The following is a 572,363-nucleotide window of genomic DNA, read 5'->3' as shown; positions in this document are numbered from 1 at the left end:
TCTTTTCCACATACAAAACATCTTCGCCCTATTACATCATCCCAAAAGTCTTAAATAGACTCCAAGTCCAAAATCATCCAAATCAAATATGGGCACGATTCTCGGCATATTCCACCCTGGGGCAAAGCTCCTACCCATCTATGAACCTGGGAAACCTAAAGAATACAAGTTCACTGCTTCCCAAGTACAACAGTAGAAAAGTCACAAGAACGATATTCCCATTCCAAATGAAAGAAATCATGGATACCACGCAAGTCTCCAACCCAGAAGAGCAAATTTAATTAGCTCTCAAGACTTGGAAACAATCCTGTCTTCCAAGACCATCTGGGCAATGGCTCTGCCATCCAGACTCTACCCATGCTCTGGAATCTGGGTGGAGGACCATAGGCCCTGGGAGTTGGCCTTGTCTTCCAGGTCCACTGGGACAGCAACCTTGCTAACTTGGCTTTGGGTGGCCCCATAATCCCAATTCAACTGAGTTGTGACCTGAGCCCCTCGACACCAGGCAATTCCATTCTCCTGGACCACTGAAACGTCAGCCCCACTGTCTGGCACCAAGGTAGGGGAGGCTGGGATCTTGTAAGAAGCATGGTAATGGTGCATATATTACAGAAAAGTTAATTCAAAATGAAAGCAAACCTTAAATGTAAATAGAAATAAACCTATTAGTACATAAAACTGTGAATACCCATCTTTCAGTTCGTTGTACTATGGTGATTTTGATATTGTTATTATACTGGACGCCCACACATCTGTCAGTTTGTTGTATTGTGGGGCCTTGCATGTTGCTGTGACGCTGGAAGTTATGCCACCAGTGTTCAAATACCAGCACAGTCACCCATGGTGGACAGGTTTCAACTGAAATATCAGATTAAGATAAAACAGACTAGGAAGAATGACCTGGCAGTCTACTTTGGAAAAAATATTAGCCAGTGAAAGCCATGGTGTTTTCAATAGCCTCATATGCACAGGGAAGCTGGACAATGAGTAAGGAAGACAGAAGAACTGATGCCTTTGATTTGTGGTGCTGACAAAGGATACTGAATATACCACGGACTATTAAAACATCGAACAAATCTGTCTTGGAAGAAGTACAGCCAGGATGCTCCTTAGACGCAAGGACATACTTTGGACATGTTATCAGGAGAGATCAGTCCCTGAAGGATATCAAGCTTTGTAAAGTACAGGGTCAGCGAAAAAGAGGAAGACCCCCAACCAGATGGATTGACACAGTGGCTGCAACAATGGGCTCAAGCATAACAATAATTGTGAGGATGGAACAGGACCCAGCAGTGTTTCATTCTGTTGTAGAAAGGGTTGCTATGAGTTGGAACTGACTCAAAGGCACCTAACAACAACGACACAAAGACAAAGAGTGTGAAGGGAGCTCTTGTTCTTAGAAGACTGCCCATTAAAAGAATGGAGAAGGAATGAGAGAAAAAGCCATAATTTTTAACAACTCCAACATAAAATAAAGGATTCAGGCAAAGATCAACAAGGGATAAAAACACTAGATGAAAGGCTGCTAGGGAACAGATTATTCCCTGTTGCCAAAATATCATCCTCATATTACTCCAGAAAAAAATGTGACTTTACAACAGATATCAGCAGCCACCACCTTGACCAAATACTCGGCATTTGTGCTTCCTAGTACACAACATTGCCAATGAAATTTGTGATCTTCTAGACCTGCACTGTCCAATAAATGCAGCTATTAAGAACATAAACTGTGGCTAGTGCAACTAAAAAACGAAATTCTTCGTTTCAATTTAGCAATGAACCTGATTCTGTGATTGGAAATGTATGACCAGAGTAACCCTGGTTTGTGAACCTTTTTCAACAGTATTATGGAATCTAAATACCGATTAAGAATGTCCAATGAAATCTTGCATCCACCTTGAGGTATGCTATTTCCAGATTCTGACAGTCTCAGGACAAAAAGAAACAAAAGTAAAATGTCTCATTAATAACTTTATATACATTAGTTAATTCCACTAAAAATTTTTATATTGGGTTTAATATATGTCATTAAAAATAATTTTAATTTTCTAATATAGCTTCTAAAAATTTTAGAACTACATGTTTTTTACCTTACCTCTGAATTAGAACTTCTTGGGAGTCGACATCCATATCACAAGAAATATAGCAGACAAGCTAATTAAACAAGATGATGAGAAAACAATCATCAGAGTGCTGAACATTTACCACACAGCTGGATTGGAATCAAGAGTCAGTATTATTAAAACAAAACTGGAGGCAAATGTATTATGTAAATCAGACTAGAGATCTAAAAATAAAAAGGCAATGTACAAATCTTGTTTGAGGATCCTAGCTTCAAAATATCCAACAACTGTAACATGAGTGAAGAAAGTTTCTTTTCCTGTGTGTGATAATGGTTTTTTTTTACTATATTGTCCTTATTCTTATAAGGTGCATACTGAAGATTAAGAAATGAAGTCACCTATCTAAAACTAAGTATATAATACTTCACCATAATAATGTATTTATATATTGACAAATAAGGTAAAATCTTAACAACTGGCAAATAAGGGTCTAGAGTTATGGGGGCTCACTTTACTGCAACTACAGGTTTTCTTTAGAAATTAAAATTAAACAAGGAGAAAATCCATCTGTCAAAACTCATCTTGCTCATAGTAAATTAAATTCTTCCAACTTCTGCTATTGACATAAATATGGCTACACTGACTGTATTCTTACAGACTCCTATAATTTAAAGCTTCAGGGGATTTTCAAGGATCTGGAAGTGAGGTGAGGTGGAGAAGACTTGAGAACAGGGCTGTGTAGAGCTCTTCTTTGTGGTACATTTGTATCTATATTAATTCATTCACTCAGCATTGATTTACATTAGATAAATAGGATCCCGGTTGTTGTCGTGTGCCTTCGAGCAGATTTTTAATGCAAAGTGACCCAATGTGACAGAAAACTGCCCCGTAACATTTTTGGCTGTAATCTTCTATGACAGCATTGCCAGGTCTTCCTCCAGTGGAGCCACTCGGTGATTTCAAGCTGTCAACCTTCTGGTTTCCAGCCAAGCATGTAACTGTAGTGTGACCAGAGCTCCTTAATGGGCTCTGAGATTACATCTCACATACTTTGGACAGATAAACAAAAGGGATCAGTTCCTGGAGGAAGACATCATGCTTGGTAAAACAGAGGGTCAGCAAAGAAGAGGGAGACAAGGTGGACTTACACAGTGGCTGCAACAACGGGCTCAAGCATAACAACTGTGAGGGTAGCGCAGGACCAGGAAGTGTTTTGTTCTGTTGTACACAGGGTCACTATGACTCAGAACCAATTCGATGGCACCTAACAACAACAGGACTTTATCAGTGAGCACAGGCTCTGAGCCTGCGCAGTACAGAAGCTCCGCTGCAGCTAAGTGAGATTGAGGCACTACCTTGGCAGAAAATCGCCCTGGGTCTCAGAATAAACCATCCTTTCATGCAAACCCTGGTTGTCACAATGTCACTTGAGAGAAGAGCATTTCTGTGGGATGATACTAAGTTCAAACATTCTGTGTAGTTTCTTCATCAGTAAATCCAGGATCATGACTGTAGTCAAGCAGAATGAGATACAATGCAAAAACATGTCTACTACAAAATTAAACACATAATACAGTCCTGATTCTGTTAAAACACTGTTTCCCATACAAGACAGACCAAAAGGAAACACCTAACATACGAAGCATGGTCATATTCTAAAGGACTTTTATTTTTCTATACACTTTTCAATTAAAAACAGTTTTTTACAATGAGAACGTAGTGCTTTATACTTAACCAAAAAAACCAAACCCAATGCCACTGAGTCCACTCCAATTCTGCAACCATATATAAGACACAACAGAATGTCCCTGTGCACAAATAGGGAAATTATGTGATTACAATGGTTATAGTCATGGGTTCTGTCTAGTGTGTGAGGTCTCACAGGCGTCCTGAGGGAGGGTGGAAACTAAAGGCATCCATCATCTTTCACATTCATAGGATCAATACACAATGTATTATCTCACATGTTGTCTAAGACTAGAAAAAGATATATACATGATTCCAGGTACTGCACATTTACATGATGTCTCTCCAGTATGACTTCTTGTATGTTCAAATGTGTTTTCCATATGTGTAAATTTTCCCATGGTCCTTACATGGTTAATATGCCATGTATCTTCTTTCAGGTTTGCAAAAAAGCCATATAAAAGTTATACAACAATATTTAGACATATACTGTTTATCTCCAGTATACCAACTGAAAGGTGTCCCAAAGAATAAGAAACATCTGAAGTTTCCCACATCCCCTACATTCAGAAAATCACTGCTCACTGTATGTTTACAGAGACAAAAAAAAAACTAAAGGCTTTATCACATTTTTTTTTATCTGTTCTATCCACAGTGAGTTTTGTGTTTCTGAGGTAAGAGGTATGAGCAAATGCATTCTCTCACTGGTTACATTCATAAGGTCCCTCCCAATTTAAGGTTAATGATGTTTAATAAGGACTAAAAACTGACTAAATGCTTTCCCACATTCATTACATTAATAAGCCCTCTATCCACTGTGAGTTTTTATATGTGAAGTGAGGTGTGAAAAAACCTTAAAGGCTTTACCACATTTCTTACATTCATAAGGCCTCTCTCCAGTGTGAGTTCTTATATGTGTAGTAAGGTTTGAGGACTCACTAAAGACTTTCCCACAATCTTTACATTCATAAGGCTTCTCTCCACTATGAGTTCTTATATGTGTAGTGAGGTTTGAGGAACAAATAAAGGCTTTCCCACACTCCTTACATTCATATGGCCTCTCTCCACTGTGAGTTCTTACATGTGTAGTCAGGGCTGAGGCATGACTAAAGGCTTTCCCACACTGCTTACATTCATAAGGCTTCTCCCCACTGTGAGTTCTTACATGTTGACTGAGACCTGAGGAATCACAAAACGCTTTCCCACATTCCTTACATTCATATGATCTCTCTCCACTGTGAGTTCTTATATGTGTAGTGAGGTGTGAGGACTGACTGAAGGCTTTGCCACATTCCTTACATTCATAAGGCTTCTCTCCACTGTGAGTTCTTAAATGTGCAATGCGGGATGTGGCACAACTAAAGGCTTTCCCACATTCCTTACATTTATAAGGTTTCTCTCCACTGTGAGTTCTTATGTGTTCAGTGAGGTATGAGGAACGACTAAAGGCTTTCCCACATTCCTTACACTCATAAGGCTTCACTCCACTATGAGTTCTTCTATGTAGATTGAGGGATGAGGTCTGACTAAATGCTTTTCCACATTCCTTACATTTATAAGGTTTCTCTCCACTGTGAGTTCTTCTATGCATAGTAAGATGTGAGGAATCACTGAAAGCTTTCCCACATTCCTTACAAACATACGGTTTCTCTCCACTGTGAATTCTTATATGTGTAGTGAGGGCTGAGGCATGACTAAAAGCTTTCCCACACTCCTTACAGTCAAAACCCTTCTCTCCACTGTGAGTCCTTATATGTGAAGTGAGATGTGAGAAACGACTAAAGCTTTTCCCACATTCCTTACATTCATAAGGCCTCTCTCCACTGTGAGTTTTTATATGTTGAGTGAGATGTGAGGAACTACTAAAGGCTTTTCCACATTCTTTACATTCATAAGGCCTCTCTCCACTGTGAGTTCGTATATGTGTTGTGAGGCCTGAGGCATAACTAAAAGCTTTCCCACATTCTTTACACTCATAAGGCCTTATACCACTGTGAGTTCTTATATGTAAAGAAAGAGATGAAGTCTGGCTAAAGGCCTTCCCACATTCCTTACATTTATAAGGCCTCTGTCCATTGTGAGTTCTTATATGTGTACTGAGGTGTGATGACTGACTAAAGGTTTTCCCACATTCTTTACACTCATAAGGCCTCTCTCCACTGTGAGTTCTTCTATGTGTAGTGAGGGCTGAGGCACAATTAAAGCCTTTCCCACATTCCTTACATTCATAAGGCTTATTTCCATTATGAAATTTTTCTTTACATTCATGCTTACTATCTCTAACATGTCTCTGAAAAGATGAGACACTACAAAAATCTTTCCAGCATTTGTTACATTGATAGTGTTTCTTAAATTTATATAGCTTCTCTCCAGCAAGACTTCTTACAGGAGTGCTTAGGTTAGAGGGCCTACTGCAAGCTTCTCCACATTCCTTAGACTGAGAAGTATTGCATCCAGTGTAAGATCTGGTAGGATGCTTAAGTGATGAGTGTTCCATGAAGGCTTTTCCACAGTCACCACCTTCAAAAGGTTTCACTTCTGAAATATTCCTTCTCAACACATTAAGATTTGAAATCTGGGTGAAGGTGTTTCCACACTGATTGCCTTCATTACTTTCATGGAGGGTTTCTACTGTATGCCTTCTGTTAAAAACAGAAAACATGTTGTTGGAAATAAATTTTTCATTTCACCATTACCAAACACTGTGAACATGCAACTTTTTTGCTGAGTTGTCTCATGTTTCATATATTAAGCCATTTAGCAGAGGTACTACCATTACTGTTAACATTTTTCTCAAATATGAGGCTTTCTGATAATTGTGTACAAGTAAAATAATTTAAAATACTCAATATGCTGAAGCTCATTTCTGAAAACATATTGTGAAAAGTCTAAACGTACACAAACACACACACACACATCATGTACCTTAGGACTTTCTCCAGAGGACTTTCTCAAATGTTTTCTCTCATTTGAATGAGACTCACCTCAAAAGTTGCCCCTGGTTTTTAAGCTGATCTTCACTACCAGGCGATTCAAAGATTTCTCCTAATGTGGAGGGCCAGCTGTTATTCTTCATGATTTGCACTATCATATGTTCAGTGGATAACTTTTCTCCATCATTGCAGTTTTGAGACACTGAACAAATGATTCAACATGATGTTCACAATACGAAACAAAAAGGAAAGGAATTATTAGGGGTAAAAAACTGCTGTGAATAAAGAACGACTTATATACATTTCATTGTATCAGAACACTGGCAATGGTTAAAAAGCCATTTACTAGGAAATATTTCCAGAGGATTGAGAGTAATGGTGACATAAATATGTTTAATTAGAAGAGCTAAGTAGAATGATATTGGACAAAATGTGTATGTAATTATTTATTTTTTTTAATGTTAAAAGAGGATAAGGAGGAAGTACTTCTCCATGACCACAGGTGCGAGGGGATTGATAAAGTCAGGTATCTGTGACGTTGTCTCCTCCACCGGAAAGACATTTTTTCTAGCCGATGCAAGTCTAATCCCCTCCACGCAGGGCTGGTCCTTCAAAAAATTATTGCTTTCCTAGTGCTCCCCCATACAGTGGCCCTGGAGGACTCCTATCTCCACTCCCATCAGATCATTCTCTTGCTTCTCTAGAAGAAATGGTGGTCATGGAGAAATACATACCATGAGGGAAGACAGTGCAGAGCAATGAACACTTCCCTGACACTGTGCCAGTATTTTGGTCTTCGGCGATTCTGAAGATGAGCAGGTGTGAATATATGCGTGGCAAAATAATCGTATGTAATTTGAAATAAACACAGTAAAACTCTCACACGGTCCCAAATCACAAATCAATTAGTGCCTCAAAGAGACCCCTGGAAACTATGCTTACACCTGCAACCCTTAAAAGAGCCTCAAGGCTTTTAATCGCAAGAGAACTAAAAACTCACTCTAATACACAGAACTTTATTTTTGTGGGTATTATGAATTTGCATCCCCTAAAAATATGTGAAGGGAATCCTAATCCCTAAACCTGTGGTTATAATCCCCTTTGGGAATGAGTTTTCTTTCTTATGTTAATGAGACAGTATCAGTATAGGGTATGTCTTAAGTCAATCTTTTGAGATATAAAAGAGATTAAACAAGCAACTGAGAAGCAGAGATGGGGTAAGACCGATGCCATGCCATATGAAGATCACCAAGGAGCCAAGGAATAGAAGATGAAGAGACAAGGACTTTTCTTCAGAGACAAACACCCTGAATTCAGACTTCTAGCCTCCTAAATTGTGAGAAAAATAAATTCATGTTTGTTAAAGTCACGCATTTGTGGTATTTCTGTTATATTAGCACGAGACAACTAAGACAATGGGGAAGAAAGGATATGTAAGCTACACAGAGCAGAAGACTACGCCTGTTTTTTGTATTACAATTCCTCAGCTCAAATATTGGGGCAAAGTAGATGAGTATAGTATTTTTGTTCACTAAAGGATTAAATAAAAAATGATGCCATTCTTACCTACTGAGGCCAGGTTTCTGAAGGTTTCCATCATCACATCTCTGTAGAGTTTCCTCTGAGCAAGATCCAGCAAAGCCCACTCTTCCTGGGTAAAGACCACGGCCACATCCTCATCGACCACTGAGTCCTAAAACACCCCACACATTCCCATCAGCAAGGTAACCTGTACTCCAGTGTGTACAAGAGGAAGGGTGAGGCCTACAGACCTGGGGAACTGAGAATTCATAGGGATATGACAAAAGGTTCTATGTTCTACCAAGATCTACTCTAGGGTATAGCCACCAGCCTCTTCCCTTCACTAACTACATTCACTTCCTCACTGACTGCATCCTGTCTGGTAAGACGTCCAACACACTGAAATAATCTCTCCACAGTTTGACTGTGACCAATTCCAGTCTTCTCCCTCTCTCTTTACAGTCTAGAACACTTAGAAAACATAGCAGAAATTAGAGAAATGCTCTAATTCAGATCCTCACTTCCTTCTGAACAATTTCAACTTCTTCCACAAGACCTACCAGAACACTCAACAAATCATGTAGCAGAAGGTGAAATCAGGATGAGGTATTAACAGCTGGGAAATAATGCAGTATGGCAATTTTTCCTTTTGCCCCTCACAGCCATGGGAAGACAAGTGGCCAGCACAAACAAACTGGCAACTAAAGGCCCTGAGGTGATCATATTTTCTCAAAGAACTCTAGGAGATAAAGAAGTGACAGTTTCATCTGCTGAAAAAAATTAAAATTTTCACTTATCAGCCATTTACTTTTGAAAAACTCAGCAATTGTGCTGTTACTCTATCTCTTTCACAAAAACAGGCAAAGGTACTTAAGTTAAACAGAGCTCAGGTGTGAGACAAGAAACATGAGAATCCAGATCTCCCCACTGTTCTCAAATTTCGAGATCTGATACAACTGTTAGCCAATTATTAGTGACCACACCCTCAACAGACATAAAAATATACACTCCCACAAACACACTCGAAGATGACGAACAGCCCTACCACTGCAGAAACCAGAGTAATGTGCCCTGCTTACTGAGAAAAGGTTATGATTCCCGTCTTGTAACAACTGAAGGTAAAAATGGCGTAGTGGCAGTGTTTGACCTCCTCTAACTTAAAGAGGGGAAAGGAGAATCAAGATCACCATGAACAGCCCCTGGCTGATTCCTGTGAGGCAAAGGTCAGACATGCTTCACCCTCCAATCTTTTGACCAATGCAGACATTGACTGTCCCTTCCATGGCACCCTCTACTTCTCTACTGTGTTTGATGATTTGTTGCGATGACTACATGGAATTCACAGACGATACTCACAATTATGGGGTTTATTAGGGAAGTAACAGGTTTACAATTCAGATGCAGAAATGCTCAGTATACAGTTATTTGATCAGGACAGGCTCTTCTCAACCATACCCACAGACACGCCTTTCACTGGTCCCTCGGCCTCTGCCATGTTCAGGCAACTGATACAAAGCTCTTTTAGTTTGGTCGATTAAGTGCCCAGTGTCCCCCACACTGCCAGAAAGCCTCCTACCCAAAAAAGTGCTCTGCTGTCTTGCTCTGTGTGTCAGTACCTCCACTCTAACTGCCCTGTTCCATGTGCCAGGAAGCCCACCATAGCTCTCTGTCTCCTGCGTATAGGAGGTCTCAGTGCAAGGATCTCAGGTCCAAGAAATGCACTCCATTCCTAGCTATCCTTTCCTGGTGGTAATAAGCTCCTTGCTCTGAGACTACTCTTTTAAGCCTAGCCGACTGGCAAAGTTGACCATTCCCCCCGTTAGTGTTCCATATACCTTATTTTGCATGGTCCCATCAGCACAAGGGTGCCATGCACCTTATTTACATTTCTGGCAAGCTATCTCACCCCCCTGGTGAACCACAAACACCTCATTTGCATACTCACACCAAGTTATTTGGTGGGCATTACGAGACTACGGCTAGAACGGCCATAGTAAGTAATTCACTGCACCATACTACACAACATGATTAATGTAATCAATGTCACCAAATTACACATGTGAAAATTATTGAACTGGCAAATGTTTTGTATCCACGTGTACGTGTCTGTGTACATATGTGCGTGTGGTGTGTACATGTTGTTAGGTGTCATTTAGTCGGTTCTGAATCATAGCGGCTTGCTGTACATCAGAACAAAACACTGCCTGGTCCTGCGAAATCCTCATAATCATTGTTATGCTTCAGCCCGTTGTTGCAGCCACTGTGTCAATCCATCTGGTTGTGGGTATTCCACTTTTTTGACGACTTTACCAAGTATGATGTCCTTCTCCAGGGATTGATCCTTCCTGATAACATGTCCAAAGTATGAGAAATGAAGTCTTGCCATCCTTGCTTCTAAGGAGCATTCTGGCTATACTTCTTCCAAAACAGATTTGTTCTTTTAGCAGTCCATGGTATAGTCAATATTCTTCCCCAACACCATAATTCAAAGGTGTCAATTCTTTTTCCATCTTCCTTATTCACTGTCCAGCTTTCTCATGCATATGAGACACTTAAAAACACCATGGCTTGGGTCAGGTGCACCTTAGTCCTTGAAGTGACATCTTTGCTTTCTAACACTTTAAAGAATCTTTTACAGCAGATGTGCCCGATACAATGGGTCATTTAATTTCTTGACTGCTACTTCCATGGGTGTTGACTGTGGATCCAAGTAAAATAAAATCCTTGACAACCTCAATCTTTTCTCCGTTTATCATGATGTTGCTTATTGGTCCAGTTGTGAGGATTTTTGGTTTCTTTACACTGAGGTGTAATCCATAATGAAGGCTGTAATCTTTGATCTTCATCAGTAAGTGCTTCAAGTTCTCTTCTCTTTCAGCAAGGCTGTGTTATCTGTATAGCTCAGGTTGTTAATGAGTCTTCCTCCAATCCTGATGCCTTGTTCTTCTTCATATAGTGCACTTCTCAGATTATTTGCTCAGTACAGATTAGTAAGTATGGTGAAAGGATACAATCCTGATGCACACTATTCCTGACTTCAAACCTTGCTGTATTCCCTTGCTCTGTTCCAACAACTGCCTCTTGGTCTATGTACAAGTTCCCCATGAGCACAGTTAAATGTTCTGGAATTTCCATTCTTTGCGGTGTTATCTATAATTTGTTCTGATTCACAGTCGAACGCCTTTGCACAGTCAATAAAACAGAGGTTAGCAACTTTCTGGTATTCTCTGCTTTCAGCCAGGATCCATCTGGCATCAGCAATGATAGCCCTCGTTCCACATCCTCTTCTGACTCCAGCTTGAATTTCTGGCAGTTCCCTGTCTATGTCCTGTTGCAACTACTTTAAAATCATCTTCAGCTAAACTTTACTTTGGTGTGACACAGGGCGCCAGCTCTAGGGAAAAGCTTTCTTTCTCTGTCAGCTCTGGGGGAAGATCCTTGTATGAGTTTCTGCTCCTGGGTGATCTTCATGTGGCTTCGCAAGTCTCTTCCCCTATCTCTGCTTCTTTTGCTTGCATGTTTAATCTCTTTTATATCTCAATAGAGATTCTGACTTAAGACACATCCTACACCAATCCTGTCTCATTAGCATAACTAAGACAGCTCATTCACAAATGAGATTATACCATAGTCACAGAGGTTAGGGTTTAAAACACATATTTTGGGGGACAAAAGTCAATCCAGAATAGATGGTGTCACAACAAACTTTTAGCTAGAGCCACAATCCAGAAGTCTCCTCCACTGCAGTGAGCCAGGTTACATATTTTAAAGTTATCAAAAACCCTACTGTTCATTATACAATGTATTCATGATAAAATGTTCCATAAATTGAGCAACTACCCAGTCAACCCAGTACCGTCGAGTCGATTCCGATTGAGCAAGTGCCATTTACAAAAGGTTGAGCAAAAGGTTTATGGCATACTAGCTCATTTGTATCTCATGACTCTCTCCTAAGAAGACATTTCACAAACAGCTAACAGCTGAGTAAAGTTACAGACAAGCATTCACATGCTCAATGCTGCCCAAGTGGGCTGTTGCTTGGCCAGGGTCAATTTGTCTTTGAGGCCTGAATTCCTGACAACTAAACTTCTGTTCCTATGCATACAGTTTTGTTGGTATTTTAGGTGTTATTCTCCAAAAACACCTGGATGGTCAACAGCCATGCTGGGCACTGCGAGAACAGACAAAGGAAACCACCTGTCCCATTCAGACAATGTGGAGTTCCTTCTCCTGACAAAACCCTGTGTCTCAAGCAAGGGTGCTTCCCTTCAGACCCTTACCTCTAGCTCCTTTATTTATTAAAGTCGATTTAGGTATGGATACATTAGTCAGTGAAGAAAACAGACATATGTGGGTACATATGGATCCTAAGGTCTTTGGGTGTGGACGGTAAATAAAAAAAACATAATTATGAAGTGGTGATAAGTTCTACAGAAGATGCAGCAAAATGAGAGGATAAGGTGAGAGAAACACAGCATATTTTGCTTTACTGAGTTAGTGCAGAGAAAAGCAAAATAACCATTTTAGAAAACATCAGAGTGTGAAACCGGGCTTGGTGAGGGGAAAAAAGCACGCTTTCAATTCTAAGAACTTGGAAGAGGACTGTGATGATTTTCCAAACACTCATATAGATTTCACATGTCCTTCTACTTCGAATCATCTCATCATCGCTATGAGTCAGAATGACTTGACGGCAGCGGGTTTGGTTTTGGTTTTGTCTACTTCAAAAGTACCGAGGTAGAAGCACAGGAGTCCAAGGGCTCCACTGACCTTCATACCCAGGAAAGGGAAGATACACTGCCTATACCCAGGAAAGAACAGGACATTAGCAATAGGATAAACATATAAGCTTGAGACACTGTGTAAAATAAGTAATTTGAAAATAAGACCACAGTAATGACACGACACACAAATGAAGACTTCCAGTTTCTGGCCCAATATGTAAGGAGCTTGGAAGTCATTGCTTCCATCTTCAAAACAAGAAAAAGGTTAAATGTACAGAACTCACAGAATTGAGGTTAGAGGGCGAACTGCTACTCCAAAACTGGAGGGACCCAAAGGCAAACACACAGAACCATGCTAGAGCAAAAACCCAGCAACAGAAACTACTGCTGAGATCACTGTATCAGGGTAGGAAAGTTAAAACGCCATTGATGAATTGCTGGAGGCTCAGTCTGGACAACCTACAGGGTTAAAAATGCCAGGGGGACCCAATCTTAGGGAGACTCACAGAGTTTTGTGCGTTTTACCTCCAAGAAACCTATCAGGCTCTCAGTGTGAAAAGATCAGAGAAAAATCTCCTTATGCTTCCTTCCAGCTGGAGCAGGACAAAAGTAAACCATTTAGAAATTTCTCCAGAGTACTCTGCTCTCTCTGACAAGGCCTGCCCTCAAAGGAACCGATTTTACTAGAGTCTAACTGGTGGCAGAGTGGTTAAGTGCTATGGCTGGTAACCAAAAGGTCGGCAGTTCAAATCCATCAGGCGCTCCCCAGAAACCCTATGGGCAGCTCTACTCTGTCCTATAGGGTCACTGTGAGTCGAATCGACTCGACGGCAATGTGTTTGTTTGTTTTTTAACTGCCCTGCAGTAGTGAAATACCCAGCACCAGCTCCATCTAGGCTTCCTGCTTCACTAAAGTAGAGGAAGGGAGAAGCAGAGAAGCACTTGTGTGGTCACTGCCCAGGGACACGGTCTCACTAAAGCCTGAGACCTCATCGTTGGACTATACAGCATGCGTCCTCTGTCCCACACCTTACCGCCACATCAACAGGGCTCTCATATAATAACAGGGTTACAACAGAAAGAACGCCAAGTCTCAGACCTTATTTAAGAAGTTTTTAGAAAACCTAACACAATATAGGAAAGACAAAAACAACATCAGAGAACATTTTGGCCTCTTACACCCACAGCAAATTGTAAACACAGCCTAACACTTACCCAGATCAAGATAAAACCTCACGCTAAAGTCCTATTCAATTTCTTTACGCAGTACATAATCTCCGGCTTGCCACAAAAAAACTATTAGGCATACTAATGACCAAGGGGGTGAGGGAGAAAAAAAAGACAGAGCAAGCATTAGAATCAGTCTGAGATACTTCAGAAATTTGGGTTTATGCGTCCAGACATGCCAAAGAAATTAATTAACATGCTAGGGACACTAATAAAGCAAACAACGTGCTATAGAGTTGCTATGGGTTGGAATCAACTTGACGGCAGTGAGTTTTTTTTATGAGTCAGAATCGACTCAACGGCAGTGGGTTTGGGTTTTTTTGTTTGTTTGTTTCTCTTAAGAAACCATAAACCATGCAAGCAAGAACAGAATTAACCCACTGCTGTTGAGTCGATTCCAAGTGACCCTATGGGACAGAGTAGAACTGCCCCACAGAGTTTCCAAGGAGTGCCTGGTGGATTCGAACTGCTGACCTTTTGGTTAGCAGCCGTAGCTCTTGACCACTATGCCACCACGGTTTCCAAGAACAGAGTAGAGTTTCCAAGAACAGAGTACAGTGAAATATTTGGTGCTGAGAGAAAAAAATCACTAACCTAGAATCCTGCATCCAGCAAAATTATCCATCAAAAGTGAAGGAGGAAAAAAAAAAGAAAAGAACAAGCACTGGCAAAGATGTAGGGAAACTGGAACCCTTATCCACTGCTGATGGGAATGCAAAATGAGACAGTCGCTATCAAAAACAGTTTGGTGGTTCCTCAAAAAGTTGACTATGGAACTACCATATGATCCAGTAATCCTACTTGTATGTATATACCCAAAACAATTAAAAGAAGAAAACCAAACAGAAACCTGTACTCCAGTATTTACTGCAGCACTATTCACAATAGCCAAAAGGTGGAAACACCCTAAATGCCCATCAACAGATGAATGGATAAACAACATCTGGTGTATCCATACAACGGAGTATTACTCAGCTACAAAGAGAAATGAAGTTCTGATACATGCTACAACATGGATGAACTTTGAAAACGTTATGCTAAGTGAAGTAAATTGATCACAAAAGGACAAATCCTGTATGATCCCACTTACACGATATAGGCAACTGTACAGAGACCAAAGCTTATTAGCGGTTAAAGGGTGGGATAAAGGGAGATGTGAAGTTTCAGCATAGGGGGCGTTGAGTTCCTGTTGCTGGTGGTGAATTAAGTTGGAAAATGATAGTGACAATAACTGCACAATAGAGGAATAAAATCAGTCACTACATTATTGTTGTTCTTAGTTATCTAGTTGATTATGACTCACAGCGACCCTACATGTGCATAGTAGAACTGCTCCATAAAGTTTTCAAGGCTGTAACCTTTTAAAAGCAGCTTGCCAGGCCTTTCTTCCGAGGAACCTGTGTATGGGTTCGAACCACTCACCAACCATTCTGCTAGCAGTTGAGTGGTTAACCATTTGTACCACCCACTAAGTTATACATGCAAAAACTGTTGAATTTGCAAATGTTTTGTAATACACACTCCTACGACAATTTTAAAAAATTATAAAAAAGAGTGAAGGAGAAAGAAGGACATTGTCAGACAACAAATATGGAGCAAGTTCTCACCAGTAGAGTTTCCTTGCAAGAAATAAAAGAAGTTCCTCAGAGAGAAGGAAAATGATATGAATCAGGAACGTGGACCTACATGGAAAACGAAAGCATTAGGCAATGAAAAAATAAAGGTAACATAAAATCTTTCCTATTTGTCATTCTTAATTTATCTAATATTTCAAAGTTTGTTAAAAATAATAACAGCAGTACATGACTATAGTTTATGGATAAGTGAAATGACTGACAGTAATGCTATCAAGACAAGATAGAAGAGTTGAGAATACAGTTATAAGGTACTGGTAGTACCATGAAAGTACCATGAAGTGACATGGTGTTAACTTGAAAATGCACTGGAATTAGTTGTAAACATATATTGAAAACTCTACAGGAACTTAAAAAATATATATAAATTGACATGCTAATAAGGGAGGATATGGAGTTATATATGAAGTGTAATTGAAACCACAAGAGACAGAAAAAGAGTGAAAGAAAGAAAACAAAGAATGAGGGTAATAATAGGAAACAGGAACAAACGTGAAGACATTAATCCAACTGTATCAGTAATCACCTTAAACACCAAGGTCTATAGACACCAATTAAAAGACAGAGACTACATGGTCTACAAGAAAGTCACTTAAAACATAAAAGCAGATTAAAAGTAAAAAAATCTCAAAAGCAAGATGAAGTAGCTGTATTAATTTTAGACAAACCAGGTGCGAGAGCAAGGAAAAAGGGGGCATTCCACGATAAAAGGCTCAATTCGGCAAGAAGGCATAATAATCCCTCATGTGCATCAGCCTAAGAAGACGGTGCCAAAATACGTGAGGCAGAATCTAGTGGAACCACAGGGAGAGATAAACCAAGCCACTATTACAGCTGGAGGCTTCAACCACACTCTGTTAATAAGTGACAAACCCAACTGGCAGAAAACCAGGCAGGTCATAGCTGAGCCAACAACAGCATCCATCGAGTGGATCTAATTGACACGAAGAATATATAATGTCATCCAAACACAGCACAATATAGATTCTTCTCAAGCTCACTGGGAACATTCACCAAGTTAGACCATTTTCTGGGTCACAAAACACAATTTAACAAATTTAAAGTATTAGGAACCATACATTAACATGGCATTAAACAAGAAATCAATAAAATATAGCTGGAATAGCCTAACATATATAGAGATTAAACGACACACTTCTAAATAACACATGAGACAAAGAAGCACCAAGAAGAATTAGAAAATATTTTAAACTGAGTGATAATGAAAATATAACTTACCAAAATTTGCTGGATGCAGAGAAAGCCAAGAACGCAGAGAAATTTATAGCACTGAAGATACATATTAGAAAAAAGGATCCAATATCAATGACCTTAGCTTCCATCTTAGAAAACAAGAAAAAGAACAAACTAAAGCCAAAGTCGGCAGAAGAAAAGAATAAAAACGAGTACAAATCAACAAAAATGAAGGGGGGGAAAAAAGGAAACCAATAGAGAAAGTCACCAAAACAAAAACTCAACTAAAAGAGATAAGCCTCTACCCAGGCTAAGGTAAAAAGATACAAATAACTAATATCCGAACTGAAAGAGGAGACATCACTACTGATCCCACGGACGTTAAAATAACACACCCACTCCTCACTTACTGACGTGGCTCGTTCCAAAGACCAGGTCATTCATTATGCAAAAATCAGTGTTATATGAAAATGGAGGATTTTTTTTGTTTTCAGATCACCATTTTGTCTCCCCCCCGTCCCCGAAAATACGATCATAGACATAATCACAGCTATGCTCGTCACTGAAGAGCCCAGTTACGCACTATTTCTCTGCGGAGGAGATTTGGAGAAGACAATTGTGGATAAAGCCGAGCTGTGTGACTGGAGAGCTCACAGCTTAACCACTTCACCTTCTTTCTATGCTGGGTTCCACTCCCATTCAAGATACACATGTCCTGACTTTAAACCATGCAATATCCCCTTGTTCTGTTTAAATGACCGTCTCTTGGTCTATGTTCTCATGAGCACAATTAAGCATTCTGGATTCCCATTCTTCACGATGTTACCCATAATTTGTTACGATCCACACAGTGGAATGCCTCTGTATAGTCAGTAAAACGCACGTAAACATCTTTCTGGTATTCTCTGCTTCCAGCCAGGATCCCTAAGACATCAGCAATGCTATTCTCCTCATTCCCTGTCCTATTCTGAATCCTCTCCTGAATCCAGCTTGAATTCCTGGCAGTTCCCATCAATGTACTGCTGCAACCACTTCTGAATTATCTTCAGCAAAGCTGTATTTGTGTGTGAAACTGATATTGTTCCGTAATTTCCGCATTCTGTTGGATCACCTTTCTTTGGAATGGACACAAATATGGATCTCTCCTTCAGCTGGCCAGGTACCTGTTTTCCAAATTTCCTGGCACAGATGAGTGAGCACCTGCAGCACTGCATCCCTTTGTTGGAACACCTCAGGTGGTATTCTGTCAATTCCTGGAGCGGTCTTTTTTGCCAGTGCTTTCAGTGCAGCTTGGACTTCTTCCTTCAGTACCATTGGTTCTTGATCATATGCTATCTCCTGGAATGGCTGAAAATCGACCAATGCTTTTTGGTACGGTGACTCTGTGTATTCCTTCCATCTTCTTTTAATGGTTCCTGCCCATAGAATCCTTCAAAGTTGCAACTCGAGGCTTGAATTTTTTCTTCAGTTCTTTCCCCTTGACAAATGCTGAGCATGCTCTTCCTTTTGGTTTGCCAATTCCAGGTCTTTGCACCTTTCATTATAATACTTTGTGTTCTCGAGCTGGCCTTTGAAATCTTCTGTTCACCTGCAGCAATTAGCTACTTTTGTGTGTGGCCTTTCTAGACATGGTCTTGTGTCTCCTACCCAGGTGATTGGGTGGGTATGTGAAAGTAAGGTAATTGTGGCCAATCGAAGAGACTGGTCAGTTTTACTTTAAAAGAGAGCCAATTTTAGAGCAGCAGAGACCCGCAGCAGATGGCATAGAGCTGAGTGCCTCTCTCTGGGCAGAGACTGAGGCCAGGGGCCAGGGGGGAAGTCCACAGCTGACCCACAGATTTGGGACTTGTCAGTCTCCACAATCTCGTGAGCCATTTCCTTTACATGGTTTGTGAGTCCTGTGAGACGTTACAGTGAATTAAGAAACCAAAAGACAGGACAGGCAGTACTGAGGCGAGAGGGAGTAGCTGATGTTAGAGATGATGGAGCGGTACAGCAGATTGGAAAAGTTAGACATTTGGGACATCTTTAACCTCCGCCTCATAGGAACCTGCTTTATGCTGATTCTTATAAAAGAAATTAATTTAACCTTTTTTTACTTCATCATTTCTTCCGTTCACTTTAGCTACTACTCAACATTCAAAGCTGAGTTGCACAGTCTCTTCTGACATCCATTTTGGTCTTTTCTTCTTTCCTGTCTTTTTAATGACCTCTTGCTTTCTACACGTATAATAACCTCCCACAACTCATCTGGTCTTCAGTCATTAGTGTTTAATGTACCAAATCTGTTCTCAAGATGGTATGCACATTCATGTTGGATATACTCAAGGTCATACTTTGGCTCTCGTGGACTTGTTCTAATTTTCTTCAGCTTCAACTTGAGCTTGCATGTGAGCAATTGATGGTCTGTTCCACAGTTGGTCCCTGACTTTGTTCTGACAGATGATACTGAGCTTTTCCATCATCTTTTCCCACAGACGTAATCGTTTTGATTCTTGTGTATCCCATCCAGCAAGGTCCACGTGTATAGTTTTCATCTATGTTGCTGAAAAAAGGTTGGTCTTGCAAAATTCTATCATGTGATCTCCAGTATCATTTCTATCACCAAGGCCGTATTTACCAACTGCCAATGCTTTTGCAATTGGAACATTGCAATTTGAAATTAAAAACACAATAGCAGTTACATTTGTAACAACAAAAATGAGACAGTGTAAATCCAACAAAATATATAAAAGATCTATATAAAGAAAACGACAAAACTCTCATGAAGAAATTCAAAGGTCTAAATCAATTGAGAGACATTCCATGTTCATGCATGAAAAAACCCAATACTATTAAAATGTCAGTTCTTTCCAGAGTGATCTATACATTCAATGCAATTCCAAAGAAAATCCTAGGAAGTTATTTTGTGCCTATCAACAGTTTTGTTGTAACATTCACATGAAAACAACAAAGGGCTCAGAAGAGCCGACACAATATCACACAATATCGAAGGAGAAAAACAAAGTTGGCAGATTGACACTACAGTACTTCAAGACTTAACTCTGACAAAACAGTAATCAAGACAGTGTGGTATTGGCAAAAGAACAGACTAACAGATCAACAGAGCAGAAGAGAGGACTCAGAAAGAGACACAAATATAGTTATCAGATCTTTGAAGAAGGACCAAAGGAAATTCACTGGAGATGAGAGAGCCTTTTCAATCAGTGGTGGTACTGGAACACCTGTATATCCACTAGCAAAAAAAAGGAGCCCAGACACAGACCTTACACCTTTTGACAAACCTTAACTCAAAATTGTTGCACCACCTCAATATCAGTGCAGAACTACAAAGCTCCACGAAGATAACACGGGAAGATCTGAGTGACACTGGGTTTGGCCAGGACTTTTTAGATGTAACACTGAAATCACGATTCATGACAGAAAAAAATACATAAAATGGAATTGACTAAAGTTAAAAACTTCTGCAAATGTTTTATTATCTATATATTTACCAAAATAAAAACAAAATAGTTAAAAAAAAAAAAAAGTTAAAAACTTCTGCCCTGCAAGATACTGTTAATAACAACAGAAGGCAAAAATTATGGAGACAATCTTTCTAAAACATCTATGTGACAAAGGACTAGTATTCAAAAAAAAAAAGTCCCTGGTTAGCACAAAAGGTTTGTGTTCAGCTGCTAAATCTAAAGGTTGGTGGTTCGAACCCACCCAGGGGCACCATGAAAGAAAGGCCTGATGATCTGTTTCTGTAAAGACTAAAGCCAAGAAAAGCCCATGGGACAGTTCTACTCCGAAACATATAAGATCACCATAAGTTGGAATCGAGTCGATGGCAACGGGTTTAGACTTTTTGGTTTGTTACTCAGAACATACATAGCCCTTAAAACTCAACAATAAAGCAAAACACGCAATTAGAAAATGAGCAAAAGATCTGAAGAGACACATCACAAAAAAAGATACCAAGTGACAAACAGGCATATGAAAAGGTGCTCAACATCATTATCAATAAGGAACTGCAAATTACAACAAGCAGATACCACTACATACTGATTACAACAGCTCCACTCCAAACCAACAAGCACACCTGGATGCGGATCAGCAGAACTCGAAGTACTGCTGGGGGAAATACAAAATGGCAGAGCTAGGTCGGCAGTTTCTCACCAAACTGAACACAGTCTTACCTTATGATCCAGCAATTGTATTCCTTGGTATTTACCCAAATGAGTTGAAAACTTACATCCACACAAAAAACATAACACAAATATTTGTAACAGCTTTATTCTTAATTGCCAAAAATTGGAGGCAACCAAGATGCCCTTCAATAGGTGAATGGATAAGCAAAGTGTGCTGCATCAGTACACAAGAGTATTCTCTGCAATAAAAAGAAATGAGCTAACAAGTTACTTAAAGACACGACAAAAACTTAAATGAATTATTGGTAAGTAAAAGAAGCCAATCGGAAAAAGCCAAATATGATTCTAAGTATATAACATTCTGGAAAAGGCAAAGCTATAGGCTTGAAAAAGATTAGTGGTTGTCAGGTTTAGGGGGAGGTGGGAAGGCATGAACAGGAATTCTGGTATTATTATAATGGTTGATACATAACTTTACTCATTTGTCAAACCTATAAAGTATACAACACAATGGTTGTACTTGTTATAGGTTGAACTGCTAGATGTATGGACATTAAGTGTGCTTCTAGTGAGACACATGCACAATGGAGGAAGGGCAGTGGCAAAGAATCTGTCTGAATTATGTTCAACTGTTTGGTGGAAGACAGAACTTGTAAGTGATGAACTTGGGTATCTGGCTGAACTTCAGATGAACCTGATTTCTAAGCAAGATCTTATAGGGGCCACATGGTCTCTCCTTGCTGCTTATAGTAAAATACGAGAGGAAAGAGATGGACTTAAAAATGAACTGTGCAAAATGAAAAAGTGCTTAATAGGTTTGGAAAATTCTATTGTACAAACTCAGGATAAGTGTACTAGAATTTTCACCAAGGACGTGGCTACACAATCTATTGTTAAACAGGCTAAGCTTATGACTGATGGATCTAACCAGCTAACACAGCAGAAAAAAACTATCACCTTAGACTGAAGAAGACAGACACAGGATGAAAGGAAAGAAAGTTGTCTGCTTCTTAGAATTCCACAGGCAGGAAAGAGGCCAAAGGAGCTACATCTGTTGTTCTACAACAGAAAAAAAAAAAAGGACCATCCCTGGAGAAGCCTGCAGATCAGAACTGCTCAAAGGAGCACAGGAAGCAGGGCAGTCTCGGTTTCAAAGGGAAGAGACATGGTCTCCTAAAGCTCAAAGGGTGGAGCCACAGCCTCTTAGGTTTCAAAGAATAAACCTTTAGCCACCTAAGTTTCAAAGGGTAGAGCCAAGGCCTCCCACGTTTCAAAGAGTCAGATCTTCACCAATTCAGTTATGGAATGTGGGGCTGCCATTCAGGCATGTAAAGGGGATGGGGCTGACACCCAAAGCTGAGGGGGCTGGGCTGCCATGCCCAAGGGGTAGAACAACATGGCCTGCTGGGGCTAAGGGGTGCGACTGCCACACAGATGGACTAGGAGAAGTGGACTGCTCAAAGCTGAGGAAGCAAAGTTGCCAACCCAGAGGACCCAGAAGGTATCACCAAAGCCCTGGGCCGAGGAGCCTCTACCCAGAATCTAGAAAACATGGCCAATACCCAAAGTTTAAAGGGCAGGGTCATGGCCCATAATGGTCCCAGAACACAAGAGGATACTTTTCAAGACTTGAGAGCTAATGTAATTTGTTCTACCAGGTTTTGGACTTGTTTGGTGCCCATGATCCCTTCTTTCCCTCCAATTTCTCCCATTTGTAAAAGAAATCCTAACTCTCATACCTGTAGTTATAATCCTATTTGGGAACGGGTTTTCTTTGTTATGTTAATGAGATATCCATCTTATTTTATAAGTTAAATAACTGTGTATGTAGAACCCTAAAAGACAGTACAGATGATTATACGACTGAGAGATTTTAGCAAGTATAGAGATTGCATTAGTTTAGGGTGTATCTTGAGTCAATTTCTTTTGAAATATAAAAGGAGATTAAGCAAAAGATAGACGACAAGCCATATACAGATCACTGAGGAACAGAAGCACAAAAGAGAGGACTTTCCTCCAGAACCAACAGAGAAAGTCTTCCCCGAGAGCCAGTACCCAGAATTCAAATTTCTAGCCTCCTAACTGCAAGAAAACAAATTTGTTAAAGCCACCCACTTGTGGTATTGGTTACAGGAGCACTAGGTTAAGTACCCTAATGTAAACTATGGCTTTTGGTAGACAGCAATTTATCAATATTGGTTCGTCAATTGTAACAAATTTAGCACACCGACAAAAGATGCTGTAATAGGGAAAACTGAAGAGGCTAGGGCAAGCAGGAGGAATTAGTCATATACGGGAATTCTGTACTTTCCACTCAATTCTTCTGTAAATCTAAAATCTAAATCTAAATCTGTAAATCTAAACTAAAATATGTAAGACATTCTTCTATATAATTGTGGTATGTAAATGAAAAACCCAAAGATGTCTCCACTCTAACGGTTGGTACTCAACAATCAACAACGTAACATGAAGTTACATATATATAAAGATGAGTACAATGGAAAAATTAACAGTGGAACAAAACCCAGAGTACTGATAGTGCTGACAATGCAAGTAGTAGCAGAGTGGGCTTCATTGAAAAGAAAACACCTGAGCTAAGACTTGAGCGATGTGAAGGAATTACTCAAGATATCTGAAAGAGATTATTCCAGGAAGAGGAAAAAGCCAGAGCACAGGCGAAAAGGTGGGAAGTCGTCTTGTGTGTTTAAGGAAGAGCCAAAGGCCAGCGTGGCTGGAGCAGAGGCAGACGGCAGAGTAACGGTAACGGAATTTGAAGAGGTGATGGGGTCAGTGGCATATCATGCTCTGGAGAACTCGCTGGCCACTGAAAAGACTCTGGCTTTTAATCTGAGTGAAATACAGAGCAATTTTACACTTGCGAGCAAAGGAAGAAACTAATACAACAGCTCTTAAAAACCCGGTGTGTAGGGGAAAGGAGGCGAGACAAAGTTATTGCCCTGGGTGAAAAGACAAGTCTTTAACAGCAAACGTAAGGCACATCTTTACATTATTGTAGGAACACAATTGCTTTAGGGTTTGAAAACAAATGAACTGGATTTGGTTATTTGCATCAGAATAAAAAAAAACTGGTGTGTAAGGGACAAATGTAATAAGCAAGAAGATACATTAGAAGGTTACGGGCATAATCAGATAAAAAATGACGCTGGTTGAGACTGGGTGATGGCTGGAAAAGGGGTGTATGCAACAGATGGTCCCAGGCTCTAAAGGCAGAGGCAACAAGATTTTCTCATGTACTGAAAGTTGAAGTGTGAAAAAAATGGGAAAGAATGCATCCAAGATTTTTCTCCATTGAAAACTTGAAGGGTGGTGTGTCAGCAACTTAGATGTGGAAGCCTGCAAGGGGGAACACATTTTATGGAGAGGATGCAGAGGTTACTTGGGGTATGCCGAGACCACGATAAGAATAAGAGTCCAAGAGAGGAACACATATAAAACCACAAGTCTTTGAAAGAATTGTTTCTAACGGGGGAGAAAGTCTCTTCAGCAGATGTGGCAGTGATAGCTACACCTCCAAATGCAAAAGAATGACGCTGAATCCCTACCTCACACTATATACAAAATTAAGTCAAAATGGACCAGCAACCTAAACATAAGGGCTAAAACCACAGAAGTGTTGTTTATAATAGCCCCAAAATACAAGCTTCCAAAACATGTTCAAAAAATAGAACTGTTAAATTATTACAATATACTACTACAAGAAAATACTACCAAGCAATGAAGGTGAATTAAGGTCCCATGAAGAGTTTTCCTACTGTACATTTAAACTAAAGGAATTGACATAAAAGTACATCAAGTATTATCCTATTAGTTTACAACATAAAAGCCATCAAAAAGAAAATATACCCATTTAGGGATGCATACATACGTGATAACAACATCAAGAAAGGCAAAGAAATGATCATGATAGATGTCGAGATACTGACACCAAAAGGGCCGAGTGAAGACTGTGACTGAAAATCAACTTATGGGCAATGTGACAGGGGCAACCTATCTCTGTGATATGGGTGTTCACTTTTTATACTACTCAACGATACATTTACTATAAATTTTTCTGCATGTTTATGTCAAAAGGCTTCTCACATTTAGAAATACAGAAACAGTATATCTGAAAATGGGCATATATTTAAAAAATGTACCCCGAAAAACATACAGACTAAAGAGGTCAATACTTTCCTAAAAAAAGCAGGTAGAAAACAGTGATACCCATTATTCCAGTCCTAGTCAACATTATCCTAAAGGCTATAGCTAGAACGTGCCAAAAAAAGGGGGGGGGGGTAAAGAAAAAAGATGGTTAAAGAGTGAGGAAAAAACCACCCCATTTTATCTTATAAGTTAAATTATTGTGCATGTCGAACCCCAAAAGATGGTACAGGTAATTATAAGACTGAGAGATTTTAGCAAATATTCACTCAGATTACAAAATAAATATCAAAATAAGGTTTACTTTAAATATTTCATTTCTATATACTAGAACCAAAGAGTTGAAAAATTAATTTTAAAAAGGTAACATGTATTTTAGTAAAAATAAAAGATACCTAGGAGTGTAAGTAAATTAAGAGTTTAATGAAAATCTTACAAAACATTATTAAATGACATCCAAATACTGAGATATATGAAAAGATACAGCATGCTCTTAGAAAACGGTTCTCCCCAAATGCAGCATTATTTCCAATGCACTTCCATAAAAAAAAAAACCAAGTTATTTTAGAACTTCAGACGAAAAATACATAAAAAATGTATCTGCAAGTGCAAATGTCCACAAATAGTCAAGAAGTTCTAAATAAAATGGCACTGGAGGGGTAGGAGGCGTGTCCAAACGTATCATATATAAAAAAACCATTCCTTTATATATTTACTTTATTAATAAAGGTATGTTGGTGTAGTATCAATATAAAAACCCACTGCCGCTGAGTCGATTCTGCTCACAGTGACCCTACAGGACAGAGGAGAACTGCCCCATGGGGTTTCCGACGCTCTAATCTTTACACAAGCAGACTGCCCCATCTTTTCTCTGGTGGAGTGACTGGTGGGTTCGAACTGCTGACCTTCCAGTTAGCAGAAGAGCGCTTTAACACTGCTTCAACGGGCTCAGTATAAAAATACACAGACCAAGGGAACAAACAGCCAGGAAACAGCCCTCCAATCTACATAAACTTGATTCAAAACAAGCAATGCAGGGCAGCAAGAGAAAGCACATACACTTCAGCAGAACTGCCCCACAGGGTGTCCAAGGAGCACCACGTGGGTTCGAACTGCCGACCTTTTGGTTAGCAGTCACCAGGTTTCCCAGTACGCGGAGTAGTATCAACTAAATGAGGTCCCGTGGTGACACACGGGGTTAAGCACTTGGCTACCAACCAAAAGGCTGGTGGTTTGAGTCTACGACAGGCACTTCTACGGAAAGGTCTGGTGATCGACAGTGAAGCACATGGTGTTACCACGACTCAGAATTAAGCCTATGGCAACTAACTTTTTAAAAAATTAATTAGCTAATCAAAATAATTAATATATTCCAATGTATTCCATATGCAAAAATATATTCCAGGTAGATTAGTTTTAAATACAAAAATGTAAAATCATAATACTTCCAGAAGTCATAAACAGATGATCTTATGATATTAGAATAGAGGGAAGGCTGTCAGTTGTGGCCCACTCACACCACACAAGGAACATGCATACAGAAGCCCACGGGTAGGCTGGAGCTACAGATACCAGCGTGAGTGAAACCCAAAAGCATCCTGAGGAAAACAAGTTACTGAAGAACCCATACAGGCTAGTAATTGAATTTACAGAAACCTCAAAAGAGACAAAACTAAACAATGTACAGTCTATGGGTTAAAACTTGGGGTAACAGCTGTAATAACCGCAATAATAAGGGCAACAGTCATAACCTTCTAAAACACACACAGGAACAACCTCCAGGCAAGTAGAATGGAGATCAGGAATGGGTAAACTCACAAAAAAAAAAACCCCAGTGCCGTGAGAGGCCATAAAAACTGACCAAGGTCTATTCATCGTCAGAGACTCAAACTACTTTTTAAATTAGACAGAAGTTCATGTACTCCTTGTTTATTGTATAGTTTACAACAGAAAGTTTAAAGCATTATTTAAAACACATACAACAAAGTAATTTTCATACATTAAATTTTCAGAGTCCTGGGAAAACTCTTCATTTTAACACGTCAGTTCGGAAGAGCTTTTATTCCTCAACTATTGATACCTTGCTCTTAGAAATTTAAATCTATATTCCCCAGGACAAGCTTTGTAAAAGCAAAATATTGGCCACAATCCGAGTGTCCATTCAAGGCAATACGGTTAAAAAATAAAAAATCTAAGATCAACCATATACAGTATTCTGGAGTTTTATAAGAATTTAGATTTAAGCTCTCTGTGTTATCATTATGAAAACATCACCAGGATAATTTGTTTATTAGAAAGTGTAAATTCCATGCTACCTTTTGTATAACAAATTAAAAAAAACCAAACCCACAGCTGTCAAGTTGATTCAGGGGAAACAAAATATTTCCATTGATACTTGTCTGCTTTTACATAAACACTGGCCAGACCCTTCAGAAAGTATAGAAGCCAGTTATTTAAAGGAAGCTGGGGGAAGAGGGTGGGCGGATGAGGACAAGGGTAAGAACAAGTCTTCATAAAGTATACTTTCAAAGTTCATAGTGATTTTTTAAAGCGTTACCTATAGGAAAGATATCATTTCCGTAAACTACATTGTACTTTTAAACATGATATAAATTAAATAAGAGATTATTTTTACTGAGAATTCACATGTGTAATAATAAAATCATGTAATCATTAGGACCCAGCTGTCATTAAATAGTCTACACACCTGTGCAAATCACAAAAGTATAAACTAGAGCTCTTTCTAAACGCATTAACCAGTGCTATCAGAGCCTGTACAGCCATTTACCTCAGCCAGGAGACTGTTTCCACAAAGGCTAAAATATTGAACACATTAGGGGTTCTGGCATGACTTCTTAAATGTATTAGAAGTCTTTAAAAACCTTCTAAAGATAGAAGTAAGTTTTAGAGTCACTTTTATATCAGTTAAAACAGACATTCCTCTGCATTTAAGTTTATACGCACTAAATTGAGATTTTCTCAGTAGAAACACACTAAATGATCTAGAAGTCGTCTTCCAGTGCAAACTGTAAGCCCGAGAACTTATATACACACATCTCATATGTTGAGCTTCTCTAGCAAAAGAGAACACTTTAACTTTAGACTCTAAGTCAAGACTCTAGAAAGCAGACGAAAATCATAGGGACTGAATACCAGCTCTCTGCACAGGCGGGAGGTGACAGAATACCAACTCTCTGCACAGGCGGGAGGACAAAGACTGAAGCTGGGGATTCATGCTTTGCACACACCTGAAAGCTGCAAGGTAAAACCATTCCCCACTGGAAAAAAAGACAAGTCTGGAAACCCCACAAATGACCCAGCTGGACTTCCTATGTATCTCCCCAGGTTCTAACCTTTATGAGGGCAAGGGAGCACAACGCCCCACCCAGGACCCCATAAACAGTCAGGGACTTCCCCAACCAACTCTCTCTCCCCTTTTTCGCACATAATGTGATGGGAGAGGTAGAGCACAGAAAAGGCTCCAGTGGCTGGGGGATGCCCGGAAAACTGTCTGCAGCGATGCAACTAGGATGGCTCTGGTCAGGAGCTTCTGTCATTCAACACAGTGCATAGAGGTAGGGATGTTAAAACCCCATGGTGACCACAGGCATCCAAATCTTGAAAAACCACCTACGTGTAATGGAAGGGCCTAGTGACAGTGGGGCAAGGCCTGAGGATGCCTCCTCGGGCTCAGTCCCTTGGCCTCCTGTGCCACCTTTTTGCCTCACTGAGGACCCAGAGGGCCTGCAGCACACAGCTGGTCTCTCAAAAATTTATATCGAGCTTCACCCTCTCACAGCAAGAATAACCCAGTTCCCCGTGGTACTCACCATTTCCTCACTCCAGCTTCTGGAAGTCTACGTGAATGTCCTCTCTGAGCCCAAGAAGCCACTTCCGTAAGAGGGATGGGAGTGGAAGCAGAGCCACTAGGCACTTTGGAAGCAGATGAATAATGTTTGGTCCACACACCAGTCAGAGCAGTTGAAATCTTTGTGATTTACGAATGTGCAAGATGGTCGCCCTACGTCCCCAACTACCTAGACCGGACTAGTTCTCCCTGCACCACACCTGGGACCTGAAATGGAAGAACGACATAGAGTAGACAGTGTTGAGTAAGGAGGGATTGACAGGTCCTTGGCCTTCAACTTTTCCCTGGACAGGGCTTCTCCCCAGACTCAAGGCAATGTTCCACCCTGAGGGCATCTGCGTTTAAGGCAGACCAGCCTCCACCCATCCAGAGCACACACTTCACAGGACATATCCTGCTTCCAGGCCTCCACCGGCTGGAAAACTCCCACCCGATTTCCTCCGGGGATTCAGGGGTCCGAAGCTGTGGTTAAGGGTTTGCTTAAAGAACTTTGCGCCGTGTAGGTCAACACACGGTTTCATTGAATATCAACATGGGTGAATTTTCAGGGAAAATACATTTTTCAAGTTTCCTGGACACTTTCTCTTTCAACACTATGATAATCAATCCACTAGGAAATCATTAAGTGTTCTCTAAAGAGCAGTCTCCCCCATCTGTTCCTGTTTGTTTCCACCCCACGTCCCCACCCGGCTGGCTCCTACTCTAAGGCCCTGCTCCACTGTCCCTCGGCCCTTTCTCTACTCTTTTATTTCTTGGTTTCTCTCACACAGTCTTTATAACAGTGTCTCCCCTGTAAGTATCATCCCTCCTTTTATTAATTTCTCTAACACCACTCTCTAATTTTACTTCACATCCTATTTCTATACATATTATTTTCAGCTTGTCCAGTACATAGAGTCTCAAGGCATTCCCAGACCTTCTGAATCAAAATGATAACAAGATCCCCAGTTATCCATGACATTCAAGACTGAGAAGCATTCACTGATCGACATACAGCCTGTTACTCAAGGAATGAGCACTCTATCAAGGGAGATGCTCTTTGAACCGTCCCCACATCTACATCATATCATCCACTATCTTCCTGGTCCACAACCAATCTCCATGTCTAGGACTCTGCAGTGTGCAAAGAATGGACTTTTTAAGGTAATTGATTCTTAATCACCTGGTTATTAATATAAAAAAAAAAGGACTTCTACAATTTAAAAAATCCTGTGAATTACCATTCTAAATAAAAAAAAAAGAGGTTACGCTAATGGCATTGAAGTTAGCAATGATCTCTCAAACAGGACACTTTCCATTTTTGAAATGATATATATATGCACCTGCTCCTTGATTTTTTTGTGGTTGTTAGTTGCCCCCGAGTTGATTCCAACTCACAGTGACCCCCTGTGTGCATGGTAGGACTTCTCCACTGGGTTTTCAAGGCACCGACACCTCAGCAGCAGGTCTCCCGGCCTGTCTTCCAAAGCACATCTGAGCGGGTCTGAACTGAAAACCTTCTAGCTCATAATCCTAACCACGCTCGCCACCAGACGACTCCACACTTGACTCTTTAGTGTCTACACATATTTTCTCTTTTTTTTTTCTGTGTAAGATAGTATCATTTTCTTGCACTTACATTCAACAAATCGGATATACATACAGTTTTCATTTTACATTTGGTTTTAGAAAAACTCTCTAGTCATATTACAGACGGCACACATTATTTATTCAACTTAAGTCTTTCCTCTTTATGTTCAAAATTATTTACTGTAAATCATAACGTCCTAATAGTTGCATATCTCAGGTTTATTTAAGGAAGAATTCTTTGTAACATAATTATTAGAAAGGATGAAGCTGGCCCTCTAGGCTCTGTTCAAGCGTGCTTACTAGTATCATTACCCATGCCTCCCGTGTTGCCCTCATAACCAATATTCCCTGTTCTGATATTGGGAACACGCACTGGCTTTTGCTCTAAGAAACCTTCAAGCTAATAAGAAGCATGATTCTATGGTACTAAAAACCGTGGTTCAGTCACCAGCATCCAGTCCCTCACAGACCTTGTCCCAGCCAAACTCTGACATCTAGGGCAAACACTGGGTGTGTGAGCACTATAAATCCTTCATCGCCTGTGTTAAGCTTATTTAGTCACATCACATTTCACAGCTATTAAAAGAAAATCAGAAATCACCAGAACTTAAACATAAGGTTTATTCCGAACAATTATTCTACATGCATATAGAGAGGCCACTTTGATTCCTGATGAAGCAAACGGCTTGAAGAAACTAGGTACAATGGGGCCTATAAAGTGGAATGAGAAAGATTAACCACTGGACGTGGGAACCCTGGTGGCATAGTGGTTAAATGTTATGGCTGCTAACCAAAAGGTCAGCAGTTCAAACCCACCAGGTGCTCCTGGGAAACCCTGTGGGGCAGTTCTACTCTGTGCTATAGCGTCGCTATGAGTCGGAATTGACTCGACGGCAACGGGTTTTAAGCTTAACATGACTGACTGAACCCAGTCTTGCTCCTTGACTGAGATCAACTGATAATAGGTTACTTCTGGCCTGGCTGTTAATAATCTGGCCCTCTACCCAACCTGCAGCCACAAGGGTTTTTGAGATTTAAATGAGGTAATGGTTTGATGACAAACCTTTCCTAGCACTATGGGTTTTTTTTTTTAAGGCAAATTTACATTGCTGTAGAGCAGCTTCTGGGAGGCTTTTTATGGTTAATATTTGGTTTCTTGGTTAAAACAAACCTTAAAATCAAAGTAAGGTGTCTGTTATTAATTTTGCTATTCAACACAGCAGACCAACAAGGGTTGGCCATATTATTTCTCACACAATCCTAATGAAAATGTCTGCCTTATAGTCAAAGAAATTCCATGAAATGTAACTCTAAATATTTCCCTCCTGAATTTAAGATAAATATGGTCCTAAAGGCATCTACTAGTTGCAATTCATGTTCCTAAATTCATCTCAAAACGCTACAGCCGTTAAAGGAGGACGGATATATTCCTCTTTATACTTTACTGTTTGTATGACCAGGAACACTCAGGGAAAGCCCTGCCTGACGAAGCCCAGAAAACACAGGGCGGCGCGGTGAACGGGAGGCTGGAGGGGTGGGAGCAGGGCGCTGGGGGTCAGGGCGCTGGGGGTCAGGGCGCTGAGGTTCAGGCTGAGCACCCTGGGCTTCCAAGAGCTTCCCTGCTCGGCGTTTCCCACAAACTCCCAGCTGGAGCTGACGCTGCTGCCCCAAGAAGCCGCTGCGACTCAGCGAGGACTCCCACGATTTTACCTGCTCACGCACCGAGACATAGAGCCAGCCCACCTACCCGGCCGCGGGGGACATCGACAGGGGCGGCGGCGGCGGCGGCGGCGGCGACGGAAGAGCAGCGGGAGACCCGGGCGCAGCCCGGCTACAGAAAGCCGCTCGGCTGCGTGAGGGCGGAGAGGCCCCGCGGGCGCTGGAGACCGGAAACAGCGCCCTAAGCCACGTGGGCTGCACCTGGCGCTGGACCCGGAGGGACGCCCACACGTGCAAAACCTCGCTCACACTCGAGCAGGAGCGAAACCCAACATGGCTCCCAGCCCCTAGGCATGCACTTCCGCTTCCGGTTTCGGGGACCTTTGGGGCCAAAGAAGCGGGGTTTTCCACGTGGGAACCGAGAGGACTCCACTGGCCATCAGGCAGGGTGACTGATGGCAACTGGTTTAGTTTAAGATTAGCAAGTGGTTAATTTTCTACTCTTTCAATTCTTTCCGCCCAGCGTGTTCTTCTCTTTTGCTTTTCTAACTCCAGGTCTTTTATTATAATACTTGGCCTTCTTGAGCTGCCCTTTAAACTCTAATGTTAAGCTCTTTTACTTCATTTCTTTGGTTTGCTTTAGTTACCCTACGTTCAAGAGCAAGTTTCAGAGCCTATTCTGACACCCATTTTGGTCTTTTCTTTCTTCCCCGCCTTTTTAATGGCCTCTTGCTTTCTTCATGTATAATGTCCTTGATGTCAAGCCACAACTCATTTGGTCTTCAGTCACTGGTGTTTAATGCATCAAATCTGTTCTTGAGATGGTCTCTAAATTCTGATGCATTGTGCTCAAGGTCATACTTTAGCTCTCCTGGACTTGTACTGATTTTCTTCAGTTTACACTTGAACTTACATATGACCAATAGATGGTCTGTTCCACAGCTGGCCCCTGGCCTTGTTCTGACTGATGGTATTGAGCTTTTCCATGGTCTTTTTCCACAGCTTTTCCATCCTCTCTTTCCATCTGGCAAGATCCATGTGTATAGTCACCGTTTATGTTGTTGAAAAAAGGTATTTGCCATGAAGAAGTCGTTGATCACGCAGAATTCTATCACATGATCTCCGGCATTATTTCTATCACCAAGGTCGTATTTTCCAATTACCAATCCTTCTTTGTTTCCAACTTTCACATTCCAATCACCAGTAGTTATCAATGCATCCTGATTGCATGTTTGATCAATTTCAGACTGCAGAAGTTGGTAAAAATCTTCAACTTCTTCATCTTTGGCTTTGGTGGATAAAGCTGAAAGAACTGAAGAAAAAATTCAAGCCTCGAGTTGCAATTTTGAAGGATTCTATGGGCAAACTACTGAATGACGCAGGAAGCATCAAAAGAAGATGGAAGGAATACACAGTCACTGTACTAAAAAAATTAGTCAGCGTTCAGTCATTTCAGGAGGCAGCATATGATCAAGAACTGATGGTACTGAAGGAAGAGGTCCAAGCTGCACTGAAGACACTGGCAAAAATCAAGGCTCCAGGAATTGGCAACATATGAATTGAGATGTTTCAACAAAGAGATTCGGTGCTGGAGGTGCTCACTTGTCTATGTCAAGAAATTTGGAAGACAGCTACCTGGCCAACCGACTGGAAGAGATCCATATGTGTCCCCATTCCAAAGAAAGCTCATCCAACAGAATGTGGAAATCATCAAACAATATCATAAATATCACACACAAGTAAAATTTTGCTGAAGATCATTCAAAAGTGGGTGCAGCCAGAAATTCAAGCCAGATTCAGAAGAGGACATGGAACAAGGGATATAGTTGCTGATGTCAGATGGATCTTGGCTGAAAACAGAGAACACGAGAAAGATGTTTACTTGTGTTTTATTGACTGTGCAAAGGCATTCAACTGTGTGGCTCATAATAAACTATGGATAACATTGGGAAGAATGGGAATTCTAGAACACTTAATTGTGCTCATGAGGATCCTGTACATAGATCAAGATACAATCGTTCAAACAGAACAAGGGGATACTTCGTGGTTTAAAGTAAGAAAGGTGTGTGTCAGGGTTGTAACCTTTCACCATACTTATTCAAATTGTATGCTGAACAAGTAACCTGAGAAGGTAAGCTATATGAAGAAGACTGGGGCATCAGGATTGGAGGAGGACTCATTAACAACCTGCATTATGCAGATAACACAACCTTGGCTGCTGAAAGTCAAGAGGACTTTAAAGCACTTACTTACTTCAGTATGGATTACACCTCAAAAAAAAAAATTCTCACAAATGAACCAATAAGCAACATCATGATAAATGGAGGAGATATTGAAGTTGTCAAGGGTTTCATTTTACTTGGATCCACAATCAGTGTCCATGAAAGTGGCATCAGGAAATCAAACAATGTATTTCATTGGAAAATATTTACTGAAAAAGACCTCTTTAAAGTGTTAAAAAGCAAAGTTGTCACCTTGAAGACTAAGGTGTGCCTGACCCAGGCCATGGTTTTTCCAACTGCCTCATGTGCATGCAAAAGCTGGAAAATGAATAAGGAAGACCGAGGAAGAATTGAGGCCTTGGAATTATAGTGTTGGAGAAGAATATTGAATACACCATGGACTGCCAAAAGAAAGAATAAACCTGTCTTGGAGGAAGCACAGCCAGTATACTCCCTAGAGGAAAGGATGGCGAGACTTCATCTCATATACTTTGGACAAGTTATCAGGAGGGATCAGTCCCTGCAGAAGGACATCATGCTTGGTATAGTAGAGGGCTGGTGAAAGAAAGGAAGACCCTCAAGAAGGTGGGTTGACACAGTGGCTGCAACAATGGGCTCAAGCATAGCAACAATTGTGAGGGTGGTGCAGGACCCAGCAGTGTTTCGTTCTGTTGTACACAGGGTCTTTATGAGCTGGAACTGACTCCTTGGTACCTAACAACAATAATTTTCCACTCTATTGTCTCCTTGAGACTTTGTTGTAAGTAACTTAAAATGGGCCCATCCATTTTTCTTTCTCGACATCAAGGTATCCCTGTATGTGGCATAGTGGTTAAGAGCTATGGCTGCTAATCAAAAGGCTGGCAGTTCAAATCCAGCAGGAGCTCCTTGGAAACTCTATGGGGGCAGTTCTACACTGTCTTACAGGGTCGCTATGAGTTGAAATCCACTCAATGCCAACAGGTTTTTTTTTAGTATGCATACAGGTTAACTGCTCAAATAAGCCCTATAAGCTTTGTTTTGTTTGTGCTTTGATTATTTTTGACACTAATATCTGAAAACTATCCAGAGCTTTGATCAGTGAAACATATTTATTGGATGGTTATTACATGCGGGGCACCGTGTCTGCTTTGTAGCAAATACAACAATAGGGCACTGGTATCTGGTTACCACAGAGAGTTGTTGGAACAACCCAATGTGAAAAAGAACGAGGAACAGTTTCAGGTATTCACGCGCCAGGTAAAAAGCTTAAATATTACACCGTGTCTGAGCCACTCTAGCTCCCCAGTGCGCGGCAGTGAAATCTCCGCGCCCTAAGGGAAACTGGTCACGCAGGAACCTTTCTTCCTGCCTTCGGGCGATCGCACGGCAGGAAATGCGTGAAGGACCACGCCGCGCCGCCGCAGTCGGACCTCGGTCGTCACGGTAACGCAGGCGGGCAGGTGTCCCCACCATGAGCGTCCGGGTCGCACGGGCCGCGTGGGCCCGGTGCTGGGGTGCCGGCTGCCGCCGCGGCGCCGCGAGCTTCCCGGTGCCTCCCGTGGGCGAGGCGGGCGTGGCCGAGCTGCTGCGGGGCGCGGCGGTGGGCGATGCGCCCTGGGGGGCGGCGGCGCGGCGGACGCCGGCCCAGAGCTCCGTGCTGCTCTTCCCGGGCCAGGGCAGCCAGGCGGTGGGCATGGCGGGCGGCCTGCTCCGCTACCCGCGCGTCCGCGAGCTCTACGCCGCCGCCCGCCGCGTGCTGGGCTACGACCTGCTGGAGCTGAGCCTGCACGGGCCGCAGGAGGCCCTGGACCGCACGGCGCACTGCCAGCCCGCCGTCTTCGTGGCTTCGCTGGCCGCCGTGGAGAAGCTCCATCATCTGCAGCCCGAGGTGAGGCGGGAGGCCCGGCCGGGGCGTCCCAGACCAGCTGGGGGAGGGTGAGCCCGGCCGGGGCGTCCCAGCCCGCGGAGGGTGAGCCCGGCCGGGGCGTCCCAGCCCAGCTGGGGGAGGGTGAGCCCGGCCGGGGCGTCCCAGCCCGCGGAGGGTGAGCCCGGCCGAGGTGTCCCAGCCCGGCCGGCCCACACGGCGCTCGCCCGGGGCTCCTGCCTCCAGCCCGAGGCAGCATCCACGCTGTGCCCAGTGCCGCTCTGAGCCTGCGGATGCAGCTGTGACGTACACAAGGCTCCCTGCCCCAGGGGAGCTTGCATCTTCGTGGAGGGAGACAGGAAATAAAGAATAAATATGCTATGGAAGCGATGTCGTACGTGGAAGATGATACCCAAGACCAAACCCGCTGCCATCGAGTCGATTCGGAATCACAGCGACCCTATAGGACAGAGTAGAACTGCCCCATGGAGTGTCCAAGGAGCACCTGGTGGATTCGAACTCCTGACCTTCTGGTTAACAGCCAGAGCACTTCACTACTACGCCACCACGGTTTCCTAAAGGAAAGAAATACAGAGCACGGAAAGAGGATGGGGAGTGACCGCCAAGTGGCAGGCCAGTTAGGACTTTAAATTGGGAGGACAGGGAAGGATGGATTGAGAAGGTTTACGTTTGAAAATGTCACTTCACTTGAAGGGGGTGAATTGATTGCTACGGGTACCTCATAGTACTAAAAACAGCTAAGTTCAGCCTTTTGGATTCTTTACTCCATTTCACTCTCACAGGAACTTTGCAAGGTAAATACTGTTAACTTTGTAGATGAGGAGAGGCAGTTGGTGGGTATTAAAAGCATTAAAATTAGTTAAGTGGCCATGTTGAGTCTAATTATAGCATTCACCAGGCCAGGCCTGTGCTCTGCACCTGATAGACCTCGTTGTTATTAGACGCCATCTAATCGGTTCTGACTAAGAGACCCTGTGCACAAGAGAACGAGACACGGCCCGGCCCTGCGCCGTCCTGAGGGTCATTGCTGTTTGAGCCTGCTGTTGCAGCCGCCGCTCTGTCAGTCCATCGTGCTGAGGGTCTTCCTATGTTTCAGTGACCCTTTACTTTACCAAGCATGATGTCCTCCTCCCGGGAACGATCCCTCCTGATAACATGTCCAAAATAAGTGAGATGAAGTCTTGCCATCCTCCCTTCTAAGGAACATCCTGACTGCGCTTTTTCCAAGACAGACTTGTTCCCTCTTCTGGCAGTACATAGTATATTTAGTATTCTTAGCCAACGCTATAACTCAAAGGTGTCAATTCTTCCTCAGTCTGCCTTATTCACGTCTAGCTTTCACATGTATGTGAGGCGATTGAAAATATGGTTTGGGTCAGGCGCACCTTGGTCCTCAAAGTGACATCTTTCCCCGTTTTAAGATTTTAAAGAGGGCTTTTGAGCAGATTTGACCAATGCAGGACGCCGTTTAATTTTTTTGTCTGCTCCTTCCATGGACATTGATTGTGGGTCCAAGTACAGTGAAATCCTCCACAACTTCAGTCGTTTCTCCGTTTCTCATGATGTTCTGTGTTGGTCCAGTTGGGAGGGTTTTTGTTTTATGTTGAGGCATAATCCATACTGAAGACTGTGGTCTTTGATCGTCATCAGTAGGCACTTCAAGTCCTCATCACTTTCAGCGAGCAAGGTTGTGTCATCTGCATACTCACCTGATTCTCTCAGCAGCTCTGTGAAGTAGGTCCTGCTCTTCCTCCATCTCACAGATAGATCACTGAAGTGCACAGAGCATAGGAACTCTCCTCATCTAGGGTTCCAATCCAGGTCTCCAGGACCTGAAGGTCAAGCTCGTAATGCCTGTGCCTCACTCTCTGTGGCCCCACTTGGCTGCAGAGGCAGCTCCAGGGCAGAGGCAGGGTCTGGGCTGAGAATTCAAAGCCCTGGGCTGAAGTCACAGCCCTGCCACCGGGAGTCAGTCAGGGCTTGTCCTTGTCCTCTCTTGCCCTGCCTGGAAGTTCTTCATCAGTAAAGGGCCCGGACTTGGTGGTCTCCGAGGCCACTTGTCCGTGTCCCGCTCCAGCTGGAGGACCAAGGCAGGGGGCGTGGTTCACTGGGCCCCTGAACACCTTTCCCCGCTCTCAGGTACGGAGGCCCAGACCAAGCTCCCCCCGAGCTCTCACGTCCTGCATCTGTTGCCGCAGGCCATTGAGAGCTGTGTTGCTGCTGCTGGATTCAGCGTGGGAGAATTTGCAGCCCTGGTGTTTGCTGGAGCCATGGAGTTCTCTGAAGGTACCCAGGCAAGGGTTTGGTTGCTTGTAGGGCTCGGGTCTTGCCAGTCTCTCTGGGGACACAAGCCAGGCCAGAAGTGATTGTGGACGCTACCCACGGGTGTTTGGAAGGAGGCACATGGATGGGGGTGACACCGGAACTCTTAAGACCAGGCAGCCCCTTAAATTAGAAGATTTCCTTTTAAATTTTTCTCGTGAAGTCTGCTTGCTTGGCTGTCTCCCTATTACTGCATGCTTGTTCCCGTGACAGCCCCTGTGCCTGGCTCACGGTAGGTGCTTGATAGATACTTGTTGAATGAAAAATGGGTAAATGAATATTTACTCTTGAACCGTGTCAGTATTACTTCTTAAGATTTTTGCTTGGAGTTAAAACAGCGTTATAGCTCTGTCGAGGAAAAAACAAAAGTTCCATATTCGCACATCTTGTTAAAACTACGCTATGATGTTTATAGTTATATGTGTGCGTAATTTTGCAGGGTTTTAGCATGTTTACAATTTCATGTTCAGTTTTTCCACTTGTCGTTTGTTCATAGTTCCTGCTTTGATGCCTGCTTGGGAGGTGGGAGAATTTCCACACGGAGTCTCCAGGTTCCTTGTGTGTTTTCTCCTGCGTCCCACCGCACGTTCTTAACGCACTTGCTCCACAGTTGAGCTTGTGTAAGGGGCTTAAAAGACCAACGCAAACACATCTGAGTGTGGCATGAATGAAGATGTGTTAAAGGGGAAAGGGCAGGATTTGCTTCTCCGACCCTCTCGGTTGTCCCATCAAACCCTGGATGGCTCCCTTAATATCTCCTTGGCCTGGTCAGTCCCCAGACCCCCATCCCTAGTCACTAAAGAGAAGGACCAGGATGGCAGGTATCTGGTCCTCACAGGGCATTCTTATGTCACGAGATCATTGGAGCTGCTGCCCAGGCCCGGCCCTGTGCTCTCACCTTTCTCATGAGCCCCACTGACCAGGGCCCCTCCCCTTCTTCAGTTCATCTACCTTGCTGGTGTCAGCTTCTCCAGCTCTAAATGGGGCAGTGACACTTAATTCATGATGTTTATGTGAGGTTTAAATTCATGTGTTTTCTTAGAGTTTACACAGCTGCCCATGTATCTAATGGTTTTTAATTGTTTTTCTTTTTCACCGTGATCTCTTAAATAACTAGTTATTTAATACTACTTTTTTTTTTTTACCCAGTCTTCACAACAACCGAGGCATGAGAATATAATTATTCTCATTTTACGGATAGATATTTTAACTTGGAAGTGGCTGTGACTTGCCCAAGGCAGTGTAGCTCAGCGTCTGGCACTTCAGACTGGGTAATTCTTTGTTGTGGGGACTGTCCTGTGCATTGTAGGATATTGTGCCATCCCTGGCCTCTACTTACTAGATGTCACTTGTGACAACCAAAAAAAGGTCTCCAGACACTGCTAGCTGTCTCACGGGGGCGGGGGGGAGGGGAGGATGCAAAATTACCACCAGTTGAAAACCACTGCCCAACACCAAATCAGCTTTTAAGGCAGGAAACTACCTGGTTAACTTGTAGAGTGCCAAGGAGAGCTCCGTGATTGGTTGGTCAGTTGGTGGTTTTTTTGAGCACCCTGATTTTTGATGGTAGAGGTTACATCTGAGTTAATTAATTGCCTTTGTGCAGCACAGTGTGGTGTGTATATGAGAGAGAGAGAGAGAGATCGTGTGTGTGTGTGTGTGTGTGTGTGTGTGTGTGTGTGTGTGTGTGTGTGTTCCATTTCCTGTGCAGCAGTGTGGACCTTGTGCTTTGTCTTTCAGATCTGGGCCTCCCTCCTCCATCCCATGTCCTGATTTTTCCAAATGCATTTCTTTCTGGGTAGGTTTGTATGCAGTGAAAATTCGAGCTGAGGCCATGCAAGAAGCCTCGGAAGCTGTTCCCAGTGGGATGCTGTCTGTCCTCGGCAAACCCCAGTCCAAGTTCAACTTTGCCTGTTTGGAAGCCCAGGAGCACTGCAAGTCTTTGGGGATAGAGAACCCCGTTTGCGAAGTGGCCAACTACCTCTTTCCTGACTGCAGGGTGATTTCCGGACACCTAGAGGTTGGTGTTGTTAAGAATGGCCTCCGTGGGCCCCAGTCTGTGGAACTCTAGGAGTTAAGTGGTGTGCAAGGATGGAATCATTCCACACCTGGAGGCCACAGCAGGGTAGTGGGTGCCTCTCCAAGCCATGGTTTTGGGGACACGTTTGGAGGCTAGGAGTGTGTGGTAGAGACAGCCCTGCAGTGGGAGGCCAGGAAACTGTCACCCTTTCCACACACCGACGGACCCTGAGCAGATCGCCCAGCCCCGCGCATAAAGTAGGGCCGGACAATCGCCAAGGCTCCTGTGTGGTCCGTTCCGGGCCCCTCACGAGCCTCTGGCCTGATTGTTTCCTGAGAGAGAGAAGAAGCCGTTTTCTCTTGGTTCCTTTGCTTCCCTGCTATTTCTTAGGTGTCTGTATTTGTACTTGAGTTCATTTGTCATTTTCTTTTCTTCTGTCCTTACTTTGTTCACTGCTTCTTCAAACACCATTTCTCAGCACCACCTCTGTAACGAGTACCGGGGGTCCCAGACTTTTCAGCCATGGCTGCTGCCCTCAGAAGACAGCCTGTGAACGGCTGACTCCAAGGTCGGGAGCACAGGGACGGGTCAGGGCCTGAAGGACAAGTTTGCCAAGAGGAAGGGCATCCCGCGCAGAGGGGCAGAGAGCACCCGATGGAAAGGGCATTCCGTACCAAGGATCTGCCTCGTGCTGGCCCAGGGAATACTGAAGGAAGTGCAGACAGGAGCCTGCAGGAGGGCGGCCTGCACAAGGCAGGGTGTTAGGTGCCCTGGTTAGTCCTCACAGCCAGCCCTGTGCTGAGTAGACAGGATTCTTATTTTGCACATGAGGAAGCTGAGCCAGAGGGGTGAGGCATGTGCTAGAAGGTGGTGGGGGAATTTGGACCCAAGGCCACGCAATGCTGGAGTCTGTTCCCTCCACTTGTTCACGCCCGGTTCTTTCTCCCTGCAAGGCCTCACCTGTGTGTAGGTGTCCTTGTGGGTGTCTTCCCAATCAGTGAGTGCTGCCAGGCCCCCTTGTGAGAGTTCTGAGGTGATGGGGTTGGGAAGACCAATTACAGCTGGTTTCTCATTCGTCCTAAATCCTCAGAAAGGAGGCCAGAAGTAGTCTGGGAGGGACCCCTCAGCCATGGCAGAAACCTTTCCCACAGGCTGTTTTAGGCTGCGTTCTCTAGAGGAGCAAAACCAGTGAAGCGTATATATGCATAGAGAGAGATTTATGGCAAGGAAGTGGTTCACACAGTTGTAGGGCTGGCAAGCCCTAAATCCATGGGTCGGGCGACAGACTGAACGCTGCTTCGATTGATGTGGTTGCAGGGGCTGAGAAACGCAAACTCCACAGGCCTGGTGGCAGGCTGCCGGCTCCCAGGGCTGTGGGAGCTGGTGAATCCAGAATCTGTAGGTCAGGCAGCTGGCGGAAGTCTTCTCTAAGAACCAGAGGTCAGACTGTGAGACAAGTGCAGGATCGAGAAAGAGGGCGAGCTTTGCCAGAACATCCATACATATTGGATAGAAGCCACACCCCCAAAGAAATTCCCCTTCTAACTCATTGGCTGCTCACATCAGATGACAAAATGGAGGATGGTTACATAATAATATCTGCCAAACCACTGAGAATCATGGCCTAGCCAAATTGACACATTCCATTAACCATCACGGGCTCCCACACAGGCGGGCATCCAATCCAGATGACAACTTCTGGGACTCCCAGGTTTGTCCTTTCAGAGCCCTTAGAAGTACCTCACAGAGAGCTGAGGGAGGGGCAGGTACCCCTCAGCAGGGGGCTCAGGAGAGGGCAGCCCCCTCCAACAATGGGTGTGATCAAAGTTCCTTGGCCTCAGCTAGACTAGCATCCATGGGAGAGCTCACCCCCAAGGAGCCTGCTGGAGCCCAAGACTCTGACCTTGACACCTGCAGTCCTAACCTGAGACTTAAGCTGGTTCAGCTGTTGAAGAGGCCAGAAACTGTCCATGGAAAGCATTTCTAGGCCACAGGAAGTGCCACTGAGGAGCTGGGGTAGGGGATGTGGCCCTTGGAGGTGGATGAGTATGACTATGGGTGTGACACAGCATAGATGTGGCCACAGTGCAAACAGCCCAGACCCCTCTGATCTCAGCATGCAGTGTGCATGCTCACTGGGGTGGGCTCTGCTCAATTCCTTCCCACTCCAGGGCCCAGGCAGCAGGGCCTGCCTCTGTGGAGCACTGACAGAGTCACAGCAGAGGGAACGTGGACATGGAGCACCATGGCTGGCCAGCCTAGGCCTGCGGGGAGCCCTCCTGCAGGGAGAGGCGCCACAGAGCAAACAAGCACCATCTGACCAAAAATACTCATCCCTCGTACATTTTGGGACACAAGCAGCCACCCTGATTTTCTTTTTTTTCCTAGTGTACGTGATTGTTCTAATATACGAGATAATAATTGCCAGCCCTTACATAGCACTTGTATGCCAAGGGTAGTTCCCACCATACCCCTGTGTTATGAACTGAATTGTGTCCCCCCAAAGTGTGTGTCAACTTGGCTAGGCCATAATTCCCAGTACTGTGTGGTTGTCCACCATTTTGTAATCTGTCGTGATTTTCCGGTGTGTTATAAATGCTACCCGTATGATGTTCATGAGGCAGGATTAGAGGCAGTTCTGTTAATGAGGCAGGACTCAATCTGCAAGATTAGGTTGTATCTTGAGCTAGTATCTTTTGAGATATAAAAGAGGGAAGCAAGCAGAGAGACGGGGGCCTACCACCAAGAGTGAAGAACCAGGAGCAGAGCGGGTCATTTGGCCTTAGGGTCCCTGTGCTGAGAATCTCCTAGACCTGGGGAAGGTTCATGACAAGAACCTTCCCCCAGAGCTGATAGGGAGAGAAAGCCTTACCCTGGAGCTGGCACCCTGAATTCGGACTTCTAGCTTCCTAAAGTGCCAGAGAATAAATTACTCTTTGTTAAAGCCATCTACTTGTAGTATTTCTGTTATAGAAGCACTAGTTAACTAAGACACCCTATAGGATAACTCTTGTCATCCCCATGTTATAGATGAGGGAACTCATCTGTACTTTGCACAAAGGGGTAGAGTGAGTTGCCTGAGGTCGTACAGCTGATGAGACCACTTTAAGTCTGATGCGGGTCTCCCTGGGATTGGTCATAGTTGCCCGGGCACCTGAGCAGGCTCTGGGTGGTTTCAGGTCGAAGGTCTCAGCTTGCAAGAGCTGAGAGTGTTTGTGTACAGGAACCCCTTCAGACCCCGATGGGGACCACCCATGTGGCAGGAGCTGGGCTGTGTCCCCAGGGCACAGCATCCCTGATGAGAACAACTACTATTTTTAAAATCTTTGCACATTGTGTCATTTGTTGCTTATAACAGTTCCAAGCGTTTTGGCCTATTGGCTGGCTCCTGAGACCCTTTCTGAGCCAGGTGGCATTTAGGGAAAGGCTTTGGGCTTGGGGAGCTCTTTTAAGTAGAAAAACCCCAGGTGAGGCTGACCACATCCAAGGGTTCTGAGGGGGAAGGCCCTGTCTTGAGAAGTAGGGCTTGGATTTTCATCCTCAATTTTGACCTTGAAGATTGTGGAGTAATGAGAAAACAGGCACATTAGAAATGGTGAGGGGTAAGAGGATTATAACTGGAAACTGACAGTAGATCGTGGGGTTTTGTCTATTGGACAACTTACACGTCTCGTCTGACTCGATTGTCCCAGAGGCCTCGTGAAGTAGGTGACGTTATGCTCATTCTGCAGTTGAGAAGAAGGAACAGGAGGGGCCAAGTGACTTGCCTGGGTTGACCGAGCTAGTAGTGACAGTGCAGGGCAAGGCAGCCACGTCTCCAATGGTGGCTTTCTCAACCCTATCACTGTCACCTGCCCAGATGGGCGTGTGAACTGTCACGTTCCTCAAGGAGAACTTCTGTCTGGCACACTGTTGGAACATGCAGCTGAATCTTAACTGGAACTAGAGCCATGAGTTCAGATTCTCACCCAAGGCTTTGAAGGGGAAATAGCCGTGTGGACGAGTGGGCTATGTGCGTCGCACACACAAGACAGCGGGACGGTGTTGCCAGGGCCGGTTTTTGCCTCCGTGTGTGCTTCTTCCCGGAGATTCGCTTGGCCTCAACCTCCTCTCTTTTTATTCCAGGCTTTGCGGTTTCTACAGAAGAATTCCTCACAGTATCATTTCAGACGCACCAAAATGTTGCCGGTTAGCGGCGGGTTTCACACTCGCCTCATGGAGCCCGCTGTGGAGCCCCTGACTGAAGTGCTAAAGACAATCGAGTTTAAGGAGCCTTTGGTGTCCATCCATTCAAACGTCCATGGGAATAAATACACGCATCCGAAACACATCCAGAAGCTGCTGGTGAAGCAGCTCGTCTCCCCAGTGAAGTGGGAGCAGACCATGCATGCCATATATGAGAGGAAGAAGGGCACCGAGTTCCCCAGAACCTTCGAGGTGGGCCCGGGGAAGCAGCTGGGAGCTGTCCTGAAAAGCTGTAACCTGCAGGCCTGGAAGTCCTACAGCCATGTGGAGGTGCTGGAGGCCGACGAGGCCCAGGACCTGTAGGAGTGCCCCTCAAACAGCCGGGGCATCTTGGCTTAGGGGGTAGGAGGGCTCCCGGGGGACTAGCCTGTCTGCGCAGAGCTATCTGCAGGGGAGAGGCCCGGGATGTATCTGCGCTGCCTTCTTAACAAGGAGTGATGGGAGGTTTGCAAAGTGCTCTGAGTCACCACATAAACACTAGAAGTGAGTATTTCTTTACATGAAATGGTCATTTTTTTCCCCTGGGAGAAAAGACACAACGATGAGGGTTCTATAAGAGACTTTGGTAAAATGCCTGCTGTGCCTCTGCCAACGCTGTCACCTCACGCAGACCACCCCACCTGTGCCTCTGCCAATGCCATCACCTCAGGCAGACCATGCCACCTGTGCCTCTGCCAACGCTGTCACCTCAGGCAGACCATGCCACCTGTGCCTCTGCCAATGCCGTCACCTCAGGCAGACCACCCCACCTGTGCCTCTGCCAATGCCATCACCTCAGGCAGACCATGCCACCTGTGCCTCTGCCAACGCTGTCACCTCAGGCAGACCATGCCACCTGTGCCTCTGCCAATGCCGTCACCTCAGGCAGACCACCCCACCTGTGCCTCTGCCAATGCCGTCACCTCAGGCAGACCACCCCACCTGTGCCTCTGCCAATGCCGTCACCTCAGGCAGACCACCCCACCTGTGCCTCTGCCAATGCTGTCAGTCACCTCAGGCAGACCACCCCACCTGTGCCTCTGCCAATGCTGTCAGTCACCTCAGGCAGACCACCCCACCTGTGCCTCTGCCAATGCCGTCACCTCAGGCTGACCATGCCACCTGTGCCTCTGCCAGTGCTGTCAGTCATCTCAGACAGACCACCCCATCTGTGCCTCTGCCAACACTGTCACCTCAGGCAGACCACCCCGCCTGTGCCTCTGCCAATGCCATCACCTCAGGCAGACCACCCCACCTGTGCCTCTGCCAATGCCGTCACCTCAGGCTGACCATGCCACCTGTGCCTCTGCCAGTGCTGTCAGTCATCTCAGACAGACCACCCCATCTGTGCCTCTGCCAACACTGTCATCTCAGACAGACCACCCCATCTGTGCCTCTGCCAACACTGTCATCTCAGACAGACCACCCCATCTGTGCCTCTGCCAACACTGTCACCTCAGGCAGACCACCCCACCTGTGCCTCTGCCAATGCTGTCAGTCACCTCAGGCAGACCACCCACCTGTGCCTCTGCCAACACTGTCACCTCAGGCAGACCACCCCATCTCCCTCAGGCTCAGGTTCCTTGTCTGGAAAATGGGCAGAAGCAGGTTGTCCGAAGGATCAAGTGAGGTACTTTGTAAAGGCTCCTGGAAATAGGGACAGGTCAGGCCAGTGGCAGAGGAACAAAAGCCCCATCCTCGGTCACACTGCCCAGTGGCCCACAGGTCACCCAGGGGCAGAATCTCAGCCCCTTTGTCATTGAGTCAAAAAGAATTTAGGACCCCAGCTGGTCTTGGCAGCCGTTTAGTCGGCCCCTCACTTGAGCTGGGAAACCAAGTTTCACGTTAGATCATTTATCCAGTGGATACATACTGAGTGCCTGCTGTATGTATGGGAGAGAGTGAGCACCTTCTGCCCTGGTGGGGAACAAGCTGTGAGGAGTGTCCAGGGTAGGCCCTAACCCCCGGGGCTAGCCCTGGCTTCTTCATGGGGAGACCTTTCCCAGTCATTCTCTCAGGCAGCCTTTACCAAGCGCCTGCTGTGTGCATGACCCAGCCAGGCCAGGCCCACCCTCAGACTCCTGAGAACACAGAAGCTGCTTGGGTGGTTTTTTACTGTTTAGTGATAGTGCAAAAACTTTACTGGGAATGAATCTCTTGGAGTTAGTCTTGAATTAAAATGTTCTTATTGTTGACACATGGCAGATCCTGGACAGGGATTCTTTTGTTGTTGAGAATATACGCAGCAGAACATGCCAGTTCAACAGTTCTACACGTACAGTTCAGTGGCACTCATTACATTCTTCCAGTTGTGCAACAGTTCTCACTCTGAGTTGTTCTTCCCCCATTAACATTAACTCACTGCCTCCTAAGGTTCCTATCTTTCGAGTTGCTGTGTGAATTTGATCCCATATAGATAGTTCTTAAAGGAGCCTTTGGGGAGAACCATTCATTGTGTGGAACTGCCCCACGCTTGCTTGCGATCCTAAACCCTGGTCACTGCGTGTCGCCAGCGTTCCCAGGTGTGACCCCACAATATACCTCCACGCATTTCCACGGCAGATGGTAACAGAGAGCCCAGTTTTCACCACGTTGTGTGTTTGAGCATCCTTTGGAGCACAATGAAGAAAGAACTATTTCTAAAAACTATTTCAGAGATTTTCAAGCATTCACAACAAATTAAAAAAAAATCCTTTCCCCGGTTCATTTGAGACCCGTTCACTACGTGCTGTACAGCGCCAGGTGGCCTTGGAAGGGGCCGCTCTCCTCAGCTGGGGCTCTGGCTCTGGAGCAGGTAGGACGGTGCCTTGGGGTTATGGTCAGCATCCCCCAGTCAGGGAAGTGTAAGAGAGTGGTTTTCTCTTTCATGTGGGAATCCAAGGTGTTGTTCCGAGTGGGTTCTCCCTCCCCCTCCCCACCTTTCCCTGAGGGTCTGGGGTGGTTCTTTGGTCAGTCTCTCCATATTCCAGGCTGCAGGAAGGGGGAAGAAACAGCAAGCAAAGGTGTGTGATGTTGTCTTAAGGAAGAGCCTGAAAGCTGTCACTTCTGCTCAAAGTGCGGGCAGCACCCAGGAGGAGGGAACCCAAAGGTGAGGAGGCCAGGCTTCACCTCCCAGGACAGAAGGGGACAGAAGGGCCCTCTGCCTGCCCCAAGCTGCTGTTGACTCTGCTGTGTCTAGAAGGAGTGGCACAGGGTGGTGAGAGGGAGTCTTCCCCGGCTTCCTTCCTCTATCTTGCTCCTGGGGGGGGGTGGGTAATCTTGGCAGGTTCCTTCCCCCTTAAGGAAGATACCAGTGGGTGATCCCAGGCCGCTGTCCCTCCCATGATAACTGGCTTCTGCCCCTGTGTCTAGGTCCCATGTCCATGGAGGCCTTGGCCTGTTTCTCCTCAGCGACTTGATTCCTTCCGTGTCCAGCTGGAATTGTGGCTGCTCCTTCCTGGTAGGAACAGTTTTCCCTGGGCTCCTTCCTGCAGGAGTTCTCAGATCTTGGCTCCAAAGATCCTGGTGGGGCTAGAGCTTTGTTAAAACGTCTTTGAGACAAGTTTTAAGACAGTTATTTGGTCCAATCCTCTGAGGGAACAACTTCCCTGCAGGCTGAGTCCAGCGGGCCGCTCAGCATTCCTGGGGCTTAACAGGTCCGCCTCTTCCGCAGTCCAGGCATGCAGCATACCCGATGGCCCTCACACCGCATAGCTCGTCACCCCCTGTGATAAGGCTAAGGAAGGCACTTCCAGATGGGATCCCACCCCCATAGGCCCAACCCGAGGTGCCCAGGACCAGGGGTCTGTGTGTCCCCTCTGCTGTAGGGCCACTGTGGAGACGCAGGGCTGGCATCCTGTGGAAATTCTTTAGAAATCATTAGCCAGTGGGGGCTTCATGTCACCCTTTCATCCCTGGGAGAGACAGGCCTCTGGTCTTCTTTTTGGGGTGGGTGAGCCAGTCGAGTATCACCACTGACTGGAGATTCAAGCCAGTGTCACTCCTGAGGAGAGCTGGGTTCCAGACCGCCTCTGTGCAGGGGCGGGGCAGGCAGGCAGCAGCTCTGGGTGGCAGCAGTGCAGGAGTCAGTCCTTCCACAGGGCCCAGTGGAGGGCTGCACCTATTTCTCAGAGCAACCCCAGGTGCTGTGGTGGGCCCAGCTTGGAGCCAGGTCAGTCCGCTCTAATGCTGCTCTGGTGTGAGAAGCATGCCTGCCAGGCTCCAAATCCCCACGACCCCATGACGAGGTGCTACCATCATCCCCATTGTCTGCACAAGGGAACTGGCCCCAGAGAGGCCAAGGGGCTTGTCCAGTTACCAGCTCAGGGGGCTCCGACAAGAGCTTAAGCGGGATTTGAGCCAGTTCAAGTCCGACCCGTCTGCCTCCCTGGGAAGAAGACCCACCTTGCACAGCCAACTCCCACCCAAGACCCCAAATGACAGAATGAAGGCCTCCTCAAGTTGCTCTTGGCCCCGGAGGTGCCGGCCTGAGGCTGTAGAATCTTGCAGGGCCCACCTGGGGCAGACACTGCGGGGTGATGGGAGGACCTCACAGGAGCCACCTAGCCCAAACCTGAGCGTGGGAGAGAGCACCTGCGAAGCAGCGCCGGGAGGCCTGGCTTCGAACCTTACTTGCCCTCTGATTTGGGACGAGTTGTGCGTGTGCCTCAGTTTTCCTTTGAATAAAATGGGCTAATAATCAAACTGTCGTGAGGACTCGCATACAAGGGAAAGCCTGGGGTGGCAGTGCTGCCCTCTTCCCTTCCTTCACACCCGTTGGGGGATGTGGTGCGGGCTCAGTGTGGCAGCAGGGGGAGCGGAGGATGTGCTGCCCGGGTTTGGGGTGTGGGGCCCCGGAGAAGGAACAGAGTGGGTGACAGCGGCCCTGCTGGCGGCCGGACCGCGATGCTCCCGCCGGAACAAAGAGCGTGAACGGGGCGCGGCAGAGCCGCTCTGCCCCCCGGTGACTGACACCCCCGTCCTGACTCCGCGGGCCCCCGGTTCCTCCCCAAGGCCGATGCCAACCCGCCCAAGCCCTGCCCCGCCACTCCGACCGGAAGCGGCCTCCCCGCTCCTTCCGGGGCTGCCCTGGGCTCCTCGGGCGGCCTCCCGAGCTGCCGAGGCTGCACACACCCAGCTTTTCGGAAAGCACAGTGGTGTTTCCGGCGGCCTGGGGTCGGTGGGAGTTACCGGGTGCCCCCCAGGAGGGCCCACGGCCCGGCGGAGTGTCGGGACCGGGGCAGCCGGGGAGGGCGGGGGCACAGGCCGAGCACCCCCTAGCCGTCCACGTGGTGGCGCTGTGTGCCCAGCAAGGGCCGTCGCGGAGGCCCCGGGCGCCGGCGGGACCAGGCCGGGTCTCTCGCGGGCTCACCGTCCGGCTTGGAATCGGGCGGAGGGGACGCCAAAGGCCGTCGCCCCGCTCGGTGGGCTGTCTCCGGCTCCACTGTGCGTTTCCTAAGGAGATGCTCTCGGTCGAGATTTGGGTTCCAGTTGTCTTCCTGGGAGTCCTGGTGGCGCAGTGGTTAAGTATTCGTCTGCTAACCAAAACGTTGGCAGTTCAAATTCACCAGCTGCTCCTTGGAAACCCCCTGGGGCAGTTCTGTCCTGTAGTGTCCCTGTAAATCCGACAACAACCGTTTGGTTTTGTCTTACTGAGCTCCTCCTGGGTGCCTATGTGGGACTGACCTTGACTCCTGATTCGTTGTCATGTGTTTAACCTTGGGCAGATATGGTGCCCGGTGCCCACCAGACACTGTGCATCCACCCTCCAGAGCAGCCGCCTGGGGCTGAGCAGCTCCCTGCTGGGGGAGGGGCAGAGGGTGGGGGGTTAACCAGGGATGGAACAAGCGCCAGGAGCAGCTGTTGGAGCTGTGCGACACGGAGCAGCCAGACAGCCTGCCTGCAGAGTGACCTCAGCAGCCCCGACCCTCTGGGGTCCCCAGCATCCTCATCTGCTCCATGGGGGCTGCACTGGTTCGGGGAATCCCCGTCAGATTGGGATGGGAGGATCCTGTAAGACCGGAGCTGGACTACCCTCTCACCTGGTCCTTGGGACACTGGGGTCAAGTCTCTCCCTGTCTCTGAGCCTCAGTTTCCCACTTGTGAAATGAAGCATCTGGAGTAATGCCAGCAAAGTGCCAGCCCCAGGTGACTTCAGCTAAATCTGTTCTGGGAAAGTCAAGGCTGTCGGCTCTCGCTGTATGTGGGGGTGTCAAAGCTGTGGGGGGGCTCATCAAGGCCACTGGGGTTGACCGTGGCCTGGGTGTCCCCAGGCAGGCTGCCTCCTTCACACCTGGGTCAGGGGGAAGGCCTCCTCTTCCTGTCTCCCTCATCCTTTTGGGCATGTTCTGTCATATGGCCTCAGACACCCCTACCTCCCCCTGGAGGAGTCCTGGACCCCAGGTGGCCCCCCAAGTCTTGAGCCTGAAGCTGGTCAGCTGGGTCCATCACCCCCACTTTCTCCAGCCTTGCTCTGTTCATGGCCACTCACCACCCTGTGGTCACAGGCCTGTCTTCCACCCCAGGGCCTTTCTACCTGCCATTTCCTCAGTCTGGACGGTTCCTCCTCAGAGAGGCCTTTCTTTGTCGTCTCACCCACACCAGCCTCCATCACTTCTCTGCCCTTTGTTGCCTCCAGAACAGGCCTCACTGTATACTTACTTAGCTTACTTTTTATGTGCATTTTCAGCTTCCGTGGCTACAACATGAGCTCTTTCTGAGGCAGGGACTATGTCTTGTTCACCACATCCCTAGAACCTACAACAGAGCCTGGCAGACATTGGGGCTCCCAGGCAACCCAGAACCCTGCCACCCCCAGGGCAGGGCAGGGCAATCATGGGGAGGATGTCCCCAGATTCCTGCAAGGGGAGGCCTGCTGGGAGAACGTGGCCATAAATGGTGTCTTCTCTGTTCCCTCTTCTCTGTCTTAAAAGAGCCCAGGGCTCCCTGAGTGGAGAAGCTGCAGGCACCACTGGCCTGGCCCTCCTCAGGGGCCCTCCTGTCCCTGGTGCCCTTGCTTGGCCCCTCCTCACTGCTATACTCCTCCTCTGTGACTAGCTCCTAGCACCACACGCTTCCAGCAGTGAATCCTGGATGAGCATCCATGGGAGACAGCCACCCCCATTACAGGAGGGACTTAGACCCCAAAGGAGATAATCCCAAATGGTGGATTCCAGGCACCAGGCAAGACAGGGGAGAGGGTAAACTTTGCAAACTTACTTATGTCACATGTCAGGCCAATGGCATGATGGCCTTTGCAGTTCCCAGGTGTACAGACAAGCCCAAGGCTGTGTGATACATGTCGGGGAGCATGCCTGCCCCCAGTGGAGCAGATTGGGTGGGGCCCAATGCTGATGCTGCAAACCCCCAGAGAGGACCAGAAACCGTCTGGAAACCAACATTTATTCAGCTCTCTTCACCCCACCAAAATCTAAACCAGCAGATTTTCCTCTTTGCTGCGGGGATCCCGGACATGGAGGTGTAACCAGCACGCCCCCCGCTGCCTGCCACGATGACCAATCCTGGAGAGGAAGGGTCCTTCCCAGGGACAGGCCACCTCACAGAGGGCCGGGACTGGGAGGAGAGCAAGGCCCAGCCAGGCCTGGGAGCGGGCCGCTAACCAGTAACAGCCACAGAGGTATGAAGAATTCATTTCTCTTAAAAAACGAAACACAAAAAACTCCAGTATGAAACCTCGGCAATGGCCCAGCACTACCTCACGGCTTAAATATAAAAAAGGGAGCATCAGAAAACAGGCAAAAAAAAAAAAAGCAAGACGTCAAAACAAGGCCACACACCACCTCCAGGGTGGTGGTTGCGGGACGGGGGCCAGCCCCGCCCGAGCTGCCTGCAGCATCACTTGGGCAGGATGAGGTGGAGCAGCACACCAAGCAGCAGCAGCAGCAGCAGGAAGGGGAGCACCTGCTGGCACACCTGGTGGGGGCACACCTGTGGGAGGAAGGTGGGAAGGAGTGAGGGCCCGAAGCACAGTGTTCCCAGGAGTTACCTGGCAGTTCAGTAATAGGCTCACTTGCTCACTCACTCTACAGCTTGTCACCATCACAGATTCCCTCCTGTGCTCCCTGTGGACATGGGAATAAGCAGAGGAAGGTGAAAGCAGGTGGCTGAGGGGAAGTCAGGGGCTGGGGGGGATGCAGAGGGAGCCTGTGAACATGCAGGGATCAGGGAGAAGGTGAGACCAGACAGATGAGGAGTAGGGGAGGAAAAGGCAAGAGAGAAACATGACCCTGAGGATGCAGGGGTTGCTTCTCTGAACGTGGGTGAGAACACACGTTTTGTCCCATGCAGGTGGGAATACACATGAGGGAGGATCAGTCCTGTGGGGGGAGAAAGGGAGGGGAGTGGGGTGGGCAGCATGCGAAGAGATTGATCAGGAAAGTGACTCAGAAGAGGAAGCACCTGCCCCGAGCCACGAAGAGTCTTGTTTGCCAGATAAAGGCATGACAGGCAGAGGGAAAAGTATGTGCAGAGGTCTAAATGTGTGAAAGGCTATGGTTCCATTTGTTTTCTCACCCACTGATTCATGCATTCGCTAAACCAGGAGTCTCAAACCCAAAGACCTTTGGGACCAGGCAGGTAGTGTTAAGTGGGTGAAGCAGGTAAGACAATAGGGAGTGGTGAGGACTGCGGCAATCCAGCTGCCACCCAGCTCCAGCTCCAGATGGTCACAAGTGCAGGATATGGGGATACAAGTCAGAGCCGTGACATCGGCTTCATGAGAGGCTCTTACCCAGTTCCTGCGGGCCAGGAGTCTCCGGGCCCACATGCTCTCCCTGAGGTTGGTGAGACAACTGTTAAAACTTCTAAAAACACTCCTCACGCCTGTCTGGATGTGGTTGAAAACCAAGCTGTAAAACAGACAGGGGTGGAGAGCAAGGTCATTAGCACAGGAACTGGGGCAATGAAACAGCTGTTATTTTAGGTGATACCATCACAGCTGTGAGAGGAAGAGGGCCTGAGGGTTCCCTCCCACCCCCACTGCCACTCTGGCCCCCTTCCCTGGGGGCCCCACTAACGAGGTCCTCTCTCCAAGGGCCGTTTCCTGGTCATAAATCCATTCTGATTTCCCCTAAATAAGGAAAAGCGACTCAAATGAGCCTCCCCTCCCCGCCCCCTTCCCTGCCAGCCCACCAGCCCCCCCAGCTGAGATTTGGTCCTGCCTACCAGGGCCGGTCAGAACACTGCCCACAGGCCCAGCTTTCCCAGGCAGGGGCTCGTCCTCCAGAGGGGCTTCGTTTCGATACGTGCCCTGGTGCGGCTGAAACCAGGCTGGCCCCCTGCCTGCCTCCCTCGGGGACTGTTTGAGATTGTGCAGTGTCCCCAAAAAGATATGCAGAGTCCTAACCCTTGTACCTGTGACCATAACCCTGTTTAGGAATAGTCTCTGAAGATGCTATCAGTTGACTTGAGGTTGTAACAGAGTAGGTGGGTCCTAATCCCATATGATTGACGTCCTTATAAAAGAGGAGGGACAGAGAGACGGGGAAGACGGGCATGTCTACAAGCTACAGAATGCTTGCGATTCCGGCAGCCAGCAGCGGGAAGAGACAAGGATTGTCCCCTAGAGCCTTTGGAGAAAGCATATCCATTGCCAAGGAATTTAGATTTTTTTTTTTTTTTTTTTTAGTGATCCTATAGGACAGAGAAATTTAAAAGTGGTTAAGAGCTCAGCTGCTAACCAGAAGGTCAGCAGGTCGAATCCACCAGCTGCTCCTTGGCAACCCTACAGGGCAGTTCTACTCTGTCCTATACAGTTGCTATGAGTCAGAATCGACTCGATGGCACACAACAACAGCAACGACAAATCCTTACGGAAGCAGACTGCCACATCTTTTTCTCGCAGGGCAGCTGGTGGGTTGGAGCTGCCAACATTTCAGTTAGTAGCCGAGTACTATAACCACTGCATGACCAGGGATCCTTGGAAGGAGCATGGTCCTGCCAATATCCTGAATTCAGATTTGTACCCTCAGAAGGAGACCTGGTGATGCAGTGGTTAAGAGCTTGGCTGCTAACCAAAAGGTTGGCAGTTCGAACCCATCAGCCACTCCGCAGGAAGAAGATGTGGCACTCTGCTTCCGTCAAGAGGACAGCCTTGGAAACGCTACGGGGCTGTTCTACTCTGTCCTGCAGGGTCGCTATGAGTCACGATAGACTCAACAGCACACAACAACAGCCTCAGAACAGAGAATAAGCTTCTGTTGTTTTAAGCACCCATTTTGTGGCGTTTTATTATGGCAGGTCCACGATACAGACTGGCTTGGCCAGGTCAGCCTTCAGCGAGGTTTCCACGGTCCCAGTCTTAAACAGAAGCCCCGGTGACGCAGTGATTAAGCGTTTGGCTGCTAACTAAAAGGTCGGCAGTTTGAATCCATCAGCTGCTCCTTGGAAACCCTAAGGGACAGTTCTATTCTGTCCTGTAGGGCTGCTATGAGTCGGAATCCACTCGACGGCAACAGGTCGCAGTAATAGTCTGTAACAGTTCCGTGAGGCTCTGAGAACTTGGAGGGATGTTGGCAAATGATGGAAGTTTTGGGACACTGAGTGTCACCAGGCAAGGACAGGGACAGAGGCAAGGTGCCTCTGAGCAGAAGGCTCTGGGAGGTCCCACCAGACACCCGTCTTCCCCAGCACACAGTGGTAACTCCAGGGGTTTGGTCCCCTGCAAGCTGCCACAGGTTGCCTCTGTTTTCCAGTCCCCTTGGTGTCTGCAGTTCCCAGGGCTAAAGCTGCTCTGCTGGCTGTGACCCTGGGTGCATCGCCGCCCCTCTGTGCCTGTCCCCTCCCTGCCTCCACGGTGTTTCGGAGGCTTCTCTGAAATGACAGCCTCTGGGGGCCCAGGGCTGATCTCAACACTCAGCATTTTCTGTCATTTTGGACATGTACCGTCTGGGCTCAATGAGGGAAGAAGAGGAAGGAGTTTGGGGTTTGCATCTATTTCCCCAGTCAGAGAGAAAGGCGGGTGGGAGGGGGAGGGCGGACAGTGGGCCAGCCAGCTGTGGGGGCTGGGGGGACACAGTCAAGGGTCCCAGGGCTGCCAGGGAGTGTGTGAGCCACTGCCTTCAGGGCCCCACCCCTCTTCCTGCCCCTCCCAAGTGTGGAAGCCTGGTTACCTGTGCACAGTGGTGAGGGCCAGCCCAGCCAGCTGGACGAGGCGGGGGGTCCTGAGCCACAGGTCCATCTCGTCCCCGATGAGGGCCAGCCGCAGGCCCACCCGGGCAGAGTCGCTGTGGGAAGGCCGCAAAGTCATCAGGGGTGCCCTCCTGAGACCACCTGCACCCGGACTCACTCAGCCCATCCTGCAGCTGTCTCTGGAGGAGGGCGGCTCAGACTCTGCCCACATGACAGTGTGGGTGTCAAATGGGGCGGAGGTGAACCTCCCTTCTTCCTGGCTCTGGCTCCCACTCTGCTCGTGATGCCCTTGAGGCCCTTTGGACCCCCTGTTGGGGCAGGACAGGGAGGTGTCCCAGGCCCTCTAGTGGGAGAGCAAGGGGGTAGGCAGCAGGTCACCTCCCTGAGGTCCTTTATAGTACTCAAGAAACCCCCCTACCCCGTGCCCTGAGACTTCTTGGGGCATCCGGGAGAGGCTGACCACCTGGTGGGGCTGGCGGGAGAGGGGAGGCTGGGGCAGGTGTGAGGCTACCTGAGCCTCCTGGATGGCTGCAGCTGGCTTCCCACAGGTGCAGCAGCCCACCCTTCTCCTTGTGGGGTGAGGAACCCTAGGATCTACTCTCTGGACCCCAACCCTCAGACCACCCTGCTCCCATCACCCTCTCAGACAGGAGGGGCTAGCAGGCCCCTCCCTGACCCCCTACTCTCAATGAACTGGGTCCTTGAGCAAATGCAAAGGCTGATACCCACCCCGGCCCACCCACAAAGACCAAAACCATATCCTACACCGGGGAGTCCCTCCACAGCCAGAACATAGGACAAGGAAGGGAGCTCACTGCCGTCTTTGTTCCCACCGCTCCCCACCTCCGGGGCCTGACCCAAGCGCCTGGGCAGCATCAGCTCTGTCTCCGGGGTTTGCCCACATTCCACTCTGGTGACTCGGCTGGGAATCCCCGAGGGGGCAAGCCTCTCAGGAGCCAGGGGCTCAGGTGCCCCACCCAGCAAAGCTCTGGCCACCTGCCCAGCCTCCCCCTATTTCAGGTGATGGGGCAAGCCAGGGGGAGAGCTGGCTGGCAGTCAGGTGGGTGGGCTGTGCCCTCACCCCTATGCCACACCCTGTGGGACCCTGCCTGAGCTTGCCCTGACCTTGTCTACAAATGGAACAGGGAGGGGGGAGGAAGCAGCTGACCTTTAGGTACCTCCAGCCCTAAAATCCCAACCAGCTCCCACCCCAAACGCCAGGGCCTAATGACTGAGAGAACCCTGAGGCCTAAAGCAGGATGGAAACAACAGGAACCCTGGGCTGAGAGCTAGCTGCTCTTTGGGATTTTGTTTGTGGTATGTATTTTAATTTAAGAAGGAAACCCTCTCGCCTGTGGGTGGGGCCATGAGCAGAACCCGGGGCTGCCTAGTGGAAGAGCCACCCAGGGCTGGTCTAGTTTTGCTTTACTCTTCCAACTTGGTATGGACGTGGCCTTAGGAGGCTTCCTGGGCCTCAGTTTCCTCATCTGCACAGGAGAAGAATAAAAAAGTGCACGCTGCCTCACGAAGAGGCCTGGTGAGCTGTATACACGGGGACATGCCAGGCACGCTGGGGAGCAGCTGACAAAGAGCACCAGGCTCTGGGCCCATCTCGGCCTTGGCCCCTGGAGGCCCTAGGCAAGCCCTGCCACCCACAGGGTCCTCAGGGTCATGGTCCTGGGGCAAGCCTCCCTCCCACCTTGGCTAAGATCCAGGGCCAGGAATTGGGTCCAGTGTGGCCTCCTCAAGCCCCTTCCTGGGTTCCTCTTCTGCTTTTCAAAAGCTGGATCCATGGGTGTAGTGAGGGTAACAAGCGCCCAGGGGCAATCTCTAAATTACACCCTCCTCCCAATATCAAGATGAACAGACATTGACAGCAGCAACATGTCAGCAAAAACACCTTCCCCCCTGTTGTCCGGCTGCCTCAGGCGCCTTTCCTATTTGTGGGGCTCGGAATGTCACTCCGTGCCTCATCTGGCACCCCCTTGAACTCGTGCCCAGGGGCAAGTGTCTCTCCATCCCCGCACTACACCTCTGATTGGACCCCTCTCCTTTTCGAGGCCAGGAAGGCACCATGTCCAGCTCCCCAGGCCCACAGCTCAGCTACTGTGGTGGCCAGTGCCAACAGCCCGTCTTGGGACTGTGAACGTGTTGGGAGCTCTGATGGGTCCCGCAGGGAGCTGCTAGGGTTCACAGCCACATCAGGGCACAGTGGGTCCCGAGGGGCAGTGCCCACGGCTCTTGCCTTTATGGCCACATTTGGAGAACTTCCTCTTAGGAATCTCAACTTGGGAGGCCGCCTGGGCCAAGAAGATGACATGCCCCAGGCCTGCTCTTCCAACCCACCCAAGGCCAATGACCAGGAACAGGTGGGTGAGGCCATAGTCGGGCAGGGCAGACCCACCTGATGGGAGGGGCTGACAGGTCTGCGGATTCGAAGTACACCATGGGGTCAGTCATGCCGGAAACCTCCTCATTCGGCAGGTGTCCAGGGACCTGCCCATATACGTAGGTGGCAAGCAGGAGGTTCCTGGAGACAGATCCACCTTGTGACATTTCTTCTCTGGGAAAGAAAACAGAGAGCCTGACTGAAACCCTAAAATGATGTGGCCACCTGACCCCTGACTCTGCTGAGGCCATCACCAGCCTCCTCTGCCCCAGCACCCGCAGGCATGATGCTTGCCCTATGTGGGCTGTGCGCCTCTGGGAAAGTAACTGGGCCTTTCTGGTCTCAGTCCCTGTATCTGCAAAGTGAGGGACTTGGAGATGATCATAAGGGCTCTTACTTTCATCTGTGAGATAAAATCAGGGCACGAATGTAACAAGGTTTTAAACACAAACCCCCAAGAGGCCAGAAGCCAAACTGCAAAGCCCAGGCCCCCAGTGCTGGCGGTCTTGCTGAGCTGGAGAAGGTGCCTACCATCAGCATCTGCCATTTCTCTTGAGCAAAAGAATGTGAACAAGCAAAACGGAAGAAGGTGCCCGTGATCCCAGTTCCTGAAGGGACCCACTGCTGGCTCTTCTAGTCTTTGTTTTAAACACATACACACACATTTTCAAAAACAGGATCCCTCTGTCCATGGTGTTTACAAACTCCTTTCTTCACTTGACACTCTTGGCAGATAGTTATTTACATCCCCGATATCTCCCCGCCCCCCACACCCGCTTGTTCCTTAAATGTAACAAATTTTCGTTGAGGTGGCTCTGGATTCTGACTGGTCTAGGCCAATTAAGACACTCCTGCTCCTTACTTCTCAGGCTCCCTTGCAGCTATGGTGGCCATGTGACCCACTTCTGGCCCGTGGGGTCTCAGAGGAAGTCTGATGTGGGAGGTTGAAAGAAAGGGAGCAGACACAGCAGGTAAGCTCTTTTTTTTTTTTTTTTTTGCTGCCTTCAATACAGGAATGAGGGCTGGGGCTGCAGCATCTATCTTATGACACTGAGGTGATAAGTGTAAGGAGGATAACCAACCTGCTACGGATGGCAGAACAGAACGAGAGAGAATCTGGCTCTTCTGTGGCATCACTGAGCAACTACGACAATGCAAGTCACTGCCTGCCTCTTGTTGTGTAAAAAAAATAACTCCTGTTTGTTCAATCACCTCTCTTCAAGTTTCCTGTTCCTTGTAGCCAAAGGCCTTCCTAAGTAATACAACTGTAAACTCGCATATCATCACTCAGTGGCTGAGTGGAATTCCGTGACCTGATGTTGTTAAGTGCCATCAAGTCCATTCCAACTCATAGCGACCCTATGCACAACAGAACAAAACACTGCCCCATCCTGCATCATCCTCACAATCGTTGCTATGCTTGAGCTCATTGTGGCAGCCACTGTGTCACTCCATCTCATTGAGAGTCTTCCTCTTTTTCGCTGACCCTCTACTTTACCAAGCATGATGTCCTTCTCCAGGAACTGATCCCTCCTGATAACGTGTCCAAAGTACGTGAGACGAAGTTTTGCCATCCTCTTCAATGACCTGGTTCACCATAATTTACCCTACACTGTACCAAACAGCCTTAGGTACACAGTATAATGGTCAAGAGTGGGGCTCTGAGTTCAAATCCAAGCTCTGCCACTTGTGACCCCAGGCAACTTATTTAACCTCTCAACACTTTCGTTTCTTCATCTATAAAATGGGTTTGATGGTATAAGTACTCCTTCACTGGGTTGTTGGGAGGGTTAAACGAATGAATCCCTTTCAAGTATTTACAAAGAGCCTGGCACAGAGTGAGGGAGGAGGCAGGAGCCACTATTACCTTTGCCCTTCAACCAATTATTTTCTTACAAGGGTGTCCTGGGCGTTTTTTTTTTTTTTTTTTTTTTTCAATTTTTAATGCCTCACATCTGCCTGCATGTTAGGGCTAAAGAGGAAAGGAGAGCACTCTTTCCACTCTATGTCACTGGATTCTTACCTGTGAAATTGGTACTTTTTCTTTTAAATAATATTTTGTTGTGATTTCAGTGAAAGTTCACAATCAAATTAGTTTCCTGTCTGTCGATTTTTACATGAATTACTCAGTGACTTCAGTTATATTTTTCACAATGTGTCCACATTCTCTTTCATTGCATTCCTGGTTCCTTTTCTGGTACTCTAGTTTCCCTTTCCCTTATCTTCCCATCTTTGCTTTAGAGTAACTGTTGACTTCTTGAAGGTATCATATAGATTTTTCTTAACGGAGCACTGTACTTTCAGGTGATATCTTTTATTTTGTGTGTCACTCTGTTATTTTACAAAAAGGTGGCTTCAGGGCATAGTTTTGGTTCAAGATTTAAAGAATATCTCAGGGTGACAGTCTCAGAGAGTCCTCTAGTCTCAACTGGTTTGGTAAGTCTGGACTTTTTGAGAATTTGAGTCGTGTACTGCGTTTTTCTCCCATTCTATCCAGGTCCCTCTATTGTGACCCTTGATCAAAATGGTAGTAGTGGTAGCCAGACACCATCTAGTTCTTCTGGTCTCAGGCTGTGGCCCATGTAGGCTATTAGCCCTGTAGACTAGTTTCTTCTGAGACTTTGGTTCCCTTTTTTCTCTTTTGTGCCTGATGAGTAGAAACTAATAGTTGTACCTTAGATGGCTGCTTGCAAGCTTTTAAGACCCCAGATGCTACTCACCTCACTGGGATGCAGAACATGAACTCTGTGAACTGTATTGTGCCAGTTGACAGAGTTGTCCCATGAGACTAAGGTCCTACGCCTTTAAACCTAGAAACCCAATCTCACGAGGTGTTTGGTATGTCTGAGAAGTGTCTGTAACTGTGTCCTCTATGACTATACATGCATGCACAAACATATCTGTACGTAGAGTTTAGTATTTTTTATTGAGAGAACAAAGACACTGAAGCTTAGAGAAATTCTCGACTGAGCCAAGAAGGAGCAGAGGCCAAACGTTCTGCCTCCAGTCAGCCTCCAGGCCAGGGTCAACAGGTACAACCCTGACCTCAGACCTAAGGGCAGGACGCTCAACCCCACTGGGAACACTCTGAGGCTTGACAAAAGAATGAGCTCACCATTTGCTTCCAGCAGGTTAAAGAAAGAAAGGGAGATGGTTGGAACCTGAAACGCAACCCGGAGCAGGGGCTCATGGGGACACAAAGGTAAATTTCAGATCCTCCAGGTGTCTCGGGCTGACAGGTTATTTTTAACAATGCATCCAAAACACAGGAAACCAAGACAAGACAGACGTGTAAGCGGTGACGTCATCGGGCCACAAGCAGGTATTTGGGGGCCCGGGGACTCCAGTCTCTGAGAAAAAAAACCACATAAGGACAGCATTGTTCTTCATTCTACAACCTGAGAGAAAACAATAAATGCCCAGAATTTCTGTCTCAACCGAGACGGCCAGTTCAGTTTCCTGCGAGGAAAACAGAGAAGAGGCTTACATCTGTTCCAGATGAAAGCCCTACATGAAAAGCAGCTCAGAGGAGCGGGGCGGGAGAAAGCCACGTGTCAACACAGCCACAAAGCCCCGTGGTCCTGCATATGCCACCTTGCACCTGTCAGGGGAACACCTTCTCCCACTGCTCAAAGGAACCGGCTGGTCTGACCTACCGAGGAGGGGGCTGGCTCCCAGCACCAAGCACGTGGGGGAGGACTACCACCTGCTGGGGGCACCTGCAGGGAAAGGACCCTGGACACAGCAACTCCCCTGGGACAATCTGTCCTAAACCACCGGTAAGGATACAGAGACCCAATCACAGAGAGGGTCACGGTGGCATATAAAATGCTGATAGCAATTTCAATACCCAACAAAGGTACCAAAAAAAGACCCAGACTCACTGCCATCAGGTCTATTCCGACTCTTCGTGGCCCCATGTGTTATGGAGTAGAACTCAGCTTCATAGGTTTTTCTCGGCCGTAATCTTTACAGAAGCAGATTGCCAGGCCTTTCTTCTGTGGCACTGCTGGGTGGGTTTGAACCACCAACCTTTAGTAGTCAAGTCCAAACCATTTCCACTACCCAGGGACCTTAATCCAAACCTGTTGCCAACTAATGGCGACCCACGTGTTACAGAGTAGAATGGTACTTCTTGGCTGCAATCTTTATGGGAGCAGATTGCCAGGCTTTTCTTCCATGGTGCCAGTGGGTGGATTTGAACCACCAACCTTTAGACTAGTAGTCGAGCACAAAACATCTGTACCACAAAAATACCAGGTGCATAATCTTAACACACTTGTCCCAGAGGACGCTCGGTAGCTGTTAAAAATAAGGAGGCAAACCTAGATTTTCAGGCAAAGGGAAGACATTCAAGAATACTTTCAAATAAACTAGATGCCAAAACCACTATGGTCTGAACTCATTTTTTTTTTTCTTTTTAAATTGTTTTATTGTGGTAAAAATATATATAACAAAACCTTTGCCAATTGCAACATTTTTTACATGTCAATTCAGTGACATTGGTTACGTTCGTCACACTATGCTACCAACACAGGATTGTTCACATATTATTCCACCGCCATTACCAGATCTGACCCCATTTTTCACAGCCTAGACAAGCTGGAGGCGACTTCCATTCATTTGCTTTCAAGTCCTATGTTACACTTGCATCCAGGGTCCCCAGGTGAACACAGAGAATCCCCTTCAGCAACAAAACGAACTGGGCAGGTCACTGTGAAGGGGTGGTGGGTCCCCAGGAGGAGGAACATGGCGGCCTGAAGTGGGCAAGAGCAACAGGCCACAGAGGGAACAGGCTGGAGGGCTACCCTCAAACTGCCCCGTAGATCAAAACGTACCCTGACCCCATGGGGGCAGAAGGTAACATGATGTCTGGAACCTGACTAGGAATGGGGGGCCAAGGTGTCAAGTCCAGGCTGGCCAACCTCAGCATTCTCCTCCCTGTCCCCTTCCGTGGCTACACAGTGAGCACAGGGGGAGCTGGCTCCCCAAGGTACCCTAGAATGGCCCTGGGGAGCAGGGGAGGCCTGAGGGGGTAGAAACCTCAGCTAGCACTCCAACCACCCTCTCTCACCCAGAAGAATTCTTACAGGCATCAGACCTCTGCCCCTCCCGCTGGGTGGACACTGCCAGTAGAGGGAACCAGAAGCTCCAAGGACATAAAGGGGGGCCCCCAGGATATTTGAGGAGTACCAGTTCCATGAAAAGAGCCACTGGGTAGAACACTCTACATCAGAAAGTGGAAGTTTTGGAGCAGACAGAACGAGAATTTCAAACTGTATAATAGTCTTAAAAAGTTAAACATGAATTTATCCTGAGACCCAGCAACTCCACTCCCAGGAATTCTCAGAAGGTATCAGGAAAGAGAAGGGGAAGGAAAGGTGCAGAGAAAAGATAAAGAAATGGAATACTGGAATAATAAATGTCACTGGCTGTCTAATAGAATTTCCAGAAGATAAGAAAAGATATAACGGTAGGGGAACTATTTAAAGAAATAATAAGCAAGAATGCATATGCATTATTTTATATATTTTTATTGTTATTGAGGACATACACAGCAGAACATACACCAATTCAATAATTACTACATGTACGGTTCAGTGACACTGATCACAGTCTTCAAGTTAGGCAACCATTCTCACCCTCCTTTTCTGAGTTGTTCCTCCCCCATTAACATAAACTCACTCCCCCCTGAGTGTCCTGTCTAATCTTTTCAGTTGCTGTTGTCAATTTGATTCATATAGATAGGTCTTAAAAGAGCACAACGCTCAAGGCAGACATTTTCTACTAGCTAAGCTAACCTACTGTTTGGTTTTAAGGAGACTTCAAGGGATATTTTCGGTTTAAGGTTTAAAGGTTATCTCAGGGCAATAGTTTCAGGAATTCATCCAGCCTCTATGGCTCCAGAATCCAGGACAGATTCCAGGAGAATCTGAAATTCTGTTCTGCATTTCCCCCCTTTTGATTAGGATTCTTCTATAGAAATCTTTGATCAAAATGTTCAGTAATGGTAGCCAGGCACCATCCAGTTCTTCTGGTCTCACGGCAAAGGGAGCAGTTATTCACGGAGGCAATTAGCCACACATTCCATTCCCTCCTATTCCTAACGGTCCTTTTTTTTTTTTTTTTTAATTTTTATTGTGCTTTAAGTGAAAGTTTACAAATCAAGTCAGTCTCTCATACAAAAATTTACATACACCTTGCTATATACTCCTAGTTGCTCTCCCTCTAATGAGACAGTACATTCCTCCCCTCCATTCTCTCTTTCCTAGTCCATTCTGCCAGCTTCTGACCTCCTCTGCCCTCTCATCTCCCCTCCAGATCGGAGACACCAACATAGTCTCATGTGTCTACTTGATCCAAGAAGCACATTCTTCACCAGCATCTTTTTCTATCCCATTGTCCAGTCCAATCCCTCTCTGAAGAGTTGGCTTTGGGAATGGTTCCTGTGTTGGGCTAACAAAAGGTCTGGGGACCATGACCGCCGGGGTCCTTCTAGTCTCAGTCAGATCGTTAAGTCTGGTCTTTTTATGAGAATTTGGGGTCTGCATCCCACTGCTCTCCTGCTCCCTCAGGGGTTCTCTGTTGTGTTCCCTGTCAGGGCAGTCATCAGCCTAACTCTCTTTTTTATGAGCAAGAATACATTAAACAGAGACCTTGGATTGCAAAAGCTCATAACAAACAGAACTGGTAAGAAAAAAACTCACACCTAGACACACTTTAGTGAAATTTAAGAACCTCTAAGATAAACAGAAATGGTCTAAAAGCTTCCAGAGACAAAAAGCAGATGACCAATAAAGTCACAGAATCAAATTAATTGATACCAGACTCTTCTATCGAAAAGTTAGACATGAGAAGACACAGAGGCAATATTTTCAAAGCATAATGGAATAGTATAATATAACTGTCCCCTTAAAAGGACTCTGAGCAGGGGGATGGAATCTAGCATGAAGAGAAAGAAGGGGGGAAATAAAAAGGAGCTAAGAGCTAGGTAAATAAAGCAAACTCCTAACAACCTGGTACTTAAAAGGCCTGAGGAAAATACATGAAGGGTAGACAGGCCCAGAGGGCAGAGAGTCCTCTGGGGTAAAGAGTATATCCCTGACATTTAAACTGGAATTGTTAAACATAATTACAAATGCATCTTAAGTTAGAAGAAACCTTAAAAGGAGTAAAAATAAAACGTATAAACATTTAAGCCAGCTGATACAAGTTGGCTCATCTCAATAAACAACAGGAATGCTAAAGACAGATAGTAACATTTACATGGGAATCAACACACACCTACTGGAACTTGAGGTCAAGTTTTAAGGTTGCTAGGTACAAGATGAACAGACTAAAGTCAATAGCATACCTACACACCAACCAGAAAGTATAACCGAAAATAAACGTATCATTTACAATAAATGACAAAAAATATATGCATATAGAAACATAAAGGTCTACAAATAGCCAAAATGATTTTGAAGAAAAGAAAAAAAAAAAAAAAGAACAGTATTTGCCTGCTTAATATTAAAAAAAAAAAATAAGGCATATAATTACAAAGCCATAGTAACTTAAGAAAAAAAAAGCTAGTAAGACATTAGTGAACAAATAAATCGACAAATGGAACACAATAAAGGGCTCTAAATACAGATTAATAAACAAATATCTCTGTCTCTCTCTCTATTGGAACCACAGGGCCCTGGTGTCTCAGTGGTTAAGCATTTGGCTGCTGACCAAAGTCAGCAGTTTGAATCCACCAGGTGCTCCTTGGAAACCCTATGTGGCAGTCGTACTCTTCCCTGTAGGGTCGCTACGAGGCAGAATGGACTCAACAGCAACAGCTAACAGGTATGGGAACTGCTGCACCGCATACCACAGGACCTGGTCCTACCTGGCAGGCAGAAGGGACGGGCTCTGCTCACCTCCAGCATCAGGAATGACTCACAGAAACACTGACCAATGGACAGGAAGAAATAGAATAATCCGTTATCTTGCATTATTATTTACATACGTCTGGTGAGTGTGCCCTCGGCACGTCTGCCAGTGTTCACCCACAGGACCGGTGACCACCTCGAGCTGCCTGTGAGGATACAGCCGTGCAGGACTGAGGCGGGGCCAGCGCCGTGGGGACACAGAACACGGGCAGCCCTGGCACGTCCCCACACAGGGGCATGGGACCCAGAGTCTGATACAATCACACACTCCTCTGCTCTCCACTGCCCTCAGGGTAAACCCGAGCCCGTCCGCCCAGCACCTGGGACTCTTGACGACTTGGAGCCTGCCTGATTTCCCACCACGTGCCCTCATGTGAGGAGCCCTGGTGGCACAGTGGTTAAAGCGCTCAGCTGCCAACCCAAAAAGTCGGGGTTTCAAACTCACCAGCCTCTCTATGGGAGAAAGGTGTAGCAGTCTGCTTCCATAAAGATTACAGCCTAGGAAACCCTATGAGGCAGTTCTATTCGCTACGAGTTGGAATTGATCAACAACAAATTTTGGCCAAAATGTGCGCTAAACCTGTGTTTCCTTTTCCCGAGTGGGCTGCTCTTCAGGGTCCTCTGTCCTCCTTCCATCTTTGTCCAACAGTGCCATTATCTCAAAGCCTAGCCAAGGGCCACCTCCTCCAAGAAGCTCTCACAGAGGTCTCTGGCCACCACTTCCTACTTCCTCCTATTCACTCCTTACCCCACTGTGGTTCCCCCGCTTCCATATTACTCTGTCCCAGACCCCAATGACCTCCCCATGGCCAAGCTTGAAGGTCATTTTTTGGTCTTTTCCCGATCTCTGACCTCAAGTGTCCTTGACTCCTGCCTCTCCAACCCCCCCACCCCCGTCACATCCACAAAGCCCTCCCGCCTGTAACTCCACGCCCCCCCCCCACCAGACCCCTTATCTCCTGCGGGACAATGCCTCCGCCTCCCATTTCCCCTTCAACTTATCCCTCCTCAGCCCCGGGGAGCTGCGATCACGTCAGCTGGAGCCACACCTAGTGTCTCTGCAGCTCCCCGCCCCCCCCCCCCATGGTGACGGCCCTTCCCCGCTGTCAGCCAACTGGAAACACCTCGGCCTAGCAATGGGGATGTGGGGCATCTGGAGCGGGATTCCGGGTATCTGGGGTTGTCTCTGAAGTGGCCCTCAACAAAAGCAAGAGCTTTCTTTGAATTTAAAAATTCATGCACACTTTTGCATTCAACTTTACAACGTGTCTGTGCATGTTTTAACGTAAAAGCAGTATTTCTAATAATTTGCCATTGACACTCTGGTAATTACGTAAGTTTATCTGGTGACTTCTAGAACCCAGGCACCCCAGGGCAAGAAGCTCAGGCCTACCTGCTCCCGCAGGCCCGCCTCCTCCTGACCCCACACACACAGCCTACTGCCTCCTGCCTCCACCCCTTGGTGAATGCTGTCCTCACTGCCCTGGCTAGCACCTTTCCCTCTGTCTAAGTCAGCCCCCTGGGGAGAGGACACTCTGCCCGTTCTGCTGGTCAGCACCTGTAAGGTAAGGATACCACACCACAGAGAGGTGCGGGGCTTGCCTGAGGGCACACCTGAAGCAGGGTCTTCCCTGCCCAGATCCTACCATCCTGCCTCAGTGGCCTCAGCTTTGCCGGGGGGAGGGGCGATGGCCAGAACACAGCTAGGCAGTTTAGGGACGCCAACTCAGCACACACGCCGCCTGTGTGCTGCCTGTGTGTGGCCCACGCTAGCTCACACTCTCTGTCAGGTGCCATTTCAGGAATCGGTCTGGCGCCCTCAGGCTCCAGGCTCCGGGGAGCCCAGAGTGGGTCTATGCAAAGAGCATTTCCAAGGGAAAGCAGCCCCAGCCTCATTTGCATCGTCCTGTTCATCTTCCCGCCACTCTCCAAGGGCACCCCCTGTAGGGGGCTGCTCCCCTCCAGAGGCTGCCTTCCCACTGGAAACCCTTGCTTTCTGAAGGAGCCAGCCGTGGCCTCACTGGGCCACAGTGGCTGCAGCTGCCAAACAGCCAAGAGCCAACCCTTGGCACTGCCCCCAACGCAGGGCCCCGGGGCAGAGCGAAGCAGACACACCTCTGCCCACAGTGGATGGATTCTCAGTGCACCCCCCATTCCACCAGGATTCACGGGGCTGCCTCCCACCCTCCCCTTGACCTCTGTGTGGTCCCAGCCTCCCTCAACCTGCCTTCCATAGAGGCCCCTTCTCCCCTTCCCAAGCCCTGTGGCCTGGCTCCACTGTACCCCACCTGCCCTTGCCCCAGCTCCCACCAAAACCTCCCACTCATCCTCCACCAGGAACAACTGCCAGGGCCTGCAAGCACCCAGGCACAGAGAAGGCATGTGCAGAGCTGGGCTGGGACCCCAGCACCTGCTGCCCAGCACCCCCCACTGACTCTGGCCCCAGGGCCCACCACGCAGGACACCCCTGCCAGCCACGTCACCTGTCCAAGTCCAGCCTTCAAGCCCCGGTCCACACTCCCTCCACCCAAAATCCTTCCAGGATGCTCCCCTGCTCTCAGGTCCCCAGGACTTTCTTCATCCTTTCCCTAATCTGGCGCTTTCAGTTCTCTCCCTCATCGGGGCCAGGCCTTGGAGAGCGGTGGGGACACCACAGTCCATCAGACATAGCCCCTGACCCCAGAGGCTCACAGTCTGGGGGAAACAGAGAGGGACCTGGGAGCTCAGGTCCACAGCACCTCCCCAGACTCCCGTCTGGGTTCTCGCAGCCCTCCTGTGTGTCCCTCTGTCCACACGCCGGCCTTCTGTTGTCTGTGGCGGTTATGAGCACGGGCTCTGGGGCCAGGTTGCCTGGGTTCAAATCCAGGCCCCACAAGCTGGCTGTCCTCAGGCAAGTTAGTTAACTACTCTGGGCTCGCTTTCCTTACCTCTAAAATGGGGATAAATAGTAACACCTATTTCATGGGACTGTTTCGAGGAGAAAATCATGTAATTCACACTGAAAGGCTTGACACAGAATAAGCATCAAAAAAACAGGGGCCGCTGTTATTACTATTAGTAATCTCCGGTCCCCAGAACACAGCACAGGGCCTGGCACAGAACGGATAACTGTTTGTTGAATGAATAAACGAAGGCAAAGTCCTCTCAGAGGATCTAACCAAGGCAGCTGCAGATCAGAGGAAAAAATGGGTGGTTTTTAAAACCAGTTGCTGTCAAGTTGATTCCAACGTCAGAGTACAACCGTGCTTATAGAATTTTCACGGGCTGCTTTTTGGAAGGAAATCGCCAGGCCTTTCTTCCAAGGAGCCTCTGGGTGAACTTGAAACTCCACCCTTTCAGTTAGCAGCTAAGCACATTTACTGTTTGCATCAGCCAGAGACTCCAGATGGTTTTGGCCTCTAGCTTTATTTCTTAGCAAATGTGCAAACAAACAGCTGAAAACCCTTCATTGATGGAAGAAAGACTCACCTACCCACACGCCCCTACCCAGGCTGCAGCTCACACACCCTCCTACACTCGCCAATGGAAAAACCAGCCACCGGTGCTGAGGGTCCTATTTTTACCAGCAAAGGTCAGGATGCAAATCTCACATCTGTGCAGGCCAGCAATCCACCCACAGCCAGGAGGACGTCCATGGGGCTCAGGGATGGGGGCAGCCTCTGGACAAAGCAGCCTGCATCCGGGGGACAGATTTGCACCCCGCTGTGTGGCCACAGGCTCCTGGCCAAGCCTCGGTTTCCTCATCTGGGAAACGGGGGAATGCTTTCCTCCCCTCTGGAGTCCCTGAGTGGTACAAATGGTTAAGTGTTCAGCTGCTAACTGAAAGGATGGCGGTATGAATCCACCCAGAGGCACCTTGGAAGAAAGGTCTGGCTATCTACTTTCAAAAAATCAGCCATTGAAACCCTATGGAGCACTGTTCTGCTCTGACACACGGGGGGTTGCCATGAGCTGGACTATACACCACAACAACTGGTACTGGTATCTCCCTCCCAGGTTGTGTCGAGACCCCAGTGAGTAGAGACCTGTCCAGTGTAGCACATAGTAGGTGGTCAGCAAAAGATAACAGGGTCAAGGCAGATGGAACACAACTCCCCTGGAGGTCGAGCTCCTGGTGGAGGATCCACATGATCTCACTCATTCCTGCTGAAGCCGAGCAGGTGAGACTCTGACTCTTCCCATTTCACAGATGGGCAAACTGAGGAACAAAGTGGAAGGGACCAGACTGCAGTCACAGGGCGCAGCAGTTTCATGGATGCACCTGTCCACCCCTTCTGGGATCACAGGCCAGTCGGTCACCCCAAGTCCAGTCTTGCCCTTTTCCTGTGCCAGCCTTGCCCCTTTCCTGTGCCAGCATGCCCTGCAATGAAACAGGAACAGGTGTGGTCGCTAGAGTCCTGGGTGTCAGGCCAGTGGCTGCTGGGTGGACCTGGCTGAAAAATCCCCGTTGCCTGTGATTTCCATTGGAGCTTGCCACCTGCACCCCCAGTCACCAGCCCCACTCCGGCCTGTGAGAGTTGGTGGTGCCACCGTTTACAAAGCACCACAGTGCTTAAAGCACCACATGCATGCTCAGCTCAAGTGCAACTCGGTGCAAAAAGCCTTGAACTTGCAGTGGACAAATTAGTCCTAGCTCTGCCACAGCTGTGTGACCGCAGACCAGTCACCTAACCTCTCTAAGCCTTGCTGATGGTCTCCTGCGTGGATATAGCACCACCTCATATGGTTTACGCTTGACTACTAACCTGGTGGGACTGTGGTTAAAAGGTTGGCAGCTCAAATGCAGCAGCTGCTCCTTAGAAACCTTATAGGGTGATTCTACTCTGTCCTATAGGGTCACCATGAGTCGGAATCAACTCAGTGGCAACGGGTTTACTAACCTAATAGTTGGCAGTTGGAGCCCACCTAGTGGTACCACAGAAGAAAGGCCTGCTTCTATAAAGATTACAACCAAGAAAATCCTATGGAGCAGTTCTACTCTGTAACACACAGGGTCACCATGAGTTGGAATCGACTTGAGGGCACAAGCCAACAACAACGACTAACTGAAAGCTTAGTAGTTCGAACGCACCCAGCGGTGCCGCAGAAGAAAGCCCCTGCAATCTGCAAAGGGTTTGTTTTGTTTTTTGTGTTTTCCAGGGCTGCTAAGAGGATTAAAAGATACACTTAGAAACAACTGTTGCTCACCTCCTGCCACCCAGCAGGGGCTCAATAAATGACAGTTAATTCAATCAACAAACTCAGAAGGGAGCAAGAACTGGATTACACTCTGGCAGTTGATGGGCAGTTACTTCTCTGAAAGTCAATTTAACAATCAATATCTCTCGAAATCACCAAGCATCCAACATCTAATTTCTAGACTGCATCCTGGCAGCCCTGGGAGCGGGGGGGGGGGGGGAAGCAAATCTGGAGGTGCTACCCTGCAAAGAACTTTAAGGATATCGCTACATGAAAAGACCAACAATGTGGCTACGTGGACGTAGCAGGTACAGAACAGTTTGTAACCATGCTACCACTTTTGCCTAAACATCAAAGACATAAACAAACACCTCCATAAGCATAGACCATCAGAGGCCATCTCTGGAAGGAGAGAAGAGAAGAGAAGAGATTAGCAAAGAGAAGGGCGGGGTGTCCATGGGACAGAGCTGGGAGTCAGACTTAATTTTCTCCATCCACCCTTTTGTGCGCTTGAATTTCTTTTTTAAATAATTTTTATTGTGCATTAAGTGAAAGTTTACAAGTCAAGTCAGTCTCTCAAATATAAGTTTATATACACCTTACTCCATACTCCCACTTACTCTCCCCCTAATGAGTCAGCCCGCTCTCTCCTTCTAGTCTCTCCTTTCATGACCATTTTGCCAGTTTCTAACCCTCTCCACCCTCCCATCTCCTCTCCAGACAGGCGATGCCAACACAGTCTCAAGTGTCCACCTGATACAAGTAGCTCACTCCTCATCAGCATCTCTCTTCAACCCACTGTCCAGTCCCTTCCATGTCTGATGAGTTGTCTTCGGGGATGGTTCCTGTCCTGTGCCAACAGAAGGTTTGGGGACCATGACCACCGGGATTCTTCTAGTCTCAGTCAGACCATTAAGTCTGATCTTTTTATGAGAATTTGGGGTCTGCATCCCACTGTTCTCCTGCTCCCTCAGGGGTTCTCTGTTGTGCTCCCTGTCAGGGCAGTCATCAGTTGTGGCCGGGCACCATCTAGTTCTTCTGGTCTCAGGATGATGTAAGTCTCTGGTTCATGTGGCCCTTTCTGTCTCTTGGGCTCATAGTTATCCTGTGACCTTGGTGTTCTTCATTCTCCTTTGATCCAGGTGGGTTGAGACCGATTGATGCATCTTAGATGGCTGCTTGTTAGCATTTAAGACCCCAGACGCCACACTTCAAAGTGGGATGCAGGATGTTTTCATAATAGAATTATTTTGCCAATTGACTTAGAAGTCCCCTTAATGTGCACTTGAATTTTACTGTCGTGCCTGAGTTCACATGACCAACCCAAAAAATAATACAGCAAAAATAACAACTTGACGTTAGTAGCTTGGAGATGTTTGTCTCCAAACATAAAGGAGATGTTTCCTTCCTTACTTCAGGAAGGTCAAGCACACATTCCTACCCCCCCCCCATGCCCCCTGCTCCCTCCCCACCTGGCCACGAAATCCAGCCTCTGGCTGCCACACCAGTACGAACCTGGCAGACATCCAACCCAGGTTGCTTTGGGGAGGGTGTGGGGTCGGGGGGGGAGGGGAGGAAAGAAAGAGAAATATTTCTCAAGCAAAAAGGAAGTTAGATATTCACCTGGAAAGAGGGAAGGGAAGCTGTCCCATAAAGTTGGAAAGTGGCAGCTTGGAACGGACCCCTGGACCCATAGCCACTCTGTGCTGCCCACCCCACCTGGACGGCAGCCCCTTCACACTGGGTGGTGCGACAAGAAGCTGCTGCCTAGACATCTTAGGCCACACTAGAGCAGCACACAGCTAAGGTCTGGACATTTAGATAAGACCCCAAACTTAGAGTTCCCACTGTGAGCTTCCCTCCTTGCTTCCCCGGTAACTTTTCAAAAGGGCTACTTAGAACTAAACCCGTGCAAGCTAGCGACCACTGCCCTCTATGCCCTATAAGTGATAGGTGCCTGCCGCTTCTCTCTCTCTACCTGGGACAGAGAACTGCCCTTCCCTAGCCTGGGTGCTTGCCTGGTTTAGGACCGGTGACTAATCAACTTCTTCATTTCACTGCCTTGGTAGGAGGGTACTGAAACTGCGCCTTCAATCAAACCACCCAGATTATTTAGGGCACTAACAGCCCACATGCAGGTGGTCCCACCCACTGACCCCGTGGGCCGCTGCACTGCCTCCTCCACTGGGCCCTTGTTTACTTATTTCTACCTCTAATCGACTAAGTAATAACACAGGTGAAATAAAATTTAAATTAAAAAAAGAGACCAGGCATGCAAAGTGAGCACAGTAATAACCATGCCGTGAGAGAAAGGGAAACGGGTTCTCTCCATCCCTGATGGTGGCTGTGGACACAGGCACAGCCCCAAGAGTTGTCCCAAGATGTCAGCTGCAGCCGTCACATCGTCCCTGGAATTCCCTGGGAAAGCCACCTAACTCCTCAGTGCCTCAGATTCCCCCTCCGTAAAAGCTACTTTCTGGGGTTGTCGTAAGGATATTTAAAATTTATTGTAATTATTTTAATTTTGTTTATTTTGTTCTTGCTGAGAATATACACAGCAAAACACAGACCAACTCGACAGCTTCTACATGTACAATTCAGTGACCCTGATTACATTCTTTGAGCTCTGCAACCATTCTCACCCTCCTTTTCTGAGTTGTTCCTCCCCTATTAAAATAAATTCACTACTCCCTAAGGGTCCTATCTAATTTTTCAAGTCAGTGCTGTCAGTCTGATCCCATATAGATAGCTCTCAAAAAAGCACAATGTTCGAGAGAGACACTTTTTACTGCTGAAGCTAAACTATTGTTTGGTTTTAAGAATTCTTTAGGTGATATTTTTGGTTAAAGATCTAAAAATTATCTCAGGGCAATCGTCTCAGGGGCTCATCCAGGCTTCGTGGCTCCAGGAAGTCTGGAGTCCAGGAGAATTTGAAACTGTTCTGCATTTTCCCCCTTTTATCAATATTCTTCTATAGAATCTTTGATCAAAATGTTCAGTAATGGTAGCCAGGCTTCATCCAGCTCTTCTCCTGGTAAAGGAGGCCATTGCTCACGAGGGCAATCATCCCCACATTTCATTTCTTCCTCCTACTCTTGACTCTTCTGCTTCCTCCGTTGCTCCAGGTAAAGAAACCAATTGTGCCTTTGATGGCAAGCTTTTAACTATGCAAAGAACTAGGAGGTAAAACAAAATCACTAAACATGTTATTAGGCCAAATAACTACATACTACATACTTTGGACATGTTATCAGGAGGGATCAGTTCCTGGAGAAGGACATCACGCTTGGTAAAGTACAGGGTCAGCAAAAAAGAGGAGGCCCCTTAACGAGATGGATTGACACAATGGCTGTAACAATGGGCTCAGGCATAACGATTGTGAGCATGGCGCAGGACCGAGCAGTGTTTCGTTCTGTAGTACAAAGGGTCACTATGAGTTGGAACCGACTTGATGGCACCTAACAACAACACAACAACCCAAGTAACCATGATCCTAAGCTTGTAAACCAAGAAACCAAATCCCAGGAGGTTTTTGGTTGTACATAAGCGGCCTCAGCAGCGACTCTTTTTTGTCTCTGTTGTAAATATATCTTATCACACAACTTCTGCCAATTCCACTTTTTACAGGTGTACAACTTGTTGACAGCAATTACACAATTGGCTCTGCGACCCTACTCTTAATCAATGAGACTTTTCCATCACCGTTAACGCCCACTTTTCCCATCCCTCCTGCCCCTGTAACCATTAATAAACTTCGGTCACTATACATTTGCCTTTTCTTGTCATTTTATGTAACTGAGGTCTTACAGTATTTGTGTCCTTTTACAGTTGACTTATTTCACTCAGCATACTGTCTTCCAGCTCCATCCATATTGTAGCATGTATCAAGACTTCATTGATCCTACTGGGTGACTAATATTCCATTGTATGTATGGACCACATTTTGCTTATCCATTCATCTGCTGATGAGCATTTCGGTTGTTTCCACTTTTTGGCTCTTGTGAATCGTGCTGCAATGGGCATTGGTGTACAAGTCTCTGTTTGAGTCTCTGCTTTCAAATCCTTAGGTAATATACCTAGAAATGGAATTGCTGGGTCATACGGTAGTTCTACTTTTAGTTTTTTCAGCAACAACCACAATGTTTTCCACAAGGGCTCTACCATTTTGCGTTCTCATCAGCAATGGCTAAGGGTTCCAGTTTCCTCACATCTTCACCATCATTTGTTACTTTATGTTTTTAATCTAAGCCATCTGTCTTAGTCATCTAGTGCTGCCATAACAGAAATACCACAAGTAGATGGCTTTACAAAGAGAAATGTATTCTTTCACAGTCTTGGAGGCTAGAAGTCCAAATTCAAGGTGCCAGCCCCAGGGGAAGGCTTTCTTGATCAGCTCTGGGGAAGGTAGGTCCTTGTCATCAATCTTTCCCTTGTCTAGGAGCTTCTCAGCACAGGGACTTCTAGTCCAAAGAACACACTCTGCTCCCAGCTCTTCATTCTTGGTGATATGAGGCTCCCCTGCCCCTCTGCTTGCTTCTCTCTTTCGTATCTGAAAGGAACTGACTCAAGATAAAATCTAATCTTGTAGACTGAGTCCTGCTTCATTAACATAACTGCCTCTAATCCTGCCTCGTTAACACCATGGAGGTAGGATTTATAACACATAGGAAAATCATATCAGATGACAAAATGGTGGACAATCACACAATACTGGGAATCAAGGCTTAGCCAAGTTGACACACATTCTGGGGGGACACAATTCAATCCATAACAGTATTCTAGTGGGAGCGAAATGGTATCTTCTTGTGGTTTTAATTTGCATCTCTCTGATGTCTAGTGACACTGAGCATCTTTTCTTGTGTTTAGTGACCAGTTGAATGTCCTCTTTGGTGAAATGTCTATTCAAGTCTTTTGCCTATTTTATGATTGGGTTATTCATCCTTTTGTTGTTAAGTTGTGGAAGTTATATATGTATTTTGGTTATTAGAATCTTGTCCAAGGATATCCTCCAAGTTGGTAGCTTGTCTTTATACTTTTTTAGTGAAGTCTTTTGATGAACAAAAGTTTTTTATTTTTTATGAGGTCCCATTTATTTTGTCTTTTGCTGTTCGTACTTTCGTTATTATATTAGATATCCATTGTTAAAAGCTAGGCCTGACAGTATTGCCCTGCTTTTTTTCCTAAGAATTTTATGGTTTTAGTTTGCACATTTAGGTCCTTAATCCATTTTGAATTTGTTTTTTTTGGTATGGTGTGAGGCACGGACCCTGTTTCATTTTTCTCCGTGTGGAAATCCAGTTTTCCCAGCACCATTCACTGAAGAGGCTCTTCTTTCCCCATTGAATGGACTTAGCACCCTTCTCAAAAATCAGGTGACCACAGAAGTGTGGGTATATTTCTGGACTCTCAATTCTATTCCATTAGTCTGTCTATTGTTAAACCCTACCAGGTTGTTTGATTACTACAACTGTATACCCATTACCATCGAGTCAATTCCAACTCGCAGCAACCCTGTCTTAGTCATCTAGCGCTGCCGTAACAGAAATACCACAAGCGGATGGCTTTAACAAAGGGAAATTTATTTCCTCACAGTAAAGTAGGCTAAAAGTCCAAATTCAAGGTGTCTCCTCCAGGGGAAGGCTTTCTCTCTGTGTCGGCTCTGGAGGAAGGTCTTTGTCCTCAATCTTCCCTTGGTTAAGGAGCTTTTTACGCACAGGGACCCCAGGTCCAAAGGACACGCTCTGCTCCTGGTGCTGCTTTCTTGGTGGTATGAGGTCCCCGACGCTCTGCTAGCTTCCCTTTATCTCTTGTGAAATAAAAGATGGTGCAGGCCGCACCCCAGGGAAACTCCCTTTACCTTGGATCAGGGAGGTGACTGAGTAAGGGTGGTGTTACAATCCACCCTAATCCTCTCAACATAAAATTACAATCACAAAATGGAGGATAACCACACAATACTGGGAATCACGGCCTAACGAAGTTGACACATATTTTTGGGGGGACCCAATTCAATCCATGACAGACTCTACAGGACAGAGTAGAACTGCCCCATAGGGTTTACAAGGAATGCCTGGTGGATTCAAACTGCTGAGCAACCATAGCACTTAACCATTACGCTACCAGGGTTTATAAAAAAAAAAATATATATATATATATATATATATATCCCCAATAGTATGTGTTAAAATCAGGAAGTGTGGGTCCTCCTACTTTGTTCTTCTGTTTCAACATTGCTTTAGCTATTTGGGGCCTCTTGCCATTCCATATGAAGTCGAGGGTTGATTTTTCTATTTCTGTAAAGAAGGCTGTTAGAATTTCAACAGAGATTGCATTGAATCTATAGATCACTTTGGGTAGTACAGACATCTTAACAATATTAAGTCTTGCAATCCATGAACGTGGAACATCTTTCCTTTATTCACATCTTCTTTAATCTCTTCCAGCAGTTTTATAGTTTTCATTGTATGTCCTTCATGTCCCAGGTTAAATTTATTCCTAGGTATTCTCTTAGAAGCTATTATAAACGGAATTGTTTCCTGAATTTCCCTTTCACATTTCTCACTGCTGGTGTTTAGAAATCCAACTGACTTTTGTTTGTTGACCTTGCACCCTGCAACTTTGCTAAATTCCTCTATTATAGCTCTAGAAGATTTATTATGGACTCTGGAATTTTCTATACAGGATCATATTATTCGTGAATAGAGAGAATTTTACTTTTTCTTTTCCAATCTGGATACCCTTTATTTCTTTTTCTTGTCTCATTGCTCTGGCTAGGACTTCTAACACAATATTGAATAGAAGTGGTGAGAGACAGCACCCTTGTCTTATTCCCGATTTCAAGGGGAAAGTTCTCAGTCTTTCTCCTTTAAGTATAATGTTGGCTGTTGCTTTTCATATGTGCCCTGAACCATATTGATGAATTTCCCTTCTATTCCAATCCTCTTTAGGGTTTTCATCAAGAAAGGGTGTTGTATTTTATCACATGCTTTTTCTGCATTCATAGACATGATCACACGGTCTTTTCCTTTGTTCTTTTGATATGGTGTACTATGTAGAGTGATTTTCTAATGTTGAACCATTCCTGCATTCCTGGAATAAAACCACTTGGTCACGTGTATGACTCTTTGAACACGCTGTTGGATTCTGTTCTCTAGTATTTTGTTGAGGATTTTTGCATCGATATTCATAAGAGATATTGGCCTACAGGTTTCTTTCCTTGTAGTGTCTTTGTCTAGTTTTGAGTACCAGAGTTATGTTTGCTTCATAGAATGAATTGAAAGGGGGACAGGAGCTGGTTGAATGGACACAGGGAATACAGGGTAGAAAGGAGGAACGTGCTGTCTCATTAGGAAGAGAGCAACTAGGAGTACACAGCAAGGTGTGTATAGCTTTTTGTATGAGAGACTGACTTGATTTGTAAACTTGCACCTAAAGTACAATAAGTAAAAGAATGAATTAAGAGGTATTCCTTCCTTCTCTATCTCTGGAAAGAGTTTAAATAGTACTGGTGTCAAGTTTTTTCTAAGTATTTGGTAAGATTCCCCAGTGAAGCCATCTGGCCCAGGACCTTTTTTTGTTGGGAGGTTTCTGCCATGAGGATTAAACAGGATAATCTAGGTAAAGCACTCAGCACGGCACCAAGCTGAGTGAAAACTCAATAAATACTGAGTACTGTTTTTAATACTGAAAAAATCAGAAATAATCTTGATGCCATCAATAAGGAAACGAGTAAACCAATCCATGTACCCCTAAGGTGAGGTCTAAGGAACAGGAAACAGCAGTGAGGTGGGTCACTGTGTTTCAACATGGAAAGATGTCAAGGCGTCTCACTGAGGGGCAAGAGCAAGATGCTGAACAACTCGTTCAGTGACGCTATTTATGCAAATGTTTATGCTTCAATATGTGTGTTTACGTATAAGTTACACGTGAACATAACTGAATAGAAGGCAACATGTCAAACTGACAACAGTGGTTACCTCTGGAGAGGATGATGGAATTGATGGGTGCAACTGACAAGGGATGAAGGAACAGACCTTAGTTGCATCTATAATTTTGAATTTTTTTTGTTATTATTGTGCTTCAGATGAAGGTTTACAGAACAAACTAGCTTCTCATTAAACAGTTAGTACCCATATTGTTTTGTGACATTGGTTACCAACCCCATGACATGTCAACACTCTCCCTTCTTAGCCTTGGGTTCCCTATTACCAGCTTTCCTGTCCCCTCCTGCCTTTTTATCCTTGCCCCTGGGCTGGTGTGCCCCTTTAGTCTCGTTTTGTTTTATGGCCCTGTCTAATCTTTGGCTGAAGGGTGAACCTCAGGAGTGACTTCATTACTTAGCTGTAACGGTGTCCAGGGGCCATACTCTTGGGGTTTCTCCAGTCTCTATCAGACCAATAAGTCTGGTCTTTTTTTGTGAGATAGAGTTTCTTCTACATTTTTCTCCAGCTCTGTCCCGGACCCTCTATTGTGATCCCTGTCAGAGCAGTTGGTGGTGGTAGCCAGGCATCATCTAGTTGTACTGGACTCAGTTTGGTGGAGGCTGTGGCAGTTGTAGTCCATTAGCCCTTTGCACTTATCATTTTGAATTTCTGATGATGAATACATAACTACTTGTATGAGTAAATGCAGTTATCATGCCCCATCCCAGGCCCCAACAATCAATACATGTGTTGACTTGAGGGACCTTGTGCTGTGGGACCCTAGGCATGTTACTTCAGCTCTCTGATGTGCCATTTCCTCAACTGCAAGACAAAGATAAAAGTATGACCCAACCCTCAGGGCTGTGGTGAAGATTAAATGAGATTTCAAACTCCAAAACCCTTCGGAAACTCTCAGAGCATTACAAAGAGGCAAGACCTAAATAAGCAGCTATTCTCAGATCTCCAATGTTTCCAGATTTCACTGGGACCCTTTAGGTACTTGTACTAAGAAGCAGACATGTCTGTGTCTGTGGTTGGAGGATAATGCCCAGAGTGAGAAAGAGTTGCTATTTCCTTTTTGTCAGGTACACCTGTAGAGAAATATATTGAATATACCATGGACTGCCAAAAGAACGAACAAATCTATCTTGGAAGAAGTGCAACCAGAATGCTCCTTAGAAGCAAGGATGGTGAGACTGTGTCTTACATACTTTGGACATGTTGTCAGGAGGGATCAGTCCCTGGAGAAGGACATCATGCTTGGCAGAGTACAGGGTCAGCGGAGAAGAGGAAGACCCTCAACAAGGTGGATTGACACAGTGGCTGCAACAATGAGCTCAAGCATAACAACAATTGTGAGGATGGCGCAGGACCGGGCAATGTTTCATTCTGTGTACATACGGTCGCTATAAGTTGGAACCAACTAGACAGCACCTAACAACAATGACATCTGTAGAGAAAGGAGCCCTGGTGGCACAGTAGTTAAGCTCTTGGCTGCTAACCGAAAGGTCGGCAGTTTGAATTCTCCAGCGCTCCCAGGGAGAAAGATGTGGCAGTCTGCTTCTGTAAAGATTACAGCCTTGGAAACCCTATGGAGGAGTTCTACTCTGTCCTATAGGATCGCTCTGAGTCGGAATCGACTCACTGGCAACAGGTTTGGTTTTTTTGATACAGTGAAACCTGCGAGAGCTGGAACTCAACAGGACTACCTTGTTTTTCCGAGTCTCACAAGTTTTCCACCTTTGACAAAGTATAGCCTTACCACTTTTCTATTGCTCATTTTAGTGGAAAATATTTGAGTTTTCCTTCTCTGACAGGTATCTGCCTTACATAGGTTCTGGCTTTTGCAGGCTTTACTGTATCTGTGTCTCTACAAGTGTGTGGTCTGGTTTAATGTCTGTTTCTCTTTCTTCAAAGAAAGCAATCCCAACTCTCTAATCTGGTGCAGACCCAGACAAGCAGCGGTGAGGGGCTGAGGTCAGGGCCCTGCCTTGGTAACATCGGCTATGCCAAGGGGCAGTCAGCTAGCTGAACACCGGGGCTCCTGCCCAGCTGAGCTTTGGCTGGCTGTGTGACTTTGGACAAATTTCTTAGCCCCTCTGGGCCCCTAACTCCTCATTTGCAAAACAAGAGTTAGGGGAGTGATTTTGGTCCTTTCCTGCTCAGACATATATCAAACAACTCAAACCCCAGGCAGGAAACATAACAGAGCAATAATGCTCCTGGAGGCTGATTTCAAGCTTGGTTTTAAACCAATTCAATCAAATGAACACCAAACAGGTGGGGTGGAGGGGGCCTGAAAGGCCACATTCTGCATGAGCCACGACCTTGTCCCCAGTGACCCTGTTAGGGACAACACATGTTTTTGGGGAACAACACATGTGTTCCCCAAAAACATGTGTTGTAAATCCTAACCCTGTGGCCCAGTGGTTAAGAGCTCGGCTGCTAACCAAAAGGCTGGCAGTTTGAACCCACCAGCTGTTCCTTGGAAACTCTGTGGGCCAATTCCACTCTGACCTAATAGGGTCGCTATGAGTTGGAATCCACTCTATAATGGCAACGGGTTTGGTTTTTTTAATCTACCTGTGGTTATAATCCCATTTAGAAATGGGTTTTCTGTGTTGTGTTAACGAGGAAGTATTAGTATAAGGTGTGTCTTAAATCTATCTCTTCTAAAATATAAAAGATTAAGTAAGCAAGCGTGAACAGAGGTGAACATACATGCCACATGACTGCCAAGGAACCTAGGAGCAAAAGCTGGAAAGAGACAAGGACCTTCCCCCAGAGCTGACAGAGAGCCTTCACGTAGAGCTGGCACCCTGAATTTGGACTTCTAGCCACCTAACTGTGAAAAAATAAAATTCAGCTCATTAAAGCCACCCACTTGTGGTATTTCTGTTACAGCCGCACTAGATAACGAAGAGGGGGACCCTGTGCTTATGTTATCACCATTAGAAACGTAATTCCAGGATGTCACCGCCTGGGTCTGCAGCCTTTATCAAAAAAGCACGCATTTAAAATAAGTCCTGGAGAAATGTTAGAGCCGAGGAGTAGCTAGAAGGCTGTGTTAGGCAGATGCTGGGGTCTCCTGCCTTCCTCAGTTTTCTGGACCTCAGGGGATCATGGCATACCCCCAGTCCAGTCCCCACCCTCAGAGGTTCTCCACTTCCTCCTCAGACAAAGCCCTCAGCCCCATGGGGCCTGGCCCCATCCCTAACTTTACACACCCTTTCTCTGCCTGGGGGACAGCCGCTGCTTCCTCCTTCAGGCCCAGCCCAGAAGTCACCTCCTCTCCACCTCCCCACCCTCCCAGGGGCAGACTGATTGCTCCTCATCTGTGTTGTCCTAGCACTTTGGGTAAACAGCCCTGGATTGGGCACTTAGCCATTATGATCTCGTTAAATGTTTACCTGTCTGTCTGCCCAGCAGACTGGGAGCCTGTGTGACCCAGCAGAGCAGGGACCTGTGAAAGCAGGCAAGGTGACAGGGACAGCCCAGGAGACCCAGTCAGGCTACTGGGAAGCAGTCAGAATGAGGGATGGGGTTGAATGGGCGCCGTGCTCAGAGCACAATCACTGGGGACCCTGCACAGGACACACATCCTCTCTGGGCCTTGGATTCACTTCCTGTCAAGGGCAGAAGTAAGAGCCCCCACTGGAAAGGAGTAGTGGGTTAAACCTGTGTCCCCCAGAAAGCTATGTCCAAGTCCTAACCGCTGGGAACATGTGAATGCAACCTTATTTGGAAATAGGGTCTTTGCAGCCGTAATTAAAGGTCCTGAGATCATCCAGGATTTAGGGTGAGCCCTAAATCCAATGAGTGGTGCCCTTACAATGAAGGAGAGAGGGACATGAGGCTCAGGAGAGACAGGGAGAAGAGGAGGAGGCCCCGTGAAGTAGAGGCAAAGACTGGGGGGATGATTCTCTAAGCGAAGAAACTTCTGAAGCCACCAGAAGCTGGAAGAGGCGAGGAAGGACCCAGCCCCAGAGACTTCAGCAGGAGCACAGCCCTGCAAACACCTTGATCTTGAACTTTTGGCCTTCAGAACTGTGAGAGACTGAATTCCTATTGTTTTCAACCATCTGGTTTGTGGTAGTTTGTTGGGGCAGCACTCAGATACTAATACTGAAGAGTAGACATGAGAACAAGGTGAGACACTGCATGGATGGTATACAGTAAGTGCTTACTATTAGGCAGCTTTAGTCAATGAACCTGGAGTACAGAGGAGGGGAGAGGTGCACCCTGGTCAGAGCTTGGGTATTTCTTAATGCTATACTATTGACTGAACATGGAGAATTTCAACTCTCCCTCAAATCAGGCCCCTGTCTTCTACGCCCTGGGCCACAGACACCCAGGCAATTTGCCAACTTACAACCACTTTTAAATGCTCTTTGGTAGTAGCTCCTAAAGCTTGAGATACATACTCTGTGACCCAGCAATCTCACTCTTGGGTACATACACAACAAAAATGGGTACTTGGACAAGAATGCTCAGAGCAGCACTATTTCGTATATCTTCAAACTGGAAATAACCCAAATATGTACCAACAGTAGAAATAACACATAAAATGGGTTGTTTGTTTTTTAATAATAGATTGTTATATACGAGTAAAAATGAAATAGTCCCATTCCAGAATCCGCATGTGTCTTAGACTAGGTTCTCTAGAGAAACAAAACCAATGACATGTATAGACAGGTAGACACATTGATCTCAAGGAAACGGCTCCCTTGCGGAGGCTGCCAAGTCCCAAATCCGTGGGTCAAGCATTGGGCTACAGGCTTCTCCTGATTCACGTGGTTACAGGAGCCGCTGAATCCCTAACTGGCAGGTCAGACAGCAGGCTGCTGGCTCACCAGGCTCCAGAAGCTGGTGAATCCCAGAACCAGCAAGTCAGACAGCAGACTTCTGGATCACTGGGCTGCAGAAGCTGGCGAATCCCAGAATCAGTAGGTCAGACAGCAGGCTGCTGGCTCACTGGGCTGCAGAAGCTGGTGAATCCCAGAATCAGCAGGTCAGACAGCAGGCTTCTGGATCACCGGGCTCCAGAAGCTGGCAAATCCCAGAATCAGCAGGTCAGACAGTAGGCTTCTGGATCTCTGGGCTCCAAAAGCTGGTGAATCCCAGAACCAGCAGGTCAGACAGCAGGCTGCTGGCTCACCGGGCTGCAGAAGCTGGTGAATCCCAGAATCAGCAGGTCAGACAGCAGGCTGCTGGCTCACCGGGCTGCAGAAGCTGGTGAATCCCAGAATCAGCAGGTCAGACAGCAGGCTGCTGGCTCAAGTCCCAAGAACCCAAAGTCAGATAATGATGAGCTGGATGCAGGATCCAGACCAAGAACTCTGCCAGTGCTTCTGCATATATTGGATGCAAGTCCCAACCTCAAGGAAACTCCCCTTACAGCACATACTTCAAGGCAGTGACTTGAGTAAGGCCACGACTTGAGTTGTGCCCTTTAGTAAGGGCACGACTCAAGATACACCCCATGTTAATCCTGCCCCATTAACATACGGAGGTTTAGGATTTACTACACATAAAATGGAGAATAATTACACGATACCACAAAATGGAGGACAATTACATCAGTTCATAAAATGGAGAACAATTACACAATACTGGGAACCATGGCCTAGCTAAGTTGACATATAACATTAACCATCACAGTACGATTCTTACAAACATAAGGAAAAAGGCTAGACGTAAAAGATAACATTCTATACGTCTCCATTTAAATAAAGTTAAAAAAACAAGCAAAATTAAAAAATGCAATTTGCTGAGGGCAACAAAGTGTCAAAACCCCTCAATTTAAAAAATTCAAGTGACAGTGGCCCTCCTTGAAATAACCAGGTGGGCTTCCTCCTTCGCCCCTGAGTTTTGCTGTCTATCCGGGTGACCAGGTAGGCACCATGTTTTCTCCCACCTCAGGAAAAACAGGTTCTGTGTGCGATGCCTGGTGAGGCCCGGAGAGTGTTTTGTATTGTCACATCCCTGTATTGACACTAGGAAAATCAGCTGCCCGCCTGCCACCCGGCCTGCACCCTAGCCACCACGCCTGCCCTCTCTCCCGCCTACCTCTGAGCCAACCAGGAACCTGGGTCCCTGCACTGGTTTGCTGACAGTCTGTGCTGCTCCCAGGGCCCAGCCCTGGAGGACAAAGGGAGGCCGAGGAAGCGGGTGCACATGGCCACTGCAGACCCCACTGTCAGCTTCCTGGAGGCTGCCGCCAACAAAACCCAAGAGCTTCCTCATCGCTGCTCGGAATTGTTCTGAGATCCACTAAGTCCGAGGCAGGGGAAGCAAGAAGCCATTAATTGTCCACAAACTTAATGCTAAAAACAGGATACTTTCCAGGGACAGGGAAAAATGCTGCTGGCTGCTTCAGCTTCAAAGCTCACTGATGGATCAAACTCTCCCAGTTACCACCCTTCGCTTGTTTCAAGAGAGACGACCAGAAGTGAAAAAAAGAGCTGCTAACAGCTCGGTGAATCCAGATGTCATTTATCTGTTATTGTACCTGGTTGTTGTTGTTGGCTGCCTGCAATTCACCGTGACCCCGTGCACAACAGAACGAAGCACTGCCTGGTCCCACGCCATCCCCAAGGTCAATTGCAGGTCAGTCCTTTGTGAGCCCGAGGGTTTTCACTGGCTAATTTTCGGAAGAGATCACCAGGCCTTTCTTCCTAGTCTGTCTTATTAGTCTAGAAGCTCCACTGAACCCTGTTTAGCATTCTAGCAACACACATGCCTTCACGACAGAAGAGTGGTGGCTGTACACAAGGCTTACTAGCCAGGAATCGAACCTGGGTCTCCTGCATGGAAGGCAAGAACTCTACCGCTAGACCACCAACACGCCCTGTTACTATTCCTGCTAGCTACCTAAAACTCGCCAGTCTCCCCAGATACTTTAAACATTTTTTAAAAATAGCAAAAATAAAGAAAAATTGTAAAACCTAACACAGGCAAGGTGTGAAGAAACCACAACTATACAAGTCCATGACCTAAAAGTTCAGAAGATAGTTTTCAATTCTCACATCCTCAGTGAGAAGGAGAGAAGAGTGGGCAATTGATGAGACGTGGGAGGAGCAGGGAGCAGTAACAGCCAGGCAGCTCACACCTGCCCCAGCGCCAGTGAAATCCAGGCCCAGCAGAAGGCTCCCGTGGCTGCCTTTCCCTGGAGGGCCTAGGGAGAGGGGGCCCACCAGTGTCTCAGATCCACTGTACCTCACTCTTCACCAAGAGATTAAACTGTGCCACTCCTGAGAATTTATTCCAAGAGCAGGCCAAAGTGCTCAAGAAACTCAACGTAAATGGAGAAAGGGTGAATGGTGACCCTAGAGGAATCACTGACAGCCACCAACACGTGGGCGGGTGTTCCTTTAGAATATGGTATTACCATCATCCCCGGTTTACAGAATGAGAAAACTGAGGCTCAGGGAGGTGCAGCAGCCTGTCCAAGGCCACACAGCTGGAAAGTGGAGAGTGCAGGCAGGCTTGGCCTGACTTCCAGGAAAGAGTTCTGGGCTCTGAGCTAGAGCAATCGTAAGGCGTTCTGGGATTCCCCTCTGGGTTTCTCCATCTGTAAAATGAGGCTTCCTGTCCTTGCAGGCGGCCAGCACCGCCGTTAGGAGCTTCCTGCCCTACCAGACCTAGCGCCGGGCTCAACTGCCCCTTACTAATGCGAGAACGATGAGGCTAACAGTGTTCCCTCCTAGGGGAACTGGAGCGAGGATTACCAGAGAAAGCCACATGCACGGGCCCCGGCCACAGCAGGTGCTCAGAAAATGTTCCAACGCCAGCAACAACAAAAACAACACCTCCCTCCTGGGGTGGATCATTCCAGCGAATATCAAAGTAGCAATTAATGGTTTACACAGCCGATTCGCAAGCAGGAGTCCAAAGCCAGACTGCGAAAGTGCAACAAGTCCCCAGCCGGCCAGGGCTTGTTGTGGCCGCGCATAGCAGGCAGCGGGGACCCCCTCCCGGGCCACTGGACGGAACGTGCCGCTTCGGCCATTCAAATGCTAAGCGCGCGAGAGCCCGTGGCTCTGTGTTGACAAAACAAGGCCAGGCCCCCACGCCGGGTTCGCGCCCCAGCTCCGCCCGCGGAAGCACCTGTGCTGGGGGCGTGGGCAGGTGCGGGCGGTGGCCGCCCCGGCTCCGGTGGCAGCCCCTGTTCCGGGCTTTCCCGTGTGCCATAATCAAGCCTGGCTCGTCGCCTCTGCAGGTCTGCGGCGGCTCGGGGTGCCTCGGGTCCCGGCGGGGACAGGTGTCCGACGCCATCTTCCCTTTTTTAGTAGACACCGGGTCTCTGCCGGCACGGCCCTGGGCTGGGATCCGACTCCGTGCCCTTGGCCCCTCCTCCCCCCCGCCAAGGCACCCCGAAATCAGAGCCCGGCCTAGGGAGGCCGCGCAGCCAGGTGGTGCGTTAGCGACCGGGCGCAGGGGCGTCACCCCACTGCTCAGATGCGGAAACTGAGGCCTGCAGGGTGGCGCAGTCGGATGACAGTACCCAGAGTCCCAAGCCAGAGAGGGGGCGCTGCGAATCCGGGGTCCCGAGACGTCGCCCCGCAGACACACCCGACACTTCTCAGGTCGGAAAAGCCTGGGCCACGGCCCCCATCGGCCACCCGCCGGACTCTGGCCGGGCGCAGGGGCGGATGCCAGCGGGGCACCGGGCACGGCCGGGGCGCCCGGGGCTCAGACTTACCTCGCGGCGGTGGCACCGGAGGCGGCGGCTGCGTCCGGGGCTCGCGAGCCGGGTAGCGTATTGTCTGCGGCTCTGCTGCCGGCGAGGGACCGTACAGGCCCGCCGGGACCCGCCCTCTCCCCGCCCCTCGGGCCCCGCCCCGACCCCAGGGCCTGCCCGGACCCGACCGCCCCCCGCAGCCCTCCACCCGGCCCCGGCCGGCCCGGCGCTCTGGGGCCTCTAGTTCACCCACCCCGCTTCGACCCCCGCCCGCCGGGACCCGAGGCCCCCAGGCCCAGACCCGTCCCGTCCCCGCCCTTCCCCCCGCCCCAGGGAGCGGCCTCCCCTGCCCCATTGCTCAGATGAGAAGACTGAGGCAGGAGTGGCAACAGAGCTGCTACAAGTGTGATCTGTTTACTTGTTTACCTTCTCTGATTCCGCTAATCTGCAAGCTTGTTTTGTCCCTTGCGCTGCTCTTTTCCCTGCGCCCAGCATGAGGCCGTGCACCCAGCAGGCCCAGAGAAATGAATGTTTGTGGAGGCCCCGGTAACTTCATCTGGGTCTGTGTAGATCAATCAAGGCTCGTGCCACGGATCGCCTCGCTTCGTCCTCAAAAAAGTCCTAAGGGATCGGGGCTTTTTCATGTTTATTTTCCCGAACAAGAAACTGAGGCACAGGGAGAATGAAATGACTGGCTTCATGGTAAGTGATTTCAGCGCTCAAAACGTCGTACTTTCTGTGCAGACACCTTCAGGAGTCTGGACTTTTTAAAGCCGTTTCACACAGGTGGAAGCTGAGGCTTGGGCTAGAGCCAGCATCAAGCACCCCGAACCAAAGCCTGGGGGCTTTTCTCCACCCTGCCCGCCTCCCTCCCGCCCCTGTGCAGGCTTCAACCGCAGCCCCCCTCCCGCCCTGAGACTCGCGACAGCGGGAAAATAGGGGGCGATTAGGCACCGGGCGGCCCACGTGGGGGCCGGGATGAGACAGTGCCCACAACCTCGCCAAGGAGGAGAAGTCAAGAAAGGTCCAGGCCGGACTAGCCCTGGGGTGGGGAGGGTGCCGAGCCCCCAGGCCAGGAGCCCTGCAGCGGAGGCTTTGGATGGGTGGAGGGGTGACGGGGTAACAAAGTTACCATTGTCCCGGGAACACAACAACAAGCTTGTTTACCGCACAGGCCAGGCATCCACAGGGTCTCGCCTCCAGCTGGCTTCGCATTTGCTACCTGTAGGGGCCTCATTCTTAGCGCCTTTGAAGTGATGACACTGATAACTCCTCTCTCGGGGTCTTCATCTGTGAAAGGGGCCTGGCGCTGCCCCTGCAGGGCTGTTGGGAGGATCAGAGGAAAATGTTTAGTAAACTGGAGGGGAGTTTAAACGTCAGTGCCCCTCCCTGGATCTCGTTCTTCAGACCCCTTTCCAAGCCAAACCTATAGTGTGTCTGTAATTTTCTGCACCTTTTTGATGTGGTAGTGCTTAAGAACTCAGCTGCTAACCAAAAGGTTGGCAGTCCGAATCTACCAGCTCCGCTCCTTGGGAAACCCAGGGGACAGTTCTGGTCTGTCCTACAGGGTCACTGTGAGTTGGAATTGACTTGATGGCAATGGGTTTGTTTTTGTTTATTTTTGTAAAGAGGAGCCCTGGTGGTGCAGTGGTTAAGAGCTGGGCTCCTAACCAAAAGGTCAGCAGCTGAAATCCACCAGCTGCTCCTTCGGAACCCTATGGAGCATGAGTCTGAATCCACTCAATGACAAACTTTTTTTGCTTTGTTTTTTGTAAGGAGGGTCTTCCAAATTACATAAAACTCCAGGCCCGCAAAGCCTGGACGGCCTCAACCCCTTGACTGGACCATAACCACAGGGCACCTGAGAGGCAGGAACAAGGAGCCCTACAAAATAGTAACCTCTCTCTACACCCATTTTGCAGATGAAAAAATTGAGACTGAGAGAGGGAAAGCAGCGATTCGGGGTCTCCTGGGCCAAGAAGCCTCAATGTATGTGAGAATACTTCCAGAGAGATCAGAGGCTTGGTACCACGCACACAGTTGGTGCTCAGCAAACATGCTGAGAGCGTTGGTCTAGAGGAGCTGCCTTGGGGGGCCTCTGGATCCTGCCAGCCCCAGCCGAGCCCCCCTGCTGTGGCCCCAACAACATCTGTCTGTTGTTCAGCGACCCCTGCCCAGTGGACCCTCTGACGCCCACTACAGGTTGGGTTTTGTCCTTGCTATGACTTCATCTGTCCATTTCATTGCACAAATATTGATTGACCTCTACTATGGTGCCAGACACGGGGGTTGGTGATGGGACTCGTGAGATGGCATATGCGAGTGGCGGACAGGAAGATGGGGCGCCTGCAGCCAGGGGAGCAAGGCCTGGCACAAGCAAGGCCTCCATGAAGGAGAGTGAAGCGCGGTAGGGGGTGGAGGGGAGCAAAGGAGGGGGTGGGGTAGAATGGACAAAGAGGGCTGGACAAGCACTTGTTGGCCAAGTGCTGGTCTCACACTCCAGGGCCCCACCTAGGGGGCAGAAGCCAGTGCAGGTTTTAAATGGCTCTGTTTTTGCCATCCCAGCCTTGGGTTGACACCTTATCTGGAAATCCCCCTGCTCCCCGGCTTTGGGGAGGCTTTGTGGAGGCTTTGTAACATCAGGAAGGCGGGACTCATGAAAGGGCTTTGCTGTTCTCACCTAAGCAGGGCCTGAGCCTCATGATAGCATTTCACCTGCGTCAGCCTGGTGGACACCTCCTGGGGACACCTTTGTGGGGTGAGCTGCTATTGAGAGCCCAGTGTTTTGGGCATGTTACCTGGGTGATTTCTTGTGCCCTTCATGGCCCTTGCAGGGTACGAATGATTCTCTCCATTGCACAGATAAGGAAACTGAGGCTCAGAGAGGGGCCTAACCTGTCCAAGGCCACACAACCAAGAGGTGAAGTGCTGCGGTTCGAACCCAGGGTGTTCTGTTCCTGGGGGACAGGGACTTGGGGGCCTGTAACTGGGCTTCCAGAAGTCTGTGAATTCCAAAAGTAAAGTGAAATTGCGGTTGTCATATAAGCCTTTTCTGGGGAGAGAATCTGTAGCCTGATGGGTGAGGGCCAGAACTCTGCAGTCACTTGGCACCTGTAATTCCAACTCTGCCACCTAGAACGTCTGTGACCTTGGGCAAGTGCCTGGGCCTCTCTGAGCCTCAGTTTCCTCATCTGTAAAATGGGGATAATGATTTTCCACTCCCAGGGCTGTTCTAAGGATTAAAGCAGAGCATGGGGCCTGGCACACAGTAGGTGCTCAGTAAATGCAGAGCAATGCTCAGTAAATGTTACTGTAGAACTGGTGAAGAGTTATCATGTCCACAAAAGAAACTATACCTTAGAGACATGTGGTCTGTTAAATGAAATAACGCATTTCACAAATCAGTGTGTCTGGTGGAAACGTGTATTTTTTAAGTCCACATATAAAAACTCGGGAAGGAAATACAGCTCCACAGAACAGGAGGACTGTTACTCTCTGGGTACAACGATTACAGGGGGGTTAATTTTCCGCCTTGTGTTTTTCTGTATTTTCCGGATTTTCTATATAAACGTGTATTTACTTAGTAATCAGAAAACATCTTTTTTGGGGGGGTGGGGTGGGGAGTGTCTTGTCTCAGGGCTGAGCTGAGCCAGAGACAATGGCAAAAGCTTAGTTTCAAGTCAGACAAAGCCAAGACATAATACAGAGCAGGATCGAGACTGAAAGTGACCAAGACCTCAGGAGACAGAAAACTAAAATCTGGCTCCGGAGACGGTGCAAACATATCAGGAAAGGCTTCCTGGAGGAAGAGGAACTTGAGGGGACCTTGGAGAAGGGGCTGGGTTTTCACCAAATGGTATAGGGAAGAAGGGCATTTCAGGTTGGGGAAACAGCAGGAGCAAAGAAAGCGTTGGGTGAATTTGGGAAGCTGCGAGCATTTCTGGAGCCCTTTTTTTTTTTTTTTAGTGGTGCACTGGTTAAGAGCTCAGCTGCTAACCAAAGTCAGCAGTTCGAATCCACTACCTGTTCCTTGGAAACCCTGTGGGGCAGTTCTACTCTGACCTACACGGTTGTTATGAGTCGGAATCAACTTGACAGCGACTGGGTTTGGTTTTTGGTTTGGAGCATTTCTGCTGGTAAGAGGAAGAGAGGAGTAAGAGATCAGATGGAAAGGTGGATTTGACTAGATTGTCCTAGGGGCACTGGGGAGCCATGGAAGGCCTCTGAGCAGGAGAGAGGGACTGGATCCCAGCAGTCTTCAGTAAGAGGAATCCGGTAGCCATATGGAGGCGGACTGGAGAGGAAACAATGCCCTTAGTCTCTGACACTGCCCAGGGCTCCTGAAAGGGGCATCCCAATAGCTGCTCATCCAGCTGCCCCTCTGCAGCTGGCCAGGGCAGCTCCTTCACTTTGTGCCCTGCACATCTGGCCAGCAGCTGATGTCCACAGTTAGTGAGGCCCTTTGTGGACAGGGATGTTACGCACAGAGCGGCTGGGAACTTTATTACATCCCATCTTACACGTGAGGACGTGGAAACTCAGGGAGGTGTGGATATTGGGCAGAGAGGTGTGGGGCCTTCTTCCCAGTGCGTCAGCTTGAGTGTGGCCTTAATACATGAGAGTCTCAGTTTCCCCTTCTTTCTGAGAAACGGGGATAGCAAAGCCCTATCCGAGAGTTTGTTGTGAGAATGGCATTATTGTCCGAGGTCACTCAGTGGTTGGTGGGGGGCTCCTGCTTTCCCTCCTTCCCTTTCTTGCTTTGTTCTCCACAACACATTCTGTTCTCTTACATATTTTTTTACCTGTTTATTATCTGACTCTCCACCCCCCACTAGACTCTAAGCCAAAAAAAATAAATAAATAAAAGCAAACTAGTTGTTAAGGCAGCTCCGACTCATGGCGACCCCATGTATGTCAGAGTAAAACTGTGCTCCGTGGGGTTCTCAATGGCTATGATATTTCTGAAGTAGATCTCCAGACCTTTCTTCCGAGGATTCAAATCTGGTGGATTTGAACCTACAACCTTTTTGATAGCTGCCAAGTGCTTAACTGTTTGCACCACAGAGGGACTCCAGACCCCATAGTGTTTCCAAGGCTATAAACCCTTACGGAAGCAGACTGCCACATCTTTCTCCCGAGGAGTGGGTGAATTCCAACCACTGACCTTTCAGTTAGTAGCCCAGTGCTTAATCACTGTGACACCAGAGCTCCCTTTTGCCCCTTTGGCCTTCTAGAATCCTCCCCGTTGCAAACGTCCAGAACAGCAGGATTTGAGTCCTACAGTGCTTCCAAACTCTCTGGTCTCCTATCCAGAATCTTTCCACTCCTGGGTCATCCCTCACCTGGATTATAGCCATGTCTCCTCACCGGTCTTCCTGCTTTCCTGCCTGCCCTTCTACAGTGTATACTCAATACCAAGTAATGATGTTAAAATATAAGTCATATTGCCCAAACCCTCAGCATCCCTCAAAACTACCCACCTAACTCAAAGTGAAGCCAAAGTCCTCAAGGCCCTGCACAGTCAGGCCCAGTTTTACCTTTTTGACCTCATTCTACCACTCTCTTCCTTACTCACTTCATCCCAACCATACTGGCCTCCTTGCTGTTTCTCAAACACAGGCCCTCTGCTGCCTCAGGGCCTTTGCAGCTGCTATGGGCTCTGCTTTGCAGATATCTGCTAGTTGGTCTTCTCACCTCTTTAAGAAAGTAGCCTTGGCTCCAATCGTTAAGCTGTTGGTTGTTACTGAAAGGTCAGTTGTTCGAACCCACCTGTCTGCTTCCCAGGAGAAAGGACCTGGTGATGCCTTCCCATAAAGGTAAGAGCCTAAGAAACACTATGGGGCAGTTCTACTCTGTCCTATAGGATCACTGTCAGTCAGAACTCACTCGATGGCACACAACACAACTTGGCTCAAATATCACCTGCTCAGAGAGGACTTGTCTGACAGCCCCACTGAAAACTGCAACCCCTGGCTCCCTGAAGTTCATGTATTATCTATACACACACATGCGTGCACGCACACACACGCGTGCTATAACATCCTTGTGTATTTATTGTTTGTCTTTCCCAACTCTAATGTAAACTGCAGGAGAGCAGTGGTATTTGTCTATTGTCTTTTCTTCCCTACTGTATGTTTCAACAAATGGATGCAGCTCTGGAAGTACTCACCTGTCTATGCCAAGAAATTTGGAAGACAGCTTCCTGGCCAACCGACTGGAAGAGTTCCGTATTTATGCCTATTCCTAAGAACGGTGATCCAACCAAATGTGGAAATTATCGAACAATATCATTAATATCACACGCAAGCAAAATTTTGCTGAAGATCATTCAAAAGCAGCTGCAGCAGTATATCTACAGGGAACTGCCAGAAATTCAGGCTGGTTTCAGAAGAGGATGTGGAACCAGGGATATCATTGCTGACGTCAGATGGATCCTGGCTGAAAGCAGAGAAAACCAGAAGGAAGTTTACTTGTTTTACTGACTATGCAAAGGCATTCAACTGTGTGGATCATAACAAATTACAGATAACATTGCAAAGAATGGGAATTCCAGAACACTTAATTGTGCTCATGAGGAACTTGTACATAGATCAAGAGGCAGTTGTTCGGACAGAACAAGGGGATACTGATTGGTTTAAAGGTAGGAAAGATGTGTGTCAGGGTTGTATTCTTTCACCATACCTATTTAATCTGTATGCTGAGCAAATAATCCAAGAAGCTGGACTATATGAAGAACAGGGCATCAGGATTGGAGGAAGATTCATTAACAACTTGAGATATGCAAATGAAACGACCTTGCTTGCTGAAAGTGAAGAGGACTTGAAGCACTTACTGATGAAGATCAAAGACCACAGCCTTCAGTATGGATTGCACCTCAACATACAGAAAACAAAAATCCTCACAACTGGGCTGATAAGCAACATCATGATAAACGTAGAAAAGACTGAAGTTGCCAAGGATTTCATTTTACTTGGATTCACAATCAACACCTATGGAAGCAGCAGTCAAGAAATCAAAAGATGCATTGCTTTGGGCAAATCTGCTGCAAAGGACCTCTTTAAAGTGTTGAAAAGCAAAGATGTCACCTTGAAGACTAAGGTGCGCCTGACTCAAGCCATGGTATTTTCAATTGCATCATATGCATGTGAAAGCTGGACAATGAGTAAGGAAGATTGTAGAATTGGCGCCTTTGAATTGTGGTGTTGGTGAATATGGAATATACCATGGACTGCCAAAAGAATGAACAAATCTGTCCTGGAAGAAGTACAATCAGAATGCTCCTTAGAAGCAAGAAAGGTGAGACTGCATCTTACATACTTTGGACATGCTGTCAGGAGGCTTGAGTCCCCGGAGAAGGACATCATGCTTGGTAAAGTATAGGGTCAGCGGAAAAGAGGAAGACCCTCAACAAGATGAATTGACACAGTGGCTGCAACAATGGGCTCAAGCATAACAATGATTGTGAGGATGGTGCAGGACCCAGCAGTGTTTCGTTCTGTGATACATAGAGTCACTATGAGTTGGAACCAACTTGACGGCACCTAACAACAACAACAATCCCCAGAGCCTAGAACAATGCCTGACACATAAAAGGCACTCAAAAAATACATTAAGAGAGTAATAAAGTACAAATAGCTGGAAAAGGCATAAAAAGATCTTTACCTTCAGGGGTAATTACAGAAATGGGTTTGAAAATATGGATGTCCCTTTTCACCCAATGGAGAGAGTTTCAAAAGCTCAAGGTAACTGAGTAAGGGCAGGGAGTGAAGAACTGGGCCTTGGGCCTTCCCACAAGGGCACAGGGCACATGTGACCACCACTGTACCCTCAGCATCTGGGGCAGTGCCTGGCACAGAGTTGTTGTTGTCGTTAACTGCCGTTGAGTTGTTCCTGATTCATGGCGACCCCATGCAGAACAGGGCTGGACCATTGTGATCTATAGGTTTTCACTGGCTGATTTTCAGAAGCAGAGCGTCGGGCCTTTCTTGCTACTCTGTCTCAATCTGGAAACTGCTGAAACCTGTTCAGCATCATAGCAACACGCAAGGCTACGCTGAGACAGGTGGTGGCTCTGCGTGAGGTACCTTGGCTGGGAATTAAACCTGGGTCTCTTGCATAGAAGGCAAGAATTCCACCACGTAACCACGGATGACCCCAGCACAGAGTAGGTGTTCAACAAATATTAGTGGAATGAGCACCTGAACAACGAACCTTTCCAGAAAGTAATTTCTCAATTTATAATAAAAAACTAAAAATTGTGCGTTCCTTTTTGGGCCACAATTTCATATTTAGTAATTGTCTTGTGAATATAATTAAACCAATTTTGCACAAATGTGTGTACCTGGGTGTCCACTGCAACTTGTCCATTCATTCATTCCACAACATTTATTGAGTGCCTATTAATTGCTGGAAGACAGTGGATGGACGGACAGGCTTTCTGTTCTCATGAAGCAGACTGTCTAGGGAACAAGAGAGGTGGATAAACAGGAAAATCAAACACGGAAACAACCTGAATGTCCATCAGCAGGGGATAAACAATGCTATGCTCTGCAGCCGGTGAAAATCGGAGCTGGATTAATACGCTAACATGTAACACATCTCTACCTGTGCTATGCTAGGTGAGAAAAAGGGTTATAGGATAAGAACTAGAAAATGAATTTAAGTTGAAAAAAAATTATTTGCCTTGGAAATTCTGTATAGTACACATTAGAAGATCAAGAGTGGTTAGCAGAAAAATCCAAAAAACTCGTTGCCATGGAGTTGATTCTGACTCATAGCGACCCCATGGGACAGAAGAGAAGTGCCGCTTAGTTTCCAAGGCTGTAATCTTTACGGAAGCAGACTGCTACATCTTTCTTCCAGGGAGCGGCTGGTGGGTTCGAACCTCCAACCTTTCAGTTGGCAGCCGAGCACTTAACCACTGCACCGCCTGGGCTCCTTAGTGGTTAACAGGTGGATCTTAAGAAGTGGTCTTTTCTTTTTCTGGTACGTTATTTGCATTTTTTGCAATGAACCCGTACTGTGTTTCTGCTCCAGGAAATGAGAGCTTTTTCACTCTTACAGACATTGTGTTGGGTGAAAGGAGCCGGACATAAAAGAGGACATACTGTATGATTCCATTTATAGGAAGCTCAAGAACAGGCAACACTAATCTCTGGGGATAGAGGTCAGACAGTGGCTACCTCTCCGGGGTAGAGGTGGGAACTTTTTGGGGTGATATGGGATGGCGATCACAGGGGTGCATACGTATGCAAACACGCATTGAGCTGAACATTTAAAATTTGTGTGCTTTTTGCTATGGCAATTAAAACTCCACGCTAAAAAGTAAGAAATAAAACAAAGCACAACGGATCAGACGAGATACAGCCAAGAGTGGGGATTTTAACAAGGCCCCAGATTTATGGCTGCCAAGGTACTTGGCAGGCCGAGCCCATGGTAGGCCCGGAGAGGCCAGCCTCACTGGTGACAAAGATAATACTGTAACTGAAAACAGGACCAGTGAATTTCAGAGCAGATTAAGGAGGCTTAGTCAGCGGGCTACTCAGCTCAGAGCTACGGCAATCTAACAGACGCACGTTTGGGCCAGAAAACCAGATGGCATGTGTGACAGAAATAACCTAGTTTGGTGTGGCCTGTCAGGGGGATGGAGAACAGCCTCTGCTCCATGGGACAATTCCAGGACTCTTCGGGTCTGTGAAGAGGTGGTACCATATCGTGAAGTTCGTGGAGGCGTTGGTGCCTTACGCAAGGGATGGCCTGCACTAATGGCCGCTGGGGTCCCCTGCCAGGATAACAAGGCCCCAAGTTATCGCTCAAGTCAGGCCTGGCGGGAGGGACCAGGCCACGTGGATGCAGGCAGGAAGGAGTGCCAGCCCTACAGAATCTCCCTTCGCCCAGAAATAACATCCCGTCTGACGGCTGAGCTTATCAGCGTGATAGCAGATTTTCTCAAAACAGTAATAGCAGTACTAGCAGGGCATGCAGCCCCACTTGACAAGGACTGGGTGGCCGTGGAGTCAGCGGCCACTGCTGTCCACGTCTCTGTTCCAAGGGCACCCCTTAAGGCCCTCTTCCGCTCCCCTGCACCTCTCCTGGTGGACCCTCAAGAGATGTTTGTTTTGAGAATGAGTGAATTTTCCCTTTCACATTCTGTTCTAGCTCCTGTCGTTAGCTTCTTCTCAGTTAACCCTTGTGGTGAAATAAGTTCTTTAACGTGGCCTTTTGCCTTGGGTCTTTGGAAAACAGCTTGAGAGATGTTTTTCCCCTAAGCCCTGAAGGGGCCCTAGTTTCTACCCCAGAGGGTTTGTTACTTTTGTCCAGGCTGATTGACATTTCCTGGGTAAGCTGTAAACAACTTTTTTGTCTGGCCCTGGGCTGCAGCTGGCTCTGTGATTGGTATGCATCTTGCAGGGATTGGTCAGTATACCCATGCAAATGAAGTGTCTATGGTCTACTGAGAGGGGATTGGTCAGTTTGTGTCCCTGGTGGGAGGGCCATGCCTTGAAATTGACAAAGAGTTGTAGATACAAGCAGCTGACCCCACAGAGGTTTCAGACAGAAAAAAGCAGGAAGAGAAGCAGAGAAGCGGAAGGAAGAAAGGAGAAAAGAAGCAGAGAAAGAGAAGCAGCAAGGAACTCCCTAAAAGAGCTGTAACATGGCAATGAATTGGAATTGACTCAATGGCTATAACACTGAAGATAGCAAGGGGCCCAGTGGCAGAGTCAGTGGTGACAGTTAGCAGGCTGACAGGAGCTTGTCCTGTGTTGAAGGAGGCTTTGCCTCCATGCTTCCTAATCTAGGTCCTGAGTTGTAGCCTGTGGACCCTGATCCCGAGGAGTACACTGTTGTTTCCTTAATGAACCCCTCAACTGTACGTACAGTCTGTGAGTTCTGTGTGGCCATTGCAATGGGCTATCAAACCCAGCAGAGAAGTAGAGAGCGCTGTGGGAGGGAGAGCTGGTGTCAGAATCATGGCCCCGTACCAGTTCGTTCTGGCTTGAACCCGTGCTGAGAACTTGCATTTCTAACAAGTTCCCAGGTGATGCTGGGGACCAATTCTGAGAGCCACTAATACGGCAGTGGGGCTCATAATTTATTATATATGAGAATCACTTGGGGATCTTGTTAAACTATAGGTTCTGATTCGGTATGTCAGGGGTAGAAATGCAAATTTTCAGCAGAGGTTTAAACTGGAATGGACTGGTTCTTCGGTTCAGAGCCCCGATCAGAACAGATAAATAGGTTGGAGAGTGGAGACGTGTCTGACCTCTACCTCAAGAGAACCAGCTTTGCACTGGTGGTGATTCTCCTTATCCCCCACGACGTCAGACAGGTTCTGATGACGCTACTATTCAACTCTTTTTGCGACCCTTGACTCGTGCCAACCCCATGTACAATGGCATTGGACCATTGCGATTCATAGGGTTTTCATTTTTTTTTTTGTAGCTAGATTGCCAGGCCTTTCTTCCTAGTCTGCCTTAGTCTGAAAGCTCCGCTGAAACTTCAGCATCATAGCAACACAAAAGCCTCCACTGACAGAAGACCAGTGGCTGATACCTTGGCTGAGAATCAAACTTGGGTCTCTCGCACGGAAAGCGAGGATTCTATCCCTGATTCACGCTGTGAGTTGCAGCCCTGGTGATGCAGTGGCTAAGGGTTTGGCTGCTAACCAAAAGACCGGCAGTTCGAATCCACCAGCTGCTCCTTGGAAACCCTGTGGGGCAGTTCTACTCTGTCCTATAGGGTCACTGTGAGTGGGAATTGACTGGACAGCAACAGGTTTTTCTAACCACTAACCACCTGGAACTTGCCAGTCTCCCCAGATGCTTTAAACATTTTAAACAAGAAACTAGTCAAAATTGCCAGCCTTCTAAAAACTGTACTAATATCCACTCCCACCAACAGTGCATGTGAGCGCCTTTTTCCCCCACATCCTTTTTAACATTGGATACAAAACCTTCATTGCTGTTAAGTCGATTCTACTCATAACAGAGTAGAACTGTCCCATAGGGTTTCCAAGGAGTAGCTGCTGGATTCGAACTTGCCTACCTTTTGGTTAGCAGCCGTAGTTCTTAATTGCTGCACCACCAGGGCTCCCAAATTACTGATAATTAATGAAATTTTTTTAAAAATGAGGGATTTTTTTGCTGATTTTATTGTAAAAAAATTAAAAGATAGTTAACATTGGATATAACTATCTTTTTTTTTCCCCAGGAAAACCAGTGAAAAATCTCTCATTAAAATCTTTTAAATTTTATTAGTTATCAGTGACTCAAGTATCTTTCCACTTGTTTATTTAACTTTTTTTTTTAATTCTTCCGGAATTTGTCTTTCCATGTCTTCTGCCAATTTTTGTATTGTTTTATTTTCTTATTGATTTGTGGGAAGACTTTGTATATTGTGGTGGTTGTTGTTTGACACAGTTAAGTGCTCAGCTGCTAACCAGAAGGTTGGCAGTTTGAACCTACCCAGTGGCTTTGCAGGAGAAAGACCCAGTAATCTGCTTACAGCCAAGAAAACTCCATGAGGCAGTTCTGCTCTGTCACCTGGGGCCACTTGGAATTGGAATTGACTTGATGGCAAGCAGCAACAGCAACAGCAACGACAACGCTTTGTCATACAGGATGCTAATACTTTCAACCTTTAGTTTACCGTATTTTTGGCCCTTCATGAGCTATGTTTTTATATCCTGTGATGACGAAAGGTCTTTCTAGGCTTCACAGAAACTGAGAAGCTATGCTGGAAAAAGTTAACAGGTTTAACTACATTAAAACTAAAAACACATTGAAGAGTCTGGATATTATCTTCACGGCACTGGGGAGCCACTGAAGACTTAATTTTTTAACTAGAAGATCTGCATGATTATACCTGCACTGAGAGCCTGTTAGCGTCCTGTTTTTTCCTCTTGGAACTACCTAGTTCCCAGTTAATTCTTCACATTGGCCACAGCTTTTCCTATGTTTGTTCTTCCTGATGATGTTGGAGCAGGGCCCAGAGCTCTGGTGGCACAATGGTTAAGAGCTGGCGGCTAATCAAAAGGTCGGCAGTTCAAATCCACCAGCCACTCCTTGAAAACCCTATGGGGCAGTTCCACCCTGTCCTACAGGGTCAACGCGACAGCAACGGGTTTGTGATGCTGACTCCTTCCAAGTCTGTATTACAGCGTTCTGCTATTTTGGGTGCTGGTGGTCACAGTCTGTGGAATGGTTGTGCGTGTTTTTTGGGGGGAGAAAGAAGTGGTAAAACACGTTAAACACTTCCCAGGTGCTACTCACCAGGAATTTAAAATCTTTTCACTCTTCTGAGAGATGGAGACCATTAGTCCCATTTCATAGGTGAAGAAATTACAGTAAGGCTGAGATTTGCCCAAGCCCCAAAAGCCAGGAAGTATCAGAGTGGGGATTCAGTGCTACTCTTTGCCTTTCATGCTGCCTCTGAAGTGTGCTTTCCTAGCTGGGAGATGTGTGGGATGCAGGCTATTTTATTCACCAACCATTTGAACAACTACTATGTGCTATGTCAAGATCTCTGGGTGGCACAAATGGTTTGCTCTCGACTACTAATTGAAAGATTGGCAGTTTGAACTCACCCATAGGTGTTACAGAAGCCCTGGTTATCTCCTGTCTAAACATAACATTTTAGTTCTATTCTGTAACGCATTAGTGCCAACGGTCAGAACTGACTAGAAGGCACTGACGGCAGCGGGTTATGTAGTATGTCAGGCACCTTACATATATTTTTTTCAATCTTCCCATTTTACAGGCAAGGAAACTGAGGCTCAGACAAGTGAAGTGACTTGCCGGTCAATTTTGGAGCTGGGATTAGATCTAGGATAGGCTTCAGTTTAAGTTCTTCACCGGGCCAGGCTGCTTCCTCATAACAGAAGGGGGTTCCAACGTATAATTTTATAAATAGTCCTGCCCCAGGGTCCAGACACACTTCACAAGCGAGGTGACCTTTCAGTGGGCCATTTATTGATTACGAATGCTGAGCACAGCATATCACGGTACCCTCACAATCTCTTAGGTAGGCGCTATCATCAGTCCCAATTTCACAGATGCACAAACTGAGCAGCAGCGGGGCATAGAGGGTTAACAGCCTACTGGACCCAGGCTCCTTATCATCGTACCTCGCTGACTCCCACTTATCGGGCTCAATCTTGGGTCCCGAACCCTTCTCGGTCTGCTTTCTGGGCTCTGGGGCTTGCCACGCTGGAGGGAGAACTATGCAGCAAGCCGGAGGACGTACACCCGGGAGAAGCCGGCGTCCAACCTCTGGGGCAAACGGACGTGCCCAGAAAGCCTGACCCCGGAAGCAGTAGGGGCGCCGGCGGCCGCGGCCTCGGTTGCCATGGCGCCGCCCCGGAAGCAGAGAGCTCGCGGCGGGTCGGCACCTCGCGTTTCCCTGCGAGCGCTGGTGTGGGCAGGGGCCGGGGCGCGGCTCGGGCGGCCCCCCTCCATCCTCCTTGACTTCCTTCTGAGCTCTGAGCCACAGGTGAGGCCTCCGCCTCCGAGGCTGCCTCGTCCCAGGGACCGAGGGTGTGGCTGTGGCGGAGGGTGGTGAGCGCGCGAGTGCGCATGCGTGAGCCATGGGGGCGTTGTGTCTATGCTCTGCGAGCGTGTAGTTTAGAGGCTGCTGGGCGACCCACGTCTTCCAGGACGCCTGCGCTGACCACTGTGTCCTCTTCCTCCTCCAGGTTCCCGTGGCTCGCCTTGTGCTGCCCGATTATTGTAACTGCATCATTATTATTACCATTATTATTTTCGGTTTGCCCAGAATTTCATTGTGCTGGATTTTTTCTGTTCGTCTGCAGTCTGTATTGTTTCTCTCCGTGTCTTTTGCAGGGCGCAGTGCACATGTGGTGAGAGCTCAGGGCGGGAGACTGCAGACTTGTGATCCCCGCCCTGCACGCTTATTATAATTCTCTGCTTCCTTTTGGGTACCTGTGACCTGCTCCGTGTTTTCCCCTCTGGGTCCCTGGGTGGTGCAAAGGGAGAGAGAGGTTGGAGGTTCGAGTCCGCCTAAAGGCGCCTCGGAAGAAAGGTCTGGAGATCTACTTCCCCTAAAGCAACCATTGAAAACCCTCTGGAACATGAGACTATGTGGGCAGCTCCTGTCTGGGGAAGAGATGAGAGGGCAGAGGGCTCAGAAGCTGGCCGAATGGACACAAAAACAGAGAGTGAAGGGAAGGAGTGTGCTGTCTCATTAAGGAGAGAGCAATCAGGAGTATATAGCGAGGTGTATGTAAGTTTTTGTATGAGAGACTGACTTGGCTTGTAAACTTTCACTTAAAGCACAATAAAAATTTAAAAAAACAAAATCCTGTGGCACACAGTTCTCTGACACACATGGGGTCACCATGAGTCAAAACTTGACGAGACAGTAGCTGGTATCTGGTTTCCCTGTCGGTTAACTGTGCTGTGGTGGTGGTGGAGGTTGTCATCTGCTGCAGAGATTAGTTGGGCGTTGCAGGGGATTAAGGTCAGATGTGAAAGGATCTTATTGTTGTAAACTTTTTGTTGCAAAGGGGCTGCTTTGTTCAGGAGACATTTACTGAGCACATTTATAGTGCGGGGTTGTGGCAGTACCAAGAAAATAGGTCCTGCTCTGCCTGCCAGGAGTTACAGACACTGGTCTGCAGCCCGGGAGCCTGGCGCTGTCACCCAGTGGGAGTGGTGAGATGGACACTGTCAATGTCTCTTGCAAAGGAATGCCAAGTTCACACTGCATTTACATTGTTATTATTTTAAAAGAGGGCTCTCTTTTTTCCTGTTCAAAGAAAACTAGGTAGAAGAGAATCCAGGTGCCCTGGAGTCCTTGGCCTAGCTTGAGACTTCGTTAGTGATCACATGTCTGGGATAGTAGGAATTGGGGGGCAGAAAGGGTGCCTGCTTCCTGTTGGCTGTTCCCAGGACAGCAAAATGATTTTTGTGAATATAAGTTCTTCTCTGTTTCTTCTGAAAGGCTGGGCTAGCTTTTGTGTGAGTGTAGTAAGACCTACAGGAAGTGAAAGGCCTCTTGGCAATGCATCTGTCCCAGCAGGCACGGATGTTCCTGGTAATGTTGTCACACTCAGTGGAAATCAGCTGAGCTCCCAGGCTCGTGTTTGATGCCCGGGACCGCTGTGGAAGTCTTCGTGGATGGTTGTTTACGCCTCTCCCGGCAGCCCGGCAGGCGTGGGCTGTGCATGATTCAGTGCTTGGCACACACGGCACTTACTTGAGCGTGTGTGGAGGGAACTCATTTACTTTTGTTCATTCATGAACTGTTAGAGTGCCTGCTATCGATAGACACTGTTCTGGGTGTGGGATTCACAGGAGATAAGGTGGAATATTCCTTTCTGAAGGAGCCCTGGTGGTACAGCGGTTAAGTGCTCAGCTGGTAACTGAAAAATTGGCAGTTCAAACCCACCCAGTAGCTCCATAGGACAAAGACGTGGAAGTGTGCTCCCATAAAGATTACAACCGATGGGGCATTTCTTCCGTCACGTGGGGTCTCTGTGAGTCATAATTGACTCAACAGCAGCCAGCAACAACACAACAACATCCCTCTCTGATCGAGCTTACGTGTCTGCGCCGTCACCGAGAGACCAAACACAGGAGCTAGACCAATTCTTCTCAAACCTGAGCATGCCTCAGGAACCGCCTGGAGAACGTGTTCAAACTTAAATTCCTGGGCTCGCTCCCAGAGCGTCTGATTCAGAACGTTGGGGGAACTTTCTGGAATTTGTGTTTCTAACAAGCTCCAGGGGTGCCGCTGCTGCTGGTCCATGGCTGTGCTTTCTGCAGGGCGGATGTATTGTATCTAGCAGGAGGGCCGCAGAGAAAGTAGAGTGACAGTGTGATTGAGTGGGGAGCGATTGAGGTTGGTGTCAGGGAAGGCGCTCTGAGGAGTGGGTCTCTGGGCCAGGACCTGCGTGCCGGGAAGGGGCAGATCTGCTGGAAGAGCAGAGCCTGACAGGACATGGCTGGTGGGTGTAAGGAGCCGAACAAAGGCCAGGGCTCGAGAGGGGTGGCGGTGGAGAGGATGGTGGGTGACAAGGCCCGAGAAGTGTTGGGGACCAGACCATGCAGGGCTGGCCTTGTAGGTTGTGGTGGACTGCTGCTTTTTCCCAAGAGCAGTGGGAAGCTCCTGGAGGGTTTTGAGCAGAGTGACATGATTTGGTTTTTGTGTTTATAAAGATCAGTCTGCTCCCGGGGAGAGCGTGTAGCAGTGGGGCGAGGATGGCAGCAGGGAAGCCAGTTGGGACTGCTACATCGTCCAGGAGAGTAGGAGGGGGCGCTGGACGAGGTGGTAGCAGGGAAGCTTGGAGAGACATGGGTGGCTTTGGAATCTTCTGGATTTGCTGCTGGATTGAATTAACGGTCACTTCTTCCTCAGGGCCATGGTTGATGTTCGTTCTGTCATGAAAGTGCTTTGCGACCGATGCTTCATCTTGCTGAATGTGTCTCATCCCTCCCCTTGGTCTGGGCTGTCCTGTGGAGGACCTTGTCTGCCTCTGTGTCGGCTCTGTCGTCCTGCTGCAGGCCTGACACGGAGCGGCTGTCGGGCGATGAGAGAGAGGATGGAAAGCTAGAATGCCAAGGGCCCGGACTCCTAGGGCTGTCCATGTGCAAAGTTGTTCTCAGGTTGTGAAAGTGCTCAGCTACTAACTGAAAGGTTGGCTGTTCAAATCCTCCCAGAAGTGCCTTGGAAAAAAGGCCTGGTGAGCTACTTCCAAAAAATCAGCCACTGAAAACCCTACGGAGCACGGTTCCACTCTGACACACATGGGGTCACCGTGAATTGGCGTCGACTCAATAACTGATTTTTTTTTTTTTCCTAAACCCACTTGCCCAGGAGTGGGACCCAGGTTGTGTTCTGAAAATCACCAACAACTGTCAGGGTTCGGAGTGCCTTTTTGTGGCTGACGTACCTCAGCAGGGAACAGCCCCAGTGACGGTCTCCAGCCGTGCTGAGCGCGATGGTGACTGCAGCAGTGGTTCTCTGCGTTAGGTTTTTATGATGCTCCGTGGCGAAGGTGGCTGGCCAGGTGGCTCCCCCTTCAGAGGCGTGCATCACGTGAGCTGGCAGAGATGTAACACGTCAGGTTCATTAAGCAGGACTCTTGACTTCACTTTTTTTTTTTTCTTCTGTTTTAAGAGGAAGTGACAATAAAGCAATCTGATATCAGGTATTTATTTATTTTAAGAAAAGGGTGTGGTATTTCCTCATCCGTTAAGTAGGGTTGGGAAGAGTCAGCCCAGTCTTCTAAACTGTGGGATTGGCCTCAGTATCTTCACCTATTTCAAGCCCCTTTGCTGTTCCTGGCGGTGACTGAGTGCTAGGGTACAGAGATCAGTCACCCTACTCCCCCGTGACATGGGAGACGGTGTGACCCTGGGAGGGAGGCAGGGTAGGTGGCCAACAGGTTGCAGTCTCTACCCTGCTTGTCCCTATCTGAGCCCCACTGTCCTCATCTGTAAAATAGGGAGACTCCCGCCCATGGCATCACGGGAGCTTTCAAGAATGAAGTACATGAACTGCCCACCCAGTGCCTGATGCTTCCTAGTGCGTAATTGCTGGTGGTTGTGTGCCCTTTGAGTTAACTCTGACTCAGAGCGACCCCACGTGTTAGCTACTGCTTTTAGTGATAAACCCCAAACCAAACCAAGCCCCTTGCCATGAAGTTGGCCTTGACTCATAGCGACCCTGTAGGACAGAGCAGAACGGCCCGGTAGGGTTTCTAAGGCCGTAATCTCTACAGAAGCAGACTGCCACATCTTTGTCCCGTTAGTTGGCGATAAAATCAGTCTGTCGTTACCTGCTCTGTGAGGGCGAGGGCGGGCTGTGTCAGTTGTAAGTAGGGCTGGGATGGGAGGAGCGTGTGGAGTTGAGTCGGGGAAGGCTTCGGCGTAAAGCTCTCTGCCTGCTCTGCGTGTGTCGAAACCAGTTCGCTTTCCTGAGCGCCCGCTGTGTGCCAGGCCCTGTGTCCTTGCACTGTAGCCCAGCAGCCCTGTGAAGGAGCTGCTGCTGCCCCCCTGTTTTGTTAAACGGGGGCTGCCGAGGTGCCGGGAGAATTTGCCAGAGTCCACGGCTCAGACACGTCAGGCTGCAAGTGATCGAGTGTTCAGGGTTCAGGTGTGGATGGAGCTCTGCCCAAGGCCGCCTTGTCATTGGTTCTGGATGGTGGTTTCCACGCTGGCTTGACTGTTTCTGTAGCGGGGGAGGCGGCCTTAGTGTATTTCTTCCTTCCTTTTTTTTAAGCCAGAAATAGCTACATGTCTTTTCACTCAGCATTTTACATGTGCCCTGTCTCCCACAGAGGTATTTAAAACTCTTTACGAGAGTGCGTTTCTCAGTCTTCTCTCCCCCGTGTTTAGCTTCTGCGAAGGCCTTATAACATCTCGGGGCAGTCACTGCTGAAGGTGAAGAGTTGTGTTCCCAGGCCTGACCTTGTGACTTGTCCAGCCCTCCCTTGTTCAGCGAATGACCCTGGTGTGCCTCTCATGTCACCGGGGCCGAGTGCTGGGGAGAATGGGCTGGGCGAGGTAGGCTTGAGCTTTGAGGGTGATGTCCCACTTTAATCTAGAAGAAATCACTGGAATGAGAGGGACTCTGATGGGTTGAGAGTCCTCATCCTCACACGTTTTATAGAGGGAGTATATGCACACAGAGAACTCAAGCAAGTGTTTACAGCAATGACCAAAAAAAAAAAAAAAGCAGCTGCTGAGGCTGCTTATGTATAATCAGAACCCTCCTGGGATTTGGTTCCTTGGTTTGGAGGTTTAGGGTCATGGTTTCGTGGACATTCCATGTGATTTGCCTACTAACGTGTACAGTGCTCCTGTTCTACCGCCTAGTTCATTGCGTAGTACCTGGGGTCTTAAAGGCTTGCAACTGGCCATCCAAGGCGTGACAGTTGGCATCTGCGCACCTGGAGCAGCAGGAAAAAGGGGAGTCAGGGATAAGAAGAGGGACTGGAACGTGTGGGTAAATGCCTCCATGTACAGCTGCCCCCTTTGTCGTGAGACCACAGCTGGATGGTGCCTGGCTATCATTACTGAACACTTTGATCAGAGTCTATGGAAGAATCCTGATCAAAGGGGCGGAAGTGCAGAACAGAATTTCAGATTCTTGTGGACTCCAGACTTGCTGGAGCCAAGGAGGCTGGATGAACCCCTGAAACTATTGTTCTGAGATAATCTTTAAAACTTACACCAGAAATACTCCCTGGAGCCTTCTTATACACCAAACAATAGTGTGGCTTAAGTAGTAAAAAAAGCATCTGCCTTGAGCATTATACTCTTTTAAGAAGTATCTACATGGGATCAAAGTGACAATAACGTGGAAGGATAGGAAGCTTAGGGGGCAATGAGTTGATGCTAACGGGGGAGGAACAGCTCAGAAAGGGAGGGTGAGAACGGTTGACAACTGGAAGAGGGTGATCCGTGTCACTGAATGGTACCTGTGGAAACGGTTGGGTCAGTGTATGTTCTGCTGTATGTTTTCTCAACAACAACAAAATTAAAAAAAAGCGCATGCGAGGTCGGAGGTTCTGAGCAGCAGCAGAGATGCTGGTGGGGCTGTAGACAGAGGGCTTGGTGGAGGGGAGCAGGCCCTTCAGCCAGCCTGTTAGTGCACCTCTGTGCAGTGCTGATGAACTGAGCCCGTGTGATTGACAGGATGCTCTAGGCGGAGAGAACAGGAGGCCAAGGCTCGGGGGCGGGAAGGGGCCCCGCCTGTGAGTGGAGCTTCGCTGCAGGAAGGGGGCATGAAATGAAGGGGCGAGATGACGGCTGGGGCCCCTAAGTTGCGTAATGTTGTCACAAGAGAATGTTCTGAGAGTTTCGGGTGTGCACTTGTTAAACGGAAGGCGGCATCCACTGACCGTCCCGGTCACTCGCAGTTTTGGTGTATCTGTAAAACGGCCAGAGTGTCTGATTCTGTGCTGTGTACGCTTCATCTGGGGATTAATTTTATTTTAGGTGAGAAGCAGAGGCAAGAGTCAGTGAAGCTGAAGAGAAGTTGGGCGTTCCTGTTGGCTCCAGAAGTACCGATGGTAGGTAGAGCCCGAAGCGTTAGCGGTTAGTGATGGTTCACCACACGATGGCGTAGCGGGAGGAGAGGGGGTCAGGAAGACAACCTCTAGGCTTTTTTTTTTTTTTCCCATATATTGACATTTTATTGTTTTTGGTGAGAGTTTCATAGTGAATTAGGTTCCCGTCCGACAGTTTCTGTACAGACCGTTCAGCGACGTGAGTTATGTTTTTCACAGTGCGTTCACATCCTCTTTAATTGCGGATGTACTGGTTGGTCCATTTCCAGTCCTCATGTCCCTGCCCCGGTGTCTCTCATCTTTGCTTTAGATAAACGTGGACCTTTTGGTCTCGTATGGTAGAGCACCCCACGTACAGGGAAAAAAACTTCACGGTCTCCGCTCAGTCACTTACCTTCTCCGAGGCTCCGTTTCCTGCTCAGTGAAATCTGGATGAGAAGGAGCCTGGGCGGTGCGGGTGGTTTGGCACTGGGTGGCGATCTAAAGCTCGGCGGCCGGAACCCACCCGGTGGCTCCGTGGAAGTGAGGTCTGGCAATCTGCTTCCGTAAAGATTACAGCCCAGAATGCCCTGTGGAGCAGTTCTACTCTGTGACAAATACGTGGGGTTGCCAGCCCAACGGCATCAGGGCCAGTGCCACAGCAGCCAACGACAACGTTTCTCAGAAACAAAAAAAACAGTGGATGAGAATGCGCCCGTCTCTGCCTTGTGGGTTCAGGGTTAACATACACAGAAACATTATTGTTCAAGCCCTGCGTAAATATGATGTACTGTCTTTATTATCTTAAAGTTTTACTTTACTCTCTGCTGTCATCCCCAGGTGGCCATAGGTGACTGGTCCCAGGTCACCAGTCAGATCGATGCTTTAAGCATGTGGTGCGAAGCAGGCAGCCGGGGAAGGTTGTGCTGTGGGCCCTGCCTGGCTGGGGAGGGGGATTCTCACCTGAAAGCGTGATTCTGCACTTGGCCTCTAGGGGGCAGGACGTGAGCACGATTTGCCAGGGGCTGCTGAGGCGGAAAGCAAACGGTGAAAAAGCCGGCTTTGCCATGCTGCTGCGTGTGTGTGTGTGTGTGTGTGTGTCTGTCTGTCTGTCTGGGATTTCCTGGGATTCTGGGATGTAAGTTCCCGGCGCACTAGGGTCCTGCCCTCGTGGTACCTCTGCCGTCACTTGGTGCGGTGCCTGTGGACTTTCTTCTCCGCCTGTATCGCGACTGATCACCTGACAACCACAGGTGTTTCTGTGGCGCCTCAGAGTTTGCAGACAGTGACTTCACCTGTTGGTCACGGTGACCCTGTGAGCCAGGTGTCGTCACCATTCTGTTGAAGGCCAGGTTCGCAGAGGAGAAACCATGGGCTGTGTGGAAGGAGGGGGCACTTTGGTGTTGGATTATCTTGAATTTGAATCGGGCTGCCAGGCCTCCTTCGGGTCTGGTTTGTCACTTTGAGCCTCAACTTCCTCATCCATAAAACGGGGACGATGACGGTAACAGCAAATGCTCCTGAGAGTTTTTTACATGCCAGGTTGTTCTCTGTGCTTTGCGTATAGTCACTCATTTAATTCTCGCCCTGTTTTGGAGTCCTCGGGTCGTGCAAATGGTTAATGCACTTGACTGCAAACCAAAAGGTTGGCAGTTCGAGTCCACTTAGAGGCGCCTTGGGAGAAAGGCCTGGTGGTCTGCTTCCGAACAATCAGCCATTGACAACCCCGTGGAGTGCAGTTTCTGACACACATGGGGCTGCCATGAGGCAGGATCGACTCGATAGCATTTGGTTTTATCTTCATTTCACAAGTGAGGAAACGGAGGTTCAGAGATGTTAAGTAACTTGCTGAAAGTCACACAGCTAGTGAATGGTGGAGCTGGGCCTTAAACCCAGGCTCTGGAGCCTGTGCTCTTTGTCACGGTCACACCTCAGTGACACCACAGCCTTGCCAGAGGTCTGGAGGGGTGCATACCACATGTGTGGGAGCCCCTTGAGTGTGGCCTGGCAGTGCTGTCAGAGGGCACCCTTGTTTTCCCACTCCACGTCCTCTCCCAAGGCCAGGTATAGCTGGATCCCCATCTCCACTTCCAGTGCTTTTTGTATCTTGTCAGGTTGTCCCCAAAGTGAAGCTACTACAAGTCCATGGAGAAGATGCCTCTGCTCTAAAAGGCCCTCAGAGTTCTCTGAGGCCCTTGGCTTCCGGCCTGGTGTGGCCTCGAACCCCTTCCCCAGATGAAATCATACCCAGAGCTGTGAACAAGCCCAGCCTCTGGTTAGGGGGTTGGGGAGGGCCTGGAATCCTGCCCTAGCCTGCAGCTCATGGGGCTGCCCAGAGCACAACTCAAAAACCTGCCTTTTTTTAAAAAATAATTTTTATTGTGCTGTAAGTGAAAGTTTACAAGTCAAGTCAGTCTATCACATATGAACTTACATACACCTTACTACATACTCCCATTTACTCTCCCCCTAATGAGTCAGCCCGCTCCCTCCTTCCAGTCTCTCCTTTCGTGACCGTTTTGCCAGTTTCTAACCCTCTCTTCCTTCCCGTTTCCCCTCCAGACAGGAGATGCCAACACAGTCTCAAGTGTCCACCTGATACAAGTAGCTCACTCTTCATCAGCATCTCTCTCCTACCCATTGTCCTGTCCCTTCCATGTCTGATGAGTTGTGTTCGGGAATGGTTCCTGTCCTGGGCCAACAGAAGGTTTGGGGACCATGACCGCTGGGATTCTTCTAGTCTCAGTCAGACCATTAAGTCTGATCTTTTTATGAGAATTTGGGGTCTGCATCCACTGTTCTCCTGCTCCCTCAGGGGTTCTCTGTTGTGCTCCCTGTCAGGGCAGTCATCGGTTGTGGCCAGGCACCATCTAGTTCTTCTGGTCTCAGGATGATGTAAGTCTCTAGTTCATGTGGCCCTTTCTGTCTCTTGGGCTCATAGTTATCGTGTGACCTTGGTGTTCTTCATTCTCCTTGATCCAGGTGGGTTGAGACCAATTGATGCATCTTAGATGGCTGCTAGTTAGCATTTAAGACCCCAGATGCCACACTTCAAGAAAACCTGCCTTTTTTAAAAATTTTGTTGTTGTTGAGAATATGCACAGCAAAATATACACATGTACGATTCAGTGACATTGATTGCATTCTTTCTCTTGTGCGACCATTCTCACCCTTTTTTTAGTATATACTTTTATTTATTTTGTTGAGAACATACACAGCAAAATACACCATTTCAGCAGTTTCTGCACGTACAATTCAGTGATATGACATTCTTATTCTTCAGAGTCGTGCAACCGTTCTCATCCTCCTTTTCTGAGTTGTTCCTCTCTCGTAACATAAACTCACTGACTCCCAAGCGGTGTCTAATCTTTCAAGTTGCTGTTGGCAGTTTGATCCAGTAAAGCCAGACTTTTCAAAGGAGGAGACTGAGGGCCAGGGTGGTGAAGACCACGCTCACAGTCACGCAGCGGTGCTGATGGGCTGAGGAGCATAGCCAGTCAGTCTGTGTTGAGCACCTGCCACGTGCCAGGCATGGTGCTGGGCCCTGGGTGGAAGCAGCGAACAAGAAAGCCAGCTCCCCAACCGCTGGCAGGGAGGAAACCCAAAAACCATACCAGCTGCTGTTGAGTCAATTCTAACTCATAGCGACCCTGTAGGACAGAGTAGAACTGCTCCATCGAGTTTCCAAGGAGCGCCTGGCAGATTCGAGCTGCTGACCTCTTGGTTAGCAGCCGTAGCACTTAACCACTATGCCACCAGGGTTTCTGCTGGCAGGGAGGGCAAATATTAAATGTGGAACTTCTGGGGTGGAGGGGGCACCTTGCACCAGCTCTGGGGAGTCAGGGAGGCTTTGTGGAGGAAGGGGCGTTTAAGCTGCAGATGGGGGAAGGGAGCTTAGCCAGGCAGAGCCAGGGGAGGGTGCTGCAGGTTGAGAGGTGGCCAGCAGGTACCAAGGCCCTGGCGTGGGCGAGAAGCCCAGGGTGGCAAGAATGGTGTGAAGGAGAAGTAGGTCCTCACAAAGATGCGTGTTTAAGAGCACTAGGGAGCTGTGGGGTCTACTGAGCAGGGAGGGACATGTTCAGGTAGACACACAGAGCCTTCACAGGTGTGGAGAGTGAATTGGAGTGGGGGAGAGGAGGCAGGAAGATAGGCAGCATTCGAGGGTGGGTGAATGCCGGTGGTCAGATTAGGACAGGCACGCTGATTGCCACCCACTGAACATCAGCCCAAGGGTCACCTCCTCAGGGCAGCCCTCCCCAGCCATCCCGAACACATCCCAACCTACTATCTCCATCTCAAAGGCCTGTGTGCCTCTCCTTTGTGGCTCTTGTCACAATTGTGATAGAACATTTGTTGGTAATTATTTAATAGCTGTTTTTGCCTCTTGCTAGGCCAGGGTTCTCAGAAGCAGCACCAGTGCCATTAGGGGCCGGATCATTCTTTTCTGTAGGGGCTGCTCTGTGCATTGTAGGGTGTTCTGCAGCCTCCCTGGCCTCTACCCACTAGATGCCAGTGGCACCCTCCATACCTGTTGTGACAACCAGAATGTCTCTGGACATTGCCTAGTGTCCCCTGGGGGACACAGTTGGCCCTGGTTGAGAACCACTGCTGGGTATGTTTGGGGTGGGGGCGGGGGGCTAGAGCTTGTTTTGTGTGGTATTGAAAGGGTTCCTTCGGTTGGAGGGGAAGTCAGTTGTTGACATTGCATAGTTCTACTAACCTGATCTCTTCCAGGATTATGGCAGGAAAAGTCAAGTGGGTCACTGATATCGAGAAGTCGGTGCTGATAAATAACTTCGAAAAGAGAGGATGGATCCAAGTGACAGAAAACGAGGATTGGAATTTTTACTGGTGAGTGTAAAAAGCAGGGTTGGATTGTCCTCCCAGGGACAGAGACCGCGGGTTGTGAAGGATTCCGTTTTCAGAGGCTGGTGTCTTGGCGTCCAGAGTATTCTCTCCGGGTGCACATTTTCCACCGGGGCAGTTTATGAGCACATGGAGGTAAAGCCGCGTGTGGGCACGTGCCGTGGAGCGTTCCTCACTCGCCGTGTGTCAGCCTGGGATGTGACGTCCAAGGAGGGCATGCCAGGTGGGATTAAGCCTGGGGGAAGTCTGGGTGAGAACCCCCAGCCTCATCTCCCCTTTCCAGTGAGGTGTTATCCAGTAGGGGTCAGTCATCCGGAGCTGCAGAGAAGCCCGGGGAATCGGGGAAGTTGGAATCCCCTGTAGATTTTCCTTTCGGAGGGGAGGAGAAGGCAAGGAAGAGGGTCTAGGGCTTCCTTTTGCTGAGAGGGTGCTGATTGGACTGATTTTTTTAAAAAAGCAAAGAAAAAGTGCGTTAGACTAGGAAGGAAAAGCGGTATTTGGGCAGGAACTCCTGGGTGGCACACCACTCAGCCGGCAACTTTGATGGCATTTTAGACCCCCGCCGCCCCCTCCTGCACCCACTCTCGGTTGGTTGAGGGCCTGTGTCCTCCTTAGCCTCTCTCAGCCTCGCCCATGCCTGCCGGCTCCCTCCCTGGGGGTTGGCAGTAGCAGCCTCCCTGCCTCAGGCCACCTCCACCCGGCAGAAACCTCTGCAGCCGTCTGCAGCCCTGGGTCTGGAGCGCTGCAGTGATTCTTTGAGCTGCGGGGGTAGGGGGGGTGGGGGGGTGCTGGGAGAGTAGGGAGCACATCAGAGTCCCAGCGGTTTTTTCACCTGCACGTCCCACTGCGCAGACTCGATGTCCCTGCCTTGAGAGAGGGTGGTGCCTGGCCTCTGAAGCCGCTCTCCCCCGGGCACCGGCTGCGCCCTTTCCGCTCTTCCCCTCATAAACTCACGCTGCTACACCTTGTACCTCCTGCGCTTTCCGCCCGCCCCTTCCTGATGCATGTGCGCACGTGCACACACACACGCGCGCACTCATGCTTATGTGCACACACTGAACCCAGCCAGTCCTTCGAGTGGCTGTGCCTTGTGAGGTTAAGAGCCCAGAACTGGAGCCACACTCACACCTGGGCTCACATCCCGTCTCTTCCGCTGGCTGGCTGTATGGCTCTTAGCAAAGGACTCTTGCAAATCCGGCTGGTTGTCTGAGGTTCTATGAGTTCCCAGTGTACAGAACTGAGAGTAGTGCCCGGCATATGACCATGCTCTGTACACACCAGCACGCATGTCACCTGCTCTGGGAAGCCCTCTCAGCCTCCCACAGGCCCCAGCTGGCTTTGTCCAGATGCCACGGCAGACACTGGGTGTGCTGTAACTTGCAGTTACCCCTCCGTCCCCTCTTCACACGTTACTGCGAACTCCTGGGTGGGGTGAGGACCTTGTGGGCAGGCCAGGCACAGAGCACCTGGCACCCGTTTCCATTGCAGGAGAGAGTGGAGGAAGGAGCCTCTGCTTTCCTTCCAGCAGTAGGTGAAGGTGCCTGTGCCTCAAGGTGCAGCCACATGTCTCCCCAGGAGCGTGGACTGCAGCCAGGGCGAGCACCTGTGCGCACCTCACACCGTGCACAACTGTGCAACTGGGGTGTGTTCCTTTCAGAGGTAGAGTGAAGGAGTCTATCCAGGGCCCTGTTCCCTAAGAGTTCCGAAAGGGAAGGCTAAGACAGTGTCCTCTGTGTCCTGCCTTTGTGTCCCACCGCTCCACACCGCGGGCTTTGCAGGCACTCAGAGAACGCTTTCGGCAGACCCTTAGTAGGCGATCAGTGCCTGGGGTCGGGGGTGCCTCCCTTCTCCTGCCAAAGAAGCGCTTTGGAGCTATTCTTAGCAGAGAGAGAAAGGAGAAAAGCCGCACAGTGTAATAGCTTTGGGTATTTGATATTTTAGAGTTCCTGTTTTTAGCACCAGGTCTTAAAAAATTACTTAGGGTAAAATGTTGGAAACAACTAACTGAGTGGAATGTGATCCCATCATTAAAATAATTATGAAGATTATACAGCAGTTTATAAAATCGGACAACATACTTTATTTGAAGTAAAAAAAATGTGTTATGAAATTTTATCTCTAGTCTGATGACAACTATGCAAAAATGGCTTGCATCTGGGCAGGGACTAAAAAGAACATGAAACATGAAAACAGTGACAATGTTGTGGTGGTTTTTAGGTGTCATCGAGTCAGTTACAACTCATAGCGACCATGCGTACAACAGAATGAAACGCTGCCCAGTCCTGTGCCATCCTCAGAGTCCTCACTATGATAGGGTGGGTCAGTCAGCCATCCCCATCAGGGCTGTGTGACGAGCATCACAAAACTTAAGGACCTGACACCCATTTTTATCGCTCATGAGTTTATGGTTTGGCCTGGGTGAGTCTGTTGGTCTGGGTGGGCTGAGGCGACTTGTTTTAATTTTCCTCAGCTTCAACTCGAACTTGCAGATGAGCAAAAGGGCCCTAGGTGGTGCAAACAGTTTGCGCTCAGGTGCTAACCTAAAGGTTGAGGGTATGGAAGACTGGCCAGGTGATCTGCTTCCTTTGAGATTGTTGCTGTTACGTTGCTGTTAAGATTACAGCCAAGAAAGCCTGCGGGGCAGTTCTACTCTGGAGGGACACATGGGGTTTCCGTGAGCCAGCATTGCCTCGACAGCAACTAACAGCAGCAGCGTGCTAGAATAGTAATATTTAGGGTATGTTAGGCTAAATAAAATATATTAGCAAAATTATTCCGCCTGTTTCCTTTAGCTTTTTTTTTTAACATAGCTACTAGAAAACGTACAATTCGTATGTCATTTGCTCTCATTCTGGGCTCACAATACGTTGCTGTTGGACAGCAATAGTCGGTCATGGACACCCAGCCCTGTGCGCCTACTGGGGGCAGCGTGCACCACCTGCATGGAGCCCTGCCAGAAATCCCAGCAGAACCTCAGACCTCTGGTCTGACTACCAATTTATAGGAAGTAAAAAGGCCAGAGGAGCAGGTTAGACAAGGAACCTGGGAAACCCCTCCAGGGCAAAAGATCTAGTATTTTCAACAAATCAGTTGCTCAGGAGAGCCTGCATGGATTGAAAGGGACGTGAGAGACACAGGTCCGAGCAACGTTTCGGTTCTGTTACACACAGGGTGGCTGTGAGTCGGAACCGACTCGACGGCACCTAACAACAACAAGAGGCAGAACAGCCAATCAGAGGCCTGGCCTTGTTCACACAAGCTAAACGGTGTTTATCAGGGAAGGGGGGAGGTCTGAACCCTGCTGATATTCAGGAATTACTGTTCCTTTTTTTTTTTTTTTTTGCAAGAACGGTATATGATCATATATAAAAAGGAGTACTTCTTAACTTCCAGAGGTTCTTACGGAAATGTTTTGGGGGAATCGGCCATTGGTGGTGTGGGGTGTGGGTAGGGATATAGATGAAACAAGACTGCCTATGTGTTGATAATTATTGGGGCTGGATAATGGGGGTTCATTACATTTTTCTCTCTAGTTGTGCATATGGTTGAAATTTTCCATAATAATAAAAAAAAGCCCCTTTATGCTAACAATCATGCAGTCAAAAGAAACCCCTTTGCTTCTCTAGATGTCCTTTAAGATTGGTGGTGTGGGTGTGCAGGGACCACAGGGCGGGGTCCCGGGACAGCTAGCTTTGCTCTGTGGCTCCAGCACCCTTGGGGTGCCAGTGCTTCCTTCCCACACTTTCCTGTCCTCTTTGGGGCTGCTGGGGACAGGGGCGTGGCAGTGAGACAGTGGCTCTCTTAGAGGTTAGAAGGAATCCAGTTCTCTTTCAACTCTGTTGTTCCCCTACCCCGTTTCAGTAGGGCAAACCCCAGCATAGCTGCCCTGTCAGAAGTCTCTAGAAGAATATGTGAGGGGCTGACGCGGGGCGCTTAAATAACCCCTGTGATCTTGGTTTCAGAGGGTCCCTGGCCCTCCTGTATTTGGGTGTAAACGTTGTGTAAGTGAGTGTTTCAGCATCACAGTCTGGAAGGGGTCTGTAGGTTGGTAGCTCACACAGTCGTTGGCAAGCATGTATTAAGCCCAGACTCCATGCTGGAGAGTGCAGTTTTGAGGATGCAAAGTCAGAACGACCTCTGCCTCGGTCCAGGTCACAGCCAGTCCCTGGACAGGTGTTATGGGCCGTCAGGTGCAGAGGTGGGAGGGGTGGGTGGTGAGGGTGGCGAGGGGTGGGGGGGTGCACTGCCCTACATACCCACGTGCACACAGGTGCTCAGCTTCCGTGCTCCCGTCCGTCTGTTCTGTGCTTCTCTCTCAGGATGAGCGTGCAAACAATCCGAAATGTTTTTAGTGTCGAAACCGGGTATCGGCTCTCAGATGACCAAATAGTCAACCACTTTCCAAACCACTATGAGCTGACCCGGAAGGATCTGATGGTGAAGAACATCAAAAGATACAGAAAGGAGCTGGAGAAGGAAGGGAGCCCTCTGGCCGAGAAAGACGAAAATGGAAAATACCTTTATCTGGGTTCGTGCCTTTTCCACTGGCCTCGTCCAGATACGTTGTTGAGATTTTACGTCCGTGGCTTTGATGGGTAACGCATTTGTGCGGGTCATCTCCACACCTCAGGAGCGGGGGACAGAGCACTCCAGTTTGGAATTTTAGTTTCCGTGAGTGCCTTGGGGATTGCTTGTGGCTATGCTGTGTGTGCGTTTGTGAGAGAATGTCCTCAATGCCGTAAGGGATCGTTACTGCATCTAGTGGTACCCAGGAGGGTGGTGTGCACCTGTCCCATCTGGAGATAAAGGCTGGACCATTGGACAGTTTCAAAATCCCTTCACATGCCTGGGCCTCAGTTTTCTAACCTGAGAAGTGGGAATGATGACAGTACCTGCCTCACAGAGGGATGTGGGGCAAATAATACAGATTTCTAAAGCTCTCAGCACACGGAGCGTGAGGAAGGCAGCTTGTTATCATTACACAGGAAATGAACGGCTGAAGTCCTTGTTCTGTGAGGTGCTGGGTCTGGCGGTGGGTGGGGAGGATGGTAACGACGCAGGCCCCTGAAAGGCGGTGGCAGGACTTTTCTGTCCGTGGCCACTGTCGGGCTGGGACTCTGGCCCACTCTGCTTACCGGCCCTGGGTGTCTCGACCTTTCAGACTTTGTCCCGGTCACCTACATGCTGCCAGCCGACTACAACCTGTTTGTCGAGGAGTTCAGGAAAAGCCCCTCCAGCACCTGGATCATGAAGCCTTGCGGCAAAGCCCAAGGAAAAGGCATCTTCCTCATTAACAAGCTCTCGCAGATCAAAAAGTGGTCCCGGGACAGCAAGACATCCTCGTGAGTGGGGGGCCCCACCGTCCCCATGCCACCTAGGTAGCAGCTTCACGTCTTTCTTCAGTCTTGGCCGTGAGCTGGAATCCCTGCGGGGAGAAGGGGATAAGCCTGTGGGTGGCCTGGCTTGCTTTTACAGCTGTGGTGTCATTTGTCATGTGGAGTTAGAGCAAGTCTCTGTGGCTGCTGTCTCGTAGTTTATCGTAGAAGCTCACCTGAGGTAAATTGTAAGGAAAAACGTGTACGAACCAGCCCAAGGTCCCAGAGCAGGGAGTCCTGCTGGCCGTCTGTCCTGCAGGTTGGCTGTGAGACCCATTCAGCCATGGTATTTCTGAGGCCAGGTAGCTTGTACTTAGGAGCTGGGCCACAGGCCTCAGGGTACCTGGGTTTGAATACAGTCTGACGCTTACTGGCTGAGAGAATTTTGTAGGCTCTGAGTGCCTCAGATTTCTCAGCTGGGTAAAGTGGGGTGATCAATCCTACCGACCTCATGGGGACGTGGTGAGTGGAATGAGTTACCATAGGTGCGAGTGTTGTGGTCTTAGAAGCGGTGTGGGCCGTCAAGCTCCTCCCTGGGACTGCCACTCCTCTGAACTGAGGATATTGGGCCAGGGGGTTTAGTCGGGGCTCCCTGTCAGCTCACTCTACCTCTTTGGTGTCCTCACCTGCTCAGGAATGCCCAGTGTCATTCAAGCAAAGTGTCAGTGTGGAACGTGAATCATTGCCCCTGGTGACAGTGCAGTGGGGAGTTGGTGACAGGAGTTCCCTAGAGTGGCAGGGATCCACTTTCATTGTGTAAAACCCATTAAACCCATTGCTGTCGAGTCAGTTCCAACTCTAGGAGCCCTGGTGGTGCAGTGGTTAAGAACTTGGTTGCTAACTGAAAGGTGAACAGTTGGAATCCACCAGCCGCCCCTTGGAAACCTTATGGGTCAGTTCTGCTCTGTCTTCTGGGGTTGCTAGGAGTCGGAATTGACTTCACAGCAACGGGTTTGGTATTTTTGGTTTTAACGACCCTGTAGGACAGAGTGACCCTAGAGGACAGAGCAGAGCTGCCCCGTAGGGTTTTCAAGGCTGAAATCTTTACGGAGGCAGACTGCCACATCTTTTTCCTGCGTAGCAGCTGGTAGGTTCAAACCGCTGACCTTTTGGTTATGAGCCGAGCACTTAACCACTGTGGCATCAGGGCTCCTTTTTCCTTGTGTGGTAAATTTAAACTTGACTACAGTTTGCTGGCCGCAGATGGGTCAGGCCCAAGGAGCGGTGCCAGGAGTGAGCTCTTGGGCTGCTGTGCAGCTGCTGGCACTGTCCCTGTGGCTGAGACAGCTGAGGCAGTCCTCTGTGGACGCCACTTCACCCCACCTTTACCCCCGCAACGAGCAGGCGCCTGGCTTTGTGGGATGCAGGGAACTTAGCCGACTGAGCGCACCTTTGGTCTTTACCATCTTGTTTGGACTTTCCCTGACGTTTTTAGGTTTGTGTCCCAATCTTCTAAAGAAGCCTACGTGATCTCTCTCTATATCAGCAACCCGCTGCTAATTGGCGGGAGGAAATTTGACCTGCGCTTGTATGTCCTGGTGTCCACGTACCGGCCCCTGCGCTGTTACATGTAAGAGTTCATCCTTGAGATTGTGGTTTAACACCGACTTCTTATGTCTGAACGCTGCTGGGAGGTTTAGTGAAATGAAGTATATGTACCATGCTTGGCGTACGGTAGGTAGTGAGTTAAATAGAGTGATTAACCTTGATGCTGGCGTTAAACGTGAAAATGAAAAGAGCAGCTTTTTGTAAAGAGCTAAGTGGTATATTTTATTTATGCCTCTCCTCAGAGTATTAAATGAATGTAAATTCCCATCCAGGTACAAGCTTGGATTTTGTCGATTTTGCACAGTCAAATACACCCCGAGCACCAGTGAGCTGGATAACATGTTTGTTCATCTCACCAACGTGGCCATTCAGAAACACGGAGTAAGTGCCTCTTTTCCTCTGCTCTTAAGGAAATTGATTTTGTGGGTTTCTTTTGTTTTTCTATTTTTACAGAGAGGGTGAGGAGGGTATAGGGCTGATACTCAGTGTATATCGTGATCCAAGCCCTGGTACTGATGGGGAGGGTGAGAGGCAGCCTTCAAGTGACAGCCCAGGGTGGGTCCTTGGATCTAGCAGGATCTAGAAGGCCCTGGGTTCAGTTCCTATCTTTCTAGCTCTGTGATCTTGGGCCAGTTAATTCACCTCTCAGAGCCCAGTTGCCCCAGTTGTGAAAGAAAATAATAGCATTATAGAGTAGCTAGGAGGATCGCATAAGATGACTTGTGTCTTCAGTTATTCGTTAATTCAGCAACTACCCACCAAGCGCCTATATGGGCTAGATCCTACACTACGTGCTGCGGACAGAGTGATGGGCGAGCTAATACTGTTGGAATACGAAAACCAAACCCATTGCTGTTGAGTCGATTCCGACTCAGCAACCCTATAGCACAGAGTAGAGCTGCTCCATACGGTTTCTAAGGAGCGGCTGGTGGATTTGAACTGCTAACCTTTTGCTTAGCAGCTGTAGCTCTTAACCATTGCCCCACCAGGGCTCCGTTGATGGACTTTTCCATCAATATTCTCTTGGCCTCACTCCCACGGAACCAGCAGCCTATGAGGTAAAGACATTCATCGAATAACTGAGCCGATGAATGTATAGTTACAACTGAGATGTGTGTTCTGAAGGCTGGGACCAGCCACGTCTAGAAGAGCATGGAGCAGAGGAATGCCCTAGTCCCTTGGTCAGAGAAGCTTCCTGCAGAAGGGGCTCTTGAACCCAGATCTGTGGTGTGAGCAGACAGACGCAAGAGGGGTGGGAGAGGGCAGTCTAGAGAAGATGCGGTGCGTGCCAGGGCCCCATGGCAGAGGGAGCACTGCAGAGCTGTGAGGAGGCCAAGACTGCTGTGTGAGAGGTGCTGGTGAGGCAGCGAGGGCAAGACAAGCAGATTTTGTAACTTCTGTCCAAGGCTCGGGGCTTTGATCTAGTCCTGCTTTCTGAGGGTCTCATTTCCTCACGACTCTTCTCTCTGAACCTGTGATAGAAAAAGGACAGTGTTGGTGGACAGCGAGCCCGATTTTCCTCTAACTTCTTACCGTCCTTCCCTAGGCTCACCAGCACTGAGTTACTGGGAGAGTCCATTAGGTGAGCACGCTGAGGCACTTCATGTTTTGAGATAATTTAATAAAAACTGCTGTGTAAAAAGAGGTTTATCTGGAACTCTGAAAAGTTTTTTTTGTTTTTTTTTTAACATGGTTCATTTTCTGTTTTTATTTTAAAATAAAGTCTTCTTTGAGTCAGTGGAGTTTGTTCATTACTAGACTGATTTTGTTTGGTTTACAGTTCTCCACTTTGTACTTAGGAAACGAAACCCCAGTGCCTTTTTTTAATTTTTATTGTGCTTTAAGTGAAAGTTTACAAATCAAGTCAGTCTCATACAAAAATTTATATACACCTTGCTGTATACTCCTAGTTGCTCTCCCTCTAATGAGACAGCACACTCCTTCCCCCCACTTTCTGTTTTCGTGTCCATTCGGCCAGCTTCTGACCCCCTCTGCCCTCTCATCTCCCCTTCAGACAGGAGATGCCCACATAGTCTCATGTGTCTACTTGATCCAAGAAGCTCATTCTTTACCAGTATCATTTTCTATCCAATAGTACAGTCCAATCGCTGTCTGAAGAGTTGGGTTTGGGAATGGTTCCAGTCTTGGGCTAACAGAATCTGGGGACCATGACCTCCAGGGTCCTTCTAGTCTCAGTTGTATGAAACCCTAGTGTCTTAACCTTTTCATATACTTCCGTATTTCCAAGCTTTTGCCTTCCAAGGAGAGCAGTATATGGAGAATTAAGGTCAGGGGCAGAGAAACAGAGCCGTGAACTGTCATCAGCAAGCCTGGCCTGGGCCCAGGTCCACTGCACCTGGGGATGAAAGCTTGGGCAGTCTGTGTGCCTCTCTGAGCCTCAGTCTTTCTACTTGTGAAACAGGATGATGCCAACTTTGCAAGGTTGTTAGACGTTACATGTGGTGCTTCGAAACTGTAGTACAGGGCACAGGTGTGTCTTGGGTCGGCTTCTGCAGGAAACAGACCCTGAGGTGGGTATCTGTGTGCAGGAGCAATGCCCGCCCAGGAGGGAGGCAGGGTTGGGAGAGGGACGAGGCAAGTTGCGGTGCAGCTGTGACAGAGGCCTCAGCCGACCCCACAGGCATGCGCTCTAGAGCTGGGATGGCCCTGCAGATGGTCCCGCATGGGGGCAGGGGACTGGTACCCTGGCATCTACCCATCCTGGGACATTGGCTGGCCCCAGAGAGGGGCGTCACCTTGGACCAGGCAGCTCCTTTTAGCCCAGGGCAGCACCCAGAGAGGGTCTCAGCTGGCAGAACAAGTGCCTGGTTTTGATAGGGGACCGGAGACCAGGTGGCGCGCCATAGCAGGCACTGCAAGGTGTAAACAAGCAATTATAAGACTATTCCAGAGTGGAGTGTTTTTAAAATAAGAGGAGGCCGATATCTCCCTGGGGGCAGAGCTCACTTTGGCCCAGCTCACTGGGGCGGCCCCAGGCTGAGGAGGTGCTCAGTGTCAGGGAAAGTGTTAGTGGGGTGGGAGAAGAGGCCCTGGACTCCCAGGTCACATGGCCCGAGGGTACCCCCCTCCCATGCAGGACGACTACAATCACATCCACGGCGGCAAGTGGACCGTGAGCAACCTGCGGCTCTACCTGGAGAGCACCCGCGGCAAGGAGGTCACCAGCAAGCTGTTTGATGAGATCCACTGGATCATCGTGCAGTCCCTGAAGGCCGTGGCAGTGAGTGCCCCACGCACAGGGAGGGAGACGGGGAGGGACGGGCGGCAGCCGCGAGGGGCTCACTCGGGTGGGAGCCTAGGACGCCAAGCAAGAGCGAGGCGACAACAGAGCTGACGGGCTGTCCCAGCCAGGCAGGGAGGCTCGCCAGCCTGCTGCTAAAACGCTCTTTCACAGCTTACCTCCTGTGAGTCTGCCAGAGGCCCAGGTGGTTTCAGGAATGGGGGCGGGGGTGCAGCATCTGCCAGGTGCTGCCCAGGCTTCTCCAGAAGTAGCCACAAGCCTTGGGTCAGAAGTGAGGGCCCTCTTGACGTCATTATCGGCTCTTTGCCGTGCCTCTTGTATCAGTAATGACTATTCTGGTACAGGCTGATGTTCTGGAGATGGGCTTTCAGCAGCCTCCTTATTTTTAGGTTTCTTGATTTGATATTTCATAGCTTTTTAGGGCTGGGAGGCCCACAGGTCCCGCCTCTTCCTTTGTTTGCAGGTTTGCAGGTTTTGTTTTCCAGTTTTAAAGCAGGTGCACGTCTATTTTTGAGGGAAAGGAAAGGAATAAGCATTTGTGCAGCAGCCTGTGACTGCTGTTTTTAGTGTTGCACGTATGGGATCTCTGAGCGGCTTTATGACCCTATGTGACTCTCCGCCAGATGGAGGCCCAGGCCCACAGAGCCGGGAGAGGGGAGCAGGTGTGGCCCCAAGGTGTCATGGTAGCAGGAGAAAGATTGCCCCACGTGACCAGGGTCACTCTACTCTTGTTCTCGTGGTCTCTTCTCTCTGAGGAGGTCTGGTCTGCTGTTGGGCCTGCAGAGGTGGCCCCCAGACAGATTGGCTGCTTGGGTGTGGGATGTGAGGGTACAGCCTGGGTCCCCAAGAGCCGATGACCAGTCACCATGGAGAGTGCGTGTGTGTGGTGGGACAGCTCCCATTCTTTTAATAAAGGTGCTTCTAAAACTTCAGAAACTTACACAGTCACCGCCAAGTCGCAGCACACAAAACCAAGGCCAGACGGTCCTTACCGTCCCGCACACCCGGGACCGAGGGGCTCTGAGAATAGCTCCTTCCACGGTGAAAACGTCTGCCCTGGCTGTTTTGGAGGAGGCGTGATACTGGCTCTGACGGCGCAGTGGATGTGTGTGAAAATATTTATAGGACACCTCCGCAGTGAAGATTAAGGCCCTCTCCCATTTTCTCTCTCAATATGCCAGCTTACACTGAACCTCCCTGTACGTAAAGACTTCTTCAAAACAAACGGGTAAAGAAAATTACTGACAAAGAGTTGACTTCTGGGGTCCGTGGGAGCCTTTGCTGGCTCATGTCTTGAGGTGGACACTCTTCTCTTTTACAAAGCACTACGTAAGTGCTGCATGTGGCTTGTTTCTTTGTCTTTGGTTCACAGTGACAATTTAAAAGGAAACAGCCCCTCAGGATCTAACTAATTGTGTGGGCAGAGTTTCACATCTCTTACTCCATTGAAGCCTTCTTTTCCCTTTGCGGCCTGGATGGTGGGTCACGGTGGGGGACGGACATGGAGTTCTGGGCTCAGATGTGACTTTAGGCCGGGCCCCACCACTTCCTGGCTGCTGACTTTGGACAAGCACCCACCCTTTCTGAGCCTCAGGTGCTGTATCTGTGAAATGGGCAGTGACACCCATGTCACAGGGCTCTTACGTGAAGAAGACTCTGTAGAAGTTAGCTAAATGATTGGGGGTGTTACGGTCAGTGTGTGTGATTGCAAGACACTTCATCTTTGATTAAACCGGCCCTTTGCCCCACTCCCTGACCCACTTTATTCTCTCTGGACTGACTGAGTTTAGAGAAATAGTTGGCTTTTTAATCAAGTAGGCCTGAGTCCTGGTCCCGGAACTTGATGAACTTCTGGCTGGCGCCTCCGGCCAGAGCTTCTGGCCGTCACTCCTGACCTCAGCTTCCTGAGCTGTCCAACTGTTGGGTTTCTCAGGCTCTGAGGGTCTTTGGGGGCAGGGATTTATTTATTCAGTTTTTATTCACAACAAATATTTCCGGAATTTTCCCAGGCGTATTGCCATCTGAGAATCTGGGAGTGAGGCGGATAGGGGAACAGGTGGCTGCAGTAGTGCAGGAGAAGTGCCTGGGGCGGGAGGTGAAGTGGCCTGAGACTGAGAAGGGACAGATAAGTGGAGAGCGATAGCCAGGGGCAGAGTGCTCAGAGGGCTGGAGACAGGGTGGCTTGGGTACTGACAGGACAAGCAACTGCTGGTCCTGCAGAGGTCTTACTGGACGGTGGCTGGGGCAGGACACCAGGCTTCAAGTGGACATGTAATTGCTCTAAATTAGGTAGTGACAGAACCCCAGAGCCTCGCTTTCCTCCTGAATTCAGGAGATGGTGGGCAAGTTATCTCTTGAGCCCCTCTCCCTCAAGGACTTCCAGGTCTAAATCGAATCCCCTCACTTATAAACAAGTCTTACTGCAGTGTCTGCAGGGCTCACCGACTTTGGTGCCTGGAAGACTGCCCGGGGAGAGTGTGACAATACATATTGCTGGGTGCGGCATGGTGGGAAAGCGAGGGTCAGGAGAAGTGGCATCAGAGTATGTCTGCTTCATGGAGGGTAATGGTGCTGATGGTGATTTCTGTGAGGTGGAAGTCAGACATACCTCCATTCTCCAACCTTTTTACCAATTCTGACACCAGCCATCTCTCCCATGGCACTCCCTCCTTCTCTTCTGGGTTTGATAATTGATTGCAATGGTCACACAGACCTCACAGACCGTACTTACAGTTAAGGAGTTTATGTAGGAACAGGGTACAACTTGGGATCAGTATCAACAGGCTACAACTGAGGATCAGGAAGCATGGAGGCAAAGCCTCCCTTCATCAGTGCAGGACAGTTCTCTCAGCTCCTCTTGGCCATGCAGGCCTCCTCCCAGCACCCTCAGTACGGGTCCATCTCGGCCCTGCTGTCTGTTGCTGCCAGCTCTGCCACTGGGCCCTTCCGGGCCTCTTGCTGTCTTCAGTGTTACAGCCCTTGACCCGCGTTACAGCTCTTTAGGAGGTTTCTTGGCTTCTTTGTTCTTTCTGCTACTTCAATTCTTGCTTCTTTCTGTCTCAAAAACCTCTGTGGGGCTGGCTGGTTATATATACAAACTCCTTGTCAGTTTCAAGGCCTGACACTTCGACCAGGGCCATGAGCTGACCAGTTCCCTCTTGAACTGACCAGTGCCCTGTGAGTAGGCCACAGACACTTCATTTGCATAGTAGGCTAGAACTCAGCTCGTTTGCATAGCCTATTGACCAGTCACAGGGTAGGCTTCAGCCTGGAACCAGACAAAAAGTACCACACCAGCTTGTTTACAGCTTACCCGGGAAATGTCTATCAACCTGGACAAAAGTAACAAACCCTCTGGGGTAGAAAGCTAGGGCAAAGGTAACTCCTCAGGGCTTAGGGCAAAAATCTCTAGCTGTTTTTCCAAAGAACCGAGGCAAGGGGCTACATGAAGGAACTCATTTCACCACACAGGGCCTTTCCCTGGAGGTGTTAATTCAGGCATCCAGGTAGGGTCCAGGGATCTCTATTGTGAGCAAGCAGCCTGCTTTTTTTTTTTTTTTTAAATGCACTTAGAGAATAATTTGTCCAAGGTAAAATGGAATTGATAATGAAAAAGAAAATTCAGATTTTTTAAGTAAGTGGGTTTAGTGTTTTCTTAAGAGAGGTTCCTCATCTGGCAGCCTGTGTCCCTAAGAGCCTGTGAGTGAGTGACAGGCAGGTGACAGTTTCCGGTTGCCTGTGAAAGGCTGCACAGCCTCAGCTGAGGCTCCTGAGCTTGGAGCTGGAATTCCATCGCTGTGCGTCCAGTCTCATGCCCACAGAGACGTTCACCATTAGTCAACAGCTCTGAGGAGTGAGGCGTGGAGACGCCGGTAGTAGCTTCATAAATCCCGCTTGTGAGGCCGAGGGAAGTGTTCAGTCCTGAGCCCTCCGGGAGGAGGAGGGAAGGAAGGGAGTCTTTGGGGGTGAAAGGTTGGCTCCCTTGCTGTAGGAGGTGGGTGGTGGCTCCCCAGAACAGTGAGGGGGGCTGGCTGGTTGAACAGCAGGTGACATCACTGTGCCCCCGGACGCGCATGCGTGACCCAGCCCCGACTGTCTCCCTCCGCAGCCGGTGATGAACAATGACAAGCACTGCTTCGAGTGCTACGGCTACGACATCATCATCGACGACAGGCTGAAGCCCTGGCTGATCGAGGTGAGCGCATGCCCAGCCCTGTGCTCTGCCTGAAATCAGCTCACTGTCCTCCAGGCATACGTTCCTCAGGCTGGGCGGGGGCTGGGGCAGGTTAGGGGTCCTGTTTAGCAGTTTGCTAACCCTCGAAATGTGAGTGAACTCACAGATCTCATGGGGGCTGAGCGCTGCCCACGGAGGGGGAGCTGCTGTCTTCCTGATGAGCTTCCAGGGGCCTGGTGGCCACAGTGCCTGGGATCCAGGAGTGCCTGGACCAGTCCATGCTTTGGCAGTCCTGTACCCAGTCCACAAGCCCCTCTGGTTCTCACTGGGGACCTGTCCAGACATAAGATGTTTGATTTATTACTCTTGGGATCAAGGCCTAGTTTGCCAGTGAGCTCATCTGCATAGTTCAAGGAGCAGCTGGGACACAGCAGTGCTGGTGGGGGTACTCATATTGTTCAACTGTCCCTCTTCCTGGTGCCCAGAGGGGGCCTGCTCCTCAGCAGCAGTGGGCACTGGAGGCCCAGACTTACAACCAGCTTTGCCCAAATTGCCTGTGCTTGCTGTGAAACTAGTGAGAGGAGCTTCTGGCCTCTGGGGGGACATGGGGTTAGAATGGCGTGAGAACGAGGCATTCCATCTGTCAGCTCCTCTCCCTGGATGCAGCCCTGAGTGCTCTGTCCTCTCAGCAAGCTCATTTAGAGGTGGCGGCCTAGGCCCTGTGTTCAGGCACGTTTCACTCGGAAACCTGTTTCCAACAGCAAGTTGTGGGAGTGACCCCTTGGGGGGCAAGTCAGCGGGAACCCAGCAGGGAAGCTGCTGAGCCCTGAATGCAGCCGCTCTTCCAGAGTCCCCATTGCCAGAGGGAGCTGTTGTCCACGTAACTTACTTATACTGCCAAAGCTGTGGAAACGACACACACACACACACACACACACACACAGGTGCATATGTTGTCAGGTACCATTGAGTCAGTTCTGACTCATAGTGACCGTATGTACAACAGAATGAAACACTGCCTGGTCCTGCGCCATCTTCACAATCACTGCTCGAGCCCATTGTTGCAGCCACTGTGTCAGTCTGTCTCATTGACGGTCTTCCTCTTTTTCGTTGACCCGCTACTCTGCCAAGCATGATGTCTGTTATGGGTTGAATTCTGCCCCTCCAAGGTATCTGTCAACTTGGCTGGGCCATCATTCCCAGTATTGTGTGATTGTCCACCATTTTGTCATCTAATGTGATTTTCCTATGTGTTATAAATCTTTATGATGTCAATGATGAGATGGAATTACTAGCAGTTATGTTAATGAGGCAAGATTTAATCTATCTACAAGATTGGATTCTGTTTTGAGGCAATCTCTTTTGAGATATAAAAGAGGCAAGTGAGCAGAGAGACAGGGGGAACTCCTACTACCAAGAAAGCAATGCCTGGAGCAGAGCTTGTCCTTTGGACCCAAGATTTCTGTGCAGAGAAACTCCTAGACCAGGGGAAGATTGATGACAAGGACCTTCCTCCAGAGCTGACAGAGAGAAAGCCTTCCCCTGGAGCCGATGCCCTGAGTTCGGACTTCGAGCCTACTAGACTGGGAGAGAATAAATTTCTTTTTGTTAAAGCCATCCACTTGTGGTATTTCTGTTATAGCAGCACTAGATAACCAAGACAGTGTCCTTCTCCTGGGACTGGTCCTTCCTGATAACATGTCCAAAGTTTGTGAGATGAAGTCTCACCATCCTCGCTTCTAATGAGCATTCTGGCTGTACTTCTTCCAAAACGGATCTGTCCATTCTTCTGGCAGTCCACGGTATATTCAGTATTCTTCGCCACAACATGATTCAAAGGCATAGATTCTTCTTTGGTTTTCCGTATTCATTGTCCAGCTTTCACATGCATAGGAGACAATTGAAAACACTGTGGTCAGGCACACCTTAGTCCTTAAAGTGACATCTCTGCTTTTTAAGACTTTAAAGAGGTCTTTTGCAGCAGATTTGCTCAGTGCAATGCGTCTTTTGATTTCTTAACTGCCTTTACTGCCGCTTCCGTGGGCGTTGATTGTGGATCCAAGTAAAATGAAATCCTTGACAACTTCAACAGTTTCTCTGTTTATCAAGATGTTGCTTATCGGTCCAGTTGTGAGGATTTTTGTTTTCTTTATGTTGAGGTGTAATCCATACTGAAGACTGTGGTCTTTGATCTTCTTCAGTAAGTGCTTCAAGTCCTCTTCACTTTCAGCAAGCAAGGTTGTGTCATCTGCATATCTCAGGTTGGTAATGAGTCTTCCTCCAATCCTGATGCCCCATTCTTCTTTATATAGTCAAGTTTCTCTGATTGTTCAGCGTACAAATTGAATAAGTATAGCGAAAGGATACAACCCTGACACACACCTTTCCTGACTTTAAACCACACAGTATCTCCTTGTTTTGTTTGAACTACTGTGTCTTGGTTTAAGTACAGGTTCCTCATTAGCACAATTTAGTGTTTTGGAATTCCAGGTCTTTGTAGTGTTACCCATAATTTGTTACGATCCACACAGTTGAACACCTTTGCATAGTCAGTAAGACACAGGTAAACATCCTTCTGGTACTCTCTGCTTTCTTCAGCCAGGATCCATCTGACACCAGCAGTGATATCCCTGGTTCCACGCCATCTTCAGAATCCAGCTTGAATTTCTGGCAGTTTCCTGTTGATGTATTGCTGCAACCGTCCTTGAACGATCTTCAGCAAAATTTCACTTGTATGTGATATTAATGATATCGTTTGATAATTTCTGCATCGATTGGATCACCTTTCTTTGGAATGGGTACAAATATGGATCTCTTTTATTCGGTTGGCCAGGTAGCTGTCTTCCAAATTTCTCGGCATAGATGCATGAGCGCTTCCAGCGCTGCATCCACTTGTTGAAACATCTCAGTTGGTATTGCGTCAATTCCTGGAGCCTTGTTTTTCCCCGGTGCCTTCAGTGCAGCTTGGACTTCTGCCTTCAGTACCTTTGGTTCTTGATCATATGCTACCTCCTGAAACGATTGAACGTCAGCCAGTTCTTTTTGGTACAGTGACTTGGTATTCCATCTTCTTTTGATGCTTCCTGTGTTGTTTAATATTTTCTCCGTAGAATCCTTCAGTATTGAACTCAAGGTTTGAATTTTTTTTTTCAGCTCTTTCAGCTTGAGAAGTGCCGAGCATGTTCTTCCCTTTTGGTTTTCTATCTCCAGCTCTTTGCACATGTCATTATAATACTTTACTTTGTGTTCTTGAGCTGTCCTTTGAAATCTTCTGTTCAGCTCTTTTACTTCATCATTTCATCCTTTCCCTTCAGCTACTCAACATTCAAGAGTTTCTCCTGACATCTGTTTTGGTCTTTTCTTTCTTTTGTGTCTTTTTAATGACTTTTTGCTTTCTTCATGTATAATGTCCTTGTCATTCTCCATACTCGTCTTCGGTCATTAGTGTTCAGTGTGTCAAGTCTGTTCTTGAGTTGGTCTCTAAATTCAGGTGGAATATGCTCAAGGTTGTGTTTTGCCTTTCATGGACTCGTTCTCATTTTCTTCAGCTTCAACTTGAACTTGCGTACGAGCAGTTGATGGTCTGTTCCACGGTTGGCCCCGGCATTGTTCTGACTGATGATTTTGAGCTTTTTCCATCGTCTCTTTTCCCAGATGTAGTTGATTTGATTCTTGTGTATTCCATCTGGTGAGGTCTATGTGTATAGTCACTGTTTATGTTGTTGAAAAAAGGTATTTGCAATGAAAAAGTTGTTGGCCTTGCAAAATTCTATCATTTGATTTCTGACGTCCATTCTGTCACCCAGGCCGTATTTTCCAACTACTTATGTTTCTTCTTTGTTTCCAATTTTTGTATTGGAATCACCAGTAATTATCAGTGCAGCTTGATAGCATGTTGGATCAATTTCAGACCGCAGAAGTTGGGAAAGGTCTTCAATTTCTTCTTCTTTTGCCTTAGTGGTTGGTGCATAAATATTCACATTAACTGGTCTTCCATGTAGACGTATGGATATTATCCTATCAATGATAGTGTTGTATTTTAGGATAGATCTTGAAAGGTTCTTTTTGACAATGAATGGAATGACATTCCTTTTCAATTTGTTGTTCCTGGTATGGTAGACCATATGATTGTTTGATTCAAAACGGCCAGTACCAGTCCATTTCAGCTCCCTAATGGCTAGGATATCGATCTTTTCGTGATCCATTTCATCTCTGACGGTGTCCAGTTTTCCTAGATTCATGCTTTTTACATTCCATGGTCCAGTTAATGGATATTTGTAGCTGTTTCTTCTGAGTTGTGCCACATGAGCAAATGAAGCTTGACACCCATCCACATCATCAGGGTCACCTCTACTTTACGGAGGCAGCTCTTCCCCAGTCATATTTTCAGGGCCCTCCAACCTGAGGGGCTCATCTTCCAGCACCATACCAGACAGTGTTCTGCTATTCATAAGGTCTTCACTGGGCAGTATTTTCCTTGTCTGTCTTCATCCATCATGGGTGACCCTGTCTTTATCCATCATGGGTGACCCTGCTGGTATTTAAAATAACTGGTGGCATAACTTCCAGCATCACAGCAACATGCAAACTGCCACAGTATGACAAACTGAGAGACGCGTGGTGCCCGTAAAGACGACAGCCTAGAAAACCCTGTGGGGCGTTCTGCCGTGTCCCATGGAGTGGCTGTGAGTCGGGATCAGCTCGACAGCACCGAACAACCGCAGTGGCAATGGCAGCAGTGCTTTCTTAGTGGGGCGTTACTCTCTTAGCAGGAAACAGGCCCCATTACCTTTTACTTCAACTCCGCAATGCTGTTTGATCAGGGTTGTTTGGTTTGCTGATTCTGGCAAAGCTTTGGGAGGCTTTGGGTACTGAAGACAGCCAATCGTGTAGGTAGAGATTATGTTTGTGGTGTACACTGGCTTACATTTTTTATTTGCGTGATGGCTAATTTGTGGGTCTTAATCTTAATCTTGTCTTTAAATATTTATATCTCTTCTTACAGGTGATAAAAGTAGATCACAAAATTTTTCTTAGACAAGGTGCCCTGAAGGCATTAAATATTAACAGCATTAAATAGCAACTTTATTTACAGTGTTTGGTAGCCAGCCTTTCCTTCTGCATTCCATGTTTCCATTCCAGAGGAGTAAGTGATGGAGAACATGGGCTTTTTCCTCTCCTAGGTGAACGCCTCCCCATCTCTCACCTCCAGCACTGCCAACGACCGAATCCTGAAGTATAACTTGATTAACGACACTCTCAATATTGCTGTCCCTAATGGAGAAATTCCAGACTGCAAATGGAACAAGTCACCCCCGAAAGAAGTCCTTGGCAATTATGAAATTTTGTAAGTCATGTGGGACTCTGTGGCTGTCCTCCTGTGTTTAAATTGCTGTATGTTCCGAGGTCCACTGTGGATTTTTGGCGCATGTGTGGACAGAGTATTTTATTTGTTACTGACACCATGGGATAGGTCATGTTGTAGCAGAAAAGCAGCCTGGGTGCTAAACTAGATCTTTGTCCTTTTGCTTTATGCTATTGATGAAGTACTGACCACCTGCCGGACATGGTATTAGCTGCTGGGGGTGCCCGAGAGCAGGCCGGACATGGGGCCCTTCCTCCTCACTCAGCCACCGTTGACCAGGAGGCCTGGTCGTGTCCCGGCTCCACCACTTAGGAGCTGTTTGGCACTGCAGCTCTTTGAGCCTCAGCGTGTATGCCTTTTAGATGGGGATAATAAGATTTATCTTACAGAGTTGAGAAGAAAAGAAATGATAATAGTGGCTAATATTTGGGAGCTTATCATGTTAGCTAACATTTGAGGGCTTATCACATACCAGGAACCAGGCCAAGTGCTTTATACTCACACGTTATCACGTGTAATTTCCCCAGCAACCTTGTGAGGTAAGTATTGTTATGAGCTCCATTTTACACGTGTGAAAACAAAGGTTTAGAGAGGTTAAATGGCAGGTTGGTAGTGACAAAGAGTGGGAACAAAGAGTGGTAGGACAAATTACAGTTCTCTCATACCAGGGAATGTTAGGTGGCCTTGACTGACGGAGAGCCACACTGTGGGGTCTGGGAGGTAGGGGCGAGAAAAGCAAACTGCAGGATGGTCTCTGTAAGCAGACAGGGACCACAGAGCCCTTCCGCCTCCGTGTGTGTGCACATGGTACGTGTGTGTGCACATGGTACGTGTGTATGGTTGTATATGTGTCAGTGGGTGAGGACCCACAGGTCAGGCTGTCAGTGTGGATTACTGCTGGGCCGGGAGGCAAAGTGAAGGCAGAGATAAAGCAGATAGACTGCACTGAGGACAAAGAATGTGGACATTAGGGTCACGGTGACGTGTAAAAGTCATTGCGTGTATTGAGTTTGCCAAAATTTAGAAAAAAAAAACTAGAGGAAATATTTTTTGAAATACACACACACGTACATGGGTGTCAGGGATCAGAGCTTGTAGGCCCCGCTGACATGGGAATTTGAACTCAGGCCCTGGACCTAGAGCCTACGCTTAGTCGTCTGCCGTGTGTGATGTTAATGGTTACGTGCAGCCAGACGTAGCGGGCGGGGCGCGGAGAAGGTGGGTGTACCAGGGAAGTAATCTGAGGGCGGGGTGAGGCGTGTAGGGGGCTCCTCGCCTGTCCAGTCCGTGGCTTCGCTGAGGGAGCTGGCCAGAGCTGCGGTCCCTCAGGCTGCAGGCCTTTCAGGAAGCTGAGGTCAGGGCTGCCCTGCTTTCCATTGAAGGGATAAAAAGGTGACGCCCCCCACCCCCTCAGCCACCCTTTCCCTGGTGCTCACACTGTCTGTCAGTTGAGATTCCATCTCTGGCCCCAAGTGGGCCCCTTGCAGCTATAGGTGGGGGTGCTGACTGGGAGGGAAGGGGCCTGCGAGAGGAGGGGAGTTCCTGTCCACGTGCCAGGCCAGGCACTCTGCATCCCATTTAGTGCTCACAGTACCCCTTCCAAGATTTTTCAACAGCTTAAGGGTGAAGCAGCAAGGAGGTACAGGTGGATTTGCCCAGGGCCTGGTTCTCAAGTGGTGGGCTCTGCTTCTACAGCCTTTAAAAACGCTGTTCTAAGCCCCACAAGTGCCTGGACTCTGCCGGAGAAAAGCCTGCCAGGACAGGGACGGGCCTTGGGAGAACATTGCATGCTGTCTGATTCTCTCTGCATTAGGCTAGTAAGTGGCCAGGCCATCCCGGAGAACTGCCCGGCCCAGAGGCCACCTGCTTGCCAAATGCCCGGTTTTGTCTGTGTTGTGTTTTTAAGCTGCGGTAAGCCTGGTGACCACATGAGCTTCCCCCGTTCATTCAGCAGATTCTTACTATGTCCCCCTATGAGTGAGGTGCTGGGGGCGGCCAGGGGTCACTTCAGGGACGCAGACATAGAACAGGCAACAGAGCGAGAGCCGTTAAGAACAGGGAGCCCAGGGCTTCCAGCAGCCCCAGGAGGAGGGGATCTGACCCTGGGGAGAGCGGCTGGGGGGCAGGGCTTCCTGGAAGAAACCCCTGCAGACAGAGCCCCTGGTGTCCCTGGGGGTCCTCGATCTCACGTCTTTGTTTCATAGTGATTTGTAGCCTCATCTCTCCTTACGAGACCAGGAGAGGAGCGTGCCCAGGGGTCCTGTCACCCCACGCCTAGCAGAGGAGCCCTGTAACGGCTGCCGACTGGAGAAGCCAACACTTGGTTTCTTCCTCCCTCCCTCCCGTTTCAGTCCCCAGTTTGCCACAAGAAGCGTAATTTAGAAAATATGTCCTTCAGCCTCAGAAGTTTCTAACCCACACCCCATTCAAGCCACACATCCTGATTCTGTGAATAAAATTATAGTAGAAACACAGCCTTTTCCAGAAATCAGCAGAACTCAGCATAGCCAAGCTTCTTCGTGCCTTTTGCATTTGACATGAACTTCTATGTGTAACTGAGGATCCTCAGTCAGGGCTGTGGCTGGGGCTCCAGCCACAGTGTAGCCCGACAGTGAACGGAAACGCTTTTCACACTCCAGCTCTGCAGGGTAAAGAGTTTGGAGTCTGTACTCAGAAGCCCTGGGTTAGAATTCCATCTCGGCCCCCTTACTGAGTCTGAGTCAGAACGGTGATGGGAAGTCACCCACTGGAGCCCAGCTCGCACCAGGCCCTTACTAGGCGGGGGTACCCAGTGAGCCATCTGTCGGGAAAAGCCAGGGGCTTAACCAGACGCCAGCTGGCAGTTAGGATTCCAGCCCGGTCCCTTTCCCCTGCAGAAGCCCAGCCTGCATCTCCTGCCCTGGCCCCCTCAGCGCTCCTACAGGCCTGAGGGATAACTGGTCACTGGAAAACAGGCAATAACAAGAAAGTGGGGAGAGGCAGTGTAGCTTTCAAAGCTGGTTGTGTCTGGGACCCCCTTTCTCAGCTGGTGGCGAGTGATACGTCAGACCCCCTGTCCTCCTCCCCTGGGCAGGTCACTTAAACCCCCTGCTTCCTGTCTGAGGTAAGGTCAGTGGCACCGACCCCGCAGATGCTGTGTGTGAAGGTCTTACAGATAGCAGCTCTCTCCTCCTCTACCCTGGGTGGTTCCGTTCATGCTTCCTTAGTGGTCATTGCCAAATTGGATCTGGTGGCTGGATAAAATGTCAGCTGACAAGTGGGCAGGGGGAGCATTGCCTACAATAACAATTTAACAAGGCCCCTCGGCTGCTAACCAGAGGCTGTTTGAGTCCACCCAGAGGCACCTTGGAAGAAAGGCCTGGCAATCTACTTCTGAAAAGACAGCCATAGAAAACCCTATGAAGCACGGTTCTACTCTGACATACATGCAGTCACTATGAGTTGGAGTCCAGTCAGTGCAACTGGTCTTTCCTCATGTGCTCCATGCCCTTGGGGTGGTGGTTGGTGGGCTGGAGGCCGGCGGGGGCAGGCCAGGTCGTCTCTGGGTGAGGTGGCATGGGCTACACGGCAGCCCGGTGGCAGCACTGGCCCCACTGCTACAGCCTGAGAGCTCATGGTGATCCTGTGGCTGCTGCTTTCCTTCCAGGTACGACGAGGAGCTGGCCCAGGGGGATGGGGCTGACCGGGAGCTGAGAAGCCGTCCGGGCCAGTCTCTGGGGCCCAAAGGCAGCCGGTCGAGGGACTCGGGGAGAACTGGCCTCACAACCTGGAAGTAATGGCCAGCGAGCGAGAAGCATCCAGACTCTGACTGGGCCTGTCAGGACTCGCTGCCTGCCTGGGCCTGGAGAAGGACTTACTTTGAAGATTTCCTTTTTCTATAGCTTTTCTCCTTTCCTAAGCACTGTATCGATAGCACTTTTTTTTTTTTTTTTTGTAATAAAGGCACTTGTTCAGAAGGCTGAGGAGTAGATCTCGTCAGGGCTGAAAGCGCTAATACACACGAACTGATGAAATTTGCTTGTTCAACAGAAAGTGACAGCTTTTGCCCGTGACTTAGTTTATTCTAAGGTGTTCACATTTTTAAAAACTTGCTCTAAATTAAAAGCAAATTAAAGACAAAATCTTTGAGTATCTTCAAGAGCGATGTTGCTGCCAGAAAGCGATGGATTTAATCCGACAGCTATCCTGGTTCCATTCCTTTTGTACTTGACTATGGTTTTGAAGAAAATAGGCAGCTAGACATTTTCCTCAGTAATCTGTCTTTCCAAAGACTTCCAGAAGGGACCTGTTTCTGTCACCTGTGCTTCGTATATGAGTCCGTCACGGGTTGAAACATGAGCACAGTTTCCTCTGTGCGTCTGGCAGTGACGTCCAGCATCTGGGTTCTCTGCAGGCTCCGAGGTAAGCATGGTCGGCGGACGTCGGCGCGGAGACACTGCACGACGCACTGTGCTGACACGAGGCCATCCTGGACACCAGTGCCTCCCAGAAAAACACAGAATCTGAGTTGTAGGTCAGAGTGGTTGATGCGTCCGGTAACCCTGGGATGGCAGTGTTAGTACCGGCCTGCCTTGCGTTCACATCCGACACTTGTTGACTGACGCTCTAGATTCACTGCTTTGAACTTCTCTTTAAAACGCTCCCCTGAGTTTTTGTTACGACGTCCCTAACAGAATTTTGTTCTCACAGCACTTCGCTGAGTGTGTTCTTCAGACAGAGGTCTTTACCTGCCCCTTGGTCCTGCTGTCTGTGCACCTATGTGCGAACATGTGTCACGTGTCCTTGTTACCTGTCGCCTGTGTGCGTGTGCACGCGATGTATCTTTAACGATGTTTCACTGCCAGGGGAAAAGCCCTTTCAAATGGATGTGGTACGATTTCAAGTGCAACGAGAAGCCTAATACAAATGGTATTTAGCCAGAGTCCAAATAAACTGCAGTGTTGGGGGATTTGCCTGCTGTGTTCGCTTGAAACCTGAAGTTGTTTCAACTTCATGAACTGGTTTGTATGCGCGTTCTTTGGTGTTTAGATTCAATGTTTAAAAAAAAAACTACAACCTTAATAATCATGTCAGTCTCTGGGTTAGCCGGGTTTGGGTCCCGCCTCGGCCGCTTACTAACTCTGTTGTCAAGGCTGACACGTCGGCTCTTGGGACCTTTGTTTCTTCGTGTATAAAATGGGCATTAATTATATTTGCCTGAGAACTAACAAGTGCCGAAGCAGACAGCCGGCTTGCCCGGCTCTCTCTTGTTCCACTCGGAGCTCCTTCCTGTCCTAAGAGGGGGTGTAATCTGTGGGGCGGGTGGCTCCACGCTCCCTCCTCGCCAGGGACAGCCATCAGCGACCATCTGGAGTCTCCTAAGCCCACAGTCGTGGAAGGCCTCCCTTCGCCACCCTTCCCCGTTCACCAGTCCTCACAGGCCAGCTTCTCCCCTGAGCTGCATTGTTGCCTCTCTGTAGGTCTGGGGAGAGGGTGGAGCCTGTGGAGCGGAAGCTCAACCTGTGAGAACTGAGGGGCGCCCAGTCATGTTGGACAAGCAGACTTGTTAGTTTGCTGGCGACTGGGTTGCTAGAGTCTCTGCTAAATAGATTTTGGTCACATAGTGACCGTTACACGAGTAATGTCATGTTCTGGGACAGATATTTCCTCTCAGCACTTCCAGAACACACATGGGCAAGGTGTGCGCAGCCTTCGGGGCGGCCTGGGAGGTGCTGGGTGGAAGCAGCACTGGCCTTGCTGTGACAATTCTGTGCTCTCTTCAGGCCCCACGATTTTTTCCTCTTGACGGGTTGGGCCGCAAGGTCTGACGATTGCAGCTTTGGATAATTTTCACATGCATCTATAACCACTATCCATCCATTCCTTAACAGGAGCTCAAAAAAAAAAAGAACCAAACCAGCTGGCATCGAATCAATTCCAACTCATAGAGACCCTATAAGACAGAGTAGAACTGCCCCATGGGGTTTCCAAGGAGCGGCTGGTGGATTCGAACTGCCGACCTTTTGTTTAGCAGCTGAGCTCTTAACCTCTGCGCCACCAGGGCTGCAACGGGAGCTCAGTGCCCCCCAGTTCACGATGATTTATTTTCCCAGTACCTGCCTGTTCCCACAGGGGCTGCTCCTGCTCAGTGAGGCGCTCAAGTAAGAACTGAGGGCATCTCCCTATGTGCTTGCCCCCCGCAGTGGTCCCCAAGCCTGATGACTGTCTTCTCACTCTGTCTCGTGTTCTCCAGACCAGCCTTCAGACTTTGACGAGGCCCCCCCACCCCATCTCCCTCCTGGTTGTTGCTGGAGCCCCTGACCAGTCTCAGCCCATCCAATCGTGGCCCCACCCTTGGCCAACAGGAGTTTTCTAACCTGTGGGCACTTCGCCCCTACACATGGTGGTTCTTCACCCACTTTACACGCCTCAGGTCCTTCGGAGAGTTCTAGAGGACCTCTGGGCCTGGGCTGCAGCCCGCCCTGCTCGCCAGCTCCCTCCATTCCCCCTGCTCTGTACACATGGTGTCTACCAGCCCCCCACTCACCTGACTCTGCCTGGGTCCTCCTTCCCCAGGAGACCGGCAAACCCACCCCCGCCAGGCCCCAGTTCCTGTTCTGCTTCCTCTTGCAGCAGCTGAGGTGCCACCTCCCAACCCCCTGCCCTTGTCTCCCTAGTACCAGGCCATGAGGCCACCAGCCCGCTGTGGTCCAGGAGGTGAGTGTCCGCCGTAGGGACCCTGGCTGGCTCATCTCTGAGCTCGGTGCTTGGGGCTGCTCAGTGACAGGGAACTTGTGCAGCATAGGAAGACAATATATTTTTATGTCTTTTCTAACTTGTCCTGGCTGGAACCGTATTGTACCTAATATGCTTTTAAGTTAAAAATAGCATCGTCATACTTTTGTTCCCAGGGCGCTCAGTGTGCTCCTTGGGAGACAGTGTGTCTACACTGTCCAGCTCATGCCTACTCCTCCCATGGCTACCAGGTGTCTGTTAGCCAGGACACAGCCCTGAGGACTATAGTGTCCCCTGTGGGAGCCTCGGGCTGCCCCTGTCTACCTCCTGGTCCTACTATTTTTTCTTTTTCAGGTTTAGCTCACTGTTACTAGTTGCAGTCACGTCAACTCCGATTCATGACAAACTCATGTGTGTCAGAACAGAATTGTGGTCTGTGGGGTTTTTTCCGTTGTCACTGTTGAGAGTATACACAGCAAAACAGACACCAACCAGTTCAACCGTTGCTACGTGTATAATTTAGTGACGTTGATTACATTCTTCAAGTTGTGCAACCATTCTCACCCTCCTTGTCTGAGTTGTTCCTTCTTCGTTAGCATGAACTCCCTGCCCCCTAAGGTTCCCATCTAATCTTTCAGGTTGCTGTTGTCAGTTTGAGCCCATAGAAATGATCATTCCTAAAAGAGCACAGTGCTCGAGGCAGATATCCTTTACTAGTCAGGCTAAACTAGTGTTCAGTTGTAAGATGACTTCAGGGTCCGTAGGGTTTTCAGTGGCTGCCTTTCTGGAGTAGAACACCAGGCCTGTCTTCGGAGGTGCCTCTGGGCGAACTTGAACCTCTGAGCATATTAACCATTTGCACCCCCCAGGGACTCCTAACTCATTTTGCTTTTCTTAGATAAAAATGCTTCGTGTCAGCCCCAGTCAGGGCTGTTCTCTGCGTGGAGCCTCGGGATGGGTCTTGACAAGACAGTTGATGAATTCCTGGCAGGGACACTTAGTGAGCAAAGTCTCCTTCCAGAAGTCAGGGTTGAGGAGGCCGTAGCATGGATGTGGCATCAAAGGAGGCCTTGGCAGAGTTGCCTATGGTGGTTGTGCAGCCCCCGGCCAAGGTCCCAGGCCCAAGTGCCGGCCATCAGCAGCAGCTTCTTGGGCACAGGGACCTGGGATGCCATACTCTGGGGAGCCCCAGGGTGCCAGTTCCCAGCTGCAGTGTCAGGACCGGGTGGGGTTTGCCACCCTTGTTCCTGGTAGCCCTGTTGCAGGGAGGCTGGGAGCTTGGCCTCAGGATGGTGGGCCCATGGATGGCAGCAGCTACTTCTTTAGTGCACTTGACCCCCAACCAGCAAGGTTGCGTAGTCCCTGGTGGCAATGGGAGCTTTGAACATGGCTCCCACCACTGGGCCCAGCCCTGCATCATCTTCGGAACCTCAGCCTCGAGGGATGGCAGTATCTGAGACCCCTTGGTGGGTGAGGAGAAGGGAGAACTCTCCAGAGAGTCAGTCTCCATGTCCTTGACTAATGGCCCCGCTTGGTGGCAGACACCCAAGCTTCAGCCTGACCAACCATGCTCTGAAAGCTTCTGCGGTTCTGGGGCCTGGCCCAGGGTGTTACCCTCATACCCAAGTGTCCTGCCCAGTTAGGTGCTTTGGAGAAAGCCGAGTTTTCCAAAGCATATTAGTAATATGAATGCCGTCCATAACTATAACTGGTGATATAGGCTGTGGGTGGCTCCTTTGCCTGGCAGTGACAGTCGAGGCGAGGTGGGCCCGCAGCTGGTGCACGCCGACATGCTGGGGTCCCTGGCCATTCTCACTGCTGCCTCTCCACGCCTCTTTGTTGGAGTGTTTGGGTGGCATGTGCTGTAGTGTCCCAATTTCCGGTGGTGACTTCGTTCCCTAGGGCTGCCTGAACAAAGTACCGTGAAGTGGGTGGCTTAAAGCAACAGAAATTTATTCTCTCAGTCTGGAGGCTGTAAAGCTGAAGTCAAGGTGTCCCTGGGGCCCTGCTATCTCTGAAGGCTCTGGGGGAAGGGCCTTCCTTTTTTTTTTTTTCATTTTTTAAATTTGTTGTTGGTGAGAATATCCACAGCAGAATATACGCTAATTCAACAATTTTTACATGTTTAACTCAGTGACATTGGTTACATTCTTCACATTGTGCAACCATTCTCACCCTCCTTTTCCAAATTGTTCCTCCTCCGTTAACATAAACTCACTGCTCCTAAGTTTCCTATCTAATCTTCTGAGTTGCTGTTGTCAGTTTGATCCCATATAGATAATCTTAAAAAAGCACAGTGCTCAAGGCCCACATTGTTTACTAATTAAACTAAAACTATTGTTTGACTTAAAGAAGACTTCAGGGATATTTTTGGTTGAAGGTTTAAAAATTATCTCAGGGCAATAGTTTCAGGGGTTTATCCAACTTCCATGGCTCCAGAAAGTCTGCAATCAATGAGAATTTGAAGTTCTATTCTGTATTTTCCCCCTTTTGATCATTCTTCTATAGAATCCTTGATTAAAATGTTCAGTAATGGTAGCCGGGCACCATCCAGTTCTTCTGGTCTCACGGCAAAGTAGGCAGTTGTTCATGGAGACACTTAGCCACACATTCCATTTCCTCCCCCTATTCCTGGCTCTCCTTCTTCCTCTGTTGCTCCAGGTGAATAGACACCAACTGTAGGAAAGATCCTTTCTTGCCTCTTCTGGCTTCTGATGGTTACTGGTAATCCTTGCTTTTCCTTGGTTTGTAGATGCATCGCGCCAGTCTCTGCAGTCATCTTCACTTCTCTGTGATCTTCTCTTTTACAAGGATACCAGTTGTATGGGATTAGGACATACCCTACTCCAGTATGACCTCATATTAACTGATAGCATCTTCAAAGACTATTCCCAAACAGGGTTGTGTTCACAAGTACCGAGGTTGGGACTTCAACATATCTTTTGGGAGGAATCATTCAGTCCCTACATGTTTAACCTGGTGCTTCTGGAAAAGGAGAGGCATTTCTAGTATTTGTATCCTTGGGGCATCAGGGTTGGGAAGGAAGGGAGCCTTCTGCATGTACCACCCTAAGCACCAGCTGGCAGGGAGGGGACCAGGCCAAGGACCATGGCCTTGAGAGAGAGTTTTCTGCTCAGCTGCTGTTTGGTTTAGTCTCCATGTCCCCTTGAGGGCAGGAACTCATTCTTCTCATTCCCCACTGTGTCCCCGGCTCCCAGAGCAGTGTCCAGCGCATAGTAGATGCTCAGTAAACATCTGATTTCAGAGCCCAAGCTCTAGAGTCCTTGGAGGGAAGCCCTGCCCACTTCCTGGCTGTGTGATATCGGGTCAGCCCCTTCCCCCTCTGAGCCTGTTGCCTTGTCTTGAGTGTGTGTTGACATGAAAGCGACGATCTTCCCATCTTCTAGGTGGCAGACATAGAGCACGAGCTTGTGCCCAGCTCTGGGCCCAGCCCTGGGCCCAGCCCTGCTCATTCTCCCACTGTTATCAGCAGCAATGACTGCACACCTGATTTTGGCCCTGCCTCCTCCATTCCCACTGGCCCCTGGGCAGGCAGCTTCCGGATCATGCCTGCTGGACTGCAGAGAAGAGCAGTCCTGGTGGAGCTGGTTGCGAAGGTGGGGTGAAGGCCGAGTCACAGCCATAAAAACTGGGGTGTGTGTCCCCATGATGTGACACCCACTTTCAGCCCAGAAGGTGCCTGCATCTCACGCCTTACAGGGACATGAGCCAAACACAAACAGGCTTTGAGAAATGAAGGAAACAGGAAGACGGATGGAAATTTTCAAATTGCAGCTGCCTGAGTGACAGCTGGACGGTGAGCCAGGAAGACCGGAGAAGAACTGATGCCCTTGAGTTATGGTGCTGGTGAAGAATACTGAATACACCACGGACTGCCAGAAAAGTGAGCAAATCTGTCCTGGAGGAAGCACAGCCAGAACGCTCCTTAGAAGCGAGGATGGTGAGACTTCATCTCACGTACTTTGGACATGTTATCAGGAGGGATCAGTCCCTGGAAAAGGACATTATGCTTGGTACAGTAGAGGGTCAGTGAGAGAAAGATTCTCAATGAGATGGATTGACAGTGCCTGCAACGCTAGGCTTGAGCATAACAATCATTGTGAAGACGGTGTAGGACTGGACAGTATTTTGTTCTGTTGTACATGGGGTCGCTATGAGTTGGAAGCAACTCAGCACCTGACAACAGGCATCTGTGGGCTGGGGAGCATGTTCAGAGCATCAGCCCTGGCGTGTACCTGTCCTGCCCTGTGGCTGGGCCTGGGTTCACTTTCCCAGGTGCAGATTGAAGATCTAGTTGAAAGTTGAACTGTCAGGCACTTCCCTGCCCAGCCATCCTGTGATCCCGCCCCCCAACTGCCCCTAGCTGTCCTGCCTCCGGGCCACCGCTGGTGCTGTTCCCATAAGCTGGAATGCTCTTGCCCTGCCACCTCCACCAGCGAAACCTTGCCTATTCCTAAAACCCAGTTAAAGCACCACTTTCCCCAAGGCCCTTGGCACTTGAGATGGCGGAGGGAGCGGTGGACATGCCAGCTAGTGTTCTACACATACCGACGTTTGCGTCTCTTCTCTCCGGCTGCTGCGTGTATCCTTCACCCCCTCCTTTTTGCTGTTGTTCTTTTTCTTTAATTGTGCGTTAGGTGAAAGTTTACAGAGCAAATTAGATTCCCATCCGATAGTTGGTACATAAAGTGTTTCCTGGCCTTGGTTTCATTCCCCACGATGTGTCAGCGCTTTCCCCACTTCTGCCGTGGGTTCCCCGTTTCCTTTCATCTTGATTTCCTACTCCTTCTTGCCTTCTCATCTTTGCTTTTGGGCAAGTGTTGCTCTTTCGATCTCATATAATTGATTGTCCTAAGGAGCACGTTCCTCTCAGGTGTCGTTTATTTTATGGGCTTGTCTATTGTTTGGCTAGAAGGTGGTTTATAGGAATGGCTTCGGTTCCAGGCCAGAAGGATATCTTAGGGATATATTTATATATGTATTTTAACTAGCCTGAATAGTTATTTAATGGTTCCGGTGACCACAGATGTCTTCATAGAACTCCACCCATATTTACCCAAATTTCTTAGAAGTGCTCCTTCGGTTTTTACAATTCTGTGCTACAGAGTCTGTAAACATAAAACCGATTGTGCATTTAAGAAGATATCACAGGTGGAGAACAGGACGTTTTACAGGCAGTGAGATTATTCTGCATGATACTGTCATGGTGGACACACGACCAGGATCTGTCAAAACCCACAGGACCGTACAACACAAAGAGTAAACCCTAATGTAAAGGGTGGGCTTCAGTTAGTAATACCTTATCGGTAGCAGTTCATCAGTTGTAACAAATGTACCACAGAAACGCAAGACAGTAATAATCAGAGAAATACCGATGTTCATTTCAACACTGTTCACAGCAGCCAAAAGGCAGAAACAACCTGTGTGTCCGTCAACAGACGAATGGATAAACAAAATGTGGTCCATACATACGGTGGGACATCGTTCAGCCATAAAGAGAAATGAAGTCCTGATGCATGCCACAACATGGGTGAACCTTGAAAACATCACACCGAGTGAAATAAGTTGGTCCCCAGAGGACAAATATCGTATGATCCCACTTATATGAAATAGGCAGGTGTACAGAGACCAAAGTTTATTAGTGGCTACCAGGGGCGGGAGGGAGGGGGAAGGGGGAGCCTTTGCTTAGGGGAGAGAGGTGCTGTTAATGGTGGTGGAATAATTTGGAAATACCTACAGACGATGATTGTGCAGTGTGATGTATGTAGTCAGTGTCGCTGAACGGACATGTAAAAAATGTCGCCTTGGCAAATGTTTGGCTGTATGTATTTTTACCACAATAAAACCGTAAAAGGGGAAAAAACAACACACACAAAGAGGTCACCACTTTTCTGCCTAGGGCCCTGAGACTGCGTTCAGCCCTTGTGAGGTTGCTGCCTGTCCCCTCCCTGCCTCCCTTCCTTTTCCTCCCCAATGGCCGCAGACGCAGGAGATACTCAAAAAGTGTGCGTGACTTTCACTTTATGAGGGTGTTGGGGCCAGCAGGTGATGTTTGCGTGGCATCTGCAGTAAGAGCTTGAAAGTCAATTAGTCTACAGACAGCCCCCCGAGCCCCAGTGTGGGTGGCAGTGGTGGGGCTAGAGAGCTGGTTCAGGCCTAAGATGGGGTGGGGGTCCTCATGCTCACCAGGGCCAGGTTGGAGGGGGCTGGATTGAGATCCTGGCATCACCTCTCACCTCCTGAGCAAGACATTCACCTCTTGGAAACTCACTGTTCTCCTGGGTAAACCAGGAGGGCAATTCCTACTTCGCTCTTGCTGGAAGGATTAAATTCCCCAGAATTTCCAGTGCCTGGCACTGTGGGGAACCTGTGAACAGGAGCCCTTTCTGTGTGCCCCTTCCATGCCCTCTGGTCCCTTGTCATCTGGTTGGGAAGCGGAGGCAGAGATACATTTAAAAAAAAAATGCAGAAGTTACAGGAGAGGACTTTTCAGAGAAAGCATTTCCAAAGAGGGAGAGGTGGTCTAGAGGACTTCTAGAAAGAGTCAGAGAGGATCTCAAAGGAGGAATGCCATTAGGCTGAGAGGACATAGTAGCAGGTAAGGGGATTCCAGGGGGGCCTGGAACAGAGCCTCCACCATTGGCCTCGCCCCAAGGTCATTGCTCAGGACGGCCCCTGGACCTGGCGGGACTGGCCAGTGCCGAGGCCTTTGCGCTCCCTGGACCTGTCTCCCTCCATGCGGTGTGGGTTAGAGCACAGAGAGTGGCATTGGAGCCAGACAGTAGTCGTATGACTTTGGGCAAGTTACTTGACCTCTCCGGGCCTCAGTTTCCTAAAGTGCAAACAAGGGTTGTTCTGAGGACACATGAGAATAGAACACTGAGCACAGGGCCTGGTGCCATGGAAGGGGCCAGCCAGGTGGCAGCCAGAATTACTGTGGGGAGAAGCCAGGGGTCCCTGGGTGGTACAAATAGTTTGCACTCAACTACTAACCTAAAAGTTGGTGGTTCAAACCCACTTAGCGGTGCTGTGGAAGAAAGGCCTGGCACTCTGCTCCTGTAAAGATTACAGCCAAGCAAACCCTATGGAGCAGTTCTAATCTGTAACACATGGGATTCCCATGAGTTGGAATTGATTTGATGGTAGCAGGTTTGGTTTTGGGGGGCCAGAAGCCAAGGCCAGTTCATTCTCTTTACCTTCCCCAGGTGCCCAGCTGACTGACCAACAGGGTGAGCAAATGAGTGGGTGAGTGGCTCTCTCTCCAGGCTGGTCCCAGGGAGGGCCTGCCTCTGGGTGGCCTCTTTCCCTCCCACACAGCGCAGGAATGCCCTGACCTGTCATTAACCCAGGCCGGCTTGGCAGGCAGGCGGGCTCTCGGTGCCCACATGAGACTCCCGTCAGCCTTGATGAGAGCACGTGCCGCAATCTGAAACCCGAGCCACAGCTGGAACCAGTTGCACAGAGAATTGAGTTGTCACAACAGGAAGGGCACACTCAGAGCCTGCCGGAGAGAGAGCAGGGGGAGCTTGGCCCTGCTGTCCCCCACACCCCAGGCCACCTGGGAGCTGCCAGTACCAGATGGTGAGAAGACGGCCAGTGGAGTGCGCCCTTCTCCAGGCGTTGGATTCAGCCTGGTGGTCGCTTGGATGTCTCTCCTGGGGAATGGGAGGGAATGGGCATCCTTGACCTTGCCCTGTCTTGGTCCCAGGGCTTCAAACCCAGTTTGTTTCCAGTTCATTCTGGTTTGAACCCCTGCTAAGGATTTGCATTTCCACCCCAGATACACTGAATCAGAATCTACATTTTTAACAAGCTCCCCAGGTGATTCTTATGCATAATAAACTTTGAGAACCCCACTGTTCTACTAGTGGAGCCCTGATGGTGCAGTGGTTAAGAGCTCGGCTACACCAGCTGTTCCTTGGAAACGCTGTGGGGAAGTTCTACTCTGCCCTATAGGGTTGCTATGAGTCAGAATTGACTCAGTGGCAACAGGTTTGGGTTTGGGTTTTGGGTTCTACTAGTGGTTCTCAGAAGTGACCCTTAACCAGCAGCATCAGCATTGCCTGGGAACTTGTTAGAAATGCAAATTCTCAGCAGGGGTGCTAACCTGAACAAACTGGTTCAGAGCCCCTTTTGGCCCTTGGACTTCAGGAACCTCCCTGTGAGCCACCTGAGGCCCTTCCCTTCCACTGCCCACTGCTTGCCCATCACACCTGTCCTTCCAAGCCCTGCTTACCTTCGAGGTCCTGCTCAAACTCCCGCTCTTCCCAGAAGCCCCCAGGACCATGCAATACACTGCCAGGCCCTTCTCGGAGTTCTGATCCCAGCCGGCCTCCTTGGCACCCTCCTGGCAGGAGTCCCTGGAAGGCAGGGAATTGCATTATTGGAATCTTGTGGCATGATGACAACTGCCCACTACTGCTTTTTGTCTAGTAAGTGCTTACCATGTGCCAGGCATTGAGCTAGGTGTTTTCCAGACATTAAAAAAAAAAAAAAAAGCAGCCCTGGTGGTGAAATTGTTAAGCGCCCAGGTGCTAACCAAAAGGTTGGCTGTTCAAACCCTCCCAACAGCTCTGCAGGAGAAAGACCTGGTGATCTGCTCTCATAAAGATTAAAACCCAAAGAAACCAAACCTGCTGCTGTGGGGTCAGTTTTGACTCATTGAGACACTGTAGGACAGAGCAGGCCGCCCCCATAGGGTGTCTGAGCCGGTAGTCTTCACGGAAACAGACTGCCACATCTTCCTCCCACAGAGCGCTTGGTAAGTTTCAACCGATGACCTTGCGGTTAGTTTTCGCCATCAGGGCTCCTAAAGATTAAAAAAAAAAAAAAAGATTACAGCCTAGGAAACCCTATGGGGCAGTTCTGCTCTGTCTCGGGGTCACCATGAGTCAAAATCAACTCCATAAGCACCTAACAACTCCTTAAAAACAAAACAAAAAACAACCCCTTGCCTTTGAGCTGATTCTGCCTCATGGCAACACCGAATGTTGCAGAGTAGAACCGCTCCATAGGGTTTTTTTGGTTGTAATGTTTACAAACAGATGTATCTTGGAAGAAGCGCAACCAGAACGCTCCTTAGAAGCAAGGGTGGCGAGTCTACATCTCACATACTTTGGACATGTTAGCAGGAGGGATCAGTCCCTGGAGAAGAACATCATGCTTAGTAAGGTGGAGGGGCCAGCGAAAGAGAGGAAGACCCTTGACAAGATGGACTGACACAGTGGCTGCAACAGGGGGCTCAAGCACAACAATGATTGTGAGGATGGCGCAGGACCGGGCAGTGTTTCCTTCTGATATACATAGGGACGCTGTGAGTTGGAGCTGACTTGACGACACCTAGCAAAAACGACGTTTGCTATACAGTGAACCAGTAAGAGCAATGTCACTTTTCTGAAGGACGCAGATTTTGACAGTGCAACTGTTTTTTTAAGTATTAACCCCAGTATCCAGTTTTACTTTGTATCAAGGAAATCCAGACCACAGAGGAGTAGTTGCATATAAGGACATTAAAAAAAAAAAAAAATCTTGTTTTACCATTGCAGGACGATCTTCGGTGTATCTGACCCAGGAGCTTGAAAGGGGTCAGATAATACTTTAGATTCAGAATGGGCTCACTGTGGGCACCCAGTGCCTCGTCATCCTCCTGAATGGCAGTGTCTCAAGAAAGTTTTCCCAAGTTTCTGTTTTTATCACAGTGGTAGAAAGTACTTTGAAATGTAACACATAACGTTACAAAATGTTCAGAGGTGTTATTTTTTAATAGTTTGAACTGCCTGAGGGTGCAGAATTGTTAGATTTTTATTCAAAGTTTCTAAAAAGTCACTTTTATGTATCTACTTCATAGCTGATACTTATTCTATTTTGGTACAAATGGAAACACTGGTAACCCTGAATCTCCTACAAGGAGCTTTTCCACTTAGTAACAGATGTATCCAGAGCCCTGCTGGTACAGTGGTTAAGAACTCAGGCTGCTAACCAAAAGGTCCTTGGAAGCCCTATGGGGCAGTTCTACTCTGCCTTATGGGGTTGCTATCGATTGGAATTGACTCGATGGCACTGGATTTATCTAGAACTTGGAGTCCCTGGGTGGTGCAAAGAGTTAACACACTTGGCTGCTAATTGGAAGGTCAGAGGTTCAAGCCCACCCTGATGAAAACCAGTCATTGAAACCCTATGTTAGCACAGTTGCGCTCTGACACATGTGGGGTTGCCATGAGTCGGAGACTCATCTGACCTTTACGGTAAGTGTTGAAACCGTCAGGAGCAGCACCTTGCAGACCGTGTGAGGCATAAGAACCCCCTAAGGAACTTGGGAAAAATGGGGTGATTCTGATGCACTTTGGGAAACCCTGTCCGTATGCGTCCATATGATGTATGGATATCATGACTGACTTTGGGGGCTGACTGTGGGGAGCCGGCTCCGGGCCCCTATGCCTCTTCCAGCATGAACGGAGCGTGGCCCACGTGAGCAGAGCAGAGTACTTGCTGGCACAATTTTACATGAGCAGACGTGCGCAGGCCGGAGTGGAACAAAACAAAGCACGAAAGGCCGGGATAATTGCACCCTAATCAATGACACATTTACAAAGAATTTGAGTCTTTACACACTCGGTAGGGGAAAGGCTCACTCCGAGGTATATCCATCCAGAAATGTGTCCTTCCAGCTGCAATACCTAATACTTGGGTGCCTGCAAAATATTCACGATTGGTGCAGAGCAGCGGTTCCTTGTCCATTTTTGTTTTTTAAATCACAATATTTTAAAAGAGTCGATATGTTCTGAAATACTTCTCCAAAATGCATAGGGTTCCTCAGGACACACTTGACAATCCCTGACTTAAAGCTGAAGCCCATTGAGACCTCACTGTGCACCAGGCCCTGTTGTACGAGCATCGTAGGTGTGAACTCACGAATCCTCACAGCTTCCCTAAGCACTAGGTTCTGTGATTATCCCCATTTTACAGTTGAGAAGACGGAGGCCAGGAGTGGCAAAGTAGCTCATCAGGGTCACACAGCCATCTCACTGCTCTGCTGCCATCCCCACCTTATTTCCCTCGGTTTTCTGGAGCCTGTAGTGCTCTGGCCAAGGGAAAGAGTCCTCTCCCCCTGGAGGGCAGGGCTCTGCCTCTGGGCCTTTGCTCTCACTGTTTCCGTCCACCTCAGCTTAATTAATATCGCTGCCTTCAAGGGGCCTTGTGGCCCAAGTGGAGGGTTTTCATCCTCGACAGAGCACTGCTGTCCCTTAGTGGGGAGGACTCTTCTTCCTCTTCTTTTTTTGTGGTAAATATATGTATATTTACACCACATCACCCAGAGAAGGATAACGATAGATAAGTAGCAACAGGGAAAAAAAGCTGTATATGTATATATATGGAAACCCTGGTGGTGTAGTGGTTAAGAACTATGGCCGCTAACCAAAAGGTCACTGGGTAGAACCTACCTGCCACTCTGTCGGAGAAAGATGTGGCAGTCTGCAAAGATTACAGCCTTGGAAACCCTATGGGGTGGTTCTACTCTGTCCTGTAGGGTCACTATGAGTTGGAATTGACATGAAGGCAATAGGTTTTTTTTTTTTTTTTTGTGTGTGTGTGTGTATATATATATATATATATATATATATATATATATATATATATATATACATATAGCTGAAAAATTGGTGGTTTGAACCCACCCAGAGGCCCCTCAGAAGATGGGCCTATCGATCGGCCTCTGAAAGGTCACAGCCTAGAAAATCCTAGGGAGCAATTCTACTCTGCAGACATGGGGTTGCTGTGAGTCAGAACCAACTGGACAGCAACTAATGACTATATACCTAACTGTATATGTACAGCATATCTGTGTATATACACATGTACATAAAACTATACATACTATATATGAAACTATTATATATACATAGAACAGAACGTTTGCCATGTCAACGCTTTTGACCTGTAAATTCAGTGACATTAATCACGTTCACCGTGTTGTACAAACATCACCACTATCCGTTTCCAAATTTTTCCAACCCCCGAACAGGAGCTCAGTGCCCCCTAAGGAATGAGCCCCTCTTCCCTCTTCCCTCTTCCCTCCCACCCCTGGTAACCACTGATAAACTCTGGCGTCTATACACTTGCCTGATGTAGATATTTCCCGTAAGTGGGACCTGACAGTAGTTGTCACTCTGTGGCTGAGTTAGTTCACGCAACATCACCTTTTCAACACTCCTCTGTGGGGACGATTCTTCTCAAGTCCCCCTTCTGTTTTGGACTCTGTCTGTGCCCAGGCTTCCCAGGTCCATCCCTCTCTGCATCCCCAACCTGCTTGGCACAGCCTAACCATCGAAATTGATTTTTAGTGAATGCCTGCAACAGATTTTGATTTTCCTTGAAAGGAGCACACATATCCCCGTGCAAAAGGGAACATTTTACCACAATACAACTATATTTGGACTGATTGATCGATCGACTGAGAATGTTTGTTCCCTGCGAAAGTATGACTTTCCGGCAATGCGTGGAAAGTGCTTTTAACTTGGACATCTGTTTATCCAGGCTGCTTAGTGGAAAATGGCTGATCAAGGACTAAGCAGGCCCCTCTCGATCCCAGATGGCTTTGTGGTCATGGGCACGTTTCACAGGAAGGAGGGAGCAAGACAGCAGCCGACAAATCCTGAGCACATGCTAACTGCTCAGCCACGGGACAGAGTGTGTGCCTAAGACTGGTCTCCACACATTTACGTGTCTCGTCTTGCCCTGTTACTCCTCACCACAACCCTGCGAGGTGACCTGGAGGTACAGAGAGCTTCAGCCTGAGCTTCCCCATGTGAGCGAGAGGTGCAGGCAGGACTGGACTCCAGGCCTGTTTGATATCATTGAAGAAGGAGTTGTTTTTAGGTGCCATTGAGGCAGTTCTGACTCATAACGACCCAGCGCACAACAGAATGAAACACTGCCTGGTCCTGCACCATCCTCACAATCATTGCTGTTTGAGCCCATTGTTGCAGCCAGTGTGTCACTCCATCTCGTAGAGGGGCTTCCTCTTTTTCCCTGACCTTCGACTTTACCAAGCATGATGTCCTTCTCCAGGGACTGGTCCCTCCTGACAACATGTCCAAAGTATGTGAGATGAAGTCTCGCCATCCTCGCTTCTGAGGAGCATTCTGGCTGTACTTCTTCCAAGACAGATTTGTTCGTTCTTCTGGCAGTCCATGGTGTATTCAATATTCTTCACCAACACCATAATTCAAAGGCTGGTATGCAATATCGTGCAACATTTGTGGGGAATAAAGCTGGGATAGTCACAGCTGGCAAAGCAGAGCTCTCTTAGAAAAATACCCTGATAAGCTGCTGGGACAGAAGGTGAGACCCAAAAAGAGTTCAGGCAACAGTGTTGAACTGCTAGGCATAAGAAAATGAGAGGAATTCTGTTATTCTCCTGAGAAGGAGGGGCAGAGAAGAGCAGAGAGAGAAGGAAGCTAAAGGCATGTGAAGAGGCCAGAGTCCTGCCTGATCATGAGAAAGGTTCCCTGAGGTGTCATGTTGTGGCCTGGCAGTGCCAGGCTCACCGCCTCTAGGAGCCTCTGCTGGGCTCACAAGGGCTTCGTGTGAAGGGGGCTTGTGTGAGTGTGAGACAAAAGAAGGGGTGGCAGTGGGGAGGCAGTGGTGTCACTAGGGTTGATGTCACCCAGTGCAGTAACTCCTGGCGTCACCCCCATTCTAATTACCATAATGTAGCTGAAGCACTGGAAGATTCCAGGAGATCAGCAACTGTAAAACATTGGCAGCAAGGAAAGCAATGGCGTGTGCATGTAGCACATACCTGTGAAAACCCACGTGATTCAATGTGTCCTTGTAATTGGGTAATAAGGACAGCTCTGACCAGCGTGCATTAGAAGGTTCGAAAAGTCAATTAGCATAGAGTTTTAGCCTGCCCTAATGGTGCAGTGGTTAAGTGCTTGGCTGATAACCAAAAGTTTGGCAGCTTGAACCCACCAGCTGCTCCTCAGGAGAAAGTGTGGCAGTCTGCTTCGGTAAAGATTTACAGCCTTGGAAACCCAATGAGGCAGTTCTACTCCTTCCTGTAGGATCGCTATGAGTTGGAATCCACGCAAAGGCAGTGGGAACACCACTGTGAGGTGGAGTGAACATGTGGGAAGAGGAGGAGGAGATGGGAGGCAGAGCTGACAGGTAATGGTTCAGAAATCTTGAGGACTGTGGACTGCCACAGAGAGTGGAACAACAGTAGTGTGAGTGGAACTTAGCTAGATCTTTAGAGGCTGGGAGACCCCAGTGGATGACTGGGCTCTGCATACATGGTCCAGAGGGGTCTTGGCTGAGTGAGTGGGCCCCGTTGGCTGAGTTCTGGAGAATGGGCAGGGACTTCTCAGCAATGCTTGTCCTGGTTTGGCATATTGGTTCTTTTCTTTCTTTCTCAATTATTATCATCAGGACTGTGTAAGAGAACTTGCTTAGAAAGTGAAAACCCACTCTATTTCTTTGTGGATTCTCTTCCAGTCCGTATCCATGTGTAGGTACAATTACAGAGCTCCTACCATGTTGTCCCTGGCTCGTTTTCTTATTTTCATTTAAGCATTTGTCCACATTGCTGTATGTCCTCAATATTATCCTCAGGGGATGGTGTGGAGCCAGGACAGGCCTGGGGCCAGTCTAACTGGATCTCTGATCCCAGCTCTGTAACTGACTCCCGTTTCTAGTCCCTGTCCCCACCTGACAAATACTTGGCCTCAGTTTCCTAAACCCTCAAACGGGCATACTTGTACCATCATCTCTGCCAGGGTTACATGAAGCAACGCATGCAAAGTGCTTAGAAGAGTGCTCGGTAAAGGTTAGTTGTGTTTTACAGCTATTACAGTGAAACCTGTGAGAGCCGAACTCGATGGGACTGCCCTGTTTTTCCAGGTCTCACAAGTTTTCCGCCTTTGACCACTTTTTTGCCACTCTGTATTAGTGGAAAATACTTGAGCTTATTTATTAAAATATTTTCTGACAGGTTTCTGCCTTACAGAGGTTCTGACATTCCCAAGTTTTACTGTATTTCCTTCTGTAGAATAGGGCCATCACCCTATCGAGCAAAGTTATTCTAAGAATTAATGTATGTTTCTTGCCTGGTGCCCTGTGAGCCAAATGCGCTTCCTGGAGGGTCCATTTACACACCACGCACACACACACCGTAAACACATACTACACACACGTAACACGTGCACACACACAGCACGCACACTCTCTCACAGACACACCACTCTGGGCCCTGCCTCAGCCAAGCGGACTCAAGTGGAATATATTCCCGGGGCACGAGTGGAGGGAGCGCTGAAGTCACTGGCTTCTCTGAGCCCCGAGGAGAGGAAACTTTCAGAAAGACTGACTTGGGCTCAGCTAAATAGCCTTCCTCGAACTCACACTCAAGTGGGGTGCTGCCCTGCCGCGCCCCCCACCCCTGGGTGCCGGTAAGACTGCACAATACCCGCTCTCTTGACTGAACTCGACAGACCCCAGGCCCCGAGGCTCCCGAAGACCGTCTCCCTGCGGGCCTCGCAGCCAGTTAAGTAGGCCCTCTTTTTTGATTGACAGCAGCAGCCACCAATGCGCTCCCAGGGGATTTCCCTTTCGCTCGCTAGGGGGCGTGCCACCTCGCCGCCATAGCTCTCCTGGCCCAATCGGATAAGTGGAAGGGGCCGTGGGGCGGGGCTCAGCAGCCAGCAGCCAATGAGGCGAGCGCGGCCGGCGCGGCGGGGGCGGGGCGAGGGCGGGGCGGTGGCGGCGGGCGGCAGAAGCGGCCGCGGCGGGCAGGGCAGGGCTGAGTTGGGCTGCGCGGCCGGAGCGAGGGCTGGAGCCGGGCCGGAGAGCAGCCGGGGCCGTAGACGCCGTCGCGCCGGGGCCGTGCGAGCAGCGGGGCCGTGCGAGCAGCGGGGCCGTGCGAGCAGCGGGGCCGTGCGAGCAGCGGGGCCGTGCGAGCAGCGGGGCCGTGCGAGCAGCGGGGCCGTGCGAGCAGCGGCCGAGGTGAGGGCGCGCCGCGGCGGTTGGGGCGCGGGCCGGAGCGGGGTGCTGGCGGCGGCGGGGCCGCGTGTGTCGGGGTCGCCGCGCGGGGCCAGCCGGGCGCTGCGCACCGAGGGACGCGCCTGGGGCCGCGGCGCCCGCGCCAAACTTCCTGTCTCCGCGGAGAGGGGGCGCGCGTTAGGGCTTAAGGGGCCGCGAGGCGCCGGGAAGGGACTTGGGGAGCCTGAGGGCTCGAGGAAGGGGCCCATGGGGCTGCGGGTGGGGGAAGGTCTCCAGACCGGGCGCAGATGAGGTCTCCGGGCCGGGGGCTTGCTGGAGAGACGTAGGAACAGGTCCTCGAGGGTTAGGGGTGCTGACGGGGGCGCCCGTGAGCCGCTGCAGAAGGGGGAGGTGGGGCGACCTCAGGGCAGACTTCCAGAGGACCCGGGGCTGGGTTTGAGAGAGCCAGGAATCGGGGTGCAGAGGCCCCTGGGCAGGCGAGCGGGGCTGGGGAGCCGCGCTGGAGGAGAGGTGCAGCCGGCGAGTGGCGCTTCAGGGCAGGCTGGGCCCGAGGGGAGGCGTGCTGGGGGGCCAGAGGGAAGGAGCAGGCAGGACACATCTGCGGATGCGCTTATTTGGGGCGCTTTGATGGCTGTCCTCCATTTCCTTCCGTCCCACCCTCCCAGTCCCTCTCCAGGCTCTCTCTCTCTGTGTTAGAGTGGGGTGGTGGGGACAGGCCTTCCTTGTGAGCAGGTCTCAGAGTTGGAGGACAGTGAGGAGAGGCCAGGGGTGTTTGTCCCTTTGACCCGCGGAGTTTTCCCAGACAGGCGTGGAATCGGAGACGTGGGAGTCCCCGGTCTCTCCTCCTCTGGGCCTTCCAAGCCTGGCCAGGCATCCTGAGAGGGGAGGTAGTGATTTCTGCTGCTGAATTGCAGAGGTTCATGGGGCTTAGGCTCCCTCAGAACAGGTCGGCTTTCTTTTCAGACAGAGTTGGTCAGGGAGCAAAGCTGTGCTGTTCGGGGCCCACACAGTGGGGGCCTTTGAAGTGGATGTGCCCTGGCGGTGTGGCACTCTGGTTGGGTGCCTGAGGAAAGGTGGCCCTTGAGTGGGTTGTGCACCATTCCTGGGTCCTGTCTTTGTGGTTAAGGAGGGTAGACTGTTCACAGTCTCCAGGGCTACTCATTACACTGTTTACCAAACACTCTCTGGCTGACCTGATGAAAATCAAGAGCTGAAAAAATTTAAATGTGAGCTGCTGTCTGGTGAGCTCACGCCTCCCTTCCCTGCCCCAAGATTCTTCTGTCCACAGTTATCCCAATATGCTGCAGTTCTGTCTCAACCATCTGGGGATTACCAGGTTAGAGCCCAGGGCAAGGGGACCCAGCCAGGTGGGCGGTGTTGTGTGCCAGTCTCCCCTTTCTTGCCCAGAATGTTCTTATTCCTTTTGACTCACACGTCTCCCCGCAGCATCCTCATGGAGGCCTTGAATGGGCGCCGGTGTCACTTGGTTTCTCTTGATTCACTTGGGAAACTCTCATCTGTGTGCATTTAAACTTAATTCCAGAGTTTGGCAAACTCTTTGCTGAGGTTATACTAGTTGAGATATGAGGCCACTACATGAGAAACTTTTCTGTGGTGGTTTTTTTTTTTTCTTTTCTTTTGACAATTGTCTCGAAGCTTTAAAGAAACTGGCCATTAGGCTGATGCTGTTATTTGGGAAAGTAACATAACACAGAGGAGTAGATGAATGATTAGGGCTGCACTCTGTTCACCTCCCCACCCCCCCAGCCCCAGTAGAGTACAAACTCATTTGAATGGTAATGACCTTCTCAGTTCATGCTGTGCTGGGAACTGGAACTTTGTTATTTTTGGTCTAAGATGTAGAAGAGGTGGTTAGGGTATTCAGATAATATAAAACTACACGCATGTAAGAACCGGATCTGGGTTTTGGACCTAGCCTGCTGCAGTAAGGTTGGTTTTCCCTAGTTCTGGATGTCCAGTCCACGTCTGTGATGGCCAGGCCATCTGGAGTGGGAGCAGAGGGCCATTTGTCCTTCACTTCTGGCTTCTCCACTCACTTGAAGGTCTGCACTGACTGAATGACGGGTGGGTCCGATACTCAGGCCCCCCACTTCTGAAGGGGTCACCATTTGCTGGTTCCAGGATGATATGGAATATGGAAAAGAAGATGTAGGTTCCTTAATAGGAATGGCTCCTGTGTCGAGGGAGCACAGTAGCATTTACTGAGTGGTCTCTGCCACCCTCCCCTGAACCTCCCAGGTGACTCGGGCCTGCCTTATCTGCCATCAGAGGCCAGCCATAGATTATGTGGGTAATGACCATGTTCACATGAGCGTTAGCGCCGGCTCAGTTTTTTTCAAATGAGATTCTTTGGAGCTGCAGCTGGCTTCCAGAAGGCAGTGCAGCAATGCCTTAGTTACAGAGTAAGTTTACATTCCATGGGTGAATGGTCGTGGCAGTGATCCTTCACATACCTGGAAGCATTGCTGACTTCCGGCAACTGCAAATACCCCTGGTGGGCTCCAGTGGTGGGCTCTGGGGTGGTTGCGGGGCAGTCCTTCTGATGTTCAGTATTCAGATGATTATGCTACGCCCATTTACTGGAGCCAGTCTTCAGGAATTGCAAAATATTGTACGTAATGCAACATTTTTGGCCTAAGTGTAGCTCCACAGGTAACTTCTTAAGTGACAGTAGTCGTCTAAGTGCTCAAGTTTTGGTATTTTGATTAAAAACACACAAGAGCAAAAAAAAAAAAAAAAAAAAGACACTCCCTTTCCCAAAATACAGGCGTGTAGACCGGGAGGAGCACGGATGGAGATGGAGGAGCCCGGGGCTCTTGGCCAGCCTCTCCCTGCCTAACGCTGAGTGGAACAGTCAGCATATGGCTCAGTTTTCATGTCTGTAAAATGAGGGCTTTGAGGGTCTTCACCTTTTGAGAACCTGCTGAAAGCCGCGGACCCCATCCCAGAAAGCACATGTGGGCAGCTGCAGCAGCCTGGACCCAGGTCAAGAACTCCTGGGTCATCCAGCCTCTGAGTGCCCTCCCGCCTCTGAGAGTCCGTAACCCTATTGTCCCCATCATCTGGGGGCTAATAATAATGGCAAATTTATGTAGGGCACACAGTCTAAAGCCTTTTCACCTCTCGTTTTTGTCCTCGAAACGTTTCTGAGTGGTATGATGTTCCTTTCAGTGATGGAGAAAGGGGTGCCAGGCCTGACTGCCACTTGGATGGGGCCATGTAGTCACAGGGACTAGACTAGACCTGAGAGTAGACCTGGCTCTCCTGGTGCCGTCTTGGGGTTTTCCACTAGGTTTTGCATTCTTGGTGGCTGTCGCTGGGAGTTATGCTTGGCAGTGCAAAGGTCCCGGGATGTGTCGCTTGCTGAGGAAACTGTTCATCTGCTGAAAGGGCTGTTTTTTCCTCACTTTGGATCACTGATCTTTCTGCTCCACAGTCAAAGTGTTACTTATTCTGTCTGATTATTTTTCTTGTCATATTTTTCAATAGTGGGACTTGGATGTTTTGAGCAGACGTGTTTCATGTTTATTGATTTCAGGGTACGCTGAAATTATTTGGAGTTGCTTAGCACTTGAGAAACTTGTGAAATAAATGAGTGAAAATCCAAACGTTTGATTTGTTCCGTCCAAATATGTCCTCATGGAAGAGGCGCTCCCTGAAGCCTGCGAGGTGCCCAGAGCTGCTGGGTGGGTATGAGGGTTGGCAGTGGATTGTGCTAGCAACCATGGCTGTCAACAGGGACTTCTTGTGGCCTGGCCTGTTTCCTCACATTTTTATGGAATGATTTTCTCACTTTATTTTTTAACAGAGTGGTGTCTCAGCTACATAAACTCATGTGTTTAAAAGAACAATAAACTTAAAAAAAAAATATTATTTAGATGTTTCTATTTTATTGTTTTCACTCATAGCAACTATATAGGACAGAGGAGAATTGCCCCATAGGGTTTCCTAGCCTGAAGTCTTTATGGGAAAAGATCTCCAGGTCTTTTCTCCCACAGGGCGGCTGGTGGGTTTGAACTGTCGACCTTTTGGTTAGCAGCCGAGCACTCAACCACTTTGCCACCGGGGCTCCTGGAGCAATAAAGTTTAAAGCCTTACAGGTGCTAGATGGTTTATTACCAATGAAAATGATCATCGTATTAAAGACGATATGACTGCTCAGACGGGGAGATAATAAGGAATGTACACAGTAGGAGCCGCTTAGATGTATGCACGTGTGCAGGACTCAGCCTGTTCTCCTGTTTGCTGCATCTGGCAGCTGTAAGTATGTGGGCTGCCGTCATTCCCCATGGAGCCAGGGGGAGAGGGGTTTGTTTGTTCCTTTCACGATGTTACCTTTATGATCCCCAGGAGGCGAGGACGGCCTGCATAACCTCACCGGGTGGGACGTGAAGACCCACGTCGCGTGTCAGCCTCCCTAAGTGACTCAGTCGCCACAGAGAGGAGTTGGGGAGGCTGACGGCAGCCCATGAGTCTGCACAGAAAGCAGGAGTACAGTCCCCAAAAGCAGAGCGCTGGTCAGGAAGGGGGGCTGTCAGACGGCAAGGCCCAGGGTGGCGGGTCAGCGCAGGCTGCTGCCGCAGCGCAGGGACAGTGTCGGTTACCCACGTGGACATGTGGCTTGCACCTGCCCTACGCCTCCTTCATTAACCCTACTCGTGTTTATGAGCACTTACTCTGACCTGGAAACCTGCATTCGTGGACGGGCCTTTCTGGTCCAGCGGCCTCATGTCTGCGATTTAAATACTGATAGCGTGGCAGGGTTGTCAGCTGTGGCTTGGGACTCCATTAGGCTGTCGTGTTGAAGTGCCTGCTTTTTGTTTTAATTTTACTCCTTATGCTAAATGCCACTCCCATGGCCGCCAAGTGTGTGGGGTAGGGGCCATGGCTGAGGTGGGTGGAAGGCGGCCATCCTGGTGCCCAGCTCTACCCTCTGCTCTGGGATCCCGAGATTCAGGCGACTGCTCTGTATGCAGCTCAGTGGAGGGGGTGGGCCTAGAAGCAATGTCCTCTTATTGTGACAGGACCAGATAGGAGCGTACAGAGTGGGGGGGGAACTAGGAGGGCAGGTTTGGCTGCCCTGAGGACACTGCAGAGCTGACCTTCAGGCAGGTGACTTTGGAGTGGTTTTGTGGGATACACAGGTGCTGTCCGGGTGGAGGTGACAGCTGTAGAGAACGTGGCCTGCTGGGGTGGCATGAGGCGGGTCCTGATGGGGAGGGAGGGAAGGACGGGTGGGCAGGCCTCCCGTGATGACCTGTGTTGTATGCGGAGATCTGGGGTTTGGACTTTCTCTTGGAGGTCGGAGTTCATGGGGAGCCACCTCAGGGTATTGAACATATCAGGCTGAATCTCTGCGCGGAAGCAAGGTGACCGAGGTGACCGGTGGGAAGTCAGGATGCAGATAGGGTAGGGTGACACAGGTGGCTTATTGTAACCAAGGTCACCTATGTCCTGGAGGCTCCAGGTTAGCCATAGGTGTTCCCAGGAAACTAGCTGGACTCAAAGGAATGGGTATGTCTTCAGCCTTGACTCGGTTTTCTTTGCCTGTATTTACATTTTCGGTTGATAATGTAAAAGCTACCTGGCTCTGTTTCTCATTCCATGTGGTTTATGCTCACAGATCCATGCAGCTAGTCTGTAACTGTCATTGTGAGTCCCTGCAGAAAAGAGGTAACACTGCAGGAAGGTATCCGTGGTTAAAAACACGGACCGGAGTCAGCCAGCCCGGGCTGTGTTCTGGCAGGGAGGATCAGACGAGCCCAGAGCTCAGCCTGTGTGCCTGGTACGTGTGCTTGCTTAGGAACTTTGGTGTTTCTTGAGGTAAGGTGTCTACTTAAGTGAAATTGCCAGTGGATCACCATATAAAGTGCCCAGACTGATGTTATTTTATCCAGTTCTGTTGAAAATCCTTCCAAAACGTGTCGTGCTTTCTTCCAGCCAGAACCAAGTGTATTTACTGTTTTGACTTTTCCTTGGTGATGTGGGGTGGCTGTGGTGAACTGCACAGAGAAGCTGTCGGGTTGCTGACGTGGACGAGGCCTCGGGTTCTGCACAGAGTAAATACCCTCGCGTCCTGGCACTTGTAAGACTTCTCTCCCCTCCTCTCAGCACCTCTGAGCTCCTGTCTGCCTCTCTTCCCGTTTGTTTATCGGGGTGAAGGCCTGAGGCTGGATCCTCTCTGGGTTTTGAGGGCAGCCCTGCCACGCAGAGGCCTTGCTCCCCCTGGGTGGGTGATTCTGAGCCTGAAGCTTGAGCTTACAGGCAACAGAAAGCCCAGTGGGTTTGGTTGGGGGTGAAGGGATGTCCCTGTGACTAGACTGAGCGCCTCTCAGAGTTGGGAGGGAGCGAGCATGATGGTGATGATAGCTCACACTTAAACCAAAAAAACAAAACAAAACCCATTGCCATCAAGTCGATTACGACTCCTAGTGACTCTATAGGACAGAATAGAATTGCCCCATAGGGTTTCCAAGGCTGTAAATCTTTATGGAAGCAGACTGTTACATCTTCATCCTGTAGAGCGGCTGGTGGGTTCGAACTGCCGACCTTTCAGTTAACAGCCAAACGCTTAACCGCAGCACCACTAGGGCTGTGAAAAATACAAGAACCTGGAAACAAAATTTAAAGCTGAATGTACACTGATCACGTGTGTAAAATACAATTAAAATATATGCAGCGATGGTAGTTGAGGTTGTAGAAATACGGAAGGTTTCTCCTTGTTTTCTAGAGTGTACCATTGCCTTTTTACTGTTAGAATTAATATTTAGATAAGAAATGGACTTTATAATGAAAATAGGAGTCCCTAGGTAGGGGAGACAGCTAAGTACTCAACTACTAACTGAAAGGTTGGCGGTTCAGACCCACCCAGAGGTGCTTCAGAAGACAGGCCTCACGCACGATCTGCTGCGAAAGGTCACAGCCTTTAAGACCCTACAGAGCAGTTCTACTCTGCACACGTGGGGTTGCCACGAGCCAGAATCAGCTCGAAGGCAACTAACGGCAACAACAGAATGAAAATAAAGAGATGTAAAAACAACTTGATTGTGTAGGCACTTGCAGTTTGCCAAGAACTTTCCTGTAACCCTCGTTCTGCTTTCAGAACAACCTTGGTTTGCTCCCCTCATCAACATTCAGAGGAGAAGGAAGACCAGGGAGGGCTGCAGAGGTCGTGGCTTTGCCTGAGGCCGCCGGCGGGGACCCCACACCAGGAGCCCAAGCCGAGAGCTCCTCAGACTAGGGGGTCTCTGCCGGGGCCTGCCAGATGTCTGTAACGTATAGAATAAAGTGTGGCTGGTGTTTTGAAGTTTCCTATTGAACTGAATGAACTTTTATTATTGTAATATGATGCCCCCAAACTGTAGGTGGTGAACATTTTCATATTTTAAACCCTGCTTGTGTTCCCTTGTACCCAATTACGTGGTTGCCAACTGAGCGTGCCAGGACTGTGAATTGTGGTCTTGGGGGGAACCACAGCGAGCGGGCTCGGCTCCCTGTGCAGACCTCCAGGCCAGCTATTAGTGGGTTTGTAGCTGACTGACTTGCTGGAGGACAGAACCAGGCAGCCTGGGTGCCGCCTAGTACGGGCACGAGGGTGTTTTAATTAAGGGAGCACATTATGGCCTCTGTACCAATGAAGGTGTCATCAGAGAGGGAGTCTGCGTGTGCCAAAAAGGACCTGTGTCATGGGGGGCTGGGTCAGTGGGGAGGAGGTTCACCGTCCAGGACAGGCCTCTGAGTCTGGTTGAGATCCAGTCCCAGCTGCTGTTCACTGGGAGACCAGAGAGGAGGTTTTACATTCCTTGTCATTTGTCCTTGCTCCAAGGTAGTGTTAACTCCACTTTACAGGTCAATAAAGTGGAGCCTAGCCAGGTAGCCAGCAGATTACGTGACCTTCGCAAGGGCGCAGTCAGAGTTTACCTCAGCCTAACTAGAAGCCAGGCTGACTTTATCTTGCTGCCTGAAATAAGTGGATTCTGGGTCACCCGCCCACAAATATGAAAATAATCTTTCCAAGTTAGTCTTTCTTGTTCACCTCCCAGAAAGAAGAAAATGAGGCAAATTATGGGGTCTTTTGTTTTAAGACAGGATCTTTGCCTGCAACCAATTTTATTAAGATAATCCCAGTCAGCAATCATTTATGCAGTAGGGAGATAAGAAAAGGGAGTGGCTTCTAAACAGTCCAGCTGCTGGGCCTGTGAGGCCAGGGCTGGTGGGTGACTCGCCCGCCCGCTGTCCCCCGGCTGCTGCCCTCCCGGCGCCATGAGGGGGTAAAGCAGGCGCCCAAGGACGCCAGAGGCTGGGCCGGAACCTGGAGGGGTGCCATGCTGCGCCTCACCTTGCAACTAACTGCGTTTACAACATGCATCATATGCCTTTAAAAAGCAGTTAGTTGAGGGAGAAGAAATGACATTTCTGTGGAGCACGTTACACTTTGTAAAATTGGAAAAGCTGGTCACACTTGGTTGACATTGTGGCAGCAAATGAAGATCACCTGCAGGTAAGTCAGAGCAGGTATTCGTTTTTGTGCCTGTGATAAGCAGCATTTTTGTGTCAAAAGTGCCTTTCTTGTCTTTAAGGTATTTTAAAAATTGAAGGTACAAGAAAGAGGTGTATCTAGTCCAAGGTCATCCAGGTTGTGACTGGAGGGCTGGTGCCCATACCAGCCACATGCTGTCTTCTGTTCCCTAGGCTACGTGGTCCTGACTCTGTTATTCAGCTTTATTTCAGTATTTTAATTGCGCATTTTCCATTTTTGGATAAAAAGTCGTTAGAAGGATTTCTAGGGGTTGCATAACACTGTCGCTGTCATGAGGTGAAAACATCCCCCTACTGCCTGACATTCTGGGTTACTTCCACTTTTCTGTAGAGGGATCTGCAGTCTCCCAGGGATAGAAATCCTGGCTCCAAGCATATGGACACCTTAGAGTCTTTCGAAAGCCTGCTCTGCTGCTTGTAGGCTTATTTTTCTGGTGTTTATGAGTGAAAAAGCTGGGGGATTCTTTCTCTGGAAGGTGCCTTGCCTGGCCTTTGGAACTTCTGAATATCTGGGGGATAAGAAACTTTTGTGAGTTTCTTGCAGAGTCTCATTGTCTTCCTAAGTTTTTAGATGTCATTTTACTTGAATTGGATGCTTGACTTTCATAAGCAAGCAATCAATGGTCTTTTAAAAAGTCCTTATTTATTCATCACCTGAGCTGATGTTCTCCATTCCCAAGGTTGTGAGTTTTTGTGGTTTCACTCCATCATCAACTCAGTGGCCAGGATACTCTGAACCACATTATTTCCAAGAACTTACCATCGCGTTTTTTTTGCTAAGTATGCATATTGGGAAAGGCCACAGCAATCAGGACAGCCTGGGGGATCACGGGATTTGAGTTTGCCTGTGTAGCTTCTGGAAACCCTGGTGGCGTAGTGGTTAAGTGCTACAGCTGCAGACCAAAAGGTCAGCAGTTTGAACCTGCCAGGCGCTCCCTGGAAACTCCATGGGGCAGCTCTACTCTGTCCTATAGAGTCGCTATGAGTTGGAATCGACTCAACGGCACTGGGTTTGGTTTTTTGGTTTATGTGGCTTCTAGCTGCCACTCTCACAGACATTCCTAGCCCTGTTCATTGCTGAAGATCAAACGTCTCAGAGACTACTGGGAGGCTTCTAGTGTTAGTGCTGACAAGGGCTTTGCTCTCCTTCTTTTTCTGTTTGTTTTTTTCTGTTCTGAGGTCCACCGTGTTCCTCTACTGTGTCCCTCTGCCATGAACTGGGTTCACTGTCCACCTTCCACTGCCCCTTAGGTATTCACCCTCAGACTGGGTGGAGTCCTACTTTCCTGGTGGCTCATTTTCCAGGGTCTGTAAAGGAAAAGGTGCCCTTGCTAAAACCGAATGCTTAGCAGGCAGCGGCGGCGTCCCAGGTGGGGAGCAGAGGCAGGGCCAGGAGACCCATGCTCTTGCCCTGGTGTTCTCTCCCTTGGATTCTTGCTGTCTCCACCCTCTCCCCACTCTATACCCAGCCGGGCTGCTTCCCCTGTCCTCCTCTGGCCTGACCATGGGCAAGAGGTCTTTTTTATTGGTTCCTCTTATCCTTGTTAAAAAAGGAGGCTTTACTACTTGCTAAGGTAGAGCTAAAAGGAAATACAGACGGCACAGAAGCATAAACTCAGTTTTGTCTCCCAGGCACAGGCAGGGTTTGGTGCCAGCACTGCTGGGCTCCTCTAGCTGCCCCGGCTCTGCTAGCTGCTGCCTGGCTCCCCTCCACACCCGTTTCTTCTGTCAATAAAACAGCATTTTAGAGTAACGCTTCACTCTGTGCTTGGCAGTCTGTTTTATCACAAGTATGGAAATTGAACTTTGCCCTGGTTGCCACGGATGCCTAAACATGTCTGGGTTGGCTGTTGCCTAGGCAACTGGCTGAGCTGTTGGTTGTATGTGTGGTCAAACTCTGGCAGGCTGGTTGGAAGCCCCAAGCCATGCTTCAGGCTTCTCAGCTGAGCCAGATGGTGACTAGATAAGAAAAACCAAGCCCACTGCCATGGAGTGGATTCTGACTCAGAGTGACCCTATAGGACAGGGTAGAACTGCCCCATAGGGGTTTTTTTTTTTTTTTTAATAATTTTTATTGTGCTTTAAGTGAAAGTTTACAAATCAAGTCAGTCTCTCACATATAAACTTATATACACCTTACTACATACTCCCGTTTACTCTCCCTCTAATGAGTCAGCCCGCTCCCTCCTTCCAGTCTCTCCTTTCGTGACCGTTTTGCCAGTTTCTAACCCTCTCTACCCTCCCATCTCCCCTCGACAGGAGATGCCAACACAGTCTCAAGTGTCCACCTGATACAAGTAGCTCACTCCTCATTAGCATCTCTCTCCAACCCATTGTCCAGTCCATCCCATGTCTGATGAATTGGCTTCGGGAATGGTTCCTGTCCTGGCCAACAGAAGGTTTGGGGACCATGACCGCCAGAATTCTTCTAGTCTAAGACCATTAAGTCTGGTCTTTTTATGAGAATTTGGGCCCTGCATCCCATTCTCTTGCTCCCTCAGGGCTTCTCTGTTGTGCTCCCTGTCAGGGCAGCCATAGTTCTTCTGGTCTCAGGATGATGTAAGTCTCTAGTTCATGTGGCCCTTTCTGTCTCTTGGCCTCATAATTATCGTGTGATCTTGGTGTTCTTCATTCTCCTTTGATCCAGGTGGGTAGAGACCAATTGATGCATCTCAGATGGCCGCTTGTTAGCATTTAAGACCCCAGACGCCAAACTTCAAAGTGGGATGCAGAATGTTTTCTTAATAGAATTTATTTTGCCAATTGACTTACATGTCCCCTGAAGCCATAGTTCCCAAACCCCCGCCCTTGCTCCACTGACCTTTGAAGCATTCAGTTTATCTAGGAAACTTCTTTGCTTTTGGTCCAGTCCAGTTGAGCTGACCTCCCCTGTATTGAGTGTTGTCCTTTCCTTCACCTAAAGTAGTTCTTATCTACTATCTAATCAGTAAATAACCCTCTCCCCCCTCTCTCCCTCCCCCCCTCATAAGCACAAAAGAATGTGTTCCTCTCAGTTTATACTATTTCTCAAGATCTTATAATAGTGGTTTTGTACAATATTTGTCCTTTTACATCTGACTAATTCACTCAGCATAATGCCTTCCAGGTTCCCCATAGGGTTTTCAAGGCTGTAAATCTTCACGGAAGCAGCCTGCCATATCTTTCGCCCATGGAGCAGCTGTTGGGTTCAGCCTTTCAGCTAGCAGTCAAGTGCTTAACCACTGCGCCACCAGGACTCCTTTGGATGGTAACTGCCAAGCCCCAGAGACACGTACACTTAGGGTTCCTTTGTCTTTTCCAGGCTTCCCATTTCATGTCCCTGAGAAACCGCTGCTTAGCTGCCTAACTTGGCTGGGTGGCATGGCCTGGAACGGGGCCAGTTTATTTCAAGCCTGAACGTTTGTAACTGATGATGGAGCACGAGGCCTTAGCAGCCCTTGACCCAACTTTAGTCTGAGTTGAATGGGGTGCCAGGGCTCCTCTTTCTGTCTGTCGTGAGCCGTCAGCTTTCCTCTGCTTCCCAGACCTGGGCCTAGCCTGAGAGTCCCACAGAAGCAGGACCTCACAATGGGGCTAGAAGGATGGTTCTCTGGCCACCATGACCTTGGGAGGATGGGAAGGGCCTACACTGTTGAACTGATTCTCTTGATGGACAGAGTGTGATAGTTGGGGGTGGGGTGGAGGGCATTCCAGGCAGAAGAAAAAGCATTTTCGAGAACACAAAGGGTGCAAGTAATTTGGAGGGTGGGGTAGAGGCTGAGGAATGGTGTGTATGTGGGGGCTCAGCCGTTCTCTTTTCTTTCTGCCAAGTTGTACCCCCTCTCTCCTGCCACTTTCACGAAGCAGGGTGACAAAGTTAGGAAGGCTGAGCTGAATCTGCTTTTGGAGGAGTGGAGGTGGTTATTTGATGGGTAAACAAGCTGGGTTTGACAATGTCTAGATTACAGGAAAATTTGAGAATTTACCTAGCTAACGCTTGGGTCTGCCATCCAGATCCTTACTGTGGATTGGAGATCCTTACTGTGGATTGGAGATCCTTATGGTGGATTGGAGAGGCTTACCGTGGATTGGAGAGCCTTACGGTGGATTGGAGGGTCTTACCGTGGATTGGAGAGCCTTACCATGAAGAGAACTTGAAGCACTTACTGATAAAGATCAAAGACCACAGCCTTCAATATGGATTACACCTCAACATAAAGAAAATAAAAATTCTCACAACTGGACCAATGAGCAACAGCATGATAAACGGAGAAAAGATTGAGGTTGTCAAGGATTTCATTTTACTTGGATCCACAATCAACAGCCATGGAAGCAGCAGTCAAGAAATCAAAAGATGCGTTGCATTGGGTAAATCTGCTGCAAAGGACCTCTTCAAAGTGTTGAAGGGCAAAGATGTCACCCTGAAGACTAAGGTGCGCCTGACCCAAGCCATGGTATTTTCAATCGCATCATATGCATGTGAAAGCTGGACAATGAATAAGGAAGACCGAAGAAGAATTGACGTCTTTGATTTGTGGTGTTGGCGAAGAATATTGAATATACTATGGACTGCCAAAAGAACAAACAAATCTGTCTTAGAAGAAGTACAACTAGAATGCTCCTTAGAAGCAAGGATGGCGAGACTGCGTCTTACATACTTTGGACATGTTGTCAGGAGGGATCAGTTCCTGGAGAAGGACATCATGCTTGGTAAAGTACAGGGTCAGTGGAAAAGAGGAAGACCCTCAACAGGATGGATTGACACAGTGGCTGCAACAATGGGCTCAAGCGTAACAAGGATTGTAAAGATGGCTCAGGACCGGGCAGTGTTTCCTTCTGTGATACATAGGGTCGCTATGAGTTGGAATGGTCTCAACGGCACCTAACAACACCATGGATTGGAGATCCTTACCGTGAATTGGGGTGTTGTGGGGCACTTCACTTAAATATCTCATCGGTCACCTCTGGGTGTTATGTGCCACTCTTATTTAACTTATCTAAAGGAACTTTTTTTTTTTTTAAAGGAATTATGTCCAAAGCAATTTACATCTTCCTGCAGTTTATTTTGTCTGGTTGTGTAAGTAGAATTTCTTCTTGAAAAAATTAACTTGGTGAATCAATGGAGTGATAGGTGTCTCCTTGTATGAAGACTGAGTTAAAGGGCTGTTATAGTAAATTTCAGACTCACCCTTTTTTATTTCATCATTAGTGCTGCTCGTATTTCCTTTTGGGTTCATTTCCTTCTGCCTTATGCAAGTGTGGGCCTGAAGTTGATCTGTGGGCTGTCTTGTCACTTCCCTTTAAACACAGGCAAGTCCTTGAGGGTTTTTTTTTTTTTTTAAATCAGTGTGGTGTCTTGTCCAATCCCTTTAAAGCTCAGACAAGTCACTTTCCTTGAGGGTTTTTTTTTTTGTGCTCATCTCCAGAATTTCTATTTTAGACTTGTGCTTTCTGTCTGCTACTGCTAGCAGGAACTTGCAGGTTGACGAAATTTAGAAATAGTTTAAAATAACATGCCCTCTTACGAACAAGAGGCAGAGGACGAAAACCTCCTGAAATCCCTGCCCTGTGAAAGCTTCATGTTAGCAGTGTGTCTAGGGGAGCCAGAAAGCCCAGCCTTGGAGGACGCTTCCTGTCTGCCCCCTTGGAACTCCTGGGAGTGATGAGGGAGGGTGGGAGGGAGGGGCTTCCTGCTGGGGGTAGAGCTGGTGAGTGGCTGGGATCCACAAAGGCCCTGCGCCCAGGTCCCTCTGCAGGCTCCTGCTGCTGGAGGAGGGCCTGCTCTGGGCCTCGACCTGGCACCTGCAGGGGGGGCCTCTCTCAGGAGCAGTGGGACAGGGTTGATCCTGTGTTGAGGACTGGCCATGGGGCAGCCCCAGGGCCATGTGCCTAAAGGTGTGTGTGGAACCCAGCAGGCAGGTGGTTGGGGTTCAAATCCCAGCTCTGCAGTTTATTGTGTGACTTTGGGCAAGTTACTTACATGCCTCAGTTACCTCACCTGTAAAATGGGGGGTAATGTGTACCAGATAGGCTTGGTATAAGGATTAGGTGGGCGCATGTATGTCATGCACTTGGGACATGTGGTGCTTAGAACCATGTAGCATGGCTATCCTCCTGCCTCAGAGTCCCCAACATCCTGGGACACACTCTTGGTTTCCATTGTACAGTCAAGGGAATAGGCTTAGAGGAGCTTAACAACTCTTCAGACCCAGCTCTGTCTCAAGGTTTTCTCTTAAGTGCCCCCGTAGCCCCCCACAGGGACCCTGGCTCCCCAGGAAGTTAGGGAGCACCCACTCACTCAGGTCTGTGCCCACAAGTCCCTTCCCCACACACATATTCTATTTATATGTTATTGTATAAATGAAGGAGCCCTGGTGGCGCAGTGGTTAAGCGCTTGGCTGCTAACTGAAAGGTCCATGTTCGCACCCACCAGCCCCTCCATGAGAGAAGATGTGGCAGTCTGCTTCTGTAAAGATTACAGCCTTGGAAACCCTATGGCACAGTTCTCTGTTCTCTAGGGTCACTGTGAGTCGGAATCGACTCGATGGCTGTGGGTTTGGTTTGGGTTTGGTATATAAATGATGCTGGGGTTAAGATTAATAAAATACCAATTTATTTTAAATCTTGAATTTACAGTAATCTTTTGTTGTCTTGCTTTCGTCAGTCATTGTATGCCAAAAGTACTGTCATCTAGGGAGCTAGGGACCTTACTGATCTTGAAAAAGGGTCCTTCTCTGGGGGGGAGGAGTACCTGGGTCATACGGAAGGTTAGCACCCTGGACTGTTCGAGTCAACCCCGAGTTGCCTCAGAAGAAAGGCCTGGTGATCTGCGTCCGAAAAACCAGCCACTGGAAGCCCTTAGGAGCACAGTTCTGCTCTGACGCGCCTGGTGTCGCCAGGAGCCAAGATCTGCTTGATGGCAGCTGGCTTCTGGTTTATCGAGGGGGTGGGTAGTTCAGCGTGTGTTTCTTGTTTCTTTCCTGCTCTGTGTTTTGGTTTATGCTCTCTCCCTGCCACCCGCGTGTCTCCTGGGTCAGGGCATGTTGGTGAGAGGGAGTCCCCGGGGTGGCAGTGCTGAGTTGTCAACTGGGAGCAAGGCTGGGAGTCCAGAATCCAAACCAGGTGTAAACCAGGGGCGTGTCTAAGGCCTCAGGGGGGCCCAGAAGGGGCTTACATTCGAGGGGCCAGAAGGAATTCCGCTGGACTCCTCCGTGATCTGAGGGTCCCTATCCCAGCTCACTCCCTGGTGGACCTGTCTCTCCTGGGCTGCCTTCAGGGTGAGTGAGTGTTTTGTTTTGTTTTTATTAACCAATTCTTGTACTTCTTTCTGCTACCTCCTTCACCTGGGGCTCTAGTTGCACAGTGCAACCCGGATTCAAACCACAGGCGTAAAGGCTGGGCACTGCCCATGGCTAAGCCAGTGACTGATTACATGGTGGCCAGCCCCGGAGGAGCCTTCTCTTTTGTAGGAAAGCTCTACTGTCCCTTAGAGCTTGCTGTGTGATTTTACCGCCCTGCTCACCTAACCTTGGTCGTTGGTGTTCCCAGCCATGTGATGAAACTCAGCAGTGTTTACTGACCTGTGTTTGGGCCTCAGATTCCTTAGATTTCATGGAATCAGATTCTGCCCCCCCCCGAATAGGTTCACATATTTTTGCATGTAATTTTGATGAATTCATAAGCCCTCATTTATTTATTCAGCAAATATCTGAATGTCTATCATTTGCCAGGCCTGGTTCAAGGCAGCGAGGTTACAGTGTGAACAAAATAGACAAGACCTGACGTTCTGGTTGGGGGACCGTAATGAACAATCCCTACTCCAGTGCAGGGGGAGGGCAGCCTTGGTGGGCTGCAGGGCCAGCCCTGGTCCTGTCCGCTTGGACACCAGTCTCCTTGCCACCCTCCCAGGTCACATTTGCCTTTCTGAACTGGCCATTACCTGAATGGCTTTGTTGTTGTTTTTGTTGTTAGGTGCTATTGAGTTGGCTCTGACTCACAGCGACCCTATGCACAGTAGAACAAAACGCTGCCCGGTCCTGCGCCATCCTTACAATCGTTGTTATGCTTGAGCCCATTGTTGCAGCCACTGTGTCAATCCATCTCATTGAAGGTCTTCCTCTTTTCCGCTGACCCTGTACTTTACTAAGCATGATGTTCTTCTCCAGGGACTGATCTCTCCTGACAACATGTCCAAAGTATGTAAGACGCAGTCTCGCCATCCTTGCTTCTAAGGAGCATTCTGGTTGTGCTTCTTCCAAGACAGATTCGTTCATTCTTTTGGCAGTCCATGGTATATTCCATATTCTTCGCCAACACCACAATTCAAAGGCATCAATTCTTCTTTGGTCTTCCTTATTCATTGTCCAGCTTTCACATGCATATGATGTGATTGAAAATACCAGGCCCACCTTAATCTTCAAGGTGACATCTTTGCTTTTCAATACTTTAAAAGAGGTTCTTTGCAGCAGATTTGCCCAAAGCAATGAGTCTTTTGATTTTTTGATTGCTGCTTCCATGGGTGTTGATTGGGATCCTAGTAAAATGAAATCCTTGACAACTACAACCTTTTCTCCATTTATCATGATGTTGCTTATTGGTCCAGTTGTGAGGCTTTTTGTTTTCTTTATGTCGAGGTGTAATCCGTAGTGAAGGCTGTGGTCTTTGATTTTCATCAGTAAGTGCTTCAATTCCTCTTCACTTTCAGCAGGCAAGGTTGTGTCATCTGCATAATGCAGGTTGTTAATGAGTCTTCCTCCAACCTTGATGCCCCGTTCTTCTTCATATAGTCCAGCTCCTGGAATTATTTGCTCGGCATACAGATTGAATAAGTATGGTGAAAGGATACAACCCTGATGCACACCTTTCCTGACTCTAAACCAGTCAGTATCCTCTTCTTCTGTCTGAACAATTGCCTCTTGATCTGTCTATGTACAGGTTCCTCATGAGCACAATTAAGTGTTCTGGAATTCCCATTTTTCACAACATTATCCATAATTTGTTATGATCTACATAGTCAGATGCCTTTGTATAGTCAATAAGACACAGGTAAACATCCTTCTGGTATTCTCTGCTTTCAGCCAGGATCCATCTGACATCAGCAATGATATCCCTGGTTCCACGTCCTCTTCTGAAACCAGCCTGAATTTCTGGCAGTTCTCTGTCGATATACTGCTGCAGCCGCTTTTGATTGATCTTCAGCAAAATTTTGTTTGCCTGTGATATTAATGATATTGTTCTATAATTTCCGCATTCGGTTGGATCATCTTTCTTGGGAATAGGCATAAATATGGATCTCTTCCAGCCAGTTGGCCAGGAAGCTGTCTTCCATATTTCTTGGCATAGACGAGTGAGCACCTCCAGCGCTGCATCTGTTTGTTGAAACATGTCAGTTGATGTTCCATCAATTCCTGGAGCCTTGTTTTTCGCCAATGCCTTCAGAGCAGCTTGGACTTCTCCCTTCAGTACCATTGGTTCCTGATCATATGCCACCTCTTGAAATGGTTGAATATCAACTAATTCTTTTTGGTGTAATGACTCTTTGTATTCCTTCCATCTTCTTTTGATGCTTCCTGCGGTGTTTAATATTTTCGCCATTGAATCTTTCACTATTGCTACTCAAGGCTTCAGTTTTTTCTTCAGTTCTTTCAGGTTGAGAAACATCGAGTGTGTTCTTGCCTTTTGGTTTTCCATCTCCAGGTCTTTTCAGATGCCGTTATAATACTTTACTTTGTCTTCTTTAGCTGTCCTTTGAAATCTTCTGTTCAGTTCTTTTACTTCATCAGTTCTTCCTTTTGCTTAGCTGCTTCATGTTCAAGAGCAAGTTTCAGAGTCTCCTCCAATGTCCGTCTTGGTCTTTTCTTTCTTTTCAGTGACCTCTTGCTTTCTTCACGTATGGTGTTCTTGATGCCATTCTACAACTCATCTGATCTTTGGTTATTAGTGTTCAATGTGTTAAATCTATTCTTCAGATGGTCTCTAAATTCAGGTGGGATGTACTCAAGGTCATATTTTGGCTTTCGTGGACTTCTTCTGATTTTCTTCGGTTTCAGCTTGAACTTGCATATGAGCAATTGATGGTCTCTTCCACAGTTGGCGCCTGGTCTTGTTCTGACTGATAATATTGAGGTTTTCCATCATCTCTTTCCACAGATGTAGTCTATTTGATTTCTGTGTGTTCCATCTGGTGAGGTCCGTGTGTATAGTTGCCGTTTATGTTGGTGAAAGAAGGTATTTGGAATGAAGAAGTTTTTGGCCTTGCAGAATTCTATCATTCGATTTTCAGCATTGTTTCTATCACCAAGGCCATATTTTCCAACTACTGATCCTTCTTCTTTGTTTCCAACTTTCGCATTCCAATCAGCAGTAATTATCAATGCACCCTGATGGCATGTTCGATCAATTTCAGACTGCAGCAGCTGATTAAAATCTTCAATTTCTTCATCTCTGGCCTTAGTGGTTGGTGTGTAAATTTGAATAATAGTTGTATTAGCTGGTCTTCTTTGTAAGCATGTGGATATTATCCTATCACTGACAGTGTTGTACTTCAGGATAGATCTTGAAGTGTTCTTTTTGACAATGAACAACACCATCCGTCTTCAATTTGTCATTGCTGGCATAGTAGACTATATGATTGTCCGATTCAAAATGGCCAATACCAGTCCATTTCAGCTCACTAATGCCTGGGATATTGATGTTTATGCGTTTCGTTTCATTTTTTTTTTAATGATTTCCAATTTTGCTAGATTTGTATTTCCTACATTCCATGTTGCGATTATTAATGGATGTTTGCAGCTGTTTCTTCTCATTTTGAGTCATGCCACATCAGCAGATGAAGGCCCCAAAAGCTTTACTCCATCCACGTCATTAAGGTTGACTCTACTTTGAGGAGGCAGCTCTTTCCCAGTCATCTCTTGAGTGCCTTCTAACCTGGGGGGCTCACCTTCCAGCACTATATCAGACAGTGTTCCGCTGCTAGTCATAAGGTTTTCACTGGCTAATGCTTTTCAGAAGTAGACTGCCGGGTCCTCCTTCCTAGTCTGTCTTAGTCTGGAAGTCAGCTGAAACCTGTCCTCCATGGGTGACCCTGCCGGTATCTGAATACCGGTGGCATAGCTTCCAGCATCACAGCAACACACAAGCCCCCATAGTACGACAAACTGACAGACTCATGGGGGTGAATGGCTTTAAAAATCTGGTATTTACTGAGGCTTATTTTGCGCCAGGTGTCTTACCTTTCCACATGTGGTTACATTTATCCTTATAACTCCTTTGTTCTGCAGGTGAGAAACCTGGCTTAGGGAGGTGGAGTGCTGGCCTCGTGGCTAGGAAGCGGTGCGCTGCCTTTGACCTGTGTGCAGCTAGGGGTTGTGGGAGTCAGCAGCCAGGCTTGAGGACATCATCAGAAATGCGACAAAATAAGTGTAAGCTCGTTGATCACAGCATCACCGTAAAAAGGAAAAACCAGCAAGAACCCGGCTATCCAGAATAGGGGGATGGTTTAATTATACATTTAAGAAGAAGAAAAGCAAGTTAACATTTGGGTATAATACTTCGCGAAAGAGAGTTCAGTAGGTCCAATTAAGAACTTTTAGTAAGTGCTTGCTTTATGGAGCTGTAGCGTCTTTGGATACATCCTGTTTAAAAATTCGAGTTTTAAATGATATATCTCATAAATTGGAGATTTGTGTTTACAGCCTAAATAAGGAGCTTGTCCTGGACTACCTCCATTCTCTGGCTGGCTTTTTTAATCAAAAGTTTCATGTTTACATGAGTAGAATTGCTTGTTCAAGGATGGAAGACGTACTTTGAGGCCTCTACATGGTGGACAGTTCAGACACTTAAAGTTATTTTATATATTTATATTTCCATATATATTATATGGAAACTCTGGTAGCATAGTTGTGAAGTGCTGTGGCTGCTAACGAAAAGGTCGGCAGTTCGAATCTGCCAGGCACTCCTGGGAACCTCTATGGGGCAGTTCTGCTCTGTCCTATAGGGTCGCTATGAGTCAGAATCGACTCGATGGCGGTGGGTTTGGTTTTTGTTTTGTATATTATATGTACATGTTCTTTATTTTCTAGCGGTTAGCAAAATCACATAATCCCATCCTTAGTTCCAAATAATTGCCTAGTGAATGAATTTGAAATGTGTATTATTTTGTGCTTGGCTGAGGAGATTTATATGTACCCTGGCTTTTCCAAACCTGGCAGTTGTTTTCTTGTTTTAACTTTTCGGGCACTGCCCAGTGAACAGAGTAACTTCCTGAGAAGTTCCTCTAAAAACTTTGTGTGTTCTGTAGACCGCGGAATGGAACAGCGTTTGCGTTACCGACTCAGCCCTGGTCTAACGGCATCACTATTCTAACTGGACGCTTGCAAGCTGCTAGCCTCCTGGCACCAACAGCTGCTAGTTCTTTAAATATTTCCGTTAAGAACTAGCTCTGCCTCCTTGTGCGGCGTGCCACGACCTAACGTCAAACGCAGACCGCACCTTCGGGGCTACTTCGAAACAGGACCAAACGCCGGGATTAAGTTTCTCTACAGACAACTCACATCCATAGGGAGGGTTGGACTGGGGGGGCCTGGTGCTGAGTGACTGGGACAGTGTCCAGTCATCCTCCCTGGGGGGGCCTGGTGCTGAGTGACTGGTGCAGTGTCCAGTCATCCTCCCTGGGGGGGCTTGGTGCTGAGTGACTGGTGCAGTGTCCAGTCATCCTCCCTGGGGGGGCTTGGTGCTGAGTGACTGGTGCAGTGTCCAGTCATCCTCCCTGGGGGGGCTTGGTGCTGAGTGACTGGTGCAGTGTCCAGTCATCCTCCCTGGGGGGGCTTGGTGCTGAGTGACTGGTGCAGTGTCCAGTCATCCTCCCTGGGGGGGCTTGGTGCTGAGTGACTGGTACAGTGTCCAGTCATCCTCCCTGGGCACTTGGGTCCAGAACAACCTCCAGGGTGGGAGGGAGAAGTCACCCCCTTTGTACCACCAAGGAGAGGTTGTGGGAAGCAGTGTCCTGGGGCCAGCCAGGAGGCAGTCCAAAATGGTGCTTCCAGTCTCAAGGGGTGAGGCAGAGTTGTGGGGAGTCCAAATAAGATGGAGACTGGGGATCAGCATGGAGTGGTTGGTTGCGACAATGGAGAAGCTTTGCAGCAAACCTGGAGAGATTTCTGAGCCAAAGAGGAGACAGCCGTCGTGGCTACAGGTATGGATGTGCAGGGCTCAGTTGCGGGCTGCAGAGGAGCCCACAGACCCTTCATAAGTCAGGATTGTGCATGTGGGACCCTCCCTTGGACCTCCTTCAGTTGTGACCCTCCCCACTGGCCGAGGAATCAGAGGCCAAGGGGTTGTGCGTCCCTGAAACCTCTGCCTCCCCACGGCCTGTCCCTGTGACCCCTAGCTCACTCATGAGACCTGTGTGGGCCTCTTCTCCTCGGTGGACTCTGCCCCGTGTGCACACTCCTTGGACTGAGAGGAGGCCAAACACTGGCCATTTGTAGGCCGCACGTGTGGACAGAGTGGAAGTGCAGGGTGATGCATTTACACTTGTGCATGTGAGGATCCTCACTGGCCAGGACACTGCTGATGGATTCATGTGTGTCTTTGGTTTCTTGAAATAATAAATCCATGTTTATTTATTGGATATGCTTGTCTCACAAGATCTCTTCTCCTCCCAGTGGCTAGCTTGTTTAATCTCTTTTATATCTCAGTAGAGATTGACTGAAGATACTCAAGATACAACCTACACTAATCCTCCCTCATTAACACAACAAAGGCAACCCATCCCCAAGTGGGATTATAACCACAGGCCTAGAGGTTGGGATTTTTTACAACACGTATTTTGGGGGCACATAATTCAGTCCATAACACTGCCAAACTTAAAGTGCCTGTATTGTGTTACCTTCCCACCAGTAGTGTGTGGGTGTTCTAGTTCCCCTGCGTCCTTGCCTCCATTGGTATGGTCAGTCTTTTTAGCCACTCCACTAAGTCTATAGTAGCGTCTCATTGTGGTTTTAGTTTGCATTTCCTTAGGGACTTAGGATGTTGAACGTCTTCTCATGTGCTTATTTTCTGTTTGTGTATCTTCTTTGGTGAAGTATCTATTCAAACAGTTTACCCATTTTCAAAATTGGGCTGTTTTATTAGTTTTGAGATTTCTTTATATTTTTATGTATTTATATTTCTTTATATTGTGGACGCAAGCCCTTTATCAGATACGTGATTTGCAAATATTTTCTCCCGGTATGTTGCTTGTCTTTTCATTTTCTTAACATTGTCTTTTGAAGAGCAGACAGTTTAAAATTTGATGAAATCAGTTTGTTTTTTTATGGTTTGTGCTCTTATGGTTGTTGCCGTATCAAAAATCTTTGCCTAATCTCAGGACACAAGGGTTTTAGCAGTTTTATAGTTACTATTTAGGTTTGTGATTCACTTTGAGTTATGATGTGAGGTATAGATTGAAGTTTATTTATTTATACGTGTAAATATCCAATTGTTATCAGTACCATTTGTGGAAAAGTCCCCCAAACTTAGGGGGAAACTTTTTAATCAGTAAAACCCCAAGGTCTAGGAATTGTGGTTTGAAGCATGGACTCTTCACTTTCATGAGCGTGCACTGTTCTCATCTGCACAGCCTGACGGTGTCTTTATTTCACGTGTGAGTCCTCAGCCCCTGAGCAGCAGGCCTTTACCACAGGATAGCATGTGTGGGAGGGGCCAGGAGGTACCTGGCGGTCCGAAGTCTCTCTCCCTAGGCAGTTTCTGGTGTGTGTGTGTGCACGCGTGCACTGTCTCGTTTTCAGAGGTGACTGGGGAGGCCTGCCAGGTACAGAGAGGTGAAGGGGCAACAAGCCTTCTGTGCCTGAGTGGGTAGAGTAGGGCCCAGGCTGGGGACATGGCTGCTGCTGAGGAAGGTGGGAGGGTGTTCCTCACTGGGTGTGTGACCTGCTGTCAGGCCAGGGAAGGTGCTGTTCTCACTGAACGCCCTGTGCAGGACTGGGGAGCCAGCCTTCTTTTCCCCTCAGCCACAGAGCCTCTTTGTTCCAGGAGGTGGTGCAGCCTTTGTCTGCTTTTTACCCTGTGGACTGGTCATGTATGGGATTCATATACTGCCGGTACTGCTAGTATTGCCCTCGTACCACCTCCACCACCACCTAGCAGAAAGAGCTTCTCCTCCGCTCTAACCACTTCATGTGTATGACCCATGTAGTCCCCACAACAACCTGACCAGGTAGCTACTGCCCATTTTACAGACAAGGAAATTGAGGCACAGAGAAGGTGCAAGATGCCTTTAGGCCATGCTTTGCATTGTTGAGTATTGGAGAGGTTTGGTTTAACTTTTTTCATGAACTCGTGTCAACCAAAATATTAAGTGGCTCTCTCATCTGGGTCTTCATTTCCTTGGGCAGTGAGGAGTGTTTGGACTGTTTGACCAGATTCAAGATTTTAGTGGCCCGCAGTGGGTTTATGTTAAACTCCAAACTTGTGATCTGGCCCTTGCTCACCCCCTCAGCTTCATCTCTTGCCACGCGCCTCAGTTTCTTGCTTCTCTCCCTCCTCAGTGCTTTCCACAAATCCTGCTATGAATGCTCTTTCTTCCTGTCTTTGCCTGCTGGACTCCTACTCATCCTTCAAAACCCAGCTGTCCTGCTCCTGGGCTACAGTATTTCGCACATATGGTGTGGTGACTGACCACTTGTTTGTCTCCTCCGTTGGGCTAGGAGCTAGATGAGGTGGAGGGCACGGATAGGCCTTTTTTTTTATTAGAATCCACAGTTCTTAGCTCTGTGCTGGGAGATAATAGACAGTCAGACATTTGTGAATGAACAGATGTGTGCTTGGGTAATGCGGAGCCCCTGTAGTTATAAGGCTGTCGATTCTTTGAGTCAGAAGGTCAGCGCTTACACCCCTTAGCCGAAACCTGCTGGTTTGTGAGCAGCCAGGGGCCTGGTGTGCTTAGGGCTGCCCTCAGGGGAAGTGATGTTGTTTCATGCATTTGAAAGACATCATTCAGTGATTTGTTTAGATCTGGAGTTAGGCTTGCATGGATTTTTATCTCATCTGTGAAGAGGGTGAGTTTTCTGTTGCATTAAGAAACATGCTATTTCCTTGGTCATCTTTTAGATCACGGATTTAAGTTTCTACATTTTTTTTTCTCCAAATGTTACAGAAATACCGCAAGTCGATGGCTTTAACAAAAAAAAAAAAGAGAAATTTAATTCTTAGCGTTAACGTAGGCTAAAAGTCCAAAATCAGGGCATCAGTTCCAGGGGAAGGCTTTCTCTCTCTGTCAGCCTTCTCATCAGTCTTCCCGAGGACTAGGAGCTTCTCCACGCAGGGACTCCAGGTCCAAAGGACTTGCTCTGCTCGCGGCACTGCTTTCTTGGTGGTATGAGGTCCTGCACTCTTGCTTGCTTCCATTTCCCTTTATCTCTTGTAAGATAAAAGGTGGTGCAGACCACACCCCAGGGAAACTCCCTTTATATTGCATCAGGTAAGTGACTTTAGTAAGGATGTTACAATCCCACCCCAGACCTCTTTAACATAAAATTATTATCACAAAATAGAGGACAGCCACACAATACTGGAAATCATGGCCCAGCCAAATTGATACAGACGTTTTTTGGAGGGGATAATTCAATCCATGACAGTTACCATGTGATGTCATGGTAGTTTTTATGGTAAATCAATAAATACTTGGAGTTTTTGAAAATATTTCTTTGGAATATGGGCGCATACACGGGTTAGAGTGGATCGAGTGTAATGTGGTGTCTATCTCTGAAGGGAAGGAAGCTTGGCGAGAAACGTTAGCTGCGCTGTGTCTGAACAGAGAACTATTTAGCAGCGTCTTGGTGCCTTCGCTGAGTCTGAGCCTGGATGCCTGCAGCGACAGGATTTGCTCCTCAGCTGCTGCAGTTAAAGGGGCAGCTAGACTTTGGGCCGATGGACCCTGAGGCTGGGCTTCTATGAGCTGTTGAGATTTGAACTGTTGAACTAAATTTTCAGTTTAACATAATGCGTTTTTCACTTTCGTTATTAGGTGGTGCTTGTTAGGTGCTGTCGAGTCGATTCCGACTCATGATGACCCTGTGTATAACTGAACAAAACACTGCCTGGTCCTGCGCCATCCTCACAGTTGTTGCTACATTTGAGCCCATTGTTGCAGCCACTGAATCGATCCATCTCGTTGAGGGCCTTCCCCTTTTCCGTTGACCCTTTAACAAGCATGAGGTCCTTCTCCAGGGACTGATCCACCCTGATAACATGTTCAAAGTATGCGAGATGAAGTCTCCCCATGCTCACTTCTGAGGACCGTTGTGGCTGTACTTCTTCCAAGGCAGATTTGCTCGTTCTTCTGGCAGCCCGTGGTATGTTCAGTATCCTTGGTCAGCGCCACAATTCTGAGGCATCCGTTCTTCTTTGTCTTCCTTAGTCATTGTCCAGCCTTGGCATGCGTATGAGGTGACTGAAAACACCATGGCTCTCGTCAGGTGCATCTTAGTAGGAGGCAGGATTAATTAATCTCACTTGTCTACTTCTAATTTCTGGGTTAAGCACTTGGCTGCTAACCAGAAGGTTGGTGGTTTGAACCCACCCAGTGACTCGAACCTCGATGAGATGAATTGACACAGTGGTTAGCGATCTTCTTCTGTAAAGATGACAGCCAAGAAAACCCTGTGGGGCAGATCTGCTCTGTCACATGGGTCGCTATGAGTTGAAATTGACTGGACGGCAAACAACAACAACGGGGGGAGGTGAGGGAAAGACAAGTTTGAGTTGTATCTTTATGACGATAAGTCCGGGTTTTATATGGTTGTGGTCTACTCTCGCTCTTGGCATGGGTCTGCCTTTCTCAGGCTGAGTGCCCCTCCAGGTGAGGAGCCTCCTTGGGCTCTAAGTGGTTCATCTCTGCGGAGGGCCTCCTTGGGCTCAAACCTCTTCATCTCTGCAGAGGGGCCTCATGGCGCCCATGAATGAAGACCCTTCTGTGACTGTCTTCTCCCTGTCTTTGATGCCTGGGACAACCCTCCACTTCCTAAATTGTTTTTCTTTCCATGTTCTTTCGAAATGGGTATTTTGCAATGTGACTCCCAGAGGTTTTAAAATAAAGAATAAAGGTGCGACTGTGCTTATGAACATGGTGCCATGGGGGTGTGTTGTGGTTGCTCCTGAACCCAGAGTGGGTGGTCTTAAGCCACCGTGGTCAGTGGCTGGCAAGTCCCTCAGGGAAGAATGGGCTGTGGCTAGGGGTGTAGTCTAGGGTTTGGAGTTCTCTGCGGAAAACTCTCTGGCCTGTGGCTAGGGGTGTAGTCTAGAGTTTGGAGTTCTCTGCGGAAAACTCTCTGGCCTGTAAAGTGACAGCAGTGGTCAGTGTTGAAGAACCTGCCAGGTGGCAGGGACTTCACACACTATATCCAGCCCTCACAGTGGCTCTGCAGGGTTAGTACTGCTACCTCCTTTTTGCATATGAGGAAAATGGAGACTCAGAGAGATGGTTAGGAATTTGTTGAAGGTCACATAGCTAGTAAGTGACAAGTGCAGCATTTAAATGCAGGTCTGTCCCTGTCTTTCCAGTATACCATGGAGCTGGTAGGGTGGCACCCTTGATCTTCTGGCACAGCCCTGCCTCTCAGTGTGCCAGCGGGTCCCTGCCAGGCTGGAGAGAACAGAGCCTGGGATGTGAACACATGGCCTGCCCTTACACACAGAGAGCTCCTCAAGGCTGTCCAGGTGATGTCTGAGTGTTGGAGGAAGAGGCCCTTTCCTGTCCTTCCTGTGTTCATCTGGACGCCACACTGTGCATAGCTCTGTCCTGGTCCCTGAGTGTGCACAGATGCAGACATGCACACCCAGCATGGCAGTGCCTTCCCTCATTAACTCAGTATTAAGGGTGTGGTGGACCCTGCAGGCTGTCCGTGTGGCCTGAAGGGAGAGTGCTGTGGGCTGTGTGGGGGAGTTAGTCAGGGAAGGCTTCCTGGAGATAGTGGAGATAAACGTATATACATAATACATAGAACAAATCTGTCATGGAAGTAGAGCCTGAATGCTCCTTAGAAGTGAGAATGGCAAGACTTCGTCTCACATACTGTGTACCTCTTATCAGGAGGAACCAATTCACGCTTGGTAAAGTAGAGGGTCAGTGAAAAAGAGGAAGACCCTCGATGAGATGGATTGACACAGTGGCTGCAACAGTGGGCTCAAGTATAGCAATGATCGTGAGCATGGTGCAGGACCAGGCAGTGTTTTGTTTTGTTGTACATGGGTCGCTATGAGTGGGGACCAACTTTGATGGCATCTAACAACAGTACATATACGTACACATACGTATCTACATGTATATGTATTAAATAACAAACAAAAAAACATTGCCATTGAGTCGATTCTGACTCATAGTGACCCTGTAGGGCAGAGTAGAACTGCCTCATAGGGTTTCCAGGGAGTGGCTGGTGGATTCGAACTGCCGACCTTTTGGTTAGCAGCTGAGTTCTTAACTACTGTGCCACCAGGGTTCCTAATATGTAATTTAAATACAGTAAAGTTCACTCAAGAATTTTGGATCTCAGGGACTTAATTATACAGCTTTTTAAGTGGAAGGGTAAGGAGATCAGAGCTGGGTTTCAGAGAACTTTTTCTAGAATGGGTGAACAACGGTAGAGATGAGAAGTAAATACAGGTGTTTGATGTAGTAGCTGCTGCCCCTTCTTAGGGTGTCCGCACCTCTGGTTCCCGCTGCCTGGAATGATCTCATTGCCTGGCGGATTCTCTCTTGTCCTTCAGGTCTAGCCCAAAGCCACACCCCCCACGGTGGGGCCTTCCCTGCCCTTTATTCTCACCTTGCCCCTTGGCGTCATTTGTTCTCTGGCTTCTCTGATGTCGTTTTATCCCCACGTAGACTTCAGTGTGTGCTCTCTCATTGCTCCAGTAGACTGTCACCGTCACACAAGCAGGACCTGGGAGGGCGCAGTAAGCGTGTGGTGTGAATGCGCGGTCGCAGGGAGATGTGTAGAATGGAGCAGGAGTGGCGGTTGCAGGGCTGGAGAGGGGCAGAAGGATTGTTTGTGGGAGTCAGGGCCAGGGGAGCCAGGGGCTGAATGTCATCAAGCCCTGCTCTTGGTGTGTCCTGTGGCCGTGTCAGCTGTGCAGCCAGCTGCTGCTTGTTCCTAAATAGCTGGGATGTCTGCCAGCCTCTCCCACCACTTCTGTGACCCAGACTCTGTGGCTCACACAGTGGCATCCTTTTTGCTTAGCTTGGACTGCTTTTCCGTTTCCGCTGGGCAAGTTCTCTTTTGCTAGCTATCGTTTCTCTCTCTCGAATCTCTTGGTGTAGTCCTGGTCTTCCTCTCAGCTCTCTCCCTGTCTAATGCCGAGGTTTTCTGTGTTCACGGGGGAAGAGAGCTCTGCTCAGGACGGCTTGACTAAGCCTGCAGAGCAAGGTCACTGCTGATTTTGAAGTTAAAGTTCAACCTCCTGACTCCACATTTTCCTTGGGCCAGGCCTGGAGGCCCAGCCTCAGTCGAGATGACCTTGATGTGTCCTTTGCGCTGGCAGCACTTTCCATGGCAGGGGCGGGGGGAGGGGCGGGTGAAGACAGGCGGCAGTGGTTCCTATAGTGGACCTGTCTGTAATGGACGTCAGCCCTGCAATCAGCAAGGGCCAGCGCGTGGTGGCAGGTACAATCAGTTTTGCAGGTGGAGATAGAACTGGAGTTCCGAGGGGAACCTGGGTTTGCACAGGGATTCCTGGGCAGGCTTGGGGCGGGAACCACTGAACATTGAACGGGATTCCAAGGACTTTTTCCACCTTGACCCCTCCCTCCGGAATGTGGTGTGGTGCAGAGGCAGACAGGAGGTTAGAACCCAGCTGAAGCTGGATGACAGGTGTGGGTGCGGGGTCTGTTTCTTATACTGCTCTCTCATGTTTGCAAGTGTTTCGGTACCAGGTGGCCCTTCTGAGCAGTTGTCTGCAGGTTGGCAGGTAGGGCCATGTGGGTGGCCGGGGGTGCCTGTTAGTGAAGGGTCACCCTGCTGGGCCCTGGGACAGTTTGGATGCAGAGGGAGGTGAAGCCAGAAGTACTGGAGAGCGAGAGGTGGGCAGGGAGGCTGCCTGAGGGTGTCTGGGGGGCATACTGGGGGGCACTGGGAAGTAGACCTCTTGGAGCTCTGGAGCCCTCAGGAGAGGTGGCGGAGCCAGCCATCCTCTGGGGATCCGGTCGGAAGAGGAGAGGGCCTCTCTGGTCACCTTGTTCCCCTCGCCAACACTTCCTGATTTCATTTTCGGTAGGAAGTAGCTGGCTTTCCTAACCTTTTGGTTACCTAACCGAATAAAGAAACCAACATATGTTTATTTTAGGCTTGAACTCAGAATAAGAACCGTCAAGTATCCCACTTTACTTTCGCTTTCCACCCTGTACCCCCACTTTTTGAGCAAGTGGTTGACTTTTGAAGTGGTTGCAACTGCTTGGCTTTAAAATCTCATCGTGTTAACTTGGTGGCCCTGTCGGTGTGCTGGGGGAGGAGACCTGCACCACTGTGATGTGAGGCGCCCGGCCCTTCCTGGGGTCCACTTACTCTAACAGTCACACAGGCCACAGCCTTGCAACCTTGTGACACAGGTGAGATGTTGCTGCTGTTGTTGTTATCGGTTACCGTCACGTCGATTTCAACTCATGGCCACCCGTCTGCAGAGTAGAACTGCTCCATAGGGTTTTCAGTGGCTGTGACCTTACAGAAGCAGATCACCAGGCCTGTCTTCTGAAGCGCCTCTGGGTGGGTTCGAACCGCCAACCTTTCAGCAAGTAGTGGAGCGCTTAACCGTTCATACCACCCAGAGTCCCTACAGGCGAGGTAAGAGACTTTAATTTCCTTTTCCTTCTGGTTTACTTTGCTCCTTATTCCCAGAAAGGACCCTTGGTGGCGCAGTGGTTAAAGTGCTTGGCTGCTAACCAAAGGGTTGGTGGTTTGAACCCACCAGCTGTTCCACGGGGGAAAGATGGGACAGTCTGCTTCTTTAAAGATTATGGCCTTGGAAACCCTGTGGGGCAGTTTTACTCTTTCCTGTAGGGGCAGTATGAGTCAGAATCGACTCAGTGGCAGTGCGTTTGGTTTTTGGGTTTGGTTAGGCCCAGATGCCCTGAAGCACTGATTGGAGGGGTAGTTCTTCCACTTGGTGTCATCTTTGCATCAGGTGGAGCTGACCAGCTGTCCCGGGTTGGGCACAGTACACAGTCAGGTCACAGGCATCACGCTTTTGTTAGATGAGTGAGCGTGAGGTGGACGTGGAGTTCCATTAGGTTAACGCAGCAACAGCAAAGTACATCGGGGGAGCCTGGGGCCTGGAGCTTTTCTTTTGGATTGGAAATTGAAAATTCTGAATTATGTGCTTTTATTAATTTGTTGCTGTCGTTAAACAAATGACACAGCTGCTCTGTTTTCATTGACCGGGGAAGACTGCTCCTTCTGCCTTGCCGCCGAGTACTGTGCCTGTAGCCCCTTCAGCCCGGCCTCACAGCAGACTTCCCTCCCATCTGAGAGCACAGGAGGCGGGATCTGGGGTCAGAACCTAAGCTCAGCAGATGAGTAGACATTGGGTGGGGTGGCCTCACGCTCTGAGAGGAAACCTGAAAAGGAGCCAGGGGAGGGAGGATTGTTTAAAAGGGGCACGGGGATTCCCAAGGCCAAACTGGAATGCTCTTGCCGGAGCCGGGAGGAATGGGTGCTGGGCAAGGTGCGGTTCACCCAGAAATGCTTTGTGGGCGTCCGCGGAATGGAATGATACACTCCCCAAGGGCAGGGATGCACTCAGGATGCGGACACGTGGTGTCGTGTCTCGCACGAGTGAAACTTCTGTAGGCTGAAACGCACAGCACAGCATCCAGGACGTGATGTAATTCATAGGAACTCGAGACATGTTGCCAGGCTGCCTCCCGGAACCTAACAGCGGGGAGCGTGGAAGTCTCCCCGAGCTCTGCCCCGTGTGGGCGGGTGAGGAGAAATGTCATCATCTGTGAGCGCAGAGCCTGCTTTGCGGTCAGCCAGCTGGAAGGAGGGTGGACCCTTGGCTCCTCCACCAACTCGCTGTGGGCTCTGTGTTCTTCTCTCTTTGGGTGTAAATAAGCTGTTCGCGATATTCTCTATTAGCTTTCTGAAAGTGACCAGCTGCTGCATTTGTTACAGTATGCTCACACCAGGTGAAACAAATGTGCACAGCAAGGTGGTAACCTCTGCTCACCTCAGCCCGGCGCCATGAGAGGACTGCTTTGGGGTAAGAGCCTTGACACCTTTCTCCAGGCTCCCACGAACCTAAACACACTTTAAAAAAAAGAAAGGGGGAACATAGTGTAGGCATGAAGGAGTCTGGTGGCACAATGGTTAAGTGCTCAGCTGGTAACCAAAAGGTTGGTGGTTCGAACCTGCCCAGCAGTTCTGCAGGAGAAAGACCTGGCAGATCCGCCTCTGTAAAGATTGCAGCCAAGAAAACCCCGAGGGGCAGTTCAGCTCTGTCATAGTGGAGTCACTGTGAGTTGGAATCAGCTTGGTGGCACTCAGTAACGACTATATGCATTACTCAGCAACTTACGTTTTTCACTTCCCTTTAGCTTACATATTCCTGAACTTAAGCTCTCTGAGATAGAGACCTAAAAGCGTGCTTTCTGTTGAATGAATGAATGAATGAATGAATGAATGAATGCTATACTCAGGACGTCCCTCCTGGTTGGTAGTGTGTAGCCCTGACGGCCAGATCGAATGGCTTCAGCTGTTTTGGAGGACATACTGGCATCACGCATGCAGCCCTTTCCTGGGCGTTTCCTCTGATTCTGGGTGTTGTCATTTTTGCTCATCTGCTGGGTGAAAATAGTATCCCGTTTTTATTTTAATTTTTATTTTCCTGAGCACAAGGAAGGTTGAGCATCCTTTCGTGCATTTATTGGCCATTTATGTTTCTTCTGTGAATTCTGTCTATATCCTTTGTCTGTTATTTCCCTATCGGGTTGTTTTTCTTTCCAGTTTTGAGGAGCCCTTTGTATATTGGGGCTTTAAATCTTTTGTTGTATGTGCTGTAGATTGCAACTATTCCCCCTGGCTATTGTTTCTGTAGTTTGTTTTTACTTTGTTAGATGTGAAATTTTGTGTAGTCAGATATGTCTGTCTCAGTGTAGTGTCTGTGTTTCCTGTTCTACCCGTGGTCTAGAGAAAACAGTGGATCACGTTCATCTCCGTGTATCCGTGTAGGTGTGGGTAAATGTTTAAATATATTTGCAACATTTCTAAATAAATTTCTAAATAAAATAAAAATTGAATACCAAAAACCAAACTCGCTGCCTTCACGTCAATATCGACCATAGCAACCCTGTTGGACAGAGTGGAACTGCCCTATAGGGTCTCCAAGGGTGTAAATCTTTATGGAAGCAGACGGCCACATCTTTCTCTTGTGGAGCAACTGGTGGGTTCAAACCACTGATCTTATGATTGGCAGCCAAGCGCTTTAACCACTGGGTCACCAGGGCTCCTTATAGTTGAATACAGTAGTCTAATACAAGATCACTTCTCCATGGCCGAGTAAGGTCCACTCAGAAGCGCAAGGATAGCCTAAGATGAGGAATTGTGTGTGCCGGAGGATAGCCTAAGATGAGGAATTGTGTGGGCCGGAGGATAGCCTAAGATGAGGAATTGTGTGGGCCGGAGGAAGTGCCGGCTCAGGGCTTTGCGCATGTTCTACTGATTCTCCGACTTTGGCTAAGTTATTTAATCTCCTTGAGCCTCAGTCTCCTCATCTGTAAAATTTGGCAGGACGAGAATAGTACCACCATAAAAGGCCTATCTGTGTAAGAACTGAAAGAGATAACACGTATAAAGCGGTTAGCACAAGGCTTGGTGCATAGTAAGTGCTCAGTTAGTTATACGTAGCAATTTACTACATCACATCAAAAAAGAAAACCCTGTGACTATATCCACAGATGTCTAAAAGGCACATAATAAAATTCCAGTTGCTAATCTTAATAAAGGGAGTCCTGGTGGCACAGTGGTTAAAACGCTTGGCTGCTAACCAAAAAAAGTCAGTGGTTCAAACCCACCACCTGCTTGCTCTAAGGGAGAAAGATGTGGCAGTCTGCTTCTGTAAAGATTTACAGCCTTGGAAACCCTGTGGGGCAGTTCTTCTCTGTCTTATAGTCCGCTATGAGTCAGAATCAACTCGACAGCAATAGGTTAATAAAAATCTAAGTAAAATAGTCATGGAGGACTCTCCATAAATGTAGAAATATTTACTAAAACCCAGCAGCAAGCATATTAGGTAGTGAAATGCATTAAATTTAATTCCATTAAAACCCAGGCATGGCAGGGAGGACTGCATTTAGTGCTGTTACCCCATGTCTGTGTACCCCATGTGACACTGTGGACTTGACAGGCTTGTGGGGAGAGTGCCAGGAGAGCAGCCACGGCCTGTGGCTGTCCGGCCTGGGCGGGCGTGTGTCTCTGCTGTGTCTGGAGCAGGTGACTGCCTGCACCCTGAAGGCCTGCAGTTTCCATTGGCCTTTCTGCGCTGTGGGTGTGGCTTCTGGCCTCACCCTACAGGAACCAGGAGTGAATTCCTGGGATTGGGTGGGGAAGAGGATTGTTAAAGTGACAAGCCGCCTCAAAATGGCCAGTTTTTTCCACAGGGAGAATCCTGGGAACTGTGCGTGACTTCTAGAGCCGTGGAGGGTCCGCACCAGGTAGGTTCGTGTGGTGGGCGCCCCGTGGTCCTGTCCTCTCATGCAGGGACTTAGCACAGCCGTAATTTCTAACCTCGCTGTCCCACAGCCGGAATAAGCAGACCAGTGTCCTCAAATGTCAGAGAGAGAGGAGGCCTCAAGACCGTACCTTCCAGACTGGCCTGGAGAGCCGAGGGGTTCAGCATTTGCTTGCTTTTTGCCCAGAGTTTGTTGAGCATTTGTGCTTCTTTCCTTGTGTCTTTCTTTTGACAGTTCTCTCATCTGCCTCTAGTTTAGAGGTGTTTTATTACTAACTCAAAATTCATCTAAAATATCGTATGACAGGTATGTAGGTTTTAACACACAATAATGAATGCTTCCGTGCCAATCCCCCAGTGTGAGAACTAAACCACTGTGCCCCTCAGGGGAGCTCCTAGTGCTGCCTCCTGCCTGAGGTCAAGGCATTCCAGAATATTTTATTGTTCCCTTTTTTAGAAAGAGCGCACTTATACACATGTTATTGTTGTGTGTTGCCACCAAGTCAATTCGATAGGGCTTCTTGGCTATAATTTTTTTTTTTAATTGTGTTTTAAGTGAAAGCTTACAGCTCAAGTTAGTTTCCCTTACAAAAATTTTACACACATTTTTACTTGACCCTAGTTGCTCTCCCTGTAATATGACAGCATACTCCGCTTCTCGGCCCGAGATTTCCTGCATCCATTCAACCAGCCCCTGTCCCTTTTTGCCTTTTTGTCTCACCTCCAGGCAAGACCTTCCCATTTAGTCTCACGTGTCTGCTTGAGCTCGCCAGTATTATTTTATGTCTTATAGTCCAGTCTAATCTTTGTCTGAAGCGTTGGCTTCAGGAATGGTTTTAGTTTTGGGCTAACAGAGAGTCCAGTGGCATGTCTTCTGGGGATCCTTCTAGTCTCAGTCAGACCATTAAGTCTGGTCTTTTTACTAGAATTTGAGGTCTGCACCCCACTTTTCCCCTGCTCTGTCAGGGACTCTCTTGTTTTCCCTGTCAGGGCTGTCACTGGTGGTAGCCAGGCACCATCTAGTTCTTCTGGTCTCGGGCTGATGGAGTCTCTGGTTTATGAGGCCCTTTCTGTCTCTTGGGCTCATATTTTCCTTGTGTCTTTTGTGTTCTTCATTTTCCTTTGCTCCATGTGGGTTGGGACCAATTGATATGTCTCAGATGGCTGTTCACTAGCTTTTAAGACCCCAGATGCCACTCACCAAAGTGGGATGCAGAACATTTTCTTAATAAACTTTGTTATGCCAATTGATCTAGATGTCCCCTGAAACCATGGTCCCCAGACCCCTGCCCCTGCTACTCAGTCTCTGGAAGTATTTGGTTGTATTCAGGAAACGTCTTAGCTTTTGGCTTAGTCCAGTTGTGCTGACTTTTGGCTGTAATCTTAATGGCGGCAGATTGCCAGGCCTTGTCTTCTGCAGTACTGCCGAGGGAGTTTGTACTGCCAACCTTTAGGTTAGCAGTCGCGTGCAAATCTTGCCACCTAGGCACCTGCCTGTATGTATCTGTAAATAATATATTCCAGTTTTGTTCATGAGCTTTATAAAGAGGGAGTGTTTTATAAGTAATCTGCAACCTGGAGTCCCTGCTTGGTGCAAATGGCTAATGCACTCAGCTGCTAACCAAAAGGTCGGAGGTTTGAGTCCACCCAGAGGCGCTTTGGAATAAAGGCCTGGTAATCTACTTCCAAAAAGTCAGCCACTGGAAACCCTATGGAGCGCAGTTTTATCTGACATGTGGGGTTGCCATAAGTCTGAGTCAGCTTGATGGCAGCTGGTTTTGGAGTCGCTGGGTGATGCAAACAGTTAATGTGCTCTGCTGCTGACTGAAAGGTTGGAGGTTCAGGTCCACCCAGAGGCATCTTGGAAGAAAGCCTGATGACCTGCTTCTGAAAAATCAGCCATTGAAAATCCCGTAGAGCCCAGTCGTGCTCTGATATACATGGGGTCACCACGAGTCAAAGGTGACTTGGTGGAAACCTTTTTAAAAAACTGCAACTTGCTTTTTTCATTCATTTTTACTGCTAAATAGCATTCCCTTGTGTGCATGTACCACCATTTGTCCATTTCCCTGTCTTCCACTTTTTTGACCATTGTTAATGCTGTGGCTGTGAGCCTTCTTTACGTAGGTCCCCTGATGCCCTGTGCGCCTGTTACTGTAAGGTCTGTTACTAGGGTAGCGTTGCCCTCTCACGTACACCACCATGCAGAAATGCTACAGCCATGTGACCACACCGATTTACTGTCCCGTCTGCCATGTGTGTGAGCTCCCATGGCCGGCATCCGAGCCCTCGCTGGCCGTTGTCACACTTCTGAAATGTACCCATCCATGCCAATCAAATCGTATCTCATCCTGGCCCTACTTGCCCTCTGCCTGGTTACCGGTGAGGATGAACACTTTTTCCCTTGGGTACTGGCAGTTCACAGGTTCTCCTTGAAGACCTGCCTGATTAGTTCTTTTCCCATTTTTCTGGGGTTGTCTGTATTTTTCTTATTGATTTGTATTGGTTCTTTATTCTGAATACCAGTCCAATTTATTGGTTGTATGTGGTCCAGATATCATCTCCCAGTTTGTGTGTATCTTTTCGTTTTCGTTACGTTGTCTCTCGGTAAACAGACATTTTAGATTTCAATGTAGTTGACACAAATGTTTAAGCGCTCGCCTACTATCAAAAAGATTGGCAGTTTGGAAGGAAGACACCTTAGAAGAAAGGCCTGGCAGTCTGCTTCTGAAAAGTCACAGCCGTGAAAACCCTACTCTGCACACGTAGGGTCAGCATGAGTTGGAATTGACTCAATGGTAACAGATTTTCTTTTGAGTATATTAATCTTTTTTTTATGATTGGTACTTTTTATGCCTTTTTAGGAAACTTCCCTGCTTTGAGGCCATAAAAATATTCCTCTGTATTTTCTTTGAGCAATTTTTAAGCTTTGCTTTTTACGCTGAGCCTTAGTCCATCTGGAGTTGATTTTTGTGTTGGGTGTAAGGTAGGGATCTAACTTTATTTTCTTCCCCGTGGATGATCAGTCCCTCAGCATTACTACTGAGGAGCCCCTCCTTTGCCCTGGGACTCCACCTCTGTCTTACAGGACCTTTAGAAACATGTATAGGTCTGTTTCTGAGCTTTCTTTGGGAGGCCAATTTGTCTTTCTCTGCATAGCTTTTCAATAAGTCTTGACATCTGGTAGACCCAGTCCCTTCACTTTCTTCTTCAGGAGGTTCTGGGTCAGGCTTGATGATTTGTTCTTCTCTATACATTTTAGGAAACTCTGGTGGCGTAGTGGTTAAGTGCTACGGCTGCTAACCAAGAGGTTGGCAGTTCGAATCCACCAGGTGCTCCTTGGAAACTCTATTGGGGCAGTTCTACTCTTCCCTGTAGGGTCGTTATGAGTTGGAATCGACTCGACGGCAGTGGATTTGGTTTTTTTTTGGTTTATACATTTTAGAACCAACTTGGGAAGTTTTTTTGTAAAAGGCATGTAGCTAGATCTTTCAAAAAGTCCAATTTGCCAATCTCTCTTAGTGTATTTGCGTTTATTGGGATTACTGATACACTTAGCGTTTTATACTCTCTTAGTGTATTTCACCCACTTTGTCAATGTTACTTCTGTTTTTATTTCCCGCACCCCTTTGTTTATTGCTTTTTTTCTCCTCTGACTATTGTTTGTAAGATTTCTTATTGTAGTGGCCCCCTCCATTTTAGAAAGGTGTGCAGTCTATTGCTGATCTTCTTAGAGGTTGTCCTTAAAATTTTACCACGCCTACTTGGCAGTCTCAATGGCGTAATGCTTCTTCCTGAAAAGTTCAGGGACCTTCTGTGAACTCTAGTCTCTCCCCTGCTTTATTTGCTGTCAATGTCAAGTATTGTACTTCTCTTTGTTTTCACTTGATAATTTTTACCAATTTCTCCCTTTTCTTCTTGCAACTCAGATATCCCTCCTAGTCATTTTTTCTCTTCCTGAAATAGATCCTTTAGTGAAGGTCTAACAGTCTTAGTTTCTTTTTATTTTGAAAATGTCTTCATCCTTGTTGGTTTTGAAAAATAGCTTTTTCAGGTACTGTTATGGATTGAATTGTGTCTCCGAAAAATGTGTGTTATAAACCCCAACCCCTATATAGGGTCATTACGAGTCGGAATCCTCTCAGTGGCAGCGGGCTTGGTTTTGGGATGAAACAAAAACCAAACCTGTTGCTTGGAGTCCAAGGAGCACCTGGTGGGTTCAAACTGCCGACCTTTAGGTTGACCTTTTGGTTAACCACCTTAGCTCTTAAGCACTATGCCGCCAGGGTCTCTGGTTTTGGGATAGCGGTTATAATCCCATTTGGGAATGGGGTTTCTTTGTTACGTTAATGAAACAGTATTAGTTCAGGATGTGTTCTAAGTCAGTCTCTTTTGAGATTTAAAAAGAGGAGATTTAAGCAATGAGGCAAGAAATCACAGATGGGGGAAGATAGTTACCACATGGAGATCACCTAGGAGCCAAGAAATGGAGGCTGAAGGGGCAAGGACCTTCCCCCAGAGCCAACAGAGAGTGACACCCTTCCTCTAGAGCAGGTGCCCTGAATTTGGATGTCTAGCCTCCTAAACTGTGAGAAAATAAACTTCTGTTTGTTCAGCCCACACACTTATTATTTCTGTTACAGCAACACTGGGTAACTAAGTCAGGTACACAATTCCAGGTGAACAGTTATCTTCTCAGAGCATCTTGAAGACACTGTTTCTAGCTTTTCTTGTTGCTGTTGAAGTTTGATGTCAGTTTATTGTTCTTCTTAAAAAAACAAAAACAAAAAAAACCCTGTCTTTTCCTTAGGGCTTTTTTCCTTAAAGATCATTGTCATACAGTTAACCACAATAATGTCTGGGAGTGGTTTTCTCTTTACTGATCCTGCCTGTAGCTTCTTTTATCTATGGATTCATGTCTTTCATCAATTCTAGACAAGTCTCAGCCATTGTCTCTTCAAATGCTGCCCCTCTTCCATTATTTCACCTCTTTCCTTCTGGGACTCCAATTAGAGGTATGTTAGAAGCCCTCAATCCCTCCTCCAGTTTCTTAACCTCTCTTTCATGTTGTCCATCTGCTTGTCCTTTGGGGCTGTATCATGAGTCTTTTTTAAAAAATCTCTTTTTCATTATAGTTCACTGTGAATGCGTTGAACACATTTGTTGAGTTTTTAATTTCAGTGATTTGTTGTTGTTAGGTGCCATCGAGTTGGTTCCGACTCAGTGACCGTGTGTACAACACAACGAAACACTGCCTTGCCCTGTGCCATCCTCACAATTGTCCTTAGGCTTAAGCCCATTGTTGCAGCCACTGTGTCAATCCATCTTGTTGAAGGTCTTCCTCTTTTTTGTTGACTGTCTTCTTTACCAAACATGATATCCTTCTCTAGGGATCAATCTCTCCGACAACGTATCCAGAGTATGTGAGACATAGTCTTGCCATCCTTCCTTCCAAGGTGTATTCTGGCCGTATTTCTTCCAAGATAGATTTGTTCATTCTTTTGGCAGTCCATGGTATATTCACTATTCTTCTCCAGCACCACAATTCACAGGTATCAATTTCAATGATTATATATTTTTAAATATCTACTTAAAGTCAGGTTTATTACAGTGAAGTTTTTAGATACACCAAAACATAAGGTAAAACAAAATCCATTGCTGTTGAGTCGATTCTGACTCACGGCTACCCCTGTGTTACAGAGTAGAGCTGCTCCATAGAGTTTTTTTCTTGGCTGTAATCTTTACGAAAGCAGATTTCCAGGCCTTTCGCGTTTCCACGTACAGTTCTGTGAATTTTGATGGTCATATGATAGCCATGAAACCACAACGACCCTCAGACATAGGACACTTCCGTCACCCTAGCAAGTTCCTTATGCTGCTTCGCAGTCAGCTCCCTTCCTCCACTCCTAGCCCTTGGCAACCACTGATCACCTGTTTTCTGTCCTTGTAGCTTTGTCCTCTCCAGGATGCTGTGTTGTTGGAATCATGCAGTGTGTGGCTGTTTGTGTCTGGCTTCCTTGACTCGTTTGAAATTCATCCGTGTTGTTGCATGTGCCAACAATTATACTTTTAACTTCTAAAAATTGTGTTTTGTTCTTTTTGAAATCTCCTTGGTCTTTGCTAGTGATTTTTTATTCCGTCTTCAGTTTCTCTGAACATCACTGCTGAAGTTCTTTTATGTACTCTATTTGACAGTTCTAATATCTGGAGTCCCTGGGGGCCTAAATTCCTTCTTGCCGTTGTTACTGACCCTTGCTCATGGTCGATTAAGTCCCCGCGAGTTGGATTGTCTTTTATTAAGACCACCCAGTAGGAGCCCCTCACCATCTGGCAATCCCGAGGGCCTCATTTGGAGATGTCTCCTCCAGGGTGAATTTGCACTTGCCTCTGGCAGAGACCCCTTTAGCCCCCTTGCCGGGTCCCTCCTAAGGCTGAGGTTTCAGGTTCAGCTCCTCCAGGCTGGCGTGGGCCTGAGGCGACGTCCTGTCGTCCCATGCCTGATTTTCATATTTGCTCCTAGAGTAATCCTAGGCTTTCCATTCCTGTTTGGACACTAGCTCCTTACTTTGGTTTCTGCTTAAAAGTGTTGTTTTTCTTTTTTTCTCTATGAAGATTTCCTTACATTCTTGCAAGCCCAGCAGTTAAGCTATGTTTGTATGGTTTATCCAGGAGCTTTTATCGTTTTGTGGTTATGGGAAGGCCCTTCATAGTACCTGGTTAACATACCGCCAGAAGGGGAAGCCCTCACCTCCCCTCTCTACCTTTTTATTTTATTTTTACTTTGTTGAGAATGTACACAACAAAACACATACCAATTCAACCATTTCTACATGTACAATTCAGTGACATTGATTATATCTTAGAGTTGTATAGCCATTCTCACCCTCCTTTTCTGAGTTTTCTTCCTTCATTAACATAGACTCACTGCCCCCTAAGCCGCTCTACCTTTTAATACCAAAAAAAAAAAAAAGAAACAAAACCAAACCTGTTGCCGTTGAGTTGATCCTGACTCACAGTGACCCTATAGGACAGAGTAGAACTGCCCCATAGTTTCCAAGGAGTGGCTGGTGGATTAGAACTGCCGAACTTTTGGTTAGCAACCGAGCTCTTAACCACTGTGCCACCAGGTCTCCTTACCTTTTAATAGAAGTCCTTTAGTCTTATCTTCTTTATAGGTAAACCATGAGGATGGGGGCTTTGCGTAATGAATCTCTGTGTCCCTTAAAAGCACTTAACTTTATGGTGGGCATATGATAGATGTTGAATGAATGCTAATAATTGAGTATTGGGGTTGTTGTTAGGTGCCATGGAGTCGGTTCCTACTCATAGCAACCCTATGTACAACAGAACGAAACACTGCCCGGTCCTGTGCTATCCTCACAGTCAATAAGTTAACCCCGCTAGGTTCAGATCTATGACAGCGTGATACGGGAGTGTCAAATTGAGACCATAGTACCACCCTTACTCCACGTGCAGCTGATAGGGTCAGCGATGGCTTATATGTTGTGCTGACCCATATCCTAGGCCCCAGCACAGCCTGCTTAGAGATCCGCTGGGTCTGTAGAGCAGATATATACTTGCTGTAGTTGGCAGCCTTGCACTGATCAGTGGTGGAGAAAACCAAAAAAAGAAAAGAAAAAAAACCCGTTGCCTTCTAGTCGATTCCAACTCGTAGTGATCCTATAGGACAGTGTAGAACTGCCCCACAGAGTTTCCAAGGACCAGCTGGTGGATTTGAACTGCTGACCTTTTAGTTAGCAGCCTGATTCCCAGTGTCTGATCTTTGAGCAAATGATCTGCACCCAAACCAGAAGCCTGCACCTGGCAGCTATCCCCACCCTCTAGGAAGAGCACTCTACTCCCCCCCTCTCCACAGGGGAGGAGCTAGGCATGGAAATGGAGGCCTGAGCCTTCTCCGGAGATCAGTGGAGGGAGGGAGCAGGCACCCTTCCTTAATGCTGGGAAATAGGAAGGATATGAATAAAAGTCTTATTCAGTCAATACACGAGTGCCCTGGTGCTCCTGGGGAAGAGCGGCCCCTAGGTGGATTTGGCATATTGTTGTTCATTGTACGTAATTGTAGGTGGGCCAGAAGGAGAGCAACTGGAAGCAGGGACGTTGGGGTTTGGAGGGGCGGAGACTGCGGTGGTCTACCAGGCACCAGACTAGGTGCTTCATCTCGTTGAATCTTCTCAGCAGCCTATGCTGGTCTTGCTTTTGCAGTGGAGGAAAGTGAGACTCAGAGGTGAGTGGACTGGGATTCTACAGGGGGCTGGCTGTGAGCGGGTGTCTTTACCGGGCCTGCCTGGCCGTAAGTTGAGCCGACTTCCATTCCTGAGAACTGGCATCAGCACCCGAGCTATGTGTGCCCAGGGGTGAGGCTGCCGTGGCTCTCTGGGTCTATTCCTTCCTTCCTTTGGCATGTGCTGTGCCCCTGGTTGCTAAGCGTGCACTAGGTGCCAGGAAACAAGGGGTTGGGGCAACAGACAGAGACCTGCGATTTAAGTAGAACAGGCCCGCTGTGGTGGGGGGGCAGCTCAGAGAGGGGAGCAGCCCACACTCCTGGGGTGCTAGGGAAGGGCGAAGGGGGAAAGGGGTCACACCATCCCTGGCATCTGTGTGGGGCCTGCGAAACCCGGACAGAGAACAGACACACTGGATGAAGGTGGCCCGAGTGCTTGCCCACAAGCTCTGCAGCTCTCAGATGTGTAAATTCTAAGGCATATTGGGAGTGCTTCCAGTTTAATAACACATTTAAGAAAATGAGTGGAAAAAGCACCTGTAGCCTTTTTCCCTGTGTGAAGTTAAAGTATGAAGGGTCAGCCGAGGGGCTGTTGAGCAATGACAGTGTCCTGGAGATTGCTGGTTGCGTAATTCAGAGTGCTGGGGAAATTTTGACCTGCGTGTTGCAAGACGCTGCAATTACTGGATACACAGGAGCAATGAAGTCATTCGGGGGGGATTGCCCCATCAAGGAACGTGGCCGTTCGTCATCGTGAAACTGTTGTTCTGAAGAACAAGTAAAACCTAGATTGTTCTTTTCTTCTTTTTAGATTGCTTTTAAAAATCACTGTTGGTTTTCTCTGTCTTTCGGTTGTTTTGTTGCAAGGCATCTTGGGCAGGAAATTTTCACACAGATGCTTCTCTGGGCGGACCTTCAAGTGCAAGGCGTTTTTGCCCCCTACTGTGGGTAGACATCCGGCTGCTTTGTCTCTCAGAGGTAGTCACTTCTGTGTTGGCCCCAGGCACAAAAGTCTCCTTAAGTCTGGTTCAGAGTGAATTAAATCCCCACTTACCGCTTCTACCTTGGAGATCCAGGTGGATGCTTTTATTTCTAGAATTTTGACGTTTCTCTTCCTGCCCAGCTACGCAGTAACCCCAGAAGTCTCCCAGTAACCCCAGGAGTCTCCCGGGGCCTCCGCCTGGCCCTCCTCGCAGGCCATTGCTCTCACTGTTTCTGGGGATTTGGGAGTGCTGCCGTCAGGTCTCTTCCTGCTTTGTCAATAGCTGGCTTTTCTGTGGGCCAGGGAATTCCTGGAGGGTAAACAGTGCCCTGGCCCTGGCACCCTGCTGCGTGGTGAGTGAATAGAGGCCTGCATTACCAATATGGCAGGGCATGGGTGGATCTCAGAAAAGTGGAAGTGCGTTTTGAGGTTGAAGTGTATTTTCAGAAGGGCTGAAAAATGAGTATGTGGAAAAAAAAAACAAAACAACAACCCAGTAGCTGTTGAGTCGACTTTGACTCCTGGCAACCCAATATGTGTCAGAGTAAGAACTGTTTCCATAGGGTTTTCAGTGGCTGATTTTTTGGAAGTAGATCACCAGGCCTTCTGAGGTGCCTCTGGGTGAACTCTAACCTCAGACTTTTCAGTTAGTAGTCGAGTGTGTTCGCCATTCGCACTACCCAATCCTGTTGCCCTTGAGTTGATTCCGACTCATAGCGCCGCTACAGGACAAAGTAGAACTGCCTTGTAGGACTTCAAAGGAGCGGCTAGCGGATTTGAACTCCTGGCTTTTGGTTAGCAGCTGAGCTCTTAACCACTGTGCCACCAGGGCTTCTTTCACCATCCAGGGACTCCAAAGTGAGTATGTTGTGGTATTTGTTGTTGAGTTGATTCTGACTCACGACAGCCCCATTCCTGAAGAGAGAGGTGCCTCTTTATAATGTCCTTTTTTTAAAGCATCGCCTTATCTTGTGTCTTTGACCCCCATTTAGCCTGAGAGTTCCTCTTGTCCCCAGCTTAGCTGCACTGGGCCTGGCTTAGCTGTATCCCTTGGTGGTACTTGAAGCGCACCATCGCTGTGCTTGGAGGGTAGCGGAGAAGCCTGGAGGGCAAATAAGAAACCTGCCAGGTGTGTGCGGTTCTTGCAGAATGGAAATGTTTGGTCAAAATATCACTGTTCCCCTTCAGCATTTTTTGTATTTTAATTCTTGATTCTTAGAGGTTGTTGTTGTTAAGTGCCGTCGAGTCAGTTCCGACTCATAGCGACCCTTTGCACAACAGAACGAAACACTGCCTGGTCCTGGGCCATCCTCACAGTCGTTATGCTTGAGCTCATTATTGCAGCCACTGTCAACCTACCTCATTGAGGGTCTTCCTCTTTTCCGCTGACCCTGTACTCTCCCAAGCATGATGTCCTTCTCCAGGGACTGATCCCTCCTGACAGCATGTCCAAAGTATGGAAGACGCAGTCTCGCCATCCTTGCTTCTAAGGAGCATTCTGGTTGTATTTCTTCTAAGACAGATTTGTTCGTTCTTTTCACAGTCCATGGTATATTCAATATTCTTTGCCAACACCACAATTCAAAGGCGTCAACCCTTCTTTGGTCTTCCTTATTCATTGTCCAGCTTTCACATGCATATGACATGATAGAAAATACCGTGGCTTAGGTCAGGCTCACCTTAGTCTTCAGGGTGACATCTTTGCTCTTCGACACCTTGAAGAGGTCCTTTGGAGCAGATTTGCCCAATGCAACGCGTCTTTTGATTTCCTGACTGCTGCTTCCATGGCTGTTGATTGTGGATCCAAGTAAAATGAAATCCTTGGCAACTTCAATCTTTTCTCTGTTTATCATGATGTTGCTCATCGGTCCAGTTGTGAGGTTTTTTGTTTTCTTTATGTTGAGGTGCAATCCATACTGAAGGCTGTAGTCTTTGATCTTCATTAGTAAGTGCTTCAAGTCCTCTTCACTTTCAGCAAGCAAGGTTGTGTCATCTGCATAACGCAGGTTTTTAATGAGTCTTCCTCCAACCCTGATGCCCCAGTCTTCTTCATATAGTCCAGCTTCGCAGGGTATTTGCTCAGCAGTATACTTTTAAAGGAAGCACAGTGCTGTGGTTTGGAGGCCATTGGAGACTGAGCAGTAAACTAGAAACTCTGAAGGTGAGCGCTGTCTGTCAGTAAGACTTTGGGTGCTGGGTGTGCCTCTTTCCTGAGCTTCTGAGGGTGCCACTGGGCCAGGGGTATTGAGGAGACAAGACCATTGCCTCCCGAGCAGGGCTCCCAGCCTCTCGTGGGCTTTCAGTCTGCGTGCGCACACGTTTGTGTCAGTGAGCGTATGCGCATGTATTTGGAGGCTGGAGGAGTCTGGAGTGGCCCCAGGATTAGCAGCAAACCTGCATGGGCAGTGTCTGCAGATACTGTTCCAAGCAGCACACACAGCTATTTAAAAGCATTCTTGAAGTCTCAGTCACCGGGAGGTGGTAGGCTCAGCAGGCACAAGCGTGGTCTCCAGGTGAGAAAGACTGGAGCAGGATTCTGTACTTGTACAGAGCTGTGGTGCCAGTTTTCCCAGGGCACAGCTCTGATCCCAGACCCTGTTCTTTCTAGATAGATAGAAAACTGTGTGCTTTTACAAAACGAGTGTCATACTGCTCATGCTGGTTTGTAGTGCTGCTGCCTTTTATTGTTTTCAGTTGAGCATTAACCTGCAGCCCCTCAGAAATTACCAAATGAAGAGAAGTGGGATACAGGGTGGCCTGGAGCAGAGAGGGAGGGCTGTGGGGAGGCTGGGGGCAGCCGGGCAGGTAGGCAGGCTAGAGTGGTCCAGGGAGGTTGGGTGGGCGCCTGACCTGGGCTGCTGTGGGGAGGAGCGGGTAGACCACCGGCCACAGCCTCGTGGTTTGGATGTCACTTCTCAGTGTTGGCACACTTCCTTACCACAGTCAAAGGCTCTGTGTCCAGTGGGACACTGCCATCGGCCGCCCTGTGTCTTGCCTTCATTCCAAGATGTTTACTTTGTTTGAGACTTTTGAAAAGTTTTATTTCTTTAGGCTTCATTTTCCCTGGAAGGATTTTAAAGTGAAGACCACTTTGTCACTGACTTCTTTTTGCAAAGGACACAGTGAATATTTGTTGTTGTTATTAGATGCCACCGAGTTTCACCTGACTCACAGCGACCCTATGTTTATATAATTGAATGAAACACTGCCCAGGCCTGCCCATCCTCACAATTGTTGCCACCCTTGAGCACATTGTTGCAGGCACTTTATCAGTCCATCTCTTTGGGAGTCTTCCTCTTTTTCACTCACCCCCTACTTTACCAAGCATGATGTCCTTCTCTAGGAATTAATCCCTCCTGATAACATGTCCTAAGTATATGAGTTGACGTCTCACCATTGTCACTTCTAAGGAGCATTCTGGCTGTACTTCTTCTTTTTTAATTTTTATTGTGGTTTAAGTGAAAGTTTACAAATCAAGTCAGTCTCTCATACAAAAACTTATATGCACCTTGCTATATACTCCTAGGAAACCCTGGTGGCGTAGTGGTTAAGTGCTATGGCTGTTAACCAAAAGGTCAGCAGTTCGAATCTGCCAGGCACTCCTTGAAAACTCTACAGGGCAGTTCTACTCTGTCCTACAGGTTTGCTATGAGTTGGAATCAACTCAATGGCAGTGGGTTTTTTGGATTATACTCCTAGTTGCTCTCCACCTAATGAGACAGCACACTCCTTCCCTCCACTCTCTATTTTTGTGTCCGTTCGACCAGCTCCTTACCCCTTCTGCCCCCTCATCTCCCATCCAGACAGGAGCTGCCCACAGTCTCATGTGTCTACTTGATCCAAGAAGCTCACTCTTCACCAGTATCATTTTCTATCCCATAGTCCAGTCCAATCCCTGTTTGAAGAGTTGGCTTTGGGGATGGTTCCTGCTTTGGACTAACAGAAGGTTTGGGGACCATGACGTCCGGGGTCCTTCTAGTCTCAGTCAGACCATTAAGTCAGGTCTTTTTATGATAATTTGAGGTCTGCATCCCACTGCTTTCCTGCTCCCTCAGGGGTTCTCTGTTGTGTTCCCTCTCAGGGCAGTCATGGCTATACTTCTTTCAAGACAGATTTGTTGCTTCTTCTGGAAGTTCACGGTATATTCAATATTCTTCGCCAACACCATAATTCAAAGATGGCAATTCTTCTTGGGTCTTCCTCATTCATTGTCTGGTTTTCACACGCATATGAGGCGATTGAAAATTCCATGGCTTGGGTCAGGTGTACCTTAGTTCTCAGAGTGACATCTTTGCTTTTCAGCACTTTAAAGAGGTCTTTTGCAGCAGATTTGCTCAATGCAGTACATCATTTGATTTCTTGATTGCTCCTTCCTTGGGCGTTGATTGTGGATCCAAGTAAAACGAAGTTCTTTACAACTTCAATATTTTCTCTGTTTTTCATGATGTTGCTTATTTGATCAAGTTGTGAGGACTTCTTATGACCTTGGCGGTTTTGAAGAGTGCTAGTCAGTTATTTTTTGAGCCCTCGTGGTACATTGGTTAAGCGCTTAGCTGCTGACTGTAAGGCGGCAGTTTGAACCCAGCAGCTGCTACGTGAGAGAGAGATACGGCACCTTGCTTCCGTAAAAATTACAACCTTGGAAATCCTATGGGGCAGTTCTGCTCTGTCCTAGAGGGTTGCAGTGAGTCAGCACCAGCGTGACAGTTATGGGTTTGATTTTTTTGGTTTCAGTCAGATATTTTGTGGAATGTCCCTCAACTTGGGTTTGTTTGGTGTTTTTTCACATTATTAGACTCAGATTTATGGTTTTTGAGAAGAATACCACAAAGGCGAAGCAGCCTTCTAATCACAGCAGATCGGGAAGTACCTTGTATCAACGTGACTTATCACTGGTGATGTTAACTTGGCATGTTTGTTATCTCTGGTCCCTGCTTCCGTGCATGTTCTAAGTGGCTCACGCTCCCCACGTGGCTGCAGCGCCGTCAGGCCAGGGACCCTGCTTGCCCAGCTTTGTGCCTCTGCCGAGTGTGAGGACCTGTGCTGTGGGCCAGTGCCGAGGTGGACACATTTAACAGTTTTCACCATGGCAGGTGAAGTGCGACCGGCCATGTGTTGATACTTGTTGAAGCTGGTAGTTATTACTCTAGTCTCTCTACTTTTTTTTTTTTTTTAATGTTTGGCACTTTCCGTAATAAAAACCACAGGAACCAGTTTCCAATCATCAGATATAATCTATCCCAGATAGTTTTGAAGGTGTGGATGTTCGGACATTGAGTGTTGCTGGAGATGTGCTTCCCCAGGGCCTCTCTGAGAAGAAAACTTGCATCTAAACCAGTGGTGAGTGGTCCTGCTGATAACACGGATTAGTGCTTTAATATTCCCTGACACTTGGGAGGGAGAACACCACTGATGTGCCGTCAGAAGGATTCCAGTTAGAACAGGTTACAAATTAGTTGAGATAAATTTGTAGACTGGAAAGACAGTAAATCATTATCATTTATTGTTATTCTAGTTTGTCTTGAAGTACATTTGAATCTAACAGATTTGGACATGGCCTGTTACTTATCATCTGTGTGGTATTTTGATGTTACAAACTGTAAGTCTGGCCTTCCAACTAATGTACTAGAGAAATACTGATACCAATTAAAAGTCTTAGTCCACCCTCTTGAACCCTGAAGCCCTTACTAGTATGTGGGGAAATCATTAACAGATTGTGAGCAGGTTTGTCGGGGGAATGAGCCCAAAGGGACCCAGATTTGGGTATAACCACCCTTCCCCATTAGCGTGGAACCACATTTACAGTGGGATGGGTTGTAAAAGTCAGCATTGTCACAGAATACAATACGCATGAAGAACTAGATGGTGCCCGGCTACCACCACCAACCGCTCTGACAGGGAGAAAAATGTAGAACAAAATTCAAATTCATACACATACACAAAAGACCAGACTTACCGGTATGACACCCCCGAACACCTTTCTAACTCAAAACTGAGCCATTTCTGAAGTTTATCTTTCAGCCAGAGATTAGACAGGCCTATAAAAGAGACAGTAACACAAGTGGGGAACATGTTTCGTAGCTCAATGAAGTATACAAGACCCAATGGGCAGCTCCTGCCCAGAAACAGAGACGAGAAGGCAGAAAGGGACAGGAAAACTGAAGAAATGGGAACGGGAAAACCCGGGTGAAAAGGGGGAGAATGCCGACATAATGCAGGGATGGCAACCAATGTCACAAAACAATTTGTGTATAAATTTTTGAACGAGAAACTACTATGTTCTGTAAACCTTCACCTAAAGCACGATAAAAAAAAAAAAAAAGAAGTCTAATCAACAACTTTTGCATTTGTAATCCAGAAACAAAATTAAAATGTCCAAGAAAGCTGGTAAGTTTCTGGGGCAATAAGACATTATTGATATAACACACCTCAGATTGGGTAAAAAGCTAAACTCAGAGTTGTGGCATTGTTCAGTCTTCACTCTGTGAGACTTGGATCTGCTAGGAACACCACATCCAGCTTGACAGCCTCTCTGGTTACCAGCCAGTAGTCTAGAATGGGACCAGTCCCCCTCTCAGCACCTCTGATAGAGGAAGTGTAAGCAGCTGATAGATGGCAAGCTGAAGGGGGACAGGCAAGAGCAAAGGGGAAGGGGTGACAACGTCTTAAAGTCACCATCCAGTGCCAATAACCATCCAGTGTTGTTATGTGCCGTCAAGTCGATTCTGACTCATAGTGACCCTATAGGCTTTCCGCAGAGTGACTGGGGGATTCGAACTGCCGACTTTTTGGTTAGCAGCCGAGCTCTTTACCACCACCAGGGCTCCGGCAGTACAACAGAGCCACGAAGTTACTGGAAACTGCAGAATCTGACAGCCCAATCTGGCAAATGTAGCAACTGGACGAATAACCGTTCTGAAAAATTCTGCCTTTGCAGACTAGGCAAACCCAAAGCAGCCTTCACACACACTCAGTGGAGCCCAAACTTCCCCTTCTCACTCTAAGTTCTAGTCATTCACTGCATGCATGGCTGCTTTAAGCCCCAAGGTCACAGCCGGCGTGCGGGCATTTTGTTGCCTTTGAAAAATTCATACTTCAAAGAACTTCCATGTGGATAGGCATCAACAGCCTGGGGCTGTGCTGTCCAATATAGCAGCCACCAGACACATGGGGAGTCCTGGGTGGCGCAGATGGTTAAGTGCTCGACTACCAGCCAAAAGGTTGGTGGTTCAAACACGCTCAGAGGCACCTCTGAAGGAAGACCTGGTGATCTGCTCCTGAAAAACCCTGTGGAGCAGTTGTACTCCGCACACATGGGGTCACCATGACTTGGAATCGACTCGAAGACAACGAACAGCAGCAGGCAGACCCGTGGCTGCTGCGCGTTTGAAATGTGGCGAGTTCGCAATGAGATGTAAAGAACTCATGAAAAAACTATTAGATATCTCATTCATAATTTTATGTTGATTACACATTAAAATGATTGTATTTTGGAAATGTATTAAATAAACCGTATAATTATATTTAAAAAAAGAAAAAAATACAGTAAGCACATTTGGTGGTGTCGCCCTGTAAGACAGTCCTGTCGCTGAGGTTAGTGCTAACTTTGGCTCTTTCCGGCCTGTCTGCAGCCCTGCTCCTGGCGTGCCGGCCTGGGCCTTCTTCCCTGCAGTGGCCGCTAGGATAGCTTTGCCTGCTGTACGTGCTAATTGTGTGGGCTTGATGGTCACCTGGTTCTGCTTGGGCTGTCCGTGGCCCTGGAATCTTCTGTCCCCTCTTAGGGAAGGGGCTGCCTGGCTGTTGACCACTCTCTCAGGGTTTGCGCTAGCAGGGGACAAGATGTGAGGTCTCTCCCTGCCTGAAGAGCACGTGAATAGCCTGGTGCTGAGACTCGTCACCGGGTTTTGCTCATCCAGCAAACCAAGACCTGCTCCCTTAATTCCTATTGTTGAGATGTTAAGGAGCCTCCAGGTCATGTGGCCGGGTACCTGCGTCTCTTTGACCTTCAGAGGAGTGGGGAAGCCCATGTGCCCAGGGTGGGATTGCCGGTGCCAGCAGCCACGCAGCTTTTGGATGTAGCTGAAATCTTTTTTTTTAATAATGTATTTTATTTTATTTTTTATTGTTTTTGTTGAGATAGCTGGAGAGTCTTGACTCTCCCTGGGATTTATGTTTCTTTTCAGAAAGGGCTCGAAAGATCTCAGACTTGGCTTGTTGGGGCAGATCATGTGGAGTGGCTAGGAATGGAGTCCATTCTTTTTCACCTGTGAAATATCACACAGTTGGTGAGGTAAGTGACAGGCAGTGACATGTCCCTCTCTGGAGGCTGAGGTGTCAGAAAGGTGGCCTGACTCAGACTAACGGGGCCTGTGCCAGGGTCTCTGCAGAATTAGGCAAGTTGTGAAAGTCCTGCAGTCAGGACGGGTTTGCCCACGACCCAGGTATCCGTTGGTTTACAGAGGACTCCGAGTGCCACGGCGCAGAACCCCTATATACAGCGCAGCGTGGGTGGGCTGAGAGTGGGGGGACTTGACCCTTCACACTCTGCCTCTCTGTCTGTCCAGGTTAAAGAGTTCGTACAGGAACTCAGTGTGTCCTTTCATTATAGAATCAGTACAGCCACTGCATAAAACAGCCTAGAAAATACCGATATTTAAAAGAATGGCACTGTCAACACCTTGACGTACACTTCTCCAGACCTTTATACTCACATATGTCATTTTTAAAAACAAAAATTGGCTCGTAGTAGTTAAACTGTTTTATAACCTGTATGTCCTTAGCTTCGTTTCACACATGTGAGATATGTGTCCCTCGTGTCTGCACCCTAAACCGGGTCACCCGTCACAGACGCCCAGGGCATGGCCAGAGCTGAGCAGCTTGCTCTCTCCCGTGATGCACACCAGGGCTGCTTGTACTGTGTGTGCTACGGTGTTGTGACCTTCCAAGCGGGAACCTGAAATCCTTCTGCACTTGGCATTTTCTGGTGCTGGGCCCAGTCAGCCTCTTGGCAAAAGTCCCCTCACTTTATTTCCTTCACGGGATCTTGTGAATGAACCCTGTATCCACACTTTGCCCCCTGTGGTCAGTGTGAATTTTGACAGTTGCTTCCATTTGGATTGTTAAGGCATTGATTGATGGATTTGCCGACATTCCTTGACTGCTCTCTCCAGGTTTCTTGGGAATTACTCTGTACGACTGCCACCTCAGTGTCTCTCCTTCCGTGTTTCGACCACGCCCTTAGAAAGGTCCCACTTTGGATCTTCTGGGACTTTAACTGTGATGGACAGGCATCACCGCGGGCTCCCCGCACCGTCCCCAGCAGATGATTGTGGTGGCTGACATTTGGAAACATTTCTGCCTGCCTCGTGCTGTGCTGAGCACCTTATGTACATTATCTCATTTAATCTCCACAGCTCTGTCAGGTGCCTACTAAGGTGGTTTTCACATTACTGCTTCCCACTCCTCTCTGCATCGGGGGCCGCTGTGTGACCAGCCACTAGCCAGTTACCAGGCCCGCACCTTATCCCATGCCGAGATATGGCTGGGAAAATTGTGTTAAAAGATTGTACATCTTATTGTTAGTAATATGTACTATGTACAGTGTTGCAGTGAGTAATTTGCAGATCTCTCAGGTGTTCACTCACAGGTGTTCAAAGATAGGATTTATAAAGGTACTGATGATAAAAGGCAATAATACTCTGTCGTATAGGGTTGCTATGAGTCAGAATCGACTCGACGGCACTGGGAATACCTGTAAGTAAACGTCAGTTTTAAGTGGTAAAGTAGGAGACATACATAAAATGAGAGACACTTGCAAGCTTGTAGCTGTATTTATTCTATTTATAATTATCTCCAGATTTCAGACTGAGAGCTTTTAGAGGCTAGAGACCATGTCTTTTTAATTGATTTTATTTTACATGATAATGAATGATATCTAAGTAGCGGAATTATAGTATTGAAAATCTTGAATAAGGGTTCAGTTGGTTCCCGTTTCTCGGCACCTGGGTTCTTGGTCTCTCCTTTTTCCCTTCGCTGGTCCAAAATGGAGGAGGAGAAAGGAGGAGATAATGGTAGAGTTCTGGAAAGCCCGGGGTCGTGGTTTGTTTATATATTTGTATCCCTCCTGGTTTCACGAAGGATTCGAGTTGATTGTTTGGAAGCCACAGCCCAGAGAGGGAGGTGACAAGTGAGGTGCAGAGTGACACAGCCTCTTCTTGACCTGACTGGGCTCAGGGTCCCCTTTCCTGGGGCATTTTCCCATCCCCGTCTCTATCCCACCCCCTGTTCCATGTCTGTTATGTGGCACTTGTCACACTGTGTGGTCCCATGGGTACTTGCCGTCTACCTTACTAGACTCTAAGCTGCTTAAGGACAACCCCCCCTGCCAAAAAAAAACCCAGTGCCATGGGTGGTGAATTATTTTGTTTGTAACTTCCAGAGCCTAGCTTAGAGAGGGTCCTAAATAACTTTGTCACATATTGTCGTTAGGTGCCGTCGAGTCGGTTCCGACTATAGCAACCCTGTGCACAACAGAACGAAACACACTGCCTGGTCCTGCGCCATCCTTACAGTCGTTATGCTTGAGCCCATTGTTGCAGCCACTGTGTCAATCCACCTCGTTGAGGGTCTTCCTCTTTTCCGCTGACCCTGTACTCTTTCAAGCGTGTCTTGGAAGTAGTACAACCAGAATGCTCCTTAGAAGCAAGGATGGCAAGACTGCATCTTACATACTTTGGACATGTTGTCATTTTGTCACATGGATGAATTAAAATATAAATAAATGAGGAAAACATCACACCAGTAAATCCCCAATAAGACATTAATGTAGCATGTTCCTAACTTTATTCCTGAAAATATCCATAAATTCACCATAAACCTTGTTCGCCATTCCTTCTTGAATTTCAGCCTTCCTTTTGAGATCATCTCCTACCTTCAGTGTGTTGCCCAGAGAAGGCTGGAGCTGTTCCCAGGAACAGGTCTGGGGGCTCTGACAGCTCAATCCCGAGATGCTGCCTTAGAAACCCAGGTGCTGCTTCTCATGACGGCATTTGGGGATTTTATAAAATACATAAGAAAGAAAAAAAGAAAAACAAACTTGTTCCTCCTACCACATTGGTGCTTTGAAGTTTTCCTCAACTGGACTTTCTGCTTTAATGAGTCTGGCTTTATTTTTATTTTTTAACTTTGGGAAGTACCAAAGGAGTGAAGCAGCTGAATATAAAAGATTTCAATTTTAATGTTTTTTTTTTACTTTGCCAAAGATAGAACTGGTACTTAGCTCAGCTTTGTTCTTTGATGGGAATGTCAGACATCTGGCTTGGATTATTGCTTTATACGTGTGTGTGGGGGGTAGAGGGGGTGGGGCGGGGGAGGGCTACAGGTAAGAGTGCTCTATTCCTTGTTCATGACAACTGTGAAAGGCTAATGAGTAGGACTTGAAAATAGCTACCATCTCCTCTGTCTTGGTCATCTAATCTGCTATAACAGGAATATAGCACAAATGGATGACTTTAACAAAGAGAATTTTATTCTCTCACAGTGTAGTAGGTTACAAGTCCAAATTCAGGACGTCAGCTTTTTCTCTGTTGGCTCTGGAGGAAGGTCCTTGCCATTAATCTTCCCCTGGACTAGGAGCTTCTCTGCGCAGGGACCCTGGGTCTAAAGGACAAGCGCTGCTCCTGGTACTGCTTTCTTAGTGGAATGAGGTCCCCCTGTCTCTCGAGTCCATTTCCTTTTATCTCTTGTAAGATAAAAGGTGGTGCAGGCCACACCCCAGGGAAACTACCTTTACCTTGGATCAGGGATGTGACCTGAGCAAGGGTGTTACATCCCGCCCTAATCCTCTTCAACGTTATCCAGTCTTGCTTTATTAACCATCGGCAGAGATTAGGATTTGCAACATATAGGAAAATTATATCAATCGCAAAATGGAGGACAACCATGTGATACTGGGAATCATGGCCTAACCAAGTTGACACATATTTTGTGGGGACACAATTCAACCCTTGACACCCTCCCCCAACCAAAAAAAATGATTTATCAAATGTTTTTAAGTAATCTCTTTATGATTATGGTAGGTTGCTAGAATTTAAGATTTAATTTTTATTTGAAGACAAAAAAAGGTAATACCTTAAATTACGATATCAGATTTTACTTGTATACTGACTGTTTTAACAGCCAATGAAACCTGCCATTTGCAAGTTGCTTGACTGGTGTTATTACCCCTTTTGTTGCGATGATGTTGATGAAAGCCTGAGTTAACTTGGTTAGAAAATGGGGCATTCGGGTTCACCAAAGTAGTTTGTGTATGTTACGACCCTGTAAAACACAATGCTAAAATTATATAGAACTTAGTTTGATCTTTGAATCATAGGCATCTTGCAGTATAGTTCGTGGTCAAGTTCAGGTAAATGTCAGTTGCCATTGTGTTGCAGAGTGCTGGGCAGGGAGAAGTTCTCATTACTTAAGCTCTATTGAGAGCTTTTCTTTCTTTCCTCCCTTGCTTTGCCTTCCAGTCCCTTCTTCTTTATTGAGGTATTAATTGACATGCAATTGAATGCGCCCATTTAAAGTTTGACAAACATACACACCTGTGCGACTATTGGCCCAGTCAAGATATAGAGCACTTCCAGCACTCCAGAAAGCTTTCTTGTGCCCTGTTGCAGACACCTCCACCCCACCCTACCTCCTGGCCTCGAGGAACTTTGATCTGTTACCGTGGATTGGTTTTGCCTGGTCTAGAGTTTTATATAAGTAGAACCACATAGCGTGTACACTTTGGCGTCTGGCTCTCTCGCTTAGCATAATACTCTGTGATTCGTCCATGTCGTTGTGGACGTCAGAAGTTCCTTCCTTCTGATGGCCGAGTGGTATTCCACCATGCTTCTCTGCCACACAGAGTTGGTTTTTGGCGTCTCACATGGAGAAGTGTGGCCGAGAGCTCTGGCCCTGTCAGGGTATCTGCCAGGTTCTTTTATACTTCCCCTGTGGCCAGCTCTCCTCAACATTTTGAGGAAGGCAGAGAGGTGGCTGCACAGAACAAATAAACGGGACATTTGGGGAGTCATCTTTTCACCAAAACCATGGATCTTGCCAGTCCTTGGGTAGTTTGGCTTCTCAGAACATCTCTATTCTGGTCACCCCCAGCTTGTGGCAACGGATAAACCAAAAAAACCAAACCCATTGCTGTCGAGTTGATTCCAACTCATGGTGACCCCTTGTATTACAGAGTAGAACCGCTCCAAAGAGTTTTCTTGGCTGTGATCTTGATGGAAGCAGACCGTAAGCCCTTTCATTGTGGTGCTGCTGGGGGGGGTTTGAACCACCAACCTTTAGGTTGATAATTGAGTGCAAACTGTTTGCTGTACCTTGGGGACCTTGGCAGCCGATATGACCTTGGCATTTGTCTTCCTGGAGACGGGGGGGCGGGGATTAAAATTCCTACTAGTGTAAGGCCTTGTAACTGGGGGGACTTGTCTTGGGCTTGTACATGGCTTCTGCCATCTCTGTTGGCAGAGTAGAGCTCCTGGCCCTGTACAGGGCTTGCTCTGTTTAGGGACCAGACACATGGAGCCTGCCTGGCATGGGACTGCCAGGTACCCCTGCTTTTCACGCAGCCTCCCGCCTCAGAGCTGTGCTGCTTTTCCTTTGCCCTGCCCTTGAGCCCCGTGGGGCAGGGCTGAAGCCCAAATGGCAAAATTTCAGTATTTATTATACCATCCAGGAACCCTGGTGGCACAGTGGTTAAGCGCTCGGCTGCTAACCAAAAGATCACCGGTTCAAACCCACCAGCCGCTTTGCAGGAGAAAGATGGGGGGCGTTCTGCTTCTGTAAGATCACAGCCTTGGAAGACCTAGGGGGCAGTTCTGCTCTGACTGAACAGAAACTTTTTTTGTGTTTTTATTAACCATCTGGGTACCGTGTGCCATAATCACTTGAAGAATCACCTTGTAGAAATTTTACCCTTTCCCCATACATGACCTGCTGCCAGATACCCTCATTTTCCCGACAGGTCCAGTTCCATGGGAGGCATGGGTGTGGTAGAAAGAGAATCAGGAGCCCTGGCGGAGCAAACTCACCTGCTGACCCAGCTTGAACTCACCTGGCAACTCTGTGGGAGAAAGACTTGGCGACCTGCTTCTGTAAAGAGTACAGCCAAGAAAACCTTGTGGGGCGGTTCTATGCTGTTACATGGGGTTGCTATGAGTTAAAAAAGACTTGGTGGCACCCGGTGATAACAGAAAAGAGGAGGGGCTTTGATGTGGGGAACTTGAGTTTGAATCCCAAAGCAAGAACCAAAACCAAACCCATTGCCATTGAGTCAATTCCAACTCATAGTGACCCTATAGGACAGAGTAGAACAGCCCCATAGAGTTTCTAAGGGGTGCCTGGTGGGTTTGAACTGCTGACCTTTCAGTTATAGCCAAGCTCTTAACCGCTGTACCACTAGGGCTCCTTTTGAATCCCATTCTACGATTATTAACTAGGTGAACTAGGCAGTTTGCTTAACCTTTCTGGTGGTTCCCCGTCGTGTAAAACGGGGCTAGTGATACGTATCTTTAAAAGAACCATAGGAACTTAGTGAACGGCAACCACTCCCCCGCCTTGACAGTTGTGTAATAATAGGTATCAGATCCAAGAGGTAGCCTCGTTAGACCCTTGTACCCATGGCTGTGTTAACGATCTCTTTTGTCGAGAATCCCCATCCCGACGTACTGGTGTGCCCATGATCGGGTGAGGAGGGAGGTAGTGAATGACACTGGTCTTCAGCTAACTTGGTAGACTTTCTCTTTCTGAATTTGTTTTCTGCCTTAGTCCGTATGGTCTGAGTAGGCTGGTGGCAGACTCTCGGAGAACCAGCTCATGTCCCCTCCTTTGTAAAGCCTTCCCCGACCCTGTGTAAATTGCTCTTTTTGCCACGTTTCCCCAGCCCTTGGGACACCTGGGTGCTAGCATTTATCAGCTCAAATCATTTTAATTTCTTTGTACTTCTGCCCTGCCCAGACTCGGTGAGCCCGTTGGGGCAGGGACCTTGGCTTTTCAGTCCTGGGCCCTAAGGCTCTGCACTGTGCCTGGCCAATAGTGTTTGCTGAATGAATGCCCAGTGGTTTCAAGTCTTTGGTGACAGAAACCAGATCAGGACTGGAAATACCAGTTTAGGCACCAAGTACTAGAGATTAGCAGGGGGGTTCCCTGGTGCTGTTCCCAGGGGACGAAGGGAGAGCTGCTCGGGCCAGTCACATCCTCTGCCTGGAGTCCACTGGTGAGGTGTGTTACAGAGAGGGGGGCGGTCCCCAGACACACCAGAAAGCTGGCCTCCTTTCGTGCTCCTCCTACTGCCACGTATATTCTTAATTCAGTTCAAATTCAAATGTTTATGAAATAGCAATGAAATCCAAGACAGTTCTGAACCTTCAGGGAAGCCAGATGGAGAGATGGCATGGTGCTGAGGTTAGCAACTGGGACTCTAGCCCGACTGCACGGGTCCAGATCCTGGCTCCAACTGACTAGCTGTGGAACACTGGGCAACGCTGGGCGTTATGTCACCCACCTGCACCGCAGTTACCTCAAGTGTAAATGGAGTTAAGAGTACTTGCCCCCATAGGGTTATTTTCACGATTATGTGAGTTAAAGTGCATCCCGTTGCCGTTAAGTCGATTCCAGCTTATAGCAACCCTATAGGGCAGAGTAAACTTGTCCGATAGGTTTTCCAAGGAGCAGCTGGTAGATTCAAACTACCGACCTTTTGGTTAGCAGCTGAGCTCTTAACCACTGTGCCATCAGGGCCCTCTAAAGCACATATTGTTGTTGTTGCGTGCCACTGAGTCGATTCTGACTTATAGCGACCCTATATAACAGAGTAGAGCTGCCCCATAGAGTTTCCAAGAGGCAGTTGATGGATTTGAACCGTTGACCTTTTGGTTAGCAGCCATAACTCTTAACCGCTATGCCACCAGGTCTCCTTAAAGCATGTAAACCCATTGCTGTCGAGTCGATTCCGACTCATAGCGACCCTATAGGACAGAGTGGAACTGCCCCGTAGAGTTTCCAAAGAGCGCCTGCAGGATTCGAACTGCCGACCTTTTGGTTAGCAGCCATAGCACTTAACCACTACACCACCAGGGCTCCATAAAGCACATAGTAAACACTACATACTATCTCCTGAACAGCCCGAGTTTGTTGGATTAAAAAAATAATAAAGCAAATGAGACTCATAAACGAACAGGATGAACAAACCTACCTTGCTGCGGCTGCCTCCCCATTATAACCAAGCCCCAAGTGGGCTCTAGGGCAAAGAAGAGATTTCTGGCATCCTGCCTTGATTAAAAAGGCAAAGTGGTCAGGCCACTGTGCCAGAACTTATGTGGTTCTTCTTTCACAGTGAAAGAAAATCCCCCCCCCCCAAAAAAAGGGCTTTTGTGATCATATGTTTGTGCTGCTTAAATTTAGTGAAAGTGCTGTGAAAGGTAACTGACCGGTTATTGGTTTTCCTGAGTGCGAGGAGTACACGTTCAATGGCTTGGAAAACCTTTCTGTGTGCTGTGGTCAGGTGCATTGACCTTGACTCTGGAGTTGTGACTTGGACCCATAGCTCAGCCTCTTCCAGCCTTAGGGCCCATCACTGGACAAAATGGTCTTTGTGGCCGTCAGACCCTCAGCTCCAGTGTTCCCTGGTCTTGTCTACTGCGCAGCAAACCCAGGGTGAAGCGGCTGTCAGCAGTGGAGCCCAGGTGACAGAGTTCGCGGCGTGGGGCTGACCCGGCCCTGCAGTGTGCGGCCTTCTGTGACGACGCGGTCAGCTTAGCTGAGCCGACTGCAGAGGACAGTGAGTCAGTGTTGTTTCGATTCTGCCATCTGTTGTTTTTTTGGGGGGGGGGGGCGGGCAGGGGTGGTGTAATAATTTTCAAAGTAGTGTGAATTATCATTATGTCAGGTAATCTAGCCGCATGTTCATATGGTCTTTGCTTTATTGGTGTTTCAGTTAAGAAATTTCTCAGCACAAGATTTTGGAAAGAGATTTTTAACCTACTCTTTTTTGTTGTTATGAGGTTGGACTAAGCTAGATGGCTGTTTTTTTTTTTTAATTTTTATTAAGCTTCAAGTGAGCATTTACCATTCCAATCAGTCTGTCACATGTAGGTTTACATACATCTTACTCCCTTCTCCCACTTGCTCTCCCCCTATTGAGTCAGCCCTTTCAGTCTCTCGTTTCGTGCCAATTTTGCCTAGATGGCTGTTTTCATGGTCACATTTTGGAATTAATGCGGGCAGGAAGAACGCTGGTAAACAGTGTGCATCCATTTAGCAGCATTTCCCTGCAATCTGTCCTTCAGAGCCCCATGTTTCCCCTGGCCCATGTCACATGCTCCCAGGAACAGTCTTGAACCAGCCATGTCCTGGCCACTGCCACTTCGCACAGTTTATCAGCAGAGGAGGTGGGGGTGGGCAGGTAACCTCAGGGAGGCTCACCTTGGGGAAATTAGCCCTTGAAATGTATTTCCTACATGGTTTTACAGATTCGTTTCAATCTGTTCTTTCTGGTAGCGTTTGTATTTTTTGTTACTGTTGCATAATTTTGAAAACCTTTTTATTGAAGTATAATCTACAGCACAGATCCTAGGTGTACATACGAGTGAATTTTCACAAACACAGCACACCATAACGGTTCAGAAAAAGGCACCATTACTGAGAAGCCCCCTGCTAGACCGCTTCCTGCGCTGTCCCTTCCCCTGCCCTGTCCTGCCCTCCAGTGGTATAGATGAGCTGTACCCCTTGGGCTTTATCTAAGGGGAATTGTGCAGTGTGTGTGTTCTTGTAAATAGGCTCCTTTCTTCCTTACTTAAGTTTGTATTACTCTCTTTACCTTCACTTTCAGTGCTTTGTAAAAGCCTAAGAAGTAAGGTGGTTTTGGTTTTGCCTTTTCCATCTGGTCGTTCACACTGTGTTCGCGTCCCCCAGTCCTTAGAAGGTGGGCGGTGCGGCCGAGAAACTGGGTGCCACTGCCTGGCGTCCAGCAGGTGATGCCGCTCAGCGTCCTAGCAAGCTGCTGTGCCTGGGCAGCGTGGGGGTCTCAAAAAGAAGTTGGGTTTTACCCGTAGCTGAAATGTACTCCTGTGCCACCTGGCATCTCAGGTACAGAGCAGATCTTTTTTTTCCCCTCCTAAGCAGAAGGATTCCCCAGTGCAAGAAACGACTCTTAAAGACTGTCGTGGAGCCAGCTTATAAACAAGTTGTTTGCTGGGAGTTTTGTTCTTGGACCTCATCTCTCAGTCTCCATGGAAACACGGAACTTTCTGGCACTTTCTGAAAGCGCAGCTCTTCCTCCTGCAGCGGCCACGCGGGCCTGAGGACTTGGTGCTGTGCGGGTGGCAGGGTAGGAGTGACCTAGCTTGGCTGCGGGCCTTGGCAGCCAACAGGAAGTGATGAAATGTGCTGGGAGAAGTCGGCTGCAGGCTGTGAGCCAGCGGACGGACGAGCCAGCGGGGCTGCAGAGAGGCGGGTACAGACGGACAGACAGACAGACGCTGAGCCATAGCTTAGGCAGCGGAAGCGGCGTTTGCCGGACAAACGTGAGTGCTGTTTGAGGCGCAGGCTGCCTTGAACCTAGACCTTTTTGAAAATGGGATTGTCGTTGATTTTTTTTCCCCTGAGTGATTGCTTTATAGAAATCTCACCTTCTAAGCACACCTAATTTTAGAGCTCCTTGACAGAATTGTTCCAGCCAGTTCGATATTAACTAGCCCGTGTGCGGTGTTTTCTCCGAAATGCTTGGGGAATGTCACAGTAAGCAGCTTTCTTGGCGAATGGTTTTTGGCCTGAACAAATGAACGACTGAGGTTTTATAACTTTACTCTGATTTCAGAACATAAGCGCGTGCTTCATTTCAGGAGAGAGAGGATAACTCTGGAACTTGGCTTTGGCATCGTTTAGTCTAGTTTACAGACTTCTGGCTCTATTCTTTTCGTGCGGGGTGGCTGAATCAGTTACTTGAGTTAACAGTGGAGACGGCTTTTTTTTTCCCCCTACTTTTTAAGGTATCATATTTATTACATGCTGCTGTTTCCTTTGCTAACAGCTAAACCTAATCTACAAATACATAAACGGCACTTGTGAGAGAAAAAGAACAAACTAGCTTTCCCCGTGGCCGTTGTTACGTTTCAGGCCTGTCTACGGCAGACCCCCAGAATCGGGCGGCAGCTCCCTCCAGGCCCCCTTCCCATCTTCCTCCTTAGCCTGTTCTTTCTCATTTCTCTTCTCAGCTGGACCCTGTGCCCCTCGACCCCATCTGAGGGCTGTCACTAGACATTTGGTTTATATTTTTATTGGATAGCAAAATGTAGGAGTTTTATTGTGTTAATAACTGATCAGCCTTACATGCATATTAATTATTTCTTATCTCGGAAGTCATATTCTAGAATTGACGAGTTACAGGTCCCTCCTTCCTTCCCTTAATTTATGCAGAACTGTAATTCTCACTAGAAAATTTTTTTTTTTTTTTTTAGCCCGATCCTGAGTGATCCTCAGTAAGTGAGTTCTGTTTTACTGGATAACCTATTGCCTTGAACATTAAAAAGGTAGTATCCTCTTTCTGTTCTCCAGGAAATGCCATGCTGGTCCGGTCTGTGCCACGTAGGGGAGCGTGCTGTCTTGTTAGGTCGTCGCCTAATGTGATTCATGTATTCTTACACTTTCAGGGTTTGCATAGGGAAGGGTTTCTAGAAACCACCAACGTATGTAGTATTTCTTTTAGACCTTCAGCAGGTCCACAAGTTTGCCCTTGGTTTGTGGTTCGGAATCACTCTTCAGATCTCTTCCTTCTTGGTGGTAAGATATCTCACTGGATTCCAGGTGAACTTTAAGTGCTGCATTTCTGAAAGTGATAAAAGGGTATCACAGCTTCAAACCAGAGCATGTCTTACAGGTAGGAGGTTTATACCAGTAAAGAAAAATAAGCCTCTCTTTCTCCTTTTTTTTACCTTTCTTTTTTTCCGTTGTTAATACTCTGACTGTTTTGCTTACCCACATAATTCTGTTATTCAATTTGGTGGCATAATTAAAAAGATCGGAACACAATAGTAAAGCCGATTTAGCCAGGCCCCCTCATTTTAACAAAGGACTTGAGACCAAGAGGTGAAATGACTTGCCTGCCGACTTGTCCAAGGTCTCACGGGTTGTCGGTGGTTGAGTAAGTCTGGAACCCAGGTCTCCTAACATCTGGGTCGTTGGCTTTTCCTCTCCAGCAGTCTGCGTTTTCCACATCATTATCTCAAGGTGAATAGCGCTTGACGAAGATGACTGTTTTCTTCTGATGAGTCCATTTTTAAACACTCAGCTTTTATTAAATAAACAAATTTCCCTACGTAAGTAAACACTGTTTGGCGTCGGTGTACAATGACTTACCTCACCTACAAAGAGTGTCGATGTGTCTCCCTCTGAGAGAGAATTTTTGTTGAAAATGAAGAGTTCTCTATTTTACAGTTTTTCTTGCCCCTCCCCGAACCTAGGTGCTCTTCAACAGACACTGATGTCGGTGAGCCTCATTACATGGTCATCTGCTAGAAGAGAAATCCAGGCTTGATAAAATCACAGCCAGTACGTGAAACAAATACTTCATTCTTCTTCGAAACAGGATGTGAAAGGAAAAACCTGAGCTTGGTGTGGGAGCACTTTGGCCCTAGAAGGGGGTGTTGACAACCTTATGTCTTGAGCTGGACTGGACGGATTTTGGAACATGGTAGACTTTAAAGTAATACACTCGAATGTAAATAAAGGGGGAAATGATTCAATTTATAAAGATGGAATTTATCCTCAGCTTTCCAGAGTCAAGTAAAAATAGTCTCTGCAAAAAACTAAATTTGAATCCTGCTGAAATCAGGCGTGGGAATGGGAGCCAAGCAGGGACGTGCTGACAACAGTGGGCGACTGTTCTCAGACCTCCATGTGGCTCCAGTGTCTGTCCAGCGTCACCTTAAGATACCTTGGGCAGGCTCACGGAATAGTACTTACTAGTGTTTTTTAAAAGTATTTAGAGTATGTATCTTGGAGAATTTCTGAAACAAACACACTACAGGAAAACAGGCATTTTCACAATATTTAACTGTCCTTCAAATGGAGTTCAATAGCTTCATACCTGTTTCAATTTGTAAGACCTGAGAACAGAGTGAGATACACAACAATGTCTTCATGTGGCAGGTCAGAACTGCCTTCCCTCCTGGTGTTCTGGGCACTTTTTGTCATTATTCTTGAAGAAGCTGCTGTGTGTGTGCGTGCGTGTGTGCGTGAGCCGGATGACGCCATCCTGAGGCCTAAAGAAAGAGGGAGACGTCCACCCAGTAGCCAGCTTCTGGGGAGTGGTTTGGTTCAGTTAGCCCATAATTTAGTTACCTTTGTTACCCAATTAGCATTTTATACTTACTGTTATATTTTCAGTGCACGTTAAGTATAGGATATTTGAACTGGTTTTCTTGTCTTGATATATAATTGACCTTCTTATCTTGTGTCCCAGTCAATAAGTCATATTGATAGATACCTTTTCCTCGCTGTCCCTAGCTCCTGCCCACATTAGTGTGAATTGTGTTGTGCCTGTGAGATTGCATGTTCTTCAAAAGCTGTGAAGGGGTTGCCAGAATGTTAGGGTGCTGGCTTCGCTGCAGACTGAGGAGGGCTTAAAGGGCAGCCCCCACGGGCTGCTGTTGGTTTGCTCCTTTGGCCTCACCTTCCTCACCTCCATCTCTGTTGGGAGCTCCTTTCCACACAGGTGTCTAGGAGTGGCCTCAGAACCTCCTCTAAGGATTTAAGAACCTTCTCCCAGTACCTCAGGTGGATCCCAGGCCCAAGAGTGGGGTAAAGAGGCATGTGTGTGATATGGGGAGATAGTAACAGTGGAAAACCTGGGTCATGTCTTTGAACGAATGAGTGAATGAGTTGCCGTGTTCTCTTCTCCTTAGAGATTGCTTTTTAAGGCACGATAGTCCTGTTTTACTGGGATGATGTAAATGCATCTGCACCTCACAGTTCTGCCGAGTGCCAAGGGATGGGCTAGGTGTCCATTTAACCTCTCCTCCAGCCCCCGGGGTCTGGCCTAAATGTTTTTTTCATTTAACTCAGTCGTACATGAGTCATATGACATGAATCTTCATATGGACTCATGAAGCAAACTGTTTTGTTTTTTATTTTATTCATTTTTACTTTAAAACTAAAGAAGCTAACAGATACTCTAAATTTGAAATGTGTGGCCGTGATCATCGCAGTATTGATAACTGTTAACCTGAGGCCTGTGCTATGCATTTAACACTCTCGCTTCCGTCAGGGCTTGTTCTGCAGTGGAGTCCTCGAGGGAGACTGCTTTTGCTGACAAATGCTTGGCTGACAAGATGTCATTGATGTAATTAACAGTTCACAATGCTGAACTTTTTGATTCAGAATTCTCTCTTTGATTCTCAAGTTCCTAACACGTATCGGTGGTGCTATTTTAACGAAATAAATGAAGCACAGGGCAGTTGGGGACAGTGAAGTGAACTCTCTGAAGTTCTTCTCTGGTATGAATGGACACATAGAAAGGGCACAGTGGATTCATCACCAAATATCCGTTGACTTGGAAAGCCAGAAACATTTTGGTTCTTTCCCGCCGATGGGAGAGCTCAGCTCAGGTTCACTTAGGAGATCTGAGCCTTACTGGGCAGGATGGATGTTATACAGCAAGACCACGAGGCCACGTGGGAAAGCATGGAGGAGGAACCTTTGCATATTTAACATTGAACTCCAGGGCAGTCCATCTATTCTCAGGTGCACCCAGTAAACTGCTAAGGCTGAAGAGTTTGAATGTGGCACGATATAAAGTGTTAGTTCTCATGAGGAAAGGTATGAGGTGTGAATGGTAATTTACCCGGAACCTGGCTGCCTTCATGGATGGACATGCAGACGACCGAGCTCCGTGCACATTTCCAGCTGTCCTTTGGATCACAACCTGAATGGACAGTCCACCTGGATGCCGGCTGGCTGGATTGATTTGTTCATTTGTGCATGAGTGCATGCATTCATTCCATTTATTCATTTGGCGGAATCTTTTGTCCACCTCAGTTCAGGTTATGACACTGTGCTAGACGCTGGGAAACCATAGATGGTTAACACTGAGTTCTCGCCTCTTAGGAACTCATAGTCTGTGGGGCATAGAAACTTCTAAACCGTGGAGTGATAAGTCTTCTTATAGAGCTATAGAGACCTCATTCTGCTCTGAAGTAGGGGAGTTCGGGAAGACGTTATGGTTTGGTGATGAGTTTTGAAGAGTGGCTTGTTAGGCAGACAAGAGAGCAAAGGCCAGGAGGTCAGAAAGAACATGCCATGCTTGGGGGTTTGATATGGCTGGAGGGCAAATATATGTAGATATACTTTAGCCACTCTAAGTCAGTTATTTTCCATCCTAAGCCAGTTCTTTCTTCAGAATTCTCTACTTCTTTTTGAGGTATTACCTTGCCTCCAAAAGTAGAAACTTTTAATCCTTTATCTTCTCCTCCCTCATTCTATGTCCTTTCTATTCTTCCTCAATGTTATTCCTCTTTCCTGGTCTCCTAACTATTTTCCCTTCCCCAGCCTCTAATCTCTGGGGCCGTGCTTTCCAATATGGTAGTCACCAGCCACATGTGGCTACTGAAATTAAAATTAAATAAAATTTCAAGGTTCAAGAGCTGGTGGCTACCATGTTAGACAGTGCTGGTCTAGAGGCTCGATGGTCTGTTCTCCACTCAGCTGCCCAAGGGAACAGCATTCCGTCAGGTCGCCTCCCATAACCTTTCCTGTGAGGCTCAAACTCTCCCCATAGCCGTTCAGCCCGAGGCTATTGTTTTGCCTCCTCATACTCAGTTCCTCCCTTTCTTGCTTCCAGGCTGCCTATTCTTGATTATTTCATGTCTTTTTATTCTTAATATGTGCCGAATACCTTTCTTCCTCAGATCATTCCCATGCAAGCTTTAGGTCTACCTATTGCCATCAAATCGATTCTGACTCATAGCGACCTTAGAGGACAGAGTAGAATTGCTTTCAGGGCTTCCAAGGCTGTAGTCTTCATGGAGGAGCCCTGGTGGTGCAGTGGTTAAGCACTCAGCTGCTAGCTGAAAGGTTGGCAGTTTGAACCCACCAGCTACTATGTGGGATAAGGAAGTGGCAGTCTGGTTCTGTAAAGGTTACAGCCTTGGAAACCCTCTGGGGCAGTTCCACCCTGTACTGTAGGCTTTAGTTTTGGTTATCTAGCCCTTTAGTTGGAAACCCCGGTGGCATAGTGGTTAAGTGCTGTGGCTGCTAACAAAAGGGTCGGCAGTTTGAATCCGCCAGGTGCTCCTTGGAAACTCGGTGGGGCAGTTCTACTCTGTCCTATAGGGTCGCTATGAGTCAGAATCGACTCGACAGCACTAGGTTTGGTTTTTTCAGTCCTTTAGTGGTTATCCTAGATATTTAAACACACTTAACAAAATCTAAAGTAATGTCTTTTCTCTTGAATAACGAAAGGATTAAAAACATTTTAACTCCATATTCCCTCCCAACTTGTCCAGCATTTTCTTCTAAAAATTTTAATTGTACAAATTAGATACTGTTTTTTGTTATAGTCGATGCTTATTTTGATTTATCTATGTATTTAGTAGCATTATTTGCTGACCATTCCTCCTTGTGTTTCAAGTGTCCCGTCTGAGATAATTTCCTTCTGCCTCAAGTATATCCTTTACAATTTCCTTTTCTGTAAGGTTTTCTTTTTTCTTTTTTGGTGTTGTGTATTTCATCTGTCTGAAAAAATCTTAATTTTACCTCTGTTTGGAAAACTGGCGTTATTGGATATAGAATTCCGAGTTGGCAGTTATTGTTGCTCACATATTGAATACATAATTCCAGCGTCTTCTGGCTTCCGCTATTGTTGTTAGACCAGTAGCCATTATTTGTAGGTGATCTGTCTTGTCTCTGGATGCTTTTATGATCTTTTCTTTATCCTTGAGGTTCTGAAGTTTCGTCTTGGCGTGAGTCTGTCTGGCTGTCTCCCTCTGTCTCTGTTTCTATTTCTTGCTCTCTCTTTTTAAAATCTTCATTGGGCTTCCTTGATGTGTGATTTAGTGTCTTTCAATATTCTGAAAAGTTATCTTTGAATATTGCTTCTTTCTCATTTTTAATGTTATCTCTTTCTGGAACTTCCGTAGATGTAAGTTAGACTTCACTGTTTCCTCCTAGTCTGTTAATCTTTCTTTTGTATTTCCTCTGTTTTCTCAGAGAGAAAGCTGACATATCTACTTATATTCTACAGTTTTTTCTTTAAATTAGCTTTTTTTGGTGGCTTTAGAGTCCTTTATTTCTTGACAGCTCAGTGATGCAATTATCTTACTCAGCTTTTTAAAAATTTCAAGAGGAGAGTCATTAACATACCTGGTTTGCCAGGCTGCTGAGAAGGGAAGACTATTCTGTCATACTGTGTGTCTGTACCAGATTCTAGCACATTCTCTGACTCATTCATTCCAGATATGTTTACTGTGCACCCATGACTTGTCAGTGCTAGGGATATAGCAGTGAGCAAGACAAAATCCTTGTTCTTAAGGAACTTAAATTCTTGTGAGAGGAGAGAGATAATATATAAATATGTAATTTGGCTGATGGGCTGAGTGTTAACTAAGAAAATACAGCAGGGTTAGGGCTGGTATGTTGGAGGAGTGGGGGTGGGTTAGGGAAGGCTTTCTTAAGGGGGCACTGTTTGAGCAGATATCTGGGAAGTAAATTCTAGGAGCTCTGGAGGAAGAGGGTTCCTGGCAGAGGGCAAGCGGGTACAAAGACAGGTATGAGCCCAGTGCCTGTGAAGAACCACAGGAAGCGACTGAGCTGGAGTAAGGGGTGGGGGAGCCGGGTCCCATAGGACCTTGCAGGTCAGGGCACGGACTGCCAAAGGCAGCTGTTGGCAAGGTTTGAGTTTGGCAGCTTGAACCAGGGTGTTTGAGGCAGAGGTGGTGAGAGGAGGTGGAGCTGACGGGATATGGGGTGAGGGAAGGAGAGGAATCTGGGATGACACTGAGACAATGGAGCCATTACCACAAGGGAAGAGTGGGGGAGGAGCCACGGATCTCGGGGATGGAGGAGCACGGGAAGCATTTTGGGCCGTTGTTCTAGAGGAGCAAGCCCAGAGGAGAGGCCCGAGTCCGGGTTGGGGCCACTCAGGAGTCTGGAGCTCAGGGGAGAGGGCTGTGCTCGAGAAGCCACGTCAGGAGCATCAGCCCATGAGTGCGCTTTAAAGTCATGGAGGGAGTGGATCATCTCAGAAACTAGTGTGCACTGGGAGGAAAAGCTGAGCGCCGAGCCCTGGCCCTGTGGGTCTGCAGGCGGCGACAAGGGCCCTGATTTGGTGCTTTGCGGGATAGGCTGAAAGGAAGGTTGTAGGCACGTGTACTGAGTGAATGTAGGTGATACCTCAGGCCAGTTGTCAGTGATGTGAAGATAAGGGACCTGGATCCTTTTACCAGAAAAGCTTGGATTTCGTGTGCATAGAAAACAAAGGTGCCGAGACTCTGTCTTATTTTCTTTTCGCGTTTTCAAAAGTAATGCAACTAACATAGTCTCACGGCAAAAAATGAAGAAATACAGGTATGCACACAGGAAAACCCAAACTCAACTTATTCCAGCATGCAGATGTGATCACTGTTGCATTCATTCAAGTACTCGCTCAAATGTCTCCTCCTTGGGAAACCTTCCCTGACACCAGCCTACCCACGGTAGAACTCTCGTCACTCTCGCCCCGCAGCTGGCTTCGTTTTTCCTCCCAGCCCTTCACACCACCTGCCACCACATGACTTACTGGTCTGTTGTCATGGTCTGGCTCCCCACTAGAATGTAAGCGGGGCTTCTTTCGCTGCTGGTCTCCCCTATATCCCACCTGTCTCCTGGTGCCTGCACATAGCAAGTCCTGGTTACATCTTGCATTGAGTTGAATGAAAGAATTCATGCGTTGGTGCAGAACCCCCAGCCTTTGTTCTGAGCAGTCACCCACTGTTCAGCATATATTTTTAAATAAGCTCCAGTGTGCAGCGTTTTACGCCAGAATGCTAGTTCTGGCTGTGAGTGCTGCTACAAAGCCACCGTTGCTCTCCTGGGCAGCTGTCTCGGCTGTTCCCGGCAGCAGAGCAGCTCCTGGGCCCTGCACCTTGGGCAGCCTCAGACTCACTCCCTCTGGCTGCAGGCACCAGGCTTTCTCCCTCCCCTTTCCAAACTGCACCTTCCCTCTCTCCCTCCTTCCCTCCTGACCTGAAATACCTTCTGCCCTGTGTCAGTCAGTCAGATAATCAGGTGTGACCTTGACTTGTCTTTCCTACTGCTCCGTGAGCCTCTGACTAGTGATTTGTTTCACACCCACCCCCCAGCTCTCAGCAAGGTTTCTGTTAAAAAGGTTTCTGATACTACTCAGAAAGTAAATGTTTTTAGAGTACTGGGAGAAATATACATAAAGTATATTGTTGTTGTTGGCTAAATATACTTTCGGTTTATCAGATTAAGTTCAATATGTTATTGAAAACGTTTAAAAATTTGGGACACGGGCTATTTCTTGAGCCAGCCAAACTGGCAGATGTTTTGTTAAGGGTAGGCTCTTTCTGCCCCTGTGTGTGGGGGGGGGGGGGGCGGGGGGGTATTATAATTGAAGACAGGAACCAAAACATTTTCTTCCTAGGTAGTTAGGCATTTTATCATAAGTTGAAATGTGATTGCTTTTTTTCCCCTTTGTAAAAGGGTCACTGGAAATATTTATTAGGCAGATAGTATCGTGAAGAAAATATATGAGGGTGGCTTTGCACCGAAGGCTTTTGTTTTGCGTTCCTGGCGTTTTGAGCAGAGCAGCCAAGGCATGGGCGTGGAAGTCCGGCTTGCTTGCTTGCTGACATCCGCCCTCTGGGGAGAGGCAGGAGGACTTAGAGGACAATCAGGTTGGGAGGGGAAACTGACATCTGCCGAGCGCCTAGTGTGTGCCAGGCATGTCCCATGTAACATGTCATTTAAATTCCTAATTAACTACCGCACGAAGTAGTGTGCTTATCCATCTTTATGGATAAGAAAGATGAGGCTTAGAAGTTAAAACTTGCCCCTGTCACAGCTGTAACTGCTAGTTCAAACCCTGTGAACAACCACAGCTATCTCAGTTTAAGGGAAACCTTTGCTCTTAGTTTCATGCTTGGGTTTAGTGCATAAGTTTCCGATTATTGCTTGATAAATGGGTTCCCTGCTCATTTTTCCAAATTACTGGACAGCCCATCATGTGATGTGGCCTTTTTTTTTTTTTATTTTAATTTTGTTGTTGAGAATATACCCAGCAAAGCACATACCAGTTCAGCCCTCTCTACATGTACAGTTTGGTGACATTGATTACATGTTGGAGTTGTACAACCAGCCTCACCCTCCGTTTCTGAGTTGTTCCCCGCCTGTTAACACAAACTCAGTGCCCTCTAAGCTTCCTATCTAATCTTTCAATTTGATCCCAATTTAGTTCTTAAAAGACTGTAACGCTCAAGGCAGACCTTTTTACTAGTTAAGCTGAACAATTTTTTGGTTTTAAGAAGACTTCAGGGGATATTTTTGGTTTAAGTTTTAGTGATTGTCTCAGGGCAATAGCTTTGGGGGTTCATCTAGCCCTCGTGGCTCCAGGAATTCTGGACTCCATGAGAACTGGAAATTCTGTTCTGCATTTTCTCCCGTTTCATCAAGATTCTTTTTAGAATCTTTGATCAAAATGTTCAGTAACAGTAGCTGGGCACCATCCAGCTCTTCTGGTTTATGTGACCTTTTTAATAGAATCAAGTTCATAAGTCAGCTGTCAGTTTGTCCTGCCAGGCCCAGACTGGCCCTGTATCCTTCTCTAGACTCTAATGCTTCGACTGTAGCTTATAAATTTGAATGAAATTGAATAGTTTCTTAAGAAAGTGACATAGATTTCTACAAAATATTTAAAAGGCAAATCCTTTTGTGGTTCGTATAGCCTTTTTAACTTCAAAGACACGTATTCATGGTACTGCTTGAGAAGTGTTTGACCAATTCATTCTTGACAGAGCTCCTCACGGGTGTTAGTTCATCTAGGTGGTGGTTTCTTAGTATTCTTGTGGTGGGCGGCACGTTGCCCTTGTTAAGTGCCATCGAGTTGGTTCTGACTCATGGTGACCCCATGCACAACAGAACGAAACCCTGCCTGGTCCTGTGCCATCTTCACAATCATTGCTATGTTTGAGCCCATTGTTGCAGCCACTGTGTCAGTCCATCTCGCTGAGGGTCCTCCTCTTTTTCACTGACCCTGTACTTTACCAAGCATGACGTTCTTCCCCAGGGACTGGTCCCTCCTAATAACATGTCCAAGGTACGTGAGACAAAGTCTCACCATCCTCACTTCTAAGGGACATTCTAGCTGTACTTCCAGGACAGATTTGTTCATTCTTCTGGCAGTCCATGGTATATCCGATATTCTTTGCCCACACCATAATTCAAATGCATCAGTTCTTCTTTGGTGGGCGGCATATGGTGGCTCTGCTTTATTGCTGGTAAATGAACAGGACAGAAACAGAAACACTCTTCTTGCAGTAGAACGCGTGACTTGGGCTTGTTGTCTGACCAGACTGTGTGCCCATCGGCACCATTTGTAAACGATCTCTCCCGTGTCCTCAGAAGTACCCCAGGATCCGCATGACCTTGTGCTATGCTGGTTTAGATCACCTTCTTTTTGCCATACAGGTTCCTCTACCTGGGATGCCCTTCCCTACTTCTCCAGCTGCTGAATTCACATGTGAGAAGGAGAAGGGCTTAGTGATCGGCACCTGGCTTATTTGGTGCCACGGCACAGCCACAGCTGAGGCTGGTCCATAGTCATCATTCTTCTGGCAGCTTCCAGTTATCCAAGTCCCACCATACTCCCAGCGCTGAACCAGGCCCCACACAGATGCTGTTTGATCCTCACAGCCTCTCAGGCAGATTGGATCCCATTTTATAGACAAGCAGTGTGAATCCCACACCCTGACCGTGTTTTGCCTGAGGTGACCGGACCATTACGGGGTCACTTCTTGTGAAGGGTCACACGTACCTTCTGATTTACCTATGTAGGCAGGCTGCTGCTTTGGTGGTGGTCTCTCTCTAGTTTTCACGTTGGCCTGACTTTCACCCCTCCAGCCAGGGCTGCAGCCCCTCTAGAGCACTCAGCAGGGCAGGGTGCTCACTCAGATTTTAGGGGCGGGGAGAGCCCCAGGAAAAGCAGCAGTGGGAAGCTGCCCACAGAGGCCCTTTGTGTGGCAGGAAGTCCTGCTTCTAGAAGGGGCTGCCTCTGAGTGAAGGGGTTGAAAGATGCTGAAGCGATTGACCTGAGGCCACTCTGACTCATGGGTGTTGTTAATAATGTCCTTTGTCTGATCTTGGGAACCTGCTTTAGTGACCTCGGCTGCTCGGCCCCAGAGCCACCGCTCTCAGCTGTCGGCATTCCTCTTCTCCCTCGTTTCCTATCCTGTCTGCCCTTGTTGAACGCCATCATTTTCTCTCCTGAACAGAGGGGAACCTCCCGACCCATTCTATCTTTTTTCCTTCTACTTTTGTCAGAAAAATCTTTGTCTTATCTGAGCTTGTCTGTTTGATTTTTCCTTTTTAGAGACTGAGAGCGTCTTTGAGTTGGAAAGCTTGCAGCTCAAGGAAAAGGTATCCCACTGGGCAAGTGCTTCTGACCAAGAGAAGGAAATCTTTGGGAAGCTCTTGGAGTAGCTTAAGAGTGGGCTGTGGCAGTGTTCCTCAAAGACCCTGGCTCAAGGGGGGAGCGGAGCGCAGAGGATTTTGGAGGATAAAGGGAAACAAAGGTGCCCGAATTGGCCGCCCATTTATTTCCCGCAACTTCATCATACGCGTCTCTTGTGTCAGTGGTATCTGTCACTTGTCAGCTATTGCGGTCAGGATGCAGGGACGCTCTGAAGTGAATTGACAGTGGTGCTGAGGGAGGTACATTGACTGGACTTGAGAGAGGAGCAGTGTGCTTGCAGGAGGGCGTGTGTGTGTCTGATGCTGTTTGTGTAAGGGATGCTGAAATAACAGGGGCTTCAGTCCCTGGCAGGCAGCTTTACGTGCTATGGCATAACTGGGGCTCCTTGCTGGGCTGACATGGTGGCCTATCAATGAGCACTTGTTCTTTAGGGCCGTAAATGAGTCTTTGTTGAACATGACCGACCGCTTGGGCGATCAGGGTAGAATGGCTACATTTGTGGGGCAGAAGTTCAGAAGCCAAGAAGGGACCATGTTGTGTGCAGTTCCTAGCATGGTGGTTCCCAGTGAGTGCTTCCTTCCCCGTCCCCAGGGTTGATCCTGAGGCTTCATTGTCTTTGTCTCTCTTTCCCCTGTAGACCAGGGCAGACTTTGGGTACTCATGCTTTTGGAGGCCCCATTTGGATTTTATTAGACATGTTACATTGTTCTCACACTCAGTTTAAACATGTTTTTATGTTGTAAAACTAATTGAAAGAACTTGTGTATAATTTTGCTTTTGAAACTTCTTGGCTATTAGAAATTAATTCCTTCTCCTCCTTCAGAATCATGGGTGCATTTGCTCAGAGGGAACAGCAGGCTGGTTTCACCTGCGGAGGAGCCACAGATGGCTGGATCTGGGGGCAGGGGAGTAGTTTTTACCAGGCAGGTGTGAACGAGGAATTAGACCTCAAGGACTTGATGGTGTTTGGGTCCAGTGGTACCCCAAGGCGAAGAAGGGTGAAGAGAGATGAGGGGGAGGGTGTCCGAGCAGAGACAGGAGGTGTGGTGGGCTTCGAGGCCACAGGGCTGGGAGGTGAGGGGTTTTGTCTCACTGATGAAGGACAGCTCAGTATTACTGCTGTTTAAATTTCTGGTGACTTTTTTCCGTTACTGTGAATATTAGTCCAAAGGAAGAACATAGGCTTTTCATAGCTATGGAGGGAGATGGTGGGGTTACAAAACGGAGGCAGTTGAAAGGACACACTGGGGAGGTCTGAGAAGGGCCCGTGTGGTCTGCGTATGATGAAGCGTTTATTGTATGTGTCCGCCATTCCGCCAGGCGTATTTTGTTACTGTTGGGTGCCATTGCGTCGATTCTGACTCTCGGCGACCCCATGCGACCAAGTAGAACTGCCCCAGAGGGTTTGCTTGACTGTAATCTTTGTGGATGCAGATTGCTAGGTATTTTTTCCATGGAGCCACTGGGTGGGGTTGAACCTCTAACCTTTGGTTACCAGCTGAGTGCTTAACTGTGCCACCAGGGCTCCTTCCAGGCACTTTGGCACCTATAAAACAAGTGAGTCCATTAAAAGGACCTCTCAGGTGCCTGACCTTCATTCTTCCTCTCCACCCAACTCCACCCAACCTTTCCATCGTGTCCTGGAACTCCAGGGACACAAGTCGCCATGGACTGAGGGGCTCCTTTTCAGTGTTGCAGACTGACAGTGAGTCTAAGTATAAAGTCATAACTCATTCCCTTCAAACATCAAACCAGCCTTGTTCTATGAGGCAAGAACAATATTTCCCTTTCTTCAGTTCAAACATATGCATCTTAAAATCTTTACACCTGAGTCATTTCAGAAAACCCTGGTAGCATAGTGGTTAAGAGCTGTGGCTGCTAACCATAAGGTCAGCAGTTCGAATCCACCAGGTGCTCCTTGAAAACCCTATGGGGCAGTTCTACTCTGTCTTATAGGTTTTTGGTACTTGTCCTTCAAGTGGCTACGTGGTGCCCATTCTGTCAGTTCGCCGTTGTTTTCGTAGCTTTTGAATATTTGACTTGTGTCCAGTTTGTGTTGTTATAAATATTACTGTGATGAACATTTTGTTCAAGTTATTTTTTTCTTTGAGTTTACTTGCTTGGGACATATTCCCCAGAGTGAGACTGCAGGGTCAGAGGTTGGTAACTGTTATCTGCCTTGTTCCATATTTCTAGATTTTTCCATGGAATGCCCATCAGCCGTGTTAAGAGTACACTCTCATTTTTCTACAGCCCCACCAAAATTGGCATTGTCATATTAATTTTTCTTATTTTTACAAATTGTTTCCATTTTTAAGGAGATTGTGCTTTTTCTCCCACGCTGCAACTTGTTATGTTAAATTTGGCCAGGTTATGCTGCCGTGACAAGCGAACCCTGAGTCTCAGAGGCTTAATGTAACGGAAACGTATTTCCCACTCACTCTGCGTGTCCTTGCGGGTCAGCTGGGGGGCAGTTCCACACAGTCACTCAGGGGCCAGGCTGATTCAGGACACCCCACTTTCCTGTAGCTACAACACAAAGTCTTCTCGGGGGTGACACAGCAGAAAGGGGGACTTTGCACGGGCTTTTCACTGGCCAGGACGTTACATGGCGTGGCTCAGCAGACAGAGATTCCGTGGGCATTCCTGTCTCTGTGCCAGCAAGCTTTTCTCCTGTTTGCCCGTCTCTGGCAACTTTTTTGTACAGTGGAATTGGATTCTTAGTCTTTAATGTATTTTAGATAATAAGATTTTTATCAGTTGTGTCAAAAACATTTTTCTTTCTTTTTTGCTTTCCACATTGTATTTTATTGTGCAAAGGTTTAAACAATTATATATGTTTGGGGCACGTTCATCTTTTGATCTGATATCTTTGTTTCTTTAATATTACAAATTTATCATTTTCCTGGAGTTGCTTAAAATGGATTTTAAATATTGGCTCTGTAAGGACACTTTGAGGAGCCCTGGTGGTGCAGTGGTTAAATGCTGCTCGGCTGCTAACTGAAAGGTCGGTGGTTTGAAACCACCAGCTACTAAACGGGAGAAAGATACGGCAGTCTGCTTCCATAAAGATTAACCAGAAACCCAAACCTGTTGCCATCTAGTTGATTCCAACTTATAGCAACCCTATAGGACAGAGTAGAACTGCCCCACAGGGTTTCCAAGGAGTGGCTGGTCGATTTGAACTGCCGACCATTTGGTTAGCAGCCTAATGCTTAACCATTGTGCCACCAGGGCCTAGGAAATCCTATGAGGTAGTTCTACTCTGTCCTATACGATTACTGTGAGTTGGAATCGACTTGACAGCAGTGAGGTTTTTGAGACTTTGAATTCATCTAAGAATGTGATGTCCCCCCCCTCCAAAAAAAACAAACCAAACCCATCGGCCGTCGAGTCGATTCCAACTCATGGTGACCCTATTGGGCAGAGTAGAACTGCCCCATAGAGTTTCCAAGGAGCACCTGGTGGATTTGAACTGCCGACCTTTTGGGTAGCAGCCATAGCTCTTAACCACTACAACACCAGCGTTAGGTGGTGTTCATCTAAATTAACTTTGGTCCTTGGTGATACCTGTTTGTACCGCAATGTTAAAAAAATAACAATGGCTCAATAGCACAAAACTTCTTTGTGGTAAAAACGCTTAGCAAACTAGGAATGGAAGGGAACTTCCTTGACCTGGTAAAGGGTGTCTACGAAAACTCACAGGGCTGGAAAGTAAAAGATTGAAAGCTTTCCTTCTGTGTTCAAGATCAGGACAAGGAGGTCTGTTCTCTCTTCTATTTAACATTGTACGGGAGGTTTTAACCAGGGCAGTTAGGCAAGAAAAAGAAATAAAAGACATTCAGATGGGAAGAAAACACATAGAACTATCTGTTTGTGCATGAAATGATCTTGTATATACAAAATCCTAAGGAATTAACAAAAAACCTATCAGAGCTAATAAACAAGTACCGCGAAGTTGCAGAATACAGGATCAATGTACAAGAATCAACTGCATTTCTATGCACTAGGAATGAACAGTCTGAAAATGAAACTGAGAAAACAATTCCACTTTTAATAGCATCAAAAAGAATAAAATACTTAGAATTAAATTTAACAGAGGTACAAGACCTATATACCAAAAACTATAAAATATAATTGAAAGAAATTTAAGAAAACTGAAATAAATGGAAAGACATCCTGTGTTTATGGATTGGAAAACTTAATATTCAGATGGCAATATTCCCTAAATTGACCTACAGATTCAACCCAAACCCTATCAAAATCCTAGCTGACTTTGTAGAAATTGATCCTAAAATTTATATGGAAATTCAAGAGACCCAGAATAGTCAAAACAGGCTTTTAAAAGAGAAACAAAGTTAAAGGACTAACGCTTCGCAAATTCAAAACTTACTGCATAGCTGCAGTAGTGGAGACTATGTGATAATGGCATAAGGATAGATATGATAAAACCTGGGGAAACCAGAACCTAAAACTCAAATATTTTCCACTAATATGGATAGAAAAGTGGTAAGACTGCACCCTGTCAAAGGCAGAAAACTTGCGAGACCTAGAAAAATAAGACAGTCCTGTTGAGTTCCACCTCTCACAGGTTTCACTGTATGTAGGCCAATGGAATAGAATCCAGGGTCCAGAAGTATACCCTTACATTTATGGTCAGTTCGTTTTTGACAAGGATGTCAAGACAATTCAGTGAGGGAAGAGTAGCCTTTTCAACGAATGGGGCTGTGACAACTGGCTAGCCACATGCAAAACATGGATTTGAACCCCCTACCTCACACCATATAAAAAAAATTAACTCAAAATCAAACAGAAAGCTATATTTAAAATCTAAAACCATAAAACTCTTAGAAGAAAACATAGGTGCAATCTTTGTGACTTTGAATTAGGCAGTGGTTTCTTATGTATGCCACCAAAAGCACAAATAACAAAAGAAAAAGTAAGTAAATTGGACTTCAACAAAATTAAAAACAAGGCAGGGGATGTCTCTTCTTTTGGTGGGTAAGGAAACAGGCTGGTGGGGAAGTGACATGCACAGATTGGCAGCTCGTAGAAGGCAGAGCAAGTGCCAGAATCCAGGTCTCCACACTCCACTGTTCGTTCTAGTCCCACCCCAACCCTGAAAGAAAAAGTGGGCATGTGTTTCTCGTAAGAATACTCTCTATGGGAGTGTATGCCACTCCTGCTGTGGAGTTGGCCCCTCATAGGTGCTGTGGGAAAGGGCAATAACAGGAGTTAGGTCACATGTTTCTGGTTCAGATGTTTTCTGGCCTGTTCTGAATGGGTCACCCCACATAGCCTTCTTTCAAATCTTTAGACTCTTCTTCTCCATTTTCTTGTACTATTTGCATTCTTCTGTCAATATCAGATGTGGAAATGTATCATTTTGTTCTTTTTAAAGTAGCTTTTTTCTATTTTTAAACCTGCAGAGCCTCAACTTGGTATTTAGGTTGGAGAAATCTTCAGCCTGAATCTGCGAGTTCCCAGGGTTCTTGCCAACCAGAGGTCTGAAAAAATATTGCTGAAAAATTAGTCCTGTCAGCTGACATGTTTCCTTTACATAAGAACAATGATTTCGGGGACATGTCTAACCTAAACGCTCTTGGCTTCAGTTTTTGATAGCTGAGGGGCTGGCTTTGGGTCTCTTCCCGCCTTTGCTGCTGGTTCTCTGGAACCTAGGACCATTGTCAACCCAGGACATGCCATCTGAAAATGACTGGGAGAGGGGCTGGCTGTCAGCTTGTTTTCTTTGAGCTATTAGGATATACGAGACACCAGGGATATAAACATATTTATTTTAACGGTGATGACATGTATCCCAGTCTGTTGTTGTTAGTGCTGTCGAGTAGTTCTGACTCATAGCGACCCAGTGTACAACAGAACAAACCACTGCCTGGTCATGCGCCACCCTCACAATTGTTGCTATGCTTGAGCCCATTGTTGAAGTCACTATGTCAGTCCATCTCGTTGAGGGTCTTCTTTTTTTGTGCTGACCCTCTACTTTACCAAACATGATGTTCTTCTCCAGGGACTGGTCCCTCTTGTTAACATGTCTAAAGTATGTGAGACCAAGTCTCACCATCCTTGCTTCTAAGGAGCACTTTGGCTATATTTCTTCCAAGACAGATTTGTTCGCTCTCCTGGCTGTCTCTGGTATATTCAGTATTCCTTGCCAACACCATAATTCAAAGGCATCAATTCTTCTTCAGTCTTCCTGATTCATTGTCCAGCTTTCACATGCATGTGAGTCGATTGAAAATACCATGGCTCTCGTCAGGCGCATCTTAGTCCTCAAGTGACATCTCTGCTTTTTAACACTTTAAAGAGGTCTTTTGCAGCAGATTTGCCCAGTGCAATACATTGTCTCATTTGTTTTATTTATTTATTGTGCTTTAAGTGAAAGTTTGCAATTCAAGTCAGTTTTTCATACAAAAACTTATATACTACATATTGTTATGAGACATTGTTTGATTTCTTGACTGCTGCTTCCATGGGTGTTGATTGTGGATCCAAGTAAAATTAAATCCTTGGCAACTTCAGTATTTTCTCCATTTATCATGATCTTACTGGTCTGGTTGTGAGGATTTTTGTTTTCTTTGTATTGAGGTGTAATCCATACTGAAGGCTGTAGTCTTTGATCTTCATCAGTAAGTGCTTCAAGTCCTCTTCACCTTCAGCAAGCAAGGTTGTGTCACCTGTATAACGCAGGTTGTTAATGAGTCTTCCTCCAGTCTTGATGCCCCATTATTCTCCATATAGTCCAGCTTCTCAATTCATTTGCTCAGCATGCAGAATAAATAGGTATGGTGAAAGGATACAACCCTGACGCACACCTTTCCTGACTTTAAACCACGTAGTATCCCCCTTGTTCTGTTCGGGTGACTGCCTCTTGGTCTGTGTACAGGTTCCTCATGTGCACAATTAAGTGTTCTGGAATTCCCATTCTTTGCAATGTCATCCATAATTTGTTATGATCGACACAGTCAAATGCCTTTGCATAGTCAGTAAAACACAGGTAAACATTTTTTTGGTATTCTCTGCTTTCAGCCAGGATCCATCTGACATCAGCAATGGCATCCATCATACCATGTCCTCTTCTGAATCCAAGTCTAGGGTTTTTTTGTTTGTTTTCAACGATAATTTCTCACATACAAAATCCCTTGGTGATCCAGCACAGACAGCACCTCCTCGCCTGCCTTTGCTTCCCCTCCCCCGGTCTTCCTGTCTCATTTCATGAGCACCTGTTTTTGTGGTTGGTGGGTGCCGGCAAGTCAATTCCAACTCCCAGCCACCCAATGCGACAGACTTGGACTGCCCTAGGGTTTTCTAGGCTGTGATCTTTATGGGAACAGATCGCTAGGTCTTTCTCCCACAGAGCCACTGAGTGGGTTCAAATTGCCAACCTTTCAGTTAGCACCCAGAAACCCAGTGCTTCAGTTAGCAGTGGAGCGCTTAACCAGCTCCTTTGTTTTGTGTTACTCGTAGATAAAAGGGACAGAGCCCTCCCCTCCTGGAATTCCAGGTGGACAAAGGAGAAAGTCATATGGACGAGTAGTGGTAGCTCAGAGAGGGTGGTGCTGACTTGCTCAGCTGGTGGGAACAAAATGGCAGGGCTAGACCCTCAAGGCTACTGAGGGATTTCCAGGTGGCTTGCTCAGAGCTGTGCACCGGGCTTTTATTGGTGTTTGTACACCCTCTGCTTAGCATGGTGCCCGACACTTGGTGAGCTTCTGAGAGAATGAAGTTTTCTTAGCATGCTCCTGACGGCTGCTTTGTGATAGAGCAGCTTGTTTTATGGTTTATGATTTGAGTTTATTTCCTGTAAGATAATCGGAAAGGGACAAGGTCAAGCCTTTTGACACCTCTTGCGTGTTCCAGAGGTGAGCGCTTTATTAAGTGCTTTCTACATCTGAGTCATTTTCAGTCCTGCTTGGTTTATATGGCATTAGTTCTTAGGGTTGTCAGCTTGCACTTAGTAGTTAGCAAAACCATTTTGTTTTACTGTCTGTACAAGTGTGGGCAGTGAGGAAGCAGGCTGGAAAGAGCTGCTGCCCTGGAGCAGCAAGACTTCTTATCTCCAGGTCTCGTTCTGAAGTTTCGAGGAGAAGACGGAGGTTTCTGGGCTCTGGGACTGAGGGGGAGAGCCTCCCAGGGCTGCATGTCTGCTTGGCTGGTCCCCAAACCAGTGGGACCCTGGGGATGCTGGGGCTTTCGTGCTTCTTGGAGCTTCATGGGTTCGCTGGGAAGGGTTCAGGGGCCACATCCCCGTCCTTGCACCCACCGTTGGGCCTGGAGAAGTCTGGGCCAGCTGAGTTCAGGGGATGTGGAGGGCTGGGGACCGATGAGGGGCACGTCCACCGAATAGGGTGGGGAGCGGCAAGCGAACCCATGGGACATGTCGGTTTACAGGCCTGACACCACCCATGTAGAACCGTGTGGACGGGGACCTGGTAGCATATTCAGTGCATGGTAGCACTGAGCCCATGCTTGTGGAATGACTGCGCCAGGAAGCCTAGTCAAGGGCTGGGGTCGACATTGGTGATGGGAGAGGAGAAGGAGCTGGAAGAATGAGGTCCTTTGGTTTTCATCCCCCTGTCAGCCTGCTCTTAGCTGCCATCGTCTCTCAGGGAATCATCAGGGTAGTGGCTGCTTTACTTTTCCTCAGGCCGGCCAGCCCTGCCTTTGTAGGAGCCCTCCTCCTGCCGGGGATGTTGTTCCCCTGGAACCCACGTGGCTTCACTCCCCCTCCTCCCAATTTTGTCTTAGATGTCACCTTTCAGTGCGACCTTCTCTAGCCATGCTTTGTACAAGCGCAGCCTCCTTTCCACCTCCGCCCCTCCCTTCCCTCTTCCTTGTTTTATTTTTCTACGTAGCAATTACGTCTGATTGGCTTGTTTTGTTTGTCAGTCACCTGCACTGGAGCGTAAACCCCACACACACAAAAAAAAAACCCCACGAGGCAGGGATTTTTGCCTGTTTTGTATCCTGTTCCATTCCCCAGCATCCAGAACATTGGTGGCTCTGTGGTTTGTTGTTAGGCGCTGTCGAGTCGGTTCCCACTCATAGCGACCCCGTGTATAACAGAATGAAACACTGCCCAGTCCTGCGCCATCCTCACAATCGTTGCTATGTTCGAGCCCATTGCTGCAGCCACTGTGTCAATCCATCTCATTGAGGCTCTTCCTCTTTTTCGCTGACCCTCTACTTTGCCAAGCATGATGTCCTTCTCCAGGAACTGGTCCCTCCTGACAACATGTCCAAAGTACACACGTGTTGAAAGGATGGAAAATAAGCAGTAAGGTGGGCAGATTACCAATTACCTAATGGATATGTGCTAATTTAATTGAAAATGAAAACCCCTTTTGGTTGCGGCTTTGTTTTAGTAAAAAATCTTTAAGTTGTGGTTTTTTTTTTTTTCATTTTTAAAATTATATTTATTAAGCAATTAGTTTACGCATTTCTTTTTTAAGTTGTGTTTTGATGCAAAGTGCATAGTACAGGTTTTCACTTAAAACTTCAGGCCAGGGGTTGTCAGTCCACCCCTTGGCTATACCCCCAGTCTCCCCTTAGAATGTTAGCATCTTAGCAGAACTTAAAGAGCATTTACTGTATACGAACCAGGAAACTGAAGGTCCAAGGAGACTTGTGCTGAGCCAAGGTCCTTCTGCTTCATTGCATTAGATTTATATCAGAGCGAGGAAAGGAGACTAATGTTTATTGCCTGCCAGATAAGAGACAGGTACTCTGTCATCTAAGCTGATCCCATTTTATGAATGGACAAACAGAGGCACAGAGAAGCGTGTGGTTTGGGTGGGTCATGCAGTTGCTAAGACTCGGATGGTGGTGTCCTCTGCTTCCCAGCCAGTGCCTCTGTGGTGCTGTGGACCCGCTCCCAGGACGCACAGGGCCCTCCTCCTCAGCTGTGGACATGAACGTGTAGAGCAGGCTCTGCAACATTGATGTTTGTAGCGTTGCAGCTCAATGGGTCACCACATCTCCAGTGGACCAGTGTGTTCCAGCTTTCAGCCGATGGATGTTCTCAGGTTGACCTTGTCTCCATGGGAGGCACTTGGCCCTGCTGAAAGCCCGTGTGCTTGGGTGGGTCTCTTGGGCTTTGGTAACAAACCAAATTGAAATCTCAGTTTTTATGGGCCTTGATGAATAATTAATGTTGCAAACGATGAAAAAATTAGCCCTCAAAGTACATTTTAAGTTACTTCATTGGAACCATTCACCAACTGGCAGCAAAGCTTATTTGCAGACAGAGTTGTGCTGGGGCCGTGGCTCCAGTTGCAATTATGGGTGTGGATGTAATATGTCCAAAGCAGGTCTCCAGACACGGGAACAGTGGTAGCCTGTACCGGAGAATAATTTCCTTTCATGGGACAAGGAGAGAAGAGATCCGGTGAGTAGGGCAGGGGTGAAAGACAGGGTGGAGGCAAGTCCTGGACTAATGAGGAATGTGGCCCAGACACTGCTAGACTCTGAGGTTTCCTCAGAGACACATCCTGGCATTCACTTATTCCTTCAGTGACTGTTCCCTGAGCAGCTGAGCAGGTACTGGGACAGGCTCCAGGCAAGCAAAGCTGACTCAGGCATCATCCCAGGAACCTGACTGAGGAAAGAGGGACGTGACCTAGTGATGAAGAAGAAATATAACGGGGTGGTGGTAGGCTGAGGGTCACTGGGTTGGAGGGCACCTCACAGGAGGTAACGCTCAAACTGGGCTTTGTGAGCTGGATTGGAGTTGACCGGAAGACTGTCTCAGGCAATAGTGCGGCATGTGGGTGGTTCTGCAGGGGCAGGAGGGAGGCTGAGGCCGGGCAAATCAGGGTGGCCCCCAGGGGTGCGGATGCTTGGCCTTATTCCGCAGGTGTGGGCCCTAGGGGATCTTCTTGTGCAGCTGCCCCATTAGAAGGTGCGTACGTGTAGTTGGGGGGCTTTGGTGGCTCAGTGGTAAGATTCTCGCCTTCCCTGAGGAGACCCAGATTCGATTCGTGGGCAGCCCCCACCGGTCCGTCGGCGGAGGTTTGTGTGTTGCTAGGTTGCTGAACAGGTTTCAGTGGAGCCTCCAGACTCAGACAGACTAGGAAGAAAGGCCTGGTGGTCTGCTTCTGAAACCAGCCAGGGAAGACCCTGCGGGTCGCAGCTGTCTGATTCACGATGACTGCGGGGACGGCGCAGGGTGTTCTCTTGTGCACAAGATCGCTTTGCGTCGGGGGCTGACTTGACGGCCGCCAACAACGAAGTGTAGTTAGAGGGTGGGCTGCAGAGACAGGGTCCCCGGGTGGGACCTGTACACGAGGCAAAGCGAGAATCGGAAAAGGTGGTCCCGCACACCCAAAACGCCCAAAAGGTTTTACACCGGTGACAGAAACTGTGCTGTGGCTCTCTACCAGCCTTACTGGTGTTCGAGCACTCAGGTTAGCACACTCTGGGGCCTTGGTTATGTTTTTTGAGTTTAATTTGACGTTTATTAAAAGCCTCCAAACAGTGCCCTCTCTGTGAATGTCCATTTCCATACTCCTGTCCTAACTCTGACACACATAAGGTCTTATTCACATCCACTGGCTGGTCAAATTAGAGAACTTTTCAAAGCTGCTTTTGACTTTCTTTGTCTGACAGTGCTCCAGGGGGGGAAAAGCCTGGAAGACAAGTGTGTTAAAGAACTGGTTGTTCTCATGAGTATTTGAGGAGGACAGTCTGAGTCATTGTAGCTTTATGCTGGTATTTTAGTATCCGATTTATTTTTAAATAGCTCTGTGCAAGGAGAGTTTCTTCCGTGGTTTCTGTTGCCATGGCTCCATAATATTTCCTCCAATCTGCTTGTTCATACTTTCACACACTTCAGAATCAGATTTACAGTTCTGAGAATCAGAATATCTTATTCATTTGTCCAAGATGTTTCTCCAGCTGCAATAGCATTTTTCTCCAAATGGGAAGAGGCAGTTGTTTGACTGACTTGCAAACGCTGGGAAAAGAGAGGGTATGGTTCTGTGAAGAGCCGTGGAGCCGGTGGGGTAGCGTGGGTGGGTCGGGGGCTGTTGGGGCTTCCATTGGCCGTCTGAGCAGATGACTCATGTTCATTTGTGGAGGGCCACTTCCCCTTTGGATCCCACGCCTGGGAGTACAGTGTGGGCAGGCTGCCATGTTTGCTTGTGTTGGTCCAGACTTCTAACAGAATCTTGGTCCTTGATTCTCCTCGCACGTGAGTATGTTCTCTCTCTAATTCATTCGTTTATTCACTGGGCTTGCTTGAAGCCCCCACTTTGGGCAGATCGCTTGCTTGGAGGATCTGCAGTCAAAAAGAAAAATATGCTGGGCCTGGCACTCACTGGTAAATTTGCCTTGCTCTCTCTTTCAGACATTTAGGACTAGGCGAGGAGATAGTTTCTGCATTATATTGCTCTGAGAAATGTGTATTTCTTAGAGGATTATTCAGGATTTAAAGAAATTCCCAGAGCTATATGAAACGGTAGAAATAGTTTGTTCCCAGTCTCTTTGAAGTCTTGACCTCTTTTACTTTTCAGCAATAACCAGGTTTTCCTCCTATGTATTGGTGGTACAAGCTGGCTATTGTAGAAGAGTTGGCTCTTTATGAATCACTGAAAAATTAAGTTTTACTCTCAGCTCAAGAAATATTTGTGGTTAGTAATCTGAGTACAAGTCTTTTTTTGCCCCTTTCCTGTATAACCAAAGAGATGCCAGTAAGTGGCCTTCATGAATGAAATTGCTAACAATAGTACATTATTTTAAAGATTTTACTTGATATTCTTTTATAAAGTCCACACTGTATTTCCTTGCCACCATTGCGTTTGTAAAGATCCCAACTTGTGTCTCTGTCAGTTTCAACAACAGTCAGGGAGGACCTACCGTTGTGTGTGAGATACCGTGGTAGAGTGTACCCCCTAGAGGGGAAGCAGGCTGTACGTGAGTAAATTCAGGGAGTGATGTGTGGTTTGAAGAGACATAAAAAGAGTAAGAATAGAAAGTAGCTGGCTAGAGCTGGTGGCAGTGAGAGATGGGGCTAGATTAGAGAGGATGGTCCAAGGAGAGCCAGCCATGAAAATACCTCGGGGACAGTCATTCCAGCCAGAGGAACAGCATGTGCAAAGGCCCAGAGGCAGGAATGAGCTTAGTACGCCTGAGAGACAGTGGGTAGACCACTGGGCCTGGAGCCGAGCAGGGCCAGCAAATGAGGGGATGGGAGGAAACCAGGCAGGAGGGACTGGCAGGCAGAGATGAGGAGTTAGGGATTAAGTCAAGTGCCAGGGGTTTGGAGCAGGGAAGTGTTCTGATTGCATTGAAGTTAAAATGATTACCCCGAGGAATTTAGGAGCGAGGGTGGACTTTCTATTTACCTAACATTGGGGTTCCTTGAAGCCCTGGTAGGACAGTGGTTAAGAGCTCGGCTACTAACCAAAAGGTTGGCAGTTGAAATCCACCAGCCGCTTCTCGGGAACCCTATGGGACAGTTCTACTCTGCCCTGTAGGGTGGCCATGAATCAGCTTCAACCTGACGGCAGTGGGTTTGTTTTTTTAGGGGGATTCCTTGGGGAAACATTGAACTTTTGTTTTCATTTTTGCTTTGTAAATTTAGGGTTATGAAGATCTCTTCCGTCCCTTATGATTTGGGATTCTTTTGGAAAAGAGTATTGTGTAAATCAGTATACATACTCTGGTTGTTAGCAATAATTGTATTAGCAACCTGATCTATGCATGGCCCTGTCAGTGAATGACAGTGTGACTATTAACAGGGTATAAAACAATTCTCTCTCTGCCTAGCCAGCAGCTGGAAGCTTACAAATTAGGAGAAACTCATTAAATTTAAACCACATGGGGATTTCTGTGCAGAAATGTGACACCAGTTCCTCCTCCCGCCCCCACAGTTCCTATTTCTGGGTCAGCACCTGACCTTCTGAATCCTGGAAGGCTTTCTCTCTCTGTCGGCTCTGGGGGAAAGCCTGTGTCTCTTCAGCCTGTTTCCTGGCTCCTTGCAGATCGCCACGAGGCTTGGCATGTCTTTCTCCATCTCTGCTTTCTTAATTTGTTCCTTTTATGTTTTATAAGAGAACCCCCTACACTAATCCTATCTCATTAACATAAAAAAAACTCCCTCCCAAATGGGATTGTCACTATAGGCATAAAGGTTAGGATTCACAACATATATTTTTTGGGAGCACAACTCAATCCGTAAGAGGTAGTTCTGTTTTCTAGAAGAGGAAGCTGAGTCTCAGAGAGGGTCAGTAACTTGCCTGTGGTTATCTAGCTAGCGTGTAGCCGGGCCGGGATTCCTTCCTCCTCTCCCGTGTTATTAAGTGTCTTAAGTATGCAGGCAGTGTACCTAACTCTGGAATACACTGTGAACGGACAGGCTCCACGCCTGTCTCCTTCACCATGCTGAGCTGCTGGAGCCAGCAGGGCTCCGGGGCGGGACTTCTTCAGCAGGCACTCGGGGGAACGCTGGAATGGGTGAATGTCACCACTCTTACCTTGTTGGAGGCCCTGCTGGAATGCTGCCTCCGGTATGTCCTCAACCTTTTGTTTGCTCCTGTCACTCTCGTCCCCCTTTTCTTGGAGTCTTGCATTGCACGTTCTCACCCAGGAGACAACACAGCTTGGTGGCTGAGGGGACAGCCCTGGATGGAGCACCTTGCCTGGCTTTGAATCCCAGCTCCACTATTTACTAGCTGTGCTACCGTGGCAGGCCTCCGTTTCTTCATCTGTGAAGTGAGAGTAATGATTGTCCTTACCTCACAGAGGGGCTCTGAGAACGATTGGTACCTAGCACCTAGCAATGCTCACTAACTTTCTGGGGCACTTTTGAATCCCCTGCTGTTCTCATAGTGTCTGGCCCACAGCTGGGGCGCAGTAAATGGTGGATGAGGGAAAGAACGAAGTTCTTCTTGAGCCAGGAGATGGTGACGGGACTATGGGGACTGTCCAGGGAGGAGCATATGGGACAATGACCCTCACGAAGCCATCAGAGCAGGACTGCTCAGACTATGATCAGCTTCTGGCACCCCCTGCCCCCTTTTTTTTTTGCCTTTTCTCCAGGCAGTCCTAAGTTTGGACAGGTTTCCTTGTTTTCTCCTCCCCAGCTTTTTCTTTCTAGTCACCCTTTTCCATGTCAGACCTGATGTTTTTGTCCAATAAATTATTATTTATTGCCAGTACCCCCTCTCAGCCATAGTAACTGAAGTGGCCGGTCATTACCTACTTTTTTTTTTTTTTTTACTTACTGAATTTTCTTTTTTTAATTTTTATCGTGCTTTAAATTAAAGTTTACAAATCCAGTCAGTCTCTCATACAAAAATGTATATATACCTTGCTGTGTACTCCTAGTTGCTCTCCCCATAATGAGACAACACACTCCTTCTCTCCACCCTGTATTCCCGTGTCCATTCAGCCAGCTCCTGTCCCCCTCTGCCTTCTCATCTCCCCTCCAGACAGGAGCTGCCCACATAGTCTCATGTGTCTACTTGATCCAAGAAGCTCACTCCTCATTAGTATCATTTTCTATCCTATAGTCCAGTCCAATCCCTGTATTAAGAGTTGGCTTTGGGAATGGTTCCAGACTTGGGCTAGCAGAAGGTCCAGGGACCATGACCTCCGGGGTCCTTCCAGTCTCAGTCAGACCATTAAGTCTGGTCTTATTTACTAGAATTTGGGATCTGCATCCCACTGCTGTCCTACTCCCTCAGGGGTTCCCTGTTGTGTTCCCTGTCAGGGCTGTCATCGGTTGTAGCTGGACACCATCTAGTTCTTCTGGTCTCAGGCTGATGTAGTCTCTGGTTTATGTGGCCCTTTCTGTCTCTTGGGCTCATATTTACCTTGTCATCACCTACTTTTTGCCCAATGTGTTAGTTAGGCTTCTGTGGCAGCCTCAGTGGGAATGTTTCTAAAATTAGTAATTTCATTTGCTTAACATTTTCATTCCTTTAATCTAGAAAACATATGTCAGTACTTAACTTTCAAAGAGTGTAATGTATCAGGAGCCGGAAACTTAGCCCAAATTAAAGTCTTCAAGCTGATCTAACACCGCATTAGAAACCACTGCACTATACATTTAGCAGCTGTCTCTAGCATTAAGATCAATAAGAAATAAAATATCGTTACTTCAGGAATGGATTTAGTTTTGAATTTGAACTCTCAGAAACACTCATTTTGTAATTATTGAATTTCCCCAAGGACTCAAACCACGCTGAGAGATTGGAGTGAGAGATAGGATGACCAAGACTGTGGAGGTGTTTTTTATCAGCATGCTTTTTGTTCCTTCAAAGTCGTCTACTTTCAAATGCATTTTAGAAGCATCTCAATTAATTTAAAAATAAGAAAGATGGTCCATTTTAAAATCCATTTATATTCAATAATTTAGTAATTTCCCCTCACTTAGCCTGGTGTGAACATGGGCATCCATTTACTTCCTGGATCAGGACTGACAGGTGTCTCACCCAAGCTGAGCTCTGTACAGATGTGAGGACACAGGCGAGTAGTGTGTGGTACATCCAGAGAGGGACCAGGAGTTGGGAGGCGGAGGGAGGAGGGATGAGCGTGCCCAGCAGGGAGGCCCTGGTCAGAGTGAGCCCAAGTGGTGGTGTGTTCTTGGAGACGGGCTGCAAGTGAGCCCGGGTGGTGGTGTGCTCTTGGAGACGGGCTCAGGGCGAGCCTGGGTGGTGGTGTGCTCTTGGAGACGGGCTCAGGGCGAGCCTGGGTGGTGGTGTGCTCTTGGAGACGGGCTCCGGGTGAGCCCAGGTGCCCATGTGCCCTAGAAATCAGGCTGCGGGTGAGCCCTGGTGGCAGCTGCTCTCGAGATGGACTGTGGGTAAGCCTGGACTGCTGCTGCTCCTCCCATGAGGTAGTTGGGGACATAGGGAAGATGGTGTGTCAAGTTGCAAATGAGTTGGTCTGCAAGTCACAGAATATCTCAAAATAACAAATGGTGTAAAGTAGCACGTTTATTTTCTCACACCCAGAAGTCCAGAGGTGGCACCCCAGGGCTGGTGGGCACACCACGGTGTCAGAGACTCAGACTGGTCTGGCTGCTATTTTGTGCATGCCTCTATTCCCAAGTCACCTCATGGTTCATGATGGGAACAGCATGATTTGCTTATTCGATACAACTAACTCTATGCCAGGACTGGGGTACAAAAATAAACACAGTGTGGTCCTTGCCCTCAAAGATCTTTTGTTCTCATGATAGAGACAGCTGTGCGGGTAAGGAATTTCTGTGTAAGGTTGAATGGAATGAGTCCTACAAGAGAAGAACATGGTACTTAGGGTAGGCCAGGCAGCAAAGCTTAGTTTGGAGGAGGTGGCATTTAATCTTGACCTTGGAGACTCATCAGTTTTTTGACAGTCATCTGGGATCAGGCCTCTGGGAGGAGTAATGTGAAGGGGGGTACAGAGGTCTGAATGGCAGGGCTCTCTTGGAGTGTGTGGCAGGGTGGACAGATGGGCTGTAAGGCCAGCAGGTGGGCCAACTCTCTTGTATCTTCTGAGTTGGGAGTAGATGGTCATGCTAGAGAGGACATTACACAGTTGGCAAGGTGTCGCCAGCCATGTGGTCGGTGTGACGTCCGTTCTGAAAGTCGTACAATCCTTGAGAAAACCATGTGGACCATTTGTGAGCTGGAGACAGCCTGTGTCTGCCAATACTTTGGAAGCTGGATTAAGCCGTTTGGCAGACATGCCACTTCCACCTAAACTTCACCACCCACGGAACCCCCAGTATTGTCACGGGTGCCTGGTCTTCTGACACACAGACATTTCTAGTGTTACGTCTAAGCTGCATGTGCCATGAGATGCCCTGGGTCCCAGGGTCAGTGGGCTTGTCAGTCATGAGGTCATGGTGCTAAGGGCCTGCACCTCTTTTTTGCTCATTTTGTGAAATGCACATGTTGTTATCAACTTCTTCTTTAAGCTTATTGTCTCCGGGACTTTTGGCTGGATGAACTCTGTGTCAGTAACACTGTATAGGTGTTCCGATAATGGGCATGTACTCAGGAACCATGCTGGCTCATCTTCACCGGGAGCCTGGGGAAAATGGGGTCAGCTTGGGTCATCAGCACGAGGTGGAATGCCTTCCCAGGGCTGTCTGGGGCTCCGCTCTGAGACGGTAAAGGGAAGCACTTCATAGCCATGAAGGTGACTGCAAACATGCGCTTTGTGTGATAACCTCGGCGTCGACCCACGCAGGTGCTCCTGTAATCTCTTTCAGCTCAGAGAACACCGAGCGTCCACTTAGTCCCACTCGCTCCTCCTCACGTGAAGCTTCTGGGGTACTGGGAAAAGCCCCACAGCTGCTTAATGGCAAACTTGGGACAGCTTCTGAATCATCAAAACTGAAATTCCGTTCTGTGTCGCTTTGTTGATGTGGGGTGTGTGTGTCTGTGTGTGTTTGCCTTTAAAAACCAGCATTCCAGGTAGGTTAGCCACTGTGATTCCTTTCACCAGGCTGATGAGCCACATCGCCACCAGTTCTTGCCCCCGGGGTACATTTAACTATGTTCAGACATCCACCTGGTTCCACTGGGTTTAAAGTATAGTAGACCCCACGTGAAACATTCTGAAAATTTGTACATTAGAGGAGTGTCATATTTAAATTTCTTTATGAATATGTTTATTTACTTGAACTTTCTTTTTAAAACAAACAAACAAACAAACCTTGATGTCTATGTCTTAGCAAGCGTGAAAGTAGAAGCCAGACAAGTCCTATGTCTGCTTTATAGCTGAAGTCTCACTTCCACGTGGGTGCATCCTTTCTCTTTTCTGTCCATTTCCTATTCATGCACAGAGTTGCAGGTGTAACTTTCACCTCCTAAAATACTCTCAGATTCCTCAGGTGAAACACAGCGAATTACTTTAGGACCCCCAATGCAGCAGCATTTTCCTGCCAAGGTGTGTTTTGGGGTCATTTTTCTCTTGTAGCTCTCAGGGTGAGCCCCCTCATCCTCGTGGGCGTGGATCTGCCCCTTAAGCGTAGACAGAGGATGTGAGATTGAAATCGCACCCCTTACACTGTATCAGAGAGGCTGGCCGACTGCCTTTAGGACGCAGGAGCCAGGGACCCCCAGATGGAATGTAGTACAGGCAGGACCTTGCCCACCTGCGATGTCTACTCAGCCTCGACTCTGACTGGGAAGTACCTGGAAACCCCAGATGTCTGACGTGAAGCCGGAGACACGTCAACGCGATCTTATGCACCCATTAAAAAACAACAGGGAGATGGCATGAAAGCAAAGGAAAGTGCTCACTCTGCAGTTGGAAAAAGCAGACTAGGGGCTCGGGTGTTGGCCGAGATGACGGTGAAGGAAGCCCTAACTAACATCGATGACCAGGAGCAGAAAAGGCTCAGTAACGACCGTGGAGGCTGTGTGTTGGCTGGACAGCACTGTGCGCGCCAAAAGCATACACAGGTGCACTTGATCCCAGTGTGGTTTAGCAGGCGCTCGGTCCTCACCCCGAGTGGCAAGGAACCTGCTGCTGTACCCACGGTGACTGTCTGAGCGTCCCCTCAGCATGCTCAGTGCTTGGCACTTTTTTTAAATCAGGCTATATATAATTTTTGGTGGTGGTCTTTTTCTCTTTGTACATTCTTAGCTAAAGCATTGCCATGTTTGCTGTTGTGGGATAGCTTTACCGGATTGGCCTGTTTCGCCTGAACCTTCCCAAAGATGGCTTTTCTATGGGAGGGAGGGGGCTGTGCAGCAGTGTCGACTGGAAACAAAAGATGACGTTTTCCCACGCTTTCCTCTTATGAACTGTGCCGAGTGCAAGCCACGTTTGTTTTCAGGGAAATGACTCTTTGTCCTGATGGAGTCCCTAAATGCCCCTCTTCCTCCTGTCAGCTCTCCCTTCAGTTCGAGAGGGTAGTTCTGTACCACAAGGTAGTTTGAATCCTCTCTTAGTCTCCTCTGGTTTTTAGGTAATGGTTTCCATAGCAACCGCAAGTTCCTTCCAGCTAGAGATGACGACTGCAGTGAAACCTGTGAGAGCCGGAACCTGACAGGACTGCCTTGTTTTTCCGGGTCTTGCAAGTTTTCCACCTTTGACAGGGTGCAGTCTTATACTTTTCTATCGCTCGTTTCAGTGGAAAATACTTGGATTTTCCTTCTCTGACAGGTTTCTGCCTTACACGTGTCCTGGCTTTCTCAGGTCCTACCGTATTTCTTTTTAATCTCTGGAAGCACCATTGAGCGTGTCCCAGCCACACTGCCCAGCTAGGTGAGCGCCCCCTCCCCTGGGGTCTTAACACCTGCCGAACTTGGGCCTCAGCATGCTGCCCTCTGAGGGGACAGCGTCAAAACCAAGCATCCTGCCTGGGACAAGCTGTTCTCCATTGTTGAACTAAATGTACTGCACGATGTTCCAGAAAGGTATGCCGCTTTATTTGCTGATCTTATCGCTTCCTTTGAGGCACGGTCGCTTTTCCAGATGAAATCACTGGAAACAAAATTGGTTGTGCCAGATATTTGAGCTACTTACAAACAAGAGAAACGTCCTTGCTTTGCTGATGGTGCAAAGCCATGTATTAACCCAGGCCTTGCTCCCTGAGCACCACCATGTATGAAGCAGCTCGAGAGGCAGTGAGAAGCTCGAGACGCCACCCTTCCTCAGGAGGGGCTGACTGGACATGCAGGAACAGCCCAGGCCGAGGCTGGAGGCAGAGCACCAGGAGCCTGTGGTCCCAGCCTGCTTGTCAGGCCCCTGGGACTGAGCCGCAGAAAGGCTTCCCGTGTGGCTGGTGGTGTACAGCTGGGTGAGCCACACGTCCCCTGTTCCAGGGGCTAAACCTATTTGTGGTTTGGTTTAACATGTGCAGCAGTGTTTATAAAAGAATTCTAACCACCAGAGTTAAGACCTCTTCCCATAAATGCTCCAATTATTGCCCGTCTGGATCTTCGTTCAGTCCACGAAAAGCAAAATCACCCGGACTCTTCAATGCAGCGTTTCTTATCCCGAGTTCATCCAGCGAGTTCGTGTGCAGCGTCTGCTGTGTGTCAGAATGTCTGGGTGCTGGGGCTGCACCCATGAACATAACAGAACTTTCCGCCCTCGGGGAACTGATATTCCAGTTGGGGGGAGACAACCAGGAGGCAAAACAACTACTTAGTTGTTTTGTCCCTTGTCAGAAGGTAATAAGTGCTTACCCAACTTAGAAGACAAAAATAAAGCCAGGAAAAATCTAGAGAGTACCAGGGAGGTTATAACTGAAATGGCGGGAGGTGGGGATGGGGGCGGGGCGCAGTCAGAAAAGACCTCACTGGGGTGAGAATTTGGGGGAAGATCAATCCAGGGAGCAGAAAGGGCCGGTGTTGGGTAGGCCTGGCAGTCCGGTGCTGGGCCATCAGCAACACAAAGTAGGATATTTGTGTGTTTTTTAATTAACTAGTTCTGTATATTTTAATTAACTAGTTCTGTGTCCCGAAAGTATTACATGCTTGTAGTTAATATTATTTTCAAATAGTACGGAAGGTTATGAGGTGAAATGTCAAAAGCCCCCTCTCCCCCCGATGGTACCTCCCAGAGCAGATTCTGCTTCTCTCGTGCTCCCAGCCAGGAGAATTTGCAAACATTTATGAATACCTAAAGAAGTTTAATACCGGTGGAATCACACTGTATCTACCGTGCCGCAGCTCACTGTCCACCTACCGTGTGACGGGACTCCTCTTCGTGCCTCTGCTTTCCCTCCTCACTCACGCTTTTACTGGCTTCACGGGTTCCACGCCAGACGTGGGGCATTTCTTATTCTTCATGGGCCTCAAAGTAGTTTTCCGTGTTTTTTAATTTTATTTTATTGGGGTAAAATGTATAAAAAAAAAATGTGTATAACATAAAATTTACTCTTTAACCACTTGAAGTGTCCAATTCAGGGGCATTAATTACATTCCCAGTGTGGTACAACCATCACCACTGTGTGTTTCCACAACTTTTCATCACCCCAAATGGAAGCTCAGTATCCATTAAGCAAAAACACCTTATTCTCCCCTTCTCCCAGCCACTGGCAACCGCTGTCTTCTGTGGTCTGTCTGCATTTGCCTGTTCTAGGTAGTTTGTGTGAGTGGGATCTTATAATATGTGTCCTTCTGTGTCTCAGTTCACTCAGCATAATATTTTAAAGATGCATTATGTCATAACATGTATTGGAACTTCATTCCTCTTTATGCCTAATGATACCCCACCGTACGTGTTGTTGCTGTTCGGTGTGGTCAAGTCAGTTCTGGCTCATAGCAACCCTGTGTACTAAGGACAAAACCCTGCCCAGGTCTGTGCCATCCTCACAACTGTTGCTATGTTTGAGCCCATTTTTGCAGCCACTGTGTTGGTCTATCTCGTTGAGGGTCTTCCTCTTTTTTGCTGACCCACTACCATGTATGATGTCTTTCTCTAGGGACTGGTCGCTTCTGATAACATGTCCAAAGTATGTGAGATAAAGTCTTGCCATCCTTGTTTCTAAGCAGCATTCTGGCTATACTTCTTCCAGGACAGATTTGTTCAATCTTCAGGCAGTCCATGTTATATTCAAGATTTTTCCCCAACACCATAATTCAAAGGTGTTAATTCTTCTTCGGTCCTCCTTATTCAGTGTCCAGCTTTTGCATGTATACGGGACAATTGAAAATACCATGGCTTGGGTCAGGCACACCTTAGTCCTCAAGGTGACATCTTTGCTTTTTAACACTTTGAAGAGGTCTTTTTGTAGCAGATTTGCCCAATGTAATATGTAGTTTGATTTCTTGACTGCTGCTTCCATGGGAGGTGATTGTGGATCCAAGTAAAATGAAATCCTTGACAACTTCAGCATTTTTTCAGTTTATCATGATGTCGCTTATTGGTCCAGTTGTGAGGATTTTTGTTTTCTTTGTGTTAAGGTGTAGTCCGTACTGAAGGTTGTAGTCTTTTATCTTCATCAGTAAGTGCTTCAAATCCTCCTTACTTTTGGCAAGGAAGGTTGTGTCATCTGCATAACGCTAGTTGTTAGTGAGTCTTCCTCCAATCCTGACGCCTCATTCTTCTTCCTATAGTCCAGCTTCTGAGGCTATTTGCTGAGCATACAGATTAAATAAGTATGGTGAAAGGATACAACCCTGATGTACACCTTTCCTAATTTAAAACACATGGTATCCTCTTTTGCCGTTTGAACAACTGCCAGTTGGTCTATGTACAGTTTCCGCACGAGCACAATTAAATGTTCTGAAATTCCCGTTCTTTGCAGTGTTAGGTGTAATCTATTGTGATCCACACAGTCGAATGCCTTCGTGTAGTTAGTAAAGCAGAAGCCGATACCTTTGTGGTATTGTCTGCTTTCAGCCAGGGTCCATCTGACATCAGCAGTGATATCCCTCGCACCAAGTCCTCTTCTGAATCCGACTTGAATTTCTGGCAGTTCCCGGTAGATATACTGATGCAACCATTTTCGAATTATCTTCAGCAAAATTTTACTTGCATGTGATATTAATGATATCGTTCAAAAATTTCTGCATTCCATTGGATCACCTTTCTCTGGAATAGGCATGTGTATGGATTTCTTCCAGTTGGTTGGCCAGGTGGCTGTCTTCCAAATTTCTTGACGTAGACAAATGAGCCCTTCCAGTGTTACATCTGTTTGTTGAAACATCTCAATTGGTATTCCATCAGTTGCTAAGAGCTTTGTTTTTCGCCAGTGCCTTCAGTTCAGCTCGGACTTCTTCCTTCAGTACCATCAGTTCCTGATCATATGCTACCTCCTAAAATGGTTGAATGTTGACGAATTCTTTTTGGTACAGTTACTGTGTGTTCCTTCCACCTTCTTTTGATGCTTCCTGCATCATTCAGTTTTTTGCCCATAGAATCCTTAAATATGGCAACTTGAGGATTGAATTTTCTCTTCAATCCTTTCAGCTTGAGAAATGCTGAGTGTGTTCTTCTCTTTTGATTTTCTAGCGCCATGTCTTTGCACATTTCATTATAATACTTTGTCTTCGCAAGTTGCCCTTTGAAATCTTCTGTTCAGCTCTTTTACTTCATCATTTCTTCCTTTCAGGCAAGATATAGTCGAGGTCTTGCATTGGCTTTCATGGACTTTTTTAAATTTTCTTTGGCTTCAACTTGAACTTGCATATGAGCAGTTGACAGTCTGTCCTGCAGTCAGCCTCTGGCCTTGTTCTGACTGATAATATTGAGCTACTCCGTTATGTCTTTCCATAGATGTAGTTGATCCGATTCCTGTGTATTCCATCTGGCAAGGTCCATGTGTATAGTCCCCATTTATGTTATTTAAAAAAGGTATTTGCAACGAATCAGTTGTTGGTCTTACAAATTTTATCATGTGATCTGCAGCATCATTTCTATTACCAAGGCCATATTTTCCAACTACTGATCCTTCTCCTTTGTTTCCAACTTTACATTCCAATCACCAGTAATTATCAATGCATCTTATTTGCATGTTTGATCAATTTCAGACTGCAGAAATTGGTAAAAATCTTCAGTTTCTTCATCTTTGGCCTCAGTGGTTGGTATGTAAATTTGGATAATAGTCATATTAACTGGTCTTCCTGGTAGGCTTATAGATATTGTCCCATCACCGACAGTGTTGTACTTCAGGGTACATCTTGAAATGTCCTTTTTGACAGTGAATGTGACCCTAGTGCTCTTCAGTTTGTCATTCCTGGCATAGTAGACTATATGATTGTCTGATTCAGATGGCCAATACCAGTCCATTAAGCCTAAGACGTTCATCTTCTAGTGTTCTGTTTCATTTTTGACAACTTCCAGGTTTTCTTTATTCATACTTTGTACATTCCATGTTCCAATTAGTAAGGGATGTTTGCAGCTATTTCTTCTCGTATTGAGTCACGCCAAATCAGCAAATGAAGGTCCCGAACGCTTTACTCCATCCACTTCATGAAGGTCAACTATACCTTGAGGAGGCAGCTCTCTCCTAGTCGTATTTTGGGTGCCTTCCAACTGGAGAGGCTCATCTTCTGGCACTATATCAGACAGGGTTCCGCTGCTAGTCATAAGGTTTTCACTGGCCAACTTTCTCAGAAGTAGGTCACGGTCCTTCTTCCTAGTCTGTCTTAGCCTGGAAGCTCCAGTGAAACCTGTCACCATGGGTGACCGTGCTGGTGTAAAAACGGCGTTGGGGCACTGTCTGACCTCTAACTTCACAAGGGGAAAGAGAAGAGCAACAGCCCAAGGCTAATTTCCATGAGGTGGAGGTCAGACATGCCTTCTCTCTTCTCCATCTTTAGCAATTCTGACATCGGCCATCCCTCCCATGGCACTCTCTACTCCGTGCTGGGTTCGATAATTCATTGCAATGGCCACACAGGACTCAGGCCATGCTTGTGATTATGGGATTTATTAGGAAGTAACAGGTTAAAATTCAGGCTCAGGAACATTCAATGGTAACAGTTTCTCCATCAAGACAGCCTCTTCCCAGCCATGCTTGCAGGCACACCTCTCCCTGGCCCTAGGCCTCTGCTCAGAGGCACTCAGCTTTCTCTCCCTGTGGGCCGGAAAGCCCACTGCACTGTGTCCTGCTGCCAGCTCTCTCCTGTCAGGCCCCTCCTGCCACTGCTTCCCAGGTCGCTGTCTTTCTCAGTCTCCTGCTTCCAAGACCTTCTCAGCGTAGCAATCCTGGGTCCAGAGGACATACTGACTCCTGGCTGGTCTTCCTTGGTGGTAGTTAGATCTTCTCTCTCTCACCTCTGGGGTGGCTCATTTCAAGCCCAGTGGATGACAAAACTGAGCAATCGCTTTGGTGGGCCACACTTACCATATCTGCACAGTTCCACCCAATCATTCGAGTGGGAGTTACAAGACCATGACTAAAAAGGCCACACGGAAGTGATCCATCACACCACAGCTGGTATTTGAAATTCTGGTGACATAGCTTCCAGCTTCACAGCAACACACAAGCCACCATAGTGCAGCAGACTGACAGGCGAGTGGTAGCCATCGTGTATGTACACAGTGTTTCGCCAATCCACTCATCTGTTGAAGCGCATCAGGGCTTTTCCCCACCTTTTGGCTGTTGTGAATAATCCTGCAATGAACGTTAGTGTACAGGCATTTGAGCCCCTGCTTTCTAGTCTTTTTGCTGTATATCTAGGAGTAGAATTGCTGAGTCATATGGTAATTCTACGCTTAACTTTTTGAGGAGTGCCAAACTATTTCCCACAGCGACTGCGCCATTCTACATTCCCACCAGCAGTGGGTGAGGGTGTTTCCAGTGTTTTCACACCCTCACCAACACCTGTTATTTTCCATTTTTAAAAAAAGCCATCCTAGTGGATGTGAAGGAGTATCTCATGTGGTTTTGATTTGCATTTCCCTAATGGCTAATGATGTTGAACATCTTTTCTTGTGCTTATTGTTCATTTGTGTATCTTCTTTGGAGAAATGTGTATTCAAGTGCTTTGCCCATTTTTTGATTGAGCTTGTCTTTTTGCTGTGGAGTTATCTGAATTCTTCATATGTTGCTGCTGTTAAAGCCATATCAGCTGTATGATTTCCAAATACTTTCTTTTTTTTATTTTTTATTTTTTATTTATTTATTTATTTATTTATTTATTTTTTTTACCAAATACTTTCTTGATAGTATCTTTTGAAGCACGAAAGCTTATTTTGATGAAGTTCAGTTTATCTTTTTTTTTTTTCCTCTTGTTGCTCAAGCTTGTTGGTATCATATCTAAGAATTCATATCCAAGTACGAGGTCCTAAAGGTTTACTCCTGTTTTTGTCTTAAGAGTTTTATGGTAAGTGTGGCCCACCAAAGGGATTGATCAGTTTTGTCATGTTTGTTTTTGTTTGTTGCTTTTAAAGATAATGCCACAGAGAGTGATGCCATCTAAAGGTACTCCACTGGTCTCAGCCCGTCTGGAGCAAGGGAGAATGAAGAAAACTAAAGACACAAAGGAAAGATTAGTCCAGATGGCTAATGGACCCCAAGTACTACATCCTCCACCAGACTGGGTCCAGCACTACTAGGTGGTGCCTAGCTACCACTACTGATGGTCCCGGACGAAGGTGGAGAAAAATGTAGAGCAAAATTCTAACTCACAAAAAAAAAAGACATCAGACTTACTGGTCTGACAGAGGCTAGAGAAACCGTGAGACTATGGCCCCCGGACACCCTTATTAGCTCAGTAATGAAGTCGCTCCTGAGGTTCACCCTTTAGCCAAAGATTAGACGGGCCCATAAAATAAAACGAGACTCAGTGGGACCCAGCCCAGGGGCAAGGATGAGAAGGCAGGAGGGGACAGGAAAGCTGGTGATAGGGAACCCAAGGTCAAGAGGGGGGAGTGTTGACATGTTGTGGGGTTGGCAGCCAGTGTCCCAAAACAATATGAGTACTAATTGTTTAATGAGAAGCCAGTTCTGTAAACCTTCATCTAAAGTACAGTAAAAATAAAAGAAGGGGAAAAGCAAAATAAAAAATAAAAAAATGCCACAGTGAACACCTACATGTGGCTCTCTTGGGTGAGTTATCTGTGGAATCAATTTTTAGAAGAAATAGTTGGGTCAAAGGATAAGCGTTTTTCTTTTGTTAAATATATGATGCATTCAGAAGGCAGATACCAGCATGTGAGTACAGCTCTAAGGACAATCATGACGTAAATAGGTGTGCACGGGCTGTTTTTTAGTAACATATCTTATAAATACTTAAGGGTTTAATTTTTAAAACTAGTAGCGCAGATGTAAATATCTGAGTTAATGTGCAGCTTATTAATGACGCCAGTTCCTTCCCCTCCAAAGTCCTTGGGTGCCGTTCTCCCTGGCTCCGCTGTAGGCAGGTGGGTCTAACGCCGTGAGGGATGCTGGCACAGGCCCTACTGGGTGCTGGCATGGGCCCAGCTCTCCCCCAGGGCCTTTCCTGCTGCCCTCCCTCTGCTCCCTTTCCCGTGCCCACTCCCCATTGTCCTAGGTCCTCAGAGGGCCTGACCATTCTGCCTAAACAAGCCCCTCCCTCAAAAACAAAAACACCAAACCCGCTGCTGTTGAGCTGATTCCAACTCATAGTGACCCTGTAGGACAGAGTAGAACTGCCCCTGTAGGGTTTTCAAGGCTGTAATCTTTATGGAAGCAGACTGCCACGTCTTTCTCACAAGGAGTGTCTGGTGGATTCAAACCGCTGACCTTCCCGTTAGCAGCCGAGCTTTTAACCACTGTGCCACCAGGGTTCTTTTACACTATTACAGTACCTGCCTGACTGCATTCTACCCTTTTCAGGCTTTCTGCTGCCTCTACTTTCCTGGCTTATCAGTCTGTCCTACTAGGATGTTAGTCCCAGGCAGCAGGGACCATGCCTGCTTTGTTCACTGCTCCATCTGCAGGGCGTAGAAGAATGTCTGGGACATCGGAGGTACTCAGATAATTGTAAAACAAATGGCTACATGTGTCCCTTGCCTCAGGTGCGACCCTCCCTTGCCCCAGCCGAAACAGTGCTTTGGAACAAATGATAGTCGTTTCTCAGTCAAGGGAGGATTTCCCATCTCAGATAATGAAGAAAAAACAAACCATAAATGCAGTCAGCTCGTTGCTTGCTCCACCTCTGGCCTCTTCCCCTCCTTCCGAGGCACAAGGCTTGCACAGCAGCATGTGACCGCCACAGGGCTAGCCGTGGGTGTGCTGGGGGCCCGCAGTAGCGGGGACACCTTCCTTCTGCTTCCTTCTGCACTGCCTTCTGTGGTAGAGAGGACAGAAGAGGGCTTTCTGCTGAGGCTGACCTCAGGAGAGATGAGCAACAGGGTACTTTTTACCTGGAACTTTCTTACTTTGTAATAACAGGCTTTTTGCCTAAAGACCAAATCTCTTTTCTTTTTGGAATAAATTAAGGGCATTTAAGGGGGAGCTAGGTATACTTTTTGTTTACCTGATTCCTATTATCAGCCCTGGAGAGGAGGAAGGAGGTTGGGCTGACCTCCAGCCGGGCCAAGGGCACCCTTGGCCACCTCCGTTAACCTCTGAGACACTGAGCACTGTTTAAGGAACGGCTCTAACTCCCCAGCGCTCCGTACGGCAGGCAGCAGCAGAAGTCATTGGGATTCAGAGACCTGTGACCGCTTCCCCGATCTCCTCATTCCTGGATTCCCAATTCCTGAACAGTGCCTCTTAGAACTAAGTGTTTATGCCGGAAACATCTATTGAGGGCTGACTGCCAACCACACCAGGCCCAGTGAGAGAGAAGGGGGACCTGGAGGGTGTCTGCCAGTCGTGCTTTCCCACTACGCGGAGCATTTGCCTGGACGGTTTATTGTTCAGAGTTCCCAGAATTTGTTAAGCATTATATTTGAGATTGTAATTCAGCTTATTTAGTAAGAAATAGTCATTTGCTGTGTGCTTCTTGTTGGGTGTCATCAAGTTGATTCTGACTCATGGAGACCCCATGTGACAGAGTAGAGCTGCCCCTCGGGTTTCCTAGGGCTGTGATACTAAGGGGAGCAGGTCTCCAAGTCTTTCTCTTGCCGAGCCACTGAGTGGGTTTAGCCTCCAACCTTGTAATTAGCGGTGGAGTGTTTAACCATTTTGCCACCAGGGCTCCCTGCTGTGTGCTAGACAGTATGAAATAGAGGTAGATTCTGTCCCTGTCCTGGAAAGAGCAGTCATGACTCATTTGTCTATCACTTTGCACTTTCCCCAAGTTCTTTCACATTTCTTGTCACCCTTGAGCCTCTTAATATACCCCTGGAGGAAAGGCAGCCTGCTGGAGGAGGCCAGGGGGTCTCGGAGGCCTGAGTGCAGAGGCGGAGCTGGGACTCGTTCTACACTTGGCATCACGCTGTCTTCCCAGGAACGGCACCTTCCAGATGAGAAGCACCCAACTATTAAACACACATTTTATGTCTTTTTGGCATCGTAAATATGTTTCAAGAGCGCTTGTACCACTGGGCGTTAGAGAACAGCTTGTCCCCTAGCTCGTAGGCTTGGGAGGCGGGAGGGTTTGCCCCAGACCCTGGGCAAAGGAATGAAGCAAGACCAGGAAATGCACCTGACCTGATCCACTTCTCCTGAAGGAACGAACTGGTCTTCAGGTTCTCTTGTTGCCCTCAGAGGGTGACTCTGTTTCCTGATCCGTTTTAATGGTTAGGGATGTTTTTGCATAAAAACAACTTCTGAGGAATGTCCCTGACAGGCCCAGGGCCTTTGGGAATGTTTAGAGATCAGTATTAACAGGAGAGCCTGGAGGGCCAAGCCTGCTTTCTGAGGGAGCAGGCTCCCCATCATGGAGGGTTCCCAGGGGCTGGGACTGACCTGCACTTGAATGTGCTGTTTGTTGATGGAGCCGGAGCGTGAAGCCAGATGGTCCGAATTGAGTCCCAACCTAGCATTTACTAGCTGTGTGATTTGAATTGATTGCATCTCGGTTTTCTTCCTGTAAGATGGGAATAATAACACATCTTTCGCAGGGTTGTTTAGAAGCAGAAAGAATGTCTAAGGCTCACTAGACCACTCGGTGGTGCCAGGAGGTGCTCTGGACATGATGGCTGCTTTGATATCGGTTTATTCCACTCCTGGGAAATTCTTACACTGGGTTCTCCGTGGAGCAACAGAGCCACATCTGGGTGAAGCAGACCTGCCTCCTATGATGTAAACAGAGCAAACTTCAGCCAGGGGAGCCTCCTTTGGGGGCAACATTCAGTCATCAGATATTTATTGAATACCTACTGGGGCAATAGGAAACCCTGATGGCGTTCGTAGCGGTTAAGAGCTACAGCTCTTAACCAAAAGGTCCGCAGTTCGAATCCACCAGGCGCTCCTTGGAAACCCTATGAGGCAGTTCTACTCTGTCCTGTAGGGTTGTTATGAGTTGGAATCTACTCGACAGCGACAGGTTTTTGACTAGGGCCTGTTAGGCAGCTCTTCTGTTTCTTTCCTTGGTGGTCCTGGTGTCCCTGCGGGGTTGAGCCTGGCTGCTTTGGAGTGTGGTCTGCCTGTTGTGTCCTGGTTTGCTGCTGGTCCCTGCTCAGAAGGTCGCAGCACCCAGATGTGAGTCTATACGTGAGAAGAGAGCACGGAGTTTGTCTGGGCACTCAGGACCTTGGTTCAGGAGGCTCAGTTTCTCTTAGCATATGGGCTATGTCCTGTGTCCCTCCCTTACCTTAGCATTATCTTTCTGAGCTCTAGGCACCCTGGTCACACATGCCCACCCCCTACCCCACTTTAAGGAGGGAAAAGAGTGATATGTTGTCTTTGGGGGCTGGAGCTTGGGATAACCCTTCCTGTCCTTTCTTTCTTGCCAGACTTTCTTCTCTGAGTTCTGTATAAGGAACACGGGTTACTTTTGTTTAAGTTACAAATATATAAAAGAAAAGAATGCCTCACTTGATTGGAACATTAAAACCCCTTAACAGTGGATATTGCCATTTCTCTTGTCTTGTTTAGATATATAGGGCAGACGTTCTCAGATTTTATTTCGATTCTCACCAAGCATTTATTACTAATTTCCCTTTATTTACAGCCTTAAGAGGGCAAAGAGTATTTCTTCTGTTTGCTTCTGACAAATTTTAACATTTGGGCCTTTCCTGATTTTACCATTATTCTAGCCCAGTTTGTTTTTCAGTTTTATTCAAGAGAAATTGAGGTCTAGCCCATGAGTTCTGTATATTCCCAACCGTGGCTCAGTTCTTGAAACTTAAACATTTATTGAACGAATAAATGAGGCTCACCAAGAGCACCTGATAACGGCAGGTCTTCCCCTCTCCCATTTCAAGCTGACACAGGCCCCTTGTGTTGTGTAGGCACATGGTACTTCCCAGGCTTCCCCTCCACTCCCCTCGTGACCATCTTGGAGCCTGGGCGTAGCTGGTGTGACTCGAGGGCACATGGGCCCAGGAATAGCAGTAGCAGTGGGTTGTTGTCCTGTGTCAAGCCAGTGGTACGAGTCGTGTGCTGGCTGTGAAAGAACGAACTTAGCTGTTGACCATGGAGGGCATTTCTGGTGTGAGCCCCGAGGGCTGAGGGCTGGCCAGGGTCAGGTGAGACTTCCGTGGCCTCTCTGGCCCGCCTTTGACCACCTTACAGCTTGGAAGCCCTTCTAGTGCATTCTTGTACAGAGCCCCTAAGTCAGATGGCATCTGCCTCCAAGTCCCTTTCCAGCTTTGCCCGTGTCCTGTGGAGGAAAGAACGCATCTTGATATTATCATAAAACTCATTGCCGTCCAGTTGATTCCGACTTACAGCAACCCTATGAGACACAGTAGAACTGCCCTGTAGAGTTTCAGCTCCGACTCGTAGGAACCCAATAGGACAGAGTAGAACTGCCCTGTAGAGTTTCAGTTCCGACTCTTAGGAACCCTATAGTATATAGGACTGCCCCATAGAATTTCAGCTCCGACTCATAGCAAACCTATAGGACAGAGTAGAACTGCCCCGTAGAGTTTCAGCTCCGACTCGTAGGAACCCTATAGTATATAGGACTGCCCCATAGAATTTCAGCTCTGACTCATAGCAACCCTATAGTGTAGGACTGCCCCAGGAGGTTTCCCAGGCTGTAAGTCTGCCTGGAAGGAGAGTGCCACATCTTTCTCCTACAGAGGGACTTGTGGGCTCGAACCGCCAACTTATCATTTAGCAACTGAGCCCTTTAACCACTGCGCCACCAGGGCTCCTCACTTTACTCATAACAACTATAAATTGCTAATTATTGGCACCAGGAGTCAAAACCAGGTCCTGCCTGGTCCGAATTGCAGGACCTGATTTTGACTCCTGGTGCCATTGTTTACTAGCTATGTGACCTTCAAGCAAGTTTACTTCTATGACCTTCTGCAAAAAAGGAAACAAAAATATCTGCCTCGTGGGACTGTTATTAAAAATAAATGAGATTGTGGTGTGCAGCTAAAATTGTGCTTAGAGGAAATTTTTAGCTTTAAATGCATACTTTACAAAGGAAGAAAGCCTTTTGCATAGACCATGCCCTTGGCAGAAGGCCTTGTCCCCATCTTCATGTGACTTGTTCCTCTTATCATTCAGATTTCAGCTTAAATGTCACTTCTCTGAGAGACTGTACCTGAGGAAGTCAAAAGGCACTTTCCAGCCCAGCTGGCAAGTTTAATTCTCTAAATTCTGTTCAACACTTGGAAATTTTTCAAATGCACTTATTAGCTTTTTATCTGACCCTTCCCCTGCCCTGGAGTCCTTGGGCAGTACAGACGGTTAGCGTGCTCTGCTGGGCTGCTAATCAAAAGGTCGGAGGTTTGACATTCCCGAAGCCAACTCCTCAGACAGGAATTGGACTGGACTATAAGACCGAAAATGATATTGGTGAGGATTGAGCTACTTCAGTAGACACATGAGACTCTGTGGGCAGCTCCTGTCCGGAGGGGAGATGAGAAGGCAGAGGGGGCCAGGAGCTGGCCGAATGGACGCGGGGAGTACAGGGTGGAGGGAAGGAGTGAGCTGTTTCATTGTAGGGAGAGCAGTCAGGAGTACATAGCAACGTGTATGTAAGTTTTTATATGAGAGACTGACTTGATTTGTAAACTTTCACTTAAAGCACACAAAAAAAAGCCTGAACATTAACAACTAAGCTTTTATCTCAAGAAGTTAGAAAAAGAACAGCAAATTGAAGCCGAGGAAGGAAGTAATAGAGGAGAAATCAAGGAAACAAAAAACATTCAATAGAAAAGATAAATAAAGCCAAAAGTTTGTTCTTGGAAAAGATTAAAAATTAATAAACCTCTGATGAGACCGAACAAAAGAAAAGGCATACACACAAAAATCAGTCAGGAATGGAAAAATCCCTTAAACAAAACAAAACAAAACCCTTGCCGTCGAGTCGATTCCAACTCATAGCCACCCTATAGGACGCAGTAGAACTGCTCCATAGGGATTCCAAGAAGTGGCTGGTGGATTCAAACTGCCGACCTTGTGGTTAGCAGCCGAGCTCTTAACCACTGTGCCACCAGGGCTCCACAGATCCTTTCATCTTTGAAAAGATCGTACAAGATAGTATGAACAATCTTATGCCAATGAAGTTGGGAAAAAAAAGAACCGGATTGCCTAGGAAAACACAGCTTACAAAACCAGTACACAGGAAGTGGAAAATACGTGAATATCTTTTAAGGTACTGGAATCTGTAATTTAAATTGCTTAAAGGAAACACCAGGTTTGGATGACATCACTGACAAATTCAGCCAAACATTTATGAAAAAATAAAGCCAATCTTACACATACGTCTATTTCTGATAAAAGCTCTTAATAGAATTGGAGTAGACAGGAACTCTCCTTAACTTGGAAAGTAGTGTTTTAAAGAATCCTATAGTGTGCCTGAACCCTGCTGGCATAGTGGTCAAGTGCTGCAACTGCTAACCAAAGGGTCAGTAGTTCGGATCCACCAGGTGCTCCTTGGAAACTCTATGGGGCAGTTCTACTCTGTCCTGTAGGGTTGCTATGAGTCGGAATCGACTCAATGGCACTGGGTTTGGTATAGTGTGCCTGCTTGGCAGCCATATACTAAAAATCCTGTAGCAATACCATACTTAATGGTGAAATGTTGAAAGCCTTATCTTTGAGATCAAGAAGGGTCTCTATTATCGCCTCTTTTCTATATTTTACTGGAAGTTCTCTGCAGTGCAGTGAAGCAAGAAACAAAAGACGTAGGACTTGGAAAGGAAGCAATAAAGCTGTCATTGTTTGAATATGATATGAATGTGTATATAGGAAATTCGGACTAATCAGGTAAATTATTAGCAATCATAGGTGCAAGGTTGCTGGCCACATGGTCGGTATTCAAAAATCAATTGCTCTGTATATTAGCACTACACAGTTAAAATGAAATTTTTAAAAAGATACCATTTCTAATATCAAAAATATTAAATACCAAGTAACTGTAACAAAAGTATGCAGGAAGTCTGCATAAGACTACAAATCTCTACTGAGCGAGGGCCTGAATAATTGGAGGGATAATCCATGGATTAGGAGACTCAATATTGCAAAGATCACTCAGTTCTTGCAGAGTAATCTGGAGATTCAGTCAAATCCTAATCAAAACTTCAGCAGGGCTGGTTGGTTGATAGAACTTAAGCAGATTTTAAGATGTGTATGGAAGTGCATATGGAAAAAGAGGAAGACCCTCGAGGAGATGGATTGACACAGTGGCTGCAACAGTGGGCTCAAGCATCATGATCGTGAGGGTGGTGCAGGACCGGGCAGTGTTTTGTTCTGTTGTGCACAGAATCACTGTGAGTCGGAACTGACTCAAAGGCACCTAACAACAACAACATGGAAGTGCAAAGGGCCAAGGACAGCCAGTGCGCTCTTGAAGAAGAAAAAAGTGGGCAGACCTCCTTTACTGTTGTTGTTGTTAGGTGCCGTCTGTTCCGACTCATAGCAACCCTATGCACAACAGAACGAAACACTGCCTGGTCTTGCGCCATCCTTACAATCGTTGTTATGCTTGAGCCCATTGTTGCAGCCACTGTGTCAGTCCACCTCGTTGAGGGTCTTCCTCTTTTCTGCTGACCCTGTACTCTGCCAAGCATGATGCCCTTCTCTAGGGACTGATCCCTCCTGACATGTCCAGAGTATGTAAGACGCAGTCTCGCCATCCTTGCTTCTAAGGAGCATTCTGGTTGTACTTCTTCTAAGACGGATTTGTCCGTTCCTCTGGCAGTCCATGGTATATTCAATATTCTTTGCCAACACCACAATCCAAAGGGAACAATTCTTCCGTCTTCCTTAGAGACGATGGAAAAGCTCAGTATCATCAGGTAGAACAAGGCCAGGGGCCGACTGTGGAACAGACCATCAATTGCTCATATGCAAGTTCAAGCTGAAACTGAAGAAAATCAGAGCAAGTCCACGAGAGCCCAAATATGACCTTGATTATATCCCACCTGAATTTAGAGACCATCTGAAGAATAGATTTGACGCATTGAACACTGGTGACCGGAGACCAGATGAGTTGTGAAATGACATCAAGGATATCATAGGTGAAGAAAGCAAAAGGTCATTAAAAAGACAGGAAAGAAAGAAGAGACCAAGATGGATGTCAGAGGAGACTCTGAAACTTGCTCTCAAACGTTGAGCAGCTAAAGCAAAAGGAAGAATTGATGAAGTAAAAGAACTGAACAGAAGATTTCAAAAGGCGGCTCGAGAAGACAGAGTATTATACTGACATGTACAAACAGCTGGAAAAGGAAAACCAAAAGGGAAGAACACACTCGGTGTTTCTCAAGCTGAAAGAACTGAAGAAAAAATTCAAGCCTGTAGTTGCAATAGTGAAGGATTCTGTGGGGAAAAATATTAAACGACGCAGGAAGCATCAAAAGAAGATGGAAGGAATACACAGAGTCATTATACCAAAAAGAATTAGTCGATATTCAACCATTTCAAGAGGTGGCATATGATCAGGAACCGATGGTACTGAAGGAAGAAGTCCAAGCTGCTCTGAAGGCATTGGCGAAAAACAAGGCTCCAGGAATTGATGGAACATCAACTGAGATGTTTCAACAAGCAGATGCGGCGCTGGAGGTGCTCACTCGTCTATGCCAAGAAATACGGAAGACAGCTTCCTGGCCAATTGACTGGAAGAGATCCATATTTATGCCTATTCCCAAGAAAGGTGATCCAACCGAATGTGGAAATTATAGAACAATATCGTTAATATCAGACGCAAGCAAAATTTTGCTAAAGATCGTTCAAAAGCAGCTGCAGCAGTATATCAACAGGGAACTGCCAGAAATTCAGGCCGGTTTCAGAAGAAGACGTGTTCCTTTACTAGATCCCAAGAATTCTTAGAAAGTTCTCGTCATTAAGACAGGGTAGTATTGTCACAAGGACAGACAGAGGACAGAATGGAGAGCCTAGAGAGCCACGCACACACGGACAAAGGTAGCACTGCGGGATGGTGAGGGGAAGAAGCCAAACGGTGCTGGAACAATTGGACAGTCATGTGGAAAACAATGAAACTTGTATGTCACATCATACACGAAAATTATTTCTGGGTATTAAAAAAAAAAAATTCAAAGATAATAAAGGTGAATGAATATCTTTATCGCCTTGGCATAGAGAAAGACTTCTTAAAGAGGACATGAAAAGCACTAGCTACAACAGAAAATGTTGGTGCAGCTTATCGCCACCCCATGGATGTCCGTGAGGACAGGACAGTGTACTCGTGAAGGCACAACAGCATATGTTTAATTTTTCACCTTTTACGTTCTAGAAGATTTCAGTTCATCACTGAGGTGGTTATGGTCAGTGGCTAAGAGCAGGACTCAGGTGTCAGCCTACTTGTATTCAGATCTCAATTCTACCTCTTACTTGGGCAGGCTCCTTTCTGTGCCTTGGTTTCCCCTGCTTTAACAAGGAGCATGATGACAATAGCCACCTCATAGGATTGTTGTTAGCATTAAATGAAGCGCATATACGGGAAGCACTTAGCACAACACCTGGTGCAGTTGATGACTGGCCTCACCATCGCTGAGCACAGCGGGGTTTGGGGCTGTGTCCTAAGTGGTGGGTGGAAGCCTCAGCAAAAGTGCTTCTTCCAGTAGCAACACTAATGGGAAAACAAAAACACAAAATCCACGCCCGCTGACATTTCTTGGTACCTTTGGGTGGTTTGCTGGATGGTGATTTTAAGAGTAATGGCTACCACATTTAGAGTGTTGCACGTATGCCAAGTGACTTTCATTCAACTCTGATCTTAATAACACAGTCAGATCTGCACCGGGTCACAAGGATGGCGCAGGACTGGGCAGCCCTTCGTTCCTTTGTGCGTGGGGTTGCCATGCATTGAAGGCTGGCTTGACAGCAACTAACAACAGCAATCCTCAGAACAGTCCTGTGGGGCAAGTATTGTCACGCTGTGTTACAGGTGGGCTGAGACCGGAGAGAGGTGGTGCTGTTCCCTGCGTACTGGTGGTGTTCGAAGCCATGGGAGTGAGCGGCATCATTGCTGGGAGATTTGGAAAGAACTTCAAGAATGGACCTTAGGGCATGCTTTTGGTAGGGAGAAAGAAGGGTTAGCTGGAGGCGGGGGAGGAGAGCCAGGGGTGGCCAGTGTCGCAGAGGTTGGGGCAGGGAGCTTTGGGAAGGGTGGGGTGGTGGACAGGGGCCCTCTGCAGAGCTCTAGGAGGAGGGACAGGAAAGCAGGGGCCTTGTGAGTTGCCCTTTGAGGACTCAGCTTGGGTGGCTGAGGCCTGCGCTCAGGCCCCCAGGGGTTAAGCTTGCTCTGTGAATGCCAGAGATGCAATCTCAGGTCGACAGTGGTTGGACATTAATTGCTTTTTTTCTGGGGTACAGACCCTTGCCCCCCTCGACAAGTTGCCATCAAGTCAGTTCTGACTCTGGCAACCCCATGGGTATCAGAGTTGAACTGTGCTCTGTAGGATTTTAAATGGCTGGTTATTTGGAAGTAGATCGCCAGGCCTCTCTTCTGAGGTGCCTCTGGTGGACTAGAACCTCCAACCTTTTGGTCAGCAATTGAGCGCATTACCCTTTTGCACCAGGGCCTCCTCTTGTCCCCTTGTTGTTGTTGTTAGGTGTCATCGAGTTGGTTCGGACTCATAGCGACCCTGTGTACAACAGAATGAAACACTGCCCAGCCCTATACCATCCTCCCAATCGTTAGGCTTGAGCCCATTGTTGCAGCCATTGTGTCAATCCATCTCACTGAGGGTCGTCTTCTTTTTTGCTGACCCTCTACTCTGACAAGCATGATGTCCTTCCCCTGGGACCTGCCTCTCCTGATAATACGTCCAAAGTATGTGAGACAAAATCTTGCCATCCTCGCTTCTAAGGACTTTCCTGGTTGTACTTCTTCCAAGGCAGATTTGTTTGTTCTTAAGGCGGTTCAGGGTATGTTCAGTATTCCTCTCCAACACCGTAATTCAAAGGCATCGCTGCTTCTTCAGTCTTCCCTGTTCATTGTCCAGCTTTCACGTGGATGTGAAGCTATTGAAAACACCATGGCTTCAGTCAGGCACACCTTAGAGTCCGTGGAGTGACATCTTTGCTTTTTAATACTTTAAAGGGATCTTTTGCAGCAGATTTGCCCAATGCAGTGTGTCCTTTGATTTCTCCATTGCTGCTTCCATGGACGTTGATTGTGGATCCAAGTAAAATGAAATTCTCGACAACTTCAATATTTTCTCCATTTATCACGATGTTGCTTATTGGTCCGGTTGTGAGGATTTTTGTTTTCTTTATGTTGAGGTGCAGTCCATACCGAAGGCTGTGGTCTTTGATCTTCACTGGTAAGTGCTTCAAGTCCTCTTCACTTTCAGCAAGCAAGGTTGTATCATCTGCATATTGCAGGTTGTTAATGAACCTTTCTCCAAAGCTGATACCCTGTTCTTCTTGAGATATTCCGGGTTCTCGGATTATTGCCCAGCATACAGACTGAATATGTATGACGAAAGGATACAACCCGGACACACACCTTTTCTGACTTTAAACCATACAGTATCCCCTTGTTCTGTTTGAATAACTGCCTCTTGATCTAAGTACAGGTTCCTCATGAGCACAATTAAGCGTTCTGGAATTCTCATTCTTTGCAATGTTATTCGTAATTTGTTACGATCCCCTTATGTTCTCCCTTTGGCCTGCGTTCCATGTGACTGTCATGTGGAGCTGAATGAAGTCATGAGGACCCTTGGAACCAAGAATGTTGGCCCAGAACACTCCCATTGAGGCAAACTCTGCAACTCAGGGTCTGGGGGCCCTTATGTCATCTTCTTTAAACCGTCCTTGTAACCGGCGAAGTACAGCTGGGGGAACTAGGGCTCAGAGATATGCAGTGGTTTTCCCACACTCACATGACTGGTCAGTGGAGAACTGAAATTTGAACCTGAATTTGCAGATTCCAAAGCCTGTGCATTTCCCACATCCTTGGCACTCGTAAGCAGGTGCTTTTGTCTGTGTTACTTCATGAACTGCTGACTCTGGGCAGGAGATCTTCAGTTCCTCCCCTCACTAGCTATATTTGTTTGGGTTCTTAACGCCTTGCTTCAGTTTCTCCTCTAGGACTTTGGGTGTCTTTGCTGGGTTCCGACCTTTTAGAAGAGACTGCACAGTTCAGGGAGACACTGTGTAAGATCTACTTAGAGGGTTCAGAAGGCAAGAGCCATGAATTCTGGATTATTACAACTCAGAAGTGAAGTGACCGTCCAGAGCTTCCAGAAGCCATTTACGTTGGGTCTGAAACACCTTGTACACTTTTACAAAAGCAGGTTTGCCTGCCTAGTTTCGTTTTACTTAGGTCAGTAATGACAGTTGTATGTAATCTTAGAGAATGTTTATGTTGGGAGATGTGGAACAAGGACTGAAGGACTTGTGGGAGGGAGTTGGTTCAGCATTAAAACAACCTCTGAGCAGCTCTCATGAGAATAGGTAAGCCAACTGTGGTCAATAAATGTCGGCTGTGACCACACAAATGTCAGTGAGGTCCCCTTCGTCCTCACTGGACAGTCTTGATCTCAGGGATTTCACAGTTTCTGAGCACAGTGCTGTGGTGCAGTCCAGGTGTGTGGACTGAGGGGATGTGAGTAAGGAAGTCTTCCTCCACTCTGCCACTGTGTGACCTTGGGCAAGCCTCGTGTCCTTGTGGGCTTTCCCGGTTCCCCACGGCCAGCTAGAGCACGCTTCATTTCTGTGGCCTTCGAAGCTCCAGCGTTCCCTGCCTCTGTATGTGGCTTCCCAGTGACTGAGGCGCTTGCTCCTAAAAGTCAACTGCTGGGTTTCTTCAGTACCGACCCCACTGGCAACCTCTTCGCTAGGCTCCTGGGACACAGTAGGCTCTTTATAAGTCTTCTGATGCGGGACCGACCTGTGGTTCACGTGTTAGTGTCTAAACCACAACTGACGCCAGGCAGAAGTGAAGCCTCCTGCCTATGCCCTGCGAGTGTCAGGGTGCCTTCGGGGCAGTGCAGGGTGCTCTCTCCCTGTACCGTCCTGGAAACCTGGGCAGCCCAGCAGACGGTGTGGCCAGGCCAGGGCCCTGATATTCCCCGGGGAGCCTGGAGCAGAGCTACTCGGGGTAGAAGGCTTTCTGTTACTGCAGACCTGGGCTAGGGTAATTCTAGAAGGACTCTGGCTAACAACAGAGAATTCTTTAGAAAAAGAGTGCTGTGAGATATGGCGTGGCCCAGGGCCAGGCCAAAGGGGCTCGTGCAGCCTTTTTGACAGCCTCAGGGTTAGAATGACACATGGCCCCCTGTAATTCCGCAGCAGAGGTCCAGCCATCTGTCAGGTCCTCACTGACATTTGCCAGGAGAGCCTACTGTTAGGAGACCAGTACATGCGTTGGAACCACGCGACTCTGCCTGTTTCTGTCTTGAGTGTGCTTTGGAGTACCTGATCTGTTCTTGACTTTGCATTTACCATCTGTACAGTGGTGGGCTCACCTTTGGAAGTGGTGCAGTCCACCAGAGTAAAGCTCTTTAACTAGCAAGTAAAGCTTAGGTTACAGGCCATCTCACTTATTTAAATTTGAGATCATTTTGGAAAACGTCTTGGTGTAATGGAGAAAACATTACCTTAGCAAACAGGCATGGTGTCAAATGCTGGTCCCCTCCATTTATTACTTGGGTGACCACAGGCAAGTGACTCAACCTGTTTGAGTACCAGTTTGTTCAACTATAAAATAGAGATTAAACTAATAAGGGCGGGGGGAAGCATTGGCAAAAGGACTAAAGTTCTAATAATAATCTATATTTTTTGAACTCTTATGGTGGACCAAGTATTGCTCTAGCCCTCGTGTGTATCGCCTCATTTGGCCCTCTGGGAAGCTTCATTGTTCTCTCCACTTTGTACTTAAGGCGACTGTGGTAACTTGCCCCGGGAACGTGAGTCTTTCTAACCCCGAGGCTGTCAAAAAGGCTGCACAGGCCCCTTTTGCCCAGGCCCTGGCATGCACACCCCATCTCACAGTGCTTTTTCTGGGATTCAAGTCCAGGCAGCCTGACTCTACAACCTGTGTTCCTTACTATGGTTCACAGAGACTTGTTACGATATTGAATGTGATAACATATGGAAAAGTACCTAGAGCAAAGTCTTGCACCTTGTTGGCGCTCAGAAAGTGCTGGTCACCCTGTCCCACCCCCTCCTACCCTCTCTAGGTGCCAAAGCTGAGACTTTGCACTCCTGAATAGTTAAGAAAGTTCCAGATCTCAGGCTTTGTCGTCTGAACACAGGATGATGTAAAGAAGAGTGGAGTCGCCTTTTTACGAAGAAGTCAAAGGGTCCCATGTGGGTTGTGAACAGGTGATTCTATCAAAGTGATCTGTGGTGGGAGTCCATCAACTTATTCCCTCTTTCAGGAGGAACAATCACCCTTTAGCCTTTGCCTGGATTTTAGAACACTGGATCTGTTAGTCAGAGATGGTGCATGTTGCTTTTTTGTCTGTACTCTTTCTCTTTGAGCCTCGCACAGAAGGTGTTAGAATAAACTGGTCTGGCTTTGGGGCTTCTGGGTTTGGCGTAAGATGAGTGAGTCAAGACTGGGTAGACGGTGGCCAACACAGTGGAATGTGGTAGAAACTCTGGGGAGAGTGGAGTCAGTTGTCAAATGTGGGATTATTGTCACTCGATTCTTACCCCAGGTCCTAGCCCTGCTGCTGAGTAGGCCGGGCTGGAAAGGAGGGGCCGGAGAAGCAGGGACGCTGCCTGCTTTTGCATGTTGTCCTCATAGTGTCTCGCTTTCTTCAAGGGAGGAGGGTACTTAGTAAGGTAATCGTCCATTGATCTAAGAACACAAACTGTTCTTCAGAAAGTTATGTGAGCTTTTTGGTAAGATGTTGAAAAGCAAAGTTTACTTGTTAATATGAGACACACACATGCCAGTGCCCAGAGTTTATTGGAGTCTCTTGACTTTCTTCCACCAACGGGAAACATTCATACTCTTCTGTACCAAAGGCCATGATGGAAATGGGAAGTTGTCTGTAAGATGGAGACGGCTTGCTTATTGACCACGGGAATTTAAAAGTCACAGTTGTACCTGTTTCTCTTTTATAGATTTGTCTACAGTTTCTGAGCATCCGAAGTTGGCCTCTGAATCCCAGCATACCCTGGTGCTCCCTCAGCCTTTGAAGAAATGTCTGTCGCTTACGATGACTCCGTTGGAGTAGAAGTGTCCAGTGACAGCTTCTGGGAGGTAATACCACTCGCTTCTTGCTGTTGAATGCAGAGACCAGACAGGTGGTGCCGGGCACGCCTTTTTTGTTGCTACTCTTGCGGGGGAGGTAGGGATGAGGGTATGAGATGAACGTCCCCCGAAACTGGCAGACATTTGTGGTCAGACCTAGATGGCAGCAGAAAGAATGTGGACGTGTGTTTTTTTAACCCAGCTCAGTTGTGGCTTGGCTCTCAGTGAAGGTGGTGAACTTAACTTGCTTGAAAAAAGTCTGATACGTAAAGAGGTTGGGGGTGTTTATTAAAAATCTAGTCAAGTTTTCCATTCTCATTATCTTCTTTTTTATGTTTAGAAACGATGTGACTAAACATAATTGAGACACGGGGATTGCTGGGCACAGCTTTATTTGGGGGTTTTGAATAGAAACAGCCATAGTGTGACATTGTGGTGGGCCACACAGGCAAGTGGTCAGAGGGCTGGACAGACTGCCCTCAGCTTGCTGGAGCGTCTTCCTGCCAGTCCGTGCCTGAGAGGAACTCCCTTCCCAATTAGGTTATCTCGGCTTTTGGGAGTCACTCTTCTGAGTCCCACTTCCTTTTCCTGCTCACAGGTCAAAGGAGAGTCAGCTTTTGTTCCAGTGGTGAAAGCTCTGCCGTTATCCTGGCAATTGTCTGCTGAGTGCGTTTGAGAGACCTGGGGTCTCCCCCTGGTGGTGATGTCACCAGCTGTGTGACCTTGGACAAGTTGCTCGACTGGCCTGTGCCTCAGGGTCTTTGTCTATAAAGGGGGATAACGCTGCCTCCCAGGGAGATCCGGGGTGAAGTGAGGGCACAAGTATAATCCCCCAGTGGGGCCGACACTGGAGGCTTTTGTGGTAGAAGGTCAGGATGACGCTGTAGTGTTTGCTGGGGATGAGAATGAAATGGTTTTATAAACTTCAAATAGTTGGCTGTATGGTTTTGTTCTAAATCGCATACCTGTGACATCACAGTCTCAGAGAGACAGGTGGGGACCTGTGCCAATGTTTAAAAAGAGATGGGCAAGGGGCTTAAGGTTCCATCAATGCTTTTCCTTCCTGTACACTGGGGGAAAGGACTTTACTGGTTTTTAGCGAATAGTTCGTTGTATTAAGTGTCTATTTATTGTGCAGCTACTGTGTGCTAGTGCTGCGGTAGTTAAGAGCTACGACTGCCAACCAAAAGGTCAGCAGTTCGAGTCCACCAGCCACTCCTTGGAAACCCGATGGGGCAGTTGTACTCTGTCCTATAGGATCACTATTAGTTGGAATCGACATTGTGGCAACTGGTGTTTTGGTTTTACTGTGTGCCAGGCACTGAGGCTGCAGGGGGCAGAGCTTCTACAATTCCTTCTGGTTCAAACCCCTGCTAAGAATTTACATTTCTGACCAGTTCCCAGGCAATGCTGCTGCTGCTGGTTAGGGACCAATCGTAGAGCAATGGGTCTCAAAATTTATTCCATATGAGAATCGCCTGGTGATCTTGTCAAACTGGAGATTCTGATGCCATACGTCTGAGGTGGAAGTGCAGATTCTCAGCAGGGATAGAACAGGAATGAACCAGCTCTAAGCCTGGGTAGTGGGGACTGTGACCGGCCACGTCCCTGCCCTCATTCATAGAGCCAGTGTCTGCGAGAGCGAATGCCAACTGGAAAGCATGGTGGGTGGGTACGGGTCAGGCTTCCATTTCAGTGACCAGACTGGAGCATCTGGCCGGGGAAACTGTCACACAAGACAGTGGGAGTGACGGGAACAGCAGCAGTCATAGATGTGTCGCCAGAGCTGGGCGGCAGGTGCTCCCTGGTTCCGTTAGGGGCGTTCTCACAGCGTGGCAGGAGGGATGAAGCTTTCTGGGAACTGGCAGTTGTGAGAAGCAGTTTGGGGGTACCTCTGGGACAGTGCTGGGAGTCGGGCTGCTCTCTGCCCCAGCCCCAGGTACAGGTTACCAGAGCCCAGGTTGACAGGAAGGTGGGCCCAGCTTGTGATAATGTCAGCTAGCTATAGCTAGAGTCAAGGGGGCACTTTCTGCTTTGTAGTTGAGTGACACTGCCATCTGGTACTGAGGCACTGGTGCCGAGGAGATAAGCCCACAGGACATGTGCTCCTGAGTGACAGACCGCAAGAGGCAACAGGTGGCCTGGGTGCAAATCCTGCCATCGTCACTTGCCACCTGTGTGTGGCTTTGGGCAAGCTTTGCTTCAGTTTCCTAATCTGTATTGGGGGTGGTAATAGTACAAACATCACGCTGTTGTGAAGGTTCAGGGAGCTCATACATGGGCGTGGGGACAGGTCTCCAAGGGGTGCTCTCTGTTCCTCCTTGTGGGGAGATGGGGGTCGTCAGCATGCACACAACATACAGTCTGCTCCTGCAGGTGCGCTTGGCAGCGTCGTGATTATCAGCGCGTGGCAGCAGCTGCTCTGGAAAAATTGAGTAGCTAAATGTAGCGCCATTACACAAGTCCTCAACTGCTTGTTAAAAAAAAAAAAATTAGGTGAAAGCTGTCAGTACATGTCCATTAAGTCAAGTCACTTTAACAAGTCTAGTCATGCCCTCCTCTGAATTCTCCTCACTGTGTCAGTAGTTGAGAATACCTCCTTTGGTGTGAAGGAAGCTAAGACAAAGGGGTTGACTTTCTAGGCAGCAGGCTCTGCTCATCTTTGGTGTCCCTGACATTATCCTGTGGCTTTTTTTATCAGATCAAGGGGGCATCCTCCCAGGGATGCTCGCTGAATGGAGGAAGGACTGCTCAGGGGTCTCTTGGTGCTGCCAGCAGGCTCCTCCTTTGCCCATGGAAGGTAACTGCCCACTGGCAGACCCCACTGGGCCGCACAAATCTAAAGACAACCTGTGGTCTCGAGATGGAATGGTCTTTTGTGCCTCATTTTACTCCTTCTGTCCAGAAGATACTAACTGGAGTCGGTGGATCCGTAAGCTCACTCCACAGCTCTTTTCTGCCACTGGCTGTGTGCCCTGCCCTCTTGGGGCCCTTGGCGGTGACATTTAGAGGCGAGCTCTCCAGGGAAGTGCAGCGTGTGTACTCATCTCACTGGGTGCTGTAGGATCTGCTGGGCCCATGCAGGAGGAATGGAAGGCCCCTGGGGATGAGGCAGGAAGGGAGCCTTGGAGGGTGGGCGGGGCCAGCGTGTGAGTGAGCGTTAGTTCCCTGAGGGAGTGAGCACACCCTGTGCTGTGGGAGGAGATGTGACCCACTGGGGACGTAATGTGAAGTGTAAGTCTCTAGTGGGTGCTTGGGGGACACTTCCCGGGTTGCCCAACACTCTTGTAAAAGATTGAAAAAATAAGAGGAGGACGGGGTGGGGGCCCCATTCTCGCACTGAGGGGAGTATGACATAGCTGGGAGGAGAGAGGGCAGTGGCCCTCATGGAGCGTGGGCACCGTCAGGCCAGGCTGACTCTGGGAACATGGACATTCTGGCTGGAGTAACCGGAGAAGGCGTCATGGGGCAGGTAAAGCTTGAGCTGGCCTTGAGTCGGCTTGGGAGCAGGGAGAAGGGCGCAGTCCAGGCAGGAGCAGTCTGGAGGCTGGAATGAGCATGGTCCTGCAGAGGGCCACGAGGAACTTGGCCTCTTTGGAGGGAAGGGCCTCTTTTGGAATGAGGTGGAGGTCATGTGGGATTAGGTATTTTCAGACCAAGAGGCATCTGTCCCCCAGATGTGTCCCTTCCTTAGCCATTGATTCTGGCAAGTCTTCCTGGTTCGCTCCCGGAGCCCATGGACCCTCCCACTGCGTCCTCTGCTTCGGGCCTTGATTTGGGTCTTTTTTGTGGCTCTGGAGGGTGGTCTGCAGAGAGAGCTGGACTGTAGGCCACGGGCTTTTCCAGGTTCATCAGCGCTTCCTAGGGAAGGAAAGCCTGGCCTCTCTCTGCCCTTAGCAGACTCCAGAAACGTGATGGAACTGCTATGTCTGTCCCCAGCAGGACTGAGGGCCACTGCCCCATCTGTGGAAGGCTCCAGTGGGGCCCAGGCTGGGAGGCAAACGGTGCTGATTTCGGGAACTGGGCCGGACTCTGCCTCATTGAAGTTTCCAAGGCAGGCCTTCTGCTCAGCTGTTGTCGGGGTGTGTCAGCAGAGCCCATGTCTTGCTGGAGGAGCCCAGACTGGCTCTGACCTGCCCTGCACTCCTGTGGGCACAGAGAGCCTCAGCAGTGAAGCACACTCGCCGGTGAAGAGGACATAAATTGCCTGCAGTAAAGCGTTCGGGAATGTTAGCCCAGAGAGCAGGCGATGACCGTGCCCTGCGATATTCACGGCATCCTTCAGGGAAGGCCCTCAACCTGCAGGCACTTTCAGCTGCTGACACAGGCTGGTTCCTCTTGGGCTTGGCCACATCTGACCCCTCTCCCAGCCGTCAGAGACCTTCAGGGACTCCACGTCACATGAGAACATCTGAACACACATCCGTGATTTGTCTGAGACAGTGTACCCTTCCCATTCTTAGAGACCAGTTCTTCCTTTTTTTTTTTTTAATTGCGCTTTTTTTTAGGCGAAAGTTTACAGAGCAAATTAGTTTCTCATTAAACAGTTAATACACAAATTGTTTTGTGACATTGGTTGCCAACCCTGTGATGTGTCAACACTCTCGCCTTCTCCACCCCGGGATCCCTGTTTCCATTCATCCAGTTTTCCTGTCCCTTCCTGCCTTCTCATCTTTGCTGTTAGGCTGGTGTGTCCTTTAGTCTTGTATACATGCTTGCACTATAAAGCACGTTCCCCACACGTGTTATTGATGGCCCTATAGACCTGTCTAATCTTTGACTGAAGGTGAGCCTCAGGAGTGACTTCAGTAACTGACTTAAAAAGGTGTCCGCGGGCCGTACTCCCAGGGCTTTTCCATTCTCTCTCGGACCAGCAAGACTGGTTTTTTGTTTTTTTTTTTTTAGATTGATTCTATAGGTAACATTAGAAGATGCTGGTGCCCCATTGCATGTTTTCCACAAAGGCTGATTTGGCACCTGCCACAGTCCTGGCCCCCAGCCAAGTCCTGGGGTCCCAAGGTGGGCTTGCAGTCTCCCCTCCCAGAGCCCTATTGTTGTGGGGGAGGCAGGCCCTAAGCTTACAGCATAGCCGGGTGAGTGCCACGGGAGGGGTCAGAGGCGTGTAAAAATCCATATAAGGGGGCTGCGCTGTAGCAGGGGTCGCTCCGTGTGCTCTCTGCCTGTCCCCCGCGTCAGCCGCCCCCCACATACACAGAGCTGGGTGGACTTGCTGTGACTGCCTGCATGCAGGCAGCCCCGACCTAGTGCATCATCTGTGCCCCGCTGTGCTGAGATGGAGCTCCTGTGAGGCCAGGGTTGCACCTGAATTTTACCAAAGTGTCTAAATATAACCATTAATTCATTCTTTCAGCCAGAAACTGAGTATCTGCTGAACAATGAGCAAGGATGAGGGCATTAGCCTCCCTTGCCGTTTTCAACCTGTTCTCACAGGGCTGCCAGGCTGAGTGGGCTAGCGATCGGAGCAAGTCTGGGGCTTCATGCAGAGTCCTAAGACACGCCCTGCTCAGGAGACACTTTCCGCCAAATGTTCAGAATTAAAGTAAGTACACAGATAACCATGATACCAGGAGAAAATCATTCTCTCAGTAAATATGAAGAACACACACTACATTCCAGGCCGTATTCTAGGCCCCAAGGGTACAGCATGAATAAAACAAACAAGAGTGACCCACAAACGGTGCAGCTCAAATGCCATGGGGATGCAGAAGAGGCTCCCCTCCTGAGGGGGTGCACCACCGTGGGCTGCCAGCATGGGAGAGCAGTGGCTTTAGACCCTCTGCTATACCCCAGGCCTGTATGAGCGCACTGTAAGAGTGTATCGAGCTGCAGACACACAGCTGTGTACTCCTGGCCTGTGTACTTCTCTGTGGCCATGTGTGTGCATATGTCTGTGTACCTTGTACATGCAGCCAGACTCTGCCTCAAGCTTGCAGGCAGCCATAAGACTGCTAGGAATGAGGCACGTGCACCCATTGGTATCTACCACTGGTATCTATGGGTGCTATGGGTGCTACAGCCAGACACACTAGGCACTTAGACAATGTTGGCCAAGTGAAAGCCATTATTATCATTTCTAGAAAGCAAACATTAAGCAATAACAGCACATTTTCAAAAGGTGAACCTCTTGCTGTTAGGTGGTGTTGTGTCGCTTCCGACTCACAGCGACCCTACATGCAACAGATGGTGTCCTGTCAGTTCCGACTTACAGTGACCCTATGTGCAACAGAACGAAATGCTGTCTGATCCCGTGCCATCCTCACAATTGTTATGCTTGAGCCCATCGTTGCAGCCACTGTGTCAGTCCATCTCATTGAGGGTCTTTCCCTTTTTCATTGACCCTCTACTTTACCAAGCATGATGTCCTTCTCTAGGGTCTGGTCCCTCCTGATAACATGTCCAAAGTTTGGGAGATACAGTCTCACCACCCTTGCTTCTAAGGTGCATTATGGCTGGACTTTTTCCGGGACAGATTTGTTTGTTCTTTTGCAGTCCATGGTATATTTAACATTCTTCGCCAGCACCGTAAGTCAAAGGCGTAAATTCTTCTTTGATCTTTGTTATTCATTGCCCAGCTTTCATATGCATATGAGGTGATTGAAAATATCAAATTACCCATGTCCATTCTTTTTTTTTTTTTTTTTTTAATTGTGCTTTAGGTGAAAGGTTACAGCTCAAGTTTCTCATACAAAAATTTATACACATCTAGGATCATTGTTATGTGACCCTAGTGGCTCTCCCTATAATATGACCGCACATTCCTCCTTTCCACCATGGATTTCCCTTGTCCATTCACCCAGCTCCTGTCCCTTTCTGCCTTCTCATCTTGCCTCCAGACAGGAGCTGCCTACTTATTCTCATGTATCTGTTTGAACTAAGAAGCATACTCTCCACGAATATCATTTTATGTCTTATGGTCCAGTCTATTCTTTGTCTGAACAGTTGGCTTTGGGAATGGTTTTAGTTCTGGGTTAACAGAGAGTCTGGGGGCCATGTCTTCTAGGGTTCCTCCAGTCTCAGTCAGACCGTTAATTCTTGTCATTTTACTAAAATTTGAGTTCCGTACCCCCCTTTTCTCCTACTCTGTCAGGGACTCTCTGTTGTGTTCCCTGTCAGGGTGGTCATTGGTGGTAGCTAAGCACCATCTAGTCCTTCCAGTCTCAGGCTGATGTAGTCTCTGGTTTATGTGGCCCCTTTTGTTACTTGGGCTAATATTTTTCTTGTGTCTTTGGTGCTCTTCATTCCCCTTTGCTGTAGGCGAATTGGGACCAATTGATGTATCTTAGATGGCTACTTGCTTGCTTTTAAGACCCCAGATGCCACTCACCAAAGTGGGATGTAGAACATTTTCTTAATAAACTGTTATGCCATTTGACCTAGATGTCCCCTGAAACTATGGTACCCAGGCCCTGTCCCTCAAAGTATTTGGTTGTGTTCAGGAAACTTCTTAGCTTTTGGTTTAGTCCAGTGGCGCTGACTTCCCCTGTATTGTGTGTTGTCCTTCCCTTCACCTAAGATGATTTTCGTCTACTGTCTAGTTAGTGAATTCCCCTCTCCTTCCCTCCCTCCCCACCCTCGTAACCATCAAAAATTGTTTTCTTCTGTGTTTAAACCTTTTCTTGAGTTCTTACAATAGTCGTCTTATACAACATTTGTCCTTTTGCACATGTTCATTCTTATGTCACTGGGCAGGTGTGCTGTGGTTCAGGTCAGATGTTAGATGCTATCTTCACATCACCACTGCCTCTGGCTGCCACCATGCTGCTTGGGGACCTGTACAGCTTCCGAGGCTTCTGCTTTGCTGCTGGGCTTGCTGGCCTTTGCGCCAGCTGTGTCCTGCTTTGGGAAGACCCATGCATAGGGTCCTTCGAGACAGTCCCTGCACAGGGCACACTCAGGCCTCTGCCCTGCCTGGACAAGGGTTACAGTTCTCTCTTAGCTCTGCTGATAAGTGCGTGGAGGCACTCTACCTTGCCAGCAAGCTTCTTGCCCGAAGGCACTGGGCTCTCTGTTGCTCCTGAATTGGCAAGCCCACTGCAGCTGTCTCGTGTTGGTCTCTTGGTTCCTGCCGCTTGTACTGCTGCTGCTATTTCTCTGCTGCCAGGCTCTGCCATGCTTGCTGCCGCTTCACGCCATCTTCAGTGTTAAAGTTCTCTTCTAAGTCTAAGAGTCTGTCAGCGCAGGGACTCCAGGTCCTTGGTCCAAAGGATGCACTCTGCTCCAGACTCTTCTATTTTAATGGTGGTGAGGTCAGCCTCTGTGGAATTGGTCCTTACGTAAGCCTACTCCTTGTTAATTTCCAGGCATGGTCCTCCCACCAGGACCACGAACTGACCAATCTCTTTGGTAGGCCACAGTCACTCAATTTGAGTAATAAACTGACTGATCCCCTTGGTAGACCGTAAGTCACTCAATTTGCATAGTCGCAGCCAGTCATTTTGTGGGAGTTACAAGACCATAGCTAGAAAGGCCATATAATTTACTGCACTGCATGTCGACCTACAGTGAGAGGTTTAGAACGCAGCACCAGAGCTGGCGTTTATCACGTGCTCACTCTGTGTCCAGCCCTGCTTCTGGCTCATGTGGGTGCTCTCAAGCCTTAACAACCGCCTTCTGAGTTCATGATCCCCATTTTACAGGCAGGAGAACTGAGGCTTAGGATGGTTTGGGATTTGTCCAACTTCACATAGATGGTAGGTGGTGGAGCTGGGATTTGGGCCCAGGAGTCAGGCTCTACCTACCTCTCCCACCTGCTCTACCTCCTGAGTGCTCCTTGTAAAAGCGAGTGGTTCCTTTGCAATCCCTGCTGTGCATTTAAATGCCAGTGCTTCAGTATGCAGAAGCAGTCATACCTGGGTTCAGACCCTAGCTCCACCCTCTGCCTGGTATGGCCTCTGAGGGCTCAGGAACGTTTGGTAACCTGCTCAGTTCCCTAAGTGATAACCTAGAATCCCTGCTTCCCAGGATGGCTGTAAAAGTTATAGATGACATCTGCCAAGAGCCTAAGATCATGTGTGGCACTCTTTCCTTCTGCTGGCAGAAACTTTTTATCCCCACTATGTTGCACACAATATAGAAATGCCACATCTGTTGGCAAACGTTATGTAACGTTTGTTCAAGGTTCTTTCTGTTCTTTTTAAGAGAGTTGCATTTGGCCTTTCTGGGGTTTCCTGAACCAAGCTGCTGAGGACCATTCTTAAGAGATATTTTCTACCCGCCTTTTTAGAATGAGTTGTATTTTTGTGAATTTTCTTTAAGCCAATGGAAAAAAAATACAGTTTTCCCAGGATCGTACTCCAGGAACAGATAACCATGATACCAAGAAGAAATCATTCTCTCAATAAATATAGGAAACACATACTATGTGCCAGACCCTATTCTGGGCCCCGGGGGTACAGCATGAATAAAACAGACAAAAGTGACAAATGATGCTTTCCCTTCCCCGCTCAAAGCATGACTTGATTTTTTCCAGGAATGAGTGAGTGCAGGGGCTAAACGCAATGCTGTAGATAGTGTATATCAAAGGCATAAGCTGAAAACAAAAGCGACAAACTCTACAACCTGTGGCAGCCAGCCAGAACCAGCCACCCAGCAGGTGCCCTGCAGGTGCCCTGAGGATGGGCTCTGCCCAGCTGGGTCCATTCTGCTTACAGAGAGTCTCCTGTGGGTCCAGTGTCTTCAGGGACTGGATGGCATCCCCACAGCTGCGGGAACCCAGGCTCCTTAAGGGGACACACTGGACCAAAGCTCCTGGGGGACCAGATGGTAACTGCTGTGCACCCAGCCACCCGCCCCCCGCCTTTGAGCATAGAAGTCCCTTTTGTGTGCCCGGTGGTGCAAACAGTTGACCGAAAGTTGGCGGTTCAAACCCACCCAGCAGCTCTGCAGATGAAAGGCCTGGCGACCTGCTTCCTTAAAGATTACAACCAAGAGGACCCTATGGGGCAGTTCTGCTCTGTCACAGGGTTGTCGTAAGATGAAATCGACTCGACGGCACAGAACAGCAACAACGCTGAATGCCATACTGTGCAAAGGGCACTGGCAACGCAGAGCCAGAGCCACCCTCACGCTCACCAAGCTGCAAACAGTTGAAGCTAGAAGCCAGCATTTAGACGTTGACCGTGATGCTGACGTTAGACCAGCCTCTGCCCAGTCCTGGAGGTGTTTCTCATGGTGACATGGCTTCCAACCAAGCCATCTTCTCTCTGTTTGTTGATCAGTGTAGCCTGTGTGGACCAAGCCCCCGCTGCGTGCCAGCACTGAGCTCAGGAGCCAGAGGTGGACGTGACAGAGACAGCCCCTGTCCTTGTGTGGCTGACGGGCCAGAAGCGGCACCCAGGTGGTTAACCCAGTGGTGCAGTTTCCTCCTCCGCGAGCAATTTTTACCAATTCTGACACCAGCCCTTCCTCCAATGGCACTCTCTGCTTCTCTGCCGGGTTCGTTAATTCATTGCAGTGGCCACACAGAACTCACACACCCTGCTCACGATTATGGGGTTTATTAAGGAAGTAAAAAGTTCAGGTTCAGAAATGCTCAGGATACAGTTCTTCCATCAGGACAGCCTCTTCCCAGCCATGCTGTAGGCATGCCTCTCTCTGGCCCTAGGCCTCTGCCCAAAGGCACTCAGCTTTCTCTCTCTGTGGACCAGGAAGCCCACCACACCATCTCCTGATACTGCATCTCTCCTGCCACAGCTTCTCAGCCTCTTCAGGGTTACAGCTCACTCTCTATGTCCCCTGCTTCCAAGAGATTCTCAGGGCAGGGATCCTGGGTCCAAAAGACATGCTGGCTCTTCTTTCTTGGTGGTGGTAGTATCTTCTCTTTCCCACCTCTAGTGCGGCTCATTTCAAGCCCAGTGGGATGGCAAAACTGACTAGCCCCTTTGGTGGGCTACAATTACCCTATCACACAGTCCTACCCAATGATACAAAAGCAACCTATAGTGATGATGACCCTGCTGACCTGAGATGATGACCCTGCTGGCCCTGCTGACCTACAGGGATCGCTTCCTCATAGACCTGGGATGATGACCCTGCTGTCCTTGCCAGCCTGTAGGGAACACTTGTTTATAGATCTAGGATGGTGATCGTGCCATCCCCATGGATGGCAGCCCTCGGCAGCAGCGAGGTCCCATCCATCACAGCACCCAACCTAAGTGTGAGGGGCGACCACAGAGGGCAGTGGCCTAGCCACTCAACAGCCATGGATTGGGCGCCTATGGCTTCCTGGCACTTTGCCAAAGGGCAAGTGATGAATGAGAGAGAGTGATGAGAGAGTAAGTGAGTGAGAATGTGAGTGTGAGAAAGTGAATGTGAGAGTGAGAGTAAGTGAATGAGAGCATGAGTGTGAGAGTAAGCAAGTGAGACCATGAGTGGGAGCGAGAGAGTGAATCAGTGAGACTGAGAAAGTGAATGAGCGAGTGTGGAGTGAGTGAGAGAGGGAGAGAGCGTGAGAGAGTGAAACTGAGAGACAGCATGAAAGAGTGAGAGCGTGAGAGTGAGTGACTAATTGAGAGCGAGAGAGTAAGTGAGTGAGAGTGAGAAGGTGAGTGAGGAGTGAATGAGAGAGAGTGAGAGCATGAGTAAGAGGGAGAAAGTGAGAGTGAATGAGTGAGGAGTGAGTGTGAGTGAATGAGTGTGAGAGTAAGATAACGAGTGAGAGACTGAGAATAAGTGAGAATGTGAGTAAGAGAGGGACTGAGTGTGAGTGAGTAAGATAGAGTTAATGAGAGTGAGTGATAGAGTGACAGAGTAATCATGAGTGAGAAAGTTAATGAGAGTGAAAGAGTAAGATCGAGTGAGAGTGAGTGGGTGTGAGTGAGAGTGAGAATGTGAGTGAGATGAGTGAAAGTGAGAGACTGAGATTAAGATAATGGGTGAGAGTGAGTGAGAGTAAGAGAGCGACAGTGAGTGAGAGTAAGACAGTGAGTGAGTGATCGAGAGTGAGAGTAAGATAATGAGTGGATGAGAGTGAGAGTGAGCATAAGATAATGAGTTAGAGTGAGTGAGATAATGAGAGTGAGGAGTGAGCATAAGAGAGTAAGTGTGAATAAGATAATGAGTGAGAGTGTGAGTGAGAGAGAAAGAGTAAGGGAGAGATAAGGAGTGAGTGAGAGTGGTAGATTGAGAGTGAGAATGAGTGAGTGAGCGGGTGAGAGACTGAGACAATAAGAGTAAGATAATGAGAGTGGGAGAGAGTGAATGAGAGTAAGATAGTGAGTGTGAGTGAGTGACTTAGTGAGTGAATGGGTGAGAGTGAGATAGTGAAAGACAATGAGTGAATGAGAGTGAGAGTAAGAGCGTGAGAGTGAATGTAGTAAGATAATGGGTGAGTTAGTGAGTGAGAGCCTTAGTGAGTGAGTGAGAGTGAGCATAAGGGGGTGAGTATATGATGAGTGAGTGAGTGGAAGTGGGTGAGAGACTGAGTGAGAGTAAAATGAGTGAGAGTGTGAGTGAGAGTGACTTAGAGAGTGAGAGTGAATGAGAATGAGAAAGTGAGAGGATAATGAGTAAGAGAGTGAGAGTGAGTGAGAGTAAGAGAGTGAGTGTGAGTGAGCGAGCCTAGTAAGATAATGAGTGAGAGTGAGAGAGCGAGTAAGATAATGAGAAAGTGAATGAGAGTGAGAGACTTAGAGGAGTGAGTGAGCGTAAGGGAGTGAGAGTGAGTGAGCATACAATGAGTGAGAGTGAGAGTGGAAGTGGGTGAGAGACCAAGAGTAAGAGAGTGAGTGAGAGTGAGTGAATGAGAGTAAGATAATGAGAGAGTGAGAGAATTAGTGAGTGAATGAGTGAGCATGAGTGAGTGAGAGATAATGAGCAAGTTAGAAAGAGTAAGGTGAGTGAGAGACTTAGTGAGGAGTGAGAAAGTGAGTGAGTGACCATGAGTAAGATAATGAATGAGAGTGGGAGAGCGAGTGGCTGAGAGAACGAGAGAGTGGGTGAGAGACTGAGTGAGGTAGTGAGTGAGAGGAGTGAGGAGTGAGCATTGAGTAAGATAGTGAGTGAGAGTGGGAGAGTGAGTGAGAGAATGAGTAGGTGAGAGACTGCGTGAGTGAGTGAGACAGTGCACAGACGGAACGCTCTCCAGGGTGGGGCCTTAGGGGCGATGGCATGCTGGCAGGGCACAGCTGTGTGCATGAACAAGTCCACAGGGCCTTGCAGCCACAGAGACCTGGAATCTGAGGGACCAGCCTTGCAGGAGGAGCTTGTTTCTAAAACAACTTTGTTTAAACGCCGCTTTCCTTTCCACAGCATTTGTTTTATGTGGGCGGCCTTTGGAGGTAGGATCTGAGAATTGGAATTCCTGGCTTTGTTTCATCCATGTTTGGGTTTAGTCAGTTCGAACATTTGGATTAAAGATGGATAGCCCAATTGATCTTTAAAGTGGTTGGAATCTGGGATTTGTGCTTTTAAACTATCAAGAGCAAGGGTTGCCTTTGCAGGAAAGTGGGCCTTGTTGCCTTCCCTCTCCTACTTGATGAAGACAGATCCCAGGACCCGAGGGTGGGCCTGTTAGTGTCAGGGGCAAGAACTGAAACCCAGGAGTGGGGACAGGAGTGGGGCCTCAAGGAAATTATGGGACCAGTGCTGGTCAGAGCCACGCTGGGAGCTCTCAGATCACACTCAGGATTGTGTGGGAAACTGAGGCCGTTAACAATACCACACAACCAGCAGCTGCAGTGCCAGGTCTGGCAAGAAGCTTCCCATCCGCCATCGCTAACTGTCTGGGGCCCTGCACGGTGAACGGCGTTACCCTGTTTGCACGTAAGGAGCCCCAGTGAGGTTAGGTGTCGGTCCCACATGGGTGGTTCAGGCAAGTACCATGATGAGGGGCTCCTAGGTCCTCCGAGCAGGAACGGGGCAAGTTGGGAGCCCAGGTGGTAGATGAGCTGGAAGGAAGGTTGGGCAGCTGGGGAAGCTGGAATCCTGTAGAAACGAGGGCTGCGGAGAGCGAGCTGTGGCAGACCGGATGATTTTCTGTAGACGACCCCAACCGTGGTGTTTTCGGGCGCACAGCACACATCTTACAGCCCTAAGATCCATGGTCATCCCTCTTTGAAGGGAAGACCTCGAGGACAGGTTGGGGTAGTTGTAAGAAAGTAGCCTGAGGTCGGAGGCCCTGCAGCCTCACACACCTGCAGGTGTGTACAGGATACAGCGTCTGCCACGTACACCACAGGGCACGTGGGTGAGGATGTAGGGACTTCACTGTGGGAAGAAGGGGCTCAGCCATGGAGCCTCCCAGCCTGCTTTAGGGGTAAGCTGATGGAGCTAAAGTAAGGAACCGTGAGGTCCTCTTGCAGTTAGTGCCCAAGTGACTCTTTCTAGACTGACAGAAAGGTGTTGGTTTCTCATTTCACCGTGGAGCTACTATCTGATGACTCACGAGAATATATTCTTTTTATCTGTTGTGGGGAGAGCTCTTGTGACTCATGGGATCGTTATTGTTGGTTCCAACTCATAGCAACACTGTGTACAACAGAATGAACAACTGCCTGGTCCTGCGCCATCCTTATTATGCTTGAGCCCATTGTTGCAGCCACCGTGTCAATCCATCTCATTGAGAATCTTTCCCTTTTTCACTGACCCTCTACTTGGCCAAGCATGATGTCCTTGTCCAGGGACTGATCCCTCCTGATGGTATGTCCAAAGTGCGTGAGACATAGTATTGCCATCCTTGCTTCTAAGGAGCCTTCTGCTCGTACTTTTCCCAGACAGATTTGTTTGCTTTTTTGGCAGTCCATGGTATATTCAATGTTTTTCACCAAAACCACAATTCAAAGGCATCAATTCTTCTTCGGTCTTCTTTATTCATTGTCAAGCTTTCACATGCATATGAGGCGATTGAAAACAGCGTAGCTTGGGTCAGGTGCACCTCAATCTTCAAAGTGACATCGCTGCTTTTCAACATTTTAAGGAGGTCTTTTGCAGCAGATATGCCCAATGAGCCCTTTGATTTCCTGGCTGCTGCTTCCATGGCTGTTGGTTGTGGATCCAAGTAAAATGAAAACCTTGACAACTTTAGTCTTTTCTCTGTTTATAATGATGTTGGTCATTGGCCCAGTTGTGAGGATTTGTGTTTTCTTTATGTTGAGGTGCAAGCCATACTGAAGGCTGTGGTCTTTGATCTTCATCAGTAAGTACTTCAAGTCCTCTTCACTTTCAGCAAGCAAGGTTGTGTCATCTGCATAACATTGGTTGTTAAAGAGTCTTCCTCCAATCCTGATGCCTCCTTCACATAGTCCAGCTTGAGTTATTTACTCAGCATACAGATTGAATAAGTATGGTGAAAGCATATAACCGTGACGCACACCTTTCTTGACTTTAAACCACGCAGTATCCCTTTGTTTTGTTTGAATGACTGACTCTTGATCTCTGTAAAGGTTAATCATGAGCACAATTACGTGTTCCGGAATTCCCAGTCTTTACAGTGTTATTCATAATTTGTTACGATCCACACAGTCGAATGCCTTAGCATAGTCAATAAAACATAGGTGAACATCCTTCTGGTATTCTCTGCTTTCAGCCAGGATCCACCTGACATCAGCCATGATTTCCCTAGTTCCACGTCCTCTTCTGAATTCGGCTTGAATTTCTGGCAGTTTCCTGTTGATATACTGCTGCAGCCACTTTTGAATAATCTTCAGCAGACTTTGACTTGCATGTGATATTAATGACATTGTGTGATAATTTCCACATTCTGTTGGATCACCTTTTTGGGAATAGGCATAAATATGCATCTCTTCAGTTGGTTGGCCAGCTAGCTGTCTTCCAAATTTCCTGGCATAGATGAGTGAGCACTTCAGGGCTGCATTCATTTGTTGAAACATCTCAAGTGGTGTTCCGTCAATTCCTGGAGCCTTGTTTTTCTCCAGTGCCGTCAGTGCAGCTTGGACTTCTTCCTTCAGTACCATTGGTTCCTGATCATATGCTAGCTCCTGAAATAGTTAAACATCGACCAGTTCTTTTTGGCACAGTTGACTGTGTGTATTCTTTTCATCTTCTTTTGATGCTTCCTGCGTTGTTCAATATTTTCCCCATAGAATACTTCAGTATTGAAACTCGAGGCTTGAATTTTTTTTTCAGTTCTTTCAACTTGAGAAATGCCAAGCGTGTTCTTCCCTTTTGGTTTTCTCTCTCCAGGTCTTTGCACATTTCATTATAATACTTTACTTTGTCTTCTTGAGCTGCTCTTTGAAATCTTCTGTTCAGCTCTTTTACTTCATCATTTCTTCCTTTTGCTTTAACTACTCAATGTTCAAGAGCAATTTTTAGAGTCTCTTCTGACATCCATTTTCATCTTTTCTCTTTAATGACCGCCTGCTTTCTTCATGTATGATGTCCTTGCTGTCATTCCACGACTCATCTGGTCTTCGGTCGTTAGTGTTCAACACGTCCAATCTATTCTTGAGATGGTCTCTAAATTCAGGTGGGACATACTTTGGCTTTCGTCAATCTGTTCTAATTTTCTTCAGTTTCACCTTGAACTTGCATATGAGCAGTTGATGATCTGTTCTGCAATTAGCCCCTGGCCTTATCCTGACTGATGATATTGAGCTTTTCCATTGTCCCTTTGCACAGATGTAGTTGATTTGATTCCTGTGTATTCCATCTGGCGAGGTTAATGTATATAGTCACCGTTTATGTTGGTGAAAGAAAGTATTTGCAATGAAGAAGTCATTGGTCTTGCAAAATTCTACCATGTGATCTCCGGCATCATTTCTATCACCAAGGCTATATTTTTTCCAACCATAGATCCTTCTTTGGTTCCAACTTTCACATTCCAATCACCATTAATTATCAGTGCATCCTGATTACAGACCGATTACATCAATTTCAGACTGTAGAAGTTGGTAAGGTAAAAGTCTTCAGTTTCTTCTTATTTGGTCTCAGTGATTGGTGTGTAAATTTAAATAATAGTCATATTAACTGACAGATGCGTGGGGGCTCACGGGACTAAGAACTTGAGAAATAAAGGCTCACAAGTTACTGCATTGCCTGTGCCTCTAACTGAGCTCTCTCAGCAGTGTCCCAGTCACCTCTTCTCCATGTGGAAGGGAATTCCGGGCTCCTAGCACCACATCAGATGTTGAGAAATGTCTGTGGGGCGACCTCTGTCTGCCTAGTGTGGTGGATGGAGAGGAACAGAAGCACCATTCCAGTGCTCGAAACTCACCATTTTAACATGTCAGTCCATGTAAGAATGATACCAGGAGAGGTGAGGCTTCACCGAGGGGTGCATCGCAGGCCTCCATGTTCTGGGGCCTCAGGACATCCTGCTCCAACCTTCAGAAAGCAGCCTCACCCGCAAAGTTCCCTCAACTCCCACCTCAAACATCACCTCCTCCAGGCCTTCCCGACCACCTAGAGTGTTCCTGCCCAGAACTTGTCACCGTCTTCACTTGTCTCATTTATCTGACCGATAAATTCTATGATGGTTTGTTGTTAGGCGCCATCAAGTTGGTTCTCACTCATAGCGACCCTTTGTACAACAGGGTGAAACACTGCCCGGTCCTGTGCCATCCTCACATTTGTTGCTGTGCTGGTCCTGCGCCATGCTGACCGTCGTTGCTGTGCTGGTCCTGCGCCATGCTGACAGTCGTTGCTGTGGTGGTCCTGCACCATGCTCACAGTTGTTGCTGTGCTGGTCCTGTGCCATGCTCAGTCGTTGCTATGGTGGTCCTGCACCGTGCTCACAGTCATTGGCTGTGCTGGTCCTGTGCCATGCTGACAGTCGTTGCTGTGGTGGTCCTACACCATGCTCACAGTTGTTGCTGTGGTGGCCCTGCACCATACTCACAGTCGTTGCTGTGCTGGTCCTGCGCCATGCTGACAGTCGTTGCTGTGGTGGTCCTGCGCCATGCTGACAGTCGTTGCTGTGGTGGCCCTGCACCATGCTCACAGTCGTTGCTGTGCTGGTCCTGCGCCATGCTGACAGTCGTTGCTGTGGTGGTCCTGCGCCATGCTGACAGTCGTTGCTGTGGTGGTCCTGCGCCATGCTGACAGTCGTTGCTGTGGTGGTCCTGCGCCATGCTGACAGTCGTTGCTGTGGTGGTCCTGCGCCATGCTGACAGTCGTTGCTGTGGTGGTCCTGCGCCATGCTGACAGTCGTTGCTGTGGTGGTCCTGCACCATGCTCACAGTCGTTGCCGTGCTGGTCCTACACCATGCTCACAGTCGTTGCTGTGGTGGCCCTGCACCATACTCACAGTCGTTGCTGTGCTGGTCCTGCGCCATGCTCAGTCGTTGCTGTGGTGGTCCTGCACCATGCTCACAGTCATTGCTGTGCTGGTCCCGTGCCATGCTCACAATCGTTGCTATGCTGGAGCCCATTGTTGCAGCTTGGTCACCATTATGTTCCTAGTGCCGTGCCCAGTCATTGGCACACAGTAGGTACTCAGTAAGTATCTGTGAATGACAAGAGGGTATGCCAGACCCTCGATAATTGAGAGGTTACAAACATTTTAGGGGTGGCATTAGCTGACCTCTGTTCAATTAGAAACCCTGCAGTTGTCAAGGGTTCTCAGAGGTCATCTGATCCTCTCCCCCGAAAAGGTGAGAGGCCATGTCTTGTCCTGTGATGCACACCCCTGTCTCCCAGTACACGTGCCCCACATAGCTCAGCTCTGACTCCACCTTGCACCTGAGAGAATCCAAATGTGGAGAGAGGCTGTACAGGGCCACACACCTTGGAGCAGGGCCAGACCCGTGTCGCTCCCCTGGTGAGAGCACGCAGAGGGAAGGAGGCCTCGCTAGCGGGACTCGAACAGGATACCCAACCTCACGCAGTCCATCTTGCTGCCATCTGCAGGACTGTAATTAAGGAGTCCCAAAAGGGTCATCTTTTATCCTTGGACAGAAGATTCTGTAGCCTCTTGGTGTACTTGATAAGCTGTAGATGAAAACACTTGACTTTGACTCCATTGGTGTGCCTGGACGGATGCCACCAGGGGCTTTTCCTTCTGTTTGATCAGCTTCGCACAGCTGGCGCCTCCTTGAACCTTCCTCTCCATTGTGTAGAGGGAGCAGTTGTGGTGCTTGGTCCTGCAGGGTCACAGGTTAAAGAGCATGAGGACATCAAAGGTGAAGTCAAGGCTCTCTTAAGCAAGTGGTCCTAGTCGATCACAGGGTTGAGGGCCCTGAGCGGGGCCTGGAGTCTGCCCTGCAGCCTGGAACTCTCTCAGTGGCCTTCTCTGGAACTCATGGGACTGGCTGGGAGTACACATGTTACCTGACATCTACCCATGAAGACTTTGGAAGGTTCTGGAAAGCAGGCCCTTCCTCTTTCTGGCTGCATGATCACGGTGACTTTACCTCTTCAAGCCTGTTGACACTAATGGTGCAGCCTGCACAGGATGGCCCTGAGGGTTAAGGCCCCATGAGAAGGTGGGGCAAGGGTATGAACAGGCAGATTCAGAGCAAAGTACATGTGAAGCTGGGTGGCACGTGGCCTGCTGCCAGCACCTGCCAGGCACAGCATTGAATGCTCTATTGTGATGGTGCCATGATGACAACACCCAGTGTAGTCAGGGCCTGCAGTCCAGAGGGGAGGTGAGGCTAACATGCACAAGGGATTTGTGACCTGTGTAAGACAGGCTGGGTCGCAGGGGCATGGGAACAGTGTTTGGAAGAGTCCTTGTGGCCCCCAGGTGGACCGAGCCCTCGGTGGGCAGTTGGTCCTGCTCGTCTGCAAGTGCAGGTGATAGAGGCACGTGCTCCTGGTGTTCCAGCAATGACAGGGGGTGTCAGGGAAGCCTCTGCAGAGAAGACAAGCCGAGCCTCACCCGGGGGCCGGGAGCTGGGCAGGTAGGAGGCCCTAGGTGCTCATTGTCTCACACCCACCCCTTTCCGTGTCTCTCTTCTCCCACTTTTATACCTAGTCCCTCCCCTCTCTGAGGCTTTAGCTCGTGCTTTTCGCTAGTGTGTGTTGTCAACTATGTATCCTCGCTGTATGTGCGAACAGTTTCACTGTACGTCATGGCATCCCACTCTCTGTCATTCTGTCCCTTTCTCCCTGGGCTGTCACGCTGGCGCACCCAGCCTGTTTACGCTGGAATTCCCCGCTGAGGGGCCTCCTTCAGCCCCCACAAACCTGCCCTGATGGAAAGCCTGCTGGTATCCTGTGACCCGTGTGAGCATTTCCTTGGGGGTGTAACTCAGGCCAAAAATGCCAGGTTGTAGGATATGTGAATGCCGACAGCCCTGAGTCCTGCCTGGTGTTCTCGGAAGGAGTCTTAGTTTCTTAGTGCTGCTGTAACAGAAATACCACAGGTCGGTGGCTCTAACCAACAGAAGTTTACGTTCTCACTGTTGAGGAGGCTGGAAGTCCGAATTCAGAGCGCCGGCTCTGGGGGAAGGTCTGTCTCTTTTCAGCTTCTGTTGCTTAGAGACAGAGAAGACGGACGTGGTGTGGCATCCGTCTTCTCTGTCTCTGCCTCATCTGCTCTTTACATCTCAAAAGTGATTGGTTTAAGACACACCCTCCACTGACATGACCTTGTTAACATAACAGTAAATCCCTGTTCCCAGTGGGGTCGCATCCACAGGTATAAGGGCGAGGATGTACAGCCCATAATTTTGGGGGACACAATTCAGTCCTGAACTGAAAGCCTGCCCAAGCATGCTTTCCTGCCAGTGTCTGCAGTGAGGGCTCCCACAGCCCACCGCCGCACCCCCAGCTGTCGGGCTTTCTAGTGTCTGCGTCTGTGGGGGCAAAGAGTGAGCACTATTCTCATGGGTGCTCCTTGGACCAGGAGCCAGCCTTAAGGCTTCCTCTTCCCCTAGAACTTGCCTGTCCATACCCTGCCCCGGCTTCCTGAGGGCCCTGCCTTTTTCATGTGGGTGTGGAGGGCTTCCTGGACATCCCAGATCTTAGTCCCTCATGCACTTTAGACGTTGGGCGATATTCGCAAGCTGTCTATTCATTTTGCCCATCCTGTCGGTTGCTGAACAGAAGTCCTTAATTTTCTTATCTAATCTGTTGTGTGCCCTCGAGTTGATTTTCAACACATAGCAACTCCATGTGATAGTAGAACTGCCCCACAGGGTTTCCTAGGATGTAATCTTTACAGGCCTGGTGGCGCAGCAGTTAAGAGCTCGGCTGTTGTCTTATGCTGGGTTCTCTAGAGAAGCAAAACCAGTAAAGCGTATAAATATATTCAGAGATCTACATCAAGGAAATAGGTCACGCAGTTGTAGAGGCTGGAACGTCCCAAGTCCATGGATTAGGGCAGAGACTGGTGAACCCAAGAATGGCAAGTCAGGGAGCAGGGCTCCCGCTCTCTGGCTCTGAAGATCGAGGAATCCCAAGGTCTGCAGATAAGCTGGAGCTCAAGTCCCAAGAGCCACAGGTCAGACGAACAGGAGGCAGTGCAGGATCCAGAGAGAGCAAAAAAGCCAGAATGTCTGCTTATGTTTGGATGCAGGCCACACCCCCAAGGAAACTCCCTTTCAACTGATTGGCTACACACAGCAGATTCAATCATGGGAGTGATCACATATAAACGCTGAGAATCACGGCCCAGCCAAGTTGACACACAATCTTAACCATCACAGCTGCTAACCAAAAGGTTGGCAGTTTGAGTCCACCAGCTGCTTCTTGGAAATGCCATGGGGCAGTTCTACTCTGTCCTATAGGGTCACTGTGAGTCAAAATTGACAGCAGTGGGTTTTTTTGGTTTAATCTTTATGAGAGCAGATTGCCAGGTCTCTTCTGTGGAGACGCTGGTGGGTTTGAACCACTGACGTTTTGGCTAGCAGCCAAGACTTTAACCTTTGTGCCACCAGGGCTCCTGATCACGTATATGTATGTATGTAATTGTTGTTGATGTTAGTTCCCTCCCGGCTGCCCTGTTGCTGACAGCAGCACCTGCTCAGGACCCAGCTCCAGGCTGGAAAGCAGGCACAGCGGCAACCAGAGGCTTGGACCAGCTGCAGGTCGGCCCACTGGCCATGCTCACCAGAGGCCTTGCTGGCCTGCTCCCAGATCCCCAGCTTAGCTGCTGCCTTTGCCTACCGGGCTCCATGGAAAGGAGTTGCCCAGAATCAGCAGCTGTAAAGCCATAGAAGCAGGGATTGTCCAGAGTCCCGGTGGGAAAGGCCCTGGAAAGGCTGCTCAGGACTGTGTACATCCAGAGGCCTGGCAGGAGGATAAGGAGCTGGTGCGACCTGTTTGCACAGTCCTGCCCACCACCCTATAATCAGAACCCCTGGGCTTCAGGCAGAGCCCCACGTCTCTGCTCCAATGCCCATTTCCACAGGTGTTTCTGCACTGAACCTCTGTAACTCGGCTCGGCTGACTCCGGAACTAAGGCTCATCTGAAATGGGGTTCTCCGGCCCTTGGGCCGGGAAACCAGAAGCCTGGCTGATTGAAGGGAGAGGTGAGGCCGGGGGCGGGGGGCAGCTAGGGGCATTCTGGGTCAGGGTGAAGGGCACTGCGGGTGGAAGTGGTTCAGATCCCTCAGAGGACAGACAGCAGGCTCCTGGGGCAGCTCAAGGCAGAGCTTCATTACTGGCTGGACTGTGGCCCCTGGCTTGTCCCCACCAAGGCAGAACGGCCTCTGGAGCACTCTCCTCCAGGCCTGGCAGGCCTGGCCCAGGGAAGGCAGCAGGGCAGCACAAACTGGTGACCGCCCCAGGTGCCCAGGAGCCGGGTCCAACCCCCATGCCCACCTGGAGGACAGAGTGGCTCCCTTTTCCAGCTTGCCCACTCCCGGTCCCCATACTGCAGCCCCAGTCTCAGAGGGCCCCTTTCACCTTCCCTTCCCCCCAGGATCTCCGCCCATGTAGGATGGAGGCCTGACCCTTGTGATGTCTCACCATGGGCTCCTCCCCACCCCCACTGCACCCCTGGCTATGTCTCTGGGTGTACCTCGCGTCTGTGTCCCATTCCTGGGGAACTTTTTTTTTTAAGTGAAAGTTTACAAACCAAGTCAGTCTCATACAAAAATGTATATACACCTAGCTATATACTCCTCTGTCTTTTCAATGACCTCTTGCTTTCTTCATGTATGATGTCCTTCCATAACTCGTCTGGTCTTTGGTCACTAGTGTTTAATGCGTCAAATCTATTCTTCAGATAATCTCTAAATTCAGGTGGGATGTATGCAAGGTCATATTTTGGCTCTCGTGGACTTGCTCTGATTTTCTTCAGTTTCAGCTTGAACTTGCATAGGAGCAATTGACGGTCTGTTCCACAGTCGGCCCCTGGCCTTGTTCTGACTGATGAGATTGAGCTTTTCCATCTTCTCTTTCCACAGATGTAGTCAGTTTGATTTCTGTGTGTGCCATCTGGCGAGGTCCATGTGTATAGTTGCCGTTTATGTTGGTGCAAGTAGGTATTTGCGGTGAAGAAGTCGCTGGTCTTGCAAAATTCTATCATTTGATCTCCAGCATTGTTTCTGTCACCAAGGCCATATCTTCCAACTGCTGATCCTTCTTCTTTGTTTCCAACTTTCACATTCCAATCGCCAGTAATTATCAATGCATCTTGATTGCATGTTCGATCAATTTCAGAGTGCAGCAGCTGATAAAAATCTCCTGTTTCTTCATCTTTGGCCCCAGTGGTTGGTGTATAAATTTGAATAATAGTCGTATTAACTGGTCTTCCTTGTAGGCATATGGATATTATCCTATCACTGACAGCGTCGTCCTTCAGGATAGATCTTGAAATGTTCTTTTTGACGATGAATGCAACGCCATTCCTTTTCGAGTTGTCATTCCCAGCGTAGTAGAGTATATGATTGTCCAATTCTAAATGGCCAGTATCAGCCCATTTCAGCTCACTAATGCCAAGGATATCGATGTTTATGCGTTCCATTTCATTTTTGACGATTTCCAATTTTCCTAGATTCATACTTCGTACATTCCAGGTTCCGATTATTAATGGATGTTTGGAGCTGTTTTTTCTCATTTTGAGTCGTGCCCCATCAGCAAATGAAGGTCCCGGAAGCTTGACTATATCCACGTCATTAAGGTCAACTCTACTTTCAGGAGGCAGCTCTTCCCCAGTCATCTATTGAGTGTCTTACAACCTGGGCGGCTCATCTTCCAGCACTATATCAGACAGTGTTCTGCTGCTAGTCATAAGGTTTTCACTGGCTAATGCTTTTCAGAAGTAGACTGCCGGTGTACTCATGAGGAAACTTTACAAAGATCAAGAGGCAGTTGTTCGGACAGAACAAGGGGATACTGATTGGTTTAAAGTCAGGAAAGGTGTTTGTCAGGGTTGTATCCTTTCACCATACCTATTCAATCTGTATGCTGAGCAAATAATACTAGAAGCTGGACTATATGAAGAAGAACAGGGCATCAGGATTGGAGGAAGACTAACTTTCACTTAAAGCACAATAAAAATTATTAAAAAAAAAAAAGATTGGAGGAAGACTCATTAACAACCTGGGTTATACAGATGACACAACCTTGCTTGCTGAAAGTGAAGTGGACTTGAAGCACTTACTAATAAGATCAAAGACCACAGTCTTCAGTATGGATTGCACCTCAACATAGAGAAAACAAAAATCCTTACAACTGGACCAATGAGCAACATCACGATAAACGGAGAAAAGACTAAAGTTGTCAAGGATTTCATTTTACTTGGGTCCACAATCAACAGCCATGGAAGCAGCAGTCAGGAAATCAAAAGACGCATTGCATTGGGTAAATCTGCTGCAAAGGACCTCTTTAAAGTGTTGAAGAGCAAAGATGTCACCTTGAAGACTAAGGTGCGCCTGACCCAAGTCATAGTATTTTCAGTCGCATCACATGCATGTGAAAGCTGGATAATGAATAAGGAAAACCGAAGAAGAATTGACGCCTTTGAATTGTGTTAGCAAAGAATATTGAATATAGCATGGACTGCCAAAAGAATGAACAAATCTGTCTTAGAAGAAGTACAACCAGAATGCTCCTTAGAATCAAGGATGGCGAGACTGCATCTTACGTATTTTGGACATGTTGTCAGGAGGGATCAGTCCCTGGAGAAGGACATCGTGCTTGGCAGAGTACAGGGTCAGCGGAAAAGAGGAAGACCGTCAACGAGGTCGATTGACACAGTGGCTGCCAACAATGGGCTGAAGCATAACAATGATTGTGGAGATGGGTCAGGACCGGGCAGTGTTTGGTTCTGTTGTGCATAGGGTCGCTATGAGCTGGAACTGACTCGACGGCACCTAACAGCAAACAACAACAATATACTCCTAGTTGCTCTCCCGCTAATGAGACAGCACACTCCTTCCCTCCACTTGTTTTTGGTTTTGTTAACAGTATACTCTGGTCAACTTTTTTTTTTTTAATTTGTTTTTTGTTGTTAAGAATACACCTGATGAACTTCTTCCAGAGTCCCGTGTCGCCCTGCTGTCACGCCTCCCTGCTTTTGCCTAGACTGTTCTCTCCACCTGGACTTACTTCCCCACCCCAAACCCTCTTTAAAGGAGCTCTGGTGGCTCAGTGGTTACTAGCTTGGCTGCTAACCAAAAGGTCGGCAGTTTGAATCCGCCAGCCGCTCCTTGGAAACTCTATGGGGCAGTTCTCTTCTGCCCTATAGCGTCGCTATGAGCCGGAATTGACTCGATGGCAATGGGTTTAGTTGTTGGTTTTTTGGTTCAACAGTTAAGCACTCAGCTGCTAAATGAAAGGCTGGGGGTTCAAACCCCCCCAGCAGCTCTGCAGGAGGAAGACCTGGTGATCCGCTTTCGTAAAGATTATGGCCTAGAAAACCCTATGGGAGAGTCCTTCTCTGTCACATGGGGTCACTGTGAGTTGGAATTGACTTGAGGGCACCCAAGAACAACAACCCCCCTTTTAATCTGGCCAGCCCTACAGGCTTGTCCTTGCAAACTGAGCTTGGATGTTACCTCCAGGACACCTTCCCTGTCCTCCACACCTCCTCCAACCCTCTCCTCCTTCCACTGAGCCCTCCTTCCAGCCACGTGGTGCCTCCCTCTCACCAGCTCCAGGGAACATTTACATCGAACATTGGTATTTTGGCATCTGAGTGGGGTGAGCCTAAATTTAGAGGAATCCAGGAAGATAGGTAGCTTCAGACCTAGTTAAAAAAACGGGTATTTGTGAAGTAAACAATTGATAATGAGGTTGGAAGAAAGCTTATTTGTTTTCAATTCCTGCATAAAGTTATCTGCCATTTGGCCGTCTCAAAACAAGCTAGTGTTTGAAAAGTAAAAGAGAAGCTTTTTAATGACAAAACTGATGGAGCAGAAAGAGGTAACCATCTGTGTCCTGATTTTGATGTATGATCAGATTGTCAAATATTGAAAATAATTTTTCCTGCGCTTAAAAAATAGTCAGCATTGTACCTCAAAAAAATTACAGAAAAAGAGAACACGCTTTACCAAAGAAGAGATGCAGATGGCAGACAGGCACAAGAAAAGATGCTTGATATCGTTAGACATTAGAAAACAAACTAGCAGTGTGACAGTGGCGGTGAAGTCAGGTCCCACTCAGGGCGACCCCGTGGGTATCAGAGTAGAGCTGTGCTCCCTCGGGTTTTCAATGACTGGTTTTTGGAAGTAGATCACTAGGCCTTTCTTCCAGGGCACCTCCGGGTGGGCTCTGCATTCAGGAAATGCCAGTTAAGATCACACTGTTGCGTTTGTTAGTTGTTGTTGAGTCAGTTCCCACTCATGGCAACACCATGTGTGTCAGAGTAGAGCTGCTCCGTAGGATTTCCAAGGCTATGACCTTTCGGAAATAGATTGCCAGGCCTGTCTTTTGAGGTGCCACTGGGTGGGTTCCAGCTCTCAACTAGTTGATGGTAGTCAAATGCCTAACTGCTTGCGTCCCCCAGGGCCTCCAGTCACAATGAGTTATTGCTCTGTACCACGTGCAATGACAAAAACAAACAAAAAACCCTGACAATGCCAAGTGCTGATGGAAACACAAAAGGGTTCAACCACTTTGGGTCACAGTTTGGCGGTTTCTCATAAAGTTAAGTGTACACTTCCTTATAGCAGCTCCACGCCTAGGTGTTGACATAAGAAAAACTAAAACGTGGCCACACAAAGACCTGTAGATAAATGCTCATAGCCTCTTCATTTATAATTGCCCCAGATGGGAAACAACCCAAATGTCCTTCAACAGGATGAACAGAGAACACTAGTTAGCAATCAAATGGAATGAATTACTGATATAGGTAACAACAACCTAGACCAGTCTCAAAAGCATGATGGTAAGTGACAGAAGCCAGTCACTAAAGGGTACAGACGCCAGTCACTAAAGGGTACAGACTATGTGGTTCCATTTACCCTGGACATCCTGGAAAAGGGACAAAAATCTGACCAGTGGTTGCCAAGGGCTGTAGCAGGAGGGGATGGAGGAATTGGCGGGCGATGGAAACATCGTAGACCTGGATCATGGCCATGGTTATACAACCCTATACATCTGCCCAAACCGCTCTAAGTACGTGCCTGTGCATTTTACAGAGTGTAGATTATATCCCAGTTTAACAAAGCAGCTGTAATGACTGCAGCACCTCACTCAGGGACGCGGACGGACAGACTGCTCTGTCACTGGTGGTTTGTGGAGGTGGGGACAGTGGCAAATGTCCTGTGTGTGAATTGGAAGTGATGGCTGTCTCGAGCCCATATGTCGCCTTTTCATTTAACAAAGGGCTGCAGGGCAGATGTTGCATCTCAGTGCCTATTGTCGCAAGCGCCCCCCTCTCGCTAGGCTCTGTGCTTGGCCACCCTGTCTCCTGTCCCCAGAAGTGGTCACAGCGTGGGTAGCAGCTCTTCTGGTGGCACAGGACCAACCAAGAGCTTGCATTTCAACATGTACCGCGTGCTTTTGAAACGGTAGTTCCCGTATTCATCGCTGCTTTTCACATTTCAGTAGTTGTCGTTGAAATATGAACAACAGCTACTGATATGCTGATGGCTTGTGCCAACTTGCCAAGAAATGCCCTTTATTTCCCCCTAAATCTTTCTCTAAGGGTTTTGAAAAATCAGAGAGGTGGGCGGGCCTCTGGAGGGCCAGAAATCTGTTTTGCTCTGATTACTGGTTTGAATACTGTTGGTAACAGTGAGATGGAGGCTAGATGTGTCAACTGTTGAGGTTAAATTAGGGCTGTGATTCCTTGCGCACTGAGGTGTGTGTGTTTGGGTTAGTTGGTTGTTTCTTCTTGCTGTGTATTTCAAAATGGCAACAAGGCCCTGTTTGAAGGGAAGCTAGCACATGCTGTCCCATCCAGCGAGTTGTGAAAATGCTGTGCCTCCCCCAGAAGGGTTATTGACGGTGGATGGCCACCCAGGCTCGGCCTATGTGTGTCCAGGAGCTGCTGATGGCTTTTCTTGCTGAGGAGTAACAGCTGGGCTACATCTGGGGTGAGAGGCTGTGGAGGGGCAGCAGGCTGGCTGGAAATCACATGGTGTCTCTCAGGCTCTGGAGGGGGCCGCCCAGGCCAGCCAGCATCCAGGGGCCTTTGCTGTTCACCAGGACTCTGGTTCCCCTAAGAGTGGCCCATCAAGACGTCTGGCCTCCAGACAGCCCTACCTGGAGGGCCTGCAGCCCCTCTACCCCTTTGTGTGTTTTCAGGCAGGGCCCCATGGGTTCTGGTCCTTTGAAGATCTAGTCTCCCTCTTCCTGGAAGAGCCCCCGGCTAACTCACTTCTGGCCCGGAGGAAACATCAGGTGGTTTGAACTCTTGATAAATCAGAGTTAGACAGTCTGCCCGGTTTGTCTCTGCAACCAGTATGGCAGACAGAATAGGACCCTTTTCTGCAAAAGCACGGGCCTGGGCCACCCTGTTTTTCAGGAACTTTCACAATGACAGTAAACAAAGATAAAATGCTGAGCGCGATCAGCCGGACAGAGGGACTTTTAGGAAAGGTAAACCTGACAAAAGCTTGGCTGAGATTCTTGAAGACAGTGAGAGGAAAGGGGTGAGACCATCATCTACTGTTTTCTGCCTTGTCTCCCCTGGGTGCCCGAGTATCAGTTAGCTTTTATCAGTTACCTTTTATATCCTTCCAAGTCGCTGAGTCAGAAGATGAAACCTATTGAAGAACACTTTGATTTTCATCCCAAATTAGCTATTATCATTTTCCCAGTTATTCTTTTATACTTGAATTTAGATGAGCCAGTCCCTCCTTCTAAGTGTGAAAAAAAGAATTAAAACTCGCCTTGGGCCTTGGCAAAGCAGGTAGGTGTCTGAGGTTTGCTAACAAGGCTGTGCGAACGAGAGCCATTTGCAAAACTGCCTTCAGCGCAGCCCAGCCACTGGCGGTGGGAATCGGGCAAGCTATGGAACGTCGCTAAGCCTCGGTTTCCTTGCCCGTAAGATGGGGATGGCTATTCCTACTTGTGACGGTGGTAGTGATATTTGTGGGGGCACAACACCTGGTGTGGCGCCTGGCACACAGGAGGTGCTCAGTAAGTTGGAGACCAGGCTGATTGCTGTAATTGGGAGGTAATAATAACCCAGCAGGTGATGACATCAAATCAGGAGCCACCTGGAAACCTGCATGTACTGATAATGACCAAAATGCCGTGAGCCAAGAGAGCCTGTGGTGTTAGTCATAAGATCATGTTACTAAAATAATTATTTTTCTGTTAAAAAAAAACCTTATTCTTAGGCGTCATCTGCTCTGGAAAGCAGTCCCTTTGGGCCTTGCTCAGCCCGCAGTTCCCTCCCTCCTAGCCTTCCCCATGCTGGCCTGTCCCCTCCCTGGCCTGCAGGCTCCTAAAGGGCAGAGCTGGCAGGTTGTGCCCTCCCTGGCCTACAGGCTCCTGGAGGGCAGGGCTGACAGGTTGTCCTCTCCCTGGCCTGCAGGCTCCTGGAGGGCAGAGCTGGCAGGTTGTCCCCTCCCTGGCCTTCAGACTTCTGGCCCAGCACACAGACAGCCCTCACGGCTGGGAGGACTGAGGATCTCCGATTGGCTAATAAACCAGGCGGGCTTGTTGTCTGATAAGCAGGGCGCCTCTCAAACATGGGAAGAGGGAAGTCAGAACATGACCCTCGGGGCGATCGTGACCGCAGCCTGGCTGGCATGGAGGCCATCTGGGTGGCAGCGAGGGGCAGGCAGTGGGCTGTGAGCCCCACACTCACATCGTGTTCTGTGTCCCAGGTCGGGAACTACAAGCGGACGGTGAAGCGGATTGACGATGGCCACCGGCTATGCAGTGACCTCATGAACTGCCTGCATGAGCGGGCACGCATTGAGAAGACCTACGCCCAGCAGCTCACTGAGTGGGCCCGGCGCTGGAGGCAGCTCGTGGACAAGGGTAGGGAGCTGCCCGCTGACTGGTGCTTACCTGCTAGCTGGGGACTCTGGGTGAATTGCTGACCCTCTCTGGGCCAGTTTCCTCTCATACACACAGGGCAAGGGTGGTCTCACAGATCCGGAAGGGACTGTGGTTTCTCCTGGAGCAGCAGAGTGCGTGAGCCCGCAGACCCAGGCTGTGTGAGCACCACCCCCCGCCACCCTTTCCTGGGGGACATAGGGATGCTCTCTGCAGACAGCACCCACGTCCCCTGTTCAGTCCTCGTTGCCCTGAGGACACGCCTACGCTTGCCATTTTAACTCAGGACAGCTCCTTAAGGGCCAAACACTTGAGTAAGTTCCTATCAAATAAACTCAGCACCTTGGCTTCTGACGCCCAAACCCATACCCAGTGCCGTTGAGTCGATTCCGACTCATAGCAACCCTATAGGATAGAGTACAACTGCCCCATAGAGTTTCCAAGGAGCGCCTGGTGGATTCGAACTGCTGACCCTTTGGTTAGCAGCCACAGCACTTAACCACTACGCCACCAGGGACTCAAGTGCTGTTTATTTTTAGACTTGGCCAAGCAGCAAATCAGGTAAGACTAGGAGGTGAGATCTGGCAGGGTTTCTGTTTTGAATTTTAAAGGGAAGAACCACAGCTGTTGTGTGGTGGAGGTTTTGTCCCCTTCCCTCCTTGCCATGAAGCCCAGAAGATTCTGAAGCTTAGCCACAGAGTGCTGCCAGTGAATGTGGACCACGCTGCCCAGCAGTAAAGGGCACCTGATGGATGACGGGATTTCTGAGGGCAGAAGCAGATCAGCGGGGGTTTCTCGGGGTGTGTTTTGAGGCAGGCTCCTCCACAATGACTGGTTGTCCTAGGAAAGCCAAAGGGGAAGCCAGGCCCTGGGCCAGGGGCCTGGGAGAGAGTCTAAACCAGATGTCTGTCTTTGCCCTCGATGCTGGGATGGAACAGCCGGCCGTGGAACTGTCTGCAGTTGTGGTATTTCTGTGATAGCAGCACTAGATGACTAAGACAGGCCGTCTGCAGCTGATGCACACAGGGCCTAGCACAGTGCTTTGTCCCGAGCAGGTGCCCAGGGAGTGGAGCAGGCACCCGTGGATGAGGAGGGTGGGGAGATGGGTCAGCCCCATTCAGTAAAGGGGCTGTTCCTAGTGTATTTCCAGCTGGCTCGAGTCCCCCTCTCAGGATCCACCTCTCAACGCCACCCCTTTTCTGCTCAGGACTCGAGACCCTAGAGCACTCTGGGCGTCACCCGTGGAGCCGCATGGCTCTGCAGACCTGGGCAGGGCAGGGCCATGCTCACCTTGTTGACACAGGGATCTGAGGGTCAAGCTTCTGTGGTTGTACTTCTGCTGCCCCCGAACCTAGAGCCACGTGCCCCTCCTCTGTGTCCCCAGGAGCCCGTCGAGGACAGGCCAGGGGCTTCTGTCATAACACGCTCACCCCACCCTACCCGCTTAACAAAAGAGACAGGCTGGACTAAGGGGTTCCTGCCTGAGAGCAGTAAGGAGGGGCGAAGGGACTCAGGCTCCCCCCGTGACCACCGCCACTATACAGAGGTTTAGGTTCCTGCCGCCTCCTCTCCTTCCTCTCCTCAAGGCAGCACATCCATTCTGCCTGAGCCAGGCTCTCAGCTGGCGGGGTCACGGAAGGGATTAAAGTGGCCCTGGCCCTCGGGGGGATGTGTGTGGAGGGAGGGGGCCAGCCCTGGGGCTGGCAGGCACGGGGACTGATAGTGCGGATGGGAGGCGGCCACTGAAGGAAGGGTATGGGAGTGGGCATGTGGGGCAGCCTGCTTCTCGGGCCAGCCTAAGGCAGACTAAAACTTCCAAAATGAAGAAATTGGAGTTTTTGAAGAGCTCGGTGACTTTGAAAAAAGGAAATGCATGTAATTCCCCCACTTTCCCTATAAAAGAACAACAGGGCAGATTCAGCTTCAGTTCCGTAGTTTTTCCTCATCCCAGGGAACTGAAAACACAACAGAGCCACTGAGAGAAACACCTGAGACAACCAAAAGGCAGCCAGGCTGCTGGCCTGAGATCTCATCCTAACAGCCGAGGGAGGTTCCCGGCGGGGGTCTCCACCTCAGGGCCGCCCGGTGCTGAGTAACCCCCAGCTTCTCTCCTCCGTCAGGGCCGCAGTACGGGACAGTGGAGAAGGCCTGGATAGCCGTCATGGCTGAGGCCGAGAGAGTAAGCGAGCTGCACCTGGAAGTGAGAGCCTCGTTGATGAACGAGGACGTCGAGAAGATCAAGAATTGGCAGAAGGAGTCCTTCCACAAGCAGATGATGGGAGGCTTCAAGGAGACCAAGGAAGCCGAGGACGGCTTCAGGAAGGCACAGAAGCCCTGGGCCAAGAAGCTGAAAGAGGTACCTCCCTCTTGCGAGCGGCTCCCTGCCTGCCTGCATAGCGGCCCCTCTCCTACACACTGGCCACCTTGCTGCCCCCTACCCACCATGCTCCCCTACCCACACTCCCAGGAATCCTGCCAGCTGTTCTAGGCAGAAGATGCTACAGCTGCCAGAGAAGGGCCCTCTCAGCCGGGAGTCCACGGTGGCCAACCTTTACCCCAACTCTGAGTGCTTCATGGTCACTCTACATGAAATCCTTAGCACTGCCCACTTCACAGACGCAGACACTGAGGCTCAGAGCCACACACCATTCATTGGCAGAGCTCAACTGCCAAGCTCTTAACCACAAACAACACCCCCCACCCCAGCCGTGGAGAAATGCCCCACCCCAGTCGTGGAGAATTGTCTCCTAGAGAGATTTAAATATCCCATTGCGCTAGACAGGTTCATGTAAAATTTTTCTTTCTCTTGCATAGTTTTTTCTCTTAAATTTGCAAATAATACTGATTCATTTTTTCTAAAAGTAGCAATCAAAACCATTGAGCTTTGTCCAGCCTTCACTAGTTGGAGGTCATCATACACCCAACCCAGGTGGTGTCCACAGGCCCGGAAGCCTGGTCTGACCCCTCTCCTCAGGGGAAGCGCCCAGTTCCTTCCAGCCCCGCCCCGCACCCGGCTGTCTCTCTCTGCGCTGCCTTCCTCCTTCACAGAATCACCCAGAGCAGACTTCCGTATCCAGGTTGTAACACCACATGTCCCTTCTTTTCTCATTTCTTGGCTTTGCCTCATCTCCGTTCCCTTTCCTGCTGCCTCTGGTCCCCCAGACGTGTGGCTGGGGAACGTGCTTCCCGTTCTGAGGGGGAACTATCTCCCCCTTACAGGCCAGTGCTACAAACTCACCTTTCCTCTCTAGAATGAAATCTGTGACCTTGGCTCGTGTAAGGAAGCTTTTATTAAATAAATATATACACACGTGTGTGTACACATAACGGCCATTTAAAAAAACAGAAAATGTGCCCAGTGCTCACGCCTTCCCAGAATATCTCCTGTAGGTGTTGTTGCCTTTAGGACCGTCTTTGTATGTGCTGGTCCAACTGCCCGGAATGCTCTCCTCCAATGCCCACGTTTTGCTCCTGCACGTCCTTCCAATCTGACTCCTCGTCTCCTTACTGAGGCTTTGTCCAGCTCTTCCGTGGCAGTCTCTGACCCACCCACCCTGGTGCATCCTCTCTCTGCCCTGCTTTTTTTCCTCCTTGCCATTTACTGCCTCTTCAGGTGTTTTTATCGTTGACTCACTTGTGGTATTTGTCTCTCTGTCTGGGGTGTAAGGCTCGTGAGGCCCAGTGTCTTGTCCTACGTTGCACCCCTGGTGCCTGGCACAGCGTGTGGCCCAAAGCAGGCTGCGGTCAGCACCTGTGGAACAAACGCCTGTTACCCTGGCTGCTTTCCCCTCTGTCTTGATAACACAGGCACGTCCTACAGCCTGGGTAACATCTAGAGAAGACTTTGAACCTTCAGAGATGTGACGTTCAGGACCTCGTTCTCCTCCTAGGTGGATGCAGCAAAGAAAGCCTACCACGCCGCCTGCAAAGAGGAGAAGCTGGCCATATCGCGGGAGAGCAACAGCAAAGCCGACCCGTCCCTCAACCCCGAGCAGCTTAAGAAATTGCAAGACAAAGTAGAGAGATGCAAGCAAGATGTTCTCAGGGTAAGTTGTGCGTGTTGTAGGAAGCATGTGTTTTTATATGTTGAGTGCACGTGCTTCATTTGTTCGTGTATCTGGCATGTAGTCAGCATCTTACAAATGCTAGGTTGTGTGGGTGGATTGCTGGATAAATATCAGGAAGGTCGCCCAGGAAACACCTTTTACCACCACAGCCCATAGTGCCTACCTCACGACTAGGTACAGGAACCAGGTGCTGGGGACACAGGGGAGGTGATGATTCCTGTGCTGGGGGGAGGAGGTGGTAGGGCAGCTTCCCAGTGAGGGCTGACAGGGACGGATGCAGGCGGAGAAGCAGGAAGGTGTAGCTTGTGCAGGGGCACGGAGGTAGGAATGTCACAGTCAGCGGCAGGGAAGTGATGCATCACCTGGCGCGGCTGGTTGTGACGACCTGATCGTCAATGGCCTTGAATGCTAGGTGAGTAAGGAGCTTGGGGTGCTGCTGGCAGGGGCCACCACAGGGGGGCTCTGAAGCCCTGTGAGGGTAGGGCAGGACAGGGTGAAGGGTAGCCGGTTGAGAAGGATTGCTCTGGCGGTGAGCAGCGGGAGGCTGGGGGCAGAGGGGCAGCAGGCCTTCTGGAAGCTGTTGTGGCAGCCCAGGTGCTCCAAGTGCACAGGCGAAGATAGAGGGATCGTTGAAGCCAGGTGAGTGTGGCTGGGAAGCCCGGTGCACGTGACCTGAGGGAACGCGAGGGCTGGGCGGGGCGGGTGGTACAGCTGTCCTGCCGCCTGGGCAGTGACAGGCCACTGTGGGCAGAGGCTGTGGGATCTCAGGGTGGTGGATGGCGGCTTCAGCCAGGAAGAGACAGTGACCAGGCGGAGTGGCCTTCTGGTGCCCTCCGTCTTCTCCATGGAGGGGCAGTTCTGCACCTCAGAGGGTTACTAAGAAGATCAAATGAGGTGATTCTATAGAAGCTCTTTGTCAACTGTCAAGTGCTCGCAGAGGTAGGTTGGCATTCTGCCTAGAAGGTTTCATTGTCATGGGATTTAAAAACTAGTCCTAGGTGCCTTGTCATTTGAAAGGAAGTAAGGTCCCAGCTCGGCCCCCTCCCTTCGTTGCTCTGTTGTAGGAGGCTAGGGGGAGGGTACCGGTACTTGGGGCCTGCCCTGCTCTGGTGTCCTCGGGGGAAGAGATTCTCGACCTGTCTTTGGAGAAGGATGGAATGAAGTGCTAGAGAGAGCTGCACTCTGGGGCCTGGGCATGCAGCCAAGGGGGAGCAGGGGCCCTGAGTTGTTGCTCCCGCCAGCCTTTTCAGGCTCAGGTGAGCTTTGCTGTGCCTTTGTGAGTTAGGGGATGTCACCTCTGTTTTGTGAACGAGGAAACTAAGGTCAGAGAGTTTCCACCATGAGTCACCCAGTTATGTCAGAGCTGGGAGATGTGAGCCCAAAGCCTGGCCCCTTCTCACTGCCCTCGCTGCCATCAGCATGGTGGGGGTCATCTATAGCAGAAGTCTTCACTCGGGGCACATGTCGGCATCCCTGAGAGCAGGCCCACTACCCACCGTCTTTGGGGCCTGGGCCAGGAATTGGGGGTTTTGGAGCAGCACGGGTGCCTCCCCTGTGGGGCCAGGAGCCTGGGACTGTGCTGGTGCTGCTACTGAGTGGGAGAACCTGGGCTCGAGAATCATCAGGCTGGGCGGCCTTTGCCAGGATCCCAAGGACTCAGGTGCCTGGAGGAAAGAAGAAGCATCTCCATACAGGGGGGGAGGGAGGGGGTCACGCTTTACAACCACCCAGAGCAGAGATGCCACAAAATGGTTGTTTTCAAAGAGCAGGGCACAAGATCAGACACCGCCTAGGAAAGAGCGTGGTGGCAGTCTTGGTGCCCACGAGTGCTGAGCTCTGAAGGGGCTGCCCCTTCCCCTGAGTCCATCTGTTTGGGCCTTGCTCCAGCCAAGAGGCAGGGCAGATGCCGAGTGTGATTTGCAGTTTACAGGTGTAGGGGCCGGGGCTTGAACTCATGTCTGCCAGACTTCAGAGCGCATGCTCTTTGGAGTCTGGAGAGGCCTGGAAGGTAGACGGCTGGTCCTGCTCCTCAGTGAGGTGTCCTGGAGGCTTTCCCTAAGGATGACATCAGTGGTGTAAATGCATTCGAGATGAGTTTCGGCGGCCTGGCTGTGTGTGGGGAGGTGAGGAGGTGTTTACAAGGTCCAGATTGGGTGGGGGCACTTCATGAGCAAAGGTAGGAGTGAGTCCTCTAGGCTGGAAACTGAGGGGTGTACAGGAGACAGAGTGAGGGCCTGAAGACAGTCCAGGGCACCCCTGGGATCCTGGGCTGCTGGGTCACAGCTCCTTACTGTGCTTGTCCCTCCACAAGTGACCTCAGGTGGCTGGTTCGGTTTTGTCACCTGATGAGTAAGTCAGATGCTGATGGAGGCAGACGTGGTCAAAGCAGACCAAGGGCACTTGAGGAGCAGGGTGATGCGGAGTCCGGCTGGGTTCCTCATGGCTCACCGTGCCCAGCTGCTCAGCACTTCCTGGGCAGCTCCTCAACACCTCGGCGCGTCCAGGCGTCGCTCTGACCCGGGCTTGTAGTGTGGCACCAGCAAGTGCGACCTCACGCTTCGCTGGAGGGATTGCTGCCTGTGAGTCTCAGAAGTAGAGGCTCAGTGAGTTAATTTAAAAGGTGTAAATTTAAAAAGTACAATAATATAACAGAACTCAGATGTGGGGAGGAAGGTGGTGTGGGTGGAAATGTAAAATGTACTAATTTTGCCATTTGTTTTAAGTGGTTTAGAGAGTCACTGGATACTATCTGGAGATGTGAGTGAAGAAATACAGGCTTAAGTATGTTTTGTAACTTACAAAATTAACCTCTAAGTGTAAAGATGGGAGGAAAATAATACGTGTAAACTATATAGAAAAAGAAGCTGTAACGAACACATGGAAAATCAAGGGCATGATATAAAATAAGACTGGACGTATGTCCTGTAAATTGTTACAGACACATCTGAGACAGAGTGACCTGGAAAGGCTACAAGGAAAGGTAAACAGACTAGGGAGTCAGCGCCGGCAGGGAAAGCCAGGGGAGCGGTATCCATGTCAGAATTGGATTCAAGGCCAAAAGCGCTCAGCAGGAGGGAAGCAGTAAAGGGTCCACTCCGAGCTCAGGGCCAGCTGTTACACATTTCATGCCCAGGAGGTCCCAGTGTCCAAGTGAATGAGGATGCGCAAGGCGTGAACGCACAGGGGGCTCCAGGTGTGGAGTGGGGGCAGACCCTGAGCCAGCCTCCACCCTCCTTGCCCCAGCCTCAAGGCAATAGGCCAGGGCTGTCCAGCGTGCAGGGGAGCAGCCAGCGTGCCCATTGGGGTCTGCTCGGGAGGCCTGTGTGCCACCTTGGCAGGTTTCGATGCTCTCTGCTGGCCCAGGTTGCTGTTGTTTGAACGGTGTTGCTGTACCCCCAGCCCTACCCCAGATGGCACCCATTCCCCAGCCTCTGCTCTGGCCCCCACTCCTCATGCTACCCAGGGGGGCAGAGGCAGGGCGGGGTGGTTTACCCCTTCTGATGGCAACCTTCATCTTCCCTTGAGCTCAGGCCTTTTCTAAAGCCCAGGTTTGGTTGCCTCACTCTTACAAACCTGTGAGGACTCAGTTTGCCTCCATGCCGCTGGGGCTGTGCACTCGGCCTGGGCTTGCCACCTGTCTTCTCTGATCATTGATGATAGAGAAGCATTGGCTAACAGAGACTCCCACTCTGAACCAGTCTGCCAGGCCGTCACCTTAAAGACCCAACAACCTCGCTGTGGTGACCTCCCTCCAGATGAAGGCTCAGTTTAGCTGGATTCATTTTGTACCCAGGTGTGAATGAGCAGGTAGTGGTAACTCTCTTTAGTTAAAACTAATTCCATATAAGCAAGAGCCTATCATCAGAGAGCAGATCCCAGCCCTGCATCCTCCTGGGGACCTGCCTAGCCCCTGGAACTTAGCTCGTAGCACCAGCGTTGGCTTTGAACTTGCCTGTGTCTGCCTCCTGGCCTGGGAGCAGACTGCCTGGCTACTCCAGGGACTCCCCTTTCCAAGTCCAAGCCAGGCCTTCCTTTCTGGCCTACTCTTCCCCCTTCCCCTAAGATACCTCATGTTCCATCTGGGCTAAGGGCTCTGCAATGTCTGGTCTCCCCGCTTTCACTTCTGCCCCCTTGTAACTCCCACTGCTGCAGTCTGACTCCTCCTCCAAGGCCCACAGGACCCCTCCTCCAGGCAGCTGGTCCCCCCACCGGCTCCTTGGCCCTGCCACACCTATCTGAAGACCCTGCATGCATCCTATGTAACCTGGAGTCGCTGGTGGTGAGCTGGGGGCTGCAATGAAATTAACCTTCATCTGCGGTACCTGCGTTTTCTTGTAGACCAAAGAGAAGTATGAGAAGTCCCTGAAGGAGCTGGACCAGGGCACCCCGCAGTACATGGAGAACATGGAGCAGGTGTTTGAACAGTGTCAGCAGTTTGAGGAGAAACGCCTGCGCTTCTTCCGGGAGGTTCTGCTGGAGGTTCAGAAGCACCTAGACCTGTCCGCTGTGGCCAGGTACATTCCCTTTCAGCTAGAAAACGTGCCACAATGAAGCCAATGGACATGGGCTTTATCATGAGCTCCGTGGCTGCTCTGGCAGGCTTCAAAGGCAGCGTTTTTCCCACCGTTATTAAGTGCTTCTGCTCTTCCAGCCCTGCTGCGGGCCTACCCTGCAGCTGCCTAGTTGGCCTTGCCACTGGCCTGCTGCCTGTCAGAGGTCTGGCTGTGGCCTGAGTGCTGGCCTAAGCAGGACATCCTCTTGTCAGGAGACAAGACAGGGTATGCTCTGGCCAACTCCCTGTCCAGGTCTAGGCCAGATGCTGGGATCAGCTGCAGTCAGGGCATGGCAGGGTCCACCTGATTCCTGGCCTTACCTTCAGGCCCTTTGTGGAGCCCTGGTCACCGAGAATGCTTGCTGCTGCTTGGCTCCCGGCTCCTCTGGTCCAGGCCCTCGGCGGCAGCGCAGACCATTACTTGGAGGCTGTGGTAGTTCTCCCTCACTTTCCTCATCTTTGGTCCGACGATGCTTTCACCAGGGCAGAGGTCCACGTTAACCAGGAATGCAGACTTCTGTCGTCCCAGGGCAGAGCCGTGTAGAAATGAATCACAGGCCAAGCTCGTCCTTAATGGGAAACCACATCCCCTTTGTCTCCTGTATAAACAACATCAAAAGCAGCAATCACGGCACGCCTACTCTCTCTGCCGCCATTTAGTTCGTCTTTATGACAGTCTTGTAAAGTCGGTGCATTACATCCCACTTTACTGATGAGGAAACTGAGGCTGGGTGAGGCTAAGGGGTTGCCTGAGGTTACAACACAGCTGGAAGGGGCAGGACCTTGTGTGGCGCTCCTCTGTGCATGGCCGTCCTGGGTCTGCAGGCCAGACTGCATGCTCCTGGTCTCACCTGGTCCTCCAAGCCTCCCTGGGAAGTAGTTGCACTGTGCCTGCTCAACGGAGGGGAAACTAAGGCCCAGGAGGGGTAAATGACCCCCTAGGACACAGATCATAAGTGATAATGCCTGCTCCAGCAGTGACACGCGCTCCTGTCCTGCACAGTGAGCCCCCTGGACCGAGAGCTGGTTGGAGCTGCTGAGTAGGGGCTGTCCTCCACCCCAGGGGTGGTGGGCTCTGTGGCCACCACACCGCTGGGTGGCCTTAGCTACCTGCGTTGGCCTGTCTGGGCGTAAACCTCTGGCTTCTCTGACGGTGGTAGGGGGTGCTTAGATCCTTTCTGATACTCTAATTTTATTCTCCTCACTTCTGGACTTGATTAACCTTTCATTTCCACATGGATTGGTGCCCCATGTGGCCCACCTGCTGATCCCCCTCCCTTTTTTTTTTTTTTTTTAATAATTTCCTTTTTGTCGTTGAAAATATACACAGCAGAACATGCAACAATTCAACAGTTTCTACATATACGATTCAGTGACACGGATCCCATTCTTCGAGTTGTGCAGCCATTCTCACCCTCCTTTTCTAAGTTGTCCCTCCCCCATTAACATAAACTCACTGTCCCCAAGCTTCCTGTCAAATCTTTGGAGTTGCTCTTGTCGATTTGATCCTATATAGATAGTTCTTAAAAGAGCACCGTGCTCAAGGCAGACATTCTTGTACTAGTTAAGCTAAACTATTGTTTGGTTTTAAGAAGACTTCAGGAGATATTTTTGGCTTAAGTTTTAAAGATTATCTCAGGGCAGTAGTTTCAGGGGTTCCTCCAGCCTCCACGGCTCCAGAAAGTCTGGATTTCCATGAGAATTCAAAATTCCGTTCTGTGTTTTCTCCCTTTTGATCAAAGATTCTTCTATGGAATCTTTGATGAAAACATTCAGTAGTGGTGGCCGGGTAGCATCCAGTTCTGGTCTCATCTGCCGGTGCTGTTTATATTACCTGACACAGAGCAAATCTTGTTTGTTGCCACCTGGCTTAATTCAAAGTGAGCTTGTCAGAAGCTGTGGCTCCCCATGCCCTGGTGGTCGACTTGCCCAACTCTGTGCACGTCACGGCCAGCTGACTGTCCACCGAGTAGGGAGGGCCTTCCTGGTCTGCATTTGTGGGGTTGACCTCAGGGTGGCTGCAGGTCCTGGTGCCTGCTGGTGGCCTGGCCCTGGGCTGGGATGAGTGATGTCTGCTCCCTGCCTCCCAAACCAGTCACGCCTCTCTCTGTGATTTAGCTACAAAAATATTTACCAAGACCTGGAACAGAAAATCAAAGCTGCAGACGCGGTGGAGGACCTGAGGTGGTTCAGAGCCAACCACGGGCCCGGCATGTCCATGAACTGGCCACAGTTTGAGGTAAGAGGAGCCACGGCACCCGTGACGCTCATTGGCATGGCAGGGGCGGGGCCTGCAGAGCTTCAGTTAGAATGTCCTGGACTCTGAGTTGTTGGTTGCCCTGTTCACTAGGCGGCCTTTATGTATAGCTGCCGTACAAACCAAGTTGTGTTTAGAGTCCCAGGGGACTACAGGCATTGCTGCCAGGCCTCTGGATTCCAGGAAGGATGTAGCTGAGGACGTCTGGCTGTAACTTGCTGACGGGTGGCACTCCCCCGTGGTTCGAGGCCCCACCCTGCAAGATGGTGGCCTGAGGGGTGGCCAGGAAGGGAGAGGCTACAGTGTACACCAACCCAGCCGCTCCTTGTTTGAAGGCTAAGAAGAGGGCGGCTCTTCTTAGCCTTCACACAGAGCTTTTCTTTGCTTCAGGCAGTAAATTCAATGGGTGTGTTCAGGGTTACCGTATTTTTACACAAATAACAAGTGTGTTGTAAGTTTTTTGTCGACCGTGCAGCACCCCTGACTATTTCCGTAAGCGAGCTATGCCATGTGTTATATGGGCAGGCACGTTATTTTCGGTAAAATACGATCACTTTTCTCTTTTTCCCATTTTCATGGGTCTGAATCTGCCAACATCTTTGCATGGCAGAATGCAAGGGCCTGGGGATCACGGGGCTGGAAGAGTCACCAGGCCCCACCTGGAGCCCTGATGGTGGGGCAGAAGGCAGTGGCCCCAAGTCCTGCCATCCCTGGTGTCTGAAGGAGGCCTCTTCAGTGGCAGGGGCTGGAGTGCCTGGGTGTCGACTGCGTCAGGCCAGGGTGGGGAGGGCTCTGTGGACTGGGCCGTGGGGCTTCACCCGACTGGGTGGGGTCAGAGCCTGGGCTACCTGCACCACTTAGCAGCTGTGCGGTGAGGTGCAAGGCCCCGGTTTCGTTCTCAGCCAGCTGATGTCAGGCAAGAGAATAATCACTTAGACAAATAGATGACCTGGGTTTGGAGTCAGGAGTCACATTTGCCCTTTTTGTGCCTCAGTTTTACCGTGTATGAAATGAGGATGACGGTAGCACCTGTTCCCCCAGGTTGCTGGGAGCTCAGTGACCTGGTCCTCACCAGGTTATCAGCCCAGAGCCTGGCCCAGAAGTAGCAGCTGTTGTTAGGCCCACCACACGGAACCCTCCTTGGTCCCTTCCTAGCCTGCAGGTCTGTCAGTCCTCCCCCTCTGTGCTTCTCCAAGTGACACCAAGGGTCCCTGTAGCCGAGCACTCCTGTGTCAGCCCCTGTTGCTAGCAGGAGGCCACAGAGCAGGCTGTTCCTGCTTCCATAGAGGATGGGGAGAAAGCAGGGGCAGGGCCTCCCCAAGTAGGAGTGGACCTTGGGGAACAAGCACAGCAGAACCTCCCACCCCTGCGGTGATGGCATATCAATGGGTGGGGACAAGGGTTTGTGTCGCCTCCTGTGCACACAGCAGGATTTAACCCTGCACAGGGCACTTACCACTCTGGGGAGTGGCAGCCCAGGAAGTCACCCGCAAAGTTCTGCCCTGCACATTCCCCCAGAGGGTCCCCTTAGAGCTGCCCGTCATTGCGGAGAACAGAGGACTGGCAGGAAGGCCTTGACAGCTCACTAGGGTGGGGCCGGCAGAGCCCAGGTGCTCACGGCTCTTACGGGGTCATGCGTGACTTCCTTTAACGACATTGTTTTTCTTTTCCATGCCACAAGGATGAAGTAAGTTTCTACTTTATGGCTAACTCATTAAATTCCCAAGCTTATGTGGTGTGGGGGCGTGTGTGTGTGTGGTGCTTCACAGCCTAGTTTTGGGGATGTGTGTGGGTTAGAGACTAGTAGCCGGTGCTTCTTCTGTTCTTGGGGTTGTTAACAGCTGCCCTTCCCTCAGGATCCATCTGATGTGGATCCTGTCAGGCCCTGGGAGCCCCCCATCAGGGCACGTTTTTACTCAAAAAAAGGTCATCATAGGGAACTATGAGGCTCTGATATCGTTCTCAGCCAACTTCTGTCAGCCAAGAGAATACAAACAGATGACTGGATTTGGAGTCAGGAGCCCAGGTCTGCCACCACCTCTAGGTGGACAAGTTACCTTTTCTTCCTGGGCCTCGGTTTGCTTATCTGACAAATCGACAGGTTGGACGTTTGCTTGACGTAGCTAAGGTGGCACTTAACCTTGGAGTCCTGTAACCACACACGAGCAGAGCTGTGGGCTCAGCCGCGCCAGGTTTTATTAATGTTGTTCAGTAGTGGGTGGAAATGGGAGGGAAGGAGAATGCACTTAGCAAAAAATACACACACATACACTTTGCTGGAGGGCCTAGTCATTGTCTCCCTTCCTCCTTGCCCGATTCCCTCCATTTTCCAAGGGAGTTGATAAAAGGCTGCTCACAGGCTGGGAAATGGTAACCCATGGTAGAGATGAACAGGCAGACTCCCTTCACTTTGAAGGTCACAGCTCACTGTCAGGTTACAAAGGAAGAGCTCCAGGGCACCACAGTCATCAGGGGGGCTCCTGCCCCATGGGGACGTGGTGCTCAGAGCCAGCTCTTGTGATGCTTTATTTCGGCCCTCTTGTTGGGCAGTAGCTTCTGAGCCCTGGTTTTATGTGCAGTCCTGGGTTCTGCAGCACTTAAGGCCACGGGCACCTGCTCCACCAGGCGCCTGAGCGGGCAGCTCCTGTCCACTTTGGAAGGCTCCAGGGACCCCAACTGCTCCTGCCACCTCACAGGCCCACCCCGGCCTGAGGAAGCCAGAGGCTGAGGGCCAGGGTGGGCAGGGCTGGGGCTGGGACACAGGACCCCTGGGTGTTAGCCCTGCTCTGTCATTGTCCATCGTGTTCCTGGGTGGTCGAAGCTGCATCTCCCGGGAGGCTGGGCCAGAGCTGTAAACGTGCCACCTCCAGGTGTTTGGGTCACAGGTGGATGTCAGGTGTCTGAGGTCTGCTGGGAGCCAGCAGAGGTGCCGTAGACTGGGAGGCTGAGCGTCACTGACCATGCGGGGAAACTGTTAGCTTGCTGGTCTGGGGTTCTAAAGCAATGTGGGTTCCAACACAATTTCTCTCCCTGGCACTGTTGCTCAGGAGTGGTCCGCAGACCTGAATCGAACGCTCAGCAGGAGAGAGAAGAAGAAGGCGGCTGACGGTGTCACCCTGACGGGCATCAACCAAACAGGTGACCAGTCTCTGCAGAACAAGCACAGCAGGTGAGCCCCCAGTGCTTCCCTGGTCCTAGTGGGCAGCCCAATCCCCTGGGTTACCTGCCTGGGCCTGGGACACTCCCAGGTCAGATACTTGGGAGAATTCCATGGGGCCTTGCAGGGACCCCCATAAGCATCTTTCCAGAAGCTCCCAAGGCCGTCTCCAAGGAGGCTCATCTTTCTGTCTGGATGTGGAGCTGCTGAATATCCAGAGGGAACCTTTCCCACAAACATACGTGCTTCATGCCCCAAGTGAGGGGAGAGCTGGTGGCAGGTGCTAGTCATTACGTGTCCCCAGGGGTGGTGGTAGTGGCTACCCTGTGCCAGACACTGGCGGTGGTTCCCCATGTGTAGGTTCAGGGGTTCTGGAGAAGTCTGTACTCTGAACACTGGCAGTGGTACCCCCTGTGTGGGCTCGGGTGTCCTGGGAGGCCTGTACTCAGGACACTGGCAGTGGTTCCCTCTGTGTCAGTTTGGGGGTTCTGGGGAAGTCTGTACTCTGAACACTGGCGGTGGTTCCCCCTGTGTGGGCTCAAGTGTCCTGGGGAGGTCTGTACTCGGGACACTGGCGGTGGTTCCCCCTATGTGGGCTTAAGTGTCCTGGGGAGGTCTGTACTCGGGACACTGGCGGTGGTTCCCCCTGTGTGGGCTCAAGTGTCCTGGGGAGGTCTGTACTTGGGACACTGGCGGTGGTTCCCCCTGTACGGGTTCGGGTGTCCGGGGAAGGTCTGTACTCTGAACAGTGGTGGTGGATTCCCTGTGAGGGCTTGGGTGTCCTGGGGAGGTCCGTACTCAGGATACTGGCGGTGGTTCCCTCTATGTGGGCTTGGGTGTCCTGGGGAGGTCCGTACTCAGGATACTGGCGGTGGTTACCCCTGTGCGAGCTCAGGTGTCCTGGCGAGGCCTGTACTCAGGACACTGGTGGTGGTTCCCTCTGTGTGGGCTCAGGTGTCCTGGCAAGGCCTGTACTTAACTTCCTGTGCTGGTGTCTGAGGGGGACATGAGAGGATTGTCAAATGTCCCCTTTTTCAGGTTACCTCCTTGCTGAGAGTGTTGGTTACTTCCAACCTCATTGCTGAAAATAAGTTGTGGATAGAAGAGGTGGGGCTGAGGTCTTTAGAACCTTCTGGAAAGAGCATACTAGGCAAGGCCTATTTCTTGCATCCGAGACTAAGAGCACACAGCCACCACCATGCAGACCATTTCCTGGAAGCCCTGTCTGCCCACAGGCAGGCCCAGGCTCAGAGACCTCATGGACCGTGCTTGGTAGTCATGCCCCACATGACTGTGGCTTCCTGGGAAGAACCGGCTGGTTCCCTGGGTGACAGGGGCTGGCTATCACTCAGCAGGCAGCCTGAGCAGTCAGGCTCTGTCAAGTGACTTGAACAGTAAGCGCCACCTAGCGGTCAGGCCCGTCCTCTGTGGCTGGAGTGAGGGGTGGGAGCAAGGCACCACCTCAGAGGTGGCTCTGGGCCTCTTGACAGGCCAAGGCTGTAAGAGTTCAGCTGCCCAGCACCAACTCCCTCTCAGAAAAGGACCAAGGAGGGAGGAGGGCCTGGTGGCCTCAAACACACGGCCTGGGTGCAGGCAACAGGCAGGCTTGGGTCCAGTGCCCCTTGCAAGGCCTGAGGCAGATGAGGCGCTTGCTGGCACTTCAGGGACACCAAGCCTCCTCTCCTGGCTCTGGGGCGGTGGGCGCTCTGACTGAGCTGTCTTCCAGTGCTGTGAGTGCTCACTTCATGCAGCTTGGGGAGGCCCACCCCGTGACTTGGTGTCAGCTCCATCAGCTCGTAGTGGTGTCCAGGGCTCTCCGGGGCCTGTCTCTGCCTTTACGTCCTATGCTGGCATCTGTTACAGCAGCTGCACCTGCAGTGGCCATCCACCCCTTGGCTGTCCGCCCTTGGCCAGATCTCGAGCAGGTTTCTCTCTGGTCCCTGCCCAGGGCCCAGCGCATAGTAGGCCGTTGTTGATAGAGTTGAACGGATGAGTGTTCTCTCTGGAGCACAAAAGGAGTCCTCCTTTTTTCCTAGAAAGGGCTGCTCAGTAGACCCTGGTCCTGATTTTGGAAGCTCCAACCCCAGGAGGGGCAGGGGAACAGGCTGCTGAGCCCTCTAGTTCTCAGCTGTGGGGTCTAGAGAGCTCAGATCATCTGCGCTCAGCTGTGGCCTGGGGCTCCTGTTCTGGAGAGACCCCCAGCAGATGATGCAAGGAGGGAAAGTGGAAATCTTCTCTCTCAGGCACTTTAAGAGTGTTGCCAAGTGTTTTAGTAACGTAACTCTTCTGTTCCAACAATGTAGCCTCCTCGCTCCAGGGCAGGCTGGTCTGCCCTCCAGAGCCGGCACCATGGTCCTGCAGTGGGAGCCAGGGCTCCCTGCAGAGCAGGTCCCCTGAAAGCTCTCTCTCTCCCCACTAGCAACCTTAGTGTCCCGAGCAACCCCGCGCAGTCAGCGCAGTCACAGTCCAGCTACAACCCCTTCGAGGACGAGGACGACACAGGGAGCACCGTCAGTGAGAAGGAGGACATTAAGGCCAAAAAGTTGGTGAACGAACGCTCCCCCTCCTCTCTCCCCCTCTCTGTCCAGGGCTCTCAGGGGCTCGCCCCTCGGCACGAAAGCATGCATGAGGCCCTGCAAGAGGGCACCGCGCGCCTGGCCCGTCTCTGGCTTCTCCATCCTCTCGGGGAGGGGCACCCGCTAACACTCTTTAGTTGCTTTTTCTCTGCCCTCCATTTAACCCTCATCAAGGCCCTGGCACCGCCATCACAGAAGACAGCACCTGACGGGCGCCATGTGGGTGGCATCTCTGCCAGCTCGCCCCCGTGTGCCGGGTGGCTCATGAATGTGGACATGGCATGAGTTCTCTCCGGGGCCTGGCTTGCCCCTTCAGAGAACCTGCCCTTGGCCGTGACAGCAGAGGGGCTATACTCCTTCGGAGGAGTTCTCAGCTCTCGCACCGGGCTGCCGCGTCCACCCCTCCGGGGGCTGAGGTTCCGGACTAGGGGCCAGCCCCTGGCTGAGGCTCCTGTGCCAACCGCTTTATTGCAGTGTGAGCAGCTACGAGAAGACCCAGACCTACCCCACGGACTGGTCAGACGATGAGTCTAACAACCCATTCTCCTCCATGGATGCCAATGGGGACTCAAACCCATTTGACGAGGACACCAACTCGGGGTTGGAGGTGCGGGTCCGAGCCCTTTACGACTACGAAGGGCAAGAGCATGATGAGCTGAGCTTCAAAGCTGGTAGGTGGGCCCTGAACACATCCTGGGCGGTTGCTTCCAGCCTGCTGGGGGAGGTTTTTAGGTCTGTTAGATTTTCTGCTAGTTTCATTTGTGGGCCTTTTCCTCCGAAATTTCAAACATAGCAGATGCTGAATGCCAAAACTTAGAAAACAGTGAGGCACCCTGGTGCCTCGGCCCCGAGACGCCTTCTCTCGCCTGAGCTGAGGCAGGGACAGTAGGGCACCAGGCGGTCACTCTGAAGAGGCCCAGCTGGAGAGGCTGTTTGCCAGGACCTCCCCAGGCCCCCGGACGCCCTCTGGAATTAGCCAGCCCCCTCTGCAGGGTCCTGGAGGGACGCGTTTCTCCAGAGGCTCCCAGCTGGCGGAGAAGCCCGCGGCACAGCAGTGGCAGAGCTGAGCCCCCCACGTGAGCCCCACTGGGCCAGGCAGGCCTCGTCTCAAAGAGCACCTTTCCAAGGCTTTTCCCCGCAGCCTGCATTTTATTCAGAGTCCCTGGGTGCTGCAGACATATGAATGTGCTCGGCTGCCAACCAAAAAATTGGGGGTGCAGGTCTACTCAGAGGCGCCTCAGAAGAAAGGCCTGACCACTTCTGAAGAATTAGCCGCTGAAAGCCCTGTGGAGCGGTTTCACTCGCCACACGGGGGCTGCTGTGAGTCAGAACCAACGAGATGGCAGCTGGTTTCCCGCTTTGTAGACACACACATGTTTTATACACACTGTCTTAGTTTCTTCACGCTGCTATAACAGAAAGACCTCAAGTGGGTATTAACGAACAGTAGTTTATTTTCTTACAGTTAGGAGGCTAGAAGTCCAAATTCAGGGCGCTGACTCTGGGACAGGCTCTCTCTCTCTCTGTTGGCTCTTGGAGTGGGGGCGGGAGTCATCCCTTCTCAGCTCCTGTTCCTTGTTTGTGGGCGGTCTTCCTGTGTATGGCATCTTTCTTCCCCCATCTGTGATTACATGCTTCAGTGCCTAATCTGCTCTTTCAAACCTCAAAAGTGATTGGCTTAAGACACTCCGAACTCAGATATGGCCTTGTTAACATAATAAGGAAATCCTCATTCCCAAGTGGGACTATGTCCACAGGTATAGGGGTTACGGTTCCAACACATACTTCAGGAGGACACAATTCAGTCCATAACACACAGCTACCCACACACCCATGCACATGTTTTAAACACACGTTTTAGACATACCTACTCCCACAAATGGAAACCCTGGTGGCATAGTGGTTAAGTGCTACAGTTGCTAACCAAAAGATTGGCAGTTTGAATCTGCCTGGCGTTCCTTGGAAACCCTGTCCTATAGGGTTTCTATTTTGCCCTATAGGGTTGCTATGAGTCAGAATCAACTCGACAGCAACAGGTTTGGTTTTTGGTTTTTATTCCCACATATACACACATTTTATATATATTTAGTCCATGCACAGTCCCTGGGTGGCATAAACAGTTAAGCACATGAGTTCTATCTAAAAGGTTGGCAGTTCGAATCCACCCAGAGGCACCTTGGAGGAAAGGCCTGGCGATCTGCTTGAAAACCCTATGGAGCAGTTCTACTCTGCACACAGTGGGGTTGGCATGAGTTGGAATCAACTAACTCAGCAGCAACTAGGAATCAACTCAACAGCATCTAACAACAGCAACTCCACACACACACACACACACACACACACACACATTTATACACACCTACTCAGACACGCTATATCAGACAGTGTTCTGTTGCTGTTCATAAGGTTTTCACTGGCTAATTTTCAGAAGTAGATCACCAGGCCTACCCACACACACATACACATTTTATATGTACCCACGAGGAGCCCTGGAGGCACAGTGGTTAAGCATTTGGTTGCTAACCGAAAGGACAGCAGTTCAAACCCACCTTGTAGCATGCTGTGTCTCCTGAGAGGCCAGGCTTTCTCTCTTCCTCCCATCTGTCTCTGCTGCCCTGCACAGGGCCTGGCCCAGGATCAGGGCTCCTTCATAGTTGAATAAACAAAAGATAAATCAAACCTCCCGAACAAACAGCCACGGAGAGATTCCAGAGCAAGGCCAACGGCTCCTTCTCAGAGGGTCAGGAGGAGGTGTCCACTGTGTATTAGCCCTGAGGTCGGTGCTGGGGACAGAACGATAGATATGACAGACAGACGTGGTCCCTGCCCCTCCCATGGCTAATAGTCTGACAGAGCAGAATGAGATCAAAGAAGGATGCAAAGGCCACCACAAGTGCTACAGGATACAAGACAGCTGGTGGCTGGACCCCAGTGCAGGAGGGAGGGCAAGGGCTAGACAGGAGCCGGCCAGTGCCCTGTGAGGGGGTTCTCTGCTCAGGCTTGGGACGGGTGGGAGGGCACACGGGCCCTGGGAGGGGGTTCTCTGCCCAGGACTGGGGCGAGTGGGAGGGCACGCATCCTGCAGTATTAATCCTGTGTCTCCGTGGGAGCCATGATGACTGCTTGCTCAGGGTGTGGTGTTAGCCATGTGGGTCTTTAGATCCCTCAGAGGCTCCCCTGATGACAAAGCAGCTTGAGATACAATGTAACAATGAAATAAGCAGGCCTTTGTGCCCCCCACCCCTAGGAGAATACCTGCCCCTCCCACCAGGTTAGAGATTCTTCTGGGCTCAGAAGCTGGTCCCAGGTCAGGGCTAAGGTGTGAGGACCGGCTCTCTGACTCACCAGGTCAGAGGGTCGCCCCCCTGTCATGAGTCTGCAACCTCTTTGTCTTGCAGGGGATGAGCTGACCAAGATAGAGGACGAGGATGAGCAGGGCTGGTGCAAAGGCCGCTTGGACAACGGAGACATTGGTCTGTACCCGGCAAACTATGTGGAGGCAATCCAGTGACTGGGGCCAGTGGGCAGGCTGGTGGGGGCTAGAGACGGCTGTTTGCTCCGTTAGCTGCTGGCCCGGGGCAGCGGCATCTCCAGCACCCCCAGCCAGCCGTGTGGGGCGTCCACTCCTTTTCCTGCAAAAGAGGATGGTTCCGTTGCTCTTGGCTTCACTGTGTCCCTCGAAGGCATACGAACTGGTCATTTCATCTGGGATGTGGCCCCTTCCCACAGCGCACGGAGAGGCCTGAGCACAGGACCGAGCACAACAGAGAACTAGCCGGGCCCTCTCGCTCGCCCACCGCTGTGCTCCTTGGCTTATCACGGATTTGTGTTCTCTACCGTGTCTTTCCTTCTCTCCCCACACCATTGTGGTCATCGCTGGTTTCTCCTCCACCGACCACTCTCTGACAAGTCCCACTCCCTCCAACCTGAATGAACAAACTCACACGCCATTTTCTGAGTGAAGATTTTGAGTTTTTTTTTTTTAATTTAAAGGCTGTGTACAGTTATACTTTTTTATATACCTTGTTCTTCCATTCATTCTTAAATTATGGCATAAATTGATGTACACCAGTCTGGATGAAATGATCTGTTTCTACGTTGTATTGTTAATCGCCCACGCACCGCACGGGTTAAGCTGCGGGAAACGTAGCCCATTTAGACAGATGATGTTTGAGGCAAGAGGCGGAGAAAGATGGGAACCATCAGCTTGTGAACGCCCTTCAAGCACGGGGGGCGTCTGAGTGCATGTCCCGGAAATAACCTATGCAGGACATGTAGAAGTCGCCATATTTCAAAACCATTTTCACTCTCTGCTTGCTTAAACTCGACTCTTTTGCAAATTAACAATTCTCTCAGTGATTTGGAAAGTTAAAAGAAGACCAACTTCAAGCCATTGTGTCTGTAAGATAAAGATGCTTTCTACTAGACTGTCATGTCTTGTATATCTGTATATATTATTTGATGTTCAGAGAATCTAAAGAGCTTGTCTACTGTGTTAATGAGAGTGAATGACTTTTGACGGTGGGTTTACCTATTTTACGCAAATAACGCACACCTACATTTGTTTGCCAACTGTGCCCTCCCCCCACAAGATATTTTCGTAAGCTCACTAGGCTAAATTTTTTTACAGCCACATGTAAAAAAAAATTGGCATAGCAGTGGTGCTTATGAAAATACCTCACCAGGGCAGGGCGCGGTTGGCAAACATAGAAGGCATGCATTATTTGCGTAAAAATATAATTTGTAAACTGCTTGAAGCCCGTGACCTTGGCGCATGAGCCTGGCTGGTGGACCGGGCTCTAAGGTGGAGAGATCAGCTGTAGTGAAATCCCACCCACTCCGGCCAGCAGCGAGGCCAGCATTTAAGTAGCCTTAGCCCTTTCCGTAGCAGAACACTGTAAGAACTCCCGTGTCATCCCAGCAGCTGCAGATTTCACAGTCATCGTGTTCTTTGTGAGCAAACAAAGGCCAGGTCTTGTCCACAGCACCAGGGTCTCCCAAGTGTCCTCAGTCCTGCGGGAGCTGAGGTGGGCAGCAGGAAGCTCCATTGTGATCACAGCATGGGGTAGGAAGGGACCCTCTATTTTGTGTAGCTCAGACCTGGGGAGACGACTGCCGCCATCACAAGCTATGCATCGATAGCATTTCCAGTGAGCTTGATGTCTTGCTTGGAAAGTGAATGTCTGTATGTGTTTGTCATGAAAACTTACCAGCAAAAATCCTCATTCTTATGCTACAGATTTACCAAAAATTGTCAAGTCTTTTAAGTTTAGGCATTTCTTAAACGTATAGCATTTTAGAAAATCAATAAAACAGTTGATCTCATGCGCGTGGAAGTGTCTTGGTCGTGCGAACGTCGCCACTGTCATGTCAGTGGTGGGCCTGGTGGACCTGTGCCTTCATTGGTGGTTACCAGCGTTGGGGCTGGGTGAGGCCAGGACACAGGACCCCTGCCCAGGGGCCATGGCCCTGTCCCACCGCCCTTGCCAAGCCAGGGTGTGGGGATTTGAGGCACCTGTGCGCCTTGGGGCTCCCCTCTCCCTGAAACCTACCACTGCACAACCCGGGCCACCCCTGTGAGTAGCAGGCTGACGCTTCCCTCCCCGCCTGGGACCGAGCAGTAGCACAGGACCACGCGTCGCCCTCATTTCTCCTGTAAGCCCACTTTCACAAGCACCTACTGTGTGTTGGCTCCCATGCTCCTTACTGACATCGGTCCCAGCAGCCCTGTGGGTGGGGGTCAGCCTCCCCGCTTTACAGAGGAGGGAGCAGGCTCCCGGAGCCAGGCTGACTCAGGCAGTCAGAGCTGGTGGGTGGTGCTGTGTCGCATTCCTAGGGAAACTTCTGGCCTCAAGAGCCACACACACACACACACACACACACGTGTCTCAAGGGCCCTCACAAGGAGCAGGAGTGAGGCAGGTGGGTGTCCTGCGGTGTCGCTGTGTCTGATGGGTGACAGCCCTGCTCCCCCGGCTTCTGAGGCGGGCCCCAAGCCCATCAGGACTTCCTGCTGCTCAGGTGGACACCAGTTTCTGCCCCTGCAGCCCGAGCGAGCATGCCCACTGGGAACGGCAGAGACAGGGTAGGGCAGGGCGGGAGGAGGGGCCGGAAGCAGGATCCTGGTGCCTGAGGGCCTGAGCCGCTCCCAGGGCCCCAGCCAGCCGCCTTGACACCAGAGTGGAGACCGTGGCACCGAGCCGGCTGAGCCTGCTGTGCCGGCCAGTCCTTGGCACCCGGCTTGGTGGGCTCACCCACTCGGTTACCCCATTTTGCAGAAGAGGAAACTGGTTTGGAAACTTGGCAAAGGTTCAAGTCTTACAAGCAGAACCTTGATTTAAACCCAGCCCCTTCACTGCTGCCCTCTGCTGGACGGTATAGGGCAAACAGCCCAGGGTGCTCCAACCTCAAAAGGTTCCATGAAACAGCCTGGGCACTCACTGTTGCCTCCACTCAGAGGTCCTTTCTTGCAGTCCCTCACCCAGTCCCTGGGGCCCCGTGCCAGTCCCTGCAGCCCCTCACCTGATTTCCCAAAGCCCCCCCTCACTGTCTCCGAGGCCCCTCGCCTCCTCCCCGCAACCCTGTGCCCAATCCTGCAGCCCCTCACCTGATTCCCGAAGCCCCTCGCCCAATCCTCAGCCGTCCTGTAGGAAATCCCACAGGGCTTCTCACTGCCCACCTCCCTCTCCTGTCCCGCCCTCAGGGGTGGGCTTGGGAACCTCACTTAGCCTAGCAAGTCGCCTGGCCCTCTGAATCTTAGTTTCTCAAGCCAAGAGTCATGCCTGGATTCCCGGCTGGTGGGTCTGAGTCAGGGCACAGGCACTCCGGGACACCTCAATCCTCGTGGGCCCCCAGCCAGGACCCTTGACATCCTCAGCTCCCCCTCCTGCGCCCTCCACACTGAGCCACCAAGTCCTCTTTACCTCTCCCTCCTTCCCTCCCCACAGCCACGCTCCAGCCAAACCGCCCTTCTCTCCCTGGACCGCTGTTGCCACCAACTGTTCACATGGCATCCTCAGGGGCCCCAGTGGCCCTGAGCTGACTGCTGGCTCTTAGGGAGGTGTCAGAGAGCCGGCAGGGTTCTGGCTCCCTGGAGGTCCCTACAGGCCTCTGCCTTCTGGGCTTGGCTGCAGGGACCGTATCCGCCTGAACACTTGCAAGGCCTCTCCCCACACCTGGCCTGGCCTGTGTCTCAGGAAGGGACCCCTCACACCCTGTCAGGACAGAGACTGGGAGGTTGAGAGGGGCCCCTGTGGACCACCTGACCAACCAACCCCCTCATTGCTCATGGGGAAACTGAGGCCAAGTGAGGGGAAGAAGAGGCTTGCCCACTGTCACAGGGCAACTGGTTGGGGGGCTGAGGGAGGCCTGGCCCGTGAGCAGCCCCTCCTGGCAGGGAATCGGCTGGCTCCCTCTTCCTGTTTATCTGCCCCTGGCCTGCAGTGGGCTGACTCATGCATTTACCAAGCGTTTATTAAGCACCTACTGTGTGCGAAACTATGGTGCCAGGACAAACATGAAGAACTGGGCTTAGAGCAGGAGTCCTGTCGCGGGGTGGGAGCCCAGAGCCCGATGGAGGGAAGGGCAGGAGAGCTGATGAGGGGGGTATGCTGGGTTCTGGAGGTCGCAGCCCACAAGTCTCAGGAAATGAGGACAAACAAGGGACTCCCAACTCCCCAAGGCCCTAAGGGGCGGGGTAACCCTGGGCTCCTTTAGCTGTTACCCTTCCCTTCAGTGAAGGGGCATGTCTTAGTTATCTAGGCTGCTATATAACACAAATGCGATAAGTGGATGGTTTTCACAAAGAGAAATTTATTCTCTCACAGTCTAGGAGGCTAGAAGTCCAAATTCAGCTCTGGGTAAGGTCCTTGTCATCAGTCTTCCCCTGGTTGGGGAGTTTCTCAGCACAGGGACCCCAGGTACAAAGAGTGTACTATTCTCCTGGCTTTTGTTTCTTGGTGGTATGAGATCCCCCTGTCTCTCTGCTCACTTCTGTCTTTTTATATCTCAAAAGAGATTGATTTAAAACACAACCTAATCTTATAGATTGAGTCTGGCCTCATTAACATAACACCTCTAAGCAGGCCTCATTAACATCATAAAGGTAGGATTTACAACACAGGAAAATCACATCAGATCACAAAATGGTGGACAATCACAACACTGGAAATCATGGCCAAGTTGACACATTTTTAGGGGACACGATTCAACCCATAACAGGTTGCCTGACTCCCACCTGGGCAGGAAGTCAGGCTGGGGCAGATGAGGAGGGAGGACCTCCAGCTGGGGGTGACCCGACCTGCACAGAAACGATGGGCCTAAGAGATAGTTCACTGTGTCCTCATCAGCCCTAACTAAAGTCCACTGGTGGTGTCCTCCAGGGGCAAGGGGCAAGTGTCAAGATCTTTTGCCTGTCTGCACTTTGTGATGCAGCGTATGACTGTCTAGACATGTCTAGCTTTTCCTTAGGGTGGCATTTGGCTTTCAGCAAGCTCCCGTTCCGCTGTAATTGCACTAAATAAGCAAAATGCCCTTTCGGTTGGCCACAGCCTTACCAGGCTGCCTTCATAAAAGATAAATACCCAGGGCAATTACACAGAGGCTGTGGGGACATGGCTATATGTCTGGGCCCTTCTTTCAAAACCGTCTTCTATCTTAAAACCAAACAATAGTTCAGCTTAACTAGTATAAAAAGATCTGCCTTGAGCATTATGCTCTTTGAGACCTAGGTCTATGGGATCAAATTGACGACAGCAACTTGAAAGATTCGATGGGAACTTCAGGGCGCAGTGAATTTACATTAATGAGGGAGGAACAACTCAGAAAAGGAGGGTGAGACTGGTTGCACAACTCCAGGAATGTAATCCATGTCACTGAATTGCACATGTAGAAATGGTTGAATTGGGGTATGTTCTACTGTTGTGTTCTCAACAATAACAAAGTAAATGAAATGATAACAATAAAGCCCTCCTTCGTTCTACTATCCCTCAGACTCATAAGGACCCTATAGGACAGCAGAACTGCCCCATAGGGTTTCCAAGGCTGTAAATCTTTACCAAAGCAGACTGCCACACCTTTCTCCCGAGGAGCGACTGGTGGGTTCCATTAGTAGCCAAGCACTTAAGTACTGAGCCACCAGGGCCCCTCCTTGGCGGGGGGGGGGGGGGGGATAAATAACAAGGATAATTACCCAGAGGCCATGTAGGCCTGTCTGTTTGCCTGGATTCTGCTTTCAGAGCCCTCCTTTGCACTGTCCCTCAGAGCTCAAGCCTCATCCTCGTCCTCAGTTTCATTCTTCCAGGCTATCCTTTTAGTTTTTTTTTTTTTTTTCCCTCATTCTCTATAATCCTTACTATCTTTTGGTACCTTTAAAAGAGGCTCCTTCTCCTGCTCATTCAGGCTAGAAATGAGGTGTTAGGACACTGCTTTCCAGAGAAGGCCTGATACCTTCCCCATCTTGGTGGAGAAACCCTTAGCAACATCTATCATCTGTCCAGACTTGACTCAATATAAGGAAGAACTTTCTAACAGAGTTGTTTGCTAAAGTTGATTGTTGTTCTGGAAGGTAATAAATTTTCCTTCTTTGGAAAAGTTCCAAACCTGGATTTTTATGGCTTTCCATTCCCTACAAGCTTCCAACTTCTCCTCACGGTATCTAACTAGACATCTTGAGTTGAGTAAACACTCTCAGCTTCTAAAAGTGGAAAGACCACTGCTAAAGGCTTTTCCAGGGCTTCACTGGGAAGCTGCCCTCCTGTGCTGCCCAGCACTGATTCTTCATCTGTAAACCCATCGTATAGACGAGCGTTTTAAAGTTCAGAAAAGTGAAGTGTTTTGACCAAGTTTACAGCATTATAAAGTGGCTGCAGTGAGACTGCAGCCAAGGTATTATATTTGACTTCCAAACCTGTTACCCTTCCACCGCACCATCCAACCTCAGGCAACACCTTTCTAGCAGCTCCACACCCACTGTTATAAAAGAGGTACCTCCTCCATGGGTTTAAACCCTTGTAGCTAGCTAGGGCAGTGGTGGTTCAGTGATGGAATTCTCGCCTTCCATCCGGGAGACCCCGGTTCAATTCCTGGCCAGTGCACATCAAGTGCAGCCACCTCTCATCTATCGGTGGAGGCTTGCATGATGCTATGAGGCTCAACAGATTTCAGCAGTGCTCCCAGACAAAGACAGACTAGGAAAAAAGGCCTGGCCATCTGTTTCTGAAAATCAGTCAATGGAACCCTATGGATAACAATGGTCCAGCCCAGTTGTGCCTGCATGGGGTCACCATGAGCTGGGGGGAGTCCACTACAGCTAACAACAATTAGAAATAGTAGCCAAAGGGGAAGAAGTAGGCCAGGAGGCACTGGGGTTCAAAGTCAAGCATCTTTTCCTGTCTACACTCTTCAGTTTGAGTACTTTTTGCTTCAGGGAGGACTGGTCTCTTGACTACATTCTACCCATTAAGTAAACTTTAAGAAAACCAGTTTTCCAGGGTAGAAAGCTTCCCCATCTAGGGCTCGGCCTCAGACGTTGTTGTTAGGTGCTATTAAGTAGACTGTGACTCCCAGTGACCCCATGTGGCAGAGCAGAACTTCCGCATTGGGTCTCCTAAACTGTAATCTTTATAAGAGCAGATTGCCAGGTCTTTCTCCTGCGGAGCAGCTGGCGAGTTCGAACCGCTGACCTTTCAGTTAGCAGCCTAACGTTTAACCTTTACACCACCAGGGCTCCTTCAGCCTTAGCTGAGGGGAGGAAAAAAACAAGGCGACTAGGGAAAAGCCAGCGGTCCGGGTGGGCTTCAGGCTCCAGTCCTCTGTCTGGCGCCAGGGACCGAAGGCGGGGAGGCCCTTTGCCTCAGTTTCCTCCTTTGGCATTTGAAGTGCCTGGCTCTGCTGTCCTCGCGGGAAGGATGCGAGAAGACCTTGGCCGTGGAGGTATTCCATCAGTCGAATGAGGACCAACCAGCCCAAACAGAGCCAGTCGCACCTCCCCACCCGGGCTCGGTGCCCAGCAACCCCCGGGGGAAGCTGCCCGCGATAGTGCTGGCAAAGGCGGGAGAAGGAGAGCCACCCTCACACGCACGCGGGCAGCGCCGGGGGCGGGGCTTAGGAGGGGCGGGGCCAGGGTCCGGCAAGGCCGGGGCCCGCAGGGACGGAGAGCGGCGCGTGCGCCTCGTTTGTGGGCGGAGCCGGGGCGGGCCTTTCCGGGGCGGAGCCGGGGCGGGCCCTTCCGGGGCGGGGCCTGGCCGTAACGCTCAGCCCCGCCCCCCGGCCGTCGTCCTTCTCCGGGAGGCGGCAACCGCTCCTCCTCAGCCCATCCGAGTTGGCGGAGCCAGCAGCACCCCGGCTCTCCGGTGACGATGGGGGACCCCAGCAAGCAGGACATCCTGACCATCTTCAAGCGCCTCCGCTCGGTGCCCACTAATAAGGTAGGGCCGCCGGGCGTGCTGGGGCCTGCCGGGCATCCCTGCCGGACCTCGCGTGCGGCCCTGCGGGGAGGAGGAGCCGCCTGGCTGTGACACGTCGCACTGTGGGGCCGCGGCGGCCTGGGCCTCGCCTGTCGGGACCAAGGAGGGCCCGGGAGGGGGCTCACGCCCAGGGCTCCGGGCGGGGCGGGCACTGGGGCTCCTGGGGGCCCCTGGGGTGGGGGGCAGGCCCCTGGGGGCTCCTGTCACCGGGTGGGGGGCAGGCCCCTGGGGGCTCCTGTCACCAGGCCGGGAGCATATGCTGAGGGGGCGCCCGGTAGGTCGACACGTGTGAGCTCTTGAGAGGGCAGGGGGTGAGCACCTGGGGGGCAAGCACTGGGGGGCTCCTGATATTAGGGTGGATATTGGGACCCCCCCAGAGAAGGCTGAGGGAGGACATCACGAGGCACCTGTGATCCAGCCGAGGTTAGACGCTGGGACCGCCTGTGACCCCAAGCCTCAGAAACCCCAGCTGGCAGCTCAGGGTGCTGGGGAAAGCTCGACTAGCCCCCTCCGCATCCTGTGGGAGCCCGGGTGAGTCCCTCTGTCCCCTAGTGGTAGCCTTGGTCAGTTTTCCTATCCGACGAAGCTGCTGAGTGGTCTCTTCGATGGTTTCCAGCTTTTTTCTCCTTTGCTAAGAAAGTTGATCACAAACCCTTTACTTTTCTCAGTTTGGGTCTCTTTGGAGATTGGGGTTTTCTTTTTTCTTCAGAGGCTGTTTCCTCTCCCTCCGCCCCCCCCGCCCCCGCTAAAACTTTGACAACTTTTTGCAACTGGTTGGAGGTGTGATGACGCATCTGGAGAACGTGACCCGACACACTCAGCGGAGGATCACAGGTCAGAGTGCAAAGGGCTGCCCTGTCAGCGTGGATGCTCCCCACCCCTCCAGTGGCAGAAGCTCTGTCCCTCTGTCCACAGGGCCTGCAAGGGCCCTGGCCTTTACCAGACCCCTACTCCCACCTCTCAAGTGAACAGCTGTTACCAAGCTTGGTCCTGAGCCTGGAAATGATGGCATAGAAAATCCCAGAGTTTTACAAAATTCAGGTGGTTTTAAGTCTTCATGGTGGTGGTTGTTGTTGGATGTCATCAAGTTGATTCCCACTCATAGCGACCCCATGTGTTACAGAGTAGAACTGCCCCTGAGGATTTTTTAGCATGTGATCTTTGTGGAAACAGATTGCCAGGTCTTTCTCCCTCAGAGCTGCTGGGTGGATTCGAACCGCCAACCTTTTCATTAGCCAAGTGTTTACCCATTGCCCACCAGGGCTACTTGATGATGGAGGAGCACCCGTATTTTTACAGCCTCAGAGGAGGGAGGTAGGAAACAGTTTATTGGGGGTGATGTCTGCCGGATATAGGAAAGCCAGGAGGAGAAAGCCCCAGTGCCACACTTCTGTGGTATTTTCTTGATTTTCAAATTTGGATTGATCTGTTTATAAACAGTGGTTACTGTATAACTAGGCAAGATTAGGATCTGCACTGAACAGTGTAGAGACTAGAATTTTTTCTGTCGCCTTTATCACAGAAACAGATCAACACGTGTTCTCTTTTGCTGAATTCATCAGAGGAAGGGCGGCCCCTTCAGAATATAAAGTCAGTGTCTTTATCCTAAGAGATACTTCTGGAGGGACATCTGTGGGCTTGCTTGTAGATTATTACTCAAACTCTGCCACTTTCTAGCTCTGTTACCCTTGGGCAAGTTACTTGGCCACTTTGTATAATATTTCCCTGATGTGAAAACGAGGGCAGGAGCTCATTGCGACTCAAAGGGTTATTGTGAGAATTAAATGAGATAATCTAAGAAATGCACTCAGAGCTGTACCTGCATATATTAAAAAAAAAAAAAAAAGTCACCGTTGAGTTGATTCAGACACATCATGAGCCCATGTGTCACAGAGTAGAACTGCTCCGTAGGGTTTTCTTGGCTGTAATCTCTCCAGAGTCGGGTCAGTTCTGTTTCATAGTCACCCGATAGGACAGAGTAGGACTACCCCATAGGGTTTCCAAAGTGGTAATTTCTATGGAAGCAGACTGCCACGTCTTTCTCCTGCGGAGAGGCTGGTGGGCTTGAACAACCAATCTTTTGGTTACTAGCCAGGTGCCTGACAACTGCACCTGGTGGCACAGTGGCTAAGAGTTCGGCTGCTAACCGAAAATGTTGGCAGTTAGAATCTACCAGCTGCTCCTTGGAAACCCTACGGGGGCAATTCTACTGTGCTCAGTAGGGTTGCTATGAGTTGGAATTGACTCGATAGCAACAGGTTTTTAAAATCTTTACAGAAGCAGGTTGCCAGACCTTTTTTCCACGGTATTGCTGAGTGAGTTCGAACTGCCAACCTTGGTTAGCAGACAAGTGCAAACTGCTTGTGCCATCTGGGGACCTACCTGCGTGTATTGTTGTTGTTAGGTGCTGTTGAGTCAGAAAAGACCCGGCTTCTGCCTTCAGGGAGCTGATACACTAGAGAACGATGGACACAGAAGGGCTGCATGGCGGTTTGCAAGAGGCAGAGTGTTGTTGTTAGGTGCTGTTGAGTCAGTTCCGATTCATAGTGACCCCATGTACAACAGAGCAAAACACTGTCTGGTTCTGTGCCATCCTCGCTATTATTATGCTTGAACCCATTGTTGCAGCCACTATGTCGATCCATCTTTTTGAGGGACTTCGTCTTTTTTGCCAACCCTCCACTTTACCAAGCATGATGTCCGTCTCCAGGGACTGGTCCTTGTTAATATGTCCAAAGTATGTGAGACAAAGCCCTACCACCTGTGCTTCTAAGGAGTATTCTGGCTGTATTTCTTCTAAGACAGATTTGTTCATTCTTCTGGCAGTCTATCGTATATTCAATATTCTTCACCAACACCATAATTCAAAGGCATCAACTCTTCTTCGGTCTTCCTTAGTCATTGTCCAGCAACATATATTAGATGTCAATGAATGTGAGCTATATTTTGTTATTATTTCTATTATGAAGAACCCGTACCCATTGCCATCAGGTTGATTCCAACTCATAGCAACCCTATAGGACAGAGTAGAACAGCCCCATAAGGGTTTCCAAGGAGTGGATGGTGGATTCCAACTGCTGACCTTTTGATTAGCAGCCGAACTCTTAACCATCACACCACCAGGTCTCCATGAAGAACACACCTATGAAAACATTTATATTTTGCAATAGGGTTAATAAAAGCATTGAGCAAAAATATTTCCTGATAATAAATCTAACCAGAGACATAAAAGACCTATACAAAGAAAACTACAAGATGCTACTGCAAAAAACTAGGAGACCTACATAAGCGGAAAAACATACCTTGCTAATGGATAGGAAGACTCAACATTGTGAAAATGTCAGTTCTACCCAAAGTGATCTATAGTGCAATCCCAATCAAAATTCCAGTGGCATGGAGAACAAATCACCAGCTTCATATGGAAAGGGAAGAGGCCCTGGATAAATAAAGCATTACTGAAAAAGAAGAACAAAGTGGGAGGCCTCACACTACCTGATTTTAGAACCTGTTACACCACCGCAGTAATCAAAGCATCCTGGAACTGGAACAACAACAGATACATAGACCAGTGGAACAGAATCGAGAATCCAGACCTGAATCCATCCACCTACGAGCAGCTGATATTTGACAAAGGCCCAAAGTCTGTTAAATGGGGAAAAGACAGTCTCTTTAACAAATGGTGCTGGCATAACTGGATATCCATCTGGAAAAAAATGAAACAAGATCTATACCTCACAGCATGCACAAAAACTAACTCAAAATGGATCAAAAACCTAAATATAAAAACTAAAATGATAAAGATCATGGAAGAAAAAATAGAGACAACACTAGGAACCCTAATACATGACATAAACAGAATATAAACCATAACTAATGATACACAAACACCATAAGAAAAACTAGATAACTGGGAGCTCCTAAAAATCAAACACTTATGCTCATCCAAAGACTGCACCAAAAGGGTAAAAAGACAACCTACAGACTGGGAAAAAACTTTTGGCTACAACATATCTGATCAGGGTCTGATCTCTAAAATCTATAAAATACAGCAAAACTTCAACCACAAAAAGACAAATAACCCAATTAAAAAATGGGCCAAGAATATGAACAGGCGCTTCACCGAAGCAGACATTCAGGTGGCTAACAGATACATGAGGAAATGCTCACAATCTGTATCCGTTAGGGAAATGCAAATCAGAACTACATGAGATACCATCTCACTCCAACGAGGCAGGCATTACTCCAAAAAACACAAAATAATAAATGTTGGAGAGGTTATGGAGAGACTGGAACACTTATACACTGCTGGTAGGAATGTAAAATGGTACAGCCACCTTGGAAATCAATTTGGCGTTTCCTTAAAAAGTTAGAAATAGAAGTACCATACAATCCAGCAATCCCACTCCTTGGACTATATCCTAGAGAAATAAAAGCCGTCACATGAGTAGATACATGCACACCCATGTTTACTGCAGCACTGTTCACAACAGCAAAAGGATGAAAGCAACCTAGGTGCCCATCAACAAATGAATGGATAAACAAATTATGGTATATTCACACAATGGAATGCTACGCAACAATACAGAACAACGATGAATCCATGAAACATCTCATAACATGGATGAATCTGGAAGGCATTATGCTGAGTGAAATTAGTCACAAAAGGACAAATATTGTATGAGACCATATTATAAGAACTCAGGAAGAGGTTTAAACACGCAAGAAAACATTCTTTGATGGTTACAAGGGTGGGGAGGGAAGGAGAGGGGAATTTACTAAATATATAGTAAACAAGAATTATCTTAGGTGAAGGGAAGGATGACGCACAATATAGGGGGAGTCAGTACAACTGGACTAAATCAAAAGCTAAGAAGTTTTCTGAACACAACCAAACACTTCGAGGGACAGAGTAGCAGGGGCAGGGGTCTGGGACCTATGGTTTCAGGGGATATCTAGGTCAATTGGCATAACCGTGTTTATTAAGAAAATGTTCTCTCTCCCACTCGGTGAGTGGCATCTGAGGTCTTAAAAGCTAGCAAGTGACCATCTAAGATGCATCAATTTGTCCCAACCCACCTGGAGTAAAGGAGAATAAAGAACACCAAAGACACAAGGAAAATATTAGCCCAAAAGACAGAAAGGGCCACATAAACCAGGCACTCCATCAGCCTGAGACCAGAAGGACTAGATGGTGCCCAGCTACCACCGATGACCACCCTGACAGAGAACACAACAGAGAGTCCCTGATGGAGCAGGAAAGAAGTGTGGTGCAGAACTCAAATTCTAGTAAAAAGACCAGACTTAATGGTCTGCCTGAGACTGGAGGAACCCCAGAAGATGTGGCCTCCCGGACTCTCTGTTAACCCAGAACTAAAACCATTCCCGAAGCCAACTCTTCAGACAGAGATTAGACTGGACTATAAGACATAAAATAATACTTGTGAAGAGCGTGCTTCTTAGTTCAAGTAGATACATGAGACTAAATGGGCAGCTCCTGTCAAGAGGCGAGATGAGAAGGCAGAAAGGGACAGGAGCTGGTTAAATGGACACAGGAAATCCGGGGTAGAAAGGAAGAGTGTGCTGTCACATTACAGGTACAGCAGCTAGGGTCACATAACAATGTATGTACAAATTTTTGTAAGAGAAACTAACTTGAGCTATAAACTTTCACCTAAAGCGCAATAAAAAAAAAACATTTCCTGGTAATGTTCTAAGTAATATGCTGTATTTCTTTTTTTTTTTTCCCCTTGTGCTTAAAGTGAAAGTTTGCAGTTCAAGTTAGTTTCTCATACAAAAATTTATACACACATTGTTATGTGACCGTAGTTACTCTCCCTATAATGTGACAGCACACTCCTCCTCTCCACCCTTATTTCCCATGTCCATTCAAGCATATGCTATATTTCTTTCTTTTTCTGTTGTGCTTTAAGCGAAAGTTTATAGTTCACATCAGTTTCTCATACAAAAACTGATACACACATGGTTACGTGACCCTAGTTGCTCTCCCTGCAACGTGACAGCACATTCCTCCTCTCCACCCTGTATTTCCCATATCCATTCAACCAGCTTCTGTCCCTCTCATCTCACCTCTGGACAGGAGCTGCCCACTTCGTCTCATGTGTCTGCTTGAGCTAAGAAGCACACTCCTCACCAGTATCATTTTATGTCTTATAGTCTAGTCTAATCTTTGTCTGAAGAGTGGGCTCCAGGAATGATTTTAGTTTTGGGGCTAACAGAGAGTCCGGTGGCCATGTCCTCTGTGGCCCCTCCAGTCTCAGTCAGACCATTAAGTCTGGTCTTTTTACTAGAAATGAAATTGAGTTCTGCGCCCCACTTTTCTCCTGCTCCATCAGGGACTTTCTGTTGTGTTCCCTGTCAGGGCAGTCATTGGTGGTAGCCAGGCACCATCTAGTCCTTCTCGTCTCAGGCTGATGGAGTGCCTGGTTTATGTGGCCCTTTCTGTCTCTTGGGCTCATATTTTCCTTGTGTTTTTAGTGTTCTTCATTCTCCTTTGCTCCAGGTGGGTTGGGACCAATTGATGCATCTTAGATGGCTGCTTGCTACATATGCTATATTTCTTGATAAAAATGTTTTATTTGGTCATTGTTATGAAGCTATTACCTAAACAAAGATGAAGACTAGTTTTGGATGTGAAATAGTTATACATAACAATGAATAGTTTTTTAATGGGATGGAAAAGAGCTCTAAGATATATGCGACAGGAAAGGTAGTTGATTTTCCTTCAGAATGTGGTATCCAATTTCTTCCTCTGCTGTCTGATGAATATTTACTGTGGATCAAAGGTTTTAACTCATGGGTCAGATTTTTAGTTTGTGCAGTCCTGTCTTGTCTCTGTACTGTTCCTTAGTTTCCACAGATTGCTTAAGTTATTCAGCCATCAAATATTCATGGAACACCTAGAGTGTGCCAGGCACTGTGCAAAGCATTGAGGGTACGTTGATGAAGAAAAAGACCCGGCTTCTGCCTTTGGGGAACTGATAGTCTATTGAATGAAGGACACAGAAGGGCTGCATGGTGGTGTGCGAGAGGCAATGTGTTGTTGTTGTTGTTAGGTGTTGTTGAGTTGATTTCGACTCATAGCGACCCCGTGTACAACAGAACGAAACACTGCCTGTTTCTGCACCATCCTCACAGTCGTTATGCTTGAGCCCACTGTTGCAGCCCCTGTGTCAGTCCATCTTGTAGAGGGTCTTCCTCTTTTTTTGCTGACCTTCTACTTTACCAGGCTTTATTTCCTTCTCCAGGGACTGGGCCTTCCTGATAACATGTCCAAAGTATGTGAGATGAAGTCTTGCCATCCTCGCTCCTAAGGAACATTCTGCCTATACTTCCAAGACAGATTTGTTCATTCTTCTGGCAGTCCATGGTATATCCAGTATGCTTTGCGAACGTCATAAACAACGTTGGAAACCCTGGTGGCGTAGTGGTTAAGTGCTAAGGCTGCTAACCAAAAGGTCGGCAGTTCGAATCTGCCAGGCGCTCCTTGGAAACTCTATTGCGCAGTTCTACTCTGTCCTACAGGGTCGCTATGAGTCGGAATTGACTTGATGGCACTGGGTTCTGGGTTTGCCAACGTCATAATTCAAAGGCATCAGTTCCTCTTCCATCTTCCGTATTCATTGTCCACTTTTTGGAATGCATATGAGGTGATTGAAAACACCATGGCTTGGGTCAGGCGCACCTTAGTTCTTAAAGTGACATCTTGGCTTTTCAACACTTTGAAGAGGTCCTCTGCAGCAGATTTGCCCGATGCGATGCATGGTTTGATTTCTTGACTGCTGCTTCCATGGGTGTTGGTCGTGAGCTCAAGTGAAAGGAAGTCCTTTATAGCTTCAGAGCCCTGGTGGCACAGTGGTTAAGAGGTGCAGCTGCTAACCAAAAGGTCGGCAGTTCGAATTCACTAGCTGCTCCTTGAAACCCCATGGAACAGCTTTACTCTGTCCTGTAGGGTCGCTATGAGTTGAAATCGACTCAACGGCAACAGGTTTGGTTTTTTTTTTTTAGTAGCTTCAGTATTTGCTCCATTTATCGTAATGTTGCTTATTGGTCCAGTTGTGAGGATTTTTGTTTTCTTTATGTTGAGGTGTAATCTGTACTGAAGATTGTGGTCTTTGATCTTCATCAGTAAGCGCTTCAAGTCTTCTTCACTTTCAGCAAACAAGGTTGTGTCATCTGCATATTGCAGGTTGTTAATGAGTCTTCCTCTAATCCTGATGCCACGTTCTTCTTCATATAGCCCAGCTTCTTGGATTATTTGCTCAGCATACAGATTGAATAGGTATGGTGAAGGGATACAACCGTGACATACACCTTTCTTAACTTTAAAACATGCAGTGTCCCCTTGTTCTGTTCGAAGGACTGCCTCTTGGTGTAAGTACAGATTCCTTGTGAGCAAAATTAAGCATTCTGGATTTCTCATTCTTTGCAATGTTACCTGTAACAATTTGTTTTGATCCACATGGCCGAATGCCTTTGCATAGTCAATAAAACACAGGTAAACATCTTTTTGTTGTTCTTTGCTTTCAGCCAGGATCCATCTGACATCAGCAGTGATACCATTGTTCCGTGTCCTCTCCTGAATCTTGCTTGAATTTCTGAATCCGGCTTGAATTCCTGGCAGTTCCCTGTCCATGTACTGCCGCAACCACTTTTGAATGACCTTCAGCAAAATTTCACTTGTGTGTGATGTTAATGATATTGTTTGATAATTTCCACATTCTGTTGGGTTGCTTTTCTTTGGAATGGCAGTGTAGTGAAGGGTAAAGGGGGGGCTCCGGAGACACTTCTAAGCCATGTTACTTAACTTTGCAGTTCCTTAGTTTTCTTGAAATGGGAATCAGGACAGTCTACATGATTTGTGGGGCCCAATGAAAATGACAATGCAGAACCCTTTATTAAAAAATTATTAAGAATTCTAAGTACTGGGCCCTGTGTGAGTGCATCGGGCCTGCACGTGCCAGGAAGCTGGCCCAGGTGGGGATAATCATAGTTCCTTCTCACAGGGCTGTTATGAAGGCTGAATTGGTTAAAGTGTAAGAGCAGAGCCTGATGTAGAGTCAGCACTCAATGTTGTTTTTATTAAGTACTATCAAGTCAGTTTCGACTCATAGTGACCCCATGTGACAGAGTACAACTGCCCAATAGGGTTTCCTAAGCTGTAATCTTTTTAGGAGCAGATCTCTAGGTCTTTCTCCCTCGGAGCTGCTGGATTGGTTCGAAATACCATCCTTTCAGTTAGCAGCCAGAAGCTTAACTGTTGGGCCACTAGGGCTCCTTACAGTCAATGTTAGCTATTGTTATTTCTGCAGTGGCTATTATTCTCATTATTATACAAAACAAATTTATTTTGTCAACAGTTATCTATTTTTCATCACCATAAGAGCTGATATTCCACTTAATTGTTAGAAAAGCATAGCTTGACTTTGGTTTAGGATTGTGTATCAAAACAAAGTATGATCCCTGTTCCCAAAGCAGTCTCCCACTTCAACAAGACAATCAATGCAGTTATATGTGAGAGCCAGACCTGTATCTCTGACTTTCTGACCTCAATTTCTACAGATCTCAGTCTACTCTCGCTCGTCTACCTGTACAACCTGCCCCACCTCCATATTTGTACTCAGTATGTTCCAACTTTGTGACAGGCTCGGTGCTACGCTCCAGTGACAAGCCAGTGACCAAGATAGGATCCTTGCCAGCATGGAGCTATATTCTAGCAATTCCTCATCTTAGTTGGTGGGTTAGCAGGATACTGAGGCTGCGATTTAGAAACCCCACTGCTCTGGTCTCAGAAGTGATTCTCAAAGTGGCCTGCTCTGAGCCGAGCATACCGAACCTCTGCTGTGATCACCTCTGTCCACAGGACCATTTCCCACCCAGGCTCTTTTGCCACTTACTGTCTTTTTAAACTCTATTCTTGAGAGCTCAAAAGCCTTCTGGATCCTATCTAGAAAACCTTTTGCATCCTGACCTTGCTTACTGCAATACCATCTTATAACTGATTACATTACCTGTTAGACTGCTAAACTGTGGGCTTCATGAGGGAGACTCCTTCTGAATCATCTTTGTGTGTCCGGCACCTGGCACAGTGCCAGATAGAGTACTTGACAGGTAGGACGTGCACAATAACTAGTAGTTGAGTAAAAGAAGGAATGCAAATGGCCTCTCGCACTTCTTGTACCACAGCACGTGTTGTGGTGCCTGGTGTACAGCAGGCAATCCATAAACATGAGGTATCCAGAGCACAATTGATCTTTATTCAACAGAGTCAGGAATAGGAGGAAGATATGGAATGTGTGGCTAATTGCCTCTGTGAACGTCTGTCTCCTTTGCCATGAGACCAGAAGAGCTGGATGGTGCCCGGCTACTGTTACTGAACATTTTGATCAAAGATTCTATAGAAGAATCCTGATCAAAAGGGGGAAATATAGAGCAGAATTTCAAATTCTTGTGAAAGCCAGACTTTCTAGAGCCATGGAGGCTAGATGAACCCCTGAAATTATTGTTCTGAGTAATCTTTCAACCTTAAACCAAAAATAACCCCTGAAATCTTCTTAAAACTAAACAGTAGTTTAGCGTAACTGGTAAAGAATGTCTTGCCTTGTGCATAGTGTTCCGTGAGGATCGACCTATATGGGATCGGACTGACAACAGCAACTTGGAAGATTAGACAGGAACCTTAGGGGGTGGTGAGTTTATGTTAATGAGGGAGGAACAACTCAGAAAAAGAGGGCAAGAGTGGTCGCACAACTCCAAGAATGGAATCAGTGTCACTGAATTGTACATGTAGAAACTGCTGAATATTCTCAACAACAACAAAAAATAAATTATAAAAAATAAAATACAATAACGTGAGGTAAATCAACTGGCACTTTTCATGTCAGTTGTCACTCCACACCCCCACTCTCGCGCGTCTAATTCCAGCCTGTCATGGTGAGCGGCTTTGGAAAATCCACTCAGGTTTTCTCTCTTGTGTTGCCCTCAAAATGTCAGAAACCCATTGTCATCGAGTCAGTTCTGACTCATAGCAACCCCATAGGACAGAGTAGAACTGCCCCTATAAGGTTCCAAGGAGCGGCTGGTGGATTTGAACTCCCAACCTTTTGGTTAGCAAGCATAGCTCTTAACTGCTACGCCACCAGGGCTCCCTCAAAATGCCAGAAGCCAGATCCTTCTTGATCATTATAGTTTGGACAACCCTCACATCGGTGGCTCTGCCTATACAGTGTCTGTAACGTATTCTTCTGAAAATTGTTAAAAATTTTTAATTAAAAAATTACAACCAATTCTCTCATTAGTAGAATTTTTACTATTCTGTTGTCCTGAACTTAATTAAATATAAATATTAATTTCTGTGACAAGGACTGTATATTTTAGAGTGCTTTTATGTCCAGGGATCAGATGAAAAATCTTTGACTTCAGTCAGTGTTTAAGGGGCTAATGGTAATTTTCAAACTTGCAGTAAGTTTTGGAAGTTGTTCATTGATGAACAAATATCTGCTGAGTGCCTACGATGAGTGGGCATTACTTTTCAGGCTCTGTAGGAAATACAAAAATATATAAATCAATTACACATACGTTTACTGAACATTTACCAACCAGGTACAGGCCCAGTGCTGGTAGAGAAGGACAGCAAGATGAATAGAAATGTTGCCAACCCTTTAGGGGTACTCAGTGTCCCTCTTACTCCGTCCCCGACTTAGGAAGTATTCAAGTTAAGATGAACCGAACTTATTTTTTTCTTCAATGATTTGTGTATTTTTTTTATGTGTGTATGTAATAAAATACGGAAACCCTGGTGGCGTAGTGGTTAAGCGCTACAGCTGCTAACCAAAGGGTTGGCAGTTCAAATCCACCAGGTGCTCCTTGGAAACTTTATGGGGCAGTTCTACTCTGACCTATAGGGTCGCTATGAGTCAGAATCGACACGACGGCATTGGGTTTGGGATGTAATAAAATATATATGTAAGTTTATATATAATGTTTCCAACCCCCAAAGACAAGTAAAGATCAGATTTATAAAGACACTGATAATAAAAGGCAATAATAATGAAATCTAAAAGAATAATAAGGTGTTCGACATGTCAGAGCTGACTTATGACGGTCTGAGGAATGGGACCCACCGTAAGCCGGGGGCCACGTTTCATTCATAACGGAATTGTTTTTCCTTTCAGGTATGTTTTGATTGTGGTGCCAAAAATCCCAGCTGGGCGAGCATAACCCATGGGGTGTTTCTTTGCATCGATTGCTCAGGGTCCCATCGATCCCTTGGTGTTCACTTGAGTTTTATCCGGTAAGTACGGTTTCCTCATTACGGGGGCTGGCGGGGAGGAGTGACTGCATTGTTGCCTGGGCCTCCTTCCCCTTCCTCTGTATGTTTGCTTTGATGTTAAGTAAAATGAGAGGTTAATTACAAGTTATGGAGATTGAAACTTTACGTAGTTAAGGTGGAAAAAGACTGATTTTCTATCCATTTAGTATTATATGGGGACCTGTGTCCGAGACAGAGGCAGCGGTGTTGAAAATCTTGTATGAAGTCGGAATGGAGAGTTTTGAAACAGTTATTCCTTTCCTTTTGTTAGCGTCTGATAATTCTTGCTAGAGCACACTGATGGTAGAAGGGAGTTCATGCTCTGTGGGTCCGTCCTGCCCATCAAGGTGGAGAGTTCACATAGATGGCAGAAAGTTCTCATGTACAGGGGTTCACTTCCAGCTTAATCCTACAGCTATAGCTTCCAGGGACACTAATATCACAGGTGATCTTTGTGTGAATTTTAGCCTCAGTCTCAAATGTTTATGCCATAAGGGTCTTTCTTCTGTTTTTGCCTTAAGATTTGGACTGCCATTGGTTCCTTCTGGAGAGTGAACTCTCTTCTACTTTTGACACTCTCAGGCAGTAGCCTACATGGTGCTTTGTGTCCATCAGAGAAAGGTGTCCCAACCCCTGCACTCCAGGCAGACATATCCCCACAGGCCAGTGGGAGGCAGGCAGTGCCTTTGTGTGAAGTAAAAGAAATGGAAATAATAACAGAAATAATAAAAGAAGCCCCTGCCAGACTCAGGGCTTGGAAGCAGAGCAAGGCTTCTGATGTCGGCTTCCAGGGCCCCTGAGCGGCTGGGGCTCAGGCCTGCATTCCTGCCAGCCGCCTCCAGCCAGTTCACCTGTGTCCCTGCCATGTCTTTTTCCAGGGAAGGGACCAGCTAGGCAGGAGATTTGGAATTGTAGCGAGCAATTTTATAGTATGACTTAAAGAATGTTGATACAACATGATCACTATACAAGAGCATTCGCTTCTGTAGGATAAAGTCCATTATAATCCAGAGTGTGATATTTTGTCTGATAGCACAAAAACTATACAGTGATAATCACGGCATACTGCTCTTTTTTAATACATTAACTTATTAAAAAGAACTCTCCTGATATGTAGAGCTCTTTTCCCAGAGATGATTTGTAAAAGCGTGATCTGCTAAATGTTTGCAGTCATATAGCTCTACAGATCATTGCCTAGAAAAGGAAGTTGTCCTTTGTGTTCTCACTGCTTTCAGAATATCTTTCAGTTTCTTTTCACCCTTTCTTTTTTCTTGGGCTCTCGTTCCAGACAGAGTATTTTTAATGCGCTATCCTGTCCTTGTTTCCTTTCTAAATGTGGAGGGGTTTTGTTGCCATGGCAACTTTATTTTGAAGTACTTTGTTTTTCCCAGGTCCATTATAACCAGTTACTACTCGGTCACCCACTCTGCGGAGAGCCGATGAAGCTGGCCTGGTGGCACTACCTGACTTGTTCTCTTCCTTCCTCTCTTCACTGTGTTCTCTCCCTCTTCCTCTCTGCCAGCCACTCCCATAATAACCGGGTCCTCCCTTTCCTCACCACTAAAGCACCCTGCCCCTTAGAGCCATCCCGGGAAGGCTGGTGGTTTTTCGACCTGTCCCACAGTTGAGGGAAGGAGATTGGCCTAGCGCCTGCAGAGGCTAGACATCAGGGTGTATTTGGTGCTGTTTCACATTTAATCACTGGCCCCAAAAGTCGGATAAATATAAATGTATGAATCACAGCACTTATAAATTCTTCAAAAACAACCGTATTAAAAATCGCTGTGCAACCGGAGGGCAGCAGCCTAGGATTTGGACGAAGAGAAAGTCAATGATAAGAAAAGTTTTGTGTTTTTCTGTTTTGTGGGCAGGCTGCTGTTTAAACAATTTTATTGATTTTTTAAAAAACACAAACACTAGCTTATTGGGGAAAAAAAATCACAGCTGTCCCAAAGTAATAAGTCAAAGTCTCTCCTGTAGCACCCTCTCTTTACCCTCCTGCCTCTCCCAACACACACGCACACCCACACACATATGCACACACACACTCATGCACGGACATGTACACACACACAGACATGTACACACAGGGGCACATACACACACACTCTCTCTCTCACACACACATACAGACATGCAGCCCATTTCCTAGGAATAAATACTGTTAACACTTTGGCATGGATGTTGTTGTTGTTGTTCAGTGTCACAGAGCTGGTTCCAAGTCATAGTGACCCTGTGTACAGCACTGCCCGGTCCCGCGCCATCCTCACAATTGTTGTTATGCTTGAGCCCACTGTTGCAGCCACTGTGTCAATCCATCTCGTTGAGGGTCTTTTTCACTGACCCTCTACTTTACCGGGCATGATGTCCTTCTCCAGGGACTGGTCCCTCCTGATAACATGTCTGAAGTACATGAGACAAAGTCTCACTTTCCTTCTTGCATTCTGGCTGTAGTTCTTCCATGACAGATTTGTTCATTCTTCTGGCAGCCCATGTTGTGTTCGGTATTCTTCACCAATACCATAGTTCAAAGGCATTAATTTTTCTTCAGTCTCCTGTATTCATTGTCCAGCTTTCCCATGCATATGAGGCGATTGAAAATACCATGGCTTGGGTCAGGTGCACCTTAGTCCTCAAAGTGATGTCTTTGCTTTTTAACACTGGAAAGATGTCTTTTGCAACAGATTTGCCCAATGCAGTATGTCATTTGATTTCTTGACTGCTGCTTCCATGGGCATTGATTGTGAATACAAGTAAAATGAAATCCTTGACAACGTCAGCATTTTCTCCGTTTATCATGATGTTGCTTATTGGTCCAGTTGTGAGGCATGGATGATATGCTTATTTAAATTTAAAAAAAAAAAAAGTTTTTTTTTTTATTTAAATAGAGGGTTTTTTTTTTTAAAGTAGAATTTCAAGTTGATAATTTTACAAAGGAAAAAACATAAATTATGGTTTTGCCAAGCAGAAAGAGGAAGGCAGGTTAGGAGTCCAGGGACATGGCAAGCTGCTTTGGGAGCTGACTGCCAGAGTGGGCTGCATAGAACTGGCCTCCCCGCCCACCACCTCCCAGTGCTGGAAACACCTTACCTTAGTTTCTGTGGTATCCGTTTCTCAGGGTTTTCCTCTCCCTCTAGCTCTGTTTCTTCTCAAGTTCACTTTTCAGTATTTCATGAGCCTATTAAAGGAACTAGGATCTAATTCCTGCATTCATTTTGTTGGGGTGGGGTCAGGACAGGATTAAATATATACATAAATAAGATAGACTGTAAAGTGCCGTACAAGAGATGGAAACAACGCGCTGTGGGAGTCCTATATCTACTTCTGGTTGGAAAATTGGGCAGAGTTTAAGGGAAGATGAGAAATTACCTACGGTGGATGATCTTCTCTCTAGGAAGGGCACCGATGAGCATTTCAGGTTTCTCCTGAAGGCTGACCGTATTGCAGATGTGAGAAGTCCATCTTCAGAGTCCACAGTCATCAGACGTTTTGTGTTGAAACTCCAGTGTTGTGATACAGAGTGTTCCTGTCAGCCCAGCTCAAGGGCAGTTAGTTTTTAGTTTTTACCTTCACTTCTAAGAAATCTAGGGAAAGAAATGTTTGGCTTTATTTCCTTTAAAAAGATAGTTGAGAACCAAAAGTTGTAAGGCACATTGAAAAAAAACCTGTTGCCACTGTGTCAAATCTGACTCACAGTGATGCTGCAGGACAAAGTAGGACTCCCCCACAGGGTTTCCAAGGCTATAAATTCTTACGGAAGCGGACTGCCACATAGAGGAAAGTGGGTTTGAACTGCTGACCTTTTGGTTAGGAGCCAAGCACCTAACCACTGTGCCACCAGGGCTCCTCTAAGGCAGATCAGCAAATCTGAATACCCGTGGCCTTCCAACCCGAGGGGCTCATCTGCAGCACCGTATCAGACAGTGCTCTGCTCCTGCACAGAAGTAGGCCGCCAGGACCTTCTTCCTGGTCTGTCTTAGTCCGGAAGCTCAGCTGAAACCTGTCCACCAAGGGCGACCCTGCTGGTATTTGAAATGCTGGTGGCATAGCTTCCAGCATCACAGCAACATGCAAGACACCACAGCATGACACGCTGACAGACGAGTGGGGGACCCTACGTACAACAGAACGAAACACTGCCTGGTCCTGTAGCCACTGGTGTCAGTCCATCTCGTTGAGGGTCTTAACCTTTACCTTAGCCTGGGACTAACAGAATAACAGAATAGCCCTGCGTTTTGTTCATGTTTATGGATCAGTGTAAAGACTTGCAACAATGTTGCACTGGTCAGATCTTGCATTGCAGTGATCACTTGGTACATTTTCATTGTTGGCATCTACAGTTATGGCCTTTACCACGCTCTGATTTGATCTCAGAGGGGACATCAGTAGGGCAGAAGGTGTGGCGGGGGCAGGAGGCACCTGCAGCTGTCACTTCAGGAGCATTAAATCCTGAGTTGTCTCCCCTCCCTGTCGATGATGATGTTGGGGTCAGTCCCATCCACCTGTTGATAAGAGCATGGGCACCCTCCAGGCTCTTATTAGTGGTTAAATTGGATAAGTGGATAGCTGACCTGAAAAAATCCAAACAGTACGTCTATCTTGAGTGGAGACACATTACCACATTTTACATAACCCCCAAGAATGAGAGGCGAAGAGTTGGCAGTTGTTCAGATTGCCACCAAGCTGTGGGTCATGTCCCCGTGCCCCAGAAGGGACGGCTGGCTGGAGTCAGGGCAGCAGAAGTGCTGCTAGCCAGGCCTGGCCTGGTGTGGTCTGCCTGGCGTGGCCTGCCTGGGATGTCCTGGTCTGGCGTGGCCTGCCTGGGATGTCCTGGTCTGGCGTGGCCTGCCTGGCGTGGCCTGCCTGGCGTGTCCTGGTCTGGCGTGGCCTGCCTGGGATGTCCTGGTCTGGCGTGGCCTGCCTGGCGTGGCCTGCCTGGGATGTCCTGGTCTGGCGTGGCCTGCCTGGCGTGGCCTGCCTGGGATGTCCTGGTCTGGCGTGGCCTGCCTGGCGTGTCCTGGTCTGGCGTGGCCTGCCTGGCGTGGCCTGCCTGGGATGTCCTGGTCTGGCGTGGCCTGCCTGGCGTGGCCTGCCTGGCGTGGCCTGGTCTGGCGTGGCCTGCCTGGCGTGGCCTGCCTGGGATGTCCTGGTCTGGCGTGGCCTGCCTGGCGTGGCCTGCCTGGGATGTCCTGGTCTGGCGTGGCCTGCCTGTGGTCATGCATGGAGGAGAGCAGGCCCTCGGGGCTCTCGGAGCGTTGGCTGTGGGGAAGATGGGGCGCCAGGAGCTGCTCCCACCAGCCGTCATCTCCTCTATAGTCCTAGCATTCTGGAAGCATGTGTCCTGTTAACATAAACTGAGGGTTCCCCGGGGTCCTGAAGATCAAGGAAATGTTGTTCTCACAAGCTCAGAGGTTTGGTCCTGGGGAGGAAAAGCATCAACACTTAAGCCTGTTCTTCCTGTTTAGATCGACAGAGCTGGATTCTAACTGGTCCTGGTTTCAGCTGCGATGCATGCAGGTGGGAGGAAACGCTAATGCAGTAAGTTCCTCTCAGACTTGTCGTTTTCCCTCCGTGTAAAGAAGTTCAGCGCTTGTACGTGACCCCCTGGCTTTATAAATGCCAGCCGTTTCTAGCCCAGGAATCCTACGGAGCAGGCGTGGGCCACCCACCGCTGTAAGGTGCCGTGACAGAAAGCTCGTGATGGGCCTTGGACCTGTTTACTCAACTGTTTAGCAAACGCCCAGTAAACACGGAGCTTTGGGCAAGGTGCTGGGGACGCAGTGACAAACAAGACCAGCGAGGTCCTCTCGTACAGGCAGAGACTGTCAGAAAGTAACTAAAGAAGCAGATAAAGAATAGGTGGTGGTAAGAAGAAAATTAAGAAATAAGAAAATAAACGGGGATGTGGTGACACGGAGGAGTCAGGAGGCTTCTCCTTAAGAGCAGACTTTTTAATACCTGAGGGTGATTTCCTTGTGTAGAGTGGGAGGCTCACAGCTACTTGCATTTGAATGAATATTTAATGGATTAAATCTGCACGTTAGAAAAACGTCCTCAAATCCTCAAATACGGCGTAGAAATCTTGCAAATTCATTTATAAACTTAGTAATTTCTATGTTAAAGTTAAGTTTTCAAATGTTCAGTTAGCTTATCATTTTAAAAGACCAGGTTCTCTTAGCCCTGTTTACAAACCTAATTAAGAATCTTCAAGCATTTTAAACTGCATTTACAAATTAAATATATATGCTTCTCTCAAACCTTTCAAATGCCAGACTGGCGGCCTTACAGATCTAGCCAGCAAAACCTTCCAGACAACTTACACCCTCTTTATGATGTTAAGGAAACCCTGGTGGCGCAGTGGTTAAGAGCTACGGCTGCTAGTCCACCAGACGTCCTTGGAAACCCTGTGGGGCAGTTCTACTCTGCCCTGTAGGTTCACTGTGAGTTGGAGTCGACTCGTCAGCAACGGGTTTGGTTTGTTTTTAATGTTAAAATAGTATAGATTGAATAAATGGGGATCCCTTAAACATGCTGGTAACCATTCAAAGTATAAGAAATCAAATTTGCATACATTTCAAATAAAAATTATGAGTCTAAAAAAATTAAATATTTAAAATTAAAATTGCAAGTGTAAAATATTAGTTTCTAACATATCATATTCCCTTAGATCACTGTTTCTCAACCTTTTTGGCTTAATGGAGAGATAAAGGACCAGATGTTTTGTTTTATAATGCACCCTCATGTCCAGCTTTACAAAAATATTATTGCATCTGCAGAGAGAATCCCGTTTTTGCAAGGAAAAATTTATTTTACATCTTTTTATGTTTAAAAAAGTCTTAAATTATTTTGGTTTTCACTAGTATTTAAAAATATCCCTTGTAGACATGAAGTGGAAACCCTGGTGGCGTAGTGGTTAAGTGCTACAGCTGCTAGCCAAGAACTCGGCAGTTCAAATCCGCCAGGCACTCCTTGGAAACTCTGTGGGGCAGTTCTACTCTGTCCTGTAGGGTCGCTATGAGTCGGAATCGACTTGGCAGCACTGGGTTTTAGACATGAAGTAACATTTTCGTCATCGTGTTAGATTTAACATGGTATTTCCATTAATCAGCGTGCTTTCCTTCTGCAGTCTTCCTTTTTCCACCAACACGGGTGTACCACGAATGACACCAACGCCAAGTACAACAGCCGCGCCGCCCAGCTTTACAGGGAGAGGGTCAGATCTCTCGCCTCCCAGGCAACTCGGAAGCACGGCACCGATGTGAGTCCCGGGCACGTTGGAGGGCCTCATCACGCGGTGTGTTCCTTTCGGTAGACAAAATGGTTTTTATCCTGGACCTTCTACTTTGGAACCTGCACTTAGATAGGAAGCCCCTGATCTTCTCTCTTCAGAAATGGTTTGTGGATCTGGGGTACTCGACTTCCTCAAGGCTTGGAGGCACACGTTCCTGGGTCCGTATGTTATTCCGGTGTGCTCAGAGGCCCTCTGCAGGTGGATTACTGCTTCTACACTAATGGGAAATACCAATCTTTAGCAATCCGGTGTCCAGGAGGGGAGTGAGGACTATGAAAGAAAGCCCTTTGTAGCCAGGTGACATGCTAAACATTGTTGATGTTTTTGTTCTAGCTGTGGCTTGATAGTTGTGCAGTCCCATCTCTGTCCCCGCCACCAAAAGAGGAAGATTTTTTTGCCTCTCATGTTTCTCCTGAGGTATGTATTACACTTCACATAATTTTAAAGTGTACTTTCTCTGACACTTAAAGAGGGTGCGTTCAAAATGTATCAGTTAGGATACAGGCTAAGCTGCTGTAACAAACAACCCCAAGATTAAGGCACTTGAACGAGACAGAAATTAATTTCTCATCAAAGGTCCAGAGGTAGGCTGGCCAGGGCTGGCTGAGGGATTTTGCTGTTTACCTCAAATGGTTTCCATGCTCCAGGTCAGGACCTTTCCCAGACAACGGAAAGAGGACAAACCTTCCGGGAAGCAAGTGCCCATCCTTTTGTGGAAAAAGTCTAGAGATAACACACGTCACCCTTGTTCGTATCCTACTGGCCAGATTTTAGATGCCTGTCTATCACTAGCAGCCGAGGCATGCTGGGAAATGTAGTCTGTATCTGGAAGCCACGTGCCCATCTGAAATTATTAACAGTAGTCTGCTACAGTTCAGTTCAGAGCTGTGAAACTGATGAAGAATGCAGACGGGTTTTTTAAAACCCAAATTTTAGTAGGGGTTAGAATCTCAGTGCCCCCACATAGCTGTGTGCATAGAGCGTGTCTCAAGGCTGTTGTGAGAACTGAACGAGTGAGTGCAGGTAAAGGTGCCTAGTGTCTAGCACAGAGTTACCTACCAGCTGCTGCTGAGGCAACTCCGATTCATGGCGACCCCATTCGTGTCAGAGTAGAGCTGCTCTGTAGGGTTTTCAGTGGCTGGTTTGTTGGAAGTAGATCTCTAGGCCTTTCTTCCAAGGCACCTCTGGGTGGATTAAGCTCCAGCCGTTTGATTAGCAGCTGAGTGTGTTAACTGTGCTATCCAGGGACCAACACAGAGTTAGCCTTGCTGTTAGTATCATCATCTTCATCCTTGTGGTCCGAGAGCAGCAATGACAGCAATCTCCAGTCTCTCCTTGGGTTTTCCCCAAATTACTTGGATCAGGGTTGGGCACATTGTGGCTGTGGTCTCTGTGAACTAGGAGATAGTGCTGAACAGGGTAAATGTTAGCATAGCTCCAAATTCAGCTTGCCACCTGTTTTTGTGAATAAAGTTTTATTAGACAGCTACACTCATTTATTTATATATTGCCATAGCTGCTTTTGCATTAAATTGCAGAGTTGGGTGGTTAAGACAGAATGTAAGGTTTGCAAAGCCTGAAATATTTATTGTCTAGCCCTTTAGGAAAAAGTGAGCCAACCCGACCGGTGGAAAAAGTGAGCCAACCCGACCGGTGCCTCAGATGTTCTGTTGGCTGCCCTGCCTCCTCCCAGCCCCTGTGGAGTGTGGGCTCTGTTTGCTTAACTGCTGCTCAGTCCAGTCTTTAAACAATTTTAAAGTTAAAATTGTATAAATTGCTAAACCTTGATTTTTTTTTTGCTATAATACTTTGCACATACAAGTTATCATTAGCACAGTAACCCACACCAGAAACAGTTATCAAAAAAGAGAGGAGCGGAACATAAAGGCTCGTTAGAAAAACACTTGTTTATGCAGCAAATATTTTCTCCTGTGTGCCAGGCATGGTGTAAAAACTGGACAAGAAACGTTGAACACAATATACGTGGTTTCTGCCCCACGGAGTTATACCCTAGAGGAGACTTGTCGTTGGGTACCATCGAGTCACAGCGACCGTCTGTTACAGAGTAGAGCTGCCCCCTAAGGTTTTCTTGGCTGTATTCTGTATGGAAGCAGATGACGGAGCCTCTGGGTCGGCTCAACCCACCAACCTTTCTGTTAGCAGGGGAGACTAGAGTGTTTCAAAAATTCCTTTCTTAAAGAAAAGATTAACCAATTGCTGCCCTGTCGATGTGACTCCTGGTGACCCGTGTGTGTCGGAGTAGAGCTGTGCTCCGCAGGATTTCCGGTGGCTGGTTTTTCAGAAGCAGACCACCAGGCGTTCCTTCTGAGAAGCCGCTGCGTGGAGTCAAACCTCCAGCCTTTTAGTTAGCGGTCCAATGTGTTAACCGTTCGCACCATCCAGGGCTTAATCCTCACGTACTTCAGTTTTGCTGACTTGTCTATTCTAATAAAGTAACAACAACAACAAAAAAAGTAACAAGCTTCACACAAATCAGGTCCCCCATGAAGTCTTAGTAAAAGAGACATTTTAGAATTTTCATTTTTATTATTTTGAACTAATGAGACCAAATTCCATGAATTAATTCGATGGTTCTCAAGTTTAAGTTTGCCTTAGTTTCAAACTGTCCAGTTCCCGATGCCCTCCCCACCTCACCTGCATTTATCCACTGATGCCCTGGGGCGCAGGCGGGGCTGGCCAGGAGCATTGTTAACAAGTGCCCAGGTGATTCAGAGGCAGAGGAAGACCTCTCCGGGCTGCCCAATGACTCAACATCCTCTTTCAGTGTCAACAGGCTAGGGGAGGGAATGGAAAAATAACCCCTTAATTGGGTAGTTGCTGCTTGTGTTTGAATCTCCATATAAAGGAGAGAGCTTGCTTTTTGTGTAGTTCAGCTAGTTAGAATCCTGAAGAGAAGGGATTTTATAATGAAAGATTAAAATTAGATAAAGTGACCTAAAAACTTCCATATCAGTTCTTCATTTTTGGATTTTAACGTCATCAGCTTGTGCCTTCATCCTACCTAAGCACACTCCCTTTGAACTCCAGCATGTTCAAGTTTTGTCTATGTGTCAATTATATATAGGCCTGGTGCTGCTAACCAAAAAGTTGGCAGTTCCAATCTACCAGCCACTCTTTGGTGACCCTATGGGACAATTCTACTCTGTTCCATAGGGTCACTGTGAGTTGGAATCGACTCAGTGGTACATGACAACAACACATGTATGCGCATAGGCACTAAGGAATTTTGTTTGCTGGTAGTAGTAGTAGTAGTAACTAACATTTGATGAGCTCACTGCTGATTATAAAATATTTTCCTCATAACATGATCTTGTTTGATCCTCTGAACAGCCCTGTGGGGAAGGTAGGCAGGGTTCAAGAAGCACAGGGTTCAGAATCATTCTGGCTCCTGTTCCTGGTTTTGCCTGGTGTTTAGCTGTCTGACCTTCTACAATGGAAAACTCAGTTGCTGTAAGCTCATCGGGTGGTGTTGTTGTTGCTGTTAGGTGCCGTCGAGTCAGTCCCGACTCATAGCGACCCCATGCACAACAGAACGAAACACTGCCTGGTCCTGCACGATCCTTACAGTCGTTGTTACGCTTGAGCTCATTGTTGAAGCCACTGTGTCAATCCACCTCGTTGAGGGTCTTCCTCTTTTCTGCTGACCCTGTACTCTCCCAAGCATGATGTCTTTCTCCAGTGACTGATCCCTGCTGACAACATGTCCAAAGTATGGAAGACACAGTCTCGCCATCCTTGCCTCTAAGGAGCATTCTGGCCGCACTTCTTCCAAGACAGATTTGTTCCTTCTTTTGGCAGTCCATGGTATATTCAATATTCTTTACCAACACCACAATTCAAAGACGTCAACTCTTCTTCGGTCTTCCTTATTCATTGTCCAGCTTTCACATGCATATGATGCGATTGAAAATACCATGGCTTGGGTCAGGCGCACCTTAGTCTTCAGGGTGACATCTTTGCTCTTCAACACTTTAAAGAGGTCCTTCGCAGCGGATTTGCCCAGTGCAATGCGTCTTTTGATTTCTTGACTGCTGCTGCCATGGCTGTTGATTGTGGATCCAAGTAAAATGAAATCCTCGACAACTTCAGTCTTTTCTCCATTTATCGTGATATTGCTCATTGGTCCAGTTGTGAGGATTTGTGTTTTCTTTATGTTGAGGTGTAATCCATACTGAAGGCTGTGGTCTTTGATCTTCATTAGTAAGTGCTTCGAGTCCTCTTCACTTTCAGCAAGCAAGGTTGTGTCATTTGCATAACACAGGTTATTAATGAGTCTTCCTCCAATCCTGATCCCCCGTTCTTCACATAGTCCAGCTTCTCGTATTATTTGTTCAGCATACAGATTAAGTAGGTATGGTGAAAGAATACAACCCTGACGTACACCTTTCCTGACTTTAAACCAATCAGTATCCCCTTGTTCTGTCTGAACAACTGCCTGTTGATCTATGTAAAGGTTCTCATGAGCACAATTAAGTGTTCTGGAATTCCCATTCTTCTCAGTGTTATCCATAATTTGTTATGATCCACACAGTCGAATGCCTTTGCATAGTCAATAAAATACAGGTAAACATCCTTTGGTATTCTCTGCTTTCAGCCAGGATCCATCTGACATCAGCAATGATATCCCTGGTTCCACATCCTCTTCTGAAACCAGCCTAAATTTCTGGCAGTTCCCTGTCGATATACTGCTACAGCAGTTTTTGAATGATTTTCAGCAAAATTTTGCTTGTGTGTGATATTAATGATATTGTTCTATAGTTTCCACATTTGGTTGGATCACCTTTCTTCGGAATAGGCATAAATATGGATATCTTCCAGTCAGTTTGCCAGGAAGCTGTCTTCCACATTTCTTGGCATAGACGAGTGAGCACTTCCAGTGCTGCATCTGTTTGCTGAAACATCTCGATTGATATTCCATTAATTCCTGGTGCCTTGTTTTTCACCAATGCCTTCAGAGCAGCTTGGACTTCTTCCTTCAGTACCATTGGTTCCTGATCATATGCCACCTCTTGAAATGGTTGAACATAGACTAATTGTTTTTGGTATAATGACTCTGTGTGTGTTCCTCCATCTTCTTTTGATGCTTCCTGTATCGTTTAATATTTTCCCCATGGAATCCTTCACTATTGCAACTCGAGGCTTGAATTTTTTCTTCAGTTCTTTCAGCTTGAGAAACGCCGAGTGCATTCTTCCCTTTTGGTTTTCCATCTCCAGCTCTTTGCACATGTCATTATAATACTTTACTTTGTCTTCTCGAGAGGCCCTGTGAAATCTTCTGTTCAGTTCTTTTACTTCATCATTTCTTCATTTTGCTTTAGCTGCTCGACACTCAAGAGCAAGTTTTAGGGTCTCCTCTGACATCCATCTTGGTCTTTTCTTTCTTTCCGGTCTTTTCTTTCTTTCCTGTCTTTTCAGTGACCTCCTGCTTTCTTTATGGATGATGTCCTTGATATCATTCCACAACTTGTCTGGTCTTCAGTCACTAGTGTTCAATGCGTCAAATCTCTCCTTGAGATGGTCTTTAAATTCAGATGGGATATACTAAAGGTCATATTTTGGCTCTTGTGGACTTGCTCTGATTTTCTTCAGTTTCAGCTTGAACTAAAAAAAAAAAAAAAAATTTTTTTTTGAACTTGCATGTGAGCAATTGATGGTCTGTTCCACAGTCGGCCCCTGGCCTTGTTCTGACTGATGAGATTGAGCTTTTCCATCTTCTCTATCCACAGATGTAGACAATTTGATTTCTGTGTGTTCCATCTGGCGAGGTCCACGTGTATAGTCGCCATTTATGTTGGTGAAAGAAGGTATTTGCAATGAAGAAGTCGTTGGTCTTGCAAAATTCTATCATTCCATCTCCGACATTGTTTCTGTTACCAAGGCCGTATTTTCCAACTACTGATCCTTCTTCTTTGTTTCCAACTTTCGCATTCCAATCGCCAGTAATTATCAACGCATCTTGATTGCATGTTCAATCAATTTCAGAGTGCAGCAGCTAATAAAAATCTTCCGTTTCTTCATCTTTGGCCCTAGTGGTTGGTGCATAAATTTGAATAATAGTCGTATTAACTGGTCTTCCTTGTAGGCATATGGATATTATCCTATCACTGGCAGCGTTGTACTTCAGGATAGATCTTGAAACGTTCTTTTTGACGATGAATACAACACCATTCCTCTTCGAGTTGTCATCCCCAGCATAGTAGACTATATGATTGTCTGATTCAAAATGGCCAGTATCAGTCCATTTCAGCTCACTAATGCCTAGGATATCGATGTTTATGCTTTCCATTTCATTTTTGACAATTTCCAATTTTCCTAGATTCATACTTTGTATGTTCCAGGTTCCGATTATCAATGGATGTTTGGAGCTGTTTCTTCTCATTTTGAGTCGTGCCCCATCAGCAAATGAAGGTCCTGAAAGCTTTACTCCATCCATGTGATTAAGGTTGACGCTACTTTCAGGAGGCAGCTCTTCCCCAGTTGTATTTTGAGTGCCTTCCAACCTGGGGGGCTCATCTTCCAGCACTATATCAGACAATGTTACGCTGCTATTCTTAAGGTTTTTGCTGGCTAATGCTTTTCAGAAGCAGACTGCCAGATCCTTCTTCCTTGTTGGTCTTAGTCTGGAAGCTCAGCTGAAACCTGTCCTCCATGGGTGACCCTGCTGGTATCTGAATACCGGTGGCATAGCTTCTAGCATCACAGCAACACACAACTGACAGATACGTGGGTGTTAGAAAGCATAATCAGGGGAAGAGGAAAATCATATCACATTGAGCACTTGCAGGTATTGGTGAGGTGCTCTGTGTTCCTTGTGACAAATAATCCTGCCAAAAACACCATGGGGGGATTGTCATCCCCACATTCTATAGAAGTCTTATGGAAAATAATAGTGTATAAGACTTTTTCAAAGTAGGTAATAGATTATATCTTATTGTGATCTGTTACTACTGTTTAACATAGAACTAGATATAAAATATGCATGATTAGCAGCTGAGAAATGTTAGGAGTAGAGATGGTGGGCTTAAAAAAAGAAGAGAAATAAGAACACTGTGGTGTGGATTAGAGTTGGAGATTTTAGTATGAATTTATGTTTATTGTGGTGTGTATACACATATGCGCAGAGGTAGAGAACCGCACCACGAGGACTGCAGATAGAGAACTAATTACAGATATTTATGTATACATGGGTTTGTGTACACATCTGCACACAGGAAATACATGTATGTAAATATACCTTATATATATATATATACAACATCAGCTGTGTCTATTGAGAGAGCCTAGAAGGAGTGACACTGCAGTACAACAAACACACTCAGCACCCAGATCTTGGTACCTACGTATCCTTCTCCAATAAAAGGAATCTAGAAGAAATTGCAAATTCTAGGGTTGGGACAGGAAAAAGGAAAGATGAACCTGGAGCATCTTGTAGTGCTAGCAAGTAAAAAAGTGCTTTAAAAGAAAAATGGTGGCGGGGAGCACGTCAGAAGAACTGAGGGACCAATCTGAAAGTGCTCTCAATAATCAAAGCTGGAGCAGTTTGAACAACAAAATAAATAATGATAAATGGGATTATAACCCAAAGAATAAAATAAATATTTATGAGTGCATACTGATATAAACAAATGATTGAATAAACAACTACGTAGATGGGCTAGGGTTGGTGTTATCATATATTTAGTATATAGATAGACGCCCTGGTGGCACAATGGTTAAATGTTTGGCTGCTAACCAGAAGGTTGGTGGATCGAACCCACCCAATGGCTCTGCAGGAGAAATCGTTATGGCTATTTACTCCCAAAAAGGTTACAGCCAAGAAAACCCTATGGGGCATTTCTACTCTGTCACATACAGTAGCTATGAGTTGGAGTCGACTCAACAGCACCCAGCAACACAACAATATATAGATAATCCCTCCTTTAAGAGGTTTGGGAGCCCTGGTGGCACGGTGGTTAAGAGCTACAGGTGAGCTACAGCTGCTAACCAAAAGATCAGTAGTTTGAATCCACAAGCCACTCCTTGGGAACCCTATGGGGCAGTTCCGCTCTGTCCCCTAGGGTTGCTATGAGTCAGAGTTGACTTGATGGCAACAGGTCAAGTTTTTGGTTTTAAAAGGTGGGGTTTAACTCCTCTCCCCTTGATTGTGAGCTGGACTTAGTGACTGGCTTCCTAAGGCTAGAATATGGAAAGGGAAAAATGGCAACTTTTCAGTGGAGAAAACTGGCAGTCACCACCTTAACCAAGTTGACCAAAGTTAACATCACTAGTGATAAGCCATGTTGACATGATGCAACAAGAAGGACGCCTCACTTCAGTGGTATTCTTCCCCCAAGCCCAGTCTAATTATGAGAAAACATCAGACAAACCCACTTGAAGGACAGTCTACAAAGTACCTGACGAGCACTCTTCAAAAGTTTCAAGGTCGTGAAAAACAAGGAAAGACAGAGACTGTCACAGACCAGAGGAGACATGACAGCTGTGGGATCCTATATTGGATCCTGGAACAGAAAAAGGACATGCATGGAAAAACTGGGGAAATCTAAATAAAGTCTGGAGTTTAGTTAATAGTATGGTACCATTGATAATCTCTTAATTTTGACAAATGTGCCACGAGTGCATTAACACTAGGGGAAGCTGGGTGAAGAAAGGTATATGGAAAAGCCTTGTACTATCTTTTTAAGTTTCCTGTAAGCCTAAAATTATTCCAAAATAATAATTTTATTTAAAAAAAAAAAGAGGAAAAATAAGGAATTTGAGCATTGATACAGAGATTTAAGAATAGACGTGTTTTAATATTGGAGCTCTTTTGGCACGGTGGTTAAGAGCTTGGCTGCTAACCAAAAGGTCGGCAGTTCAAATCCACCAGCCACCCCTAGGAAACCCTTTGGGGCAGTTCTACTCTGTCCTGTGGGATCGCTATGAGTTGGAATCTACTCAGTGGCAGTGGGTTTGGTTTGACTTCATTTGGTTTCCCACTCAGGCAGGTAAACTCAGAAGGCGACTATTGAAATTGTTGGCTTTCCCCCTTGCTTGGACTTGTTTTTGATGATTGCTTTCTTGCTTTGTTTGCCAATGACCTTGCTTCAGGTGAGTGGCACAGCCCAGGCATCAGCACAGCCAGAACTGTTGTCTTCGACGCCAAAGGCCGTGGAAACCACTCCAGAAAATAACGAAGGTAGAGTCTTTAGAACTTCCATACAATGCGATTATGTGATCCAGTGGCCTACAGTACAGCTAGAAACGTAGCGCTTTGTATGTTGACGGGGAAGGAGGTCCGTGATAGATGGTACAGTGGGGAGAAAAGGTTACTGAACATGGAATACGATCTCCTTTTTTTGTAAAAAGAGAAGCAAAAACATATGCAGAGAAAACGTTCTGGAAGGAACATACCAAATTGTTAATTGTAGAATGAAATTACTGAGGATTTTGACTTTCTGCTTGATACATTTCTGACGTGGTTGCATTTTTATGAGTAAGTGTTACTTTTATAATCAGAAAATGAGATTTCAGTGGAAAAAAACCATTCTATAGATAGTTGTATCTAATGATTCACATTTGGTGGCTTTCTTTATTGTAGGATTGTATTTATTATAAATATATCTATATTGCTCAAGTTTTAAAAATCACTTATATGAATAACATGGATCAAGAAGCTAACTCTTTCTGTTTTAAAACTGAACATCTTTATTTTAGTGAGAATGCTGTTGGGAATTACCAACAAGAATGTAACTGTTGACAAACTTGTGGTGTGTGACACCGTGAAACAGGCTTTCAGCACTATCTGAAAGTGGAGCCATGGAGAATGTTGTAAAGAATAACAGCGGCTTCTTTTATCTTGAATTACAGGCATAAAGATGGGAGTGTCTGAGATTTCCAGCCAAAACCCAATTTTAGAGTTCCTGTTTCTCGTTTTACTGGTACAGGAGCAGGCGTGTCAGTGGTCAGGATAAGAACCTCTCACATCATGCAGAGGAGTGGATTATTCAGTAAATGGAGTTGGGACAGCTGTCCAGCATTTTGGGAAAAAATAAAATAAAACAGAATTCCTTCCTTACTCCTTACACCAAACTAAATTCAGTTGGATCAAAGACTTAAATAGAAAACATGAAAATATGACGGTACCAGAAGAAAACGTGGGTGAGCTTTTCTGTAATCCTGGAGTAGGGAGGGTCCTTCTATGCATACTCAAGTCTCATAAAAGGAAAAGATAAATAAATCTGCCTATATGCAAATTTAGCATTTCTGCTCTAAAAAAATTACTTTAAAGCCAAGACAGATGATCAACTGGGAGATATATTTTGCATTTACATACAGACGAAAGGCTTGTTGCCTTAATGTGCACGGAACCCTGACGTGCCTGGTTCTGTGTAATTCACAGCCTGGGATTTTATCACCTTTTATCTTTTATGCCCATGGCCTTAAATGCCTGCAAAGAAGACGTATACAAACCTCTAACTGGATTTTAGCTTTTTCATTTCTTAGAATCATGCTACAATGACTGTAGGTTATGTATCTTATAAAAGAACAGAAGATAATTTGACTGTTGTTACCGTGACAACTTCAGAGCATAAAAGGCCTTTGAGATTGAAGGGTACGTGTCACGAAAGATACATTTAACCTCTAACGGCCAGATGACTCAGTTTGTTTTATTAGCAGAAACCTAAGGTAACTAAATACGGAATAAGATGTTAGTCTTTTAAACACTTTTCCTGAAGAGCTTCTTCTAAAAGATTTTAGCGTTTAGAATTCTGTGTCCTCTCGTGCCTGCAACAGCACTTTCCTCTTGCTTCTCTGTCAGCGTTTCTCTTACGCAGCTGCTAAGTAGGAGCACCTGTTGTCACAAGGCTTTACCCCAATTTCATCTGTTAGCTCTGGGTGACGCGGTGCAGTCTTGATGAAGGATTACGAAGAGAAGAAATAATTTTCTCGAATAGGATCTGGGGCATGAAATCCTCCACTTTGTATGCTCTTGTTCCCTGATGTCTTTCAGGGTCCAGCGCAGTTCCTGGCCCCTAGCAGGTAATCCACTATACACCACTCAGGGACCTTAGAATTGCTAACATTAAAATGCTTATAGAATCTGTATGAGAAAGAACTTGTATCCAGAATATAGATTTAAAAAAATTAAAAAAAACTCTTCCAGTTGAACAATAAGAAGACAGACAACTCAGTTAAAAACTGGCGAAAGATTTGAACAGATACTTTTCAACCAAAGATATACAAATGGCTAATAAGCACATCCTCCTAGGAAGTTGAAAAACAAGCCCCCGGTGAGATAACCCCTGCACTCCATTGCTGTTTTATTGCCGTAGAGTCAGTTCTGACTCCTGGAAACTCCATGTGTGCAGAGTAGAGCTGCATCATAGGGTTTTCAAGGCTGTGACCTTTCAGAAACAGATTGCAAGGCCTGTCTTATGAGCACCTCTGGGTGGGTTCGAACCACCAACCTTTCAGCTAGTAGTTGAGCACTTAACCATTTGCACCACCCAGGGACCTTAGAAGAGCTACATTTTAAAGACTGACAGTACCAAGTGTTAGTGAGGCTGTGGAGCACCTGGAACTCTCATGCGTTGCTGGTGGACAGGTAAAACACTGTAACCACTTTGGAAAAGAGTGTGACAGTTTCTCATAAATTGTAACCCAGCAATTTCATGCCTGTGTATTTACTCAAGAGAAATGAAAACATGTCCAAAAAAGGACTCGTTGACACATGTTCATAATGGCTTTATTCATAGTAGCCCCAAACTGGAAAGAACACAAATGTTAATTAACGGTACGTGGATGAACAAATTGTAGTATATTCGTATACTGGAATACTGCTTAACAATAAAAAATGAATACCGATACATACAACAACATGAATGAATCTCAGAAACTTTATGCTGAGTAAAAGAAGCCAAACAAAAAGAGTACCTATTGACATTTTATTTATGTCAAATTACAGTATCAGTAAAACTCACCTACAGTGATAGAAAGCAGACCTCTGGTTGCATGGGGCCTGGGGTTGGGGTTGGGAAGACTGACTGCAGAGAGGCATGAGGGAACTTTTTGGGGTGATAGAAATCCCCATACCGTGATTGGTTATACAGATATATAGGTTTTTCACAACTCATCAAAGTATACACTTAAAGTGTATGTAAATTATGCCTTAATAAAGTTAATCTTTAAAGTAACAAAATAATAAAAATAGCACAATTTCTTCTTCTTTTTTTTTTTAATGAAGGCTAAATAGATTTCCTAACCAGGATCATTTTTTAGGTAAACTAGAAAACAGGGCAGATTTTCTGGCAACTGAAAATTTAGGTTTCTATCCCTGATATGTTAGAGTTCCCACATAGTGACATAAATGTTGTTGTTGTTAGGTGCCCTCAAGTTGATTCCGACTCATAGCGACCCTACGTACTACAGAGCGAAACACTGCCCAGTCCTGCGCCATCCTCACAATCATTGTTGTGCTTAAGCCCATCGTTGCAGCCACTGTGTCAATCCAGCTCATCGAGGGTCTACCTCTTTTTCCCTGACCCTCTACTTTACCAAGCTTCATGTCCTTCTCCAGGGACTGCTCCCTCCTGACAACATGCCCAAAGTATATGAGACGTAGTCTCGCCATCCTTGCTTCCAACGAGCATTCTGGTTGCACTTCGTCCACGACGGATTTGTTCGTTCTTTTGACAGTCCAGTACACCCAACACCGGGTATATAGTCTGCATACGAACCAGATATCTCAGGTTACTTCAAGACACCAGATCATCGGGTAGAATTCCCAACGATATTAGTTAGAAAGACCAGTAGCATTTATACGTATAAAGCTACTATATAAAAAAATATGTTTATTTTAATGGACTTAAATTTTTTTGTTGTTGTTGTTGTTGAGAATGAATATACACGCAAAACATACACCATTTCAGCAGTTTCTCCATGTACAGTTCAGTGACGTTGATTACACTCTTGGAGTTGTGCAACCATTCTCACCCTCCTTTTCTGAGTTGTTCCTCCCATTAACATAAACTCACTGCCCCTAAGTTTCCTATCTGATCTTTCAAGTTACTATTGTCAGTTGTTTTAATGGACTTTTAAATCAGATTTCTACTAATGCTAAAATATAATATGGAGCTAAAAAGAAAGATGGCCTCTGACAACATTGGAGAAGATGCTCGTATTGAGCAAGTTGTACGGAGCATTATGTCTTCAAAAGCAGGTCGGCAAGTCTGGTTCCTGCATTGACATCCGTGTGCTTCACTTGCAGGTGGACCTGAACAAGGACCGAGTGTGGAAGGTCTGAATGCGCCAACCAAGGCTGCTTTAGGTAATGACGGCTTCTGGGTTAAAGAGTGAGCTCATTAAGAAAAGAAGGAGCAGTGTCTGTGTGTCCTGCCTCGGTGTCTTATAATTTATAGAGTAGTACAGCATCATGACTAAATCTATTAGTGAAACTTTATTAAACCAAAAATGCGCTGAGTTCCAGCCAACTCGATGACTAGAAAATACAGCAGCCTGGATACCTACCTGAGATTGCTGTCGCTGCCTTTGGTTTGCTGGTTTATGTTCCCAACAGAAAGCCTCACCATTCCTCTTTACTCAAGAACTCTTAACATTTTCTTCTCATTCTGATTTTACAAGAAGTGAACTTAATCTTTCATTTTTCACTTTTAGGAAATTATAATTTGAAATGGGTGCTTATTGCATTGCATTCATTGGAAAGCAGCTGCCTGGATGAAAATACCTACAGTATTAGGGATGTCCCAGACACACTCATCATGTATTAGACGGGTAGGGGTTGGGAGCAGTTATGTGACCATGACAGTACAGATCTAAAGAAAGTGACAGGAAGAAAGTGGCTGTGGATATCTTTTTCACACTTGAAATGTAATGATGTTACTCTCTCACTAGGGCTAAAGATTTTAATCTTTTGTTGGTTGTGGTTTTATGATGCCTTTTCCCCTTAAAACATGTTCTTTTCTTTGTTAAAAAAAAAAATTAAGACTTTATTCTTGCTGGGTCTCTTAACATAATTCTAAAAACAGAACATGCTACCTATGATAAAAATTTACCCAGAAGGTGATTTTCAAGGAGCTTTCTCTAAAAGCATCATATATTTTTGTGTCATTTATAAAGTACTGATAATAAAATAATAGGCTATTTCTTATTGGTTAATATGATAAAACCAGTCTGTACATGAAGGTGAAAAAGCACACCACTAGCTGCCTTAATTGTATGCATAACGCCTGGATGGCTTTGCATTATAAAATAACTTTAACTGGCAAGTTTGTTTTAATAGACATAAAAAATGCTCCTCAAGAAAGCTCCAAAGTGTGAGCTCAGGCTTCCCACCTTGCTCTCTCGGACCATTTTTTTCTCTTCACTGTGGTGTTCAAAAAACATGTTCTCTCTGACAGTGCAGTGTCCGCTGCACCGAATTACAGCTCGAGCGTGTCTGAGTCCTCCATCTTGACAAAGTTCTGTTAATCTAAAATACACTCGGAGACTTGAGTCTTCTGGGTGACAGACGAGTGTGGAAACTGTGAGAGTCTTGTAAATAATAACATTCAGTATCTTAGAAATTTTTTAAGACTGCACTAAAAATAGAATAATTATTTATTATTTCTAGTGGCCTGACTTTTTTATTTTTGTTTTTTGGCAGAGGTTTCTTCTATCATTAAAAAGAAACCAAATCAAGCTAAAAAAGGAGTGAGTATTATGTGTACAGTGTTTGGTGTGTCAGCTATAAAATACCTTGTTCTCAAGAAAGCCACTTCTGTCATTTTACTTTATTTACATTTTTTCTTTTGAGCCATGTTATAATCATTGTGGCTTTGATGAAGAGTTGTATTTTGTTCACTGAGGCGAATGTAATACTTAGTGAATATTTTCTAGACCAAGTGTATAACATTTCTTCCCACCCCAAAACCCACTGCCGTCGAGTCGATTCCGACTCGTAATGACCCTATAAGGACAGAGTAGAACTGCCCCATAGAGTTTCCAAGGAGCGCCTGGTGGATTCGAACTGCCGACCCTTTGGTTAGCAGCCGTAGCACTTAACCACTGTGCCACCAGGGTTTCCAACATTTCTTCAGTCTACGTAAAACACTAAAAAAATAAAATTAACCAAGGCCCCCTGGGAGGTTCAGTTGTGTTTATGTTTATATATGCGCTAACGTTTTGCGAGGCTAATGGGCTGTCTGGTAAGCTTTCAGACGCAGTGAGGAATTGAAATGTGTGGGCTCTGGAGGTGGGTGCTAGGGCTTGAATCCCGGCTTCGCCACTTACTGGCTGTGATCTCAGCCAAGTCACATAACTTGCATGAGCTTCAGTTTCCTCATCTGTATAAACGGGGGATAATAATAATCCCAGCTTCACAGAGTTGTGAGGACCACACAAGAAAACGCCTGTGAAGTGCCTGTCACAGTGCCTGGCCTGCGGTAAACCATAATGAATGTGAGCTGTGGTACAAAAGTTTTCAAACCGTTTGGGGAAACTATAATCTTACGTATCTTCTAGCTTGGGGCCAAAAAAGGAAGTTTGGGAGCCCAGAAACTGGCGAGTAAAAGCTTTAATGAAATTGAAAAACAAGCCCAAGCTGTAGATAAGATGAAGGAACAGGAAGACCTTCTGGCCCGGGCAGCGCCTAAGGAAGAATCAATGTAAGTTTAATTTATAGTAATACGTTTTCAGTAAGAAAACTATTAATTAAACAACTCTGAGATTTGCTTTCCAAGTGCCAATTATTATTTTTAAGTGTGTGTGTGTACGTGTGCAGAATTTAACTTTATGAAGAAAACTAATATTGCATTGGTGTGGAGAAAGGACTAGAAGGGAGAGACTAGTGGCTAGAGAGAGGAGTAACAGTTCCAGCTGGAGCTGAGAGCAGGACCAAGAGGTGTCAGTAAGAAGGGAAAGAAAGACTGGTATCAAGACGCATTGACACCCGAAAAGATGCTGGCCATCATCAGTCACTTGAGAAATGCTAGTCAAGACTATAAGGAGATCCCACTTCACACCCACTAAGCAAAAACTCCATTGCAGAGTTGATTCCAGCTCAATGACCCTATAAGACAGAATAGAACTACACTGAAGGGTTTCCAAGTCTGTAGTCCTTACGAGAGCAGACTGCCACATCTTTCTCCTGCAGAGTGGCTGGCAGGTTCGAACCACCAGCCATTTGGTTAGCAGCAGAGCACCTAAGTACTGTGCCACCAAAAGACAATAACAAATGTCGTCAAGGTTGTGGAGAAGTTGGGACCCTCATTCATTGCTGGTGACAGTGTAACATGGTACAGCTGCTATGGAAAACAGTCTGGCCGTTCCTTAAAACGTTAAACGGGGTTACCACATGCCGAGCGATTACACTCCTAGGTATAATATCAAAGAGAAATATGTGCACACAAAAACCTGTACAGTACACAAGTGTCCTTAGCCGCATAATTCATAATAGCTAAAAAATGGACACAACCTAAATGTCCCTTGACTGATGACTGGATAAACAAATGTGGTCTGTCCACAATGGGATATTATTTAGCTGTAAAAAGAAATGTGCTGATACACGCTACAACATGGATGAACCTTGAAAACATGATGCTAAGCAAAAGAAGCCACACAAAAGACTGCGTATTGTATGATTCCATAGATACAAAATGCCCAGAATAGGCCAATAGAGGCAGAATGCAGTGGTTAAGCAGCCGGCTGCTAACCGAAAGGTCGGTGATTGGGACTCACCAGCTGCTCTGCAGGAGAGAGGGTGGCGATCTGCTCTCATAAAGATTACAGCCTTGGAAATCCTATGGGGCAGTTCTGATTGGTCCTATAGGGTCGCTATGAGTCAGGGTCAACCTGGCGGCAACGGGTTTTGTTTTGTTTTGGTTTTTCATTAACATTGAACTTGGAGCAACAGCACTGTAACTGATTCCTGAATGAAGTTTATCTAACAGGCACATTTTCCCTGCAAGGCACAGCACAGCCTTCTCGCGCTTAGAGCACTAGACAGCCCCTCAGCGCTATGTACGGGGGCCATTTTAAACAGCAAAGGCACAAAAATGCGAAAAACGTGACACCGAATAGACCAGGGGGAAGAAAAAGGACACTTGTTCACAGTATATGAGAGCTGAAGCAACAAGGCAGAGCGTCCCAATTTTTCATCACCCTGCCCATGTCTGCGAATGACCGCAAAAGCACTACAGGTATTGGTATTGGGGTTCTGAGTACATTCAGTGAGTAGGCAAATTTCAAATACGGAATCCGCGAGTAATAAGGATGGACTGTAGCCGTTTAAGGCTCGTGAGAAGTTTTCAGTTGTGTTGGAAACAATGGAAATATGGCCCCCTGGAGACTGTGCTGGGTATAAAAGACCACAGGAGCAGAGAAAGTAGGGCAGATGGAACACAGAATGCAGAGCCAGCTTGGCTCCTGTTTGACATGTATGTTTATTTTACTTGTATGGCATTTTCTCTTATTTTCGTGTGTATTTTATCATAGTTTTAGTTTTGAGTTACTACAGGCTATAAAAAACCAAACCTGTTGCCATGGGGTTGATTCATAGCAGCCCTACAGAACAGAGCAGAACTGCCCCATAGGGTTTCCAAAGACCGGCTGATGGATCTGAACTGCTGACCTTTTGGTTAGCAGCCTGAGCTCTTAACCACTGCACCACCAGGGCTCCACTACAGACTCCGAGTAAAAGAAAATAACAGGACCTATTTTTTGAGACTGTTTTGAGGCTTAACACAGGTCATGCTCTTTAAAGCGCCTTGAACAACACCTGGCACATAGAAAGTTCTCAATCAATATGATTTCTTACTACTCATTCTGACACTTCGCTAAGTGGAATTCACAAAGTAAGCCGAGATGATTTGAAACGGACAGACCTTTCTCATTGTCATTCAGCTCACAGAACATAGGGGGCAGCACTAAACTGTATTTAGGTTAAATATGCTTTACATAAAATTTACTGTTACAAAGTTCACTGTGTGTTCTCTTATTAGGCTAGATGTTTAACCCTGGAAAAAGGGAAGAGTTAAATTGAGTGTTTCACTGGCTCCTCTTGGTATTTGGCAGTGGGCTCTGTCCAGTTTGCTCTCACGTGAGTTGGTGGTGGTGGAGGGGTTATCACAGGTGATTGGTTACCTTGAGTTTTCCCAGAGTGTGTAAAATCAGACGCCTGATGGAAACCAGAGCTGGACTGTGGAAAGCAGCAGTTCCTTCGCCAGGTAAGGTGGGTGGAGACGGATGAAAACACACCGACTTAGGGTACTAATTTTATAAGCAGTGCCAGCCTGCGTTTGCCCTTCACCAGGAGCCGTTCGATACATCATAAAGGCAAGGGGCACATGATGGGTTTTCATGAATTTGACTTGAAACCCACCCTGGCAATTTCCTGGGTTTTTTCTCTTGGTCAGAACAACTTCACCACTGTGTCTTAATCCCTGTCACTGCCGCTCAGACCCACTGCAACTCAGGTCACCACCAAACCAGTGCTGCAGTGGTCTAGAGAAGCTACGAATGTTTTATCCTTAAGACATGAGAATGTTATTCTTCTGCAAGTTCGTTCTTTTAATGGAAGTAAATAACGTTATTTCAGTTTGGGTGGCTGTCAGTCGTAGCATTGTTTCATTTCTTTTCTTTTTTAGTTTCTCGTTCAAAAATATATACACAAATTGTTTTGTGACGTGGGCTGCACTCCCGCAGTATGTCAGCACTCTCCCTCTTTCCCTTTCCACGCTGGTTTCCCAGTGTCTATTCGTCCAGTTTTCCCCTCCCTTCCTCCCTCAGGCCTTGCTTTATGGGCTGGTGTTGCCTATTTGGTCTCGTATACTTGATTGAATAGAAACCCCGGTGGCATAGTGGTTAAGTGCTACGGCTGCTAACCAAAGGGATGGCATGTTCGAATCCACCAGGCGCTCCTTGGAAACTCTATGGGGCAGTTCTACTCTGTCCTATAGGGTCACTATGAGTCGGAATCGACTCGACGGCAGTGGGTTTATACTTGATTGAACTAGAAAGCACGTTCCTCCTGTGTGGTGGTGTTTGTTTTATTAAAAAAAAAAAAAAAATCACCCTCAAGTTGATTCCGACTCATGGCAAGGAATGGCTGATGGACTTGAACTGCCGACCTTTTAGATAGCAGCTGAATGCTTAACCAGGGCTCTGCTTGTTTTATGTTGTTGTTAGGAGCTGTCGTGTCAATTCTGACTCATAGCGACCCTATGTACAACAGAATGAAACATTGCCTGGGATTCTCCAGTCTCTGTAGGACCCATTAAGTCTGGTCTTTTTTTTTTTTTTTTTGGTGAATTTGAATTTTCTTCTACACTTACCTCCCACTCTTTCTGGAACCCTCTGCTGGGATCCCAGTCAGAGCGGTGGCAGCGTTGTTTCTTGTACCATCGGCCTGTGAAACTAAACCATCCATGCAGTGTCCCAGTCCTCGCCTTCTGGCAGTTTCTCAGCTGTCCTCAGAGGCTGTCTGTGTGCCTCAGATGGTCGGAAGAGCAGGACGGGGCAGCGCTGCTGCCTGCTTTCTGAGAGAGGTGCCAGGCTCTGCTTGTGTGGCCTGACCATCCTGCATCCCTCCCTCGAGCCTGGGTGGGGAAGAGCTGCTGCTGAGAAACCTGGTGTTTTGACTTTTTAACACCATTAGTGCTCCCACGGCGCAGCAGTGAGCCTGGCTGCTAAGGCACGTGCTTTAGCGGGTGATGGCCCAGCCCGGGGTCACCTGTTCTAGGAAGTAAAACTGTCCCATCTCATGTCTTTCTAACAGAACTCACCTTCTGTGGGAGAATCTATTGCTGCAGCCAGGCCTACTAGCGATTGTCAACGGGATATAGTGTTTTCCTCCAAAATTGACTTGAAAGAGTTATTTGCTGAGGAATAAAATGGGTCTAGTGCTATATCTGTTCTGTAGGAATAATAGCAAAGAAATAAGGCGCCAGATTCAAACAGTCCAGAGAAATCCTGCCTACTCGGTAAAGGAAGGAAGCAGCAAGAGCTTTTTCCTAGTAAGAACTCTGCTGTCATTCCCTTTTGCTACCCAGAAATTTCTTTATGTTCTTATGGAGTTTACACTGTGCCTTTCTTAAAAGGAGCTTGTGATATTTTACATATTGTTATAAAATGAATAATGACTTAGAAATCCTTATAAGGTAGCACACTCAGAAATGTTGGTGCTATGTTACTTACATGATACAATACTGCCCTTATTGCTAATATAGGCATAGTTTTCTTCATGAAAAATTAAGCATTTATTGCATTGTTTAGAAATCTGAAAGTCAGGATGACGTTTTATATATCTTTTTACACTTTTGGTGTATTATTCGTAACAGGTATTTGATAAATAGATGATCAGTGACTGACTGGTAGTGCTGAAGAAACTATTGGCTGAGGAATGACTGATTTAAAATGCTCTTGGAAGCCTGATTACATAAAGAGACCCTATGGGAAAGTCTTTTGTTAACTGAAGAGTTCTTTTGCAACTTAATTTATCTGTAAACATATTAAGTCAAATTTATATAGTTATCTTAAATCAGAGCAAACCAACGAGATCTGCCTCCAGCTTTTGACAAGTAGTATGGCATTGTAGTAATATGTTAATACAAGTAAGAAATCCCAATTGTTACTGTCAGACATAGAAATAATTTAGGTAATGTTACATTGTTATCTAGTAGTAGGTAACAAATTATTATTATTACGTGCTGATAGGTAATATGAACTAAACTTGAACAGTAATACATGTTCAGCCACAACCAAAAAGTGGCTGTGAACTCATTCCAGTTGTCTTGAGGGTCTACTCTAAAAAGACCAGTAGAAACAAAATGCCAGATGTCTTCATGATTGTTAATTATAGAAAGAAGCACAAAGCTAAAGTATAAATTACATGTTTAATTTTGCTTCATATTTTAACTCAAGAACACAGGGATAAAGGTAAATTAAGGAGCGTTTGGTTTGCCTCACAGTGTTTCCTCGCTACGATTGGCCTATAAGGATCTTGAAATTCAGATGAAGAAAGACGAAAAGATGAACATCAGTGGCAAAAAAAAAATAGAATCAGAGAGACTTGGCATGGGATTTGGAAACTGCAGAAGGTATGTGAGTCTGTGCTCTCTCGGATTTCGGAATTTAAACCAGCTTGTAATCGTGAATGTATTTTCCTTGGGCCATGTTAATTTCAACTCTAGACGCATTTTCTTGTTATCCCTTGCTTTCTTTAATTGTGTTGCTTTACTGTAATATTTAACAGAGCATGAAAAATTCCAAACTCGGTTCTCAGAGAAAAAGAGCCAGGACTGACGTCACTGAGCACAGACTGGAGCGGATGCCGCACACGTCACTATATATGTTGATTGTGTTCCGTGTTCTTAGTTAACAATCTTCAAAAGGCTGAATATTTTTAAAGACTTACACCCCCAAAACGATTACTGCTTGTGTTAACCCCACTAGTTTATTTTTGTTCAGAGTATAGATTTTAAAAATTCATTCTTTGGTGAAAGCAGAAGTCTATATGAACTATGTTTTCTTCTTTGTTTCCTCAAGTGCCATTTCCCATTCAGTGACTTCTGACATGCAGACCATAGAACAGGAGACACCCGTCATGGCCAAACCAAGAAGAAAGTACAGCGAAGACAATGACGATTCGTATTTTACTTCCAGCTCAAGGTAATCTATTACAAACCGTCATTAAAGTCTCACTGGGAAAAACAGTGACTGTTATGGACTTACTCGTTTATTTGCATTAGGAACAAGCACAGAAGAATTTTACTTCATTGTTTTTAAAGCTTTGGCTGGAGCCAGGGCGGTCCTTTAGAATAAAAATTGGGGAAACGTTTCTAAGTAGACGATGTTTGGTGGTATTACAGTGTTCCATAATAAAATCAGCAACCAAGGGTCGAAATTAAACGTAGGAGAGGTGTGTTTATCTGAAAACATGAAATTGGAGAGCGCTGCAAAATCCTGGCGGTCTGCGTTAAGTCATTTAGTCTTAGCAGACATCAGCCAGCAGTTGGACATTTCACGGCTGTGCCTGAGGGCTCCGGCAGTTTCTTCTGTTTCAGAATAGCAGCTCCAGGAGTTTCCACTCTGCAGACTAGAGTATTAAACTCTGTGTGCGCGTGCTGCGTGCGTGTGCGTGCGTGTTTGTGTGTGCCTGTGTGTGCGTGTGTGTGCGCACGCACCGTTGCACTTGGTGGGATCCCGGGATGAAGTCCAGCTTCCTATTCGTCAGCACTCCCTGGAGAGGGCCCTGGTTCAGGTTCCTGCAGCCTGCAAGGGCAGGGAGAACAAGTTTCCACCTGAATCAACTCACGCTTGATGTTCATTCAGCACAGGGGGAGGCCTGCTAAAAAGGCACCAAGTACACCTGTGATTCCATGGGAGATGGGTACCAGCTGAGAACAGCGGGGGCCAGAGTGTAAGCCCAGGAGCTGGGAGGCCTAGGTTTGAATCCCAGCTCTGCCACTTAACTGGCAATGTGACCTTAGACAAGTAATTTAACCTCTCTGTGCTGCAGCTTCTTCATCTGTACATGGATCAAGAGGCAGTTGTTAGAACTGAGCAAGGGCAAACTGCGTATTTCAGGATTAGAAAAGGTACGGGGCAGGGTATTATCCTTTCGGCTTACTTATTTAACCTATATGCTGGGAAATAATCTGAAACACCAGACTATATGAAGACTGTGGCATCAGGATTGGAGGAGGACTCATTAACAGCTTGCAATATATGCAGAAGACACAACCTTGCTTGCCAGAAATGAAGAGGACTTGAAGCACTTACTGATGAAGGTAAAAGGTTACAGCCTTCAGTATGAGTTATACCTCAGCATGAAGGAAACAAAAATCCTCACAACTGGACCAATAGACAACATCATGATAAATGGAGAAAAAAATGACGTTTTCAAGGATGTCATTCCACTTGGATCAACAATCAGCGTCCGTGGAAGCAGCAATCAAGAAATCAAACAACATACCGTATTTTTACACAAATAATGCACGCCTTCTATGTTTGTTTGCCAACCGCTCTCCCCTCTCCCTTCTACGAGGTATTTTCCTAAGCTCCAGCTGTGCAAATTTTTTTCACATGTTGCTATAAAAAAATTAGCATAGCGCACTTACTACCAAAATGCTTTGTGGAGGGAGAAAGCGGTTGGCAAGCAAATGTAGAAGACTCCTGTTATTTTCATAAAAATACGGTATTGCTTTGGGCAAATCTGCAGCAAAAGCCCTCTTTAAAATTTTAAAACGCAAATATGTCGCTGTAATGACTAAGGTGGGCCTGACTTAAGCCATGGTATTTTCAATCACCTTACATGCATGTGAAAGCTGGGCAACGAATAAGGAAGACTGAGGAAGAATTGAGACCTTTGAATTGTGTTGGCAAAGAATATTTAATGTACCATGGACTGCCAAAAGAACGAACAAATCTGTCTTGGAATAAGCACAGCTATACTGCTCCCTAGAAGTGAGGATGGCAAGACTTCATCTCACATACTTTGGACATGTTATCAGGAGGGATCAGTCCCTGGAGAAGGACATCACACCTGGTAAAGTAGAGGGTCAGTGAAAAAGAAGAAGACCCTCAATAAGATGGACTGACATGTGGCTGCAGGCTCAAGCATAACAAAGATCATGAGGATGGCGCAGGGCCAGGCAGTGTTTTGTTCTGTTGTACATAGAGTCACTATGACTCAGAACCCACTCAGCGACACCTAACAACAACAATACGCAAGTGACAGCTGGACAAGGAGTAAGGAAGACCGAAGAAGAATTGATGCCATTGAACTGTGGCTTTGGTGAAGATTATTGAGTATACCATGGACTGTCAAAATAACGAAAAATCAGTCTCAGAAGAAGTACAACCAGAATGCTCCGTAGAAGTGAGGATGGCGAGACTTCGCTTACTTCAGACACATCACCAGGGAAGACCGACTTCGTGTTTGGTAACGTAGAGGGTCAGTGAAAACGAGGGACACCTTCAGTGAAACGGACTGACAGAATAGCCTCAACAATGGGATCAAACGTACAAAGATCACAGAGATGGGGCAGGATCAGGCAACGCATCGTTTTGTTGTACATACGGTCGCCAGGAGTTGGAATCCACTCACCGGCAACCACCGTCACAACCAACGTTATTATAATTATTAGCTGCTATTGTAATACAGAAACTGAAGGGACTCTGTGGCTCCATCTCAATGTCTAACCACTATTGCTAGATAATTGAATTGACCACATTGAGGCCCACATTCTGGGTAGGGGTTTGTGAGAGTGGAACCTGTGCGTGTTGAGTGTGTGGGGGTTCTCACAGCAGGCTGTCATGCCGGTTTCAGAGGGCGCTAGAGTTGTCTGGCAGCTAGCTACACAGGCTCAAAGCATTTTCTTTTAAAATGTAAATATATGTTAACTATTAACTGGAATCTAATTGTGAAATTATACATTTTCACATCAAAGTTCACGGATAAGGAATTGTATAACAAGTAATATCCTTAAAAAATTGTCTGAGCATATTGTTGTGTGCCATCAGGTTGATTCCGACTCATAGCAACCCTGTAGGACAAAGTAGAATACCCCATAGGGTTTCCTAGGCTGTAATCTTTGAAGAAGCAGATTGCCACGTCTTTTTCCCATGGAGTGTCTGCTGGATTCGAACCAGCAACCTTGGATTAGCAGCCGAGCACTTAATCGTTGTGCCACCAGGGCTCCTCTGTTTAAGCATAACTCCAGGTATTTGACCAAAAAAAAAAAAAAAAATTGGTAGCTTAGGGTGTTCCGTTTCAGTACTTCCAGGGACTTGGATGGTTTTATGTTTGCCTATCTTGAGTAACCTTTATCAGGTGCCAGCTTTCACTTTACTTGGAGGTTATACCCAACTTGTTCCTTTGGAAAGTGTTTAAAGAAAACACATTTTATACAGGATAGAATTAAAGTTGCCATTTGAGCTGGAAAGTGCATGGATGTCATATTATTTCAGATCTGCATATTAAATGAGGCTCGGAGGGAACTCTGGGTAATGCTGGCCCCGCATTTGTCTGTCTGCCTCCTCCACGACTCGCGTGACCCTCTCGTTGCTCATGCGCAGTCCCTGCAGACGACAGAGCGTAGGAAGGTAGAGAAAATAAAAAATAAATCCCGGGTCAAATCAGTGCTATCGGGTTGGTTAAGAGAAATAGTTAAAAGTGAGGGGGTCACCCACCGAATGGGCCCTGAGGACCTTCAGGAGGGCTACCCTGGCTCAGGGCCCTGGTCTGACTCCAGTGGGGCTTTTTCTGCCTACAGGGGGTGTCAGGGATCCTTCAGGCTTCTCCGCCTTCAAAGGATTAGTCAGGAGTTAGCCCTAAAGGCCTCCGTTGCTATGAAACAATTGTTTATGTTTTGGAAGAACCTGGGAGCAGATGGTGTTTTGATAAAGACTCCACTCTGGGTTCCCACCAGAGAGACCCTGTTTATCCTGACCCGTGGGGTGACCAACAGGAGCAGGGACGCCTTTTCTGTCCCTCTTCGGTAAGGTAGCCACAACGAGCAGAACGTGGCACTGTTGGGTACTTTGGCAACTGAGGTAAAACGAACAGGCGTGCTCTGAAAGCAGGCACATTCGCTCCCTGAAGAGCTCACTGCTTCCAAATTATTCATTAGCCCGTTAGAGCCTGAATATGATGAATTATGGAAGAGGGTTTGCAGTTTCTGTTAAAACCAAGACCAACCATGTATCCTTGGATTTTGTTTTTATTGAGTTCCGTTAGTTCCAGGATAGAAACAGCATGACTGTACAGATTGAGTACACGGCACTGAAAGTACAACAGTTTGCTCAGCCTCATAAAGTTAGCGTGACATTAAATGGAATAGACACTTGTCTATAGCTGCACATCAGATATGACTTGATACTGAGGTGCTCTTATCTAGGGATTTTAAGGAGTATTTTCAGGGTTGGTAAAGACAGAGTGGGAGGGCAAAAATAAATGTAAAAAGCGTTGTGAGCTTAATAAAAGTTATTATAAAAAAAAAAAAAAATAGTAGGATATAAAAAAAAAAAAAAAAAAAAAGCGTTGTGAACTGGAATCTAGAAATCAAGACATTAGAAGGTCAGTAAAGGTTTGGAGGTCAGGGAAGGCTGTGTGTTTCCTATGAGGCGTAAGTGTACCCCGGCCATTAGTCAGTCACCTTTACCCCGTCCTTCCAAGGGGCGGCTGGAGGCCTGGCTGGGTATCTGTCTATCCCACAGCGAGTTGCTGAGAGCCTCTCATGGCTGAATGGTGGGAGAGAAACCCCAGCCTACCTCCTGAGTGCACGGAGCGCCCTGACAGGCTCACGCTGGCCCAGGGAAGCCAGGCAGAACAGCTTTCTCTCTCCCTCAGGATGTGGCCAGTGCAAGCGTTTTAAAATAACTCGACACCCCTGGTTTCAGGGTAACCACATTGGCTTATGTGGACGAAGCCTGTTACTTCCTTGGAGCGATGCTTCTTGTCATGTGCCATCTAGTCGATTCCGACTCACGGTGACCCTACAGGACAGAATAGAACTGCCCCATAAGGTTTCCTAGGCTGTAATCTTTATGGGAGCAGATCGCTAAGTCTTTTCTCCCACTGAGCGGCTGGTGGGTTTGAACCACAGAACTTTCTGTTAGCAGACGAGCACCTCACCATAGTGCCATTAGGGCTCCTTGGAGTGGTGCTGAGCTGCTGCTGCTGTTGCTAGGTGCCGCCGGCTTGGTTCCGACCCATAGCCACCCTGTGTACTGCAGAACGAAACACTGCCTGGCCCTGCACCATCCTCACAACTGTTGCTGTGTTTGAGCCCATTGTTGCAGCCACTGGGGTGGTCTATCTCATTGAAGGTCTTCCACTTTTTCACTGACCCTCCACTTTACCAAGCGTGACGTTTTTACAAGGGATGGTGCTAAACCTGCAAAATTCTAAGTCTCAGAATCTCAGAGTTATAGAGAAACTTGGAAGTCCAGCCAGTACCCATTCCATGCTTGCTCGCATCCCCACTCTGTACCCTCCCTAGTGGGCACCCAGCCTCTGCTTGCACCCCTCCTCCTTATCAGGGCAGCCTGCTCAGTCCCCAGCAGCTCCGTGACATAATGCCGCCTTACACCTGTACGTCTCCCCAGGTTCCTGAGCTCCAGTCAGCCTCCCTTTGGTGCAAGCCTCATGAGGGCAGGAGCTGACTGTGTCTCCCAGCCTGTGTCTTTACCTAGCGGAGTGCCTGGCCCTAACAGGTGCTTATTAAATATTTTTAAAATTTCTCTCTAAATTGGTTCTTTCCGTTGAGCTCCTACAAATGAGTTCTTCTAGTATTTGAAGATAACTTTCTAGGCCAACATGTGTCCCACATCTTTCAAACCCTCCTCCTCTGATGTGACTTCACGTCTCTTCATCGTCCTGGTCTCTCTTCTCTGAGCAGGGTCTGGGTTGTCTCTGTTCCTTCAAGCAGAGCCGGTATGTAGCGCTAGTCAGCAGCCACCGAGGGCACATGACTGGCCTGGTCAGCTTCCAGCTGGAATCCAGATACGCCTCGTTCACCGCATTTTCCTTCCTGGGAGAGCAGGCGCATGTAATGAGATTCGTCCTTAATGACTTCTTGCCAGAGAAGGCAGAAGCCACATTTAGAAGTCCTGCCTTCTCTCGATTAGCCATATAAAATCATATCATCTGCTTCAAAAAGCAGGTTTGTCTCTCTGCCCCCTCCACCCCTTTTTTTTCTGACGGGAAGAGTATATTTGTTCTTAAGATTTTTTTTCCAGATCTTAGCCTGTTTGGGTCCCTGGCCTGTTTGTCCTTCCAGGTGCCTGCTGCCCTCTTCCGGTCGTCTGGTTACAGGCCCCGCAGCCGCCTGGGCCTCCCTCCTGTTCTGTGACTTCTCAGCACCCCAGAGCTTGCTTCCTCCCTGCTCCTGTCTTCCTCTCTGGAGGGAGCCGGCTGGGACCTAAAGCATCTGCACTCTCCAGTCGCCTTTCCTTTCCTCACCCTCAAACCCTGGAGTCCGCCTCTCTCCTCCAAACTTGAAACCTGCCTTATAAGGAGTATGCTGGTTTTCCACCCGGAGTTGGCGAGAATTCTTAGACAGCATGACCATTTTATATTAAGGCTCCTGGCACTTCCACCTCACCTACCAATCTCTGTCCTATCCCCCGCAGTCCCTGCTGCTCTCTGTCAAAGGTTTTTCTCTAAGCATGCAGGACAGAAAGCGGCCGTTGCGCTCTGCTCTCTGGGTTAACACCCTGCCCAGTGATGCTCAGCTAACGCAGGGTAAACTGACCAGCCGGCCGGCACCCACTCTGAGACCCTTACAGAAAGCCCGGTTACTTCAAGCTCTAGACTGAAGGCGTCTGTGAATGGTCCGGTGATCAGCAATCTGCCCCTTTGTGTCTGACTCTACCAGGAGGGTGATAAGCATCGTTGACATTAAATGGTAGCTGTCGTTATGATTGATGCCTTAAGCCACGCTAACGTGGAGCGTATCATCAGCGATAAGCTCCTTGAATGGCATCAGCTCTCCAGGTGCAGCAGCGTTACCTGTCACTACCTAGGAAATCCCATGGGGTGGTTCCACTCTGTCATGTAGGGTCACTATGAGTTGGAATCAACTTGACGGCACACAACAACAACAGTTAGGTAGAATCAGACCTGAAAAAAATGAAATGTGTAAATCTATGTTGAAGAGCACTTAAAGATGTCACATGTTGCCTGGATAGGCTAGGTTAGGCCCAAATCTCAAAGGTTTCACACAACAGCGGTTTGTTTCTTGCTCACGTAAAGTCTGCTATGGGTCCAGGTGATTGTCCAGAGCACCTGTCCTCCACGTGGCACCTCAGTTGTACAGGCTGGTGGAGGTTTAACCTGGCTGAGGCTGCACCATCTGGAAAATATGTTCCGTACGGCAAGAGATGAGACGGCTGGGCAAGTTGAGCACTGGTACTTTAAAGGCTTTGGAAATGACATACCTTGTTTCTGCTCCTGTTTCATTGGCCAGTTCTAGTCACGTGGCCACCCCTAACTTGAAGGGGTCAGGCAAGTGCAGTTCCCAGGTACCCAGAAGTGGAGGAGAACTGGGTGAACATCTGTGAAGCCTTCCACCACCACAGCATCCTACTCTTTTTCATGCAGGTACTTTGATGAGCCGATGGAGTTACTGAGCGGTTCTTTTTCCAGCTGGGATGACAGTTCAGATTCCTATTGGAAAAAAGAGGCCATCAAGGATACTGACACAATTCTGAGAACTGCAGGCTATGCAGACAGGTATGGATAGTGAAGCTATGGGTTGTAAAAAGTGAATCTGTGCATCTCTATGAAAAAAATTAGTGCTGTGTGACCTGAAAACCTTTCTAAGACTAGAAAATGGTTTTGTTGTACTAATTCAGGAACATTCTTTTTATTTTACACGCGTGTTTCTAAATCAGAGGGTGTACATCCAAATCAGCTGGGGACCTTTGAAAAAACAAGTATGCATCGGCCTTTCCCTGGAGAGTCTGATTCCGCAGGTCAAGGGTGACCGAGACCAGGAATGTGTCACTCACCCTCCCCCGTTTTTGTTTTTAATGATATTATGTTTTTGGTGAAAGTTTACAGCAAATTAGGTTCCCATTTGACAGTTTCTACACAAATTGTTTAGTGACATTAGTTACATTTTTCACAAAGTGTCAACATTTCTCTTCAATTGCATTCTGGTTGTTCCATTTCCAATATTCTAGTTTCCCTGCCCTCTTATCTTCTTATCTTTGCTTTAGAGTGATTATTGACCTTTTGGCCTCGTATAGATGTTTTTGCTAGAGCACCATACTCGTGGGTAATATCTTTTATTTTGTGTACCAATTGGTTATTTCACTAAAAGGTGACCTCAGGGATTAGTTTCAGTTCAAGGTTTAAATAGTCTCTCAGAGCGATAGTCTCAGCGAGTCCTCTAGTCTCAACTGGTCTAGTAAGTCTGGACTCTTTAAGATTTTGAGTTCTGTTCCCTGTTTTACTACTGTTCTATCAAGTCGTATCTATTGTGACCCTGTAGTGATAGCTGGGCACTGTCTAGTTCTTCTGGTCTCAGGATAGATGAAGCCGTGGCATGTATAGGCCGTTAGTGCTGTAGACTAGTTTCTTCTGTTATTGTTGTTAGGTGCCATCAAGTCAGTTCTGACTCACAGTGACTCTGTACAAGAGACCTAAACTTTGCCCAGTCCTGTGCCATCCTCACAATCTTTGCTATGTTTGAGCCCATTGTCACAGCCACTGTCATCCATCTCATTGAGGTCTTCCTCTTTTTTGCCGACCCTCTACTTTACCAAGCATGATGTCCTTCTCCAGGGACTGATCCCTCCTGATAACATATCCACGGTATGTAAGGTGAAGCCTTGCTGGCCTCGCTTCTAAGGAGCACCCTGGCTGTACTTCTTCCAAGGCAGATTTGTTCGTTTTTCTGGGAGTCCGTTAGTATATTCAATATTCTTTGCCAACACCATAATTCAAAGGTGTCAGTTCTTCTCCGGTCTTCCTTATTTGTTGTTTAGCTTTCATGTGCACGTGAGGCGACTGAAAACATCACGACTTGGGTCAGGGGCACCTTAGTCCTCAAAGTGACATCTTTGTTTTTAACACTTGAAAGAAGACCTTTGCAGCAGATTTGCCCAATATAATACATCATTTGATTTCTTGACTGCTGCTTCCATGGGCATTGATTGTGGATTCAAGTAAAATGAAATCCTTGACAACTTCAATTTTTTCTCCACTTATAATGAAGTTGCTTATTGGTCCAGTTGAGAATTTTTGTTTTCTGTATGTTGAGGTGTAATCCATACTGAAGGCTGTGGTCTTCGATCTTCATCAGTAAGTGCTTCAAGTCCTCTTCCCTTTCGGCAAGCAAGGTTGTGTCATTTGCATATTGCACGTTGTTAATGAGTCTTCCTCCAACACTGGTGCCACGTTCTTCTTCATATAGTCCAGCTTTTCGGATTATTTGTTCAGCACACGGATTGAATAAGTATGGCGAAAGGATACAGCCCTAGCACACACCGTTCCTGATGTTAAACCATGCAGCATCTCCTTGTTCTGTTCAAATGACTGTCTGCTGGCCTATGTACAAGTTCCGCGTGAACACAATTAAGTGTTCTGGAATTCCCATTCTTTGCAATGTTATCCATAATTTGTTATGATTCACACAGTCGAATACATTTGCATAGTCAATAAGACACAGGTAAACATCTTTCTGGTATTCTCTGCTGTCAGCCAGGATCCATCTGACATTAGCAGTGTTATCCCTCATTCCACATCCTCTTCTGAGTCCAGCTTGAATTTCTGGCAGTTCCCTGTTGACGTACTGCAGCAACCATTTTTGAATTTTCTTCAGCAAAATTTTATTTCCATGTGATATTAATGATATTGTTCAATAATTTCCGCATTCTATTGGATCACCTTTCTTTGGAATAGGCATAAATATGGATCTCTTCCAGTAATTTTGTCGGCTAGCTGTCTTCCAAATTTCCTGGCATAGATGAGTGAGTGCTTCCAGTGCTGCACCCATTTCTTGATACATCTCGGTTGGTATCCCATCAATTCCCGGAGCCTTGTTTTTTGTCAGTGCTTTCAGTGCAGCTTGGACCTCTCCCTTCAGTACCATCAGCTCTGGATCATATGCTAATTCCTGAAATGGTTGGATGTCGACCGCTGCTTCTTGGTACAGTGACTCTGTGCGTTCCTTCCATCTTCTGATGCTTCCTGTGTTTTTGGATATTTGGCCCATAAAATCCTTCAGTATTGCAACTCGAAGTTTGAATTTTTTCTTTGGTTCTTTCAACTTGAGTAACGCCAAGCATGTTCTTCCCTTTTGGTTTTCAAACTCTAGGTCTTTGCACGTTTCATTATAATACTTTGCTTTGTCTTCTTGAGCTGCCCTTTGAAATCTTCTGTTCAGCTCTTTGACTTCATCATGTCTTTTAGCTTTAGCTACTCAGTCTCCAAGAGCAACTTTCTGAGTCTCTTCTGACATCCATTTTGGTATTTTCTTTCTTTCCTGTCTTTTTAATGACCTCTTGCTTTCTTCTTGTATGAAGTCCTTGATGTCATCTCACAACTCGTCTGGTCTTCAGTCATTAGTGTTCAGTGCATCAAATCTGTTCTTGAAATGGTCCCTAAATTCAGGTGGGATATAATCAAGCTCGTACTTTGGCTGTGGGTACAGGTGATTCTCCAGAGCACTTTGATTGTCCAGGCTGTTGGGTATTTAACCTACTCTCCCTATTTTAAGTTATTATTTACATAGAGTAAAATTTCTCTCTTTTAGGGTACAATACTGCAAGTTTTGACAGACATACACAATTGAGTAAGTCCCACCAAAATCAAGATACAGAATATTTCCATCACCCCCCAGATTTCCCTGTGCTACTCCGTAGTCAGTACCCCCCACGCCAGCCCCAGCCCCTGGCAACTTCTGGTCTGTTTTCTGGCCTTAGAATTTTGCCTTTTCCTGAGTGTCATATAAATGGAATCATACGTTAAGTGGCCTTTTGAATTTGGCCTTTCTTAGCTTTTCATGGTGTATTTGAGATTCATCCATGTTGTTGTGTTCATTTCTTTTTATTGTTGAGTTTATCCATTTACCTGCTGAAGGACATCTGGGATGTCTCCAGTTTTGGGGGCATTACGAATAAAGCTATAATAAATATTAATATACGGGATTTTGTGTAAACATAAATGTTCTTTCTCTTGAGTAAATACCTCGGAGTGGGACTGCTGGGTGCATATGTTTAACTTTATAAGAAACTGCCGAACTATTTCCCGAAGGAGCCGTGGCATTTTGCATCCCCACCAGCAATGTATGGAGTTGCGGTTGCTGCACAGCCCCGCCAGCACGTGGTGTTGTCCTGAGAAGTGTGTACTTGTTCCTCAGTCATGTATCTCATGATTGTATCTCATGGTTTAAATTTGCATTTTCCTAATGACTCATTATGTTGAGCATCTTTTCATGAGCTTTTTTTGTCATCTGTATGTCTTCTTTGGCGAAGAGTTCTTTTCCCATTTTTTGTTGTTGTTGTTGTCTTATTGAGTTTTGAGAGTTCTGTGCATATCCTGGATCCAGGTGCTTTATCAGATAGGTGGTTTGCAAGTGTTTTCTCACAGTCTGCCTTCTTTTGAATTGAGTATTATTTATAATTCCACTTACCTCTACTCTCAGCTTATTATTTATATACTTTTTAAAAAACTTTCAGTGGTTCCCCTAGGATTTACAATATATATTTTGATTTATTAAAATCTCCTTTCAAGTAATATTATACCACTTCACATGCAGTGTAAGGCCCTTACTACAGTGTACGTCTAGTTCTTCTCTCCCACTTTAGTGTTAATGTTGTCATACATTTTGCTTCTTTATTTTTCTAAACTTTTTTTTAATTGTACTTTAGATGAAGGTTTACAGAGCAAACAAGTTTCTCATTAAACAATATACTATTGTTCTGTGACATTGGTTGCCAATCCCACAACACGTCAGCACTCTCACCTTCTCGACCTTGAGTTCCCCATTACTGGCTTTCCTGTCTCTTCCTGCCTTCTAGTCCTTGTCCCTGGGCTGGTGTGCCCATTTAGTCTCATTTTGTTTTATGGCCCTGTCTAGTCTTTGGCTAAAGGGTGAACCTCAAGAGTGACTTCATTACTGAGCTAAAAGGGTGTCCGGGAGCCATACTCTCAGGGTACATTTAGCTTTTGTATATACTATAACACAGGATATGTTGCTACTATTTTTTGATAGGTATCTTTTCGGGGAATTAAAAGTCAGAAAGATTAACTTATCTTCATTTATGCCATTTCCTGTGCTTTTCATTTCTTTGTGTAGATCAAAGTTTCTATCTGATATCATATTCCTCATACTTGAAGAAATTCCTTGTAGTGGAGGTCCATTGACAATGAATTCTCTTAGTTTTGGTTTATTTGAAAAAGTCTTTATTTTTCCTTCATTTTTTAAAGATATTTTCACTGGGTATTGAATTCTGGGTTGGCAGTTTATCTTTCTGCATTTTAAAGATGTTGCCCCTTTGTCTTCTGGTTTGCATAGTTTCTAACGATAAGTCTGCTGTAATTCTTATCTTTGTTCCTCTGCATGTAATGGGTCAGTTCCCCGCCCCCCCACCCCGCCCCGCTGTCAAGATTTTCTTTGTCATTGACTTTCAGCAGTTTGAATATGGTATGTCTTGGGGCAGGGGGTGTCACAGGAGACTAGTATTTATCTTGCTTGATGTTCTTTGAGCTCTTTGGATATGTGTCTGCCATTAATTTTGGGAAGTTTTCAGCCATTATTTCTTCAGATGTTTCCTCTGCCCCATTCTCTCTCATTTCCTTCTGGGATTCCAATTATACTTAGGTTATGCCATTTGATACTGACCAATCATTCTTGGATGTTATGTTGTTTTAATTTAATTTTTGTTTTTCACTCTTTATTTCTCTTTGTGTTTCAGTTTGTGTAATTTTTATTTATCTATTTTTAAGTTCATTGATTCTTCCCTCAGTGTGCTGAGTCTACTGATGAGTCCCTTGAAGACATTCTTTATCTCTGTTACCATGTTTTTAATTTCTAGTATTTTCATTTGATACTTTATTATAATTTCCATCTCTCTGCCGAAATTACTCATTTGACCATGCATGTTGTTCACCTTTTCCACTAGAGATTTTAACATATTAATTAATTTTAAATTCTCTGTCTGATGGTTCCAATATCCATGTCATATCTTAGTTGACTTTTGACCATGTGTTGTTTTTTCCTGATTTTTTTGCAGGCTTTGTAATTTTTTCTAAAAGCAGCATCTTATGTTGGTCAGTAGTTGTTGTTGTTAGGTGCTGTCAAGTCAGTACCAACTCATAGCAACCCAATGTACAACAGGGTGAAACACCGCCTAGTCCTGTACCATCCTCATAATTGTTGTTATGGCTGAGCCCATTGTTACAGCCACTGTGTCAGTCCATCTCACAGGTCAGTAGAGACTGATGCAAATAATATGTGTGCCTGAAAATTGGCACGTTTGTGTTTTCCTAGATCTTTAGGGAGATTGAGTCAATCTAGTCAGGAATTAAGCTGGTTTTGTATTTGCAGTGGTTGTCCTCAGAGCAGGTTTAAATCCCTCTAGCATTTCTTATGAATGGGTGGGGCTGGTTTGCCAGAGAGTTTTTCTTAATCTATGCCCTGCCCTGAGTTTAAGGTCTTCCCTTTGCTCCTGCACCACAGAGAAGGTTTCTTTCCACACTCTTGACCCTCCTCTAGTCCGAGATTGCTGTTACTTGTTGCTTGTTGTCATGGTGGAGATGGTGGTGCACTCTTTTGTCTCATTTAGTCTTAGGCAAGCCCTGCATCCGCTGATTTTGGGAGTGAGGGGGAGTGATTCTGCTCCAGTACCCCAGGAGACCTCTGATAGTCTGGGCCTAGGACTTACTCCTTCATCTCCACTATGAATAGACAGTTGTCTATTTGTTTCCTCCACTCACAGTGGGTCTTCTCCATGCCCACAGCAACTGCTGTTCCCTTCTTCCAGGCCTACACTGGGAGAAGAGCTTGCATGTAAGTGGGAATTTCCCTGTGTCTGAGGCCCCCAGGAGTGATACCCCCTCACAGTAGTCCATACGTGGCCTCTAGCCATTACTTAAAACATTTAGCTGAATTCTTACCAGCTTGTATGGAGTCCGGCACCTACCCCTGGTAAGCAAGTGCCCACATCCCATCTCTCCTTGGAAGCGTCATTCTTCCCGTAGATTTTGGGCAGTTGGTTGGCCTGCAACCTCAGCTTTCTGATCAGATTCAAGAAAATTTGTGATTTTGCAGATATTTGGCATGTTTTTCTTGTAGGTGTGGAGCAACATTCTTTCCACACCTTCTTTCATTTGTTTTAAAAGTTCCACAGGCTATCATGTGCACCCCTAGCTGGGAGACATTATTTAAATGGAATCAACTAGATGGTAGGCACGGCAAAGAACTGTATAATTTATTGTCCAAACCAGGGAACTTTGAAAGTGTAAGGGGGCACCACTAATACATTGGGACAAGAGGTGTAGCCTGGGATCATGCCAGATAACTGGGATTTATGGTTACCCTGCTCATTTTATGTCATACGTGTAGAGCAGTGTCCTAGGTATATTACAAACGTGTGTTCAGTACTTACCAACTGACCCGTGGAGCTGGAATTTAAAATAGCAGACTCATTTGGAACAGGAAAATTCCTTTAAATATTGTGTGGTTTATCAATTTTTTATTAGAATATTCAGGCTTTTAGAAAAAAAAAAAGTACCCTTAAATCTTTTTACAAAATGACTGCTGTCGATTTTTTAAAAAACAAAGTGGCACATGTTTATATCATAAATGAGAAGAGCATTTGCCTCACCTCAAGTCAGTTGAACCCATTCTGGCTGTTTTCACTTGTAGACCTACTGCTCGCCGCAAGCCAGACTATGAGCCAGTTGAAAACACTGATGAGGCGCAGAAGAAGTTTGGCAACGTCAAAGCAATCTCTTCAGATATGTACTTCGGAAGACAAGCACAGGCTGATGTAAGGGTTCTACATGGGCCCCCGCAGAGTGGGAAGCAGGCACAGGCGTGGGGGTAGAGGGGCCATGGAAGGAGGTGTTGCTGACTGAGAAAAGACTGAGCTTGTGGGGCTGGTGCCTCGGCCCTGGCCCAAGATTGTTGGGGCCAGGCCTTGAACCCAGATCTACGTGATCACCTGCTCGGGCATGCTGGCTCGGCTGGAGGAGTGGTTGGAAGGCAGGGGCCGTGCCCACATTTCTCTTATTGCTCACACGGTATTTGGATAGCCATTCACATGCTATCTTTTGAGTGAATTTCAGATAACTCTTGATACAGCTATAATTTATTATTTAATGATTTTTAACCATAGTTAAATGAAGTATGTGTACATGTTTTGGGGAGTAGGTATATTTATTTTAAGGTTGCTGCCTCTTTTCTCAGCAATGTTAATGAGCTCATCTTAGTGGAGTCTCCTTAAGTGGGAAGACTCAGATGGAAGTGGAAGGTGGGGTTTCCCTATCATTACCTGTTGCCGTCGAGTCCATTCATATCGACCATATAGGACAGAGTAAAACTGCCCCATAGGTCTCCCAAGGAACGGCTAGTGGATTCGAACTGCCGACCTTTTGGTTAGCAGCCGAGCTCTTAACCACTGTGCCACCAGGTCTCCTCCCTCTCATTGGAAGGGCTGATCTGCTTACCTAAGCTCTTGGAGTTAAGAGCTATTGCGGGGCTTCTTGGACTAGTCAGAATTTTTTCCTAAAGTCTACTGATTTTGTTTGCAGCCATAGAATATTCACCATCATTTCGAGGGTATTCAGAGTTGCCCCCTCCACCCACACACCTGTGCTCTGTTGCAGGGACTGCCCACCCCCTACCCCTGCCTAGCAAAGGGTGTTCTAGCTCCTGCTGAAGGCAGGTCCTGCGCCACTGCCCAATCTCAGCCCACTTCTCCTGCACCAGTACCTTGTGGGGTCAGCCGTTCCCTCCTTTTCTTCTGGCTCCTTTTGCACCATCCAAAGAATCTCCCTTATTAAAAAAAACCAACACGTGAAACCCACCTATGACCCTCTGAGCTACCTCTCTTTCTGATCCCCTTCCCAGCCACATTCCTCAGAAGAGTTCTCAGAGTACCTGGCTTCCTTGTCCTCACCTCCCACCGTCTGCCCCAGACCCCCTGAGGCTGCCTTTGCAGGCTCACCAGGGACCAGTCAGTTCGCAAATCCAGTGCATCCCCTGGTCGTCATCTTCCTGGGTCTCTCCATAGCTTCTGATGTACTCACTAGCCCCTCCTTGAGGTATTCTGTACCCTTGACTTAATTACTCTCTTTCTGGGTTCTAATAATAATAACATTAACTCTTACATGGACTCACACTGTGCCAGGCACTGTTCTAAGTGTTCTGCGTTTATTAACTCGTCGTTGTTATCCTCACAACAGCCCTGGAAGCCAGGTCCTATTATTATCCTGATTTTACAGATGATGAGACAATAAGCTACTTGCCAAGTTTACGCAGACAGGAAATGACAGAGCCAGGGTGTGAGCCCACACAATCTCGTGTAATGGACCCTGCCTCCCCAGCCGCCTCCCCATCCCTCAGCCTCACTGCTTCTGCCTCAGCCCAGCCCTTGTCAGGGTTCTCTGCTGACCTCCCTGCCTGTCTTCTTCAGCCCTGCCCAGCTTGAGCACGTGTCCCCTTCCCTCCCACCAGGCTCCCCAGTCCTGTGTGCATCTTTCCCTCTACTGGGACAGCCTTCCCTACCCCCACCCTACACTGGCCTGGTGAGCACCTCTTCCTCCCTTGATTCAGCGTGGCGACGCCTTTCTCAAGCCCCTGGGGGAGAGAGAGTTTCTCCATCTTTGTGTCTGTGCTGTTCTCCCCAGCTGCCCTCAGGGGAACATCCTGATACTTCAGGGTCTATATTTGGTGTGTGTCTGTCTTCAGTGGCAGCGACTGGCACTCATTCATGTCTCTGTCTCCGTCCAGCATCCACCAGCTGTGTGTGGCATAAGTGGATCAGTCTTTGTAAAGCACCTGTCTGCACGCGAAGTCCAGAGCTCTAGCAGGGTCCATCTTAACAAAGGCACCCTGCCACACTCCTCGTTTTTATCTTCTAAGCAGATTGAACCCTTGGAGTTTTCTGTGCCTCTCTGGTTCCTCTCTGCCTTTATCCTCCTGCTTCAGAAGGCCGTGTGCCTCTTTCGTTCCCTCTGTTTTCTTCAGATGTCACCTGGGAAGTCTTACCATTCCCAAGGGTAGTTCACGTGAAACCAAACATCGGGCTTACCACTGTGGGGTTTACATCACACCATGGCTAATCCATGGCTCTCCTCTGCCCCCCTGCTGGGCCAGGAGACGGGGGTGGCAGTCTCCCCCTCCGTGCCTCTCGCGCTGTCATGGTGTGCGGGCACAGCAGGGACCTGATGAATGGAGGTATGGCCCGCTCTCCACAGGAGGCCACAGGGAGGCAGCGAGGGTCTGCTACCTGCCAGTGAGGAGATGGAAGAGCAGAGGACCCCCCCACCCAAAAATTCTGGGGTGTTGTAAGGAGACGAGGATCCTGGATTTCGAAGGATCCCCACAAAGTCGCTTGAAATTGAACATCACGGCTTTAAGCTCCCTCTCTCTACAACCTGATTTTGAATCTTAGGAAAGCTTAACAGCCCCAGGACTTAAATAGGAAAGAAAGCATTTCTGTTTTCAGAGGCAGGCCTCGCCCTCGCAGAGGACAGGGATCTGATATGTCTAATCGGGTGCACTCCGAAATCCACCTTGGTTTAGAGTTGATGACGTTCAGTTCAGTTCAGGTATCGGAGGAGAGCTTGGAGCGGCCTTGCTGGCCAGCTGGAATCTAAGCCCCGCTACAGAGGTGTTCTCCACCCCTCCTCTGGCTTTTCCCTGGCGCTGACTGTTGTCAGCCATGATGCTGGGTGTCCGTCTGTCTGCCCAAGCCTGCCTCCCTGGCAGACGTGATCTTCGTAAAGGCAGGGCCTCGGTCGGTGCTCTCCCCCACCCCAGGGCCCCGCGTGGGGTGGCCCCGAGTCACTGTTGAAGACGGGGGCCTGACGGGCGGGGGGGGGGGGCAAGCACAATTCCAGTTACAGCTCTTCTGTGATCCTTTTTGCAAAACCGCGCACGATGTTTGGAGCATAATGTTTCCTTATGCTTATCTTCTCTAGTATGAAACCAGGGCTCGGCTAGAGAGGCTTTCGGCGAGTTCCTCCATAAGCTCAGCTGACCTGTTTGAGGAGCAGAGGAAGCAGCCGTCAGGTGAGGGGAGACGGGAGCGGGAGGAGGACGTGGCGGTCGGACGGAGGATCTGAGGAGAGCTGACCCTCATGTCCACGGCACGAATGTGTTTCCTCCGGATAGGCCTTTTACTCTTCCCAGCTACGCTTCAGCGAGCGTTCTCTGCAGCTCTCTTCCCCCCGCTGTGAGTCAGGTTGACAGGATTCGTTGTTCAGGCCTTACATGTGAGGAGACTAGGTCCTGAAGCGACAGCCCCAGGGTTATGCGGAGCCCCCTTCCTGAAGCAGTGTCGTGGCTGAGTATTTTCCGGTACGATGTGAAGGCAGAGCCTAGGACACTGCTCTCTCCACCCTGGAAGTGGCCGGCTGGGGCACCCGAGTGACACGAACCGCTCTCTAGCTGTGAGACTGAATCCTTCATGCCACTGTTAGCTTCAGTCTGCTCCTCTGTAAAGGGGGTGAGCAATCCCACCTCCTGAGGCTGTAATGAGGCTTGAAGGAGATGCTGTGTATAGCCTGCCCAGCACAGGTCTGGCCGTGGCACGTGCTTAGCAAACGTGCATTGAGTGAGAACTCTTAGCCAGTGGGCAGGCAGAAGCAGAGCAGCAGCGGTGACCATCAGTGTCAGTCCCCCAGGGAGGACAGAGCATTGGGCTTAGGGAATGTGCAGGTGGGAGAGGAACTTCCTGTCTCCTCATCCCTCTTTAGGATCCACACCTCAGAGGAGAGATGTCTGGTAGTCTTGGGGCTGGAGCTGGGGGCTACGGTGGCGCTTACCACACAGTGGCAGGCTGAGGGGTAGGATGGGACAGCCCCATGAGCCCCCGGGAGTGACCTCATCACACAGGCCCGTCACCGCTACCCAGAACCATGTCACCCTCCATCCTTACTTTCTGTTACCTCTGAGCCTCAAGAAAGGCTTGCTCTAGTTTCCGAATCTGGCCTCAGCTGGGCTGCAGGTTTAAGGGAAGGGCTGTGTGAGGCCGTTCAGGAACCCAGTTATCAACAGGAAAGCCTGAGGGGAGGAGGGACCTCAGGGGACAAGAGCCAGGCATTGAAGGCCCAGTGTTGTCTACACCCCCATTTCCAGCCTTAGAGGAGCTGGGCATGGGTGCTTCTGGAAGGGGGTTGAGTCACGGAGTGGCCAACATGGGTGAGTCCAAAGGGAGACAGCTCAACAGAGAAGGTCATGGGGCACATGCTGAGTGGCTGGACCTCTGTGTTGTCTGGGGGGTGTTAGAAGACCCTGGTGGACCTCAGTGTGCAGTGGCCCCTGCCAGGTTGCTACACTGCAGTGGACAGGGTGTCCTAGCCACGCAGTGTCTGGGGAACAAGGTGTATGCTGGCAGAGTGGCCCACAGTGTGGTCAGCCAGTGTCCTGAGAGATACTTCAGGAGCTGGGGACCAAGGCCAGAGTGGGCAAGCCCAGTGTGTCTGAAACTGAGGTGGTGGTGGGCAGGGGCAAGGCTGCCACGGCCTAGGGCAGAGGATACAGCCAAGAGCTGGGTGGCCATGGAGGTGCTCTCTGGGCAGGGAGGGCTCCTGCCCTCAGCTGGCCAGGTTTCTGCCAGCGATTTCCTGGCACGGGTTCTGGGTGGGGCCGAGGGTTCACAGGCTTCTGTTACCATCTCTGAACTTCCGGTGTCCTGGCCTTTTGTCAGGCAACTTCCTTTTGTGACCAACCCCTTTGAGGGTTCTCAGGAATCCTGTCTCTGCTGCCCCCCTACCCCGGATCAGCGTGGGGCCACCTGCCAGAGCCCTGGCAGTTTGGCAGGTCAGTCCAGGGGACCAGGATTGTTAAAAAATCACCTACTGGCAATGTGTGGTTTTATCATTCAGTTGCTGGAAGTTTCACCCTGAAACATTGCTGTCTTGTTTTAAAAAACTTTCCAGTTGTTGAAGGAAAACTGTGGCCAGCCTGTGTTCCTATCCCCTTTCGTGAAGAAAAGTCCAGTAATTTTTCTGACCCTGTGTGGGTCCCAGGCAAACTCTGGTCCGTGGGAATGTGTGGCCATAGTAAGGGTGCACACTGGGGAGCCAGGCCACCCAGAGATTTCACACCCCTTCCCCAGCCGGCCCGTCCACTGCCTGCAAAGCTCACTCCCTCCCTCTCCTCCGTCCCAAACCAAAATAGTCCAGACCGTGATGACCCTCGTTCTGCATCTTCCATCAAGCTCATCATAAAGATGCCTTCTAATAACCTCCTAAATGTCAGTGCATCGAACAACTGTTATTAAATATTTACTGTTTATTTAGAGTGCATTTCAGTGAAGAGTAAAAGGTGGTTTTAAGAAACTGTTCTGTGTCCCATCTGTGAAGTATCACTGTCATCACAGATTGTAGTATTGTTAGTGGGAGTCCAGTCGGCTCCTCTGATGGCTTTATAAGTAGTCTGTAATTATATCACAGCTTTATAATTACTTGGGGGAGAAAAGAAAATACTTCTAAATTTGAAATGCCTCCCGGTGAAGTGAAATGCCTTCTGGGGATGTGGCTTAACCCAGGAGTCCTGTGGCTAAAGAGACAGCAGTTTGTAGATCAACCAAGTAAGTACGCAGGGCCCAGCATGTGGCATGGGTAGTGACAGCCTTGGCTTGGCTGTTGCGTAGTTAAACATTGGCCTCCTGAGAACTGGAGGATGCTAGAGGTGTTCTTCCTGTCTCTTCTCTCCTCCCTTGCCCATTTATTTCCCTGTCTGCCACTTCAGTTTACCTTTAAGAGAAGGGTAAAAAAAAAAATTTTTTTTTTGGGTGGCGAGAACTCAGCCCAAGTTCTCAGAAGCTTTAAAAATCTCTGGGGTGGTCATGTCAGCCCCAGTCACTCTGTTTATCTTTTTAAAGACCTTCAATGTTGCTTCTAATTACCACAGTCATACACACTGTAGACATTTTAGTGTATACATTTTTCATCCTGCCTTTTTAGAAAAATAGTATTTTACTATGTTTTTCGTGAAAATTTACACAGTAAGTTAGGTTCCTGTCTTTGTTCTCTAGGGCTGGTGTAACAGAAATACCACAAGTGGATGGCTTTAACAAACAAATTTGTTAATTTTCACACAGTTTAGGAGGCTAGAAGCCCCAGTTCAGAGTGCTGGCTCTAGGGGAACGGCTTTCTCTCTCTGTGGGCTCTTCAGCTTCTTCTTCCTGGTTCCTTGGAAATCTCCAGGTGGCTTGCATCTGTCTTCCCCCATCTCACTTTGCCTAATCTGCTCTTTTTATCTCTTGCAAGAGATTAACTCAAGACACACCCTACACTAATCCTGCCTCATTAACATAACAGAATACTCATTCCCAAAGGGGTTTATAACCACAGGCATAGAGGTTAGGATTTAGAACACATATTTGGGGGGATATAATTCAATCCATAACAGTTCCCGTTTGACAATTTTGTTACAAATTGTTCAGTGACATTGGTTACACTTTTCACAGTGTGTCAACATTCTCTTTTAATTGCGTTCTGGTTATTCTGTTTCCAGTACACTAGTTTCCCAGCCCCCCTTATTGCTTTAGAGTGACCATTGACCTTTTGGTCTCATATAGATGGTTTTTTACTGGAGCACCATACTCACAGGTCATATCCTTTGTGTGCTACTCTGTTATTTCACTAAAAGGTGATCTCAGGAGATAGTTGCAGTTAGAGGTTTAAAGAGTATTTTAGGGAGATAGTCTCAAGGAGGCCTCTGGTCCCAATTGGTCCAGTAAGTCTGGTCTTTGCAAGAATTTGAGTTTTGTTCTGCATTTTTCCCCTTCTAGCAGGGTCCATCTGTGGTGGCCCTGATCAGAATGGCCGTTAGTGGTAGCCGGGCACCATTTAGTTCTTCTGGTCTCAGGGTAGATGAGTCCATGGCTCTTATAGGCTATTAGCCCTATAGGCTAGTTTCTTCTCTGAGAATTTGTTTCCTTTTTTCTCTTTTGCTCCTGATGAGTAGAGACCAGTAGTTGTACCTTAGATGGCTGCTCACAAGGTTTTAAGACCCCAGATGCTACTCACCTCACTGGGATGCAGGACATGAACTCTGTGAACTGTATTGTGCCAGTTGACAGACTCGTGCTTGAGACTAAGGTCCTACACCTTCAAGCCTAGACACCCAATCTCATGAGGTGTTTGGTGTGTCTGAGAAGTGTCTTTAATTGTGTCCTGTATGGATATCTGTGTGTTATGGATTGAATTGTGTCCGCCAAAAACGTGTGTTATAAATCCTAACCTCTATGCCTATAGTTAAAATCCCATTTGAGAATGGATTGTCTTTGTTATGTTACTGAGACAGGATTAGTATAGGGTGAGTCTTAAATCAATCTCTTTTGAGATATAAAAGAGATTAAACCAAGGGAGAGAAGCAGAGATGGGGGAAAAGAGATGCCAATCCACCTTTTAGCTGTTGCGAATAGTGCTGCAGTGAACATTGGTGTAAGGTTTCTGTTTGCGTTCCTGCCTTCAGTCTTTTCGGTACACACTGAGAATTAGGATTGCTGGGTCATGTGGTAGTTTTATATTTAACTTCTTGATGAACCGCCAAACTGTTCCACAGTGACTGTACCATTTTCCATTCCCACCAGCAATGGATGAGGGTTCCAATTTCTTCACATTCTCACCACCACCCGATAATATCTGTTTGTTAGATCACAGCCATCCTAGTGGGAGTGAGGTGGTATCTCCTTGCGGTTTTGATTTGCATCTCCCTAATGATTAATGAGGAGCCCTGGTGGCCCAGCTGCTAACCAAAAGGTCAGCAGTTCGAATCTACCAGGCACTCCTTGGAAACCCTATGGGGCAGTTCTACTCTGTCCTATAGTATCGCTATAAGTTGGAGTTGACTCGACAGTGATGGGTTTGGTTTTTTTGTTTAATGACTAATGAAAGGAGCCCTGGTGCACAACAGTTAAGCACTTAGCTGCTAATGGAAAGGTTGGCGATTCACACCCACCAGCGGCTCCACCAGAGAAAAGACCTGGCGATTACAAGCTAGGAAACCCTACGGGGCAGTTCTCCTTTGTTCTGTAGCGTCTCTATGAGTGGGAATGGACTCAGTGGCACACAACAACACAATGACTGATGACACTGTGTGTCTTTTCACATGCTTGTTGGCCATTGGTATATCCCCTTTGGTGAAATGCCTAGTCAAGGCCTTTGCCCAGTTTTCAGTTGGGTTGTCTTTTTTGTTGTTGAGCTGTAGGAGTTATTTTATATTCTACATACTAAACCCTTATCAGATACATGGTTCCCCAAAATTTCCTCCCAGTCTGTAGGTTGTCTCTTCACTTTGTTGATAAAGTCCACAATGCCAGATTTAAATGCAAAGGAAAGAGCGTTTAACTCATGTGCACAGTAACTGACGTTACACGGATCTTAGTTTGTAGCTCGTACGTGCATCTGTGTTTCATTCTTACCAAGGAGTAGAAACGCTACACGAAACTAACTTAGCCGTTTTTATTTAATATTTGTATTGATTCTACCACCCTTCTCCACCTTCAGCTTACTGATGAATAAGGAAGGGCAGACAGAAAAAGGAGCTGTGGGTAGCCCTCTCTCCCATTCTTTGTGTCACCATTTTCAGTGTTGGCGGTCAGCTAATACCGGGAAGTAATGCCAGGCAGAAAGGGTACCGGAGGTTCTTTGGTTGTTTGTGTCTCCTAGAAGGCCATTGCCTCCTCTCTACATGGGAAGCAAGGTTTAACACAGCAACTACGTGCCTTAGTTACTAGTGCTGTCGTACGAAAAATACCGCAAGTGGGTGGCTTTAAAGAACAGAGGTTTATTTTCTCAGAGTTCTGGGGGCTGGGAATCTGCATTCAGCACAGCTGCAGGGCTGTGGGCATTGCTTGGCTGCTCGTAGATGTTTCTTCACATAGACCTTCACGTGGGCCTTTGAGGACCCACGAAACCTCGTTTACAGCCCAGTGCTGATTGGTTGGTTAACTGTGTGGTGAGTGGCAGGGCAGGAGCTGGGCAGTGGGCAGCTCTGCAGTTGCTTCAGGCCTTTGTCCCCCATGTTGGTCAAGCGCCAGCCATGTGCACACACTAGCTGCATGGCGGGAGCAAATCTCTCGGCCTCCCTCCAGGCCAGGCCCACCCAGGGTAGTTGTCATATAAGTGCCCACAGCCTGGTATGGCATCCGTCCCTGTGGTCACTCTCAGAAAGCATGGCCACTTGGGGTGTGGGACGGCTGCTACTCCCGGGGGGAGGTAGAGCTACTTAGGACACAAAGTGACAGAACAGAGGAAGCTTTGTGGGAGTAGTGTTGGAACAAAGAAAGCGTAAAATCCAGTTCGCCCCTCTCTGTGCATGTCTTTCAAAGACCACTGGGGCTGTGAGGCCTCCTTCCTTGCCCTGGTGCTCCTCCACTGTGTGCGTCCTGAGTGGGTGGCCATGCTGCCTGCCTGGAACCTGTGTCTGTGAGGCCTACTCGGGTGCCTTGGCCATGTTTGTCCTTTTTTCTCACTTAGCCCTAGAGCCTTGTGGCCTGGCAGGGCTGCATCTCAGAAGCACTGACCGGTTTTGCAATTGGGTGGTTTGGTTGGGCGATTTGCTAACTGTGTCTGCCATACAGCACAGCTGTGCAGTGGTATCATCAGAGAAGACGTGGTTACACAAACCGAAGTCATGTTAATCTCAGCAAATCAGTGTCCTCTGGGTCTGTCTCAGAGATGTCAGCACTGGAGAGCTTTTGTTTATTATTAAACACGTTGTTCTTATAGTCTTAGAGATACTTTATCTCTTGCCTTGTCTCCATTTCAGGGAAATTGGTACATGATGTTCTATTAAAAATTAATTTTCTGAAGAGCTTTGGAGCTGTCCTGGACTTTCCAGCTCCCTCCCCACACCCTCAGCCTTTCGTGGATATCCTTGGGTCTCCGTCACAGGTCGCCTGTTCCTGGACTGTGGCCTCAGCCCCTGCTTGTCCTTCTGCTCCAGCCTGGTCTCCCATACCTCACTTCCTCACTCTTCCCAGCGTGGTCTTTCAAAGTGCAGGCCCTTGGATTAGTGCACAGGCCCCTGCCTAGCTCGCCCCCTTCAGGACCAGGGTTCCCGTTGGCCTTTCCGGCCTCATTCCTGATCATTTCCCACAGTGTCCCTAGTCCAGCTAGCTGCCTTGGGTCTGCGGATCCTGAACTGCACTGGGCTGTCATGGGTCTCTGAGCCCGGAATGCTCCGCCCCTCCTGTTCACCTGGATGACCCACCATCTGCGCCCTGGGAGCTGCATCAGGCCCCTCTGCCTGCTCTCACCACTGTGACTGAGGCTGTCGGTGACCATCACCCCCAACTGAGCGTGAACTCTGAGGGATCAGGGTCTGTGCCTCTTTATCTCTGTACCTCGGCTCCTGGCAGAGGGCCTGGCTCAGAAACCCCAGGAAATGTTTACTGCATGAATGAATGAATGAGCTCTAAAACCAGTTGCCATCAAGCAGATTCTGACGCATAGCAACTGTATAGGACAGGGGAGAACTGCCCCATAGGGTTTCCAGGCAGTGCCTGGTGGATTTGAACTGCCGACCTCTTGGTTAGCTGTAGTTCTTAACCACTGCACCACCAGTGTTTCTAAATGAGCTCTAGAAGCACCCTGATCCAGCAGCCCCTCCATCAGGGCGCACAGAGCCAGAGCTCCCTGCTAGCCCTCCTCCGCCCACCTCCAATATTGGGCACGCCTGTGCTCATTCTCCTCTCTCCTAGCACGATGGCCACAGGCCCTGTGCTTGCTCTCCTCCGAGCCGTGCATCGCCATGTGGCAGGTGCTCGGCAGCCGTGTATGCGGCGGCTCGCAGGCTCGAAGCTTGCATGTGCTTTGCCATCCTTCCTTCCTTGTGTGGGGGTCACAGAGACACATACATGGACACACGTACAGGTGGCAGCCCAGCAGCCTAGACTCCAAGAGGTGATGAGCAGAGCCCCTGCAGCCTGTGCCGAGCAGCCCATCATTAGTGGGTCGTCAGCCTCTGCTGAGGCATTGGTTTCCGTAGGGAGACTTGCCTGCTCTGATAGACACGGGGTCTTCCCCTCAGCCTCTACCTACCCTCTGCTGAGGCATTGGTTTCCGTAGGGAGACTTGCCTGCCCTGACGGACACGGGATCTTCCCGTCAACCTCCACCTACATGGTCAACCTCTACGCACATGGCTTAGCTTCCCTGCCCCGCAGGCCCCTGCCTCAGAGCAGGAACTGCTACCACTCTGGGTATCCCCCTAATACTCCTCTTCCAGCCTCCTGCAGCTAGTCACTAAGCCCCATCACACAACCCCCCAGGACCCTCAGGCCCACCCACTCCTTCTCACCCTGTGACCCTCAGGCCCACCCACTCCTTACTCCATGACTCTCAGGCCTGCCCACTCCGTACCCCAGGACCCTCAGATCCACCCTCTCCTTATCCCAGGACCCTCAGGTCCACTCACTCCTTACCCCCAGAACCCTCAAATCCACCCCCTCCTCACCCCACGACCCTCAGGCCCACCCCCTCCTCACCCCAGCATCCCCTCTGCCTGGACCATGCAATGGCCTCCCGACTGCCCGCTTCCTTCACTGTTGCTTCCCCCGCCCGCTCTGTGCACGCAGCAAACAGCATAGGCCACATTATCATTAGGGCTTGTCATCTTCTTTAGGGGCTGGGTGGTAAGCTCTGGAAAAGCAGTGTCTGTGCAGCCCCTGCCCTGGGAGCAGGGACCCAGGGACCTATCTAGACCATGGGTCAGGGAGCCTCTTCCTGCGGAACTGGGTGTAAGCTGCCGTTCCCTGAAGCCCGTGAAAACATGGGCATGATTGGGCTTCTTTGACCACTGCCATCTCTGACCACTGACCCCTCCAGCCTGCCCTGGGCAGCTGTCACAGCCAACTTGGCGCCGAGTGTGGGCATGGCTGATGCCAGCGACCAGGAGGAAGGGAGCCTTTGCTAAACACAGGAAGATCTCTGGTCAGATTTCTTACATTTGGAACCTTTCCAAGCCAGGCAGCAGACGCGCAGGTGGGCAGCTCCACCGTGCCAGGGGTCTGTCATCTGCTCCACAAGTTGCCAAGTTACTTATCCCCTCAGGATCATAGGCTTTCAGGATGAAGTAAGTACTGAGAATGTGTAAACACAGTGGCCGGGTGAGACCCAAGCTTGTTTCTCTCATAAAAATCTGGGGAGGCAGTTGGGGACTGGTGTGGGGTATTCCTTGGGGTCTGGGGCTCAGGCATTTCTCCAGTGCCTGCAAGCTCCCTAGTTCAGGGAGGACAGAAGGACACGGGGAGGGGCCTTGTCACCACCTCTGGTCACCTGGTGCTGAGGATAGTCAGTGAGGGGCTGTAGTCCCGGAGCTGCTCTGCTCAGGCCCAGGGCCGCTCTGAGGAGGGGTAGACACCTCAGAGCAGAACAGAAGTACCTCTGCTCTAGCTTGCCAGTGTGTGTGTGCCTTGGTGGCGTTCTCCAGTTGGAAACTCCGAGTAGAGGAAGAGCCACCCTCTGAGCTCTGGTTCACGCCAGCCAGCCACCCTGGACCCATAACATGGCTGCACAGTTATGGCTCTCTGAGCACTGGTCTGTGCCACCAGCCACTGTGGACCTGTAACGTGGCTGCGTAGCCATGACTCTCAGCTCTGGTCCACACCAACCAGCTATCATGGATCCGTAACCTGGCTGCGCAGCCGTGGCTCTCTGGCTCCCACATTTAACATCCCACAGCAACTCCTTGTTTGCTGGACTTAGTCAGGCAACTGTAAGTGGCTATGCTGGGATTTGAACCCAGACGTATCACTGCTCTGGGCATCTGCTTTGTAACTGGCAAAGGGTATAAAACTTTAAAAAGTCAGCTGTCACTTCCTGGCTCTTTTGTGGAGTGGAGGGGCAAGAGCTCACATCTGGGGCCCTCCCACGTGGTAGGCGTGGGAACAGTGCAGTGGGAAACTGCTGGCCTGAAGGACAAGGCCATTGTTTCTGCTTTTTTTTTTCTGGAAAGGGACCTGACCGAGATTTCTGTTGCTTAGGGTGGATGAGGGTATAGGTGGCCTGCACGTGGGGCCTGGAGGAGCAGCAGGTTTGGGTTCTGCTCACAATCACTGAGTCCTTCTGCGTCTTATTACAGCTGTGTAACAAAGGTTTACCATGAAAGCTGTGTTGTCACAGTTGTCACACAGGCATGTGGTCGGACCATGCACCTGTGATAACACTGACCTGCGTTACCTACATAGGTTGTTGTTGTTAGGTGGCGTCGGGTCTGCTCTGACTCACAGGGACCCTGTGCACAGCAGAAGGAAACACTGCCCGGTACTTACACTGGTACCACACGATAATGTTTGCACTCTACCTACATTTGCGCTTTACCTACACGGGTACTGTACGGTAATGTTTGTGCTTTACCTACACGGGTACGGTACGGTAATGTTTGTGCTTTACCTACACGGGTACTGTACGGTAATGTTTGCATCAGGACAATCAAAATGGAAATAATAGAAGCCCAGCTCAAACTAGCCTGAGCACACAGTGAAGATACTGGCTTCTGTTCCCGGGAAGATTCAGAGTCAAGCGAGTTCACTGGCATGGACTCCTCGTTTCTGGCTTGTTCCTTGGGCAGTGGCCTCGTTCTCTTGGGCTGCAACAAGCTTCTCCGTCCATCTATCCTTGAGGGGTGAGTTGGAAGGGCAGTCAGAGTCACAAAGAGCCGCAGCTGGAGCCCGGAGCAGGCCGTCTCCTCTTCACTTGAGTAAATGGCTCCCAAGGAAGGTTTCAATTGGCCAAGCCTGGTCACGTGCCCATCTGTGGATAGGGTTGAGGGGTGGGGTATCCCCAGAGGAAGGGAGGGTGGCTCTCACCAAAAGTGGGGGAACCGATGCTGAGCAGACAGATATCCATCCATTGGCCCTTCACTGAGTACTTATGTGTCAGGCCTTGTGTTAAGCACCTTAGAGACAGAGGCTCAGAGACGGTAAAGAACTTGTCCAAAGACACACAGCTTAGAAGTGGCAGTGCCAAAATTTGAACCCATGATGGTTAAGCCCCAGTGCTGCGTCTTCTCTCAGCTGATTCATGGTGGGGCTGCAACTTAAACCGGGATCCTGACCTCACTGCGGGGTCCTTTCCCATAGCCACAGCTGCTGCTTGCGGAGAAGCAGGGAGGGACGGGGTGTGTCCTCTGAAGTCCCCTGAGCTCTCTGCCCTGTCGCTCCCAGCGGAGAGTGACGAGCCTCCATGTTGTGTGTGTGCAGGAAACTACAATCTCACCAGCGTGCTGCCCGCCGCTCCCGACATGGCGCAGTTTAAGCAGGGCGTGAGGTCCGTCGCCGGGAAGCTCTCGGTCTTTGCCAACGGTGTCATGACTTCCATCCAGGTTAGTGGACGGGGCAGCCTGACAGCAGGGTTGTTAGGCTGAGTCTGATGGTGGGGTTCGTGGTTTCGAAAATGAGATCTGGACCGTTCTGCAGCTGCTGGAAAAGTCCACTGTATGCCATTTATGTTGCTACCGTGTGACCCAAGGCGTGTGAAAACCACAGATGACAGGTTATGTTCTTGTAAACGCTTCCAAAGGGGAATCCTTACAGGAGTTCTCATGATCACTGGTAGCTTTTTCCCTACATTGGAAAATACGGAGAAATATCCAGAAGAAAATAAAAATTGCCTATAATCCCACCTCACAGGGGCAACTTCTGTTAGTTTTGTCTCCCAGTTTTAGGTATTCTCTTTCCTCCACTTGTGTGTGTGTGTGTGTAAAATACGTATAGCATAAGATTTGCCATTTTAACCATTTTTCAGTGTCCAGTGGTGTTACAGTCACAGCGTTTGCAGCCATTACCACTATTTCCCAAACATTTCCATCACCTCAAACGGAGACTCAGTACCCATTTTTGTCCCTACTCTCCACTTTCTGTTCCCCCAGCCCCTGGCAACCACTAATCTGCTTTCTGTGTCTGCATTCGCCTGTTCTAGACGTTTCATGTAAGCGAGTCATACGACATGTATCTTTCCTGTCTGACTGACTTCACTCAGCATCGTGTTTTCAAGGTTCATCCATGCCGGATTGTGTATCCGGACTTCGTTTCTCTCTATGGCTGCGTAATAGTCCATTGTATGCGTGTTGTTAGGATTTTGGCGTATTTTATTTTAGCTCTAGATTTCTGAGTCTCTTTAAAATTAAAAGGGGATTATATTGTAGACATGCTTTCGTATCCTGTTTTCCTCTGTGGTGTTATGAGCATTTTCATATAATTAAAAATTACTCAGAAACCACATTCTTTTGAGTGAAAATACATACCATAATGTATTTGACAATTCCCCAGTTGGCTGTTTAGGCTGTATTTCAGTCTTTTAAATAAGGCAAGGATGGAGCAGCCGTGTATATAAAAATGTAAGGCCATCTCGGATTATATGCAAGGCCTATTTCTTGAACCTTCTTGTTTAGGTCTTTTCTTTAGAAGGATTCTATTACTAATGAGAACGTGGCCACTGGGGTCTGACCTTGTTAACACGGGCCCCAGTGCCCCTAAAGGGGGTTCCTAGTTTCCAGACAGCACTGTTCTGGCCCCAGGTTTGGGGGATGCTCCCCACTGCAAAGAATCCCCTCAACCCTGAGGTGCTGGCTGTCGCTGTTTTCACTGCTGTTAATCACACAATGGTCCCTTCCGTGGCCCTTCAGTTAGAATTTATAAAGCCCTTCCATGGCCCGAGGTCAGCTGCGCTCCCTTAGGTCAGCGCCCCAAGCAGGTAGACGTCCTGTTCTGTGATATTCACCCCCATGTCGTCAATGAAGAGACAGAGCACAGAGGGTTCTGTAGCGTCTGCACATCGTTCAGCTGAACCAGCACCTTGCAGGCCAGGGTTTCCGTCTCCAAGTGCGTTCCCCTCTACTCCACCTCACGCTTGCTCCCAGAGGGCTTGGCGTTGGGCTTTCATTAAACATCAGGACGCTCTCGCTTACCACGCCCTCCGCGGGTCAGAGGCCTGCTCCCTGCTTCACAGCCCCAGCCACGCCAGGAAGGCAGAGGCAAGACGTCACCAAGTCGGGCTCCAAAGCCCCCACAGCGTTGTCAGCACCTGCGACCGGCTGTGATGTCGGCTCCCTTGGTCTGCCTCCTTGAGGCTCAGGGCTCGTGTCAGATGCTGGCACCTGTGCTTTGTGTCGGTCGCAGTGTCACTTTGACAACACGGAACATCCGTGCGCCTGCAGACGAGCACTTGATGCCGAGCACTGGTGACTTCATTTTCTCTTTTCTCCAGGATCGCTACGGCTCTTAACGCTGACACCACGGCCTGTGTTCTGGAGAAGCCCCTCTTCAGGTGAACCAGAGGCCATACCACAGCCTGCAGGGAAGACCAGCCAGCTCTCCAGGTTGCCTGGCTGCTGCTTGTTCACCTAGTACATATACACGTTCCCAATTTTAACATTTCATTGAGAAATTCTCATTTTTGATGTAGAAGAAGCTCTGTTCTCCTCAGCCTTTCTCCCTGCATGCCCGCCTTTGGCGTGGCCAAGCGTACCTTGCTTTGCTCTCTTGGAGTTTTTAGTCCCGACAGCAGCTGGGGGCCTGGAGACAGCAGTTCCCCTGAGTGAACACAGACAGCCTTCGCTTCCAGGGCTCAGTGCTGGGTGACTCAGCCCAGGACTCCCGGGAGCAGCGGTCTCCACAGGCCTGAAGAGACGCCGCTCGCAAACAAGCATTTCATTCCAAAGGGAGCAAAGAATAAAAACAAAGTACCGAAAATGACTGGTGTCTGGTTTGACAGGCTGCTTCATTTGTGTGTCTGCATACTAAGGTGATTTTAAATAACGTTTACGGTCATCATCCCTCTGTGGATTGCTTATTTTGTATGATCCATAAACTTAAAAATTTCTTCAGTGAGTGTGCTTTTAACAAACCTATGTTTGCACCTTGACTAGGGGCTTGGCTTCGTCTCCTGCCAAGGCGCGGCTGTTTGAATTTATGGGCAGTGTAAGGCGAGGGCTCCCTCAGTGAGTTCTGAATCAGTGGAGTGTACAGAACTAAAGTTGGTAAGGTAAGAAGAACCCACTGCCAGCCGGCATTTCAGTCTGTGGGAAAGAGTAGTGGTCATTGGGTAGTTTTGCTAATATTTTTTTATCTTACTCCTGGTTTTCAAAAAATTACAGAATGTGTATAATGAATAAAGAAAAATAATTTGGCTGTGTTTTAGACAGCATAGAATATATTGTTCAACACAGTAACATATTTGAAATTCAATGAACCGAAAACGTGATTTCCACTGAATATTTTGTGAATTTTTCTGAAGAGCTCAAATTTGTAGACTTCTAAGTATAATAAAAAGCCGCAGCAGACTGTGTTGCCTATGTTTTTTACAAAAAGCTTTTGTAATAACTCTGAAAGCAGTGCGCGGTATACGGGGAGGGACATACGGCGGAATTAAGGCAGAATCACAGGTGGTCTGTTTGTAATGGCTGTCTGGGACCTCATGTGTGGCTGTCATTATATGGGAGTGTTCTGATGCAGCGTGTGGGGTGTCCTTGTTGAAATGAGGGTCTGTAGGACACCAGGAGCCCTGATGGCACAGCAGCTAAAGTGCTCGGCTGCTAACCATAAGGTCAGTGGTTCGAACCCACCAGCCGCTCTGCAGGAGGGTAGTTCTACTCTGTCCTGTAGGGTTGCTATGAGTCAGAAAGCACTTGGCATCAGTGGGTTTGGTTTTGGGGTTTAGGGCAGCCCCTTGGGGTGGGGCTTCGTGGTCACCCAGGAGGTAGGGTGTCTTTCATCCCCACACGTTGAAGCAGGCTGGGGCTTGGAGTTCTCATTCCCTTTCCCAGGAGCCCTTGGAGCAAGTTATGTTCCTATTTTACAGAGGGAGTGAGTAAGGCAGAGGCTGAGACCACTGCCGGAGGCCGCTCCCTCTAACTCTGCTTTTCTCCCTCATGGAGCTTCTCCCGTGGAGGCCCTGGCCTCCTTCAGGGTCCAGCCTTCAGAGGTACTTCAGTGAGGACCTGGTGCTCAGTGCTTTACCTGTGCAGGGCCCCTCCCCTCTGCCGCAGGCAGATGCTCCACCACCCCCCTCAGACGGGCTCGTCCTCGTGCATGCATGTGAATGTGTGTGTACACATGTGCGTGTGGGTATGCGTGCCTGTGTATGTGTGTGCATGCGTGCCTGTGTATGTGTGTGCATGCGTTCCAGTGAATGTGTGTATTCCTGTGAATTCATGCGTGCCTGTGTATGTGTGTGCGTGCATTCCTATGAATGTGTGCGTGTGCCTGTGTAAGTGTGTGCATGCATCCCTGTGAATGTGTGCATGCCTGTGTATGTGTGTGTGCGTTCCTGTGAATTCATGCGTGTCTGTGTACGTGTGTGCCTGCATTCCTGTGAATGTGTGCATGCTTGCCTGTGTACGTGTGTGCATGCATGCCTGTGTACGTGTGTGCATGTGTTCCTGTGAATGCGTGCATGCTTGCCTGTGTACATGTGTGCGTGTGTTCCTGTGAATGTGTGCATGCTTGCCTGTGTACATGTGTGCATGCTTGCCTGTGTACGTGTGTGCATGCATGCCTGTGTGCATGTGTGCCTGTGTACGTGTGTGCATCCATTCCTGTGAATGTGTGTGTGTTCCTGTGTACATGTGTGCACGCATGCCTGTGTGCGTGTGTGTGCCTGTGTACGTGTGTGTGCCTGTGTAGACGTGTGCGTGCATTCCTGTGAATGTCTGCATGCGTGCCTGTGTACATGTGTGCGTGAGTTCCTGTGTACGTGTGTGCGTGCATTCCTGTGAATGTGTGCATGTGGAAGTGTGTGTGTGAATTTAGTTTGTGTTCTTGGCCCATTTAGCCTTGGGCCTTGGTGTTTTGTAATCAGTTTGCACAAGTGCTTTATATATTAAAGATGTTAATATTTGTTTTAACTAAACATGTTTTGGATCTCCTGATTAAAAAAGAAAATGGCACTTTGACAATCCAAAGACCTGGTGTCCAGGCACAGCACCCAAAGGTGCTGCCAGGATTTATCCAGTGTTGCAGGCCCTTGGGGCCACCCCAAGCCATCTGGTAGGGAGGCCCGGAAGCCTTGGGGGAGACTGGGAGGTCACCTGAGCTACAGGCCCAACACTGAGCCGGATCTGCCCTGGAACTCCAGGCTCAGAGCAGCCAGCTTCTGATCCTGGGGAAACCGGCGCTGGTCGGCCTGGCCAAGCGAGGCTGTCTGGAGAAAGCAGTTTATTGCACTTTTGTTCTTGGGAGCAGAGCCGAGTACGGGCCAGGTGATATTTCGGAGCCCGTATGCCAGGAGGATTGGGGGGCAGGAGGTGGGGAGGAGAGGACCCCTGCTTTACACAGCCTTTACCAGGAACGAGCTCTCTTTAAAAATGCAACGTTTCTCCACCCTTTAAACTGCTGCTGGGATACAAATGAACAGGGAAAATAGATGGAGATGTGGGAGTGGGGACAGGCTCTGGAGTGAGTTTGACCCCACAGAGAGAAAGGAGCTCACAGCAGCCCAGGCCTGGCTTGGGCTCTGCGGGAGAGATGAGCTGGGCCACAACACCGGTGAAGACACTGACATCCCTTCGGCTGAGGCAGGTAGAGCCGGGCAGTGTCCAGCCCAGAGCCCTCAACCTCCCTGTGCACTCAGCCGCCTCCACACCCAGTCCAGGGCCTCAGCATGCACTAGATGACCCCGCTCCTTCTCAGCAGGCTGGGCTAACCCACACCTCCCACAGAAGGCCACCATACCCAGGCTCCTGGGCACCTCCTCCCAGCAGCACCTGCCCCACCCACCATCCTCCATCTCAGCCTTCTAGAAGTTCAGGTCAAATCTGACCCTCCCTCACAGCCAGTGCCACTTCCAGAATGCTCCCAGCGTCTGACCACATCTCCCACTGCCACACTGCCAGCCTGTGCCCAAGCCCATGTCTGCAGTGTCTCCTCACTGCTCCTGGGGAGCAGCCAGTCAAGGGGTGGGGAGGGGCCCATTTCTCTCAGAACACACGCCAGGGTCCTTGCAGCAGCCTCAAGCCCTTGGGACCCCTCTCCTCGCCTCTCAACAGTCCCCTCCCTTCCCCGGCTAGCTCCCTGGTGGCCACGCTGGACCATGCTGGCTCACTCCCTCTCAGGGTCCTGCTCCTGTTCTCCTGGCCAGGTGACTACACACCCTCACCCACTTCATGGCTTTGCTCAAATGTCACCTTCCCAGTGACCCCAATGGCCCTTTTCAACATTGCAGCCCTCCCACCTTGAGCTTTTGGCCCCCTAGTCCTGCTCTGTCTCCCTCTTCCCGTAATACCTGGGGCTTCTCTCATCCCATCAATCCACTTACTTTTTCGATGAATATTGTTGCTCTCACCATATTAGAACGTCAGCTCCATGTATTTCTCTGGTTCCCTGATGTGTCCACGTGCCTAGAACTGGGCCTGGCACATGCCAAACGAAAAACCCACTGCCATCGAGTCAATTCTGACTCCTAGTGACCCTATAGGACAGAGTGGAACTGCCCCATAGTGTTTCCAAAGCTGTAAATCTTTACGGAAGCAGGCTTCACATCTTTCAGCTGAGCACTTAACCACTGTGCCACCAGGGCTCCTTCTGTCTGGCACACAGTGGGTCCTTAACCAATATTTTTTTCTTTTTATGGTGAAATATAGAACTTAAAATTTTAACCATTTTTCAGTGTACAATTCAGTGACATCAGTTACATTCACCATGTCGTGCAACCATTAACCAAAAAAACCAAACCTGTTGCCGTTGAGTGGACTCGGACTCGTAGCCACCCTATGGGACAAAGTAGAACTGCCCCATAGGGTTTCCTAGGGGCGGCTGGTGGTTTTGAACTGCCAACCTTTTGGTTAGCAGCCAAGCTCTTGACCACTACGCCACCAGGGCTCTGTGCAACCATTACCACCATCTGTTTCCAAACTTTTTTCATCATTATCCCAAACAGGAACTCAGCCTCTTAGACAATAACTCGCCCTCCCTCCCACCCCCAGTAACCACGAATCGATTTTGGTCTCTAGGCATTTGCCTATTCTAGATATTTCACGTAAGTGGGATCATATGGTATTTGTCCTTTTGTGTCTGACATATTTCACTCAGGAAACCCTGGTGGTGTAGTGGTTAAGAGCTACAACTGCTAACCAAAAGTTCGGCAGTTCGAATCCACCAGGCGCTTTTAGAACCCTTTTTTTTTTTTTTTTTTTTTTTATGGGGCAGCTCTTCTCTGTCCTGTAGGGTCGCTATGAGTCAGAATTGACTTAGTGACAACCAGTTTCTTTTTATTTCACTCAGCATCATGTTTTCAGGGTTCATCAGGTTTTCGAGGTTCATCCTTGTCGTACGTAGCGTGTATTGGGACTTCGCTTCTCTTTATGGCTGAGCAATCTTAATGAATATTTGGATGAAGGGATTTCATCCTCCTGACACCTCCCTGAAGGTGCCTGGGTAGTCCAAGTGGTTTGTGATCATCTACTAACCTAAAGGTTGGCAATCGAAACCCACCCAGCTGTGGCTTGGAAGACAGTTTTGGTGACCTGCTTCTGTAAAGATTACAGCCAAGAAAACCTTATGGAGCAGTCCTGCTCCATGGCACATGGGGTTGCCATGAGTCAGCAACTGGTCAGGGCCTCCTCTGTGACTCCAGGGTGCCCCTGGGGGCCAGGCCTCCGCCTGGGGCCAAACACGAGCCCACTAGCACAGCTAGTGCTCCTACTTGGATGTGGAGCCACAGTGCTGACCTTACTGCCTGACCCCTAAAAACATTCTGTTCTCATGGTTATGTCCGGCTCAGGTACCATTGTTTGCACAGTGTCGTGTGACTGGTTAACAAAGGGACACGTGCCTGCTCCCTGTCCTTTCATTCTTGTCCACCTTTCTCTGTTTGCAGTTCTTATCGTTCCGCTTGGCTGTTCATTCGTCTCACCTGAAACAAGAGACACTAAGAAAGCTGGGGCTAGCTCGACAGACCACACTGGTGTCTCTCCTCTGCCTGGCCTGTGCTGGTCCCTCTTCTCAGGCCCCAACCCACACCCATAAGAGCTGGCATCATCCAGGGGATGGGCAGGGAACACAAGGCCCAGCCCTGGTTTCCCCAGCTACCCGTGAAGGTGAGGGAGATGAGGACATGAGGTGAGTGGGAGTGAGGAGGCCAGGGCTGAGGAGATGAGGTGAGCAGGAGTGAAGAGGCCAGGGCTGAGGAGATGAGGTGAGCGGGAGTGAGGAGGCCAGGGCTGAGGAGATGAGGTGAGCGGGAGTGAGGAGGCCAGGGCTGAGGAGATGAGGTGAGCGGGAGTGAGGAGGCCAGGGCTGAGGAGATGAGGTGAGCGGGAGTGAGGAGGCCAGGGCTGAGGAGATGAGGTGAGCGGGAGTGAGGAGGCCAGGGCTGAGGAGATGAGGTGAGCGGGAGTGAGGAGGCCAGGGCTGAGGAGATGAGGTGAGTGGGAGTGAGGAGGCCAGGGCTGAGGAGATGAGGTGAGCGGGAGTGAGGAGGCCAGGGCTGAGGAGATGAGGTGAGTGGGAGTGAGGAGGCCGGGGGAAGGGAGAGAGAACAAGAAAGAGCTCTTGGAAATTAAAACTATATCAGAATGTACAGCTTAATAGAAGTGTAGAAAAAGATGGAGAAATCTCCCAGAAAGCAGAACAAAAAGCCAGAGATGAAAAATAGGAGATAAAAAGGTTTTAAAAAATTAGAGAACACATCCAGGTGTCTAACTTCTTAATAATTTGAGTCCCAGTAAGAGAGAACAGAAAAAACTGAAGGAAAGAAATCATTAAAGAAGCAATTCAAGAAAATTTCCAATAAATGAAAGACATGAGTTTCCGTGTTGAAAGGGCACACCGAGACCTCAGGGCAGTGAATGAAAAGCACACCACTGTGAAATTTCAGAGCACTGAGGACAAAGAGACAATCCTAAAATTTTCCAGAGAGAGAAAAACAGATTTTACATGAAGAACGAGGAATCAGAATGCCCTCAGGTTTCTCAATAGCACTGCTGGAAGCTGGAAGACACTGACACCATGAGTTGAAAATTCTAATGGAAAATTATTTCCACCCCAGAATTCTATGCCCAGCCAAATTATCAATGAAATAAGAGGGTAGAATAAAGACATTTTTTAGTCACTCAAGATTTACTTCCTAATTCCCCTTTCTGAAGGAGATTGTGGAGGGTGTGCTCTAGGAAGATGAGGGAGAAAACCATAAGAGGGTGATGTGGGAAGTAGGAAATGGGACCCAACTATGAGGAGACTAGGGAAACTCCTGGATGATGGTGACCAGGGCACCAGACCAGCTTGGGAAAGTCAGGAGGGCCTAGGAGAGAACTTTGTCAAGAATATAAAAGTGACAAAATGCTGAATATGTCTGAACATACTAAAAGGCAATTTACACAACTGAAGGAGAGTGTAATGGAAAATCACTGACACCTATGAAGAAAACTGGGCAAATGAGTGACCAAGACAAGTGCCAACTTCAGGGAAAACAAAAAGAGGAACAGGAGAGAAATAGAAATCAAAGTCGCTCCATGGTTCAGCATGAGTTGCATCCACATATGTAAACAGGAATACTGATCTAACCAAATTATGGTGGCCAAATGACAAGTGGGAGGGATAGATGGGGGCCTGTGTGTCAAAGAGAATTGAGTCCTTTGTTTCCAAGGTGGGGGGTCAGAAGACACCGTCTGACACGGAAGAATCAAGTAGCCATCTAAACACGTTATTTGAAGATATGGAGGTAAATATAAAAATAATTAGCTGCGATGTAAATACCAGAAGAATAAAAGCAAGAGGTTGATTATAAGGACAAGCCATGGATGGGGAAGGAACTGCTGATTTTATTATACCAAACTTACAAACCACTTGAGTCCTTCAGTTACATGCATCTATAATAGGTTGGAAGAGGGGATGAAGGGAGAGACATGGGTCCTACGTGGGAGGAACTGGATCCTGTAGGGGATGGTACACACAAGACAGTCACAGCCTATCGAGCACAGGGACGGGTCCCCAGCTCCATCTCGGGAAGAAGGGGGGTCTCATGGTCTGAATGACCAGTTGCTCTCCTGGGAAAGGGAGAGGAAATTCTATCTGGGATAGCAGGAGCCAGAACCAGGGTTGAGCAATCACATTCCTGGTAAAGGGTGGTAGTTCAGAAGGCAGAGCGGGTGGATGGAAGGAATGGAAAGAGAGGCCAGTGCTGCCTCTCTGCTGGCCCAGAGCCCCTCACCCCCAGCCCTCAGTCCCATGGAAATGCCGCCTGCCCTGACCCAGCCTCTGGGGGGTTCAGGTAGACAAATACATTACAGAGGATGAGAAGTGTCATGAAGAAAAATGAAGGGTTAGAGAAAGTCAGGAGGGACACTTTATATAGAGGCTCAGAGAAGGCCTCTGACGAGGTGACATTTGAGCTGAGGCTCAGATGGCAGGAAAGAGCAATAAGCATGTGGATAATGAGGAGAGTTCTAGGCCGAGGGGCTGAATGTGCAAAGACCCTGAGGCAGGATGGTCCTTGGGGCATTCTAGAAACACTGAGGAAGCCAACTTGAGTGAGCAAGGGGAGATGAGAAGCCCCAGGTGGTTCTGAGCAGAGGAGTGGCAAGGTCTGACCTTCAACTACCAATTCCAATGTTGGGAATAAGCTAGGGGTATATGAGTCATTCTCCGGAGAAAGAGGATAGATACAGAGATAGAGATAAACAGACTATCTAGCTGCCCACCTGCCCGCCTGCCTGCCTGCCATCAAGAGATTGATTGACTGATTGACTTTAAGGAATTGGCTCCTGCCCATAGTGGGGACTGGTAAGTCTGAGGTCTATAGGTCAGACTGGCAGGCCAGAAACTCGGGCAAGAGTTGATGTCACGGCCTTAAGGCAGAATTTCTTCTTCTTCAGAAGCCTCAGTTTTTGCTCCTAAGACCTCCAAATGATTAGACAAGGCCCACTCACATCATCAAGGGTAATCTGCTTAGCTTAAAAGTGAACTGATATTGTAAATGTTAATCACAGCTACAAAAAGCTTCCTGGCAACACTTAGACTAGTGTTTGATCAAACAACTGGGCGCAATAGCTGTCTTAGTTATCTAATTATGTTAGTTACCTAGTGCTGCTGTAACAGAAATACCACAAGTGTGCATCAAGGTTGTATCCTTTCACTATACTTATTCAATCTGTATCCTGAGCAAATAATCCAAGGAACTGGACTACATGAAGATGAATTCAGCACCAGGATTGGAGGAAGACTCATTAACAACCTGCGTTATGCAGATGACACAACCTTGCTTGCTGAAAGTGAAGAGGGCTTAAAGCACTTACTGACGAAGATCAAAGACTATAGCCTGCAGTATGGATTATACCTCAACATAAAACAAAAATCCTCACAACTGCACCAATAAGCAACACCATGATAAATGGAGAAAAGTTTGAAATTGTCAAGGATTTCATTTTACTTGGATACACAATCAACACCCATGGAAGCAGCAGTCAAGAAATCAAAAGATGCATTGCACTGGGCAAATCTGCTACAAAAGACCTCTTTAAAGTGTTAAAAAGCAAAGATGTCACTTTAAGAACTAAGGTACGACTGACGCAAGCCATGGTGTTTTCAATTGCCTCATATACATGTGAATGAAAGCTGAAAATAAATAAGGAAGACCTATGAAGAATCAATGCCTTTGAATTATGGCGTTGACGAAGAATATTGAATGTACCATGGACTGCCAGAAGAACGAACAAACTTATCTTGGAAGAAGTACAGCCAGAATGCTCCTTAGAAGCAAGGATGGTAAGACTTTGTCCCACATACTTTGGACATGTTGTCAGGAGGGACCAGCCCCTGGAGAAGGGCATCATGCTTGGTAGAGTAGACGGTCAGTGAAAAAGAGGAAGACCCTCAATGAGATGGATTGACACAGTGGCTGCAACAAAGGGCTCGAGCATAACAAGGATTGTGAACATGGTGCAGGACTGGGCAGTGTTTCATTCTGTTGTACATAGGGTCACTATGAGTCAGAACTGACTTGACAGCACCTAACAACAACAACCACCACAAATAGCTGGCTTTAACAAACAGAAGTTTATTCTCTCACAGCATAGAAGGTTAGAAGTCCCAATTCAGGGTGCCAGCTCCAGGGGAAGGCTTTCTCTCTCTTTTGGCTCTGGGGGAAGGTCCTTGTCATCAATCTTCCCCTGGTCTAGGAGCTTCTCAGTGCAGGGGGCCCAGGTCCAAAGGATGCCCAGGTCCAAAGGATTCTTGGTGGTATGAGGTCCCCCAGTCTCTCTGCTCACTTCTGTCTTTTATAACTCAAAAGAGATTGACTCAAGATACAACATAGTCTTGTAGACTGAGTCTTGCCTCATTAACATAACTGCCTCTGATCTTGCCTCATCATAGAGGTAGGATTTGCAACACATAGGAAAATCACATAAGATGACAAAATGGTGGACAATCACACAACACTGGGAATCTATGGCCTAACCAAGTTGAAACACATTTTGTGGGGAGGATACAGTTCAATCCATAACAATAGCCTAGCCCAGTGGACACAGAAAATTCACCATCACAGGAGGCAAGGGTGGGAGCAGGGAGCCAGGTGAGGAAGCCACTGCACTACAGGAAAGAGAGGTGATGGAGATTCGACCCAGGGGTGGTGGGGAGGTGGGGAGGTGGGGAGAAGTGGTCGGATCCTGGCTATAGTTTTGTCAAAAGAAACTGAGTCAATAATAAAATCAATCTATTAGATGAGGTTTATTCAGGCAAAAGATTTGTGAATTAGGTAGCACCAGACCACAGGTGGGAAGGTACTCCACCTAGTATCAGCAGAGATTGGCTAATAGTGATAAAATGTAGGAAGCAAAGGTTTATTTTGGATTGGTTTATACAAGTTACTATTGAAACACTCTCAGGATTTCATTGGTCAACAAGGGTGGAACTGAGGTCAGAATCTCATTGATCAAAGAAGATGGCCTGATTTACAGGAAAGCTAGGCTTGTTCCGTAAAGAACAGTCTGAGGCAGGGACGGATTACCCAATAAGGAAGGTACATATGGGCTTACATGTGCTTACTAATCTGTAGTGCACAATTTCACCTATTGTTCACCAGATCATGTGGTAAACCCAACTAAGCCCATGCATATCTCACTTACTGTAAGCTGGTGCTAGTGTGCTTACTGGTTAGCCTGCCCCTGGTCTTAGGGGTTGTTCACTCAGCCACCAACGATGCTATTCTGTCAATCACAGGCCTCCATTTTCATTTCATTCACCAGTTTGAAGGTAGAGCCCACAGAATTTGCTGATGGGTTAGAATGGAGAGTGCGAGGAAGTCAAGGATGACTCCAGGGTTTGGGACATGGGCAGCTGGGATGAGGCAGGCTGAGGGATGGGCAGGTTTGGGGGAAGAAATGTAGAGTTTGATTTTGGAGGTGATAGTCTGTGATGCTGTGAGTCGGGAGCCCTGGGGATTCGCATCTGGGAGTCTTGGGGGAGAGATGGCATTCAAAGCCCCAAGCCTGGATGGGGTCACCCAGAGTGGGGGTGTAGACAGAGCAGAGGAGATGCTGGGAGAGGTCAGAAGTCAAGGAGGAAGCGTCTAAGAAGACCGATTAGGAAACAGCTGGGAGGTAGGAGGAGAACCCAGAGACAGAGATGTTCTGGGCCAAGTAAGGAAAGCTTCAAATGTTTTAAGACAGTGGATGATTTTTAAATAAAATCTAACCCTACCTCCCCACAAAGTCCAACCAAAACAGAACCGCTGCTGCCATTTGACGAGTAACCTACTACTTGTCAGGCGTGAGGCTGTGTCAGTCAAGACTTGCGTTCAGCTACTGGAGACAGAACCCCCAAACCATGTCCACATACAGAGAGGTCTGCCCTTCTTGCACATCAAAGCAATCTGAGGCGAACAGCGTGGGGCTGGCAAAGTGGCAGCACGCTATCACCGGGGACCAAGCTAGCTCGCCATTTCTCTGCCAACCTCATGGTGTGACCTTTATCTGCATGCTCTTAAGATGGCTGCCTAACTCCAGCCATCAGGTTTTCATTCCAGGCAGGAGGAAAGAGAGAGCAAAGGGACAAAAGTGTGAACATTGGTTCTTTAAAGATTCCCGGGATGGCCCACCTGCTCCTTTCTCTTACATCTTAACAGCCAGAACCTTGTCACAGGTTCACTCCAAGCTGCAAGGGAGGCTGGGAAATATTTTTATTTATTTGTGTCCCCCCCTCCACATACATGCATAGTAGAAATAAGGTTCTGGTATTTTCAATCCCCTTATATGCACCCAAAAGCTGGACAACGAATAAGGAAGACCAAAGAAGAATTGATGCCTTGGAATTATGGCGTTAGTGAAGAATATCGAATATACCACGGGCTGCCAGAAGAACGAACAAATCTGTCTTGGAGGACGTACACCAGAATGTTCCTTAGAAATGAGGATGGCAAGGCTACGTCTCACGTACTTTGGACATGTTATCAGGAGGGATCAGTCCCTGGAGAAGGACATCATGCTTGGTAAAGTAGAGGGTCAGTAAAACACAGGAAGACCCTCAATGAGATGGGTTGACACAGTGGCTGCAACAGCGGGCTCAAGCCTAACAAGGTTTGTAAGGATGGCGCAGGACCGGGCAGGGTTTCCTTCTGTTACACAGTGTCGCTGCAAATCAGAACTGACTCAACGACATCCAGCAACAAACAAGTAAAAAATGGGAGAACAGATGCTAGACACAAGACTCACAATCACTTTATACCTGGCAAACGTAATCTTCACAGTAGCTCTTAGGGAGCAGCAGTAAGATTTCTATTTCTAGATGAGGAGACAGGCTCAGGGATACTAAAGAGCTTGCCCACAGCGACACAGTTAACCCCAATATCATGCCCAGAGTTCCAGTCTGACCCCCTGGAGAAGCCTGGGGTGCCCTCTCCACTCTCCCCTCCCCAGTGCCCCTCCCTGTGGCAGCCCTGAGCCCTCCTTCCCCGCCTGGTCCTCTCTCAGGCACAGGGCTGAGTCTTGCTGGCTCTGGGCCTTGGGCCATCGTTTCTCAAGCCTCCAGCCAGCACTGGAGCTTCTTCCAGCAGATCCCTGTGCTTCAGGGTTACACTGGGGGTAATGCAGGAGAGCCCCAAAAATTCTCACACTTGTGCTGGCCTCTGACCCCATCACCCACCACCACTTCCCAGTCCTGGCCTCTGACCCAATCCCCACCAACTGGCCTCTGAACCAATCCAGACCCTCACCCCCAGTCCTGGTCTCTGACCCCATCCCCACGCTCATCCCCAGTCCCGGCCTCTGACCTGATTCCCCACCACCACCTACCAGCTCTGACCTCTGATCCGATCGCCTTCCCCCGACATCCCAGTTGTGGCCTCTGACTTGACCTCCACCCCACTCCTAGCCCTGGCCCACAGGGAACAAAAACCTTGCCACTTCCTGCCCAGGCAGGAGGAACCTGAGTGCCCCCCCACCCCCGCCGCCTCCTATTTTTTATAAACATTCTGGAGCCTAGAGAAGGAGAAGTGTTTATTCAGGGTTAAGATGAACCCAAGTCTGGGCCTCTCACGGCTAAGCCAGAGGGGGTAGGTCAGTGGGGCTGGATCAGTGGGCGAGTGTGACATGCAGGACAGCGACTTGGGGTTCCATCCCTAAGTGACCATTAGAGGCTTGCTGGGGGTCTGAGAGGAGGGTCAGGGTGTGGTGCGTGCCAGGGTCCGTCTCTGGAGGAGGCACGGCACGGAACACTGAAGTGCAGGACGCAGTGGCCAGTGTGGTGATTCATTCATCCTCACAACCGCTCTGAGGTCAGCACCAACATGAGCTGCTTTTACAGGTGGGGAAACTGAGGCACAGAGTGGCACCCAAGGACAGGCAGCTGGGAAGTGGCCCAGCTGAGATGGGCAGTGTGATTCTGGCGATGCTCTTCCCCTCCCCACCCTGGGTCTCTGCCATGTAGGAACTGAGATGTGCCACTGGGAGGGGTCTGGCCCCAAGTGGGCACAGGTGGAGGGTCAAGCTGCCCATGGGAGCTTTGCTAAATAAGCCTGGTTATACTCAGGGGGCCTGTCGGGGCGTTTTCACTCTTGGGCAGTACCAGCTGAATCTTGGATTAAATCAAACCCCTGACACTGAGCAAAAAGCCCACCCTCCCTGTTATTGACAGAGAGCTGGAAACAGACCCAACGTGACCCTGGGGGTCCTGACATACACCCCCATCCCCAAGGGACACGGTGGCAGCCACCCCAAGCTGGCAGGGCTGCCTCCAGGAGGAAGCATAGTCTGAGACTAAGCAGACCATTTTGGGTGACTCTGTATGAAAAGAAACCCTGGTGGCGTGGTGGTTAAGAACTACAGCTGCTAATCATAAAGGTCTACAGTTCGAATCCACCAGGCATTCCTTGGAAACCCTAGGGGCAGCTGTACTCTGTCCTCTAGGGTTGGTATGAGTCAGAATCGACTCAAGGGCAACAGGTTTTTGGTGTTTTCTTTATGAAAAACAAAACACAAAAACTATGAATCTAGAATTAGGAGTGAAAGTAAATATTAAGAGCAAATTAATCATACAAACTACGATGACATGAATGAACCTGAAATACGTGACGCTGAGGGAAGTAATCGAGATGCAAAAGGACGTATTGTATGACCCCATTTGTATGAAATATCTAGAACAGGCAAGCATCTAGAGACTAGAGTTTACTAGTGGTTACCGGGGGCTGGGGGAGGGGGAAATGGGAAGTTATTGTTTAATAGGTAGAGTTTCTGTGTGTTTCATGTTTTGATGAAAATGTTTTGAAAATAAATAGAGGTCATGGTTGCACAATGTAGTGAAAGTTATTAGTGCCACCGAATTGGACACTTAAAACGGTGGCAAATGTTGTGTTATATATATTTTGCCACCATAAAATTTTCTAAGAGAGTAAAGAAATCAGAGCAAATTACAAAATTTAAAAAGCCAGTAGGTAACAACCAGTTGCCGTCGAGTCCATTCTGACTCATGGCGGCCCCGCGCGCGCAGGGCAGAGCTGCTCCGTGGCGGCCCATGTGTGCAGGGTACAGCTGCTCCATAGGGTTTGCAAGGTTGTGACCTTTCCACAGCTGATCGCCAAGCCTTTCTTTCAAGATGGCTCTGGGTGGGTTCAATCCGCCAATCTTTTGGTTAGTAGCCCAGTGCTTAACCGTTTGCACTACCAGGGACTCCTAATAAATAGCATAAGCATAAGGCATAAGGTTTGGGTCTGGCACTGGATGCCACGAAGGGACTCACAGTCACAAAGTCCACATCCCCGGGGCCCAATGCCCGACAGCCTTCAAAAGAGACCCACCAATGCCGGGGAATGGTCACTGGATTCAAGGATTTCTCTCAGGCCTCTGCAGTGAGCATCACAGCACAATGCTAGGGAGGCAGCTTGGAGAATCAGGCCCGGCAGGAGCCAGCCAGTGGGCAGAAATGTAGAAAGAAGTGTTAAGGATGACTCCTAACTGAAAGATTGGCCGTTCAGGTCCACCCAGTAGTGCCATGGAAGAAAGGCCTGGTAATCTGCTTCTGTAAAGATTACAGCCAAGAAAACCTTATGTAGTGCAGTTCTACTCTGTAACACACGGGGTCACCATGAGTTGGAATGGACTCAACAGCAACAGGTTTGGTTTTTGATTTGGTCCCTAGGATACAGGAGACTTCCCCAGAGATGGGAGTGGGGGGATGGGAAAGTGGGGTGGAGGTGAGGGGTGAGATGGGAAGTGCCATCAGCTTGTCAACGAAGCTAGTTTAGGAAAAGGAAGACAGGCTGTTGACTGTTGATGAGAGCAAAGCCCAGTTTCAGGTTGCGACTGAGGCAGCCTCTGGGTATCACTGAGGCAGGCAGGCAGGTCAGGCCCCAGCCAGTTCCCACCCATCAGACATCTCAGAGGCATACCCACCCGAGTCTGAGACTGCCCCCCCCCCACCCAGCAATCTCTCCCTGTGGAGCAGGCTTGGACACAAAGGGCCACCCCAGTGCCACTGCCAAGCCTTGTCAGGCTCTGGCATGCAGGAGACATTCAAGGACAAAAAGGACCCCGGCCTGGGAGCAGAGCGTGCCAACCTTCTCCATTCACTGTGGTAGGCAGGGCATTATGTACAAGGCCCCACCCAGCGGGAACAAAAGCCTTGGCTTTGAAGACGCCAACCGCCTAGCCTTTCAGGAGCCAGAGGGCCGGCCGTGGGTACAGGGCCTAACCCCAACTCAAAGAGCCGTAGTAGATACAAATACCCCAGCTCCTCCGGATTCCCCGGAGACCTGGCTGTCAGATGAGCCTCCTCCTGCTACACGCCTTCTCCAGCAGGCCCCCACAAAGGGATAGCCCTAGCGTGCTCCAGGGAAGCGTCATGGCCCCCTCCCAGGAGGGGAGGTGGTGGGGGTGGGGCTAGGCCACAAATCAGAAAGGGCTCAGGTACCACCAGGAACATGGCATCACCCCTCTGGGCAGAGGGTCCCAAACTGTCCCAGAGCTGTGGTGTAGATGAACAGAGACCCCCAGGTACCTGCTCACAGAACCACAGGGGGTCGCAGTTGGGGCACTACGAAGCCTGGTTTTGTGGTGTTGTGTAGCTGAACTGTTCTCGGAAAGAGGAAACTTTGGAGGTGGTGGGGAGAGAGGACAAAGCTTGTGACCTGGGGCCTGGTGGGTGTGGGCATGGTGGCGTTGGCTGTGGGGGACTTTAGAGAGAGGAAGAAAGGAAAGAGGAAGTTGGAGAAGTCTGCAGGTGGCTGTTTTACCTCATGAACGTCCCACCAGACTGAGATTCTTCTTCAAAGCTTTCAGCATGTTTGGTTTTGTTTACGGGGCTGTGGAGGAGGATTGTGATGATGCTGAGTCTGGCATCCAGATGGAGCTGGGTGAGAGCTGGGCTGCTGTGGTCCTGCTGGACCCCATGGAAGGGTTGGACACCAACACCAAAAGGTGGGGGCAGCAGGGGCCTCGGGAATGACTAGGATCAGAAATGCTAACACAGCAGGACTTTCTCCCCAAGCCTCTCACCACCTAGCTCCGTTCTCTGTCATTCTCCATGGCTTTCTTTGCCAGGTGGAAACAGGGTGGCCAGCAGCTCCTGAACTTCACACCTTGCTTCTTCCTCCACCTGGGAGACGCTGACTGCTATGGGTTGAATTGTGTCCTCTCCCTGTGAATGTCCAGAGCCCTGGTGGCACAGGTTAAGGGCTCAGCTGCTAACTGAAAAGTCCACAGTTCAAACCCACCAGCCACTCCCCAGGAGAAAGACATGGCAGTCTGCTTTGGTACAGATTACAGCTCTATTCTGTCCTGCAGGGTCACTAGGAGTCGGAGTCCACTCAACGGCAGATGGGTACCTGTGAATGCAGTCTTATTGAAAATAAGACCTCTGCAGAGGTAATTCGTTAACATGAGGTCATCGCAGAGTAGGGTGGGGCCTAATGCTCTATATGACTGGGGTCCTTATAAAAGAGAAAAGACACAGAAAGACACTGAAGGAAGACAGCCATGTGACCATGGAGGCAGAGACTGGAGTGATGCTGCCACAAATCAAGGAACACCTGGGGCCACCAGAAGGAAGGCTCTTCACCTAGAGCCTTCAGAGAGAGCATGGCCTGCTAACATCCTGAATTTGGACTTCCAGCCACCAGAACTGTGAGACAATAGATTTCTGTTGTTAAGGCACCCAGGTTGTGGTACTTCATTATAGCAGCCACAAAAAGCTAACACACTGACTCCAGGCTAAAAACAAAATCCCAGGGAAGGACTCTGATTGGCTCTGCTTGAGGCAGGGGCCCACCCCCTAACCAATCAAGAGTGGCCTGAGTAGGGGTGTCACATAAGAGCTGGTGCTCCTGTGGGAACCACACAGTGGGGTGGGGGTGGCCATGGGGCTCCCAGGAGCCTGGGGAAGGATTCAGGACACACAGAATAGCATGTGTCCTCTAGAAAAAGAGGAACACATTGCCAGAGCATCTACTCTGTGTCAGGAACTTTGCATATATCATCTCTGAACCCATGTAAGATAGTCTTATCATCAATGCACAGGTGAGGAAGCCAAGGTTCTGAGAGGTTATGTAATGACACAGTAAATGGTGAGGTCAGGATTAGAACCCAGGTCTTTGGGTGTCCAAGCTGACTCATTGCCTCATTATTTCAACATATCTCTTCTGTGATATTGCCCATCTTCTTGCTAGGCTGTGAGGCCTGGAAGGCAGAGATCACCCCAGATCTTCTCTCCCATCCCCATAGCTCAGGTTTCTCTACGTTGGGTCTGAGCAGTCCCTAGTCACCAGGCAAGGGCTTCTCTGGAGAGTTTGCGTTTATTGAGAAAAAAGCCACGAGCCCACTGCTTACATGAATTTCACAAATGTGCAATATAAGATTAGTGAGGACTCGTCACAGAAATAAATGTCCACATGTTCTTAGGAGTCATTAAGTCTCAGACATTGTGCACGAGCTACAAGGGCTAGCCAGTTCTTCTCAGGTAGCCAATTTTCATATCATTTGCCTGTTACAGTTTACATGTGTTGTATTTGCGTTTTCTTTGTTACTATGGTATTATATTATAGCCCTACAACTCAGAGTTAGGATACACCGCTCAAAGTGATCCACGAAGGCAGAAATGTGGTGGGCGAAAGAGTGGTTTAAGTTCTATTACTCAGAACAGCGTTGTAAACATCAACACAGAATCAGGGTGGCAACGTGGATGCAGAGACAGGATCCACCCCTCTGGGTGGGCAGCCTGCAGGTGTGTCGCTTTCTCACAGCAGCTAGAAACCAAAGGAGCTTGTAGGAAGGACGACAATGAAGAGCTGAAATCGATTCTGTTGGATCCAAGACCCACTGGTTCCCAGTACAATGACTTTGCCCGTTAGTGGGAGTGGCAGGAAGCTCACTGTCAAAGAAAGCACCATGGTCTCTGCAGGTAAACCCATTGGGATTTTTCCAGAACCAGCTTACTTTAGCCAGGCCCATTGGCAGGTTTATCTCTGGCCCGTGGGCCTCTTGGTCCGGCCCAGCCTCTGCCCTGCTTGGGCAAGTGTTTCAAAGCTCTTTTAGCTCTGCTGATAAGTGCCCGGAGGTACCCCACTTGGCCAGGAAGCCTCCTGCCTGAATGGCCGTATTAAGTAATTTACTGCAGTGCAATAAGCCAGTGTCCTTTTTGTAGTATTTTTATTGCAACATTTTTCCACTTTTTCTTGATGATTTCACTGTTTAAAATGGCTTCCAAGCATAGTGCTCATGTGCTGTCTCGTGTTCCTAAATGCAAGAAGGCTGTGACATGCCTCATAGCAAAAATACGTGTGATAGATAAACTTTGTTTAGGCACGAATCATAGTGCTGTTGGCTGTGAGCTCAATGACTCAACGATATATAGTAAATAAGGCGTCTAAACACTAACACATAAAGCAAGGTTATATATTGATCAACTGAAGAAAATGTTGTGAGCAGAGGCTCGCAGGAGGCTAACCCTATACTTCCGCCGGCAGCAATGGCTCTGTAGTCGCTAATTCAGTGTTTTCGATGACTTAGTAGAACATAACTGCCTTGAATAACGAGGCTTAATTGTATTATGTTGAGAAAGTACAACATGCTGTTGGTAAAATGCCTTTATCAAAAGACACCTTTAAGAATGTCTGCCTTGAGCATCGTGCTCTTTTAAGAACTATCTGTATGGGATCAAATTGACAACAGCAACTTGAAAGATTAGGTAGGACACTTAGGGGGCAGTGAGTTTATGTCAGTGGGGGAGGCACAAGTCAGAAAAGGAGAGGGAGAATGGCTGCCCAACTTGAAGGCTGTAACCAATGTCACTGAATTTGTACGTGTAGAAATTATTGAATCAGTGTATCAGTCTGCTGTGTATAGTCTCAACAAAAACAAGAAATTAAAAAAAGACATCATTGGGTGGTGGAGTAATCTGGAAGTGGGTAGTGACAATGGTTACACCACGTGATGAACATAACCAATGTCACTGAATTCTACATGTACAAAACGTTGAATGGGCAAAGGTTTTGTCGTATGTATTTTTACCACAATAAAGCAGTTTTGTAAAAAGACACCATTGGGGGTCATATAATACCAGTTGCATGCCACGTGCCATGGCAATTAAGACCACATGCAGGGACCAGCGGACGTTCTGTTTGACAGTTGGACAGTACCCTCGATGTCCCCTCTCAGGTGTCTGTGCAGTGCGTACATGACAGAGAAGTGCACGATGACCATTTATCACTGAAAATCCCTGCTCAGAAGAGATGGTGTGTGTGTGTGTGCACGCACTCACTCTCATATGCATGCAGGTGTGGGTGTGTGTTTATTAATTGCTACTTGGCTTTTTCAAAATACAGAGGAAAAGTCAGGTTGACATCAGTCCCCAGGGATCATTAACTACATATCCCTGCAGTAAAAGAGGCTGGTGTGAAAGTCTTCCCACTCTGCCTGTTATTCACAAAGGCTAGTTGGCAGCTTAAGGAATAAGGAAAACCAAAGGCTGAAGAAAAATTGATGCCTTTGAATTATGGTGTTGGCAAGGAATGTTGAATATACCATGGACTGCCAGAAGAATGAACAATTCTGTCTTGGAAGTACAGCCAGAATGCTCCTTAGAAACAAGGATGGTGAGACTTTGTCTCACATACTTTGGACACGTTATCAGGAGGGAATCAGTCCCTGGAGAAGGACATCGTACTCGGTAAAATAGAGGATCAGCAAAAAAGAGGAAGACCCTCGATGAGATGGACTGACATAGTGGCTGCAACAATGGGATCAGGCATAACCACAATTTTGAGGATGGCACAGGACCGGGCAGTGCTTCAGTCTTTTGTACATAGATCGGGTCGCTATGAGCCAGAACCAACTCAACAGCACCTAACAACAACAACGAGTTGACAACAATATCCTCTGAACCTCGATTTGGTCGTGAAAGAAATAGGGAAAATTGTGAATGAAGTCAAATTGCAGCCACTGAGGACACATCTTCTTGGTGTACCACTGAACCACCAATGCCCATAGATAGACAGACAGACAGACAGATAGATAGATGAGAGAGAAAGATGAGGGAAAGAGAGAAAAAGGTCAGGAGGAGAGAGATAAAGATAATGAAAGAGATTTCCTACAAGGAATTGGTTTAGTGGATATTTGGGGACTGGCTAGGCAAGCTGGAAATCAGGAAGGCAGGCCTTCCACAAGGGTAACGTGGAATTGTCGGGCTAATGCCACAGCCCACAGGCCGGATTTCCTTCTTCCTCAGGGAAATCTCAGTTCTGTTTTTAAGGTCTTTCAATTGACTGAGGCCCACCCAGATTATCCAGGAGGATCTCCTTTACAGAAGGTAAACTGATTGTAGACTTTACCCATAACTGCATCTAGAAAATACCTTCACACAACACCTAGCTGAGGGTTTGATGGAATGGCTAGGGACCACAGCCTAGCCGAGTCGACACAGAAAACTGACCGTTACAGGCCCCCAAACATCAGCTGCCAGCCCCAATTGCCTATAATTGGCAGTTAGGATTTTCTAGTTGAGTAGAAATAAAGAGTAAGGGAACAGCAAGGTCTACAGCTAACATGCCTCGTGAAGCCAGATAACAACACATTCCAGAAAGGCCGTCAACCACGCCAGCCTCCTTCCAGGTACGGGCTCTGATGTTGGTTCAAAAATTATTATTGTCAGTCTTTAGATTTTTGTGTTAAAGTGTTTCATACTACAAAAATGTACATAAACATAACTCGATACATCTTCACAAGTGATGCCCGCATGGAACCTCCCGGTCACATCTTCCCGCTCCCGTGGATTAACATTGCCTGGGTTTTTTTGTAATTTTTTTATTGTGATTGTTTTGGAGGATTTTATCTTAGAAAATTAACAGAGAGAAATTCAGGTTTGTCATCCATGAACTCGTTAATTGATTGCAAGGTAGTCATGACGAGGCCCGCGAGGAAGACCTCACAACATTCATTTAAAATTGGAGAATCAGGATTAACAATTACAACGCTGATTCGGTCTTAGACTTCTGCCTTTAAAGAGAGGTTTCAGGAGGAAGGCTTAACCACAGTTCAAACTCGGCAGAGGTCCCTCGTAACCAGGTTCCAAGGTCAGCGGTGGTGGAAAGGATCTCAGTTCCATCTCTGCTTTCTCTCAGTGAGTGAGCAGAAATTTAGGGTTTATATGGGAATTTGTCACCTTGGCTCCACACAACAAAGGCCAGGATGATGCCATAAGACCCATATGTTTTGTCTTTTCTCCAGGGTTACAGAGTAGCTGACTGACACATCTTTCTCTTCAAGGTTAGAGATTAGGGGGATTGTCATGGATTGAATTATGTCCCCCCAAAAAATGTTTGTATCAATTTGGCTGTGCCATGATTTCCAGTATTGCATGGTTGTCCTCCATTTTGTGATTGTAATATTATGTTAAGGAGGATTAAGGGTGGAATTTACATCCCTGACCCAATGTGAAGGGAGTTTCCCTGGGGTGTGGTCTATACCACCTTTTATTTTACAAGAGATAAAAGGAAAGGGAATCAAGCAGAGAATTGAGGACCTCTTACCACCAAGAAAGCAGCACCAGGAGCAGAGCACATCTTTGGACCCGGGGTCCCTGAGCAAATAAGCTCCTAGTCCGGGGGAAAATTGACAAGAAAGACCTTCCTCCAGAGCCAACAGAAACAAAAAGCCTTCCTCTGGAGCTGACGCCCTGAATTTGGACTTTTAGCCTACTTTACTGTGAGGAAATAAACTTTTCTTTGTTACAGCCATCTGCTTGTGGTATTTCTGTTATAGCAGCACTAGATGACTAAGACAGGGGTTGTTTAGATTTATGTCATGTTTTCTCGTGTCACAGCATGCTGAGTCAAAGTGAATTTAAAAGGTTGTTTACATACTTTACAGGCTTCTATGTTTCTGTGTCTAAGTTCAGAAATTTTCTAAACAGCTTCTTTACGACTTGCAGGTCTCTAATGACTTATAGTTACTGCCAGAGAGCCTCACAAATGTAGACAAATTTCTTTCTCTAAGTTCACATTCTGAGTACTTACACACATGCATTTTGGAAGCAAAATAATGGTTTAAACCTTATGGGATTTGTGGTCATCATGGAAACATACAGAACAGTGATGAAACAGATATAACATTTGCTATTTTAACCATTTTTAGATGTACAATTCAGTGACATTAATTACATTTGCAATGTGCAACTATTGCCATTATTTCCCAAGTGTTTCATCACCCCAAACAGAAACTCAGTACCCGGAAGCAATAACCTCCCACCACCCCACCCCCCAGTCCTGGTGACCACTAATAAACTTTGGTCTGTATGCATTTATCTATTCTAGGTATTTCATAAAAGTGGATTCATACAGTATTTGTTCACTTGTGTCTAACTTATTTCACTCAGCATAACGTGTTTAAGGCTCACCCATGTTGTAGCATGTAGCAGGCCTTCATTTCTCTTCATGACTGAATAATATTCCATTGTATGGGTATAACACATTGTGTCTATCCATTCGTCTGTGATGGACACTTCCGTTGTTTACCTTTTGGTGGCTCTGAATAATACCAAATTAACATCGATATCGAAGGACCTGTTTGAGTGTCTTCTTTCAATTCTTTTGGGTATCCCTAGGAATGGAACTGCTGGGCCATTTGCTGTTTGTATGTTTAACTTTTTGGGGAGAACATTGCCTGTTTTTGTACTTTTTTTTGTCAATGGATGCATGCAGTCTGGACTCTTCCGTGTCTGGTTCTGTCACTCAACATGTGCGTGAGATTTATCCACGTTGTTGTGTTATTGTAGTTTCTTTGTTCTCAATGTTGTATACTATCCCAATGTGTGAACAAGCCCACAATTTATGTATCCATTCTTATTGTCGATAGACATTCAGGTTGCTTCCAGCCTGGGGTTATTATGAACAAAGCCGCTATGAATAGTCAGATACAAAATTTTTTGTGAATGTGTGTACGCTTTCTGGTGTCCCTTCGGGGGTAGGGGGGGCTCCTGTATCCACTTTTGTGAAGTGTCTGGTCAAGTCTTTTTATTTCCTGGTCAAGTCTTTTGCCCATTTTTTAAAGTCTCTTTTTCATATTGATTCGTAGGAGTTCTTTATATATTCTGGCCAATGACAACCTTATGATCATAACAGAACACTGTCTGGCTCACTTGCTTTGGACACGTCTTTTGCAATGGCTGGAGGAGGACATCACGTTTGGTGGAGTAAAGCACCATGGAGGGTAAGGGAGACCCTTGGTAAGATGGACTGACGAAATGATGAACTCAGACATGCCGTGATCATGAAGATGGCCCAGGACCGGGCAACGTTTCATTCCGTTGTACATAAGGGTGCCATGAGTCAGAGTCCACCTGACAGCAGCTCTCTCTATCTGTGTGTCTGTATATCTATCATCTATGTGTGTATCTATCTATGTATCTGGGTATCTAGCTATATACCTATCATCTATGTATCTGTGTATCTAGGTATATATCTATCATCCATCTATGTATGTATCTACACATATATATCTGTCACCTATGTATCTATCATCTATGTACGTATTATCTATCTATGCATCATCTACCCATCTTTATATTTTTTAGACACAGACCCCTATGGCCCCACTTTCTGAGCTCTGCTGTGTGACTGGCACTGCCCTCAGCCAAACACTCCTCCTCCCATTAAAGCTCACACAGCCTGTCAGTTGTCCTCCCCGTTCTGCAGGGGAGAAATCTGAGGCTCGGAGCGGAGCTAGGGCTGGACGCCAGGATGGTTCTGGCTCCAAAGCCTGTGCTCCTGCCCAGGCCCCAGTGCTGTTTTGACAAGGATGGTGATGATGAGGACCTTTACAGCTCAGAGGACTTCTGCATGCAGAGGGGACTGCTGGCTCCAGCGGCTGTACCTCATTGCTCCCAGCTCAAGAACAGGAGCCCAGAGTCTGGCAGTGGTGACAGACCCACCCAAGGTGGGGAGAGCTGCGTCAGGCCAGGTACTGTGGGATAGCTGAAATGGAGATGATTTGGGGGCTTCTGAGGAGGAGGAGGAAGATGTTGGAGGTTGGAGTCCACCCAGAGGTGCGTCGGAAGAAATGCCTGGTGAGGAGGAGGCAGTGGCTGAGTAGGGCTTGGGAGATGGAGAGAGGCTCCCTGGAACTCACTCACGAAAGTCTGCTTGTCTAACTCCCTCTTCCTCTCAACTAGAGAAAAATGCCAGTCATGGGTCGTGGGGCGGTAACTGGTATTTAGTCCGATGGCCCTGTCCATTTGCAGACAGGGAAAGAGGGAGGAGCGGCGAGGGCATCTGCAGAAGCTGGAGCCAGATGCTAGATAACTTGGTTAGGGCCGGAGCTGCGCAGACACACAGCCTAGATAACTTGGTTAGGGCTGGAGCTGCGCAGACACACAGCAAGATGCATGTCCTGGGAGACGCCTCCGGAGGGAGGCCATGGCTCACGGAAACTATAGGCCTTCTCTCCCAACAGGAATCCAGGAGAAAGCACTCTGTCCACCACCAGCATGCCTCTCCCTGTAAGGACTCCTTCACCCCAACCCTGGGAGGAAAAATGACCATTCTTCCTAGTTTGCCGATGAGCAAATGAAGGCTCTGCGGGGCCCACAGCCTTGCAGGGAATGAACAGCCGAGTGATACTAGACCCAGGCATGTCCAAGTCTTGCCCCCACTCTGCCTCTGCAGGGTGGGCCTGGGCAGGATGGGAGCAGCCTTGCCCTTGATGGCACAGCCATCCTCGTGCTCCACTGGCCAGGCAATCCTGTGGCTCCCCTTCCCGGTCTCCCTTTCCCAGTTGTCCCTTGTGGGGCCTGAATGTCCCTCACCCCAAAGCTGTCCCTCGGATCCCTCTCCAGGCTTTGCTTGGCAGGCATCTGACCCAGCGCACCTCCAGGAGCCTTACTGTAGCTGGCTGGGGGCAGGGCCCTGGAGGTGGGTCGGGTGGAAGGACCATGGACTGGGTAGTGGGGAACCTACCAGGGCTCTGGCCCCTTCCTCCTACTTCCTCCTCCGGCCTAGAGTGGGGAGGGCCCTGCCATTTCCACCTAGGGACCCAGTGTCATATCTGGCCCAAGTATCCTGGCCTCTCAGTGCTCACTAGATGTCGTGGGAGGGAAGCTTTTCACATCCCCTTCTGTGTGTTCCTGATTCAAGGCACTCCACCCTGGGTGGTGATGTCCTTTGTTCTGCTTTTCTGGGAACCATTTTTAAATTAATTAGGGGAAGATTTCTTGGTAAAGTATAGGGTCAGAGGAAGACCTTCAGTGAGATAGATCAACACAATGGCTGCAACAATGGACTCAAGCATAACAATGATTGTGAGAATGGCACAGGGCTGGGCGGTGTTTCCTTCTGTGGTGCCTAGGGTCACTATGAGTTGGAGCTGACTCAAGGGTGCCTAACAACAACAGGGGAAGATTCCTATCTCCTGATTGTTTTTTCTTTTCTTCAAATAACAGGTCAAGGCAGCTTGGAGTGGGGGAGCCAGAGAAATAGAATTCAGATAAGATCCACTCCCCCCCCCCCCAAAAAAAACAAAACCCATTGCCATCAAGTCGATTTCAACTCATACTGACCCTGTAGGACATAGTAGAAATGCCCCATAGGGTTTCCAAGGAGCAGCTGGTGGATTCCAACTGCTGACCTTTCAGTTAGCAGGTGAGCACTTTAACCACTGTGCCACCAGGACTCCCAGATAAGATCCAGGACAGCTTAATTCTGCCTAGTGGTGAAATCCTGACAGCCCAACAGAGCAGCCGGCCAGGATGAAGCCTCCTACAAAAACCAACCAGGTGCACCCACCTCTACCCAACCCACACCACCTTGGCCTTGTCCTTTTGTTTTGGGAGCATCCCTGGGTGTTGCAAATGGATAATGCACTCAGCTGATAACTGAAAGGTTGAAGGTTTGAGTCCACCCAGAGGCACCTCAAAACAAATACCTAGTGATTTACTTCCAGTAATCTACAGTTGAAGCCCTATGGAGCACAGCTCTACCCTGACACAAATGGGGTGACCATGAGTCAGAGTCGACCCCGTGGCAACTGATTTCCGTTTAACTCCATGGGAAGAGATTAAGACTAGGAGATCCCTAATGAAAAGCGTTGCCTGCTGAGAGCCTCTGATGTCCTGCGGAGTTTGGTCCAACGGCACAAACCAGGAAGGGCCTGGTGTTTCCTGCTCTCCTCAAGCCCTGGGGTCCCCTGCTGCCAGGCACAGACCTCAGCTTGCCTCCTGCTGGCTCTGCAGCCTGGGCCTCCGTTCATGCACAGTGGAGACGAACATTCCATCCATCTGCCCGTTTAAGGGCACGGCTGGGACGAAAAGCCTGCGTCATCACAGCCCCTCCCCGTTTTGCGTTCCTGGTTTCATCTCCTGGAGACTCGTCCTTCCATGAGCAGGTGCACAGAAAGCATGGAATGGAGCTAGGCCAAGGCGTGCTCGGTGGCCCAGCCATAAATACAACATCTGGGCCAGGAGGCCGTCTGAGGGGAAGCAGCGCCAAGGACTGTGATAGACGGCTCCGTGGGCACCAGGAGAGCTCAGGAAAGGCCTAAGAAAGGCCTGGCAGCTCTGTGCCCACCGTTGGACACCTGGAAATGTTACCGGTGGAAACCTCAAGTCCTTACTCGGCATGACTCATAAAACGAGAGATCAAGGTGAGAGAACAAAAAGGCACCTTTATTTCATTGTACATGGAAACAGAGCCAGTCGGAGCTGTTGCTGCCAAGACTGCTTCCCAAGGACAGGTAGGCAGGTAGGCAGGTAGGCAGGTTACTTTTAAAGGGTTTACAAGTATGGAGTTCATAAAAGTTACATCAGCAACATTCTTAATCACACTATGCAGGCACCATGGGGTTTACAGTAACCTCCGAGCAAAAGCAGGATTCAAATGCAAAGCTGAGGGTAGGGGGAGCCCAACAAAGGAAACGATTTTGCAATTCAACACTGTAGGGAAGGAAGCCAAGTAAAGAACACAGCACTGTGGGGGCTGTCTCACTCCTCCCATTTCTTTTCGGATATTGGTCATTCAAGACCAGTGTCCATTTTGAACTATAGCCTGGCTCAGAATTGTTTGGCATATTTTCGGAAAGGGGCAAATATTGGACCCAAGCCCTTCATTGTGGCTACTGACCTCTTGTTGGTTTATAACTATTTACTAAATATTAAAAGAAAAAGAGTGGCGGACTTCCGGCCAACATGGCACCATAGACAGAAGCACCACCTCGTCCCTCCACAGCAAAGACCTGAAAAACTAAGTAAAACACAGACAAATGTCATTCCTGGAAGCTGAAGTGCCAAGTGAAGAGATAGAGAACTCAGCCAAGCACCGAATGGAATAAGAAAACAACAGAGGACAGACAGCAGGAGAGATACCTGTGGTGGGCCCCATCACTAATGCAGCACAGATCTGCCATCTTGGACTCCAGTCGGGGGACTGGCAGACAGGGATCACGGGAAAACAGCTTCTCGGGCCTCCCAGCAGGAAACAGAGCACCCGGTAACCAGCGATACACACTTTCCTACCCCCCATTCTCTCCCGGCTACTCTACCTCCAAGCTTGCTGGCTGGCTGCAGTGGCTCTGCCGGCCGGGAGATGCAGTGTCCCTGCTGCTTAGATTCACCCACCCCACCCACATCAGAGATTGGCAGACGGGGAGCATGGGGAAGCAGTTTCACGAAGCTCCCAGCAGGAAACAGAGTACCCAGTAACCAGTGAGACACGCTTTCCTAGCCCCTCTCTTCTTCCCTACCCCACAACCTTGGCCTCCTCTGCTTCCCACCAGCCAGAGTCTCTTGGTGGGGAGGCAACTGCTTTGGCTTCAGGCTGCTTAGATTCACCATGCCCACACTGGCCTGGCCCCTGAGCTGGCGTAGGTTCTTTTCGTCCCTTTTGGTTTCTTTTGTGCCGCCTATCACCTCTCCCTCCTTTTCCTGGAACACCTGGCTCCATGTGCCATCTTTGCTTCCTCTTGAAAGGCTGTGAAGCCACACTCAACAGGGAGACCACTCCCCCGGCCCACAACACCACCCTGGTGGGATCCCTGGGGCCTTTTTTCCCCCCTTCTTTTGCTTTCTCCTGTTTTGTTTTGTTTGTTTTCTTTTTCTTTTCACAGCTTGGGAGCCCCTTCTAGCAGGGCTGCACTTCACAGCTTAGGAGTCACTCCCCCAATCTGCACAGCTGCAAAGTTAGGATCCCTGGGGCATTTCTTTTGTTCTTCTTTCTTTCTTTTCTCTATTTCCCTTTCAGTCTGTCTTCATTTCTCAGTTCTTGTCTCTCTACACCTATCTTCTTTTCCTGTCTCCTGAATACCTGGTGCTGTGTGACATCTATCCCCGCTCTGGCCAGGCTATACTGCATAGCCTGGGAGCCACTTCCTTGGTCTTAGCAGCCCTACCAGTGGGACCCTGGGACTCCTGGGGGCTTTTCTTTTCCAAATTTTTATCTAGTTTTTTTTCTTTCTTTTTCCCTTTTCCTTTTTTCTTTTTCCTACTTTTCCTTTTCTCCATTTCTCAGTTTCTCATCTCTCCGCTCCAATGGCAGACTCCCTTAGCACTCTTTTTTTCTCTCTCTCTCCTTTTTTTGCTTGTTTGTTTTTGCATCCTGTTTTTCTCTCCTCTCTCTCCTCTTTCCCATATCCCTATTAGTTCCACACATCACAACCTCCCCCCTCTTCCTTGCCTACCTGCACCATGCACTGAACATCACACCTCCAAGCAGCACAGGCATGGCCTGCTGGAATCTGCTCAGCACTGATTCCTGGCCAGCCCTGCCGGGCCTAGTACGTGACACAAGCAACCCATACCAGCCCATTCCCTTCAGTTGGACCTGTCCTGCTGCACCATAGTTGAATGACTGGCCCTGCCCGTTGGACAAGGAGGTGGAAGTATCATGACTACAGATAAGCAAAAAACGCACAGCCTGCCTGCTCAGACATAACCAAATAAAACAAAAAAGCAGGACGAAATAAACAAATCTACAATCAAGAAACAAAGAAAGTAACTACAGAATGTCCTGAAAACAGCAGACAATATCAAAACATATAAAAAAAACAGGACAGGATGGGTCCAGTAGGTGGCCAAAATAAAACACCAGATGACTTTCCAGTAGAAGAAAAGGCACTAGAACTACCTGATAGGGAATTCAAATCTCTAATATTCACAGCAATCCAAAAGTTGAAGCCAAAAGCAGACAAAAATGAGGAAAAAATAGATAAATTTTCGGAAAAGGCAGACAAATTCATGGAAAACACAGACCAAAAAAAAAATGGAACAATTCAAGAAAGTAATACAGGAACAAAATGCCAAAATAAATTCACAACTAGAAATCATACAAAACAGCAATTAGAAATCCAAAAGATAAACAACAAGGTTTCAGAAATGGACAGTGTCACAGAAGGGCTGAGGAGCAGGTTTGAAACAATGGAAGACAGAATCAGCAAAATTGAAGACAAACACTTGGATACAATTCTGTTTGAGGAAAAATCAGAAAAAAGAGAAATAAAAATGAAGAAACCCTGAGAATTATGTGGGATACAATCAAAAGCAAAAATTTGTAAGTTATCAGAGTTCCAGAACAGGGAGAGAAAATAGAAAACACAGAGGGGATCATTGAAGAATTGCTGACAGAAAACTTCCCTAATATCATGAATGATGAAAAGCTGACCATACAAGAAGCTCAAAGAACCCCATACAGGATAGACCCAAAAAGAAAAACACCAAGGCATATCATAATCACACTCGCTAAAACCAAAGACAAAGAAAAAATCCTGTGAGCAGCTTGAGAAAAACAAAAAGTCACATGCAGAGGAGAAACAATAAGACTAAGCTCTGATTATCCAGCAGAAACCATGCAGGCAAGAAGGTAATGGGACGACATACATAAAACCTTGAAAGAAAAAAAAATCCAACCAAGAATAATATATCCTGCAAAAAAAAAAAGAAAAATCTTTTTTTTTTTTTTTACTTTCCTTTTTCAAATATGATGGTGAAATTAGGACATTTCCAGATAAACAGTTATTAAGGGAATATGTAAAAACCAAACCAAGCTTACAGGAATTATTAAAGGGAGTCCTTCGGCCTGAGAATAAATAACATCAGACCACAGCCTGAATCCAGGGTGCAAGATTGTACCAGCCAGATACCAACCTAGGAAATGAACTGTCAAAGAGTATCCAAAACCAAAACAATTGCAACAGGGAACCAGAGAGGTTAATCTGTAAATGACAACGTCAGAACAATAAAAGAGGGAATAAACGGTATAGGTATAGAACTTTCTAATGGAGAGGAAGGCAAGGAGATACCAAGTAATAATAGACTTGTTCAAACCAAGGAAGATAAGGCGTAAATTTCAAGGTAACCACAAAGAAGGTTTAAAAACCTACTCATCAAAATAAAGAAGAAAAACATAAAGTCTCAATAAAAACAAAATCTACAAAAACAAAAGAAATCCACCAACAAAGGAACTCAGCACAGGAGCGTAAGAGGAACAAAGGAAACATTAGTACCACAAAAAAAAAGCACTACAAAATGATGGCAATAAACTCAACGACAAAGAACAATGGATCTATGAAGCATCTCATAACATGGATGCATCTGGAGGACATTATGCTGAGTGAAATAAGTCAATCACAAAAGGACAAATATTGCATGAGACCAATACTGTAAAAACTCATGAAAAGTTTTACATACAAAAAGAAACAATATTTAATGGTTACGAGAAAGGGGAGGGGTGGGGATGGAAAAACACTTAATAGACAAAAGATAAGGAGTAACTTTGGTGAAGGGTAAGACAGTACACAGTACTGGGGAAGCCGGCACAACCTGTACAAGGCAAGGCCAAGTAGCTCCATAGACTCATCCAAACTCCCTGACGGACCAAATTGCTGGGCTGAGGGCTGGGGTGACCATGGTCTCAGAGAATATCTAGCTCAACTGGCATAACAGAGATCATGAAGAAAATGTTCTACATTGTACTTTGATGAGTAGCATCTGGGGTCTTAAAAGCCTGCGAATGGCCATCTAGGATACTCCACTGTTCTCACCCCTTTGGGAGCAAGGAATAATGAAGAAAACTAAAGACACAAGGGAAAGATTAGTCCAAACGACTAATGGACCACATCTACCATGGCCTCCACCAGACTGAGTCCAGTATAATGAGACAGTGCCCGGCTACCATCACTGACTGCTCTGACAGGGATCACAATAGAGGGTCCTGGACAGAGCTAGAGAAAAATGTAGAACAAGATTCTAACTCAAAAACACCAGACTTGCTGGCCAGACAGAGACTGGAGAAACCCTGAGAGTATGGCCCCTGGACACCCTTTCAGCTCAGTAATGAGGCCACTCCTGAGGTTCACCCTTCAGCCAAAGAGTGAACAGGCCTTTGGAACAAAACAAGACTAAACGGGGGCACCAGCCCTGGGGCAGGGACTGGAAGGCAGGAGGGAACAGGAAAGCTGGTAATAGGGAACCCAGGGTTGAGAAGGGAGAATGTTGACATGTCATGGGGTTGTTAACCAATGTCATACAACAATGTGTGTACTGTTTGTTGAGAAACTAGTTTGTTCTGCAAACCTTCATCTAAAGCTCTCTAAAAAAAAAAAGCTGAAAAAAGAAAAGGAGTGGCTTTTATGCCCTGTTTATGTGACTGTCTCCTTAAAAGATTGTTTTTGTTTTTTTTAGATTGTCTTAATACCTTAGGACCCAGTTGATGTGTCTTTATGAGTCTTTGTGAGTCCAGCTCCAGCTGGATCTCATTCTCTGTGCTCAAGGACAGGGAATAATGATTCCAATATTATTTTCTAAATCATTCCCTCCTGTTGATTGGAGATAGGAAATAACACATGGAGGATCAATAAAAAAAAAAAAAATAGTGCTATCGGAGTCAATACCTGGACTTAATTGAGATCCTAAATGGCGGCCATTGCAGGCTCTTTAAACACACTGTGCTGGCTTTCCACCAGATACAATTTGGTTCTTTACCGGGATTAAGTAAGAGCAATGTTCTCAATTGCGTTGCCAGAGTGAGCAAACTCAATGTACATTAACATTTTAGCCTGAGGCCTTCTTTTGCCCTTTTAGGTATACAAGACAATAGAAGATAAATTTTATTATGCCTAATACTATTGGGATGCAGACTATTACTACCCCTTGCAGTAGTGATCTAGCCCATGTACTTATTCCTGATGGTAAATGTCATGGATTGAATCGTGTCCCCCCAAAACATGTGTCAAATTGGTTAGGCCATGATTCGATTCCCAGTATTGTGTGGTTGTCCTCCATTCTGCGATTGTAATTTTATGTTAAAGAGGACTAGGGTGGGATTGTAACACCTTTACTAAGGTCACATCCCTGATCCAATGTAAAGGGAGTTTCCCTGGGGTGTGGCCTGCACCACCTTTGTCTTTGGTTTTGGGAAGTTTGATTATGTCTTAGTGATTTTCTTTTAAGATCTACCTTACGTGGAGCTTGATGAGCATCTTGGGTAGATATCTTCCCATCTTTCACGATATCAGGAAAGCTTTCTGCCAACAAATCTTCAACAATTCTCTCTGTACTTTCTGTTATCCCTCCCTGTTCTGGTACTCAAATCACTAGTAGGTTATTTCTCTTGATAGAGTCCCACATGATTCTTAGGGATTCTTCATTTTTTTTTTTTAATTCTTTTATCTGATTTTTCTTCAAATATATTGGTGCCAAGTGCTTTATCTTCAAGTTCACCAGTTCTGCCTTCCACTTGCTCAGTTCTGCTCCTCTGACTTTCTATTGGGTTGTCTAATTCTGTAATTTTATTGTTAACCTTCTGAATTTCTGATTGCTGTCTCTCTATGGATTCTTGCAGCTTATTAAATTTTACATTATGTTCTTGAATAACCTTTTAATTTCTTCAACTGCTTTATCTGTGTGTTCCTTGGCTTGTTCTGCATATTGCCTGATCTCCTTCCTGATCTCGTTCCTGATGTCTTGAAGAATTCTGTATATTAATCTTTTGTGTTCTGCATCTGGTAGTTCCAGGGAGGTACCTTCATCCAGAAGATCCCTTAATTCTTTGTTTTGAGAGCTTGTTGAAATGACCATGGTCTGCTTCTTTATGTGATTTGATATTGACTGTTGTCTCCAAGCCATCTATAAGTTATTGTACTAGTTTATGTTTGCTTACTATACCCTAGCTTCTTGCTTTGTTTTGTTTTGATATGCCCAAATAGGTTGCTTGAGTGAGCTAGCTTGATTATTTTCACCTCTGAAGTTCTAACATCCTGTTACCAGATGGCTAGAGCTATTACCAGGTATATGAGCCTAGGAGCCCATTCACTTTTCTTATATGGATCCAGCTCAAATGTCCAGGTGGCTGGTCAAGTGTGTGGTACAGGCTCTGTCCTACAGTCTTAGAGGGGCAAGGGTGATTGGTGTAGGTACCGGTGTCTGGTTGCAGCAGGGGGTCATGCTCTGAACAAGGCAGGGGGCTGAGAACCATCCCCCGAGTGTCTGTGAGGAAAGCGTGCTCCTGTTCCTTAGAACGCGCAGGTGGGTGGGTTCTGCAGACGGACCTTGGGGACCCAATGCTTTTGGTTGTAAGGACTGGGGGGTAGCAGTTATCTCTGGACCCCTGTCGCAGGTGGCTGGGTGACCTGAGTGGAGCCACCAGCCCACAAACCCCTCATGTGGGTAGGTGAGGACTCTAATAGGCAAAGCAGTGTCAAACATCAAACACCCACCTCTCCACTGCATAGCTGAAACAGTTGCAATCTGCCAACGTGGGCCTATTCTCCTGAAATGGGCCCATACAGGTCCATGCAGGGGGGAAATTTATTTAAAGTCCACTGACTGTTTATGCCTGGACAGGAGCTGCTTCTGTCCTGAGCTCCCCAGGTTAGTGGAGCTAGAAGATTATCTTTTCCCCAGTTGTGAATTTATTCCTTCTCCAAGGCTGGGAGAATGGCTCAGGTAATGCAACAGGACTTATCTCAGGCCTAGGGGAATCAACAGCCACTGAAGCCAGCTTGGGAGCTCAGGGCGTGGTAAAATATACACAGGTACTTAGCTTTTGGCGAGAGCACAGTTCTTCTTTGGTTCTGGAGGCGTGAGTAGGCTGTGTGGCTGCTGTTTCTCCCTGAGGAAACTGTGACTGAACGCTACCGCCAGCCCGCCACAGCCTTAGGGTTCCCTGCGATTCAGGTCTGGCACCTTCTCTCCGCTTCTGAACCGTCTCTTCCTCCCTCCCCTGGCTGCTCAGTCCATTTTCTAACATTGCCTTTGATGTTCAGGGCTTCTAGCTTGTCAAAAATGCAATCATTTCACTTGTTTTTCAGGGTCTTGTTTTAAGAGGGTTCATGAGAAGTGTCTGACTACTCCTCCGTCTTGGCCCTGCCTCTGCACCACTGTTGGTCTCTCAAGAGATAAAGGAAATGGAAGTGAGCAGAGAGGAGGACCTCAGACCACCAAGAAAGCAGTGCCAGGAGCAGAGCCAGTCCTTTAGACCCAGGGTCCCTGTATGGAGAAGCTCCTAGTCCAGGGCAAGATTGATGAGAAGGCTGACAGAGACAGAAAGACTTCGCCTGGAGCTAATACCCTGAATTTGGACTTTTAGCCTACTTTACCGTGAGGAAATAAATTTTTCTTTGTTAAAGCCATCCATTTGTGGTATTTCCGTTATAGCAACACTAGATGACTAAGACAGTAACCAACCAAATAAATCTGGTGTTTGTGAGGGAGTTACAGTGTGTAACCAAGTATCTTGCCTTTTAATTCTATGTATAAGCTGTTCTACTTCTCCTGTGTTATTTACCCAAATACAACAAGAGGTATTTGCTACAGCACAGACTAGGCTTTCTTGGGCTAATAAAAAGTCTTAAGGATGTTCTGTTACCTCACGTCACCTTGGCTAATGAAGTCAGAGATCACTGTTGTGTCTTTATCTCATTAGCAACTTTGTTATTTGTCCCATAATTATTGATAAATTTCTTAAAGATTTTTCTAATTCAGCTATACAATAACTAGGAATTAAAGCTACCAACCGTACCCTGAGTGATGGACCAATGGGTTTCTTTTTGACTCTCGTTTTATACTGTGTAACAATTTAACATTAGCTTTTCAATATTTACTAGTACCATTACTATGAATATCTAAAAGTAATCTTAAAATTCTCAAAGTACATTGCCCACGCAATCACGAGGAATCTAACTCACTGTCAGTTGGAAGGGATCATTTAAAACCAGTGTAGTTGGATCCACCACACACAAAGTTTGTCTAGAGGAAACAGAAGGTATAGAAAAATTCACACGTGACAACCAGATTTTCTTTAGAGAATACATGATTAACAAGATGATATAGGATGGACCTCTCCTGTTGGAGGTCTTCAGTTAATCTGTTTAAAACATACTAAGAGTTCTTCTTGTGGACAAGCAGTCCCTCCTTGGTCTACCTATTAACAGTTATGGGTCATTTTCTCAGAAGCAGTAGTGTCACAAAACAGTTCTTATGAGAGAACTTCTAATTCAAGAGCAGCAATATCAAAATCCATTAGTTAAATAATTTAGGAGAAAGAAAAGTGGTTCCTTAGATATAGAAAGTAGGACCCTAAAACATCAGCAATATTCCCACATAAAACCCGGAGATTCCTTTCCTTTTCTCAGTCTTATGTAGTTAATTTCTGTTCTACGTGATTCTGGATCAGCCACAGTCAGCTTCAGTATAGGAGTTCCAGAAATATTACTCAGTCTAGTCACGGTCTGTTTTGAGAGTCCAATACAGATCACCTTTTTGTTAAGATATTTTGGTCAAACCTTCTCAGCAAATCAGCAAAGTAAAAACTTACCTGCAAAGAACAAAAATTAATATGACATGATTAACTTACAAAGATAATACTCTTATAGTGAAACACCAGATAGAAATTAATTACCAGCACAATGTAAAGGCCAAATAAAATCAGTTAAAAAAAAAAAAAAAACTTTAGATAAAAATATCTGTAAATATAACCATTAGCTGCATTTTTAAAGAGCTTCGGATATAATACATAGTAATCTTGAGACATAATACCGGGATACACCAAGAACACACCAAGATTAACAAATCTCTAGGTACCTGAACAGCAACAAAAGAGAGCTTCATACGTGGATGATGTGAATTCTCACTGGCTTTGATAAAGTTGTGACCAAGATAGCAATTAAGAAATATTAATGAAATTATGACATAATATTATGGGTTTGCTGTCTAATATTAGACAAAACACAACAGGAAATACTAGCATATAAATCTTAACCCAGACAGAATCAGGTGTTTTTCTTGATTTTGACAACACCTTCCATGTAATTTATTAAATAAAACTTTTTGGCACTTTTCCTTTAGAAAAAAATTTTGTGTGTGTGGCTCTCCATGAAGTTTCAGCATTGTCAGGAGATTATTGTAGGTCACAGGCAAACAATACTTAAGTTATTTAATCAAAGGTCTTAAATAAAAACCTTGTTGTTGTTTTTTTTTTTGTTTTCTAAAAGCCATGGAGCTTGGTTTTCAGCTCAGGAATCTTATTCTAATGAGAGGCGGAACCTCTGCCTTTGAGGCACATTACACAAAGAATAAATGAACACTTCAATGCAGAAATCAAAGAAAATTTTCTCATTTTAATGGCGAGAAACCCAGTTCTTTGTTTTATATTTTATTTAACATTAAAGCTCCTAAAAATCTCATAAATTAAACCACTAAACTTTAGTCAGGCAGATAAAATTTTGATCATATTAAATAAATTTATTTTTAATAAACATCTTTGTTGCATACCTCTTATGATGTATCTCTTCAAATGGCAAAAAATGAACACACTCATTAGCAGACCCAAATATACGCATGTATATATATATCCTTTGTCTTGTGGCATAAAAAGCAATATATATAAGCTAAATTATGACAAATATCTATTAACTCAATTTAACATCAGTAAGTTACCTAAAAGGCCTTAGAAATGATTTTAAGCCTGTATACCATAAAATGTCATTATAATACTTTACTTTGTCTTCTCAAGCCGCCCTTTGAAATCTTCTGTTCAGTTCTTTTATTTCATCAATTCTTCCTTTTGCTTTAGCTGCTTGATGTTTGAGAGCAAGTTTCAGAGTCTCCTCCAACATCCATCTTGGTCTTTTCTTTCTTTCCTGTCTTTTCAATGACCTCTTGCTTTCTTCATATATGACGTCATTGATGTCATTCCACAACTCGTCTGGTCTTCCGTCAGCAGTGTTCAATGCGTCAAATCTATTCTTCAGATGGTCTCTAAGTTCAGGTGGGATATACTCAAGGTCATATTTTGGCTCTCATGGACTTGCTCTGATTTTCTTCAGTTTCAGCTTGAACTCGCATATGAGCAATTGATGGTCTGTTCCACAGTTGGCCCCTGGCCTTGTTCTGACTGATGATATTGTGCTTTTCCATCATCTCTTTCCACGGATGTAGTCAATTAGATTTCTGTGTGTTCCATCTGGTAAGGTCTATGTGTATCGTCGCTGTTTATGTTGGTGAAAGAAGGTATGTGCAATGAAGAATTCGTTGGATTTGTAAAATTCTATTATTCGATCTCTGGCACTGTTTCTATCCCCAAGTCCATATTTTCCAACTACTGATCCTTCTTTGTTTCCAACTTTTGCATTCCAATTATCAGTAATTATCAATACATCTTGATTGCATGTTTGATCAATTTCAGAGCAAGGAGCAGGAGATGGAAAACCAAAAGGGAAGAACACGGTCGGCGTTTCTCAAGCTGAAAGAACTGAAGAAAAAATTCAAGCCTTGAGTTGTAATAGTGAAGGATACTATGGGGAAAATATTAAATGATGCAGGAAGCATCAAAAGAAGATGGGAGGAATACACAGAGTCATTATACCAAAAAGAATTAGTCAATGTTCAACCATTTCAAGAGGTAGCATATGATCAGGAGCTGATGGTACTGAAGGAAGAAGTCCAAGCTGCACTGAAGGCATTGGCAAAAAACAAGGCCAGAGGAACTGATGGAACATCAATTGAGATGTTTCAACAAACAGATGCAGCACTGGAGGTGCTCACTCGTCTATGCCAAGAAATATGGAAGACAGCTTCCTGGCCAACTGGCTGGAAGAGATTCATGTTTATACCTATTCCCAAGAAAGGTGATCCAACCAAATGCAGAAATTATAGAACAATATCATTAATATCACACTGAAGCAAAATTTTGCTGAAGATCATTCAAAAACGGCCACAGCAGTATATCGACAGGGAACTGTCAGAAACTCAGGCCGGTTTCAGAAGAGGACGTGGAACCAGGGATATCACTGGTAATGTCAGATGAATCCTGGCTGAAGGCAGAGAATACCAGATGGATGTTTACATGTGTTTTATTGACTATGCAAAGGCATTCGACTGTGTGGATCATAACAAATTATGGATAACATTGCGAAGAATGGGAATTCCAGAACACTTAATTGTGCTCATGAAGAAGCTTTACATAGATCAAGAGGCAGTTGTTCGGACAGAACAAGGCGATACTGATTGGTTCAAAATCAGGAAAGGTGTGTGTCAGGGTTGTATTCTTTCACCATCCTATTTAATCTGTATGCTGAGCAAATAATCCAAGAAGCTGGACTATATGAAGAAGAACGGGGCATCAGGATCGGAGGAAGACTCATTAACAACCTGTGTTATGCAGATGACACAACCTTGCTTGCTGAAAGTGAAAAGGATTTGAAGCACTTACTAATGAAGATCAAAGACCACAGCCTGCAGTATGGATTGCACCTCAAAGTAAAGAAAACAAAAAGCCTCACAACTGAACCAATAAGCAACATCATGATAAACGGAGAAAAGATTGAAGTTGTCAAGGATTTCATTTTACTTGGATCCACAATCAACAGCCATGGAAGCAGCAGTCAAGAAATCAAAAGACGCATTGCATTGGATAAATCTGCTGCAAAGGACCTCTTTAAAGTGTTGAAGAGCAAAGATGTCACCTTGAGGGTTAAGGTGCGCCTGACCCAAGCCGTGGCATTTTCAATCGCATCATATGCATGTGAAAGCTGGACAATGAATAAGGAAGACTGAAGAAGAGTTGACGCCTTTGAATTTTGGTGTTGGGAAGAATATTGAATATACCGTGGACTGCCAAAAGAACAGATCTGTCTTGGAAGAAGTACAACCAGAATGCTCCTTAGAAACAAGAATGGTGAGACTGTGTCTTACATACTTTGGACATGTAGTCAGGAGGGATCAGCCTCTGGAGAAGGACATCATGCTTGGCAAAGCACAGGGTCAGTGGAAAAGAGGAAGACCCTCAACGAGGTGGATTGACACAGTGACTGCAACAATGTGCTCAAGCATAACAATGATTGTGAGGATGGCGCAGGACCGGTCAGTGTTTTGTTCTGTCATGCACAGGGTTACTATGAGTCGGAACCAACTCGATGGCACCTAACAACAACAACAATATACCATAAAACATAAAATTGTTGTTGAAAGAAATTCTGTTTAAACATTCTAAGTTGTCATTCAACTTTCACTATTTTCATGTTTTCCCAATCTAATTTTAGCCCTTAAAGATTTTATCAACTGGCTTTAGAAATCACAAAGTCTCTGCTCAACTGACAAATTCATTGATACGGATATATCCTTAAGTGTCTGGCCAGGGTTGGAAATATTTTGTCAGTCCATTTCAGGTGTGCCTCACTGTGATTTCTATGTGACCTTAGAGACTGGTGGCTGGGGAACGCTGATGTTTGCCCACCCTCTCTATTTTTTGACTCAATGGTAGACGACAAGATTAGGCCATTCTGATTCATTTATGCATGTTTTAGTTGGTGGAGGCACCTTGAAATGCAATCTATCCAGTAAATACCAAAGCTCTTTAACAGTTTTGTAAGTGAATCCAAAATTCTTAACTAGGGAGACCGGGGACTGGCGGGGAGGTCATCCCAATTCATTTATATACGTTTAAATTGATCTAGGCATTTTGAAAGGCAAAAGAGAACTAATTTCTTTCCCTTTTGTCATTCCCTTGGAAAGCAGTTTCTCTTTCCCTTTATCACAACTTTTTACCTACCTGGGAAACACCAAAACCTTTTGGCAATTTTTTTTTCCCCTCTTTTTTCTTACTCTGGAACTGTTAGTTTTACTTTAAGACAAAATTATCCTTTTTCTTTAAATAAAGCACATTTCTCATAATGTCTAACTTAAGTTACTTAAAAAGGCTTTGTTTTTACTTAAACATAAAGTTTTCAATAGAGCTACTAAAAATTAAATCATAAGACAGACACAAGACACAGTTTTTCTTGGATGATGAAAGAACTGAGGTTCTAAGATGGCCTTACAAAAAAACAGCAATTCTTAGCCATAGCCTTCAAGCTGATACAAGACAGAAACTTAGACACAGCGCTCTAGACCAGAAGCAAGATCTCAGAACAAAAGGAGACAGAAAGACCACATAAACTCACCGAAAAACACCACACAGAACAAGGATATGGGAATTCTAGTTTCTTAAAGTGTATATAGCAATTTCTGGTAAAAGTGACTGAATTCAATGGAAAAAATAGGTTCTAGATAAAACTTAACTCACCAGAGCCTCAGATGGAGGAATATTAGACCTTTTGACAAAACCTGAGCATCAAGCAAAGTTTCCCAAAGAAAAAAAGACAACAGGAATGAAATCTCATTGTCTTTGGATTGAATTACGTCCCCCCAAAAATGTGTGTACCAATTTAGCTGGGTCACGATTCCCAGTATTGTGTGATTTTCTTATATGTTGTAAATCCTGCCTCTATGATGTGGGCAGTTCTTCTCCGTCCTATAGGGTCGCTAGGAGTCGGAAGCGACTCTAGGGCACTGGGTTCTGGGTGGATGATGTTAATGAGGGAGGATGGGTAGCAGCTGTGTTAGTGAGACAGGATTCAACCTACAGGACTGGATTGTGTCTGAGGTAATCTCTTAAGATATAAAAGACAGGGGGACCTCATACCACCAAGAAAGCGGTGCCAAGAGCAGAGCGTGTCCGTTGGACCTGGGGTTTCTGCACAAAGAAGCTCCTAGCCTGGGGGAAGATTGATGAGAAGGCTGACAGAGAGAGAAAGCATTCCTCTGGAGCTGACACCCTGAATTTCAACTTTTTTTAAGCCTACTTTACTGTGAAGAAATAAATTTCTCTTTGTTAAAGCTTTGTTAAAGCTATCCACTTGCGGTATTCCTGTTACAGCAGCACTAGATGACCAACACACTCATTTTCCCAAAGTAGTCACTGAAATCCCAAATTACCTCTAGTATACTCGGTTAATAGTGTTCTAAAATATGAATCCCAGTGTCTTGGTAAAATCCAGGCTCATTTATCAAAGATGTTAAGCCCTAAGGTTCAAGCTTTTGGTTTCCTTCTTGTCGAACTTAGTTCATTTTGATGGCTAGAGACCTACTCTCTTATTTTAGACCTTAAATATACTCGTTCCTTCAATTGGAAAGTAGTGTCTACTGATGATTTTAATTTTAACATTATGATTCTTTATTGAGAATCAGAAAACAGATACAGAACTACCACTTCCCCCTGCAAATTTGGCAAAACAGAGCACTACTTTCCAGGTTGTCTCTGAACCACAAAAGATAAGAACACCACGGAGATTGGACAGCGTTTTGCTTAGACCAATGCCTACTTTCGTTGCGCGAGCGTTTTCTTCTGGGTGGCAGGCAGCCTAGCGCTCTAACATGTCTCGTGACCATCTTATCCTGTCACAGGAGTCTTAAACACTCGTGATGAACACTGACGACCACTCTAATGGCTTTTACTGGCCAACATGTGCCCGAATTTTTGCAGCTTATAGAGGCTCAGAGCTCTTTGAAAATAGAATTACCTCTTTAATGTTTCAAAGGCCCAAATCCAGACGTAAACTGCAGTTCACCAGGGGCTACTAGATATCACTTTTAAAACAAATGATCAAGCAAAAATCTAAGAAATATTTTCCTTAATCAAAAAACTGTTTTTTCAAATGAACATGCCAAACAAAACTTAAGAAAACATGAGAGAAAGAACAAAAAAATAAGCAAAGTCTCGTTTTCCAAGAGGATTCACCCCTTTGGTGTCGAAGGGATGTGGAGTGTGGATGCTTGGGTCTAGAAGATAAGACCTCTCTTTCTGCCAGCTTCTGCTCCACAGGCCAAGGTTGACTGAATTCGTGGTTTTAGAATTCCTGCAGCAACTAACTCTTGTAGGGTGAAAACACCACAAAGTTTAGTAAAGCAGAAAGAAAGGTTTTATTTGGCATATATTCAAAAAGGCGAAAGTGGGAATGGATGAGCATGCTGCTGGAGCCATGTCTTTCCAACTCTCTGTTCCCAGTTCTTAAGGATGCATCTTAGTGGGCTGAATTTCAGGGTCCTTTGAACGTTCTCCGTTCTCTAGATACACACACTCACCCATTCACACAATGTAATCCGGTGCAGCAACTTAACAGGTGCCTGAGCCTCTTATGCCCTCAGCAGTCAATTCCTCCTGCTTCTTGGGACTTTTCTAAGGCCTTACCTAGGAATTACCCAGATACTTCCCGGCATGGATTGAATTGTGTCTCCAAAAAATATCTGTCAACTTGCCTAGGTCATGATTCCCAGTATTATATGATTGTTTACTATTTTATCATCTGATGTGATTACCCTATGTGTTGTAAATCCTATCACTATGAGGTAATAAGAGGGATTAGCGGCAGTTATACTGATGAGATCTACAAGATTAGACAGCATCTTAAGCCAATCTCTTTTGAGATATAAAAGGTGAGCAGAGAGACATGAGGACCTCACACCACCAAGAAAGAAGCACTGGGAGCCTACTGCATCCTTCGGACCTGGGGTCCCTGCCCAGAGAAGCTCCTCAACAGTGGACCTTCCTCCAGAGTTGACAGAGAGATAAAGCCTTCCCCTGGAGCTGGTGCCTGAATTTGGACTTCTAGCCTACAGGAGTGTGAGAGAATAAACTTCTGTTTGTAAAAGCCACCCACTTGTGGTATTTCTGTTATAGCAGCACTGGATGACCAAGACACTTCCCAAATAAACTCAGATTCTTAATGCCCTCAATAATCAATTTCTCCCACTTCTTGGGACTCTTCTAAGGCCTTGTGTAGGCACTTACCAAACAATCCACCAGGTTTGTTTTATGTCTCTTACAGAGCCATCATGTGGTTTGGGGGGGTGGGGACAGGATTGGTTTCAGAGCTGCTCCAAGGTCTCTGGGAGAAAAATCTCCTAGAAGCACCAGACAACGGAGCTGTTCTGTTTTCCAGTCCACCTCAGGAACCAAGCAGATGGCTCTTGGCTGGCTCGCAGGAAATGTTACTGGGTGGAAACCCCAGGTTCTTACTCGGCATGACTCATATTGGCCAATAAAAGGAGAGACCGAGGTGAGAGAACAAAAAGGCACTTCTATTTCGTTGTACAAGGAAATGGAGCAATCGGAGCTGTTGCTGCCAAGACTGTTCCCCAAGGACGGGCAGGCAGGTTCCTTTCAAAGGGGTTTACAAGTAGGTAGTTCATACAATTTGCGTCAGTAGCATTCTTAATCACACTATGCAAGTGATTCAAAATCCTGCAAGAGCAGGATTCAAATGCAGAGCTGAGATGGTAGGGTGGAGAATGGGGAGCCCAGCAAAGGAATACAACACCGCAATACGACACTGTAGGGGAGGAAGCCAGGTAAAGAATCCAGCACTGTGGGGGCTCTGTCTCAGAAAGACCACCCAGCGAGGTGGGCCACACTGGACACAAACTCATCTACTCCAAGAGAAACGAAGTAGCACCCTCAGCAGAGGGGTGGGAGCTGTGCGGGCAGGTACCACCATACCTATAAAGCTCACCACTCATTCCTAGAGCTAGGTACCATGTCCACACTGGGGACTCAGAGGTGACAGTCACGGTGAACACTTGGGTGCTTAGACCTCACTCTGAGCTTTACAAGAAGATCCCATTTAATCTTAATACCAAGGCTATGAGGTACATTTTATGAGAGTGCACTCTTTTTACAGATGAGGAAACTGAGGCAGGGAGGTGTGAAGCGGCTTGCTTAAAGTCACACACCAAAAACACGGGGGGATGGGAGTGGAGCTGGATAAGGAGGCAAAGAAATAAAAGCCTTACTTGCTACACAGGAGAAATTATGATTATTTCTACTTCACAGAGGTAACGTGGCTTGCTCAATATCCTCCAGCCACCAATGGTGGAGTAACCCAGTAAACCCAGCGCCGTCGTGGAGCAGGGATACAGTTATAGTAGGCTGGCTCCAGAGGCCAAGCTTTTGGGTGGATGTCTGTGCTGGGAAGACAGGGAGCGATGGTGCTGGAGGTGGGTGGGACAGGTGAGCCCTGGAAGGAGAGTCCACACTACAGACTTCTGGCCACAGGATTATTTCCACAGCGCTACCCTCCAGCTCACGCCCTCAGACAGGAAGGGAGATGTTTTAAGCCCAAAGGAAGCTCACAATCAGCCCTCCTCCCTCCCTCCAGCAAAGATCAAAACCCTCCCTCCAGGTTGAGGTGCACCCCACAGCTGCCCCAGGGTTGGTCCTCAGGCAGCACTTAGTGGCAGATAGGACAGGGAGCCTAATTCCTTCCTTGAGATGGGAAATCTGAGGCCCAGAGAGGATTTGGTCAAAGTCACACAGTGGGTCAGTGGTGGAACCTGAGCCCAAGACTCTGAGGCTGAGGACAGAGGAGCCATAGGCGTTGGCTGAGCCAGGCGGAGGATTGGGCAGCAATGCAGGGACGTCTCCTCCAGGCTGGACAGGGCAGAAAAGCAAGCCAAACAGCAGCTCCCTGGAGAGGATGAGGCTGGACGAGGCAGCAGTTTCATGCCCAAAATGACCTCTGGAAGTCCCTGACCCTGCATCCTGCCAGGCTGTAAGGCCTGGGGGAGCTAGGTATGACCGAAGGAGCTCTTTGCCTTCAGGATGGCTCCATCCCTTGCCTAAGCAGTCTTCTGGGAGTGCCTGGTACCTGGCTGAGATGCTTACCAAGGGCTTCTCTTTACTGCTGAGGGCTCCTCTCTTTCTCATGCCAACAAAGAGGCCAGGCCTTCACTCCCTTGTCACTGAGAAAGCATCTATGTCAGGGACTCAGGCACAGCACCCCGCCCCCACCCTCAACCCCACCCTACATTACCACTGTGACACCATTGACTGGCAGAAACCAGGCTCCCTGACTGCAATAGGCTGGGCTGATGGGAGAGCAGGAGGGGAAGGCAGGCCCAGCCAGAGGAGAGGAAACTGAGGCTTCTTCACCCTGATGCAGGAGATAGATAATATTGGAGCCATTATTCCCTGTCCTCAAATGTGACCAAGCTGGAGCTTGACTCACAAGGACTCACAAGGACATATCAACTGGGCCCTGAAGTATAAAGACAATAGCTGGAACAATCTCGGAAAACCTCTTTCAGGGAAACTTTTCTCATAAACAAACCATAAAACACAGCACAAAAGATTCACACACTTTTCACTCTTTCTTTTAGCAGTTGGTGAATAGGAAGATTTGTTGTCGATCATAACAAATTATGGATAACACTGAGAAGAATGGGAATTCCAGAACACTTAACTGTACTCATAAGTAACCTATACATAGATCAGGAGGCAGTTGTTCAAACAGAACGAGGAGATGCTGAGTGGTTTAGAGTCAGAAAAGGCGTGCGTCAGGGTTGCATTCTTTCACCGTACTTATTGAATCCATATGCTGAGCAAATAATCCAAGAAGCTGGACTATATGAAGAATGGGGCATCAGGATTGGAGGAAGACTCTTTAGCAACCCGCATTTTTGCAGGTGACACAACCTTGCTTGCTGAAAGTGAAGAAAACTTGAAACACTTACTGATGAAGATCAAAGACCACAGCCTTTAGTATGGATTACATCTCAACATAAAGAAAACAAAAATTCTCACAACTGGACCAATAAGCAACATCATAAAAAATGGAGAAAACTTTGAAATTGTCAAGGATTTCATTTTACTTGGATCCACAATCAACAAAGCAGCAGTCAAGAAATCAAAAGACCCATTGCATTGGGGAAATCTGCTGCAAGGGACCTCTTCAAAATGTTAAAAAGCAAAGCTGTTACCCTGAAGACTAAGGTGCGCCTGACCCAAGCCATAGCGTTTTCAATTGCCTCGTGTGCATATGAAAACTGGACAATGAATAAGGAAGACCGAAGAAGAACTGACGCCTTTGAATTGTGGTGTTGGCGAAGAATATTAAATATACCACAGACTGCCAAAAGAACAAACATACCTGTCTTGGAAGAAGTGCAACCAGAATGCTCCTTAGAAGAAGGATGGCAAGTCTATGTCTCACGTACTTTGGACATGTTATCAGGAGGGATCCGTCCCTGGAAAAGGACATAACGATTGGTAAAGCAGAGGGTCAGAAAAGAGAGAAAGACCATCAACGAGATGAACTGACACAGTGGCTGCAACAATGGGCTCAAGTGAAACAAGGACTGTGAGGATGGCCCAGGACCAGGCAGTGTTTTGTTCTGTTGTACATAGGGTCAATATGAGTCAGAACTGTTATTGAACTACCGCAGAAAGAAGCCTGCACTGGTCTCTGTGGGAAATAATGGTCACCATCAGACCTACCATTGGCTCTTGCAAATTAATTAACAGGTTAATAAAGCAACACATCTATCAGTGTATCACAAATTTATTTAATATTTTGATAGCTGCATTTCAAGATAATTGGTTTCCTTTGCAACCCTATGTATTTAATTTATGCATTTAAAAATGTTATTCTGCATGTAATTAATGTCACTGTGTTATACACCTTAAAATAGGTAGAATGGCAAATTTTTGTTCTCTATTTTATATTTTACACAATAAAATTTTAAAAAGGAAAAATTAAATAAAAAAAGAGAGTCATGTCCTGGGGGCCCAGACAAGAAGTATATGTCAGTAGGGACCAAGATCAGTGTAGAACAATATAGATCAAATGTCCTTCTCCAATTGTATGGTTTGTTTAAGACCTCAGTGGCCCTTTCACGACCCAGGGTTGAAAGGAGAACAGATACTCCATCCCCTAGAATGGTTGGAATTGACTTTCCTGCCAGCTACCTAGAAAGAGCCGGATTCTTCTGTCAGACAGCCTAGGTCTGGAAATTCCCAACATTTCTAGTTTTTCTAATAGGTTTTTGGTTTGGTTTTGTCTTTTAAATCATGAATTGGTCTTGAATTGTACCAGATGCTTTTTCTGCATTAAGATAATCATATGAATATTTTCCCCTTTGACTGGCTAATGTGGTGAATTATGTTCATAGATTATTTTTTTAGCCAGCTAAACAATCTCTGTCTTTGATCTGGTGAGTTTAGTCCGTTTGCATTTATTGTGGTTATTGATACATAAACTTGCTTCTACTGTGTCATGCTATTTTTTCTTCTAAGTTTCTATTCTCTTTTCTTGTCCTTTTTTTTTTTTTTTTAATGGTGAGGGGGAATTGATAGAGCGCTCTCTCATTTTTAAAAACTGCATTTCCCCCAAATACTGGTTTGGAAGTTATATACTAAATTTCTTTCTTTTTATTTTTTAGTTATTGTCTATGAAATTTCATTATGGATACTCAATGAAGTCTAAAGTTTTTCAATATCTTGATGTTGTGTGCCTTTGAGTTGATTTTTGACTCATAGTAACCCTATGTGAAAGTGTAGAACTGCCCAGTAGGGTTTCCTAAATTGCAATCTTTACAGAAGCAGATCACCAGGTCTTTCTCTTGCAGAGCCGCTGGGTAGGTATGAACAACCAACCGTTTGGTTACCAGCTGAGCACTTAACCATTGTGCCACCAGCACTCCTATCAATATCTTAACCCTTCCCAGATAATCAAAAACCCTTAGAACGATTAATTCCAAACACCTTCTTCTCATGCTAATGTTTTAGCTCTGTTCTTTTTTTAAACCCACGAATTGGACATTTTTATTATTTTAATCAGACAGCTGTTTACGTTTACCTACATGTTTATTAATTTTTCTACTCAATATTCTTTCTTGCAACCTTCCTTTTGGAGTCATTTCCCTTTTTCCTAAATTATATCCTTTAGAGACTCTGAAACTTGCTCTTGAAAGTAGAGCAGCTAAAGTGAATGGAAGAAATGATGAAGTAAAAGAGCTGAACAGAAGATTTCAAAGTCTGGCTCCAAAGACAAAGTAAAGTAATATAATGAAAGGTACAAAACCTGGAATTAGAAAACCAAAAGGGGAGAACACACTTGGCATTTCTCAAGCTGAAAGAACTGAAGAAAAAATTCAAGCCTTGACTTGCAATATTGGAGAATTCTATGGGCAAAATATTAAAGGACTCAGGAAGCATCGAAAGAAGATAGAGGGAGTACAGGCAGTCACTGAACCAAAAAGAATTGGTCGAGGTTCAACTGTTTCAGGAGGTAGCATGTGATCAAGAGCTGAAGGTACTGAATGAAGAAATCCAAGCTGCACTGAAGGCATTGGCAAGAAACAATTGAGATGTTCCAACAAACAACGCAGCACTGGACATGCTCACTCGTCTATGCCAAGAAATTTGGAATATGGCTACCTGGCTGTCTTAGTCTTCTAGTACCACTATAATAGAAATACCACAAGAGGATGGCTATAACTAAGAGAAATTTATTCTCTCATGGTCTAGTAGGCTATAAGGCCAAATTCAGGGCATCAGCTCCAGGAGGAGACTTTCTGTCTGTGTTGGCTCTGGAGGAAGATCCTTGTCATCAATCTTCCGCTCAAGTAGGAGCTTCTTCATGCAAGAACCCCAGGTCCAAAGGACACACTCTGCTCCCGAAGCTTTCTTAGTGGTATGAGGTCCCCAACTCTCTGCTTCCCTTTCCTTTTATCTCTTGTAAGATAAACGGTGGTGCAGGTCACACCCCAGGGAAACCCCCTTTGCATTGGATCAGGGATGTGACCTGAGCAAGGGTGTTTCATTCCGCCCTAATCCTCTTTAACCACAGGCAGAGGTTATAACACATGAGAAAATCTCAAAATGGAGGACAACCACACAGTAACTGGGAATCACGGCCTAGCCAAATTGATACACATATTTTTGGGGGACACAATTCAATCCATGACACTGGCCAACCAACTAGAAGAGATCCATACTTGCACCCATTCCAAAGAAAGATGATCCAGCAGAATGTGGAAATTCTTGAACAGTATCGTTAATATCCTATGAAAGTAAAATTTTGCTGAAGATCATTCAAAAGTAGTTGCAACAGTACATTCACAGGGAACTGCCAGAAATTCGAGCCGGATTCATAAGAGGACATGGAACAAGGGATATCATTGCTGATATCAGATGGATCTTGACTGAAAGCAGAGGATACCAGAAAGATGTTTACCTGTGTTTTATTGACTATGCAAAATCATTCGACTGTGTGGATCAAAACATATTATGGATAACATTGTGAAGAATGAGAATCCCAGAACACTTCATTGTGTTCATGAAGAACCTGTACGTAGATCAAGAGACAGTTGTTGGAACAGAACAAAGTGATACTACGTGGTTTAAAATCAGGAAAGGTGTGCATCAAGGTTGTATCCTTTCACTATATTTATTCAATCTGTATGCTGAGCAAATAATCTGAGAAGCTGGATTATATGAAGAATGGGGCATCAGGATTGGAGGAAGACCATTAACAACCTGTGATATGCACGCAGATGACACGACCTTGTTTGCTGAAAGTGAAGAGGACTAGAAGCACTTACTGAGGAAGATCAAAGACCACAGCCTTCAGTATGGATTACACTTCACCATAAAGAAGACAAAAATCCTCACAACTGGACCAATAAGCACCATCGTGATAAACGGAGAAAAGGTTGAAATTTTCAAGGATTTCATTTTACTTGGATTCACAATTAACAGCCACGGAAGCAGGAGTCAAGAAATTGAACGATACATTGCATTGGGCAAATCTGCTGCGAAAGACCTCTTTCAAGTGTTGAAAAGCAAAGAAGTCACTTTGGGGACTAAGGTGCATCTGACTCAAGCCATGGTATTGTCAATTCCCTCATATGCGTATGGAAGCTGGACAATGAATAAGGAAGACTGAAGAAGAATTGACACCTTTGAATTATGGCGTTGGTGAAGAATATTGAATATACCATGGACTGCCAGAAGAATGAACAAATCTGTCTCAGAAGAAGTGCAGTCAGAATGTTCCTTAGAAGCAAGGATGGTGAGACTTCATCTCACATACTTTGGACATGTTGTCAGGAGGGACTGTAGCTGGACACATCCAGGTCTGCTCAGCATGGCTAGGAAGATACAAAACAGTGAGAGAAACTTTACTTAGTTGGCCAAGTCAAGGAGCCACCATGACTCCTGTCACCAAGTTGGCTTCCTAAACAATAGCTCAAGGGGTTTATATGGGTAAAGGGAATTGAGTGTGGAGTCTTTAGGGACACTCCAAGGTGGGGCCAGCTTGCTGGTTGGTTTGTCCCATAAATGCGTTCTTGGGGTGGTGCAGTCTTCTGCACCTGCTCAGTCTGAAAGAGGGGGGCCACAAAGATGGTATCTTGTCCACTTCCAGGGCATGGACGGGGGTGTGTTTTTCGGCCTCTGACATCAATATGTGATCCAAAGGACACGGTCACCAGTACTGCACATGTCAGGTAGGCCAGACCTGGTTCAGGACAAGTTTCAACTAGTCTTGGTACCCAGTCTCTTGTTTTTCTTAAACTGAGACGGAACCAGGAGTATGCCTAAATAAGGAGATACCTTAAAGACAGGGTGTTAGTTCCTGTATTACTAATAAAGAGATAGCCTAAACATAGGGAGTTAGTTCCTCTATCACAGAAGATGGCAGGCACCTCCTCTTGCTTATTCAAGATGGCAGGCATGACACCAGTCTTAAGACCAGTCCCTGGAGAAGGACATCATGGTTGGTAAAATAGAGGGTCAACAAAAAAAGAGGAAGACCCTCAATGAGATGAATTGACACAGTGGTTGCAACAACGGGCTCAAATATAGCAACAACTATGAGGATGGGCAGGACTGGGCCGCGTTTCATTCTGTTGGACATAGGGTCGCTATGAGTTGGAACCAACTTGACGGCACCTAACAACAACAATAAGGCTCTGGTATGGCTTAGTCCCTAGTGAGCAGCACAGGGCCTGCTTGGAGGATGGCTCAGTGAGGAATGGGTCTGCTAATATTAATAACTTGTGCTTGTATTGACCATGTGTCTCACCTTGTGGTCACAGCTCTGCCCTCAGCAGGCTCTGAGTGTCTGGCTACACTGAGGGAGCCCCAGACCAGTGGCCAATGACCAGGGACAGCGTAGTCATAGCCTAAATGGTGCTTGGCCTGGCTCAATCCAAGGATGCAGCCCAAGGAGCCCCACTTGGAAGTGGTGTGCCCCCAAACAGCTCCTAGATGAGTCCATCCCAGGAGGCCCAATGCCCACACTGCAGTTCCTGGCTCCTTTCCCTCGGGTTCCAGGGGCCGAAGGGGCATCCAGGGTCTTCAGCCTCTTGTACCAGCAATAAAAGGCTCCAACCTGCTGGGAGCTAAGACTGACTTAAACCCTTCGGGATGGAGTGATCGGGTGAGAGGAATCGCAGGTAGGATTACCTCCCAAGGCCTCCTCAGGGGATTTGTTTCTGCATCTCTAAGTCAGGTCCTTGACCCCTCTCCTGACCCTTTGCCTTGTGTCTTTCCTTCCCTTCTCACTGTCTCTTTATTACTACTTCACCCTCTACCTTTTTCTCTCTCTAAATCTCTCCCCCTCACTCTCACTGCTCCCTGTCCTTCAGTCCATGTGAAAACTGAGCAATGAATAAGGAAGATGGAAAAATTGATGTCTTTGAGTTATGGTGTTGGAGAAAAATATGTTAAAAAAGAATGTGTTAAAAAGCAAAGATGTCACCTTGAAAACTAAGGTGCACCTGACCCAAGCCATGACGTTTTTAATCACCTCATATGCACATGAAAGCTGGACAGTGAATAAGGAAGACAAAAGAAGAATTGATGTCTTTAAATTACAGCGTGGACAAAGAATATTGAATATACTATGGACTGCCAAAAGAATGAACAAATCTGTCTTGGAAGAAGTACAACCAGAATGCTCCTTAGAGGCAAGGATGGCAAGACTACATCTCACATACTTTGGACATGTTATTAGTCCCTGGAGAAGGACATCATGCTTGGTAAAGTAAAGGGTTAGTGAAAAAGAGGAAGATCCTCAATGAGATGGATTGACATGGTGGCCCCAACAATGGGCTGAAGCGTAACAACGATTGTGAGGATGGAGCGGGACCAGGCAGTGTTTCCTTCTGTTGTACATGGGGTCTCTGTGAGTCTGAACCGACTGGGTGGCACCTAACATCTGTCCCTCTCTGAATCTCCCTCCCTCTCACTCTCTCACTGTTCTCTACCCACTACTCCCAGACTTCTTCTCTCTTCAGGCTCCCAGGGCCCCATCCAGCCTCCAGGGATGCTCAGAGGCAAGGCCTCAGACTGCCAACCTTGAAGGACGAGCAGATGTGTTTTACTCCTGTTCAGCTGAGACCAGCTTGACTCTCCCCCAAAGCAAATTTCCTAGGAAACTGGGGCAAACAAAGGCCAAACAATGGGAAGAACAGAGGTCCAAGAGGGGAAGGCTGAGCCTGGGGCTTGCTCCAGATAACTATCACCCATCCCTTCCACCCAGGGTCTTCCTGCCCCAGGATCTGAGCGATGTCTCAGTCAGAGACCTCAAAAGCCCCCTCTAATCCCTGGGGAACGTAAGATGAGGCAGGTCAGAGTGGAAGGACTGGTGCTCCCGAAGGCACTGACATAATTGAAGAATAAGGTGTCTCTCCCTTGAGAGGTCAGCGGGGAAGCCAAGGACAGAGGGGCACTTTGGCCCGCAGCCCAGCCATGACTAGCCTGACTGTCCAGACCCCAGACCATCACAGCTGTTTTCAATCTCCTGCAACACCAAACAGCCACTGCTAGGTCTGTGGGGCTCTCCCAGAGGAGAAGACCTCTATCAGCCACCACGAGTGTCCAAATCATTGTGGGGGGCTGGAGGGCTTAAATCCGGAAGTGATGTGAGGTACCCACACAGGTACCAGGGCCTCCAGGGAACTGCTAGCCCACTGGAGATGATTGGCTCAGGCATAACCACCTGGCCCAGGAGGGCCAGTCAGGCCCCAGGCCTGGGATTTTACAAACCGGAGTTGAGGAGGAGCCCTGGTGGCACAGTGGGTAAGAGCTCGGCTGCTAATCAAAAGATTGGCAGTTGGAATCCACCCCCCTCTCCTTGGAAACCATATGGGGTGGTTCTACTCTGTCCTATAGGGTCACTATGAGTCAGAATCCACTTCTTGGCAGTAGGTTTCAGTTTGGTGTTGAGGAAGAGAATTTCATTTTACCCAGCGGTGGAAAATGTAGCACGGGAAACTTGGAAGCCTTTGGCAGCTTTTTCTTGCCACAAGGAGGAAGTTACGCTTCAGAGGGGCCAGGAAGGGGGGGCATGCATTTGGGCCCCAGGTTTTTTGCAATCTTCCCCTTTGTGTCTAAGCGAATGTGAATTCTGTTTCTGATACTTGCAACTAAAAGAAACCTGATCCATTCAGTGCTTAAAAGCATCTCGACCTTAAAAAAACAAAAAACGCCAACCGTGACCCCTCCACACCGTCTTGCTTGTAGGCCACCCCTGCCTTCCTCTTTGCATTTAAACTTCCCAGAACAGCATCTGTCTGTGCTGTCTCCACTGGCTGACTCTGGCTGCCCTGCACCACCAAAGAGTAAACAGTCGCCAAGTTCCAGGGACGCTGCTCAGCCCTGGACATGTGCGGGTCTGATGCTACTGTTTCCACCAGTCAAAAACTTAAATGCTTAGAGAAACACCAAAAATTAGTTTATCAGAGCGTATTTATTGTGAGTAGATACGGCTATCAACCGGAACATATTGGGAAGGCACCCTGAAGAGGGGCAGTTGAAAGCAGGTTACAGAGTTCATTGTTGTGCTAATCTCTCAGGAGATAGCAGCAGGGATCCAGGCTGTAGGAAAAACAGTCACTAAGGACATGCCATGCATTTTCCTGTCAGGCCTGGGATATTGTTATCTGCAGATAAGTTTTTACTTTGCTGGTTTGCTGAAAACCCTTGACCAAAATACCTCAGCAAAAAGATGGACTATATTGGACTTATGAAAAAGACTGTGACTAGACTGAATCAAGACTTCCAGAACTCTTATGTGGAAGCTGATGGGTTCACAGACTGGCTGATCCAGAATCACATGGAACAGAATTTCACTACATCAGACTGAGTAAACTAAAGGATACTATGGGCTTTATGTGGGAATATTGCTGATGTTTTAAGGTCCTACTTTCTGCACATAAGAAACCATTTTCCTCTTTTCTCTTAAATTATCTAACTAATGGGTTTAGGTATTTTAACTCTTGAACTAGAAATTTCTGTTGATAAACTTAGCAAAGTTGTAAATATCCTAACCAGAGAAGTGGCTGAAGTTTGAGCTATGATTTTACAAAGTAGAACAGCATTAGATTTCCTCGTTAGTCTCTCAAGGAACAGTTTTGTGCCTTAATAGATGAATGTTGCTCTGTTTATATTAATACGCAATCTGAGGTTTTGCAGAATATAGTCGCTACTGAGGCACACGAAAAACAGTTACTGATGGTGCTTATGCGTAAACAAACACCTCGTGAGATTTGTTTCCTTGGTTGAAAGACCTTAGGGTCATGGTTTCATTGGTTGTTTCAGACATCTGGCCTAATATTATTGTTAGTGCTCCTGTTTTAATTCCACATTTGCTGTATACTGCCTGAGATCTTAAAAACCGGATGATGTCCAACTACCATTATTGAACATTTTTGATCAAAGATTATATAACAAGATTTATGATCCAAAGGAAGGAATGAGACAAAAGAGCTGTAATTCTCCTCGAATCCAGATTTCTGGCTTTCATGGAAGTTAGAAAAACCCATATAGGCTACCACCTTTGGGTGTCCTTTTGAACCTCGAGTTTTGGTAAAAAAAAAAAAAAAAAAAAACTGGTTCCTGAAGCCACTTTGAGTCAAAACAATAGTCCATATAAACTAGTAAGACCATTTTGCTCTGGGCATTGTGCTTTTTTTTCGAAGAATTCAGTCTATTTGGGGAAGCTGACTCCAAAGATCAGACTGGGAACTATATTTAAGAAAATTACATACCTCAAAGAAACCAGGCTCTCAGAAGAGATCGACCTCATGACTCAGACTTCATTTTGTCTTAGACGCCACTTCCGCTTCTGAGAAAGTTACCCATGACTATTAATAGATAAACCAAAGAGGAACAGCTAGCTCTTGGGAAGAACCCTTACTATGTTTTATAGAGATTAACTGAAGACCTCCAACAGGAGAGGTCCCTCCTCTATTATCTTTTTAATCATGAATTCTCTAATGGAAACTTGGTGGTCACACGTAAATCTTTCTATATTTTCTGTTTTCTCTAGACAAACTGTGAGTGCTCCTTATGGATATGTTTTTGTGTGGTGGATCCAATTATACTAGTTTAGATGACCCTTTCCAACTGATAGTGAATTTATGTGGGTAATCTATTTAGACTCCTGATGAATGCACGGGCAGTGCACTTTGGGAATTTAGGATTACCTTTAGATATTTGTAGTAATGATGTTAATAAATATTGGAATGTTAAATTGTTACACATTGTAAATGAAAGTCAGAAGAAAACTCATTGCTCCAACACTCAGGGTGTGATTGGTAGTTTTAATTCCTACTTACGGTATAGTTGAATTGGAAAAATCTTTAAGAAATTTATCAGTCACTATGAGACTAGTGACAGACAAAGTTGTTAATGGGTTGGAAATACAAGAGTGATCTCTGACCTCTTTAAGCCAAGGTGACATGAGTGAGCTTACATTTTTACTAGTGCAAGAAAGTATAGTCTGTGCTGTATGTAGCAAATACCTCTTGTTGCATTTGGATAAATAACACAGGAGAAGTAGAACAAGAGACACATAGAATTAGACAACAACTGTCTTAGTCATCTAGTGCTTCCATAACAGAAATACCACAAGTGGATGGCTTTAACAAAGAGAAGTTTATTCTCTCATTGTCCAGTAGGCTAGAAGTCCGAATTCAGGGCTCTGGCTCCGGGGGACAGCTTTTGCTCTTTGTTGGCTCTGGAGGAAGGTCCTTGTCATCAGTCTTCCCTTTAGTCTGGGAGCACCTCAGTGCAGGAACCTCAGGTCCAAAGCACGGGCTCTGCTCCCAGTGCTGCTTTCTTTATGGTATGAGGTCCCCAAGTCTCTGCTTGCTTCCGTTTCCTTTTATCTCTTGTAAGATAAAAGGTGGTACAGGCCACACCCCAGGGAAACTCCCTTTACATTGGATCAGGGATGTGACCTGAGCAAGGGTGTTACAGTCCCACCCTAATCCTCTTTAACATAAAGTTACAGTTGCAAAACGGAGGACAACCACTCAATACTGGGAATCATGGCCCAGCCAAATGGATACACACATTTTAGGGGGAACACAATTCAATTCATGACAGCAAGCTACTTGATTACATACTGACACCCCAAATTCTCATAAAAAGACCAGACTTAATGGTCTAACTAGGACTGGAATGACCCCAGTGGTCACGGCCCCCAGACCTTCTGTTAGCCCAAGACAGGAACCATTCCTAAAGCTAACTCTTCAGACAGGGATTTCTTTTATGGCATAGACAACTATACTGGTAAAGAATGAGCTTCTTGGATCAAGTAGACACATGAGGCTATGTTGGCATCTCCTGTCTGAAGGGGAGATGAGAGGGTAGAGGGGATCAGAAGCTGGCTGAATGGACACGAAAAGAGAGTGGAGGGAAGGAGCGTGTTGTCTCATTAGGGAAAGAGCAATTAGGAGCATATAGCAAGGTGTTTATAAATTTTTGTATGACATTCTGGCTTAATTTGTAAACTTTCACTTAAAGCACAATAAAAATTACAAAAAAAGCTCAAGGTTCAAGAGGGCACATAAGGGCAAGTGGCTTGGGTGGGTCACCCCAATTCCATGAACCCAGAAACCTGGGTTCCAGGAGAATCAAAAGGGCTTTGTCACATCCCTTCCCCCAAAACTCTTCTCTTAGCCCTTCTTGGCCTTACCTCAGGGGTTCTTCCCGGAATCTTTCTGGGGCCTAGGGTTCTGTCCTGGCCTCTCATCTCTTCTCTCCCTCCACCTCGTCCCTGGACAATCAGCCTACTGCCCCCTCCATGCTCACAGCCCCAAGTCATGTCGCCAGGCCAGCCCTCTCTCAGGACGTCCAGGTTCGTAGGGATCCCAGACAGCTCCACCCCACGTCTCTCAGAGGAGTTGCACCTCAAAGGACCACCCCCCGCCCCCACCTCCTCTTTCCCTGCATAGCTGCTCCTACTTCTGGGCCTTTGTCCAGCCTGTTCCCTCCACCAAGTATGCCCTGCCCACTCCCATCCCCCACCCCGTAGACCAAAAAAAAATCACCTCTTGGCTTCAAGATTCAGCTCCAGGGACCGCCCAGCCGCCCTCCCACCCCCACCGCCAGAAGTTGTCCCTGAAGCTCTGTTGCCAGAGCAGAGCAGTCACTTCCTCCCATGTAGCTGATCAAATTACAGCATCCTTGGCACCACTCAGGCAATGCCTCCTCTCTGCTGGGGAAGTCAGGTGGTGAGTGTGCTGCCGGGAACCAGGCTCACATTGGTCCCCGCACCCCCCGGCGCCAGCCTCTTCATCTGTAGAAGGGGTCAGTAGCCTCCACCCCGCCTGCTTCACAGGCTGACATGAAGCTCAAAAGTGTGCTGAGTCCTGGGCATTTCACATGGGAAGCATGGTTAGGTTTCTCTTTCTTACAGACAAGAAAGCCTCACTCATTCATTCATTCATTCCCTCATCAAACATTGCCTGAGGATCTAGTATCTGCCAGCTCCTGGTCTTTAATCAAACCCGGGCCTGCTGTGCAGGTGCCCTGGTCAGTGGAACCGACAGCGGTAAGAGTAGACCACACCCCCATGGTGTGACCAGGTTGCGATGGAAGGTTGGGGGGAAGGGGGAGAAGTCACAGCACCTCGGACTCCAGGAGGACAAACCTGGAGGCTGACCCACTTCCGTCGGCACGTGGGACGAGGCAGGCTGGAATACACACCCGGGTCTGCAGAGTCTGCAGTTCGGAGGCAGAGCTGCCCTGGGCAGGGCTCTTTCCAGAACTGTTCCCAGCTGCCAATCGTTTTTGGAGGCCAGGAGTGCTCTTGGCAGAAAAGACTCAGAAATTTGGCAGGCGTCAGGATCAGGGCAAGGCAGGGGCCTTAGAGGTCTCCAGCCTTGGGGGGGTGGGGTGGTGAGGGAGGGTACCCCCTACCAGGCAGCAGCCAGGGTAAGGCCCTTGGCAGCTCCCTCCCACCCTCTTCAGAGAGAGCCAACAGACTCCCTCCACAACTGATTTTCAACGGTGGACTTAGGGTCCTTGTGGGCTGAGGGTGGGATTATTGAGGCCAAAGCTGTATACTAGGGTGCTGACCCTCGTGCAAACTAGGAAGTGCTAGCCCAGGAGTACTCAAAGTGTGGTCCCTGGACCACCAGCTTCAGCATCACCTGGGAACCACTGGGAGCCCAGATTCTAAGCCCCACCTCAGAGCTACTGAGTCTTGGGAGTGGGGCCCAACAATTTGTGTTTTTATAAGCCCTCCTGGGGATTCTGAGGCATGTTCAGAGTTCCAGAGCCACTCCCCTAGAGCCCAGAGACCATCTGAGAAGACAATAATAGGTCTTTGTCTTCGTCATCTCAGGAAATCCTTCCAACAGCACAAGCTGAGGAGGCTGGTGTTATCCTTGGAGGCTCGAGAGGGTTGGGAGATGGCCTGAATCACATGGTTTGCACAGGGCAGGAGCAACTTCGAACCCAGGTCGTTGTGACCCTGAAGCTTGGGATTTAACCATGTTAAAACTAAAATCATATTAAGCCAATAATATACAGTCATAGGACGCTATGTGATTTGGACGTTGTATGAACACCATGTTACACACAGGCAGTCCCTGGGTTACAAATGTCTGATTTATACAATCCAATCCCCGTAAAGCCTATTATATTAAAAATTTGAGGCACATACAGTGGTTTATAATAACAAGCCACCGTTACTTTGCAGCAAACATCAAAACATAATTATTGCTGTATTATGATGTTAAAGATGTCTTAGTGTATCTGGAAGTGTGTCTTTACTGTTTTTTCTGTACTGTACAATTGTATGCTTGCAGCATGATCGCTTTGGATACCAGAGACATAAGATACAGGAGCTGCGTGTGGAAAGCCATTACGTCTGATACATTTGCTTCTCCCAGCAGCATTTCTGAGCTAATGGGATCACAGATGTATATGCGGCTGGAAGTTGCCCGAACAGACGTTAGGCGGCATGTGACTGTACATTGATTTGAAGCTTATTTAACATACGATTTGCAGAGCAGGCAACACTTCTGACTAGAGAATCAAAATGTTCCCAAGATAAGAGAATGTCTGGAGATTTTTTTTTTAATTGCTTTTTCATTTATTTTATAATTGTGCTTCAGATGAAAGTATACAGAGCAAATTAGTTTCTCCTTAAACAGTACATACACATACTGCTTATGTTGACATTGGTTGTCAACCCCATGAAGTGCCAACACTCTCCCCTTCTTGACATTGGGTGCCCCGTTTCCATTTGTCCAGCTTTCCTGTCCCCTCCTGACTTGTTGTCCTTGCCCCTGGGCTGGTGTGCCCATTTAGTCTTGTATATATGGCTGAGGTATGTGTATTACTGTTTATTTTATGGGCCTGTCTAATCTTGGGCTGAAGGGCAAACCTCAAGAGTGTCTTTGGTACTGAGTTAAAAGGATGCCTGGGGGCCGTACTCTAGGGGTTTCTCCAGTCTCTGTCAGACCAGTAAGTCTGGTCCCAAAGATTCTTATACCCCACATTTTTGACATTGCCATAGAATTGTTTCCATAACAATTTACCCTAAACACAGTTTCCAGTCCGACCTTAGAGTTTCTGTTTCCCAAAACTGACTGCACGTAGATAATTCTTCAAAAAAGCCTGATGCCTAAGGCAAACATTCTTTCCAAATTAAACTAGGCTATTTGATGGGAAACCCTGGTGGCGTGATGGTTAATGCTACTAACCAGAAAGTCAACAGTTCAAATCCATCAGGTGCTCCTTGGAACCCTATAGGACAGCTCTACTCTGTCCTTTAGGGTTGCTGTGAGTTGGAATTGACTCAGCAGTAATGAGGTTTTTATTGTTTGACTAGGAGCCCTGGAGGTGCAGTGGTTAAGCACTTGGCTGCTAACCAAAAGGTCAGCGGTTCGAATCCACTAGCAGCTCTGTGGGAGAAAGATGTGGCAGTCTGCGTTTGTAAACATTACAGCCTCGTAAACCCTATGGAGCAGTTCTATCCTGTCCTATAGGGTCACTGTGAGTTGGAATTGAGTTAGCGGCAACAGGTTTGGTTTTGATTTCATTGTTTGATTAAAGGTGACTTTTAGGAGACCAGTTTTCTCAAGACTCAAGGTTGAAAAGATCATCTCAAAGCAGTGGCCTGGGTGAGTCACCCCAACCTCCATGGATCCCAGAAGTCTGGATTCCACAAGAATTAAAAACTCTGTGCTGTAACCACCATGCACACAGCACCTGGCCAGTTGCAAAGCCCCTCCTCCTAATTGCTATCGTTGTCCTCACATCTTCCAGGTGCCCAGCAGGGAGGGCAGAGCTTTGCTAGGTTTTGCTGGACTTGTCAACTGAAGAGTTACAACCAGCAGGTTACCAAGAAAACTGGAAAGAGGTGAGAGTTGTGTGGATGTGGGGCCAAGTCTGGTGTCTCCTTCATGTGACCCTGGCAACTCAGGCAATCTCTCGGGATTTTTTCATCTGTAAAATGTAGCCATAATCCTTCTCGCACAGGCTGCTGGTGAAACTGAGACCTTGTATTGAGGAACCTGGAGTCCCCAGGTGGCGCAAATGGTCAGATGCTAACAAAAAAGTTGGTTTTTCAAATCCACCTAGGGGCACCTTGGAAGAAAGGCCTTGTGATGTGCTTCTGAAAGGTCAGCCATTGAAGACCCTACGGAACAGTTCTACTCTGACACACAGGGGGTTGCCATGAGTCGGAATTGTCTCCATGGCAACTGGTTCAGTTTTTTTTTTTTTTAATCGAGGAACCACCTCGATTTTCTTCCAAAACACCACCAAGATGACACAAAAAGGAATGTTTTTAAAGGCGTACATCCTCAGGGACGGAAAGATCAGCAACATTTTTGGAAGCTGGAAGGCAGACGGATGAGAAGAACTAACCTAACAGACCCATGAAAGATGAAGCCCGAAATGACGTGGGCAGGATCTGAGAACTACAGAGCACAGCAAGTCTCAGCTTAAATAGCAGGCAGACCATGGACTTCTGATTCTAGCTCAGATGGAGAAGTTTGCAATGGACCCATGGTCCCACTGAGAACAAATAGGAAAGCAGATGTGACAAAAAATCAAAAGGAAAACCAATCTGCTCGAAGACATTAAAAGCCGCTGAAGTAACCAAGTCTGAGGTGAACTAGACAAGGAGAAGAGGCCGTGGTGATTCAGTGGTAGAATCCTTGCCCTCCCTGTGGGAGACTTGGGTTTGATCCCCAACCAATGTGCCTCATGGGCAGCCACCACCCGTCTGTCCGTGGAGGTTTCTGTGTTGCTGTGACGCTGAACAGGTTTCAGTGGAGCTTCCAGCCTAAGACAGACCAGGAAGAAAGGCCTGGTGATCTACATCTGAAAATCAGACAATGAAAACCTTATGGATCACAAGGGTTCATTCCCATTGGGCATGGGGATCCCATGAGTCGGGGGTGACTTGACGGCAGATAACGACAACAAAAACAACAGAGACAGGGAGCCATATCCTAGAGAAGACTTGAAGCATTTATTGATAAAGATCAAAGACCACAGCCTTCAGTATGGATTACACCTCAACATAAAGAAAACAAAAAGCCTCACAACTGGACCAATGAGCAACATCATGATAAATGGAGAAAAGATTGAAGTTGTTGAGGATTTCATTTTACTTGGATCCACAATCAACACAATGGAAGCAGCAGTCAAGAAATCAAAAGACCCATTGCATTGGGTAAATCTGCTGCAAAGGACCTCTTTAAAGTGTTGAAGAGCAAAGATGTCACCCTGAAGACTAAGGTGTGCCTGACCCAAGCCATGGTATTTTCAATCGCATCATATGCATGTGAAAGCTGGACGATGAATAAGGAAGACCGAAGAAGAATTGATGCCTTTGAATTATGGTGCTGGCAAAGAATATTGAATATACCATGGACTGCCAAAAGAACGAACAAATCTGTCTTGGAAGAAGTACAGCCAGAATGCTTCTCGGAAGCAAGGGTGGTGAGACTGCGTCTTCCATATTCTGGACATGTTGTCAGGAGGGACCAACCCCAGGAGAAGAACATCATACTTGGTAAAGTGGAGGGTTATTGAAAAAGAGGAAGACCCTCAAAGAGATGGAGTGACACAATGGTTGCAACAATGATCTCAAACATAGCAAAGATTGTGATGAGAGGCAGGACCAGGCAGTGTTTCATTCTGTTGTACGTAGGGTCACCATGAGTCAGAGCTGACTTGACAGCACGTAACAACAACAACCTCTGAATGACCACTCATTGCAGTCATCCTGCTCCTTTAAGCTCTTATAGTCTGAATGTTTTGAAGAAGATGCCTTGTCTCTTAGCCTTCAAAATTTAATTACCTCCTATGACAGGTTGAGTAGAAAAATAAAAATGAGTAAGGATATGGAAGACGGAAATCACATAATCAACAAGGCTGATTTAATTGATATTATGAATGCCGTACTCTGAAAACAGAGCACGCCTTCCTTTCCGGCACCAGTGGGACGTTCACCAAAATCTATTATACATATTAACACACTAAGAGAAAGACTTGACAAATGCCATCAAGGAGACATAGCTCGGATGACATTCTCTGAGCACAATGCAATGAGATATAATACTATAAAACAAACTACCCAAAGGCCCCGTCACCTGGAAATTTAAAAAAAAAATTCTTTTTTTTTTTTTTATCTTAAACGATATTTGGAGAAAGAAAAATCAAAATTCAAGTTGCAGAATGTTTGGAAAAGACAATAATATAACCACAACATGTCAGCACCTAGGGGATAAGAGCTAAAGCAATGCGCTACACACACTAAAGGGCAGGACTTACTTACATTAACAAGCAAGAAAGAAAGAAGGAAAATAAATCAAGGCCCAGAGAGGTTGAGTATCATGCCCAAGATCACACAGCTGGTAAATAGCAGAGTGAGGGTCTGAACCCAGGCTGGTTTAATATACACACAAGTTTTAATTGCAACCCTGTTTACAGTAGCCCCTGTATTCATTTCCTGGGGCTGGCATAAAGTACCACCAACTGTTGGCTTCAAACAACAGAATTTTATTATCTCATAGTTCTGGAGGCCAGAAGTCCGAAATCAAGGTGTCCTCAGGGCCCTGCTCTCTTTGAAGGCTCGAGGGGAGGGCCCTTCCTTGCCACTCCCAGCTTCTGGTGGTTTCTGGCCACTGTTGACTTTCTTTGGTTTGTAGATGCAGCTCTTTAATCTCTGCCTTCATCTTCACATGCCCGTCTTCCCTCTGTGTGTCTTTGTGTCTCTTCTCCTGTTTCATAGAGACACCACTCAGATGGGATTAAGACCAACCTCCTCCTGTATGACCTCTTGTTAACTGAAAACGTCTTCAAAGAGCCTATTTCCAAACAAGGTCACATTCACAGGTTGCGGGCATTAGGACTTCAACACATCATTTCGGGGGACACAAGTCAACCCATAACAGCCCCACACATACCCAAAAAAGGGAGGAAAAAGGTGTCCTGCACAAGAAAAAAAGGACCATTTAAATAGCCATGAAATAGCCACACCATGGAATGCTCCTCAGCAACACGAGGAGGGGACAGGCAGCCCATGTGGACACTTCCACAGGAGAACGAAGCCCTGAGGCAGCCACTGGGGACCATGAGTTAAAGGTCTCTCTCCTCTGCGTCTAGAATGGAGTCACCCACCACTGAGAGAATTGAGAATATAGTCTTCCAAGTAAGTCACTTTCTGTAGGGCTTAATTCTCTCAGGGAACCAGGCCGAGAGAGGCTGGCTGCTTGTGGTGCTATGGAAAAGCCTCCAAGATGTGTCAAAAAAAATAACCAAGCCTGTTGCTGTTGAGCTGATCCCAACTCATAGCGACCCTGTAGGACAGAGTAGAACTGCCCCATAGAGTTTCCAAGGAGTGCCTGGTGGATTCGAACTGCCGACCTTTTGGTTAGCCCCTGTAGCACTTAACCACTACACCACCAGGGTTTCCCCAAGATGTGTAGTTATAGAAAAAAAAAAAGCAAGATAGAGAAAAGTGTCTCTAAAATGCTGGTGTGTGTGTGTTTTAAAGATAGACATGCTTGTATATGCAAAGGGTCTCTCCAGAATACAAAGAACCTGCTGAGAGCAGTTGCCTCTGGCTGGGGAACGGAGTGGCTGGGGACATAGGGTGGGAAAGAGACTGACTTTTCCTTCCACACTCTTTGAATTTGAATTTTGTACCCTGTGTAAGTTTTGTTGTTGCTGTTGTTGGTTGGCTTCACATTGGCCCTGGCTCTTGGTGACCCCACATACAACAGAACAAAATGTCCCGTCCTGTACCATCTTCAGGATCACTGGTATGCTCGAGGCCATTGTTGTGGCCACTGCATTTTGAGTGCCTTCCAACCTGGGGGGCTCATCTTCCAGCACTATACCAGACCATGTTCTGTTGTAATCCATAGGGTTCATTGACCAATTTCTGGAAGTAGATCAGGCCTTTCTTCCTAGTCTCTCTTAGTCTGGAAGCACTGCTGAAACCTGGCCAGTATGAAATACCAGTGCCGTAGCTTCCAGTGCATAGCAATACCCAAGCCACTGCAGCACCACAGACTGATAGACTGGTGCGGGGCACAAAGATTACCCACCCCAATAAATCACTACTTTTTTTTTAAGAGGACAGAAAACTAGCACCCTGATGGTGAACACCTGCAACTCTCCTCTGCCTCTCCCTGGAGCCCTGGTACGTGCAGGGCTCTGTCCAGGTGTCCTTTACTATAAGCCAATGATCTCCAACTTGTACCTCCAGACTCATCCTCTAAGCTCTAGACACAAGTGCCTGTCTGCCTTTGACCTTCCATCTGGATGTCCCACTGGTGCTTTAAATGCATCTCAGTGTCCAACTTGAGCTCATCATCCCCCCAAAACCAGTCCACCCCCACCCATGTCTCCCATCTCCAGTGGCTGGCCTCCAGGTGTCCAAGCCAGAAATCCAGGCTTCCTTCTAGACACTTGTTTTTCATGCCCCACAGCACCAGCCAGGTACCAGGTCTGGTGGAGTCTGCAGCTGGATAGGTCACCCACCACTGTCGCCAAGGCCGCTGGCTTAGGGCAGGCCCTCAGCATCTGTTCTTTGATTGTTGCAATGGCCTCTTCCTTAGTCCCTCTTAGCCACCCTCTGCACTGCTACCAGGGAGATCCTCCCTAAAAACATCTGTCTGGGCCCCTCCCCTGCCTGCAAATTTCCACCAGCCCTCAGGTGTATGCAGGATAAACTCTAACCCTTTCTCCAGGGTCACAATGTGAGGCTAGGCTACCTCTTTTTACCTGCTCTTTCCTCCAACTGGAATCCCACCTAGCACTCCAGCCTGACCCTTCACTGTCCCCAGTGTCCTGCTCTGAAACTCCTTGCTGCTTTTCTAGACTAGGCCACCTGCTCTTGCCTGCTCCTGTGTGAGATTTAGGCAGGCAGGTAGATTATTCCAGGTGAAGGCAATCCTTGCTCACCTGTCCACCTCCTGCTCATCCTTCCAGGTTCAGCTCAGGTGTAACCTCCTCCAGGAGGCCTTCTGTGCTCTCCCAAACATGGGTCAGATGCAGCAGGGGTGCTGTTGTTGTTAGCTGTCATTGAGTTCCTTCCAACTCCTGGCGACTCCATATGTGCAGAGTAGAACTGCTCCACTGGGTTTTCAAGGTTGTGACTTTTCAGAAACAGATTGCCAGGCCTGTCTCCTGAAGTGCCTCTGGGTGGGCTTGAACCGCCAACCTTTTGGCTAGTCATTGAACGCTTAAACTATTTGTGCCACCCAGGGACTCCCTGCGTGGCTGCTAGTCAAACTTTAACAATCTGCTCCCCCAGAAAGAGACCCTGATTTGTAGCATTTGCCGATTCCCATGGTGTGAATGCTCACACCATGGTCAGTTTCACGCTACCAGCACGATGTCTCCAAACACAAGTGGGGAAGAGACGTGCAAGGGGGTTCTCTCCAGGTGGTGTGAGCTGACCTCAGCACACCACTCACTGGCGATGGCCCTGCTCTGGGTTCACATCACACCTTGTATTCCCCTCCACCAAAGGGTTGGCCACACGGAAATGTTAACAAAGAAAGCTCTGATGGCCCCAGGGAAGGATAGACTGAAGGTTCGCTCTAATTTCCAGACTATGCCTTCCTGGCTGTGTGACCAGAGGTAAGTGACCCAGCCTCTCTGAGCCTCAGCTGTGCCATCTATGAAATGGTCATGATAGTATGTTCTTCCTAGACTTGCACAGAAATTCAGTGGGTGCAGAAACTGCAAACTCCTATTGAGAAGTTAGGGGTCAGTCAAAGGAGAGGGGAAAGCTGTTCCACGGCTGAGGACCCAGTGGGAGGGAAGGGCGTGTCTTCCTGGAATGAAGGAGATTAAGTTTCTAGCAGGGTGTCGACTCATCATTTTTTCCTTTCCATCTAACTTTCCAGTTCACTTACATTTTACAAATTCAGGTTTGTCCAGTTTCACTTTGTGGGCAATGCCTGAACCATTTTGAAGCTGTGGTTTGAACTGCTAACCTTTCAGTTAACAGCCGAAAGTTTAACAATTGCCTCTCCAGGGCTCCTTGCGAGCTGCTGTGAGGAGTGGAAAGGAGAAGGCAAGGAGGTAAAATCAGCGAGTCTTGGTGGCTGACCGGGTGGGTGTGCAGGAGAAGGGAGAGATGAGGGCCCAAGAAGGTTGATGCTGGCATTTCAAGAGACCAAGTAGATGGTGGCTCTGGGCACTAAGGTGTGGGCTACGCGGAGGCCCAGGTTTAGAAGGAGGCCAGGGTGGGATGGGGAGCCAGGCCACGTGTGCACAGGACCACTCAGCAACATGCAGAGCAAGGAGAGAAGGGACCAGAAAAGGGCCTGGAGACTCAAGCATGGGAGGATGGGCTGACAGCCAGGAGGCCTTCTGAGGAGCAGAGGCCAAGGGCACAGAGAGTTCATGTCAGCTATCAAAGGCCACCAGGAAGCCAGAGAGGCAGCCTGTAAACCACCCGCTGTATTTCCTGACAGAACCATTCATATCAAGAGAACTTGGTTTCTAAAGTAACAGATTCAGAGAAGTCGGTCGATATGGTCTCAGATGCCACAATGCCATTAACCTTTAAGAAACTACCACTTGTCAAGTTTTGGTGTAGTATCAGAGAGGAATATTCATAATTATCTGAAAAGGCTATTAAAATACTTTTCCAACTACCTATCTCTGTGAGGCCAGATTTTGTCACATACTTCAAGCAACACACCACAACAGATTGACTGGAGAAGCAGATAAGAGGAGCCTGCTCCCTTCTGTTAAGCCAGACATTGAACAGATGGGTCAAAACTTGAAGCAATGCCATTCTTCTCACTAGACACTGTTTTCATTTTATAAAATATAGTAATTTTTTAATAAAAATATGTTTAAAAGAGAGAAAGAGAGATCTTGCCCCCTGGAGAAGACAGCTCTGTGGACTTGGCTTGACATTCCATGTATTAGGATTTCATGTCTCATGAGCAAAACTTTGAAATCCAGTTTTTCTGGAGCATTTCAACCTTGATTACAAATTTGATTAAGCAAATTCCCATAAGCAATTTAAACCTCAATAACAGATTTTGCATGGCTGACTAGGATAAGACCTTACACATTTATGAGCAAAGCTGTCTAAACACATTGAGGCCACGGGCCAATCAACCCTTTATCATTTCCACTCTTGCTGGGATTTCTTCTGTGGTATTTTGCTGTCCTCATTTTGGTTTCTCCCTAGAGCTTCGGTGATGGCCTTTTGATACTCCCCCAAAAAAGAAAAAAAAAAAATTTTTTTTTTCTTTTTTTGTCGAAGACAAGCAGAGGCCATGGACCTGGCTGTTTGACCCGTGATCTTTGGTTGGGACACATGTCTTGGCTGCCTCTCCCAGGGTGACTCTTGGCTACTTAATAATTTTGGACACTCTCTGTTGAACTCTTTTTCTCCTTGGCAACTGGGGGTGACCTCCTCCCCCGCCCCCCTATGCTGAGTACCTGAAAGAGCCTCATCCACCCAGTGGTTCTGTACAGCCATCTGTCTGTCCTTCTTCTCATTGGTACAGTTCCTGCCTCTCCAAGGCTCCAGCCCAAAGATCTGTGTTTATACTTTTCCGATTCCACAGATAATTTGTTAATTGTGTAATTATTTCTCTAATTTTTTAAACAATAATATGAGAAATAGAATCTACAGACCGACACATTCCAACTTACTAAGCTCAATAAAAATTCAAACAATCATGTAACAGTCATCTTTTTTATAACTTTTTTTTTTTTTTAATGCTCTGTATTAACACTGTTGTTGATGGCTGCTGTCAAGTTGGCTCCCAACTCAGGGTGACCCTATACACAATGGACTGAAACCCTGCCAGATCCTGTGCTATCCACATGATTGATTGCGGATGGAACCATTGTGTCCATAAGGTTTTCACTGGCTGATTTTCAGAAGGAGATCACCAGGCCTCTCTTCTTAGCCCGTTTTAGTCTGGAAGCTCCACTGAACCCCGTTCAGCATCATAGCAACATGCGAGCCTCCACTGACAGATTGGTCATGGCTGCGTATGAGGTACATTGGCTGGGAATTGAACCTGGGTCTCCCACCTATTAATCCCCCTATATTGATATTGACTTTTCCCTTTTGAGTATCATTATAGCCGTGGCCTTTCACAGAGCTGAGCTATCCAAATGAACTACAGTTAATGATTTTGGTGCTCAGACTTTCACAACTTGGCTGGTATTGGGGCACAGGCTTCAGGTCATTTCCATTGTCTTTCCTGTCCTTGCCTAATGTTTTTGAGGGTGGCCTTACTTCCTGACCACAACAGGTTATCCTGGATCATCCTAAATTTGTTTTTATGCTCCTAGGAAATCCTGATTCCCTTTAGTGGAGAAGGGCATTAGAGACCAAAGTCTGGGCACTGGGGTGTGCCTGAGACTTGGGGGTGGTTAAGAGGCTGGTTGCCTTGGAGCCACTCTTATTAGGAACAAAACCAGAAATACCTCTATATTTTCAAGGTTATACGTTTAAAGAAAAAAAATCCAATTTACCACATCATGTTGTACTGGACTTTTCTTTCAGTCTGTGGTTTTGTTAATAAATGTCCCCTATATTGACAGAATTTAGCCACAAGCAGGTCACTGTGACCCTGGCAAGAGCAGCCATCCTCAGTGGGGGACAAGAAGTCAATTATAAAGAGGCAAAAAAAAATTTTTTTTTTTTTTTAAAAGGGAACTTGGAGTGGGGAGGGGATGGCCAGTGGAAGCAATTCTTGTGAGAAATTTGGCCACAAAAAACAGAACTGGGGGTCACAGAGTTGCGGGAGGGGTTCTATTTTGGTTTGCTTTTGTTTTCTTGTCCTTTTTCTTAGGGTTGGAGAGGCTCAAGCTGGCTTATGGGTGGAGCAGAAAATGCCAGTAGTGATAAGAATGTCTCAATCAGAATTCTTCTGCGTGCAAGGGAAAAAAGAATCCAGCTCATCTGGTTAAGAAAAACCATAAAACTGGAAAGCCCAGGGGCAGGAATGCTTCAGGCACAGCTGGACACAGGTGCTCCAAGGATGCCTCAATGCAGTTCTCTGTGCATATTTCACAGCTCAGCCTCCTCTGGGAGGTGGACTCCATTCTGAGGTGGGCTCTCCTCTTCATGGGTGGTGAGACGCCATCTTGCTCCAACAGACACATTCCCAAATCCTGGTCCAGAAGAAGAGAACACATCCAGAAGAACTTGTAGTAAAGACCCAGAACTCACACTCATTGGACCAGCTTGAATCACACATTCATCTCTGAACCAGTCACTGGCCAGGAAATAGAATTAAGTCCATGGACTCAAGGGTGGGGCTGAAGGTAGGTCAACCCAACCAAACCAAGGTGGGCTGAGAGTGGGCATACCCCAGGAAGAATTTAGGGTGCTGTTACCAGAAGAACAGGGAATTAATGGGTGGTGGTGGGAGGAAGGGGAGGGAGACAGCTGTCTGTTACAAAAACAAACAAACAAGCAAATCCATTGCCATAAAGTCAGTTCTGACTCATGGAGACCCCATGTATTACAGAATAGAACTGCTGCATATGGTTTTCTTGGCTGTAACCTTTACAGAACAGATTGCCAGGCCTTTCTTCTATGGCACTGCTGGATGGGTTTGAACTGCCAATGTTTAGATTAGTAGTTGACTACAAACCCTTTGCTCCACCCAGAGACCTGCTGTCCATTGCAGAGAAGTGAAGACAGAGGCCAGAGAAGGGATGATGGACAAGTGGGGGCCCGAGGTGGTGGGAGAGGAAGGCCCCCTGTCTTTGAATGTCCTGTTCCCTCTGCTGGAAATGCCGCCCCCAACTACCTACCTGCAGACCTTCCCCTTACCTGCAAGCTGTGGTGGGGATGCCTTCCACATCCTGCCTGCCTTCCCCTGGGCATCTTCTCCAGGGCACAGGAAATGCCTGTGGAAATAAACTGCATTTAATGGAAAGCTACCTTTGCATGGTGCAAATCGCTAGATGGTCTTTTCTTATGTTAATCTGAAATCAGCTTGGAACAGGGACCCAGTGGGGCTGCAGGGAACACAGCCTGCTCCCAGGACAGCCCTCCAGATGTGTAAATGGTGCAGGGTGGAGTGGACATTGAGTGAGGCTAGCTGAGAGCTCTTGGGTGAGGCACACCCACCTCCCTGTGTGTCAGGGTCCTCCTGGTTAAGAGATGCCCCTGGAAAGAGTCTGGCTTGGAGCCTGGCAGGTGGTGGCAGTTTGCTCCACAGGAACAATGATGCCTGCCTCCACCTAGCCTTTAGTGGGGGTAGATCAGGTGTTGCCATGGGTTTGCGTTTAACACCTACAGTCATGTGTCCCTGCATGTTACTAGCTCCAGTCTACAGATGCAGACACAGAGACCTAGAGAATTTAAGCATCTGCCCAGACCATCCTGCTAATAAATGTTGGAAGTGGGATTTCAACCCAAGCAGACAAGACCCTGTCTTTCACAACAATCACAGGGTCACCCGGGGTCTCCCACCAGAAAACCAACCCTATGCCACGCCTTTTGTGCCTCTCAAAGCCTGTGCGGGGCCCTCATGGGCACTGGGAGGGTGATAAGAAGGAGCACTGGGGGCAGGGTGGTATGCTGTGCTCATCAGGTGAGGCCAGAGCTGTGTGGACAGGGCTGTGTTTCCCTCACAATGCTTTACAGGCAGGTAAACTGAGGCCAGAGCAGGGCAGGCACAAGGGCTCTTTCATCCCCATCCTATTTTTCCCTACCACCCCTTTGGAAGGTCTCCTCCAGCAGCCAGGTCAGGTCAGACTAAGAGGAATATATTCCTAAGAGGCTGATTGGAGTCCAGGTTCAGGCAGACTTGAATTCCCATCTCAGCCCACCTTTCACATGCTCTGTGATCTTGGGCAAGTCAGTTCCCACTTCTGCCTCAGTTTCCTTATCTGAAAAATGGTGATAACTGTACGAGTCCAGAGCGTTGTTGTGAGGATTAAATGAGCTGCTAAGAGTCAGTTTCTGCCCAGGGATGGCCAGGAAGAGCTAATGAGGGGCCCAACAGACGCATGGTGACCCTATAAGACAAAGTAGAACGGCCCCATAGGGTTTCCAAGGAACAGCTGGTGGATTCAAACTGCCAACCTTTTGGTTAGCAGCCAAGCTCTTAATCACTGCGCCACCAGGGCTCCAACGAGGAGCCCAGACCAACCTTAAAGGGATGGATACCGTAACAGAGCCATTCCCTCTCAATTCTCTTATAATCCCTCTGCTTAGGTTCATGGGCAAATCTTTCTTCTGTGCTGGTCTGTCTTTAACACCTCTCTATGCCTTGAGAATCTCCCTTCTTAAGAAGGAAGGGGCAGGAGCTGGCTCAGCCCCAGCAGGCAGTGGGATCCAGCCAAGCATTATAACATTGTTTCATTTTTCATTTGTACTGTTGCCTTCTATTCTAGACTAGTGAGAGTGGCTTTCCACTTAAGGTAGTATCATAAAGTTCCCTTTTAAAATACATTTACTGGAATTAAAAAGTCAGTATAAAGAGAAGCATTAAGAATATCACAAGTGGTACAAAGGTACTGGTCCATTCATTTCACAAACAGTTAATGCACTCAGCTGCTGACCGAAAGGCTGGAGGTTCGAGTTCACCCAGAGGGACCTCAGAAGAAAGACTTGGTGATCTGCTTCTGAAAAATCAGCCACTGAAAATCCTAAGGAGCACACTTCTGCTCTGACACACGTGGGGTTGCCATGAGCCGGAACTGACTTGACGGCAACTGGTTTTGTTCATTGCACACATATCTGTTGAGTGTCTGATTACTCTGCTCCAGGCACTGTTTTAGCTGTGAACAAGTCAGCTAGGACCTCTGCCTAGTGGAGGTCACATTCTAGAGCAGGTGGCCAGCAATAAAAATACGTAGATAAGTGAATAAAAAGCATGTCACATGGTGATGACTATAGGGGAAAATCAAGCAGGGGAAGTGGTAGGGAATGTATGTGTGTGTGTGTTGTTGTTGTTTGGTGCTGTCGAGTCAGTTCCAACTCCTAGTGACCCCAAGTACAACAGAACGAAACACTGCTGGGTCCTGCACCATCCTCACAATAGTTGCTATGCTTGACCCCGTTGTTGCAGCCACTGTGTCAATCCATGTCCTTGGGGTCTTCCTCTTTTTCACTGACCATCTGCTTTACCAAGCATGATGTCCTTCTCCAGGGACTGATCTCTCCTGATAACATGTACACATTATGTGAGATCCTTGCTTCCAAAGAACATTATGGTTGTACTTCTTCTAAGACAGATTTGTTCATTCTTTTGGCAGTTCATGCTATATTTAATATTCTTTGCCAACACCATAATTCAAAGGCATCAATTCTTCTTCAATCTTCTTTATTCATTGCCCAGCTTTCGCATGCATATGAGGAGATTGAAAACACCATGGCTTGGGTCAGGCGCACCTTAGAGGGAGTGTTTGTGGGGAGTCCAATTTGTAAGAGGGAGGTCGAAGGCAGAGGTCTCAGTAAGGAGCTTGAGTTGAAGAAAACACTGAAGGAGGTGAGGGAGAGAGCTGTGTAAATACCTGGAAGGGGTGAGGACCAGCAAGGAAGCCCACGTGGCTGGGCAGAGTGGGGCAGTGGGGCAGGAGGAGATGATGTCAGAGTGAGGCAGGGCGGGGGGCTGTTTCTTCTGAGCTCAATGAGGAGCTGTCGGAGGGCTTGGGCAGAGGAGGGACCGGATGGTACCTAGGTCTTATGATCAAACCCTGGCTGCTGTTTGGAGGATAGACCATGGGGGCAAGAGCCTGAGGGGGAAGAGGAGCAGGAATGCCAGGCAGGAGGTCACTGCGCTCAGCAGAAGATGCTGGTAGCTTAGGCCAGGTGGTGGGTGAGAGGTGTCTGATTCTGGACAAATTTTCCAGGTAGGGCTGATGGGATTTGCTGTTGGGTTGGATGTGGAGTGTGTGGGTGGTGCAGAGGGGAGTGGAGGGTTTGGGCCTGAGCACCTGAGAACTGGAGCTTTCACCTACTGAGAGGGGGGAGATACAGGAGGACCACTTTGAGGGAGTAGGGGAGATAGGCTGGAGTGATGTAACGGGAGGTGTCCAGCAGACAGTTGGATGTGTGAAGTCAGGGAGCGGTCCAATGAGATGTGTTTGGATGACATCAGATCAATGGATTCCAAAGCCACAAGACTGGGTGAGAGTACTGGGTTCAAGGAGAAGATCAAGAGCTGAATTCTTTCTGCTTTAGTCATGGCTGATGAAGCAAAATTGGAATGAACCCAAATTTACAAAATGTGAGGGCTTAGAAGTCAGGACAGCTGTAACACTGGAGATGACCGAATGGGAAAAATTACAGGTTGTTACCCTGCTGGGAACTTAATCTCCCTTTTGGAAAACAAGGGCATCATACATGTTGCATAGCAACCAAATCTCTTGACCAGCAAAGTTGGGAAAAAAACAGAGGTGCCCAACTCAAAGATGGCTGCCATGCACACAGCTGAATGTGTTGCTCCTCACAGTCCTGGCAATAATCTAGTCTCCCACATTAGGCTCCTGAAAGAGCTCACTACGCCTTTTCTGAGTCTCCCATTCCAGGTCCTTGACCCATAGTTTTCCCCGTTCTGGTTATTGCTCTGCTTCACCCAAATTTTAACAATTTGGGTCTGTTCCGATTTTGCTTTGTTGGCCATGCCTGAACTGGTTTGAACTGGTTCAAAGCACTGATCGAAACTCAGAAGAAAGGAGAATGAGGGTGGCCAGGGATGGGGGAGAACCAGGGAAGTGGGGTGCTAGGGGAGCCAAGAGAGGAGGGGTATCCAAATAAGACGGGAAAGGGTGGTCGTGACAAATGCCACTGGAAGTTCCAATGAGACAAGGACCGAGATTTAAGCATTGTCTAGTGACAAATGAGGTCACAGGGGACCAAGAATGACAGTTTCAAGGCATCAGCTAGGGGTCTGAGGGGTTTTAAGAGCAAATGAGAGGAGAGACAGTGTCGTTTTTGAAGACTTTGCTATAAAGAGGAGAAAAGTGAGGCCACGGTTGCTGGAGGGGGAACAGAGGTCATGAGAGGGTTTTTTTGTTGTTTTAAGATGGAGAAGTAAGAGTGTGTGAATTGATAGGAATGGTCTGAGAGAGGGGAAAGACGGCAGTATTGCTAGATCGATGTCGATGTCAGGGGAGCAGGCTTCAAGGGCCTGGATCTTGTGCACAATGGAGGGGGTGGTGTGGCCAGGGGCTGAGAGAATTCGGCATGGCCCCGGGAGGGATGCTGGGTGGGTGCCATATCAGAAGGTGGGTAGATGGGTGGTAGAAGTTGGTGGGAATTTTCTTTGGATTCGATCACTCAAAGGATATTTATTGGGCTACGTGCCAGGTCCCTGAATGGTGCAAGCAGTTTTACACTCGACTACAACTGAAACGTTGGTGATTTGAACCCACCCAGCGGCACCACAGAAAAAAGGCCTGGTGATCTGGTGATCTGCTTCGTAAAGATTACAGCCAAGAAAACCCTAAGAGACCGGTTCTACTCTTGACACACACGAGGTCACCATGAGTTGCAATCAGTTCCATGGCAGTGGGTCTGGTTTTTGGTTTACTGTGTGCCACATAGGAGCCCTGGTGGTGCCTTGCTTAAGCGCTCAGCTGCTAACTGAAAGGTCAGTAGTTAGAATCCACTAGCCGCTTAATGAAGTAAGTTGTGTCAGTCTGTTTCCATAAGGATTTCAGCCTTGGAAACCCTACGGGGCAGTTCTACTCTGTCCTATAGGGCCACTATGAGCCGGAATCGACTCGATGGCAGCAGGTTTGGTCTCGGTGTGTCAGATACTGTTCTTGGGACTGGCCACACTTGTTCCATTTTCTCAATGGCCTGAGCAGCCCTGTTGTCAACTGGGTGAAAGGACAGGTGGGGAGGAAGTGAGGGTGAAGCAGCAAGTGGGCTGTGTTTGGGTAGGACAGTGGGGAGGCAGAGGGCCAGGAAGCATTGAGGACAGAGAAGTTGTGAAGGTTCAAGCAAACAACTGAAATTTGGGAAATCCCTGAAGTGGGGCAGGGAAAGCGCTCAGCGTGGGCCACAGGATTGAGGAGGGGCCTCATAAATAATTCTCGGTACTGGCATCCACTCCTTCTCAGCCGTGTGACCTTCAAATTACTTAATTGCTCTCAGCCTCAGTTTTCTCATCTGTTAAGTGGGGGAAATGAGGCTTTAAACCCGTAGCGTTGGGCAGGCTTGGGCTAAGCCATGCGAGGCGACGACGCCCAGTGAGCGCTGCCTCCCTGTTGGCCCGCGGGCCGGTGATGGGGGTCAGGCCCCGCTAGGCGAGCAGGGACCGGGGAGCGCGGAGGGGCTGGGACCCGGGGAGGGCTGGCGGGCGGGCGGTGCTGGCCCCGCCCCGGCCGGGAGGGCGGCGCCTCGGCCGCGGGCTCCTGGCACTGCCCACCCGCCCGCCTGCCCGCTGGCCGCCGCCGCCGGAGTCGGAGCCCGAGGTACCGGGCCGCGCGGGGGGCGGCGGGCGGGCGGGCCGCGGGCCGGCGGGCAGGGGCCTCGAGGAGCCCGGGCGGGTGGGCGGCGGAGGACCGGAGGGCGCGGAGGACCGGAGGGCGCGGCCGCTGCCCGCCGGGGCCACCTGTTCCGGAGGCGACATTTGTGTGCGCACGGACCGGCGCGGCGGTCCCCGGCAGGCGCTTGCACCCAGAGTGCGCCCCGAAGTGGAGCGCGGCGGCCAGACCCGGCCCAGTGCGGCGACGGGGGCTTCCCCCCAGGCCGGGTCCCGAGTGGGAGCGGGACCCAGGTGGGAGGGGGTCCCACGGTGAGAGGGAGGACCCGGTGGGAGAGGGGCCCGTGGTGGGAGAAGGATCGGGGGGCCGCACTCCCCCCGACCCCGAGGGTGGCTCCGCCCCGGCCCCGCGCTGCGCCCGTCGGGCACCCAGAGTCGTAGTCCAAGGTGGCCGGGTCGCCCGCCGGGGGTCCGACGGGGGAGAGGTCGGGGCTGCGGGGCAGGACGCGGTGCGCTGGGTCCTGAGGGTGCGGAGGGTTCAGGCGTGCACCGTGGGGGAAGGGCTTCCAGGTGGAGGGGACAGCGGGGTCAGGGCTGGGAAGAAGGGAACGCGGGAGGAGCCGCCGGGGACAGAGGCGCCCCCTCGCAGGGTTCCGCGGAAGACTCCCTCTCCCTCCCTCTTTCCGGGTGGGAAAGATTGAAGTCCAAGTGGAAGCTGCAATTTGCCAGGAAAAAGCTCCGGCTGGGAGGTCCAGTGCCAGAGTCCACCTCCTTCACTGCTGGGAGGAGTCCCCTTGCCTCAGTTTCCTCATCTGTTATTTGGGGGTAGAAATGACCACCTTTCTGCCAGACTCAGCTGGGCCTCCCTCTGGCTCTGAGAGGGTTAATTGCCATCTCCCCACCCCCATCCCTTCCGTCTCACACAGACACCCATTTTGCAGCCCCCCTAACAGTGCTGCGTGCAGACCCTTTGGGACCACAGAAGAGAGCCATTTAGAGCCATTTATCCTGTCATTCATCACATTCAGGAGCACCTGTCTGTCCAGCCCACCTGACCCTCCTGTCCTCACCTCCCCCTTGTCACGTCTTCCCAAAGAATGGGAAGCCAACCTGCCCGCAGTCACACAGGAGGGCCAGGACTACATGCCTGCAGTTCCCCCCGAAGCCTTCCCCAGCTCCAAACCTTCAGGTCCCTTAACCCGGCTGCACCCAGTGTCCCCACAGTGGAAATAGCCTAAGGGAAGGGGGTCCCCAAACTACAGGCTAAAATACAGCGGAAAAGGAGAGCAGAGATGGAATCCCCTCTTGTCCTCCTCTCTCGTTTTCTAATGCCTGCCCCAGGGTGCCTGGCCCTGCTTATCTAGTGAGACAGCTCAGCGTCAGGGGACAAACTCGGAAATGGAGATTCTTCTAAAAAACCTGTCTTGTTTGCTTGTGCTGATCACAGACATATAATAGCTCCTAGGCTAGTCGGGTTGCTTAGTGTGTGTGATGAGCCCCAGGGCCCGGCAGGGAACAAGGGTGATTGTGACCCACCACACCAGCCCCAACCAGCAGCTCTCAAACCCACCAGGCCATGAGGCCCTGGATCTGGACTCCAGGAGACGCAGGTCCCCCAGGGGTCTGAGTTGGAACCAGAGCAGAGTGAGACAAGGTGGCAGTCAGGGTCACTGGAGGCATGATGAAAAATGGGAGTTCAGGGCGTGGAAAGAGCTCACTACCCCGAAATCCCCCTCCGCCAGCCCCTGCCTCTGTCTGTGCCCCTGCCCCACCTGGTTCTTCTGAGCCTCCAACCCCAGCCTTTGCGCTTCCTCCCGCTCTTCCACCATCTCCCACCAGGTGTCTCCTAAGAGGCTCCTGATTCCTGTTGACCCTGCATTGTCTTGTCCCCCTCCCCCAACTTTCTTCTAGATAGGAAGCTCCCGGAGGGAGGGGACCTTGTCTGAATCCTGATGCCCAGTGCTGGGGGCCAGACACCTAGTTAAAAAAAAAAAAAACAACCTATTGCCAAGTAGATTCCAACTCATAGTGACCCTGTAGAACAAGGTAGAACTGCCCCATAGAGTTTCCAAGGAGCACCTGGTGGATTTGAACTGCCACCAGGGTTTCTGACACCTAGTGGGTGCTCACTAAATGTTACTTGAAGGAATTAACTGGAGGAAGTAAGGAAAAATTCCCATATTCCCATCACTCAAAAACAGCCGTGGCTCAGATTTGCCTCTTTGCCAGGCTTTTTTTCTAAACGCTTTTTTACATACTTAAATATCTTGTATATCCAGATATTTTTTTCAATTGGCATAATCTCAGAAGTGGTTCCCACCACTCTCTGTCCTTATTTTTTCAATTTCTCAATGTTTATATATGATTACGTCATTTTGTTAATGGATCTCCTTTGGCATTTGGGGTCATTATCTGGCTCTTTTAAATAAAGTGACTTTGAATTTGTGCATGAATTTATGTGTTGCTGAATTTTTTCTGGAAAGAGAATTGCCTGGTAGTCAATATGTGTGAAGTTCTTGAATGGCTGTACCAGGAGTCAGCTGGCTTCCCAGAGGGACGGGGCCAATGAGACTTCCTCAGCTGTGGGTGGGCACACCTACCTTGGCCAGCCTTGAGTGTTATCAGCTTAAAGACCTCTAAATTGATGCAAAGGGTGAAAAACATTTGCTCATTTGTATCCATCAAGCTTCTTGGGCTATAAGTAACCGAAACCTGTTCTGGCTGGCTGAGCGGAGGGGCAGAATTTACTATAATGTTCAGCGTGTCCCAGTGGGAACAGCCTGAAGTCAGGCTGGCTCCTTCCTATTGCCAGCGTTGCTCATGATGCCGGCTTCCCGCTCCTCTTTGTGAACTACCCTGCTTCCATCAGTCCACGGGCCAGGCTGGCACCGTCTCAGCACTTCAGCCACACAGAAAATGGCTCTTTGAGTCCCAGTTCGAAAGTCCAGAAGAAACGTCTGATTGGCATAATTTGGCTCAGGTGCCCTCCTTTTCTAATCAGCCATGGCTGGGGGTGGGGCAGCCAAGGCTTTGTCTTTAAGGAGGTTGGGTAGGTCCCAAAGAAGGAGTCCTGGTGATGCAATGAGTATGTCCTCCGCTGCTAACCAAAAAGTCAGTGGTTTGAACCCGCCCCTGGCGCCATGGGAAAAAAGACCTGGTGATCGGCTCCTGCAGAGATTATAGCCTAGGAAACCCTATGGGGCCCTTCTACTCTGTCCTATAGGGTTGCTATGAGTTGAAATTGACTTGACAGCACACACCAACAACAGGTCTCAAAGAAGGGAGTGGTCACTGACAACTGGGCAGGACTCCTGAATTTGCTTTTCTTTTATTATAGTGGATTTGAGTCCCTCCCCCCAAATGTTTCTGTCTTTGTTAGTTGCTTGTTGAGTGGGTTCGGACTCATGGTGACTTTATGTATAACAGAAGGAAATGTGTAACAGATGTAGTGTGTCATCTTCACGGTTGTTGGTATGTTTGAGTCTATTGTTGTATATATACATATGTAGCTAAAAAACCAAACCAAATCTGTTGCCTTCAAGTCAATTCGGACTCATAGTGACCTTGTAGGAGGGAGTAGAACTGCCCCATAGGGTTTCCTAGGAGCAGCTGGTGGACTCGAACGGCTGACGTTGCGGTTAGCAGCCAAGCTCTGAACCGCTTCACCAGGCTCCATGTGTAAATATATGTGTATGTGTATATCCATATGTGTGGAGTCCTGGCGGCCGCAGTTAAGACCTTGGCTGCTAACCACACGATCAGCAGCAGATCAATCCCCCAGCTGCTCCTCGGAGACCCTACGGGGGAAGCTCTACTCTGTCCCATACGGTTGCTGAGTCGATGGCAACGGGTTTGGGTTTTATATAGACACACAAATACATACACACACACAGAGTCCCCCTGGGTGGTGCCAGTAGTTAGTGTGCTTGGCTGCTAACCACAAGGTTGGAGGCTGGAGGCCACCAAGAGGTGCCCCCAAAGAAAGGCCCAGTGACCTCCGGAAAACCAGTCACTGCAAACCCGCGGAGCGCAGCCCTACTCTGACACACGTGGGTCGCCATGAGCTGGAATTGGCTTGACAGTTGGCGGTGGCGGCGGCGGATACACACACACACACACCCACACACACACACACATTTGTTTTAAACGGATTGCCTGTATCATCCGCGTTTCTTATTATTTCCAGAAATTACCGGGTCAAAGAGTATGAACGTCGAGGATCTTTGTGTGTTTCTTGCTGATTTGGTTAAGCACATCGGTGAGGCATTTGTCCCTCCTCTGGCCTCTTTGTTACAAAGATTTTCTCCCAGATTGTCGTTTGGCTTTTATTGTTGCTGTTACCTGTGTACGTGTTTGAGGAGTAAGTTTTGTTTTTGGTTTTTATGTGTGTGTGCTCTTCAGTCGGGAAACGCTGTGTTTATAAGCTGTTGGGATGGCGACAGGAGCGGGGCAGCAGAATCCCAGGAGGAGGGCAGGTCGCTAGATGAAGTCCCAGCGGATGCAGGCAGTGCCCTAAGTCATTCTGAGCTGGTGGGGACCAAAGACGGGATGGGGGAGGGGGCCGGGAGGACGCTTCATTCGTGGGCTATGATCTTAGGGAGAGGCGAGGGCTCAGTGGAGAAGGAGGCTTTTCAGACCTCAGATCCCGGGCTGGCTCTGTGCTGCCCGGAGTTTTCTCTGTCTGCTGGGCTAGGCTGTTAGGTGGCCGTCCCCCGGGAGGTGGCAGATGTTACCACCCCACTTCACAGACCTCAGAGGGGAAGTGCCGTCTTCAGGGCTCAGCAGCTGATGGGCGGCAGGGCTGGGTTCAAACTGAGCTCTGCCCATAGTGACCAGACGTACTGACTGCACAACCTGGTTACTTTCCTCCCTGCTGAGCCTCCATTTCTGTAAGACCGGGAAGTGGCACCCTTATTCCTTTGTCTGGTCCATGGGGGGTAATGTCTTTTCCTCTCCTGTCCACTTCCGTTTGTTGTCCCTATGGGTTCAGTGCCCACGCTCTTGTACCCTGCAAGCAGCCAGAGGGCAGCCACAGCCTAATGGGTTTCATGCTGTAAAAATGGCAGAGGTGTCTGACCTCTAACTTCACAAGGCAGAAGGAGAATCAAGATCAACATCAACAGCCTAAGGCTAATTCCTGAGAGGCGAAGGTCAGACAGACATACAGACTCTCACCAGCCTTTTTTTTTTTTTTTTTTTACCAATTCCGACACCATCTTTCCCTTTACTGTGTGCCAGACGGGACAGGGTACCGCCTGTACGCTTTCCTCTCCTGAGTTTGATGCTTCCTTGAACACAGAGCTTACAGACAATACTTAGAAAAATTGTTGCTGTTGTTACGAGCCATTGAATTGGTTCTGACTCATAGCAGCTCTACGACAACAGAAAGAAACACTGCCTGGTCCAGCACCATCTTCACAATCGTTGCTATGTTTGAGCCCATTGTTGCAGCCACTGTGTCAATCCATCTCATTGAGGGTCTACCTCTTTTTCCCTTACCCTCTACTTTACCAAGCATGATGACGTCCTTCTCCAGGGACTAGTCCCTCCTGATGTCACATCCAAAGTATGTGAGACATAGTCTAAACATCCTTGCTTCCAAGAAGCATTCTGGCTGTACTTCTTCCAGGACAGATTTGTTTGTTCTTCTGACAGTCCGTGGTATGTTCAATATTTTCTGCCAACACTGTAATTGAAAGGCACCAATTCTTCTTCTCTCTTCCTTATTCATTGTCCAGCTTTTGCATGTATATGAGGCAGTGGAAAGAAAATACCATGGTTAGGGTCAGGCACACCTTAGTCCTCAAAGTGACACCTTTGCTTTTGAACACTTTAAAGAGGTCGTTTGCATCAGATTTGCCCAGTGTAATGTATCGTTTGATTTCTTGACTGTGCTTCCGTGGGCGTTGATCGTAGATCCAAGTAAAATGAAATCCTTGACAACTTCATTATTTTCTCTGTTTATCACGATGTTGCTTATTGGTCCAGTTGTGAGGATTTAAAAAAAAATTTTTTTATCATGCTTTAAGTGAAAGTTTACAAATCAAGTCAATATCTCATATAAAAATTTATATACACCTTGCTACGTACTCCTAGTTGCTCTCCCCCCAATGAGACAGCACACTCCTTCTCTCCACCCTATGTTCCCGTGTCCATTCAGCCAGCTCCTGTCCCCCTCTGCCTTTTCATCTCCCCTCCAGACAGGAGATGCCCACATAATCTCATGTGTCTACTTGAGCCAAGAAGCTCACTCCTAACCAGTATCATTTTCTATTTTATAGTCCAGTCCAATCCCCTTCTGAAGAGTTGGCTTTGGGAATGGTTCCAGTCTTGGGCTAACAGAGGATCTGGGGACCATGACCTCTGTAGTCCTTCTAGTCTCAGTCAGACCATTAAGTCTGGTCTTTTTTACTAGAATTTGAGGTCTGCATCCCACTGCTTTCCTGCTCCCTCAGGGATTCTCTGTTGTGGTCTCTGTCAGGGTAGTCATTGGTTGTCGCCGGGCACCATCTAGTTTTTCTGGTCTCAGGCTAGATGTAGTCTCTGATTTCTGTGACCCTTTCTGTCTCATGTTTTGCCTTGCATCTCTGATGTTCTTCCTTCTCCTTTGCTCCAGGAGGGTTGAGACAAACTGATGCACCTTAGATGGCCGCTTGCTAGCGTTTAAGACCCCAGATGCCACTCACCAAAGTGAGATGTAGAATGTTTTCTTAATAGATCCAGTTGTGAGGATTTTTGTTTTCTTTACGTTGAGTTCAGTAATCCATACTGAAGGCCATAGTCTTTGACCTTCATCAGTAAGTGCTTCAAGTCCTCTTTGCTTTCAGCAAGGAAGTTTGTGTTATCTGCATATTGGAGGTTGTTAATGAGCCTTCCAGCAGTCCTGATGCCACGTTTTTCTTCATACAGTCTAGCTTAAGGCAGTAACAGATTAGAGTTCAGGTTCAGATCTGCTCAGGATACTGTGCTTCTGGTCAAGACTGTTGCTTCTCAGCGTGCCCACAGGCAGCTTTCTCCCTGGCCCTTGGCCCCTTGGCCTGGCCTCTGCCCTGCTCAGGCAAGTATTAGAAAGCTCTTTTAACTTACCCCACTCTGCCAGTAAATCTCAGCCCGAAGGTACCGTGCTGTAGCTCCTCAAGTCAGCAAACCTAGCTCCACAAAGTGCCTGGAGGCACCCTACTCCATCAGCAAGCCTCCTGCCTGAAAGTGCTTGGCTTTCTCACTCAACTGCCTTTGCTGCTTCAATTTCTCTGCTGCTGCTTCTTGCCGTCTCTGGTGTTACCACTCCCCGCTCTGTCTTCCAGGTTGCAGCTACCTTCTCAGTGTCTCCTTTCAAGCCCAGCAGGATGGCAAAACTGACCAATCCCCTTGTTAGGGTTCCATAGACCTCATTTGTGTAGTCCCACTCAGTCATTTTGTGGGAGTTACAAAGACTCTGGCTAGAAGGGCCATGTTAAGTAGTTCACTGAGCTGCATTTGGCTGTTGGCACAGAGGAGCCAGAAGAACAGGCATGTGAAAGTAGAACAGGAAAAGTGGCTGTCTTAGTTACCTGGTGCTGAAGTGACAGGAATATCACAAGGGGGTGGCTTTAACAAACAAGAAGTTTATTTTCTGACAGTTTAGGAGGCTTGAAGTCCAAATTCAGGGTGCTGGCTCTAGGGGAAGGCTTTCTGTCTCTGGAGGAAGGCCCTTGTCTCTTTTGAGCTTCTGCTCCTGGGCGACCTTCATGTGACTTGGAATCTATCTTCCCCCTTCTCTGCTTCCAAGCTCACTTGTTTAATCTCTTTTATATCTCAAAAGAGATTGACTCAAGGCATGCCCTACACTAATCCTGCCTCATCAACATAACAGAGATAACCCATTCCCAAATGGGATTATAACCACAGGCACAGAGGTTAGGATATATTTTGGAGCGGACACAGTTCAATTCATAACAGTGGTTTTTGCCATCCTCCGACTCACACTGTCTGAACAGGCCCCATTTGAAAGAGCAGCTCCCCCAACCCAGTTGTCTGTAGCCTTCCCACAGTCTCCAAGGCAACCTCTGAGTTGGGGTGGGACCTTCCATCTACTGAGCCCTTGCTAGGTGCCAGACACTTTGTTACCTAATCTCATTTAATCCTCTCAGCTGTCCTTGCCTGTTGTTCCCATTTTATAGATGAGAAAACTGAGACTCACAGTCAAGTTCCTCTTATTACAATGAGTTTCGAGCCCTTAGCCCCAGCACAGTCCCAGGTGAGCTGGGCTGGGCCACATGCAGACTCCTTTCACTTGACAAAAGGTACTTGGATTCCAGCTCTGCTACTGCCCAGCTGTGCCTCGGTTTCCCCAACTCTGAAACCATAGTTAACAATAAGAGCACCTGCTGCATGGGGGTGTTATAAACAAGTGACTACAGGAAAACCATGAAGACCGGAGGTTGCATGTGGTAAGTTCTCAAAAAATACTTGCTGTTATTGCTCCTGGAAACCCTGGTGGCGTAGTGGTTAAGTGCTATGGCTGCTAACCAAAGAGTGGGCAGTTTGAATCCGCCAGGCACTCCTTGGAAACTCTATGGGGGAGTTTTACTCTGTCCTATAGGGTCGCTATGAGTTGGAACCGACTCAACGGCACTGGGTTTGTGTGTTTTTTTTTTTTTGGTTGTTATTACTGTACTACTTAGCTTCCAGTGTGACAGTGAGCTCTTAATTAATGTTAATGCGTGGGAAGACGTTGTGCCTCACCAGCAATGCAAGCCAGGAAGGAGAAACAACAGCAGGGTTCTCATTTGTCTCTCACCAGGTTTGTAGAGAGGACAGAAGTTGTCACCCCTTGGTGACAAGGCTTTGGGGAGCCCTGGGAGCGGATGTGGACTTTCTGAAGGCTTATTGGAGACAGGTCAGTAATAGGCGCCCTTAGCCTTTGGATCTCCCTTCCTTTGACCCTGAGGCTCACTTCTAGGACAGTCCTGTAGAAGTCTTGAAAGGAGTGCCCTGGGGTGGGTGCTGATAAAGCAAAGGGATGGAAACATCTTTCCAACAGTCAAGATGAGAGACTGGTGTAGTGAAGGCTGGGGCTGTCAGCTGATGGGATACAGCACAGCCCCGGGCAGTTGGGCTGCAGAGCTGTCTTTACCCACACAATGTGGAGGGCGTGGCATGTATTTTCAGACAGCTCTCTGGAGGTACACGTCACGCATCGGTAAATGCATACGGCTCGGTGAGTTTTGGGAAATGTATATAGTTGTGCAACCATTACCACATTCTAGTAGAACACACGGGTCTGGCATATTTTTAAATAAAAAAACAAGGTGCAGGATAATGTTTCATGTTGTTGTTGTTAGGTGCCATCGAGTCGGTTCCGACTCATAGAGACACTATGCACAACAGAACGAAACACTGCCCGGTCCTGAGCCATCCTTAACAATCACTGTTACGCTTGAGCTCATTGTTGCAGCCACTGTGTCAATCTACCTCGTTGACGGTCTTCCTCTTTTCCGCTGACCCTGTACTCTGCCAAGCATGATGTCCTTCCCCAGGGACTGATCCCTCCTGACAACATGTCCAAAGTATGGAAGACACAGTCTCGCCATCCTTGCTTCTAAGGAGCATTCTGGTTGTACTTCTTCTAGACAGATTTGTTCGTTCTTTTGGCAGTCCATAGTATATTCAATATTCTTCGCCAACACCACAATTCAAAGGTGTCAACTCTTCTTTGGTCTTCCTTATTCATTGTCCAGCTTTCACATGCGTACGGTACAATTGAAAATACCATGGCTTGGGTCAGGCACACCTTAGTCTTCAAGGTGACATCTTTGCTCTTCAACACTTTAAAGAGGTCCTTTGCAGCAGATTTACCCAATGCAATGCGTCTCTTGATTTCTTGACTGCTGCTTCCATGGGTGTTGACTGTGGATCCAAGTAAAATGAAATCCTTGACAACCTCAATCTTTTCTCCATTTATCATGATGTTGCTCATTGGTCCAGTTGTGAGGCTTTTTGTTTTCTTTATGTTGAGGTGCAATCCATACTGAAGGCTGTGGTCTTTGATCTTCATTAGTAAGTGCTTCAAGTCCTCTTCACTTTCAGCAAGCAAGGTTGTGTCATCTGCATAACGCATGTTGTTAATGAGTCTTCCTCCAATCCTGATGCCCCATTCTTCTTCGTATAGTCCAGCTTTTCGGATTATTTGCTCACCATACAGATTGAATAAATATGGTGAAAGGATACAACCCTGAGGCACACCTTTCCTGACTTTAAACCACTCAGTATTCCCTTGTTCTGTCCAAACAACTGCCTCTTGATCTATGTAAAGGTTCCTCATGAGCACAAGTAAGTGTTTGGGAATTCCCATTCTTTGCAGTTTTATCCATAATTTGTTATGATCCACAAAGTTGAATGCCTTTGTATAGTCAATAAAACACAGGTAAACATCCTTCTGGTATTCTCTGCTTTCAGCCAGGATCCATCTGACATCAGCAATGATATCCCTGGTTCCATGTCCTCTTCTGAAACCAGCCTGAATTTCTGGCAGTTCCCTGTTGATATACTGCTGCAGCCGATTTTGAATGATCTTCAGCAAAATTTTGCTTGTGTGCGATATTGATGATATTGTTCTATAATTTCCACATTTGGTTGAATTGCGTTTCTTGTGAATAGGCATAAATATGGATCTCTTCCAGGCAGTTGGCCAGGAAGCTGTCTTCCGTATTTCTTGGCATAGACGAGTGAGCACCTCCAGTGCTGCATCTGTTTGTTAAAACATCTCAATTGATATTCCATCAATTCCTGGAGGCTTGTTTTTTGCCAATGCTTTCAGAGCAGCTTGGACTTCTTCCTTCAGTACCATCAGTTCCTGATCATATGCCACCTCTTGAAATGGTTAAACATCAACTAATTCTTTTTGGTGTAATGATTCTGTGTATTCTTTCCATCTTCTTTTGATGTTTCCTGCATCGTTTAATATTTTCCCCATGGAATCCTTCACTATTGCAACTCAAGGCTTGAATTTTTTCTTCAGTTGTTTCAGCTTGAGAAACGACGAGCATGTTCTTCCCTTTTGGTTTTCTATCTCCAGCTCTTTGCACATGTCATTATAATACTTTACTTTGTCTTCTAGAGCTGCCCTTTGAAATCTTCTGTTCTGTTCTTTTACTTCATCATTTCTTCCTTTTGCTTTAGCTGCTCGACCTTGGAGAGCAAGTTTCAGAGGCTCCTCAGACATAAACGGCGACTATACACATGGACCTCACCAGATGGAACACACAGAAATCAAACTGACTGCATCTGTGAAAAGAGATGATGGAAAAGCTCAATATCATCAGTCAGAACAAGGCCAGGTGCTGACTGTGGAACAGACCATCAATTGCTCATATGCAAGTTCAAGCTGAAACTGAAGAAAATCAGAGCAAGTCCATGAGAGCCAAAATATGACCTTGAGTATATCCCACCTGAATTTAGAGACCATCTGAAGGATAGATTTGACTCATTGAACAACAGTGACTGAAGACCAGACGAGTTGTGCAAGGACATCATCCATGAAGAAAGCAAGAGGTCATTGAAAAGACAGGAAAGAAAGAAAAGACCAATGTTTCATAGGATCTCCTTTTGTGTGTCTGCCTGTGGCTCTGTCTAAACATTGCTCTATGTGAATGGAGGCATCAGGAGAGGAATAGAAAGAATCTACCAAAATGCTAATACAGTATCATCTGTGCCAAGGTCGCAGGAAGACCGACCACACCACACCCCTGCCTGAAGTCTTCAGCCTCCATACTGGCTTCAAGATAAAGGGCAAATGATAGGTCCACTCACTGCAGGGTCGCTGGGCACCCCTCCCTACACACACACACACACACACACACACACACACACACACACACACACACACACACGTACACACACACGAAACCAAAACCAAACCAGTTGCCAACACAGTCAACTACCATTGGCTAATGTTCACATATGTGCATTGTAAAAAGCATGTCAACACTATTGAATGGTATGAAGACAAAACAAAATCACCCGTAATCCTTACAACGAGGAATAGCCCTGTTAGCATTTTGGTGAATTCTTGGCAAATGGCAACTATTCTTACCTATTATGGCGAAGAGGCTCCTGGGCAAGGGAGGCAGGGAAGGACATTTTGGGAAGAGGGAAGAGTGTATTGCCAACCAGCTGCTGGTGAGTGGATTCCTACTCATGGTGACCCTGTGTGTGTCAGAGGAGAACTGTGCCTATGATGTTTTCAATGGCTAATTTTCAAAATAGATTGCCAGGTTTTTCTTCTGAGGTGTGTCTGGTTGGACTCGAACTTCTGACCTTTTGGTTAGCAGCCAGGCACATTGACTAAATGCATCACCCAGGAACTGACTGTATTGCAAAAGCCTGGAGTTTCCAGAGCTGGTGTGTTTCAGCAATTGGGAGGTGGTCAGCTTTCCTGTCAAGTCTTGGCTTCCCTGTATTCCTGACTGCTTAATCATCCCATACCTGTGGTCTACCTACGCACACCAGGCCCCTGATGGGTTTTTCGGGGTTTTTAACTCTTCTTTCGTTTGAGTGGGTCCTTTCCCAAAGCCAGGTGGTCAGCATCCAGCTCGGCGCCCATTCGCCCTTGCTCCCCAGGTCCTCCAAGGCTAAATTCACCCTGGTCTTTCTGTGTAGGGCTCAAGCCTGGGGGCCAGCAGCTTCTGACCACTACCTCAGGTCTAACTGTGGGTGAGGCCCAGGGTTTGGGGGATGCTGCTTACATACCTGCTCCTTTGGAAGGTAGGCATGAACTCCTACTGTGTGCTGGCATGTACATGCCTGGCCACATGGGAGTGGTCCTGGAACCTGGCAGACTCCCTGGAGGTGGCCTGCCTTGCTCACTGAAGTCTCCTGAGGAAGGGGTGCCTGAGACTTGGGGAGCAGATACACCTGAGCTCCAATCCTGCCTGTCACTATTACCAGCCTTGTGATTTGGGGGAAGTCACCTTTCCTCTAACGTGGGGACTGATGGTGGATGTGAGGACAAATGAGACAAGAACCCTCAGTGCTTGTGTCTCAGTCATCTAGCGCCACTAGAACGGAAGTACCGCCAGTGCATGGCTTCAACAAGCAGGACTTTATTTCCTTATAGTTTAGGAGGCTAGAAGTCCGAATGCTGAGCGCCAGTGGCTCTAGGGGAAGTCTCCCTCTCTTGGCTCTCGAGGAAGGTCCTTACCTCTTCAGCTTCTGGTTCCTTGGAGATCTTCCTTTGTCCTGGCATCTCAGTCTTCCCCCATCTCTGTTCTGCTCCCTTGTTTAATCTTCTTTATATCTCAAAACAGACTGACTCAAAATACGCCCTATACTAATCCTGCCTCATTAACAAAACAAAGACAACCCACTCCCAGAAGGGGTTATAACCACAGGCAGAGAGGCTAGGATTTAAAACTTATATTTTTGGAGAATACAATTCAACCCATAACAGCTTGGCAGGGCAACTGACCATGAACAGATCTTGGCGACGGCAGCTCTTCTTATGTCTTGTGGTGAGGAGGTTTTTTTTTGGGGAGGGGGGGAAGAGGAGGGGCATTTTGGGATCAGGAAGAGTGTATTGAGAAATCCTGGAAGTCCCAGAGATTTCCCAGAGCCTGGTGGGTTTGAGCGATGGTGAGGCGGTTGGCTTGTCTGACTACCGGGTATGGTGGCCAGGAAAGGCTCGGGGGCTGAATACAAAGTCCCCAAAGGGCCTCAGCATTGCATGGGGTGGGCAACCTGGCAGGTGGCTGAGAAAGAGAGGCCAGGGAGGAGGCTGGGATGGAAGGTCCAGAGAGAGAGACAAGCAGACAGACAACCCCCCCCCAACCCCTCCCAAGACTGACCTGAGCCGGGCTGCGGCCGTGGATCTGTCAGGGGAGGAGGACGTGGAAAATCTGTCCAAAGGGAAGGGACCTCCCTATTTCCTACTCCCCCACTCCACGCCCATACCTGTCCACTCATTTCTCAGAATGGCCTTACAACTGTCCTGTTCCCACGCTTGCCCCTGTGGTTTATTCTCAAAAAACAGCCAGGAGGATCCCTTTAAGACATAAGTCAACCATAGCACGCACCTGCTCAAAACCTGCCAATGGCACCCCATCCCACTCAGAGAAAGAGAAGTCCTCCCAGTGGCCTTCAAGGTCCCCATAGCTGGGTCTCCTGTTACTTCTCCAATCTCCTCTCCCGGCACCCCTCTCCTTGCTGTTTTGAGAGCACCCAGGCACATGTACCCCAGGGCCTTTGCACTCACTTCCTGAGACATGCTTCTCCCAGATAGCCCTAGTCCTTGCTCCCTCACTTCCTCCCTGTGAGGCCGTCCCTAACTGTTCTGGGTCAAGTGGCAACCCGACTCCCCACCGTGGCTCCCCCAGTCCACCTACTCTGCTAAGCTGTTCTCTGTAGCACACATCACCACCTGATATATTCTTTTTTGTTGTTGTTGTTAATTTCTTCCACTAGAACATCAGGTCTATGAAGCCCAGGGCTTTGCCTTGTTCACTGCTGTGTGTACTCCCAGACCTTGACAGGGAGTCTGGTACACTGTAGGTGCTCAAACATTTGTGAAATGAATGATCAAGGTGTGTAAGTGCTGAGGGCTTGCCTGATTTCTTTCCAACGTGACTTTTTGTGTCAAGTTGAGCAGGAATTCTCTCTGTGAACCATGGTCCCTTCTGACCTCATTCTCTGTGCTGTTGGCCTTGTCACCAAGGAGCAGATGACACTGAGCACTCTGTCTCAAAAGGTCAGTGATGGCTACCTCTGATAGAATGGGCAGAGCTGGTGCCAAGGAGACCAGACTAGAGGGGTCTTTCCAGAAAGGTGCTTAGCAAGTGTCTTTTCCACATCTTTCATTTTATAGATGATGAAATTGAGGCTCAAAATTGGGGGTGGGATGTCAAATGCCAAGGTCATACAGTAAGTGGGTAGACGATAGAAACCAGGTCCCTTGGTCGAGCAACAAAAACCAAACCCGGTGCCGTCGAGTCCATTCCGACTCATAGCGACCCTATAGGACAGAGTAGAACTGCCCCATAGAGTTTCCAAGGAGCGCCTGGCGGATTTGAACTGCCGACCCTTTGCTGGCGGATTTGAACTGCTGACCCTTTGGTTAGTAGCCGTAGCACTTAACCACTACGCCACCAGGGTTTCCTTTTTGCTGGCAGTTATTTTTAATCTTCTTTGTTGTAGTTGTTAGTTGCTGTCGAGTTGCTCTGACTCACGGCAACCTTAATGGATAACAGGACAAAGCCTTGCCTGATCCTGTGCCACCCTCATGATTGTTGGTATACTTGAGTCCGTTGTGGCTATTGGGTCAATCCATCTCACTGAGGGTTTCCGTTGTTTTTGCTGACCCTCTACTTTATCAAAAGGTTGGTAGTTCGAACCCACCAGCTGCTTGGTGGGAGAAAGATGTGGCAGTCTGCCTTCCTAAGATTACAGCCTTGGAAACCCTATGGGGCAGTTTGACTCTGTCCTATGAGTCAGAATCGAGTCAATGGCAATGGATTTGGTTTTTTCGAGTCTACGTTACCAAACATGATGTCCTTTTCTAGTGACTGGTCTTTCCTGATTTTATGTCCGAAGTAAGCAAGATGAAGTCTCTCCATTCTTGCTTCTAAGGGGCATTCTGGTTGTATTTCTTCTAAGGTGAATTTGTGCGTTCGTCAATGGTATTTTATCTCTAAGACTGTAAAGAAGGAACAAGTTGGGCGAGATGGCACTTTCCTCCGAGTGGGGCGATCTCAGGACTCTCCTAGTTCAGGCGGAGATTTCTAGAAGCCCTTGTTGGGAGCATTTCATCTGCCGGTTATGATTGTATCTGATGAGGAGCCAGCCTCCTGTGGCCTCGTACAACTTCACTTACCTACAGGGTGGGCGTTTGCCTGTTTCCCCACAGCCTTGCCAAAAAGATGTGTGTCAACCTGGCTGGCTGTACCGGAACGTTGAGCCAAGGTCTGAGGTCACCAAGAAGGACATGAATCACACACAGGCTCTAGATGGAATAGTGCTTTACTCACATAGTGGGTGTCAATCTCGCAAGGCCAGCACGCCAACCCCTGCAGCTGACACAGGGCTGGTGGTCTGCATGCGCCCCTCTTTCATGCTACAGTTGAAGGACATTGTTTCCTCCCTGCTGGGAACAGACACAGAAGAGGGGTTGGCCAAGTGCCATGTGACACAGAGAGAGAGAGAGTTTATTGTGTACCCAGAACAAGGAGGGAGTTTCCCCAATAAGGAGAAGAAACAGAGAGAAAGTCTCAGTGCCCTGGCTCTGTCGTCAAGGAACATCCTAGGCCCAAGGCTCCTGATTCTGGTCCAGGTGAAAGTCATGGAATGGTGCAAATGGTTAATACATTTGGCTGTTAGCTGAAAGGTTGGAGGTTCAAGTCTACCCAGAGCTGCTTTGGAATAAAGGCCCGGCAATCTACTTCTGAAATACCCACCGCTGAAATCCCTATGGAGCACAGTTCTACTCTGACACACATGGGGTCACCATGAGTCGGAATTGACTTGACAGCAACTGGTGTTTTTGTTGTTGGTGGTGGGAGTCTCAGGGGCCCCGGCAGACTACCCTCCCGACAGTCCACCCCCGACAGTCCCTGGGATACCAGAAAAAGGAAGCAAAGTGGTCACCAGTCCTGATATGCCCGTCGCCCATTCTAGACAGTGAGCTGCATGTCTGCAGAACGGTGCACAACTCCTGACAGACGTCACTTCCCTACACCATTTGGGGGCTGAGCCCTTGGTTGACTCCCTTCAGAGACTAATACCTTGGCCGTACACCAAGCCAGGTGAGGGAGGGCAGCTTTCCCCTGAGGCCTGTCAAGTAGAGCCTTTGAAATTGCCGGTGGTACGGGTGTTTAACCAGGAACCAGTGCCTCAACTCCACCCCTCGATTCTTCAGGAGACAAAGAGAGAGAGGGAGGGAGGGTGAGAGAGAGAGAAACATGGGCCACCCCACCATGGACTTAATGGGTCTGACTTTAGACAGCTAGGAGGCTTCCTGCTTAAGTTCCTGTGTGGATGTTTCTTTTCTGGCCTGAGGCATCAGCCCAGGCCCAGTACAACTCTGGCCAGCAAGTCGAAGCCAGCCTGAATGCCTTCCAGGTCTGGGACATTGTCACAATAGTCAGGGTACACCAGCAAGAACTACAGTCCCAGAAGGCACAATGTCAGGGTACCCCAGCAGGACATATATTAATTAAGCAGGCAGGTTAAAAAGGTCTTTAAATGCAGCCTCCCATCCTGTGGCCTCCTGCCCTGGGGCTTCCAAGCCAAAAATTCCTTTGCTGTCAAGTTGATCCCGACTCATGGCGACCTCATGTGTTACAGAGTAGAGCTGCTCCACAGGGTTTTCTCAGCTGTAATCTTTTAGGATTTCCAGGCCTTTCTTTCGTGGCACCACTGGGTGGGTTCAAATCACCCACCCTTTTAGGTTAGTAGTTGAGTGTCAACTGTTTGCACCATGCAGGGACCTTCCATTCCAAAGAATTCCATTTAGTCCATGATTTCAGGGGGACTGCTGAGCAGTTTCGAGCAGCCCTGTTTTCCTGTGATATCAGTTTATCAGTCTCGCGAGTATTGACAGTGTCTGGGGTTCCCCTGTTGTCTCGTAGTTGTCTCAGAGTCCGCACTGCCAGGCGTGATGGTCGGCTTGGCAATCAGTCTGAATGGAGCACTCCCACTGCCCTGGAAAGGCACCAAGATTATTAGTGTTCTTCCTATTGGCGCTCGGTTACTAACTGAAGTGTTGGCAGTTTGAACCCTCCCGGCAGTGCCATGGAAGAAAGGCCTGGCGGCCTGCTTCCTTAAAGATTGTTGTTGTGTGCCATCAAGTCAATTCCAACTCATAGCAACCCTATAGGACAGAGTCGAACTGCCCTACAGGGTTTCCTAGGCTGACATCTTTGCGGGAGCAGATCGCCAAGTCTTTTCTGCCACAGAGCAGCTGGTGGGTTCACACCATCAACCTTTCAGTCAGCAGTGGAGTGCTTAACCATTGCACCACCAGGGCTCCTTTCCATAAGGATTATAGCCAAGGAGACCCCATGGAGCAGTTCTACTCTGTAACCACACATGGGGTCACCATGAGTCGGAATCGACTCGATGGCAGTACATTTGATTTTTTTTTTGGTTTTTCTATGCCTTCTTAGGTGCCAGAATTTGGGATTATTTTTTCTTGCTAGCAGTGTGTCCCGTTCAGTAATCAAAACTTGACATTATTTTTTCCAATTGTCTCTTATTCTCCTCCGGCTCTTTTGTCTAGGATGGTTGTATGCAAAAGGGACAAAAGCCTTTTTTCAGAAACGCTTTTCTCATAGACGGCCTGGCCAACATAGGTGCACGTGAGAAGCGCCCTTCTGGGGACCCTGCAGCTCTGAGACCCCAGACTGTTTGCCTGAGATGTGTAGGCCGGCTGGGGCTGTCTCGTCTCTTCCCATCAGCCATGTACACCTGTCCCTTAGCTGTCCATTAAAGTGTTCAGTCATCCCCATGGCTTGGGGTAGAGTCCATCATCTGCCCTAGTATTGGGCACATTGACTGGAGCTTGGGCTCAAATCCAGGGACATTGTCAGATGTAATGTGCTCAGGAAACCTGAACAGGAAACCACTGCGGTCTTGTGGGGCCTGGGGAGTGAGGCCTGAGCCAGTGGAACACACAGGGAGGAGGGATGGCTCGGCCAAACCCAGAGAAAGTGTCTCCTGCAATCAGGATCCAGTGGACGCTTTGGCATAGGTCAGGAGGCTCCATGATCCAGGAATCTGTCCCTGGGCAGTGTGTTGAGCCTTGGCCAGGGTCTGGTCAGCAGGACACCGTTTCTGTGCTGTTTGCCATCCTCTCACCAGACTGGCAGTCCTAGGCCCAGTCCAGGATTGTGTCTGCATCCCCACGGATCATTCTCTCGTGGGCCCCAGAGGCAATCGGCCATACATTCGCTTGCTCAAGGGCAGACAACATTTTGTCCTCTGTGTTTGGTTGACAAGTGCAGTCTGCTCTTTGGTTGTGTTTCACCTGTTAGCTTAGGGGTCTTTCCGGTGAACATCCAATCCACATGGGTACCAAAAGCTTATCAGGAGCAGAACTGATTTTTATCCAAATATCAGGCTGAGGCCTGTCAGTTGCCGGATCAGAAGCCAGGCTATTAGCTACAACCCATGAGTCAAATAGGTTCACAGTCTTTCATGTGCCCACTAAAATGGCCCTAATTGCAGCAATTCGTGTCAGGGCTTGGGGCAAAGTCTACCAGGAGCATACACGACATCCATCAACCCAAAGATACATTCAGTAGAAGGGCCATACAATAGAGGGGTCCCAAGTGTGGTAACCTCAGACCCAAAACTCAGGCAGGTTATTTGTTCTTTGCTTCATCTTGGTGCCAGGTGTTACAGGGATCACAGCCATCTGGGCAACGGTATCTAAAAGGCCCAAGAAATGCAATTTTTTTCCACCTCTTCACTGAACTTGAACTTCAGCATATGGTCTTTGGTCCCTCCTGGTTAATCACTAAAACCAAACAAACCAACCCTGTTGCCATTAAGTCAATCCCGACTCATAGTAACTGTATAGGACAGAGTAGAACTGCCCTGTAGGGTTTCCGAGGAGCAGCTGGCGAATTCGAACTGCAGACCTTTTGGTTAGCAGCCAAGCTCTTAACCACCGTGCCACCAGGGCTCTGCTTAACCCCTAGTCCTGTTTATTTCTGAAAGCCGATTGGTCTGGGCAAAAGCCAGCAGGACCCCCCCATCCATCCCCTAGGTCCACCGAGAGGGAACAGAACTCCTGTCAGTCACAGGGGCCACACTACACCATGTGGATGTGACTGGGATCTGGCCACAAGCTTTTTGGGATGGAGGGAAGGAGCAGAGAGCCAGGTGGACCTGGCTACCGATTTATTCCCTTCTTATGTATAAAATTTTTTTTTTTTTTTTTTTTTTTATGTATGTGCGGGAGTAAGACGTGATTCCAAGATCTCACCAAATAAGTCTGAAGCAGCGCTTTCAAAATCCTACATAACAGAAAGCGAAGTGACACAGCTTAACTGGCAGTCCTATAGGGTCGTTACGAGTCAGGACTGCCTCGATGGCAACAGGGTTGGTTCGTTTGGTTTTAGGGATTAACCAGGAGGGACCGAAGGCTGTATGCCAAAGTTCAAGTTCAGTGGAGAGATGGGAAAAAATTGCATTTCTTGGGCCTTTTAGATACCGGTGCCTGGATGGCTGTGACCTCTAATGATGCGTCTTATAATTGATGGCAGATTAGAATCAATAAAATAGGATAAGTACTGTATTTTTATGGAAATAATGCAAGTGTTATACTTTTTTTTTTTTTTTTTTGCCATCCAAGCCTTCCCTCCCAGCCTGGTTATTTTGTAAATGCACTGTGCTACATTTTTTTTTTTTTTGCTTGTTGCTGCAAAAAATAACTAGCACAGCGCTTAAGAAGGGAAGGCAAGTTGGCAAAAAAAAAGTGCTTGAGTGTGTTGTTTGTGTAATAAATACCAGTGACCTTTGTTCTTGAAATATGTCTAAACTTCAACTTTTTGATTTTTTAGCTTTTACCCCTAACTATTAAAGATGAGGTAGTCACGGAGCTTGTTCCATTTTCCACCTTCTTTCTCATGTCCCTCTCAATATTCTGTTAATTGTATCATTCCTTTACGTTGTTGGGGTATACGGTATTTGCGTTCCATTCTGTAGCCCTTATTCCTGCTTTTCTAAAAAATATGTATACATTTAAATATATTCAATGATCATCACTGGTCCTTCTGTTGAAGTTGTTCCGGTCATTGTTTGGTTGGCTGAAGCGTGTTCTCTCTTTTCCTCAAGGAAACTAGTGATGCATAGCCTTTGTATTTGAAGGACAGCTTGGCTGCGTATTAAATCCTCAGCTCAAACTTTCTTTCCTTGCGAGTCCTTTAGGGAGGTGCAGCCTCACTATCTTCTGGTACTAAGTGTGGCTGTTAAGAAGTCTGGGCCAACCTGCTTCTCATTCCTTCATAATTACTTGATCTTTTTGTCTAGCTGTCCAAAGATGATTTTTGTATCTTTGTTGTTGTTAGGTGCTCACGAGTCGGTTATGACTCATAGCGACCCCATGTACAACAGAACCAAACACTGCGTGGTCCTGCACCATCCTCGCAATCGTTGAACTTGAGCCCATTGTTGCAACCACTCTGTCAATTCATCTCATTGAGGGTCTTCCCCTTTTTCGCTGACCCCTCTACCAAGCCATTATTGAGCCACCTCCACACCACCATTCTTCCCTACCTCATTGCCACATCTGCTAGTCTTGGGTGGTTTTTGGGTGACACTTACATGTGATTTGGAGTTTGTGGCTTTTCCTCCCCCTAGTTTACCTGAAAGGAGCCCTGGTGGCACAGTGGTGAAAGCACTCAGCTGCTAACCAAAAGGTCCGTGGTTCAAACCTACAAGCTGTTCCACAGAAGAAAGATGTGGCAGTCTGCTTCCGTAAAGATTTACAGCCTTGGAATCCCTATGCGGCAGGTCTACTCTGTCCTCTGGGGTCACTGTGAGTTGGAATTGACTCGGCAGCAGTGGATTTTTATTTATTTTAGTTTCTGTGAAACCGTAGCTCATGGCGTCTTTGTTCTTTCAACTGTAGTAGAAGAGGGAAGATCCAGAGCTCAGCTGCTGCCTTATTCCCATTGGAAGCACGTATCTCCACTGCCCTCATCTTTCTGTTTATAATGTCCCCCAGAGAGCAAGCAACTCCCGGCCTGATTCCTGGCTTCGGAACACCTTGAAAGATGTTTCGTAACCCCTGATCTCAAAACAGCCATTCTTACAGTGATTACCACCTTCTAAACACTCTTATTTCTTGGGTGGAAGTAATACATTTATTCATCCCCTGAAAGGCTGTGGGAGAGGGGCCTAGGAGAGAACTGGAACAGTGGACTCACTTCCAAGCTCTGAGGATTGATTTTCACACCAAGTAGGGTCTAAGTTCTAACACCAGAGAGCTCACCCCACTCGTTTTTATAGACGAAGAAGCTTAGGCCAAGAGATGGGCCCAAGATCATGCAGCCGGTTAGTGAGAGATCCAGAAGCTGTCAGGAGGAACATGGGTTCGAATTCTACACTCCATGCTTTTTCCTAGTCATGTGACCTTCTTCTCCAGCTATCTCAACAGTCTTTGAGCCTCAGGTATCTGCCCAGATGTTAACTTATCCAGGAGTCTGATCAGCATATGTCCTTGTGTTCCGTAGAGTGTTTGGTTAGTCCCATCCTCCTCCCCACTGGACAGACTGGAATCTGAGGCCCAGAAGAGACAAGTGACAGTAAGTCAAGGCAAGACCAGGCTTCCCAATTCTCAGGCCTTGGAGCCCTCTCTGCTGGGATGGGCCAAGGACGGCTTCATAGTTCAGCACCTCGACAGCTTCATAGTTCAGCACCTCGGCAGCTTCATAGTTCAGCACCTCAGTTTTCAAAACATTTCTTTATTACTCATTCAACACACAGTGCCTAAGCCCCTAGGCTGGACTTTGCCCTCAAGGCATCCCAGTGTGGTGGGGGCAATGCACACGTGTACACACATGCACATACCTACAAACACACATTTGCACGCATGTGCACACACACACACATACTGCAGGGCAACACACTCCAGTCAGTGGTATAGCCCAGGGGAGCAGGAATGTGTGGCCAACAGAAAGACATGCACCAGTCCTCTTAACACAAAATTACAATCACAAAATGGAGGACAACCACACAATACTGGGAATAATGGCCTAACCAACTTGACACATATTTTTTAGGGGACACGATTCAATCCATGACACCCTCTAAACATCTGCCCGCTGACTTCTTAGCCAGTGATACCAGCTATGTTCCCAAGCCCTTCCTCTGACAGCTACAGTAAAGCCAGCCTTAAAGGCTGCCTTGAAAGCCCCTTTCTCCCCTCTTCACAGGCTCTCACCCAAGAGACACATGGTCACCCTGCCAGAGGCCAAGGGCCTGTGTCTGGGCTGAGCCCTGGTCAGGGCTGCTGGAGATGACACAGCAGGTGGAGGCCCGATCTGACCCTGGGCCTGTGTCTTGCCCCCTCAGGGAGTCTGGGGTTAGGGGTCACAGGCCAGCACATCTTGCCCTGCCCCAGCCTGGCCCTGGCATTGGCCAGCTTCTAGCTGGGGGCTTCGAAACCCTACGGGATACAGCCAGGGACGCTGGTCCATGGACACCACTGGGCCCTCTGCTTCTCCCTAAACCTCGCTCTTTTTTTTTTTTTTAATTTTTATTGAGCTTCAAGTGAATGTTTACAAATCAAGTCAGTCTGTCACATATAAGTTTATATACACCTTACTCCATACTCCCACTTGCTCTCCCCCTAATGAGTCAGCCCTTCCAGTCTCTCCTTTCGTGACAATTTTGCCAGCTTCCAACCCTCTCTACCCTCCCATCCCCCCTCCAGGAGATGCCAACACGGTCTCAAGTGTCCACCTGATACAAGTAGCTCACTCTTCATCAGCAACTCTCTCCTATCCACTGTCCAGTCCCTTCCATGTCTGAGGAGTTGTCTTCGGGAATGGTTCCTGTCCTGGGCCAACAGAAGGTTTGGGGACCATGACCACCGGGATTCTTCTAGTCTCAGTCAGACCATTAAGTATGGTCTTTTTGTGAGAATTTGGGGTCTGCATCCCACTGATCACCTGCTCCCTCAGGGGTTCTCTGTTGTGCTCCCTGTCAGGGCAGTCATCGGTTGTAGCCAGGCGCCATCTAGTTCTTCTGGTCTCAGGATGATGTAAGTCTCTGGTTCATGTGCCCCTTTCTGCCTCCTGGGCTCTTAGTTGTCCTGTGACCTTGGTGTTCTTCATTCTCCTTTGATCCAGGTGGGTTGAGACCAATTGATGGATCTTAGACGGCTGCTTGTTAGCATTTAAGACCCCAGATGCCACATTTCAAAGTGGGATGCAGAATGTTTTCATAATAGATTTTGCCAATTAACTTAGATGTCCCCTGAAGTCATAGTCCCCAAACCCCCGCCCTTGCTCCGCTGACCTTTGAAGCATTCAGCTAAACCTCACTCTTAAGTGAGCTCATGCACTCCCAGCCCCAGACTTGGCTTTACTCCTCAGCTTCCAGTCCCCTTGTTATCAATTGCTAACCTGACACAAAGGGTCTTTGTCTTTTCCTGAGTAAGAATACATGCGAAAGACAAATTTTATCTTCAGCAAGCTTTGTTTTGCTTGAGTCAAGCAAAAAGAGTCAGGGAGGATCTAAGCCTCTCCAAAAGACTGACTGGAAAAGGGAAGTAAGGCTAGGGCTCATGTGGGTTCGGTGGAGACAACAGAGTAATGAAAATTTAGTGGGCTTCTTTCAAGGGGCGGGTACTTCTCAGAATGGCGGTGTGTATGCTAATTAGGTTGCACCAAAAAAACCCAGTGCCCTGGAGTGGATTCCAACTCATAGCGACCCTATAGGACAGAGTAGAACTGTACCACAGAGTTTCCAAAGAGCGCCTGGTGGATTCAAACTGCCGACCTCTTGGTTAGCAGCTGTAGCACTTAACCACCACTCCACCAGGGTTTCCTATTAGGTTGCACAGGCGTCTGGAATCTAAGATGGAACCTGCTGATATTCAAGATGGAGTCCTCTCGGCAGCCCTTGGCATCATTTATTATGGGATATAGCGCAAGCACACTTGATCTTCGGCGCTACATAGCCGTCTTCAGAGGGCTAAGGAAGGTTAAACAGTGGTCACACTTTGTTCGTCTGTGCGTGTGGAGGCTGTAAAGGAGGAAGGGACTAGAAGAAGAAGATAGTAGTTATTCCTGGGTTGTTTCAATCTTATGTTTACAGGGTGGGTTCCTGTTTACCCAACTTCTAGGTGGTAATCTTTTAACACCTCTTTTGTTAAGCTTCTGGGCACAGTTAACTCTGTCTCACCCTGACCCTCCTAGGGTTGGCCCTCAGACCCTGAGACTCTGGGTCAGACCCAGGATTCTAACCCCAGTCCCGATGCTGACCCGCTGTGTGACCTTGGGCAGGTCACTCTGCTGCCCTGAGCCTCAGTGTCCAATCTGTGGCTTGAGAACAGAAGCTCCTTCACTGAGTGGTTCTGAGGCTCCAGGACAGAGAAGCATAGAAGGGGATGACATAAAAACAAGGGACCAGGTTTTACCAATGCCTGCTTGCTCAGCGTTCCAGGCCGAGGCTTCCAAAGGGATACTTACCTCCTGCCAGAAGACCTCCTGTAAACCCTGGTGGCATAGTGATTAAGTGCTATGGCTGCTAACTAAAAGGTCGGCAGTTTGAATCTACCAGCCACTCCTTGGAAGCTCTATGGGGCAGTTCTACTCTGTTCTATAGGGTTGTTGTGAGTCGGAATCGACTAGAGGCAATGGGTTTTGGTTTAGAAGGCTTCCCAAGTACAAGGCACACCCTACACGATGCCTAGCAAAGGGCAGGAGGTTCTGCTCTGAGCTGCCCAAGGCTGGAGGTTCCGCCCTGCACTGCCCTGTGACCCTGGCTGAGTCACTTTCCCTGTCTGGGCCTCTGTGTCCCATCAGAGCATCTGAATTCCTAAGAGCTCAGACCTGGCACCTGGGAACCCCTTGGCCAGCACCCAGCCTGGCAGCAGGGTCCGGCATGGACAGGTCTGACTATTCCATGACTCTGCCTGGATAATGTTTACCAGTCCAGGGCTGAGCTGGGCTGGACCCAGAGACCCAGAGAGGGTCAGAGGCAGGCCCCAGCTCTGTGGTGATGCAGGGGGGATGAGCACAGGCTGGAGAGACTTTTCCAGGCACTCGGGCCTGGTCCCCTGATACTGATGCTCTCCAAGGCAGGCCTGCAGAGCTGGCCAGGGCAGCAGGGTTGGGTCAGGCCTTGGGTCCTCTTCCCCCACAGGCCCTGTGCTTCTACCCCCCCCTTCACTTCCTGCATGAGATGGACGGTGGAGGGTCCTGCCAATGGGAGCTACCATAGCCCACTCACTAAGTGGAAACATCTCCCCAGCAGGGATGGAAGGGGTAAGCCTGGAGGCAGAGAGGCAGGAAGAGGTGGTGGAGTTGTGCCAAGCTGATGAGGGCCAGGACTTGGGCCGCAGCTCCGAGGCCCATCCAGGGGCCCTGTGCATGCTTTGGGCCTGAGGTCACACGGGTATTGGGCTACAGCCAACTTGGCCCCCCACACAGTTTCTATTCCTGGATCTTGGGCTCCAACACCAAATATGGCGCGGCCTGAGTCTGGCAGCCCCATCTGTGGTGGGGCGCAGGCTCCAGCAGCACATCCTGCCTCCAGCATGGGACCAGACCCTGCCCCACAACGAGCTGGAGTCAGATCTTTCCAGTGATATGGCCCCCAAACAGCCAGGGTCTCGCTCTGCGGCTGCCTGTCCATCCAGCTGTCTGTTCGCCCATCAGCGTGGTTCACGTTGGACTAAAAATACTCATAACCAAAATAACAACTCCCTGCATTAGAAAGGACAGGGGAACAAACAGTTCTTAGTTTATGTCACAGCTCTGCCGCTCAGGACTGGGGGACCCCAGGCAGTTTACATAACCTCTCTGACCCCCAGTTTCCTCACCTCCTGGCTCACCTGGGCACTCATTGATTCTCTCAATCATTGGTCTACTCACTCATTGATTAATTCGCTCATTGGCCCATTCTTTCACTGATCACTCGATCACTGATCCATTTACTCACTGATTTACTCGCTCACTCATTGGTTTGCTCACTCATTGATATGCCTATTGATTTGCTCACTTATTGATTTGCTCACTTATTGATTCACTCGGTCTTTGGTTTGCTCACTCGTTGCTCTGCTCACTCACTGATCGTTCATTCGTTGCTTCTCTCAGTCATTGATTTATGCCTTCACTTACTCACTTACTCCTTCACTTACCCACAGGCTGGCTCGCTCACTCACTGACTCAATATTTATTGATTACATAACCAGAACCCAGCACTGTTGTCGTTGATGAACAAAACACAAAAATATCCCTTTCCTTATGGAGTTATACTCTAATGGGTATAACCAAAACAAATAAGTAAAACACACAGGGCATTTGTTGTTGTTAGCTGCAGTTGCGTCGGTTCTGACATGTAACGATCCTGTGGACAAGAGAATGAAACACTGCCTGGTCCTGCGCCATCATCACAAATGTTGTTATGCTTGAGCCCATTTTTGCAGCCACTATGTCTATCTCGTTGAGGATCTTCCTCTTTTTCATTGACCATCTACATTACCAAGCATGATGTCATTCTCCAGGGACTGGTCCCTCCTGATAACATGTCCAGAGTACGTAAGATAAATTCTTGGTATCCTTGCTTCCAAGGAGCATTCTGGCTGTACTTCTTCCAAAAGAGATTTGTTTGTTCTTCCCGCAGTCCATGGTGTGTTCAATATTCTTTGCCAACAGCATAATTCAAAGGCATCCATTTTTCTTCCATCTTCCTTATTCGTTGTCCAGCTTTCACATGCATGTGAGGCGATTGAAAATACCATGGCTTGAGTCAGGTGCAATACGATGTTTGATTTCTTGACTACTGCTTCCATGGATGCTGTTATAGATTGAATTGTGTCCCCCCAAAATGTATGTCAACTTGGCTAGGCCATGATTCCCAGTATTGTGTGGTTGGCCACCATTTTGTGATCTGATGTGATTTTCCTATGCGTTGTAAATCCTACCTCTATGATGTTAATGAGGCAAGATTAGAGGCAGTTTTGTTATTAAGTCAATCTTTTTTGAGATATGAAAGTGAGAAGCTAGCAGAGAGACAGGGGGACCTCATACCACCAAGAAACAAAAGCCAGAACAGTGTCCTTTGAACTTGGAATGCCTGCTCTGAGAAGCTCCTCGACCTGGGAAGACTGATGACAAGGACCTTCTCCCAGAGCAGACGGAGAGAGAAAGCCTTCCCCTGGAGCTGGCACCCTGAATTCAAACTTCTAGCCTCCTAGACTGTGAGAGAATAAATTTCTCTTTGTTAAAGCCATCAACTTGTGGTATCTCTGTTATAGCAGCACTAGGTAACTAAGACAGGCATTGATTGTGGATCCAAGTAAAATGAAATCCTTGACAACTTCCATCTTTTCTCCATTTATCATGATGTTGCTTATGGATCCAGTTGTGAGGATTTTTGTTTTCTTTATGTTGAGGTGCCGTTTTAAAAGTTAAGTGCTTCAAGTCACCTTCACATTCAGCAAGGAAGGTTGTGTCATCTGCATATCACAGGTTGTTAATGAGTCTTCCTCCAATCCTGATGCCCCGTTCTTCTTCATATAGTCCATCTTCTCAGATGATTTGCTCAGCATACAGATTGAATAAATATGGTGAAAGGATACAACCCTGACGTACACCATTCCTGACTTTAAACCATGCAGTATCCCCTTGTTCTGTTTGAATGACTGCCTCTTGGTCTAAGTACGAGGTTCCGCGTAAGCAGAATTAAGTGGTCTGGAATTCCCATTCTTCACAATGTTATCCATAATTTTTTATGATTCACTTAGTCAAATGCCTTTACATAATCAATAAAACACAGGTAAAAATCTTTCTGGTATTCTCTGCTTTCAGCCATCTGACATCAGCAATGATATCTTTCATTCCACGTCTTCTTCTGAATCTAGCTTGAATTTCTGGCCATTCCCTGTTGATGTACTGCTGCAAGCGCTTTTGAATGCTCTTCAGCAAAATTTCACTTGTGTGTGATATTAATGATATTGTTCAATAATTTTCACATTCTGTTGGATCACCTTTCTTTGGAATGGACCCGAATATGGATCTCTTCCAGGCAGTTGGCCAGGTAGGTGTCTTCCAAATTTCTTGCCATAGACGAAGGAGCACCTCCAACACTGCATCCATTTGTTGAAACATCTCAGCTGGTGTTCCGTCAATTCCTGGAGCCTTGTTTTCGCCAATGCCTTCAGTGCAGCTTGGACTTCTTCCTTCAGTATCATTGGTTCATGATCATATGCTGCCTCCTGAAATGGTTAAATGTTGACCAATTCTTATTGGTACAGTGACTGTGTGTATTCCTTCCATCTTCTTTTGTTGATTCCTGCGTCGTTCAGTATTTTCCCTGTAGAATCCTTCACGATTGCATTTGAGGCTTGGATTTTTACTTCGGTTCTTTCAACTTGACAAATGCCAAGCGTGTTCTTCCCTTGTCATTTTCTAACTTCAAGTCTTTGCACATTTCAGTATAATGCTTTGCTTTGTCTTCTTGAGCTGCCCTTTGAAATCTTCTGTTAAGCTCCTTTACTTCATCATTTCTTTCATTTGCTGTAGCTACTCCACTTTTAAAAGCAAACTTCGGAGTCTCTTCTGATATCCATTTTGGTCTTTTTTTTCTTCTGTCTTTTTTTAATAACCTTTTTCTTTCTTCATGTGTGATGTCCTTGATGTCATTCCACAACTTGTTTGGTCTTCGGTCATTAGTGTTCAATGCGTCAAATCTATTCTTGAGACGGTCTCTAAATTCAGGTGGGATATGTTGTTGTTGTTAGGTGCCATCGAATCGGTTCCGACTCATAGCAACCCTATGCACAACAGAACGAAACACTGCCCGGTCCCGCGCCATCCTTACAATCGTTGTTATGCTTCAGCCCATTGTTGCAGCCACTGTGTCAATCCACCTAGTTGAGGGTCTTCCTCCTTTCCGCTGACCCTGTACTCTGCCAAGCATGATGTCCTTCTCCAGGGACCGATCCCTCCTGACAACATGTCCAAAGTATGTAAGATACAGTCTCGCCATCCTTGCTTCTAAGGAGCATTCTGGTTTCTAAGACAGATTTGTTCGTTCTTTTGGCAGTCCATGGTATATTCAATATTCTTCGCCAACACCACAATTCAAAGGTGTCAACTCTTCTTCGGTCTTCCTTATTCATTGTCCAGCTTTCACATGCATATGATGTGATTGAAAATACCACGGCTTGGGTCAGGCGCACCTTAGTCTTCAGGGTGACATCTTTGCTCTTCAGCACTTTGAAGAGGTCCTTTGCAGCAGATTTGCCCAATGCAATGCGATATACTCAGGTCATATTTTGGCTCTTGCTGACTTTATCTAATTTTCTTCAGCTTCAACTTGAACTTGCATATGAGCAATTGATGGTCTGTTCCATGGTCAGCCCCTGGCCTTGTTCTGACTGATGATATTGAGCTTCTCCACCATCTCTTCCCACAACTGTAGTCGATTTGATTCCTGTGTACTCCATCTGGTGAGGTCCATGTGTATAGTCCCCATTTATGCTGTTGAAAAGAGATATTTGCAACGGAGAAATCATTGATCTTGCAAAATCCTATCATGTGATCTCCAGCATTGTTTTTATCACCAAGGCCATATTTTCCAACTATTGATCCTTCTTCTTTGTTTCCAACTTTTGCATTCCAATCACTAGTAATTATCAGTGCATCTCGATTATATGTTTGATCAGTTTTAGCCTTCAGAAGTTGGTAAAAATCTTCAATTTCTTTATCTTTGGCCTTAGTGTTTGGTATGTAAATTTGAATAATAGTCATATTAACTGGTCTTCCTTGTAGACATATGGATATTAGCCTATCACTGTCTGCTTTGCGCTTCAAGATAGATCTTAAAATGTTCTTTTTGACAATAAACGTGACACTATTCCTCTTGAATTTGTCATTCCCAGCATAGTAGACCACATGATTGTCTGACTCAGAATGGGCAATACCAGTCCATTTCAGATCACTAATGTCTAGGATACTGATCTTTATGTGTTCCATTTCATTTTTGATAACTTCCAATTTTCCTGGATTCATACTTTGCACATTCCACGTTCTGATTATTAATGAATATTTGCAGGTGTCTCTTCTCATTTTGAGTCATGACACATCAGCAAATAAAGGTCCTAAAAGTTTGACTCCATCTACATCATTAAGGTCCACTCTACCTTGAGGAGGCAGCACTTCCCCAGTCATATTCTGAGTGCCTTCCAATCCGAGGGGCTCATTTTCCAGCACTAAATGTTACACGGCTATTCATAAGGTTTTCACTGGCTAATTTTTTCAGAACTAGACTGCCAGGTCCTTCTTCCTAATCTGTCTTAGTCTGGAAGCTCTGCTGAAACCTGTCTACCATTGCTGGTATTTGAAGTATTCGTGGCATAGCTTCCAGGATCACAGCAACCCTCAAGCCGCTACATTACAACAAACTGACAGATGAGTGGTGGAATGTGTTAGCATTATGTACTAAAAACCAATACTGCTGCTGTCGAGTCAATTCCAACTGATAGGGTTTCCAAAACTAAATCTTTACAGAAGCAGATTGCCACATCTTTTTCCCACAAAGCCGCTTGCAGTTTTATCCTGCCAATCTTTCAGTAAACAGTCAATCGCTTTAACCACTGTACCACCAGGGCTCCTAGTAATAAGTACTTGGGAGAAAAATAAAGTAGGGGGCTATGATGTGATGGAGGTTGGGATTTTCATTAGGAGGTGTTACAGATTGAATTGTGTTCCCCAAAAACATATGTCAACTTGGCTAGACAGTGATGCCCAGTATTGTATGGTTGTCCTCCATTTTGTGATCTGATGTGATTATCCTATGTGTTGTAAATCCTAACCTCTGTGATGTTAATGAGGTAGGATCAGAGTCAGTTTTGTTAATGAGGCAGGACACAATCTACAGGATTAGGTTGTATCTTGAGTTAATCTCTTTTGACATATAAAAGAGAAGTGAGCAGAAAGGAGAGGGACTTCCTACCACCAAGAAAGAAGAGCCAGGGGTAGAGTGTGCCCTTTGGACCTGGAGTCCCTGCACTGAGAAACTTCTAGCTCCAGGGGAAGATCGATGACAAGGACCTTTCCCCATAACTGACAGAGAGAAAGCCTTCCCCGGAGCTGGTGCCCTGAATTTAGACTTCTAGCCTTCTAGACTGTGAGAGAATAAACTTCTCTTTGTTAAGCCCATTCATTTGTGGCATTTCTGTTATAGCAGCACTGGATAACTAAGATGGGGGGTTGGAAAGGCTCCGGTGAGAAGATGATTTTTGAGTGAAGACTTGAGGGGCGCAAGGGAACGAGCCATAGAAACATCTGCAGGAAGAGTCTTCTGAGCAGAGGGAACAGCAGGTGCGAAGGCCCTGAGACTGCAGCAGGGTGGGGGCGTGAGAGAGAGCAAAGGAGGCCAGGTGTGACCCGGCCAGAGCAGACAGTGGAGAGAGAAGTGGGACTTGTGGTCAGGGAGGTGAGGGGTGATGACACACGGGTCACTCAGGGTCTGAGTGGAGGAACGATAAGGCTCCTGTGGAGGAGAGCCTGCAGTGGGCCGAGGTGGAAGCAGAAGCGCAGTGAGGAGGCCTAGAAGGGATGGGGTTCAGGCCAGGGGGCATCAAGGAAAGAGGGAGATGGGGTCCGCTCCTGTCCTGTTTGGAAGGTACAGCCAGAGGATGCACTGAATTTGGGTCCTGAGGAAAAAGGAAGCATCCAGGATGAAACCCAGGCTTTTGGTCTCGATAACAGAAAGGACAAAAGTTGCTGTTTTGTTTCTCTACTGCTAAAAGGGGCTAAGAGTTAATGTCAGAGGGTAATTGAGGGAACTCGGTGTTTGTGAAGGGCCTGGTTCAGAATCAATGCTCTGGAAAGCGTGCTTCCATTTCCGTCTCCTGCTCCTCACCCAGCATCCACTCCTCATGCCTGGTCTGGGCTGGACACGGGCACCCAAGGCTGAACCATCACTGTTCCCCTCAGGGAGCTCCTGGGGCAGGAACAGACTCCAGGACAAGCAGACTGGGAGATGAGAGAGGTGAGAGCCCAGAGTGGGGCAGTCAGTTCTGGTGGGACAGGGCTTTGCTGAGGTGGCCATGATAACCTGGGCCTGGAAGAATGAGGAGGGTTTGGGTGGCTTTGAAGAAGCAGGATGGCAGGCCCTGAAGACTAGAGGAACCGTGTAAGCGAGAGCTTGGAGGGCTGAGGGGCCTGCAGTGATGGGGAGGGGCCTGAGGTGATAGTGCAGATGTGGGAATGACATCAAGGACATGAAGGAGCTTCCAGAACCTTCTACAAGTGCATGGGCTGGTCCTCTTAGACTCCAAGGTCTCAGCGTTGTCAAGGAGAAGCTTCCCATCAAGCTGAGCTGCTGCAGAAGGGATGGGAGGGAGTGAGCGCTCTGTTACTACAAGTATGCTAGTTTGCTCATTGGTAAAATAGACATAAAAGTGAACCTCCCTGAGAGATTTGCAAAAATGCCAATAACCAGTTGCCGTTGAACCGATTCTGACTCGTAATGGCTCCATGTGTCTCAGAGTAGAACTGTGTCCCATAGAGTTTTCAATAGCTGTGGCCTTTTGGGAGTAAATTGCCAGGCCTTTCTTCCAACGCACTTCTGACTGGATTTGCACCACCAACCTTTCGATTAGTAACCTAGCACTTAACCATTCGTACCACCTGGGGGCTCCCAGAGATTTGTGGTAGGGATTAAATGCAATGATGTCTCTGCACATAGTAGGACCTCAACAAAGTCGCAGCTACAGTATTTCCCCCTCATCACTCTGGCTCTCAGCTATGGTCTGTCTGAGCTCACAGTCCTCCCTGGGTGACTGGGTCTTCTTGGGCAACCATGGTGCCAGGGCTAGGCCTCGGCTTTGCAAAACTTGCCCTTATCAGTGTCTGGGGGTACGTTGTGGATGCTCAGTGCCTACTGAGTGCTCAGCCACACGATGGGCTGCCCAGGCTGCTCAGTTATGAGCCAGCGACGGTGGAGGTCCCTGCCCTGAGCCCAGAGGAGGACCTGTCCCTGTTGCTTAGATCACAGGATCTGGCTGGAGGGAAGTGGACCACCTTATGGTGGGAACTAGGGTAAGTCACTTAACCTCGGTGTCTCCGTGACTTAGCTGTCTAGTTCTGCTATAACAGAAATGCCACAAGGGGGTGGCTTTAACAAATTTATTTTCTCACAGTTTAGGAGGCTAGAAGTCTGAATTCACAGCACCAGCTCTAGGGGTAGGCTTTCTCTCTCTGTCAGCTCTGGGGGAAGATCCTTGTCTGTTCAGCTTCTGGTTCCTGTTTCCCTGGAGATCTCCAGGTGGCTTGGCATCTCTCTTCCCCATCTCTGTTTGCTTAATCTGCTCCTTTTATATTTTGTAAGAGATTGACTCCAGACATACCCTACACTAATCCTGTCTCATTATCATAACAAAGACAACCCATTCCCAAAATGGGATTATAACCACAGGCATAGAGGCTAGGATTCATAACACATGTTTTGGGGGACACAGTTCAATCCATAACACTCCGTTTCCCCCTTGGCACCAAGCCAGTACCCTCCTCGTTAGGTCGTGTGAGGATTAACTAGTACTTGTGATGTGCTTTACCCAGCTCTCTGTAGACCTTGTCCTGCTCTTTATCTGTGTGCCACCCCCAGGAGCTGGGGGATGCTGCCCTGTAGGGGATCCTACTGGGATGAGCTGTAACCCCCAGCTCATCAGCCATCGCTTCCTCTCTGGGCGTCATTCCCTTCCATGAGCCCAAGAGTGTGAGCAAATCTTCCAGAGTGTCCTGAGCCATGAGAAAGCAGGGCAGGAAGTTCAGACCCCACATGTGGGTCCAAGAGTTTCCTGGGAAATGGTAGCCCGAGGCCAGCATGGGCAACAGAGATCCCTGGAGGTTCCCAATGGGGCAGGAGGCCAGCTGGGGAGGCTGGTTTTACTGGGGGAAAGAGCGGGGTTCATCCCCAGAGTGACTGTCAGCAGGACCAAACCCACAGTCTGGAAGCCACCAAGGGTGATGCCTGCCTGAGTCACAGGAACAGAGGGGACACCCACCCGGACCAGTCCTCAGGAGAGGCAGAGGTGCGAGGTGGCTGTTGGGAGCATGTGTTGTGGCTGCCACTGGGCCATGGGCCATTGTCAGAAGAGCACACCCCCTACAGAGGGGGAGAGCCTGGATCACCACTCAGAACCACTCAGAGGCGGGTCCTGACTGAGAAATGGAGATGAATGTTTCTGGAGGCGTGTGGATGCCCAGAACTGCCCCCCATGGGCACAGCCTCCTGCACCTGTTTATTGTTGTTGTTGTTAGGTGATTGGTTCTGACTCATAGCGACCCTGTGTACAACAGAACAAAGCTCTGCCCAGTCCTGCACCATCCTCACGATCACTGCTGTTTGAGCCCATTATTACAGCCACTGTGAAAAGTGGGTCTCCCAAATCCTGATGTTCACCCCACCATCCCCTCCCATCTCCTACCCCACCTGCTGGTCTCCCATCCCCACTTTGGCTGCATGCATCCCCCACTCCCCACAGAGCAGGGGAGGGTCTTTCACTCCCCCAGTGAAGCAGGGGAGGGCCTTTTACTCTTCCACTGAAGCCCTTGCTACCTACCACGCAAAGCCCACTCAGAGAACTAGGTGGGTCAAGCCTTCGTGACCACCCTGGCCCCCCACACCCTGCTCCTGCCCCACCTCTCAGCCCCCCATGCACCTGAATGTGCCCCCCATCAGTGAAGACCATTCATTTGCAAACATTGCTTGTGTGCCGGGCACCGGGGAGAGGCCATGATGCTTACATGGTCCAGAGCTGCCTCCACCACCTCCATCTGGCTAGCACCCTCTTCATCCCTCAAGCTCAGCTCAAGCCCACCTGCTCCAGGAAGCCCCTCTCTGCTCCACTGGCCCTTTGTTCCATTTCAGTGTCAGCTATCACTGGCTGGGAGCTTTTTGAGGGCAAGGCCATCTGGCCCTTCCCTTCTGCCAAGCACCAGTGCAGGTCCTGACCCTGAAACGTCCCCCGTGGGGCAAGGCAGTGAACAAATAAGCCCTGGCCCATCCAGTCATGTGGCAGGGAGATGGGGGGACCAGACCTCTGGTGCAAACAGCCCACCTCACACTGTTCTCCCTCTTTTGCAGATGATCTCACAGACACGGATCACGTGTGGAAGGGCTGTGTCCACGTTGGCAGAGAAGGTGGTCTGCTGAGCCGGGCGTGTCTCCAGGAGGCTGCCAGGCTGCCGGGATCCAGCCTCGCACCATGGGCCAACCAGGCTGGTCAGTTATTAGCCAGGGACGGGACTGCGCCTGGCCCTGGGCCCTGGGGAGAGTGGACCAGTTGCTCATGTCCCAGCTCTGGGCATCTCCCCCAGGTGATGAGACTCCATGGAGGGTGCCCTCTGCCCTGGGCGGGGGGGGGGGGGGATTGACTCCCACCCCCTCAGCCCAAGGCTGCACTCAACACTTTGTGCCTCTAAAGTAGAAAGGATGGCACCTGCCCCTGTGATTCCTGAGGGCCAGACAGGTGGGAGTCAGGCACCAAACCCCTAGAAGGTGCTGAGTGGATGGTGGCTGGGGTTGCTGCAATGGTAAGTACAGGACTGTGTGCGTCGGTTCCTCCAGGTTGTGGCAGACCCATTGGCTTGTGTCTCCCAGGCAGGGGTGTGGTGGTTGAGAACACAGACCCTGGAGCCACCTGACCTGGGTTCAAATCCTGCCATACCACTTACAGCTGTAGAACTCTGTGCCTCGGTTTCCTCATCTGTAAGATGGGGTGATGGTCCCCACCCTGTAGGGTGATGTGTTAGTGTCCCAGCCCTGCCATAACACAATACCACAAACTCAGTGGCTTAAAACAATAGAAATGTATTGTCTCACAGTTCTGGAGGCCACGAGCCCCAATGCAAGGTGTCCTCAGCCAGGGCATGCCCTCTGTAGGGAAAGATCTTTTCTTGTCTCTCTCAGCTTCTGGCAGCCCCAAGAGCTCCATGGCTTCACATAGCCGTAGTCCCTCTGGGTCTGTCTCTCTGAGTCTCTTCTCCTTTAAGGGGTCACTCAGATGAGATTAGGACCCACCCTACTCTAATATGACCTCATTTAAACTGATAAAACATCTTCAGAGACCCAATCTTCAAACAAGGTCACATTCACAGTGGATTCCAACTCATAGCGACCCTGTGAGGACAGAGTAGAACTGCCCCACAGGGATTCCAAGGAGCAGCTGGTGGATTCGAACTGCTGACCTTTTGGTTAGCAGCCATAGCTCTTAGCCATTATGCCACCAGGGCTCCATTTCACAGGTATGGGGATTAGGTTTTCAACATATATCTCGGGGGACACACAATTCAGCCCATAACTGTGGTTGTAAAGATTTAATGACATGATAATGTGTAAAATGCTTAGACAGTCACCTGGCGCCCACCTTGCAGACTGTCAATATTTATTGGATGAATGAGTCCATTGCTTGGGCGGCTTCCAGTGCTCCTTTCCTGCAGGTGGAGGGTCAGAGAACTAAGTGTCTTATCCAGGGTCTCACACCAGGCTCAGACAGAGGTGGGGTCCCAAGGCTCCCAGGCATTTGCTGGTCCTGCTCTTGGGGACAGGGACCAAGCTGCCTGGTATCTCCCAGCCACCTGACGGGCACCTGGAGAGAGTAAGGGTCCGAGGGCAATTATAGTAGTCAAGGTCACAGGCCACAGCGCACGCTCCTGTGCCTTTCCAATCCAGCCCAGAGCAGGGCTGGGGGAGCAGGGGCCAGGAGACCCCATCGTGGCAGGGGCAGAGAGCTTTGGGATCCGGCAGGCATCCCCATGTGCCTGGGCCCAGCCTGTCATGATTGTGAGCGAGCTTGCCTTCCTGGCCCCTTCAGCAAGCATGAGAGCTGCTCGAGCCCCAGGCTTGATGCCAAACATCCCTGAGGCTGCCTGGCTGTCACCTCTTAAATGGGTGCCAGGCCTGGTTTGTGGAACCAAACGGAGTGAGGGGTACAAGAGCTGGGCCTCAGGGCATGGGCTGCCAGCCCTGCCAGGCCGCAGGGGACGGGTCTCCCAGGTAGAACGGCCTGTGTGCCCATGGCAAAAGCATCACTTCTCACACCCCAGCGTGTGCCAGATGCTGGCCTGGGCCCGCGATGGCCACCCGTTGTAGGTGGCACCAGCCAGTCCTTGGGGAGCTCTAAAGGCGTGCTTGCGAGAAGGAAAGGCACCTTCATATACCTTAGCCTACGGGTCACTGTCCTCATCTTATGCGTGAGCAAGGAGGTGGGGCTCTGGGAAGAGATTTGCCCCGAATTTCCCGGCTGACAGCCCGATTCCCCCGGGGTTCAAGCCCAACCTGCCTGGCCCCAGAGCCCGGTGGGCTGCTAAAGCCAAGTTAGCTCTTGGGGAGCATTCTTTCTTGTGTACCAGGAATGCCGCTGGCTGGCCCCATGTGGTACTTTCTCTTGCAGACCAGCCAGTTCTGCTGGAGGCTCCTGGTGTGACCTGGGGAGACCATGTCCAGCCCCCATGACTGTTCACTGCGGCTGCTCCGAGGCGCCCCCAGGCAGCGGATCTGCACCCTTTTCATCATCGGCTTCAAGTTCACGTTCTTCGTCTCCCTCATGATCTACTGGCACATTGTGGGTGAGCCCAAGGGCCAAGGGCAGCTCTACAGCCTGCCGGTCGACATCCCTTGCCCCCGCCCGGCACCCCCCATGCCATCCTCCAGTAGCCCCCCTCCCGGCAACATCTTCTTCCTGGAGACTTCAGACCGGACCAACCCCAACTTCCTGTTCATGTGCTCAGTGGAGTCGGCGGCCAGGGCCCACCCCGAGTCCCGGGTGGTGGTCCTGATGAAGGGGCTGCCAGGGGGCAACGCCTCCCTGCCCCGGCACCTGGGCATCTCGCTGCTGGGCTGCTTCCCCAATGTGCAGATGCGCCAACTGGACCTGGGGGCCTTGTTCCACGGCACGCCCCTGGCTGCCTGGCACGCAGCTGTGCGCCAGCGGTGGGAGCCCTACCGGCTGCCGGTGCTCTCAGACGCCGCCCGGATCGCGCTCATGTGGAAGTTTGGCGGCATCTACCTGGACACAGACTTCATCGTCCTCAAGAGCCTGCGGAACCTGACCAACACGCTGGGCACCCAGTCCCGCTACGTCCTCAACGGCGCTTTCCTGGCCTTTGAGCGGCGGCACAAGTTCATGGCGCTGTGCATGCAAGACTTTGTGGCTCACTACAACGGCTGGGTCTGGGGCCACCAGGGCCCCCAGCTGCTCACACGGGTCTTCAAGAAGTGGTGTGGCATCCGCAGCCTGGGGGAGCCCCGTGCCTGCCACGGCGTCACCACCCTGCCCCGCGAGGCCTTCTATCCCATCCCCTGGCAGAACTGGAAGAGGTACTTTGAGGATGTCAGTCCCGAGGAGCTGACCCGGCTGCTCAACAGCACCTATGCCGTCCACGTGTGGAACAAGAAGAGCCAGGGCACCCGCTTCGAGGCCACCTCCCAGGCGCTGCTGGCTCAGCTCCACGCTCGCTACTGCCCCACCACGCATGAGGCCATGAAGATGTACTTGTGAGGGCCACCCTGTCTGGGGAGAGGGAGGCTCAGCTGCTGTGGCCCTGGGCCCGGGGCTGGCTGGGGAGGGGCTGTGGTCGGAGGCCTGGGATTGCAACTCCACAGCCAGCCAGAGACTGTGGGAACCCCCCACGCAAGGCCAGTACACACTCTCAGGTAGACGCAGCAAGCGGGGACCCTCCAGCCAGAATCAGTGTCCCCAGGCTGGTGCTCGTCAGACAAGAACCGTGAACCCCAAAGCATCATCCTGGGGACATAGGAAACCAGGCAGGTTAGGGGGTAGGCGACAGCAAGGGGAGTGTGGAGAAGCCCATGGAAAGGGTAAGGAAGGAGGGACGAGTCCCCAGAAGAGGGCAGATTCATTGGGGTTGGGGGGGCAGGGCAGCTGTCCAAGTCCCATAAGCGGAGGGGGTGCTTTTCTCTTTCCTGGTTTTGATTCTTTTCTTGGAGGAGCTGAGCCTGGGCCGGGGCTGAGGTCGGGGTCTGCACAGCGGGCCTCGGGAGCTCCTGGGGAGAGGTTCTTTCCAGAGATGTTGCCAGGGTGGGATATGCCAGCTGCTCCCTGGCTAGGCTGCGGGGGCATGGAAGTCCTGGCTCAGGAAAATCATTTTAAAGAAAACATTCCTGCCCCCTCCCCCACCCATGATAAACACAGGAAAAATGATACATGTAATAAAAGTGATAAACCAACATCAAGTGGTTTTTACAGTTGATGGGATACACCCATTCACAAGGCCCTTACTGGCCCCTTTCTGCAGACGAGAAGCGGCTACGCTGGGGGAGTGACCTGCCCGAGGCCACCCAGCCCAACAGGTTCTCCTACTGCTGCCTAGACCAGGACTGTCTGGGGACCTGTCAGTCACACTGACTCCCGGTCCCCAGCATCCGGGGTGGTGGGGTGGGGTGGGGGGGCCTGCAGTGGAGATGGGAGGAGCCTGAGTTCCCCACCTCACAGTGTAGGACGGCCCCCCCATAATGTCCCTGAATCTGTTTCAAGGCAAAGGGGCCAAGCGAGGACCCCCAAGGAGCCCAGAAGGGCAGAGGTGAGGGGCCCCAGTGAGGGAGGTGGGAGGGGCTGCAGGGCCCCTCCTGCCTGGAGGGTGCCTGGGAGGGGCCAGAAGTGCCCTGCTGGGTGAAGGAAGAGCTCTCAGCGGGGTGAGGCTCCAGCTGGTTTGCACTGAGGGAAGCTGCCTGGAGAGCCAGGACTGGGGCTCCTGCCAGGAGCCACCGAGGGAGGAAACCTTCAGAGGACGTCAGATTCTGCCCGTGGACAGTGTCCTGGCAGCCTGAGAAGGAGGTGAGCTCCCTGGCTCTAGGGGTATTCAAAAGCAGGTGGTATTTTTGATGGAAGCAATGGCTTGTAGGTCAGTTATTTCTCCAAATGCAGTGTCGTTTTACCTTCTTTTTCAAATGTTCTCAAATGAGCAGGTTTTACCTTAATACAGTAAAACCTGTGAAAGCCGGAACCTATGTAAGGTGGGAACCCGTCAGAGAAGGAAAACTAAAATATTTTCCACTAAAACAAGCAATAGAAAACTGGTAAGACTGCACCTCGTCAAAGGTGGAAAACTTGCGAAACCTGGAAAAGCCAGGCAGTTCCTTTGAGTTTCGGCTCTCACAGGTTTCACTGTAACACGAATTACAGATGCTGTTGTTGTTAGGTGCCATCGAGTAGGTTCTGACTCACAGCGACCCTATGCATGACAGAATGGTAAACTGCCAGGTCCTGCGCCCTCCTCAAAATTGTTGTTGTGCTTCAGCCCACTTTTGTAGCTGCTGTGTCGACCCACTTCATTGAGGGTCTTCCTCTTTTTCACTGGCCCTCTGCTTTACCAAGCATGACGTTCTTCTCCAAGGACTGGTCCCTCCTGATAATACGGCCAAAATACATGAGACAAAGTCTTGCCATCCTCACTTCCAAAGAGCCATCTGGCTGTACTTCTTCCAAGACGAATTTGTTTGTTCTTCTGGCAGTCCATGGTATTCAGTATTCTTTGCCAACACCATAATTCAAAGGCATCAATTCTTCTTTTGTCTTCCTTATTCATTGTCCAGCCTTCACATGCATATGAGGTGATCGAAAATACCATGACTTGGGTCAGGTGCACCTTAGCCCCAAAGTGACATCTTTGCTTTTCAACACTTTAAGAAAGAGGTCCTTTGCAGCAGATTTACCCAATGCAACGCGTCTTTTGATTTCTTGACTGCTGCTTCCATGGGCGTTGATCGTTGATCCAAGTAAAATGCAATTCTTGATAACTTCAGTCTTTTCTCTGTTTATTATGATGTTTCTTTTTGGTCCAGTTATGAGGATTTTTGTTCTCTTTATGTTGAGGTGTAATCTATACTGAAGGCTGTGGTCTTTGATCTTCATCTGTAACTGCTTCAAGTCCAACTGCCTCTTGATCTATGTACAGGTTCCACATGGGCACAATTAAGTGTTCTGGAATTCCCATTCTTCTATTTGTTATGTTCCACCGAGTCAAATGTCTTTGCATAGCCAATAAAATAGAGGTAAACATATTTCTGATATCCCCCGCTGCCAGCCAAGATCCATCTGACGTCAGCAAGGACATCCCTCATTCCGCGTTCTCTTCTGAATCCGGCTTGAATTTCTGGCGGTTCCCTGTTGATGTCCAGCTGCAACTGCTTTTGAATGATCTTCTGCAAAATTTTACTTGCATGTGTTATTAATGATACTGTTCAATAATTTCCTCATTCTATTGGCTCACCTTTCTTTGGAATGGGCACAAATATGGATCTCTTCCAGTCTGTTGGCCAGGTAGCTGCCTTCCAAATTTCTTGGCATAGACAAGTGAGCACTTCCAGCGTTACATCTGTTTATTGAAACATCTCAGCTGGTATCCCATCAGTTGCTGGAGCCTTGTTTTTCACCAATGCCTTCAGAGCAGCTTGGACTTCTTCCTTCAGTATCATTGGTTCTTATTCATATGCCACCTCCTGAAATGGTTGAACATCAACCAATTCATTTTGGTACCGTGACTGTGTATTCCTTCCATCTTTTCTTGATGCTTCCTACGTCGTTCAATATTTTGCCTGTAGAACCCTTCAATATTGCAACTCAAAGCTTGAATATTTTTCTTCAGTTCTTTCAGCTTGAGAAATGCTGAGCGTGTTCTTCCCTTTCAGTTTTCTAACTCCAGGTCTTTGCACATTTCATTAGAATATTTTGTCTTCTCTAGCTGCACTTTGAAATCTTCCGTTCAGCTCTTAATGTATATATTTAAGTGAGATGGCCCCTTAGGGTCAAGTATTGTTTAATTAGCCACTTGGCCATCATGTAGCGAGCGCCTACTATGTGCCAGGATACAGAGGCAAAGCAGACACGTATCACTCACTCACCCTAAACTTTTCAGTGGCTCCCAGTTGCCTGTGGAACAAAATCTAACTCCTGGACCCAGCATTCAAGACCCTTTATGATCCAGCCCGCCCCCTCTTCCAGCCCTGAGCATTACCCTCCATACACACTAAGCTGCATATTCTTGACTCCCCTCCCCAACTCTTGGCCACATGATTCCCTCCATGCCTTTGCCATGCTGCCTGCAATGCCCTTATCAACCATCTTCACCAACAAACTCTTCTTCTCCCAGTAAGTCTGATGTCCCCTCCAGGAAGCCCTCCCTGACTTCCCTCTCCTCAAACCCCACAGCTCCTAGGCTTCCTCCATGTGTCGATTCTTGGCCTGTCCTCCCTAAGACCTTGAAAGACAGAGCCATATCAAATCACTCTCAAGGTCCTCTGTACTTTCTTCCTCCCACAGGTAGTCTCTGGATGGACACTCCCAGGGACACTCCTCTGAACTGCCCCTCCCAGGATGGCCATTCTGCCAGGTGGCCCCATGGATGGCTTCCTGGCTTTCAGTGCTGTGAGCCTGGCTTGGTGCTTAGCCCAGGGACATCTATCACAACTGGGGACAGCAAAAGGACATCCTCCTGCCCAGGGGTGGTCCAGACACCCTCTTGACACTGGGGGCTCCAATAGGACCCACCTCTTCCTGCACTTTCCTGTAACTCAGATGAGTGCTGAGGCCCAAAGGACCTACTGTGTGTCCAGACCCCACCCTGGGCACATTATGCATGTATGTCACCTCATTGGATTCTCACAACTAGGGCGGGTCTGTACCGCCATTTCAGAGGCCTGCAAACTGAGGTTCTCGGGGAAGGACCTCCCAACAAACATCACAGCTGATCAGCTGGCAGTAGAGCCAGGAGTTACAGGGTTTGATCCAGGGCCTGATTGCTGTTCTCCCCCAACCCCTGCACTACCGCCAGCCCTGGCTAGCCCCACTCCAGACTTGTACTTTGTATTCTCCCAATCAATGTTTGTTGAGTGACTATCAAACCTAGACCTCTGGAAAAGAGGAAGCCCTCCCACTTCAAAACCCATCACTGCCTACATTTTCGCCAGTATGGGGAGGTAGCTCTCGCCTGCCCCTCCCAGCCCCAGGACCTGTTTGGGATGAAGGCGAAGAGCTGTGCTGAGGGCTTCCCATATGTCAGCCTTTGGGGAGCCCCTGGCGCTGTGGGCCAAGTCACCCACGTTTTACAGATGTCTAGAGATGCCTTGGCCTGACCTTGGCTTGACCCTCCAGAAAGTGCCTGGGAGGTGTCAGCTCTGAGTTTGTTTTTCCCCAGGGAGAGGAGGAGGAGGAAGCAGGCAGTTGGATTGTGCAGAGAGGGAACCCTTGGGCCTGAGAGCTCTGGGGCTGGGACTTGGGTGGCGTGTGCCCTGCAATGGCTCTCACTGCTCGAGGATACCTCCTCTCCCTGGCAGGTCCCCACGACCTGCGTGAGGGCCAGCTGAGACCACCCAGCCTGGCCCCGAGGTGACACTCAGGACCTGGGCCTGCCCCTTCCTGGTGCCGTGTGTGCTTTTCCAGGGGCTGCTCAGTGTGCAGCCGGGCTGGGTGCCGGGCTAGGTGCCCTTGGTGACCCCAGCTGATTCTGGAACAAAGGCAGGAAACAGTGACTGCATCCACCACCTCCCTGGGTGGAGTGCACTGTGCAGCTTTTGGATGGAGTGACAAGACCTGTCCTGGAGGGAGGGAGACATTCACAGCAAAAGCCCAGAGGCAGAGGGCGTGGGGGACCTGGAGGAAAGGCCCACAGTTGGCATGGCTGGAGAGGAGATGGGAAGCTTAGTCTGGGGGTGGGGCGTAAAGGCTCGATGCCAGGCTACTGGATTTAGTGCAACGGCAGCCGCAAATGGGGCTTGGGCTTCAGGGGGACATCTATTCGGCTGTATGGAGACTTCAAGAAGTTCATGTCTGTCCAGAAGACCTCTGGACCCCTCACCCCAGGAGCATCAGTAAGATCCGGGGGCCTTGACCACCCCCTATCCCAGGCGGTCAGACCCGGCTGGCCCAGTGGAGCAGCTGTGGAGCGGGGAGTGGAGGCCAGCCCAGCATTCACAGGCCTCAGAGGACCTGGTCTGGGAACGGCCTGGGAGGTGGCCTTTGCCCCGCCTGCCAGACAGGGCCGGGCCAGGAATGGGAGAACTCTCAGAGACTGGGGGCTGAGCCTGCTGGAAAGGTGAAGGATGAGCAGAGCAGGGTGAAGCGGGGGCTGGGTTGAGTCTCCTCTAACACATTCTATTAAGGACCTTCCACCCATTGGCCTGGGTGGCAGGGGCTCCACCCACTGACCCTGCCACCCACCTAGTGTCTTCCTGCAGCTGCCATAGCCTGTAAACCAGTCAGGACCCAGCTGGCCAAAAGTAACAGCAGCACGTCAGAGAATAAAGGAGCTGCTGGCCAGGGGGTGGGGCCGAGGTCCTGGGGAAAGACTGATTCATCCCTGGAGCCACCCTCACCACCTAGCTGGCTGAGGACTCTGCGTCCACCCATCTGTGCTATGTTCTTGTCCCTCCTATGGGCTGGGGGAACTGCCCTAACCCCCCGTGCAGGCGGGGCCGGCAGATCCCATCCCCCCGCTTCCCGCCCTGGGCAGAACCTTGCTTGTTTCCTCTTTTACAGGAATGGATGGTGCTGCCTCTAGACATTATCGCGACGATGAAATGGGCCAGCTCAGTACCTGGCACAGAGCAGGGTGCCCACGTGGCATAGGCTGGTGTTATTGTGGCATCCCCACTTGACATTTGGGGAAACTGAGGCTCAGCAAGTAGATGGCGGTGCTGGGATTTGAACCAGGGCCTCGGCTGTCCAGCAGACTGAGCTCAGGGCAGGAAGGAGGCTGGCTGGGGGATCTGAGGCGGGTTCACACCAGCCTGGGTGGGCACCTCCCTGCCCACCGCCTCCTCCCTGGGCCCCCACAGCCGCCTGAGAAGCCTGGCGTGACCTGCTGTAGCCTCTGCCCTCTGCCTGGGCCTGATTCCTGCTCCATCCCCAGCGCAAAGTGGCTCGATGCCCTGGCAGCCTCAGCATCCCCCTACTTGGAGTGGCAGCCGGGACATTTCTCGGAAAGGGGAAGGGAGAGGCCGCTCTGGTGGAAACCTGCCCTGGGGACGTGTAATCAGATCTCCCAGCCCCGTGTGTGTCAGGCCTGTCTACAGCCTGCCGGTGTGTTTACAGATGTTTTATCCAAGAACTAGGGGAGAAGACGAGGAGCCATCCTTTTATCATTATCCCTTTACTGGGGGACACCCAAGTGGCCCGGCAGGGGTCCCAGGCAGGCAGGCAGCCAATTATTTAATGACTATTCCCAGCCGGCCAAGCCCTGGGGAGCAGGGCAGTGGTGTTCCCAGCATCTCTGAGGCAGGAAAACCTTTCCCCCTCTGCTGTATGAATATTAAACCTCTTGTTTAAATATTAAATTGGAATGTGCTCCATGTGAGAACCTAACAGAGAAGGAGGCTTCTTGAGTAACTCGGGACAGCGTTCCTGGAAGCCTAGTTTCATGGTTCACATGTTCCTAGTCTCTGCTTGTCCTAACTCAGGCCAGCCCAATGCGGGGCATGCTGGGAGTTACGCCCCGAGGTCAGGGGTCAGGGCTGGATGGGCTTCTGGATCTAACACAGGTGTGGGCTCAGATGGGACCTGGGCTGCCATGGAGGGAAGGCAGGGTGCAGCAGCAGGAGGATACCAAGATGGCCTGTGAAATGTGAATTCAGTGGGTGGTGGGTGGCGGCACTCTCATACCAGAAGGCACTCCTCACAGCCATCTTCCACCATAACTGGACCCCAAAATTAGAATCCAGCCCCGGCCCCTACCAACATCCAGGGAGACAAACCAGATGAGCGAGAAGGGCTCTGGCTGCTAGGAACAAAAGTGGCTGAAGCCGTGAGGGGATTTATTATCCCCCAGGATATACTGGTTAAGGGACACGGGAAGCTGCTGAAATAAAAAGACCTCCAAACACAGTAGCTTCACGATGGTAGATCGTTTCTCTTCACGTGGCAGTCCCAGGTGAGTGCTCTGCGGCTGGTAGAGCCACCCTGCCAGTCCCAAGATGTGCCTTCCAGGTCCTTCAGGTGCTGCAATTTCCCAGCCAAGTGGAAAAGAGTGCCCGAAGCAAAGGTCTTTAGATGATCCAGAGGTTGCAAACATCCCTTCTGTTCAAGCCCCATTGGCCTGGACTTAGTCACATGGCCACACCTAGCTGCCAAGGAGGCTGGGAAGTGTAGTGGGAGAGGCCATGTGTTCAGCTAAAACTCAGTGTGTTCTATCACCAAAAGAATGACAGGAAGAATGAACACCTGGTGAAAGAGTGGCTCCGGGGTTGGTTAATTCAGCACCCACTGGCATTTTCACGTCTTCAAGGATCCAGTGTGTTGATTTGAGTTCTTGGTTGTATCCCCTCATGGCCTCAAAGGGGCTGCCACTGCACTGAGCATTACACCCTATGCACTAATGCAAAAAGACAGAAAAGAGAATGCTCTTCCCTGTACCTCTTTTTGAGAGAGATGAAAATGTTCTCAGAAGCCCCCTTCTCCAGCTGACTTCCGCTCAGTCTCTGCCAGGACAGAAGCCCCTTTCTCTGCAGAGTTGTCCTGAGTTTGCATGAGGGACTGGGCCTTTCTTTATATGCCACATTGATCAGCTAGCTACTGGGTGCAGGCTGACCCAGAAGAAGATGTGAAGACCTTAGCCAAAATGGTGTCTTCAGCTCAGGCAGTCCTCAAAGAGGGTGGCACCCCCCTCAACAGCCAGCGGAATAAGTCTTTCATTCTGTTTTTTGTTGTTGAGAATATTTATAGCAAAATATGTACCAATTCAATAGTTTTTACTTGTACAGTTCGGTGACATTGATTACATTCTTCAAGATGTGCAACTATTTTCTTTTTTTATTATTATTATTGTACTTTAGATGAAGTTTTACAGAACAAACTAGCTTCTCATTAAACAATTAGTACACATATTGTTTTGTGACATTGGTTACCAACCCCACGACATGTCAACACTCTTCCTTCTCAACCTTGGGTTCCCTATTACCAACTTTCCTGTCCCCTCCTGCCTTCCAGTCCTTGCCCCTGGGCCGTTGTGCTCTTTTAGTCTCATTTTGTTTTATGGGCCTGTCTAATCTTTGGCTGAAGGGTGAACCTCAGGAGTGACTTTGTTACTGAGCTAAAAGGGTGTCCAGGGGCCATTCTCTCGGGGCTTCTCTAGTCTGTCAGACCAGTAAGTCTGGTCTTTTTTTGTGAGTTAGAATTTTGTTCTACATTTTTTTCCAGTTCTGTCTGGGATCCCCTATTGTGATCCCTGCCAGAGCAGTCAGTGGTGGTAGCCAGGCACCATCCAGTTATGTTGGACTCAGTCTGGAGGAGGCTGTGGTACTTGTGGACCATAGGTCCATTGGATTAATCTTTCCCTTGTGTCTTTGGTTTTCTTCATTCTCTCTTGCTCCGATAGGGTGAGACCAGTAGAGTATCTTAGATGGCTGATCACAAGCTTTTAAGACGCCAGACGCTACTCACCAAAGTAGAGTGTAGAACATTTTCTTTATAAAATATGCTACGCTAGTTGAGCTAGATGTTCCCCAAGACCATGGTCCCCACAGCCCTCAGCCTGGTAATTCGGTCCCTCAGGGAGCTTGGGTGTGCAACTATTCTCACCTTCCTTTTCTGAGTTGTTCCTCTCCCATGAGCATAAGCTCACTGCCTGCTAAGTTTCCTATCTAATCTTTTGAGTTGCTGTTGTCAGTTTGATCCCATACAGACAGATCTTGAAAGAGCGCAATGCTGAAGTCAGACATTCTTTACTAGTTAAGCTAAACTATTGTTAGGTTTTAAGAAGATTTCAGGGAATATTTCTGGTTTAAGTTTTAAAGATTATCTCAGGACAATAGTTTCAGGGTTTCATCCAGCCTCCATGGCTCCAGAAAGTCTGGTTTCTATGGGAATTTTAAATTCTGATCTGCGTTTTCCCTCTATTGATCAGGATTCTTTTATAGACTCTTTGATCAAAATTTCAGTAATGGTATCTGGGCACCATCCAGTTCTTCTGGTCTCATGGCAAAGGAGGTAGCTGTGCAAGGTGGCAATTAGTCACACATTCCATATCCTTCTCCTATCCCTGGCTCTCCTTCTTCCTCTGTTGCTCCAGGCAAATAGAGATCAATTGTTGTGTCTTGGATGACCTCTTGCATGCTTTTTAGATGCCAGGCACTATGCAACAGACTAAGAGGTAGAACAGAAGCACTAAACACGTCGGTAAGCCATTTAACTGGAATGTCCCAGGAAACCATGACCCTAAACCTCCAAACCAAGGAGCCTAATCCCATGAAGTGTTTGGTTGTACATAAGTAGGCTCAGCAGCTACCCTTTTTGTTATTGTTGTTGTTGTGAGTATATCTATCACACTTTTGCCAATTCAACTTTTTATAGTTGTACAACTTATTGACAGCAATTACAATAATTGACTGTTCAACGCTACCCTTAATCAACGTGATTTTTCCATTACCGTTAACCTCCATTTTCTCCCTCCCTCACTCCCTCCCTCCCTCCCACCCCTGGTAACCATTAATAAACTTTGGTCTCTATACATTTGCCTTTTGCTATTGACTTGTTTCACTTAGCATAACGTCTTCAAGCTCCATCTGTACTGTAGCATATGCCAAAGCTTCATTTCTCTTACTGGCTGAGTACTATTCCATCGTATGTATATAACCACATTTTATTTATCCATTCATCTGTTGATGGGTATTTAGGTTGTTAAGTCCTTCATTCTTGAAGGGGGACCTCGGTGGCTCCTCACAGCATCTTCCAGAAACCACACAATTCTATTTAAGTGATGTTCAAAAATAGGCAAATAACCCATGGTATTAGGAGCCTCTGGAGGGGGCTCCTGGTCTCTGGTTGTTGTTTCTTGATCGGTGCTGGTTACACACTTATGCCAATTTGTGAAAATTCATTGATCTCACACAGATGTGTACTTCAATAACATTTACCTGGAACAACAAAGCAGAGATGGGCAGGATGGATGGAAGAAAGGGGGAGAAGCCTTTGGGCCTTTGGACCGTGGTGAAAAACTGGACATGGGGAAGCCTGGGTGATCCGCCTGGTAGCTGGAGAGGTGGCCATGAGGACAAGTAGACAAGACCCTCAGCTGAGGCTCTAATGTGTGAGGCCAAAGGCCTCCAGAAGCTAATGGATATGGCCAAAGCCCAAGTCAGTGGCCAGTGATGCCTCAGAAAGGGTGAGGTGGCCCAGGGCGAGTAGGCTGACCCCCAGGGAGTGGGTCCAGGAGAAGGGCCCAGAGGAGGTGGGGAGGACCAGAAGCCAGTGGTGTCCAAGCGTGACTGGGAGGCACCCGTGCTGACAGGGCCCTGGGTAGGACAGCCCAAAGCTAAAGCCTTCTGAGATATCCCCAAGTCAGCAGTGCCAGGCACTTTCCCCTTGGGCACAGCTGGTAATCTAGCCACACCTGCCCATTTATAGAAAGGGGCTGGGAGCATTCAGGAAAACCTTGTAGGGATCCTGGGCAAGGGGCATGGGGCTTGCGTCTGGTAGGTACAGATGACCCAGGCCCTCTCTGCAGAGAGCAGGCACGGGCGAGGTAATCGGGCCAGATGCAGGCAGGCCACATGGCTAAGGACAGAGCTGGGCCTAGGAGCTGTGGCCCTGTTGGGGTCCTGGTACTTCCATCAGTGCTCAGGGGCCAAGCAAGCTCTTCTTCCTCCTGGCCTTTGGTGTCCTCACCTCTGGGTGCGTCTGCCATCAGATCGTGCACTCCTCCTGGAGCCCAGGGCGGGGTCTCCTCTTGGCCCCCAGCCCAGGCCAGGGTTGGACTCGGACAGGATGTGCATACCTGCTGAGGGTGAGTAAACAAGAAACTCATGTCCCCAGAAGACCAGGGACCCGCAGAATCCCCCATAAGCCACAGGCTCTTTCTTGGCTGCTCAAACCCTTCCAATGTTGCCCGAAAGACCTCAACACCCCCACCTCCCCAGAACAGGGGCTGATGGGGCTCTAGAGGCCTCTGAATCAGCCGGGAGGGGCAGGGCCAGACCAAGCCTGAGGATCTGAGTCCTCGGGGGCCTCTGGGATCTTTAGCCCAAAAATTACCTTCAAATCTAGGAGAGAGCCGCCTGAGGATATGCCAGTCCAACTGGGGCGAGGCTGTTGGGGGGCTGTCTGCAGGAGGTGGAAAGAAGTGTGTTCTGGGGGCTGACAGATCTGGGCCATGAATTCCTTGGGAGACTGGAGCCATCATATCCTCTCTGAGCCTCAGTTTCTTCATCTGCAAAGTGGGGGCAGGGAACCAGGGAGCCTTTAAGCGGTTTCTGACCCTAAAATCCCCGACAGATGAAGATTACCAGATTCCTCAGACCAGAGCTGGCATGTGACCACAGGCCTTTTGTGAGCCCTGGGCCGGCACTGGGGGCTCTGGCCCAGCTGCCTTGGGGGTGCCTGTATTAGTGTCGGGAAAGAAGGTTCTGGACATGGCCTGCAGAACCACAATAGGGCATCTATGCCAGAAGGCCATGCCTGAAAGTCCAGGAGACCCACATAGTATCTCCCAAATGGCAGATGCAGCCCAGAAGAAAGTGCACACCACATGCCACCTCGCCCAACCCTCTAGGTTGGGGTTTATGATTGTCACTTTGCCAAAGAGGAAAGAGACGCCCAGAGAGGAGAAGTGTATGCTGTACCGTTGCCCGGCTGTTCCCAGGCCATTCTCAGCCTCTGCTGCCCAGGACATCACAGTCTTGAGCATAGAAACGTACCCCCCTCTGGCCTGGCCAAATGGACCCTTTCTGTCCTCTGTCTGCCCCAGGCCCTCGTGCACAGATGGCCTTTGTTTTCCTGAGGGCTCCACGGGTCTCTGGGGCAAGGGCAAGGCCATAGAATAATTCCCCTAACATGTATGGGATTTTAAGCTTCACAAAATGTTCCCTTATCCTTAATTGCACAGAAATCTGTAAGCCAAATATTGTTATTCCTATTTTACCAAGCAGAACATCGGTGCCCTGAGAGGTTAACAAACCAAAAAACTCAAACCTGTTGTCGTCGAGTTGATTCCGACTCCTAGAGACCCTATAGGACAGAGTAGAATTGCGCCAGAGAGTTTCCAAGGAGCGGATGGTGGGATTCGAACTACTGACCTTTTGGTTAGTAGCCAAGCTCTTAACTGCTATGCCTCCAGGGCTCCAAGAGGTTAACAGCTTTTCCCAAAGTCCACATGTAGTAGAGGGTAGGGGTGGGACTTAATCCAGGTCTGACCGATGACCAGGCAGATACAAGGAGGGCTGCCACACTGAGGGGGGAACGCAGACAGGGTCCCAGGACCGCCTTCTTCCACCCTCAGTCAATCCCATTGTCAGGTCCATCTCATCAGGTAAACCAAAGCTTGCAATAAGCCAAGAGACTGACTCTGGGATGAGGGAATCCAGCAAGAGTGAAGCCCTGGGGGATAAGGCCCCCGGCTCCCTCCCCTCTTGGCATCCACCGCTGCCTGGCCCAGCCCCCAGCTCTCCTGGGAGGCTTCTTGGGCCCTGATTTCCCCGGTATTGGAGCCAACAAGACATCTGGATTCCATAAGCCTATTGTGGGCTGGCTGGAGCAAGACGGCCTCGTCAGCTTCCAGAGACCCGCCAGCTGATACACGAGTCACATCTGTGTCCACTTCTACGGCAGCTCCCAGGGTGGGGAGTGTGAACCCCCTCATGGAGAGGCCTCCTGAGTTCCCTTCGGCTGGACAGGGAGAAGGAAGGAAGCAAAGAATCCATCCTACCAGGCTTCCAGGTGTTACTGAACACAATGGGTCTGCGGCTTGTACTCTTTTTAAGAATAACTAGAGTCAAGGGGATTTTCAAACAGACATAATTTAATGCTTGCTGCAAGTAGGAGACAGAGCACTCTCAAAGCACTGTCGCCCAGAACAAAGGGATGGGAGATGTTTTATACTATGCAGTAAAAGGGGGAGTTATACATATTCATCAAACTTCCCGGGAAACAGCATGCATTTTAAAAGAAGGGCTGGGCTGAGACTTAGCACAGAAGTGGATGTCAGATTTCCCCTTCTAAATTGGGTCCGGCTTTTATCTGATGACGTATGTCTGGCGTTTTTAGTTCCTTGACACAAGTTTGTATGTCTAGGGTTTTTAGTTCCTTGACACAAGTTTCTTGGTTCCTAAGCAGGACTCATTGTGGGGTGGGGACATCCAGCAGTCAACCAAATCATTTCTGTACCTGCGTTGGATTCTGGTTTTAGTTGGTTTGCCTAAAAAACAATCCTAATAGAAAGTGTCGCTGTAAGTCTGAATCAAATACACGGCAATGGGTTTTTTGTTTGTTTGTTTGTTTAAGAGGAAGTATTGAGGGAAATCTGGTTGCTTATCCTTCAAAATTTAGCCTTAGGTTGACATACTGATTTCCTCCTGTCTGGCCTATGCCATATCTGGCTTCCTTTGGAATTTTTTTTACAACCTCTGCTCACAAGAGGGTTAATTTTACCTCAGGACCCCAGACCTGTCTCACAGGGACTACTCAGCCCTTATTTCCTCTGCAGCTATACTCCATGATGGCTCTGTTTGTGTCTGTGTGTGCTCCTCCTGGGAAGGAAGCCTGCCTGATTCGTCTGTGAGCCCCCAGCATTGTCCCGCCTGGGACCTGGCACAGAGGAGATGTTATGTGACTGCTAAATGAATGAAGCAGTGAATGAATGAATGAATAAGGCAAAGGAAACACAGTCTCCGTATATCAGTCAAGGCTCAGTCAAGAAAGCAGAAACCTTACCAGTTATTGTATCATAAAGTATTTAATACAGGGAGTTGGTTAAGCAGCTATGAAAAGCCACAAGGCAAGCCTGAGGCAAGCAGATACCCCCGGAAGCAGCTACCCTACCTAGAGCTGGAGAAACAAATGGAAGAGGTTAGAGTTACCAGAACCTTCAAGCTTAGAGGAGATAGAAGTCACAGCTCTGAGGTAGAGATGCTGCCCAAGTGGCGTTGTTGCCTCAGGAGCCTGGAGGAGGGACCTCTGCTAGTCACCCAGCGCCAGAGGCTCTAAGGGAATAGGAAAAGACAATCCACAGAATGGGAAAAATGTTTGCAAATCATATGTCTGATAAAGGACTTGTAGCTGAAACATATGAAGAACTCTTACAACTCAACAAACAAAAGACAAAAAACTCAGTTAAAAAATGGACAAAGAATTTGAATAGGCGTTTCTCCAAAGAAGGTAACAAATGGCCAATAAGCACATGGAAGATACCCAAAATTATTAGTTGTTACCAAAAAGAAAAACCAAACCTGTTCCCATCCAGTCAATCCCAACTATTAGTTGTTAGGGAAATGCAAATCAAGACAACAATGAGATACCACTTCACACCTACTACAATGCATCGCTGTGGAGTCCATTCCAACTCATAGCAACCCGATAGGACAGAGTAGAGCTGCCCCATAGGGCTTCCAAGGCTGTAAATCCTTACAGAAGCAGACTGCCTCACCTTTGTCCCGCAGAGCGGTTGGTAGGTTCAAACCACTGACATTTTGGTTGGCAGCTGACTGCTTAACCACTGTGCCACCAGGGCTCTTTGAGAGTAGAACTGCCCTGTAGTGTTTTGAAGGCCTTTAATCTTTATTGAAGGAACTGTCACATTTTTCTCCCAGGGAGCAGCTGGTGGGTTCGAACTGTCAAACTTTCGGTTAGCAGCGAAGTGTTTAACTAGTCTCACCTGGGCTCCTTTCAAATCCATTAAAACCCGTTGCCATCAAGTCGATTCTGACTCATAGTGACCCTATAGGACAGAGTAGAACTGCTCCATAGAGTTTCCAAGGAGCTCCTGGTGGATTCAAACCACTGACCCATGATGGCTATAATAAAAAAGACAGAAAAACCAAGTCTTGAAAGATGTGGAGAAATTGGAAGCCTCATACGCTGCTGTGGGAATGTAAAACCGTGCAGCTGCTTTGGAAAATAGCCTGAGAGTTCCTCAAAAAGCTAAACACAGAATTACCATATGACCCCGCAAGTCCATTCCTAGGTATCTACCCAAGAGAAATGAAAACGTATGTCCACACAAAGACTTGTACGTGAATGTTCATAGCAGCATAATTTATAATAGCCAAAATCTGGAACAACCCAAATATCCATCAACTGGTGACTGGATAAACGAATGGAATATTATTCAGCCATAAAAAAAATGAAGTACCGATACCTGCTTCAGTTGGATGAACCCTGACAACATGCTAACTGAAAGAAGTCAGACTCCAAAGACCACACAGTACATGACTCCACATACATGAAAGGTTCATGGGCAAATCCATAGAGACAGAAAGCAGGAAAGCTGCTAGGGGCTAGAGGAGGGGAGGAGTGCAGAGTGACTGCTAATGGGCGAGGTTTCTTTTGAGGGGAGAGCAATGAGAACATTCTAAAATTAGTTGTGATGGTTGCACAACTCTGTGAATATACCAAAAACCACTGGGTGAGTTTTATGCTATGTGAACTGTATCTCAATAAAGTTATGATTAAAATACATCGTTGCTGTTAGGTGCCATGGAGTCAGCCAGCGCCGGTTCAGACATAGCAACCTTAAATAGAACAGAACAAAACATTGCTCGCTCCTTTGTCATCTTTGTGGTCGTTGGTACGTTTGAGTCCCTTGTTGTGGTTACTGTGTCAACCCATCTCACTGAGTTTCCCTTATTTTTCCTGACCTTCTACTTTATCAGAAACCCTGGTGGTGTAGTGGTTAAGTGCTATGGCTGCTAACCAAGAGGTCAGCAGTTTGAATCTGCCAGGTGCTCCTTGGAAACTCTATGGGGCAGCTCTACTCTGTTCTATAGGGTCGCTATGAGTCGGAATCAACTCGACGGCACTGGGTTTGGTTTTTTGTTTGTTTTTCTACTTCATCAACCACGATGTCCGTTTCTAGCAATGGGTCATTTCCGATGACGTGTCTAAGGTAAGCAAGCTGAAGTCTCGCCGTCCTCCCTTCTAAGGAGCATTCTGCCTGTATTTCTTCTAAGACTGATTTGTTCATTCGTCTGGCAGTCTACAGCATATTCAGTATTCTTTGCCAACACCAGTGTTCAAATGAGCCAATTCTTCTTCTGTCTTCCTTTCTCATTGTCCAGCTTTCTCATGCATATGAGGCGACTGAAAAGATGACGGCTTGGGTGAGGCACACCTTAGTCATCAAAGTGACATCTTTGCTTTTTAAAACTTTAAAGAGGTTTTTTGCAGCAGAGTTGCCCAATGTAATGCATTGTCTGATTTCTTGGCTGCTGTTTCCACGGACCCTGATTGTTGAACCAAGTAGGATGAAGTTGTTGACTTCAATTTCTTCTCCATTTATCTTGATGTTGTTTATCAGTCCCGTTGTAAGGATTTTTGTTTTCTTCACATTAAGGTGTAATCCATGCCGAAGACTATAGTCTTTGACCTTCATCAGTAAGAGTTTCAAGTTGACTTCATTTTCGGCAAGCAAGGTTATGTCATCTCTGTATCACAGGGAGCTTATCCATTAAAAACCAGTTGCCATCAAGTAGATTCCAACTCATATCAACCCTACAGGACAAGGTAGAACTGCCCCATAGGGTTTCCAAGGAGTGGCTGGTGGATTCGAACTGTTGACTTTTTGGTTAGCAGCCGAGCTCTTAACCACTGTGCTACCAGGGCTCCACAGGGGGCTTAGGGCCCCCTTAACAGGAGTACCCCATCCAAAAGAGGCCCTGGGCATAGGAGCTATGTCCCTGGAACCAGCCACCTGGCTTCCCTGCCCTCATCTCTGTATTTGACCCATGCTGCCCTCTTCTCTCCTCCTTCCATTTCTGCCTCTATCTGAGCTTCTCCAGTGTTGGGGCTCAAGGCCCATCCCCTGGACACCCCCACCCATCTCTGTTCTGCTTTCATTCTCCCACAGCCCCTAGGCCTCCCCATCCTGTTCCCTATACCAGGAATGCCCACGCCTACCCAGCAGGCCTCACGGATGCCAGATAAACGTGAATATCTCTTCACCAGGAGATTCCACCAACGACTCATGCTGGGAAACAGACTTTTTTTTTTTTTTTTTTTGTGAGAGTCAATAAAACTCCTAAATGCCTCTGCTATGTTTTGGTTGGAAAAAAAAAAAAAAAGGACAGCATTTCACAAAATGGATTTCCGGCCATTGCAAAATGTTCATAAACTCTCCCAACCTCCCAGAGTGACTGAAAGGAAAATTCACCCACAAACAGCTACTTATTTTCCATTCGGGTTTTAAAAGTAGTCCAACCCCCAGGTCAACTACAGAAGGTCAGAACTGAGGATGAGGGAAAAGAGCTTACAAGAAGACAGGAAGGAGAGGAAAGGTCAGCATTCTGTCCAGAGCTGGGAAACTGCTGGAGGCCCTCAGCCCTGTTCAACCCTGTCCCACCAGAGCCAGCGCTGGGAGGGGTGACAGATCCACTGGCCCAGCTATGACACCCGTGGATAAGCACATACTCTTCCATTTTAAGACAGTCTGTAAGTTATAATACTGTGTCAGATATGGAAACGCAATTAACAATGGCTTAAAGAAGATAGGATTTATTGCTCTCTCACTTTAACAGCCCAGAATTGAGTAGTTTGGGCCCAAAGATTGCTCTGCTCCCTAAGGTTATCCAAAGACCCCAGGTTTCTCCTATCCTGTTCTCTCCCTCAGCGATCAACTTTTATCTCATGGTCCAAAGCAGCTGCTCCTGCTCCTGCCATTGCAATCACTCAGCCAGCAGGTCTCACCCAGAGATTGGAACCATCACTCCTGCTCTTACCCCACCAGCTAGAATTTAGTTCCTTTAGTTGCAAGGGAAGCTGGGAAAAAATCATTAGGTGGGGAGCTAGATGCCCACCTAAAAAGTTTATCACTGTATAAGAAAGAGGAATGGCTATGGGAAGAAACCAGCAGTGTCTGACACAGAGGCTTCCAGTGAGAGAACACAGGCCATGGTACAGGACAACTCCCCAGGATGCACGGTGCTAAAGCATGAAGAATGTCACGTTTTGTTTTACTTGGCACTTACTAGCATCTTGGGGACAGTTCTACTTTGTTGTTAAAGCCAAGACAAGAATGTAACAGTTTTGGGGCGTTGCCGATGGTTCAGTGGATTCTGGAGCCCAACTGCTCAGACTCTGTAGGAAGAGGACTCTGGGCCCTCTTCCTACAAATCTTGTGGCTGTGGGCAAGTTATTCATCTGCTTGTGCCTCATTTTCCTCATCTGTAAAATGGGCATAATGATTGTTCCTGTCTCATAGAGTCATTGTGAGATTGCATGTACGGGCTCCCAGCCTGGTGCTGAGCACACAGGGAAAGGCTCGATAAAGAGTGACTGTAATCTCTAGATGTACTCTGTCCCCGAGGCAGTCCATTCCATCTCTGAGTCTCAGTTTCCCCCTGTAAAATCAGGGTGTGGTAGCTAGTCTCCAAGCAACACTGCCCCTTCCTGTATATACATGCCACTCCTATCAAGATGTGGGGCTTATGTCCAACTCCTTGAATCTGGACTGGGCCGAGGACTGTGGTGGAAGGGATGCTGTACCAGCTTGGGCCTGACCTTTAGAGGACAGGCAGCTTCCACTTTTCCCTCTTGGGACCCAAACGCCATGCCATGAGGAAGCTCAAGCAGCTGCATGGCCAGGCCCACATGGAGGATAACTGAAGCTGAGCTCCCAGCCATGTGAGTGAGTCGTCTTGGAAGTGGACCTTCCAGCTCAGTTAAGCTGATACTACGTGGAGCCCTGCCCAACTTGCAATATCGTGAGCAAATAAATGATCGTTGTTTTAGGCTACTAAGTCCTGAGGTGGTGTGTCACACAGCAATGGATGAGCTGAAGACACTTTGGCATGAAGTAGGATGTTATTGAAATGAAAACATAAAACATGTGCCATTGGCTTTGGGAGCAGGCAGTCAGAAGGCCTCAAGGAAACTGTTAATGAAGGCTTAAAGGACAGTGAAAAAACTGGGTGCTGGAGAAAATAGGACCCGAGTTACATAACCCAAGTCAGGCAACAGCAGAATTCTTAGCGAGCCTGTTGCCTTGCAGTGATGTGGAAGATAGCAAAGGCGTCTGACGAACACAAGGACCTGGCTAACGCAATCTCCAGGCAGAATGCTGAAAATGCCAGCTATCTTCTTTCAGCTGCCTGTGATAAAATACGGGAGGAGTAGAAAGGTTAGAGGTTCGAACCCACCCAGTGGCTCCATGGGAGAAAGACCTGGCCATCTGCTCCCATAAAGATTACAGCCTAGAAAACTCCATGGGGCAGTTCTACTCTGTTACATGGAGTCACTATGAATCCAAATCAACTCAACAGCACCTAACAACATCATGAGGAGCCAAAAGGAACTGTTCAGGTTTTAAGTAGAATTAAGAGGAAACATAAATAACCCAGGACTTGCTGGGCTCAAACATATTATGTAATTTCATTTTTTTTAAATGAGGTCAATTTCTTTTATAATAAAAATAATCTCACAATAGAAGTTAAAAAGTATCTTGGCTGTCTTGGTGCCTAGGACAGAGCCTGGCACCGTGTGTATCCGCATTAATATGTAGACAAATGCTGTCCGATGCCTCTGTCCTGCCTGGGTTCAGCCCCAGTTTCGGTAAGCCCTTTACTTGCAAACAGACAATCTGCTTCCACAAAGAGCTCAATTAAGCAGAGCAAATGCCCCAGCCACAAGCAGGGCATCTGGAAGCCGAGAGAACTCAAAGCTACCAAGAAGGTACTTTCCAGGCAGAGTCAATTGTTTTGGTTTTTTTTTTGGTGCCGCCTGGACAGCGTATCATTGCTCCAGTGGTCTGAGCTATCAAACAGAGGGTGCTGACGGCTCAGGGGGCTGGTTGCTGGAATCGTCCTCCAAGGTGTCAGTGGGCTCCCAGGAAACGGGCAGATCAATTCAGGCTCCACAGCTCCAGTTCACCTTTTAGTTTTCTTGTTTAAGTCCTAGAATCACTTTACTAAGTGGTCATAAATATTCCCTATTTAGAGATGAGGTGATTGGAGCTTAAAGAGATAATCACACAATGAGGAAGTAGCACAGCTGGGATTTGAACCCAGGTCTCTCCGAGGATAAAACCAATTCTCTCCCTCTGCTCATCCTGGGGTCCTAAGCTTCCCCCAATGACCCTGCCCTGTGAATACCCCAGAGATTCCTAAGGGTCCCGGGATCTCCGATGGGGGTGAAAATACATGGCAAACGCCAGCCTTTGCATGTTACACGGAAAAGCCTATACCACTCACCCATTCCAATGAGAAGGGTGGGGTGTGGACGCCCCCTCAGACCCCAGTCTGATCAGCTGGGAGTTTTTTTGTGTTGCATGTACCAACCCCTGAGTTCTTGTCCCTGCCACAGCCCAGGCCTGGCACAGAGGGCTGTGTCCCAAAAGGCAGCCTGTGGTCCAGACTGGGTCTGACGCTCACTTAGCTGTGTGATCCTGATTGAGTCACTGGCCTCAGTTTTCTCATCTGTGGAATGGCAGTAACGCAGAATTCTACTTCTAGAGTGGTCATAAGGAATGGATGAGTTAAGGCATGGACACAGCCCCAGGTGTACAGCAAGCCTTCTCAGTTCGTTATTAGTATTATTTGATGAATAGAAGGATGGATTCAATTGCAAAACTAATAGACAGGGTTAAAACTATTGACCCCGTTTTACAGATGAGAAAATTGAGGCCCAGAGGCATTAAGAAAGTCACCTGAGGCAGAACAGGTACCATTATTCCAATTTTACAGATGAAGAAATTGAGGCTCAGAGAGTTAACTAACCAGTGCAAAACCAAAGTGTCAAAGGCAGGCCCCAGGCCTCTCCGGCCCCAGCCTGCCTCTGCCCTCACTAACTACCCCCTCTTTGGAATTTCGCACTAATAAAGCAGACTTTTGAAGACGGCACAGGTGGCCTTGGTGACAGGAAAGGTGTGGGTCGGGCCGCAGCTTGTACTCCACCTGCTGAGTCAGCTTGGGTCTCATGCACTCAGGCCTCACCTGCTCAGGTTCTACAGGAAAAAAAAAAAAAAAGGCCCCTGGGAAATGGCTCAACCTGGAGTTCACATTCCGCCCCACCCCTCCCTGGCTGGAAGGAAATGGGGAAGGGGTTGAACCTGTAAAGCCCCAGTGCTCCACCCTCGCCTAGTGCTTCCCAGATCCCAGCTCCCGGCCTTGACAAGAGGGGCCTGACCTCTGCCTGAAATTCCACCCTTAGCACTTACTGTGGGTTTGGGGTCCTGTGTAGCCAGAACTTTGTCATAAAATAGAAATGTTACCCTGAGAGGAGACTATTCAGAGTTCTCCATAGTCAGAACACAGAGAGGAGGGGCTGGTGTCTGTCTTTTTAATAAAAGGTGGCAGAGTCTGTTTTGAATGAAGGGAGGTTGAAAGAGATGGAAGAAAGTTCCAGAGTGTGGGGGAGGGGGAGTTGACTGGCACCTATGGGGGGTGCTATTAACGATAACAAGAGTTCAGCTTTAGGAAGCACCTGCCTGTGCCAGGTCCTCTGCTCAGCACCGACTGGCATGAAATCACCGATCCCACCAGGTGGAAATTTATTTTCAGCCAGGTGAGCTTGGGGCCTGGCCCGCGGATGCTGACTCTGTCTTCATCCAAGCGGCCCATCCCACCAGCATGCAGAGCCCCTGGGGGCGCTGGGGACTAATGAGAGGGACAGGGCCAGAAGCGCGGGGTGCAGGGTGGAGGGGAAGGGGCGCTGCTCAGAGCGCCTGCACCGCGCGTGTTCTAGGCGAAGAGCCCCGGTTTGCGCCCCTGCGGCTCGGTGCTGCCGCCTGGAGGCTGGGCGTGGGACACACACGGCCCGGCCGGGGGCTCCCGGGCGTGGGGGGCGCTGGTCTCCGCGGGGGCCCCCGGCTCCTCACAGGTGCCTCCGGGAGCTCCCACCACCTCCGCCGGGAATCTTCCTCCTCGGCCTTCGCCGGGCAGCTTCTGCTCTGGCCTTCGGTTCCCCGCAGCCTGCACAGCCCGAGGGCGCAGCGTCGACCGCCGGGTCCGCACCTCTCCGGCGCCCGAGCGAGGCTCCCCGGGGTCTCCCGCCGGCACCGCGCGGGCGGACAGACGCTGAACAAGCGGGCATCTGGAGCCGCGGAGACTGGGGCACGGCTGGACACGCCCCTACAGACAGACGGACAGACACCCCCCCCTCCCCGGAAGGCATAACGTGGGCCCGGGCTGGGCAGGGGGAGCGGAATCCCGCGCTCAGTTGGTCGGTGGAGGTGGCGGGCCTCGAACAAGCGTCAGGGAGCCTTTTCCTGGCTCGAGGGCGCCCCCTGCAGGCCTGAGCCGGCACGTCTGACCGCAGGGCCAGGGACGCCGCCCCGGACCCCCAAGCCAGTCACTCCAGCTCCGCCCTTCCCCAGCCACCCTAGTGTCATCGCGGCCTAGGAGGACCTAATGGGGCTCCGTGACCACTGTACGCCCCAGGACCAAAAGAGGGAGAGAGCCTGAAGGGTTGGCTCCCTCCAGCTCCAAATCCGCCAGGGACCAGGGTTTTCTGCCCGGGAGTCCTCCTCCTCTCCCCACGCTGGAAAGACTCACGCACATGTCGTGGGCACACGCGGGCGCTCACACAGGTGCATATACGCACACACAGGTGTGTGGTCCACCCTCCTGCCCACCTCACCTCACCCAGTTTATCACCAGGCTTATCACAGCCGCCTCCCAACCTTCCAGGTTAAAGGAGCTTGGGTCGGCTGCAGTGAATGGGTCCAATCCTTGTAGCTTGCACCAGAGCCTGAGCTAGTATTTCTGCACCCCAGAATCCCCAGGTGGTGCCCACCTTCTAAACCAGGCCCCTCAACTCCCTAAGAGCACACAATACCCTCGGATCCCACGCCCTCTGATGGCAGAACGTGGGATAAACCTTAACCCAAATGAATGGCTCAGGCCGTGGCATTTTAGGTCAAGTGAAGGGCTTGAGGGGAGGTCTCAGCAGTCTCTCTCTCGCACCCCCACCCTATCCCGTTCAAGAGCAAATATTTATTCAGCACCTACTGTACTCTGAGTGGAGCCCTGGTGACACAGTGGTTCAGAGCTACAGCTGCTAACCAAAAGGTCTGCAGTTGGAACCCACCAGCTGCTCCTTGGAAACCCTATGGAGCAGTTCTACTCTGTCCTATAGGGTCGCTATGAGTCGGAATCGACTTGATGGCAGTGGGTTTGGTTTTGTGTGTGTGTGTGTGTGTGTGTGTGTGTGTGTATACTGAGTACTATGCCAGGCACTCAGACCCAAGCTCGGCCCACTCCAGAGCTCAGCCTCCTCCTGTCACAGACAGGAAACAAGCATCCGCAAGGGCACTGACATCTTAGTACCTTTTCTCTTCACTCCAACACTGTGAATGACGATTACCCTCCTTATCTAATAAATGAGAAGGAAGATACCTCTCCCTGGAATTTTCAATTCCCATTTCCTGTGAGGAGTGAGGCCAGCAGCTTTCCTTTGCTTCTTGGCCATTTGCATTTCTGTTTCTGGGAACTGCCATTCAGGGCTTTTGCCCACTGTTGTGGATTGAATTGTGTCCCCCTAAAAGATATGTAGGGAGCTCTGGTGGTGCAACGGTTAAGTGCTCAGCAGCTAACTGAAAGGCTGACAGTTGGAACACACCAGGTGCTCTGCCGGAGAAAGATGAGGCAGTCTGCTTCCATAAAGATTACAGCTTTGGACACCCTATGGGGCAAGTCTACTCTGTCCTCTAGGGTTACTATGCGTCAGAATCAACTCAACAGCTAGTGGTATAAGGTATGTACCTGTGAATGTGACCCTGGAAATAAGGTCTTAGAAAATGTTATCAGTTAACAGGAGGTCAACCGGGGTAGAGCGCGTTGCCGTCGAGTTGATTCCACTTACAGCAACCCTATAGGACAGAGTAGAACTGTCCCATTGGGTTCGCAAGGAGCGGCTGGTGGATTCGAACTGTCAACCTTTTGGTTAGCAGCCATAACTCTTACCCACTACGCCACCAGGGTCCTCATAAAAGAGACAGACACACACACACAAGGAAGACAGGTAGAGACTGAGCTTTTCTAGTTGGTTCCCTTAGCTTTGCCAGGTCATAATCTAAAAACAGGGGGGTTTTCCTCTGCACTGCTAACGCTTCTCCCTCTTATGTAGTTGTCCTGTTTAATTGCCGGGCCTGCTTCCCCCAGAGTGACATTAAATAGTAGGTGCCAGGGCAAATACGAGTTAAAACGAAGAGATTTTACTTCTCTTTGACAATGACGGAAGGGGCTCTCCTCCCCCACCACTTTCTCTCGGAATTCACTTTAGAAAACTTGTCATTGTAAATTCTTCCTCTGCCTCTTTGAGAAGATGTCAATCCAGGATGTTTCCTCAAGGACTCGGGAGGCATCTCTTTCAAAGTGGGATCATCGGGACAAGCCTCCCCCACTTTCCAGTAAATTTTTTTTTTTTTTTTAATAATGTTTCCCTAACATAGCAGTGACAAAGGAAATCCTTACCTTGTTCTTGAAGGCAATGGGAATGCATCTGGTGTCCCGCCACTGAGTAAAGCTGGCTTTTGCTATCTCTCTCTAACTCTCTGTCTGTCTATTAAACAAAAAACCAAACCTATTGCCGTCAAGTCGATTCCAACTCCTAGTGACCCCACAGGACAGAGTAGAACTGCCCCACAGAGTTTCCAAGGAGCACCTGATGGATTCAAACTACATTAAAGCATAAAATATATTCCTATAATAAAGTTAGGAATGGATTTTGGATTGTACCAAATACCCGCTTGGTATCTATTGAGGTAATCATCTGGGGTTTTCTCCTATAATCAATAAATTTGATGAAAGAGAGGATTCTCTACAGCTCAGCCTGAATGAGGAAAAGAGGCTCAGAGAGGTCAAGACACTTGCCCAGGGTCACATAGCAGGTGGACGGCAGAGCTGGGGCTCCATGCCAGTCTCTTTCACTGAGCCCATGCTCTTTTTCCTTGCCCCCAATTCTGCCTGCTCTGATTGCCTGTGACCTTACAGCTCCTGGGACATCCCTGAATCCCTGGTCCCCCACCAGGCCTAACCCAGCCCTAGCCCAATCCACATTGCCTCTGTGGGTTCCGAATCCCCCTGCCCGCAGGAGAAGCTAGCCCAGCTTAGCAGCCACCCAAGCTTTACCCATGAACACAGCTTAAAGCCACAGGAGTCAGGCCTGGAAGGAGGAGAGGGCATTGGGCCGGGCCCAGAGGTCCCAGAATCTCCAATCCCACCTTGCGTTGCTCCCCAGCAGGGCAGCCATCCTCTTTGCTCTCAGGCCCAGTGCCCCCACCTCCTGCTCTGCCAAAGCCATGCCCACCTCTGGCTCCTGCCCCCTGGTGTAGGGCTAGAACCGGAGGTGGCCCAGCTGGGCCTTGAAGTCCCTGTTGCCCAGCCCTTCAGGGCTCTAGGTCTGGGGTCTCTTCAGAGACTGAAATCAGGTGAGGCTGTAACTAGACTTTCCTATTTGACCCGCACAAAAGCCCTGTATCTTTGTCTCTATTTTACAGATGAGAAAACCAAAGCTTCTGAAGGTTAAGGCGCCTCTCCGCCAGGTCACACGACTGTTGTGGCGAAAAACTTGAACACTGTCTCAAGTTAAAACAGAGAGGTTTATTAAGGATTTAAAACAATTGCAGTTGGGGAACCACATAGCCCATTGAAAATGGAGCCAGGTCGTCCCAGGGCAGTTGCCTTATACAAGTATTCTTATGAGGTAAAAAGAGGAACCAAACCATAGGGAGGGCAATTACAGGAAAACCAATGAATATTGCAGTAATCACACTCTGATTGCTTATTGATTATTCATAGTATAGTTAGTGATTACAGATAGTTTCACAGGGTGCTTGTGTCATGATCACAAGATGCTTGGTTTTTTTTTCCTGTCTTAAGAAATCTCTTGTTGGCAACAGCACCCAGACAGCACTCTTCCTGAGTACGTGTGTTTTGAGGGGTACAGATGGTCACTTGGTTAAGATCCCCTGGGGCATATGGTTTCACATCCTGGTTTTGACCACCGAGGAGAAACATGTTTTTCTCAAAAAATATAGCTGCTGATCTAGAAATCCATATTCAAATTAGACAGCCTGGTTGCGTATCACGCCTCTCACTGACTGCACCAAAAGTTATCTTTTCCTGAGGTACAACTCAATCCAGGCCCTTGTGCGGCCAGACACTGTCTTCCTGCTCTGTAGCCCCTGCCACAAAGCTCTCAGAGCAGGGACAGGGAGGGAGGCGTGGCTGAGACATGGGAACTATCATGGATTGAATTGTGTCTCCCTGAAAATATTTGTCAATTTGGTTAGGCCGTGATTTCCAGTATTGTGTGTTTGTCTCCATTTTGTGATTCTCCTATGTGTTATAAATCATAACCTCTGCCTGTGGTTAAAGAGGATTAGGGTGACCTTGCTCAGGTCACATCCCTGATTCAATGTAAAGGAAGTTTCCCTGGGGTGTAGTCTGCACCACCTTTTATCTTACAACAGATAAAAGGACAGGGAAGCAAGCAGAGAGTCGGGGACCTCATACCACCAAGAAAGCAGTGCTGGGAGCTGAGGGTGTCCTTTGGACCTGGGGCCCCTGAGTGGAGATGCTCTTCAACCAGGGATAGATTGAGGACAAGGACCTTCATCCAGAGCCAACAGAGAGAGAAAGCCTTCCTCTGGAGGTGAAGCCTTGAATTTGGGCTTCTAGACTACTAGACTGTGAGAAAATAAGTATCTCTTTGTTAAAGCCATCCACTAGCGGTATTTCTGTTATAGCAGCACTAGATCACTAAGACACACACCCCCGAGTCAACCCTATCCTAACATCCCAGGGCTGCCACAACAAAATACCACAAAGTAGGTGGTATGTAAGAGCAGAAATGTATCCTTTCACAGTTCTGGAGGCTAGAACTTCAAATTCCAGGCTTTGGCAGGGCCATGCTCTCTGTCAGCACTTAGGGAAGATCCTTTTGTCTTCCAGCACCTGGTGGCCCTGCGTGTTCCTTGGCTTTCTTTGGCTTGTAGTCAGGTCCTCACCTGCTGTCTTCCTTGTGTGTGACTGTTTCCCTGTCTGTCCTTTTCTTTTATAACGTACCACTCAAAAGAGATTAGGATCAGGACCTACTCCAGTATGACCTTGTTAATTTAACGGATAACATTTTCTTTGCAGACCCCAAAACTGGGGTGCTTGGCATGACTGAGATGGCTGAACCCAGCTCTAAATTGAAACCCCATTTTGAAGCATAGCTCTAGCTTGGCCTAAATCTCTGCTTCAGCTGATCTGAGAAGACAGTTCAGTTTCTTGTAAAAGTTTAACTGCTTGAAGCACAGAAAGGAGCAAGGGTCAAGACTTTAGGTTGTGCAAGGAATTGTTTATTTAAAGATGTTTGTCAAGAATGTTTTACACAGCTCGATCTCAGAGGAATGCTTTGGTCAACACGTTCCAGGAGGTTAGAGAATAGAATTGATAATGTTAAGAATGTTTGTAGCTTAACAAACCCCCTTCCTTGTAATTTCTTGCCACGTACCCCCTTCGTGCCTGCAAGCACATAGCCCTTTGTTTGCTCCCCCTGATAAAAGAACTCACTGTCCTCTTGCAATTTGGAACACTGCAGTATCCTGCCTGGGTGCTTGTTTTGTCCCTGATTCGCAAATCTCTGTCCTTAAATAAATAAAAAAATATATATATATTTTCACTTCTAACAGAGTATCAGGCTGGCGCTTCACCCTATGACAATCTGCAAAGATAAACCCTATTTCCCCCAAACAAGGTCACATTCACAGGTGCTCTCGAGTCAATTTGAACTCATAGCAACCCCATATGACAGAGTAGAACTGCCCCACAGGATTTTCTAGGCTGTAATCTTTACAGATGGAAACCCTGGTGGCGTAGTGATTAAATGCTACAACTGCTAACCAAGAGGTCAGCAGTTCGAATCCGCCAGGCGCTCCTTGGAAACTCTATTGGGCAGTTCTACTCTGTCCTCATAGGGTCGCTATGAGTCGGAATTGACTCGACGGCAGTGGGTTTGGTTTTTTTAATTCTTTACAGCAGCAGATTGCCACGTCTTTTCTCCCTTGGAGCAGCTAGATGGATCCCAACCACCAGTCTTTCAGTTAGCAGTCCAGTGCTTAACTGTTTGTGCTGCCAGGGCTCCGAATGCAGGGGTTAGGACTGCAGTATACCTTATTAGTTACACAATTCAGTCCATAACACCCCCAAACTAGACTTGAACAAGGAGGGATGGGCCCATGGCTGCTTCAGTGCAGAAGCCTGGCTTCAAAGGGGGTGGGATCTGAAAGGGGCATGAGGAGAGGTCAGGCTTTGGTGGGCATCTGGGCTGGTTCAAGTTTGCACCCTGGCCATCCCAGGTCCCTGCCCCTGCTGAAGTGTGGGGTCCTGGAGGGTCCCCTGTGCCTCAGTTGGCCTGTGAGAAAGCCCCTTGGGGGCCTGGGTGGCATATGGGGTGGCAGCAGGGGAGGGGCCGGCTATTCTCCCTTCCCCTTCTGCTCTGGGTGCCACCTCCAGGTGCCACTCCCCTGGCTCAGACCTTTGCGGTCCCAGCCCCACCTGGCACAGCTGAATCTGGAGGCATCTACAGCAGGGTGGTGTTGATCTGAAAACCTGCTCCAGGCCACACGCTTTGCAAGCATGGTCTCTCAGTCAATGTAAATTCATCTGCTATAATTTAATCCTCAGAGCCGCCCTGCTTGGCAGAGGGCACGGCCTTCCCTGTGGAGTGCTTTACAGGCCATCTCTCTAATCCATTTTATATCTGAGAAAGTTCAGGCTCAGGAAGGTGCGAGGATGCCCAGGGTCGTTCAGCCGGTTGGTGACAAGGATGTGAGCCAGAACAAGGGCCCCAGCTTTTGAATGTAACACCAGTACTCCTGAGACCTGCAAGGTAGCTAGGGAGCTCCGTCAGCCTCTCATCTGGTGGCCACACCTGAGGGGGGTGGGGGTTGGAGGGAAAAATCAGGTGTGGGAAACAGGGGGGAAGAATCTCCAATTAGTTGAGGGTTTCCTTGAACTTAATGCTATTTTACAAATGAAAATATGGAGAAGTCATTGGCCCGACGCTACACCATGTGATGCCTTCATCCCTGGAGCCTCTGGGGCCCCATTTGGGGAATAAGGGTGCTTTGGTTTGCTTTTTCATAGGAGCCCTGGTGGCCCAGTGGTTAAAGTGCTTGGTTGCTAACCAAAAGGTTGGATGTTCAAACCTACCAGCCACTCAGCGGAAGAGAGATGTGGCAGACAGCTTTGGAAACCCTATTGGTCAGGGAAGTTCTACTCTGTCCCATAGGGTCGTTATGAGTGGAAGGTTTGGTTTACTTTTTCAGTGTTTTCGGTCATTCACAAATTATCCACCTGGAGGCGCTGGTGGCTTTGGCTCACTCTTGAAGCAAAAGGATTTCGGCAGGAAGCTGAATAACATGGCTGGGACAAGAGCTTTATCAGAGATGGATAATAAAGTTATCTCCCCTTGGGGTCCCACACTCCCTCCGGCTGCCAAACCCAAACTCACAGCATTTGGCCCCACCTGCACCTCGTCTGCGCCTACCCAGGAGCATGGCAGACCCCAGGCCCATAGCCCTCTGCCCCAGCTCTAGGCCTGAGAATAGGAGGAGAGGATTGTGCTGAGGGAGGACCAGGGCCATCTGGTACTCCGTCCTCACTAGCTTCTCCCCAGGCGCAGCCCCACCCAGGGCAACAGGACCCCTACCAGGCCCTTCTTCACCTCTTCCAACTCCAGAAATCCTTCTTGTCCTTCTCCATCTTTGCTCTGAAGCCTGGGACCCAGACAGGTGTGGGGTGGCCAGGACCTCACAGGCCACTCACAGGTTCGTGGGGGACGCTCAGGCCTCCCTCCTCCTTGGAGCTCCCACCCCCCCCCCACTTCATCTCTATCTCCCTGTAGTCACCTATTTCTGGGCCTGAGCCCCCTGAGCCCTCAGGCTCTCAAGAGCAGGCCCTGAACATCCCCGGGGCAGGCAAGGAGGCCTCCATGCGGTAAATGAACCAGATCAGGATCCCCTTGTGTGGAGGGGGTGTGACCACTCAGACAAGACCCCAGGACAGGACCTGAGTGGGGGCAGGTGTGGTAGCTGTGGTTGGGCTCTATATCCTGGGCATCATCCGCATGCAATGACCTTAGCATTTGACTTTCTGCTCACCAGACTTCAAGAAGCTGACCAAGAACCCAGAGAGGCAAGGTCCTCATTTGCACAGATGGACACACCTGTGGGGGTGATCAGCCCAGGTGAGTTGCTGAAGGTGGTGGAAGACCTTAAGCTGCAAACCCAAAACTATTCCATGGGAGAGCACCTGGGTTCGCCCAGCAAGCCCTTTCCCACTCTGCTGGGTGTGGGCGTGCCCGACTGGGGGGGCGGGGGTCATTGAGTCATTTAGTGCTATGTGGACATGGCATTAACTCAGGTGGACTCCCAAGGTGAGAAAGTTACTCTTCAAGTCTCTTTCCAGCCTTCTGATTGTTGTGGGTGCTGTCAAGTTGACTCAGAGTCATAGAGACCCCATGTGTTACACAGTAGAACCGCCCTAGAGGGGTTTCTAGGCAGTAATCTCTACGGAAGGAGCCCTAGTGGAGCAGTGGTTAAGCTATTGGCTGCTAACTGAAAGGTCGGCAGTTTGAACTCACCAGGAAGATAGATGTTTGCTGTTTGCTCCCATAGATTACAGCCTTGGAAACCATACAGGGCAGTTCTACTCTGTCCTGTATGGTTGCTATGAGTTGGAATTGATTCTATGGCAATAGGATTGGTTTTGGTTTTGGAATCTTTATCCAAGCAGATCACCAGGTCTTTCTCTGCAGGGCCACTGGGTGGGTTCGAACCTCCAACCTTTTGATTAGCAGCTGAATGCTTAACCGTTGTGCTCCCAGGGCCTTCTGATTGGGTGGGGAAGCAAGCCTCAGCTCAGTGTGGGGGCACCTTGACCACCTCCATAACACCACCGAGCACCCTGTCCATCTCACTCAAGCCGGTGCTCAGATCTCTGACTGCAACAGTGCGCGCTAGAATTTAGTGACATTATTTCCGTTGTGCTTATCTTCATGGCTACTTTCTATTTTCAAACAGTGATACTTGTTTTCTACTTGTGGTGATGTAAGTTTCCTTTTTAAGGAAAAAAGCGATTCAATTTAAGAACAAATGCTAAAGACATAGCTGTGGAGGTGGTATCTGATGGAGCAAACCTCAGGAAACACCTGGGAATGGCTGGAGCTTGGGAAAGGAGGACAAGCTCCTCTGGGCCTCCCAGCCACCTCTTAGGTGCCCAGCACTGGGGCATCGACTCTTTGCACAGATGATGGAGCTGAGGCCCTGAGTGGGGAAAGGCCTGGGAGACAAAGCCCCTTGACCAGGACTGGGGATCTACCAGTACCCCCTACACCCACATATGTCTGGTCCGGCCCCTTTACAACCTCTGCTGGCAGCTGGGGCCTCGGGGGCTGAGATGACAAAGCCCCCACGTGTCAGGGACCTGGATGCTGACCCAGACCTCCCTTGTCTTGGCTGCTTTTCAAGGCTGAACAGCAATTAGGTCTCCAAAAAAAACCAAAACCAAACCCGCTGCTGTTGAGTCGACTCTGACTCATAGTGACCCATTAGGACCGAGTAGAACTGCCCCATAGAGTTTTCAAGGAGCTCCTGGCAGATTCAAACTGCCGACCCCTTGTTTAGCAGCGGTAGCACTTGGCCACTACGCCACCAGGGCTTCCAGGTCTCCAAAGCACTCTACAATTGGCCTAGCCTCACTCTTCTCAGCACAGACCTGCACCAAGTCCCCTGCATGGACGAGGGAGCCAAGACCCATGCGGAAGCAGAGACACAGGTCATGTGACATGCCCAAGGCACACAGCTAGTGGGTGGGTGGAGGGGCTGGAACTTGAACCCAGATCCACCTAATGCCAGAACCTGTGTACTTTGTTTTGCTCCCAACTCCCAGCTGTGTCAAGGCTCTGAATCCTGGAGGCTGACTCCTCAGAGACCCAACTGTGATGCTCCTTGTTGGGGCTCAGCCAGAACCACAGAAAGTCCATCAGCCAGGTATGGGGGTGACTCACACCCTCCCCAGGCCTCACTTGCAGCATCTGTGAGATGAGGTATTGGTGGCGCAGTGGTTAAGTGCTCGGCTGCTAACCAAAATGTTAGCAGTTTGAACCCATGCAGTAGCTCTGTAGGAGAAAAGACCTGACAATTGGCTTCTGTAAAGATTCAAAAAAAAAAAAAAAAAAAAAAAATCCGCTGCTGTCGAGCTGATCTCGACTCACAGCAACCCTATAGGACAGAGTAGAGCTGCCCCATAGGGCTTCCAAGGGGCCACTGGAGAGTTTGAACTGCTGACCTTTTGGTTTGCAGCCATAGCACTTCACCACCAGAAATAAATAAATAAAACAGTTGACATTGAGTAGATTCGGGCTCATAGTGACCCTACAAGACAGGGTAGAACTGCCCCATAGGGTTTCCAAGGAGCGCCTGGTGGATTCGAACTGCTAACCTTTTGGTTAGCACCCAAATGCTAAACCACTGTGCCACCAGGACCTAGGACTCCCCGTAAAGATTACAGGTTAGAAAACCCTATGGGGCAGTTCTACTCTGTAACACCTGGAGTCGCCATGAATCAGAATTGACTCAACAGCATCCAAAAACAACAACAACCACCTTGTCCTGTCTCCAGTATCCAGGCTGCTGAGTGGGGTCAAAGCCATAGTAGATAAGGCAAAACTAAAGCCTGGCCTGCCTGCCTAGCCCCTACCACAGCTTCCCTCCTCTCCCTGACATTGGGTCTCATCTGTCTCCATCCTCCCCACTCAGCACCTGGCACACAGTAGGCTGCCTGTTGTCCTACAAAACTGGAATCTGTGGATGATCAGGTATTGAAAACGTTAGTTGAATTAGAAAGCCCTAAGTAACGAATAATCATTCAGTGGTAGAATTCTCACCTTCCATGCAGGAGACCCAGGTTTGATTCCCGGCCAGTGCACCTCATTCACAGTTTTTCACAACGGGCTTATCGCAACGGTCTGACCTGCAACCCATCATGGGGATGACACAGCCTTTCATTCCATTGTACATGAGATCACCATGAGTCAGGGCCGACTTGACAGCAGCTAGCAATAAAGAGTAATAAATGACACACACATGCCTTACACAGTTTGCTTTAACTTTTGTAAGTGGATGTCCCCTCGTTAATCTGTTGATGACCACCCCAGACCTTCTCTGGGAGGTGGGAGCCACTGCCTGGGATCTACAAGGTGCTTCTTACCTAACCTACGCCCCTACAGAAGCATCTACAGCTTCCAGTTTCGGCTCCCCAAAGCGGACCTAGAACCTTCCCTGCTCAAGAAGAAGTCTGAGAGCCCTTCCAGACTTTGTGATTTCCCCCAACATCCACCAGTCATCACTCACCTATTTCACAGATTTTTTTTAAAGCAATTTGCTTCTAACAAGCTTTTCCAGGGTGTTCAGGCTTATTTTCACAGAAACTGCCTCCCTGCCCCCGGGTTTCAGCAGCTTACATAACTAGTTTAATTACACCAGGGGTTACAAGAGCAAGGACTCAAAGGGCACAAACCGGTTGGGGGACAAACATCCTGGGTCGTGGGAAGCATGTAACTCAAGTGGGGGGCAGCCCAAGAGAATTGGCAGGCACCTGGCTCCCTGTGGGCGTGGAGGGACCGGGTGCCAGCTAGGGAGCATATCCTGCCTCTGTTTTGTGTTGGCTGCAGGGATCCTGGGAGCCTCCACGCAGAATTAGAACAGCACCATCCCTGCAGTTCCCAGGGCCTGTGCAAAGCCAGGTGCCCCCTGGTGGCTCCCCTTCCAGGGTCCTCCAGAACAGAGCGAGCCCTCCAGCGCCCTCCCTCCTCACACCAGAACATTCACCACCCAAAGTTAGGCCCCCTCACTCTGGTCTTCCTACTAATCCCACATCTAATTACCAAAAACTGTTGGGAATTGATGAAGTGCCCCATTACCAATGCTCACAATGCCCTGTTCTTTATCATCGTATCAAGGTTGGGGCTAGGGTGAAGCAAGAGAGATAGTCATCTTGGGTGCAAAAATGAAAAGGGTGCCAGAAATCAGTAACCAAGACAAACAACCCGACTAAAAATAGGCAAAGGATTTGAATAGACATTTCTCCAAAGACGCACAAATGGCCAAGAACATCACTCAACAGCATTAGTCATCAGGGAAATGACCCAAAACCACAAGAGAGCCTATTTTTCACCTACTAGAATGTCTATAATAAAAAAGCAAGATAATAAGCCTTGGAGAGGATGTAGAGAAATTGGGGTCCTCCCTACGCTGGGAATGTAAAGTGATGCAGCCCCTTTGGAAAACAGTTTGGTGTTTCCTCAAAAAGTTAAACATAGAACTAACGAGTGACCCAGTAATTCCACTCCTGGAAATACACCCAAGAGAAATGAAAATATATGTCAGCATAGAAACAAGTACAAGAATGTTTACAGGAGCATATTCATAATAGCAAAAAAGTGGAAATAACCCAAATATCCATCTACTGATGAATGGGTACGCACAATGTGGTCTGTCAATACGATGGAATATTACCCGGTCAGATCTTTTTTTTTTTTTTAACATTTTATTGTGGTTTGGGTGAAAATTTACAGAGCAAATTAGTTTCCCGTTCAACAATCTATACACATTAGTTGTCATTCCCTCAATGTGACAGCACTCTATCCACTTCCTCTTTGAGTTCCCTGTTTCTCTTCGCGAATCTTTCCTGCCCCTTCCTGTCTTCTTGTCTTCTGAACCTTGTTTTTGGGCAAATGCTGCCCTTGTGGTGTGGTCTGGTTGATCGTTCTGAGTAGTACATTCCTCACAGGTATTATTGTTCACTTTATAGGTCTCTTTATTATTTAGCTGAAAGGTGATCTCCAGGAGAGGATTCAGTTCCAGGTTTGAAGGGTGTCTGAGGGCCGTAGTCTTGGGGGTCCCACCAACCTCTATCAGACCAGTAAGTTTTGTCTTCTTTAAGCATTTTTTGAATTTTGTTCTACATTTTTCTCCCAGTCAGTACAGGACCTTCTACCATGATCCTGATCAAAATGGTTGGTAATGGTAGCCAGGCGCACTTAGTTCTTCTGGTCTCAGGCTAATGGAGGCTATGATTCGTGTGGTCCATTAGTCCTTTGGATGAATTGTTTCCTTGAGACTTTGATTTTCTTCACCCTTCTTTGCGCTGGACAGGAAGAGACTAATAGTTGTATTTTAGATTTCTGCTCACAGCTTTTAAGATCCCAGTCACTACTCACCAAGACTGGATGTAGAACATTGTCTTTATGGACTACGTTGTGCCAGTTGACCTAGATGTCCCCTGAGACTATGGTCCTAAGCCCTCAAGACCCAGTCAGATCTTGGTTTCTAACGCCATTCTCCAATAAAAGGAACCAGGGCTCCTTGGAGAAAATTCTGAAACTAGGGCAGGAAATATATAATATGAGCCTGGAGCATCCTATAGTGCCAGAAACTAAGGAAATGTTAAAAAAAAAAAAATGATAGAGACATGTCAAAGGGACACAGGAGCCAATTGAACGAGCCCTCAATGGCCAAAACTGGAACAATTTGAGCAACAAAATAAAGTAGTACTTATCGGATTATAACCCAAAATATAAAACAAATATTCATGAGTCCATACTGATATAACAAATGATTGAATCCATAAATAAATGGGGAGGAGAGACAAATATCCCATGCAGAAAAATTCTAAATAGCTTCTGGAGATACTCCACCCTGAAGGACGTGGAGTATAGCAACCCCACTCCTGAGGTGTAGACTGTGCATAGGGACTTTTTTGGAAGGAAGAATAACTACAGTAGAGAAACCTGACAGGCTACCTCAGCGAGGTGATCAAGGTCAAAATCAACGGTGATAAGTCATGTTGATAACATATCCTGCAAATGACACTTCACCTCTGTGGTCTCCTGCCCCAAAGCCTACAACTCAAGTCTAAAACAAACAAAAAAACCCAAACCCATTGCCATGGAGTCCATTCTGACTTCATAGTAGGGCAGAGGAGAACTGCTCCATGGGGTTTCCCAGGGGTCTCTATGAGTCAGAATCAACTCAATGGCATTTTTTTTTTTTTTTAAATCTTTACCGAAGTAGACTGTCACGTCTTCCTCCCAAGGGGCGACTGCCGACCTTTCAGTTAGCAGGCAAGCGCTTAACCTCTGACCCACCAGGGCTCCTGTAACCCATGTCTAATCATGAGAAAACCATCACACAAATCCTGCTTGAGGGACATTTTATAAAATCTCTGTAGAGTTGGAAAGTCAATTACTGGTCGCTAGGGGCTACGGGGAGCCCTGGTGGCCCAGTGGTTAAGAGCTTGGCTGCTAATCGAAAGGTTGGCAGTTTGAACCCCCAGCTGCTCCTTGGAAACCTATGGGGCAGTTCTACTCAGACCTATTGGGTTGAGTTGGAATTGACTGGATGACAATGGGTTTGGCTTTTTTGGTTTAGGGGGCAGGGGAATGGGGAATGACTGACAATGGGTACAGGGTTTCTTTCTGACATGATGAAAAAGTTCTAAAATTAGATTGCACAACAATTTGTGTTGGTTGCAAAAAAGGCATCCTATAGGCCAGCAGTAGTGTTGGGAGCAGACTCCTGGGCTCCAGGATCCACAGATCCCTCCCTCCCCCTCCCCCCTCCCCCATCTCTGGTGTGTGGGGGAGACTTTTTTCCTCCACGTGTCTTCTAGAAACTCTGTCCATGCTCAGGAGTCCTCTCCACACTCACTCCTGCTGCCTTCTGTCTGTGTACCTCTACACCCTTCCCCTGGGGCAGTGAGTTCAGGGCAGACCCTGCCCAACAAGGAAACGGAAGGGGGAAATACAGGGGTAAACAGAGAAACCAGAGGGCAGACTAACTTCCCTGATCCTATCTCTCCACTTAGGCAAAGCACTGGAGCACCTGCCAGACACAAAGTGCAGCTCATCTGGGGTGTTTCCCTTCCTCCATCTGCATAGCATCACAGGGTGTTAGGTTCTCAAAGCCCCCTCCCATCCTCTCCCTTGCCCAAGGTCACACAGCAAGTCAGTGAAGGAGCCTTGTCTAGCTCTAGCACTGGAGTGGCAGCCAGCTCACTTCAGCTTCAACCCTGTGGTCACAGGTCTGCTGGCCCCTTCCGCTGGGGCCACCCCTGCCCTCACCTTGCCACAGCCTTGTGCTCCCAATGTTGTTGTTGTTAGGTGCTGTTGAGTCGGTATTTCAAATACCAGTAGGGTCACCCATGGTGGACAGGTTTCAGCAGAGCTTCCAGACTAAGAAAAACTAGGAAGGACCTGGTGGTCTAATTCTGAAAAATCGGCCAATGAAAATCTTACGAACAGCAGTGGAGCGTTGTTTGAGATAGTGCTGGAAGATGGCCCCCTCAGGTTGGAAGGCACTCAAAATGTGACTGTCGAAGAGCTGCCTCCTCAGAATAGACTTGACCTTAATGGTGTGGACGGAGCCAAGCTTTCAGGACCTTCATTTGCTGATGTGGCATGTCTCAAAATGAGAAGAAACAGCTGCAAGCGTCCATTAGCAATCGAAACGTGGAATATGTGAAGTATTAATCTAGGAAAATTGGAAATTGTGCTCCCAATGTGAGTTAACGAGTCAAATTCCCAGTTGACCCTGCCTCCCTCACCACAGTGATTGGCTAAGAAGTGGTCACCTGACCAAAACTGAACCAATTGAAAAGCTCCAGCCCTTTGGTAGCACTGATTGGTCCAATGATGGGCACATGACAAAACAGACCAATCAGACCCCTTCCCTAGGATTTTTCCACCTGAGACCAGCTCAGCCATAGGGACTGAGCCTAAAATTTGCCAGCACCCGTATGCAAAGTCATCCAATGGGACAGGAATAATGAAGCTAACTGGCAGAGAGAGGCAAAGAGGCAGAGAGATGGCACCCTGGCTCTGCTCATCCCCAGCCTCCCTGAGCTGCCTCTCCTTTGACTGTTAAGCTACCTGAAGGGACTTCAGGGAAATTCCTTCTCTGTCAGTTAGTTTCAATTAGTGTTCTGTCCTAGATGGGAAGTATCGCATCGCTTGAAGAACATGGGCTCTGGAGCTAGCTTCCTCAGTTTGCATCACTCCACTCATACCAGCTATGACGTCAGGCATGCTACTGAACATCTCAGTGCCTCAGTTTCCCCAGATATAATTCACATTGGGTTATTGTGGGGATTAAATTAGTTATATCAGCACCTGGCACACAGGAAGCTCTTGATAAACTCCAGCTCTTCAAACAGGAACATTCTGCCTCCTATACGTTCTGCGACTCCTGGTGTCTCCTCCAAGTGGTGCCCCGTCTGCCAGTCTGTCCATCAGAGTAGCCTGGTTATGGTTTGCTTCTTTCTTGCTGGAGTCTGGACATTGATTTTCTGGAGCCTGGAGAGATGGGCACTGCACCTGGCCAGCTGCAGCTTAGTGACCAAGACAGTGTTAGTCAGCCCTGGTCTCACTGGCCTACTCAGGTGCCATGTCTTCAGGTGAGTTGTGGCAAGATGGCTGAAGGCCCAAGTCCCTCCTTCTCCAGCAGGTAAGCTAGGCCCCAGGGTGGGTCACAGACCAGAGCCAGTGATAGACACCATGAGATAGACACAGAGTTGTCCCTCCCCTCAGGGGCTGACTTTGTTTTGGGGTCCTGCTCACCACATACAGCACCTGGGACGTACTGGGGATGCAGAAAGTGGTCAGTAAGCGTGGAGACTGTCATGCCCAGGGGCCCAGCTCCTCTCCCCAAGGATAGCTCCATTCCAGGAGGCTGCTCCGTCCTTACACCAACAGCCATCGGCTAGGCCTGTCCCATCAGGGAGCAGCCCACCCAGACACCCTGAGCTGGGGGCTGGGAATATCCTGCCTTCCCACAACACCTGGACAGTGTCAAGAAGGGAAAAAGAAGCTGCTCACATGTGTGCCCATTGGCGGTTTGGCCATCTGACTAGAAAAGTTTAAAACAGTGCTCTCTCCTTGCCCAGGCAATTCCATGTCTAGCAAAGATGTACATACAACGGTGGTCACCACAGTTTTGTTCAAAATGGTGAAAAATTAGCAAAGAACTAAATGCCCACTAGTGGGGCTTGGTTGAAATGAATGAGCATCCCTCCATATGATGGAACTCCAGGCCAACACCAGGATTTGGACCTGGAAAGAGGGTATGTTGTCATCTTTCAAAACAGTATGCCTGCACAAAACCCAGCCATGAAAAAAAAGATAAATAAAATGAAGACTTTTCATTCATCAAAACAGAATGTTAAAAATGGTGCTGGCATAACTGGATATCCATCTGCAAAAAAATGAAACAAGACCCATACCTCACACTATGCACAAAAACTTACTCAAAATGGATCAAAGACCTAAATATAAAATCTGAAATGATAAAGATCACGGAAGAAAAAATAGGGCCAACACTAGGAGCCCTACTACATGGCATAAACAGTATACAAAACATTACTAACAACGTACAAACACCATAAGAGAAACTAGATAACTGGGAGCTCCTAAAAATCAAACACCCATGCTCACCCAAAGACTTCACGAAAAGAGTGAAAAGACTACCTACAGACTGGGAAAAAGTTTTTAGCTATGACATTCCTGATTAGCATCTGATCTCTAGAATCTACACGATACTGCAAAAACTCAACTACAAAAAGACAAATAACCCAATTAAAAAAATGGGCAAAGGATGTGAATAGGCACTGCACTAAGGAAGACATTCAGGTAGCTAACAGATACATGAGGAAATGCTCACAATCATTAGCCATTAAAGAAACGCAAATCAAAACTACCATGAGATTCCATCTCACTCCAACAAGGCTGGCATTAATCCAAAAAACACAAAATAAGAAATATTGGAGAGGTTGTGGAGAGACTGGAACACTTATAGACTGCTAGTGGGAATGTAAAATGGTACAACCACTTTGGAAATCGATTTGGTGCTTGTCTAAAAAACTAGAAATAGAATTACCATATGATCCAGCAATCCCACTCCTTGGAATATATCCTAGAGAAATAAGAGCCTTTACACGAACAGATATATGCACACCCATGTTCATTGCAGCACTGTTTACAATAGCAAAAAGATGGAAGCAACCAAGGTGCCCATCAATGGATGAATGGATAAATAAATTATGGTATGTTCACACAATGGAATACTATGCATCGATAAAGAACAATGATGAATCTGTGAAACATTTCATAACATGGAGGAATCTGGAAGGCATTATGCTGAGTGAAATTAGTCAGTTGCAAAAGGACAAATATTGTATGAGATCAAAGAACTCAAAAAATAGTTTAAACAGAGAAGAAAACATTCTTTGATGGTTACAACGGTGAGGAGGAAGGGAGGGAGAGGGGTGTTCACTAATTATAGATATGTTTTATTTTAGGTGAAGGAAAAGACAACACACAACTGGACTAAACCAAAAGCAAAGAAGTTTCCTGAATAAACTGAACACTTCGAAGGCGAGCGTAGCAGGGGCAGGGGTTTGGGAACCATGGTCTCAGGGGACATCTAAGTTGGTCTAAGTTAATTGGCGTAATAAAATCTATTAAGAAAATATTTTGCATTCCACTTTGGAGAGTGGCATCTGGGGCCATCTAAGATGCATCAATTGGTCTCAATCCACTTGGAGCAAAGGAGAATGAAGCGCACCAGTTATGGTAATTATGAGCCCAAGAGACAGAAGGGGCCACATAAACCAGAGACTACATCAGCCTGAGACCAGAAGAACTAGATGGTGCCCGGCTACAACTGATGACTGCCATGACAGGGAACACAGCAGAGAACCCCTGAGGGAGCAGGAGAGCAGTGGGATGCAGACCCCAAATTCCTGTAAAAAGACCAGACTTAATGGTCTGACTGAGGCTAGAAGGACCCTGGAGGTCATGGTCCTCAGACCTTCTGTTAGCCCAAGACAGGAACTGTTCCCAAAGCCAGCTCTTAAGACAGGGATTGAACTGGACTATAGGATAGAGAATGATGCTGGTGAAAAATGAGCTTCTTGGATCAAGTAGACACATGAGACTATGTAGGCATCTCCTGTCTGGAGGGGAGATGAGAGGGCAGAGGGGGTCAGAAGCTGGCCAAATGGACACAGAAAGAGAGAGTGGCGGGAAGGAGTGTGCTGTCTCATTAGGGGGAGAGCAACTAAGAGTGTATACCCGCCACTGCCATCGAGTCGATTCTGACTCATAGTGACCCTATAGGACAGAGTAGAACTGCCCCATAGAGTTTCCAAGGAGCGCCTGGCAGATTTGAACTGCCGACCTCTTGGTTAGCAGCCGTAGCACTTAACCACTACGCCACCAGGGTTTCCCTGGTATATATAACAAGGTGTATATAAATTTTTGTATGAGACACTGACTTGATTTGTAAACTTTCACTTCAAGCACAATAAAAATTAAAACAAAAAACAGAACTTTAAGAGGCTAGTTTCAAATGCTAGTTCTCTCGTTTACTGGCTGTCTTACTTCCCGAGTGCTGCTGTAACACAAATACCCCCAGTGTGTGGCTTTAAAGAACCTAAATAAATTTTCTCACAGTTGAGGAGGCTGGGAGTCTGAGTTCAGGGCACCAGCTCTAGGAGAAGACCCTGTCAGCTCTAGGGGAAGGTTCTTAAAGGCTCAGGGTTCCTCAGTTCCATGGGGACCCTCACGTGGTGCCTGTCTTCCCAGCTGTGCTTGCTGCTGTGTCTTATCTGCTCCTTATCACTCAGAAAGGATTAGATTTAGGACCCACCTTACAGTGATATGGCCTCACTAACATAACAAAGAAAACCCTATTCCCAAGTGGGATTACATCCACAGGTACAGGGGTTAAGATCCCAATAGATATTTTTGGGGGCGGGGGACACAATTCAACCCATAACACTGGGTGTGAAAACCTGGGTGAGCTATTTCAACCCTCTGTGCCTCAGTTTCTCATTTGTAAAGTGGGAGACCTTCAGGGGTTTGTTCCAGTTATGTATCACTGCCTAACAAGCCACTCTAAATCTGAGTGGTGTGAAACAACTGCAATTATTTCTTTTGCTCATGAATTTATTATTTGAACAGGGCTTGTGGGGGCGGGGTGACTCATCTTTGCTCCACACGTGTCAGTGTGGAGGATCAACTGGGACGATCTACTTCCGATGTGGCTTACTTACATGGCTGGCGAGTTGGTGCTGGCCGTGGGCTGGGAGCTGTGCTGAGGTGAGGATCAAGGCTTGTCCACATGGGCCTCTTTATTGGCTGCTTGGGCTTCCTCACAGCATGGTGGCTGGGTTTCAAGAGCAAGCATCTCAACTGGAAGCCATCAGTTTCTTAGTGGCTGGGTCCCCGAAATAGCAGAGCATCCTTTCTGCTGTGTTCTATTGGTCAAGTAGTTACAGAATCCAGGTTCAAGGGGAGGGGATACAGACCCCATCTCTCAATGGGAGGAGTGGCAAAGAATTTACAGGTGTGGTTTAGAATTGCCATAGGGTTGCTGTAAGGATTAAATGCAATTATAAATAAATAAGCAGGTAGGTAGATAGATAGGTAGCTGCCTTCATGTTGACTCAGACTCATGGTGGCCTTATGTACAACAGAATAAAACGTTGCCTGATTCTCTTTCATCCTCATGATTGCCAGCATGTCCGAGTCCATCGCTGCAGCTATTGTGCCAATCCATCTCACCGAGGGTCTCCTTCACCCTTACTGACCCTTTACTTCACCAGACATGATGACTTTCTCAAGCAATTGGTACCTCCCGATGTATCCAAAGAAACCCTGGTGGCATAGCAGCTAAGTGCTACGACTGCTAACCAAAAGGTCGGCAGTTCAAATCCACCAAGAGCTCCTTGCAAACTCTACAGGGCAATTCTGCTCTGTCCTATAGGGTCACTATGAGTCGGAATCAACTCAACAGCAATGGGTTTGGTTTTCTGGTCGGACAATGCTCTGTTGTGACGTATAAGGTTTACATTGGCTAATTTTTGGAAGTAGATCACAAGGCCTTTCTTCCCAGTCTGTTTTAGCCTGGAAGTTCTGCTGAAACCTGCCTAGCATGGGTGACCCTGCTGATAACTGAAATACCAGTGGCAGAGCTTGCAACATGCAAGCCACCACAGTACGACAAACTAACAGACAGGTGGTGGAAATCACATATAGACAGTCTCAAGGGGTCATCCACCGATCATTTATTAAATACAAAGAGGGAAAGTACCTTCACAAGGAGAAGCCTGGCAGCTGTGGCTTAGCAGTGATCGAAGAGAACATCGTAGTCGTGGGACAAACCAACATCATTTGTATCCTGAGGTGAAGCCCTGAGAAGGACACATACCGCCTCTGAGGTCTTCCTGCCAGAAGTGCACAAGCAACTCCAACCAAAAGGAAACATCAGACAAACCCAGACAGAGAGGCAGCCTGCAAAATGATGGGCCTGGAGTGTGGAAGGCTGTCACCATCAGCAGGACAAAACGGGGCTGGGCGGGGGCTATTTTAGGTCACAGAAGCCTGAAGAGGCAAGATGACCAAGGGGACAGCTTGATCTGGATCAGATCTTGAGTCAGGGCAAATAATAGCCATAAAGAACATGATTGGAGCAATTAGGGAGCCTTACACGTGGACCACGTATTTTAGTAACGTCAAATTCCTTATTTTGATCCTGATACTGTGGTTGGGTAAAGGGCCTCGTTCTTAGGAGACATGAGCGGAAGTATTCAGACGGAAGTGCCACGTGTCTGCAGCTAACTCTCAAGTAGTTCAACAAATTAATAAGGTTTTTTAGATAGATAGACAAGGGGGCGGTGAAGAGATGGCCAGATGTTCCCAATGGAGGGGATCTGAGTTTTGAAAATAAAAAGTTCAGAAAAAATTAAAAATTTTAAAAAAGCAACAAAATAATGAAAAAAGTTAATGAAAATTTAACAAAAGATATGAAAAGTATTTAACACAGTACCTGGCACGTGAGTCTTTCTAGAAAATGACTTAATATCAATTTTTAAATCAATTCCACACTGTATATAGAGTTTTATAGCTGCTTGTTTTCACTTAACACTGTACCCTGAGATTTCTGGGCAACAGCAATAAGTATTTTTTAAAATATCACTTAAATGGTTGTCTAAAAGTCTATCGTATATAATCCATCTCCTATTATTTGCTCTGTAGGCTGTTTCTGGTTTTCACTAATATAAAAAACAGTTCTGTGAAGGTTTTGTCCCTCAATTATTGTCTGAGCTTCTCTCTTTTCCTGAATAATAATAGTGTCTACTTCACAGGGCTTGAATTCAGTTCTCTCAGCTTAAGAAACACCAAGCTTGTTCTTCCATTTTGGTTTTCCATTTCCAGCTCTTTGCACATGTCATTATAACACTTTACTTTGTCTTCTCAAGCTGCCCTTTGAAATATTCTGTTCAGTTCTTTTACTTCATCAATTCTTCCTTTTCCTTCAGCTGCTTGACATTTGAGAGCAAGTTTCAGAGTCTCCCCTGGCATCCATCTTGGTCTTTTCTTTCTTTCCTGTCTTTTCAATGACCTCTTGCTTTCTTCATGGATGATGTCCTTGATGTCATTCCACAACTCGTCTGGTCTTCGGTCACTAGTGTTCAATGCATCAAATCTATTCTTCAGATGGTCTCTAAATTCAGGTGGGATGTACTCAAGGTCATATTTTGGCTCTCGTGGACTTGCTCTGATTTTCTTCAGTTTCAGCTTGAACTTGCATACGAGCAATAGATGGTCTGTTCTACAGTCGGCCCCTGGCCTTGTTCTGGCTGATGATATTGAGCTTTTCCATCATCTCTTTCCACAGGTGTAGTCAGTTTGATTTCTGTGTGTTCCATCTGGAGAGGTCCATGTGTATTGTTGCCGTTTATGTTGGTGAAAGAAGGTATTTGCAATGAAGAAGTCGTTAGTCTTGCAAAATTCTGCAAAGGACCTCTTTAAAGTGTTGAAGAGCAAAGAAGTCACCCTGAAGACTAAGGTGCGCCTGACCCAAACCATGGTATTTTCAGTCGCATCATATGCATGTGAAAGCTGGACAATGAATAAGGAAGACCGAAGAAGAATTGATGCCTTTGCATTGTGGTGTTGGTGAAGAATATTGAATATACCATGGACTGCCAGAAGAACGAACAAATCTGTCTTGGAAGAAGCACAACCAGGATGCTCCTTAGAAGCAAGGATGGTGAGACTGTGTCTTACAGACTTTGGACATGTTGTCAGGAGGGATCAGTCTCTGGAGAAGGACATCATGCTTGGTAAAGTACAGAGTCAGCGGAAAAGAGGAAGACCCTCAATGAGGTGGACTGACACAGTGGCTGCAACAATGGGCTCAAGCATAACAACGATTGTAAGGATGGCACAGGACCAGGCAGTGTTTCGTTCTGTTGTGTGTAGGCTCGCTGTGAGTCGGAACCGACTGGACGGCACCCAACACCAACGACAACTTCCCAGGTAATTACGAGGATTAAATGAGATGGTAAATTTAAAACACTTAAAGAATCCCAAGTGTTTGCTATTATTGTATCGGTTATCTACTGCTGCATAACTTATTATGCCAGAACCTTGTGACTTAAAACAACAAAAAGTTCTCCCCTCACAGGCTCTGTGGGTCAGGAATTTGGGTGCAGGCTTGACTGCATGGTTCTGGCTCCGAGTTCCTCACGAGGCCGCTGTCACCTGAGGCCTGACTGGGCTGGAGGATCCGTCTCCCCAGGGGCTCACTCAACACCTAGCGAGTCAGTTGCTGGCTGGAGGCTGGCGGCCTCAGCTCCTTCCCACAGGGCTGCCTGAGTGTCCTCACAACACGCTTCCCCCAAAGCGCTGAGCCGAGAGAGAGAGGGAGAGAGAGAGGGAGAGAGAAGGAGAGACAGGGAGAGAGAAGGAGAGAGAGGGAGGGAGGGAGGGAGAGAGAGAGAGAGGCCACAACGCCTTTTCTGACCCAGTCTCGAAGGTACACACTGCCTTTTCCATCAGGCCCTATTCATTAGAAAGGAGTCTCTAAGTACAGTCTACACTCAAGCAGTGTTAAAGGGTCAAAGAAGCTGTTCACTTATTTTAAAACTACCAGTTATTATCAGTATAGCTATCATTCCTTAGACCTGATTTCCGGGGGGAAGTTATGGAGGGTACCATATTTTTATGAAAATAACATATGCATTATATGTATTTTTGCCAACCATGCAAAACCTCGGCCCATCATTCTCCTAAGCATGTTATGTGCACTACATGTGTGGACATGCTATTTATGTGGGCGCATTATTTGCAAAAAATACGGTAGGTTCTGCCCTTTCCTAGGGCCTTAGGCACAGAAGCCAGGTCTGTGCCTGTTGATTCCCCACCGTGCAGTACGTGAGAGTGCTTGTCTCCCCACAGCTTTGCCAACACCGGGTGTTCTCATTTTGGGCTGTGCTCCTGGGCTGCCATGTCTTGGCCCTTGCTGGGTCTGGCATGCCCTTCCCAGCCCTGACTTTTGCCATCCTCACCAATCTCCCTGCTTCCGTCCTCATCCCCCTTAGTCTGTTCTTCAGGTGGCAGCCAGAGTGATCACGTTAAAACCTAAGTCAGATCAGTCACTCCTCTGCTGGAAACCCTCCTGTGGCTCCCAGCTTGCTCAGGAGAGGCCACGGTGGTCCTCTCCATGCCCACAAGGCCCTATTACAGTCTGGCCCCTGCTACCTCGATGATCTCATTTCTTCCCTCGTTCTTCTCATTCTTTGCTGCTCATTAAAGAAGCTGAGCATTCCCCTGCCCCAGGACCTTTGTACCCACTGTTTTCACTGACTGGAATGCTCCTCCTCCAGTTATCCACAGGGCTAGCTCCCTCACCTCCTTCAGATCTCTGCACCAATGTCACCAACTCAGGAAGGCCTCCCTGGTCCCCTGTAGAAAATAGCAACCCCCACCTCCACTGTATCCCCCAACCCTTCTCTGCTGTTACCATTCCACCTGACTTCACACGTTCGTTTTTTATTGTTGTTTATTCTATTTTCCTCTACTAGAATGTCAGCTTTTTATTTATTTATTTTTTGTGAACATATACACACCCATTTCAACAATTTCTACATGTACAATTCAGGGACATTGGTTACATTCTTCAAGTTGTATTGTCATTCTCACTATCCTTTTCCAAATTACTCCACCACCATTATCTTCAACTCACTGCCCCTAAGCTTCCCACCCAGCCTTCTGAGTTGCCATCGTCAGTTTGAGCACATGTAGGTACCAGAATGTCAGCTTCATAGGGCAAGGGTGTTTGTCTTGCTCACCGCTCTACCCCCAGCACCTAGAACGGTATCTGGCATATGGCGGGTGCTCAGTAAAGGCATGCAGATGAATGAGTGAATCTGGTGAAGACAGCTCAAATGTTACCTCTTTGTAAGGTCTCCCTTGATTTTGCCCACAAGTGAAGGGCCTGCAGTCTCCTCTGGTTCCCCCTACGCTTTCAGCTCGGCATTTGTGTCTCCGGGGACTGAGTCGTGTTTGTCTCTGATTCCCGCGAGCCCTGAGCCTAGCCTTTGGCGCGCCGTTGGCCCTCTGGTAATGGTGCTTCATGGTCTAATTTCCATCTGTCCATAGAGCTGGCTTTATAAAGCAGATTTGCATCTCAGCTAATCCTCACCACAGCCTTTTGAGATGGGTATGATACATCTCCAATTTACAGATGAGGAAACTGAGGCCAGGAGAGGGATGGTCATTGGCTCAGATCAGACAGGTGCTTGGGCACAGCAAAGCTGAGAATCCCAGTTTCCTGCTTCCCAGGAGCAAAGCATGTGAGAATGATAGACCCTAGGGAAGCTCAGGAGGGTCTTAGAAACCAGCTGGACCCAGGGTTGCAAAAGGGAGCCCTGGTGGCGCAGTGGTTGAGTACTTGGCTGCTAACTGAAAGGTTGGCGGTCCAAACCCACCAGCCACTCCACAGGAGAAAGATGTGGCAGTCAGCTTCCGTAAAGATTACAACCTTGGAAACCCTATGGGGCAGTTCTACTCTGTCCTATAGGGTTGCTATGAGTCAAAATTGACTTGCCTAAAATGGGTTTTAGGGGTTGTAAACCGAGAGCCTGCAGGGCCTGCAGAGGGTGAGACCAGGCATGCAGAGGGTGGGCAGCCAGCTGGGCAGCAAACTCTGGAAGGCTTGCCTGTCTGCTGAGAGGCAGCTGGGTGCTGGTATAGAAAGAGTCTGGGATTTGTCACAGAAGCCAGAAACCCTAACTTGACAACTGATTCAAATGAAACTAAAAAACAAACAAGGAGCAGTCAGAAAAGATTCCTCCATGGGCTGGATGCCACTTTTTTGCTAGCAGTTTGCAACCTTTGCTCTATCTAGATTCTAGGCCAACCTGCCATTTTATAGTCAAGGAAACTAAAGCCCAGAGAGGGGAGTGGTTCCCCCGAGATCACACAGCAAGTCTGTGGAGAGCCAAGATTCGACCCTTAACTCCCTGCTCCCAGCCCAGTGCTCTCTCATGTGCCATGAAAATCTCTGGCCGCGGGGGGCGGGGCAGGATTTGCGGGGGAATGTCCCCCACCCCACATCCACTTCCATCAATCCCTGCCTTGCAGCCCAGGCCAGCAAGGAAGAGGAAAACCTGCAGACCATTCCGGATGCTAGATTCCAGGGGTGAGCTGTTGTGGCCAGAGCTGAGTTTCAGAAGCAAACAGACCTTGATTCAAACTCTGGCTCTGACCCTTGCCAGCTGTGTGACCTTGAACAAGGCTCTTCCCTCTCTGAGCCGGGGCCATCCTCGGTAAGCTGGAAAGGAGATGTCTGGGGTAAGGGAGGACTTGCCACAACTGGAAAGCCTTCCCCAGGGGCCCTGGTCAGATTCAACTTGCTCCCTAGGTTATGCACTGTCCTGGCTGGGACTGTGCTTCTAAAACCTGCCTACAAGTCCCAATGCGGTTACCACGGAGTACACACGAGGTACCAACTCCTGTTTCGTCAAACTCCGCTCTGCTTCCAGGGAGATTCAGGGCCGCCTTGGTGTCACTGTAGCACTTTGCCTGCCAAAGCGCTGCTCTGACTGAGCAGGCGCCTATGACTCTGTGATTAATGGTTCAGTCCCCGGCTCGGGCAAGTGATCCCAGCCCCTTCTTCATCTTTTTCCCCCGCAACATGCTCCCTCTTCAAAATGAAAATGTCTGAGGGGATTAATACATTCCCAAAACCAAACCCATTGTGGTGGAGTTGATTCCAAATCATAGTGACCCATAGGACAGAGTCGAGCTGCCCCAGAGGATTTCCAAGGCTGTGATCTTTACGGAAGCAGACATTTTTCTCCCTCAGAGCAGCAGCTGGGTTTGAACCGCTGATCTTTTGGTTAGCAGTCGATCACTTAACCACTGCACTACCAGGGTTCCTTCATTAATACGTTAACTCCTGACAAATCATTGCACTGGCTGCTTGGAGGCCCAGCTGGGGTGCGGGCTGCAGTGGGGAAGGGTGGGCTGGCTGGTTCTGGGTGCACCCCCAGGAGGTAGAAGTCATTCCCATCCCACCCAAAGCCCTGAGGTCTAGCAGGTTCCCTCAACCCCATAGCCAGAGGGAGTTTTCTAAAACTGCCTGCCTAGTTTAAGCCCTTCTCCCAGGGCTGTCAGCTACCCCCTGGAGAGCAGCTCATCCTGGCATTCAAGGCCCCACTGACTTGACCCGCTTCCTCTACTCGGTGACATGAAGCCTCATCTGATAACATCTGCCACACTTGTTTTCATTTACCATTTCTGCGTGAAAGAAGTATTCGATGTTTGAGATTCAGATTGAACTGACCATCCTCTAGTTCTGTCCAAACACCCCCAGACATCATGAAGTTTTACGTAAGTATATTCCGTGCAATATTTGGGATATACTTATGCTAAAAAATTACATTCATCATTTAGCTGACATTCAAATTTAACTGAGTGTCCTGTATTTTGATTTGCTAAATCTGGCAACCCTAGGCCCTACACAGGTGGCCTGGGGCGGGGCGGGGGGGGGGGGGTGCTGCCAGGGGTGGGATAGCCTCAACCTGAGTACAGAAACTCTGCCCTGCAGTTGGCCTGAAAGCCCTCTCTCCCAACCTCCTCTCCAGCCTCCTCTCCAGCCCATGGCTGCTGAATCCCTTCTCTGAGCCTCAGTTTCTTCTATACAATAGAACTAACGGCTTCTCTGTCCACCCACCTCTCAGCCTCTCCCAGGGATCAAACACCTGAGCAGGTCAGGGACTCTCAACCAACAAAGTAGAAGGCAAATGGACTTGTGGGAAGCGTCTGTTCTTTGGCTCATAGCAGGACCTTGAGGGATTAGGACGAGGGTCTCCCCTCGCTTTCCACCACTCTAAGCAGCTTACAAACCAGTTAAACTACCTAGATAGTCGCTGTTTCAGGCAAAGACCATTAATAGGTGCTGCAACCATTGGATGAAAGTTTGCTAGGGATCACGACATTCACAGTTTCAGAGTCAAAGATACTTGACAATAGGGAGATCTGGTAGGTACCCCCTTAGCCAGGCCAGCCTCACCAACGGTGGGGCATCTTGATTTCATCCTGTCTCCAAACCAAAAGATACTAGGGACCTCCTTTGCCGTCACATAGCCAGTCAAAAGCCAACACCAGTGTGTGGCCAGGCCTGGCATGGGGGTCACCTTCTAGGGAAGCTTCCAGATGTAACCAGGGGTGAAGCCTCCTTCTGTGTTTTATACATTGAAATTGTGTCAGTGGGTTGAGGTGTAATGCAGACAGGATTTATTATAGTAAGAGCAAAATGCTTCAATATTTTCTGTTGTGAATGACATTAATTTTATGTACAGAAACAATTATGAAGAATGTTCCAACAGATAAATAGGGAAACAGGCGGACAGTTAATATGATCTTAAAAGAGGCTGTAATAGCATGATAACTTTAGGAAGGAAATGATTTCCTTCTTGAGTCTACAAATGTATAAAATAATTTAAATGATACAAGGCAGAATGAGAGATGAATTCCACTCAAATTCGAACTTTGTAGGATTGTTTGTGGAGCTAGCTAGCATCAGTACCCATAACCTAAATAAACTTTATATATGATATTTAAGTTTTATTTATTTAATGCCATTGAAGCTATGCGT

The 572,363-nt window shown here is 47.9% G+C and overlaps 9 protein-coding genes and 1 long non-coding RNA gene across 29 annotated transcripts; 7 read left to right on the top strand and 3 right to left on the bottom strand.

The window, feature by feature from the left end:
- Positions 1 to 2,194: 2,194 nt before the first annotated feature.
- LOC126076118 (zinc finger protein 883-like) lies at positions 2,195 to 32,722 on the bottom strand. Its single transcript, XM_049884565.1, has 5 exons — positions 32,436 to 32,722; positions 29,107 to 29,351; positions 8,249 to 8,375; positions 6,734 to 6,884; positions 2,195 to 6,391 (listed from the first exon to the last, which is right to left on the bottom strand). The coding sequence occupies exons 2-5, from the start codon at positions 29,107 to 29,109 to the stop codon at positions 4,558 to 4,560; spliced, it is 2,115 nt and encodes a 704-aa protein (XP_049740522.1). The 5' UTR covers positions 29,110 to 29,351; positions 32,436 to 32,722; the 3' UTR covers positions 2,195 to 4,557.
- Positions 32,723 to 36,011: 3,289 nt separating this feature from the next.
- On the top strand, positions 36,012 to 45,353 carry MCAT (malonyl-CoA-acyl carrier protein transacylase). Of its 2 annotated transcripts, XM_049884579.1 has the most exons (4): positions 36,012 to 36,464; positions 38,660 to 38,747; positions 40,586 to 40,803; positions 44,929 to 45,353. In XM_049884579.1, the coding sequence occupies exons 1-4, from the start codon at positions 36,048 to 36,050 to the stop codon at positions 45,349 to 45,351; spliced, it is 1,146 nt and encodes a 381-aa protein (XP_049740536.1). In that variant the 5' UTR covers positions 36,012 to 36,047; the 3' UTR covers positions 45,352 to 45,353. The 2 variants fall into 2 exon arrangements, with proteins under 2 accessions (XP_049740536.1, XP_049740537.1); XM_049884580.1 differs by lacking the exon at positions 44,929 to 45,353 and having other exon boundaries at positions 38,660 to 38,755; positions 40,586 to 40,688.
- Positions 45,354 to 45,552: 199 nt separating this feature from the next.
- LOC126076126 (uncharacterized) lies at positions 45,553 to 49,695 on the top strand. 6 transcript variants are annotated; one of them, XM_049884589.1, is made up of 3 exons: positions 45,553 to 45,735; positions 45,779 to 46,130; positions 46,221 to 49,695. In XM_049884589.1, the coding sequence occupies exons 1-3, from the start codon at positions 45,553 to 45,555 to the stop codon at positions 46,682 to 46,684; spliced, it is 999 nt and encodes a 332-aa protein (XP_049740546.1). In that variant the 3' UTR covers positions 46,685 to 49,695. The 6 variants fall into 6 exon arrangements, with proteins under 6 accessions (XP_049740546.1, XP_049740549.1, XP_049740548.1 ...); XM_049884592.1 differs by having other exon boundaries at positions 45,553 to 45,969; positions 46,060 to 46,130; XM_049884591.1 differs by having other exon boundaries at positions 45,553 to 46,130; positions 46,221 to 46,325; positions 46,502 to 49,695.
- Positions 49,696 to 51,913: 2,218 nt separating this feature from the next.
- Positions 51,914 to 88,327, bottom strand: BIK (BCL2 interacting killer). The gene is made up of 5 exons (XM_049884594.1): positions 88,267 to 88,327; positions 58,559 to 58,717; positions 56,136 to 56,249; positions 53,756 to 53,873; positions 51,914 to 52,953 (listed from the first exon to the last, which is right to left on the bottom strand). Exons 2-5 carry the CDS (start codon positions 58,708 to 58,710, stop codon positions 52,861 to 52,863), a joined length of 477 nt encoding a protein of 158 aa, XP_049740551.1. The 5' UTR covers positions 58,711 to 58,717; positions 88,267 to 88,327; the 3' UTR covers positions 51,914 to 52,860.
- Positions 88,328 to 89,197: 870 nt separating this feature from the next.
- LOC126076129 (uncharacterized) lies at positions 89,198 to 102,416 on the bottom strand. The gene is made up of 3 exons (XR_007517429.1): positions 102,374 to 102,416; positions 94,415 to 94,683; positions 89,198 to 89,568 (listed from the first exon to the last, which is right to left on the bottom strand). It is a non-coding gene; the product is annotated as an uncharacterized LOC126076129 (long non-coding RNA).
- Positions 102,417 to 102,504: 88 nt separating this feature from the next.
- On the top strand, positions 102,505 to 139,248 carry TTLL1 (TTL family tubulin polyglutamylase complex subunit L1). Of its 3 annotated transcripts, XM_049884575.1 has the most exons (11): positions 102,511 to 102,738; positions 109,212 to 109,285; positions 113,996 to 114,112; positions 118,447 to 118,655; positions 119,289 to 119,469; positions 120,938 to 121,072; positions 121,323 to 121,431; positions 124,148 to 124,291; positions 128,421 to 128,507; positions 133,670 to 133,833; positions 137,498 to 139,244. In XM_049884575.1, exons 3-11 carry the CDS (start codon positions 114,000 to 114,002, stop codon positions 137,625 to 137,627), a joined length of 1,272 nt encoding a protein of 423 aa, XP_049740532.1. In that variant the 5' UTR covers positions 102,511 to 102,738; positions 109,212 to 109,285; positions 113,996 to 113,999; the 3' UTR covers positions 137,628 to 139,244. The 3 variants fall into 3 exon arrangements, with proteins under 3 accessions (XP_049740534.1, XP_049740533.1, XP_049740532.1); XM_049884577.1 differs by lacking the exon at positions 128,421 to 128,507 and having other exon boundaries at positions 102,505 to 102,738; positions 137,498 to 139,248; XM_049884576.1 differs by lacking the exon at positions 109,212 to 109,285 and having other exon boundaries at positions 102,510 to 102,738.
- Positions 139,249 to 156,494: 17,246 nt separating this feature from the next.
- Positions 156,495 to 326,064, top strand: PACSIN2 (protein kinase C and casein kinase substrate in neurons 2). Of its 8 annotated transcripts, XM_049884573.1 has the most exons (11): positions 156,495 to 156,585; positions 273,728 to 273,866; positions 303,956 to 304,112; positions 306,251 to 306,486; positions 308,021 to 308,176; positions 312,536 to 312,711; positions 314,868 to 314,988; positions 318,054 to 318,175; positions 320,583 to 320,705; positions 321,214 to 321,410; positions 324,138 to 326,064. In XM_049884573.1, the coding sequence occupies exons 2-11, from the start codon at positions 273,807 to 273,809 to the stop codon at positions 324,248 to 324,250; spliced, it is 1,461 nt and encodes a 486-aa protein (XP_049740530.1). In that variant the 5' UTR covers positions 156,495 to 156,585; positions 273,728 to 273,806; the 3' UTR covers positions 324,251 to 326,064. The 8 variants fall into 8 exon arrangements, with proteins under 8 accessions (XP_049740530.1, XP_049740531.1, XP_049740524.1 ...); XM_049884574.1 differs by lacking the exon at positions 320,583 to 320,705; XM_049884567.1 differs by lacking the exons at positions 321,214 to 321,410; positions 324,138 to 326,064 and having other exon boundaries at positions 320,583 to 321,207.
- Positions 326,065 to 331,970: 5,906 nt separating this feature from the next.
- On the top strand, positions 331,971 to 405,800 carry ARFGAP3 (ADP ribosylation factor GTPase activating protein 3). The gene is made up of 16 exons (XM_049884566.1): positions 331,971 to 332,165; positions 344,396 to 344,514; positions 349,998 to 350,070; positions 351,659 to 351,790; positions 352,157 to 352,240; positions 360,932 to 361,019; positions 365,091 to 365,150; positions 366,486 to 366,532; positions 367,343 to 367,485; positions 372,787 to 372,915; positions 373,364 to 373,486; positions 380,925 to 381,056; positions 388,201 to 388,324; positions 391,482 to 391,572; positions 402,721 to 402,842; positions 404,726 to 405,800. The coding sequence occupies exons 1-16, from the start codon at positions 332,097 to 332,099 to the stop codon at positions 404,741 to 404,743; spliced, it is 1,554 nt and encodes a 517-aa protein (XP_049740523.1). The 5' UTR covers positions 331,971 to 332,096; the 3' UTR covers positions 404,744 to 405,800.
- LOC126076125 (uncharacterized) lies at positions 344,525 to 349,991 on the top strand. The gene is made up of 2 exons (XM_049884586.1): positions 344,525 to 349,482; positions 349,540 to 349,991. The coding sequence occupies exons 1-2, from the start codon at positions 348,774 to 348,776 to the stop codon at positions 349,878 to 349,880; spliced, it is 1,050 nt and encodes a 349-aa protein (XP_049740543.1). The 5' UTR covers positions 344,525 to 348,773; the 3' UTR covers positions 349,881 to 349,991.
- A 75,838-nt stretch (positions 405,801 to 481,638) lies between the features above and the next one.
- Positions 481,639 to 521,897, top strand: A4GALT (alpha 1,4-galactosyltransferase (P blood group)). Of its 5 annotated transcripts, XM_049884581.1 has the most exons (5): positions 481,688 to 481,705; positions 489,999 to 490,145; positions 490,499 to 490,594; positions 517,522 to 517,659; positions 519,830 to 521,897. In XM_049884581.1, exon 5 carries the CDS (start codon positions 519,875 to 519,877, stop codon positions 520,934 to 520,936), a length of 1,062 nt encoding a protein of 353 aa, XP_049740538.1. In that variant the 5' UTR covers positions 481,688 to 481,705; positions 489,999 to 490,145; positions 490,499 to 490,594; positions 517,522 to 517,659; positions 519,830 to 519,874; the 3' UTR covers positions 520,937 to 521,897. The 5 variants fall into 5 exon arrangements, with proteins under 5 accessions (XP_049740539.1, XP_049740540.1, XP_049740538.1 ...); XM_049884583.1 differs by lacking the exon at positions 489,999 to 490,145 and having other exon boundaries at positions 481,645 to 481,705; XM_049884584.1 differs by lacking the exons at positions 481,688 to 481,705; positions 489,999 to 490,145 and adding an exon at positions 481,927 to 482,010.
- Positions 521,898 to 572,363: the final 50,466 nt, after the last annotated feature.

This window comes from Elephas maximus, chromosome 4, assembly GCF_024166365.1.
Source record: "Elephas maximus indicus isolate mEleMax1 chromosome 4, mEleMax1 primary haplotype, whole genome shotgun sequence".
Classification (NCBI taxonomy): Eukaryota; Metazoa; Chordata; class Mammalia; order Proboscidea; family Elephantidae; genus Elephas; species Elephas maximus.
This window is presented reverse-complemented; position numbering and strand designations above follow the sequence as displayed.

Bases quoted from the DNA above. Each gene is read 5' to 3' on its own strand.
- BIK (XM_049884594.1), bottom strand. From the start codon at position 58,710: ATGTCACAAGGTGGATCTGTCTCCAGGAACCTCCTGCTTGCCACCTAC. The intron at 56,250-58,558 runs GTGGGTCTGCCC...GCCTTCCCACAG, and splicing joins CTGTCAGCCCCTCCCATCAG to CGACTCTGCCCGGGTGGGCC. The intron at 52,954-53,755 runs GTAAGAGCCTCT...TTCCTCCCACAG, and splicing joins TCCTGGCCCGCAGGAACTGG to GTGTGCCCCCACCAGGTGTG.
- MCAT (XM_049884579.1), top strand. From the start codon at position 36,048: ATGAGCGTCCGGGTCGCACGGGCCGCGTGGGCCCGGTGCTGGGGTGCC. The intron at 38,748-40,585 runs GTACCCAGGCAA...CTTTCTGGGTAG, and splicing joins AGCCATGGAGTTCTCTGAAG to GTTTGTATGCAGTGAAAATT. The intron at 40,804-44,928 runs GTTGGTGTTGTT...TTTTTATTCCAG, and splicing joins TGATTTCCGGACACCTAGAG to GCTTTGCGGTTTCTACAGAA.
- A4GALT (XM_049884582.1), top strand. From the start codon at position 519,875: ATGTCCAGCCCCCATGACTGTTCACTGCGGCTGCTCCGAGGCGCCCCC.
- LOC126076125 (XM_049884586.1), top strand. From the start codon at position 348,774: ATGTTTATGGATCAGTGTAAAGACTTGCAACAATGTTGCACTGGTCAG. The intron at 349,483-349,539 runs CTGGCGTGGCCT...GGCGTGGCCTGC, and splicing joins CCTGCCTGGGATGTCCTGGT to CTGGCGTGTCCTGGTCTGGC.
- PACSIN2 (XM_049884567.1), top strand. From the start codon at position 273,807: ATGTCTGTCGCTTACGATGACTCCGTTGGAGTAGAAGTGTCCAGTGAC. The intron at 312,712-314,867 runs GTACATTCCCTT...TCTGTGATTTAG, and splicing joins GACCTGTCCGCTGTGGCCAG to CTACAAAAATATTTACCAAG. The intron at 314,989-318,053 runs GTAAGAGGAGCC...ACTGTTGCTCAG, and splicing joins TGAACTGGCCACAGTTTGAG to GAGTGGTCCGCAGACCTGAA.
- TTLL1 (XM_049884576.1), top strand. From the start codon at position 114,000: ATGGCAGGAAAAGTCAAGTGGGTCACTGATATCGAGAAGTCGGTGCTG. The intron at 124,292-128,420 runs GTGAGTGCCCCA...CTCCCTCCGCAG, and splicing joins AGTCCCTGAAGGCCGTGGCA to CCGGTGATGAACAATGACAA. The intron at 133,834-137,497 runs GTAAGTCATGTG...CTTTCCTTCCAG, and splicing joins CTTGGCAATTATGAAATTTT to GTACGACGAGGAGCTGGCCC.
- LOC126076126 (XM_049884588.1), top strand. From the start codon at position 45,553: ATGGTCATTTTTTTCCCCTGGGAGAAAAGACACAACGATGAGGGTTCT. The intron at 46,131-46,220 runs CTCAGGCTGACC...CAACACTGTCAC, and splicing joins GCCTCTGCCAATGCCGTCAC to CTCAGGCAGACCACCCCGCC.
- ARFGAP3 (XM_049884566.1), top strand. From the start codon at position 332,097: ATGGGGGACCCCAGCAAGCAGGACATCCTGACCATCTTCAAGCGCCTC. The intron at 365,151-366,485 runs GTAATGACGGCT...GTTTTTTGGCAG, and splicing joins GCCAACCAAGGCTGCTTTAG to AGGTTTCTTCTATCATTAAA. The intron at 381,057-388,200 runs GTATGGATAGTG...TTTCACTTGTAG, and splicing joins ACTGCAGGCTATGCAGACAG to ACCTACTGCTCGCCGCAAGC.
- LOC126076118 (XM_049884565.1), bottom strand. The intron at 6,885-8,248 runs GTAAGAATGGCA...TCATTTGTTCAG, and splicing joins CAGAAACCTGGCCTCAGTAG to TGTCTCAAAACTGCAATGAT. The intron at 6,392-6,733 runs GTGAGTCTCATT...TGTTTTTAACAG, and splicing joins AACCAGGGGCAACTTTTGAG to AAGGCATACAGTAGAAACCC.